Source organism: Pseudophryne corroboree, chromosome 7, assembly GCF_028390025.1.
Source record: "Pseudophryne corroboree isolate aPseCor3 chromosome 7, aPseCor3.hap2, whole genome shotgun sequence".
NCBI lineage: Eukaryota > Metazoa > Chordata > Amphibia > Anura > Myobatrachidae > Pseudophryne > Pseudophryne corroboree.
The window spans coordinates 80,907,563-81,484,278 of NC_086450.1; the positions used below are offsets into that span (position 1 = coordinate 80,907,563).

General features: G+C 43.4%; 3 protein-coding genes and 1 pseudogene across 34 annotated transcripts in view; all 4 read left to right on the forward strand.

The window, feature by feature from the left end:
- The first annotated feature begins 651 nt into the window (after positions 1-651).
- On the forward strand, positions 652-337,799 carry CCDC141 (coiled-coil domain containing 141). 4 transcript variants are annotated; one of them, XM_063933348.1, is made up of 24 exons: positions 652-1,029; positions 22,491-22,613; positions 88,247-88,438; positions 92,961-93,063; positions 96,607-96,860; positions 119,816-119,935; positions 146,888-147,082; positions 156,711-156,880; positions 218,527-218,668; positions 222,468-222,587; positions 225,049-225,240; positions 226,778-226,939; positions 238,021-238,197; positions 238,297-238,425; positions 242,544-242,735; positions 245,542-245,700; positions 252,069-252,215; positions 303,097-303,237; positions 305,226-305,420; positions 308,669-308,852; positions 310,257-310,369; positions 311,635-311,701; positions 312,311-312,506; positions 337,532-337,799. In XM_063933348.1, exons 1-24 carry the CDS (start codon positions 928-930, stop codon positions 337,791-337,793), a joined length of 3,837 nt encoding a protein of 1,278 aa, XP_063789418.1. In that variant the 5' UTR covers positions 652-927; the 3' UTR covers positions 337,794-337,799. The 4 variants fall into 4 exon arrangements, with proteins under 4 accessions (XP_063789418.1, XP_063789415.1, XP_063789416.1 ...); XM_063933345.1 differs by having other exon boundaries at positions 311,635-312,506; XM_063933346.1 differs by lacking the exon at positions 305,226-305,420 and having other exon boundaries at positions 311,635-312,506.
- Positions 252,820-252,939, forward strand: LOC134946988 (5S ribosomal RNA; annotated as a pseudogene).
- A 48,710-nt stretch (positions 337,800-386,509) lies between the features above and the next one.
- The window catches only part of TTN (titin), a 302,099-nt gene continuing 111,892 nt past the window's right edge, over positions 386,510-576,716 (forward strand). The window contains exons 1-186 of one of the 29 annotated variants that reach the window (XM_063933349.1): positions 386,510-386,744; positions 388,973-389,075; positions 406,179-406,382; positions 406,992-407,279; positions 407,684-407,769; positions 408,164-408,408; positions 417,574-417,790; positions 417,964-418,107; positions 418,734-418,868; positions 420,159-420,458; positions 420,547-420,672; positions 423,912-424,178; positions 424,437-424,502; positions 425,337-425,595; positions 433,466-433,523; positions 434,780-434,983; positions 435,579-435,721; positions 435,815-436,002; positions 437,191-437,421; positions 438,159-438,403; positions 438,521-438,741; positions 439,045-439,209; positions 439,303-439,471; positions 439,561-441,251; positions 441,344-441,625; positions 442,134-442,400; positions 442,497-442,769; positions 442,879-443,142; positions 443,976-444,236; positions 444,391-444,651; positions 445,023-445,286; positions 445,527-445,787; positions 446,357-446,617; positions 450,331-450,591; positions 451,459-451,600; positions 451,725-451,890; positions 452,113-452,344; positions 453,629-453,913; positions 454,988-455,113; positions 459,586-459,774; positions 461,640-462,194; positions 464,680-465,201; positions 466,072-466,128; positions 485,572-485,847; positions 486,692-487,255; positions 487,601-487,882; positions 487,983-488,261; positions 490,246-490,524; positions 490,611-490,889; positions 490,993-491,277; positions 491,373-491,651; positions 491,749-492,030; positions 492,141-492,419; positions 492,942-493,220; positions 493,313-493,591; positions 493,717-494,004; positions 494,097-494,375; positions 494,467-494,748; positions 494,846-495,124; positions 495,228-495,506; positions 495,603-495,881; positions 495,971-496,258; positions 496,449-496,727; positions 496,915-497,196; positions 500,796-501,074; positions 501,171-501,452; positions 501,546-501,824; positions 501,922-502,209; positions 502,405-502,683; positions 502,775-503,053; positions 503,150-503,428; positions 503,552-503,839; positions 503,952-504,239; positions 504,619-504,900; positions 507,037-507,315; positions 507,415-507,696; positions 507,881-508,159; positions 508,250-508,537; positions 508,694-508,972; positions 509,070-509,348; positions 509,439-509,717; positions 509,827-510,114; positions 510,230-510,517; positions 511,604-511,885; positions 512,910-513,188; positions 513,297-513,578; positions 513,700-513,978; positions 516,345-516,632; positions 516,729-517,007; positions 517,119-517,397; positions 517,496-517,774; positions 517,979-518,266; positions 518,363-518,650; positions 519,672-519,962; positions 520,060-520,347; positions 520,879-520,974; positions 521,055-521,337; positions 521,763-521,946; positions 524,359-524,448; positions 524,532-524,799; positions 524,893-525,153; positions 525,374-525,583; positions 525,976-526,053; positions 533,564-533,590; positions 533,725-533,787; positions 534,858-534,926; positions 535,584-535,658; positions 536,719-537,003; positions 537,645-537,713; positions 537,906-537,983; positions 539,700-539,753; positions 539,981-540,061; positions 540,434-540,493; positions 540,711-540,788; positions 540,885-540,968; positions 541,156-541,218; positions 541,630-541,710; positions 541,833-541,910; positions 542,170-542,244; positions 542,691-542,762; positions 542,965-543,048; positions 543,699-543,779; positions 543,918-544,001; positions 544,300-544,374; positions 544,605-544,670; positions 545,116-545,214; positions 545,401-545,484; positions 546,415-546,489; positions 546,635-546,718; positions 546,942-547,481; positions 547,760-547,834; positions 548,177-548,260; positions 548,791-548,871; positions 549,140-549,220; positions 552,958-553,041; positions 553,188-553,268; positions 553,357-553,428; positions 553,763-553,840; positions 554,018-554,083; positions 554,430-554,513; positions 554,665-554,742; positions 554,967-555,041; positions 555,495-555,572; positions 556,225-556,299; positions 556,394-556,456; positions 556,562-556,657; positions 557,419-557,502; positions 557,608-557,688; positions 557,870-557,953; positions 558,212-558,277; positions 558,408-558,488; positions 558,588-558,668; positions 558,768-558,839; positions 558,925-559,002; positions 559,093-559,149; positions 559,238-559,342; positions 559,443-559,547; positions 559,636-559,725; positions 559,843-559,914; positions 560,602-560,673; positions 560,765-560,845; positions 560,958-561,038; positions 561,135-561,209; positions 561,300-561,383; positions 567,771-567,848; positions 567,937-568,017; positions 568,117-568,197; positions 568,291-568,377; positions 568,499-568,633; positions 568,727-568,810; positions 569,115-569,198; positions 569,554-569,634; positions 569,895-569,975; positions 570,228-570,305; positions 570,409-570,486; positions 570,566-570,646; positions 570,730-570,795; positions 570,889-570,984; positions 571,477-571,548; positions 571,946-572,026; positions 572,828-572,911; positions 573,429-573,533; positions 573,765-573,848; positions 574,174-574,236; positions 575,604-575,678; positions 576,363-576,716. The exon at positions 576,363-576,716 is cut by the window's right edge and continues 1,641 nt beyond it. In XM_063933349.1, coding sequence (XP_063789419.1) covers positions 388,985-389,075; positions 406,179-406,382; positions 406,992-407,279; positions 407,684-407,769; positions 408,164-408,408; positions 417,574-417,790; positions 417,964-418,107; positions 418,734-418,868; positions 420,159-420,458; positions 420,547-420,672; positions 423,912-424,178; positions 424,437-424,502; positions 425,337-425,595; positions 433,466-433,523; positions 434,780-434,983; positions 435,579-435,721; positions 435,815-436,002; positions 437,191-437,421; positions 438,159-438,403; positions 438,521-438,741; positions 439,045-439,209; positions 439,303-439,471; positions 439,561-441,251; positions 441,344-441,625; positions 442,134-442,400; positions 442,497-442,769; positions 442,879-443,142; positions 443,976-444,236; positions 444,391-444,651; positions 445,023-445,286; positions 445,527-445,787; positions 446,357-446,617; positions 450,331-450,591; positions 451,459-451,600; positions 451,725-451,890; positions 452,113-452,344; positions 453,629-453,913; positions 454,988-455,113; positions 459,586-459,774; positions 461,640-462,194; positions 464,680-465,201; positions 466,072-466,128; positions 485,572-485,847; positions 486,692-487,255; positions 487,601-487,882; positions 487,983-488,261; positions 490,246-490,524; positions 490,611-490,889; positions 490,993-491,277; positions 491,373-491,651; positions 491,749-492,030; positions 492,141-492,419; positions 492,942-493,220; positions 493,313-493,591; positions 493,717-494,004; positions 494,097-494,375; positions 494,467-494,748; positions 494,846-495,124; positions 495,228-495,506; positions 495,603-495,881; positions 495,971-496,258; positions 496,449-496,727; positions 496,915-497,196; positions 500,796-501,074; positions 501,171-501,452; positions 501,546-501,824; positions 501,922-502,209; positions 502,405-502,683; positions 502,775-503,053; positions 503,150-503,428; positions 503,552-503,839; positions 503,952-504,239; positions 504,619-504,900; positions 507,037-507,315; positions 507,415-507,696; positions 507,881-508,159; positions 508,250-508,537; positions 508,694-508,972; positions 509,070-509,348; positions 509,439-509,717; positions 509,827-510,114; positions 510,230-510,517; positions 511,604-511,885; positions 512,910-513,188; positions 513,297-513,578; positions 513,700-513,978; positions 516,345-516,632; positions 516,729-517,007; positions 517,119-517,397; positions 517,496-517,774; positions 517,979-518,266; positions 518,363-518,650; positions 519,672-519,962; positions 520,060-520,347; positions 520,879-520,974; positions 521,055-521,337; positions 521,763-521,946; positions 524,359-524,448; positions 524,532-524,799; positions 524,893-525,153; positions 525,374-525,583; positions 525,976-526,053; positions 533,564-533,590; positions 533,725-533,787; positions 534,858-534,926; positions 535,584-535,658; positions 536,719-537,003; positions 537,645-537,713; positions 537,906-537,983; positions 539,700-539,753; positions 539,981-540,061; positions 540,434-540,493; positions 540,711-540,788; positions 540,885-540,968; positions 541,156-541,218; positions 541,630-541,710; positions 541,833-541,910; positions 542,170-542,244; positions 542,691-542,762; positions 542,965-543,048; positions 543,699-543,779; positions 543,918-544,001; positions 544,300-544,374; positions 544,605-544,670; positions 545,116-545,214; positions 545,401-545,484; positions 546,415-546,489; positions 546,635-546,718; positions 546,942-547,481; positions 547,760-547,834; positions 548,177-548,260; positions 548,791-548,871; positions 549,140-549,220; positions 552,958-553,041; positions 553,188-553,268; positions 553,357-553,428; positions 553,763-553,840; positions 554,018-554,083; positions 554,430-554,513; positions 554,665-554,742; positions 554,967-555,041; positions 555,495-555,572; positions 556,225-556,299; positions 556,394-556,456; positions 556,562-556,657; positions 557,419-557,502; positions 557,608-557,688; positions 557,870-557,953; positions 558,212-558,277; positions 558,408-558,488; positions 558,588-558,668; positions 558,768-558,839; positions 558,925-559,002; positions 559,093-559,149; positions 559,238-559,342; positions 559,443-559,547; positions 559,636-559,725; positions 559,843-559,914; positions 560,602-560,673; positions 560,765-560,845; positions 560,958-561,038; positions 561,135-561,209; positions 561,300-561,383; positions 567,771-567,848; positions 567,937-568,017; positions 568,117-568,197; positions 568,291-568,377; positions 568,499-568,633; positions 568,727-568,810; positions 569,115-569,198; positions 569,554-569,634; positions 569,895-569,975; positions 570,228-570,305; positions 570,409-570,486; positions 570,566-570,646; positions 570,730-570,795; positions 570,889-570,984; positions 571,477-571,548; positions 571,946-572,026; positions 572,828-572,911; positions 573,429-573,533; positions 573,765-573,848; positions 574,174-574,236; positions 575,604-575,678; positions 576,363-576,716 — 34,558 coding nt within the window. In that variant the 5' untranslated portion in view covers positions 386,510-386,744; positions 388,973-388,984. The remainder of the gene's footprint in view (positions 386,745-388,972; positions 389,076-406,178; positions 406,383-406,991; positions 407,280-407,683; positions 407,770-408,163; positions 408,409-417,573; positions 417,791-417,963; positions 418,108-418,733; positions 418,869-420,158; positions 420,459-420,546; positions 420,673-423,911; positions 424,179-424,436; positions 424,503-425,336; positions 425,596-433,465; positions 433,524-434,779; positions 434,984-435,578; positions 435,722-435,814; positions 436,003-437,190; positions 437,422-438,158; positions 438,404-438,520; positions 438,742-439,044; positions 439,210-439,302; positions 439,472-439,560; positions 441,252-441,343; positions 441,626-442,133; positions 442,401-442,496; positions 442,770-442,878; positions 443,143-443,975; positions 444,237-444,390; positions 444,652-445,022; positions 445,287-445,526; positions 445,788-446,356; positions 446,618-450,330; positions 450,592-451,458; positions 451,601-451,724; positions 451,891-452,112; positions 452,345-453,628; positions 453,914-454,987; positions 455,114-459,585; positions 459,775-461,639; positions 462,195-464,679; positions 465,202-466,071; positions 466,129-485,571; positions 485,848-486,691; positions 487,256-487,600; positions 487,883-487,982; positions 488,262-490,245; positions 490,525-490,610; positions 490,890-490,992; positions 491,278-491,372; positions 491,652-491,748; positions 492,031-492,140; positions 492,420-492,941; positions 493,221-493,312; positions 493,592-493,716; positions 494,005-494,096; positions 494,376-494,466; positions 494,749-494,845; positions 495,125-495,227; positions 495,507-495,602; positions 495,882-495,970; positions 496,259-496,448; positions 496,728-496,914; positions 497,197-500,795; positions 501,075-501,170; positions 501,453-501,545; positions 501,825-501,921; positions 502,210-502,404; positions 502,684-502,774; positions 503,054-503,149; positions 503,429-503,551; positions 503,840-503,951; positions 504,240-504,618; positions 504,901-507,036; positions 507,316-507,414; positions 507,697-507,880; positions 508,160-508,249; positions 508,538-508,693; positions 508,973-509,069; positions 509,349-509,438; positions 509,718-509,826; positions 510,115-510,229; positions 510,518-511,603; positions 511,886-512,909; positions 513,189-513,296; positions 513,579-513,699; positions 513,979-516,344; positions 516,633-516,728; positions 517,008-517,118; positions 517,398-517,495; positions 517,775-517,978; positions 518,267-518,362; positions 518,651-519,671; positions 519,963-520,059; positions 520,348-520,878; positions 520,975-521,054; positions 521,338-521,762; positions 521,947-524,358; positions 524,449-524,531; positions 524,800-524,892; positions 525,154-525,373; positions 525,584-525,975; positions 526,054-533,563; positions 533,591-533,724; positions 533,788-534,857; positions 534,927-535,583; positions 535,659-536,718; positions 537,004-537,644; positions 537,714-537,905; positions 537,984-539,699; positions 539,754-539,980; positions 540,062-540,433; positions 540,494-540,710; positions 540,789-540,884; positions 540,969-541,155; positions 541,219-541,629; positions 541,711-541,832; positions 541,911-542,169; positions 542,245-542,690; positions 542,763-542,964; positions 543,049-543,698; positions 543,780-543,917; positions 544,002-544,299; positions 544,375-544,604; positions 544,671-545,115; positions 545,215-545,400; positions 545,485-546,414; positions 546,490-546,634; positions 546,719-546,941; positions 547,482-547,759; positions 547,835-548,176; positions 548,261-548,790; positions 548,872-549,139; positions 549,221-552,957; positions 553,042-553,187; positions 553,269-553,356; positions 553,429-553,762; positions 553,841-554,017; positions 554,084-554,429; positions 554,514-554,664; positions 554,743-554,966; positions 555,042-555,494; positions 555,573-556,224; positions 556,300-556,393; positions 556,457-556,561; positions 556,658-557,418; positions 557,503-557,607; positions 557,689-557,869; positions 557,954-558,211; positions 558,278-558,407; positions 558,489-558,587; positions 558,669-558,767; positions 558,840-558,924; positions 559,003-559,092; positions 559,150-559,237; positions 559,343-559,442; positions 559,548-559,635; positions 559,726-559,842; positions 559,915-560,601; positions 560,674-560,764; positions 560,846-560,957; positions 561,039-561,134; positions 561,210-561,299; positions 561,384-567,770; positions 567,849-567,936; positions 568,018-568,116; positions 568,198-568,290; positions 568,378-568,498; positions 568,634-568,726; positions 568,811-569,114; positions 569,199-569,553; positions 569,635-569,894; positions 569,976-570,227; positions 570,306-570,408; positions 570,487-570,565; positions 570,647-570,729; positions 570,796-570,888; positions 570,985-571,476; positions 571,549-571,945; positions 572,027-572,827; positions 572,912-573,428; positions 573,534-573,764; positions 573,849-574,173; positions 574,237-575,603; positions 575,679-576,362) is intronic. The other 28 variants (XM_063933350.1, XM_063933351.1, XM_063933352.1 and 25 more) reach the window with 28 other exon arrangements.
- Positions 466,864-475,690, forward strand: LOC134944633 (muscle M-line assembly protein unc-89-like). The gene is made up of 2 exons (XM_063933378.1): positions 466,864-466,948; positions 467,099-475,690. Exon 2 carries the CDS (start codon positions 467,119-467,121, stop codon positions 475,522-475,524), a length of 8,406 nt encoding a protein of 2,801 aa, XP_063789448.1. The 5' UTR covers positions 466,864-466,948; positions 467,099-467,118; the 3' UTR covers positions 475,525-475,690.

Sequence of the window (576,716 nt, forward strand, 5' to 3'; positions counted from 1 at the left end):
CAGGGCCCTCCTACCTCTATGACTGTTTGTTTTTACCCAGTTTTGTCTTCTAATTGTGTCTAGTTGTAAAGTGCAACGGAATTTGCTGCGCTATATAAGAAACTGTTAATAAATAAATGTTGTCTGTATTTTGACCGTTGGGATTTTGATTGTAGGTATTTCATACTAAACCCATGCAAAGCTATGATAGCCTATTACATGAAGCACAGCACAAGCAAGATTGTATATTTTATACAGGCAAATGTGACATTTGCTGTTAATAGAACTGCATAGAAATTTTATGCTCACTGTAGTATTTTATTTTTATACTTCTATTTGTTTTTTTTGCTTTTTTGTGTGTGTCTGAGTTTATTTTAAGTTTTGCTTTTTCTGCTAGGTCTTTGGTGGAGATAGGATGAAGGGAGGTGAGCGTATGGGTTGCACAATTATTAACTTGTAGGTTGTACTGTATTTATTTACAATGCCTGATGCAGTGTCAAATCTAAATGCAGCCCTGCACACAGGAGTTAAAACCTCAGTCCTCCAATTACAAGGTTCCCACTGACCGATATGGACAGTGGAAGCAAATTTAGCTCTTGTGCCTAAAGTGCCCTTTTTTTCCATCTGCCCGTCCAGCATCTGAAGCTGAGTACTGCAGGCAGCCTCCACATCTCTGATAATAGTACAAGTGCCCAGGCAGGCCTGTGCTATGAAGTTAGGGGTGTGTCGGCTCCCAAGCTGGAGGATGATAAACTCAATGGGACTATCTATTTTTAACCTCCTGTTCTTTCCTTCTGCTAGTGTAATCAGGGCTGGCTGAGCTGTCTCCTCAATGATTTCAAAAATTCCTGACCAGACTTTTACAGCCGATAAGTGCAGAGGACGACTCTTATAACTTGAAATACATATTCAATACATTGTTTTGTATACTTGATCTGTGGGACAATCATGTCTGATGACAGGACATCTGCTGGACACCAGTCAACGACCACAGTGAGTTCTGTCGCTATCCAAGCTGGAGATTCTAGGATCGTCATTGCTATTCTCAAGGTAAGCCGTGTATAATGATCACTTCCTCACCATAGGAATCAGCTCCGTGGGTGCTCGAGCACCCCCCAATATTGCTGCCTGCAGTCATGTCTATGTATAGTATTTTTGAGTCATATGGTATATGTAATGTGAGCTTCTCCATTCATTTCAGAAAGTCAGCTTCCATGCTTCCGCCTATATGTGTGATAGATATTCTATCTATCTATCTATCTATCTATCTATCTATCTATCTATCTATCTATCTATCTATCTATCTATCTATCTGTGCCTTCATTTCTGAACTGCCACTCAAGACATGTCCTGCCAGCAAGGCAGTGGTTAATGCATAGCGTGGCTTTATGCAGCGCTGGTAACAGTATCGTTCTACACTGGTATTTTTAAAAGCAGTAAGAGGTTAGTTTTTAAAGAGCATTTGTACAGTGTTGTGTGTCATGTGTGGTATTGACCTTTCCCTTCTCGATAGCTCCACAAAAAAGTATAATAGCATGTACATGACAATTTATCACTGTGTGTAACCTTTAACTGCAGTTATCAGGCTGGCTGGTGTTTATCTCAACCAATTAACCAATAACTTTGTAGGTACAGCAAATGTGTTCGTTCACACAGTGTAGCTAGCTTTGTCATTCATCCAATTAAATCGCCATAGAATGGTACAATGCAGGTGGCTTTGTATAAGAAAGCTAATGATTACATTCGCAATTATACAGAGTATGCAAAAGATTGGAAAATGTATCAAATGTAAATATAGTACAGAAACCACTAAAGCCCACAGCTGCAAATATTTAGGACCATAAAGATAAAGGGCGCAGTTCAGGTCCCAACGCTATTCGGGCAGCAGTCGCTAAGTACAGATATTTGGTACTCTACACATGGGGGGTCATTCCGAGTTGTTCGCTCGCTAGCTGCTTTTAGTAGCTTTGCACATGCTAAGCCGCCGCCTACTGTGAGTGAATCTTAGCTTATCAAAATTGCGAACGAAAGATTAGCAGAATTGCGAATAGACACTTCTTAGCAGTTTCTGAGTAGCTCCAGACTTACTCGGCATCTGCGATCAGTTCAGTGCTTGTCGTTCCTGGTTTGACGTCACAAACACACCCAGCGTTCGCCCAGACACTCCTCCGTTTCTCCAGCCACTCCCGCGTTTTTCCCAGAAACGGTAGCGTTTTTTCACACACTCCCATAAAACGGCCAGTTTCCGCTCAGAAACACCCACTTCTTGTCAATCACATTACGATCACCAGAACGAAGAAAAAACCTCGTAATGCCGTGAGTAAAATACCTAACTGCATAGCAAATTTACTTGGCGCAGTCGCACTGCGGACATTGCACATGCTCATTAGCGACAAATCGCTCCATTGCGAGAAAAAAATAACGAGCTAACAACTCGGAATGACCCCCATGGGCTGGACCCATACTGCACATGGGCAGTAGTGTACGGCGCAGTTGAACAAAGAACAGATATAGATGTCAAGAGATTGACAGTCTGCAGTCATTTGAGGGCAGGGAGGAAGCAGCGATGGTCTCCGTTTCCCAAAATGGAGACATGTCATGGCCAATGCCAGGTGTCAAGTGCCAAGGTCAGGATCTTCATCTTCCAATAGAGATTTCCTGGTCTTTTGGTAGGAGCTGCGGTGGCCAGCTTGCACAGCAGTGGATCATGCATGCATGCAGGAGGCGTCCACAGGCACTGAGAGAGGGGGTTAGCACACCACCACCCCCCATACCCCGAGTATACTTACCTTGATTCTGCAAGCAGGTCCCTCCTCCTCCGCAGTGCCATCTTCCCAGTGCCCAGTAAATGGCACCGCAGAGTGAGTAAAAAAAGCAAAAACTCTTTGGTCTCTAGTGCACAAGCGCCATCTTCCCGAATATCACTGGCAAGATGGATGCCGGTCAAGGGGTCAAGCAATATAAGATGCCTTCATTGAAGGAAACATGGGCAGGAACTTTGCAGTCAGTGTTACACTGATTGTGCAATGTGAAACTACACAGCAGGATAAGTAGTTTGCAAACTGCCTCTCCAGCATATACTGTACATTGATAATGACAGCTCTTGGCAATGTATGGAGCAAACACATGTCTCATCCATACTGATGCAATTATGCACCTGCAGGAACCTTTCTGTCTGCATGGGAAGAAGTCTCCAAACGGTCAGAGCAGCGTTACTCCTGTGTCCACCTGATTAAGCTGAGGAATCTGTCTGATTACCTTATTACTGTATTGCAATGCACCCAGGTGTCATTTACTAAAAGTCTCACATGACTGGCTGACTGAGCTCAGTGAATCATGTGATTTACTGATGTCTGTGTAGTCTTGCAACAATTTCTAGAAAAATGACGCAATGCAGGATTTACTGGTTCACGCAGGGAAAGCTTAATTAATTAAAGTTATTTCATATACCAAAAACATTTGTATTTGGTTCAATGAAAGTTGATCTCTCCGTCGCTTATTTAAATTAATGGGGTACATGTGAGAACCTTTAAGAATGGTAGAATAAATAAGAGGTAAAAATAAGTAACATATGTACAAATTTGGCTGCACAAAGTACCCGATTCAGTAAGGATTGCAAATTCTGCTAAGCAGCAGAATTTGCAATCCTTTTGATTGCATGCTGGGGGCCACCCACCGCAGAGCAAGTCCGCCCAGCATGCTATCCGCTGCCCAACCACCCCCTGATCGCTAAAAATAGGGTAGCCTCCTGCCTGCGCAGACAGCAGGAGGCCCCCTGCCATCTTTTTGACAGCAGCGGCTGCGTGTGACGTCACGCAGCCGCCCTGATCATGCCTACGCCACGCCCCCGGTTTACTCTGCCACGCCTCCATTTCCCCATCGCCACCCCCGCAACGCTCCATCACCGCCTTGGAAATGGAGCTTTGCCGCCTCCCTCCCGCCCTGCGAACACCTGATTGACAGGCAGAGGCGTTCACATTAACTACGGGCGCTTGCGCAGGATGACCCTGCACATGCGCCCGCGGGGTGATTGCAATATTTTTGGTTGGATCGCGATTTGCGATCCAACCTGAATTAGCCGCAAAATTTCCACTCTTGAATACAAAAATAAGTGTTCAAAAAAAGGACCTGCAAGACTAGTATACTGCCAGTTATTGAGTGGAAAACACATTTTATGAGTGGCAACTTTAAACAGCAAATAGCTAACATAACATAATGTCAGGAAATGAACTACTGTACCTCCCGAAGGGGGGCGACGTGGAATATACAGCAGGTAGACCGGTGAGGAGTAGAATGCCATAGTGAAGGGGAGAAATGATAATGACATGAATGAGGGTGCTTGTGGCATCAAAGATGAGAAAGGAGTACCGTATGATGGAAATATTGAGAGGATGCAAACAAGGGATTGGGAGAGGCACAAGATGATAGCTAGCCATCAGACTTGAGGAACAGATGAATGGGATGTTACTCTGGCAGGGGGATAATTTCAGCCCTAGAGAGGTTGAGTTTTATGAATCAGTGGGACATTCAAGAGGAGACAGCCGTCAGGCAGCAGGTGGCATGGGAGAGGACAGGAGGGCAGAGGTTAACGTGGGTGTCATCAGTGTACAGAGGATGTAGAAGTCTAATGCAATCAAACCTCAAAAAATTGCTGTTATCAGAGATATTTACTGCATGGCATGTGAATAGGTCCGATTTCTGCTGCGGTCCAGACAGCACTGCAGTCCCCATAGGTTTCTATAAAATGCTACAAATGGACGCATTTTTGCAACATCTGAAATGGAAAGATTGTGCATTGTTAAATAATACACTGGTTTTTCAGTGACAGAAAAGGAAATATGGCAGTGTGTTTGGATAACTCTGGTTTATGGAAAATTAAGATGTAAGAAACACCCAAAATGGTTGAAGCAAACTTGCGTAGTATTCTACTGCTGTAATGTACTGTTAGGACAGCAGGGACAGTGCTTACTGCTCTTTTTTTCACTCTAGTGATAGCCTCAGTCACCTTAGGTCAGTGGTTCTCAAACTGGGTTCACTACGGCTGGCCGGCGGTCGGGCTCCCGGCGACCAGCATCCCGGCGCCGGGAGCCTGACCACCGGCTTACCGACAGCGTGGCGAGCGCAAATGAGCCCCTTGCGGGCTCGCTGCGCTCGCCACGCTACGGGCACGGTGGCGCGCTACGCGCGCCACACTATTTTATTCTCCCTCTATGGGGGTCGTGGACCCCCACGAGGGAAAATAAGTGTCGGTATGCCGGCTGTCGGGCTCCCGGCGCCGGTATACTGAGCGCCGGGAGCCCGACCGCCGGCATACAGAAGACCACCCCTCAAACTCTGTGCTCAGGACCCCACACAGTTCACGTTTTCCAGGTCACCCGGCAGGTGCACTGTGTATCACCAAATGCCACATTTTAAAACTCCACAGGTGACCTGGAAAACATGAACCATGGCCCTCATTCCGAGTTGTTCGCTCGCTAGCTGCTTTTAGCAGCATTGCACACGCTAAGCCGCCGCCTACTGGGAGTGAATCTTAGCTTTGCAGAATTGCGAACGAAAGATTCGCATAATTGCGAATAGAAATTTCTTAGCAGTTTCTGAGTAGCTCGGGACTTACTCTGCCACTGCGATCAGTTCAGTCAGTTTCGTTCCTGGTTTAACGTCACAAACACACCCAGCGTTCGCCCAGACACTCCCCCGTTTCTTCAGACACTCCCGCGTTTTTCCCAGAAACGGCAGCGTTTTTCCGCACACACCCATAAAACGGCCAGTTTCCGCCCAGAAACACCCACTTCCTGTCAATCACACTCCGATCACCAGAACGATGAAAAATCCTCGTTATGCCGTGAGTAAAATACCTAACTTTTGTGTAAAATAACTAAGCGCATGCGCTCTGCGAACCTTGTGCATGCGCAGTAAGCGACTAATCGCAATATAGCGAAACTCGGCAACGAGCGAACAACTCGGAATGAGGGCCCATGTGGGGTCCTGAGGACCGAATTTGAGAACCTGTGCCGTAGGCTGATCACCAGGGGTCAGAGGTGCGATCGCTGAGCTCTGATTGGTGGAACTCAACACATGTTCCTCTGATACATGGAGGACAAGTAAAGAAGTTGCTCACAGAAACCAATCAGCATCTAGCTATCATTCTCAAGTACATTTTTATAAAATGATAGCTATAAACTGATTGGATGTTATGGGCAATTTCTTCACCAGTCATGTCTAGACATTTTGATACATCTCCCCAGTCTTGTAGCATTCCTGCTGTAAGCCTGCTCTTCATTTCATTGATGCCCAGATATACTTTTGTTTAAAAAGCCTAGTGCCTTCATATTTTCTACATTTAGTGATATGAATAGTAGGTAAATATGAGCAGGTAAAAGGCAGAGTTGGAAGGAAATGTTGGGCCTAATTCAGACCTGAATTACAAAAGCAGCCGATCAGGTCTGAACTGCGCGCCTGCGCATGCCAGACAGCCCTGCAATCGCCTCTGTCTCATTGACAAGCAGAGGCGTTCGCTGGGTGGGAGGGGGCGGGCCGGCAGGGTTTGGTTGCTGTTTTGGGATCGTGGTCCGGGCAACGCAGGTGTGCCCGGACCGTGCGGGAGGGCGGGCCGTGGCGGCTATGTGAAGTCACACGTAGCCGCTGCGACCCTCACAGCAACGAGTAGCTCCCTGTCAGCATGCAGGAGCTGCGCTGGTGGGGAGCTTCTCTTCAAGTACAAAAGCATCGCCGCTGTGCGATGCTTTTGTACTTGAGCGATGGGGCGGGGCCTGACATGCGGGGCGGACTAGCCCTGTGCTGGATGTCAGGGAAGCTGATCGTAGATGTGCTAAATATAGCACATCTACGATCAGGTCTGAATTAGGCCCATTGAAGTTTGGAATAAAATGAATAAGATAGAATGTATGATAGAATAAGGTACAGACATAGCAGAGGATTGCTATTAGGTGGTGTAGCTTGTGGATAAGGTGGTGGTGGAGCATAGGATAGGGATGAAATAACTGATGAGTTGGGAGAGCACAAATAAAATAGTATAATTAAGAGATAGCAACATTACCTGCAAAGAAGATATATATTTTTTAAAAACCACTAAGATATAGGGCCGAATGTAATGAAGTCCAAGTTGTCCGGAGCCAATCGCTTTTAAAAAAGTCTGAGTTCGGCCCGGGATCCCGCACCTCCGGCCAACTTGGACTTCATTACATCTGACCCATTGTGTTATTGATACAAATAAGTACAATTGCGTTATATATTATGCTAAGTATTAGAAAATAAGAAAGAGTAAAAAGAAAAAAAGAAAAAATAAAGAAAAAGGCTAAATATACAAAATGAATATACAGATAGGTTGTAGAGGGTAGCAGTTGATTTACCGACAGACACAATATCGATGGTCATAATCCCGACAGCCATTTACAGCCAGTCAAAATACTGAAACAGTCAAAATACAGAAATTCATTATACCGACATGTTCAAAATGCCGATAGTGAAAATAGCGACATTTGAAATGCCGACATGTCAAAATGCCGACAGAACCTGTTGTAGAGATGCATGATAGATATTATTTGGTGAAGAGATTTTGAGGAGTGAGAGAGCGTCACAGGCTCATCCCAAACCATTTTGTACCTAACTCAGCGGGTTCTCATTCAGCTGGTGGCAGCCACATTATTCACCATTAACAGTTGGGCAAAAAAGTATTTGGACAGCCACCGATTGTGCAAGTTGACCCACTTAAAAAGATAAGAGAGGTCTGTAATTTCCATCATAGGTACACTTCAACTGTAAGAGACAGAATCTGAAAAACAAACAAACAAAAAACAGGAAATCACATTGTATGATTTTTAAACAATTTACTTGTATATTCTTGTGGAAAATAAATATTTGGACACCCACCAAGCAGCAAGATTTCTGGATCTCACAGACCTATTACTTCTTCTTTAAGAAGCTCTTCTATCCTCCACTCGTTACCTGTATTAATGGCACCTGTTTGAACTGGTTATCTGTATAAAAGACACCTGTCCACACCCTCAAACAGTCAGACTGCTACCTCTCCACCATGGCCAAGACTAGAGAGCTGTCTAAGGACACCAGGGACAACATTGTAGAGCTGCACAAGGCTGGGATGAGCTACTCGACAATAGGCAAGCAGCTTGGTGAGAAGAGATCAACTGTTGGCGCAATTATAAAAAAATGGAAGAAATACAAGATCACTGACAATCTCCCTCAACCTGGGGCTTCATGCAAGATCTCACCTTGTGATGTATCAATGATCTTGAGAACAGTGAGCAATCAGCCCAGAACTACACAGGGGGACCTGGTAAATGACCTCAAGAGAGCTGGGACCACAATCACAAAGGTTACCATTAGTAACACACTATGTCGTCATGGATTGAAATCCTGCAGCGCCCGAAAGGTCCCCCTGCTTAAGCCAGCACATGTACAGGCCCGTCTAAAGTTTGCCAGTGACCATCTGGATGATCCAGAGGAGGATTGGGAGAATGTAATGTGGTCAGATGAGAGCAAAATCAAACTTTTTGGTATAAACTCTACTCGCCGTGTTTGGAGGGAGAAGAATGATGAATGGCATCCCAAGAATACCATACCAACTGTGAAGCATGGGGGTAGAAACATCATGCTTTGGGGCTGCTTTTCTGCAAAGGGGACAAGGCGACTGATCCGTATTAAAGAGAGGATGAATGGGGCCATGTATCGTGAGATTTTGGGCAAAAACCTCCTTCCCTCAATAAGAGCATTGAAGATGGAACGTGGCTGGGTCTTCCAGCATGACAATAACCCCAAACACACCGCCCGGGCAACTAAAGAGTGGGTCCGTAAGAACTATTTCAAGGTCCTGTAGTGGCCTAGCCAGTCTCCAGATCTCAACCCAATATAAAATCTGTGGAGGGGGTTGAAAGTCCATGTTGGCCGGCGACAGCTCCAAAACATGACAGATCTAGAGAAGATCTGCATGGAAGAGTGGGCCAAAATACCTGCTACAGTGTGTGCAAACCTGGTCAAGAACTGCAGTAAACGTTTGACCTCTGTAATTGCCAACCGAGGTTATATTACAAAGTATTGAGTTAAACTTTTTGATTGTCCAAATATTTATTTTACGCAAGAACATACAAAAAAATTGTTTAAAAATCATACAATGTGATTTCCTAGTTTTTTTTCCAGATTCTGTCTCTCACAGTTGAAGTGTACCTATGATGGAAATTACAGACCTCTCTCATCTTTTTAAGTGGGTCAACTTGCACAATCGGTGACTGTCCAAATACTTTTTTACCCCACTGTATGTATATATTCATTTGCCATATTTATGTATTTACAAAGTCGTCCTGCTCTATTTTTCTTGTTCATTATTTTCACTATTTATTGTTTCTCGTTTTATCTTCCTGCAAAAATGCATCTAATCCATCCAACGCCTCCCTCCAGCTTGTAGAAGATTGTGTACACTTGAATTCACCTCTGTATTGGCCTGCAGCCTGTGTGTATTTGCATTAAACTGGTGCAATTCTGCGAAACTAGGTGCATGACGTGACAAATGAGCTGGTAGCCAGCCTGAAATCCAATCATACACCACTCATTCCAAGGGAGAACGCTCAAACTTAATACACTGTACGTAGTTAGTTAATAAGCTTGTTACAATAAATGACCTAAGGTAAACATAAACACTGGTTACAGCAGCAGATGTACATCTGGGTTTGGTCCTCAGTTAGTGCTGTTACTGCTCAATGTTAATCCTTTCCTGAAAAGATGATTTATTCATATGATTTATTTACACTAGAGATGTGCGGCGGGCACTTTTCGTGTTTTGGTTTTTGGATCTGGATTCTCGATCGTGTTTTGGATCTGGATTGATTTTGCCAAAACCACCCTTTCGGGTTTTGGTTTTGGATCTGGATCTGACAAAAACAGCTAAAATCACAGAATTTGGGAGTAATATTGATCCTACGGTATTATTAACCTCAATAACATTCTTTTCCACTCATTTCCAGTCTATTCTGAACATCTCACAATATTGTTTTTAGGCCAAAAAGTTGCACCGAAGTCGCTGGATGACTAAGCTAAGCAACACAAGTGTGCGGCACAAACACCGGGCCCATCTAGGAGTGGCACTGTTGTGGCAGACAGGATGACAGATTTAAAAAAAATAGGCCCCAAACAGCACATCATGCAAAGAAGTAAAAGAGGTGCAATCAGGTAGCTATATTACTAAGCTAAGCGATATAAGTGTGTGGCACAAACACCTGGCCCATATAGGAATGGCACTGCAGCGTCAGACAGGATGGCAGATTTAAAAAATAGGCCCCAAACAGCACATCATGCAAAGAAGAAAAAGAGGTGCAATGAGGTAGCTGTATGACTAAGCTAAGCGACACAAGTGTGCGGCACAAACACCTGGCCCATCTAGGAGTGGCACTGCAGTGGCAGACAGGATGGCACTTAAAAAAACTAGGCCCCAAACAGCACATCATGCAAAGAAGTAAAAGAGGTGCAATGAGGTAGCTGTATGACTAAGCTAAGCGACACAAGTGTGCGGTACAAACACCTGGCCCATCTTGGAGAAAATAATATTCAGCACAGGACAGCACCACCGAACTTATATGGCAGCACCACTTGACTGGATTTATATAGCAGTGCCACTGGACTGGATTTATACGGCAGTATCACTGGACTTATATGGCAGTACCACTGGACATATACGGCAGTACCACTGGACATATACGGCAGTACCACTGGATTTATACGGCAGTACCACTGGACATATACGGCAGTACCACTGGATTTATACGGCAGTGTCACTGGATTTATAGGGCAGTATCACTGGAATTATATGGCAGTACCACTGGATTTATATGGCAGTACCACTGGATTAATACGGCAGTATCACTGGACTTATACGGCAGTATCACTGGACTGGATTTATACGACAGTACCACTGGACTGGATTTATACTGCGGAACCACTGGACATATACGGCAGTACCACTGGATTTATACGGCAGTACCACTGGACATATACAGCAGTATCACTGTAATTATTTGGCAGTACCACTGGATTTATACGGCAGTACCACTGGACATATACGGCAGTATCACTGGAATTATATGGCAGTACCACTGGATTTATACGGCAGTACCACTGGATTTATACGTCAGTATCACTGGACTTATACGGCAGTATCACTGGACTGGATTTATAAGGCAGTACCACTGGACTGGATTTATGCGGCAGTATCACTGAACTTATGCGGCAGTACCACTGGACATATACGGCAGTACCACTGGATTTATATGGCAGTACCACTGGACATATACAGCAGTATCACTGGAATTATATGGCAGTACCACTGGATTTATACAGCGGTACCACTGGACATATACGGCAGTATCACTGGAATTATATGGCAGTACCACTGGATTTATACAGCAGTACCACTGGACTTATATGGCAGTATCACTGGACTGGATTTATACGTCAGTACCGCTGGATTTATACAGCAGTACCAGTGGACTTATACGGCAGTACCCAAAGACTTATACGGCAGTACCCTTAGACTTATATGGCAGTACCCCTGAACTTATACAGCTGCACCACTGTACTGGACTTTTACGGCAGTACCCCAAATCTTATACGGCAGTACCCATGAACTTATACAGCTGCACCACTGTACTGGACTTATACAGCAGTACCCCAAGACTTATACGGCAATACCCCAAGACTTATACGGCAGTACCCCTAGACTTATACTGCAGTACCCCTGAACTTATACAGCTGCACCACTGTACTGGACTTATACAGCAATACCCCAAGACTTATGCAGCAGTACTCCTAGACCAGTGGCGTGCGGTGAGGTCAGTGGCGGGTGAGGCACTGCAGCCATAATGTTTGCTGAATCCTGACGATGGCCCCTGCCGCCAATGCCCGCTGCCTGCATTCTCATTATACTTGTGATATATTGTACATTTTCATAGAGAAAAAAAAGAGTGTTTGGGACTGGGAAGGAAGTGTGAGGAGGACATGAATGCAATTTTGTTGTCCAGGGCTTCCATTAACTTAACAGCACCGTGGATGTGGCGCTATTAAGTTAATGAAAGTCCTGGACAACAAAATAGCCAGCAGTGGGTAACAGGAAGAGGGTGACGACAGAGAGAGGGTGACAGCAGTGGGTGACAGGGAGTGGGTGACACCAGGGAGAGGATGCCAGGACGAGTGTGACACCAGGAAGAGGGTGACAGCAGTGGGTGATGCCAGGGAGAAGGTGATGGGGAGGGTGATCCCAGGGAGAGGGTGACAGCAGTGGGTGATGCCAGGGAGAAGGTGATGGGGAGGGTGATGCCAGGGAGAGGGTGGCAGCAGTGGGTGATGCCAGGGAGAGGGTGACGGGGAGGATGATGCCAGGGAGAGGGTGACAGCAGGGAGAGGGTGATGGGGAGGGTGACACCAGAGAGAGGGTGACAGCAGTGGGTGATGCCAGGGAGAGGGTGACGACAGGGAGAGGGTGACAGCAGTGGGTGACGCCAGGGAGAGGGTGGCAGCAGTGGGTGATGCCAGGGAGAGGGTGACACCAGGAAGAGGGTGACAGCAGTGGGTGACGCTGGGGGACTAGTGGGTGGGCGGATGGAGGCGGAACACTTTAATCCCTGAGCATGGCTCCCTGCTGGCGGTATATGTACTTTTTAAAAAAGGGTGGGTCCCCGGGAACACTAGGACTGGCTACAGGTTTAAAATGAATAAACCCACCTGATAGAGATAGGGCAATACACAGATCGTAGTGTATGTAGCTAGCTTAGTTGGAGATAATGGGGGGGGGGGGCAGAGGAGTGTTTAATGGAGTGTGGTTACCAGGAGCACTGCGTGTCCACACTATCTGACCCCAGGGACTCACCACCACCTCGGCTGTAGTGTCTGTAGCAGCTCCTAGTAAGCATGAATGCAGCACAGGCAGGGGAGTTACAGCGGGATGCAGCCCACCTCATCACCGGACACCAGCAGGAGCAGTCAGGATGTTTGCACTCCCAGGCATCACAGCAGTACGTCACCCACATGGGAGTCCCGTCGACAGTTCTCCACGCTGGGTGATGATAGCAATGCCAGGTCTCCCAGCTAGCAGATGCATGAGGCAGCGGGCGGCAGATGCAGGAAGTCTCCGGTCCCCAGCTCACGGCAGCGGTATAGATGCCGCCGCGTCCCCTGCAGATTTGAGGTCCCGGCATATTGAAGGGCAGTAGGCCACACCATCCGGCTCCGCAATCTACACTGCCACTAGAGGTAGGGGAGGGAGGGGTCACCACGTCCTTCTCAGCCAGCTGACAGCCACAGGTTTAATGAATGATGTCTCCCTTGCCCGATTGGCTCCTCCTTCACTTTTATAGTCCTCTCTGCAGCGGACAAGGGGGACATCATTCATTAAACTTATAGCCAATCGAAGCAGAGGGCGTCCCCGGGGACACACCCTTTTTTAAAACCGAGTCCCTGCTCCTCAAGATCGAGGTTACCGCGCCGGGGGACAGAGCGACACAGGAGGGGGAGGCGGAAGTCTCCTCACGGCGCACATGCAGGTGGATCCCGCCAGGGTAACGAAGGACGTGGAGGAGAGGGAGGTGAGCACTTATGCCGCATCTTATGGGTGATTGGACCAGCGGATCCAGCCCTGGATCCGCTGTCCAATCACATCTGCCCCTGTCAAAGCGGCACTTATACTAGTGCCGCTTTGACGAGTTTTTTCAATGGGCTTTTACAGCCCAGTGCTTGGCCCCGCCCTCCGCTTTATTCTCATTCCCATTCACAACAGGCGGCACTGTTATCAGTGCCTCATAAGCTCTTTTTAGGTCTTAAAATGAATACAATAATATAACGAAGATACTTATGACACAGAATATGTGTCATAAGTAACTTCCTTGTATTATTTTACTCATTAATGACAGGGGAGGCACTGCCTCCCCTGACTGCACGTCCCTGCCCTAAACCTATATGGCAGTACCCCTGAACTTATACAGCTGCAACACTGTACTGGACTTATACGTCAGTACCCCCAAGACTTATACGGCAGTACCCCAAGACTTATTCGGCATTACCCATGGCTGGATTAAGGGAGGAGTGACAGGGACAGCCAGACAGTCACTAAGCACTAGGACCCAGCAGTTTGCTGGAGCCCTAAAATCAGCATATACACATATGCTGCACTGTCTGCTTTTAACAGCAGGAAATCTAGCCAGCAGCGTACACACAGGAGAGGAACTGCGCAGCCAAGAAAAACAGCAGTGGCGGCCAGCCAGGTGAGCAGCTAATGGGGTGAGGGGAAAGTAATATGACTGCTGGCAAAAGCGGATTGGGAGGGCAGATGTGCATTGTCACCCCACATATTTGAGCCTCTGCTGCCCTATGTATATACCCCTCTGACACCCTGTGTATGTCCCTGTCACACTATATGTGTTACCATGTCACCCATGTATAAGTGCAAATGTCTGTTAGGTTCCTGGTGCTCAGAACAAGGGAGATGTTATAAAGAGAGTCCAGAGCACCAGGACGTAATGCTGGGAAAGGGAAATGGAATGGGAATAGCCCCTGGCACCCTACCTCCGTTGTTTTACCCGTGCTGTCAATTCAGTCTTGCGAGACTATGGTTTCTTGGGCCCATGGCAGCCGTGTTTGAAGGGCGGATTAAGTCTGCCCAATTCCGATGCCCCCTCAGGTCTTAAGGAGAGACAAAGAGTGAACTGAGACAGGGTAATAACAAGGGGCCCTCTAACTGAAACAACCAAAGCCAGGGGCTACTGACTAGCCTAAAACTAAATGTATGTGCGGCTTGCCGCCAAAGGAAAAGAACAACAAAGGAAATGCTGTCCACACGCCGACACAATACTTTTGTGTATCGGCGGTGACAGCATAAGCAGAACCCTCTGCAAAACACCAATGACAGATATAACCAAGGAATACAGCGGCCTAGGCCGACGGACACGGCAGAGCCGCTACTCACGGAACTGGTACAAATACTGGCAAACGGACAGGAACCCCCAATGCTGCCGACACAGACTCTCAGAACTGGAGGACAGGCAGAATCCCAAACGACAGACCGGTGGACACCAAGAAGCCAGAAACTCGACCAGGCATAGGCAAAGCCACAGGACTTCTGGACAGGAACGCTTCACGGCAGGACACGGGATCAGACACAGGAATCGACACAGGGACTGACACAGGAATCGACACAGGAAGCAGCTAGACAGACACTGCTAGACAGGAGCTCAGGAACTGGCAGGAACAAGCTCAGAACTCAAGCACTCTGGAAGACTGGAAACCTAGAAATATCACCAGCGTCTGTGAATTGCACTCAGCCAGCATATAACAGAGAGGCCTAATTAATTATGTCATGCAGCTGCCCTGTTGCATGACTCCAAACTGACAAGATGCAATTAGCAGCCAGGTGAGCCTGAACACATGGGAACAAGCTGCAATTACACAGACTCACCACCGGCAGCAAACAAGAGTATTCTTAAACAGAGCAACGGGAAATCCTGGCCTGCAAGACAACTTATAAACATAAAATAGGAATGAACCACTACCTGTGGTTCATAACAGTATCCTCTCCTTAAGGGTGAGATCCGAGCACCCCATGACACCCACAGGGAACATAAACAGAAGTATAACATAAAATACATAACCAAAATGAAACATAGGAATGAGCCACAGCCGTGGCTCATAACAATGTCACCCCATGTATATGTGCCACTGTCACCCCATGTATATGCCCCTCTGTCACTTCACCCGCTATAGGTTACTGTTCACAGTAGATGATAACGTAGCTCAGCACCTGAGAAGAAAGGTCCTTACGGCAAAGCATCTACCATACCACTAACCTCCCCCTTCCCCTCTCATGGTACCTACCCCCCTCATTTTCTTTTTGAACCGCCTCTGCTGTATGTGGGTGGCATAATGTGTAAGCGGCACTACAGTGGACGTTAATGTGTATAAAACAGCACTACTACTGTGAGCATTATGTATAAGGGGCGCTACTACTGTGGGCATTATGTGTATATGCTGTCCGATGGAAAATCTACCGCCGGGATTGTGACTACATCCCCCATGACATTCAGGTTGGTTGTGTGTATGTTGGGGGCCCCCACACCTTCGTTTCCTTAATCCGGCCCTGGCATTACCCCTGGGCTTATACGGCAGCACAGGGACACCACCACTGGACTGATGCAGGACAGCACAGCACCACTGCAATGGACTGGACTTATACAGCAGCACTGGAGATATGGCAGCAGCGGACACCACCACTGTGACTGGACTGATGCAGCACAAGACAGAAGATAGTACCACTGTACTGATGCAGGACAACACAGCACCACTGCACTGGACTTTTACAGCTACACTGGACATATGGCAGCAGAGGACACCACCACTGTGACTGGACTGATGCAGCATAAGACACTACACTGGACTGAGCAGCACAAGACAGCACTGGAATTGCCACCCCACTTTCCCGCACAGACACGTCCTCTCACTACACTCTCCAATTCCGGAGTGAAAATGGCGGCGACGCGCAGCTCCTTATATGGAATCCAAAACCCGCAAGAATCCAACAGCGGGATGATGACGTTTTGCCTCGTTCTGGTTTCCGAGTCTGACGGGAAAACCCGAGCCGTACTCGAATACGGGCTCAGGACGTGAAGTTCGGTAGGGTTCGATTCTCAGAGAACCGAACCCGTTCATCTCTAATTTACACTTGCCTGTCTCATTTCCTCTAGCAGTTCAGTTTATGTTACAAGTACAGACTGTAGTGTAGTTATGTTTTGGTACATGTGAAGTGATGAACTATTTCTCATTCACACACATAGGGGTAAATTTACTAACATTCGTATTTTCCCGTTTCAGGTCAAAGTTCAATCACGAATGACATCGAAAGTGTAAAACTGCAACTTTTTGAATTTGTTACGACGGATTTACTAAGCTGCCGTATTCGGGTTTTTCTTTTGTTCCGATGTCGATGTCATTCGTGTTTTATTTTTTATTTTTACGGCAGTGATTAGCAAAACACTGCCGACTTTTTTACAATGAATCTCGGCCGGATCTGTGTGATCCGTGCTGGGGTTCATTTTTTTTTTTTTTTTAATTAAACACTGTAAAATCCTTAAAAAAAATTGCGTGGGGTCCCCCCTCCTAAGCATAACCAGCCTCGGGCTCTTTGAGCCGATCCTGGTTGCAGAAATATGGGGAAAAAATTGACAGGGGTTCCCCCATATTTAAGCAACCAGCATCGGGCTCTGCGCCTGGTCCTGGTTCCAAAAATACGGGGGACAAAAAGAGTAGGGGTCCCCCGTATTTTTAAAACCAGCACCGGGCTCCACTAGCTGGACAGATAATGCCACAGCCGGGGGTCACTTTGATATAGTGCCCTGCGGCCGTGGCATCAAAAATCCAACTAGTCACCCCTGGCCGGGGTACCCTGGGGGAGTGGGGACCCCTTCAATCAAGGGGTCCCCCCCCAGCCACCCAAGGGCCAGGGGTGAAGCCCGAGGCTGTCCCCCCCCATCCAATGGGCTGCGGATGGGGAGGTTGATAGCCTTTTGTGATAATGAAAAGATATTGTTTTTAGTAGCAGTACTACAAGGCCCAGCAAGCCTCCCCCGCATGCTGGTACTTGGAGAACCACAAGTACCAGCATGCGACGGAAAAACGGGCCCGCTGGTACCTGTAGTACTACTACTAAAAAAATACCCAAAAAAAGACAAGACACACACACCGTGAAAGTAAAGATTTATTACATACATGCACACAAACATACATACATACTTACCTTATGTTCACACGCAGGTCGGTCCTCTTCTCCAGTAGAATCCAAGGGGTACCTGTTGAATAAATTCTACTCACCAGATCGCGGGTCCCAGGGTCCTCGGGGCATCCATTTGTAATCCACGTACTTGCATAAAATAAGAAAACGGAAAGCCGAGCCACGAACTGAAAGGGGCCCCATGTTTTCACATGGGACTCCTTTCCCCGAATGCCAGAAACCCACTCTGACTGATGTCTAAGTGGGTTTCTTCAGCCAATCAGGGAGTGCCACGTTGTAGCACCCTCCTGATCGGCTGTGTGCTCCTGTACTGTCTGACAGGCGGCACACGGCAGTGTTACAATGTAGCGCCTATGCGCTCCATTGTAACCAATGGTGGGAACTTTCTGCTCAGCGGTGACGTCACTTTAGGTCAACCGCAGGGCAGAAAGTTCCCAGCATTGGTTACAATGGAGCGCATAGGCGCTACATTGTAACACTGCCGTGTGCCGCCTGTCACTCAGTACAGGAGCACACAGCCGATCAGGAGAGTGCTACAACGTAGCACTCCCTGATTGGCTGAAGAAACCCACTTAGACATCAGTCAGAGTGGGTTTCTGGCATTCGGGGAAAGGAGTCCCATGTGAAAACATGAGGCCCCTTTCAGTTCGTGGCTCGGCTTTCCGTTTTCTTATTTTATGCAAGTACGTGGATTACAAATGGATGCCCCGAGGACCCTGGGACCCGCGATCTGGTGAGTAGAATTTATTCAACAGGTACCCCTTGGATTCTACTGGAGAAGAGGACCGACCTGCGTGTGAACATAAGGTAAGTATGTATGTATGTTTGTGTGCATGTATGTAATAAATCTTTACTTTCACGGTGTGTGTGTCTTGTCTTTTTTTGGGTATTTTTTTAGTAGTAGTACTACAGGTACCAGCGGGCCCGTTTTTCCGTCGCATGCTGGTACTTGTGGTTCTCCAAGTACCAGCATGCTGGGGAGGCTTGCTGGGCCTTGTAGTACTGCTACTAAAAACAATATATTTTCATTATCACAAAAGGCTATCAGCCTCCCCATCCGCAGCCCATTGGATGGGGGGGGACAGCCTCGGGTTTCACCCCTGGCCCTTGGGTGGCTGGGGGGGGGGACCCCTTGATTGAAAGGGTCCCCACTCCCCCAGGGTACCCCGGCCAGGGGTGACTAGTTGGATTTTTGATGCCACGGCCGCAGGGCACTATATCAAAGTGACCCCCGGCTGTGGCATTATCTGTCCAGCTAGTGGAGCCCGGTGCTGGTTTTAAAAATACGGGGGACCCCTACTCTTTTTGTCCCCCGTATTTTTGGAACCAGGACCAGGCGCAGAGCCCGATGCTGGTTGCTTAAATATGGGGGAACCCCTGTCAATTTCCCCCCCATATTTCTGCAACCAGGATCGGCTCAAAGAGCCCGAGGCTGGTTATGCTTAGGAGGGGGGACCCCACGCAATTTTTTTTAATAAAATAACAACTTTCCCACCCCTTCCCACTGATATACATGCACGGATCTCATGGATCCCTGCATGCCTATCCAATCACGGAAAAAAAAAGCAGGTCTGTTTTTTTTTAGCACTTTTTTACGAGTTGTAATTTTTCACGGCAGTGTTTGTTTTTTTTTTGCTTTGCACTTCTTAGTAAATTACCGAGATTCATACTTAAACAGCCGCGTTTTGACCGATGGTGTATTCATTCGTAATTTTTTTCTTGGACTTGCAAAAAATTACGAATGCCCTCATCACTGCCGTGATTATTGCTTAGTAAATTACCGAGATGACACTTTGATGAAAAAACGGCATCTCGGTCAAAATCGGGAGCTTAGTAAATTTACCCCATAGAGATTATGGGCCAAATGTAATCGAGTGAGAGTTTCAGAAAGTGAGAGAGTTAGTAAGGTTTTGCAGTTTTTTTAAAAGTGGCAATCATTTACACTGCAAGATCAACCTGGTTTTGCAGTGTAAATGATTGCCACTTTAAAAAACCTGAAAACCTTACCAAATCTCGCACTTTCTGAAACTCTCACTCTATTACATTTGGCCCTATGTGTCTGTAAATAAATATCTTCTGACTTGGATATGCAATAATACATCCTGCATAAACTGTATATCCTGAGGCTGAAACAGGCAGTACTCACTCACAGCCTGTCACTAGAAAAACACCATCACGCCCACAGGCTGATCCGTCGTTTCAGTTTTCAAAACTTTCATCGGGGATACAGTACCATAAAATGAGCTTGAGGACTTGAAGCGGTGACTTCAGAACGTGGAAAGATACTTTTCCTGATTCCTAATTCTTTATTCTATATTAGTAAAAGGACATGGCATATGCCGGGTCACCCACTACTCTGACCAGCTCTCACCCCCACTCTGTCCCTTCACTCCGCTGCTCTGTAATTCCCGCCCACACTCTGCACAATGCACTCCCCTCACACCGTCCTGCCCCCATATTTACAATGTTCCCATGGCACATTCCTCCTCTTCTCCTTGTTCCTGCTCGGCTAAGGTTTACCTAGCAGTTGGAGGGTATCTGGATGATAGTTCGACAGTACTAAGGTCGACAGTCAATAGGTCGACCACTATTGGTCGACATACATTAGGTCGATATAGACAAAAGGTTGACATTGTCAAAAGGTCGAGATGGCAATGGTCGACACTGGAAAATGCAGACATGAGTTTTTTTTAATTAAAGTTCATTTTCAACTTTTTCATCCTTTTACATCCACGTGGACTATGATTGGGAATAGTACCCTGCCCCAACATGTAGTATATGGCTGCAGTATATTGGATGTGTAGCTGCACACTACATAGATCTGCTCAATTGCAATGTTATTACAAAATTCAAGTAGCTTCATATAGTTCTTATTGTTTTATGTAGGTTCTAATAGCTCAATGAGTAGGGTGTTTGAAAGGAATGCAACAGGTTATGGGTTAGAATTCTGGGTATGTCAGTATATTGAAATGTGTTATTTAATAAAGGGTATTATAACTGAATAACAACAAGCTCTCAAGTTAGGTGCTTGAACGTGGTATAAAGAGGATTTCTGACCAAATCCATTTTCTTGCAGTGTTCTATAAATGTGTGTGTATTAGATAGATAGATAGATAGATAGATAGATAGATAAAATGTGGGACGGGGCATCATAGCATTGGCTTTCTCTGGGATTTTATCATGCCCCTTCCTTACGAGACATGCGCCTTATGTCCCTATTGGAAAACTAGGTGCGGGGGGCCAATTCTCTTTGGCACCAAAAGTTACAGCTTTGTTAATACATACACTGTGGCCATAGGCGTTTCTATAATGGGTGCAGTGTGTGCAGGGGCCCACACCGCACCCATATATTATACTTACCACTCTGGAGTCCCGCGGCGGCGGCCCTCCAGTGCGGCCATTTCCGAGCAATTTGCACATGCACACTGGAGATGTTCATGGAAACAAGGCGCGAGCGCCATGTTCCCGGAGACCTGCGCATGCGCAGTAGACTATGGCATTATGCCAGAGTCTATTTGCTGCCGTAGAGGAGGGGGCCTGTGACGGAGGCTGCACGCGGGTTCCCTCCTCTCTTAAAACACCCCTGACTGTGGCAACATACTGTAAGCTTAAATTCTAGCACATCTCAAATACTTGGAAATATCTCCGTGAGATATCCAATTGCATCACAGTGTTTAAAATACATTATTAATAATTAAAAAAGAAATTAAATACTTTGAATAAATATTGACTACGACTATGAACATTAAAATGCTGTGTTAGTCCATGACTGTGTTAGTCATCATCATCAATTTTAATAACTTTGCATTATTTGGTCTTGCCTATCATTACATACTGAAGCATGCCTATAGCAACGGTAAGAAAATACCTGCATCATAATGTTCATCATAAATGTTTAATAAATTGGAAATAAATATTTAATTAGACACTGGCTAACCAAAGATATCATACTGAATTATAAAGAGGGCAGTAGAGAGTGGAACCCGTTTGAGGAAAAATAGTATGTACAGGAGGGGCACCGGCAGCTTACTAAGGTTTGTTCCCCCCAGCAGTTGCTGCACTCGCAGGATGGTGGGGAGGAGGGGACGTGAGGGCAGGGGTGTGCGCATTTAGAAGGAAGTCTCCCCCATAGCTGCCATTTGCTGTGGGCGAGGTTATATGACCTGCAGGGGGTGAGATAGTATATAATATAAGTAGAGCACTATGGGCCAGATGTGTTAAGCCTGGAGAAGTGATAAAGCAGTGATAAGTGCAAGGTGATAATTGATTTTTTTTTTTTTTACTTGTAAAGTTCTATTAGCAGTTTAGAAAACACAGCCAACAAAGGCCAGTAACAATAATAAATGGGTAACAAAAATATCTAGAAAACAATAAAAGAAGAACCTATACAAAAAATATAGTAACATGTCAACAATTGTAGAATAATAGGCCTTTTTAAGTAAGCCCTGTGGTGAGCAAACAGTTAAAGCTCAGTTACACGAGTGTGTTAAACTATGCATTTCACCAGGAATAGACCAACCCTTATATAAAATTGGGCTCTCTTGACCTCTGAGAGAACTGTTATTACTTTAGAACAAAATAAAACCTAAGGGTACAGAATGCTAATTCCTTGCCAAAAGCACCAATGAAATGAACACCTACCTTTTATACCAGCCAATCAGAAGTGTTATATATTTGCCTGTTTATCATGATGTCATCTGCTTGTGTTTGTTTGCAGTGTGGGGAGCTGGTCCAGCTGCAGTTAGCAGAATCCATACCAAATTTAATAGAGGTTCCAAGTTGTCAAGACGAAGCCAAGAAACTGGTCCAGGACCATGATGCCCTTCTCTACAAGCTCAAGGTTAGAGGATAGATTGACTGAGGGTTCATGCTGGCAAACAGATCTGAGATGTGACTCCACATAATAGTGAAATGTGCACTTACACAATACATAATTGCAGGTGTGGGGTCCCAGAGTGACAGCACGAAGCACCTTTAATACCATTCTATGAGTGCTGTATTTTATACAGTTAACTTGCTGCACATTTTGGGCCTGATCAAGAGGTGGATGCTATTGGCGGGTCCCCGTCTGTGCAGTTCTGCAAATGCCGCTACAAAGCTCTTCCAAGGTGTACATCCGTGGTATGAATGTGCAAGGACTATGGTGCTCCCGGGCCTCCCGGAAATGTGGGCAAGTCTCCCGGAGCCATCTGCTGCCGCTAGTTAACCACCCACTTACCAAGTAATGTGGGTGGTTCCAGCATCAGATGATGCGGTTTGTGCTGAATTGCGTCTTCTTAGCAATGCCCCCTGCTGTACAATGCTGGGAAATCTCGGCATTGTATAGCGGGGGCATAGCCATGATGCCTCCTATGCTTTGCCCCACCCCCTATGATGTGTCACACCACCCCACACTGCCCCCCCTTGCTGTGCCAATCTGACTGCACTTCTCCCTGAAGGGGCAGCCAGAAAGTCGGCAACCATAGACCGTATCTACCAAATATCATCCAGTAATTTAATCGGGTTACGGTTGTTAGGTCAACACAACTTAGGCTGACACTTATTAGGTCGACCACTAAAGGTCGACAATGCCATTAGGTCGACATGTACTAAGTCGACAGATCAAAAGGTCGACATGAGGTTTTTTTAAAACAAATCTTAATTTTTTGGATTTTTTCATACTTAACAATCCACGTACAGTGGGGATCAAAAGTTTGGGCACCCCAGGCAAAAATTAATTTTAATGTGCAAAAAGAAGCCAAGGAAAGATGGAAAAATCTCCAAAAGGCATCAAATTACAGATTAGACCTTCTTATAACATGTCAAAAAAAGTTTGATTTTATTTCCATCATTTACACTATCAAAAAAGAACAGAAAACAAAAAATGGCATCTGCAAAAGTTTGGGCACCCTGCAGAGTTAATACCTTGTACTGCCCCCTTTGGACAGCTGAGACCTGGCAGTGTCATGGATTGTTCTCAATCATCGTCTGGAAAGACCAGGTGATATCAATCTCAAAGGTTTTAAAAGCCCAGACTCATCTGACCTTGCTCCAACAATCAGCACCATGGGTTCTTCTAAGCAGTTGTGTAGAACACTGAAACTGAGAATAGTTGACGCTCACAAAGCAGGAGAAGGCTGTAAGGAGATAGCAAAGCGTTATCAGATGCCCATTTCCTCTGTTCGGAATGTAATTAAGAAATGGCAGTCATCAGGTACAGTGGAAGTTAAAGCAAGATCTGGAAGACCAAGAAAAATATCAGACAGAACAGCTTGCAGGATTGTGAGAAAAGCAAGTCAAAAACCACGTTTGACTGCACGATCCTTCCAGGAAGATCTGGCAGACACTGGAGTTGTGGTACCCTATTCCACTATAAAGAGATACTTGTACAAATATGGTCTTCACGAAAGAGTCATCAGAAGAAAACCTCTTCTACGTCCTCACCACAAAAATCAGCGTTTGAAGTTTGCAAATGAACATATAGACAACCGAAAAAAAACAAAGTGGTGGAGACGAATTTCCCCTTAGGCGCTCAACATAACAATACAGAAAATATTAAAAAATAGTGATATAAAAAATGAAGTGATACATTCCTTAATAGATAGAAGAAATCCAGGACATAGTTGCACTCCTCCTCCACTTATCAATACCTCACGAATGCAGGGAAATATGTAAAGAAAAAGATCATAGCATGTGTCGTACAGTCACAATTTGGGTGTGTGTGGGGGGGCTAGGGTTAGGCTGTGTGTGTGTGGGCGCGGCTAGGGTTAGGCTGTGTGTGGGGGGCCAAGTCATAGGCTGCAAGATGGGTGGCTTAGGCTGCGTGAGGGCTAGGGTTAGGCTGTGTGTGGGGGGGCTAGGGTTAGGCTGTGTGTGTGTGGGGGGGGCTAGGGTTAGGCTGTGTGTGTGTGGGTGCGGGGGCTAGGGTTAGGCTGTGTGTGTGTGGGGGGGCTAGGGTTAGGCTGTGTGTGTGTGGGTGCGGGGGCTAAGGTTAGGCTGTGTGTGTGTGGGGGGGGCTAGGGTTAGGCTGTGTGTGTGTGGGGGCGGCTAGGGTTAGGCTGTGTGTGGGGGCCTAGTCATAGGCTGCAAGATGGGTGGCTTAGGCTGCGTGAGGGGTAGGGTTAGGCGTAGAATACTCACCGTTATCTGTCAGGATTCTGACCTTTGCAATTCCATTGTCAGTGTATGTGAGATCTTTGTGCTGCACATCACGCTATAGTCCTAACATCCTGTGTACCAATTCTGGCTTGGTTTGTGATTACCCGCTTCTGCGTTGCTCTTCAAATGCCACTGTCACCCAATGTACCAGTCATGGCTTTGCCCTTGACAGCTCTCTTGCTCATTGCTTACCTGTGCACCAAATTCCAGAAACGTTATTATTGACCTTGGTCGGCGCTGCCTTGTCTGCTATTACGTTGCCCCTGGCATATCATACCCAGAACTGTTCAGGCCAAGCTTAATTTTACAGTAGACATTGACACTCGGGGGGTCATTCCGAGTTGTTCACTCGCAAGCTGCTTTCAGCAGCTTTGCACACGCTAAGCCGCCGCCTACTGGGAGTGAATCTTAGCTTATCAAAATTGCGAACGAAAGATTTGCAATATTGCGAAAAGACTTCTCTGTGCAGTTTCTGAGTAACTCGAGACTTACTCGGCATCTGCGATCAGTTCAGTGCTTGTCGTTCCTGGTTTGACGTCACAAACACACCCAGCGTTCGCCCAGACACTCCTCCGTTTCTCCAGCCACTCCCGCGTTTTTCCCAGAAACGGTAGCGTTTTTTCACACACACCCATAAAACGGCCTGTTTCCGCCCAGAAACACCCACTTCCTGTCAATCACATTACGATCACCAGAACGAAGAAAAAACCTTGTAATGCCGTGAGTAAAATACCTACCTGCATAGCAAATTTACTTGGCGCAGTCGCACTGCGGACATTGCGCATGCGCATTAGCGACTAATCGCTCCGTTGCGAGAAAAAAATAACGAGCGAACAACTCGGAATGACCCCCTCTGTACACCATTTATGTTGCTCACTAACATTTAATATACTCAGCAACTTCTCAGTCGGATATAATGGTTGCTCACTGCCTGCTGCCATATCCTCATTGGCCCCCCTCTGTATAGGTGTTATACTGAGTTCATGTGACACTACACGCATCACCAGACTCAGATATTCTAGTGACAAATCAGGTGAGATTAGTTTGGCATCTAGCTTATTGGCAATCAATCTGTGTGGAGTCTGTGTTTACATGGGTTTCCTATGGGTGCTCCAATTTCCTCTCATACTTCAGAAACCCTGGTAGGTTTATTGGCAGCAGTCTGAAATGGATACTAGTGTGAGTGTTTGTGTGTTCAAGGAATTTATTACTGTGCACTCAATGGGGCAGGGAGTGATGTGAATGACAGATTAGTCTCCGTGCAGCGCTGCGTTCAGCCTTCAGGCCATTCCAGTGGTTTAATGCATTATTATAGCTGAGAGAAAAAGATTATAAGCCTAATCGATGCTACCCTACTCCTATACACGTAGGGAGTACAGGGCATTGTTTATCCCATATACTAGCAGCAGGGCCGGTTCTACACCTTGTGGCACCCAGTGCAAAACTTTCCACTGGCGACCCCCCACCTCCCTCCCCGCGGCAAAACAGTTAGTGCGCGCCGGAGGCACGCACCAAAAAAATAGGGGCGTGGCTTCATAGGGGAAGGGCGTGGCCACAGTTATGCCCCCAGATTTGCCCCAAGTAGTTGTGCCCCCCAGTTGATTTGCCCCCAGTAGATTTGCCCCCTGTAGCTGTGCCCCCAGTAGCTTTGCCCCAGTAGTTGTGCCTCCTGTTGCTTTGCCCCCAGTAGTTGTGCCCTCTGTTGCTGTGCCCCCTGTTGCTTTGCCCCCAGTAGCTTTGCCCCAGTAGTTGTGCCTCCTGTTGCTTTGCCCCCAGTAGTTGTGCCCTCTGTTGCTGTGCCCCCTGTTGCTTTGCCCCCAGTAGCTTTGCCCCAGTAGTTGTGCCTCCTGTTGCTTTGCCCCCAGTAGTTGTGCCCTCTGTTGCTGTGACCCCTGTTGCTTTGCCCCCAGTAGATTTGCCCCAGTAGTTGTGCCCTCTGCTGCTGTGCCCCCTGTCGCTGTCAAACACACACACACACACAAAAAAAAAATACTTACCCCTGCCCTGCTCCTGCTTTCCGACCGCCGCTGCTGCTGCTGCTGCTGACGGAGTGTCTCTGGCCTCCCGCGGCTCCTCTCTATGGGAGAGACGTCGTGAGGTCTCTCCCATAGCAGTGCCGCACAGACTCTAGAGGTCAATAATGACCTCTAGTGTCTGTCCCTGGAGCCGGCTGCAGCGGACACCCACCCAGCCCACGGCGTCCGCTGCAGCCGGGGAGCGGGTAGGCGGCGGTGCCTGCGGCTGCGCCTCCAGGCCGCAGCGCCCCGGGCGCAGGCACTGCTTGCCCGCACCAAGAACCGCTCCTGACTAGCAGGATTTATGGATCTGGAACCAATTTGTGTCACTCGTCATGACAAAGTAATGTCCAATTTTTTTATCTAGTTCCTAGCCTATATAATTGGCAAATTCAGGAGCCTCCTGGTCATTCCAGGATAGGCAAGCATTAGTTCAGCCAACACGGCAAATAGCCAGGCTTGATGGTCTATTGACACGCAGATTACAGGGTGCAGGGAAACAGAGTTAATACAAACATGCATATACAGTAGAAAGATATAGATCCAGTCAGCAGAACACTCCAGTGTATACATAGAGTAGCGGCAGTGGCCCTTAATCAGTAATCCATGGTGAGTCTTAACACAGTGGACTTAGAAGATGCACACAGCACAAGTGCACACAGATCAGACACAGCACACGCGCACACAGATCAGACACAGCACACGCGCACACAGATCAGACACAGCACATGCGCACACAGATCAGACACAGCACAAGTGCACACAGATCAGACACAGCACACGCGCACACAGATCAGACACAGCACAAGTGCACACATATCAGACACAGCACAAGTGCACACAGATCAGACACAGCACACGCGCACACAGATCAGACACAGCACACGCGCACACAGATCAGACACAGCACAAGTGCACACAGATCAGACACAGCACAAGTGCACACAGATCAGACACAGCACACGCGCACACAGATCAGACACAGCACAAGTGCACACATATCAGACACAGCACAAGTGCACACAGATCAGACACAGCACACGCGCACACAGATCAGACACAGCACACGCGCACACAGATCAGACACAGCACAAGTGCACACAGATCAGACACAGCACAAGTGCACACAGATCAGACACAGCACACGCGCACACAGATCAGACACAGCACACGCGCACACAGATCAGACACAGCACACGCGCACACAGATCAGACACAGCACATGCGCACACAGATCAGACACAGCACAAGTGCACACAGATCAGACACAGCACACGCGCACACAGATCAGACACAGCACAAGTGCACACATATCAGACACAGCACAAGTGCACACAGATCAGACACAGCACACGCGCACACAGATCAGACACAGCACACGCGCACACAGATCAGACACAGCACAAGTGCACACAGATCAGACACAGCACAAGTGCACACAGATCAGACACAGCACACGCGCACACAGATCAGACACAGCACAAGTGCACACATATCAGACACAGCACAAGTGCACACAGATCAGACACAGCACACGCGCACACAGATCAGACACAGCACACGCGCACACAGATCAGACACAGCACAAGTGCACACAGATCAGACACAGCACAAGTGCACACAGATCAGACACAGCACACGCGCACACAGATCAGACACAGCACAAGTGCACACATATCAGACACAGCACAAGTGCACACAGATCAGACACAGCACACGCGCACACAGATGAGACACAGCACACGCGCACACAGAACAGACACAGCACACGCGCACACAGATCAGACACAGCACACGCGCACACAGATCAGACACAGCACAAGTGCACACAGATCAGACACAGCACACGCGCACACAAATCAGACACAGCACAAGTGCACACAGATCAGACACAGCACAAGTGCACACAGATCAGACACAGCACACGCGCACACAGATCAGACACAGCACAAGTGCACACAGATCAGACACAGCACAAGTGCACACAGATCAGACACAGCACAAGTGCACACAGATCAGACACAGCACACGCGCACACAGATCAGACACAGCACACGCGCAGTAGTGCACTTGGGATCCAGGTTGGAGGTTGCGCAGTGAAAGGACACTAGCAGTGCCTAGGATGTAAACAGAAGGGAGACAGTGCAGAGTGCTCCCTAGCCTATCCTGTATGGGTCCAACGTATTAAGATACGTGCGACCCATACAGCCGCAGAAACGGAAATGTACAAACGGATTTGTGCGTCCAATTTAAGGGGGTGAATCAGAGCTGATCGTAGATGTGCTAAAATCATACATCTACGATCACAATCTCTGACATGCGGGGGGACGCCCAGCACAGCGCTAGTCTGCCCCGCATGTTAAGCCCAACCAACCCCCCTTCCCCCCAGAGAGGTGTGAAAGCCGCCAACGGTGGCACTGCTTTCGCACCCGGCATGTACCTCCCTGCATATGCAGCTCGGCTGTGGTGGCAGGCGGATACCTGCCATGCTTTGGGCCATAGCGGCTGCGTGTGACATTACGCAGACGCCGTGGTCTGCCCCAGCAACGGTCCGGACACGCCTGCGTTGTCCGGACCACTCCCCTCCAACGGCCTTCAAACGCCGTTGGCACGCTCCCTCCCGTCCCGTGACCGCCTCTGCCTGTCAATCAGGCAGAGGCAATCACACCAGTGAGATGCTTTCACATCTCACTGTGTGCACACGCGCAGTGCGGCCGCTGTGCATGCGCACAACACAATGGGCTTCAGGCTGCGATCGCTGCTGTTGCACCAATCAGGTCTGAATTAGTCCCTATGGGGGACATGTACTAAACAGTGATAAAAGTGGAGAAGTGAGCCAGTGGAGAAGTTGCCCATGGCGACCAATCAGCATTGACGTAACATTTATCATTTGCATACTTTAAAAATATACAGAGCAGCTGATTGGTTGCCATGGGCAACTTTTCCACTGGTTCACTTATCCACTTTTATCACAGCTTAGTACATGTCCCCTTAAGTCCTATAAATCAGGCCGAGTGTGTGAAGCCCCCACAAGGTAGTTGGCCTATTTGGCAGTCAGCTAGAAAGAGACCAGGGATGTCTCCCCAATATTCGGAAGATGGACCTGCAGCAATGGGGTTGCTTGGAATCCATGGGTGAAATTAATTATGGTTAATAAATAAAAAGAGTGAACTTTTTTCCTACATAGAAATCATTTTCATCAATATGTAACACATGCACAAACCAGGATGTCATTCTCAGTGATCACTTCTGAAACTTACCAAGGGTTACTCTTCTCCATGAAGTCCCTTCCACCCATTTATCTCCCAGATAAAGCGTCTCTAAGAGACACCGCTAATATTTCAATCATGTTCTCCATTGATTCAGTTTGTTCCTGCAAGGCTTTGTAACACAGTCTTCAGACATGTCAGTAATTGACTGACAATAGATGCGTCTGAGAACAGAATATAAACACATGCCCCTTCTGTAATGAAGACTGTACCTCTGCATTCTTTTTACAGGCCGTAAGCTCCGTAATGAACTCTGACCCTACAAAATATTTGTTTAAGAATAACCCAGTTATTTTTATCCTGAACTTGGATTCCAAGGGCTCTCTGACATTATCAAGATTCATTACAAGCCCAGCGAGGCCTGAATTGTCAGATCCATGGGGGTAATTCTGAGTTGATCGCAGCAGGATCTATGTTAGCAGTTGGGCAAAACCATGTGCACTGCAGGGGAGGCAGATATAACATGTGCAGAAAGAGTTAGATTTGGGTGGGTTATTTTATTTCTGTGCAAGGTAAATACTGGCTGCTTTATTTTTACACCGCAAATTAGATTGCAGATTGAACACACCACACCCAAATCTAACTCTCTCTGCACATGTTATATCTGCCCCCCCCCCCCCTGCAGTGCACATAGTTTTGCCCAACTGCTAAAAAAATTCCTGCTGCGATCAACTTGGAATTACCCCCCATGCCTTTTCATAAGGTCTCCAAGACATTCTAATAGACAGGGTTGCGAAAGAGATTTACAAACTCTAATATGTAATAATATAGTAACACTTTACAGCGTGTGTGTGTGTGTGTGTGTGTGTGTGTGTGTGTGTGTCTTTAAGTTTTATTTTCTATCATGTTTTGATAGGTCCCAATGTCACTCATCTTTTGCATGAAGTAAATACTTTTATCGATTCATCTTAAAGGTCCGTACAAGATTAGACGATGTCGCTCTATGAGCGACGTCGTCTAATGTTTCCTCTACCGGGCCGGCCGGTCGGCGGCCGACTGTACACACTGAGCGGTATGACCGCTCATATCGCTCAGTGACGTCACGCCTCCGCCAGCCGTGCATGCAGGTCCTGGACGACAGTTATGATCCTGCATGCATGCACTGCCGACAGCGACGATCGTTGCCGACCCGCAGGGTCGCGCATCGGTCGTTGCTGGCAGCATACACACTTGCTGATAAAATGAGTGACGTCGCTCAGGGAGGGGGAAAATGAGCGACGTCGCTCATTTATCGGCAAGTGTGTATGGGCCTTAACAGTCTCAGGTAATAAATATTTACTATTAAATATGAAAGACGGAACATAACTATGTAAACAAAGAACGCCCCATTATACTGTATGCCCTCTCTACCTCTGTAATCTACAGTATGTTCTAACTGCCCAGACGTCTGTCTAGATTTTGGAGGGGATTACATTAAGATTCAGCTATGTATTTGATATAAAATTGGCTATTTCTCTTGCCACAATTCTCTCAATTAGTTGATTCTACCCTGATGATTTTTGTTAGGGTGCATCTTACCAATATAAAATAAAAATAAAAGTGAGACTGCTAGATGTGATCCAAACCAGTGTTGCTGCCTGCTTACTGAATTCTTGGTATTTTCAGCAGGTAATTGACTACAAAGCCACTTCTATAGCTTCAGTCAGAAACAGCTATTCCACGGTACCTATTTGAAAAATAAGGGTTCTGTGTATTAACTGCCGCGATTAGCAATGGTCCATATCACAATGGATATTTTCATCTTTAATGTAAATAATAACCCTGCTATGCAGAGCCGGCCTTAGGCATAGGCAAACTAGGCAAATGCCTAGGGCATTTGGTATGCTTAGGGGCACCAGCAGCTTCTGCTGATTAAAATGATATGCGGCATTCCTATATTCTGTTTGTGACTACGGCTGTATCTGCATACTGAATGCTACGTTGCGTGTATTCCTGGAAATCACTGTAATGTAGCATTTCGTATGCAGATACAGCCGTAGTCGCACACAGAATATAGACATGCTGCATATCATTTTAATCAGCAGAAGCTGCTTGTGCATCCTAGCCACATAGTAATGCAAATAAGATGCATTTTCATAAACAAAAGGCGCCCGACGTTAGCAGAGCCAGGCATTTCCTGCAGAACTAGTGGCAGTGCTAGGGGGCACCAGCCAAAATCTTGCCTAGGGCATCATATTGGTTAGGGCCGGCTCTGCTGCTATGTACTAAGTGAAACTTGCAGGGGCAGCGGTAGTGATCACCACTGTCCCTGTGAGCTACTATACTGGCATATTAGAGTCTTTCCAGGGCTGTAACTAGGGTGGTGCGAAATGTACCTCCGCACAGGGCACTGCAAGGCAGGAGGCGTTTCATCAATCTCACTTGCAACTTCCTCCTCTTTAGTCCCCAGCATCACCTGTACGCCTCCATCTCCCCCTCACGTCCCTAAACATCTTCAGTCACACACTCCTTTATTTAAGGCACACATTTCAATATACTCTCATACTTCCCATACAGGTGCAAATCGTTCCACGAGTAAGGTGCCTGATTGCTGTATGGAAGGAATGACAGTATTTTGAAATGTCTGCTTTAAATAAAGCACAATGGGCTCCTCTCCTCTATGGGGGGAATTCAAGTGCCTATGAGCAGTGTCGGACTGGGGCATGAAGGGCCCAACGGGGAAATGCTTTGGTAGGGACCCATGTTTAGGGGAGTGGCCAGCTGCCACAGAGGCTTGGCTAACCATTAGAGATGCATGGTCTGGGCCCCTTGATAAATATATATACTGTAGTGAATACCACTAGTGCATGCATGATAATTAATAACAGAAATGCTCTGTAGAAAATACACCTCAGTCCTGTGCAGTATAAGGTAACATACATAAAGAGTAATTCAAATGCACAGTCTGCAACCTGATCCCTAGAGAAATAGGTGGGCACCAGGTGGTAGGGCCCACCGGTGGTTTCCACTGTTCCCCTGTGGGCCAGTCCAACCCTGGCTTTGAGTGTCAGCGGCCACTGACTGGCACCTGGCAGAGCAATTCAATTGATGCTCTGTTCAGGAGGGTGGGAGGTTTGGACCAATGCTCTTTCTGCCACATGGCACCAAAATGTCTACTTACAGCTCTGCTGCCATCTGAAGTCACGGGTTTGTGGGCAGTACTGACACAGAACGCCGGAGAGCACTGCTTGGGCACTGGCTGCCACTATTGTTATGAATTTCCTATACTGTAAATGCAATAAAAAGACATGTAATTCTCCTGCCAAGATAAATTTAATGCCCAGAGTGTATTGATTAAAAATAATAGTGTTTGCAGATTGAAGTCTTTTGTGTTAAATGAACACAGTGACAAAGGTATCCGGACTCCAGGTCGACAGCAAAAAGGTCGACACACCTTAGGTCGACGCCAATTGGTCGACACACCTTAGGTCGACATGGACAAAAGGTCGACATGGACAAAAGGTCGCCAGGAACAAGGTCGACATGGAAAAAGGTCGACATGAGTTTTTCACGATTTTTTTCTTTTTTGGAACCTTTTCATACTTAACGATCCATGTGGACTACGATTGGAACGGTAATCTGTGCCGAGCGAAGCGAAGGCACCATGCGAGGGGACGCGGTGCACTAATTGGGGTTCCTGGTCACTCTACGAAGAAAACGACACAAAACCCCCCCATAAAAAACTCATGTCGACCTTTTTCCATGTCGACCTTGTTCCTGTCGACCTTTTGTCCATGTCGACCTTTTGTCCATGTTGACCTAAGGTGTGTCGACCAATTGGCATCGACCTAAGGTGTGTCGACCTTTTTGTTGTCGACCCTGAGTCCCAGACCCGTGACAAACTTGGTGCTCAGCCTGCATGTCTGATATGTAGTGTTCTGACCATTTGTAGTCTGTTCCACTAAAGTAATAAGTTCTTGCAAAGAAAGACTACACAGGGCTGAGCATTCTACCGCTATTAATCAATGACAACACTACAGTATTCCCAAGCTGGAAGCGTCCTCTGCCAAAAAATGAATTTCAGGAAGTGATCTTGGAGTCCATTTACGTTATTACTCAGTGATAGAGTACTTGGATGACACCCTGATTTTTCTTAAAGTTTATATTTTAAAGAAACATGTCCATTTAGAAGAGGTGTCTGGCACAAGATGTCAGTTTTCTTCACATTGATGTCTTCTGTCTGTGCATAACAAGGAATAATGGTGGAAAGTTTCTTTCAGAAAAGCTGCCCAGAGTCAAGTTCTAAAAACACTACATTTTCCTTTGCCATCTTCAGATGGCATTTGTTCCCAGACCCAGGCTTCTTACTTTGAGAAGGCGATCCAGAGTTATGAATAGTGATCCAGCTGAATCCCTCTGCCCCTGTTCAGCTTTTTCTGGTGGATTCTGGGTTCTTTGTGCACTTGCATGGTCCCCAGTTCACTCGTGTGCACTAGCACTGTCGAGTCAGACTTGGCAGCGCAAAGTTTTACTGCTACAAAAGGTGTGATAGGGATTGCGTGGAGAGGTGAACTTTGGATCAGCTATCTCGAGACTGGAGCAACGCCGGCTCAGGGGGGCATCACCGTAGGGGGGCTCCTCCTCTTCGGCAGACAAGATGTTTTATTATTGTACTATTATAGGTGTTTTTATTGTGTTTTCTGTGTACAACCGGTTGTTGTAATAGTCTTTATCAGTGCCATAACTAGGCATTGTAGCGCTGTGTGCAAAAACAGCATCGGCGCCCCCCCCCCCCCCCTCCTTAAATTTAAAACAGAGCCAATGCGTGACTTCATGGGGAAGGGGCATGGCCACAAAATCATACCAATTCATATTAAGCTGTACAGTAGTCTCCATTATTAAAATGACGCTCCCCTTACACACATTATACCAGATACAAACAGAAAGAAGAAGACCACTCTTTATGTTGGGGCACTCATTATGAAGTTAAAACTTAACTTTTATTAACTTCAAAAGACACATAAACATTACAACATATAACAAAAATAATAGGGCACCAAAAGAGGCCTTATACCATATGCTCTCTCCTGTTGGTCAAATTGTATTTTACCTATAAAGGGAAATTAATCTGAACAACAAAATTTCAGGTCATTTATTAGAAGGGTTTAAAGCATAGTAGATATTCTCTATTGGCAGATCTTCCTATGACAAATGATTACTTTGTATCTTATATTGTAGCCACTAATGTCCTGCTGTGACAGGATGTGGCTGTTTTACCAGATTCTAAACATATTCTCTGCAGTATGTTGCTGTTCAATAGTAACTAATATATCGTAACACTGTTACTTGTTCTGCTCTTGCCTGAATGATATCTGGCAAAGATTGTTAATAAATGCCATATTATTTAGAAATAAATTATTGCCACAGATAGGGTCAAGTTCAGAAGGAAGAGGGGTCACAGGTGTACCCAGTTTCTGCTTTTGTAGATCTGCTAAGCATCGAATCCACAATGAGAGAACTGTGATTGGCACATGTGTATTCCCCAAGAGCTATATCTGCTTTCAACCTTCCCTGAGTTCCTGAGTTGGCAATGATTGATGAGCGTACAGGGGACACATTACCCCAGGTAGAGCCCCTGTTACACATTCCGCCAGGTAGAGCCCCTGTCACACATTCCGCCAGGTAGAGCCCCATTTTACACATTACTCCAGGTAGAGCCCCTATCACACATCACGCCAGGTAGAATCCCCTTTTACACATTACGGCAGGTAGAACCCCCATTTACACATTACGGCAGGTAGAGCCCCCATTTACACATTACGGCAGGTAGAGTCCCCTTTTACACATTAAGGCATCAGTGTCCCCCTTTTTATACATTAGGCAGGGTCCCCTTTTTACACATTACGGCAGGCAGAGTCCTCCTTTTACACATTACAGCAGGTAGAGTCCTCTTTTACGCATTATGGCAGGCAGAGTTCCCCTTTTACACATTACAGCAGCAGAGTCCCCTTTTTATCCAGATGCTGAAAGTACTGTACATGTGCTACTTAGGTACTGTAATAGTGGTAGATAACCTTAGTTGGTGCAACACACCTCTGCTCCTCTCTCCCAGCCACTGCCATCCTCACAAAGCAGCAGGACCTGGCCACCACTGCTCTCACACCCGACACTGCAGGACACTCACATCTCCATCTGTGTGCCTCTACCCCGGCCATCCACAAACTCACCCAGCAGCAGGACCTTGGCCACTGCCACTTTCTTAACCGGCACTGCACGGGACACACACACCTCCACCTGTGAGCCTCTTCCCCTGCAGGACGCGCGGATCTCGGCTCACATACAGTACTAGAAGCCAGCGCTGCCTGCTGTCATCCCCAGGGTGGCCAATCGGGGACACGGCGCACTATGCGCTCCAGAGCTGGCCCTAGCCAATTTGATGCCCTAGGCAAAATTGTGGCTGGTGCCCCCTAGTACCGCCACTAATTCTGTATCTGACCCAGTAACACTCAGGCAGGGGGGCCCACTAGGGGGTTACCCTAAGGGCCAGTTCAACCCTGCATAATGCCACACATTAATGCCCATAATACCCATAATTCCACACAGTAATGCACCTTACACATATGCCCCACACTAGTCATGCCCATAATACACCTAATTCCACACAGTAATGCACCTTACACATATGCCCCACATTAGAAAAGCCCATAATACACATAATGCCACACAGTAATGCACCTTACACATATGGCCCACATTAGTAATGCCCATAATACACATAATTCCACACAGTAATGCACCTTACACATATGGCCCACATTAGTAATGCCCATAATACACATAATTCCACACAGTAATGCAAGTTACACATATGCCCCACATTAGAAATGCCTATAATACACATAATTCCACACAGTAATGCACCTGTCACATACTGTATGCTCCACATTAGTAATGCCCATAATACACATAATGCCGCACAGTAATGCACCTGTCACATACTGTATGCCCCACATTAGTAATGCCCATAATACACATAATGCCACACAGTAATGCACCTGGCACATACTATATGTCTCACATTAGTAATGCCCATAATACACATAATGCCACACAGTAATGCACCTGGCACATACTATATGTCTCACATTAGTAATGCCCGTAATACACATAATGCCACACAGTAATGCACCTGGCACATACTATATGTCTCACATTAGTAATGCCCATAATACACATAATGCCACACAGTAATGCACCTGTCACATACTGTATGCCCCACATTAGTAATGCCCATAATACACATAATGCCACACAGTAATGCACCTGGCACATACTATATGTCTCACATTAGTAATGCCCATAATACACATAATGCCACACAGTAATGCACCTGGCACATACTATATGTCTCACATTAGTAATGCCCATAATACACATAATTCCACACAGTAATGCACCTGGCACATACTATATGTCTCACATTAGTAATGCCCATAATACACATAATGCCACACAGTAATGCACCTGTCACATACTGTATGCCCCACATTAGTAATGCCCATAATACACATAATGCCACACAGTAATGCACCTGTCACATACTGTATGCCCCACATTAGTAATGCCCATAATACACATAATGCCACACAGTAATGCACCTGGCACATACTATATGTCTCACATTAGTAATGCTAGTAGCTTTTTTTAGAAAACTTACTTTTGCTTGCTGGGGTGCTAGCAGTCAGTGCGTGCGCCCATGCAGCTCCCTGGATCCGTGACTGAGTTTTGTGAGATGGGGTGACTGGATGAGTGGGTGCATATTTGCGCTCGCACCCATTAAAGGGGCACTCTTACAAGGGATGTGACCTCACAGGGTATGCCGTCCTTTGCAAGCCTCACCCTTTATTTTCGCTTGCTGGTTGGACACAGGTAGCAACAATGTCCAGATACTACCACACTTGCTGGTTATACAAAAAGACCAGTATCAAACATGTAGCAACTGTCCATTCTCTTCATTGTTCAGTGTGTTTGCTGGTGTCTGTTACTCCCGGCAACTGCATGCCCTTTATTTTATACTGCGGGAGCGATATGCTCTGCCCTCCAGTCTGACGTGTCCAAAACAGCAGTGTATACAAGTACTGATTGAATACATTTGGAAAGTAATAGATAGTTTGCAGACTATCCCTCCTAGCATGAGATACTGCAGGAACATATTTGGATGCCCCTAGACATGCTTGGATGCCCTAGGCAACTACTTAGCCTGCCTGTAGCTAAGGCCAGCTCTGATGCGCTCCCAGTTCAAGTGCGCTGTGTGCAAAACACACTTTGCACACATGTAGTTATGGCTCTGATCTTTATGTGTAGTTTTATTGAATAAAAGACATAAAAACATTGTCTGTAAAAAATAAATAAAAAGATCTATCTTTTTTATTATATGATTAGTCCTATGCTGTACTTTCTGCACATGGTGATAAAGATAGTGCATGCTCTCACTAAATTATTGTAACTAAATAACAGTGAGCTATCAAGTTAAGTGCATGAATGTGGTAAAAAGAGTATTTGTGTCTAAATCCATGTTCTTGCAGTTTTCTTTAAATGTGTGTATATAATATATAAGGGTAGATTCAGAGCCGTAACTAGCTATGTGCGCTGTGTGCCTTGCACACAGCGCCGGATGAGCGTTGGCGCAACCTGCAGTTATCTATACTAGATAGCGCTGGTGCCTGAGTGTCAGCTCCGCCTCCCACCAGTGACCGCGTTCCTCCTTACTTCCCCCATCCCTCCCGTCCCGATGACCAACCTCAAACCCGTACAAGGAGGCCACGTAGCTGCTGGAGCAAGTGAAGGGGGTGGGACCTTCACCCGGGGCGGAGATATTTCACCAATCATTGGTGGCCGCGGTAATGCTTGAGCTGCTTCCCGCAACCCCTTCCATGCGTGTCCCCGCCTCGGATCTCAGCGGTGGGTATACACGATGATAGCACCGCAGCATCGCTCCCTGGCAGAGTCCGGCATCTGCTTTCCCTGCCCCTGTGCAGCCAGGAGTTAGCGTATTGACACACGGCTGCTGGGGGCAGGGTGGTGGTGATTGCAGTGGTAGTGACACATGGCTGGTAGGGGTGACTAGTTGTATTAGGGACTGGGTGGTGGTAGTTGTAGGGACATATGGCAGCTTGGGTGGGGTTGATACCATTATTAGTAGTGGCTGGGTGGGGTAGTTATAGGGACACATGGCAGGGGGGGAGGGGTAGTAGTAGGGACATAGAATTGATCTAGATTTAACACTGGCTGAAGGGATACACACACATAGGATGATAAGTGCACCCCCTAAATCCAACTGCCCATTACAATACACCCAATTTTTACTGTGCTGGCTGCTGGGCAGCTCCTCTGCATTCTGCCTGTCTGCAAGATCTCACTCATGCTGTGAGCAAGGGACAGTATGCAAAATACTTGCCACTATTCAAGTGTATTCAACAGTGTTTGAATACACTTGAAAAGTGGCAAGTACTTTGCATACTGTCCCTTGCTACCAAAGTGAGATCTAGCAGACTGAATAACCTGCCATCCTGACTCACTGCAGTGCAGAGAGGAGCCACGTCTATCATCCACCACCCCTGCAGCAGGTCCTTAAGTAGTGCTTATCCCTCTTTATATCTTACTGGCTCTGCATCCTCTCAGCAGGGGGGTCTTCTACATGGTTGGGTTCTGTGTAACACTATATCTAAATGCTATATAGTCTCCATTATGAACAGCGGGGCTTGGGGAACCAGTGTAGCATTACAGGATGGGTCCAAATGACTATTTTGCAGGGAGAGGTTAGGCTGGGGGGGAGGGGGGGGGGAGGGTTAGGATTAGGCTGCGTGGGAGGAAGGGTTAGGCTGCGGGAACGGGGGGGTTAGGGTTAGGCACCACTGGGGAGGGTTTGGATTATGGGAGGGGGGGGGGGGAGGTTAGGGATCAGGGTTATTTTACATAACTAGCAAGTGTTGGGATTTTAATCTCCAGGATGCCGCTGTCAGTATTTTGAAAATCTTGTGGCAGCACTCCCAATATAAACAATAACTGTCCACACTGCCATCCTAGGTACCTCTTACAGAAGGTCCAACATAGCATCCATGGAGGCGGCACTCAGTATGACAAAATCCATAAGGAAGCAGGTATATGCAACGTTTCAAACTATTTTAATTCCCATAATGTGTAAAAAGGGGACTCTGTCTGCCGTGATGTGTAAAAACGGGGGCGCTGTCTGTTGTAATGTGTAAAAAGGGAGACACTGTCTGCCATAATGTGTAAAAAGGGGGACGCTGTCTGCCTCAATGTGTAAAAAGGGGGACTCTGCCATAATGTGTAAAAAGGGGACGCTGTCTGCCGTAATGTGTAAAAAGGGGGACGCTGTTTGCCGTAATGTGTAAAAAGGGGGCTCTGTCTGCCGTAATGTGTAAAAAGGGGGCGCTGTCTGCCGTAATGTGTAAAAAGGGGGACGCTGTCTGTCGTAATGTGTAAAAAGGGGACGCTGTCTGCCGTGATGTGTAAAAAGGGGACGCTGTCTGCCGTGATGTGTAAAAAGGTGCTCTACCTGGTGTAGTGGCGCTACTGTGCGGCGTAATTTGAATAATAGAGACTACTGTGCACCATAATATGAGCTGGTATTATATTGTGGCCACACCCCTTCCCCACAAAGCCACGCCCCTATTTAAAAAAATGCGCGCCGACTGCCCAGTTTAGTTAGGGGTGGGGGGCACCGATGCCGTTTCTTGCACACAGCGCTAAAATCTCTAGTTACGGCACTGGGTAGATTGCACACACAACCCCCTATCCATATATACCACATACTTGCATCCTGCAGGAAGGTCCTGTTGTTTTTACTTTTCTCCTGTTGCCCCGCAAAGCTTATTCATTCCCCCGAATTCCCCTGCTCCATCAGAGATCTGGACTGCGCATGTGCAAGTGCGGATCTGATGGGGGCGGAGCTTAACAACTTTATGTAAAATAGATAGGGTTGTTGTTGTGGGTAGCGTCGGACTCTTCTTCACCCGGCCAGCAGAGCCTGCTGTGAACAGAGGTTACAAGCACAGGGCACTGCTTTCATGCATCAGTGGTGGCAGAAGTCAGCATCTAACAGCGGCTTCGGCTCTTTCTTCCACCTGCCCAAGGCAAAAACAGAAAGTGTCCAGTCTCCAGGTGCAGATCTACGGGGATTATTGCCCTTGGAGGCAGCTATTGGGATTGAATGGCCGTAGTGTATGTGTATAGTGTCTGCTACCCAGACAGTGCCCCAGTGCTGCAACTCTCAGAGCTAGCCTCTGCCAGGAAGCCACCTCAGCACTATCATAAGCAGTCACTTCTTGCATCACCTAATAAAAGACACAATATAAGTGTATTTTGTGTAATAGTTCTACACTATAGCTCAGTCTACATGCCCCTCTAGTGATCATCAGCCAATCACATTTTATATATTGCTTACATCAGAGGTTGCGTGACGTGGCACAACCAATAACAATGCTAGAGTTTCCGACACTGTGCGTCATCTCTTTTTGTATACACATGAGTGCACATAGCTGGTATATACACTGGTATGGAGCTAGACACGCCGATTGGGCAGAACACGGCATGCACCCTCAACAGCGCACCATGCTTTATGCGGTACAATCTACTACCAATCAGATTCTCGCTGAAATTAGTTTTCAAAAGTAGGCAAGTGTGATATACCGTAGTACTCACCATACTGGTGATGCAGCTTTGTCTAGGGGACCCCTATGTGTGGGGACACCTCGGTGACCATTCCGGGTGACCTGTTGTGGCTGAGCCTTTGTTTATTTTAAATGTTTAAAAAGTCATTAGTTATGCAATGTTTGTTGGGGATCAGAATGATATGCCGGCTGTTGGGATCCCGGCGGTCAGCAGAACTACGCCATAATCCAGACAACCAGAATACCGGCGGCGAGCGCAGCGTTTTCCCTCGCGGGCTCGCTATACTTGCCACGATTCGGCCTTTTACTAATCTATTCCCCCTTGGGTGGGGATTCCGGGCAGCAACCATTAGTCTGACCGCCGGCATTTCACCAGGTGTTGGGATTCCGGTGTCAATATCCTGTCCGCCGGGATACCAACAGCCGGCAAATTGGCAGCCTCCCATTTGTTGCCATACGTGTGAGTCTAATAACTAAAAATAAAAACAATATTAGACATATTAGAGACAGGAATGCAATTCATTTTCTATAGTTTGATTTTTAGTACTCAGATCATGGGGGTCATTCTGACCCGTTCGTTCGCTGCGTTTTAACGCAGCAGAGCGAACAGGTCCCTGCTGCGCATGCGCCGTAGTGCGCCGGCGCATGCCAGACAGCCGAAGGCCGTAGCAGGGATGCGATCGCCTCTGCCTGATTGACAGGCAGAGGCGATCGTTGGGCCGGAGGGGGTGGAACAGCGGCGTTTGGCCGCCGTTTCGTGGGTTTGGTCCGGCCAATGCAGGCATGGCTGGACCGAACGGGGGGCGGGCAGCAGCGACTGCGTGGCGTCACACGCAGCCGCTGCGCCTTTGCACTTCTGCGAGGGGGGGCCGGACTGACATGCGGGGTGGGCTAGCCCTGTGCTGGGCGTCCCCCCACATGTCAGTATGAATGATCATAGCTGTGCTAAATTTAGCACAGCTACGATCAACTCGGAATGACCCCCCATATCCTGTATAAGTGAAGTGCAGAAATATATTATATGTAGGCCTTCCAATAAAACGTGAGCTTCTTTGTCTTGATAAAGAAATACAAGAGGCCAGTGTATGCAGACAGGAACGGTGGATGTGACAGAGAGGGCTCAGCAATTATACAGCCAGAGTCTGGTTTACAATATTACTAGCTGAAATATCCGGCATTGCCTGGGTTTACATTTTCAAGTACGTAAGTTATCAATGAGTTTGATGTAACTGTCAACATTTTAAAAAGTAATTAGCAGCTCTTCCAACACACCCATGAGGTGACTGCCTAATGTCGTTTTTTTGGGGGCCGTAATGTGTAAGAAGGGGGACGCCATCTGCCGTAATGTGTAAGAAGGGGGACGCCATCTGCCATAATGTGTAAGAAGGGGGACGCCGTCTGCCGTAATGTGTAAGAAGGGGGACGCCGTCTGCCGTAATGTGTAAGAAGGGGGACGCCGTCTGCCGTAATGTGTAAGAAGGGGGACGCCATCTGCCGTAATGTGTAAGAAGGGGGACTCTGTCTGCCGTAATGTGTAAAAAGGGGGACGCTGTCTGCCGTAATGTGTAAAAAGGGGATGCTGTCTGCCGTAATGTGTAAAAAGGGGACACTGTCTGCCATAATGTGTAAAAAGGGGGACGCTATCTTCCGTAATGTGTAAAAAGGGGACACTGTCTGTCGTAATGTGTAAAAAGGGGGATGCTGTCTGCCATAATGTGTAAAACGGGGACGCTGACTGCCGTAATGTGTAAAAGGGGTTCTACCTGGTGTAGTGGCGCTACTGTGCAGTGTAATTTGAATATTGCAGACTACTGTGCACCGTAGTATGAATTGGTATTATTTTGTGGCCACACCCTTTCCCCATGAAGCCACACCCCTAATTTTTTGTGCGCACTGCCCATATTTTACATAAGGTGGGGGGTCGCCAATGCCGTTTCTTGCACACAGCGCTAAAATGCCTAGTTACGGCACTGTATATATATATATACAGACTGCTTAAAAAAATAAAGGGAACACTTAAACAACACAATGTAACTCCAAGTCAGTCACACTTCTGTGAAATCAAACTGTCCACTTAGGAAGCAACACTGATTGACAATCAATTTCACATGGTGTTGTGCAAATGGAATAGACAACAGGTGGAAATTATAGGCAATTAGCAAGACACCCCCAATAAAGGAGTTGTTCTTCAGGTGGTGACCACAGACCACTTCTCAGCTACTATGCTTTCTGGCTGATGTTTTGGTCACTTATGAAAGCTGGCGGTGCTTTCCCTCTAGTGGTAGCATGAGACGGAGTCTACAACCCACACAAGTGGCTCAGGTAGTGCAGCTCATCCAGGATGGCACATCAATGCGAGCTGTGGCAAGAAGGTTTACTGTGTCTGTCAGCGTAGTGTCCAGAGCATGGAGGCGCTACCAGGAGACAGGCCAGTACATCAGGAGACGTGGAGGAGGCTGTAGGAGGGCATCAACCCAGCAGCAGTACCGCTACCTCCACCTTTGTGCAAGGAGGAACAGGAGGAGCACTGCCAGAGCCCTGCAAAATGACCTCCAGCAAGGCACAAATTAGCATGTGTCTACTCAAACGATCAGAAACAGACTCCATGAGGGTGGTATGAGGGCCCGACGTCCACAGGTGGGGGTTGTGCTTACAGCCCAACACCGGGCAGGACGTTTGGCATTTGCCAGAAAACACCAAGATTGGCAAATTCGCCACTGGCGCCCTGTGCTCCTCACAGATGAAAGCAGGTTCTCACTGAGCACATGTGACAGACGTGACAGAGTCTGGAGACGCCAAGGAGAACGTTCTGCTGCCTGCAACATCCTCCAGCATGACCGGTTTGGCAGTGGGTCAGTAATGGTGTGGGGTGGCATTTATTTGGGGGGGCCGCACAGCCCTCCATGTGCTCGCCAGAGGTAGCCTGACTGCCATTAGGTACCGAGATGAGATCCTCAGACCCCTTGTGAGACCATACGCTGGTGCGGTTGGCCCTGGGTTCCTCCTAATGCAAGACAATGCTAGACCTCATGTGGCTGGAGTGTGTCAGCAGTTCCTGCAAGACGAAGGCATTGATGCTATGGACTGGCCCGCCCGTTTCCCAGACCTGAATTCAATTGAGCACATCTGGGACATCATGTCTCGCTCCATCCACCAACGCCACGTTGCACCACAGACTGACCAGGAGTTGGCGGATGCTTTAGTCCAGGTCTGGGAGGAGATCCCTCGGGAGACCATCCGCCACCTCATCAGGAGCATGCCCAGGCGTTGTAGGGAGGTCATACAGGCACGTGGAGGCCACACACACTACTGAGCCTCATTTTGACTTGTTTTAAGGACATTACATCAAAGTTGGATCAGCCTGTAGTGTGTTTTTCCACTTTAATTTTGAGTGTGACTCCAAATCCAGACCTCCACGGGTTAATAAATTTGATTTCCATTGATAATTTTTGTGTGATTTTGTTGACAGCACATTCAACTATGTAAAGAAAAAAGTATTTAATAAGAATATTTCATTCATTCAGATCTAGGATGTGTTATTTTAGTGTTCCCTTTATTTTTTTGAGCAGTGTATATGTATATATATATATATATATATATATATATATATATATATATATGCCGAATGGATGGACCGGCACTCCACCTTCTCCAACAAGTTTGCTCCGGTGCCGCCTTATGAGAATGTGTACCAAATATAGAAGAAGCGGCACTCAGAGACTGTAAGTGAGCAATAGTTAATTCACAAGGAACTTTCCAACGTTTCGGGGTTCACAGACTCCTTTGTCAAGGTGAATAACAATGTGTATAAAACGACACGTACCTTATAAAATGACACGGCACGGCGGGTTTCTGCAGTTTATAAGGTACGTGTCGTTTTATACACATTGGCCCTCATTCCGAGTTGTTCGCTCTGTAAATTTTTTCGCATCGCAGCGATTTTCCGCTTAGTGCGCATGCGCAATGTCCGCAGTGCGACTGCGCCAAGTAAATTTGCTATGCAGTTAGGAATTTTACTCACGGTTTTTTATTCGTTCGGGTGATCGTAATGTGATTGACAGGAAGTGGGTGTTTCTGGGCGGAAACTGGCCGTTTTATGGGTGTGTGCAAAAAAACGCTACCGTTTCTGGGAAAAACGCGGGAGTGGCTGGAGAAACGGAGGAGTGTCTGGGCGAACGCTGGGTGTGTTTGTGACGTCAAACCAGGAACGACAAGCACTGAACTGATCGCAGATGCCGAGTAAGTTTGAAGCTACTCAGAAACTGCTAAGAGGTGTGTAATCGCAATTTTGAGAATCTTTCGTTCGCAATTTTAAGAAGCTAAGATTCACTCCGAGTAGGCGGCGGCTTAGCGTGTGTAAAGCTGCTAAAAGCAGCTTGCAAGCGAAATACTCGGAATGAGGGCCATTGTTATTCACCTTGACAAAGGGGTCTGTGAACCCCAAAACGTTGGAAAGTTCCTTGTGAATTATATATTGCTCACTTACAGTCTCTGAGTGCCACTTCTTCTATATTTGGTATATATATATATATATATATATATATATATATAATTATGAAAAAAAATGTGATCCTAAAACAAACAAAGAGTAAAGAAAGGAATAAGCTTACCATATATACTTTTAATGTTTAGATTGGGGATTCTGCTTCCGTTTAGTGTCCTTCAGATAAGTCCACGTCCTAGCACCTTGTGCGGCACACAGAACAAACACTGTTCATCTGTAGACATGGAAGGTATGGTGCCAGGATGATAAAACCATTTCCATTCCAACTTCAATGCCAGACATGCAGATGGTACAGTATTCTGCGTCCTCTCCTTCTGCAACGGTGCGTCTACCGTAGGTGGGAATACTGGGCAGAATGGGCCTCAGGATGTTCTCCAGCCTCAGGAGTTCTGCCCTCAGTGCAGCTGCCCAATTTTCACTGGCACTGGGCTCATTTCTTCCTCTTTCTGATGATGGCCCTGCTCTTTCTCTTCCCGATGATGGTCCAGCATTTTCTTTTCCTGATGATGGTGCAGTTCTTCCTGATGATGGGCCAGCTTTTCCTCTTCCAGATGAAAGTCCAGCTGTACCTTTTCCTGATGATGGTCCACCATTGGATGGTCTGCAGCGTCCTGACCTCAGCCATTTTAGCTGGTGACAGTACCTACACAAATTGAAAAAAAAAGGAAAAGAGATAGAAAAAACACAGATGTGATTGTGCGCTGAGATCTGATCACTAGTGAATCGCTGGTAGAAAATACTAGTGAGCAAACGTGATCTCTCTTGGGAGGCTCTTTCTCATGCGTCAGCAGCAGCTTCAACTCAAGAAATGCCAGTGATATTGCTGTGTGCTGGGGATTTATGCCATGGAGAATTCAAATGTGGCATGCAGGCGGCAGTTGGTGATGGCCGTTTTTCACATCAGCAGCATCTTCCCACTGATATAACACACTGATACATGTGGGAATGACATGTTAGTGCTGAGGAGTCATTACACCAAGAACAGGGGGGTTTGGGGAATCTACCGAAATAATTTCATTTCTGATGCTAGACCCAGTGAGTTCAACTGTCATTGCTGCTGCCATCCCTAGTCCTCCATTGGCTATCTCTGTGGCCTATCGTGACAGCTGCCAACATTCTAACATTATATGGGATATATATGTGTGTGTGTATTTTCCCCATATTATATATTAGCACAGAAAAGTTATAATACCATGTGCTGAGTTAATCCATTATTATGCATGTTAGCATGTTAGTATAATAATCTGTCACGCAGAATCCTGTCATTCTCCAGTCCTCAATGTAACAAGAGTATCTGAATATAAAAAAGGGGACACACGGGGGCGTGGCTTGGCTGGAGAAGAGGCCAGACGTGCCTTTGCTGCTCTCCTCTCTCCAGCGTTCTTTATTGGAATAATCCGGGGTGCTCACCCCCTGGATTACCTTTCCAGGGGCTCCCTGTCCCTCCCTGTAGCTCCCCTCGGCCCTGTGGTGTCGGCTGCGGAGCCGGGGAGCGGTTTTAACCGCTCCTGCAGGTTGCGGCCTTCACACGCAGGCGGAAGCCGGGGACTCGCGTACTCCCGGCACCCACGTCTTGAGCTCCACAGCGGGAGCGCGGCGCCGGGGAGCGGCGCGGACCCCGCATACTAACACCGGAGCACTCGGGAGCTCCCCCCGGCCCTCCGGAGCGGACACCCCCAGGGGCAGAGGATCGGAGGGACGCCGGGCAGCGGGGGACGGAGGTGGAACAGACGGCCAGTGAGACGCGGCGGCCATCTTTAATCCATCAGGTAGTGCTGGCACTGAGGTAGCAGGGTGATTTTGCTGCTGTGGGGGTCTCTGGACTGGGGCTTCTTCAGGTTGGTGGCCCTCTGGCATTGTTCCCTCCCTGCTCTTGAACTGGAGCTCCTGTGGCAGGATCTGTGCATTTGTTTTTTTGAGTTGGGAGACGGCCTTACACTTGGCACTATTCTTTTCTACTGCACCTGCCCCATCTAGTGGCCTCTGGATGTAATAGCCCACATTTCTCTCTCAGTGTGCGGGATATATAATACATATTGCTCTGCAGACTTCATCAGACCGCAGATTTCCCGGCTCCCGCCGAGACGATCGGCCGCGATGTCCACATGGATGAATAATATTATGTTCTGATCGCTCTGAGAAGGCTCCGCCTGCGCCCGAATGCTCTTATGACATGATATGACAGCTCGACAATTCTGTGGATCCTTCCGAGATTGACGCTCCAGACGCCTCTTGCCTCCGGTTCCTCTACCTTTGTCACTCAGCGTTGCTATGCCTCCCAAGAAATATAAGGCTGCTAAAACTGTTTCCCAGGTGGCGTTCTTTAAACCTTCTCCCCAGGCCGCTAAAGCAAAGGACACACGGGGTGGCACCTCTAAACCTGCTGCTCTTGTGTCCTCACCGCTTCGAGATGCGCCCGTCCCGGTCACTGCACACACCAGCGTCATTGCCGATAGCGAAGCACTTACGGTGGGAGCTATGAAGCAGTTCTTAACGCAATTTAAGGATGAAGTCGCGGCAGAATTTAGAGCAACTATGAAGGAATGCCAGCGATCAATTGACGAGATCGGAGGCCGCACCGACCACCTCGAAACGAAAATGGGTGAAGTGGTGTCGTCTCACAACGACCTAATCTCCTCACACGAACTGCTCCAAACTGAGGTCTCGGCGCTTAGAGACAAACTCTCGGATATGGAAGACAGATCGAGGCGTAACAACTTAAAGCTACGAGGTGTTCCGGAAAATGTCGCTAATAGCACTTTAAACGATTTTGCAGTTGACCTCTTTAGCAAACTCCTTCCTTCTAACCGGCCCGCGGACTTCTTAATTGATCGCATCCATAGGCTTCCAAAGGCCAGGAATGCCCCAGATGGTGTCCCCCGGGATGTCCTTATGAGGTTACACTATTACCATGTGAAGGAGGCAATCTTGAAAGCTGCCAGACCCTCGGATGCTGCGTCAGAGGCTTTGGGCTCACTTCAAATTTTCGGAGACTTGTCCCCAGCTACTTTGGCGAAACGGCGCTCTCTTTACCCCATCACATCAGTGCTACGGAAAGAGAACATTCTATACAGATGGGGATTTCCTACGAAGTTGCTCATCTCTCGAGAAGGGTCCACAGTTGTTATAACGAATGTTGAGGAGGGTAAAAAGATCCTAGCATCATGGAACACTGCAAGTTCTCCTACACACACCTCTCCCGAACAGGGCCTTCAGCGGGACTGGGCCTCATCGGCTACAGAATTTTGAGTATTGTTTGATATGTTACACTTGCCTTGTTTTCATGTTTCTTAATTAGTTTGTCATGTCGTATATTCCTACGTTGCATCAACTCCTTGGCGTTTATCTGAGGAGGTTGTTTATGTTTCTAGAATGTTTTTCAGTGTGGCCTCCTCACCGGTATTTCATTGGTTACTGTCTGTCTCTGCTGCCCCTACTGCCACCCACAATTCCTTGTTGGCTGGGAATTCTACTCAAGTTTCATTTACCCCCGGTGGCAGTCGGGGGCCCAGAGTTGGGGTGTCGAGAGCCTACATTTAGTTTAACTTAGGTTCGGGTGCGGGCGGCTTGCCACTACCCCCCACTGTTTAACTTGGAGTCGCCATGGTTAGGCGTCCAAATGTACCCTCGAGTGGGGTTAATGTTCTGGGGTTTTTTTCTTTCTGTATTCCTCTTCTCTTTTGCCTTTTCTTTCCTCTTTCCTCTCTTTTTTGTCCGGGTATGTTACACATATTTTTTACTTGCCAGTTGGTTGTGGTTAGAAACGCATACCCCAACAGTTTTACGTTATGGTTAACATTGTCTCTATAACTGCAAAAGGGCTTAATTCCCCACACAAGAGGAGATTAGCGCTAAATTATGTTCATAAACTTAAAGCTCAAATTATAGCAGTCCAAGAGACTCATTTTATTAAATCTGCCCCTCCACGGGTTTACTAATGGGAGATACCCCCATTGCTATTTGGCTAACGGGCCGGCTAAGAAGGCGGGAGTGGCAATCTTGATATCTCAGCACTGCGCGTTCTCCCTCGCTTCGCAATATTGCGACCCTTAAGGGAGAATCCTTATTCTAGTAGGTACTCTTGAAAACAAAGAGGTGACATTAGTTTCCTGCTATGCCCCTAACACCAAGCAACTAGCATTTTGCAGGAAACTCTGCGCTAAGGTGCAACAATTGGCTAAGGGTGCTTTACTTTTAATGGGGGATTTTAATATGACTTTAGACCCTCTTGTCGATAATTCTGGCAAGCAACCCTCACTCTCCAGTCAGCTCCATAGGAATGCAAAGGGCTTTAGCCAGCTACTGGCGGAATATGATCTTTTAGACCTCTGGCGCGTTAAGCATCCAATGGATAGAGATCACACATTTTATTCCTCGGTGCACGCATCCTACTCTAGAATAGATTTAGCATTGGCGGAAAAGTGGACCCTACAGTCTGTCACGATCCGGGTATCTGGACGCCATTACTTACCCTTCAGATGCCTCCTAAGGCGGGCTCAGCGTTCCAGGACCGGATTCCGCTGTTCCTGAGTTTCCACATGCAGAGTGGTCTTTTCATCAGCCGCGGCCTCCGCTGTGCCCGCGTGGTTAAATGTGCATCTATCAGCCTGGCGTCTCCTGTCTCCGGTGGCCGGCGCCGCCATTACTGTTTCCCAGACCACATGGATTACAAACCAAACTTCCCTCCAAGTGTCTGCATGGGCGCAGCCATCTTGGATTCTGTCATCTGATCATTTCCACCAATCTGCTGTCTGTGTTGTTGATTTGCATAATTGCCTAGCCAACCCCTTCCTTGCTGCAGGTATAAGTAAGCTGTACCTGAGCAAGGAAGACGTCAGTGCTTTGGTTGTCAAACCTAGTTCCTGTTTGTCTCTCTTCTATGATTGTCTTCCAGGTTCCAGCTCCTGTCTCAAGACTTCCACCATAGAGACCCGCACCAGCATTCCACCTGCGGTGTAGCCTGACTCTCCAATCCATTGTGGATTCATCTGTTTCCAGCTACAACACTACCTGCTTCCAGCCTCAGCTTCCAGCAGAGTACAGCTTCCCTTAAAGGGCCGGTGTCCTTTCTACACTTTACCACTCTCCACCGGAATTATTATTTCTCCGCTCTCAAGTTCTACATTTCAGTTCACATTTCATCGCTCCCAAAGTTCATTTATTATTTAACTGGTTCCAGCCAGTATCCACTCCGTGCTAACAACAGTCTGGTTCCAGCCAGTATCCACAGCAGCTGTTTTACCTTCAGCAACCCAGCTCTTCCTGGAACACCAGCTGGTACAATCCTGGGTTATCTCCCTTGCTACAGCCGGGCCTGGTAAGGACTTTCCATCTAGAAGATCATAAGAACTATCTCACACTACCAGTGCCCTGTGGCTCCTGCCATGCTGTAGTACTCAGGAACTGTATTTATTCTTTGCTGACTTTTACGTTTTCTTTTATTGCTGCTGTGATGCGGAGTTGTCATAATAAACATCATTGACTTTTATCTAAGTTGTCGTGGTCACGCCTTCGGGCAGTTATTATTCATGTTACTTACATGTCCAGGGGTCTGATACAACCTCCCAGGTTCCGGTACATCTCAGCCCCTACAACTGAGGCTGCCTCCCGTCAGCTCAGGCCCTCAGTTGTGACACAGTCCATCCGTAAAATCACCATCTTTCCCATGTCCTGGTCGGATCACTCCCCACTATTCATCGAATGGGATATAAATAATAGAAAGGTTACCCCGGCCCCCTGGCGTTTGGGTAAACTCAGTCTTCTTCGGCCGGAGACCACGCAGGCGATCCAATCCACCTTAGATTATTATTTTTCTGAGAACTCTCCCCAGGAGACATCTATCTTCACATTCTGGTGCGCCCTCAAAGCAGTGACACGAGGGACGGCGATTCAAACAGCGGCTAAACTTAAACAGGCATATCGTAAAAAATTTGAACAAGCTGAGCTTACAGTCGCCTCCCTGGAGAGTTCTCACAAGGCACATCCGCACGATAAAGCCCTTCTTAAGTCTTTGAAAGAAGCCAGGGAGGCGGTGAATGTCTTCTATCTAGCGGAGGTGCAACGCAACCTACATAGACTGAATCAAAAATTTTATGTTTATGGTAATAGGGCTGGTAGACTGCAGGCGAGGAAGCTGAGGGGTAGGAAGGCTAAAGGAAAAATTCACATTGTCCATTCGGATAGGGGTAACAGAGTCTATGATCTAGACGGAATTGCAGATGTCTTTGCATCCTATTACTCCAAACTATACAACCTGAAGGGGGACTCTTCTACCTTTCAACCTACAGGCGTAGATGTTCAGAATTTCCTGAGCGACTTTCCTCTCCCCTCGCTGTCGCCGGAGTCTTGTAGCTCTCTGAGTGTGCCTTGGACTTTAGCTGAAGTCGAAAAGGCTATTGACTCCCTCCCAGCAGATAAGGCCCCGGGTCCCGACGGTTATCCTGCCGTTTCTATAAATCCTTTAGGGAGAGTTTGGCCTCGGTGCTCTTGTCGGTGTTCAATGAAGCCTCAGAGGCAGGCCACTTCCCTAAAGAGATGCTGGAAGCTCAAATCATTACCATCCCCAAACCGGGGAAAAACCCCACCTCCGTCCAAAATTTTAGACCGATCGCGTTACTAAATACGGATTTAAAAATTTATGCCAAATTAATAGCCAACCGTATCAGCCCTCTGCTCCCCTCTCTTATCAACCCCGATCAAGTGGGTTTCGTACTGAACAGACAGGCCACGGATAATACCCGCAGGGTGATTAATGTGATTGAGCACGCAGCAGGTAGAAGAGAACCCCTCCTAGTCTTGTCTCTCGACGCCGAAAAGGCTTTCGATAGATTGAATTGGGATTTTATGAGATTAACTCTGGGCAAATTTGGCTTCTCTGGAAGGATCTTGGACTCTATCTTGGCTCTTTATTCCTCCCCGAGTGCACGGGTCTTTGTTAACGGATGCCTTTCCTCACCGTTTAATATATCTAATGGCACGCGTCAAGGATGCCCGCTATCCCCTCTTATTTTTGCGCTGGCAAAAGAACCCTTGGCTGCTTGCATTAGATCTTGGGATGCGATTAGTGGTCCTGTTATAGGGGGCATTTCTCACAAAATTAGTTTGTTTGCGGATGATATTCTGCTATGTCTAATTGACCCCGAAGCTTCCTTGCCAATTTTGCACGAGGTCCTTCAAAGCTATTCAGAGGTTTCTTTTTATAAGTTAAACACAAATAAAACTGAAGCCCTCCCACTCCATATACCTCCGACTGTGGTCTCTAGGTTGAAGGATAGGTATAAATATGCCTGGAAGTGCTGCTCCCTGAGATACCTGGGGATAAACTTAACCAGAGAAGACAACTTGATTGAGTGTAACTATGCCCCGTTATTAAAAGCGTTTGTTGAGCTGACTGGGGAGTGGATGCTGCAGGAGGTGTCTTGGTTAGGTAGGATTGCTGCTGCTAAGATGGTTTTATTGCCGAAATTAATGTACCTGTTTCGCGCCATACCAAGGCCCCTTCCCAGACTCCTCTATAATAAATTTAACCAGGTCTTGACCAGATATGTGTGGGGAGGATCTAGACCGAAAATTGCTAAGAAGACTCTTGTACGGCCTAAAGTGTCTGGGGGGGTAGCTTTCCCAGATATAGAAAAGTACCATGCGGCATGTCTGATAAGTCAGTCTAGGGACTGGTTTGACACCACGAGTCTGAAGCCTTGGGTTATTCTGGAAGCCTCATGCTTGGATGCTGTTTCTCTCCCTGATATGTTTTGGTTTCCACCGCCCGCTGCTAGGAGTAGGGCCGAATCCTGCAAGTCTATTAAAATGACCATAGATTCCTGGCATAAATTAGTACTCTCTTCAGAAGAGCTTAATTTACCCGCCCCCTGCCTGTCATTAACTGCTCTTATGTCATTGATACCCAATGTTTCCCTAGTGGAGTGGACTCGGAAGGGGCTCACTACCGTGGGCGATTTATATGAAGGGGACATCTTGATGTCCTTCTCTCAATTACAAGAGAGATTTGGGATTCGGGATTAAGGATTTCTTTAAATACCTGCAGGTGAGAAGTTGGCTGCACTCATGTACTCCCTCACATCTCCACAAACTGTCTCTTCCGACTTACATTGTCAGCCGACTGGAGATACCTCGCATAAATATGGGATTACGTGGTGGTATCAATTTCAACTGACAACCGGCCCCCAGATAAAATTGAAAGCTCAGACTTTATGGGAAAGAGATTTGAATAGGTCCTTTACTGAGGCAGAGTGGGATGGTATATTTGGGTCCTGTTTTAAAGTCTCTAAATGTGTTAACCACTCAGAAATGTTTAACAAGCTTATACAGAGGGCCTACTTCACCCCTGCCAAGCAGCACAGAATCTGGCCTTCCCAATCTAAATTATGTTGGAGGAAATGTGGCTCCACGGGGGATATCTTTCATGTCTTCTGGGCATGTCCTCGTATACAACCACTTTGGAGAGAAGTTTTAAATATGGCCGGCATGGTGTTAGGGCTTAGCATCCCCATGGACCCAGCTCTGGCGCTATTTCACTTATACGTAGATCGCCTCTCCGCAGGTGACCGTTATGTCTTGGGGCATATTCTGATAGCCGCTAAAGCGGCTATAGCACAGTTATGGAAATCTGAGAGTGTTCCCACCTTGGAGCTCATCCAAAATAAGATCCACAAACATTTCATATTTGAAACCGCGGAGGCTAAATACTCCTCTTCGGCTAACTCTATCCACATGAAATGGTTGGGATGGTCTGATTATAGAAGTAGAGAAGGTAGGCTAACAGTGTATAGCTCTCCAATTGGCACGACCGTTCTCGACCTCTCCTAGAATTATCTCTACGTGAATGCCGTGCTACTAGATATGTCCTCTTCATCTCTCCTTTTGGTGCTTTCTCCTTTTCTTGTGTCTGTATGTTCAATGTAACCAATTGTATACCCCTTAGACTGTGCGTTGTTTAAGTTTGCTTATAGTAACCATTCCGGACTTCCCCCGTGTTTTCCTATTTCTTTATCTGTTCCCCATTTTTATGTGTAAACTCTTCAATAAAAAATGTAATGTTTAAAAAAAAAAAAAAAAAGGGGACGCACGATCAGAGGCGTCACCGGGTAGCCCCTGTAGTTACACCATCTTGTAGTTTAGCCCCCAGTAGTAATGCCCCTAGTAGTTTAGCCCCTGTAGTTATGGCCCCAGTAGTTTAGCCCCCCTGTAGTTTGCCCCCAAGCAGTAATGCCCCTGTAGTTATGCCCCCAGTAGTAATGCCCTCCTGTAGTTTGTCCCCAGTAGTTAGCCCCTTTGTAGTTTTCCTCCAGAAGCTTGCCCCCTTGTAGTTTGCCCCCAGTAGCTTGCCCCCTTGTAGCTTGCCACCAGTAGCTTGCCCCCTTGTAGCTTGCTGCCTTGTAGTTTGCCCCCAGTAATTTTGTCCCCCAGTAGTTTGCCCCCAGTATATGCCCCCCAGTAGTAATGCCCCCCAGGACTTTGCCCCCAGTTGATGCCCCTCAGTAGTAATGCAACCTCAGTAGTTTGCCCCCAGTAGATGCCCCCCAGTAAATGCCCCCCCAGTAGATGCCCCCCCAGTAGTAATGCCCCCCCAATAGTTTGCCCCCAGTAGATGCGCCGCTACACTAAGGAAGAAAACAAACAAAAATCACAATACTCACCGAGCCCCACTCCTGCTTCCAGAACGCTGCTGTCCTCTCTTGGTGTTCACTTCTCAGCACTATGAGACAGACGTCATGACGTCTCTCCCATAGCGCACAGTGACAGCGCCGGAAGCCGGAGCTCAGTAGTGAGCTCCTGCCGCCGCTTCCGCTGTAGAGAGGGAGACGGGCGCCCGCTGGTAGCACAATCTCAGCGGGCGCCTATCATCTCTCTGCGGCGCCGGGGACACATCTGGTTAGCTGAGTCAGAGGAGGCGAAACTGCGTTCCGTCTCCAAGTGGAACTGACGGAACGCAGTTCCACCCCGTTCCGGCTCACTTTAACCCCTGCAGGTAATACTGTACTTATGATCTGGAGTGCCGGTCAATTTGGATGCTGTTCCTAGGTCTGGAGGCCCCTGACATTCCAGACCTAGGACCTATACAAACAATACAAACATTAAGGTGGCACCTATAGAGGCCTTTTTATCACCATCCACATCCATGGATGCGGATGGCATGTGATAAAATCAACCTAATCCGCACTGCGATAATTGATTACATCGCACGGATGTATCAATTATCGCATGCAGGGACAGAGCTTACGAGCAAGCTCTGTCCCTGCGATGACAATCCGCAATAGTATTGGGGTATTTTTCTGGAAAAATGCCCCAATGTCCTGCTGCGCATGCGCCGCCGCCACCACCAACATCGCTGCTACCGCTGCCACCGCTGCCACCGGGTCAACCCTTGCGTAATGTGTAAAAGAGGTCTGTGCCTGGAGTAATGTGTAAATGGAGACTCTACCGGGAGTATCGTGTAAAGGGGGGCTCTACCAGGCGTAATGTGTAAAGGGGGATCTACGTGTTGTAATGTGTAAAGGGGGGCTCTACAGGGACTAATGTGTAAAGGGGGGCTCTACCGGGAGTATTGTGTAAAAGGGGCTCTACCTGGCGTAATATATATAAGTGGCACTACTGTGTGGCGTAATCTGAATAATGAATACTACTGTGTGTCGTAATATGAATTGGTATTATTTTGTGACCATAACCCTTCCCCATGAAGCTATATTTTTGATATGTGCCTTAGGCGCACACTGTCCCTATTTTAGTTATGGGGGCACCAATTCTCTTTCTGGCACAGGGCACCAAAATATCTTGTTACGGCTCTATCTCTATAATTTCTACAAACTGGAGAATCAAAAACTGAACACAAAGGGCGGAATTCAAATGATTCCTCCCCTCCCGCCTGCCGGCGACTACTATTAAAATGTTGCTGCAAATGGGTGTAACATCAACATTTCAGCGCGCCACTCTTGGGGTGGTGAGCTGAAATGTGCAAAAAGTGACCCATTTGGGCACCCAAACAGGACATTTAGTAGTGGGGTACATTTGTATATCGCCACCTGCAATCTCTTTAGACAGGAGATCGGGGGACAATGACAATTGAATTCCCCCCAAAGTGTGTATGGCCAGACCTGAGCCTCTGCACAATGGCCCTCATTCCAAGTTGTTCGCTCGCTAGCTGCTTTTATCAGCCGTGCAAACGCTAAGCCGCCGCCCTCTGGGAGTGTATCTTAGCTTAGCAGAAGTGCGAACGAAAGGATTGCAGCGCTGCTACAAAAAAAGATTGTGCAGTTTCTGAGCAGCTCCAGACCTACTACTAGCTAGCGATCACTTCAGACTGTTTAGTTCCTGTTTTGACGTCACGATCACGCCATGCGTTCGGGCAGCCACGCCTGCGTTTCCCCAGGCATGCCTGCGTTTCTATCTGACATGCCTGCATTTTTTCCACACTCTCACCGAAAACGGTCAGTTACCACCCAGAAAGACCCACTTCCTGTCAATCACTCTGCGGCCAGCAGTGCGACTGAAAAGCGTTGCTAGACCTTGTGTGAAACTACTTTGGCTATTGTGAAAGTACGTTGCGCGTACGTATTGCGCCGCATACGCATGCGCAGAAGTGCCACTTTTTTACCTAATCGCTGCGCTGCGAACGAAAACAGCTAGCGATCAACTCGGAATGATCACCTATTTCTTTTGTTATACAGGAAGGCATGTGACTTATTGCAAGGTTTATGCATATTCTGGCATTGTTAAATCCAGATAATATAGTAATACTGTATCTTGCTGAACTCATTTGAAAAGGCTCCGTAAACCTTATATACAGTACAAGCTTGGGGAACAATTCTCTCATTTGGGGAATTTATGCATGCATCTATTTTTGAATAATTGGGAGCAACTGCCCAGGAGCAATATCTTTCTTCTTATGGAAGTATCTGGGAGTAGCAGAAGGTTCCTTATAGAATGTGGGTTAGCTTAGCTCCAGTAATGAATCTCATTCTGTACCTAAATGCCAATATAACACATCAATCCCAATAATATTAGAGTAATCCACTTGAGTTTGAGTCACATTTGCTACTTTTTCTTTCCCTTCTATTCATCGTGCAGATGAAAAACTTCATTTCAAGGTCCTTTTGCTGTCATTATTCTTACGCACTCACTCTGAAGTGTCAGGTGTGATGAGGGAGCTACAAATAATTTCATAATCGCATTATCATTATTCTTTCATCTAGATCTCCAAACATATCAGACTTCTGAACGCTCCTTTCATGTTTAAGGCGCTAAAATACACTTTGAAAATACATTTATCTGCTGTTTTAAAGAAATGTTAAGTGCCTGGCAGACAGGCTAAGAATGATTTGTGATTAGAAACAAGTTACAATGTAATTATGGCAAATAAAGTGTGTCCTCCAGAATATATATATATATATATATATATATATATATATATATATATATAAATAATATGTATACCAGTATTATGGGCTTGTCATTCACTGCAGCATATTTTTTGTTTTTTTCTTCTTTTCTTCCTCTCTCTTCTCGAACCTTCCTATCTCTGTCCCCTTATTCCTTCCATCTATGGATCTCTCTCGCCCGACATCCCTATTCCTCCCATCTCTCCCACCCATATCCCTGTATAGCCCCCATGTCACTCTCCCCCTATTTCTCCCATCTCTCTCACCCATATCCCTGTATACCCCCATCTCTCTCTCCCCCTATTTCTACCATCTCTCTCACCCATATCCCTGTATATCCCCATCTCTCTCTCCCCCTATTCCTCCCATCTCTCTCACCCATATCCCTGTATATCCCTATCTCTCTCACCCATATCCCTGTATAGCCCCATCTCTCTCTCCCCCTATTCCTCCCATCTCTCTCACCCATATCCCTGTATATCCCTATCTCTCTCACCCATATCCCTGTATATCCCCATCTCTCTCTTCCCCTATTCCTCCCATCTCTCTCACCCATATCCCTGTATATCCCCATCTCTCTCTCCCCCTATTTCCCCCATCTCTCTCACCCATATCCCTGTATATCCCCATCTCTCTCTCCCCCTATTCCTCCCATCTCTCTCTCCCCCTATTTCTCCCATCTCTCTCACCCATATCCCTGTATATCCCCATCTCTCTCTTCCCCTATTCCTCCCATCTCTCTCACCCATATCCCTGTATAGCCCCATCTCTCTCTCCCCCTATTTCTCCCATCTCTCTCACCAATATCCCTGTATATCCCCATCTCTCTCTTCCCCTATTCCTCCCATCTCTCTCACCCATATCCCTGTATATCCCCATCTCTCTCTCCCCCTATTCCTCCCATCTCTCTCACCCATATCCCTGTATAGCCCCATCTCTCTCTTCCCCTATTTCTCCCATCTCTCTCACCCATATCCCTGTATACCCCCATCTCTCTCACCCATATCCCTGTATATCCCCATCTCTCTCTCCCCCTATTCCTCCCATCTCTCTCACCCATATCCCTGTATATCCCCATCTCTCTCTCCCCCTATTCCTCCCATCTCTCTCACCCATATCCCTGTATATCCCCATCTCTCTCTCCCCCTATTCCTCCCATCTCTCTCACCCATATCCCTGTATATCCCCATCTCTCTCACCCATATCCCTGTATAGCCCCATCTCTCTTCCCCTATTTCTCCCATCTCTCTCACTCATATCCCTGTATATCCCGATCTCTCTCTCCCCCTATTCCTCCCATCTCTCTCACCCATATCCCTGTATATCCCAATCTCTCTCACCCATATCCCTGTATAGCCCCATCTCTCTCACCCATATCCCTGTATATCCCCATCTCTCTCACCCATATCCCTGTATAGCCCCATCTCTCTCTACCCCTATTTCTCCCATCTCTCTCACCCATATCCCTGTATATCCCCATCTCTCTCTCCCCCTATTCCTCCCATCTCTCTCACCCATATCCCTGTATATCCCCATCTCTCTCTTCCCCTATTCCTCCCATCTCTCTCACCCATATCCCTGTATATCCCCATCTCTCTCTCCCCCTATTCCTCCCATCTCTCTCACCCATATACCTGTATAGCCCCATCTCTCTCTTCCCCTATTTCTCCCATCTCTCTCACCCATATCCCTGTATAGCCCCATCTCTCTCTCACCCATATCCCTGTATAGCCCCATCTCTCTCTCCCCCTATTCCTCCCATCTCTCTCACCCATATCCCTGTATATCCCCATCTCTCTCTCCCCCTATTCCTCCCATCTCTCTCACCCATATCCCTGTATACCCCCATCTCTTTCTCCTCCTATTCCTCCCATCTCTCTCACCCATATCCCTGTATATCCCCATCTCTCTCTCTCCCCCTATTCCTCCCATCTCTCTCACCCATATCCCTGTATAGCCCCATCTCTTCCCCTATTTCCCCCATCTCTCTCACCCATATCCCTGTATATCCCCATCTCTCTCTCCCCCTATTTCTACCATCTCTCTCACCCATATCCCTGTATAGCCCCATCTCTCTCTTCCCCTATTTCTCCCATCTCTCTCACCCATATCCCTGTATAGCCCCATCTCTCTCTCCCCCTATTCCTCCCATCTCTCTCACCCATATCCCTGTATATCCCCATCTCTTCCCCTATTTCTACCATCTCTCTCACCCATATCCCTGTATAGCCCCATCTCTCTCTCCCCCTATTCCTCCCATCTCTCTCACCCATATCCCTGTATATCCCCATCTCTCTCTCCCCCTATTCCTCCCATCTCTCTCACCCATATCCCTGTATACCCCCATCTCTCTCTTCCCCTATTTCCCCCATCTCTCTCACCCATATCCCTGTAAACCCCCTCTCTCTCCCCCTATTCCTCCCATCTCTCTCACCCATATCCCTGTATATCCCCATCTCTCTCTCCCCCTATTCCTCCCATCTCTCTCACCCATATCACTGTATATCCCCATCTCTTCCCCTATTTCCCCCATCTCTCTCACCCATATCCCTGTATACCCCCATCTCTTTCTCCCCCTATTCCTCCCATCTCTCTCACTCATATCCCTGTATATCCCCATCTCTCTCTCCCCCTATTCCTCCCATCTCTCCCCCTATTCCTCCCATCTCTCTCTCCCCTATTCCTCCCATCTCTCTCACCCATATCCCTGTATATCCCCATCTCTCTCTCCCCCTATTCCTCCCATCTCTCTCACCCATATCCCTGTATATCCCCATCTCTTTCTCCCCCTATTCCTCCCATCTCTCTCACCCATATCCCTGTATATACCCCATCTGTCTCTTCCCCTATTCCTCCCATCTCTCTCACCCATATTCCTGTATACCCCCATCTCTCTCTCCCCCTATTCCTCCCATCTCTCTCACCCATATCCCTGTATATCCGCATCTCTCTCTCCCCCTATTCCTCCCATCTCTCTCACCCATATCCCTGTATATCCCCATCTCTCTCTCCCCCTATTCCTCCCATCTCTCTCACCCATATCCCTGTATATCCCCATCTCTTTCTCCCCCTATTCCTCCCATCTCTCTCACCCATATCCCTGTATATACCCCATCTGTCTCTTCCCCTATTCCTCCCATCTCTCTCACCCATATCCCTGTATATCCCCATCTCTCTCTCCCCCTATTTCCCCCATCTCTCTCACCCATATCCCTGTATATATCCATGTCTCTCTCCCCCTATTTCTCCCATCTCTCTCACCCATATCCCTGTATATCCCCATCTCTCTCTCCCCCTATTCCTCCCATCTCTCTCACCCATATCCCTGTATATCCCCATCTCTCTCTCCCCCTATTCCTCCCATCTCTCTCACCCATATCCCTGTATATCCCCATCTCTCTCTCCCCCTATTCCTCCCATCTCTCTCACCCATATCCCTGTATATCCCTATCTCTCTCTCCCCCTATTCCTCCCATCTCTCTCACCCATATCCCTGTATATCCCCATCTCTCTCTCCCCCTGTTCCTCCCATCTCTCTCACCCATATCTCTCTCTCCCCCTATTCCTCCCATCTCTCTCACCCATATCCCTGTATATCCCCATCTCTCTCTCCCCCTATTCCTCCCATCTCTCTCACCCATATCCCTGTATATCCCCATCTCTCTCTCACCCTATTCCTCCCATCTCTCTCACCCATATCCCTGTATATCCCCATCTCTCTCACCCATATCCCTGTATAGCCCCATCTCTCTTCCCCTATTTCTCCCATCTCTCTCACCCATATCCCTGTATATCCCCATCTCTCTCACCCATATCCCTGTATAGCCCCATCTCTCTCTTCCCCTATTTCTCCTATCTCTCTCACCCATATCCCTGTATATCCCCATCTCTCTCTCCCCCTATTCCTCCCATATCTCTCACCCATATCCCTGTATATCCCCATCTCTCTCTTCCCCTATTCCTCCCATCTCTCTCACCCATATCCCTGTATATCCCCATTTCTCTCTCCCTCTATTCCTCCCATCTCTCTCACCCATATCCCTGTATAGCCCCATCTCTCTCTTCCCCTATTTCTCCCATCTCTCTCACCCATATCCCTGTATAGCCCCATCTCTCTCTCACCCATATCCCTGTATAGCCCCATCTCTCTCTCCCCCTATTCCTCCCATCTCTCTCACCCATATCCCTGTATATCCCCATCTCTCTCTCCCCCTATTCCTCCCATCTCTCTCACCCATATCCCTGTATACCCCCATCTCTTTCTCCTCCTATTCCTCCCATCTCTCTCACCCATATCCCTGTATATCCCCATCTCTCTCTCCCCCTATTCCTCCCATCTCTCTCACCCATATCCCTGTATAGCCCCATCTCTTCCCCTATTTCCCCCATCTCTCTCACCCATATCCCTGTATGTCCCCATCTCTCTCTCCCCCTATTTCTACCATCTCTCTCACCCATATCCCTGTATAGCCCCATCTCTCTCTTCCCCTATTTCTCCCATCTCTCACCCATATCCCTGTATAGCCCCATCTCTCTCTCCCCCTATTCCTCCCATCTCTCTCACCCATATCCCTGTATATCCCCATCTCTTCCCCTATTTCTACCATCTCTCTCACCCATATCCCTGTATAGCCCCATCTCTCTCTCCCCCTATTCCTCCCATCTCTCTCACCCATATCCCTGTATATCCCCATCTCTCTCTCCCCCTATTCCTCCCATCTCTCTCACCCATATCCCTGTATACCCCCATCTCTCTCTCCCCTATTTCCCCCATCTCTCTCACCCATATCACTGTATAACCCCATCTCTCTCCCCCTATTCCTCCCATCTCTCTCACCCATATCCCTGTATATCCCCATCTCTCTCTCCCCCTATTCCTCCCATCTCTCTCACCCATATCCCTGTATATCCCCATCTCTTCCCCTATTTCCCCCATCTCTCTCACCCATATCCCTGTATACCCCCATCTCTTTCTCCCCCTATTCCTCCCATCTCTCTCACCCATATCCCTGTATATCCCCATCTCTCTCTCCCCCTATTCCTCCCATCTCTCCCCCTATTCCTCCCATCTCTCTCTCCCCCTATTCCTCCCATCTCTCTCACCCATATCCCTGTATATCCATCTCTCTCTCCCCCTATTCCTCCCATCTCTCTCACCCATATCCCTGTATATCCCCATCTCTCTCTCCCCCTATTCCTCCCATCTCTCTCACCCATATCCCTGTATATCCCCATCTCTTTCTCCCCCTATTCCTCCCATCTCTCTCACCCATATCCCTGTATACCCCCATCTCTTTCTCCTCCCTATTCATCCCATCTCTCTCACCCATATCCCTGTATATCCCCATCTCTCTCTCCCCCTATTCCTCCCATCTCTCTCACCCATATCCCTGTATAGCCCCATCTCTCTCTCCCCCTATTCCTCCATCTCTCTCACCCATATCCCTGTATTTCCCCATCTCTCTCTTCCCCTATTCCTCCCATCTCTCTCACCCATTATCCCTGTATAGCCCCATCTCTCTCTCCCCCTTTTCCTCCCATCTCTCTCACCCATATCCCTGTATATCCCCATCTCTCTCTCCCCCTATTCCTCCCATCTCTCTCACCCATATCCCTGTATACCCCCATCTCTTTCTCCTCCTATTCCTCCCATCTCTCTCACCCATATCCCTGTATATCCCCATCTCTCTCTCCCCCTATTCCTCCCATCTCTCTCACCCATATCCCTGTATAGCCCCATCTCTCTCTCCCCCTATTCCTCCCATCTCTCTCACCCATATCCCTGTATATCCCCATCTCTCTCTTCCCCTATTCCTCCCATCTCTCTCACCCATATCCCTGTATAGCCCCATCTCTCTCTCCCCCTATTCCTCCCATCTCTCTCACCCATATCCCTGTATATCCCCATCTCTCTCTCCCCCTATTCCTCCCATCTCTCACCCATATCCCTGTATATCCCCATCTCTCTCTCCCCCTATTCCTCCCATCTCTCTCCCCCTATTCCTCCCATCTCTCTCACCCATATCCCTGTATATCCCCATCTCTCTCTCCCCCTATTCCTCCCATCTCTTTCCCCCTCTATTCCTCCCATCTCTCTCACCCATATTCCTGTATACCCCCATCTCTTTCTCCCCTATTTCTCCCACCTTTCTGGGGCATATTCATCATGAAAAAAATTGTGAACTGAGAATTTTTAGTTTTCAGTTCTCAGCCTTCTCAATCACAATGTTTTCAATATTTATCATTCCTGCCCAATAAATGTATCACTTCTGAAAAACTGCTACTTTTGCAGAGGCAGTTTTTCGGGAACTGATATTTTTCTCCCCATTGCCGGTCTGTCCGACTGCAGCCATGGCACACTCCCCCTTCCTCCCCACAGCATGTTATTGCCGGCAAGTCTGGCTACAGCCGTGGCCCCCTGCAAACCCCCCTGCAGGCACAAACCCCCTCCTGCGTGTAAACGGTAACTTGTGCAGAGATTCGGGAACTGTTCGCCATCTCAGGATTGCGTTTAGGAGTCTAGAAATTATAACATTTAAAGAAAAATAATATGCCCATCTATCCCCCATTCTTTCCCTCTCTCTCTCTATCTCTCTCTCTCCCCTGTGTTTTCCTCTCACCTTTTTCTCTCTCTATTTCCCACATATCTATCCATCCCTCCCCCATTCCTCCTTGTCTCATCTTTTCCTATTCTTACCATCTCTCTGGGCAGGATGTACTAAAGGGAAAATGCGGAGAAAAATCCAAAAACTATCATAATTTGGCTGTATTTCCTATATGTACCAAGCTCGCTTGCACACAGTGGGTATGCCATCTTTGTGTGGAGTTACCCTATAAAAACCTATGGGCTTTTCTCTGCAATTCCCTCTGAGAGGGATCCAATCAGATACCTTTTGAGCACCCCTGGATGCATGCTCAGAAGTGCTCCTGGGTCCCAAACCCTGAAGTCCTTTTCAGAGGCATAGGGAGGGCTGCTCCAGTGAAGCGCGAGCTGCAGTTGCCGAAAAGTTTAGAAGGCACTCTGCAATCTGAATATGGCATTTGCCGGCTGCCCACCTGCAGACCGCAGCACAAAGCAGACGGTTCTTGGGGTAGGCAAGCAGGACCCACTGTGTGCAGACTCACCAGTCTGCCTACCTTTCCCTCTTTGGCCATGATGAGAAAAAGACCCATCCCCAGCAGCAGCACAGCTCGTAATTTGCCACTGGTGGCCACGCCCCTTCCCATGAAACAACACCCCTATACATTTGATGTGTGCCTTCAGCGCGCACTGTACTTATTTTAGACATGGTTAGCGCCAAAGGATATTTTTGCCCTGAGCTCCACAAGGTCTAGAACTAAGCCTGTCACCAATTTAGGATTTTTTTTTTTTTCGAATGTAACATGCCCCCACATATTGGCCAGGCTACCAAATCAGTAGGGGGGTTCCAAAACATATCCTTTTTCCGGGCACAATGACACCTAGCTACGCCTCTGGGCACTGATTACCAAAGCCTGTTGAAGGGGCCCGGGACAGCTGCTGACTGGCACACATGACATATATTGCGTTTTCAAATGGGGCATGGTCACACCTCCCAGATTTGCCCACACCCCCATCAGGACCCATGGATGTCTGAAGGACTCTTCAGTAGGTTCCGTTGCATTTAGTCTGTTAGAACAGACTTCCTCATGAGATGTGTATAGAGGAAACTATTTATACCCACAAGTAAATGGATAGATTTCCGGTTCTCTAAAAACTGGCAGCGAAGTTATATTCTCACTGCAATTTCAGGTAGTCTTATAGTCCCAGATCTAAATATCATAGTCACCATAGATACAATCATTGTCCAATGGAATTTACAAAAATAGTAAGTGGAGTTTTTCATTCTATTAGTTATACGGAGGTTGTTATTATTATTATTATTATTATTATTATTATAATAAACTTCACCCCTAATGTATATACATCCCTTCAAGTTCTGGAAATCAGGACTAAAGTAGTTCATTTTTAATTAGCGCCATAACACCAAAGTGTACTCAGCCTTCGTCTCCTGCAAACTGCAACTTCCAGAGTTTTGAAGTAGGAGGGGAGAAAATAACCTGTAGCCAATCAGATCATTGCAACCACCATAGGAGGTGATAAGTATGGCTGAACATCGACAACTCTGCCATTGATGGTCAGTAGTTTTTAAACCAACAGTTAGAACTTGTTTGTATCGAAATTTAATTTGAACAACAATCAATAGAGGATTGGAATAATTAAATTATATCAACCTAAATGTAATGGTGGTATCAATCTATATTTTAACATATAATTATGCGCCACTGCTCTGCTATTTGAAAGATTGCTTGAAGGCTCACCAGACTTATGCTAACACTTCACTGGAGCGAAACTTTTTACCTCATGTTTCTTTGGTGGCCTTTTTGCACATAATGGATCGTGAAATACCATCTGAAATACTTGATAATCCCCTCCTCTTCACCACGAGGAAAATTTGGTTGCTAATAAGACATACTGTACATTTAAATTAAACTAGAAATGAGCGGGTTCGGTTTTACTCGGTTCTTTACGCAAGAATTATCGCCATTTCTTATTTTCTGGATTTTTCTTATTGGCTAACCAAAACACGTGACGTTCGATAGCCAATAAGGAGATTCGGGTAAAGCCGAGTAAAACCGAACCCGTTCATCTCTAAATTAAACCCATGCTATTCTGTTTATTTACCTTTTTTACAGAATCCAAACTTTCAGAACAGTGAGGTTTTGCAAATATTTTTACTTGGCATGAAGGGGGCCTTTGCATGGTGGGTCAAATTGTTAATCCCCAATCTCATAAACCGATGTCCCATTCTGAAGCCGTTACTAAATTCCCCGTTTTAGGTGTTTTCATTTTTTCTTTCCTCCAGGCTCAATATTACGCGAGCAACATTTCCAAATTAATCCTAGCAGGAGATTGGGACAACCCTGTGTATAAAGTGCTTCATTATCGATACCCCCCTTATCTAGTCTAGCTATTTCCTCATATTACAGATTCCTTAGAGACTCTGTAGAACACTCCTCTTTACGAACAGGCATGGCCCAATGGCTTCAATATTTTCCCTCTTTATCCACAGATGACCTACTTGGAATGTTGCTGTACTCTATTAATACTTTCCCTGCGGCCAAATTCATGGAAATGCAATTTAATATCTTCCACCGTTTGTATATTTCTCCTTATATGGGATTCCTAATGGGTATATTGGATAGTTCTAATTATGCAGTATACATGCTCCCATTGGGCGAAATAATCAGGCGCCATGGCCTGGTCTACCACTGCTATGCAGATGATACACAACTGTACTTGTCCTTTGCTCCGGGCACTGATAACCCAATAGCAACTCTAAATGGCTGTCTAGCTGAGCTACAGGAGTGGATGAGCGTCAGTTGGCTGCGACTGAACCCGGATAAAACAGAGGTCCTTATGATACGACTGCAACATCAAAGGACAAGACTGCAGCATAGCCAACCAACTGAACTTACACTCGGGGATTCAGAATTACAGACCAGTGATCATGTGCGGAATCTTGGCGTTGTCCTGGATGGTGGCTTGACACTTAAACATCAGATATCAGCCACAATCAGATCCTCATTCTTTCACCTGAGGAACATAGCCAGAATCAAGCACTTAATTCCCTCAGATGATATGCCAAAAGTCATACATGCATTTGTATCATCTCGATTAGACTACTGTAATGCCCTCTACCTTTGTCTTCCAGCAAAAGAATTGCAACGCTTACAGCTGGTGCAAAACACAGCTGCCAGGCTGTTAACCAACCAGCCCCGTTCTAGCCACATAACACCAATCCTCTACTCCCTTCACTGGCTGCCTGTAAAATGGCGAATCATCTTCAAGATTGGCTTACTGAGTTTCAAAGCATTACATGACCAGGGACCAAGGTACCTGAAACAGCTTCTGACCCCATACTGCCCCACTCGATTACTGCGATCTGTAGATGAAGGATTTTTAGCAGTACCTAGAATCTACCGTAATTCATCTGGGGATCGAGCTTTTAGTCATGCGGCTCCGACTCTATGGAACTCACTTCCCCGCACAGTGCGAGGCCCCAACTATAGAATCCTTCAAAAGTAGATTCAAGACGTTCCTGTTTACTCAAGCATTTCCATAGTGTCCCTTTTAGTATCTTCATGCTTCTGTATTTTATGAAAATGTACTTTATTATTTTCTATACTATATTATGCTATGTATCTGTTAAGCGCCTTGAGTCCTATTGGAGAAAGAGCACTATATAAATAAAATTATTATTATTTTTATTATTACTATTAATTGCCCTAAGTGTAGACAACCCTCTGCTGAGATTTATCATTGCCTATGTGCCTGCCCCATGTCAGACGATTTTGGCTAGGGGTTTGGTGTTTTGCCACTGATCATTTAGTTAATTACTTTCTGCTCACCCCATAATGGGCGATCTTTGGTCTCTTACCCCCAGGTATTAGGATTCTTAGAGATGCTGGGAAATTGCTATTAGCAATTTCATCGGCTGGTTGTAAAATTATTCTCCACCTATGGAACCAGAGTTCTCCACCATCCCTTGAAATATGTAAGGGGAAACTCTTTTGTATTTTCTATATGGATTGGTTGGAGGCATCTCTCCAGAAGGCGGTGTGCACCAATAAGTACTTTGCCACTTGGGAGCGTTTCCTAGAGATTCTCCCGATTTCCACTAAAGAGGCTATATTTGCTGTTTTTGTAAACATTTGCGGAATGAGACCATGGCCGGACTGGCCATCTGGCACTTCTGGCACATGCCAGAAGGGCCGATGGGCAGGTGGGCCAAACCGGTCACTCAGAGAGCCGGGAAGGCCACGCGGAGTGCAGCCTCTGGCTCTCTGGTTCCATGGTCTCCATGGAAATAGGGGTGTGCCGTGAGTCCACACCCCCAGACTCGTGGCGCATCCCCGCCCCCCAGAAACCGTCACTATGGTAATGGGGGCGTGCCATGAGTCCACGCCTCCATGATTTGCTGCACGCCTCCATACGTCGTGCAGCGCGCCTCCTGTGATGTGTGCGTGCCCCCCCATGACGGGCATCCGCGCGCGTTCACGAATGCTAGGGCCGAATCAAGGCCCCAGTCCGTCGCTGAATGAGACTTGCACCTTTCTCAGGGATCCCCCAATTTATATATATATATATATATATATAGATTTCCACCCCAGTGGAACAAGGCAGAAGAGGACGCCCACCCGCAGGGGCAAGCAGTGCGCGCGAATTAAAAGGGCGTGCAGCCAAAAAGAATCCCTAATCTTCAACCTGTCCAGCAGATCCTTCTCGGATATAGAACTGAGAGTTCTGGAGAAGGGTCTTTCTTTCGTGCCCACTAATCCATTCAATAAACTCCAGTGGCAAGTTGACCTGCATCGATTCTCGCGCAAGCTGAGACTGCAGGAATTTTTCCAAAACTCCCACAGGATTCAACTAGTGATTCACTCTGTGATAGATTCTATCAGACACGGCACAAATCCACCTTTGATCCCCCGTCAACCAACCCTTCCATACAAGCATTCACCAGACTCTTGGATGACTCGGTTGTCAAATACACAGCAGCGACACCTGTTGTACATCGGAACCTTTCCAAGGCTGAACAAGTAGCCCTCAAACAGTTGGGGGCATACCGAGATGTAATCTTCCGTCCTGCGGATAAGGGAGGGGGATTGGTCATCCTTAACCTCTCCGACTACATTAAAGAAATTGAGGGTCAACTGGCAGAGCCTGGGACATATGAGGAACTGTCTCATGACCCAACTCCTGAGTACCAGCAGGAACTGGAGCATCTTCTCGTTCAGGCCAAGTCCAACGGTCTTCTAACAGGAAGGCTTTGTGAGGCACTCAAGCAAGACCACCCACTTGTACCCTTCTTTTTTGTGGTACCCAAGATCCATAAGAACGCCACGTCCCCGCCTGGCAGACCAATCATTGCTGCAAGGGAGTCTATTTTTCAGCCCATCTCCACATTTTTAGATGGGATCCTGCAACCGCTGATCGTTAAACACCACAATTACATCAAAGACACCACCAGCTTCCTGGAGCGGATCAACAACATCGGGCAGGTTCCTCCAGGGACATTAATGTGTGTGATAGACGTGAAGAGCCTTTACACCAGCATCCCCCACCAGGATGGTCTGCAAGTCATGCATGATTTTCTCACAAAGGAGAAGATGGACACCCTTGACATCGGGCTTTTTATGCAACTTCTCTCGCTGACCTTAAAAAGGAACTTCTTCATGTTCAACGGCAGATTCTTCCGACAGAGAACAGGATGCGCGATGGGGAGCAATGTCTCCCCATCATTTGCCAACGTCTTCATGTTCCAGGAGGAGCAGGCGGTGTTCTTTGACGATCAAGCTGTAGCGCAGCATATCCTGATGTTCGTCAGATATATAGACGACTTGTTCCTGCTCTGGACAGGAGACACGGCACGATTTGAACAACTCATAGAGGAAGCCAATAACAGACCCTCCACAATTAAGTACACCTATACCATCAGCAGCGAGTCCGTGAATTACTTAGACGTCAAGATAACTGTCAAGGACGGCACATTAACCACCAGCCTGTTCTCAAAACCAACGGACAAGAATGTCTTACTGAGGGCCAATAGCCATCATCCGAGACCCCTCAAAGAGGGACTCCCTAGATCACAGATGATCAGGGCATCAAGGATCATCAGTGACCGCTCCTGTCTAGACCGAGAATTAGAAACCATGGTCGACAAGTTCACGCAAAGGGGGTACGACTACCACAAATTACAGGTACAGAAAAAAGAGATCATGGCCATACCGAGGGAAGCCTTACTGACGCCTACAGCTCGCAAGAACAAAGCGGTCATACCATTTGTGAACCAGTTCAACACAGCAAGCCCAGTAATCCAGAGAGCGGCCAGAGCCCTGTGGCCTATAGTGGCCTCAGATACTAAACTTCCAGTGTTCAGAGAAAAGCGCCCCATGTTATGCTTCACCAGAGGCAGAAGCATAAGGGACATCATCGTACACTCGGACATCACGGGGTTCCAAAACGAGGTACAACGATCCTCCACTTTCCTCACTAAGGCTCCTGGCTGCTACAGGTGCCCCAAGTGTACCACATGCAACAACATGACCACTGGGTCACTTTTCAAACACCCCCATAAAGAAAGGACCTATCAGATCAGACATGTGGTGACATGCACAACTACACACATTGTGTATATACTCACCTGCCCGTGCCATCTAGTATATGTGGGCAAGTCTATTAGAACTTTTAGAGAAAGGATGGCTCTTCACAGGTCCGCAATTAAGCAGGCACTTACGGGCAAACCCTCCGAACAACCCGTGGCCAGACACTTTGCGCTGATGGGCCATTCATTGAACGATTTAAAACATCAGATCATCGATCACGTGCCCCGCAGCATTCGAGGGGGAGACAGAGATCGAAGATTACTGCACATCGAATCCAAATGGATCTTTGAACTCGGCACCATCAGCCCAGGGGGTCTGAACGAGAAATTCTCCTGGAATATATTTCTATAACCCAGCGATGAACTGTCCTATATTGTATTGCATGGTTGCCCTGCCACCCACTGCACGACACCATCGGAACATTCATCCATTCTTTGCTTGTCACACAGCACGAGCACAGGCACTCCAGGTGGGGACACCGGTTCGGACGCGGTGGATGCAGGTTCTATTCAATTGGCCGCATGGCCCATACTTATAGTCGTCTCCATGGTGTTGCAACTCTCACATGGAGTCACACCACAGCCCCAGCGGGCATAGCCAGCAGCATTCACCCCCAAGTGAGCACCACCAGCTCCAGTGCCAGTCCGGCACGATCGGCAGCCACCATTCAAACTTACAGTCTGACTTATTTGCAGACATCCCCCTTCAGGCTCTTGGATCTCTCACATCCAACAGGCATGGGGTGTCCAGCATCCACCGGGTTCTACCATATACCATGCATCACTCTGTCCCCCTGCACCCGGGTCACATCGAGCCCCACGGAGGTGTTAGGTTCCCCAGGTGTCATGGTTCTTAATAACTTGCACTTACACTTCATCACATTCTCCTGGCACTGTTGCCAGTTCTGTCACCGCTGCTGTTTACGGCACTTGGCGTCCCAGTTGCCATAGTAACGGGCGCACTCACCATGACGTCACTCAGCCGCGACCGGAAGTACGGCGGCTCCGTCGCGTCTCCGGCCACACACCTGCACACTGACGGACTCCACGGGGATATAAGGTAAGCACGCACACCTAGACACTGTTATACACCTTGACAAAGGGGCATGTGAGCCCCGAAACGTCGGCTTCTTGTAATCTTTTTTGAATACACTTTGTACTTTTCATTAAATCCTCGAGTGCCGCTGTTTCTTTCTGGAAATCTGCATCTTCACCACAGAAGGCACCGGGGTCCCTGACGCCTGATAGGAGAGTGCCAGTCCCATTTGGGATATCTATATATATATATATATATATATATATATATATATATATTGTTTAGCTTGTTTCCAGGCTTTTTCCAATTTATGTAAATTACAGTACAGTGACTCTGTCATTATTCTTTATCTTAATAATTTGATGTATATGCTTATATACTGTTTTGTCCAAACGTGGATGTTATTATTGTCTAGTTTTAATGCTTCAATTTAAAAAAATATAAAAAAAGAACAACAAAAAAACAAAACGTTAGAAACCATTGATGACTGAGCCATCAATGGTTTAACTTTGCAAAGCATGGGCATCTTTAGTCTTTGGGACTCCTCAACTGTACACTATGGTCTTCCATAGATGGCAAAACTAGATACTATTCAGACAACTGATGGTTGCTAATCGTCGATGAGCGATAACTTTTAGGGGTAGTTTGACTTTCCAGTGGTTTGTCAAAGCCACCACTGATGGTTTTAAAATGGCAATAGGAATCAATGCTAAACAAGTCTGGTCTATTTCTGTTTTAAATCTATTGATCAAAGCCACCGCTCCAAACAACAAAAAGTATTGACGCTAGAAACCGCTGAAACTGATGCTGAAGTGATGTCTCAAATGTTCTCATTCCCTCTTGAAGAAGTTAAAACTTCCAACGTAACTATTGTCAGTCTAAAAGTTTGTGAAAGGTAACTATTTACCGGCCTGATTCACAGATGGATGCAGTAACACAACAGCTGTGTCTTTGTACACAGAAGCTGTACTAAAATATGCATTACGTCGACGGGTACAAAAGGTCAACTGATGAAAGGTCGACAGGTACAAAAGATCGACAGGTTCAACATTTGCTTGATTTACTATCCATGTAGATAACCTGTGGTGAACGAAGTGAGCCCGCGAGGGCATACGTTTTTAGTGATGGTGCTCACATAACATGAAAATATACTAGATTTGGGCCAACTCACCCCCCACGTGTCGACCATTTGTGTGTTGACTATTGTCATGTTGACCTTTTAAACCTGTCGACCTTAAGCACCGTTGATCTTAAGCACCGTCTACCTTTTTGTACCTGTTGACATAATGCATGTTGACGATTTAGTGTCGACTTGTTGACTATCGACCAAAACATTGTCGATTACACCCTATAAATATGCAGCAGCTGATCCATCTGCATGAACATTGGATATCTGAGTAACCCTCAAGTTACTCGGAATGTCTGGTGAAATCATACTGTGGAGGCAGAAGCTGCAACTGAGGATGCAGTCTCTGGCTTCAGCACGCCGAGAAAACATGGCTGACGCACCTCCAGTTTCTGGACCGCTGTCCGTTGCTGCTTCCAAACACTTGTAGCCTGCCAAGCGGGTGGTATTCATGTGACCGCCGGTCAGCTGACCGACAGTCACATGACCTCCTCCACAAGCCCAACGGCTCACTTTCCCGATGGTCGGCATGCCAACCAACAGGGACTATTTCCACTCGTGGGTGTCCACGACACCCATAGAGTGGGAATAGAACCCGTGGCGACCGCAGGTCGCCACCGAGCCCGCAAGGGGCTTGCTGCACTCGCCCCTCCCCGCCGGGATCCCGGCGTCGGTATGCTGCCGGGATCCCGGCGTCGGTAAGCTGACCGGCGGTCAGAAGACCGCCGGTCAGCCATACTACACCCTGCCAAGCATCTGCGATGTTGCTCACAGATCTGGGTTAGACTCAGACCTACACATGCTTAGTGCGGCTTCTCTATATGCACAGATCTAAAAATATCAGAGATGCGAGTAAATATATGAATGAGGTCTAACGTACAGGAAGGCCAGGATCATGTGGAAAAGTCTATCGAGGAGCGCTTATGTGACTTACATGCTTACTGTAGTCAATGTAATTTATACTGTAGGGGACTGTGTGTATGTACCTTTAAAACACTAATCAGTAATAATCCTGTAGACACTCTTCATAAAAACAACATCACATTTTTTATAATAAAAATAATTTGTTTACACATTGTTAATGTCAATCTTCATGATAGAAATTAGTGCATATAAATTCCACCCTTAGGTGTTAACACTTTTGATCATCATTGAAGTGCAGAAGTAATCAGTGATATTCTCACACAGATTTAAAAACAGTTACCCAACGTGTTTCGTCTCTTAGAAGACTTCCTCAGGGGTATATTCCTAGAATTTTTCAGAATGAGGTTCCAGTAGGTCCCACCATTAATCACTATTCTTTGGATGCCCTTCTGTTAGAATAACAGGCTGTGTGCCTTCAAATCTTGTTGGACAACAAGAAAACAAATTATTGGTGTATGATAGGACTGCAGGATTAGGATTAGATTCCTTCCATCTTAATACAGCAATGCATTCAGTTGCAGTACAGCAAATGATCCGAGAGGGAGTGGACACCATATTATGCCCCCACAGTAATGCCCCTGTCACCATATTGTGTCCCCACAGTTATGTCCCTGTCACCATATTATTCCCGCACAGTAATAATGCCCTACGCCACAGTACCTGGCTAATTATATTACATTAATGTTATGACATCACACTGCACTGTACAATAAACTTTATTATACAGCAGGGGCCCTCTCATTAGTAGATTTCTCTTAATGATGCAGCGCTCAGCGGCAATAGCGGCAGCCAGTACGAGCGGCCTTGGCCCTCCCCTCTCTGTCAGAGTGGCCAGGCCCGATACAGCTGTCCCCACAGTACCCCCTTGATGGCGGCCCTGACTATAGACAACAGCATAAGCTTTTAGTGGGTTTTCTTACATTTGTAGGTTTATTTTTCCCCTTGATCTTTGTTTAGAAACAAAGGGCCTAAGTACAGCGGCGATGCTTTTGTACTGGAAGAGTAGCTCCCTACCAGTGCAGCTCCTGCGCGCTGTCAGGGAGCTACTCATCGCTGCCCGGGTTACATCATCTGCGTGTGATGTCACGCAGCCGCCTTGGCCCACTCCCCCAACGGTCCGGACATGCCCCCTAAACGGTGACCAAACACTACTGCTCCGCCCCCTCCCTCCCGGCGACCGCCTCTGCCTGTCAATCAGGCAGAGGCGATCGCAGGGCTATGACAGCCGTCGGCGCCGACGCATGCACAATTCAGTCCTGATCGCTGCTGTGTGAAAACGCACAGCGGTGATCAGATCTGAATTAGCCCCAAAGAACCAAACTACTGTAACAAAGTAGGTGCTGTATACTAATGTAATAAAGCACCTGATTTCCGTGTCACATATTAGATGCCTCTTTTTCTTCCCCTGCCATCCATTCAGAGTACAAATGGAAACTTTAATTTCAAGGTTCTGCTGTCATTTCTCCCGCACGCTCATTCTGAAGTGTCAGGTGTTATGAAGGAGCTACAAATAATTCTGTAATCACATTATCATTATTCTCTCATGTAGATCTCCAAACCCATCAGACTCCCAGACATTTCTTTCATGTTTTATGGAGCCAAAATGTACTTTAAAAATAGTTATCTGCTGTTTTAAAGAGATGTTAAGCACCTTGGAGACGGGCTCAGGATGATCTGTGATTAAAATTAAATTGTAATATAATTATGTCAAATGAAAAAATCCAGCACTGTGTTCCTTCGTTTAATAAGAGAAATAGAAGACAGGAGCATGTATTCCAGATTGTGAAGAAATGGGAGAGTTAAAGGGCCAGTGACAAGCTCAACACAATGAGCTATGGTATATTTTCTTAACTTCAAATTTCTAATGAGCATTTGACTATGGTACGGCCACTTTATGGTATTCAGTCATCATCTCCAGCTCATCTGTGTGCATTCTGTTTATTGGGGGTCATTCCGAGTTGATCATAGCTGTGCTAAATTTAGCACAGCTACGATCATGTTCCCTGACATGCGAGGGAACGCCCAGCACAGGGCCAGTCCGCCCCGCATGTTAGTCCGACCCCCCCTGCACAAATACAAAGGCATCGCACAACGGTGATGCCTTTGTATTTGAGGAGTAACTCCCGGCCAGTGCAGCTCCTGTGGATGTCCGGGAGTTAATTGTCGCTCCCGCTGGCTGCAGCAGCTGTGTGAGACGTCACGCAGCAGCCGCCACGCCCCCCCCCCCCCCCAATGGTCTGGCCATGCCTGCGTTGGCCGGACCACTCCCCCTAAACGGCGGCTTAACACTGCCGTTCAGCCCCCTCCCGCCCATCGACCGCCTCTGTCTCAGAGGCGATTACTAGGCAACGAAAGCTGCCATGCGCCGGCGCATGCGCAGTTCCGACCCGATTGCTGCGCTGCGATCGGGTCAGAATGACTCCCATTATCCAGTCAGATGATCTGAATATTCACAGCATGGTCCATGAGTGTGATTATCCATTGACCATCGATGATTAGCAACCATCAATAATCTAAAGTTGCGGTTTAATGATTATTTCTCTGACGTCCTAGTGGATGCTGGGAACTCCGTAAGGACCATGGGGAATAGCGGGCTCCGAAGGAGACTGGGCACTCTAAGAAAGAATTAGGACTACCTGGTGTGCACTGGCTCCTCCCTCTATGCCCCTCCTCCAGACCTCAGTTAGAATCTGTGCCCGGCTCGAGCTGGATGCACACTAGGGGCTCTCCTGAGCTTCTAGAAAAGAAAGTATATTTAGGTTTTTTATTTTCAGTGAGATCTGCTGGCAACAGACTCACTGCTACGAGGGACTTAGGGGAGAGAAGCGAACCTACCTGCTTGCAGCTAGCTTGGGCTTCTAGGATACTGGACACCATTAGCTCCAGAGGGATCGAACACAGGCCCAGCCTCGGTCGTCCGGTCCCGGAGCCGCGCCGCCGTCCCCCTTGCAGAGCCAGAAGCAAGAAGAACGTCCAGGAAATCGGCGGCTGAAGACTCCGGTCTTCATTAAGGTAGCGCACAGCACTGCAGCTGTGCGCCATTGCTCCCCATGCACACCTCACACTCCGGTCACTGATGGGTGCAGGGCGCTGGGGGGGGGGGGAGGCGCCCTGGGCTGCAATAAGATTACCTTACATTGGCAAAAATACACATAATATAGTCATTAAGACTATATATGTGTAAAATCCCCTGCCATATATCCAGGAAAAAAGCGGGAGAAGTCCGCCGTGAAGGGGGTGGGGCTATCTCCCTCAGCACACTGGCGCCATTTCCTCTCACAGCTCCGCTGGAAGGACGCTCCCCAGGCTCTCCCCTGCAGTTTCCAGGCTCAATAGGGTAAAAAAGAGAGGGGGGGCACTAAATTTAGGCCCAAATACATATATATATAGTTGCTATAGGGTAAAATCACTCATTATAGTGTACATCCCTGTGATTTATAGCGCTGTGGTGTGTGCTGGCATACTCTCTCTCTGTCTCCCCAAAGGACTTTGTGGGGTCCTGTCCTCAGTCAGAGCATTCCCTGTGTGTGTGCGGAGTGTCGGTACGGCTGTGTCGACATGTTTGATGAGGAGGCTTATGTGGAGGCGGAGCAGGTGCCGATAAATGTGATGTCACCCCCTGCGGGGTCGACACCTGAGTGGATGGTTATGTGGAAGGAATTACGTGACAGTGTCGACTCCTTACATAAGAGGTTTGATGACATAGCAGATGTGGGACAGCCGGCTTCTCAGTCCGTGCCTGCCCAGGCGTCTCAAAAGCCATCAGGGGCTCAAAAACGCCCGCTACCTCAGATGGCAGACACAGATGTCGACACGGATACTGGGGGTCATTCCGAGTTGTTCGCTCGCAAGCTGCTTTTAGCAGCTTTGCACACGCTAAGCCGCCGCCTACTGGGAGTGAATCTTAGCTTATCAAAATTGCGAACGAAAGATTAGCAATATTGCGAAAATACTTCTCTGTGCAGTTTCTGAGTAGCTCGAGACTTACTCTGCCAGTGCGATCAGTTCAGTGCTTGTCGTTCCTGGTTTGACGTCACAAACACACCCAGCGTTCGCCCAGACACTCCTCCGTTTCTCCAGCCACTCCCGCGTTTTCCCCAGAAACGGTAGCGTTTTTTCGCACACACCCATAAAACGGCCTGTTTCCGCCCAGAAACACCCACTTCCTGTCAATCACATTACGATCCCCAGAACGAAGAAAAAACCTCGTAATGCCGTGAGTAAAATTCCTAACTGCATAGCAAATTTACTTGGCGCAGTCGCACTGCGGACATTGCGCATGCTCATTAGCGACTATTCGCTCCGTTGCGACAAAAAAATAACGAGCGAACAACTCGGAATGACCCCCACTGACTCCAGTGTCGACGACGATGAGACTAGTGTACATTCCAATAGGGCCATCCGTTACATGATTACGGCAATGAAAAATGTGTTGCACATTTCTGACATTAACCCTGGTACCACAAAAAAGGGTATTATGTTTGGGGAGAAAAAGCAACCTGTGGTTTTTCCCCCTTCTGAAGAGTTAAATGAAGTGTGTGATGAAGCGTGGGTTTCCCCCGATAAGAAACTGGTAATTTCCAAAAAGTTACTAAGGGCGTACCCTTTCCCGCCAGAGGATAGGATACGTTGGGAGACATCCCCTAGGGTGGATAAAGCGCTCACACGCTTGTCAAAGAAGGTGGCACTACCGTCTCCGGATACGGCCGCTCTTAAGGAGCCTGCGGATAGAAAGCAGGAGGCTATCCTGAAGTCTGTATATACACACACAGGTATTATACTGAGACCGGCTATTGCTTCAGCATGGATGTGCAGTGCTGCAGCTGCGTGGTCAGATTCCCTATCTGATAACATTGATACTCTTGACAGGGACACTATATTGCTAACAGTAGAGCATATTAAAGACGTAGTCTTATACATGAGAGATGCACAGAGGGATATTTGCCAACTGGCATCTAGAATAAATGCAATGTCCATTTCTGCCAGGAGAGTATTATGGACTCGGCAGTGGACAGGTGATGCGGATTCTAAAAGGCACATGGAGGTTTTGCCTTACAAGGGTGAGGAATTGTTTGGGGATGGTCTCTCGGACCTCGTTTCCACAGCGACGGCTGGGAAGTCGACATTTTTACCCCATGTTCCCTCACAGCCAAAGAAAGCACCGTATTATCAGGTACAGTCCTTTCGGCCCCAGAAAGGCAAGCGGGTTAGAGGCGCGTCCTTTCTGCCCAGAGGCAGAGGTAGGGGGAAAAAGCTGCACCAAACAGCAAGTTCCCAGGAACAAAAGTCCTCTCCCGCTTCCTCTAAGTCCACCGCATGATGCTGGGGCTCCACAGGTGGAGCCAGGTGCGGTGGGGGCCCATCTCCGGAACTTCAGCGACCAGTGGGTTCGCTCACGGGTGGATCCCTGGATTCTACAAGTGGTATCTCAGGGGTACAAGCTGGAATTCGAGACGTCTCCCCCTCGCCGTTTCCTCAAATCAGCCTTGCCAACTACTCCCCCAGACAGGGATGCGGTGCTGGAGGCGATTCACAAGCTGTACTCCCAGCAGGTGATAACCAAAGTACCCCTCCTTCAACAGGGACGGGGTTACTATTCCACAATGTTTGTGGTACCGAAACCGGACGGTTCTGTGAGACCCATTTTAAATTTGAAATCCTTGAACACTTATATAAGAAGGTTCAAGTTCAAAATGGAATCGCTCAGGGCGGTTATTGCAAGCCTGGACGAAGGGGATTACATGGTATCACTGGACATCAAGGATGCTTACCTGCATGTCCCCATTTACCCTCCTCACCAGGAGTACCTCAGATTTGTGGTACAGGACTGTCATTACCAATTCCAGACGTTGCCGTTTGGTCTGTCCACGGCACCGAGGGTATTTACCAAGGTAATGGCTGAAATGATGATACTCCTTCGAAAAAAGGGAGTTATAATTATCCCGTACTTGGACGATCTCCTTATAAAGGCGAGGTCCAGGGAACAGTTGTTGATCGGAGTAGCACTAGCTCGGGAAGTGCTACAACAGCACGGCTGGATCCTGAATATTCCAAAGTCGCAGCTGGTTCCTACAACGCGTCTACTGTTCCTGGGGATGGTTCTGGACACAGAACAGAAAAAGGTGTTTCTCCCGGAGGAGAAGGCCAAGGAGTTGTCATCTCTAGTCAGAGACCTCCTAAAACCAAAACAGGTGTCGGTGCACCACTGCATGCGAGTCCTGGGAAAGATGGTAGCTTCTTACGAAGCAATTCCATTCGGAAGGTTCCATGCAAGGATCTTTCAGTGGGATCTGTTGGACAAGTGGTCCGGATCGCATCTTCAGATGCATCGGCTGATAACTCTGTCTCCAAGGACCAGGGTGTCGCTGTTGTGGTGGCTGCAGAGTGCTCATCTTCTAGAGGGCCGCAGATTCGGCATACAGGACTGGGTCCTGGTGACCACGGATGCCAGCCTTCGAGGTTGGGGGGCAGTCACACAGGGAAGAAACTTCCAAGGACTATGGACGAGTCAGGAGACTTCCCTACACATAAATATTCTGGAACTAAGGGCCATTTACAATGCCCTAAGTCAGGCAAGACCCCTGCTTCTACACCAGCCGGTGCTGATCCAGTCAGACAACATCACGGCGGTCGCCCATGTAAATCGTCAGGGCGGCACAAGAAACAGGATGGCGATGGCAGAAGCCACAAGGATTCTCCGATGGGCGGAAAATCATGTGTTAGCACTGTCAGCAGTGTTCATTCCGGGAGTGGACAACTGGGAAGCAGACTTCCTCAGCAGGCACGACCTCCACCCGGGAGAGTGGGGACTTCATCCAGAAGTCTTCCAAATGATTGTACACCGTTGGGAAAGGCCACAGGTGGACATGATGGCGTCCCGCCTCAACAAAAAGCTAAAAAGATATTGCGCCAGGTCAAGGGACCCTCAGGCGGTAGCTGTGGACGCTCTGGTGACACCGTGGGTGTACCAGTCGGTTTATGTGTTCCCTTCTCTGCCTCTCGTACCCAAGGTACTGAGAATAATAAGAAGGAGAGGAGTAAGAACTATATATTTGTGGTTCCGGTTTGGCCAAGAAGAGCTTGGTACCCAGAACTTCAAGAAATGATCTCAGAGGACCCATGGCCTCTGCCGCTCAGACAGGACCTGCTGCAGCAGGGGCCCTGTCTGTTCCAAGACTTACCGCGGCTGCGTTTGACGGCATGGCGGTTGAACACCGGATCCTAAAAGAAAAGGGCATTCCGGAGGAAGTCATTCCTACGCTGATTAAAGCTAGGAAAGATGTGACCGTAAGACATTATCACCGCATATGGCAAAAATATGTTGCTTGGTGTGAGGCCAGAAAGGCCCCAACGGAGGAATTTCAGCTCGGTCGATTTCTGCACTTCCTACAGTCAGGAGTGACTATGGGCCTAAAATTGGGTTCCATTAAGGTCCAGATCTCGGCTCTGTCGATTTTCTTCCAAAAAGAACTGGCTTCACTGCCTGAAGTTCAGACTTTTGTTAAAGGAGTGCTGCATATTCAGCCCCCTTTTGTGCCTCCAGTGACACCGTGGGATCTCAACGTGGTGTTGGATTTCCTAAAGTCACATTGGTTTGAGCCACTTAAAACCGTGGAGCTAAAATACCTCACGTGGAAAGTGGTCATGCTGTTGGCTTTGGCGTCGGCCAGACGTGTATCAGAATTGGCGGCTTTGTCTTGTAAAAGCCCTTATCTGATTTTTCATATGGATAGGGCGGAATTAAGGACTCGTTCCCAATTCCTTCCTAAGGTGGTTTCAGCTTTTCATGTGAACCAACCTATTGTGGTGCCTGCGGCTACTCGGGACTTGGAGGATTCCAAGTTACTGGACGTAGTCAGGGCCCTGAAAACATATGTTTCCAGGATGGCTGGAGTCAGGAAAACTGACTCGCTATTTATCCTGTATGCACCCAACAAGCTGGGTGCTCCTGCTTCTAAGCAGACTATTGCTCGCTGGATCTGTAGCACGATTCAACTTGCACATTCTGCGGCTGGACTGCCGCATCCTAAATCTATAAAAGCCCATTCCACGAGGAAAGTGGGCTCTTCTTGGGCGGCTGCCCGAGGGGTCTCGGCTTTACAACTTTGCCGAGCTGCTATTTGGTCGGGTTCAAACACATTTGCAAAATTCTACAAGTTTGATACCCTGGCTGAGGAGGACCTTGAGTTTGCTCATTCGGTGCTGCAGAGTCATCCGCACTCTCCCGCCCGTTTGGGAGCTTTGGTATAATCCCCATGGTCCTTACGGAGTTCCCAGCATCCACTAGGACATCAGAGAAAATAAGAATTTACTCACCGGTAATTCTATTTCTCGTAGTCCGTAGTGGATGCTGGGCGCCCATCCCAAGTGCGGATTGTCTGCAATACTTGTATATAGTTATTGCCTAACTAATGGGTTATTGTTATGAGCCATCTGTTCGTGAGGCTCAGTTGTTGTTCATACTGTTAACTGGATATAGTATCACGAGTTGTACGGTGTGATTGGTGTGGCTGGTATGAGTCTTACCCGGGATTCCAAATCCCTTCCTTATTGTGTCAGCTCTTCCGGGCACAGTTTCCCTAACTGAGGTCTGGAGGAGGGGCATAGAGGGAGGAGCCAGTGCACACCATGTAGTCCTAATTCTTTCTTAGAGTGCCCAGTCTCCTTTGGAGCCCGCTATTCCTCATGGTCCTTACGGAGTTCCCAGCATCCACTACGGACTACGAGAAATAGAATTACCGGTGAGTAAATTCTTATTTTAATCATCATTGGTTTCTAACTGCTGGTTTTAAACCATCGAGCTGTCAATGGTGAACCCTACAGTATGTATCAAATCTTTGGAATTAGTTGCAGTAGCCAGAGGTGTGGGCTGATACTGGGAGAGGTAGTGACTTGCACATGTGCTGCAATGGTCCTTCAATGGCGGTCACAGTGAGGATTTATTCGCGTGTTGTGTGTAAGAAAATCAGGAGACTACTTTTCAAAAGGTCAACAGGATCAAAAGGTCAACATGACAATAGTTGACACACATATGGTTTTAATTTTTTTCTATTTTTTTGGAAACCATGATAAGCGAAGCGAGGGGACACGGTACACTAATGGGGCATTTTGTGGCAGAAAAGTGACAAAGCACTAAAAATAAAAAAAATGGGGTTGTCCATTTCCATGTTGACCTTTTGACCCTGTCGACCATTTCTACCATCTACCTATTCCATGTCGATCTTTTGACCATGTCGACCTTTTGACCCTGTTGACCTAATCCATGTCGACCATTAGTGGTCAACCTATTGACTGTAGACCTTTTTAGTGTAGATCTAATGACCCACACCCGATAATCAGGCACGGCGGTAGCCGCTCTGCAAAGGGATGCAGTGCAGGTAGGCGCCAGGTGGGATAGGTGCTCTTCCTGCTCTACATCCCTGTGCTGAGCTGCTGCTGCTGTACCTGCTACAGCTGCCGGCTGCTGCTGTCACACTCTATGACATGCAGCGACACCAGCAGCACAAAGCCCCCTCCTCTCCCCCTCCCCTACCCTGTGTGACAATGCAGTGGCCGTAAGGGGTCGAAAGGGGGCGGAGCTAGATGGGACTAAGGGGTGAAGCTAGTCGGGAACAGGCTCCAGCAGGAGGATGAGCTGCTACAGCTCCGGCCAGCCAGCTGCCAGACTTCCTTAGGTAAGTGTCTGGAAAGAGAGTGAGTGTGTGTGTGTGTGTGTGTGTGTGTGTGTGTGTGTGTGTGTGTGTGTATGATTGTATGTGTATACTGTATATATGTGTGACTGTGTATGTGTGTAATGTATGTACAGTATGTATGTGTGTATGTATGTATATATATATATATGTATATGTGGTGTGTGTATCTGTGAGTATGTGTGACTGCGGCATAATGGGGGTCATTCCGAGTTGATCGCAGCCAGCAACTTTTTGCTGCTGCTGCGATCAACTAGCCACACTTATGGGGGAGTGTATTTTAGCTTAGCAGGGCTGCGAACGCTTGTTCAGTCCTGCTAAGCTAAAAACAAATCACATAAAACAAGACCAGCCCTATACCTACTTACCCAGTGCGATGGATCCAGCGATGATGGGCTCGGCTTTGATGTCACTCCTCCACCCTCCGTTCTGCTGGACACGCCTGCGTTATACTCACCACTCCCCAAAAACGGCTCCAGACGCTCCGTCCCCGCCCAGCCACGCCTCCTTTCTGTCAATCTTCTTAGCGGTCGGCTCTGCGACTGCTTGCTTTGTAAGTCGAGACGTAACCCGGCGACCCCTGTCGCCGGGCAACGTCGTGCACGCGCACTGCGCCGCCGCGCATACGCATTCCGCACCCGTTCGCACTGCAGTGAGAAACAGCTGCGTGCGCATGGGTCGGAATGACCCCCAATGTGTGAAAGCGGTACTGGTACAGGGGACGTTACGTGTGTAAGCGGCACTGGTACAGGGGACGTTACGTGTCTAGGTGGCACTGGTACAGGGGGCGTTACATGTGTAAGCGGCACTAGTACAGGGGACGTTACGTGTCTAGGCGGCACTGGTACAGCGGGCGTTACGCGTGTAAGCGCCACTGGTACAGGGGACGTTACGTGTGTAAGCAGCACTGGTACAGGGGACGTTACGTGTGTAAGTGGCACTGGTACAGGGGACGTTACGTGTGTAAGTGGCACTGGTACAGGGGGCGTTACGCGTGTAAGCGGCACTGGTACAGGGTACGTTATGTGTGTAGGCGGCACTGGTACAGGGGACGTTACGTGTCTAGGCACTGGTACAGGGGACGTTACGCGTGTAAGCGACACTGGTACAGGGGGCGTTACGCGTGTAAGTGGCACTGGTACAGGGGACGTTACGTGCGTAAGCGGCACTGGTACAGGGGACGTTACATGTCTAGGCGGCACTGGTACAGGGGGCGTTATGTGGCTAAGTGGCACTGGTACAGGGGGCGTTACGTATATAAGCGGCACTGGGACAGGGGGCATTACGTGTGTAGGCGGCACTGGTACAGGGGCGTTACGTGGCTAAGTGGCACTGGTACAGGGGGTGTTACGTATCTAAGCGGCACTGGTACAGGGGGCATTATGTGTGTAAGCGGCACTGGTACAGGGGGCGTTACTTATCTAAATGGCATTGGTACAGGGGGCGTTATGTGTCTAAGCAGCACTGGTACAGGGGGCGTTACCTGTCTAAGCGGCACTGCTACAGGCGGTGTTACGTGTGTAAGCGTCCCTACTACAGGGGGGATACGGTCATTAGGTCGACAGTCATTAGGTCGACCACTATTGGTCGACATGCATTAGGCCGGCAGGGTCACTAGGTTGACACTGTTATTAGGTCAACATGGACTAGGTCGACCTAATGACTGTTGACCTAAGTTGTGTAGACCCAACGACTCATAACCGTTACGTGTGTAAGCGTCACTACTACAGGGAGTATTATATGCGCTGTCCCTTTGTAAAGTATGGGAGGGCGCAAATTTATAGTTTGCAGGGGGGCGCCGAACACCCTAGCATCTGCGCTGCCGATAATAGTACATACCTGTACAAAAATATATCTTAATTGAGAGCCAGCTTACCAGGAGTCACCCCTAGGTCCTCCAGGTGGCACTACAGTAACCAGCATACTCTTCAAATGTAGGTCCCATCTATGCCTCTCTAAACTGAAGTATAAACTTAAAGTTGCTCAATCAAATTAGTAGATGCTGTTAGGGAATACATATGATATCCTGAACGCCGGGATCCCGACAGGCAGTATATTAACCACATCCTGCTGAGAGGGAGGGGTTGTTCTAATCCAGAAATATACAAAAATTTAGATTTTCCCAGCCTAATAAAGAAGTAAGCAGGAATTCCCGAAAAGTGGAAATTAAGCACAGTAAACAGTTTATTTTAGATGGTTTTGAAAGATACGTTAAAATTCAATTTATTCATACATGATACTAGCAAATGTTTTTGTACTTACAATAATATCCCTTTACTGTAACGTACCACTCCTATTTTAAAAATTCATATTTCAAAAACTCTCCAGTGACACAGTTGCTGAGCTGCAGAGGGTTAACTATATGTTTTTTTTAACTGTTATTGCAGTGATTCTGTTATCTGTATGACAACCACATTCTTAATATATCTCCAACAAGCCCTGTTACTTGTCACGGTAAAGGCCACAATGATTACATTGGTGCGATGTAGTGTCTGAAATGTAGCTATGTGTGATATTGATGGGCTGGCATAGCACTGTATTGCTGGCTGGCTGTGTATAACAAAATATTTCAAGCAATGAACTTTATTCTTCCATAGAGTTGCCAACTTTTATCATAAGGGTGACTCCTGTTCGTTTTTTAACTTCATTTAATTAATCATGCTTGGATGAGATATTAATGTGTAACAGCTGTAATACAGCCTACTGTGAGTCACAAGCACTATATTACACCATTCCCACCCCATTGAGCAGGAGAATTAACCATGTGAGTGGGGGATAGGTGGATTATCTCCCAAGTAACAGAGGTCCTAAGCAGTCATACGTGAGAACGTTTGAATAAACACAAAAACAAAGGCAGCAAACTCAAATCTGTTTCACTGTTCCAGAACACAACATAAGATGTTGACCATTTTACCTTTGTACAGTTACCATGAAACCAAGGGATTGATATACTGTATCAAGCAGTGAAGTGGACGAGTACAGAAGTTTTCCATAGCCAGAGGTGTAGAGAGCCAGCTGGGCCCTCGTAATGAACGGGGCATGAGCAAAATAAGGGAGTATGTCTACACCTCCCCAAAAAATTGCACCCCCGCACTTCACAGGGGGCACCATTCTAATGCAGGGGGCAGAAGGGGGCTTGAGGGAAAGCATTCGCTTTCTACCTTGCTTGTTGGAAGTGGGTCCCTCCTCCTCAGCAGGAGCTATCTTCCCAGAGAGATTTGGGAAGATGACGCATGTGTACTAGAGAGCAAAGACTCTGGCACTGTCTTTGCTTTCAATGTGCGGGCGCCATCTTCCCAAAGATATCTCTGCAAAGATGGCACCGGTATACTATAGGGAAAGGGGGTGTTGGCAGTGGCCCCGGGCCCCTCCAGCAGCCTGGGCCCAGGTAATTTGTAATCCTCCCCCTCTTGGTGCCCCTATTTGAATTTTGGACTGTTCTGCACCCACATCTGTGCAGGAAGTCCAGGAGCGGAGCATTTTGTTCCTAAGGGAATGGGACATATTGGAGGGAATGAAATTCTGTTTATTATTGGACTGATTTTAAAATCCTTAAGAAATGTCTTTCTGTCTTTGTAGTCTTTGGAAGATCATGTATGGGATTTGCTATGCCAAGCAGACGAGACAGCAGAGCAAAACAAAGATCAAAGCCAGTTGTATGATGCCATGGCATTGAGCCTAAAGGAAGCATGGAGCGCCCTGATTATAGTGCTGGAAAGGAGGAGAGACCTATTGCACATGGCCGCTGCTTTCTTTGATAATGCAATACAGGTTTGTGCCGGACTAAAATGACTATTATAGGGTCTGTGGCTTGCAGTGTGCGACTAGCTCGCTGTAGGAGACTTAGCAAATCTTCCAAAGAGCACAAGTAGAGAGGCTACCCATAACAACCAATCAGATTCTAGCTAACATTTATCTAGTGCATTCTTCAAAATTACTAGAATCTGATTGGTTGCTATGGGAAATATCTGCACTTGCCCTCTTTAGGAGGCTACGGGCTATATTTAACCTTAAGGGCAAAGCACGCCATGCTTTATGTTAGTGTCACTTTAAATTTTTATCTCAAACCCACTGAGAGCTTCTTAGATATAGTCCTACGTCTCATTTTCCCAATTAGTGAGCCACAGAGCATGTGTAAATCATGTGCGTCATGGTTTTGCCTTGTAGGTGCCCGGGGTGCAGAACCCCACTAATTGACAAAGGCCAGATACTCCAGGGCAGCACAATGCGAGAAGGTAAAGTGTTAGTATGTGCTAATAAAAGGAAAACTGGGGTAGCTGGTCTTTGCCGGTTAATGGGGCTCTGCACCCCGGGCCCAGACATAAAGTTAGGGACCACCAGCATTAGAGGAGCCTTGTCGGGGCCTGGTGGCTTATCATACGCTTGCAAACTGTATGTACTAAGGTGGTCATTCCGAGTTGATCGCTAGCTGAATTCATTCGCTGTGCAGCGATGAGGCAAAAAAATGGCACTTCTGCGCATGCATATGCGGCGCAATGCGCACGCGCGATGTACTATTACAACGCTATAGTTTCAAGCAAGGTCTAGCGAAGCTTTTCAGTCGCACTGCTGGCCGCAGAGTGATTGACAGGAAGAGGGCGTTTCTGGGTGTCAACTGACCGTTTTCAGGGAGTGTTCGGAAAAAAGCAGGCGTGGCAGGATAAACGCAGGCGTGGCTGGGCGAATGAAGGGCGTGTTTGTGACGTCAAAACAGGAACTGAATGGTCTGAAGTGATCGCAAGCGCTGAGTAGGTCTGAAGCTACTCTGAAACTGCACAAAATTATTTTGTAGCCGTTCTGCGATCCTTTCGTTTGCACTTCTGCTAAGCTAAAATACACTCCCAGTGGGAGGCGGCATAGCGTTTGCACGGCTGCTAAAAACTGCTAGCGAGCGAACAACTCGGAATGACCCCCTAAGACCTCTGGATTTCTATTGTACGTATATATATATATATATATATATATATATATAGGTAGTGAAGAAAATAAGCGCTGTTGAGTGTAGTGACAAATATAACATAAAAACTCGGGTGGATTAAGAAAATAATATGGCCTTGGACACTTATCTGGTAAGTAACAACTTCCAGCCGAGATTCATCATTTTAGGATTAGCATGTAAAAAGAAGAAACAGCAAAACATAGTGTGTATCGTTCATAAATTAAAATGATGCTATTCACAATATAAGGCACGAGTTTAGGGAACTAGCTTATTCCCAATAAATTGTAATCTGTAACTTCACAACATAAAATACAGATTTAATGAACAATCACATAAAAACGGCTAGACAACACACGTACAAGATTTAAAATCATAAAAGCTTATCTGTCCATTAAGGGAATAGGGAGGTCAGCAACAAACTATCCCAGCGGCACAAGATAGCCAAAGGTTATGCGTACAGGATAAAAAAGTACAAACGCTTATCTGTCCATCAAGGGGAGTTTCAGCAGCAAACAGTTCCAACGCGTTTCGTCCTTCAAGGTGTGGACTTCTTCAAGGGGAAGCTTTTCAGTCGCACTGCTGGCCGCAGAGTGATTGACAGGAAGAAAGCGTTTCTGGGTGTCAACTGACCGTTTTCAGGGAGTGTTCGGAAAAAAGCAGGCGTGGCAGGATAAACGCAGGCGTGGGTGGGCGAATGAAGGGCGTGTTTGTGACGTCAAAACAGGAACTGAATGGTCTGAAGTGATCGCAAGCGCTGAGTAGGTCTGAAGCTACTCTGAAACTGCACAAAATTATTTTGTAGCCGTTCTGCGATCCTTTCGTTTGCACTTCTGCTAAGCTAAAATACACTCCCAGTGGGAGGCGGCATAGCGTTTGCACGGCTGCTAAAAACTGCTAGCGAGCGAACAACTCGGAATGACCCCCTAAGACCTCTGGATTTCTATTGTACGTATATATATATATATATATATATATATATACTGTATATATAGTCTTTCATGGGTGGTCTTCAGTATGCCGAAAGTCGGGATCCCGGCGCATAGTATACCGGCGCCGGAATCCCGACACCTGGCATACCGACAGATATTCTCCCTCGTGGGGGTCCATGACCCCCCTGGAGGGAGAATAAATAGCGTGCCGCGCGTAGCGCACCACCGTGCCCGCAGCGTGGCGAGCGCAGCGATCCCGCAAGGGGCTCCTTTGCGCTTGCCATGCTGTTGGTATGCCGGCGGTTGGGCTCCTGGCGCCGGTATGCTGGTCGCCGGGAGCCCGGACGCCGGCATACCATACTACACCCGTCTTTCATGTCTTGGTACAGGTACAGCTCGGTGCGCCTGGGGACACCAGGGGTTAATCCCCAATGTATTTCTAACTATTGCATTCTTGTAAGATAAATTATAGATTTTATTTTTCTATGTGTATTTTAAGGTTGTTTAAGTGGCCTTTGCTCCACTACAGGAAAACTTCATAAAATAGTTGTCTCTCAATTAACTATAGCGATAAACAATACCCAAGCATTAGTAAACTATTTAAATGTAATATACATCATTGTTTTAAATTTAATATACACAATCCATACCTCTTAACAAGACCCATTCCGGGAGGGACAAAATGCTCTCTACCTGGGCTTTCCTCTTAATTTATGATTGCAATCACCTCTGTTGAAATACCTTTCTTATTAATTAAATAGTTCCACACAGGTGATGCCAATCATATATTAAGAGGGAAATCCGGTTAGAGAGCATTTTGTCCCTCCTGGAATGGGTCACATTGGGAGGTATGCACATTGCACAATATAATATACACCCCCATTACCCCGGGCCCCCTGTCTTAAGTGCCCAGGGACCCCCCCAAGGCTTAATCCGGCCCTGCACAGGACATTTTCATTAATGTAAAATTACTGTATTTATTTGTTTGGAAGCCTGCAGTGCTACACCAGGAAGTTGCAAAGTGTACCCCATTATACGTTTAGTGATATGACCTCTAAAATGTCAAAGAATTGAAAAATATTTTGCAGTTGGATGTGCCTTTGCACCAGGGATGTGCGGTGAGCTAAATGGCTCAGGTGGCACTGGCTAGCATCAGAGCCAGATCGCACAAAACAAAGATTATCCCCGTTAATAGGGGGTATTTTGCCAACTTAAAAAAAAAAAAATTGAGTTATTCCACCTCATAATAAAATTTTTGCACATTTTACAAAAATAGACACATTTGTGCACTTAAGAAATGTCACCTTGGACAGTTAAAATGTATGTGCCCCTATAAGCACCATCATCATGTATCATGGATGTATACGCTTACTGGCAAAACCAGTCACACTTCCACTAAATTAGGAGTGTGAGGTCATAAAAGATTATCTGCAATGCTGTTTTCTGGCAGGGCATTGCCTACAGGGGTTATTTTAAGTTGTTAGCAAACCAAAAAGTTAGCATTTGGGCAAAACCAAGTTACACTGCAGGTGGGGAAGATGTAACATGTGCAGACAGAGTTAGATTTGGGTGGGTTATATTGTTTCTGTACATGGTAAATACTGGCTGCTTTATTTTTACACTGCAATTTAGATTTCAGTTTGAACTACCCAAATCTAACTCCCTCTGCACATGTTACATCTGAACCACCTGCAGTGCAACATGGTTTTGTTCATTAGTGTGCCTTTTTGGTTTGCTAACAACTCTGAATAACCCCTATAGTGTGTTATCTACAAATATCAAATGGTAGATACAACATCATAGTAAATGACATGTGCAATGATTTGCATGCTTTTTAAGATTTATTAAATGCTAGATTGCTGTATGTAATAATTGCATTATTGAAATGTCTTAAGATGAATAATACATGTAATTTATTCTTGCTGTGAAGCAGTAGTAGTGCCATTTTCAGTAGGCATAAAAAAACATTGGGCCTAATTCAAATCTGTTCGCAGCAGCAAATTTGTTAGCTAATGGGCACTGCAGGAGGGGCAGATATAACGTGCAGAGTGAGTTAGATTTGGGTGTGGGTGTGTTCAAACTGAAATCTAAATTGCAGTGTAAAAATAAAGCAGCCAATATTTACCCTGCACAGAAACAACATAACCCAACCAAATATAACTCTCTCTGCACATGTTATATCTGCCTCCCCTGCAGTGCACGTGGTTTTGCCCATTAGCTAACAAATTTGCTGCTGCGATCAGATCTGAATTAGGCCCACTACTGCTTTCTGCAAGCATTATTTTCCCTAATAATGTGTCCACCAGGGGGTGCTGTTGACTGGTCAGAATCAACTGTGCGAATATAGAGAGTGTTGTGGCTTTTTGTGCAGAGTATGTTTCTTAGACATTATCATGGTAATGAGTTTCTTTCTTCTGCCCTTTAGTTTGCTGATGCAATTGATAATGCAGAGTCCTTTCTTCAAAACACACCAGACACTGCGGAGTCTATTACAGAATGTCTTCAACAGCTCCAAGAACATACAAAGGGTAAAGTTTGTTTTTCATGTAAATGTGCTTCCAGACTTATAATTGCTATAAAGTGTTCTGACAGCACAGCAGGGATTAAGCTGACCTGTTCAGAGAGGAATATAAGGTCTATCCTGATCAGAACTAGTGAACTGAATAGAATGGAAAAGCATATCTTGCACCTCCCTACTGCCCTGCTTCAAGCATTCTGTTCTGTCCCAGCTGCTGGGACGTTGGGAGGTTTTTTACACGGTCACTGTGGTCTGTGAGCACCTGTCTCCTCTGGTGCATACAATAATTTATGTGTTTTAGGGGAAGGTAAGGCGGTCTATATTAAAAAGAAAAGGGTGACAACTTGTGCAATAATTGCATTCAAACATAGTGAAAATTAAAAGTAAAAGTACATTTTCTCTGCGTACCAATAATGGTTGGAAATTGGGCTTATCTGGTTGGTCAGGTGGGCCTTTTGCTCTCTGACCCTGAAATGGATTCCTTGCTTATACCAGGATATATTATTTACCAAGCAAATAATCCATTGTCCAATATGTTTATAATCATATTTACATACCCTCCAACATTTTACACATGAAAACCGGTACAAATTAACAAAAAGGGGCGTGACCATGGGTAAAAGGGGTGTGGCCACACCCACTTTCCTATACTTTCAATGTTAATTTGGAGAGTCAAAAATCATTGAAAAGCCTTTTTTTTGGCAGGTACAGATAATAAAAAAAAAGGGACTGTAACTGGCAAAAAGGTACAGTTGGAGGGTATGTATTTATAACAGTAAAACATATCGCCTGTACATTAGAAATATTCAATTATCTCACCACATATGGGGCAGATGTACAAAACCTCGGAGAGAGATAAAATGGATAGAGATAAAGTATAAGCAAACTAGCTCCTAACTGTAATTTGACATTATTTCTCTCCACTTTATCACTCTCCAAGGTTTAGTACATCTGCCCCTAAATGAGAATTTTATGACTGAAATGAAGACATTGGGATTGGCCTATTACAGAACCAAGCAGTTCACTAGCAGTGCGCAGAAACGCCCTGTTTGATATAGCTGTAATATATTTCTTCTTAAAAAAAACTTTTTGCAGCTATTTTTATATTTTTAACAATTTATTTTATTATTAGGCTTTCAGTTACACTGTGCATGTGTGAACCGGGTCGCCGGGTGATACATGAATGTACGCCGTGAGGTCTGGCAAAAGATGAATTAACATTAGCGCTCCTATCCAGTATTACCCTTCAGCATTGCAGTGTTAATGTCCTATTTCAGGGCAATATATAGCTGCAGTGTAAAGACGGAAGCTGAGCACACTGTATATGTTTTAATAAGATGGACAGTTTTTATTTTTATTTTTTATTTTATTTCTTCCGAAACTGGCAAGTCTTTGCACTATGGGGGAGGATGTAATGAAGTCCAAGTTTGGTGGCCGCGCGGGATGCCGGCCAAACTCTGACATTTTTTTTTTAAAGGGGCAATCATGTTTAAGGCATGGTTTAACCTTGTACATGATTGCCCCTTTAAAAAAAAGTGCCAGTTCGGCTGGCATCCCTCAAGGCCACCGAACTCGGACTTCGTTACATCCAGCAGCATCGGACTGGGGCATGTAGGGGCCACCGGGAGAATGCAGTGGTAGGGGCCCATGTTTAGGGGTGTGTCCAGTCTGCTGAGGGGGAGTTGCCTGCCACCTCATTGGTTTGACTATTAGAGAGTGCAACGTCTGGGCCCCTTCATAAATATATACAGTAAATTCAGCTGCTGCATGCATGATAACGTACCAGATTAATAATACATTAATAACAGCAATGCACTGTAGAAAATACACCATAGTCCAGTATAAGGTAACATATGTATAATGTATAATTCACAGTCTAGAACCTGATCCTTAGAGCAGGAGGTGGGCCCCCAGGCAGTGGGGCCCACTGGTGGTTTCCCCTGTACCTCTGTGGGCCAGTCCAAGCCTGCATCCCGGCCTGTGTCTTCTCCATTCCTGACAGATCATAATCTGAAATAAGATGGATATACACTAGGTCGATACCATGTCGAATACATGATATTGACGCGTCATTCGACCCATTGCATGCACATCATGCATGTTTTGGTAGCGATTACGATGCGATGATCATCCCCACGGGTCGAACATCGCATCAACTGATCATATGTGCTGCACAAATGATCAGTCGATCTGCGTAGGAGACAATTGCGGATCGTATGATAGATCGTAAGGTGCAATAGCACCTTACGATCTATCGTACGCCATAGAGCTGTCGGGGGAGTCTCCCCTGTGATCCTGTGCCACTTGATCAGCACCTTCCTGGCCAGTTCAGCAGAACCTGTCAACCATTGTTTAAGAACAAATTGGTTATCCAACCGGATCCCTCCCAGCACCCACCGCGGCACGCATGCACTCAACGCATGCGCAGGTAGGACTCTGGGTTCTAAGCCCAGAAGTCCTATCATCACAAAGGACAGCTCTTATTGCAAGAGCTATCCTTTACGATTTTCTTCATGTATATGGCATTAGTAAACGTTACTATGCATGCAGAGAGTGGGGGGATGCGTGATGTTTGCTGCATCCCGCTAAGCCTTGAAAAGTGATAAAGTGGAGAGTGATAAACTACCAACCAAAAAGCTCCTATCATTTTTCAAACACAGCATTTAACATGGCCGTTAGGAGCACTTAGATAGAGAGTGATAAAGTGGAGAATGATATAGTATCAGCCAATCAGCTCCTAACTGCCATGTTACAGGCTGTGTATAAAAAATGACTGTTAGGAGCTGGGTGGTTGGTAATTTATCACTCACCACTTTATCACTTTTCAAGGCTTAGGACATCTAGCCCTGTACAGCCTCTAACATGGAAGTTAGGATCTGATTGGCTGGTACTGTATCTCTCCAAGGCTTCATACATCTCCCCCTAAGCCTTTTATTAACATTTAAAGTACATTTCCTTTTTCCTACTATTTGAAATTACTACAATTCACAATAGATATAGGGGTATATTCAATTGAAGTCGGAAACTGCCGTCTTGTCGGAAAGACTGCAGTTTCCGATTATTTTAGGTCGGCTGGGGTTCCGACCTATTCAATAGGTCCCTAATATTTCTGACAAGATGGGAATTCCGACTTGTGGGAAAGCATGTGGATAGCCGCCGATCCGCATGCTTTTGTCGGAAACGCGGCAAAATTCAACAGGTTTTGGCCCTGTTTCCGACAATGTCAATCCAACTTTTAAAAAAGTTGGATTGGCATTGTCGTGAATGGCCAAATCCTATCGGATTTGGGCATTCGTTGAATAGTGCTTTGTCAGATCCTTTCCAAGGATGCTTGTCGGAAAGGATCCACCTTCAACTGAATATACCCGATAGCATCTGTCAAAGTAAAACATGATAAACAGTATATGTGAATATTTCACTTGTTTTGCTGAAATGTCTTAATTATTATTATTTCACTATATGTACAGTATTATAAGTATTATAAGTATTATAATATATTAAATTCACACAAAAAATTACAAGATCTTTGTTACTGTTCTCTTGTGTATTTTAGCTCTCCTAGAGCGATCGCTGTCCTTGCTTTATAAAAGCCAGGAACTGACTGAATTCATACAACAATTCAAGTCTCTCCAGCCAGTTGCAAGCTCTGAAATGATGAGGGGAGCTCACAGCAGCTGCTCCCAAATTGAGGACCTTCTGGAATTGCTGCAAGACAAGAGGCGGCAGCTGGACAAGCAGATGAGGCAACACCGCCAAAGGTTGGAGCAGGTCTTACAAGTCAGTCAGTGGCTCCAGCAGGAAGACAAGGTAACACGGAGCTAAAATAAACACAGCACCTGTTTCCCCAGGTCACAGCTGTATGGCTGGTGCCAGAGCACAACATTGTTATTTTGTGTGGGAACTGTTTAGTGTTTTCGCATCTGTGGCTCTGTTCACAGTGGCACATAAATGGCATTTAAATGGCTGCCATCTGGTGTCAGTGTGTGATTGGCCCTCGACTGTTGGTAATGCATAAAACAAGAGAACAGGGGAAAGAGAAGAAAGACTCTTTGTTGGGGCAGACTTGGACAAATGAAAAGGTATTAAAATGTAACTTTGATTGATAATTCACATAAAAATAATTAAAACACACAGACAAATATATCTTCGCTTCTCTCCCAAAGGGGGAATGAAGTTTCATTAGTGTCAATCTACATTCTAATATTCTAATATTAGACACTAAATGTCGCCTTTTCTTAAGTCACGTATCTTTGGGTACACCTTTGGTGAAAATATTAAAAACAAAGAATAACAATTGAAATCATTTCAAATGGAGAGCACACTTCTTAGGAAATACGGATACAAATTCAGTCAATGATAGTGTGCTCTTTGATAATTTCTCTCTTGGTAAGTAAGACTGCTTGTAATCCTACCTCTGGGTACTGCTTTAATGGTTAGTAGAGGATAACTATCCTGCTTCTCCAAGGAAGAAGAAAGGGTAAGCAGAGCTAGGACAAAGTAGTTACGATGAGAACTGGTTAATTTGTAATTGCTAGGCCCCTGCGCCCAATTCTTTGGAGAAGGAAAATTAGGTTTGACAGGATAGAGGTATTAAGGGGACATGTACTAAGCAGTGATAAAAGTGGAGAAATGAGCCAGTGGAGAAGTTGCCCATGGCAACCAATCAGTATTGACGTAACATTTATAATTTGCATACTATAAAAGTATACAGAGCAGCTGATTGGTTGCCATGGGCAACTTCTCTACTGGCTCACTTCTTCACTTTTATCACTGCTTAGTACATGTCTCCCTCAGTCATAGGTTTCTCCATCACTTCTGCTTTTTGTTTCTATCTAGGATTTATCTACTGCACCTGATATTCCCAGGCAGTGTCAGATTAAGGTCCACATGGGTCTGGAGCTGAGATTTATGATGGGCCTATTGTGTGCCTCGGCAGGAGGTGTGACAATTGCTGCAAGGGAGGGGGGGTCTAAATAGGGGACACAGACACAACTTACTGAAACAAACACATTTACTGATGGATACCAATTACTGACAGATAGCACTTAATAACACAGACACCTCTTACTGACATAGCTTACAGTTACTGACACACACAATTTACTGACAGACATGCCTTACTGACACACATACAACTTACTGACACTCACAAGAGAGATAACCTTACTGACAGACACATCTTACTAACCAACACTACTTACTGACGCACAGAACACCATTTACTGACAGACACCACTTACTGACACACACACACACACACACACACACACACACACACACACACACACACACACACACACACACGTATACAACACATATAAACTTACTGACATAGAAACCACTTAAATGGGATGAGAGGAGACCCTATACCTTACACTACATCACAGACCGTCTATACACCATGCTACATCACTGACCCCTCTATACCCCATGTAACATCACTGACCCCTCTATACCCCACACTACATCATGGATCCCTCTATACATTCCATTACATCACTAACCCCACTATACCCCACGTTACATCACTGACCCCTTCTACACCCTATGCTACATCACTGACCCCTCTGTACCCCGCGTTATATCGCTGACCCCTCTATACCCTACGCTACATCACTGACCCCTCTATACCCCACGCTACATCACGGACCCCTCTATACCCCACGCTACATCACGGACCCCTCTATACCCCACGCTACATCACTGACCCCTCTATACCCTACGCTACATCACTGACCACTCTATACCCCACACTACATCACGGACCCCTCTATACCCCACGCTACATCAGGGACCCCTCTATCCTCTACGCTACATTACAGACCCCTCTATATCCTACGCTACATCACGGACCCCTATACACTCTAAGCTACATCAGTGACCCCTATAAACTCTATTCAATATCACGGTCCCCTCTATACCCTACGCTACATCACGGACCCCTCTATACCGTACGCTACATCACGGCCCTCTCTATACCCCACACTACATCACTAACCCTTCTATACCCTATGCTACATCACTGACCCCTCTATACCCCACGCTACATCACGGACCCCTATATACTCTATTCAATATCACGGTCCCCTCTATCCCCTACGCTACATCACGGACCCCTCTTTACCGTACGCTACATCACGGACCCCTCTATACCGTACGCTACATCACGGACCCCTCTATGCCGTACGCTACATCACGGCCCTCTCTATACCCCACACTACATCACTAACCCTCTATACCCCACGCTACATCACGGACCCCTCTATCCTCTACGCTACATTACAGACCCCTCTATACCCTACGCTACATCACGGACCCCTATATACTCTATGCTACATCACGGACCCCTATATACTCTATTCAATATCACAGACCCCTCTATCCCTTACGCTACATCACGGACCCCTCTTTACCGTACGCTACATCACGGACCCCTCTATGCCGTACGATACATCACGGACCCCTCTATGCCGTACGCTACATCACGGACCTCTCTATACCCCACACTACATCACTGACCCCTCTATACCCTACGCTACATCACTGACCCCTTTATACCCTATGCTACATCACGGGCCCCTCTATACCCCACACTACATCACTAACCCCTCTATACCCTACGCTACATCACTGACCCCATTATACCCTATGCTACATCACGGGCCCCGCTATACCCCACACTACATCACTAACCTCTCTATACCCCACACTACATCACGGACCCCTCTATCCCCTACACTACATCACTGACCCCTCTATACCCTACGTTACATCATGGACTCCTCTATACCCTACACTACATCACTGACCTCTCTATCCCCTACACTACATCACTGACCTCTCTATCCCCTACGCTAAATCACAGACTCCTCTATCTCCTACGCTGCACCACAGACTCCTCTATCCCCTCTGCTACACCACGGACTCCTCTATCCCCTACACTACATTACTGACCCTTCTATACCCTACTCTACATCACGGACTCCTCTACACCTTATACTACATCACTGACCCCTCTATACATTACACTACACCACTGACCTCTCTATACCATACACCAGAGGTTCCCAAACTGTGTGCAGTGGCTCCCTGGGGTGCCTCGGGACACTTGCAGGGGTGCCCTGGGTTGGTGGTCCAGGACCAATTAAAATTATTCATGGTCAATATAATAGGCAAAACCAGTGCTTGTGGCTGCCAGTCATAAAATATGTGGCCAAACAGAAGCAAATCTTGTCCCTCACCACACAACTGACCCTAAAGATGACATATAAAGTAAACGCGATCTACTTAATGTAATATAATTTTTTAAATTTCTCAATAAGACATTTTTGGCCTAGGGGTGCCATGAAAAAAATTCTGATATTCTAGGGTGCCGTGATTCAAAAAACTTTGGAAACCACTGCACACTACTCTGTAAAACAGCAGTACATTAGAGAGAGGGGAAAAAAAAACCAACTCAACCACATTCAAAGTGAAGAAATACATGGCACTTTCTCATTTTCGGGTTATATATCATAGAGAGAAGAGCATCTAAGATCTATTATTTGTAATAATGTATCACTGACCCCTCTATACCCCACGTTACATCACTGACCCTCTCTACACCCCACGCTACAACACTGACCCCTCTATACCACACACTACAATATGGACTCTTCTATACCCTACGCTACATCACTGACCCCTCTATATCCCACACTACATCACGGACCCCTCGATCCCCTACGCAACATCACAGTCCCCTCTATACCCTACGCTACATCTCTAACCCTTCTATACCCTACGCTACATCACTGACCCCTCTATACCCTACGCTACATCACTGACCCCTCTATACCCTACTCTATATCACTGACCGCTCTATACCCTATGCTACATCACTAACCCCTCTATACCGTACGCTACATCACGGACCTCTCTATACCCCACACTATATTACTAACCCCTCTATACCGTACGCTACATCACGGACCCCTCTATACCGTACGCTACATCACGGACTCCTCTATACCCTACACTACATCACTGACCCCTCTATACCCTACTCTACATCACAGACTCCTCTATACCTTACACTACATCACTGACCCCTCTATACCCTACACTACATCACTGACCTCTCTATACCAAACACTACACTGTAAAATAGCAGTACATTAGAGAGAGGGGGGGGGGGGGGGGACCCATCTCAACCACATTCAAAGTGAAGAAATACATGGCACTTTCTCATTTAAGGGTTATATATCATAGAGAGAAGAGCATCTAAGATCTATTATTTGTAATAATGTATCACTGACCCCTCTATACCCCACTCTACATCACTGACCCCTCTATACATTCTATTACATCACTGATCCCTCTATACCCCACATTACATCACTGACCCCTCTACACCCCACGCTACATCACTGACCCCTCTATACCCCACACTAAAATATGGACTCTTCTATACTCTATGCTACATCACTGACCCCTCTATACCCCACACTACATCACGGACCCCTCGATCCCCTACGCTACATCACAGTCCCCTCTATACCCTACGCTACATCATGGACCCCTCTTTACCCTACTCTGCATCACAGACCCCTCTATACCCTACACTACATCACGGACCCCTCTATACTCTACGCTACATCATGGACCCCTCTATACTCTACGCTACATCACGGACCCCTATATACTCTACGCTACATCACGGACCCCTATATACTTTACGCTACATCACGGACCCCTCTATCCCCTATGCTACGTCACGGACCTGTCTATACTGTACACTACATCACGGACCCCTCTATACCGTACGCTACATCACAGACCTGTCTATACTGTACACTACTTCACGGACCCCTCTATACCGTACGCTACATCACAGACCTGTCTATACTGTACACTACATCACGGACCCCTCTATACCGTATGCTACATCACGGACCCCTCTATACCCCACACTGCTTCACTAACCCTTCTATACCCTACACTACATCACTGACCCCTCTATACCCTACGCTATATCAATGACCGCTCTATACCCTATGCTACATCACGGGCTCCTCTATACCTCACACTACATCACTAACCCCTCTATACCCCACACTACATCACGGACTCCTCTATCCCCTACGCTACATAATGGACCCCTCTATACCGTACCATACATCACGGACCTCTCTATACCGTACGCTACATCACGGACCCCTCTATACCGTACGCTACGTCACGGACCTCTCTATACCCCACACTACATCACTAACCCCTCTATACCCTACGGTACATCACTGACCCCTCTATACCTTATGCTACATCACGGACCCCTCTATCCCCTATGCTACGTCACGGACCTGTCTATACTGTACACTACATCACGGACCCCTCTATACCGTACGCTACATCACAGACCTGTCTATACTGTACACTACTTCACGGACCCCTCTATACCGTACGCTACATCACAGACCTGTCTATACTGTACACTACATCACGGACCCCTCTATACCGTATGCTACATCACGGACCCCTCTATACCCCACACTGCTTCACTAACCCTTCTATACCCTACACTACATCACTGACCCCTCTATACCCTACGCTATATCAATGACCGCTCTATACCCTATGCTACATCACGGGCCCCTCTATACCTCACACTACATCACTAACCCCTCTATACCCCACACTACATCACGGACTCCTCTATCCCCTACGCTACATAATGGACCCCTCTATACCGTACCATACATCACGGACCTCTCTATACCGTACGCTACATCACGGACCCCTCTATACCGTACGCTACATCACGGACCTCTCTATACCCCACACTACATCACTAACCCCTCTATACCCTACGGTACATCACTGACCCCTCTATACCTTATGCTACATCACGGGCCCCTCTATACCCCACAGTACATCACTAACCTCTCTATACCCTACACTACATCACGGACCCCTCTATCCCCTATGTTACATCATGGACTCCACTATCCCCTACACTACATCACTGACCCCTCTATATCCTACGCTACATCACGGACCCCTCTATACCCTACGCTACATCACTGACCTCTCTATCCCCTACACTACATCACTGACCTCTCTATCCCCTACACTACATCACTGACCGCTCTATATCCTACGCTAAATCACGGACTCTTCTATACCCTACGCTACATCACTGACCTCTCTATCCCCTACACTACATCACTGACCCCTCTATATCCTACGCTAAATCACGGACTCCTCTATACCCTACGCTACATCACTGACCTCTCTATCCCCTACACTACATCACTGACCGCTCTATATCCTACGCTAAATCACGGACTCTTCTATACCCTACGCTACATCACTGACCTCTCTATCCCCTACACTACATCACTGACCTCTCTATCCCCTACACTACATCACTGACCGCTCTATATCCTACGCTAAATCACGGACTCTTCTATACCCTACGCTACATCACTGACCTCTCTATCCCCTACACTACATCACTGACCCCTCTATATCCTACGCTAAATCACGGACTCCTCTATACCCTACGCTACATCACTGACCTCTCTATCCCCTACACTACATCACTGACCCCTCTATATCCTACGCTAAATCACGGACTCCTCTATCTCCTACGCTGCACCACGGACTCCTCTATCCCCTAAACTACATCACTGACCCCTCTATACCCTACTCTACATCATGGAATCCTCTATACCTTACACTACATCACTGACCCCTCTATACACTACACTACACCACTGACCTCTCTATACCATACACTACACTGTAAAATAGCAGTACATTAGAGAGAGGGGGGGGGACCAACTCAACCACATTCAAAGTGAAGAAATACATGGCACTTTCTCATTTAAGGGTTATATATCATAGAGAGAAGAGCATCTAAGATCTGTTATTTGTAATAATGTATAAGAAATTTCAGAAGTGTGAAAAATGAAATCCAAAATTTAACTGAATGAAAATACAAATAAGGTGTGTGTGTGTGTGTGTGTGTGTGTGTGTGTTATAAAGAGAGAGTGTGTGAGAGAGAGATGGGAGAGAATAATGTACATATCTCTGAGTGCAGTCCACTGTCCTCCTTCTATAGCTGCTTCTACACTTGCCAGAAGCCGGCTGCTGGAGCTCCGCCCACATTTAGTAGCACTGTGGAGCTGCGGAGGCTGCCTGGGCTGGAAACAACAAAGACCTTGGTAGGGACTGGGCTGGATATACATCTGGCTGGATGTTACTGTGTGTGCAATACCTCACAGTCTGACTACACTAGCCAGCCTTAGGCCACACATTATTGACTGGCCAGGGGGCATATGCACGTTTGCTACTCATCTCACCTTCGCTACCCCACTGAAAGGAGGGGTGGCGGGGCAGATTAGGGGTGGGATAAAGTCAGTGGCGGAACTAGCGAGCGGTGGGCCCAGGTGCGACAAAATGCTTTGCCCCCCCCCCCCCCCATCCCATCCAAGTCCACCCCCTCACCCCTGGAGAGGATCTGGTGAGGGGGACCTGCTCAGGGCCAGAGAAATGGATACCTAGCAACAGTGCCGTAACTAGACATTTTAGCACTGTGTGCAAGAAACGGCATTGGAGCCCCACCCCTGCATGTAAAACAGTGGCAGTGCGCGCCGTAGGCGTGCGCAAAAATACATAGTGGCGTGGCTTCGTGGGGAAGGGGTGTGGCCACAAAATAATACCAATTCATAAAACAGTGCGCAGTAGTCTCCATTATTCAAATTACGCCGCACAGTAGCACCACTACACCAGGTAGAGACCCTTTTACACCTTACGGCGGACAGATTCCTCTTTTTACACATTACGGCAGACAGTGTCCCCTTTTTACACATTACGGTAGACAGCGTGCACTTTTTACACATAATGGCAGACAGCGTCCCCTTTTTACACATAACGGCAGACAGCGAGCCCTTGTTACACATAGCGGCAGACAGCGTACACTTTTTACACATAACGGCAGATAGCGTGCTCTTGTTAAACATAGCGGCAGACAGCGTACACTTTTTACACATAACGGCAGACAGCGTCCCCTTTTTACACATAACGGCAGACAGCGTCCCCTTTTTACACATTACGGCAGACAGCGTGCCCTTTTTACACATTACGGCAGACAGCGTCCCCCTTTTTACACATTACGGCAGGCAGATTCCCCCTTTTTACACATCACGTCAGGCAGATTCCCCCTTTTTACACATTGCGGCAAAGATTCCCCCTTTTTACACATTACGGCAAAGATTCCCCCTTTTTACACATTACATCAGGCAGATTTCCCCTTTTTACACATTACGGCAGGCAGATTCCCCCTTTCTACACATTGTGGCAAGCAGATTCCCCATTTTTACACATTGCGGCAGGCAGATTCCCCATTTTTACACATTGCGGCAGGCAGATTCCCCATTTTTACACATTGCGGCAGGCAGATTCCCCCTTTTTACACATTGCGGCAGACAGTCCCAAGAAAGAAAGAAAGAAAGAAAGACAGAAAGAAGAATTATACTTACCCTCTCCGCTGGCTCAGGTTCCTGGGTGCAGCTTCTGGTCACGATTCCCAGGCAGGAGAGAAGGAGGAGGAGGGAGGTGGAGGAGGGAGCCGCAGCAGCGCTGTGTTATTGGTGGAGGTGCTGCTGCTGCTGCCCCTCTGCTTCACTATAGGCTGTTCTCGGAAGACAGCCTATAGTGAAGCAGAGGGACAGCAGCAGCAGCGCCTCCACCGGTAACAAAGCGCTGCTGCGGCTCCCTCCTCCACCTCCCTCCTCCTCCTTCTCCCCCGTGCCGCTGCAGTGCGCTCCTCTCCTCTCTGGGCGGCGGGCATGCTTTGGGCCCCTGGACAGAGGCGGTCCCCAGTGCAACGCACTAGTTGCACTGGCGGTAGTTCCGCCTCTGGATGAAGTAGAGAGGCTGCAAACGCTGAGTGGAGGCAGAACGCTGCAGACACTGAGATGCCCCTATTTTTGCATATTGGACGTGAAGCTCCGCCCCCACCTTTTCCGGACACCCACATGCGAAGTCTGGATTACAGACAGCGCTGGTAGAATCCGGGAGTTTTAATAAACTTAAATAGACAACCGAAGAGTGGTACAGAAAACGGTTAGCAAGTATGCTATGGGCCCCTTCACTGCAGCGGGCTGTGGGCCTATTTTCAATGGGGGGGCCTGGAGCTGCAGCTCCATCTGCCCCATTGTTAATCCGGCCCTGTTCCCAGGCAGTCTCCCATCCAAGTACTGATCAGGCCTACAGTATCACTGCTTTGCTTCCAAGATCGGACGAGATTGGGTGGGCGTAGCTAGTAAAGTGTGGCAGTATTTATCCAATTAGACAAATGAGAGAGTAGGGTTTGTGACATGAATACCAAAAGAAGTACTTCTGCTGTCCAATTGGAGCTGCACAGGGCCTCTGTTACAATTGCATTGCAGACTGATGGATGGATGAGAGGGTACTTTGAGGTAGTTAGATAATAGATAGAATAGGGTAAAGCCCCCACACTTCTGCTGTCTACTGTTATATAGTATTATAGCGGAGAGTGGATGAGAGAGAGTGGATGCTGTTGCCTATTGAGCAGTCAGAAAATTGAAGAACTTTGGGGGTCATTCCGAGTTGATCGCTCGCTAGCTACTTTTAGCAGCCGTGCAAATCATAGTCGCTGCCCACGGGGGAGTGTGTTTTCGCTTTGCAAGTGTGAAAATGCGTGTGCAGCCGAGTGGGACGAAAATGTTTTTTGCAGTTTCTGAGTAGCTCTGGACTTACTCAGCCCTTGAGAACACTTCAGTCTTTTTGGTGCCGGAATTGACTTCAGACACCCACCCTGCAAACGTCTGGACATGCCTGCGTTTTTCCAAACACTCCCTGAAAATGGTCAGTTGACACCCATAAACGCCCTCTTCCTGTCAATCTCCTTGCGATCGGCTGTCCAAATGGATTCTTCGTTAAATCCATCGCTCCAGCAATGATCCCCTTTGTACCCGTACGACGCGCGTGTGCAATGCGGTGCATGCGCAGTAGTAACCTGTTCGCTGCGAAAAATGGCAGCAAACGATCAACTCGAAATGACCCCCATAGAGTAGTAATAGCGCAGGGTAGATCAAAACTTGTCAGTACATAAATAAAGGTTTTGTGTATGTGCCTGTATCTAAACAAGATTCTAGTACTGTCCAAGAGGTCTGAGTAATACTTAATAATAATTCTGTCTGATTCTCAGACTGCATAAAAAGGCTGGCTGGATATCAGAAACAATATGCATTTGTAGATGGTACTTATTGCATGTTATACATAGAAACAAATATGAAACTAAATACTTTTGAATGTTCTTAAAAATGGAGATTTGAGCAGTTGTATAGGTAACTCCAATAGGCAACATAAGTATTAGTAACAGTAGGTAGGTAGCAGTAAATAGTACTGATGCAAATAAGGCCCAAAATGGGCAAACACTGTATAATACCAAGAGAGGTGTAGGTGTGGGCCAGACCGTGCACAGTCTGGCACCACTGTACCTACTAACCACCGTTTCACCAGTGGGTGGCTTGTTCACTAAGTGAATTTGTATCCGTATTTCCTAAGAAGTGTGCTCTCAATTTGAAATGATTTCAATTGTTGTTCTTTGTTTTTAATATTTTCACCAAAGGTGTACCCAAAGATACGTGACTTAAGAAAAGGCGAAGTTTAGTGTCTAATATTAGAATACAGGTTGAGTATCCCTTATCCAAAATACCTCTGGTCCCAAGCATTTTGGATATCAGATTTTTCCGTATTTTGGAATAATTCCATACCATAATGAGATATCATGGCGATGGGACCTAAATCTAAGCACAGAATGCATTTATGTTTCATATACACCTTATACACACAGCCTGAAGGTCATTTTAGCCAATATTTTTTATAACTTTGTGCATTAACAAAGTGTGTGTACATTCACACAATTCATTTATGTTTCATATACACCTTATACACACAGCCTGAAGGTCATTTAATACAATATTTTTAATAACTTTGTGTATTAGACAAAGTTTGTGTACATTGAGCCATCAAAAAACAAAGGTTTCACTATCTCACTCTCACTCAAAAAAGTCTGTATTTCGGAATATTCCATATTTCGGAATATTTGGATATGGGATACTCAACCTGTATTAGAATCTAGATTGACGCTAATAAAACTTCATTCCCCTTTGAGTGAAAAGCCAAGATATATTTGTCTGTGTGTGTTAATCATTTTATGTGAATTATCAGTAAAAGTTAAATTTTAATACCTTTTCATTTGTCCAAGTCTGCCCCAACAGAGTCTTTCTTCTCTTTCCCCTGTTCTCATATATATTACTGACTCTGGGAGCACCACCAACACAATATATCCTAGATACCCCTTCTAGGGATCATCCACGTAGTATTGTTGGTTTCTTTCAGAGGGACCTTATAAGTGTAATCTGTGAATCCTTAGTCCTGTGCGTAGCCACACCCCCTTTAGTTTTGACTAAATGCATAAAACAATACATGGAGTTTGAAACCAAGCTATTAAGGGTGTACTGTATATTGTTGTTTTTTTCTTAAATGAGAACAATAAATAAAATGTCAGAATTTTTTTATTTAAAGAAAAAAAAAGTGAGTGTAATTAGTGAAAGGTTACATTATTTTAGTAATAGTTACTGTTTTGCTGTGATATCCCTCATGTTTACTCATTGAGTGTTTGTATATATGCAGTCCCTACGCTAAATTATATACTGTAGTTGCTAGAAGTTACAGCTTTGTACTTTTAGATAGGTCAGACATTCACTGTCGCTTCTAATATACATTACACTGTGTCAAGGGCGATGGACTTTCACTGCAACACGAGTTGCACTCATCTACACAAATATGTAATGTAAAAATGGGGGAGGGGGTCTGTAGATGCTGCTGGTGGGGGAGAGCGGGTGCTGGGGGTCTGGAGGTGCTGTGCGCCAGGGAGGGGCGGGTGCAAGGGTGGTGCATTGGTGGGAGGGGTGGGTGCAGGAAGTGGGGTTTGGTTGGGGGAGGGATTCCAGAGATGCTGCAGGTTAGGGGAGGGGTGGGTGCGGGGTGCCGCGGATGGGGTCTGTAGATGCTGCGGATGGGGGAGGGGTGGTTGCGGGCGGGCCGCGGATTGGGGAGGGAGTGAATAATAGTGATATATAGAGGCCATATTTGCTCTCACGGAAGTTGATAGACTCCGGTGGCCTCGCTGGGTAGGCGTGGCATTGCATCACTCTGGGGGCATACCCAGCTGTCCCAGCGATGGGCACTGCCAGCTCTTCCTCTGTGACAGGAGCCGGGCACTGGAGCAGAATGTCACACTGCTGCACATAGGTCCCTGTTACTGTGGAAGAGCCAGTATTTTGGTGCTACCTCCTCCGAGGGTGACAGCCAGGTGCGGTTGGCACACCATTAGTGACACCACTAATAGCTACTGATAGTGTTTGGTAGGGGGTGATAATGAATAACTTTGGGTGATAGTGATAGATGGTGGGTGATAGTCATAGATTATTGATTAGAAAAAGGCAGAAGAGAGCCAGTGTGATATTGAACCCAGTATGCCGACATGTTACCAATATGATCTGCTGCATTGTAACCGTGTTGACTTTACAACTTTATCTTTGCTATGATGTTAAAGATGGATAGCCGACACAGTTACAGGGCTGCCGTTACAGGTGTCTTGCATGACACCAACAGGAATAGGGATGAATGGAGAGGTAGAGTTGGAAGTAGAGACAGAGAAAGAACGGTATGAGGGCAGCTTTTAGATCGCAGTGACATGGATCCCAGGAGAGTGGAGGGTTTTAAGAAGAGAGGGTGGACAACTGTGCCAGAGGCAGCTGGAAGATTAAGGAGGATAAAGATTGAAAGTTGGAGATAGTTATGGAGAGTGATAGAGGGTGATAGTGTCAGGTCCGGGTGTTTTTGTGAATCCGTTAACCCGGGACCAACCACAGGTGTAGGTGCTGGGCTATGAAGAAAGCAGGGAGGACGAAGAAAGTTCCGATTCATATATTTATTAAAAATAACAATTCAGTAAAGAGTTAACTGACAAGTTGTTAATCATCATATTATACTGAAGTATTGCAGGAATAATATGCAAGAGAAAACTCAAAAATACATAAAAGAAATGTTCATGGAAACATATGCAAAACAAGCTGATGAATAAATGTTGGATTGTCCAAATATAAACGAGCTTTGATGCTGAACTGCAGAATATGATTAACTGGATAATGCAGACATGAAGAGATAACTGTAAGGATTTGCAATGGAGTTTTGAGAGTTAACTGAGAGACTGTGAAGAATTATCCTTGTTATGACAACATAGCAAATATAAACAAGCTTTGATGCTGAACTGCAGATTGTGTTTAACTGGTTAATGCAGACATGGAGAATTAACTGTAAGAATTGGCAATGGAGCTTTGAGAGTTAACTGAGAGACTGTGATGAATTATCCTTGTAATGACAACATAGCAAATAAAAGTACTGAATTGGGTTACTTGCGGGTTCCGGAGATCACTGTGAAACTGTAGTAGAAGACAAGGTGATGAATGGGTTAAATGCAGAGTTGAACAAACGAACAGCTGAGAGAAACAGAATCCTCCAGACTTTGAATGATAGGCAGACTGACAAGGTAACCTCATGCAGGACACTGGGAATCCAACTATTTCCAATAGGAGTGCAATTAACTGACAGCACAGCAGAGAGCCGGTGGATCTTTCAGCAGTGAAGGCTGCAGACGGACCTCTGGGAACGGAGGCGATATCTGGACCACGGGAATCACACAGGAATGCACGGAGAGAGCTCAGAGCTAGAGCACAGCTTTGATGCAACAAAGCACTGGCCCAGAGTAACATAATCCCAGCCTACTTAAAGGCAGCACAAGCACGGGATTGGCTTACACCTGCCCACAGGTGTTTTCACAAGTGCTCTGTATTAGCTATTTGGTCTCCAACATGGCCACCTCCTATACAGCAGACACACCGCAGTGCCTTAGGCCATTTGGTCCCCGCACTCACAGTTCCCAGACTCTGCATTACCTGTGCCATTGATCACGCCGTGTCCCCACACGGGCGCACAGCACCGCGAGCAACCGCACTGGCAACGGATAAACCCCAGAACCCGCAGAGGTAAGAGACCGGTTCGTGACAGTACCCCCTCCTCTAAGGGTGGTCTCCGAACACCTTTGAACCTTATCAGGATTTTTGGAGAAGTATTTCTGTACCAGTCTTGGAGCATGAACATCTTCAGAGAAAACCCAGGACCTTTCCTCTGGACCGTAACCCTTCCAGTCGACCAGAAACTGTAAACGTCCATATCGGGAACGTGAGTCCACAATCTCTTTAACTTCAAATTCCTCATTCTGCAAAGAGTGAACTTTAGGAGATTTGGACTGGGTAGTACGGAACTTATTGAGAATCAAAGGCTTCAGTAAAGATGTATGAAAGGCGTTAGGAATTCTCAAAGACGGTGGCAACTTGACTTTGTATGACACAGGGTTGAGTACCTTAACAATGGGAAATGGACCAATAAACTTGGGAACAAATTTCTTAGAAGGAACTTTGAACTTGAGATTGCGCGTAGAAATCCAAACTTGGTCTCCCACTTTGTAACTCGGTACAGCTTTACGTTTTCTATCTGCAAAAGATTTATAACGAGCGGAAGTTTTGACCACGGACTTACGTACACAACTCCAGATGCTAGATAGACGCTGAAGCTCTTGATCTGCTGCTGGAACCTCTAGGGCTGGCAATGGATGAAACTCTGGTGGAGAACTTCTTGGACTCTTATGTTGGGCACATTTAGGACATGCTGCTATAAACTCTTGGACATCGGCTTTGAGACGTGGCCACCAATAAGACTGTTGAATAAATTTGAGAGTCTTTAGAACCCCAGGATGACCCATGAAGGAAGAGGAGTGAGCCCAGGTAAGCAGCCGTTTTCGAAGACTTGTGGCGACAAAGGTCTTGCCAGGCGGAGGAACTGGAGAGGTTCGAGTCATTAAAAAGGACGTAGGATTCACAATGGCTTGATTCGTGGTAGCATCATTTAATTCAGAAGAAGCAAAGGACCGGGAAAGGGCATCTGCCTTTTTGTTCTGAGACCCTGGACGATAGGTGAATTTGAAATCAAATCGTGAGAAGAAAAGCGCCCATCGAGCTTGTCGTGGATTCAAACACTGAGCTGACTGCAGATACAGAAGATTCTTATGATCAGTATAAACTGTAATGCGATGTTGAGCTCCTTCTAGAAGATATCTCCACTCCTCAAATGCCAACTTGATGGCAAGTAACCCTTGCTCACCGATTGCATAATTACGTGCTGCCGGGAGGAACTTACGGGAGAAATATCTGCAGGGATGGACCTTTTTATCTTCAAAGACTTGTGACAACACAGCTCCTACTGCTTCTGTAGATGCATGCACCTCTAGTAGAAAGGGACGATTCAAATCAGGCTGTCGAAGAATGGGGGCTGACACAAAGGCTTGCTTTAAATCAGAGAAGGCTTTGATTGCTTCAGAAGACCAGTTCGTAGGATTTGCTCCCTTATGAGTTAGGGCTGTGATAGGAGCAGCTAACGTAGAATAATTCTTAATGAATCTCCTATAGAAATTAGCAAAGCCAAGAAATCGCTGAATCCCCTTGAGAGTTGTAGGAGTGGACCAATCCCGGATAGCTCGCGTCTCTGGGATGGATAGCGGATGAATTTGTCCCCTAGGAGGGGTCTTGCCCGGAACCAGGACGACTGGGCAGTCCCATTCACGATGAGGAGGTAGAGAGTCTGCTGCTTGCTTACTGGAAACATCCGCAAGGGATTGATACACCGGAGGTAGATCGGAAAGGCTAATTGACCGAAGAGGTACAATTGTAGCTACACAGTACTTGGTACAAGATTTACCCCATGAAAGGACTTCCATGGTTTGCCAATTAAGTTGAGGATTATGTTTCTGCAGCCAAGGTAAACCAAATATCACATCTTGAGAGGCTTTGGGAATCACGTAGAAGGAGAGGTATTCGGAATGGAGCTCACCAACTTTTATCTTGAGACATACGGTTCGATGAGTAATTATACCATCTGGAATTCGACTTCCATCCACTGCTGTAACAGCAACTGCTGCTTCCAGGGGCATGGTTTGAACTTTAGACCGTATGACAAAGGCTGAGGAGATGAAGTTCTTGGCTGCCCCGGAATCTAGGAGGGCTGAAACTTTCACTGTAGAACTTGGAACTTCTAATTGAATAGACAAGGTTGGCTCTTTCCCAGAACGTGATTCTAAAGTAACTCCTAGCTTAACCTCTCTTGAATAAGCTAGGAGGCGAGAGTTTCCCAGTCGGAGTTTGCAGAATTTAACTAAATGTTCGGAGGACCCACAGTACATGCAGAGGTTACCCTGTCGACGACGAAGTCGTTCCTCCTCTGTGAGGCGAGAGTGCCCAATCTGCATAGGTTCTTCAGTCATTACTGGAGACTGTGATGAAGAATCTTGTCGAGGTCTAGGATGATCACGTGGACTGGATCGCTCTGCCCTGGATTTCTCTAAACATCGCTCCCTGTAACGTAGATCAAGTTTGTTACAGAGAGAAATCAATTCATCCAGTTTAATTGGCACATCCCGGATAGTTAAATCATCCTTGATTCTTTCTGAAAGTCCATTCCAAAACGCGGCGATCAGGGCCTCCTCATTCCAGTTTAACTCTGAAGACAACGTGCGAAACTGAATAATATATTGACTGACAGGACGTAAACCTTGACGTAGACGGAGAATCTCCAAGGATGCTGAGGTGGTCCTGCCTGGTTCGTCAAAGATTCTCCGGAAGGAAAATACGAACTCTTTGTAATTAGAGAGGATAGGATCACCTCTCTCCCATAATGGTGATGCCCACTCCAGAGCCTGACCGGAGAGGAGGGCAATAATATATGCAACCTTAGAACGAGCTGATGGGAAACTGGCAGACATCAGTTCAAACTGGATCTCGCATTGATTCAGGAATCCTCTGCAAAGTTTTGGAGTTCCGTCAAACTTACTCGGAGAGGGTAACTGCAAGCGGGACGTAGGCAGCGTCACAGGAGAAGCTGTAGTGGTAACTGGGACATCCGGGGTTAGAATCTGGACTTGGGACGTTTTAATAGCCGTATGAAGAGTCTCTAAACGGTCTGCCATAGTTTGCATAAACTGCACTATTTGTGTCTGTATAGACTCCTGGTTTTCCAGACGGGAAAGGATATCTGACGTAGCACCGCCTCCTGCGAATTGGTCACTTGACGGATCCATGTGGCCAGTGCTTACTGTCAGGTCCGGGTGTTTTTGTGAATCCATTAACCCGGGACCAACCACAGGTGTAGGTGCTGGGCTATGAAGAAAGCAGGGAGGACGAAGAAAGTTCCGATTCATATATTTATTCAAAATAACAATTCAGTAAAGAGTTAACTGACAAGTTGTTAATCATCATATTATACTGAAGTATTGCAGGAATAATATGCAAGAGAAAACTCAAAAATACATAAAAGAAATGTTCATGGAAACATATGCAAAACAAGCTGATGAATAAATGTTGGATTGTCCAAATATAAACGAGCTTTGATGCTGAACTGCAGAATATGATTAACTGGATAATGCAGACATGAAGAGATAACTGTAAGGATTTGCAATGGAGTTTTGAGAGTTAACTGAGAGACTGTGAAGAATTATCCTTGTTATGACAACATAGCAAATATAAACAAGCTTTGATGCTGAACTGCAGATTGTGTTTAACTGGTTAATGCAGACATGGAGAATTAACTGTAAGAATTGGCAATGGAGCTTTGAGAGTTAACTGAGAGACTGTGATGAATTATCCTTGTAATGACAACATAGCAAATAAAAGTACTGAATTGGGTTACTTGCGGGTTCCGGAGATCACTGTGAAACTGTAGTAGAAGACAAGGTGATGAATGGGTTAAATGCAGAGTTGAACAAACGAACAGCTGAGAGAAACAGAATCCTCCAGACTTTGAATGATAGGCAGACTGACAAGGTAACCTCATGCAGGACACTGGGAATCCAACTATTTCCAATAGGAGTGCAATTAACTGACAGCACAGCAGAGAGCCGGTGGATCTTTCAGCAGTGAAGGCTGCAGACGGACCTCTGGGAACGGAGGCGATATCTGGACCACGGGAATCACACAGGAATGCACGGAGAGAGCTCAGAGCTAGAGCACAGCTTTGATGCAACAAAGCACTGGCCCAGAGTAACATAATCCCAGCCTACTTAAAGGCAGCACAAGCACGGGATTGGCTTACACCTGCCCACAGGTGTTTTCACAAGTGCTCTGTATTAGCTATTTGGTCTCCAACATGGCCACCTCCTATACAGCAGACACACCGCAGTGCCTTAGGCCATTTGGTCCCCGCACTCACAGTTCCCAGACTCTGCATTACCTGTGCCATTGATCACGCCGTGTCCCCACACGGGCGCACAGCACCGCGAGCAACCGCACTGGCAACGGATGAACCCCAGAACCCGCAGAGGTAAGAGACCGGTTCGTGACAGATAGTTATAGATAGAGGGTCATAGTGGGTGAGATTAGGCCACAACTGGTGATAGTGATAGATAGTGGGTAATAGTTATATATAACACGTGATAGTTGGTGATAGTAATAGATGGTGTTAGTGGGTGTCAATGATAATTGTGCTTTATTGTGGGTTTTAGTGATACATAAAGCGCTATAGTGGGTGACAGTGATAGATAGTTGGAGGGTGTAATTGCGATAGACAGTGGGCAGTATTGATAGAGGGTGAGAGTGGGTGATAGTGATAGGTTGTGGAAGGTAAGCCTGGATAGTCCTGAGACCACTCTTCTCATTTCAGTCTCCCATTCACCACCAGTTACTTTACACTCAGCACCTTGGACCCACATGAGGCTTGCCGGTCATTCTACTTCATCTGTTCCATTAAGTCTCTGACTCAGACAATGGTAGCACTGGGATACTGCTACATGCTGCCAGATCATTACAATTGGAGACCAAGGGGCACATTCCGGTTTGTTAGCAAACCAAAAAAGCAAACTAATGGGCAAAACCACGTTGCACTGCAGGTGGGGCAAATGTAATATGTGCAGAGAGAGTTAGATTTTGGTGGTTTATATGGTTTCTGTGCAGGATAAATACTGACTGCTTTATTTTTACACTGCAACTTAGATTTCAGTTTGAACACACCACACCCAAATCTAACTCTCTCTGCACATGTTACATCTGTCCCACCTGCTGCTAATGAACCTCACTTCACTTCACTTCAATGTTGCTCGTGAACAAGAAGCCAGTTCACTGCGGTTATCAACCTATGACCTGTACTGCAGACTGCACCAGGCCTCATTCACTGCTTTAAACACTCTTTGCACTGGCAGACCCTTAAGCCCACCAAAGCCTCCTGTACAGTGTGGCTGCATACTGCTCTGCAGTCCTGAGCACTTCCACTGGTCTGGATGCTACCTCCAAGATCTCCTCCACCTAACTAGGCTCCAGCCAAGCTCTAGCCGAGCCACTGATACGGAATCGCAGTCGCATCTCAAACAGGCCCCCAAAATGGTTGCAACACGTCTGCGTTTTTTCCACCATTCCCCGTAACCTCCCCCACAAACACTTTGACTGTCAATCACTTTGCGAATAAATCTTTCTTGGTGACCGCGGCACATGTACAATATGTCATAGATGCATAGGTATACCGCTAATATATACTTAACTGTGAAATTGGGTTTGTGTACATCTCTGAATCAGGGTCTATATTTATGTTTATTTATGTTTAGTATGTCATTCTGAGTACTTATTCCTTACTGTCCTGTTGGATCTCCCCTGTAGCATGTTATTAACTGTATGTTCCATCCTATGTACCGAATTGTGGAATCTTTGTGGCACCATATAATAGAATAATGCCATGTTTAATATGCTAGAGAGCTAGCAGCTATATCTAGTGCCAAATGCAACATGGAGAGATACATATCTAGTGCCAAGCCTAATATGAAGAGCTATATTTTGTGCATAGTCTGATATAGAGATAAAATAATATCTTGCACCATTGATGTCTTGCTCTGAATTCCTATGAAAATGTATTCTGACTGCAAAAGGGCCGCTCTGCCCTCACTCTGCATGTAACAGGCACGTCAGTGTCACATAACTGCATCAGGTAGCACAGGATCAAACACTGTTTCAGAGATTCTATAAATGCCATGATGCTAAAGAACAGCTGTTACTCAGTACAACAGCTTGGAATAAGTGCTCGCAGAGCATGCTGTGTACGGTTTTAGCTGCCAAAATGGAGACTTGATAGACTTCTTTGTTACTGAGTCAGAATTTATCCTCAGTCGGAAAACCAGTTTGGTTGTAAAAAAGATACAATCATACAGTATTATAACGTACTGTCACATGTCAGACTTATTATGTTTCTATTTACAAGCACACCAGTTTTATTTTGAATTCTAATATTTTAGCCTCTTAACAACTTTCTGTGAGAACCTGGTGCAATGGGAACACCTTCTCTTGCATCTTCTCCTGCACCTTCTCCTGCACCTACACTTGCACCTCCTCCTGCACCTCCCCTTGTATCTACTGTCTCTTGCACCTTCTCCTGCATCTCCGCCATCTCCTCCTGCACTTTCTCCCGCATCTCCTCCTGCACCTTCTTTCAGATCTCCTCCTGCACCTTTTCCCGGATCTCCTCCTGCACCTTTTCCCGCATCTCATCCCGCACCTCCTCCTGCACCTTCTCCCGGATCTCCTCCTGCACCTTCTCCCGGATCTCCTCCTGCACCTTTTCCCGCATCTCATCCCGCACCTCCTCCTGCACCTTCTCCCGGATCTCCTCCTGCACCTTCTCCCGCATCTCATCCTGCATCTTCTACCGCACCTCCTCCTGCACCTTCTCCCCCATCTCATCCTGCACCTTCTACCGCACCTCCGTCTGCACCTTCTCTTGGATCTCCTCCTGCACCTTCTCCCACACCTTCTCCTGCACCTCCTCTTGCACCTTCTGTTCTATCGCACTTCCTCCTGCACCTTTTACCGAACCTCCACCTGCACCTTCTCCCAGATCTCCTCCTGCACCTTCTCCTGCACATACAGTACTGTACTAATTCCTGGTCAAACAGTTATGTCCTAATTGTTTATATTTTAAAATAGTTTGCCGGGATCCCTTGCAGACGGTTCATCTAGGTTCAGTATACTGACAGCGGGATCCCAGCCACCAGTATGCCGGCAGTGGGGCGATTGCTATGAAGCGATTCTCTGCACATTTACGCATGCCGGTACGTGCATGTGCAAGGACCTAAACTGCGTTCTGAAGACCTAGAGGGGGACGGGAATGGAGACGTGTCCAGACCGTTGGCGGGGCAGGCCGCCGTGGCTGCATGACGTCACATGCAGCCGCTGCGACCCTTAACATGGCGGGTAGCCATCTGCCTTTGCAGCTCCGGCATGCGGGGCGGTCTTGGCCCTGCGCTGGGTATCCCCCCACATGTCAAAGAAATTGATCGTAAATGTGCATTTTCTCGCACATCAATGTTCAAGTCTGAATTAGGCCCATAGGGACATAGTTATATTGGGGGAAATCCACCAAGAGTAGTCGGTTGAACTGGCACACACAGGGCGGGGTTTATTTGTACCTAGAAACTACCCTGATGAGCTGATCCACCCCAGGGGCAAAGAGGGTAGCAGGGCAGAGGCAGGGTCAATGTGACTAGCCCCTCCTCATATCCATGTGACTCATGACATTCTACCATGGATGTGGAGCATACTTACGTAAAGTGCCTGGCCCCACCCCATCCGCAACCTCCGGCAGCAGCTGTATGAACAGTGTGTGTGTATGGATGGGGTCTATTATCACTTCATTTATACAAAAGCAGCGAAAACACAAATTAAATGTCAGGGCTGTCCATGATAAAGGTAACGCTCCTTTCCATCCAGTCCCTGATAATTAAGATAATGTATAGCCCCTATATGTGTTAGTGTGTATCTATGTACAGTATGTGTTACAGTGTATTTATTATATGTACGTTGGCAGCATATATGCACAAGGTCCAAACCTGGAAGCAAAATGATAGTGGTAGCTAACACTTTGCTCCTAGGCATTCGTCAGGAGGACGGGGCTTTTTCATAATGTCTGTCCCGGTTCATCAGCTTTAGTAAATACATGCAGTAATTTTCAGTACCACATAATTATCGCATGCCAACCACATTAAAAATGCAGTTTGTGATAAAAATTAAACTTGAGCAAGGAGTCTATTAATTTTTTTGTGGGGGAAGGAGCGAATATAAGGACTATCCATAAAAGAGGTGAGAAGTGAGCCAGTGGAGAAGTTACCCATGGCAACCAATCAGCATTGACGTAACATTTATTAAATGCATTCTACAAAATTATACGTAGCAGCTGATTGGTTGCCATGGGCAACTTCTCCAATGGGTTATTTTTCCACTTTTTTTCACTGCTTCATGAATAGACGATAGACCCCTTAATATTTAACATAAATTATACAGTACACTGTGGCTCTTTCATTAGTAACTTGACGCTTTCTTATTTCACAAATGACATCATGGATATTTTGGACTAGAATTTTCCAAGATTTTGGTACAGGAGTGTAGAGATGTTTACTCATGCCCACGCCACTCCGTTCCAGAGCAGCTAGTGGCAAATGTCTACCTTACTTCATTACATATACAGTATACAGTATGCTGTTGCCTACAGTGTGCTCACTAGAGACAAATGCTGGATAATAATGATGTATATTTTTGCCATAGGTTACATGTTGGCTGAGAGAACATATAGATTTATATTTGACCGATGTCCAGCTAGGTGCATCACTCACAGAAAACGAGGAGCTACTTCACAAACACAAACAACTGATACTTAATGCTAAGGTAAGGTCACATTGTTATTTATAAATGCCAATATTTACATACTGTGAATGCCTTACACAGTCATGGTGGACATGTTTGCATGTTATTAAAATATATGATGCTGCTATTAATTAGATACATATAATAATACTTTGAGAAAGATTTACTGAGTGCTGGGTTTATAAAGTGATGGAATCCACCACGAGTTGATGCTGAGCTCATGGTCAAAACCACTGTATTTCCTGCTGAACCCACTGCTGATCCCCCAACGTTTCTAAACTCCAATTCTGTTGTAATCTCGCTGCAAAAATGCTGCAGTTTATTCTGGTAGCAGAAAAATGAGTTCCCCGTAATTTTCCACTAACCAGCACTAAGGTTTACCAGCCACGGTTGGGGCCCCTATAGTAGGGGCACAATGTGTGGTATCCCCCAGGACGGTCAGCAACCAGATTCCCTGGGGTTGTGTTTCTCAACCCCGGTCCTCAGGACCTCTAACAGATCACATTTTCCTGACCTCCCGGAAGGTGCACAGGTGTATGACCAACTGTCATATTATAAATCCACAGGTAACTTGGAAACCGTGAACTATTTGAGGTCCTGATGAAAGTGTTTGAGAATCACTGGGGAGATTGCATCCACACAAAAAAAAAGGCCCCATGCTAATAGCACTCAGGCTATTCCAAGCACCACTGGACTTTTCTTTATATACTGTTGTAGTACTGGAATCCAGGGCCTGCTTGCACAATCCAAATTAAAACTGCAGATTGTGATAAATATACCTCAAAGATTGTGACTTGTAGACAGGCGTTCGCTTGTGAGGCACACCCACATTACCCTTATATAGCCTTGATTGACAGCAGCCATGACAACTGTACTGTAGGCAAAAATATTTTTTTTTTTAAAAACCAAGAAATTGGCTTTTGCCATATTGTATATGGTGCCAGCTGCAATTCTGTGTTTATCTAGCAAATAAAAGTATGAGGATTTTGCGCATATTTTGATCAAAACACTTAAGCCTGCAGTCCTGTTAAGGGATCCCCAGTCTCTGAAAGTCCCTACACCAGCATAATAACCATCTTAGAGGATAATTAACATAAAAAATTGAGTAGTACAGATTTCTCAATTAGAGAACACTCATCAATTTATTAGTTAACACAATGGTTTAAAATAAAAACATAATAAAATCAATGGTATTCTTTAGGCATACTCTCACCATCCACATTTGTGTTTAATATGCTTCCACCTCATATAATTTGTTTAGTTTCATAGGTATAATTGGTGTAGATATCCTTAGTGCACCAGAGAGTTCTGTTGCCAGCGGTATGCTACCACCTCCCACTTATAATACTTTGGCTCTTAGCGTCTGGCAGCCACATCAGCTGGAATGATTGCTTTCTTGACTCCAAATGGCTAGTTGGCTGAAGGTCTAGATCACAGCATTTTTACTTCAGGCTCCAGAGGAGAGATTGTAACAGCTCACCGTACCTGTCTTGTGCATTGACGGCGGAGCCAAAACTTGGAAGCATGTAGGGCTGTCAGACGTCCTTAATGTTGTCAAAGTCCTGAAAGTGGGAGGGGGGCCGCGGCTAGTACTCGTCTCCGTCCTGTGTATAGATGGATGGCAGGAAGCAATTAGCGGTGGTTGAATTGCCGTATATCCTTGACGCATTTCTCCAACGTCAAACTGTGGCGGTTTCTTCAGAAGGAAAGAAGCTGCCATATCATCTAATGTGTATGCACAATTGCGCATTCACGTGTGTGCTGCACGACAGATGGGAAGATTTCATGAAAGATTTGGTGTACATCGTTCAGTGTGTACGGCCAACCGATATATCATTCATACAGCCACTGTACAGCCCATTCTTTAATCTCCCAGGGACCTTAGCGATGGTTGCACAATGTGTACAGGAGCAATGATAAATCGTATGCAATAAATGATACTATACAGTATATAATGCCGTGGCTTGAAGGCTTGCACAGTGTGTATGCTCGATCTGGGATGATGGGAAATGGGAGCGACCATCGCGCCATTTGCTCATCGTTCTGATGTGTACCCAGCCTTAGATACCCCCAAAACGGTTGCGACACACCTGAGTATTTGCCTCCACTCCATTGCCCACAAACTGTCCCTGACTGTAATAATACCCCTTTCAGACCGCCAGCTATGAACAGTGAACACGGGTTATTGGCACATGAGCGAGCATAACCCGTGTTCATGTGCAGTCTGAAAGGTGCCAGGGTTGAAATACAGGGTCGAGCGACCCGGTATTCAAACTCGGGTAGCGAGCAGGGTTGAACATGTGTTCAACCCAGCTCGCTGTGCAGTGTGAACTGGAGCCAGGTCGATGCGACCTGTTTCCCGTTCACTGTGTGTGTACAGGCGGTGCTTGGAGGTCACGTGTCGCACACTGGGAGCTCCCGTGTCAAGCTCCTGGGTGCGACCCGCCTCAGACGGTCTGAAAGGTGTATCACTGTGCAGATAAATCCTCTCTATAACCATTATCGCAATACCAATGTGACACACGCGCATTATGACTAATACGTATTCACAGTGGCTAAAAATTACAACGCTGCATAAAACATCAAAATTGTGTACATCACTGAACCAGACCCCTGTGGTACTTTACTGTAAATGGCGCCCTCCTCTATTGAGCGCGTCACCCCCAAAAAATGCAGAAAGAACGGAACATGCAACACAAAATAAGGAATACAGTTATTATTGAAAACCGCCAAATTAGTGGAACACCAGTACGCATGGCCGCACTGTATAAAGGGGTCATTCAGATCTGATGGCTGCTGTGCATTTTTGCACAGCGGGCGATCAGGTCATAACAGTGCATGCGTATGCGCCGCAATGCACACACGCGTCGGCCAACAACAACGGGGATCGCCGGTTAGCGGCGTGATGGTGCAAAAATCCGATCGCACTGGTGTTCGCAAGGTGATTGACAGGAAGAGGCCGTTCGTGGGTGGTAACTGACCGTTTACTGGGAGTGTTCGGGAAAATGCAGGCGAGCCCAAGCGTTTTCAGGGAGGGTGTGACGTCAGCTCCGGCCCAATCAGCCTGCATCTATCGCACTGGAAGAGTAAGTCCTGGGCTGCGCATACACTGCACAAAAAGAATTTTAGCAGCTCGGCATACGCATAGGATCCCACCCTTGCACAGCGAAAATACACTCGCAATGTAGGTGGTGACTATCTAAACGCAGGACAGCAAAAAATGCAGCCCAACAATCAGATCTGAATGACCTCTAAAGAGTCTTAAACCTTATCTTAAGCCCATGATCTCTTTTCCTGTAGGCAGGGCCGTTTCTTGGGGCAGGCGAGCAGTGCAACCGCACTGGGCGCTCGCCGCGGCACTAACTGTGGCTCCCTGCTTCCCCCTCCTATTTCACCCCGAGTAACCCGCTCGGGGGGGCGGAGTTTCACGGAATGACGCGGTTGCGTCGTTACATCACGACGCAACCCCGTCACTCCGCGAAACTCCCCCCCCCCCCCCCCCGAGCGGAGTACAGAGGGGGATCCAAGTTAAGAAGAGGGAAATGCCGGCGCGAGGAGCGACTGGTGAGGCGGGCCGAAGAGTAATCGCCTCTGTAAGTATTCTCTCTCTCTCTCAATGTGTAAAATGGGGACACCTGCCGTAATGTGTGAAATGGGGACTCTTGCCTGCCGTAGTGTGGGGATTTAATGTATCAAGGGCATTGCGGTGTGTGGCATAATATGGTGCAGGGGGCATTACTGTGTGGGGCTTACTATGCTAGAATTTTTTTTCCTGTGGTGGTCGTGATCTGTTGGAGCAGGGTCAAAAACTGGATTGTGAGGTAGTCTTTTCAGACGAGGCCATGCCCATTTAAATGAGGCCACACCCATTTAGATGAGGCCACTCCCCTTGCCGGGTGAGCGCGCACTTTTTTTTTTATTCATCTAGGTGTGTGGAGGAAGGGGGGCACATTTTTTTATGTCATGGGGGGGGGGGCGCATTTTTAAATCTCACACTGGGAGCCAAATTGGCTAGAAACAGCCCTGCCTGTAGGTACATTTATGACTTAATATCATACTGTAGCTTCAGTATCCTCACATGACATTTTTAAACACAAAGAATATCTAAGAATCACATCAATAACACTAGATAAATGTAATAGAAGTACAATTGCTGATTGCAAGATTGGTGCCTGTCTGTTATTTGTGTGTTATTTAATTCTAGACTGTGTCAGTAATGCCATCTAGTGGCTTTATTATACTGTACATTTTGTTTTAGTCTGTGGTCTTGCTCCTTATTATGGTAGGCATGTATTGTGATTTTATGAACCTTTTTTTATTAACAGTTATTTATATGCACTTTACAATTGGGATTATAATATATACTAAAAAATATTTATAATGCAGATACAATTTCCTCTACCAATCAGCCTAGTAATATAAGGAATGTTTTGCCTTCCTTTTTCCTGATAGATGTTTTTTGGAATATCGAATTTAAAAAAAAAATGTTTTAGGGTTTTTTCTGTTTAAGTATAAATAAATAAAAAATGAAAAATGAAAAAAAAAAAAAGTAGAAACAAAAGTGATTTGGGGATAATTTAAGGCCATTTAAAATGTAAAAAAAAATGAAAAAAGTAATTATGTTTCATTGAAATAAGCACTGTAATTAATTTTGGGAGTGCATAAAGTAATGAAAATATTTATTTTGGAGTAATTTGAACTACACTAACTGACATGTAATTTTGGGACTAAATTTTTGACTAATTAGAAACTGACAATTCAACAATTAGTCATTAGAGGTGTGTCCCCACGGTTTTGAACTTTTACCTTAAAATGAGGCTTTTCCCTGACTTTATACCTGCTCTAGGGCAGCGAGAAAAAAGGTACCCTACAGAAATTACTGCAGTTTAATTTCTACCCAGCAATTGAATAGGAAACACCTTGTAGCTACTGCAGAAACTCAGCACCGTTGCGTTTTTATAAATTCTGGGTGATAGAATAGGACTTGCAGAAAAATGGGGTCACTTGACGTGGGCTGGAAGCTGAAATGTATTGATCAATATATGAACTAAACCCCATTATTTATTATGGTGAGTTATTATGGTGAGTGCAGAGCCTCTTTGATTTATGTTTTTGGTTTACAAAGGGGTTTGAAGGTGATTTTTAGGTATAAAATGTTTTTTTCATTTATCGATGGATTTGCAATGATGTAGTTGTTTCGATTGCCATCAAAGATAGCCACATACCGCCCAACATCGTTAAAGCCAGAGTTGGGGCTTCTAACAGGTGCTCCCGAAAATGGGCATAGTCTCTGCAACGCTATGATCATGAGCCACGCCTCTGTTTTCCATCACTGTGGGGGCATGCTCAGTGCTCTATGAGGTTTTAAAAAAATCCAAGATGGTATCTATAAGATCTTATTTTTGGGGAGTGTTCTCTTCCCAAAAAAGTTCTTTGCCCAAGAATATCCTTATCCTTATGGCGTGTGTCTTATTTATGCTCTATGGTCCACACTTATCCAGACATAAAGGAAAAAAGGATATATATATAGTGAAGTACATTTTAATTCATAAATGGCAATAAAATTCTACAACATGTAGACAAAGTAACAAATACACCAATAATAATAACACAGCATACGTACCAAATTTTGTTGGGTGTCAAGCGTGCCCACCCACAAACAGCATATAAGATGGTTTTAGGTACCCTCCCGGGTTCAAGGTACCTGATCACTGCTGGGATTGGCACCTCCTGATTCTCCCCACAAAAGAGCTGGTAGGTCTGGTCACCAACGCGTTTCTGCTCTCTTGGAGCCTTTCTCAAGGTGTATCACCTACATGTTGTAGAATTTTATTGCCATTTATGAATTAAAATGTAACTCACTATATATATCCTTTTTTTTCTTTATGTCTGGATGAGTGTGGACCATAGAGCATAAATAAGGTCACATCGCCATAAGGATATTCGTGGGCCAAGAACCTTTTTGGGGAGAGAACACTGACTATAAGATCTTCTACATACCATCTTGGATTATTTTTTAAACCTACCGAGACTGACACTGAATATTATCCACTAAGGTTTACTATCCCAGGGTTGCAAACAACTTCAAGTATTTGACTTGTTTTGTAATTCATTGGGGTTTTGGTGACCACATCAGCTTTTGTCTTCGCACTATTTTTCATTCTCTACATTGTGTGAACTGTCCAAGGTACTTGTGACATACGGCCGCCTTTCCAACCTTATTTTTCTCTGGGAAGTGGGTCCTCCTTCCTCAGCCCGTGCCATCTTACCAGTGATATTTGGGAAGATAGCGCATGTGAACTAGAGAGCAAAGACTCTCCAGAGTCTTTGCTCTCAATGTGCATTGCCATCTTTCCAAAGATGCTACTGGGAAGATGGCGCCGTCTATGGTTGAGGGACCTACACTGCACTTCCCGGATGAGCGGATCTGGTCCTCTCCAGCAAGCCCAGCCCTGAGCAATTAGTACCCCTCCCCCCCCCCAGACTGTCTGCACCAAAGCCCATAGACCATTCAATCTTCTACCTAGAATTTATCAAGTATTTCCTACAAAATGAGTGCTGGAAGCTGGTTGGGTGATACGGTGACTCCTCCACTTTTAATGCTCTCTTTGGAAGGTTTAATACATCTCCCCCCATAAGAGGATAAACAGAGCAGCAATTAAGGAGAAAACGGGAACCTTTTTATTTTAGAGATAGGTAGTCTGCAGTCCCACTAAAGGGGATATCCAATTATCCCTGGTAAAACATCAGGTCCGAAAATCTGCAGTTTTTTGGACTTTTTTCCGATGTTTCACCGATTTTATTTATTTATTTATTTTTTACAGGCTATCCAGATGGATCGCCTGTAAAAAAAAAAAAAAAACCCTTCTCCCGAAAACACACAGGCTGTTTCCGGGGATTCTACTTCGCTTGCCGGAGGCAGGTGAAACAAAATCCCAGATAAGCCGGCGCGGCCGCGGCTTATCGGGGCTAATTAGCTAGCCCCCGGCGTGACAATTAGCCCCAGTAATATACCGAGGCTAATTGGATAGCCCCCTAAAACTATGAACAGGCTGATTTTCGGTGCCGTTACAGCCAGAATGGAGGTTTGCACTTAGTAATGTATGCGATGGATAAAGGCTTAAATATCTGCAGAAGACCAGACAGGCAGCTAATAACCTGTAATGTAGAAGGAAATGTAGCTTTTGTTGAACAGGTCCTACAGTGCAGCTAGTTATAATTTAGGAGCACATACTTAATTTTCATGAAAAAGCTTTGAGCCAGCATATTGTGTAGGGCTGCAGACTTGCAGAGAGAAGTATTACAGTCTCCGCCACAGCAATCAGCAAGAAATAATAGTATGTGTGAGTATGACTGCAGCTATTATCACAGTCACTGTACAGATTAGACATTGCTAAATACCTTATCAGACAAATTAGCTCATTTTCAGTGGTAACCTCACATCATAGAGCTCCAATCTGACAGAACACTGCTGAGATAAGGAGAGATAATGGTGTAACCTGAGGAAAGAACAGGTATTTGTACACTGTCTATTATAAGTCCTCATTCGCAGAAAAGGCCACGCTGTAAAGTGTAAAGGGAGGTACACACACAGAGATCCGTATTTAAAATCTAAGCAATCTGACTAGATTGCTTAGATTTTAAGCACGGATCTGCCGTGTATGTATGCCCCCCAGCAATAGCAATGCGCGGCCCCGTGCATCGCTATTGCAGGTGCTAGATTGAGCCTGCATGCAGGCTCAATCTAGCGGGTCGCTCACTTCAGCACTGTGAAGTGAGCGGCCCCCCGTTGTCGTCCCCCCTCGCTCAGCACACATCGCGCTGTGCTGTGCGGGGGGAGAGATGTGTGCTGAGCGGTCTGTGATAGATCGCTCAGCACACATCTCTCCCGTCAGTACTGGCCTCGGCACACATCTCTCCCGTCAGTACTGGCCTCAGCACACATCTCTCCCGTCAGTACTGGCCTCAGCACACATCTCTCCCGTCAGTACTGGCCTCAGCACACATCTCTCCCGTCAGTACTGGCCTTAACAGTCAAGGCAGACTGTGGCTGTGTGATCAGCATTAGAAGCATTCTGTACTCTTTATCAACATTAACAAAGAGTCATTCCTCTTTTATATGTTGTAATAAATATATGTAACTAGGTGATTCATCACGCCCTACGGGCGCTCTTCTCACCGTCGTAAGAGGCTATGCCCCCTTAACCTCTGCACGCCCTTGTGGCGTGCAATATTTTTATTATATGGAGTATTACCTCCAATCATAATTGTGTGAATGGTTAAATATGGCACGGAAAAGGGCGTACGATGGTTAAGGGGTCGTAGCCCCTTGCAACGGCGTGAACAGCGCACGCAGGGCCTGATGAATCACCTAGTAGGTGCTGTGGTTGGGGGAGTGGCGGGTGCGGCGGAGACGCGGAGGGGGCCCGGGGGTGCCGCGGGTGGGGAGGGCGTTTGCGGGGTGCCGTGGGGGAGGGAGGGGCGGGTGCGGTGGTGCCGCGGGTGGGGGATGGCAGGTGTGGGGGATGGCAGATGGGGTCCGGAGGTACTACGAGTGGGGGAGGGGCTGGTGCAGTGGTGCCGTGGGTGGGGGAGGGGCGGGTGCGTGGGTGCCGCGGATGGAGGAGGGGGTCCGGAACCACCGCGGGTGGAGGAGGAACAGTTGTGGGGGTTCCCACGGGTGGGAGAGGGACGGGTGCGGGGGTGTCGCAGGTGGGGGTGGTGCCGGGGTGCTGCGGGTGGGGGTCCAGAGCCACCGCCGGTGGTGGAGAGGGGTGTGGGAGTGCCGTGGATGGGGGCTGGAGGTACTGTGAGTGGGAGAGGGGCGGGTAATGCTTCTCCTGCCTCTCCTGGAAGCAGCTAAGCTGCTGTCCTGCCTTTGTCAGTGGCTCTCCCGGAGACTCGCACAGCAGCCAAGCAGCCAGTCACTATTGTTAGAGCCGGTGTCCCAACGTGCCGCATTACAGGGAAGAAGATGCACTCAATAAAGTATAGCTCTGCTGGGAGCTGTAGTGTATTTAGTGCGTCTACTTCCCTGTAATGCGGCGTGTTGGGACACCGGCGCTAACAATAGTGACTGGCTGGCAGAACTGACTGACTCGCTGAATCAATGTAAAAGGTGAGAGTGCTGTGCAGTGTCAGTGACACTGCACACCCACTGCACTGCACAGCATTGTGACTCACCCACAGCAGTGTCACCCACGGCTCCTCTCAAGCACTAGCAGGGTACATTTCGAGTCCTCAGTATAGAGCTCTCCCAGCAGGGTCCTCACTGGGGGAGGTCCTTCCACGAGGCTCCTTCCTCACTTCATGCGCTGCTCCCAGCCACTATGCTTTCAGCTCTTGGCAAATCTACAATGTGTGAGGGCTCATGGGATGACCACCCCTGTCACCCCTTCCTTAATCCGGCCATCGGTTTAGGTGAGGGGCTGGAGTTTAGAATTAGTTATAACTTACCGCCGGCAGCCATGCAGGTTCCGCAGCAAGTCATACTGACATCACTGACGGAGCTGGAAGACCTACAGATGCAGCCAAGCTCATCCATGCTGCAATGTGTATGCATCGTGGCATGGATGGGGCGGCTGATGTGCCCGAGAATGAGTCACATGCATGCGCACCCAGTCATTCCTATAAGGGCCAATGCTAGCTGCGACTAGTCGCAACACGGCATATAATTCAGCTTGCCGTCAAGCCTATGCCCATGCATACGCATCATGGCAAAGATGAGCCCGGCTACATCTGTAGCTGGAGCAGTCAGTACCCACCATTAGATTACCAGGGGCGTTCGTCGACATTCTAGTAATGTCAACATTTCATTGGTATGATCGTGATGAATATTGAATATTGACACGATCAATGTCGACATGCTAAGCACGTTTACTTTACAAGCATGTCAACATTCTCACGTTGACAGTAGAGATGAGCGGGTTCGGTTCCTTGAGATTCGAACCCCCCCCGAACTTCACCCATTTTACACAGTTCCGATGCAGCCTCGGATCTTCCCGCCTTGCTCGGTTAACCAGAACGCGCCCGAACGTCATCATCCTGCTGTCGGATTCTCGCGAGATTCGTATTCTATATAAGGAGACGCGCATCGCCGCCATTTTCACTCGTGCATTGGAGATTGAACGGAGAGGATGTGGCAGCGTTCTCTCCCTGAAAAGCTCCGTAATCTGTGCTCAGTGTGCTGAAAATATCTGTGCTCAGTGTGCTGAAAATATCTACGTTCTCTGCCTGAAAACTCTCCATATCTGTGCTCAGTGTGCTGCAAATAATCTGTGCTCAGTGTGCTGCAAATATCTGATCAGTGTGCTGCATTGTGGGGACTTGGGACCACCAGTATATAATAATTATAGTAGTACAGTACAGTAGGCCATTGCTGTATCTTGCAGCTCTGTGTCACTGCAAGTATCCATTCCATATCTGTGCGGCATTTTTGTGAGCAGTATATATAGTATTACAGTGCAGCATTTTGGTGACCAGCAGTATACATATATAGTACAGTACAGTAGGCCATTGCTGTATCTTGCCGCTCTGTGTCAAGTATACTATCTCTATCTGTGCTGCATTATTGTGAGCAGTATATAGTAGGACAATGCAGCATTTTGGTGACCAGCAGTATACATATATAGTACAGTACAGTAGGCCATTGCTATTGATATATTACTGGCATATAATTCCACACATTAAAAAATGGAGAACAAAAATGTCAAGGGTAAAATAGGGAAAGATCCAGATCCACTTCCACCTCGTGCTGAAGCTGCTGCCATTAGTCATGGCCGAGACGATGAAATGCCATCAACGTCGTCTGCCAAGGCCGATGCCCAATGTCAATAGTAGAGAGCATGTAAAATCCAAAAAACAAAAGTTCAGTAAAATGACCCAAAAATCTAAATTAAAAGCGTCTGATGAGAAGCGTAAACTTGCCAATATGTCATTTACGACACGGAGTGGCAAGGAACGGCTGAGGCCCTCTCCTATGTTCCTCATGACTAGTGGGTCAGCTTCACATGAGGATGGAAGCACTCATCCTCCCGCTAGAAAAATGAAAAGACTTAAGCTGGCAAAAGCACAGCAAAGAACTGTGCGTTCTTCTAAATCACAAATCCCCAAGGAGAGTCCAATTGTGTCGGTTGCGATGCCTGATCTTCCCAACACTGGACGGGAAGAGGTGGCGCCTTCCACCATTTGCACGCCCCCTGCAAGTGCTGGAAGGAGCACCCGCAGTCCAGTTCCTGATAGTCAGATTGAAGATGTCACTGTTGAAGTACACCAGGATGAGGATATGGGTGTTGCTGGCGCTGAGGAGGAAATTGACAAGGAGGATTCTGATGGTGAGGGGGTTTGTTTAAGTCAGGCACCCGGAGAGACACCTGTTGTCCGTGGGACGAATATGGCCATTGACGTGCCTGGTCAAATTACAAAAAAAAATCACCTCTTCGGTGTGGAATTATTTTAACAGAAATGCGGACAACAGATGTCAAGCCGTGTGTTGCCTTTGTCAAGCTGTAATAAGTAGGGGTAAGGATGTTAACCACCTAGGAACATCCTCCCTTATACGTCACCTGGAGCGCATTCATCAGAAGTCATTGACAAGTTCAAAAACTTTGGGTGACAGTGGAAGCAGTCCACTGACAACTAAATCCCTTCCACTTGTAACCAAGCTCCTGCAAACCACACCACCAACTCTCCTCCTTAGACAGGAAAACCAATAGTCCTGCAGGCCATGTTACTGGCAAGTCTGACGAGTCCTCTCCTGCCTGGGATCCACCAATTCATCCTTGAGTGTAACGCCTACTGCTGCTGGTAGTCGATTGTCATCCCAGAGGGGAAGTCGGAAGACCACTTGTACTACTTCCGGTAAGCAACTGACTGTCCAACAGTCCTTTGCGAGGAAGATGAAATATCACAGCAGTCATCCTGCTGCAAAGCGGATAACTCAGGTCTTGGCAGCTGCGTTGGTGTTAAACGTGTGTCCGGTATCCACGTTAATTCATAGGGAATTAGAGAATTGTTTGAGGTACTGTGTCCCCGGTACCAAATACTATCTAGGTTCCATTTCTCTAGGCAGGCGATACTGAGAATGTACACAGACGTCAGAAAAAGAGTCACCAGTGTCCTAAAAAATGCAGTTGTACCCAATGTCCACTTAACCACGGACATGTAGACAAGTGGAGCAGGGCAGACTCAGGACTATATGACTGTGACAGCCCACTAGGTAGATGTATTGCCTCTCGCAGCAAGAACAGCAGCGGCGGCACCAATAGCAGCATCGCGCAAACGCCAAATCGTTCCTAGGCAGGCTACGCTTTGTATCACCGCTTTTCATAAGAGGCACACAGCTGACAACCTCTTACGGAAACTGAAAAACATCATCGCAGAATGGCTTACCCCAATTGGACTCTTTTGGGATTTGTGACATCGGACAACGCCAGCAATATTATGCGTGCATTACATGTGGGCAAATTCCAGCTTGTCCCATGTTTTGCACATACATTGAATTTGGTTGTACAGAATTTTTTAAAAAACGACAGGGGCATGCAAGAGATGCTGTCGGTGGCCCGAAGAATTGCGGGCCACTTTCGGCATTCAGTTACCGCGTGCCGAAGACTGGAGCACCAGCAAACACTCTTGAACCTGCCCCACCGTCAGCTGAAGCAAGAGGTGGTAACGAGGTGGAATTCAACCCTCTCTATGCTTCAGAGGATGGAGGAGTAGCAAAAGGCCATTCAAGCCTATACATCTACCTACGATATAGGCAAAGGAGGGGGAATGCACCTGACTCAAGCGCAGTGGAGAATGATTTCAACGTTGTGCAAGGTTCTGCAACCCTTTGAACTTGCCACACGTGAAGTCCGTTTAAACACTGCCAGCCTGAGTCAGGTCATTCCCCTCATCAGGCTTTTGTAGAAGAAGCTGGAGAGATTGAAGGAGGAGCTAAAACGGAGCGATTCCGCTAGGCATGTGGGACTTGTGGATGGAGCCCTTAATTCGCTTAACCAGGATTCACGGGTGGTCAATCTGTTGAAATCAGAGCACTACATTTTGGCCACCGTGCTCGATCCTAGGTTTAAAGCCTACGTTGTATCTCTCTTTCCGGCAGACACAAGTCTGCAGATGTTCAAAGACCTGCTGGTGAGACACTTGTCAACTCAAGCGGAACGTGACCCGTCAACAGCTCCTCCTTCACATTCTCCTGCAACTGGGGCTGCGAGGAAAAGGCTAAGAATTCCGAGCCCACCCACTGGCGGTGATGCAGTGCAGTCTGGAGCGAGTGCTGACATCTGGTCCAGACTGAAGGACCTGCCAACGATTACTGATATGTCGTCTACTGTCACTGTATATGATTCTGTCACCATTGAAAGAATGGTGGAGGATTATATGAGTGACCGCATCCAAGTAGGCACGTCAGACAGTCCGTACGTATACTGGCAGGAAAAAGAGGCAATTTGGAGGCCCTTGCACAAACTGGCTTTATTTTACCTAAGTTGCCCCCCCTCCAGTGTGTACTCCGAAAGAGTGTTTAGTGCAGCCGGTCACCTTGTCAGCCATCGGCGTACGAGGTTACTTTCAGAAAATGTGGAGAAGATGATGTTCATCAAAATGAATTATAATCAATTCCTCCGTGGAGACATTCACCATCAATTGCCTCCAGAAAGTACACAGGGACCTGAGATGGTGGATTCCAGTGGGGACGAATTAATAATCTGTGAGGAGGGGGATGTACACAGTGAAAGGGGTGAGGAATCGGAAGATGAGGAGGAGGTGGACGGACATTTTTGCTTCTTTTTTGGTGGGGGCCCAAACCAACCAGTCATTTCAGCCACAGTCGTGTGGCAGACCCTGTCACTGAAATGATGGGTTTGTTAAAGTGTGCATGTCCTGTTTATACAACATACGGGTGGGTGGGAGGGCCCAAGGACAATTCCATCTTGCACCTCTTTTTTCTTTAATTTATCTTTGCATCATGTGATGTTTGGGGCCAATTTTTTTTAAGTGCCATCCTGTCTGACACTGCAGTGCCACTCCTAGATTGGCCAGGTGTTTGTGTCGGCCACTTGGGTCGCTTAGCTTGGTCATCCAGCGACCTCGGTGCAAATTTTAGGACTAAAAATAATATTGTGAGGTGTTCAGAATAGACTGGAAATGAGTGGAAATTATGGTTATTGAGGTTAATAATACTATGGGATCAAAATTACCCCCAAATTCTATGATTTAAGCTGTTTTTGAGGGGTTTTTGAAAAAAAACACCCGAATCCAAAACACACCCGAATCCGACAAAAAATTTTCAGGGAGGTTTTGCCAAAACGCGTCCGAATCCAAAACACGGCCGCGGACCCGAATCCAAAACCAAAACACAAAACCCGAAAAAAGTCTGGTGCACATCTCTAGTTGACACTATGAATGTCAAAATGTCAACAAAATACACCACAGCTGTAGGAAGGTGGTTACTAAGCTGCTCTACGGAGGATCACTCTTACGCTAAATCTATTTGTCCAACATATTAAAAAGTGACGTTCGTAAAATTATTATTTTTGCACCTACAAACAAATACGAGATTTCATTTAGTGGGATAAGCTATTTAAATGAGTTCAAGTCGTGGCGATAGCAAATGCATACCAACAAAGTACAGGGCAACTTTACAGAGTGCATTCGTAGCAGGGGGACTTAGCATGTGCTGCAATCACATAATGAAATGTATTGCAGGGATATATTTCTCCCGGGTTCATACATTATGGGGAATATTCATTTGGTGTCGAAAACTGCCGTCTGTCGAAAAGACGGCAGTTTTCGACTTTTTAAGGTCGAAACGTGATTCGACCTATTCAGTGCTTTTCGACAAGTCAAGGAATTCGACTTATCGAAAAGCACGTGGATCGGCGGAATAGCTGCCGATCCACATGCTTCTGTCGAAAACGGGGCCAAACCGACAGGTTTTGTCCCCCTTTTCGACCATCTCAGTCTGACATAAAAAAATATCGGACTGAGATGTGGGACCCAGAGGAGGAGAGGGGGAGGAGCCGCAGGGAGATGGGGGGACAGCCGCGGGCATACAGGGGACAGCAGCGCTACAGCACAGCGCTACAGCAGGATGTCACACAACCGCGCCGCTCACAGCAGCTTCCACCCGGCTTCAGCAAGTGAGGTCACGCTTGCTGGAGCTGGGTGGACACTGCCGTGAGGTCGGGCGGCTATGTGACATCCTCCTGCAGCGCTACTGTAGCGCTGATCTCCGGCGGCTGTCCCCGCTGGTCTCCCTGCGGCTCCCCCCCCTTCTCCCCCTCTCCCCCTCTGGGTCCCTCATCTCAATTCGAATTGAGATGAGATTTGAATAGGGGTTGTCGGATCCATTCCGACAAATGCATGTCGGAATGGATCCGACTTTAATTGAATATACCCCTAAACCTGTGTCAGAAAAACTTGTAAAATAAATATAAATCTTTTCATTGTTATAGATTTTCATGTTGCTCGCAGTCTATATTGTCATGCATGTTGTTGACATTTTCTGTCCATGTGATTTTTATTTTGTTCACATGTAAGCGATCACGGGTCAAAATCGCCCACGATGGTGCCATCTTTATGCAATAAATGTAGCGGCGATGGGGGGGTCTTTCAGATCTGATCGCTGAGCAGCGATTTTTGCTGCCCTGCGATCAGATCGTCACCGCCTACAGGGGGAGTGTATTTTCGGTGTGCAAGTGTGCAATCGCATGTGAAGTGGAGCTGCACAAACTGATTTTGTGCAGTCTCTGCGCAGCCCAGGACTTACTCAGCCGCCTGCGATCACATCAGCCTGTCCGGGACATGATTTGACGTCAGACACCCTCCCTTCAAACCAGAGCCGGTGCTAGGCTGTCCGACGCCCCCTTGCAAACAATACATTTGCGCCCTCCCTCCCATATATAATAAAGGGACAGTGCTCGCTAAAGGGGCGTGGTCTTACATGGAAGGGGCATGTCCCCAATTCAAATTACGCCACACAGTATCACAATCGTATTCACATTATACCACACGTAGTGCCCCTGATTCATATTGCACCAAATAGTTGTGTACCTAATTCACATTACGACACACAGTAGTGCTCCTTATATACAATACCCACAGTAGTGTCCCTTATACAAATAACACCCGCTGTAGTAGTGCCACACAAAATGCCCACAATGATAGTGTGCCTAATACATAATGCCCACAGTAGTCGTGCCACACATAATGCCCACAGTAGTCGTGCCACACATAATGCCCACAGTAGTCGTGCCACACATAATGCCCACAGTAGTCGTGCCACACAGAACGCCCACAGTAGTCGTGCCACACAGAACGCCCACAGTAGTCATGCAACACCGAGCGCCCACAGTAGTCATGCCACACAGAGCGCCCACAGCAGTAGTGCCCTACAGAGCACCCACAGTAGACATGCCACACATAATGCCCACAGCAGTAGTGATCCACAGAGCACCCACAGTAGTCGTGCCACACAGAACGTCCACAGTAGTCGTGCCAAACATAATGTCCACAGTATTAGTGCCACACAGAATGCCCACAGAAGTAGTGCAACAATTAATGCCCCTTACACTTAAGTGAACCGGAGGGGAGGAGATAGAGGTGGTGTGTGGTACTTACCGCACACAGATCCGTAGAGAGTGCTGCCGGCGCCACTGCCTAAAGTGCAGTGTGGAGGACTGAGGGAGCTGGAGGGACCAAGCTGGAGACGCGCTTTATGCTGCTGAGCGGGAGAGCACCGGTTCTGTGTGGGAGAGTGCTGCCGGCACCGCTGCCTAAAGTGCAGTGGGGAGGAGGGGGTGGAAACAGAAGGAAGGGAGCCGGAGGGACTGAGCTGGAGCCGCGCTTCACGGACCTGCGTCTGTCATACAGTGTGACAGATGCAGCGGCAGCCGGGAGCCAGCAGCAACAGCAGAGCGGGGAGAGCGCCTCTTCTGACCAGCGCCTCCTTGCTGCGCAGGAGCTGCTGAGCGGGTAGCGCCGGCTCTGCATCAAACGCATGGACACGTCTGCATTTTTCCAAACACTCCCTGAAATTGGGCAGTTGCCACCCACAAATGCCCTCTTCCTGTCAATCTCCTTGCGATCCCCCGTGCGAATGAATCCTTCGCACAAACCCGTCGCTGACCGGCGATCCCCTCTGCAGCCATCCATCGTTCCTGCGCATTGCGGTGCATACGTATGCGCAGTTCAGATCTGATCGCTCACTGCGCGAGAACACACAGCAGCGATCAGATCTGAATTACTCTATGGGCCGAATTCAGATCTGATTATAGATGTGCTAAATTTAGCACATCTACGATCAGTATCAGTTTCACAGACATGCGGGGGGATGCCCAGCACAGGGCTAGTCAGCCCCGCATGCGTTGGCACGCCGCTACTCGCTATTGCAGTCTGAACTACTTTGTGGAGTGCGCACGTGCAGTGGCCACACTGCGCGTGCGCACTCCACAAAGTAATTCAGACTGCAATCGCTGCCGCTGCAGCGATGCAGTCTAAATTATCCCCATAGCTAGCTATCTGATACCACCCCTTCTTGTTGTTGCCAGTCATGGTGTTGAGTTGATCTGCTGTACAGGCGGAGCTTCCGTTATCTTTGCTGGCTGAGGCGTTAGTTGCGGTCGGGCATACGCAGTGTGCCTGAGCGCAAGGAGGCTTGCCTAGTCGTAGGGAGGCACACAGCGCGTTTGGCGTTACCTTTAAGTGTAATACCTGCGATCATCCACCAAATCACCATTGTACATACGTGTGGTCTCCATTAAAATACAATACCAAACTACAGGATAAGAACTACTTTACTGGTGCGTCTCATTACACTACAATATGCTACAGTATGTCATACAGTATATTACAGTGTACAGACGCAAATACAGTAGTACAGTATATACAGACGCAAACGAATGTGATAAAGCCACAGTATAGTCCAGTGGTTCCCAAACTTTTTTAGTCCAAGGCACCCTTTGTGTCTCCCCGACTTTTTCATGGCACCCTTACGCCAAAATATTTACGATGTATAGTGATAAGTATCAATTTATTTTCCGTAGTGTACATGAATACTCCCCTATGGGGGTCATTCCGAGTTGGTCGCTCGCTAGCAGTTTTTTGCTGCCGTGCAAACGCTAAGCCACCGCCCTATGGGAGTGTATATTAGCTTTGCAGAAGTGCGAATGCTTTCATCTCAGAACGGCTACAAAAATAATTTGTGCAGTTTTATAGCAGCTGAAAACCTACTCAGCGTTTGCGATCACTTCAGACCATTCAGTTTCCGGATTTGACGTCACAAACATGCCCTGCGTTCACCCAGCCACGCCTGCGTGTTCCCTGGCACGCCTGCGTTTTTCCGAACACTCCCTGAAAACGGTCAGTTGTCACCCAGAAACGCCCACTTCATGTCAATCACTCTGCGGCGGCCATTGCGACTGAAATGCATCGCTAGAACCTGTGTGAAACTACATCGGTCATTGTACTAGTACGTCGCACGTGCGCATTGCGATGCATACGCAGAAGTGCCGTTTTTTTAGCCTCATCGCCGCGCAGCGAACACCTGCATCCATTAAAAAAATAAAACCCAGGCTTTGTATAAAATAACAGGTTTTTTTGCAGTCAAATAAATCAATCTAAAAAGGCTCCTGTGCATCCATGCACCAAGACCAGCCCCCCAGCGTCATGTAAGGGGGCCCTACATTCACACTTAAAGATTTTACTGAACGATATGAACGTTCTCGTTCATTAATGAGAACTCGTTCATATCTTTCAGTGTGTAGGCACCACCGATGAACGTTGTGCGGCCCGGCGCTCGTCCATCGTTGGTGCCGGCTCGTTCATACCTGCAGGCCAATATGGACAATCTTGTCCACATTAGCATGCAGGGCTATGGAGCCGGGTCACGGGGAGAGTGAAGAAACTTCACTCCCCCAATCACCTCCCCCTCCACCGCCGGGTCGTTTGACGGCCATATCGGCCGTCAGGCAGCTCGGCGGCGGGTCGCCGAGTGTGTAGGGCCCTTAAGTCACTTACAGCAGGCACCCCCTCCTATAGATTTCCCAATGCAGCATTACTCACTTTTTCAGCCAGCTCCTTCGCCACTCCAGCCTGCTTGCAGCCGCACTCTCCACTGATTATTACACTCACAGGTTCCCCCTGCACACAAGCACATCCCGCATAACACCACCCCTTACCTGCCAGGTGACTCCAGTCACCGGTTACCCCCCCCTGTACCTGAGAGCACAACATCCCCCCCCTGCACCTGAGAGCACAACATCCTCCCCCCTTCCCCTGCACCTGAGAGCACAACATCCCCCCCTGTACCTGAGAGCACATCATCCCCCCCCCCCCTGCTCCTGAGAGCACAACATCCTCCCCCCTTCCCCTGCACCTGAGAGCACAACATCCCCCCCCTGCAGCCGATCAACTGGCTGACTTCGGCTGTACCTAGCCGCAGACATCCCGCACTCTCCGTCCCTCACCCCCCCCTCACGGCGCCAGTTGATTACACATTGCTTACTAGACGGCCCCTCCAGCCGGCCGTGCTCCGCCCCCACGCTGATTGCTTACTTGTTGCTGCACTCCCCCCCCCCCCGCCCCCCGGCTAACTACATACTGGACAGCCGCCCGCACTCCCCCCCCATCGGACTACTCACTGCCCGCGCGCCGCTCCTGCAGCACACAGTCTCCCCTTCCATCCTCCGTCAACGGCTAACTTCAGGCTGCGGCGGCGGCACCCCTGTGACAGCGCTGCGGCACCCCAGGGACCCGCGGCGCACAGTTTGGGAAACCATGGTATAGTCCATTGATGGTAGGAATATGTGAGCGTAAAAGTCCCGCAGACAAATCAACAAATAAAAATAGTAATGTATACAGATGCAAATTAACATGTTACAGGTACACTTGGCCTATTGATGTTAGAGATATGTGAGCGTCCAAATCCCGTAGCCATTACGGCATAATCAAAACCAATGGGCTTATGCATCTGTCATGGGGTGACATGTCCGAGTGGTGAAGTGTACCACTTCCTATGCTTAGAGTCCCGGGATCGATTCCCAAAGTGCGAATGCATGTTAATTTTTTCGTGACACTGTATTAATTATTATTTTTTGTATCTATTGTACTATACTTTTACATTCAATAGACGTGTGCACACAAGTTTTACATAAAGCAGGGCAAAGCTGCAGGATCATATCTGCTGTAAAATACACAGCGGCTACGAGGATAAGGTTCTATGCACCATACGGTACATATACAATACTGTAGCAGGCCAGACTCGATTGAAATGGCTAGCACCCGTAACCCCTTGCCTCATGGCAGCCCTCAGCTATGGAGCAAGCGACAGCATAGGTTTTGCAAGTTACAGGGCAATGCTGAAGGTGCGTCACAATACCCTAGCTAAACTACACAGGGTTGATAGGGATAGGCGAGCTCCATGCACATTACGATACACCGGACTCGATCGCATAGCAAGTTGACAAAATGGTTGCTGCCTGTGACCCGTTGCCCTGTGGAAGCCGTCAGCTATGGAGCCAGCAATGGCATAGGTTGTGCAGGCTACAGGGCAATGCTGAAGGAGCGTCTGAATCCCCTACCTAAAATACACTTGGGTGATAGGGATAAGCGAGGTGATAGGGACAAGCAAGCGAGCTCTGTGCACATTACGATACACCGGACTCGATCGCATAGCAAGTTGACAAAATGGCTGCTGCCCGTGATCCCTTGCCCCGTGGAATCCGTCAGCTATGGAGCCAGCAACGGCATAGGTTTTGCAAGTTCCAGGGCAATGCTGAAGGAGCCTTTCAATACCCTAGCTAAAATGCACAAGAGCAATGAGGTCACGTAGAATGATCAATTAATAAATATAGTGTATACAGGCACAAAACAAGGAGCTTAAGCTACAGTACAGTATGATACATTCAAGTCAGTGATACAGTACAGTACAGTATGTGAGCAGCCAAGTCCAGTAGCCATTAGTGCATAATCTAAAACCAATGGTAAGGGATCACTGCTTACTGTACATTTAGACATGAGCTTGTGTATCTGTCAGGAGGAGTGCGCATGCCTTTTTTCCCCCTAACGCTATATTTTTTTTCTATTGTAATATACTGTACTGTAACTTTACATGCAATAGAAATACTGTATGCACAAAGGTTTTACATAAATCAGGGTAATGCTGCAGGAGCGTCTCATTACGCTATCTAAAATACACCGCGACTGTGGCTGGGGATACAGTAAGTGAGTCCTGTCACCATAAGCTTCTGCTGTACTGTACAGTACAGCAGATTTGTGTCTGGGATGCATTTGTGTGTTTGTAATAAAAAAAAATGACTGTACATTTAGTGTATACAGTATACAGTACCTATAAGACACATTTCCTGTGGAAAAGACTGTACAGTCTTGTACAGCACTGTACATGGAGCATTTTCTTTACTGATCCATTTATTTATTTCTTTTTACTTCACACTATACACTGAACCTTCTGTCCTCTAGCTGTTGTTGAACGAACTACACATACCAGCATGCCTTGCTAGTTTTGCTGTTTGGCCATGCTAAAACTGTTGCAGGGCATGCTGGGATGTTTAGTTCAACAACAGCTGGAGGACTGAGGGTTTCCCATCCCTGATGTACAGTATTGAACAGTGTTTCTCTGGAAACTGACTTACTGTACAGTATATTTATAGACCAGCCTACTGTACACCCAACAATTTTATTTGCCATAATACAGTAGAATATGTATAAAGTACCATATTAAAGAAGCAACTTAATAAAAATCACAAAGCATGGCTACTGTACTGTAAATCTTAGTCTGAGATTTCAAGCCGTGCCATACTGTATATGGCAGGATAAAGTAAATACTGTACAGTATGTACAGTACAGTGTGGACAGAGCTCTACTGTATGCATTCAATTCCAAATGCAATAACCTTGTCCAAAGTCTTTTGTCTGTTTAACTGAAGACTAGATGGTCTAAGTGGTTCTTACAGTATCTTCTGTCAAAATCTATGTTTCTTTGTACAGTACCTACTGTATTACTAATACAACATTTGCACCTCACACTTCAGAGTATTAGCAGATATTGAGATACTGTACAGAACAGTAAGAAGCTTGCTGGTACACAGGATATGTTCTCTACCGTAGGGGGGGCAAAGAGGGGGTTGCTTAGAGTCAGGACTGCTTTGCACAAATACTGTACAGTAGCAGTCACACTGTACATGTATTGACTGGCGCAAATCACTGTCCTTACAAATTCCTTGCTGTAACCCAGGCTGCGGTTAACATTTTGGGACATTTGAAATACTGTACTGTATGATGCAGGCGATTAGGAGATAAGAATTGCAATTTGGAGACTCCTGCAATATCCATGAGGGTAGGCAAACTCCGTATGCACCAGTGTTCCAAATTCAAAAAACTAAAATAAAAAATAATACCAAAAAATATGCATTACCCCCCCAAAAAAAAATATTTTAAAACTTTTAAAGTTGATATTATTTGTGATGTTATCTTTTTATTACCATATAGTATGTGTGATTTTGTCCCACGTCCTCTGCTGTAAATAAAAAGTGTTTCTTAAAATAAACCTGATGTGGTGTCCAATTTTTGTATTCCCAATTGCCTCATATACTGTACTCTATAAATTAGTACTACTGTATAGGGAAAATTCAAATAAGAGTGGTTGGGAGATTGTATTGCTACAATGTACAGTACAGTGTGTTCAATCTATGATAGTGTCCTAGTCCCTTGCATTGTACTGCTGCCATGTCCCTTGATGCACCTTTCTGCACTCTGTGTAAAGCAAACTTTGGGGTAGATGTACTGTACAGTACAGTCTGAAACAATGATAAAATGGAGAATTCTGCCTATCAGCTGCCTCTGTACATTGATTGATTGGCTGGTTGGTAAAATTCTGGTAATCTCATCCATTACCAGAATTTAATTCCCAACTGTAAGATAATTGTATGGTGTACAGTATGCCTACTGTACAGGAGCTTCTAAATGACCTGAGATTTGTCATATACAGTAGTACTGTAAGTTAGGTAAGGTACAGTACTGTCCCATGCAGTAAAAACTAAAAAGATACAACAGAGTTCAACCAAGAATTTTTTGGGAAAAATGTAACAAAAAAACTAAAATTTAAACAGATCTTAATAATACATTTTTAAAATTGGTCCACAATCATGTGGACCATCAAACGGAGGGCCTGGAGGACCAGCTGCAGCTGTTCTGTGGGGGGTGGGGGGGTGGGGGGGTGGTATGGACAATATTACAACACAAATATACTGTACAGTGTAGAAGTGGTAATACAGTACTGTATATTCACGATGTACTGTACTGTATTGTCACTACAGTAAATAGAACACTCCTGTATGCTGTAGAGGTACTGTACTGTAAGCATTAATATAGTTTACCTCGAGTGTAGTACCGGGTTCCTAGGCCAGGGTGCTGGTTTCCTTGGCCAGGGTGCTGGGTGCCTGGGCCAGCCCATCTTTCTGTGATTGAGTCTGACCTGCTACTGTACTGTATGTGTACCATATGGCTCATGGAGCTCGCTTATCCCCATAGCCACTGTGTATTTTAAATAGCGGAATGTGACACTCCTGCAGCTTTGTCTTGATTTATGTAAAATCTGTGTGCACACTTCTATTGAATGTGAAGGTATATTACTATAGATTACAAAAATAAAATAAAGTGTAAGAAAAAAATAAACGATTCACACGGGACTCTTAGCATTGGAAGCAGCACACCTCACCCCTCGGATACAACAGCTCATGATAGCTCATGTGTAAATGTACTGTAAGCAGTGATCCCTTCGCATTGGTTTTTGTGTAGGGGACTTGGACGCTCATATTAGATGCTTCAGCAGATGAGAGAATGAATACTTTCTGCATAACATGGTATTTAGCCAACACCTCCTCCCACCCCCATCCCACTTCCCCCTGCTCATTTCACAGACAGACAGGGAGGTCAGGTTACAATAAATTGACCACACAGTACTAATATATACAGTATGTAAATGAAGAGCTGATAAGAATTGCAGACACGAGCTCTTGTGACCCTTCTCATACAGTACAGCACAGATTCTCTAATCTCAAAGAATTACAGTACAGTATTGCTCGAACACTTACTGTAGTTGCGTTTGCATACACTACTGTAGTTTTATATTTATTGATATGTCTACGGGTGTATGTTAGATAGCGGAATTAGACACTCCTGTAGCTTTGCCCTGATTTATGTAAATTCCGTGTGCATGTTTCTATTGAATGTGAAGGCACTATTACAATAGATGACCCCCCCAAAAAATGTAATAAAGTGTCAGAAAAAATATTATTTTTATTAATTGCTCATTCTGCGGGACTTCATTGCCGCTGTGTATACAGTATATTTTAACTAGTGTATAGAGACGCTCCTTCGGCATTGTCCTGATTCTTGCAATATCGATACCATTGCTCGCTCCATGCAGTTACTGTGGGCTTCCGTGAGGCGCTGGGTCACAAATGGCATCCATTTTGTAAACCCGCTCTGTGATTGAGTCTGGCCTGCTACTGTACTGTATGTGTACCGTACGGCGCATGGAGCTCACTTATCCCCATAGCCGCTGTGTATTTTAAATAGTGGAATGTCATGCTCCTGCAGCTTTGTCTTGATTTATGTAAAATCTGTGTGCACACTTCTATTGAATGTGAAGGTATATTACTATAGATTACAAAAAAAAAAAATAAAGTGTCAGAAAAAAATAAACATGTATGCGCATTTTGGGGATCGAACCCGGGACTCTTGTCATGGTAAGCGGCACACCTCACCCCTCGGACACGACGGCTTATGATAGATGCACAAGCTCATGTGTAAATGTACTGTAAGCAGTGATTCCATTGCATTAGTTTTTGTGTATGGGACTTGGACGCTCATATTGGATGCTTCAGCATACTGTATCCCTATCGTTAATGGACCATAGTTTGTAACACGTTCTACAGTACTGTATATCATGATTTGCATCTGTATAAACTACAGTATTGCTTTATTAACACATTTGTTGTATCTGAGTCCACACTCCACGGCAAAGGACAAGTGTTTTAACACGTTCGTTTGCGTCTCTGTAAACTTTTTTTTCATTACTCTCTCCGTCTGACCATTGGGCTGTGTGTACAGTATGCAGTACGTACATTCGTCACTGATCATTTGCCAGAGCTTGTAGATCAGTCCACCGCTATTCGCTCTAAAGTACTGGATTACTGGAGCATTAGCCACCCAGTGGTGGAGATGTACAGTGGGGATCGAAAGTTTGGGCACCCCAGGCAAAAATTAATTTTAATGTGCAAAAAGAAGCCAAGGAAAGATGGAAAAATCTCCAAAAGGCATCAAATTACAGATTAGACATTCTTATAACATGTCAAAAAAAGTTTGATTTTATTTCCATCATTTGCACTTTCAAAAGAGCAGAAAACAAAAAATGGCATCTGCAAAAGTTTGGGCACCCTGCAGAGTTAATACCTTGTACTGCCTCTTTTGGCAAGTATCACAGCTTGTAAACGCTATTTGTAGCCAGCCAAGAGTCTTTCAATTCTTGTTTGAGGTATCTTCGCCCATTCTTCCTTACAAAAGTCTTCCAGTTCTTTGAGATTCCTGGGCTGTCTGTGACGCACTGCTCTTTTAAGGTCTATCCATAGATTTTCAATTATATTGAGGTCAGGAGATTGTGAAGGCCATGGCAAAACCTTCAGTTTACGCCTCTTGATGTAATCCACCGTGATTTTGAGGTGTGTTTAGGATCATTATCCATTTGTAGAAGCCAGCCTCTCTTTAACTTCAGCTTTTTCACAGATGGCATCAAGTTAGTGTCCAAAATTTGCTGGAATCTTATTGAATCCATTTTTCCTTCTACTCGTGAAATGTTCCCTGTGCCACTGGCTGCAATACAACCCCAAAGCATGATTGATCCACCCCCATGCTTAACAGTTGGTCAGAGGTTCTTTTCATTAAATTCTGTGCCCTTCCTTCTCCAAATGTACCTTTGCTCATTCCGGCCAAAAAGTTCTATTTTAACCTCATCGGTCCACAGAACTTTATTCCAAAATGCATCAGGCTTTTCTATATGTTCATTTGCAAACTTCAAACGCTGATTTTTGTGGTGAGGACGTAGAAGAGGTTTTCTTCTGATGACTCTTCCATGAAGACCATATTTGTACAAGTATCTCTTTATAGTGGAATAGTGTACCACAACTCCAGTGTCTGCCAGATCTTCCTGGAGAGATCGTGCAGTCAAACGTGGATTTTGATTTGCTTTTCTCACAATCCTGCGAGCTGTTCTGTCTGATATTTTTCTTGGTCTTCAAGATCTTGCTTTAACTTCCACTGTTCCTGATGACTGCCATTTCTTAATTACATTCCGAACAGAGGATATGGGCATCTGATAACGCTTTGCTATCTTCTTATAGCCTTCTCCTGCTTTGTGAGCATCAACTATTCTCAGTTTCAGTGTTCTACACAACTGCTTAGTGGAACCCATGGTGCTGATTGTTGGAGCAAGGTCAGATGAGTCTGGGCTTTTAAAACCTTTGAGATTGACATCACCTGGTCTTTCCAGACGATGATTGAGAACAATCCATGACACTGCCAGGTCTCAGCTGTCCAAAGGGGGCAGTACAAGGTATTAACTCTGCAGGGTGCCCAAACTTTTGCAGATGCCATTTTTTGTTTTCTGTTCTTTTGATAGTGTAAATGATGGAAATAAAATCAAACTTTTTTTGACATGTTATAAGAATGTCTAATCTGTAATTTTATGCCTTTTGGAGATTTTTCCATCTTTCCTTGGCTTCTTTTTGCACATTAAAATGAATTTTTGCCTGGGGTGCCCAAACTTTCGATCCCCACTGTATATTGTATGCTGAGTATGTAGTCGTGCCTAGGTGCGACTAAACCTCAGTTTAGGAAGAGAAACAGCAAAGATAATGGAGGCTCCATCTGTATATTATTGTGATTTTTTATTTTTTAGGATTGGAATTTAGCCATTGCAAAGCTGAAAACAGAAGCTCAACAATTAGCTGCAGTGAGGGACTGTGCACATAGAGAGGAGCTAAACCACTCCAATCAAACCTTGAACTCTCTCCATGCTGAGTTCTGGCAACTGATGGACCGGAGACAAGTGATTTTACAGGAGGCCAATGATTTTTTCAAATGTGTAAACAAGGTACAGTATGTAGACAGAGACTGATGAGCACCACACTATAGTCATAAAAATAGACAGAACCAATTAAATCATATACAGCAAAAAGAATATTGTTTCATTAATTTAATGATCACAATGGTCCAACTTTAAATTCTTTTTTTTTTTCATTAATCATTTTTATTGAAAATTAAGGATGACAAGCATAATGTAAAATATACCAACACTTTAGGCAGATATACATAAGAAAATAAAATAGGAAAAAGGGAAGAAAGAGAGGAAAAAAAAGGGGGAGAGCCTTACATAATATCACATATAACAAATACAGTTATAGACAGCGTATAATGAATCGAATATATTGTGGACTTGAGACATATAAGCGGTAGTGAAAGAAGAGTGAGCCCCTTATAGGTGATCAGGAAATAATCCAAATATTCATACAGGTGGAGGAGGAGAGTCTAAACTCCCAAGCACAAATCCCTGTGATCTGAGGCCCAACACACCCCCTCCATTGACAAATGATGTCCACTTAGCCCATTTATAAGGAGTAGGGGATATAGAGATAGTGTATACACTGGGGGCTGTTTCAAATATGTAATGTTTATGGATTTTGGCTGTAGTACTCTGAAGAACAGGAATCGTTGCTGATTTGCATTGCTGAGCTATAGTCGCCTTGGAAGCAATAAGTACATGTCCCAGTAGATAAACATCAGATTCAACAATATGTGGATAAGCATAATGAAATAATGCAATCAGGGGTTCAAATGGGACACTATAACCCAATATGGTTGATAGTAAATCAAAAATTTCCCGCCATAGTGGTTGAAGAAGGGGGCAGGACCAAAAGGTGTGGAGAATGCTCCCAATTTAAAATTCTTTAAAAAAATGTTTTGCAGAAGTATGTAAGTCTCTAGGATTTATTAGCTGTTTATAGTTTTTGGTGGTCAGTCCTGCACATTAGTTTTGGAGGAATTTTGTCCCATTCCTTCTTGAAGAACTGCTTCAACTCATGGATGTTGGTGGACTTTCTTGCATGAAGAACTTCCTTCAGGTCCTGCAACTACAATTCTGTTTGATTAAACTCTGGACATGGGCACTGCCAAAATGCTAAATCTCTTTTGCTGAAAAAATCTTTTTGAAGACTGACGTGTGTTTAGGGTCAGTGTCTTAATACACCTTCTGTTGAGCTTCAGTCTATGGACAGATTCCCATGAAATTATCTTGTAGAATTTACCTTTACAATTCAGAATTCATAGTGCCATTGCTGTTCTGTGGCAGCAGAATTGCCACCGCCACTGTATTTCATTGATGGCATGAGGCACTTATGTTGGCATGCAGTGTTTGATTTCTTCCAATCATAATGTTTCTAATCATAGGCAAATGCTGGGGGGGAGGGGAGAGAGGTTCTGGTTGCCTGGAAACCCCCCTCCACTTGGCAAATGGCTCAAATTATGGCAACAATAGTATTGGTATATAATATGATTAGATTACTAGTGCTGCAGAAACATCATGCAGTTTAAGGGACAGAGCAGAGTTGCTGCACAAGCCCAGTGGTAGCAGCTTCTTCTACTGAGTTTGCTGTGTGTGTAAATCTGACTCCTCAGTCAGTGCACTGGACCAGAGAGTAGCTACCAGGAAGAAGAGACAGGCGCCTTACCATGAGGTGGGAGAATGTGATCTTAGAAAGTGCTGCACTGGTTCGATTATGTTTGTGTAATTACAGGTTGAGTATCCCTTATCCAAAATGCTTGGGACCGGAGGTATTTTGGATATCGGATTTTTCCGTATTTTGGAATAATTGCATACCATAATGAGATATCATGTTAATGGAACCCAAGTCTAAGCACAGAATGCATTTATGTTTCATATACACCTTATACACACAGCCTGAAGGTCATTTTAGCCAATATTTTTTATAACTTTGTGCATTAAACAAAGTGTGTGTACATTCACACAATTCATTTATGTTTCATATACACCTTATATACACAGCCTGAAGGTCATTTAATACAATATTTTTAATAACTTGTGATTTAAACAAAGTTTGTGTACATTGAGCCAACAGAAAACAAAGGTTTTACTATCTCACTCTCGCTCAAAAAATTCCGTATTTTGGAATATTTGTATATGGGATACTCAACCTGTACTTATTATAGGATGTTTAATAATTTCCTGATCACTTATTTTATATTATTTAAATGTTTGATACATCCTATACTATAAACCATCTACAGTATTAAATGTTTATACTGTATTCCATACAATGGCCCTCATTCCGAGTTGTTCGCTCGTTAATGGTTTTCGCAATGGAGCGATTTGTCGCAAACTGCGCATGCGCAATGTTTGCAGTGCGTCTGCGCCAAGTAAATTTGCCAAAAAGTTAGGTATTTTACTCACGGCTTAACAAAGAAATTTCTTCGTTCTGGTGATCGGAGTGCGATTGACAGGAAGTGGGTGTTTCTGGGCGGAAACTGGCCGTTTTATGGGTGTGTGCGGAAAAACGCTGCCGTTTCTGGGAAAAACGCGGGAGTGGCTGTAGAAAAATGGGGGAGTGTCTGGGCGAACGCTGGGTGTGTTTGTGACGTCAAACCAGGAACGAAACTGACTGAACTGATCGCAGTGGCAGAGTAAGTCCCGAGCTACTCAGAAACTGCAAAGAAATTTCTATGCGCAATTATGCAAATCTTTTGTTCGCAATTCTGCAAAGCTAAGATTCACTCCCAGTAGGCGGCGGCTTAACGTGTGCAAAGCTGCTAAAAGCAGCTAGCAAGCGAACAACTCGGAATGAGGGCCAATATCCAGTGTATAAAAAGACCATTAATGTCCAGGGTTATTATTACTAGGTTCTTCTACCGCTCCCCCAGACTACCACACTTGCTCTAATGTTCCACAAAGTGGGAGCTTGTGGACTGCATTTGGAAACACCCCTTGAGAAATCTTGCAATTGCCACTTAAGCCAAAAAGTTCTATTTGAGATTTATCCATCCACAAAACATTCTTCTAGTAGCCTTCTACAAGTGGCCAGCAATGTTCTTTTGTAAGATAGTGGCTTTCTCCTTACTATACCTCCATTTACACTATGTTTGTTCAGTGTTTGTATGAGGGTAGACTGATGAACACTGACATTAGTCATTGCAAGAGAGACCTAGAAATCCTTTGGTCTTGGAGTTACTTTTGTTGGAAGAGTAATGATGGTGTTGAATTTTCTCCATCTGTCTGGCAGTGGAACGGTAAAAGCCAAAATCTTTAGATACCATATTAGAATTTTTTCCAGCCTGATGATCATTTGCATTTTCGTTTTTCTGAGGTCTCCTTTGATTGAGGAATGCGTTCACAATTTAGAGATGTGCGGCGGGCACTTTTCATGTTTTGTGTTTTGGTTCTAATTCCATTTTCGTGTTTTGGCTTGGTTTTGCCAAAACGATCCTTTCGTGTTTTGGTTTTGGATCTAGATGATCCAAACAGCTAAAATCACAGTATTTGGGGGTAATTTTGCTCCTACGGTATTATTAACCTCAATAACAATCATTTCCACTCATTTCCAGTCTATTCTGAACACCTCACAACTCACAATATTGTTTTTAGGCCTAAAAGTTGCACCGAGGTGGCTGTATGACTAAGCTAAGTGACACAAGTGTGCGGCACAAACACCGGGCCCATCTAGGAGTGGCACTGCAGTTGCAGACAAGATGGCACTATTCAAAAACTAGTCCCCAAACAGCACATTATGCAAAGAAGAAAAAGAGGTGCAGTTAGGTAGCTGGATGGCCAAGCTAAGCGACACAAGTGTGCGGCACAAAACCTGGCCCATCTAGGAGTGGAACTGCAGTTACAGACAGGATGGCAGATTTACAAAATAGGCCCCAAATAGCACATGATGCAAAGAAGAAAAAGAGGTGCAATGAGGTATCTGTATGACTAAGCTAAGCGACACAAGTCTGCGGCACAAACACCCGGCCCATCTAAGAGTGGCACTGCAGTGGCAGACAGGATCGCAGATTTAAAAAATAGGCCCCAAACAGCACATGATGCAAAGAAGAAAAAGAGGTGCAAGATGGAATTGTCCTTGGACCCTCCCACTTACCCTTATGTTGTATAAACAGGACATGCACACTTTAACAAACAGGGTCTGCCACACGACTGTGGCTGAAATGACTGGTTGTTTGGGCCCCCACCAAAAAAAGAATCAATCAATCAATCAATCAATCTCTCCTTGCACAAACTGGCTCTACAGAGGCAAGATGTCGACCTCATCATCATCCTCTGATTCATCACTCCTTTCACCGTGTATATCCTCCTCACTGAGTATTAATTCGTCCCCACTGGAATCCACCATCACAGGTCCCTGTGTACTCTCTGGAGGCAATTGCTGGTAAAGGTCTTCCCGGAGGAATTTATAATTAATTTTGATGAACATCATCTTCTCCACATTTAGTGGAAGTAACCTCCTACGCCGATCGCTGACAAGATTACCGGCTGCACTAAACACTCTCCAAGGGGGGGGGGGGGGGGGGGGGAGGCAACTTAGGTCAAATAAAGCCAGTTTGTGCAAGGGCCTCCAAATTGCCTCTTTTTCCTGCCAGTATACGTATAAACTGTCTGACATGCCTACTTGGATGCTGTCACTCATATACTCCTCCACCATTCTTTCAATGGTGACAGAATCATATGCAGTGACAGTAGACATGTCCGTAATCATTGGCAGGTACTCCAGTCCGGACCAGATGTCAGCTATCACTCCTGACTTCCCTGCATCACCGCCAGCGGGTGGGCTAGGAAATGTTATCCTTTTCCTTGCAGCCCCAGTGGCGGGAGAAATTGAAGGAGGAGCCGCTGACTGGTCACGTTCCGCTTGAGATGACAATTTACTAACCAGCAGGTCTTTGCACCTCTGCACACTTGTGTCTGCTGGAAAGAGAGATACAACGTAGGCTTTAAACCTAAGATCGACCACGGTGGCCAAAATGTAGTGCTCTGATTTCAACAGATTGACCACCCTTGAATCCTGGCAAAGCGAATGAAGGGCTCCATCCACAAGTCCCACATACTTTGCGGAATCGCTCTTCCTTATATTTATCCAGCTGCTTCTGCAAACGCCTGATGAGGGGAATGACCTGTCTCAAGCTGGCAGTGTCTGAACTGACTTCACGTGTGGCAAGTTCGAAGGGTTGTAGAACCTTGCACAAGACGGAAATCATTCTCCACTGCGCTTGAGTCATGTGCATTACCCCTCCTTTGCCTATATCGTAGGTGGATGTATAGGCTTGAATGGCCTTTTGCTGCTCCTCCATCCTCTGAAGCATATAGAGTGTTGAATTCCACCTCGTTACCACCTCTTGCTTCAGTTGATGGCGGAGCAGGTTCAGGAGTGTTTGCTGGTGCTGCAGTCTTCGGCACGCAGTGGCAGAATGCCGAAAGTGGCCTGCAATTTTTCGGGCCACCGACAGCATCTCCTGCACACCCCTGTCATTTTTAAAAAAAATCTGCACCACCAAATTAATTGTATGTGCAAAACATGGGACATGCTGGAATTTGTCCACATGTAATGCACGCACAATATTGGTGGTGTTGTCCGATATCACAAATCCCCAGGAGAGTCCAATTGGGGTAAACCATTCTACGATGATGTTTCTCAGTTTCCGTAAAAGGTTGTCCGCTGTGTGCCTCTTATGGAAAGCGGTGATACATAGCGTAGCCTGCCTAGGAACGAGTTGGCGTTTGCAAGATGCTACTACTGGTGCCGCTGCTGTTCTTGCTGCGGGAGGCCATACATCTACCCAGTGGACTGTTAGTCATATAGTCATTAGTCTGCCCTGTTCCACTTGTCCACATGTCCGTGGTTAAGTGGACACTGGAAACAACCGCAATTTGTAAGACACTGGTGACTCTTTTTCTGACGTCTGTGTACATTCTCAGTATCGCCTGCCTAGAAAAGTGGAACCTAGATGGGATTTGATACCGGGGACACATTATCTCCATCAAATCTCTAAGTGCCACTGAACTAATGGTGGATACCGGATGCACCTCTAACACCAACATAGCTGTCAAGGCCTCAGTTATCCGCTTTGCAAAAGGATGACTGCTGTCATATTTCATTTTCCTCACAAAGGACTGTTACACAGTCAATTGCTTACTGGAAGTAGTACAAGTGGCCTTCCGACTTCCCCTCTGGAATGACGATCGACTCCGAGCAGCAACAACAGCAGCGGCGGCAGCAACAGCAGGTGGGCCACTCAAGGATCCTATGGAGGAATCCTGGTTAGGAGAGGACTCCTCAGTCTTGACAGTGACATGGCCTGTAGGACTACGGATGTTCCTGACTGAGGAAGTTGACGTTGAGGGAGTTGTTGGTGTGGCTTGTAGGAGCTTGTGTACAGTAGGAAGAAAGGATTTAGGTGTCAGTGGACTGCTTACGCTCTTACCCAAAGTTTCACATCTTGACACTGACTTCTGATGAATGCGCAGCAGGTGACGTATAATGGAGGATGTTCCTAGGTGGTTAACATCCTTACCCCTACTTATTACAGATTGACAGAGGCAACAGATGGCTTGACACCTGTTATCCGGATTTGTGGAGAAATAATTCCACACCGAAGAGGTGGCTTTTTTGGTAGTTTACTCAGGCATCACAATGGGCTTCTTCGTCCCAAGGACAACAGGTGTCTCCCCGGGTGCCTGACTTAAACAAACCACATCACCATCAGAATCCTTATCGTCAACTTCCTCCTCAGCGCCAGCAACACCCATATCCTCATCCTGGTGTACTTCAACAGTGACATCTTCAATTTGAATATCAGAGACTGGACTCTGTGTGCTCCTTCCAGCATTTAGAAGGAGCCACCTCTTCCCGTCCAGTGTTGGGAAGGTCAGGCATCGCAACCACTGACACACTTGGACTCTCCTTGGGGATTTGTGATACCATCTCAGAGCGCACAGTTCTTTTCTGTGCTCTTTCCAGCTTAACTCTTTTAATTTTTCTAGCGGGAGGATGAGGGCTTCCATCGTCATGTGAAGCTGAACCACTAGCCATGAAGATAGGCCAGGGCCTCAGCCGTTCCTTGCCACTCCGTGTCGTAAATGGCATATTGGCAAGTTTACGTTTCTCCTCAGATGATTTACATTTATTTTTTTGGTTCTTTTTACTGAACTTTGGCTTTTTGGATTTTACACGCCCTCTACTATCACATTTGGCATCGGCCTTAACAGACGATGTTGATGGCATTTCATCGTCTATGTCATGGCTAGTGGCAGCAGCTTCAGCACTAGGAAGAAGTGGTTCTTCGTGATCTTTCCCTATTTTCTTCTTAAAATTTTTGTTCTCCATTATATTTTGGGAGTTATATGAGACAATGGACCTCATTCTGATTTGTTCGCTTGCTAGCTGCTTTTAGCAGCCATGCAAACAGTAAGCCGTCGCCCTCTGGGAGTGTATCTTAGCTTAGCAGAAGTGCGAATGAAAGGATCGCAGCGCGGCTACAAAAAAAGATTGTGCAGTTTCTGAGCAGCTCCAGACCTACTCCTACCTAGCGATCACTTCAGACTATTTAGTTCCTGTTTTTGACGTCATGAACACGCCCTGCGTTTGGCCAGCCACGCCTGCGTTTTCCCCGGCACGCCTGCGTTTGTATCTGACACACCTGCGTTTTTCCACACACTCCCCGAAAACGGTCAGTTACCTCCCAGAAGCGCCTACTTCATGTCAATCACTATGCGGCGAGCAGTGCGACTGAAAAGCGTCGCTAGACCTTGTGTGAAACTACTTTGGCTTTTGTGAAAGTACGTCGCACGTGCGCATTGCGCCCCATACGCATGCGCTGAAGTGCCTTTTTTTGCCTGATCGCTGTGCAGCGACCGAAAACAGCTAGCGAACAACTCGGAATGACCACCAATATGCGGTACAGGAATGACTGGAATGACTGATGAGACAGGACACTACCACTGGCCCTAGGGGCATATGCATCAATACTTGGAAAGAGATAAAGTGGAGAGAGATAAAGTACCAACCAATCAACTCCTAGCTGCCATGTTACTGTGTTTTAAAATGAGAGGAGCTGATTGGTTGGTACTTTCGCTCCACTTTATCACTCTCCGAACATTGATGCATATGCCCCTATATTTGTTTATATACTACTTAGATAAAGATTTGAACACATTTAAGATAATTTTCATGCAAAAGTTCTGAAAATTGGAAAGGACCCACAATCATTGTAGAGTATAACATGTGACCTGCCATGTAGATATAACTAAGGGCCGAATCAGACCTGATCGCAGCAGCAAATGTGTTCTCTAATGGGCAAAACCATGTGCACTGCAGGGGAGGGGAGGGGCAGATATAACATGTGCAGAGAGAGTTAGATTTGTTCCTGTGCAGGGTAAATACTGGCTGCTTTATTTTTACACTGCAGTTTAGATTTGAACATACTCCACCCAAATCTAACTCTCTCTGCACATATTTTATCTGCCCCACCCCCCCTGCAGTGCACATGGGGGGTCATTCAAAGTTTGTGCAGCTTCTGCACAGCCCAGGACTTACTCAGCCGCTGCAACGATCTGGGCCGATGCTGACGTCAGAAATCCTGCTCCCGAACGGCTGGTCACGCCTGCGTTTTTCCGAACACTCCCTGTAAATGGTGAGTTGCTGCCCACGAATGCCGACTTCTTCTTATCAATCTTCTTGCGATTGCCGGTGCGAACGCTTTCTTCGTTAGTTCTGTCGCTGTCCGGCGATCCCTGTAGTTGGCGACTGACGCGACTGCGCATTGCCGTGCATACGCATGCGCTGTTCAGACCCGATCGCACAGCTGCGAAAAAAGGCAGCGTGCGATTGGGTCTGAATGACCCCCTTGGTTTTGCCCATTAGAGAACAAATTTGCTGCTGCGACCTGGTCTGAATTAGGCCCTATATCCAGAGTACACACCTGAGCTTATCTGTTGTTGTTGTTATACTAAAATAGCTAAAAAAAAAAAAAAAAAGCACCCATCTAGACAATATCTGGACAATAGAATTCTCTAAATGTGGAACTCCCCTTCAGTTTAAATTTAGGGTTCAGTTTTGATTCCATAAACTATACCGTATATTAAATTCCACCCTATTTACAACACAGCCATTACAAAAAGTAAGGAAAATGCAAACTACAGTGGACACTTTGTAATGTGTAATTTTGACAGCTGCTACCCTGTTTAAGTAGCCCTACCTTAATAGTGCTTACATACAGTATATAGTAAGTGTACACTCACAACAAGTACCGTATGTACCTGTAGTATCCTGAAATGGACAGAAGATGGGGCACTAATCTGTCTTCTCTTGAAACAAGAATGTCTTCTACTGCAGTGGTTCGTAATATAGTGATATGAACTACAGTATAACACATGTCTGTTTGGAAGGTTTGGAAAGTCAGTTTGAATCCAGCAAAACAAAATGCCCTTGTATTTTACCATTGAAACAAACACACAAACTGGAGTTATCTTAAAGAATAGAACAGCAATCTACTAACTGTGACAGTAATGCAGTATGGAAAGAAGGTGGGATGAAGAAGGATGGACAAAGAGGATCTCTCCAATAACATTATAGTTAACTACAGTATGTTATGGTATTGTGGAAGGTATGAACATTACGTTTCAAATGGTTGTTCATGTATAATACTTTTCACAGGCTTTTGACAAGCTGGGAGGCATCGAGACTTACCTGAGACACCTTAAGATGCACAATCTAAGTTTGCCTGAATTGTCAGCCAAGCAAAAGGAAGTGGAAGCAGAGATTGGAAAGTGTACTTCTGATGCCTTCCACAAGGGGCAGACTCTCGTCAAGAAATCTCCTTTCAGGTGAGCCTCTTTCATATCCCATTAAATTAGCCACACATGTTCAGATCCTGCTGTTGGCCTGATGACAGAATCTGTTTCCAGTATGGCCAAACACATTAGGGCTGATTCTGAGTTGGATGCAAGGTGATTGCACTTGCGTAATGCCACGGCAGCCAGATTTACTCCCTGATGCTAATTTATGTAGGACCAATGCGAGGATCCGTACTGCTTCAAGCAGGAAGCCGGTCCGCCCACTTTTATTCCATCCGTAGCCACAATCGCCATCATTAGTATTGGCAGCCCATGCTGGGACCCCTCTGTAAAAGGCTTCCCAAGTGCATAAATCAGAACAGCGCAGAGCTCAAGCGACACGTCCACGACAATCCCAAGGCACTCTCACAAGACAAGACAGTTCAGTGCAATAGCCTTGAACAGTTCCGTGCAATAGCCTTGTCATCGCTCTGTTCCTGCCCTGAAATGCCCATCTCACATGAACACAGTAACGGGCAAGATCCGTCCGACTCTGAATCAGGCCCATAATCGGCAAACAGATTCAGTTATTAGGATATTAGAAAGAGAAAGTGCTGGTATTTACCATTTATTCATATTAAAACGTTACCTTCTTTAAAATAAACATATATAATATATATAAAAGAACATATAATATAAACAGGAAACTAGACTTGGCCGGCACAAGTAGTAATAAAACAATTAGTATGATTCTATATGTGTAAGAGGATTATCCTCATTGCGTGTAAACATATATCTAACTCTGGAATGAATTCCTTTTGTAATTGCTCTCCACAGAATGAGCTGCTGCTGGTACACTCTTGTCTTCACCGAATCATTATTCTTAATATCGGTATTAGACTTTTAAGAGATATAACCAGAACCCCTGTGGGGCTGAAGTTCTTGTATATATTTAAAAAGCCTTTGTATAGCCTTAAAATTGGTTTGGCACAGTCATATGCCTCCCAACTTTTTGGAGGTAGCAAGCGGGACTCCGGCCCGGCGTAGCCGCGGGCGCCCGGAAAAAAGGGACGTGGCCTCAGTTGTGATGAAAAATGGGGGCGTGGCTTTGCAGTAATGCAGAGATCGCAACCCATGCCTCCATTTTTCGTTACTATGAGGACATGGCTAGTGCTGTGTGAGCTGCTGGCCATGCCGCCAATCCCTCTTGTCTTCGTCAATAGACGTCTATTCACCGATGCTCTGCTAAGCAGAGCAGCGAGTGATAGGAGCCTCCCAACTGCCCCACCCCCCACCGGGCGGGACAGCCCAAAAAAAAGGGGACTGTCCCCCGTAGGGAGTCTGTGGTCCGGTCCAATTGCCTCCTGGCTGCTGATGCCTCCTACAGTATGTGCTGTCCTTATCTGGAAGATAGATGTTATTTGTGTCCGCCAACGGATATTCTACTTAGCAACTGTGCATTATTCCAAAAAAGGAAAATAACAATGTGTCCGGATAAAGACTCCACTCAGCAGTGTGTCTGTGCAACTTTAGAGATAGATCTTTAGATGAATGCGCTGCAGGCCATATAAACAGTGTGTTCGCCCAGCAATGAACTTTTCTGTGCAGCTTAGTGATGAATTAGCTGCTTCATCTCACACCCGGCTGTCGGAATCCCGGCATTCAGGAGACCGAAACCGGAATACCGACATCCGCCGATAAACCAGCAGCCGGCATCCTGACACCCACCCATACTTCCCACTCAGTTGGTGGTTCCATGCCACCAAACGAGTGGGAATAGGGAGGAGAAGCTGGGATCCCTGGGTCACTTGCAGCTCTCTCCCCTCTGCTATCTCTCCTCTGGTCAAGAAGCTCCGTTGGTATCTCTGGTATCTAACCTGATACTCCTGTGTCTATGCCTGCAATGCATACTGTCCTGCTCACATTCTTGCAGCCTGGTTCTGCTGCTGCACAAGAGGGAGAGCTAGTGATGTCAGTGTGCTCTGGCTGGGAGGGTGCCTTGACAGAGGGCTGCCCGGGGTACAGTATGCCCTGCATTCCCCCTTAATCTGGCTATGCATCCAGACCATCTTCACATGCTGGGCAGCAGAGCATAGGAAGGCAGCACTGCTCAGCCAACCCGTCTCACTGTGTGGCCAGAACGGCCCAGCAGGCCATCGGCGCTTCTGGCATTGCAGGAAATGCCAGATGGCCAGTCCGGCCGTGTATATTTGTGCTTTTGTTAGTTTAAAGGCCTGTGGGAGGTCAGTGGTTTGGTCCAGGTTCTATATAAGGTGGTCAGGAGCATTTACATGATGCTGGTTATCTTATGCTGTCAGCTCTTTTTACAGTAACCCTGATCTATGAAAAAGGCTGGTTTACAATTTATTTCTGTTGCCGCTTTAAATACAACTATGAAAGCCCTCGGTCTTACTGGACTATAGCAGCAGTCCCTTGACAGATTTCACCACATGATTAAAGTTTACAGCATAGGAGACGTAAATGCTGGCTCATTATGGATTGCTATCTATCAAATTTTCATATCCTCGCATTTTATGGTTGCCATGGCTTGCTGCTCGGCTCTCCCCCAGACAGCCTTGCCTTCAATTGAAGCATCTATATTTTACCCTTGACCTCCAAAGTATACTTGCCTACTCTCCTGGAATGGCCGGGAGGTTCTGAAAATCGGAAGAGTGGGTAAGTTTCCTGGCAGATCACCAGCCGCCTGCAACCCCCTGCATCCCTTGGCAATCCCCCGACGCCGCTGTCCAAAGTGGGCGGCCTAGGGGGTCAGATGATGCGATTCACGCCATCGCAGCTCTGCCCCCTGCCTAGCAATGCAGATAATCTCTGCATTTCATAGCAGGGGCCACGATGACTCAATTGTACCACCACGCCCCTAATCACGCCCTCTATGCATCATCCGCCATCCTTGCCATGCCCCTGTTGCATCACGCCCCACCGCTGCACCTCCCGGAGGGGGCAGCCAGATTGTCGGTAAGTATGCTCCAAAGAACTGATTGATTTATTAATGCAACGTCCCAAATTTGAATCAGAATTGACATTATGCTTTCTGACTTTATGTTGTTCCTCTCCGGTAGAAGTTGGAGAGGGAAATGCAGCTGACCATATTGGGGATGGAGCCAGGCTCTTTTCATATTTAGGGCGGGATGTACTAAAGGAAAAATGCGGTAAAACCCCCGAAAACGGGTGTTTTACCGCATTTTCATATGTACTAAGACCCCACCGCCGGTTTTTCGCCGTCCAGGGTATCAGGCTTCTTATCGCCGACCGCCGCAACACGCCGTAGACGCCTCCCCCCAACATACCTTCCTCCAGGCAGCACTGGTACTGGAAGGTAATCTCCTCCTCCCCCTAGCAACGCAGCCGGAGGTCCTTCCGGCTGCAGGAGGGAGGTGGAGGCGCCGGGGACAGCCTGCTGCTGCTTCCCGGTGTGCGGGCAGTGTGGAGACCCCTGGGAGGTGACAGAGACCCCACGCAGACAACCTCACAGGTATCGCGGGGGGCCTCTGTCACCGCATTGCGATATTGATCGCATATGTTAGTACATATGCGATCAACATCGCTGCGATAAGCGGCGAGAGGCGGCGATGTATCTTAATACGTCCCGCCCTTAGCCTCTGCCGCCTTGTGATAAAATGCAGTGAATTGCAAGTTTGTGGGGAAGAGGTGGATCTAAATGGTGTGAATCAACGATTTTTAGCCCTGTCCCCCGGTGTGAGATAATACTGTAATTCCTTATCTCTAACCTCTTATCACCTATAAAAGTATACCAAGGAACTTTTAAAGTGTGTAAATGTTTACCAAATAACTGCTTGTAAAGCTGTAATAAATACTCTCTTTTTTCTAATTTCATTACAAAAATATCTGAAAACATATCTGCAGCTTATTACAGATACAGATATTTCAGGTAAAGCTGTGACTGCGGGGGGGCTGGGGGGGGGGGATTTTTGTTTGTGCGCCCAGCCGGCTTCCCGCTGTCTGAAAGGGATAATTGAGCGTAATAACTCGCACACAGCAGCCTCTGCAGGAAATGGAAAGTGGTGTTAAATATATCAAGAGCTGTGAAAGTCTGAGAGTGCTTGGAGTTTAGGTTTTATGCCCCTTTTAGTGTCTCTCCGAATAGGTTGAATAGATTCTGAAACATATCTGCAATACATGCAATCGATATCCCTTTGCAACAACTGTAAACAAACACATGAAACGTAGATGCCTGTGACAGGCATAAAGTATCTTCGTCATTTCTGAAAACATTTGAAAGTGCTGCATTAGGTGGTGACTCACCCAAAAACTCGAGAAATACATGTTTACGCATATTGTTTTCTACTGTACAGTATTAAATATGCAAGTTCATTTTTTCTCTTTAAATGCAGTATAACATACACACATATATATATATATATATATATATATAATATCTTACCAGTCTTTGCTTGTTTAACATTCGACTTTCCAAAGAAGTTATATGACAATGGTTCTGTTATACAACTGATGCAGAAATAAACATTGTTTCCCCTTAGTGGAGAGGAAATAAAAAGTCCTCTTTACTAGTGATGAGCGCCTGAAATTTTTCGGGTTTTGTGTTTTGGTTTTGGGTTCGGTTCCGCGGCCGTGTTTTGGGTTCGACCGCGTTTTGGCAAAACCTCACCGAATTTTTTTTGTCGGATTCGGGTGTGTTTTGGATTCGGGTGTTTTTTTCAAAAAACCCTAAAAAACAGCTTAAATCATAGAATTTGGGGGTCATTTTGATCCCATATTATTATTAACCTCAAAAAACATAATTTCCACTCATTTTCAGTCTATTCTGAATACCTCACACCTCACAATATTATTTTTAGTCCTAAAATTTGCACCGAGGTCGCTGGATGACTAAGCTAAGCGACCCTAGTGGCCGACACAAACACCTGGCCCATCTAGGAGTGGCACTGCAGTGTCACGCAGGATGTCCCTTCCAAAAAACCCTCCCCAAACAGCACATGACGCAAAGAAAAAAAGAGGCGCAATGAGGTAGCTGTGTGAGTAAGATTAGCGACCCTAGTGGCCGACACAAACACCGGGCCCATTTAGGAGTGGCACTGCAGTGTCACGCAGGATGTCCCTTCCAAAAAACCCTCCCCAAACAGCACATGACGCAAAGAAAAAAAGAGGCGCAATGAGGTAGCTGTGTGAGTAAGATTAGCGACCCTAGTGGCCGACACAAACACCGGGCCCATCTAGGAGTGGCACTGCAGTGTCACGTAGGATGTCCCTTCCAAAAAACCCTCCCCAAACAGCACATGACGCAAAGAAAAAAAGAGGCGCAATGAGGTAGCTGTGTGAGTAAGATTAGCGACCGTAGTGGCCGACACAAACACCGGGCCCATTTAGGAGTGGCACTGCAGTGTCACGCAGGATGTCCCTTCCAAAAAACCCTCCCCAAACAGCACATGACGCAAAGAAAAAAAGAGGCGCAATGAGGTAGCTGTGTGAGTAAGATTAGCGACCCTAGTGGCCGACACAAACACCGGGCCCATCTAGGAGTGGCACTGCAGTGTCACGTAGGATGTCCCTTCCAAAAAACCCTCCCCAAACAGCACATGACGCAAAGAAAAAAAGAGGCGCAATGAGGTAGCTGTGTGAGTAAGATTAGCGACCGTAGTGGCCGACACAAACACCGGGCCCATTTAGGAGTGGCACTGCAGTGTCACGCAGGATGTCCCTTCCAAAAAACCCTCCCCAAACAGCACATGACGCAAAGAAAAAAAGAGGCGCAATGAGGTAGCTGTGTGAGTAAGATTAGCGACCCTAGTGGCCGACACAAACACCGGGCCCATCTAGGAGTGGCACTGCAGTGTCACGCAGGATGTCCCTTCCAAAAAACCCTCCCCAAACAGCACATGACGCAAAGAAAAAAAGAGGCGCAATGAGGTAGCTGTGTGAGTAAGATTAGCGACCGTAGTGGCCGACACAAACACCGGGCCCATTTAGGAGTGGCACTGCAGTGTCACGCAGGATGTCCCTTCCAAAAAACCCTCCCCAAACAGCACATGACGCAAAGAAAAAAAGAGGCGCAATGAGGTAGCTGTGTGAGTAAGATTAGCGACCCTAGTGGCCGACACAAACACCGGGCCCATCTAGGAGTGGCACTGCAGTGTCACGCAGGATGGCCCTTCCAAAAAACCCTCCCCAAACAGCACATGACGCAAAGAAAAAAAGAGGCGCAATGAGGTAGCTGACTGTGTGAGTAAGATAAGCGACCCTAGTGGCCGACACAAACACCGGGCCCATTTAGGAGTGGCACTGCAGTGTCACGCAGGATGTCCCTTCCAAAAAACCCTCCCCAAACAGCACATGACGCAAAGAAAAATAAAAGAAAAAAGAGGTGCAAGATGGAATTGTCCTTGGGCCCTCCCACCCACCCTTATGTTGTATAAACAAAACAGGACATGCACACTTTAAGCAACCCATCATTTCAGTGACAGGGTCTGCCACACGACTGTGACTGATATGACGGGTTGGTTTGGACCCCCCCCAAAAAAGAAGCAATTAATCTCTCCTTGCACAAACTGGCTCTACAGAGGCAAGATGTCCACCTCATCATCATCCTCCGATATATCACCGTGTACATCCCCCTCCTCACAGATTATCAATTCGTCCCCACTGGAATCCACCATCTCAGCTCCCTGTGTACTTTGTGGAGGCAATTGCTGCTGGTCAATGTCTCCGCGGAGGAATTGATTATAATTCATTTTCTCTAACGTCCTAGTGGATGCTGGGACTCCGTCAGGACCATGGGGAATAGCGGGCTCCGCAGGAGACAGGGCACATCTAAAAAAGCTTTTAGGTCACATGGTGCGTACTGGCTCCTCCCCCTATGACCCTCCTCCAAGCCTCAGTTAGGTTTTTGTGCCCGTCCGAGAGGGTGCAATCTAGGTGGCTCTCCTAAAGAGCTGTTTAGAAAAGTTTTTTTTTAGGTTTCAATCTCAGTGATTCCTGCTGGCAACAGGATCACTGCATCGAGGGACTTAGGGGAGAGATTTCCAACTCACCTGCGTGCAGGATGGATTGGAGTCTTAGGCTACTGGACACTTAGCTCCAGAGGGAGTCGGAACACAGGTCAGCCTGGGGTTCGTCCCGGAGCCGCGCCGCCGATCCCCCTTACAGACGCTGAAGAGACGGCAGAACGGAGGTCCGGAAAGCAGGCGGCAGAAGACTCCTCAGTCTTCTTGAAGGTAGCGCACAGCACGGCAGCTGTGCGCCATTGTTGTCACACGGCTCACTGACTCAGTCACGGAGGGTGCAGGGCGCTGCTGGGGGCGCCCTGGGCAGCAATATAATTACCTTTAGTGGCAAAATAAATACATCACATATAGCCATTAAGGCTATATGTATGTATTTTAACCCAGGCCAGTTTCTTAAAAACCGGGGAAAAGCCCGCCGAAAAAGGGGCGGAGCTTATTCTCCTCAGCACTCAGCGCCATTTTCCTGCTCAGCTCCGCTGGTGAGGAAGGCTCCCAGGTCTCTCCCCTGCACTGCACTACAGAAACAGGGTAACAAAGAGAAGGGGGGCATAAATTGGCGATATTTATATATTAAGAGCGCATATATAGTAAACAACACCTTCTAGGGTTGTTTATATACATTTATAGCGCTTTTGGTGTGTGCTGGCAAACTCTCCCTCTGTCTCCCCAAAGGGCTAGGGGGTCCTGTCTTCGATTAGAGCATTCCCTGTGTGGCTGCTGTGTGTCGGTACGTGTGTGTCGACATGTATGAGGACGATGTTGGTGTGGAGGCAGAGCAATTGCCGATGATGGTAATGTCACCCCCTAGGGAGTCGACACCGGAATGGATGGCTTTAGTTATGGAATTACGTGATAATGTCAGCACATTACAAAAGTCAGTTGACGAAATAAGACGCCCGGCAAACCAGTTAGTACCGGTTCAGGCGTCTCAGACACCGTCAGGGGCTGTAAAACGTCCTTTACCTCAGTCAGTCGACACGGGTACCGACACAGATGAATCTAGTGTCGACGGTGAAGAAACAAACGTATTTTCCAATAGGGCCACACGTTATATGATCACGGCAATGAAGGAGGCTTTGCAGATCTCTGATACTGCTGGTACCTCAAAAAGGGGTATTATGTGGGGGGTGAAAAAACTACCTGTATTTTTTCCAGAATCAGAGGAATTGAATGACGTGTGTGATGAAGCGTGGGTTAACCCCGATAGAAAACTGCTAATTTCCAAGAAGTTATTGGCATTATACCCTTTCCCACCAGAGGTTAGGGCGCGCTGGGAAACACCCCCTAGGGTGGATAAGGCGCTCACACGTTTATCAAAGCAAGTGGCGTTGCCGTCTCCTGATACGGCCGCCCTCAAGGATCCAGCAGATAGGAGGCTGGAAACTACACTGAAGAGTATATACACACATACTGGTGTTATACTGCGACCGGCAATAGCCTCAGCCTGGATGTGCAGTGCTGGGGTAGTGTGGTTGGATTCTCTGACTGAAAATATTGATACCCTGGATAGGGACAGTATTTTATTGACTCTAGAGCAATTAAAGGATGCTTTCCTTTATATGCGAGATGCTCAGAGGGATGTTTGTACTCTAGCATCAAGAGTAAGCGCGATGTCCATATCTGCCAGAAGAAGTTTATGGACGCGACAGTGGTCAGGTGATGCGGATTCCAAGAGGCATATGGAAGTATTGCCATATAAAGGAGAGGAATTGTTTGGGGTCGGTCTTTCGGACCTGGTGGCCACGGCAACTGCCGGCAAATCCACTTTTTTACCTCAGACCCCCTCCCAACAGAAAAAGACACCGTCTTTTCAGCCGCAGTCCTTTCGCTCCTATAAAAAGCGACCAAAAGGACAGTCTTATCTGCCGCGAGGCAGAGGAAAGGGTAAGAAAGGGCAGCAAGCAGCCCCTGCCCAGGAACAGAAGCCCGCCCCGGCTTCTACAAAGCCATCAGCATGACGCTGGGGCTTTACAAGCGGACTCAGGAACGGTGGGGGGTCGACTCAAGATTTTCAGCAATCAATGGGTTCACTCACAAGTGGACCCGTGGGTCCTGCAGATAGTATCTCAGGGTTACATGCTGGAGTTCGAAAGGTCTCCCCCTCGCCGGTTCCTAAAGTCTGCTTTACCAACGTCTCCCTCAGAAAGGACGTCGGTTTTGGAAGCCATTCACAAGCTGTATTCTCAGCAGGTGATAGTCAAGGTACCCCTCCTACAACAGGGAAAGGGGTATTATTCCACACTATTTGTGGTACCGAAACCGGACGGTTCGGTAAGGCCTATTCTAAATCTGAAATCCTTGAACCTGTACATAAAGAAATTCAAGTTCAAGATGGAGTCACTCAGAGCAGTGATAGCGAATCTGGAAGAAGGAGACTTCATGGTGTCCTTGGACATAATAGATGCTTATCTACATGTCCCGATTTACCCCTCACACCAAGGGTATCTCAGGTTCGTGATACAAGACTGTCATTATCAGTTTCAAACGCTGCCGTTTGGGTTGTCCACGGCCCCTCGGGTCTTTACCAAGGTAATGACCGAAATGATGGTTCTTCTACGAAGAAAAGGCGTATTAATTATCCCTTACTTGGACGATCTCCTGATAAGGGCAAAGTCCAGAGAACAGCTGGAAGTCGGTGTAGCGCTAACACAAGTAGTGCTTCAGCAACACGGGTGGATTCTAAATCTTCCAAAATCTCAATTGACCCCGACAACACATCTGCTGTTCCTGGGCATGATTCTGGACACGGTTCAGAAAAAGGTATTTCTCCCGGAAGAGAAAGCAAGGGAGTTATCCGAACTTGTCAAGAACCTCCTAAAACCAGGAACTGTGTCAGTACATCAATGCACAAGAGTCCTGGGAAAGATGGTGGCTTCGTACGAAGCGATTCCATTCGGCAGATTCCATGCACGAACATTTCAGTGGGATCTGCTGGACAAATGGTCCGGATCGCATCTGCACATGCATCAGCGGATAACACTGTCACCGAGAACAAGGTTGTCTCTCCTGTGGTGGTTGCAGACTGCCCATCTGTTAGTGGGCCGCAGATTCGGCATACAGGACTGGGTCCTGGTGACTACGGATGCCAGCCTACGAGGTTGGGGAGCAGTCACAAAGGGAAGAAACTTCCAGGGCGTGTGGTCAAACCTGGAGACGTCTCTTCACATAAATATACTGGAGCTAAGAGCGATCTACAATGCTCTAAGCCTGACAAAATCGCTGCTTCAGGGTCAGCCGGTGTTGATCCAGTCCGACAACATCACGGCAGTCGCCCACGTAAACCGACAAGGCGGCACGAGAAGCAGGAGTGCAATGGCAGAAGCTGCAAGGATTCTGCGCTGGGCGGAGAATCATGTCGTAGCACTGTCAGCAGTGTTCATCCCGGGAGTGGACAACTGGGAAGCAGATTTCCTCAGCAGACACGACCTTCACCCGGGAGAGTGGGGACTTCATCCAGAAGTTTTCCACATGATTGTGAACCGTTGGGAAAAACCAAAGGTGGACATGATGGCGTCTCGCCTCAACAAAAAATTGGACAGGTATTGCGCCAGGTCAAGAGACCCTCAGGCAATAGCTGTGGACGCTCTGGTAACACCGTGGGTGTACCAGTCAGTGTATGTGTTCCCTCCTCTGCCTCTCATACCAAAGGTACTGAGAATTATACGGAAAAGAGGAGTAAGAACAATACTGGTAGCTCCGGACTGGCCAAGAAGAACTTGGTATCCGGAACTTCAAGAGATGCTCACGGAGGATCCGTGGCCTCTACCTCTAAGAAGGGATCTGCTTCAGCAGGGACCTTGTATGTTCCAAGACTTACCGCGGCTGCGTTTGACGGCATGGCGGTTGAACGCCGGATTCTAAAAGAGAAGGGCATTCCTGAGGAAGTTATTCCTACTTTAATTAAAGCCAGGAAAGAAGTGACCGCACAACATTATCACCGCATTTGGAGAAAATATGTTGCGTGGTGTGAGGCCAAGAAGGCTCCAACGGAAGAATTTCAATTGGGTCGATTCTTACATTTCCTGCAAGCAGGATTGTCTATGGGCCTCAAATTGGGGTCCATTAAAGTTCAAATTTCGGCCTTATCAATTTTCTTCCAGAAGGAATTGGCGTCAGTGCCTGAAGTACAAACTTTTGTCAAAGGTGTACTACATATACAACCCCCAATAGTGCCTCCAGTGGCACCGTGGGATTTGAACGTGGTTCTACATTTTCTCAAATCTCATTGGTTTGAGCCTTTAAAATCGGTAGATTTAAAATACCTTACATGGAAGGTAACCATGCTGTTGGCCCTGGCTTCAGCCAGGAGAGTTTCGGAGTTGGCAGCTTTGTCATACAAAAGCCCATATCTGATATTCCATTCGGACAGGGCAGAATTGAGGACACGTCCTCAATTTCTCCCTAAGGTGGTTTCGGCATTTCACTTGAACCAGCCTATTGTGGTGCCTGCGGCTACTAGCGACTTGGAGGACTCCAAGTTACTGGACGTTGTCAGAGCATTCAAAATATATATTTCAAGGACAGCTGGAGTCAGAAAATCTGACTCGTTGTTTACATTGTATGCACCCAACAAGTTGGGTGCTCCTGCGTCTAAACAGACGATTGCACGTTGGATATGTAGTACAATCCAACTTGCACATTCTGTGGCAGGCCTGCCACAGCCTAAATCTGTAAAGGCCCATTCCACAAGGAAAGTGGGCTCATCCTGGGCGGCTGCCCGAGGAGTCTCGGCATTACAACTTTGCCGAGCAGCTACGTGGTCAGGGGAGAACACGTTTGTAAAATTTTACAAATTTGATACTCTGGCTAAAGAGGACCTGGAGTTCTCTCATTCGGTGCTGCAGAGTCATCCGCACTCTCCCGCCCGTTTGGGAGCTTTGGTATAATCCCCATGGTCCTGACGGAGTCCCAGCATCCACTAGGACGTTAGAGAAAATAAGAATTTACTTACCGATAATTCTATTTCTCATAGTCCGTAGTGGTTGCTGGGCGCCCATCCCAAGTGCGGATTGTCTGCAATGCTTGTACATAGTTACTGTTACAAAAATCGGGTTATTACTGTTGTTGTGAGCCATCTGTTCAGAGGCTACTTCGTTTGTGTTATCATACTGTTAACTGGGTTCAGATCACAAGTTGTACGGTGTGATTGGTGTGGCTGGTATGAGTCTTACCCGGGATTCAAGATCCTTCCTTATTGTGTACGCTCGTCCGGGCACAGTACCTAACTGAGGCTTGGAGGAGGGTCATAGGGGGAGGAGCCAGTACGCACCATGTGACCTAAAAGCTTTTTTAGATGTGCCCTGTCTCCTGCGGAGCCCGCTATTCCCCATGGTCCTGACGGAGTCCCAGCATCCACTACGGACTATGAGAAATAGAATTATCGGTAAGTAAATTCTTATTTTAATGAACATCATCTTCTCCACATTTTCTGGATGTAACCTCGTACGCCGATTGCTGACAAGGTGAGCGGCGGCACTAAACACTCTTTCGGAGTACACACTTGTGGGAGGGCAACTTAGGTAGAATAAAGCCAGTTTGTGCAAGGGCCTCCAAATTGCCTCTTTTTCCTGCCAGTATAAGTATGGACTGTGTGACGTGCCTACTTGGATGCGGTCACTCATATAATCCTCCACCATTCTTTCAATGGGGAGAGAATCATATGCAGTGACAGTAGACGACATGTCCGTAATCGTTGTCAGGTCCTTCAGTCCGGACCAGATGTCAGCATCAGCAGTCGCTCCAGACTGCCCTGCATCACCGCCAGCGGGTGGGCTCGGAATTCTGAGCCTTTTCCTCGCACCCCCAGTTGCGGGAGAATGTGAAGGAGGAGATGTTGACAGGTCGCGTTCCGCTTGACTTGACAATTTTCTCACCAGCAGGTCTTTCAACCCCTGCAGACTTGTGTCTGCCGGAAAGAGAGATCCAAGGTAGGCTTTAAATCTAGGATCGAGCATGGTGGCCAAAATGTAGTGCTCTGATTTCAACAGATTGACCACCCGTGAATCCTTGTTAAGCGAATTAAGGGCTCCATCCACAAGTCCCACATGCCTAGCGGAATCGCTCCGTGTTAGCTCCTCCTTCAATGTCTCCAGCTTCTTCTGCAAAAGCCTGATGAGGGGAATGACCTGACTCAGGCTGGCAGTGTCTGAACTGACTTCACGTGTGGCAAGTTCAAAGGGCAGCAGAACCTTGCACAACGTTGAAATCATTCTCCACTGCGCTTGAGACAGGTGCATTCCACCTCCTATATCGTGCTCAATTGTATAGGCTTGAATGGCCTTTTGCTGCTCCTCCAACCTCTGAAGCATATAGAGGGTTGAATTCCACCTCGTTACCACTTCTTGCTTCAGATGATGGCAGGGCAGGTTCAGGCGTTTTTGGTGGTGCTCCAGTCTTCTGTACGTGGTGCCTGTACGCCGAAAGTGTCCCGCAATTCTTCTGGCCACCGACAGCATCTCTTGCACGCCCCTGTCGTTTTTTAAATAATTCTGCACCACCAAATTCAAGGTATGTGCAAAACATGGGACGTGCTGGAATTTGCCCATATTTAATGCACACACAATATTGCTGGCGTTGTCCGATGCCACAAATCCACAGGAGAGTCCAATTGGGGTAAGCCATTCCGCGATGATCTTCCTCAGTTGCCGTAAGAGGTTTTCAGCTGTGTGCGTATTCTGGAAACCGGTGATACAAAGCGTAGCCTGCCTAGGAAAGAGTTGGCGTTTGCGAGATGCTGCTACTGGTGCCGCCGCTGCTGTTCTTGCGGCGGGAGTCCATACATCTACCCAGTGGGCTGTCACAGTCATATAGTCCTGACCCTGCCCTGCTCCACTTGTCCACATGTCCGTGGTTAAGTGGACATTGGGTACAGCTGCATTTTTTAGGACACTGGTGACTCTTTTTCTGAGGTCTGTGTACATTTTCGGTATCGCCTGCCTAGAGAAATGGAACCTAGATGGTATTTGGTACCGGGGACACAGTACCTCCAACAAGTCTCTAGTTGGCTCTGCAGTAATGATGGATACCGGAACCACGTTTCTCACCACCCAGGATGCCAAGGCCTCAGTTATCCGCTTTGCAGTAGGATGACTGCTGTGATATTTCATCTTCCTCGCAAAGGACTGTTGGACAGTCAATTGCTTGGTGGAAGTAGTAAAAGTGGTCTTACGACTTCCCCTCTGGGATGACCATCGACTCCCAGCAGCAACAACAGCAGCGCCAGCAGCAGTAGGCGTTACACGCAAGGATGCATCGGAGGAATCCCAGGCAGGAGAGGAATCATCAGAATTGCCAGTGACATGGCCTGCAGGACTATTGGCATTCCTGGGGAAGGAGGAAATTGACACTGAGGGAGTTGGTGGGGTGGTTTGCGTGAGCTTGGTTACAAGAGGAAGGGATTTACCGGTCAGTGGACTGCTTCCGCTGTCACCCAAAGTTTTTGAACTTGTCACTGACTTATTATGAATGCGCTGCAGGTGACGTATAAGGGAGGATGTTCCGAGGTGGTTAACGTCCTTACCCCTACTTATTACAGCTTGACAAAGGGAACACACGGCTTGACACCTGTTGTCCGCATTTCTGTTGAAATAGTTCCACACCGAAGAGCTGATTTTTTTGGTATTTTCACCAGGCATGTCAACGGCCATATTCCTCCCACGGACAACAGGTGTCTCCCCGGGTGCCTGACTTAAACAAACCACCTCACCATCAGAATCCTCCTGGTCAATTTCCTCCCCAGCGCCAGCAACACCCATATCCTCCTCATCCTGGTGTACTTCAACACTGACATCTTCAATCTGACTATCAGGAACTGGACTGCGGGTGCTCCTTCCAGCACTTGCAGGGGGCGTGCAAATGGTGGAAGGCGCATGCTCTTCACGTCCAGTGTTGGGAAGGTCAGGCATCGCAACCGACACAATTGGACTCTCCTTGTGGATTTGGGATTTCGAAGAACGCACAGTTCTTTGCGGTGCTACTGCTTTTGCCAGCTTGAGTCTTTTCATTTTTCTAGCGAGAGGCTGAGTGCCTCCATCCTCATGTGAAGCTGAACCACTAGCCATGAACATAGGCCAGGGCCTCAGCCGTTCCTTGCCACTCCGTGTGGTAAATGGCATATTGGCAAGTTTACGCTTCTCCTCCGACAATTTTATTTTAGGTTTTGGAGTCCTTTTTTTACTGATATTTGGTGTTTTGGATTTGACATGCTCTGTACTATGACATTGGGCATCGGCCTTGGCAGACGACGTTGCTGGCATTTCATCGTCTCGGCCATGACTAGTGGCAGCAGCTTCAGCACGAGGTGGAAGTGGATCTTGATCTTTCCCTAATTTTGGAACCTCAACATTTTTGTTCTCCATATTTTAATAGGCACAACTAAAAGGCACCTCAGGTAAACAATGGAGATGGATGGATACTAGTATACAATTATGGACGGACTGCCGAGTGCCGACACAGAGGTAGCTACAGCCATGGACTACCGTACTGTACTGTGTCTGCTGCTAATATAGACTGGTTGATAAAGAGATGTAGTAGTATGTATGTATAAAGAAGAAAGAAAAAAAAACCACGGGTAGGTGGTATACAATTATGGACGGACTGCCGAGTGCCGACACAGAGGTAGCTACAGCCGTGAACTACCGTACTGTACTGTGTCTGCTGCTAATATAGACTGGTTGATAAAGAGATGTAGTAGTATGTATGTATAAAGAAGAAAGAAAAAAAAACCACGGGTAGGTGGTATACAATTATGGACGGACTGCCGAGTGCCGACACAGAGGTAGCTACAGCCGTGGACTACCGTACTGTACTGTGTCTGCTGCTAATATAGACTGGTTGATAAAGAGATGTAGTAGTATGTATGTATAAAGAAGAAAGAAAAAAAAACCACGGGTAGGTGGTATACAATTATGGACGGACTGCCGAGTGCCGACACAGAGGTAGCTACAGCCGTGAACTACCGTACTGTACTGTGTCTGCTGCTAATATAGACTGGTTGATAAAGAGATGTAGTAGTATGTATGTATAAAGAAGAAAGAAAAAAAAACCACGGGTAGGTGGTATACAATTATGGACGGACTGCCGAGTGCCGACACAGAGGTAGCTACAGCCGTGGACTACCGTACTGTACTGTGTCTGCTGCTAATATAGACTGGTTGATAAAGAGATGTAGTAGTATGTATGTATAAAGAAGAAAGAAAAAAAAACCACGGGTAGGTGGTATACAATTATGGACGGACTGCCGAGTGCCGACACAGAGGTAGCTACAGCCGTGGACTACCGTACTGTACTGTGTCTGCTGCTAATATAGACTGGTTGATAAAGAGATGTAGTAGTATGTATGTATAAAGAAGAAAGAAAAAAAAACCACGGGTAGGTGGTATACAATTATGGATGGACTGCCGAGTGCCGACACAGAGGTAGCTACAGCCGTGAACTACCGTACTGTGTCTGCTGCGACTGGATGATAAATAATGATATAAAAAATATATATATATCACTACTGCAGCCGGACAGGTATATATTATATAATGACGGACCTGCTGGACACTGTCTGTCAGCAGAATGAGTTTTTTATAGAATAAAAAAAAAACACCACACAAGTGAAGTCACACGACGAGTGTTTAACTTTTTCAGGCAATCACAATATAGTATACTACTAACTATACTGGTGGTCAGTGTGGTCAGGTCACTGGTCAGTCACACTGGCAGTGGCACTCCTGCAGCAAAAGTGTGCACTGTTTAATTTTAATATAATATGTACTCCTGGCTCCTGCTATAACCTATAACTGGCACTGCAGTGCTCCCCAGTCTCCCCCACAATTATAAGCTGTGTGAGCTGAGCACAGTCAGATATATATACATAGATGATGCAGCACACTGGGCTGAGCAGTGCACACAGATATGGTATGTGACTGAGTCACTGTGTGTATCGTTTTTTTCAGGCAGAGAACGGATATATTAAATAAAACAAAACTGCACTGTCTGGTGGTCACTGTGGTCAGTCACTAGTAAACTCTGCACTCTCTACACTTCTACAGTACTCCTAAGCTCCAGTAAATCAGGTCAATCTCTCTCTCTCTCTCTTCTAATCTAAATGGAGAGGACGCCAGCCACGTCCTCTCCCTATCAATCTCAATGCACGTGTGAAAATGGCGGCGACGCGCGGCTCCTTATATAGAATCCGAGTCTCGCGAGAATCCGACAGCGTCATGATGACGTTCGGGCGCGCTCGGGTTAACCGAGCAAGGCGGGAGGATCCGAGTCTGCTCGGACCCGTGAAAAAAACCATGAAGTTCGGGCGGGTTCGGATTCAGAGAAACCGAACCCGCTCATCTCTACTCTTTACATACCTCCCAACATCTATGGAATGAAACTCGGGACAACCGCCCTGCTGATAAGGGGCGTGACTTATGGAAAAGGGGCTCCATGGGTGTGCTGCAATCGTGTTTCGTTACTGTGGATGGCATGCCCAGCGCTCTATGAGCTGTAGTCCCTCTGTCTCTCGTGAATAGACGCTGTGCACGTGCACACAGCCTCTATTCCCCACTGCTCTGCTAAGCAGGGCAACGAGTGACAGGCGCCTCCCAACCGCCCCCCCCCCCCCCCCCCCTCCAACCGCGGGACACTGCAGCCCATGGGGCAGTGGGACAGTCCCAAAAAATCAGGACAGTTGTGAGGTATGTTATTATAGGGGTTTGATTTATTGACTATTATAAAGAGGACAAGAATAGGTTTAGCAATCAATCCGATTATTTTATAGAATATCCTCTGGTTACTCAGGAAACTCCTATAGATTGTAACATACTAGCTTACTTAAAATATCACCTCTCCGGGGCCGGGCTGTGACATCATTAAGCCCCGCCCCCACATCGGGAAAATGCAGCGATTCACGGGTCCGCAGGAAGGGGGCGGAGCTAAAATGACACGATATGTGTCATTTTAACCCCTTCCCCACCACACGGACTCGCGAATATGGGAGTGTATATCTTCATCCTGCCCGCATCACTAGGGTGCGAGCAGGATGCGGGAGACCTGCCTACTCTTCCGGGGGAGCGGGGTGAACTTGCCAACAGGGGAACAGGGGAAACCACTGGTAGGCCCCACTGCCTGTGGGCCCTCCTCCTCCTCTAGGGATCAGGTTCCAGTCTCTATCCTAGTGCACATGAATTACAGTATGCATTATACATATGTTACATTATACTTCACAAGAACATGGTTTATTATATATTTACCAAGGGGCACAGAACATGTACTCTGTAATGGTTAGCCAAACCTCTGTGGTGGCTGGCCACACCATGGGCCCCTAGAACAGCATCCCCTCGATGGGCCCTTCATTCCCCAGTCCGACACTGGGGCTACCCCAAAAAACTGGAGCCTCCCGCAGCTTCCGGGAGAGTAGGCAAGTATGGATTGTAAGCTTGCGAGCAGGGCCTTCTTATCTCCACACTGTGTCTGAAAATGCAGCTATTAGTTTTGAAATGCCCCTAAAATGGAGACTACATTCCTTTGTTTTGAGGAACGCTCTGTCTTCTCCCCCCAAACGTCTGCAACATGTCCATCATGCTGTGGCATACGGTGCACGGCTATCAGGGCTGTAGTAACATCCAGCACATGTTCACTGCGGGCCCATGGCAACCAATCAGCACTGAAGTAACATCTATAATTTGCATACTATAAAATGATACAGAGCTGCTGATTGGTTGCTGGGGCAATTTCTCCACTGGCTCACTTCTCCGCTCTTAGCACTGCTTAGTAAATGTCCCCCTTAGGGAGGTAAGAAGAAATCAAAGAATCATAATATTATAGAATATTAGGTTTGCAATGGATATTTTTATGTAGATGGAGCTACGGTATAAACAGAGCGTCTCTCATGAGAAGTCAGTATCAGTGACTGTTGGGGGGATGAGATGAAGCGTGCAGGCTCACAGTATTCATGTGGTGACAGAGACGTGTGAGGCACCTGTTAGTCACTGTAATGACGTGCGGTGACAAACAATCCTCCTCTGCCTAAAGGACAGTGACAACAGTTGTGTAAACATCATATGCAGAGGACGATACACACCCGCAGGCCTCACAAACCTCTGACATACATTATTTGTACAGCATTGCCAAGCATCTGCCTACTGTCACTGTTCAACCACTCCATAATAAATTACAACTTTTTGATCCCCTAAAATACTCCGCATCAGAGATGTTTCAGCTAAGCCTGAAGAAGTAGGAAACATCAGGAGAGTTTTATATTGTGTCACATTTGTATTTTTATATTAAAATGTGTTTTGTCAAGCAGTTAGGTGCAGTGAGGTCAATGCCTCGGGAGGCACTGGCTAGTATTAGAGCTGCCTCACCTCTCCTTGTGTGTCCAACCGAGCGCTGCAAATTCGGTGAGATTTGACTATACAAATATTTAGAATTATACAAAGATATTTATATCATCTTTGTATTATCCTAATTATTTTTATAGTTAAAACTCTGGAGTGTACTGGGGAATGAAAGGGTGCAAATGTATTCCGTTGTGTTTAAAGTAAACTTATTATCTATAAACAGAGATCTATGACACTCCAGAAATTCTATTGGCCATGCATGTGCTGGAAATTGGATGCATACTTCCAAATAAAAAAGTGCGTAAATCATGTTTTCTATAGGCACACTGGCAAATTTCTCCATTTCACCACTCTGATCTGTATTCTGCTGTTTAGTGCTTCCAGCTTGTGCAAATGATCGCAGCCTTCCACACAGTAAAGGGGGTCTCAAAAACTTCCACTTTCTGCCACTTTATCTTTTTTTTTTTTAATAACCGTGCTCTACAAAGTGAAATTGAGACATACAGTACGGGGAGGGGGTGGGGGCATTCAAATGTTCTGTGCGTACCCTGTTGGGTGTCTAAAGAAATGGGCATCTATAGGACCAATTCAATTATTGCTTCGATCAGACGCACATTAGCCTTGGCAGACACATGTTTCTCGCAGCCTCCGGAGGTGCAATGAAAAAATGTCTAAAAAGTCCGTAGTTTGGGCACTTTGGACTTTAGACGCCCAATCAAGAACTTTAGACAGGTTTAAACCCGGAGCTTTAAAGTGCGTTAACTACCAATGGGCATCTGATCGGAGCAACAACTGGATTGCTGTGATAGACGCACATTCATATAGATGACCAGCAGGCACCCAGAACATTTGAATCGTCCCCATGATGTCAGCCACAAGGGTTTTACATCTAAGCAGCTAGCTCAGCGTTTTATCGCAGGTGTAACTGGTAGGTAAGAGAATATTAGGGGATATTTAGAGGTGGATGCTACTGCAGTAGCGTGTGCGGCTTTTGTCACAGCGGCTGCTGCCTCTTTATGCTAATGCTGCGTCTGATGGGTTTCTTATTGTAGAATAGACGCACTATCGGTACACCATTGGCTGCAGCATCAGACACTGCACTTGAAGCAGAATCTCCGACTTACTATAACTGCCAGTGTCACTGCAAATATGTCTTCAGGCGCAGTCGCTTAAACTGACACATCTGAGACACCTCCGCTTCAGGTTGTCACTTTCTCCCCAGTTTCCAGCCAGATATGCCCAACAAATGCATGGATTTGCATGCAGTTAAGATCTGCGTCTGTGCATTAACCATCGTGGCCTGGATGTATGTGTAAAAGGAAACCAATGGCTTCCCCGTGTTCACCCCCAAATCACCCCCAGTGTGTCCACTGTTTAAGAATGTGGGGTCTATTCATGAAGCAGTGAAAAGTGTTGCGAAGTGGGCCAGTGAAGAAGTTGCCAATGGCAACCAATCAGTTACTACATATAATTTTGTAGAATGCACTTTATAAATGGTACCTTCTGCACTGCTTGGTTGCCGTGGGCAACTTCTCCATTGGCTCACATCTCCACTCTTTTCACTGCTTCATGAATAGACCACTGAGTCCTTTAATCTGTCTCACATGGGCCAGTGGATTGTAGAGAGGATGTAAAAGGTGTAAAGGGAAAAAGGGCAAGCATAAATCAGGTAATACTGAGGTACTGGCATAAACCGGGCAATACTGAAGTACTGGCATAAACGAGGCAGTACTGAAGTACTGGCATAAACGAGGCAGTACTGAAGTACTGGCATAAACCAGGCAATACTGAAGTACTGGCATAAATCAGGCAATACTGAAGTACTGGTATAAACCAGGCAATACTGAAGTACTGCTTATACAGCTATGGTGTTCAGCATATGTAGTGTGCATAATATTGAACAGTGTCCCTGGATACTAACAGTCACCCTCACAAATATCATCCACAATATGAGGCACAGATATATATTCCATAGTACTATTCAGCAAGACTTGGCATAGAGATAGCCTGTGATCATCAACGGTTAGCAACAATTGATGGTTTTCCCCCAATGGTCAGTGGTTTTACCATCGATGGGGGAAGTCCGATGACACAATCTCTTCGCTTTTCTGTGTATGTGCGGCCAGTTCCCATTCAATAGCACAGGTTCAGACCTGAATCATCAATAGTTTAATCATTGATGTGGCCCCCCCCAATGGTTATAAACCATAAACCACCGATGGCCAACCCTACTGTGTCAGTGTGGCTGTGCGCTCCTTTTATAAGGCTATGGTCCTGTGACATTTGGTGGTTGGATATTATTCCACTTGATGCATTGTGATTGGCCTCACTCACAGTCTGAAATTTAGCCAAATGTATTTACCAAACTCTATACAGTCATACACTGTGTATATATGGTTCAAACGATGTTCACCAGACTCTTATTGACCATACACCACAATCTCAGGGAATGGCCTAATGTTAAATAATTTGGTGTACCTGGGACTGACTCCTAAAATACTGTATGCAATCTCCTCCCCTTTTATATGATTTATTTTGACATGTATTGTTACAGTATCTGGCAACTAGCCCACGATCAGGATAGAACAGTCCGATTCACTTGTGTCCAGCCTTCTCCTTTCATCAGAAGGAGCAAATCAATGCTTCCTCTACAGTCACAGTCATCTGGACACGCACATACCCAGAAGAGCAGGTGCAGTCAGAGCCGACCCTAACCAATATGATGCCCTAGGCAAGATTTTGTCTGGTGCCCCCTAGCACCACCACTGGTTCTGCCTCTGACCTTGCACCTCTTTCCCAGCACCATCACCCCTCACCCATAGCAGTCCTTGTACCCCCTATATTTTAAATAGGAACAGTTACCACATTTGATGCACAGCCCAAAAAGGGGCATCTTCTTGCTGGGAAGGGGCATGGCCACACAATAGTAACCCCAATTCCAATTACGCCACACAGTACTGCAACTTTATTCACATTTTATCTTGCGATAGTGTCCATAATTCATATTACATCCCACAGTGGTATCACTTTACCTTATAAACGTTACTCCTCACAGTAAAGCCCCTTATTCACATTACATCACACTGAATTGCTCCTTATTCACATTACACCACACCTTATTGCTCTTTATTCACATTAGACGACACAGTAGTGCCCTTTCTATATGCAATGCCACATAGTAGAGCACCTTATACACATAATCCCACACATTAGTAATGCATTTATACACAATTCCACACAGTAATGCCCCTTACACATATGAGACACATTAATGTCCTTATAAACATAATGCACCTTACACATTATGACAACATTTATTAATGCCCTTTTACACATAATGTCGCTTACACATATGCCGCACATTATTAATGCCCTTATACACATAATGACACACATAGTGCCCCCTACACATTTGCTGCACAATATTAGTGCCCCTATACACATAATGACACACATACAGTAGTACCCTGTTACACATATGCCCCACATTATGTATGCCCTTATACACATAATGACACACATAGTGGCCCTTTACACATATGTTGCACATTATTAATGCATTTTTACATGAAACATAATGCTCCTTACACATATTCCGAACACTACAGCACAACCAACCCACTCACATGCACACAGCACTCACACTTCCACTAACACTATAACCTCTGCCTCTGCTTGGATACAGATGTGTCCTCACAAATCTTGCATCAATACTAACGTCGGGCACCTTTTTTTTAATGAAAATGCATCTTATTTGCATTGCTATGTGGCTAGGATGCACAAGCAGCTTCTGCTGATTAAACTGATATGTAGCATGCCTATATACTGTGTGAGACTGTGGCTGTATCTGAATATGAAATGCTACATACAGAATATAGGCATGCCGCATATCATTTTAATCAGCAGAAGCTGATGATGCCCATAGGCATATCAAATGCCCTAGGCAATTGCCTAGTTTGCCTATGCCTATGGCCGGCTTTGGGTGCAGTACAGCAGAAATAAATGTATAACATGACAAAAAGAGAAGAAACTGTGTTTAGTCTGTGAAATGACCCCAGCGAGTAAAGGAAACAGCTATGTAAAATCAATTTCTTCAATAGTCACACATCCACAAAGACCCGCACAATCAAAGCATAGGCATACAGTGATATACAGAAGAGGAGGTTTGCATTCGCACAATGATACAGAAATAAATGGTGCAGTCCTACAGTCCATTTGAGATGTATAACCTGTCCCTGAATAACCAGTCCTGTTGTTATTATTATTGCACTTCAAGAAGAAATGAGGTGCATCTAGATCAGTGGTTCTCAAACTCGGTCCTCAGGACCCCACACAGTGCATGTTTTGCAGGTAACCCAGCAAGTGCACAGGTGTATTAATTACTCACTGACGCATTTTAAAAGGTCCACAGGTGGAGCTAATTATTTCACTTGCGATTCTGTGAGGAGACCTGCAAAACATGCACTGTGTGGGGTCCTGAGGACCGAGTTTGAGAACCTGTGATCTAGATAAAACCAGTGGAAACAAGATTGTACTTTTTCTCTTGAAAACATATTGCTATTTAAGAAAGAAAATGAAATATTTATTTTAGTTTAGTCTAGGAAAAGTGTTTTTCTGTGTCATATATCACCTTTATATAACATTCTGCCACAGATCTTCCTGTTGACTGTCATGACTATGGGGTAAATATACTAAAGTGGGAGATTTTTTTTAGAACTGTTGATGTTGCTCTTAGCAACCAATCAAATGCTATTATCTTCTAGAAGCAAGAAGCTGCTAGATAAATGTTAAGTAGAATCTATGAGCAAATATCACCAGTTCTAAAAAAAACTCCTACCTTAGTAAATTTACTCCTATATATTTGCAGGGTCATTTTAAGAGTGGAGAAGGGTGGTGCACAGTCTTTTTGCAGAGCCCCCCTCATGCCGGTGCATGTGCCGAGTACACTCTGGGGTTTATTTACTAAGCCTTGCATGGAGATAAAGTGGATGGAGATAAAATACCAGCCAATCAGCTCCATTCATTTAAAAAAAATAAAAAATAGTTTATTGGACATCTGTGTAACATTTACATACATTGTCGCATGGTATATATAAACATGTTAGGACATCGTACAACATATTACATATTTGAAACAATTCAACCGTGACAGGATAAATCAGGCATAACCTTAAGGCATCATGTTAGTGACCGTTTTAAAAGGGTGGGTGTCCCTGTTCTAAAATTTCCAGATTATACCACGTAGTGTGAGATATGGCTTGTCGTAGAGGAGTTTTAACCGGATCATCTAGCTAGCATCTGTATGTAGGGGAGCCATATGCCAAAGAATTTAGCTATTTTATTCTCTTTATCAAGTAGCATTTCTAGCCACTCCATATGGAATAGGTATGACAGTCTTGGTAAAAATAAAGCTATGGATAATGAGTCAGTGGCTATCCATTGCGATAATATGGTTTTCTTGCCTGCTGCTGCTATTTTGGTCAGTAACTGACGCTGTCCTGTCGGCAGCTTGTGGACAGAGTGCGTCGGGTGTATATCCCACATGACCCACTCCGGGGAAATATCCATGGTGAGGTGTAGTCTGTCTTTGATGAAGGTGTGTATTAAGCCCCAGAATTTGCTCACTTCATGGCAACTCCACATGCAATGGTAAATGTCTGCGTCTATCATGCCGCACTTAAAACATTTAGAGTCAGACGCTGTTCCCATTTGAAGCCTTAATTTAGGTGTGATGTAGGATCGATGTAAGATTTGATAATTCATCTCAGCATATGAAGCTGATATAAGAGTCTTATTGATCCTATTAAAAGCCTTGAGCATGGTGGAGGTGTCAAGAGATGGGAAATCTGATAACCATTTTACCAACCCTGTCTGTGTGGACTCCCAGTCAATGGACTTTTTGATATATGTATAGAGCAATGCAGTGGAGGGGTGTATCTTAGGCGTCGACTGCAAAGTAATGTCTAAGGCATTATTCCAATCTTCTGCGGTCATAGTGGCTATAGATTTGTTTGCATAACTACGTATCTGGAAATATATGAATAACGGTATCTTAAATTGTGGGAAACTTTCGCAAAGGTGAGGGTATGTGATAACCTGTCGAGTATCTCTACAAATCATCTGGTATAGCAACCTAATACCACTTCCCGACAGGGCTGTCAATGTTGTGCGTGCCGTAGTCCCCTGAAAGTCTGGGTTATGAGTCAGGGGCAGGAAAGTCGTGTTATAGCTGGAGACACCCATCCTTGAGCGTGTCTGCCTCCAAGCCGCGCAAGTCGACGCCAATAGTATATTTTCTTTAACCTGGGGAGGAAAGGCCGATGGACGCATGTGTAGCAAACTGACAAGAGAGAGCTCAGGGCAGAAAGCCTGCTCCAAGCCGGAGTTAGCAAAGGTCTCCATCTCATGTATCCAGTCGATAGCGTATCGATAGTTCGCGGCTAGCGTGTAACTTCTGATGCAAGGTAGGTTGACACCTCCTAATTTTTGTGATTGACTTAGTTTAAACAGGGAGATCCTAGGCTTTTTGTGTGCCCAGATGAATTCACTACAGGCCTTATTTAAGATCTTTATGTCTGCCTCCGATATTAATAAAGGCAGCATTTGGATGGGATATAGCAGTCTTGGGAAGGAGATCATTTTAATCAGGTGACAACGTCCCAGATAAGACAGGGGCAAGTGTTTCCAAGCTTGAGAATCATTCAACATTCGAGTTATTATTCGTGGGAAATTATATCTATAAAGGTCTGACGGGTGGACAGGGATCTGAAGGCCTAAGTATACAATTGAGTTGCTCGCCCATCGGAAAGGGAACTGTAAGTCCCATCCGTGTGTGGCCTTTGGATGTAACGCCAATGCTTCCGTCTTAGATTTATTAATTTTAAACCCTAAGATCGACTCGAAGGTCGCTAGCAAAGACAATAGACTAGGGAATGCATGTTGAGGGTTTGAAAAACACAATAATAGATCATCTGCGTAAGCCGTGACCTTAAGGCTGTGACTGCCAATTCCAATCCCCTGCCAGTCAGAGTTCAGATAACAATGTCTGATAAGTGGGTCGAATGCCAGGTCGAAGAGGAGTGGTGACAAGGGGCATCCCTGTCTCGTACCTCTATGTAGTGTAAATGTGTCTGTGTTCAATCCATTCACTGTGATGAACGCAGAGGGCGTGTCGTATATAGTACGGAAAAATTTTACAAAATCAGCTCCAAATCTCTGCCAGTGGAGCACCCTCAACAGATGAGACCACGACACGCGATCAAACGCCTTATCTGCGTCGCAGCTCACTATCAAGGAAGTCCCGCCTGGCAGTCTGGCCGATATGGTCAAAGCGACAACCAACTGCCTGATATTATGTACTGACGTCCTCCCTTTCACAAAGCCAGTCTGTGATGGATGTAATAGTATGGGCAGTACCTCTTGTAGCCTGTGTGCTATGAGTGTTGTTAAGATCTTGAAATCTTGGTTTAGTAGTGAGATCGGGCGGTATGAATGAACTAAAGTAGGGTCTTTTCCTGGTTTTGGCAGTACTATCATGCGTGCATGATTAAAGGCGTGCGGGGCAGCTCCGCCGGCCAAAATGGAATTAAATAGGGCTAATAGGTGGGGAGTGATATGGGGCAGCAGCAGTTTGTAATATTCTGCACTCAAACCATCTGGACCTGGGGATTTTCCATTAGCTAACTGTTTAATTACTGTTATCAATTCTAGGTCAGTGATAGGGGACATGTGGGAGTTTCTATCTTCCGCCGTCAGTGTGGGAGCCCCTGCCGATCGTAAGAAGTCCATGCCGCTAATAGGGTCGTCTGGTGGTACCGTATATTGGGGGTCATTCCGAGCTGTTCGCTCGGTAAAAATCTTCGCATCGCAGCGATTTTCCGCTTAATGCGCATGCGCAATGTCCGCGCTGCGACTGCGCCAAGTAAATTTGCTAAGCAGTTAGGTTTTTTACTCACGGCTTTTTCATCGTTCTGGCGATCGTAATGTGATTGACAGGAAATGGGTGTTACTGGGCGGAAACAGGCCGTTTTATGGGCGTGTGGGAAAAAACGCTACCGTTTCCGGAAAAAACGCGGGAGTGGCCGGAGAAACGGAGGAGTGTCTGGGCGAACGCTGGGTGTGTTTGTGACGTCAAACCAGGAACGACAAGCAGTGAAATGATCGCAGATGCCGAGTAAGTCTGGAGCTACTCAGAAACTGCTACGAGGTGTGTAATCGCAATATTGCGAATACATCGTTCGCAATTTTAAGATGCTAAGATTCACTCCCAGTAGGCGGCGGCTTAGCATGAGCAAATCTGCAAAAATACGCTTGCGAGCGAACAACTCGGAATGACCCCCATAGTTCCTTGTAGTAAGATAAAAAGGAGTCAGCGATAACAGTCGGGTCAGAGGATAACTGGGCATTAGACTGAAGGGTGAGAATGCGTGAAGTGGGTCGTTGACTACGAACTACATTTGCCAGGAGTTTGCCGGCTTTGTTTCCCCACTTGAAGTATTTATGTTTTTGGAAATCTAAAGCGTATTGAGCTCTCTCTGTGCATAGAGTATCATAAAGATGTTTAGTCTCTATGTAGATTCTGCGATTATCTTCCGTCGGGGAGGTTAACAGCGTCGCATAGGAATTCGTCAGTGCCAGGCCAAGGTCACGAAACCTTTGATTAAGGCGTTTACGCTTACCCGCAACATACGCAATGATGTAACCCCGCACCACCGGCTTGGAGGCAGACCAGAAAAGACCAATGTCATCCACGTGTTGTGCATTGTCTTTGGCATAATTGAGAAAGTGAGTCTCCAAGTACGACTTGAAATCAGGGGTATTATATAGGTGTGAGGGAAATCTCCAGTTAAAGGAGGTCTGTTTAGGAGATTTTAGGTTTAGTGTGAACCATGTAGGTGCGTGGTCCGATATGGCAATATTTTCTATTTTTGAATCTCGTAACCTAGAGAGCAGTCCCATTGGTAGCAGCCAATAGTCTATTCTAGTAGACGTGGCATGTGGGTGAGAATAAAAGGTGTATTCCCGGTCAACTGGGTGTTGGTGTCGCCATGGATCTATTAAATGGAGTGAGGTCAGCCAGAATTGCAGTGATGCTGGAATGGAATAGTTGCGTCCACCAAGAGCACCTGACCTATCCAGGGCCGGCTGCAGTGTGGAATTAAAGTCACCGCCAATTATCAGATGGCCCTCCGCCCACTCCTGAAGTCGGACATAAACGTCAGTAAAGAAAGCATTGTGATCTGAGTTCGGTGCATATATGGATACTAATGTGTATAGCTCCCCCTCTAATTGTACTTTTAGAAATAGGAACCTACCGCCTACATCTTCTAGGGTATCTAGTATGTTATAACTAAGAGATTTATGGAATATAATCACTACCCCCCGCTTCTTGGAGGTATACGATGCTGAACTAAAACCCTGGATCCAACTGTCTCTAAGCACGTTGGGGTCCCCCGATTTCCAATGAGTTTCCTGCAGCATCGCCACATCCGGCCGCAGGCGTTTGAGGTGCTGCAATATCTTCCTACGTTTAATCGGAGTGTTAAGACCTTCTACATTCCATGTAAGAAATTTTAGACTCGTCTTAAGCTCTAGCGAAGTTGTCATGTTAATTGTATATCTAACCGATACCCGTCCTGACGGACACATAGAGCATTTTTGAAATAAATTGTGGAGTCCCCCATGTCCCAGCGAGCATGGGGACCCGACCTATAACAAAGGCAGCAAATCCTTGTCCTAACATCGACACTAAAAATAATTGCAAACATTGTGTTACAGTATGTCCATTTTCCACATTTTTTTGAACCCATAACAGTGGTCCGGAAGACTCACTATAAACTAGTAGTGTAACTCCGATCAGAATAGGGAGTAGATGGGGAGATAGGGGAAGGGGTGGGAAAAAAAAGGGCAAAGGGAGGAAAAGGGAGGGGGGGAAATGAAAGGACGGGAAGGCCCAGCATTTCACAAATTCAAGGGCAGATAATACTGCAATAAACCAAACATAGAGAACATTAATGATCAGCCATACATTACCAATCACGACCTCCATAAGGGAGACAATACAGATGTTAGTTCCGTGATGAAGTTCGTGATCAGTCTCTATCCTTGGAGGCATGTGAGGAGCGGCTCCGCACAGATTCTGCAAAAGTCTTTGCCTCTGAGGGTGAGTCAAACAGGTACGTCTTGCCGTTGTGTTGAGCTCGGAGCTTCGCCGGATAGAGCAGGGCAAATCTTATGCCCTCATCGAACAAGATCTTGCAGGAAGGGGAAAATTCCCTCCTCTTCATGGCCACACCGTAGGAGAAGTCTTGGAACAGGAGCAGCTTGTCTCCGTGATAGAAAAGTTCCTGAGCTTTGCGGTATGCGTCCATCACCTTGACTTTGTCTGTGTAGTTGAGGAATTTGAATATGACCGGTCTAGGTCTCCGCCGGTCTGTCTGGGGGTCCGGGCCAATACGGTGTGCTCTTTCAATTGCCAAGGATTCCCCATCTGTCAGGCAGCCTAACTCCACCGGCAACCAGGAAGAGATCAGAGCCATCAATTCTTTCGGTCTAACGGATTCTGGTAAGCCGATCATACGAAGATTGTTTCGACGATTGCGATTTTCTAAATCTTCTAGCTTCTCCTGTATTGCGGAGATGGAAGACGCCTGGGAATCAATGTCAGAGCGGGCGGTGGTCAGGTCATCTTCCAAGTTTGAGACCCGTTGTTCAACTTCATCAAGTCGTGTGCTGTGTTCCTTTAACTGCGTCATGGTGGATTCAATGGCGTCCTTCAGCCCCGCAAGTTTCTTGTCTAGCAGTGGCGATAATATGTCTGAGATTTCCTGCGCTCTGGCCACCGCGTCCACGGTGTATCTAGCAGAATCTGGTACGCCATCTAGGACATTAGCCGAAGGCGATGAGGGTGGCGAATTAACGGAAGCTGAGACGGATGCCCTGGTGTCTTTAGTTTTTGCCGGTGCTGAGCCGCGTCCCCCTCTCTGTGTTTTGGCCACGTATTTATCCATAGAAGCGCAGTAGTGGCACTTTTCAATGAGAAAATAAGTATAGTGAGATATCCTGCCCTGCAGGGAGTAATTTTGAGCGTGTACTTGCTGCGCTCAGAGCAGTAGGTCAATACGATCCAGCTTGTAGAGGGTTCTGAACCAAGCAGCCCACGTTCTGGAGGTCGTGTAATATATTGCTAAAATCAAGGTATGCAGGATTAGTTTAGTGGGAATATATTCTGTCTCCCCTGCAGACGATGCTTGTAGGCGTCACGGGCCTCTGGGCCTCACGTTATGTGGGCCTGCGTGTGGTATTTGGAGGCGGCTGATTAAAGTGGCTGCGTCGCTCCTAGGAGGCGCCACTATCCAGGGCCAGAGAGGTGCCTGATTCTCCCCTATGCAGGGTGACCTCCGTTCATGGGGTTCAGTGTGGCGCGCGTGTGTTCAGCGCACTGTCCGTGGAGGTATCGGGCGGAGGGGGGGGGGGGGGAGTCCGGCTCAGCACACTCACCCCACCGCAGGTCGAGTTCTCTCTCCCGGCGGGCACACGCGGATGTCTTCACCGCCAGCGGTAGCGGCACAGGGCTCAGCGGCTTGTGTGCCGAGCAGTGCCTCTCTCTTCGGCCGCCTCAGGCGGGGAGTCGGGACGGGAGCCGTAGGATGCCCGGCCACCTCCAAGGTGGCGGCCGCGGGCAGCATGCACCACAGTTGGAGCTCGGATTCCGGTGAGTCCAGGCGGTGGGGAGCCGGGGGGATGATCACCTCTTGCCCACTGTATCTCCGCTGGCCCTTAATATTAATTTGGGGCACAGGTCCCGGTATGAAGACCCTCAAATCCAGTTCGAGGTGTCCGGGATCGGAGAGCTCCTTTTAAAACGCAGCATGCCGCGGGTCCGCCCACCGGAAGTCCCTCCATTCATTTTTTAAAAACAGCCTATAACATGGAAGTTAGGAGCTGACTGGCTGTTACTTTATCTTCATCTACTTTATCCCTCTCCAAGGCTTAGTAGATAGAACCCTCTATCACTGTAAAAGAAGAAGGTGGAGGATCCCTGCCTCAATGGTGCCTAATATAAGCTGCCCTAGATAGTGTCCCCTCCTGAAATGTCACCACATTCCCAAAACCACAACATACAAAAAAGGTTTGAAGAGACACCCTCCTGGGCAGATACAGAACATAACTTTCATACAATACGTTCCTTTTAGTGAAGTCCATTTTAATTATTTTTTTCGAGTGTCATTCAGTGCTTGGTTTCCAATATTAGTGACGTTTAAAACACGAAAAACATAAAAATAAACATGTGTAGAACAGTCTTAAGACTCCCAATGTAGATATTCATTAGATCCTTCTTATTTTAATATTCTATAGGAGGATTAGTGTAATAAATGTGATGAAAATGTGAGTGAGTGCGTACCCCAACTCACTCTATTATAGGTGATAATGTGCCAAACAAGGTTTCTTTAAATCAGTGACTTCTCATTTATATATTAGTAAATTCCTTAGTGGACCCCAAATTCTGTGAAGTTGAATAGGCGTACCCCACTCACTATAGCTGTAGGGTAAGTGAAGCCTATAAAGGTATCTTTGAACCCTCAAAGTGGAGAAGGAATATGGTTGATACGAAGCTTATAAAGGTATCTTTAATCTGGAACGTCTCCATAGAATATCTGGATGTTTTCACTGTAGCTTCTATTCATGGGATCTCAGATGGTTAACTCCAATATGGGGACGTTGTGACCATGTGAATAAAAGTGAGACACTATGGGGTATATTTACTAAAATTTCGTGTTTGTCCGATTTGGTTTTTTTTTTCTAAGTCCCAACACGGGAATTTACCAAGCACAAATATCGGCAGTGTTGGTGCAATTCTTAATGGTTTTCACGGCTAAGTTCAGAAATACAAATGAATAGACCATCGGTCAAACGCGGCTGTTTGTTCATACAACACGGGAATTTACTATTAATTCATATTTGGGTGTTAGTCTCTGAATGCTCAAGTGCGGGTGTATTTTTTTGCGATTCGTTAAAAAAAGCAGCAAAAAAATAGACCTGCTTTTTCCAGGCGAGTTTGGATAATCATGCACGGTTCAGTGAGATCTGTGCATGGTTATCTATGGGAAAGGGTCTGTAAAAACAGGAAAAAAAATTGCGTGGGGTCCCCCCTCCTAAGCATAACCAGCCCCGGGCTCTTTGAGCCTGTCCTGGTTGTAAAAATTCATGGAAAAAATTGACAGGGGATCCCCCATATTTTAACAACCAGCACCGGGCTCTGCGCCTGGTCCTGGTGTAAAAAATACAGGGGACAAAAGACGTAGGGGACCCGCGTAGTTTTCACACCAGCACCGGACTCCAATAGTCAGAGAGATAATGCCACAGCCGGGGGACACTTTTATATTGGTCCCTGCGGCCCTGGCATTAAATCCCCAACTAGTCACCCCTGGCCAGGGAACCCTGGAGGAGTGGGGACCCCTTAAATCAAGGTGTCCCCCCCTACAGCCACCCAAGGGCCAGGGGTGAAGCCCGAGGCTGTTCCCCCCCATCCAAGGGTGGCGGATGGGGGGCTGATAGCCATAGTGTAAAAAAAAAGAATATTGTTTTTTGTAGCAGTACTACAAGTCCCAGCAAGCCTCCCCCGCAAGCTGGTACTTGGAGAACCACAAGTACCAGCATGCGGGGGGGAAACGGGCCCGCTGGTACCTGTAGTTCTACTACAAAAAAATACCCAAATAAAAACAGAACACACACACCTTGAAAGTACAATTTTATTACATACATGCCCACCTACATTCATACATACTTACCTATGTTGACACGAAGAGTCGGTCCCCTTCTCCATGTAGAATCCACGGGGTACCTGTAAATAAAATTATACTCGCAACAATCCAGTGTAGATCGGTCCTCTTCTGTTTGTAATCCACGTACTTGGCAAAATAAAAAAACGAAAAACACGATCCACGCACTGAAAGGGGTCCCATGTTTACACATGGGACCCCTTTCCCCAACTGGTGGGACCCCTGTGACTCCTGTCAAAGAGGGTCCCTTCAGCCAATCAGGGAGCGCCACATCATGGCACTCTCCTGATTGGCTGTGTGCTCCTGAGCTGTCAGTCCGGCTGCGCACTGAAGATACAATGTAGCGCATAGGCGCTCCATTGTATCCAATGGTGGGAACTTTGCGGCCTGTGGGAGACCGCGAGGTTAAGTGGGGCCAACCACAAGAGTGACCCCACTTAACCTCGTGGTCAGAGTTCTATGTGAGCTGCACACCTGGACCCATTACAGTTACACCCCTGCACAGAGGCGGAACTACCGGCAGGGCAAGCAGTGCGTTGCACTGGGGCCCGTCTCTGTCCAGGGGCCCAAGCATGTAATAAGTCAAACTGACTCATTACATGCCGCTGTGCGCTGCGGGCAACCGCTGCCCGCAGCGCACAGCCGCCCACAGAGGAGAAGAGCAGCGGCACGGATGGGGGAAGGAGGAGGACGGAGGTGAAGGAGGGAGCCGCAGCAGCGCTTTGTTACTGGTGGAGGCGTTGCTGCTGCTGCCCCTCTGCTTCACTATAGGCTGTCTTCCGAGAACAGCCTATAGTGAAGCAGGGGGGCAGCAGCAGCAGCGCCTCCACCAATAACACAGCGCTGCTGCGGCTCCCTCCTCCACCTCGTCTACTGCCCGGGAATCGTCAAGCTGCACGAGGAGCCTGAGCCAGCGGAGAGGGTAAGTATGATTCTACTTTCTTTCTTTCTCTTTCTTTCTTTCTTTCTTTCTTTCTTTCTTTCTTTCTTTCTTTCTTTCTTTCTTTCTTTCTTTCTTTCTGTCTCTTTCTTTCTTTATTTCTTTCTGTCTCTTTCTTTCTTTATTTGTTGGGACTGCCTACCGCAATGTGTAAAAAGGGTGGACTGCCTGCCGCTATGTGTAAAAATGGGGGACTGCCTGCCGCAACGTGTAAAAAGGGGGAATCTGCCTGCCGTAATGTGTAACAAGGGCACGCTGTCTGCCGTAATGTGTAACAAGGGCACGCTGTCTGCCGTAATGTGTAACAAGGGCATGTTGTCTGCCGTAATGTGTAACAAAGGCACGCTGTCTGCCGCTATGTGTAAAAAGAGGAACGTTGTCTGCCGTTATGTGTAAAAAGTGTACACTGTCTGCCGTAATGTGTAAAAAGGGGACGCTGTCTGCCGTAATGTGTAAAAAGGGGGACGCTGTCTGCCGTTATGTGTAAAAAGTGTACGCTGTCTGCCGCTATGTTTAACAAGGGCACGCTGTCTGCCGTTATGTGTAAAAAGTGTACGCTGTCTGCCGTAATGTGTAAAAAGTGCACGCTGTCTGCCGCTATGTGTAACAAGGGCACGCTGTCTGCCGTTATGTGTAAAAAGGGGACGCTGTCTGCCGTAATGTATAAAAAGGGGGACGCTGTCTGCCGTAATGTGTAAAAAGGGGACGCTGTCTGCCGTAATGTGTAAAAAGAGGAATCTGTTCGCTGTAAGGTGTAAAAGGGTCTCTACCTGGTGTAGTGGTGCTACTGTGCGGCGTAATTTGAAGAATGGAGACTACTGTGCACCGTTTTAGGAATTGGTATTATTTTGTGGCCACAACCCTTCCCCGCGAAGCCACGCCACTATGTATTTTTGCGCGCGTCTACGGCGCGCACTGCCCCTGTTTTGCATGCAGGGGTGGGGCTCCGATGCCGTTTCTTGCACACAGTGCTAAAATGTCTAGTTACGGCACTGTTACTAGGTATCCATTTCTCTGGCCCTGAGCAGGTCCCCCTCACCAGATCCTCTCAAGGGGTGAGGGGGTGGACTTGGATGGGATGGGGGGGGGGGCCCCAAAGCATTTTGTCGCACCTGGGCCCACCGCTTGCTAGTTCCGCCACTGCCCCTGCATGTAGCTCACACAGGAGCTACGTTCATCTACTACAACTGTTTACATATAGGAGGCATAAGATTAATCTCCTTGTGGTCCTGATTTCCATAGAACAGTCCTAATTCATGGGTCATTAAAGGGGCAGGATCTCAACAAAAAGGGGCAATTCTGGGTGGATTGGGGCGGGGTTTGCACATGTTTTTGCAGCTTTCATCATATGTTGTTGTGCAACTTCCCATGTTTATAAATGGACATTTATGGCTGATATTTCAGAATATAAGGCTGAGCGGCGACAGGAACTCCCACTCATGTTAATTAATACAAACATTCTGAGAAAAATATATTCAAATCAATGTTTCAGTTATGGGTGAACCCTTTCAAAATGTTGCTGTGTGGCTCACAAATGTCTAGTTATGCCCCTGTATACACTGCTATATTTTTTATACATTTTAATTTAATCTACTTAAAACACATACTTTTTTATCAGTCACTATCAGACTCAGCTGCCCCATTGTATAAATGAGAGCAAGTCTATATTTAGTAATCTAATCTAACATAATAACGAAGCTAGTTTTATGATCATTTTATTTACTTTTTTGTCCTGTATAATCAAAACCATTGCTGTACTTTTCTCCAACTAAAGCAATTGCTGCAGGGCCCTAGTGCAGAATCTGTGCCTGGGACCCTTGGCACCAGTGCAGCCTGTGAAGTATATGCTGGGATTTCTAGTTTTGTAATCTCAATGGACTTCTCTACAGTTACGTCATCACATGAGGCTTCTCATTTACAGAGCCTTCTATAACTGCTGCACAGGCCATCCTGTTGAAAGGTCTGCAGCAGTGAGAAAGGTTACATACCATGGAGACGGATCTGAATTAGCTACAGTATATGACGTTTCCAGGAATGCTTTCTCTTACCTGGTGGCATAATATTAAGTATTTAACACTAAGATTAGCGCTGGACTAAATAAGCAGTATCTGTATCAACTGAAAAAAAAACCTGCCATTACTCTCATCTCTCTAGGGGATTAATTAGGATTTGGGCATTAATTCATGAAAACATTCTTTCTTTGCACAAAAAATATACCTCCCAACTGTCCCGCATTTGAGGGGTGTTCTGCGGGGCTTCGCCCCTTTTCTCGAGGCCCCACCCCTTTTCAGATGCGTGGATACCTGTGGCACCCGAAGTGTCCCTCATCAGTGATCTACAAAGTTGGAAGGTATGCAATATAGACTAAAGTGTATCACGGCTCAGGGTAATGCTCCCAAAGTCCATGTTACCTGGTCGGTCGCTGGTCAGATGCCGGCGCACTGTAACAGCCAGAAGGTGCGGGATTCGTGTGGCGGTGATCGCTCTGCAGCCAGATCCAGAGGTTCCGCACTGGGGTACACAGAGCAGGATTCCAGGATTGCTTCGCTTTGTGCACGTGTACAGTATATGCAAAGTGAGATTTATGGATGTCACCATTTTGTCCTGTATCAGGTGACATGATTCTTACCAATCCTGCCCATTCTAGCGTTCAGCTGACACTTCCAGCCAATCCAGAACAATCCTTGGGTATAAAGTTTCCTGGTTTGCAAGGTCAAGGTTGACCTTGCCATAAGTCACACAGCTCTATGTGTGAGCATTGCATCTTTGTTCTCCATCAATCCTATCTGGTTCCTGGGGAGCCTGATCCCAGTATAGGGGGTCATTCTGAGTTGATCGCACGTAGCAACTTTTTGCTGCTCGTGCGATCAACCTGATGCCACCTATGGGGGAGTGTATTTTAGCATAGCAGGGCTGCGAACGTTTGTGCAGCCCTGCTATGCTAAAAAAGTTTCACGTAAAACAAGACCAGCCCTGCAGTTACTCACACAAAGCGACGGATCAAGCGATGAAGATCCCGGTCCTGACGTCAGACATCCGCCCTCCAAATGCCTCAACACGCCTGCGTTGGACTCACCACACCTGGAAAACGGTGAGTATCCGCCCCGGAACGCCTCCCGCCTGTCCGTCTTCTTGCGATCACCGCTGCGATCACATTTATTGCTGGTGGCAACGTTGCCCGACGACAACGCACGTGTGCAATGCGTTTACCGTGCATGCGCATTTCCGACCTGTTTGCACTGCAGCGAAGAACCGCTGCGTGCAAACGGGTCGGAATGACCCCCATAGATTCTTGCTAAGTGCAGTATTTTCCAGTGTTCATACAGATGTAGCCATTCTCATCATGTCTACATCTCAGCATAGTTGTGCCTTGTGTGCCGTGCCGTGTGTGTGTCTAGGGTGCACTTGTACCTTAGACGCCGTGAATGGGATGGATAAATTTGCAGCTGGTGTAGCTAGGTGTGGGAGCACCTAGCCACGACGAGAGTGCCCATCTGTAGCAGATGTAGCCATGGTGAGCGTGCAAGTCCGACATTCTCTACAATTACTGGAAGTCTGATATCCTATACCATTGGTGCAAGTCCAATATTCTCTACCATAGGTGCAAGTCCAACATCCTCCATCATCGGTGCAAGTCCAATATTCTCTACCATCGGTGCAAGTCCGATATTCTGTACCATTGATACAAGTCCAATATTCGATGACTCCTAAATCATTTCTTTCTAGTGCTAACCCAGGTGAAACAGACAGGGGGTGGCGACCGTTGGGCGCAGCTAAACCCAAATTCACTTGTGGGGATCTCTGGTGAATACCATCGACGGGGTAAGAATTTGTGCCCCTGTTTTGGGTCTTAGTCAACTACCTGGTGTTAGTTTATGTACCCCGTCTACTACTTCACTTCTACATAGTAGCTAGCACTGCTACAAGGAGTGAGATCCATCCACATAAAATCCTGACAAATGGTAGATTTACTAAGGGGGAATTCCATTAGGAACAGGGTTTATCACGCAGCTAATTGAACATGCTGTCCGATTCATTTAGCTGCAGGAACCCCGTCCTGCATTTAACGCATAGGAAAACCCATAGGTTCCAGCACTTTGTGCAGAATATATCAGCTAACGCTTGTTAACCCATGGTTTACTATACTGGGAAAATGGCGAATGTGAGAATAGGTCTAAGCGTGACACCCAGTACTATTTCCTGCACATCAAACCCCGCACCTAACTGAATCTCCCCCTAAGGTGTGGTTTATCAGATTCTCAAATTAAGTTAAAATGTCAATAGGAATATTTGCTAAAAAAAAAAGACTGATTTATGAGGCTTTGACAAAGGTCTCCTTAGTACAGTAAATCTACCTCACCACCTACTTGCCTACCTGACCCTCTTCATGAGGGAGAAAACGCTCTGTTCCTGGACTTTCCTGGTAATGTATGATTGCCATCCCCTGTGGTGAGCTAGTTAATTGATAAGAAAGGTGTTTCACCACAGGTGATGGCAATCATACATTACCAGGAAAGTCCAGGAACAGAGCATTTTCTCCCTCATGGAGAGGGTCAGGTAGGCAAGCATGCCTCACCAACAAACAGGATGCGCAAGTCTCCAGGAACATGGTGCCTGTGCCTTGTTCATGGAGACATATCTACTATGCATGAGCAATTCCCTAGGAAAATGGACGCCACTCCCTTTTTCTGGTGATTAATATCTGCAGCACCAGCTTCTGCAGGACTCTGGAGGGGTAGGTAAGTATAATTATATGGGTGCATGGTGTGCGAGGTGTGCACCCATTATAGGTATGCAAATGCAACTAAACTATTTAAAGATGCACAATACTTGAAGAGACAACAAAACAGTATTACCCACTTCGGAAGCTGTTGTCCAATTATTATTACACTGGTTACCAGCCTGTCAAAATGTCAGGACAACATAATAATGTCAGCGCCTAATGGCTGTGCGCGCCCGAACAGGCCATCGCTTGAATTGCTCCATCAGGTGCCCTCTAGTGGCTGCCGGCACACAAAACACTTGAATCCCCCCATAGAGGTGAGGAGCAGTGTTAGCCTTTTATTACATAGAATACGCTTTTTATTGCACCATGCACAGTTACACTAAGAGACTTATTCTGAGTTGGGAACAAAGCAAATAAGAGCAAGTACAGTAACTTTGCACCTTGGTAAAACCATGCTGCATTGCAAGTGGAGCAGATGTAACATTTGTGAGTTTCTCACCCCGTGATTTATCACGGCAGCAGCTGCACTTTTCAGCAACTTGATCTCACACAAAAGTGCTCGCTGCCCCATAGGGCAGCAAGCAATTTTGAGCAACTTTGGGCAGAAATCGGGCCATGAGGGGTTTGAGTTCAGGTGCCATTGCCGGCGTAGAACCAAAGCAGCAGCAGCAACTCGCCCTTTTGCAAATAATTGGATTGACCCCAATATTCACATGAACACACATACAGTTTTTTGTCAGCAGCCAAATAACATTCAAAATGGTGTTTAACAATAATCCGAGGCGCAAAGCAGTTATGCAGCAGAAAGGAAAAAGTAGGGCCACTAAACCCTTTGGGAAATACAATCGCAAAGAACAATTATCCAATCATCGTGCGCTCACTGTGTTCACCACAAAGTAATATGCTGTATAGACAAAAAAGAAAAAAAAATTATACATATATCATAAACCAATTCAAATGGTAATAATAATACTTAAGTCCAAAAACAGTCTCTGTAAAGATGTCAGATCTCTGTGAAATTGCTCCTAGAAGACGTCACACGTCTCGTCCAGTCCTCCGATTGTTTGAATTATGTAAAAGAACATATAAACAAATCATGGTGTAGTATGTCCAAAAATATGACAAGAATTCAGGGTTCTTCAAATCCCGCTTATAAACAATGCGTACCCAACTTACACATCATACATGTGAATTCCACTCATAAAGATATCTTTAAATCACCATTATGCCGTCTATGTGTGAAACTTCTGTCAAACCACCACCATTCCAAATAGTGCGTACCAGGGGGCAATTCAGTATGAATCGCAAGTAGCGATTCGTATGGGATTTTTGCTGAGGGGCCGCGGGCGCAGGCGCAGCAGGCCCTACTGCGCATGCGTCCACATTTTCTGCAGGGTGGCCACAGAAAATATGATTGCCTCTGCCTGTCAATCAGGCAGAGGCGGTCGCGGGGCAGCAAAGCTCCGTTTTCTGGGTGGAAACGGAGCGTTGCGGGGCGTGCCAGCCCAAACGGTGGGCTGGTACGCACGAACGGGGGGGTTGTTGGGGATGTGGCCGCAGCAGCTGAGTGACATCACACGCAGCCGCTGCGACAGCAAAAATGGTGCTGGGACTCCTGCGGCCGCAGCTAAGCTGCGCCGGCAGGAGTCATCCTTAATTTCTGCTAACAAGTAGAAATTGCGTGCTGTTCGCAATTTCTGCTTGAAGCGGGGGGGAGGCGCCGGTCAGCATGCTGGGCGGCCCCCAGCATGCGTGCTAATGGTTAGCAAATTCTGCTGATTAGCAGAATTTACTAACCTTACTGAATTGGCCCCATACTCACTAATAAACAGGATGGTACACCTCCTATAGCGGTTTCTTTAATAGGCTTCTATGCAAGGCTTAATAAACTTCAGCAGGGTGGATAGACAGACGATATTTATTTAAAAGTTTAAAATGACACTAATGACAGACAGATATTTACAGCAGCGGTAGGAACCAAAGAAATGTGCAGTGTTTACCAAATGGAGGTTGTGCATGTGGGTGCACTGCCCGGCGGCTGAAATCGGGTCTGCCCACAATTGATGGAAACCACAAAACTTACCAAATGGAGACACTGCACGGGCTCGCAACACTGACTTCCGACGCGTTTCAACCTATTATAGGTCTTTATCGAGGAAAAAAAAAACATTTGATGGGGATTCCCTAGGGGAAACCCAGTTAAACACGGGAAGAACATATAAACTCCATACAGATCAGCCATGACTGGGAATTCAAGTCATGATCTCGATGCTGTGAGACACTAATGCTAGCAGTCATGTGCGGTGAGGTAAATGGCTGCTGAGGCACTGGCTGGTACCAGAGTCAGATTTACACACAATATACGAGTCCAAGGGTTCATGTGGGCATTATACACAGGTGCAGCAGTATATACATGTGGGCATTATACACAGGTGCAGCAATATATACTGCAGGAAATTTGGTGAGCTTTGATCAGTGATGTGCGGAAAGGAAAGGCAGGGAAGCCACTGCCTCACCTGTCAGACGTTTTACTCCAGAGTTTTGATTATAAAAATGATTAGAATAAAACAAAGAAGATATTTATAATATACTGAATTGTATTTTTCATATAATGTATATAGGGGGTAATTCCAAGTTGATTGCAGCAGGATTTTTGTTAGCAGTTGGGCAAAACCATGGCCCTCATTCCGAGTTGTTCGCTCGCATGCTGCTTTTAGCAGCTTTGCACACGCTAAGCCGCCGCCTACTGGGAGTGAATCTTAGCTTATCAAAATTGCGAACGAAAGGTTCTCAAAATTGCGAAAAGACTTCTCTGTGCAGTTTCTGAGTAGCTCGAGACTTACTCTGCCAGTGCGATCAGTTCAGTGCTTGTCGTTCCTGGTTTGACGTCACAAACACACCCAGCGTTCGCCCAGACACTCCTCCGTTTCTCCAGCCACTCCCGCGTTTTTCCCAGAAACGGTAGCGCTTTTACACACACTCCCATAAAACGGCCTGTTTCCGCCCAGAAACACCCACTTCCTGTCAATCACATTACGATCACCAGAACGAAGAAAAAACCTTGTAATGCCGTGAGTAAAATACCTAACTGCATAGCAAATTTACTTGGCGAAGTCGCACTGCGGACATTGCGCATGCGCATTAGCGACTAATCGCTCTGTTGCGAGAAAAAAATAACGAGCGAACAACTTGGAATGACCCCCCATGTGCACTGCAGGGGAGGCAGATATAACATGTGCAGAGAGAGATAGATTTGGGTGTGGTGAGTTCAATCTGCAATCTAAATTGCAGTGTAAAAATAAAGCAGTCAGTATTTACCTTACACAGAAACAAAATAACCCACCCAAATCTAACTCTCTCTGCAAATGTTATATCTGCCCCCCCTGCAGTGCACATGGTTTTGCCCAACAGCTAAAAATTTCCTGCTGTAATCAACTCGGAATTACCACCATAGTCTAGCATAGGGGTGGGCAACAAGCGGCCCGCGGGCCGGATGCGGCCCGCGAACCGATCCTGCCTGGCCCCGCTGTCCCACACAGTGTGCAATGACAAGCGGCCCGACAGGCTGAGCCGCTCGTCATTGCGCTACGTACCTCCCAGACGCGGCACCGCAGAGGAAATCCCGGTCACGTCACTGCTGACCGGGATTTCCACTGTGACGTCAGGCGCTGGGCGGCATGGGGGGCGGGGCAGCAGCAGCGACTCTGTGCGGCACCGCGGGCAGCAGGCAGCGGATCAGGCAGCAGGCAGCGGGGATCTGGCATCAGGCAGCGGGGATCTGGCAGCAGGCAGCGGATCTGCCACTGTGAAAAAGGTAAATGGATCTGTGCTTAACTTTAAAAGCTGTCATATAGGTTCAGGGAAGGGGGGTTAGGAGGGGGGGGGGGACTGCTATATGGGTTTAGGGGAGAGGGGGAAGAGGGGTAGGGACTGCTATATGGGTCCAGCAGGGAAGGGGGGTAGAGACTGCTATATGGGTCTAGGGGAGGGGAGGGGGGGGGGGGGGTGTTTTCAGCACTGTTTTAAAAAAAAAAATGTATTATTGGATTACTGTGTTTTTTTAGACATCTTGGATTTTGCCTGTAAAAAAACTATGTGTGTAATGTATGTTGTGGTGTATGTTTGTGTAGTTATATATATACATATACACACACTATGTTTTTATAGTTATATACGTAACTATGGGCCTAATTCAGACCTGATCGCTAGCAGGTGATTTTTGCACTGCTGCGATCAGGTAGTCGCTGTGCAGGGGTGTGATCGCATCTGCAGAGAGCTGTAGAAACAGAAGTTTGTGCAGTCTCTGCGCAGCCCAGGACTTACTCTTCTAGTGCGATGATTGGGGCCAGAGCTGACGTCAGAAACTCTCCCTCCAAACGCCTGGTCCCTCCTGCGTTTTTCCGGTCACTCCTCTAAAACGCTCAATTGCCACTCACAAACGTCCTCTTCCTCTCAATCACCTTGCAATCGCCCGTGCGATCACTTTGTTCGTACCATCCCATCGCTGCCCGACGCTGCTGACCGGCGCACCTACACATTGCGGTGCATGCGCAGTTCAGACCCGATTTACAAGATATTTTGTGTGTGGCCCTCAACTATTCACTGGAAGTGTTAGGCGGCCCCCCAGCTGAAATAATTGCCCACCCCTGGTCTAGCATATACATTAGTATGACAGGAAAGGCTCTGCCTCACCTCACCGCATGTCACTGAATGCTATTCCCTACGTCAACTGTAAAATTATTTAATCTGCCGTTCCTATTGTTAGTGGGTGACCAGGGGGAGATGTATAAAATCTTTCAGAGACATAATGTAGATAGAGAGAGATAAAGGGCCTAATTCAAGGTTGATTGCAAAACAACATTTTCCTCTGATGGGCAAAACCATGTGCACTGCAGGGGGGCAGATATAACATGTGCAGAGAGAGTTAGATTTGGGTGGGGTGTTCAAACTGAAATCTAAATTGCAGTGTAAAAATAAAGCAGCCAGTATTTACCCTGCACAAAAACAATATAACCCACCCAAATCTAACTCTCTCTGCAAATGTTATATCTGCCCCACCTGCAGTGCACATATTTTTTCCCATTAGAGGAAAATGTTGTTTTGCAATTAACCTTGAATTAGGCCCAAAGGCCCTCATTCCGAGTTGATCGCTCGCTAGCTGCTTTTAGCAGCAGTGCAAACGCTAGGCCGCCGCCCTCTGGGAGTGTATGTTAGCTTAGCAGAAGTGTGACCGAAAGGATCGCAGAACGGCGTCTAAATTTTATCAAGCAGTTTCTGAGTAGCTGCAGACCTACTCCTTCCTTGCGATCACTTCAGACTATTTAGTTCCTGTTTTGACGTCACAAGCCCGCCCTGCGTCTGGCCAGCCACTCCCCCGTTTCCCCAGGCACGCCTGCGTTTTTATCCGACACCTGCGTTTTTTCACTCACTCCCCGAAAATGGGCAGTTACCACCCAGAAACACCCACTTCCTGTCAATCACTCAGCGGTCAGCAGTGCGACTGAAATGCGTAGTTAAACCTTGTGTGAAACTGCATAGTCTTGTGTGAAAGTACATCGCGCGTGCGCACTGCGCACCATACGCATGCGCAGAAATGCCGCATTTTTACCTAATCGTCGCGCTGCGACCGAAAGCAGCTAGCGAACAACTCGGAATGACCCCCTCAACTACTAACCAGTCAGCTCCTGTCAGTTTACAGGCTGTGTTTGAAAAATTAGTTACAAGCTGATTGGTTGGTACTTTTTCTCTTTCCACTTTATCTCTCTCCAGGGTTTGATAAATCTCACCCTCAACCATATAAAGATGATTCTATATGCATAGCTTCAGAATTACATGTGCAAAACTATGAAAGTGTTATCTCCAATATTATCTGTAGGACGTATGTCTGACACAACTTGTGCTTACACTGAAAGTCCATTCAGGGGCGGATCCAGAAAAAAATTACAGGGGGGGCACCATTAGGGACGTGGCTTCGTTGGAATGGGCGTGGCTTCGTTGGAATGGGCGTGGTATTGCAGGAAAAGACTACCTTATACCCCAGTTTTGCAACCTGCACGCCCAGACGTTAGCCACCACAGGAAAGAAAAATAATCCTGATTCATGCCCCTTACATTATTTGTCATTTTTCCTCCTTATAGTAATGCCCAGTATACATTATTCCACATACTGCAATGGCCCTTAGACATTATTCCACACACAATAATGCACATGACACAATATGCACACACTGTAATGCCCCAGACACATTATGCCACACACCGTAATGCCTGTGACACATTATGACAGGAATCGCAATGCCCGTTATACATTATGCTACACACTGCACTGCCCCTGATACATTATAGCACATACAATGTCTGTGACACATTATGCCACACACTGCAATGACCTTGAGACATTATACCACAATGCCCGTGATATAGTATACCATACACCGTAATGCCTGTGACACATACCGCAATGCCCGTTATACCCTATGCCACACACCGTAATGCCCGTTATATATTATGCCACACTGCAATGACCCTGAGACATTATACCACATACCACAATGCCCGTGATATAGTATACCACACACCGTAATGCCTGACACATTATGACACACACCGCAATGTCCGTGATACATTATGCCACACACTGCAATGACCCTGAGACATTATACCACATATCACAATGCCAGCGATATAGTATACCATACACCGTAATGCCTGTGACACATTATGACACACACCGCAATGTCCGTGATACATTATGCCACACACCGTAATGCCCATTACACATTAAGTCCTACAGTAAGGCTTCTAATTACTTTTCAAATACCTGCTCGTTGTCAGGGGTTTCATGCACTGGGTGTCATGCTCGTTGCCAGGGGTTTCATGCTCTTGGTTCCATGCACGGTGCCAGGGGTTTTCATGCTCAGGGTGTCATGCTCGTTGCCAGGGGTTTCATGCACTGGGTGTCATGCTCGTTGCCAGGGGTTTCATGCACTGGGTGTCATGCTCGTTGCCAGGGGTTTCATGCACTGGGTGTCATGCTCGTTGCTAGGAGGTAGTCCTTGTTGCTAGGGCTGTGCTCCCAGTGCCACATATGTCCCCAGTGCCAGATATTCCCCCACGGTGCCAGGTACTCACATGCCCCCAGTGCCAAATATAGCCCCCCCCCCATGTGCCAGGTACACATATACCCCCAGTGCCAGATATTCCCAGACAGTGCCACATATGCCCCCAGTGCCAGATATCTCCCCCCCCAGTGCTTTATATGCCCCCAGTGCCACATATGCCCCAGTGCCACATATGCCCCAGTGCCAGATATCCCCCCCCCCCAGTGCCACATATGCCCCCAGTGCCAGATATCCCTCCCCTGCCAGTTATTCCCCCCAGTGCCACATATCCCCCCCCAGTGCCACATATGCCCCCAGTGCCAGATATCCCCCCCCGTGCCAGATATGCCCCCAGTGCCAGATATTCCCCCCAGTGCCATATATGTCCCCAGTGCCAGATATTCTCCCCCCCCCTCCCTGCCAAATATGCCCCCAGTGCCAGATATCCCCCCCCAGTGCCAGATATGCCCCCAGTGCCAGATATTCCCCCCAGTGCCATATATGTCCCCAGTGCCAGATGTTCTCCCCCTCCCCCCTCCCCCCTCCCTGCCAAATATGCCCCCAGTGCCAGATATAACCCCCCAGTGCGTCCCTTCCTCCGCCGCCGCCGCCGCCGATGCTCCCCTGCTGTTAGGAGGGACACGGAGGGCACAGTGCGCGCCTCTCCTGTGTCCCTCCTGTGTCTCCGGCGGCCGCGGGTCACTGTAATAAAGGAAGTGCTCACGAACGGCACTTCCTTTATGAGACCAGCGGCCGCCGGAGACACAGGAGGGACACAGGAGAGGCGCGCACTGTGCCCTCCGTGTCCCTCCTAACAGCAGGGGACGAAACGAGACCGCAGACTGACATGCGGACGCTAGTCCGCATGTCAGTCTGCACTAAAAATGACAGGGGGGGCACGTGCCTTGGTGCCCCCCCCCTAAATCCGCCACTGAGTCCATTGATAGTATCGTTTGAAACCTTTTTATTCAGCTATAATAACGTTACCTATCCAGGGACACTTTGTTCTGGACACTTGAGTACAGATTATTTATTTTTTTCAACATTTCATTTCATTAAATGTTACACTTAGCAAACTTCCATCTTTGAAGTTGTAATTCAGAGTGAGTTGTAATAGTCAGAGTAGATGTAATAGAAAAAGCAAGGCTGTGTTCACATGAACAAGGCTTTCAGCTTTAATCTTCAGCTGTTTCATAAAATCATAAAACATGTAGAAAGTATATTGTGCACTTAGGTATGAGGATGATTCCAGAAATGACACCGGATCCTTTTCCCAAACTATAAGCCTTACTCATCTCTTAAAATAACCTTCATTTGATTTTACGTTTGAAATTATAGGGCCTAATTCTGAGTTGATCATAGCAGCAAATTTGTCAGCAGTTGGGCAAAACCAGGGGGTTCATTCCGAGTTGATCGTAGCTGTGCTAAAATTAGCAGAGCTACGATCTTCTTCCCTGACATGCGGGGGGACGCCCAGCACAGGGCTAGCCCCCCCTCGCAGAAGTGCAAAGGCATCGCACAGCGGAGATGCCTTTGCACTCCAAGAGTAGCTCCCGGCCAGTGCAGCTTTAGCGTGCTGGCTGGGAGCTAGTCATCGCTCCCCGGCCCACAGCGGTTGCGTGTGACGTCACGCAGCCTCTGCGGCACGCCCCCCGTGCGGTCCGGCCACGCCTGCGTTGGCCGGACCAAACCCACGAAACAGCGGCCAAACACCGCCATTCCGCCCACTCCCGCCCAGCGATCGCCTCTGCCTGTCCATCAGGCCAAGGCGATCGTATCCCTGCTACGGCCTTCGCCCATCTGGCATGCACCGGCGCACTACGACGCTGGCGCATGCATAGTAGGGACCCGTTTGCCCTGCTGCGTTAAAACGCAGCGAGCGAACGGGTCAGAATGACTCCCCATGTGCACTGCAGGGAGGGCAGATATAACATGTTCAGAGAGAGTAAAGGCCAGTACTGACAGGAGAGATGTGTGCTGAGCGATTTTAACACAGACCGCTCAGCACACATCTCTCCCCCCGCACAGCACAGCGCGATGTGTGCTGAGTGAGGGGGGGCGCTCACTTCACACAGCGCTGAAGTGAGCGACCCGTTAGATTGAGCCTGCGTGCAGGCCAATCTAGTACCAACGATAGCGCCATACATCGCTATCGCTGGGGGGCATACACACGACAGATCCGTGCTTAAAATCTAAGTAATCTAGTCAGATTGCTTAGATTTTAAACAGGGATTTCTCCATGTGTACCCCCCTTTAGCTTTGGGTGGGGTGTGTTCAAACAAATCTAGATTGCAGTGTAAAAATAAAGCAGACAGTATTTACCCTGCACAGAAACAAAATAACCCACCCAAATCTAACTCTCTCTGCACAGGGTTATATCTGCCCCACCTGCAGTGCACATGGGCCCTCATTCCGCGTTGATTGCTAGCTGGCGTTGTTCGCTGCGTAGCGATCATTTAAAAAAACGGCAAAACTACGCATGCATATGGGCCGCAATGCGCACGCGTGGCGTATGAGTACAAAGAGCATCGTTGTTTTGCACTGCTTCTAGCGACTATGCCATTCGCACAGCTGATCGCAAGGAGATTGACAGGAAGTGGGAGTTTATGGGTGTCAACTGACCGTTTTCTGGGAGTGTTTGGAAAAACGCAGGCGTGGCTGGGTGTTTGCAGGTTGGGTATCTGACGTCAATTTCGGGACCTTTAATCGCAGCAATCATCGCACAGAATAAGTAACTACAGGGCAGGTCTTGTTTTGCACTTAGGCCCTCATTCCGAGTTGTTCGCTCGCTAGCCGCTTTTCGCAGCAGTGCAAACGCTAAGCCGCCGCCCTCTGGGAGTGAATCTTAGCTTAGCAGAATTGCGAACGAAGTATTCGCCATATTGAGAAAAGATTTTTCTTTGCAGTTTCTGAGTAGCTCGAGACTTACTCTTCCAGTGCGATCAGTTCAGTCAGTTTCGTTCCTGGTTTGACGTCACAAACACACCCAGCGTTCGCCCAGACACTCCCCCGTTTCTCCAGCCACTCCCGCGTTTTTCCCAGAAACGCCAGCGTTTTTTCACACACTCCCATAAAACCGCCAGTTTCCGCCCAGAAACACCCACTTCCTGTCAATCACACTACGATCAGCAGAACGAAGGAAAAACCTTGTAATGCCGTGAGTAAAATACCACACTTCTTAGCAAATTTACTTGGCGCAGCCGCAGTGCGAACATTGCGCATGCGCAGTTAGCGGAAAATCGCACCGATGCAAAGGAAAATAAAGAGCGAACAACTCGGAATGAGGGCCTTAATGTTTTTGTACCGCTCGGCTGCACAGGAGTTCGCACTCTTGCAAAGCGAAAATACACTCCTCCGTGGGCGGCGACTATGCGTTTGTACGGCTGCTAAAAGCAGCTAGCGAGCGATCAACTCGGAATGAGGGCCATGGATTTGCCCAACTGCTAACAAATTTGCTGCTGCGATCAACTCTGAATTACCCCCAATGTACGCATACAGTACACAGCAATCTACTGTATTATAGTATTTGCCAGTTCAGGTATTCTCTATTTGAAGTGTGCGTTTTTGCAGTTAGTGCTAAAATACATTAAAAAGTACATATCAACAGGAAGCCCAGCTGGCCATTCGTGGCTGACCCTTTTGGACAATATTAGATACAGTGGCTGGCTGGCAACTTTCAGTCTGGGTAGGGGTGATGAGGGGACAAACAAAAGCATGTGTTCCCAGCAAACTGCAATGGAAAAATCAGCATAATAAAAAGCTCTCAGATCTGATGATTTATCTAATGTGGGAGTGGTTTAAATAGCCATTGTAATATAAAATATAATGTCACAGAGCTGTACAAATATACGGTTGAGTATATTAGCCAGAGTACCCGCCGTGTGCAGCACAGACAGCAGCTAGACGGGCTGAACTGTCATTTGAGAAACACGTCTGGCAGGTTCATTTTCAGGGTGAGCTGCTTCCCTGTAGCGTGTCAGTCGGCCCTCACGCACCTTCGTAGCCGACGTTCACCTCTCACATTAATGGCATGTGGTGCTCCGCAGTTTCCACATTGGTTACTCGCAATGGCATACCTCCCAACATCCATGGCAGGCAAAATGGGACCGCCGCACTCCACCGAAAATGGTGTGTGGCCTGTGGGAAAGGGGGCTTGGCTTTGTGGGGATGCCGCGATCGCAGGCCACACCTCCTATTTTAGTCACAGTGGGTGCAAGGCCAGCACTCTGGGAGCGGCTGGCCATGCCTCCAGTCCCTCTGCTTTCTGGGAATAGACGCTATTCATCATTGCTCTGCTCTCCACTAAGCAGAGCAGCGAGTGACAGGAATCTCCCAACTGCCCCCAACATCGCGGGATACTGCGGCCCGCGGGAGTGACAGCGGAACAGTCCCCAAAAAACGGGACTGTCCCGCAAAAATCGGGACAGTTGGGAGGTATGCAATGGTGCCATTTGTCCAGCCCCGATACACATTCAACACAGCAGCACGCGAACAACTCACAAGCTGCGCTTTGTCAGTAATACTGCCACCCTTTGCCCGAAAGCCGATATTTATCTCTTTTTGCAACTCGGATAAATCGACCCTTTTACCCATGATAGCAAGGAGTGATATGTGTGCAGACGGCCTATCACACACCTTATATACCCACCAAGCCAGCGCACAACACGTGGCATACTTCATGGGCTACGCACTGCCGACGTCAAATATAGGAGGTGGTCATAATAATGTGACTTGACCTTGTATAAAATGCCTTCTGTTCTTCATTTAGTAATACTGTCTGATGCAGTACACTTAAAAACACTTCATAAACCCTTCATTGCCTGGAAATTGTTTTATCTGTTAGTTATATATTACATACAATATAAATGTTCAATTTAATATTATTTAGTTGAAAAAAATAAGAGTACCAAAATAAAGTAATTTTAGATCCACAGTTTCAAGTATGAAAAAAGTAACAACCAGGGTCGGACTGGCCCACAGGGGTACCAGGGAAACCACCGGTAGGCCCCACTGCCTGAGTTCCCACTCCTTCCTCTAGGGATCAGGTTCCAGACTGTGCACTTGTATTATACATGGTAGATATGTTGCATTACACTGCACTAGACTATTGTGTATTTCAAGCCTCTGTGGAGGCTGGCCACACCCCCTTTGTAGGCTGGCCACACCCTTAAGTATGTGCCCCTATCACTGCATTCCCCCGGTGGGCCCTTCATGCCCCAGTCTGACACTGGTAACAACCAAGATTAATTATAGTACATGTTGTTGAATGTTCCAGGACAAAAATAACAATGTGTACAGTACAACGTCTGCGCACATGTAATGCTGAACTAGGCCGGGCTATAACTGGCTGTACATTAATTCCATGCTTCAGGAACTTGGCTGGATTTATAATTAGGAACCTGGATGAGGAACATGTCACCAACATTAGCTTTTGTTTAATATTTGACACCATTGTCTTTATTTATTTGAATTGCATGTATGTATATGTATGTGTGTGTGTACACGCAGGGCCGGATTAAGCCCTCGGGGGGCCCGGGGCACCAAAGACAGCAGGGCCCCCCAGTGGACCACCAGCCCCCACAGTTACCCTCTCCCCCCCGCTGCTCACCTCCCGCGGTCACAGGCAACGGGAGCCGCGCTGCAGCAGGCGGAGAAGAGAAGACACCAGGCTGCTGGGGTATGAGGGATCCACGCTGCCAGGGGAGGAATGCGGCTGTGCATGCAGCTTCCTCCCCCCTCCTCTCGGGCAGCACGGTTGGGGACTGAGTCAAGCAATCTCCAGCCTCTGCCGCCAGCAGCATCTCTCCTGGCAACAGCGAAGGCTGGAGATTGCTTGACTCAGTCCCCGACCGTGCTGCCCGAGAGGAGGGGGGAGGAAGCAGCATGCACAGCGTGGATCCCTCCTGCCCCGGCAACCTGTAGATCGGTGCAGAGCTTCGGCCGGGGGGGCCCTTAAAACAGGGGGGCCTGGGGTACTGACCCCCAGGGCACCCCCCTTAATCCGGCTCTGTGTACACGTGCGTGTGTATTTCAGAATTGGGCTTTTTCTAATTTTGCATATGATACTTTGAATTAAACATTGTTGTCAATTAAAAATCTAATCATATTGACAAATGTGCTATCTTATCTATCTATTTGTTTGTATGATCATCACAGTCACGCATACATTAATTCAAGGTCAGTCAAGAAGATTGGAGAAAATGTACATTTATCTGCAAAAAAAGAAAAAAAAGTTTTACTAATTAAAATACATGATTTGATGTTTGTTAATTATCTGATCTGATATTAATCACTTTTAACTTTCTTAACTTTTTAATCTATCGTGTAAGGTAGACTAACTATAAATGATTTAGGGCTTTATTCAGAGTTTCGAAGCAGCCACTGGGTTCGCACGCAGCGGCCGCATCCATAGCGTCTGTGCACATGCATCGATCATAGGGGGTAATTCATACCTGATCGCTCGCTAGCATTTTTTGCAGCACTGCGATCAGGTTAGAACTGCGCATGCACCACAATGCGCAGGCGCGTCGCACGGGTACAAAGCGGAATGTTGCTCTGCGATGGGTTTTTACGAATAATCCATTCGCACAGCCGATCGCAAGGAGATTGACAGGAAGAAGGCATTTGTGGGTGTCAACTGACCGTTTTGGAAAAACGCAGGCATGTCCAAGTGTTTGCAGGGCGGGTGTCTGGCGTCAATTCCGGGCCCAGACAGGCTGAAGTGATCGCAGCGGCTGAGTAAGTCCTGGGCAACTCAGAAACTGCACAAAGTTTTGTGTACTGCTCGGCTGCACATGTGATCGCACACTTGCACAGCTAAAATACACTCCCCGGTGGGTGGCTACTATGCGAACGCAGGACTGCAAGAAACAGCTAGCGAGCGATCAGGTCTGAATTAACCCCCTAGTGTGCGTGCGCGACCCTTCACCATTCGATCGCATCCCAGAGGGTAATTGACAGGTGATGGGCATATGTGGGTGGCATGGGGGGGGGGGGATTGGGAAACGCAGGCATGTTATGGTGGCGGTGCCCCTGCGTACACAGCCAGGCTAGGTGAGCAGGAGTCGACCTCTAGACGATGCGCGGGTCGCCACCACATATTCTGGGCGGCCCTCAGCATGTGAGTATATAGACGCTATATATATATATATATATATATATATATATATATATAAATAAACCTGAATACTATATTGATAAGTACATGCAATGCTAGCAGATTTTCTTTCTCTCTCATTTGCTGGCCATAGAAATGTTTTATTTTTAGACAAATTAGATATTTCACACCAGTTCTATTACTTTAAATTAGAGATGAGCGGGTTCGGTTTCTTTGAATCCGAACCCGCACGAACTTCACTTTTTTTTTCACGGGTCCGAGCGACTCGGATCTTCCCGCCTTGCTCGGTTAACCCGAGCGCGCCCGAACGTCATCATGACGCTGTCGGATTCTCGCGAGACTCGGATTCTATATAAGGAGCCGCGCGTCGCCGCCATTTTCACACGTGCATTGAGATTGATAGGGAGAGGACGTGGCTGGCGTCCTCTCCATTAGAATAGATTAGAAGAGAGAGAGAGAGAGAGAGAGAGATTGTGCAGACAGAGTTTACCACAGTGACCAGTGCAGTTGTTGTTAAGTTAACTTTTATTTAATATATCCGTTCTCTGCTATATCCGTTCTCTGCCTGAAAAAAACGATACACAGCAGTCACACAGTGTGACTCAGTCTGTGTGCACTCAGCTCAGCCCAGTGTGCTGCACATCAATGTATAAAAGCTTATAATAATTGTGGGGGAGACTGGGGAGCACTGCAGGTTGTTATAGCAGGAGCCAGGAGTACATAATATTATATTAATTTAAAATTAAACAGTGCACACTTTTGCTGCAGGAGTGCCACTGCCAGTGTGACTAGTGGTGACCAGTGCCTGACCACCAGTATAGTAGTATATTGTTGTATACTATCTCTTTATCAACCAGTCTATATTAGCAGCAGACACAGTACAGTGCGGTAGTTCACGGCTGTGGCTACCTCTGTGTCGGCAGTCGGCACTCGGCAGGCAGTCCGTCCATCCATAATTGTATAATTATATACCACCTAACCGTGGTATTTTTTTTTCTTTCTTTATACCGTCGTCATAGTCATACTAGTTGTTACGAGTATACTACTATCTCTTTATCAACCAGTGTACAGTGCGGTAGTTCACGGCTGTGGCTACCTCTGTGTCGGCAGTCGGCAGGCAGTCCGTCCATCCATAATTGTATTATTATAATATATACCACCTAACCGTGGTTTTTTTTTCATTCTTTATACCGTCATAGTGTCATACTAGTTGTTACGAGTATACTACTATCTCTTTATCAACCAGTGTACAGTGCGGTAGTTCACGGCTGTGGCTACCTCTGTGTCGGCAGTCGGCAGGCAGTCCGTCCATCCATAATTGTATTATAATATATACCACCTAACCGTGGTTTTTTTTTCATTCTTTATACCGTCATAGTGTCATACTAGTTGTTACGAGTATACTACTATCTCTTTATCAACCAGTGTACAGTGCGGTAGTTCACGGCTGTGGCTACCTCTGTGTCGGCAGTCGGCAGGCAGTCCGTCCATCCATAATTGTATTATAATATATACCACCTAACCGTGGTTTTTTTTTCATTCTTTATACCGTCATAGTCAGTCATACTAGTTGTTACGAGTATACTACTATCTCTTTATCAACCAGTGTACAGTGCGGTAGTTCACGGCTGTGGCTACCTCTGTGTCGGCACTCGGCAGGCAGTCCGTCCATCCATAATTGTATTATAATATATACCACCTAACCGTGGTTTTTTTTTCATTCTTTATACCGTCATAGTGTCATACTAGTTGTTACGAGTATACTACTATCTCTTTATCAACCAGTGTACAGTGCGGTAGTTCACGGCTGTGGCTACCTCTGTGTCGGCAGTCGGCAGGCAGTCCGTCCATCCATAATTGTATTATAATATATACCACCTAACCGTGGTTTTTTTTTCATTCTTTATACCGTCATAGTGTCATACTAGTTGTTACGAGTATACTACTATCTCTTTATCAACCAGTGTACAGTGCGGTAGTTCACGGCTGTGGCTACCTCTGTGTCGGCAGTCGGCAGGCAGTCCGTCCATCCATAATTGTATTATAATATATACCACCTAACCGTGGTTTTTTTTTCATTCTTTATACCGTCATAGTCAGTCATACTAGTTGTTACGAGTATACTACTATCTCTTTATCAACCAGTGTACAGTGCGGTAGTTCACGGCTGTGGCTACCTCTGTGTCGGCACTCGGCAGGCAGTCCGTCCATCCATAATTGTATTATAATATATACCACCTAACCGTGGTTTTTTTTTCATTCTTTATACCGTCATAGTGTCATACTAGTTGTTACGAGTATACTACTATCTCTTTATCAACCAGTGTACAGTGCGGTAGTTCACGGCTGTGGCTACCTCTGTGTCGGCAGTCGGCAGGCAGTCCGTCCATCCATAATTGTATTATAATATATACCACCTAACCGTGGTTTTTTTTTCATTCTTTATACCGTCATAGTCAGTCATACTAGTTGTTACGAGTATACTACTATCTCTTTATCAACCAGTGTACAGTGCGGTAGTTCACGGCTGTGGCTACCTCTGTGTCGGAACTCGGCAGGCAGTCCGTCCATCCATAATTGTATTACAATATATACCACCTAACCGTGGTTTTTTTTTTCATTCTTTATACCGTCATAGTCAGTCATACTAGTTGTTACGAGTATACTACTATCTCTTTATCAACCAGTGTACAGTGCGGTAGTTCACGGCTGTGGCTACCTCTGTGTCGGCACTCGGCAGGCAGTCCGTCCATCCATAATTGTATTACAATATATACCACCTAACCGTGGTTTTTTTATACCACCTAACCGTGGCAGTCCGTCCATAATTGTATACTAGTATCCAATCCATCCATCTCCATTGTTTACCTGAGGTGCCTTTTAGTTCTGCCTATAAAATATGGAGAACAAAAAAGTTGAGGTTCCAAAATTAGGGAAAGATCAAGATCCACTTCCACCTCGTGCTGAAGCTGCTGCCACTAGTCATGGCCGAGACGATGAAATGCCAGCAACGTCGTCTGCCAAGGCCGATGCCCAATGTCATAGTACAGAGCATGTCAAATCCAAAACACCAAATATCAGAAAAAAAAGGACTCCAAAACCTAAAATAAAATTGTCGGAGGAGAAGCGTAAACTTGCCAATATGCCATTTACCACACGGAGTGGCAAGGAACGGCTGAGGCCCTGGCCTATGTTCATGGCTAGTGGTTCAGCTTCACATGAGGATGGAAGCACTCAGCCTCTCGCTAGAAAACTGAAAAGACTCAAGCTGGCAAAAGCACCGCAAAGAACTGTGCGTTCTTTGAAATCCCAAATCCACAAGGAGAGTCCAATTGTGTCGTTTGCGATGCCTGACCTTCCCAACACTGGACGTGAAGAGCATGCGCCTTCCACTATTTGCATGCCCCCTGCAAGTGCTGGAAGGAGCACCCGCAGTCCAGTTCCTGATAGTCAGATTGAAGATGTCAGTGTTGAAGTACACCAGGATGAGGAGGATATGGGTGTTGCTGGCGCTGGGGAGGAAATTGACCAGAAGGATTCTGATGGTGAGGTGGTTTGTTTAAGTCAGGCACCCGGGGAGACACCTGTTGTCCGTGGGAGGAATATGGCCGTTGACATGCCAGGTGAAAATACCAAAAAAATCAGCTCTTCGGTGTGGAGGTATTTCACCAGAAATGCGGACAACAGGTGTCAAGCCGTGTGTTCCCTTTGTCAAGCTGTAATAAGTAGGGGTAAGGACGTTAACCACCTCGGAACATCCTCCCTTATACGTCACCTGCAGCGCATTCATAATAAGTCAGTGACAAGTTCAAAAACTTTGGGTGACAGCGGAAGCAGTCCACTGACCAGTAAATCCCTTCCTCTTGTAACCAAGCTCACGCAAACCACCCCACCAACTCCCTCAGTGTCAATTTCCTCCTTCCCCAGGAATGCCAATAGTCCTGCAGGCCATGTCACTGGCAAGTCTGACGAGTCCTCTCCTGCCTGGGATTCCTCCGATGCATCCTTGCGTGTAACGCCTACTGCTGCTGGCGCTGCTGTTGTTGCCGCTGGGAGTCGATGGTCATCCCAGAGGGGAAGTCGTAAGCCCACTTGTACTACTTCCAGTAAGCAATTGACTGTTCAACAGTCCTTTGCGAGGAAGATGAAATATCACAGCAGTCATCCTACTGCAAAGCGGATAACTGAGGCCTTGGCATCCTGGGTGGTGAGAAACGTGGTTCCGGTATCCATCATTACTGCAGAGCCAACTAGAGACTTGTTGGAGGTACTGTGTCCCCGGTACCAAATACCATCTAGGTTCCATTTCTCTAGGCAGGCGATACCGAAAATGTACACAGACCTCAGAAAAAGAGTCACCAGTGTCCTAAAAAATGCAGCTGTACCCAATGTCCACTTAACCACGGACATGTGGACAAGTGGAGCAGGGCAGGGTCAGGACTATATGACTGTGACAGCCCACTGGGTAGATGTATGGACTCCCGCCGCAAGAACAGCAGCGGCGGCACCAGTAGCAGCATCTCGCAAACGCCAACTCTTTCCTAGGCAGGCTACGCTTTGTATCACCGCTTTCCAGAATACGCACACAGCTGAAAACCTCTTACGGCAACTGAGGAAGATCATCGCGGAATGGCTTACCCCAATTGGACTCTCCTGTGGATTTGTGGCATCGGACAACGCCAGCAATATTGTGTGTGCATTAAATCTGGGCCAATTCCAGCACGTCCCATGTTTTGCACATACCTTGAATTTGGTGGTGCAGAATTTTTTAAAAAACGACAGGGGCGTGCAAGAGATGCTGTCGGTGGCCAGAAGAATTGCGGGACACTTTCGGCGTACAGGCACCACGTACAGAAAACTGGAGCACCACCAAAAACTACTGAACCTGCCCTGCCATCATCTGAAGCAAGAAGTGGTAACGAGGTGGAATTCAACCCTCTATATGCTTCAGAGGTTGGAGGAGCAGCAAAAGGCCATTCAAGCCTATACAATTGAGCACGATATAGTAGGTGGAATGCACCTGTCTCAAGTGCAGTGGAGAATGATTTCAACGTTGTGCAAGGTTCTGATGCCCTTTGAACTTGCCACACGTGAAGTCAGTTCAGACACTGCCAGCCTGAGTCAGGTCATTCCCCTCATCAGGCTTTTGCAGAAGAAGCTGGAGGCATTGAAGGAGGAGCTAACACGGAGCGATTCCGCTAGGCATGTGGGACTTGTGGATGCAGCCCTTAATTCGCTTAACAAGGATTCACGGGTGGTCAATCTGTTGAAATCAGAGCACTACATTTTGGCCACCGTGCTCGATCCTAGATTTAAAGCCTACCTTGGATCTCTCTTTCCGGCAGACACAGGTCTGCTGGGGTTGAAAGACCTGCTGGTGACAAAATTGTCAAGTCAAGCGGAACGCGACCTGTCAACATCTCCTCCTTCACATTCTCCCGCAACTGGGGGTGCGAGGAAAAGGCTCAGAATTCCGAGCCCACCCGCTGGCGGTGATGCAGGGCAGTCTGGAGCGACTGCTGATGCTGACATCTGGTCCGGACTGAAGGACCTGACAACGATTACGGACATGTCGTCTACTGTCACTGCATATGATTCTCTCAACATTGATAGAATGGTGGAGGATTATATGAGTGACCGCATCCAAGTAGGCACGTCACACAGTCCGTACTTATACTGGCAGGAAAAAGAGGCAATTTGGAGGCCCTTGCACAAACTGGCTTTATTCTACCTAAGTTGCCCTCCCACAAGTGTGTACTCCGAAAGAGTGTTTAGTGCCGCCGCTCACCTTGTCAGCAATCGGCGTACGAGGTTACATCCAGAAAATGTGGAGAAGATGATGTTCATTAAAATGAATTATAATCAATTCCTCCGCGGAGACATTGACCAGCAGCAATTGCCTCCACAAAGTACACAGGGAGCTGAGATGGTGGATTCCAGTGGGGACGAATTGATAATCTGTGAGGAGGGGGATGTACACGGTGATATATCGGAGGGTGAAGATGAGGTGGACATCTTGCCTCTGTAGAGCCAGTTTGTGCAAGGAGAGATTAATTGCTTCTTTTTTGGGGGGGGTCCAAACCAACCCGTCATATCAGTCACAGTCGTGTGGCAGACCCTGTCACTGAAATGATGGGTTGGTTAAAGTGTGCATGTCCTGTTTTGTTTATACAACATAAGGGTGGGTGGGAGGGCCCAAGGATAATTCCATCTTGCACCTCTTTTTTCTTTTCTTTTTCTTTGCATCATGTGCTGATTGGGGAGGGTTTTTTGGAAGGGACATCCTGCGTGACACTGCAGTGCCACTCCTAGATGGGCCCGGTGTTTGTGTCGGCCACTAGGGTCGCTAATCTTACTCACACAGCTACCTCATTGCGCCTCTTTTTTTCTTTGCGTCATGTGCTGTTTGGGGAGGGTTTTTTGGAAGGGACATCCTGCGTGACACTGCAGTGCCACTCCTAGATGTGCCCGGTGTTTGTGTCGGCCACTAGGGTCGCTAATCTTACTCACACAGTCAGCTACCTCATTGCGCCTCTTTTTTTCTTTGCGTCATGTGCTGTTTGGGGAGGGTTTTTTGGAAGGGACATCCTGCGTGACACTGCAGTGCCACTCCTAGATGGGCCCGGTGTTTGTGTCGGCCACTAGGGTCGCTAATCTTACTCACACAGCTACCTCATTGCGCCTCTTTTTTTCTTTGCGTCATGTGCTGTTTGGGGAGGGTTTTTTGGAAGGGACATCCTGCGTGACACTGCAGTGCCACTCCTAGATGGGCCCGGTGTTTGTGTCGGCCACTAGGGTCGCTTATCTTACTCACACAGCGACCTCGGTGCAAATTTTAGGACTAAAAATAATATTGTGAGGTGTGAGGTATTCAGAATAGACTGAAAATGAGTGTAAATTATGGTTTTTGAGGTTAATAATACTTTGGGATCAAAATGACCCCCAAATTCTATGATTTAAGCTGTTTTTTAGTGTTTTTGGAAAAAAACACCCGAATCCAAAACACACCCGAATCCGACAAAAATAATTCGGTGAGGTTTTGCCAAAACGCGTTCAAACCCAAAACACGGCCGCGGAACCGAACCCAAAACCAAAACACAAAACCCGAAAAATTTCAGGCGCTCATCTCTACTTTAAATACAGAAACATGGAGTCTAGAGGAAAATACTGTACAAAATGTACAGTATATAATTATGATTGTTATATTGTTAATAATAGTTTTACTAATATAGCTAAATATTTATTACTTAATATTAATAGGTTGTCATCATTAATACTGTATACGTTTATTTTATAAAATCTATTCTATGCTGTAAATTGATTAGAGGTATACCGTAATAACAAGTAGTGAAATCAGTTCCCGTTTATTGAAGGGAGAATAATTATCACAAAAGGCAACGTTTGCTGGGTTTTCTCCTGGATTCCCGGAGCACACAACATTGTTACAGCCTATCTTAGGCAACAGGGAAGACAAATTAGAATTTCCTGATCAGGGTGTTTTGTCACAAAACAAAAAATAAAATAAAATTGTGTGAAAATGACGTAGTTATTATGGGGCAGATGTATTAAGCCTGGAGAAGTGATAAAGCAATGATCCAGCAGTGCAAGGTGATAACACACCAGCCATTCAGCTCCAATATGTAAATTAACAGTTAGGAGCTGAATGGCTGATGCGTTATCACCTTCCACTTATCACTGCTTTATCACTTCTCCAGGCTTAATACATCTGCCACTATACCCCTTTCAGACCACCAGCAATATAACCCAGGTTGCGGCTCAATCTGAAAAAGGCCAGTTAAAATAACCTGGATCGAGCGGCCCGGTATTTGAACTCGGGTAGCGAGCAGGATTGCACACTTGTTCAACCCAGCTCGCGGTGAGGTGTGAACGGGTAAGCCGGGTTGATGCCACTCAGTACCCATTCACTGAATAGGAAGAGGCAGCACTTGGAAATAATCTCATCTCCAGGCACCAACTCCGCACGCAATGGCGGTGACGTCACCAACCTGGCAATAGGCCAGGGCGGGCCGCCAGTCTGAAAAGGGTCTCAGCCAGGTCACACCCGGGAAGGATCTGTGTACAAATCCCGGGTGCGATCCGCCTAAAGCGGGTCTGAAAGGGGTAGAATTTGGAATTCTATATGGTGGGTTGATCCACAATTAAGCTTTGAAGCTTAACGTCCAATATTAGATAAGTTAATAAAAGTTAATAAAACGGACATAGGCCGAAAAATAATAAAGAATAAACTGCTGTATTATACGTTTCTTTGTTTGAATTGAATATATTTATTTCTGTTGAACATAAACGTTTTTCTCATATATGAACTAAAAGCTCGGCCTCTCTTAAAAGAGAATCAAGTCCGAAATGTACTTATTATAAATAGTTTTTGGGACAAAGCACTAACTCTGCACAGACAAAAAACATTTTAAATACAGTAGATATATAAAACACTGTTACAGATTGGTTAAAAAAGCACAAGTATAATTTAATGATGGAACGACACATGTACAGTACTTGTTCAATAAAAAATGTGATGGATAATGAAAAGGATAATGCTTACATTAGGACTGAGCATGTGCCGGGCATTGGTGTATGCCGTTCTTAGAGTCTTGTCTTCTGGGAAGGGCAGAAACATTATTTCCATGTTCTGTTTATTATCTTGGCTATTACCCAAGTGAATGGAGGTGCTAACAGCTGTATGGTTCATATTTAGCCCTGGGATGACTGGAATTCAGGAAATGATTGGCTACCTTCAGAAAAGAGTAGATCAACTAACCTGCCACAGCCCTGCATCTACGGAAAATTCTCTCAAGCAACAGGAGATAGTGGCGTCACTAGAGGATCGTCTTAAAGAGGTACAGTATATGTGTACACAAAAAGGTACAGTATTTGTTTACACAAAGAGGCACAGTATACACTAACACAAAGAGGTACAGTATACGTTTACACAAAGAGGTACAGTATATGTTTACACAAAATGGTACAGTATACGTTTACATAAAGAGTTGCAGTATACGTTTACACAAAAAGGAACAGTATACGTTTACACAAAGAGGCACAATATATGTTTACACAAAAAGGTACAATATTTGTTTACATAAAAAGGTACAGTATACGTTTACACAGAGGTACAGCATACGTTTACACAAAGAGGCACAATATATGTTTACACAAAAAGGTACAATATTTGTTTACATAAAAAGGTACAGTATACATTTACACAAAGAGGTATAGCACACGTTTACACAGAGGTACAGTATATGTTTACACAAAGAGATACAGTACATGTTTACACAAAGAGGTACAATATGCAAGGTTTACACAAAGAGGTACGATATATGTTTTACACAAAGGTACAGTATACAAAGTTTACACAAAGTGATAAGGGGTACAGAGGCAGAACTCTGGGAGGCAACAGAGTCAGCTGCCGCCGGGCTCCTGCTTTGAAGGGGGGCACCTCCATGTGGTATAGAGAAAGTGGAGAGAACGAATATGGCGCGAATGGCAAAAGCAGCTACCCCTTTGCACCAATGGTATTCCCTTATACCGATGTGTAATGGTGAAAAAGATAGAGTAGGTGCAATAGGGTGCGCTAAATGCGTAAAATACACATAAAGAATAAACTTATATCTTATGTGCTCACATAAAAAGTGATACTTCCCTTAATACTACCTATAAATAAAACATGCAAAACACACATAAAATGCAGATCTGGATTGATAAAAGTATTTTTCTCCCAAATGGAGGGTAATAAAGGTGGAGGATTACCAGATGGGAGTATTAAGTGGGCGTATCAGATGTGACCTTAGGGTAACTGGCTCCGGAACCGGGTTCCCACGTCCACGTTACAATCGTCTGGATTAGCCTTTCACCTGTTGAGGGTTTGGTCAAAAACTTCACTCTCCTGCTGCTACGCGTTTCGGGAATCTCCCTTCATCAGGCAGTGAGGGTGAAGTGAACAGGATATCCTATTTATACTTTTACCATCAGTCCTGTAAAGGTCACATCTGATACGCCCACTTAATACTCCCATCTGGTAATCCTCCACCTTTATTACCCTCCATTTGGGAGAAAAATACTTTTATCAATCCAGATCTGCATTTTATGTGTGTTTTGCATGTTTTATTTTTATGATATTATTCATTGTATTAAATCTTGCCCTATTCAAATATACTACACTATATGCTGTTTATCCCTTCTTTTACATGTGAAACGAATTCAAGAACATATGCATATAGGTAGTATTAAGGGAAGTATCACTTGGGCACCTCCATGTGTTCAGCGACATTAATCAATTAGGTTATTTGACAGCAGCCGGTATCTCTTCCGTAGCCGACTTCCCCACTAGTCACTGCACCTTACAAATCACACCCTCTTTATTATAGATACACTGATAGCAGACAACTTACTGATGAAGCTATTTGCTCCTATAAAGGAAGCATGAGAATTCTAACTATATGAAGTTATTTCTCTGACAATTACAAGTAACTTCATATAGTTAGAATTCTCATACTTCCTATGCGAGAGCAGATATCTCCATCAGTAAGGTGCATGCTTCCAGTGTAATAGGTTGTGGGTTCTAATCCTGGATATGACACTTGCAAATTGTCAGAGAAATAATCAGCATTGTGACTGAGCAGATCTATGTAGTGTGTGGCTGGACCCCTACATAGTTCCGCCTAGTTGCAACGGTTTTGTAGTAGCTTCATATAGTTAGAATCTGCAGGCTTGCTATGCAGGAGCAAATGTGTGTGTGTGTGTGTGTGTGTGTGTGTGTGTGTGTGTGTGTGTGTGTGTGTGTGTGTGTGTGTGTGTATATATATATATATATATATATCAACTGGGACAAACTTACGCCACTGAAGGGGTATATTTACTAAAAGTCGATTTTGGTCGATTTTTGATCGATTTTGTGTTAAAGGGTCTAAATCAAACATTTACTAACAGAAGATTTTTGGACATTGTTTAACAAAAGAAGAAGATCATCTGTGGAATTTAGACTCTGAAATACAAAATCGACCCACATCGATTTTTAGTAAATATACCCCTAAATACCTTTTCTAACATATCATTTTTGTCCTACATAGTTTTTTAAAAGGATTTCAAAGATCATCTGTTAGTAAGTGTGTGATTTAGACCCTGAAACACAAAATCCATTGAATATCGACCCAACATTGAAAATAAAATAAAAATCAACATCGACCAAAATTGACTTTTAGTAAGTGTGCCCCACAGTATCTATACATTTACACAAAGAGGTACAGTACTAACGTTTTTGGTTTGTTAACAACTCTGAATAACCTCGAAGTCTACAAAGAGACACATTATACATTTATACAAAAAGGTACAGTTATAGAAAGTTTACGTAAATAGGTGCAGTATACAACTTGTACACCAAGAGGTACAGAAAGTAACATTTACACATGAGGTACAGTATATACATTTACACATGAGGTACCGTATACATCATTTACATATAAGGTACAGTATACAACATTTACACAAAGATGTACCGTATACAACATTTACATTTAGAGGTACAGCATGCAACATTTACACAAAGAAGTGCAATATACAGGTGTAGTATGGTATACCGGTGCCAGGATCCCGATCGCCGGTATACCGACAGCTGGGCGAGCGCAAATGAGCCCCTTGCGTGCTCGCTGCGTGCACGGTGGGACCCCCAAGAGGGAGAATAGTTGCCGGTATGCCGGGTGTCAGGATTCCTGCGCCGGTATACTGAGCGCCAGGATCACAACAGCCGGCATACTGAATACCACCCCCATTATGCATAATTTCCAGAAGGCATATACGATATACATATACAAAGAGGCACCGTATTGAACATATGCACAGAAGTACGGTAAACAACCTTTACACAAAAAAAAGTACAGTATAAAATGTTTACACAGAGTTACATTATACATTTGCAAAAGAGGTACGGTATACATAATTTACAGAAAGAGGCACATTATATAGCATGGGTCTGGGACTGAGGGTCGACAGCACAAAGGTCGATGCCAATTGGTCGACACACCTTAGGTCGACACGGACGAAAGGTCGACACGGACAAGGGCGACATGGAAAAAGGTCGACATGAGTTTTTTATGTTTTTTTGGGAACCCCAATTAGTGCACCGCGTCGCCTCGCATGGCTCGCTTCGCTCGCCATGCTTCGGGCATGGCGCCTTCGCTTTGCTCGGCACACTTTACCTTTTCCAATCATAGTCCACGTGGATCGTTAAGTATGAAAAGGTTCAAAAAAAGAAAAAAATAGTGAAAAACTCATGTCGACCTTTTCCCATGTCGACCTTGTTCCTGTCGACCTTTTGTCCATGCCGACCTTTTGTCCATGTCGACCTAAGGCGTGTTGACCAATTGGCGTCGACCTAAGGTGTGTCGACCTTTGTGCTGTCGACCTGGAGTCCGGATACCATATAGCATATACACTTTTGTGGATATTATTAGAACTTATTCTATGTAATGCACCTAGTGTTCACTCATCTTTTGTACTTTGGGAAGTTATCGCATATTTGGTTTGTTGTATTTACTTACTGTATATATAGATTTTAAACTTTTCTTGTAACAATAAACATTAAAGATTAAAATAAAATCCAGGAAATTTAAAAAAAAAGTATAAAATTTTATTTTTTAGGTATCAGCATGGATCAACAACATAAACTCAGGTCTTAACTGGTGCAGTGACCCAGGCTTGAGTATCGGTGAATGTGAGGACGTGCTCAATAAACTTGGCGAACTGGCAAAGCAAACAAAGGTGACTCACTTAGTGGAGGCCGTAATGCAAATGTATTCGGTTATGATGGAAAACAGTCAGCAGAATGGATTATAGGTGTAGAAAAATTGTTACCAATTGCAAGGGTCTCTATTGTTCTCGCCTCATCTACTCTCTCTCTCTCTCTCTCTCTCTCTCACTCACACTTCTAAAGTCTTACATAATCTTATTATTTAATCCTATTCTCCGCTATTCCATATGGCCAAAGAAGGTCACAAAATATGAATGCACTCATCAGGCCGGCAACTAGAACATACTGGCACTGTGCTGAGTATCACTGGGCGGCCCAATCTAGGCCCCTCCTGATACCCCTGGCTATCTTGTGCCTGTGAAATAGCGCCCAAATACAGTGAAAGAAGGAGCCAGTTAAGTATTTTTTTTGGGATGCATGTTTTTTTTAAGGTGTCTAACATTTATTATATGTTTTGGGCAAAAGGCAGCCTGGCGAGCCCTTTCCTGCAGACACGAGCTGGTTGCTCCAGATCTGACTTATGATACTAAATGGGGGCATCTTATTTCTGTGTCACATGGCTTCCACAGAACCACAATGGGAGGTCATGGAGAATAACAGAGGAGAGCAGGAGGTGCACTGTGCTATTCTCCCCTCCTCTGTGGTCTCCACTAAAAGTAGCAAAGGTGTGAGAGGTATACAGTATATTGGAAGTTTTATGGGGCTGTATGGAATACCTGATAGACATGCATGGGAGGCCCATTTGATTATGTGGGGAGGTTTGATGGGTATGTAAGGACACTTGGGGAGGTTTGATGGGCATGTGGGGATTTTTAAGAAGAAAAGGTCCTACATAACAATAGGTTTTGTGTGCACTGTGGAGTGTGTAAAGTGTACTACTCTACAAGTAGCTTATGTACTGTGATCTGTGCTATTTATATTTGACTATATCTAAATTGTGTAGAATTTAACTTTTAGGCTTTTTATAAGATAGGAATAATGTAACAAGCAGTTCCCAAATAAAACATTGATATGGCTGTTAATTTTGCACATAACCGTTTTGGGGATTTGTGATGAGCATGTTAAGGGCATGTGGGGAGGTTTGACGGCCATGTAGTTACATGTGAGAAGGCCTGAGTGGCATGTTGAGGGGATGCGGGGAGGTCTGACGGCCATGTAGTTACATGTGAGCAGGTCTGATGGCATGTAGGGAGGTCAGATGGCCATGTAGTTACATGTGAGATGGTCTAAGTGGCATGTTGAGGGCATGCGGGGAGGTCTGATGGCCATGTAGTTACATGTGAGAAGGTCTGAGTGGCATGTTGAGGGCATGCGGGGAGGTCTGACGGCCATGTAGTTACATGTGAGAAGGTCTGAGGGCATGTGGGGAAGTTTGATGGCCATGTAGTTACATGTGAGAAGGTCTGAGGACATGTGGGGAGGTCTGATGGCCATATAGTTACATGTGAGAAGGTCTGAGTGGTATGTTGAGGGCATGCGGGGAGGTCTGACGGCAATGTAGTTACATGTGAGAAGGTCTGAGTGGCATGTTGAGGGCATGTGATGTAGAGAGATCTGAGTGGCAAGTTGAGGGCATGTGGGGAGGTCTGAGTGGCAAGTTGATGGCATGTGGAAAGGTCTGAGTGGCATGTTGAGAAGTCTGAGTGGCAAGTGGAGAGCATGTGGGGAGGTCTGAGTGGCAAGTTGATGGCATGTGGAAAGGTCTGAGTGGCATGTTGAGAAGTCTGAGTGGCAAGTGGAGAGCATGTGGGGAGGTAAGAGTGGCAAGTTGAAGGCATGTGGGAAGGTAAGAGTGGCAAGTTGAGGGCATGTGGGAAGGTCTGAGTAGTAAGTTGAGGGCATATGGAGATGTCTGAGTGGCACGTTCTGGGAAGCTTTGGAGTACATTTGGGATCCCTTAGGGCTTATGGCCATCCAAGTGCATGTCAGACATTTTGTGGCAAGGTCTGAGTGGTATGTGATGTATATTTGGAGCAAGAAAGAGGCATATAAGGGTATTTAAAATCAAATAGTTTGCTTCCAGTTACAAAGCACACATAAAATCAGAAAATCCCCTTAATCTTTTTGAAAACAAAAATTGTGAAGTGCACTTGATGTGCTATTTTCCAGTTGTGTTATGAGAACCCAAATTAATATTTTGAGCTGGGTCGTGCTCCTCAGCTTGGCTATGATAGTTCAGTTTATGAAGCATATTTACTAAACATTGTTTTTTCAAAGTTGCAGATTCTTAAGGGTTTTGAGAATGCCTGCAATAGTAACACACACAAAACAAGTCTAATTTTGCATGTATTACTTTTGTCCTTTCAATAAGAGAATGTCCAAACCCTATTCTTATACAGAACCAGTATCTCTATTTATACAACCCAGTATGCCCTGTTCTTGCTTAGTATCTCTGTGTCAAGATCGCTAGGAGAATGTTGTAGTCAGATAGTTGGAGGCTATACAACTTTCATTGTGTATAATCCTAAACAGGAGGCATCCAAATGTATGGAGTCCGCTGCTCAACTGCTAAGAGAGGTGACGCAGACAGCGCCATTAGGTGACGAAGTATTTACCAGCAACTCACGACTTCTAGATGATAAGCTGAGAGTTCTGGATCAAAGAATCGATGAGAAATTGGAGGTTATAAATGTGTACATTGCATTTCTAAAGTCTTCAAAAGAGGTAAAATCTATAAAGTAAAATGTGGTTTTAATATATAAACAATAAACATATAACTAAAAAGCAATACCTCTAACATGTAACTGTAAGAAATACAGGAGCCGACTTGTTTAGTGTAATGAGGGACCATTGCAGTTTTGCATATGCCAATTTACAGTACTGCTTCAAAAGAGTTATTCACTGGCCAAATTAATTATATTTACTCAGGGATATTTTGAAAATTCCACCATAACAAAATACAGTATCCTAAAAGGGGGAATGTAAGACATAAGGACGTATTCAATTAGCCGCGAAAAGCCAATTTTGCGGTAAAAGCCATGACTCTACCACAAATCTTGCTTATTCAATTGTCAGTTGTCATAGTTAGCAGTAATTTTACCGCTGATTTCAATTCACCACCTCTGAGCAGATGAAAAGTTGGGAACAATCCTTATTTTCAGTTAAAAATGTTGGCATTTGGTTCAGGACCCCTGGGACACTGCCGTGAATGACTAATTAGTTACTTAGACGTTATTAAGAATTTTTTAATTGGTCGATAATGAGTCATGACACGTTATTTTTGGGGTGAGAAAGTGCAAAATAATGGAAATTGGGGTACAAAGCAAGGGACATGTATATTGGGATGCTTTACGAGTTGCGTTTTCAGATTTGCCGATAGGGGCAATCGGTCTGTTTCCACTTTCTTTTTTAAAAGTCTGCTAGAATGACCCAAATATATACTTATACCCATTTTTATGTACCACAAATTTAATTTTAGCACTTATTTTGCTGAAAAAATAGCTTTCTATGGGGGTTGTAGGCTGTTGTAGGACTGTTAACTATACCAGTGGTTACCAAACTGGGTGCTGTGGCACTCAGGGGTGCCTCAGAACACTCGTAGAGGTGCCCTGGGTTGGTGGTCAAGGACAAAATTCAAATAATTGAATGTAACAGACAAAACCAGTGCTTGTAGCTTCCACCTAAATAATATGTGGACAGACGAAAGCTAATCCAGTACTTCACCACATACAGTAACTGAACCGAAGGATGACATATAAACACAATTTACTTAAATATGAATCTAAATTACACAAAAAGAAACTTTTTGCCTAGGGGTGCCGTGAAAAAAAAAATTCTGCTACTCTAGGGCGCAGTGACCCAAAAAGCTTAGGGAACCACTGAACTATACATTGGTTGTTATCATTTTAATTGAGTTATTTAATATATCAATATTTGCCCATTTACATGAGTGGTTTTCTTTATATTCTTGGTAAATAGTACAGTGCCCTAGGGTGGTCAGTGGAGGGCCCCTTTTTGAGTTTGGTCTCAGGTGGTAGTTTGCAACAAAAGCTCAGCAGGTCATTCCACCGAGGACTTGGCAGCATGCAACCGGTACTCTCTCTGCTAGGAGTGCTACAGTTCCAATAGTGTCTTTCAATATCCCAAAACTCAGACAGGACTTAGTACTATTCCTTGCTACTTACAGCCAGGCTAGTTGCATCTGTTTATTTCTGGGTTTATATGCTTTGACTGACACAGTTATTTTTTTGTATTAATCAAGCTGGATTCTCACATCCAAAACCTGAAGGCGGTGTATGCACCTAATCCAGAGGAAGTATCGGTGTCCCAGCTGGAATCGGTAGAAAGCCGGATACAGTCTGTGCTGGATGAGCTTTTCTCAGTCCAAGATATGGGGCAAAATTGTTTGAATATTATAAAAATGGTGAGTGCTTTTGTTGATACTGATATTTTTTATATCATTAAAATAATTATACCGAATAAAAGTAATTTTTATTTGAATACATTAAAGTCATTTACAAGTGGAGAACATGTGAGTGTAACCATGCACTGACCTTCTCATTTATAGCTATTTATATACCCTGCTTACATAAGTGTAGAAATTACTTTTCTGCATTGAAATAAGATTATGGGCAGCAATGCATGCACTCTTCCTGCTTTCTGCAATCCAACACTTCAATAAGGTTAATACTATCAAACATATAAATATATTATTAATAGAGAACACATCTAAAACTACCTTTTTGGGGGGTCTATTCATGAAGCAGTGAAAAGTGTGGAGAAGTGAGCCAGTGGAGAAGTTGCCCATGCCAACCAATCAGCATTGAGTAACATTTATAATTTGCATACTATACAGTTGTACGGAGCAGCTGATTGGTTGCTATGGGCAACTTCTCCAAAAGCTCACTTCTCCACACTTTTCACTGCTTCATGAATAGACTCCTAATTATTAAGCGGTACATCTGTCAACCTTTGTGTTCACATGAAAATGAACTGTCTATATTGCTGCATATCACTGCGATTTGGAATGTATCTTGTCTCAGATTTATCAGTCTCGAACTCTTCTTGAAGGAAATGCAACTTCCTACAGTATGCATATGAGAAGGCTACTGGAGAGGGTTCTTAAAGATTCCTCTCTCAAACAATGATTCTAGAATCTATCCTATCAGCCACACTGGCTAGTGCATCTAAAGACAGTGTTAGCTAACGGGGCCAAGAAGCTCTGAAAGCTTGGTGTCATTAAGAATTATGAGCACTGCAGCTTGCAGCGTTATTTAGTCAGTGTAGAAGATAGCTCTGATATCGTCTGCATTAGGCTGTTGTTAGGCAGGGGTAGTCTAGGGGCAGATTAAGAGAGGAGGGTGCCCTTGTGCATCCTCCATGCTGGTCCCCTCCTCTCTCCACAGCACAGATGCAAGCTGACTCTGGCAGTGTGCCTGATTCTAGTACACATGTGCGGGTCTCCGGGAACATATTACCTGCGCCATGTTCCCAGTGATTTCTGTACTGTGCATGCGCAAATCTCCAGAAAAATGGCGGCTGTACTATTTTCCCCAGTGATTTGCACAGTGCCACCCTGGGACTCCAGAAAGGTAAGTATACTAAATGGGTGCAGGATGTGCGGTCTGGGGGCCCCTTGGACCCCTGGGCCCATGTGAACCACAGATCCTGCACGCATTATGGATGCGCCACTGCCAGATAACTATATCATGTGGCAACTACAATTTCTGCATGATTTAAGGTAAAAGGATCTTGATCAATAGGCCCCCAAAGCATTCAAAGTGTTCATAAGAAACGCTGTGAACCAATAGTGTAATGTGATCTTAGCAGGTTCCAAGAAAGAAAATCCATGTTACTTTTTATAGACTGTCGCACCCATATGACAATACGACATATCCATCCGTTACAGCGTGTTGGCTTGGACATATACCCAGACACATATCCATCCGTTACAGCGTGTTGGCTTGGAGAAGAGAGTTAGGAGGGTGCTCTATATCTAAGGGCTGTATGAGTCAATGCTATCTACAGAGAATGAGACAGTCATCCACCAGTGCCTGGACATCTGTCCTTAGTTACTGACTGCAGCCGGCAGAGGATATTAACTTCATCTGTGCCAAGTCAGACTAGAGCTTGCTCCATGCACACAGTCTGCAGATTTCATCACCATGTCATGGAAATGATCAAGGGGGCTAATTCAGACCTAATCGCTCGCTCGCTGTTTTTTTGCAGTTCTGCGTTCGCATAGTCGCCGCCCACCGGGGAGTGTATTTTAACTGTGCAAGTGTGCAATCGCATGTGCAGCCGAGCGGTACAAAAAAACTTTGTGCAGTTTCTGAGTTGCCCAGGACTTACTCAGTCGCTACAATCACTTCAGCCTGTCCGGGGCCGGAATTGACATCAGACACCCGCCCTGCAAACGCTTGGACACGCCTGCGTTTTTCCAACCACTCCCTGAAAACGGTCAGTTGCCACTAGTGATGAGCGGGTTCGGTTTCTCGGAAACCGAACCCCCCCGAACTTCACCCTTTTTACACGGGTCCGAGCCATACTCGGATTCTCCCGTATGGCTCGGGTAACCCGAGCGCGCCCGAACGTCATCATCCCGCTGTCGGATTCTCGCGAGATTCGGATTCTATATAAGCAGCCGCGCGTCGCCGCCATTTTCACTCGTGCATTGGAAATGTTAGGGAGAGGACGTGGCTGGCGTCCTCTCCGTTATTGTTGAACTTGATTGTGCTGTGCACTATTGCTTAATTGTGGGGAGGGCTGGGGAGCAGCTGTATATAGGAGGAGTACAGTGCAGAGTTTTGCTGATCAGTGACCACCAGTTATCCGTTCTCTGCCTGAAAAAAATGCTCCATATCTGTGCTCACAGTGTGCTGCATATATCTGTGCTTACACTGCTTAATTGTGGGGACTGGGGAGCAGCTGTATTATATAACAGGAGTACAGTGCAGAGTTTTGCTGACAGTGACCACCAGTATACGTTGTCTGCCTGAAAAACACTCCATATCTGTGCTCAGTGTGCTGCTTTATTGTGGGGACTGGGGACCACCAGTATAATATTATATAGGAGGAGTACAGTGCAGAGTTTTGCTGACCAGTGACCACCAGTATATAATATATAGCATTACGGTCAGTAGCGGATCTTGCCACGGGCAAGCAGGACTTTTGCCCGGGGCGCCGCCTTCCGGAGGGCGCTGGCGCCATCCGGAGGGCGCCGCACCGTGGCAAGATCCGCCACTGCTGCCCGCTGTGTCCCCCGTCCGCCCCCGCTGCCGTCCCCGTCCGCCTCCTGTGAAGGGAACTAGACGCTATGCGTCTAGTTTCCCTTCGGCGAGAGTAACTTTGCTGAGCGGTGCGCGATGACGTCATCGCGCACCGCACAGCAAAGGTCCTCTCCACGAAGGGAACTAGACGCATAGCGTCTAGTTTCCCTTCGTGGAGAGGACCTTTTGCTGTGCGGTGCGCGATGACGTCATCGCGCACCGCTCAGCATTCAATCGGCGCTAGCAATGTACAGGGGACGTAACTGACCACGCCCCCTGTATTAGACCACGCCCCTTTTCCTGCCCGGGGCGCAGAGCGCCCTTGAACCGGCCCTGATTACGGTACAGTAGGCCACTGCTGTACCTACCTCTGTGTCGTCATTAAGTATACTATCCATCTACATTCTATACCTGTGGTGCATTTTAGTTTTGCAGTTTGCTGACACAGTGACCACCAGTATACTATATATAGCAGTACGGAAGGCCACTGCTGTACCTACCTCTGTGTCGTCATTCATTAAGAATACTATCCATCTACATTCTATACCTGTGGTGCATTTTAGTTTTGCAGTTTGCTGACACAGTGACCACCAGTATACTATATATAGCAGTACGGAAGGCCACTGCTGTACCTACCTCTGTGTCGTCATTAAGTATACTATCCATCTACATTCTATACCTGTGGTGCATTTTAGTTTTGCAGTTTGCTGACACAGTGACCACCAGTATACTATATATAATAGCAGTACGGTACGGAAGGCCACTGCTGTACCTACATCTGTGTTGTCATTAAGTATACTATCCATCTACATTCTATACCTGTGGTGCATTTTAGTTTTGCAGTTTGCTGACACAGTGACCACCAGTATACTATATATAATAGCAGTACGGTACGGAAGGCCACTGCTGTACCTACCTCTGTGTCGTCATTAAGTATACTATCCATCTACATTATATACCTGTGGTGCATTTTAGTTTTGCAGTTTGCTGACACAGTGACCACCAGTATACTATATATAATAGCAGTACGGTACGGAAGGCCACTGCTGTACCTACCTCTGTGTCGTCATTAAGTATACTATCCATCTACATTCTATACCTGTGGTGCATTTTAGTTTTGCAGTTTGCTGACACAGTGACCACCAGTATACTATATATAATAGCAGTACGGTACGGAAGGCCACTGCTGTACCTACCTCTGTGTCGTCATTAAGTATACTATCCATCTACATTCTATACCTGTGGTGCATTTTAGTTTTGCAGTTTGCTGACACAGTGACCACCAGTATACTATATATAATAGCAGTACGGTACGGAAGGCCACTGCTGTACCTACCTCTGTGTCGTCATTAAGTATACTATCCATCTACATTCTATACCTGTGGTGCATTTTAGTTTTGCAGTTTGCTGACACAGTGACCACCAGTATACTATATATAATAGCAGTACGGTACGGAAGGCCACTGCTGTACCTACCTCTGTGTCGTCATTAAGTATACTATCCATCTACATTCTATACCTGTGGTGCATTTTAGTTTTGCAGTTTGCTGACACAGTGACCACCAGTATACTATATATAGCAGTACGGAAGGCCACTGCTGTACCTACCTCTGTGTCGTCATTCATTAAGAATACTATCCATCTACATTCTATACCTGTGGTGCATTTTAGTTTTGCAGTTTGCTGACACAGTGACCACCAGTATACTATATATAGCAGTACGGAAGGCCACTGCTGTACCTACCTCTGTGTCGTCATTAAGTATACTATCCATCTACATTCTATACCTGTGGTGCATTTTAGTTTTGCAGTTTGCTGACACAGTGACCACCAGTATACTATATATAATAGCAGTACGGTACGGAAGGCCACTGCTGTACCTACATCTGTGTTGTCATTAAGTATACTATCCATCTACATTCTATACCTGTGGTGCATTTTAGTTTTGCAGTTTGCTGACACAGTGACCACCAGTATACTATATATAATAGCAGTACGGTACGGAAGGCCACTGCTGTACCTACCTCTGTGTCGTCATTAAGTATACTATCCATCTACATTCTATGCCTGTGGTGCATTTTAGTTTTGCAGTTTGCTGACACAGTGACCACCAGTATACTATATATAATAGCAGTACGGTACGGAAGGCCACTGCTGTACCTACCTCTGTGTCGTCATTAAGTATACTATCCATCTACATTCTATACCTGTGGTGCATTTTAGTTTTGCAGTTTGCTGACACAGTGACCACCAGTATACTATATATAATAGCAGTACGGTACGGAAGGCCACTGCTGTACCTACCTCTGTGTCGTCATTAAGTATACTATCCATCTACATTCTATACCTGTGGTGCATTTTAGTTTTGCAGTTTGCTGACACAGTGACCACCAGTATACTATATATAATAGCAGTATGGTACGGAAGGCCACTGCTGTACCTACCTCTGTGTCGTCATTAAGTATACTATCCATCTACATTCTATACCTGTGGTGCATTTTAGTTTTGCAGTTTGCTGACACAGTGACCACCAGTATACTATATATAATAGCAGTACGGTACGGAAGGCCACTGCTGTACCTACCTCTGTGTCGTCATTAAGTATACTATCCATCTACATTCTATACCTGTGGTGCATTTTAGTTTTGCAGTTTGCTGACACAGTGACCACCAGTATACTATATATAATAGCAGTACGGTACGGAAGGCCACTGCTGTACCTACCTCTGTGTCGTCATTAAGTATATTATCCATCTACATTCTATACCTGTGGTGCATTTTAGTTTTTCAGTTTGCTGACACAGTGACCACCAGTATACTATATATAATAGCAGTGCGGTACGGAAGGCCACTGCTGTACCTACCTCTGTGTCGTCATTAAGTATACTATCCATCTACATTCTATACCTGTGGTGCATTTTAGTTTTGCAGTTTGCTGACACAGTGACCACCAGTATACTATATATAGCAGTACGGAAGGCCACTGCTGTACCTACCTCTGTGTCGTCATTCATTAAGAATACTATCCATCTACATTCTATACCTGTGGTGCATTTTAGTTTTGCAGTTTGCTGACACAGTGACCACCAGTATACTATATATAGCAGTACGGAAGGCCACTGCTGTACCTACCTCTGTGTCGTCATTAAGTATACTATCCATCTACATTCTATACCTGTGGTGCATTTTAGTTTTGCAGTTTGCTGACACAGTGACCACCAGTATACTATATATAATAGCAGTACGGTACGGAAGGCCACTGCTGTACCTACATCTGTGTTGTCATTAAGTATACTATCCATCTACATTCTATACCTGTGGTGCATTTTAGTTTTGCAGTTTGCTGACACAGTGACCACCAGTATACTATATATAATAGCAGTACGGTACGGAAGGCCACTGCTGTACCTACCTCTGTGTCGTCATTAAGTATACTATCCATCTACATTATATACCTGTGGTGCATTTTAGTTTTGCAGTTTGCTGACACAGTGACCACCAGTATACTATATATAATAGCAGTACGGTACGGAAGGCCACTGCTGTACCTACCTCTGTGTCGTCATTAAGTATACTATCCATCTACATTCTATGCCTGTGGTGCATTTTAGTTTTGCAGTTTGCTGACACAGTGACCACCAGTATACTATATATAATAGCAGTACGGTACGGAAGGCCACTGCTGTACCTACCTCTGTGTCGTCATTAAGTATACTATCCATCTACATTCTATACCTGTGGTGCATTTTAGTTTTGCAGTTTGCTGACACAGTGACCACCAGTATACTATATATAATAGCAGTACGGTACGGAAGGCCACTGCTGTACCTACCTCTGTGTCGTCATTAAGTATACTATCCATCTACATTCTATACCTGTGGTGCATTTTAGTTTTGCAGTTTGCTGACACAGTGACCACCAGTATACTATATATAATAGCAGTATGGTACGGAAGGCCACTGCTGTACCTACCTCTGTGTCGTCATTAAGTATACTATCCATCTACATTCTATACCTGTGGTGCATTTTAGTTTTGCAGTTTGCTGACACAGTGACCACCAGTATACTATATATAATAGCAGTACGGTACGGAAGGCCACTGCTGTACCTACCTCTGTGTCGTCATTAAGTATACTATCCATCTACATTCTATACCTGTGGTGCATTTTAGTTTTGCAGTTTGCTGACACAGTGACCACCAGTATACTATATATAATAGCAGTACGGTACGGAAGGCCACTGCTGTACCTACCTCTGTGTCGTCATTAAGTATATTATCCATCTACATTCTATACCTGTGGTGCATTTTAGTTTTTCAGTTTGCTGACACAGTGACCACCAGTATACTATATATAATAGCAGTGCGGTACGGAAGGCCACTGCTGTACCTACCTCTGTGTCGTCATTAAGTATACTATCCATCTACATTCTATACCTGTGGTGCATTTTAGTTTTGCAGTTTGCTGACACAGTGACCACCAGTATACTATATATAATAGCAGTACGGTACGGAAGGCCACTGCTGTACCTACCTCTGTGTCGTCATTAAGTATACTATCCATCTACATTCTATACCTGTGGTGCATTTTAGTTTTGCAGTTTGCTGACACAGTGACCACCAGTATACTATATATAATAGCAGTACGGTACGGAAGGCCACTGCTGTACCTACCTCTGTGTCGTCATTAAGTATACTATCCATCTACATTCTATACCTGTGGTGCATTTTAGTTTTGCAGTTTGCTGACACAGTGACCACCAGTATACTATATATAATAGCAGTACGGTACGGAAGGCCACTGCTGTACCTACCTCTGTGTCGTCATTAAGTATACTATCCATCTACATTCTATACCTGTGGTGCATTTTAGTTTTGCAGTTTGCTGACACAGTGACCACCAGTATACTATATATAATAGCAGTACGGTACGGAAGGCCACTGCTGTACCTACCTCTGTGTCGTCATTAAGTATACTATCCATCTACATTCTATACCTGTGGTGCATTTTAGTTTTGCAGTTTGCTGACACAGTGACCACCAGTATACTATATATAGCAGTACAGAAGGCCACTCCTGTACTTACCTCTGTGTCGTCATTAAGTATACTATCCATCTACATTCTATACCTGTGGTGCGCCTCTTTTTTTCTTTGCATCATGTGCTGTTTGGGGACAATTTTTTTGAAGTGCCATCCGGCCTGACACTGCAGTTCCACTCCTAGATGGGCCAGGTGTTTGTGTCGGCCACTTGTGTCGCTTAGCTTAGTCACACAGCTACCTTGGTGCGCCTCTTTTTTTCTTTGCATCATGTGCTGTTTGGGGACAATTTTTTTGAAGTGCCATCCTGCCTGACACTGCAGTGCCACTCCTAGATGGGCCAGGTGTTTGTGTCGGCCACTTGTGTCGCTTAGCTTAGTCACACAGCGACCTTGGTGCGCCTCTTTTTTTCTTTGCATCATGTGCTGTTTAGGGACAATTTTTTTGAAGTGCCATCCTGCCTGACACTGCAGTGCCACTCCTAGATGGGCCAGGTGTTTGTGTCGGCCACTTGTGTCGCTTAGCTTAGTCACACAGCGACCTTGGTGCGTCTCTTTTTTTCTTTGCATCATGTGCTGTTTGGGGACAATTTTTTTGAAGTGCCATCCTGCCTGACACTGCAGTGCCACTCCTAGATGGGCCAGGTGTTTGTGTCGGCCACTTGTGTTGCTTAGCTTAGTCACACAGCGACCTTGGTGCGCCTCTTTTTTTCTTTGCATCATGTGCTGTTTGGGGACTATTTTTTTGAAGTGCCATCCTGCCTGACACTGCAGTGCCACTCCTAGATGGGCCAGGTGTTTGTGTCGGACACTTGTGTCGCTTAGCTTAGTCACACAGCGACCTTGGTGCGTCTCTTTTTTTCTTTGCATCATGTGCTGTTTGGGGACAATTTTTTTGAAGTGCCATCCTGCCTGACACTGCAGTGCCACTCCTAGATGGGCCAGGTGTTTGTGTCGGCCACTTGTGTCGCTTAGCTTAGTCACACAGCGACCTTGGTGCACGTCTTTTTTTCTTTGCATCATGTGCTGTTTGGGGACTATTTTTTTGAAGTGCCATCCTGCCTGACACTGCAGTGCCACTCCTAGATGGGCCAGGTGTTTGTGTCGGCCACTTGTGTCGCTTAGCTTAGCCATCCAGCGACCTCGGTGCAAATTTTAGGACTAAAAATAATATTGTGAGGTGTGAGGTGTTCAGAATAGTCTGGAAATGAGTGGAAATTATGGTTATTGAGGTTAATAAAACTATGGGATCAAAATGACCCCCAAATTCTATGATTTAAGCTGTTTTTTTAGGGATTTTTGTAAAAAAACTGACACTGCAGTGCCACTCCTAGATGGGCCAGGTGTTTGTGTCGGCCACTTGTGTCGCTTAGCTTAGCCATCAGCGACCTCGGTGCAAATTGTAGGACTAAAAATAATATTGTGAGGTGTGAGGTGTTCAGAATAGACTGGAAATGAGTGGAAATTATGGTTATTGAGGTTAATAAAACTATGGGATCAAAATGACCCCCAAATTCTATGATTTAAGCTGTTTTTTAGGGTTTTTTGTAAAAAACACCCGAATCCAAAACACACCCGAATCCGACAAAAAAATTTCGGTGAGGTTTTGCCAAAACGCGTCCGAATCCAAAACACGGCCGCGGAACCGAATCCAAAACCAAAACACAAAACCCGAAAAATGTCCGGTGCACATCACTAGTTGCCACCCACAAATGCCTTCTTCCTGTCAATCTCCTTGTGATCGGCTGTGCGAATGGATTCTTCGTAAAACCCATCGCACAGCAACAATACGCTTTGTACCCGTGCAACGCGCCTGCGCATTGCGGTGCATACGCATGCGCAGTTCTGACCTGATTGCAGCGCTGCAAAAAATGCTAGCGAGCGATCAGGTCTGAATTACCCCCAAGGTCACCAACTTTGGACGGACTTGGGACTGCACACCATAATTCTAAACATAATGACAGGTGCTACCTTGCTGAGTCACACACAAAAAAGAAAAAAATGCAGGTGCACACTCTAAGGGCCTAATTCAAACCTGGTCGCTGAAGCCCAATGAGGTGTGCGCACGTGCAGCAGCCGCACATCTCACTGGTGTGATCGCCTCTGCCTTATTGACAGGCAGAGGCGGTCGCGTGGCGTGTCGGCAGCGTTGCTGTGGCATTTTCGGGGCGTGGTCCTGACAACGCAGGTGTGTGTGAACCATTTGCGGAGTGGGCCGCGGCGGTTGTGTGATGTCACACGCAGCCGCTGCAGCCAAAAACATGACGGGTAGCCACCTGCCTTCAATAAGGATTGCAAATTCTGTAAAGTAGCAGAATTTGCAATCCATTTGATTTCATGCTGGGGGCTGCCCATCGCAGGGCAAGGCCACCCAGCATGCTAACCTCCCCCCCCCCCCCCCTTTCACCATGTTGAAATCGTGGTCGCGTCACAATTTCAGAGTGATCACTGAAAAGGTTAGCCTCCTGACGGCGCAGCCTGGCTGCTCCCGCAGGAGGCCCGCCGCCATTTTTGTGATCACAGTGGCTGGGTGTGACATCACGCAGTCGCCCCGATCACGCCCATGCCACTTCCCCCCTGCGGCCACCGTCACCCCATGTTTTTAAGCTGTGCCCCCACATTGCTTTGTCTCCGCCTAGGAAACGAGGCATTGCCACCTGCCCCGCAAACACCTCTGCCTGAATTAGCCCCAAAGTACTAAACACTGCTAATCAGAATAAATAGAATAGATTCTGCTATTTAACAGTAAAATTGAGGTACTCAGCATAATTTAGGCCAAAAACATAGGCCAAATAGCAGGAACAAATGTCATTTGCATCGCGGGAGGTACATTTTTGCAATTCTATAAATGACCTTTGCTGACCTTTAAGTTGATTTATATGTGATTAATAATTCAGCAATGCGCTTGCAGTTGTATTCAATGCTGGATATTTAATTATATGGTGAAGTAGATTACATTTTTTTTTTAATTATATATATTAATCTCAATTTGAAACTGTTGGAGTTGGATGGCAATGGATGTATATTACACCTTTGTAAGATCTTGCTACACTTGAGGCAGTGTTATTAAGATAAATGTTATTTGCATCAGACATCCATTCTCTTAAGGTATTTATATAAAAGCATGATGCGATGAATTTGGGACTATCAATCAGCGTTACAGTAAATCAATGCAGTCTTATGATCTATTGTGCTTACAGATGAAAAAGAACACCATTCTGAAGGACAAACACATGCAGAAAGTGGAGGATACAATGGCTAATCTGAATAAGGAAAAGGCTGAGATCACAAAACTATGGGCGGCCTGGCGACAGCATGTCAATCAAGTACATTCTTCCACACAGCAATGGAGAACAATTAGAGATCAGCTAAGATTGGTATATATTAATTGAGACAACCAATTACAGTTTGTTGTATTAAACATGAATGCCAGAAGAAGCATCCGAACATTTTTTATTACATGATTATTTTATTAGGCTGCTAGCAGATTCCAAGAGCTGGAGAAAGATCTACAACCTCTATCTGCAATGAGCCTTGGAAATGATGACGCCCAGAATATTTCAATTGCACAAGAGAATCTGCATAATATTAAAGCAAAATTTCAGGTAAGCAAACATCAGATTAGTCTGTTCCATATTCCAGCTGGAACTGATCAACCTGCTGCTAATGTGATAGCCGGGCAGCGGCCGGTCCATCAGTCATTTTAAAAAGCATTGCACACCAGGCTGTTTCATCACATAAGCAAGCAGTTTATTCACAGATCAGACAGGGTTATCACGACAGTAACATTTAACTTCTTTTTCTTCTCAACAGCACAATATTCATATGGGTTACATCAGGTTACATCTCCTTTCATTTGCTTCACTGGCAATAACAGCATTAACAATGATGTGACAGCATTACAGTACATACCAGCGCAGTCTCTGGGAATCAGTAGTGCGGCTTCCGCAAACTGAGATTCATTTCAGTGTGCTCTCCCCCATTCGCTAGGGGCTCTATCTAAACGGGATCTCTCATGGACACGTACGTTACTGGGGGCCTTCCGCCAAACGTGGTTCCTACCACTCACCCAGCTCGTCCTCTCCCGCAGACTCACACCTCCCGTCCTGCTTCTTGGGTACACCTGAAGGTCCTTTGTTCCTGGTTCCTTCCACTGTACTCTGCATACTGTGGCTCTCACACTGCACTCTCCATCTCTCACTGAAGCTGCTAGCTCTCCTGTTACACTGCAGATATGGGCTCTCCCTCTCTTCATAGCAATACCCACACGCTGCTCTTCTCTCCATCATGCCAGGGACTGTGGACCATGCTTGTTCCACAGTCCCCGGACTGGGTTTCTCCTAGACACTAGCCTGTGCCCTCCATCTTCAGACCTCAGCTCCCACTGCACTGTCCTGTGCTTTGTTCCTTTTGCTAAAATCCCCCTGCACTTCCTGTTCTAACCCCCTAGATGTGGCAGGGTCTGCCAGAACTGGTTTGGGGCCATAAAACTCCCCCACTCACTGATAAGAATTAAATGGATTTTGGAACTTTCCAATATCTCTTGTCTCCTAACATTCCAGTATGCCACACTAACAGCTTGTGACAGTTATTCCCCCACCACCATTTATACAGCAAAAAGTTCATGTCTTTAGCGCTAGTTACTGTCCATATATAAATTTACTTTTACTCCGCTTGCTTTTTTTATAATGAATTTATAACATAAAGGGCCTGAAGTACGCCCAATTACAAAGCATAAATCTGCAAATTTTGACACTGGGGGTCATTCCGAGTTGTTCGCTCTTGCCGATTTTCGCTATACTGCGATTAGACGCTTACTGCGCATGCGCTTAGTTATTTTACACAAAAGTTAGGTATTTTACTCACGGCATAACAAAGCTTTTTCATCGCTGTGTTGATCGTAGTGTGATTGACAGGAAGTGGGTGTTTCTGGGCGGAAACTGGCCGTTTTATGGGAGTGTGCGGGAAAAACGCAGGCGTTCGAGTTGCAAAACGCAGGAGTGGCTGGAGAAACGGGGGAGTGGTTGGGCAAACGCTGGGTGTGTTTGTGACGTCAAACCAGGAACGAAAAGGACTGAGCTGGTCGCAATGGCTGAGTAAGTCTGGAGCTACTCAGAAACTGCTAAGAAATTTCTATTCGCAATTCTGCTATCTTTCGTTCGCAATTCTGCTAAACTATTAAGATACACTCCCAGAGGGCGGCGGCTTAGCGTGTGCAATGCTGCTAAAAGCAGCTAGCGAGCGAACAACTTGGAATCACCCCCACTGTGCATGTCCACAAAAAAGCCACACGCATGTACACACTGCATCTGCTTATGAGTGTAAAGTCGAAACGGGAGTAGAAGGACTAGGTACAGACAGGGCATGTTCATTAAATTGCAAACAGATGCAGATGTCCACAGTGATGCATTTATAGACAGAGGTGTAGCTAGGCGCCATGGTGCCCGAAGCAAGGGTATGTTTTAGCGCCCCCCTCCCTTGTACTGAATTGGGGGCCTAGGGGCCATTTCAGACCCTGAAGCTGATGTGCAAAATTCTCTATGAAGCGATTTTTGCACATCTGTGCATGCGATACGCCAGTATGTGCATGTTCAAGGTCCTAAACTGCATTCTCTTCAAAACGCCGTTTAAGACATGGAGGGAGGTGGGAATGGGGCATCGACGCCATGTTTTGTGGGTGTGGATACTTCGCTTTAGTGGTGAGGTCTGGATGATGCAGGCACGTCTGGACCATGTAGGTGGCGGGCCACGGCAAGTTGCGTGATGCCTCACGCAGGTGCTATGACACTTAACATGGCGAGTAGCCATCTGCAGAAAGAGTTGCTGCAGCTGGAGCAGAGAGAGAGAGGTGCTGCAGCATTACACCACTATAGAGAGAAGTTCCGCAGCAGTCGGGGCAGAGAGAGGTGCTGCAGCAGCCGGGGCAGAAAGAGGTTCTGCAGAAGCGGGGGCAGAGAGTGATTTAGCAGGACAGAAGTAACCCTGCTGCACAGCTACAAGAAGAAAGTGAGACATATAAAGAGGGTGGGCAGAGCTCCGGCATGTGCCGGCTGTCAGTGTCTCCTGCTGTCGCCTATGGCCTTCCCTGTTTCCTACCTAGTCTCCGATTCCGAGTAAGTGTGCGCCTCACTGATTCTCCTCCTCCTGCTCTGTGGCTACCAGTACAGCTGCCCGCGATGGGGAGGGCAGACGGCAGTGCCCCCCCTAACTTTTCTGGCGCCTGGAGCTCGCGCTTCACCGGAGCCACCCTCGCTACACCCCTGTTTATAGACACTAGTCCGGGTCTGAGAGCGGGGGTTGAGTAGGTACTAATTACCCACACACAGGCTTGTAGAAGGGGCCCTCCTGGGGAGATCCCCTCCAATCCCCCACCACTTCTTATGTTGCTCTCCTCAACCCAGCACACGCTGCTGTCTTCTGGGCTGCATGTGCGTACAGGGAGCAGCAGTCTCATCTGTCTGAATGATGTATGGGGGATTGGGAGGGGGGGAGGAGCAATCACACCGATACTCTACCCTCCTTGCACATATGCTGCTAATGCAGAGCTTGATGGATGTTGAGATTCCTACTCCCCAGCCAATGGTTGCAAGTGTGCAATTGTTGCTTGTGGCTTTGTCTAGCAATATGGGTATCCAATATGTGTACAGTTCAGGATCTAGCACAAAGTGCAGTTTTTTGTAACACTCTCAGGGGTACCAGAAAATGTTTTAGGTTGGGGGGGTTTGGCCAATATATAATTTCATTTTGGCACCTTTAAATTGCTGAATGTCTATCCATCTACTGGGGAGGAGGGGGGGGGGGGGGGGGGCTTTTGCTGTGATGAGGGTAGAGAAAGGAGAAAGGGGGAGCTGAGGGTGACAGGGGGGGAGGAACATATGCAGTGGGGCGTAAGAAGGGTGCAGAGCTGGTTTTGGAGGAGGGGCCAGCCAATAGTAACTAGCCACATACTGTAGGGGCTGGAACTGGATGCAGGGTGGAGGTGGCCCTGGAGGAGGGCGGAGAGGGGGTGTGGTGAGGTAGGAGGTGGATCAGCCAGAAAGGGGATTATCTCCATCTTGACACTTGCAGTACTCAATACATTGACTGGCACATCTCAAATATTTTTTCCTGGGGGGCAGGGGTGATTATCACACTCTTGCCGCCAAACACCCCCCATGTTTTGACACCCATGATCACTATATAAACATAACTTCCGGATAATTCTATCACATTTCACTGCAATAGCTATCAGTTATTATAACACCAAGGGTCTTATTATTACTAAAGTTGTGTTTCTCTGTAATTGCCTCTATTGTACATTTTGGTTCTCTACTCACATTATGGGCCTACAATAGTCCTCCTAGTGGTAGGGAGAAGTATATCAAACCTTCTTTAATGGGCATGCGGAGATGTTGCTCATATCAACCAATCAGATTCAAGCTATCATTTGTCTAGTGCATTCTATAAAATGACTCTGATAGCTTGCTAGGGGCGACATCTCTGCTTGTCTTATATAGATGGTTATGTTATGTTTTCTATTTAATTCAGATGTAAAACCTGTAAGTTGTAGATGGGCACCACAGCAGAACGTGAGGGAGAGCTAGGAGATGATGATCTACCCTTCCCTCAATAGTCTTCCGAGTAAGCCTCAAAATAACAAAACATATGCAATGTGCTGAATTATGGGCCCTTACTGGCTGCACAGATAATGTTATGGTCTTATTCATTTATGGTGTCTCATCAGAAACTAAATGATGAAATGGAACATGCTGTGAAGATTTCTGAACTCATTGCCCGGGAAGGAACACAAGCAAATGAAAAAACAGTAAAAATGAACTATGACCTGGCTGAGAATCGGCAAAGGCTGAAGGACAGTATCACGGAGTATGAAGAAGTTTTATGCAAACTTGTAGAGTTTTATAAGATGAAGACTGAAGTAAGTGATCCTCAGTGTTCCATATATGCATTTTAAATAATTTTAAATACAGACTGTATTAAACAAAACAACTGACTGACAGTGCACACACACTATGGGGTCAAATCAATTACATGTTACATGCCGTACTTACAGTACTGCGGACTTAGGGCTGCATACAAAAATCCATGAGTCCAGGGCGAGATTGGACCACCCTCTTTAACCCGTAACAGACAGTAATGAGAGGTAGAAAGCATAACGTTAAGTATAATTCACTCAATTTAATTACATTTGAATAACTTACACATATTTAACATTGCATAAGTTTAACATACTGTACTCATGGCCAAAATATATCCTCTTTTTCGACTTAATCCCTTTAGTGTTATGATATGGTGCGCTCTGTATCTGTCTCCTTCTGTGTATCAGTCTATGGGAGCATCCCCTAATGTTAGGCCTCCAGTGCTAGGAGTCACTCGGAGGCTCAGTTATATGATGTAAGTTCCTGTGCTTCCATCTCGGAGAGAGTGAGGAGAGTGTGACACACAGAGACTGTGAGACAGAGTCCTGGTGTACAAGTGTGCAGAGCTGAGACTGGGAGCAGATCTCAGCTACAGAGACTCGCAGCGTTTCCAGTGCATGCATCATCTTCTCTACAGTGGCAGTCAGACTGCACAACTGTGCAGTCCCCTATGCTTTACCACCATAGACATCTCCTGATAAGTACCGCTACCTAATGCTGTTACCTTGTGTGATATATGGGCTCCTGATTACCGATATCAGTGTTACATCTGAGTCACATGTGTACACTAAATAAACCTGCATTACTGTTTAAGGGGGACATGTATTAAGCAGTGATAAATGTGGAGAAGTGAGCCAGTGGAGAAGTTGCCCATGGCAACCAATCAGCATCGACGTAACATTTATAATTTGCATACTATAAAAATGTACAGAGCAGCTGATCGGTTGCCATGGGCAACTTCTCCACTGGCTCACTTCTCCACTTTTACCACTGCTTAGTACATGTCCCTCTAAGTCACTATAGTGTGAGGGGTGATAGCTTAGTACACTCTGCCAACATTTACTACCAGAAATATCTCCCAGTACTCAGGTTTCAATTGAATCTGGATTAGTAGAACTGGTGATCTTACATCCCTGTCATGGCTTCACATAATATATGGGTAAATGTGTGAAGCCGCGATAAAAGTGGAGAAGTGAGCCAGTGGAGAAGTTGCCCATGGCAACCAATCAGCATTGAAGTAACATTTCTAATTTGCATACTATAAAATTATACAGAGCAGCTGATTGGTTGCCATGGGCAACTTCTCCACTGGCTCACTTCTCCACTCTTATCACTGCTTCATACATTTGACCTAATAATGTGGGACTCAAAAAGAATCTGAGCATAATAAAAATCACCAGGTTAGCTACAGTATGTACAGCGAGACACGTGACTTACACGCTCTGTGTAGCTGCACATCATATAACACATCTGTGCAACTTTACTTTTACTAAGCAGCCATGTAGCGTGTATGTGAAGACATAGCAGAGAAGCTTCTGCATTTCATTTGCGTTAGGATTTACATGATTGATCTGGTAAGCATAGTTATCAAAGCCTTGATTTGGGATACGTTCAAAATGCCGGTGGTCGGAATGCTGGCATTCAAAATCCCGGCACCGGAATCCCTGCCAAAATATCAACGTCGGAACTCGGGCATGAGTCAATATGCTAACGCCGGAATCCCGATTGCCAGTATCCTGAACATAAGTATGCCGGCGACTCTTAGGTTTAGGCCGCAAGAGTGGGGGATTGGGGGGAAAGAGGGTCTGGGGTTAGGTGTAGGCGCCACCAGGGAGGGTTAGTGTTAAGATGCGTGGGAAGGAGGGTTAGGGTTAGAGTGCGGGAGGGGTGGATTAGGCACCACCTGGGAGGTTTAGGGTTAGGCTGCGGGGAAGGGAGGGTTAGGGTTAGGCTGCGGGGGAGGGTTAGGGTTAGGCTGCGGGGGGAGGGAGGGTTAGGGTTAGGCTGCGGGGGGAGGGAGGGTTAGGGTTAGGCTGCGGGGGAGGGAGGGATAGGGTCAGGCTGCGGGGAAGGGAGTGTTAGGGTCAGGCTGCGGGGAAGGGTGGGGGAGGGTTAGGCTGCGGGGATGGGAGGGTTAGTGTTAGGCTGCGGGGAAGGAGTGTTATACCGCTTTCACATCGCTAAAGCCGGATCCCACCCGGTAAAAGAATCGTGTCCTTACCGGGTGGGATCCGGCATTTGCTCCCTTCTGCTGGCTTTCTGACCCGGCAATATACCGGTTCGGTTGCCATAGCAGCGGGGGAACGCAGCAGCAGCAGGGGCGGGGGTGGAGGCGGCGCTGGGAGATGAGCTCATCTCCTGTGCCGCCTCTCCCTATGCTGTGAATGGGAACCGTGTCGCATCGACACGGCTCCCATTCACACTGCACCTGACCCGGTATTCAACCCGGTAATAACCCTTCTTTTATACCGGGTTGAATTACCCGGTCAGGCGACCCGCTAATTCTCAGAAAGTGCTTTCACATCGCACACTGACCCGTGTCGACACGGCAATATGCCGTGTCGATACCGGGTTATTTGTGCGATGTGAAAGGGGTATTAGGGGATTGGTGGGGAAGGTAAGTATACTTACATCACCCCTGTTGGGATCTCCTCCACTGGGATGCTGCTGTTGGTCATATGACCGCTGGCATCCTGAGCGCCGGTAAGTGGTATCACACCCCTTGATTATATGTTTAATAATGGTAGCGCTATGCAGACACTGCTGTTATAACCATCCAGTTTTGATACAAATCTTTTTGTGCAGCTGAATATTCTTAAAACAGAACTGGACCCTCCGACACCAGCACCTGCTATGAGTGAGGTCCATTCGGTGAGAAGTCTAGAGCAGCAAGCACACATCCAGAGTCTGTATAAAATCATTCTCAACTTGGGAGCACAGATCATATCCACAGCACAGCATTCTGTAAGTAAGATAACGTCTAGTGGAAGTGTCCTAACTTGTGCTCTGATTTATGCTCATTTATCTGGACTAGTACATTCTACATCTCCCCCAGCAAAGCACATACCAGGTATGCCAAGCAGTACGGAGTAAAAAGAAAGTGTACATAACCTGAGTTTGTTGCAGAGTATAGCTTCTTCTCTACGGTATGTTCAGGGGTGATTTCAGTTGTACAGTATGCTGCCTCTGTTTAGGATCATGTTTTTAATATGGAATTCAAATCAAAACAGAAAACAAAAATAAAGTATAGCTCCTGCAGTACCAAATGTGGTCAACGGGTGGCGGGTACAGTGCTGACAGACGATTCTTATTAATGTGCTTATTTATCTTATTTATTATACCAGGCTCCAACAGTTGTGGAGCTGCAGATGTGTCCTCCTACATCGTTGTTGCCGTCACATTAAACAGCCCTCCTAGTCACGCCCAGTTGTGAGCATTTTTGGTAACGCCGGGTGTCTTTTTGTGCATTTAAAAAAAAAAAAAAAAAATCTATGCGAATAAGACGCACAAGCAAACTCTGCTGAGTAAAATGATATGCAGCATGTGTATATTCTGTGGGCGACAGCGGCTGTATCTGCATACGAAATGATATGTTACAGACTGCTTTCCTGTAGCATCAGAGCTTGTGCATCTTATTCGCAGCATTTTTAGGAAAAAAAAGATGCCCAACGTTAGCAGAGGTGCATGAGAACTGCCGACTCACTCATGCGTGCATGACGTATTGAGGCTAGATGTATGAGGACACTTCTGTATTAACCACAGCATGTCTTGTCGGCCTCTAATGTTCTATAAGTAAAGTCACCAGCAAATACAAATCCCTGTTTTCCAAAGGCCTTTCTGGTATATCTGACTTCACAAATGGTACAACCTGAAGCAGTAGGGCAATATGAAAGGCCACAATTAGGTTATATGCAGGTGTAATGTCACTCACCTTTAGATTGTAAGCTCCCACGAGCAAGGCCCTCCACCCTCCTGGTTCTCACCCTGTACTCAGAGGCACAGAGAGGGTGGGTGGAGTGGGTACTAATTACCTGGACCATGTACTGGAAAAGGACTTAGGTGTCCTCATAGATAGCAAGCTAAGCAGTCAGGGCCGGCGCCACCACTAGGCAGCTTTAGGCAGCTGCCTATGGGCGCAGACCACTGGAGGGCGGCAGCTCATGCTGCCGATGAATGCTTGGCTTCTTGTCATGTGGAGCGTTACCGTGGAGAGGAGCAGGAGACTGTTGCTACAACAACTCTGTAACCATAGCCGGCAGCATTCATGATATGCAATCGCGGGGTCAGGGCGGGGGGGAGGTGTAAAGCGCAGGGTGAGATCGCGGACGTCTGTGGAGAAGACAGAACAACTGTAACCTGCTTACTCTAAGTGCATAGAGTATTGAAGCCGCTGCCGTAACAGATAGGCGGCCGCGACATCCCTGCTGCACTGTCAGTGTGAATGTAACCCATTGGCAGCGGCTTCAATACTATATGCACTTAGAGTAAGCAGGTTACAGTTGTTCTAACTGTCTTCTCCACAGACGTCCGCGATCTCACCCTGCGCTTTACACCTCCCCCCCGCCCTGACCCCGCGATTGCATATCATGAATATTACAGCCCAGCCCCCCCCCCCCCCCCTCCTTCCCCCCCCCCCCCCGGCACATGCAGGGACCTCCGCTGATTGGGACAAGTTTGGGGGTTTTTGGTGGACGAAGGCAGCTTTACACAGTCACACTGAGAGTGACTGCCGCTGCCAGGATCAAAGTTGCAGCGTGTGCAATGTATAGAGGGCGGAGGGGAGCTGCAGCAGGAACTCAGCAGAGGCGGGAGCAGCGGGCAGTCGGCAACGGCGGACACTTGGCACCCAGCAATGTTGGTAGCAGCAGGAACTCGGCAGCGACAGGATAGGCAGGTACACGGCTGCACTGAGCTCCAGGAAGAGGCAGCTAGTCTGCCCTGGTATGCAGCATAAGTTTGTCAGAAGGACTCCAAGCTCCTCCAAATGTTTAAGTGTGACCTTACTTTATGTGTATGTATTTATATGCGAGTGTGTGTGTGTATGGTGTGTTTATGTATAGAAATATACAGTAAGTATGTGTGTAATATATATATATATATATATATATATTACACACATACTCTTATAGAAAATGATACAGCCACTGTTTTTCTGTTTTTTTTTTTTTTAACACCCATGGAGTGTCATCTGGTTGCTGAATTGCATTGAATGCGGGAGGGAGGGGGGTGCAGTCTGATGTATATCAGAGCCGTAACTAGGTGTGTGCCAATGGTGCCTTGCCCACAAATGCACTGAGGGCACACCATCGGGCATCACACCTGCTAGCTTCGAGCCCAGACTGCTGAAGGCAACGCCGCCTGTGTCCCGCTGACGGCGGAGCCGCCCATGTCCCTCTGAAGCCGCCGCCCACCGCCTAGACACAACCATGTCCCGCTGAAGCCACCGCCACCCGCCCACCTGTGTTCCACAACTTCCTCTGAACTTGAAGCCGCGGCTTCAAGTTCAGAGGAAGTTTTCAAGCCGCTTCAGCGTCTGTGCGACAGGCAGCTTTCTCAATGGCCCAGCGGCAGCCCGGCCCCCCTCCCCTGCAATTCGGAAGCCGCTGCCGCCCACAAGACTCCTGCTGCTGAAGCCGCCACCCGCCCGCCTGTGTCCCAGTAAAGCCGCCGCCGCCCACCCACAACAGCACGTAAGTGACTACACTACACTACACTATGCTACACTATATTACACTACACTACACTACACCACAGTACACTTCACAACACTACACTACACTAGGACGGGAGGGGGGGTGTAAGGGTGAATCTGCCTGCCATACTGTGTTAAACGGGGACTCTGCCTGCCATAATGTGTAAAAGGGGATGCTGTCTGCCGTAACATGTAAAAGGTGGACGCTGTCTGCCGTAAAGTGTAAAAAAGGTGACGCTCTCTGCCGTAATTTGTAAAACAGGAGGTGCTGTCTGCCGTAACGTGTAAAAGGGGGACTCTGTCTGCCACAATGTGTAAACAGGGGACGCTGTCTGCCGTAATGTGTAAAAAAGGGGACGCTGTCTGCCGTAATGTGTAAACAGAGGACACTGTCCGCCGTAATGTGTAAAAAGGGGACGCTGTCTGCCATAAGGTGTAAAAGGGGCTCTACCTGGTGTAGTGGTGCTACTGTGCGGCGTAATTTGAATAATGGGGACTACTGTGCACCATTATATGAATTGGAATTATTTTGTGACCACACCCCTTTCCCGTAAAGCCACGCCCCTATATTTTTTGCGTGCGCGTACGACGCGCACTGCCACCGGTTTTCGTTAAGGAAGGGGGGCGCTGATGCCGTTTCTTGCACACAGTGCTAAAATGTCTAGTTACGGCACTGATGTGTGTGTGTGTGTATATATATATATTATATATATATATATATATATATATATTCTTTAAATGTATAGCATTTATCTGGAAACCCCCTCCTAGAAATCCTGTGTTTGCCCCTGCGGACCCTCCCACCCTACCCTTCATGATCGCAACACATAGGGCGATCAAGGGGTCGGGTCCCTCCTACTGCATCACCAAATATAGCAGGATTAAGGACCGGGGGCTCATTGGGTAGGTGAGAGCTTCATTTAATATATAAAGGGTGGGGGTGAGAGGGTTGGGAAATACTTAAGGTGTGGGGGGATTATTTAATCTATACAGCAAAGGGCGGGGGTGAGGGTGCATCTTTAAATATATAAGGGATGGAGGTGCTGGAAGGGGGAAAGAGATGACATTATATATATATATATATATATATATATATATATATATATATATATATAAAAAATACACTAGTTACCAGGCCATCAAAATGACAGAACATCATAACAGTAATGTCAGAGCCAGTGGCTGTGCACACCTGGACGGAGCAACACTTGTACTGCTTGGTCGGGCGCCATATAGTGTCTGCCAGCACGAAAAAACACTGAACACCCCCCCCCCCAAACAGGTGAGGAGCAGCGTTAGCCTTTTATTATAATATATATATATATATATATATATATATACATATATACACACACACACACGGGATTAGAGAAACAGCAGGCACGGGATGTAGTTATGTGACCGGTCAAAACAGTTCCCCCTACATCCCGCCCCTTGAGAATCCCAACAGTCGGCATGCCGACTAGCAGGGACTATTCCCACTAGTGTAGATAGAACCTGTGGCGAGCACAACGAGCCCACAAGGGTCTTCTTGCGCTCACCTGCCGACATTTCGCTGCCGGTGTCCCGGCGGAGGTATGCTGACTTAAGTGCCCTGGGCCCCCCAAAGGCTTAATCCAGCCCTTGTCTAGCGGTTCTTGAGCACCCGGGGTAGAGCACCAGCAGCATTACAGCAGCAACCTGTCCTGAAGTTCCCACTAATAAGCCCTACACACTGGACGATTAGTGCGATTTGAACGATGATCGATATCATTCAAATTGGCTTGCATTGAAAAACTATTAAAAACCAACGATGAACGACTGCGGGGAGGCACATCTTTCATCGTCGGTGCCTCCATACTAAACGATATGAATGATATAGTGTTCTTATCTGAACAATATCGTTCCGAGATATCGACCAGTGTGTAGGGCCCATTAGAGTCAGCATGCTTGACGGGATGTACTAAAAGGAAGATGCAGTAAAAACCTGTTTTCTGTGTTCTACCGCATTTTCTGTATGTACAGTACTAAAACTCGGTGTGTGTGTGTGTGTGTGTGGGGGGGGGGGGGGGCGCAGCAGCCCGAAGTTTTGCCTAGGGCGTTGAGAAACCTTGCACCGGCCCTGTAAGCAGTAGTACCCAAAGTAGGACTGCAGCAAAGAAGGCTAATAAGATATTAGCATGCATAAAACGGGGTATTGATGCTAGGGACGAGAGTATTATACTCCCGTTATATAAATCACTAGTGAGGCCACACCTTGAATACTGTGTACAATTCTGGGCACCGTACTACAAAAAGGATATCCTGGAGCTTGAAAAGGTACAGAGGAGGGCGACCAAACTAATTAAGGGCATGGAGACGATGGAATACAAGGAAAGGCTTGAAAGACTAGGCATGTTTACATTGGAAAAGCGGAGACTAAGAGGGGATATGATCAACATCTACAAATATATAAGGGGACAATACACAGAGCTTGCGCGGGACCTGTTTTTGGTTAGATCAACACAGAGGACTCGTGGACACTCGCTCAGGTTAGAGGAGAGGAGATTCCGCACAATACGGCGTAAAGGCTTTTTCACGGTAAGGACAATACATGTTTGGAATTCCCTGCCCGAGGGAGTTGTAATGGCGGAATCTGTCAACACCTTTAAGAATGGGTTAGATAAATTCTTAATGGATAAGGATATCCAGGGGTATGGTGAATAGTCATGCATTACAGTTACTATAAATAGGGATAAAATGTAACGGCTGACAGCAGCATCAGTCAGAAATTTTAGTCAAATCATCATGCATAGGACACCACAAATAGGTTGAACTCGATGGACAATTGTCTTTTTTCAACCTCAGATACTATGTTACTATGTTACTATGTCCTATTGTGGTCCCTGGTATAAGCCTGGGGCAGCTACTGAGAGGGACAAATGACCCTCTTCGCAGCACGCAGTGCATAGTATTCCACAGTGATTTTTCCCAGAGATGACGTGGCCACACATACCAAAATTTGCCTATGCCTCCTCAGTACCCAAGACCCGTGGATGTCTCAGTGGCCCTGTCTCCAGTGTGACCTCACTTACAGAGTTACAAAGTAGGTGATTTTTATCCTTTCTGTGGGATCCAGTTAGCATCCTGGTGCCGGAACACCGACCGCCAACATACTAAAGGTAAGTATCAAGGTGAATGCTAGGGTTAGAGCCCGGATGAGAGGGGTTAGAGATAGGCTCTAGGAGGGAGCTGCAGCCGCCACCCCCCGAATCTTAGCCCTAGTCGCCACCTCAGATGGTTTAGGGTAGGGGATAGGGGGGGGTCAAAATAATTACCCTGTCCTCTGTTGGCATGGTCATTGTTGGGATGCCGGCGTCGGTCATGTAATCTCCGGCATCCTGACAGCCAGGATCACATACCGAACTCCCTTCTGTTTACCTTTCCCAGGCAAAGGGTCACTGGTTGTTCCCGTTAACTATCTCTCATTTTGTTGTATACTTAATGCTCTGTTTGATGTTTGCTCCTGTAATGTCTGTTTGATGCCTCTTTATGTTTGATATTGTATATGTTTATCCTCCACATTCGGATAGAATGTAGAGAGACTTACAGATCAACAGCTGGAACTGCAGCAGCAAATCTTTATGCTTCTGATTTGTAGTGTACTGTACCTTCTTTCTAGAAACACATTACTGTACCCCTGAATGACCTTCAGCTGCAGCTACAGGACCTAGAACATGAGCGTGTTGTCTGGAATTCCAATGTGGAGAAGCGGCAGGAGAACGTATCCAGTAATGTAAACAGTACATCAATAGAGGAAGTCAGCGAGGTGAGTTATATTATTTATTGGGCAAACCAATGAATAAATAGCACTTTCAACTAAATCTCCCATTGGAATTACAACGCTAGGTAACAATCATGTTACAAAGTAGAAAAAGGGGAATATATTTCCATATACTGGATTTATGTATTTATATAAAATAATGAAACATAAGATATAATTTAAAAAGATAATTCCTTGCATTTTATTTATTTTAAATAAACAATGTCAAAAATTCTTTAAAGACCTGTTTAAAGGCATTCCTATAAAGTCAGGTGGGAAGCAGTCAGGATCCCGGCTGTTGGTATCCCGGCAGTCAGAGTACCGGCGCCGGAATACCGACCCTGGAAATAGCAAGTGATTCGTAACAAATGTGTTACAAAAGAAATTGCATCTACTGATTATTCATAATCATATGTATGTACTCTTATGACCGCCGTGTCACGCAGATGCAATTAACCCTTGTGACCACTGTGTCATATGTCGATGATTTAGCTGATTGCATGTAAATTTCTTTTGTAACACATTTGTTACGAATCACTTGCTATTTCCATTCCTAACATACAGCAACCATTTGACATATATTTGGAGTGACCAAGGAGGAAAGTCCAATAATTGCGGTCATACTTCACTGGAGATGCCCAATCTCTTCCGAACTTGGAAGCCAAGCAGTGAAAGGCCGGGTTAGTACAAGGAAGGGAGACCTCCTTTGAACACCCTGGTACTGCAAAAAATCTGACTATTGGACACAGTGGCACTCAACTTTATGTCATACAATATTGGGATTCGCATGACCAATGATTTTACTTTCTGCACCTATATAATCCGTAATGGATATCAGCAGTATAAATGATGGTCATACATTTCAATAAATACGATGCAAAATTCTTTATGGCATAGGCATCACAGAATTCTACTCTCCGGTAATTCATCAATCGTGAATCTGAGATCACGAATAATTAGAATTATTTATATTTTCGCTAAGCTATGTTTTTCACACACATTTACTCCTAGGATTTGATTTATATCAATTAAATTGTTATTTGTGAAAATTTATTAATTATAATATTTTCCTCTGAATCAAGAGTGCTCCCAAAAAAGAGTCTTTTTCTTTGAACCTTCTCTGGTTATTTTTGGTACTTAGGACCTGCGTTAACACAGCAAGAACTCTGGCTTGCAGCTGCTGCAGAGCTTCCTGGCAGTGATCTTTCTAAGGAGAAACCTCAACATCACACTCAGGGCCAGATGTATTAACCTGGAGCAGGCATAAGGAAGTGATAAACCAGTGATATGTGCAAGGTGATAAAGGCACCAGACAATCAGATCCTAACTGTTAATATACATATTGGAGCTGATTGTCTGGTGCCTTTATCACCTTGAACAGATCACTGGTTTATCACTTCCTTATGCCTTCTCCAGGTTAATACATCTGCCCCTCAGAAACCGATCATGGAAAGTCTCCTTTCTTACTCCCATGTAACTACAACAAAAACTTCTTGCTACAGTACAAGTTTTATCTGTATCTGTATCAAAGGGCTGAATTTACTACGAAGGGAGTTCTATTTAAGATGGGATGTTGCCCATAACAGCCAATCAGATTCTACTTCTCATTTATCTAGCATCTTCAAGAAGATAATACCTGGAATCTGATTGGTTGCAATTGGTGACATCCCACCTTAAATAGAATTCCCATTAGAGATGAGCGGGTTCGGTTTCTCTGAATCCGAACCCGCACGAACTTCATGTTTTTTTTCACGGGTCCGAGCGACTCGGATCTTCCCGCCTTGCTCGGTTAACCCGAGCGCGCCCGAACGTCATCATGACGCTGTCGGATTCTCGCGAGACTCGGATTCTATATAAGGAGCCGCGCGTCGCCGCCATTTTCACACGTGCATTGAGATTGATAGGGAGAGGACGTGGCTGGCGTCCTCTCCATTTAGATTAGGAGAGAGAGATTGACCTGAGGCTGATACTGTAGAAGAGAGTGCAGAGTTTAGTGACTGACCACAGTGACCACCAGCAGTGCAGTTGTTTTATTTAATATATCCGTTCTCTGCCTGAAAAAAACGGTACACACAGTGACTCAGTCACATACCATATCTGTGTGCACTGCTCAGCCCAGTGTGCTGCATGCCTGCATCATCTATGTATATATTATATATCTGACTGTGCTCAGCTCACACAGCTTATAATTGTGGGGGAGACTGGGGAGCACTGCAGTGCCAGTTATAGGTTATAGCAGGAGCCAGGAGTACAAGACAGTCACATACCATATCTGTGTGCACTGCTCAGCCCAGTGTGCTGCATCATCTATGTATATATTATATATCTGACTGTGCTCAGCTCACACAGCTTATAATTGTGGGGGAGACTGGGGAGCACTGCAGTGCCAGTTATAGGTTATAGCAGGAGCCAGGAGTACATATTATATTAAAATTAAACAGTGCACACTTTTGCTGCAGGAGTGCCACTGCCAGTGTGACTGACCAGTGACCTGACCACACTGACCACCAGTATAGTTAGTAGTATACTATATTGTGATTGCCTGAAAAAGTTAAACACTCGTCGTGTGACTTCACTTGTGTGGTGTTTTTTTTTTTATTCTATAAAAAACTCATTCTGCTGACAGACAGTGTCCAGCAGGTCCGTCATTATATAATATATATACCTGTCCGGCTGCAGTAGTGATATATATATATTTTTTATATCATTATTTATCATCCAGTCGCAGCAGACACAGTACGGTAGTTCACGGCTGTAGCTACCTCTGTGTCGGCACTCGGCAGTCCATCCATAATTGTATACCACCTACCCGTGGTTTTTTTTTCTTTCTTCTTTATACATACATACTACTACATCTCTTTATCAACCAGTCTATATTAGCAGCAGACACAGTACAGTACGGTAGTTCACGGCTGTGGCTACCTCTGTGTCGGCACTCGGCAGTCCGTCCATAATTGTATACCACCTAACCGTGGTTTTTTTTTCTTTCTTCTTTATACATACATACTACGACATCTCTTTATCAACCAGTCTATATTAGCAGCAGACACAGTACAGTACGGTAGTTCACGGCTGTGGCTACCTCTGTGTCGGCACTCGGCAGTCCGTCCATAATTGTATACCACCTAACCGTGGTTTTTTTTCTTTCTTCTTTATACATACATACTACGACATCTCTTTATCAACCAGTCTATATTAGCAGCAGACACAGTACAGTACGGTAGTTCACGGCTGTGGCTACCTCTGTGTCGGCACTCGGCAGTCCGTCCATAATTGTATACCACCTAACCGTGGTTTTTTTTTTCTTTCTTCTTCATACATACATACATACTACGACATCTCTTTATCAACCAGTCTATATTAGCAGCAGACACAGTACAGTACGGTAGTTCACGGCTGTGGCTACCTCTGTGTCGGCACTCGGCAGTCCGTCCATAATTGTATACCACCTACCCGTGGTTTTTTTTTCTTTCTTCTTCATACATACATACTACTACATCTCTTTATCAACCAGTCTATATTAGCAGCAGACACAGTACAGTACGGTAGTTCACGGCTGTGGCTACCTCTGTGTCGGCACTCGGCAGTCCGTCCATAATTGTATACCACCTACCCGTGGTTTTTTTTTCTTTCTTCTTCATACATACATACTACGACATCTCTTTATCAACCAGTCTATATTAGCAGCAGACACAGTACAGTACGGTAGTTCACGGCTGTGGCTACCTCTGTGTCGGCACTCGGCAGTCCGTCCATAATTGTATACCACCTAACCGTGGTTTTTTTTTCTTTCTTCTTCATACATACATACTACGACATCTCTTTATCAACCAGTCTATATTAGCAGCAGACACAGTACGGTAGTTCACGGCTGTAGCTACCTCTGTGTCGGCACTCGGCAGTCCGTCCATAATTGTATACTAGTATCCATCCATCTCCATTGTTTACCTAAGGGGCCTTTTAGTTGTGCCTATTAAAATATGGAGAACAAAAATGTTGAGGTTCCAAAATTAGGGAAAGATCAAGATCCACTTCCACCTCGTGCTGAAGCTGCTGCCACTAGTCATGGCCGAGACGATGAAATGCCAGCAACGTCGTCTGCCAAGGCCGATGCCCAATGTCATAGTACAGAGCATGTCAAATCCAAAACACCAAATATCAGTAAAAAAAGGACTCCAAAACCTAAAATAAAATTGTCGGAGGAGAAGCGTAAACTTGCCAATATGCCATTTACCACACGGAGTGGCAAGGAACGGCTGAGGCCCTGGCCTATGTTCATGGCTAGTGGTTCAGCTTCACATGAGGATGGAGGCACTCAGCCTCTCGCTAGAAAAATGAAAAGACTCAAGCTGGCAAAAGCAGTAGCACCGCAAAGAACTGTGCGTTCTTCGAAATCCCAAATCCACAAGGAGAGTCCAATTGTGTCGGTTGCGATGCCTGACCTTCCCAACACTGGACGTGAAGAGCATGCGCCTTCCACCATTTGCACGCCCCCTGCAAGTGCTGGAAGGAGCACCCGCAGTCCAGTTCCTGATAGTCAGATTGAAGATGTCAGTGTTGAAGTACACCAGGATGAGGAGGATATGGGTGTTGCTGGCGCTGGGGAGGAAATTGACCAGGAGGATTCTGATGGTGAGGTGGTTTGTTTAAGTCAGGCACCCGGGGAGACACCTGTTGTCCGTGGGAGGAATATGGCCGTTGACATGCCTGGTGAAAATACCAAAAAAATCAGCTCTTCGGTGTGGAACTATTTCAACAGAAATGCGGACAACGGGTGTCAAGCCGTGTGTTCCCTTTGTCAAGCTGTAATAAGTAGGGGTAAGGACGTTAACCACCTCGGAACATCCTCCCTTATACGTCACCTGCAGCGCATTCATAATAAGTCAGTGACAAGTTCAAAAACTTTGGGTGACAGCGGAAGCAGTCCACTGACCAGTAAATCCCTTCCTCTTGTAACCAAGCTCACGCAAACCACCCCACCAACTCCCTCAGTGTCAATTTCCTCCTTCCCCAGGAATGCCAATAGTCCTGCAGGCAATGTCACTGGCAATTCTGACGAGTCCTCTCCTGCCTGGGATTCCTCCGATGCATCCTTGCGTGTAACGCCTACTGCTGCTGGCGCTGCTGTTGTTGCTGCTGGGAGTCGATGGTCATCCCAGAGGGGAAGTCGTAAGCCCACTTGTTCTACTTCCAGTAAGCAATTGACTGTTCAACAGTCCTTTGCGAGGAAGATGAAATATCACAGCAGTCATCCTGCTGCAAAGCGGATAACTGAGGCCTTGACAACTATGTTGGTGTTAGACGTGCGTCCGGTATCCGCCGTTAGTTCACAGGGAACTAGACAATTTATTGAGGCAGTGTGCCCCCGTTACCAAATACCATCTAGGTTCCACTTCTCTAGGCAGGCGATACCGAGAATGTACACGGACCTCAGAAAAAGACTCACCAGTGTCCTAAAAAATGCAGTTGTACCCAATGTCCACTTAACCACGGACATGTGGACAAGTGGAGCAGGGCAGGGTCAGGACTATATGACTGTGACAGCCCACTGGGTAGATGTATGGACTCCCGCCGCAAGAACAGCAGCGGCGGCACCAGTAGCAGCATCTCGCAAACGCCAACTCTTTCCTAGGCAGGCTACGCTTTGTATCACCGGTTTCCAGAATACGCACACAGCTGAAAACCTCTTACGGCAACTGAGGAAGATCATCGCGGAATGGCTTACCCCAATTGGACTCTCCTGTGGATTTGTGGCATCGGACAACGCCAGCAATATTGTGTGTGCATTAAATATGGGCAAATTCCAGCACGTCCCATGTTTTGCACATACCTTGAATTTGGTGGTGCAGAATTATTTAAAAAACGACAGGGGCGTGCAAGAGATGCTGTCGGTGGCCAGAAAAATTGCGGGACACTTTCGGCGTACAGGCACCACGTACAGAAGACTGGAGCACCACCAAAAACTACTGAACCTGCCCTGCCATCATCTGAAGCAAGAAGTGGTAACGAGGTGGAATTCAACCCTCTATATGCTTCAGAGGTTGGAGGAGCAGCAAAAGGCCATTCAAGCCTATACAATTGAGCACGATATAGGAGGTGGAATGCACCTGTCTCAAGCGCAGTGGAGAATGATTTCAACGTTGTGCAAGGTTCTGATGCCCTTTGAACTTGCCACACGTGAAGTCAGTTCAGACACTGCCAGCCTGAGTCAGGTCATTCCCCTCATCAGGCTTTTGCAGAAGAAGCTGGAGACATTGAAGGAGGAGCTAACACGGAGCGATTCCGCTAGGCATGTGGGACTTGTGGATGGAGCCCTTAATTCGCTTAACAAGGATTCACGGGTGGTCAATCTGTTGAAATCAGAGCACTACATTTTGGCCACCGTGCTCGATCCTAGATTTAAAGCCTACCTTGGATCTCTCTTTCCGGCAGACACAAGTCTGCTGGGGTTGAAAGACCTGCTGGTGAGAAAATTGTCAAGTCAAGCGGAACGCGACCTGTCAACATCTCCTCCTTCACATTCTCCCGCAACTGGGGGTGCGAGGAAAAGGCTCAGAATTCCGAGCCCACCCGCTGGCGGTGATGCAGGGCAGTCTGGAGCGACTGCTGATGCTGACATCTGGTCCGGACTGAAGGACCTGACAACGATTACGGACATGTCGTCTACTGTCACTGCATATGATTCTCTCACCATTGAAAGAATGGTGGAGGATTATATGAGTGACCGCATCCAAGTAGGCACGTCACACAGTCCATACTTATACTGGCAGGAAAAAGAGGCAATTTGGAGGCCATTGCACAAACTGGCTTTATTCTACCTAAGTTGCCCTCCCACAAGTGTGTACTCCGAAAGAGTGTTTAGTGCCGCCGCTCACCTTGTCAGCAATCGGCGTACGAGGTTACATCCAGAAAATGTGGAGAAGATGATGTTCATTAAAATGAATTATAATCAATTCCTCCGCGGAGACATTGACCAGCAGCAATTGCCTCCACAAAGTACACAGGGAGCTGAGATGGTGGATTCCAGTGGGGACGAATTGATAATCTGTGAGGAGGGGGATGTACACGGTGATATATCGGAGGGTGATGATGAGGTGGACATCTTGCCTCTGTAGAGCCAGTTTGTGCAAGGAGAGATTAATTGCTTCTTTTTTGGGGGGGGTCCAAACCAACCCGTCATATCAGTCACAGTCGTGTGGCAGACCCTGTCACTGAAATGATGGGTTGGTTAAAGTGTGCATGTCCTGTTTTGTTTATACAACATAAGGGTGGGTGGGAGGGCCCAAGGACAATTCCATCTTGCACCTCTTTTTTCTTTTATTTTTCTTTGCGTCATGTGCTGTTTGGGGAGGGTTTTTTGGAAGGGACATCCTGCGTGACACTGCAGTGCCACTCCTAAATGGGCCCGGTGTTTGTGTCGGCCACTAGGGTCGCTAATCTTACTCACACAGTCAGCTACCTCATTGCGCCTCTTTTTTTCTTTGCGTCATGTGCTGATTGGGGAGGGTTTTTTGGAAGGGACATCCTGCGTGACACTGCAGTGCCACTCCTAAATGGGCCCGGTGTTTGTGTCGGCCACTAGGGTCGCTAATCTTACTCACACAGTCAGCTACCTCATTGCGCCTCTTTTTTTCTTTGCGTCATGTGCTGATTGGGGAGGGTTTTTTGGAAGGGACATCCTGCGTGACACTGCAGTGCCACTCCTAAATGGGCCCGGTGTTTGTGTCGGCCACTAGGGTCGCTAATCTTACTCACACAGTCAGCTACCTCATTGCGCCTCTTTTTTTCTTTGCGTCATGTGCTGATTGGGGAGGGTTTTTTGGAAGGGACATCCTGCGTGACACTGCAGTGCCACTCCTAAATGGGCCCGGTGTTTGTGTCGGCCACTAGGGTCGCTAATCTTACTCACACAGTCAGCTACCTCATTGCGCCTCTTTTTTTCTTTGCGTCATGTGCTGATTGGGGAGGGTTTTTTGGAAGGGACATCCTGCGTGACACTGCAGTGCCACTCCTAAATGGGCCCGGTGTTTGTGACGGCCACTAGGGTCGCTAATCTTACTCACACAGTCAGCTACCTCATTGCGCCTCTTTTTTTCTTTGCGTCATGTGCTGATTGGGGATGGTTTTTTGGAAGGGACATCCTGCGTGACACTGCAGTGCCACTCCTAAATGGGCCCGGTGTTTGTGTCGGCCACTAGGGTCGCTAATCTTACTCACACAGTCAGCTACCTCATTGCGCCTCTTTTTTTCTTTGCGTCATGTGCTGATTGGGGAGGGTTTTTTGGAAGGGACATCCTGCGTGACACTGCAGTGCCACTCCTAAATGGGCCCGGTGTTTGTGTCGGCCACTAGGGTCGCTTATCTTACTCACACAGTCAGCTACCTCATTGCGCCTCTTTTTTTCTTTGCGTCATGTGCTGATTGGGGAGGGTTTTTTGGAAGGGACATCCTGCGTGACACTGCAGTGCCACTCCTAGATGGGCCAGGTGTTTGTGTCGGCCACTAGTGTCGCTTAGCTTAGTCATCCAGCGACCTTGGTGCAAATTTTAGGACTAAAAATAATATTGTGAGGTGTGAGGTATTCAGAATAGACTGAAAATGAGTGGAAATTATGGTTTTTGAGGTTAATAATAATATGGGATCAAAATGACCCCCAAATTCTATGATTTAAGCTGTTTTTTAGTGTTTTTTTAAAAAAAACACCCGAATCCAAAACACACCCGAATCCGACAAAAAAAATTCGGTGAGGTTTTGCCAAAACGCGGTCGAACCCAAAACACGGCCGCGGAACCGAACCCAAAACCAAAACACAAAACCCGAAAAATTTCAGGCGCTCATCTCTAATTCCCATCTTAGTAAATTTACCCCAAAATATCTTTCAGCGAGAAGAAACCATTGCTAAAGGGGTGCAGTTCTTAGGCCCATGACTGAGGATGAACATTAATAAATAATTTTGATCTATGATATTATCTCAGCATATATAGGGTGAGGCAAAAAAAAAACAATCCCAGATTTTACAGGTTAACAAGAAAAAGCATTACAATTGCTATATAAAGTTTAATGCACAATCTAAAAGTGCATGGGATACAGTTATTTTCAATTGGTTCTGAATATGATATCGTCCAGATGATGGCCTTCATTCGTGATACACTTGTAGTCGATTTCTGAAGTTTTGACTCAATCGGGGGGCCATTTTCGCCGTTATCGTTGCAGTTTCCTGACGAAGATTACTTTCATTTGTCTGGCTACTTCAACAAGCAGAATTTTCATTACTGAATGGAAAACAATCCACATCGGCTCCATGAAAACCTCTACACAGCCAACGGGGCCATCTAACAGCTGAGATCTACAAACATGGACCAAGAACCATTAACCCCTTCAGTGGCATGCCCAGAAAATTTCCGGGCCCAGCTGCGCTGCGCAGACTGGCAACCCCGGAAATTTTCCGCCCATACCACTGCTCCCCCTCCCTCCTCCTTGTACTCCGTTCTGCCGGTGGGCGTTTGCAGAATGACACGATTGCGTCATGACGCAATCGCGTTGTGACGTCATGACACGATCGCATCATTCTGCAAACGTCCACAGGCAGAACGGAGTAAAGGGAGGATGGGGGGAAAGGATATCAGTGCTGCCAGGGGGATGGCCATCGGTGGGTTATCCATCGATGGTCACCATTAATGGATAACCTCGATGGTGTAAAACTATCAGGAATGGATCCATTGATGGTTTTCCCCATCGATGGTTTTCCCCTATTTACAGTACACATGCGAGCGAACCAAGGGTGTGTGGCTAAGTTGGTGTCAGGGGGCAGGGCTAAGATCTGTGCCCTGACACTTTTAGAAAAAACAAACGGTAGCACTGAACCATCGATGGTGGGAAACCATCTGGTTCTCCCCCATCAATGGTAAAAGTAATCGACATCGGTCATAGACTATCAATGATTTTGAATCATCGATGGTCATTGGCCATCCCTAGCTACACCTAGGCAATGATCATTCCCTAAGGCAACGAGCATTCCCCATGGCAACGAGCATGTATCCCTGAGTATAAAATCCCTGGCAAAAAGCATGACACAGCCCGTGAAACCCCTGGCAACGCGCATGAAACCCCTGGCAATGCGTCGGTAAAACAAATGAAAAACCTGCCCTGGGAGGTGTGACCAAATTAGAAAAACCTGCCACTGAGGGGGTTAATGAACTGAAGGCTGCTATACGCTAAGAAATGTCAATATAACATTCAAAACCAATTGAAAACAAATTGTATTCCATGCACTTATAGATTAGTTGTTTCTATGTACAGTACTAAGCCGTGGATGGAGATAAAGTGGACAGGGATGATAAAGTAGAGATGAGCGCCTGAAATTTTTCGGGTTTTGTGTTTTGGTTTTGGGTTCGGTTCCGCGGCCGTGTTTTGGGTTCGACCGCGTTTTGGCAAAACCTCACCAAATTTTTTTTGTCGGATTCGGGTGTGTTTTGGATTCGGGTGTTTTTTTCAAAAAACCCTAAAAAACAGCTTAAATCATAGAATTTGGGGGTCATTTTGATCCCAAAGTATTATTAACCTCAAAAAACATAATTTCCACTCATTTTCAGTCTATTCTGAATACCTCACACCTCACAATATTATTTTTAGTCCTAAAATTTGCACCGAGGTCGCTGTGTGAGTAAGATAAGCGACCCTAGTGGCCGACACAAACACCGGGCCCATCTAGGAGTGGCACTGCAGTGTCACGCAGGATGTCCCTTCCAAAAAACCCTCCCCAAACAGCACATGACGCAAAGAAAAAAAGAGGCGCAATGAGGTAGCTGTGTGAGTAAGATTAGCGACCCTAGTGGCCGACACAAACACCGGGCCCATCTAGGAGTGGCACTGCAGTGTCACGCAGGATGTCCCTTCCAAAAAACCCTCCCCAAACAGCACATGACGCAAAGAAAAAAAGAGGCGCAATGAGGTAGCTGACTGTGTGAGTAAGATAAGCGACCCTAGTGGCCGACACAAACACCGGGCCCATCTAGGAGTGGCACTGCAGTGTCACGCAGGATGGCCCTTCCAAAAAACCCTCCCCAAACAGCACATGACGCAAAGAAAAAAAGAGGCGCAATGAGGTAGCTGTGTGAGTAAGATAAGCGACCCTAGTGGCCGACACAAACACCGGGCCCATCTAGGAGTGGCACTGCAGTGTCACGCAGGATGTCCCTTCCAAAAAACCCTCCCCAAACAGCACATGACGCAAAGAAAAAAAGAGGCGCAATGAGGTAGCTGACTGTGTGAGTAAGATAAGCGACCCTAGTGGCCGACACAAACACCGGGCCCATCTAGGAGTGGCACTGCAGTGTCACGCAGGATGGCCCTTCCAAAAATCCCTCCCCAAACAGCACATGACGCAAAGAAAAAAAGAGGCGCAATGAGGTAGCTGACTGTGTAAGATAAGCGACCCTAGTGGCCGACACAAACACCGGGCCCATCTAGGAGTGGCACTGCAGTGTCACGCAGGATGGCCCTTCCAAAAAACCCTCCCCAAACAGCACATGACGCAAAGAAAAAAAGAGGCGCAATGAGGTAGCTGACTGTGTGAGTAAGATAAGCGACCCTAGTGGCCGACACAAACACCGGGCCCATCTAGGAGTGTCACTGCAGTGTCACGCAGGATGGCCCTTCCAAAAAACCCTCCCCAAACAGCACATGACGCAAAGAAAAATAAAAGAAAAAAGAGGTGCAAGATGGAATTGTCCTTGGGCCCTCCCACCCACCCTTATGTTGTATAAACAAAACAGGACATGCACACTTTAACCAACCCATCATTTCAGTGACAGGGTCTGCCACACGACTGTGACTGATATGACGGGTTGGTTTGGACCCCCCCCAAAAAAGAAGCAATTAATCTCTCCTTGCACAAACTGGCTCTACAGAGGCAAGATGTCCACCTCATCATCATCCTCCGATATATCACCGTGTACATCCCCCTCCTCACAGATTATCAATTAGTCCCCACTGGAATCCACCATCTCAGCTCCCTGTGTACTTTGTGGAGGCAATTGCTGCTGGTCAATGTCTCCGCGGAGGAATTGATTATAATTAATTTTAATGAACATCATCTTCTCCACATTTTCTGGATGTAACCTCGTACGCCGATTGCTGACAAGGTGAGCGGCGGCACTAAACACTCTTTCGGAGTACACACTTGTGGGAGGGCAACTTAGGTAGAATAAAGCCAGTTTGTGCAAGGGCCTCCAAATTGCCTCTTTTTCCTGCAAGTATAAGTACGGACTGTGTGACGTGCCTACTTGGATGCGGTCACTCATATAATCCTCCACCATTCTTTCAATGGTGAGAGAATCATATGCAGTGACAGTAGACGACATGTCCGTAATCGTTGTCAGGTCCTTCAGTCCGGACCAGATGTCAGCATCAGCAGTTGCTCCAGACTGCCCTGCATCACCGCCAGCGGGTGGGCTCGGAATTCTGAGCCTTTTCCTCGCACCCCCAGTTGCGGGAGAATGTGAAGGAGGAGATGTTGACAGGTCGCGTTCCGCTTGACTTGACAATTTTCTCACCAGCAGGTCTTTCAACCCCAGCAGACTTGTGTCTGCCGGAAAGAGAGATCCAAGGTAGGCTTTAAATCTAGGATCGAGCACGGTGGCCAAAATGTAGTGCTCTGATTTCAACAGATTGACCACCCGTGAATCCTTGTTAAGCGAATTAAGGGCTCCATCCACAAGTCCCACATGCCTAGCGGAATCGCTCCGTGTTAGCTCCTCCTTCAATGTCTCCAGCTTCTTCTGCAAAAGCCTGATGAGGGGAATGACCTGACTCAGGCTGGCAGTGTCTGAACTGACTTCACGTGTGGCAAGTTCAAAGGGCATCAGAACCTTGCACAACGTTGAAATCATTCTCCACTGCGCTTGAGACAGGTGCATTCCACCTCCTATATCGTGCTCAATTGTATAGGCTTGAATGGCCTTTTGCTGCTCCTCCAACCTCTGAAGCATATAGAGGGTTGAATTCCACCTCGTTACCACTTCTTGCTTCAGATGATGGCAGGGCAGGTTCAGTAGTTTTTGGTGGTGCTCCAGTCTTCTGTACGTGGTGCCTGTACGCCGAAAGTGTCCCGCAATTCTTCTGGCCACCGACAGCATCTCTTGCACGCCCCTGTCGTTTTTTTAAAAATTCTGCACCACCAAATTCAAGGTATGTGCAAAACATGGGACGTGCTGGAATTTGCCCATATTTAATGCACACACAATATTGCTGGCGTTGTCCGATGCCACAAATCCACAGGAGAGTCCAATTGGGGTAAGCCATTCCGCGATGATCTTCCTCAGTTGCCGTAAGAGGTTTTCAGCTGTGTGCGTATTCTGGAAACCGGTGATACAAAGCGTAGCCTGCCTAGGAAAGAGTTGGCGTTTGCGAGATGCTGCTACTGGTGCCGCCGCTGCTGTTCTTGCGGCGGGAGTCCATACATCTACCCAGTGGGCTGTCACAGTCATATAGTCCTGACCCTGCCCTGCTCCACTTGTCCACATGTCCGTGGTTAAGTGGACATTGGGTACAACTGCATTTTTTAGGACACTGGTGAGTCTTTTTCTGACGTCCGTGTACATTCTCGGTATCGCCTGCCTAGAGAAGTGGAACCTAGATGGTATTTGGTAACGGGGGCACACTGCCTCAATAAATTGTCTAGTTCCCTGTGAACTAACGGCGGATACCGGACGCACGTCTAACACCAACATAGTTGTCAAGGCCTCAGTTATCCGCTTTGCAGCAGGATGACTGCTGTGATATTTCATCTTCCTCGCAAAGGACTGTTGAACAGTCAATTGCTTACTGGAAGTAGTACAAGTGGGCTTACGACTTCCCCTCTGGGATGACCATCGACTCCCAGCAGCAACAACAGCAGCGCCAGCGGCAGTAGGCGTTACACGCAAGGATGCATCGGAGGAATCCCAGGCAGGAGAGGAATCATCAGAATTGCCAGTGACATGGCCTACAGGACTATTGGCATTCCTGGGGAAGGAGGAAATTGACACTGAGGGAGTTGGTGGGGTGGTTTGCGTGAGCTTGGTTACAAGAGGAAGGGATTTACTGGTCAGTGGACTGCTTCCGCTGTCGGCCAAAGTTTTTGAACTTGTCACTGACTTATTATGAATGCGCTGCAGGTGACGTATAAGGGAGGATGTTCCGAGGTGGTTAACGTCCTTACCCCTACTTATTACAGCTTGACAAAGGGAACACACGGCTTGACAAATGTTGTCCGCATTTCTGGTGAAATACTTCCACACCGAAGAGCTGATTTTTTTGGTATTTTCACCAGGCATGTCAACGGCCATATTCCTCCCACGGACAACAGGTGTCTCCCCGGGTGCCTGACTTAAACAAACCACCTCACCATCAGAATCCTCCTGGTCAATTTCCTCCCCAGCGCCAGCAACACCCATATCCTCCTCATCCTGGTGTACTTCAACACTGACATCTTCAATCTGACTATCAGGAACTGGACTGCGGGTGCTCCTTCCAGCACTTGCAGGGGGCGTGCAAATGGTGGAAGGCGCATGCTCTTCACGTCCAGTGTTGGGAAGGTCAGGCATCGCAACCGACACAATTGGACTCTCCTTGTGGATTTGGGATTTCGAAGAACGCACAGTTCTTTGCTGTGCTTTTTCCAGCTTGAGTCTTTTCATTTTTCTAGCGAGAGGCTGAGTGCTTCCATCCTCATGTGAAGCTGAACCACTAGCCATGAACATAGGCCAGGGCCTCAGCCGTTCCTTGCCACTCCGTGTGGTAAATGGCATATTGGCAAGTTTACGCTTCTCCTCCGACAATTTTATTTTAGGTTTTGGAGTCCTTTTTTTACTGATATTTGGTGTTTTGGATTTGACATGCTCTGTACTATGACATTGGGCATCGGCCTTGGCAGACGACGTTGCTGGCATTTCATCGTCTCGGCCATGACTAGTGGCAGCAGCTTCAGCACGAGGTGGAAGTGGATCTTGATCTTTCCCTAATTTTGGAACCTCAACATTTTTGTTCTCCATATTTTAATAGGCACAACTAAAAGGCACCTCAGGTAAACAATGGAGATGGATGGATACTAGTATACAATTATGGATGGACTGCCGAGTGCCGACACAGAGGTAGCTACAGCCGTGGACTACCGTACTGTACTGTGTCTGCTGCTAATATAGACTGGATGATAATGAGATGTAGTATGTATAAAGAATAAAGAAAAAAAAACCACGGTTAGGTGGTATACAATTATGGATGGACTGCCGAGTGCCGACACAGAGGTAGCTACAGCCGTGGACTACCGTACTGTACTGTGTCTGCTGCTAATATAGACTGGTTGATAATGAGATGTAGTATGTATAAAGAAGAAAGCAAAAAAAACCACGGGTAGTTGGTATACAATTATGGATGGACTGCCGAGTGCCGACACAGAGGTAGCTACAGCCGTGGACTACCGTACTGTACTGTGTCTGCTGCTAATATAGACTGGATGATAATGAGATGTAGTATGTATAAAGAAGAAAGAAAAAAAAAACCACGGGTAGGTGGTATACAATTATGGATGGACTGCCGAGTGCCGACACAGAGGTAGCTACAGCCGTGGACTACCGTACTGTACTGTGTCTGCTGCTAATATAGACTGGTTGATAATGAGATGTAGTATGTATGTATAAAGAAGAAAGAAAAAAAAACCACGGGTAGGTGGTATACAATTATGGACGGACTGCCGAGTGCCGACACAGAGGTAGCTACAGCCGTGGACTACCGTACTGTACTGTGTCTGCTGCTAATATAGACTCGTTGATAATGAGATGTAGTATGTATGTATAAAGAAGAAAGCAAAAAAAACCACGGGTAGGTGGTATACAATTATGGACGGACTGCCGAGTGCCAACACAGAGGTAGCTACAGCCGTGGACTACCGTACTGTACTGTGTCTGCTGCTAATATAGACTGGATGATAATGAGATGTAGTTTGTATGTATAAAGAAGAAAGAAAAAAAAAACCACGGGTAGGTGGTATACAATTATGGACGGACTGCCGAGTGCCGACACAGAGGTAGCTACAGCCGTGGACTACCGTACTGTACTGTGTCTGCTGCTAATATAGACTGGATGATAATGAGATGTAGTATGTATAAAGAAGAAAGAAAAAAAAACCACGGGTAGGTGGTATACAATTATGGATGGACTGCCGAGTGCCGACACAGAGGTAGCTACAGCCGTGGACTACCGTACTGTACTGTGTCTGCTGCTAATATAGACTGGATGATAATGAGATGTAGTATGTATAAAGAAGAAAGAAAAAAATACCACGGGTAGGTGGTATACAATTATGGATGGACTGCCGAGTGCCGACACAGAGGTAGCTACAGCCGTGGACTACCGTACTGTACTGTGTCTGCTGCTAATATAGACTGGTTGATAATGAGATGTAGTATGTATGTATAAAGAAGAAAGAAAAAAAAACCACGGGTAGGTGGTATACAATTATGGACGGACTGCCGAGTGCCAACACAGAGGTAGCTACAGCCGTGGACTACCGTACTGTACTGTGTCTGCTGCTAATATAGACTGGTTGATAATGAGATGTAGTATGTATGTATAAAGAAGAAAGAAAAAAAAACCACGGGTAGGTGGTATACAATTATGGACGGACTGCCGAGTGCCGACACAGAGGTAGCTACAGCCGTGGACTACCGTACTGTACTGTGTCTGCTGCTAATATAGACTGGATGATAATGAGATGTAGTATGTATAAAGAAGAAAGAAAAAAAAACCACGGGTAGGTGGTATACAATTATGGATGGACTGCCGAGTGCCGACACAGAGGTAGCTACAGCCGTGAACTACCGTACTGTGTCTGCTGCGACTGGATGATAAATAATGATATAAAAAATATATATATATCACTACTGCAGCCGGACAGGTATATATTATATAATGACGGACCTGCTGGACACTGTCTGTCAGCAGAATGAGTTTTTTATAGAATAAAAAAAAAAACACCACACAAGTCACACGACGAGTGTTTAACTTTTTCAGGCAATCACAATATAGTATATTATACTGGTGGTCAGTGTGGTCAGGTCACTGGTCAGTCACACTGGCAGTGGCACTCCTGCAGCAAAAGTGTGCACTGTTTAATTTTAATAATATGTACTCCTGGCTCCTGCTATAACCTATAACTGCTCCCCAGTCTCCCCCACAATTAAGCTGTGTGAGCACAGTCAGATATTATACATAGATGATGCAGCACACTGGGCTGAGCACAGTGAGCACATAGATATGGTATGTGACTGAGTCACTGTGTATCGTTTTTTTCAGGCAGAGAACGGATTATATTAAATAAAACTGCACTGGTGGTCACTGGTCAGTGGTCAGTCACTAGTAAACTCTGCACTCTCTAGTACTCCTAAGCTCCAGTAAATCAAGTGTCTCTGTCTCAATCTCACTCTCTCTCTTCTAATCTAAATGGAGAGGACGCCAGCCACGTCCTCTCCCTATCAATCTCAATGCACGTGTGAAAATGGCGGCGACGCGCGGCTCCTTATATAGAATCCGAGTCTCGTGATAGAATCCGAGCCTCGCGAGAATCCGACAGCGTCATGATGACGTTCGGGCGCGCTCGGGTTAACCGAGCAAGGCGGGAAGATCCGAGTCGCTCGGATCCGTGTAAAAAAAGCTGAAGTTCGGGCGGGTTCGGATTCCGAGGAACCGAACCCGCTCATCTCTAGGATAAAGTCCCAACCAACCAGCTCCTATCTGTCATTTTTCAAAAACAGCCTGTGACATGGCAGTTAGGAGCTGATTGGCTGGCACTTTATCTCAGTCCATTTTATCTCTCTCTAAGGCTTAGTAAATAGACCCCTACTAAAAGTTTGAATAGCATTTACCATTACTTTTTTGCTAACCTTTAAAATCTAGGCTTTTTTTTTTTTTGTCTCACACGCAGAAGCAGATTTATTAAGCTCGGTGAAGTGATAAATTGGAAGGTGATAAAGGACCAGCCAGTCAGCTCCTAACTGTCATTTTTCAATCCCAGCCTGTGACATGATAGCTAGGATCTGATTGACTGGTCCTTTATCACCTTCCACTTTATCACTTCACCGAGCTTAATAAATCTGCCCCTCAATGTATTAATGGTTTGTATGCATTCACGGTCTATAGAGGATTGTCCTGTGATTACTTCCACATACTGTAGTTAGGCTGGGTACACAACATCACAACTTGACAGCGAACGCAATGTTGAGCTGACGGAGCGTCCGATTCAAGTAAGCATATACACTCACCGATCGGCCGCTTCATTTGTCGGTCAAGACACCTAGCTGGGTGTGCATTCAAATTTGCCTACCCAGCTGTGATATCAGCACCTACAGCAAGTGTACCTGTGGCCGGCGGACCGCCCATACACACAGCCAAATGCGCTGATATATATTTACACACATGTATTTAGACAAGAGAGAGGTGTGACTATTCTTTTCCTCTGACTTTCTATGACCCCGATAAGTATGATCACATGATCCCGATAAGTGTGATCACATGATCATTAAAATCTTCCAAGTGGCTTCTTATTTCTGCCAACATTTACAGCACATAAACACACATGTCTCAGTTCACTATTGAAAACCATAGTGTATTGGATATACCTATACATATATGGACAAATCGGTAATACGAGACATAATAACTCAGCCAAAATATAATGAACCAGGAATCATAAATGAAAGGTTTACAAATTTTAGAATTTATGCCCAAAACAATACCCCCCTAACCTCAATGCATTGTAAACATCTGACAGCATAGAATTCATATTAGGAACAGAGAACATTTAATTTATTGGTATAGGCCCTCATTCCGAGTTGTTCGCTCGTTAGTGGTTTTCGCAACGGAGCGATTTGTCGCAAACTGCGCATGCGCAATGTTCGCAATGCGTCTGCGCCAAGTAAATTTGCCAAAAAGTTAGGTATTTTACTCACGGCTTAACGAAGAAATTTCTTCGTTCTGGTGATCGGAGTGTGATTGACAGGAAGTGGGTGTTTCTGGGCGGAAACTGGCCGTTTTATGGGTGTGTGCGGAAAAACGCTGCCGTTTCTGGGAAAAACGCGGGAGTGGCTGGAGAAACGGGGGAGTGGCTGGGCGAACGCTAGGTGTGTTTGTGACGTCAAACCAGGAATGAAACCGACTGAACTGATCGCACTGGCAGAGTAAGTCCCGAGCTACTCAGAAACTGCAAAGAAATTTCTATTCGCAATTATGCGAATCTTTCGTTCGCAATTCTACAAAGCTAAGATTCACTCCCAGTAGGCGGCTGCTTAGCGTGTGCAAAGCTGCTAAAAGCAGCTAGTGAGCGAACAACTCGGAATGAGGGCCATAGTTCACATCAATGCATTGCATGGAAAATGCATGTTTCTTATGATTTACACATTTTTGTGGATAATATATACCATACCTCCCAACTGTCCCGATTTTCGCGGGACAGTCCCGTTTTTTGGGGACTGTCCCGCTGTCCCACCCGCGGGCCGCAGTGTCCCGCGGTGGGGGGGGGGGGGGGCAGTTGGGAGTCTCTGTGTCTCGCTGCCCTGCTTAGCAGGGCAGCTGTGAATAGAAGCTGTGCGCATGCGCACAGCGTCTATTCACTGGATTCAGAGGGAGAGGGGGCATGCCAGCGGCTCACAGAGCGCTGGGCATGCCCCCTCAGTGACGAAAACGGGGTGTGGCTCGCGAGTATCCTCCCACTAAGCCACACCTCCTTTTCTTAGACCACACCCCTTTTCGGGCGTGTGTCCCTCTTTAGGTAACTGTAAAGTAGGGAGGTATGGATATACAGATGCAGCCATGCTCATCTTACTGTGATGCAGCATGCTACAATGCTCCATGGCATGCTAGGCTGCGACTATTAGCAGTCTGCGATTGCTCCATTAATTCCTAAAGGCCACATCACAGTAAGATGAGCATGGCTACCTCTGTAGCTCCGTGATAAAAGAGATATCCATTTTTGATCAAACACCCTTAATATACCCTGCAGTAATGTGTCATAAATGGGAGGCAGTTAATTTACCGCCTGTCGGGATCCCGGCGGTCAGGATACCTACGCCGGAATCCCGACACCAGCTGAAATACTGGCGGTAAGAGTCCAGACCGCCGGCTGGTTACCCCTCTTGGGTGGTGGTCCACGCCACCACTTTGGTTGCCACAGGGCCCAAAGCATGGCGAGCGCAGCAAGCCCGCGAGGGGACACGCTGCGCTAGCTGCCGGGATCCCGGCTGTCGGGGCTCCCGGCGGTCATGATCCCGTCATAAATAGCCATCTGCCACTTGATCAGAAGCCCCACTGCTGAGAATTGTCTCACCCCTGTTCTGAGCCTATTTGGTCACTTCTTGGGCTAGTCACATTCCATCATCAGTCTATGGGCCTAATTCAGACCAGATCGCTGTTGTGCACGAGGCCAAACTGCGAAAAAATCCAGTGACTTTTTTGATCATTAGGCGTATGCAAGTTGATTGACAGAAAGTGGGCATTTGGGGGTGGTAACTGACCGTTTTCTGGGAGTGTCAGGAAAAACGCAGGCGTTCCCAAGTGTTTTCAGGTAGTGTGACGTCAGCTCCGGCCCTGATCAGCCTGGTTCTATCACACTGTAGGAGTAGGTCCTGGGCTACGCACAGACCGCACAGACTGGAAAAATCATTTGATGATGAGTGAGTTGCGAATGGATTTGTAGCTGACCAGTGATCACACAGATTTTCGCAAGGCGTACGCAGACTTGCACGGGGCGGGTAATCACTCTGTCTGGGCGGCGACTATCTGATCGCCAACCTCTGCAAATTCTCAGAGGAGCTATCAGGTCTCAATTAGCCATTAGGCCCTATGTAATATGCTTATTCAGTGATGACACAAATTACACCTTGTTTTTTTGGCTTTTTTCAGAATACTTTGAATGTTCAGAAAAGGCCATTATTTTGCTTCTGGCATGGCAAAGAAAATCTATCAATATTAACAAAAATGTGTTTGGATTTTTTTTTTTTAAATGTAAATTGCAAGAAAGAGCACTAAGGTGGTCATTCCGAGTTGATCGCAGCCAGCAACTTTTTGCTGCTGCTGCGATCAACTAGCCCACGCCTATGGGGGAGTGTATTTTAGATTATCAGGGCTGCGATCGCTTGTGCAGTCCTGCTAAGCTAAAAAAAATTCACACAAAACAAGACCAGCCCTATACCTACTTACCTTGTGCGATGGATCCAGCGATGATGGGCTCAGCTTTGACGTCACTCCTCCGCCCTCCGTTCTCCTGGGCAACCCTGCGTTTTACTCACCACTCCCCGAAAACAGCTCCAAGCGGTCCGGATCCGCCCTGCACCGCCCTCTTCCTGTCAATCTTTTTTGCGGTCCGTCCTGCGACCGCTTTCTTTTCAAGCCGCGATGTAACCCGGCGACCCCTGTCGGCGGGCAACGTCGCGCACGCGCACTGCGGCCGCCGCGCATGCGCATTCTGCACCCGTTCGCACCGCAGCAATAAACCAATGCGTGCGAACGGGTCGGAATGACCCCCTAAAAGCAAGTGTGTGTGTTTTTGTCTAATCACTACCTTTGCACTCTATGGGGGAGATTCAAATGTTTGAAGAGTCAGTTGGGAGTCTGTTTTTTCCTATCTAATAGACAGGAAAAAACAGACACCCAACTGACTTTTCAAACATTTGAATCTCCCCATATCGCTTGTGCAGCCGTACCATCAATACACCTTCCCAAAAGAGCACTTAAGAACAAAAATGCATTTTTTTTTGCTACTTTGCTCTGTTAATAATGAAAATATGTAGGGATAATATGGATCGCACATTAAGACGTACCAGACAACCTACAGCACCACCCAAGACTGAAGACTGGAATGCACAGTAGCAAACCGAGGGTGGTGCAATAGTGGAGATTAACAAATATTTCCTACATTTACCTAATAAATGTGGGTGTCCTTGAGCCTGTAGGTACACGGATGGGGGCACTGGGCATTTTTTCTGCCATCCCCTATCTTCCACCTCTTTTAATATTTCTGTAGTGCAGCGGCTGATTTCCAAATACACTCCATGATGTTTTCTTGCATTGCTTCGATGATGTCATTATGCCCCACTTCTTACTCCGGCCCATACTGATAGAGCCGGGTAAGTATTATTCTGTTTGCAATGGACAAATGGAATGTGTCCTTAGTACATTAGAGATATATGTACATGTTAAGTCCCACTCATCCTTAGCACTGAAAGGGTTAAGCTGTAGAAGTTTAATATCATGCTTATTGCTAAATTTTTACTATATGTTGCCTTTAAAAGCTACATTGATTTTAATAGATGTCTTTAAACATTGAATCTGCACATTAACTGGTAATATTTTAAACTAGGTGCTTCATCGCGCCCTACGGGCGCTCTTCACACCATCGCAAGGGGCTACGCCCCCTTAACCCTTGCATGCCTTTCTGGGGTTCAATATTTGTATTATATGGAGTATTACCTGCATTCCTTTGTTAGTGGTTAAATATTGCACAATGAAAGGGCGTGCGATGGTGAAGGAGGCGCAGCCCCTTATGACGGCATGAACAGCACCTGCAGGGCACGATGTACAGAATGTAGCCGGTGCGGGGGGGACTGCGGATGGGGGAGGGTGTCTGTAGATGCTGCGGGGGGAACCCGGGTGGGGAAGGGTCGGGAGGTGCTGCGGGTGGGGGAGGGGCAGAGGAGTGGGGGCTGCAGATGGGGGAGAGGTCCGGAGGCACTGCAGGTGGGGGAGGGGCAGGGGTGCCACGGGTGGGAGAGGGGCAGGTGTGGGGATGTTGCGGATGGATGAAGGGTTCCGGAGGTGCTGTGGGATGGGAAGGGGCAGGGGTGCCGAGGGTGGGGTAGGGGTCCGGGGGCCCGTGGGTAGGGGAGGGGCAGGTACGGGTGGTGCGGCGGATGGGGAAGGAGGTCCGGAGGTGCTGCAGGTGGTGGAGGGGCAGGTGCGGGGGCGCCATGGGTGGGGGAGGGGTGGGTGAGGGTGGGACCGCAGATGGAGGAGGGTGTCTGCAGATGCTGCGGGTGGAGGGGGGCAGGTGTGGGGGGAGACATATATGGGGGGTGGATGGTGGAGGGGGTCTGGAGGTGCTGTGGGTGGTGAAGGGGCGTAGGAGTGGGAGCCGCGGGTGGTGTAGGAGGTCTGGAGGCACAGCGTGTGGGGGAGAGGTGGAGTGCGCATGTGGTGGAGGGGAAGGTGCGGAGGTGTGGTGCATTGGGGAGGGGTCTGGAGGCACTGCGGGTACTGTACCTGCCAAAAAGGTAGTTGGAGGGTATGCAGTAACAGGGCCAGGACAGGGGTGACAGGGTCAGAACAGGGGTGACGGGGCCAGGACAGGGGTGACAGGGCCAGGACAGGGGTGACAGGGCCAGGACAGGGGTGACGGGGCCAGGACAGGGGTGACGGGGCCTGGACAGGGGTGACGGGGCCAGGACAGGGGCGACGGGGCCAGGACAGAAATGACAGGGACAGGATAGGGGTGACAGGGCCAGGGTAGGGGCGGCAGGACCAGGACAGGGGCGACAGGGCCAGTATAGGGTTGACAGGGCAAGCACAGGGGTGACAGGGCCAGCATAAGGGTGACAGGGCCAGGATAAGGGTGAAAGGGCCAGGATAAGGGTGACAGGGACATGACAGAACACAGGGCACGGGAGAGATTGGTATTAGGGACAAAACAGTGGTGACAGACAGATGTGTCTTACCGGAGTCACTGCTGCTGGCTGCTGCTGTTCCACTCCAACCTGTTGGGATCTGCTGCTGGTGGAGACTTGGCATGGCTGACTCTCTTAGGCTGGAGTCCTGCTTCCTCTGCCCATCCGCATCCCTCCCCCCCTCCTCAGTCACACACCGCAGACCTCGCGCAGCTGCCAGGCACTGTGGTAAGGGGAGACTGGGAGTGACTGGTTAGCCCCAGGAGACGCTGGGGCTGGAGGGAGGAGGGGGTCATAGCATGCACGCGGTGCGGACCTCACGGCTGCTGGGCACTGTGGTAAGGGGAGACTGGGAGTGACTGGTTAGCTCCCAGGAGATGCTGGGGCTGGAGGGAGGAGGGGGTCGGAGCCTGCAAGCAGCTCGGACTTCTGCAGCGCTACCCGCCGGCTAAAGTGTGTGAAGGAGCTGGGCGCACCTCACTGCGGGTGGCAGCGCTGCAGCCAGAGCCGGCCCTAGCCAATATGATGCCCTAGGCAAGATTTTGGCTGGTCCCCCCCTAGCACCACCGCTGGTTCCGCCTCTGACCTTATTTTGGGGTTTATACCCCCTATATTTTAATTAGGAACAGTTCGCACATTTGGCGCACAGCCTAAAAAGGGGGGTGTTTTTGCTGGCAAGGGGCATGGCCACACAATAGTAACCCCAATTCCAATTACGCCACACGGTACTCAAACTTTATTCACATTTGATCATGCGATAGTATCCATAATTCATATTACATCCCACAGTAGTATCACTTTACCTTATAAACGTTACTCCTCACAGTAGAGCCCCTTATTCACATTATATCACACTGAATTGCTCCTTATTCACATTACACCACACCCTATTGCTCTTTATTCACATTAGACGACACAGTAGTGCTCTTTCTATACGCAACAGCACATAGTAGAGCACCTTATACACATAATGCCACACAGTAGTGCCCCTTACACATATGAGACACATTATTAATGTCCTTATAAACATAATGCGCCTTTCACATTATGACAACCTTTATTAATGCCCTTTTACAAGTAATGTCCCTTACACATATGCCGCACATTATTAATGCCCTTATACACATAATGACACACATAGTGCCCCCTACACATTTGCTGCACATTATTAGTGACCATATACACATAATGACACACATACAGTAGTACCCTGTTACACATATGCCGCACATTATTAATGCCCTTATACACATAATGACACGCATAGTGCCCCTTACACATATGTTGCACATTATTAATGCATTTTTACATGACACACATAATGCTCCTTGCACACATTCTGAACACTACTGCACAACCAACCTACTCACATGCACACAACACTAACACTGCCACTAACTCTGTGACCTCTGCCTCTGCTTTAATGAAAATGCATCTTATTTGCATTGCTATGTGGCTAGGATGCACAAGGAGCTTCTTCTGATTAAAATGATATGCAGCATGCCTATATATTGTGTGAGACTGTGGCTGTATCTGCATATGACATGCTACACACAGAATATAGGCATGCCACATATCATTGTAATCAGCAGAAGCTGCTGATGCCCATAGGCATATCAAATGCCCTAGGCAATTGCCTAGTTTGCCTATGCCTATGGCCGGCTCTGGCTGCAGCTAGCGATGGGGTTGCCGGGGCTGGAGATAACAGAGGCAGTACGGAACCTGCACAGCGGCAGGTGCCCCTCAAAACTGCAGCTAAGAAGCGTGGAGTGTGCCAGAAAGTGACGCTCCTCCGCGCCAGAGAGACCCTGCTGAGAATGCTGATGTGGGGGGGTCAAGCACACAGTGAGCCGGTGCCTGTCTGTCTGTACGGCATACCCCCTCACACACCCCCATACCTCCCAACTGTCCCGATTTTCGCGGGACAGTCCCATTTTTTGAGGTCTGTCCCGCTGTCCCACCCGTGGGTCGCAGTGTCCTGCGGTGGGGGGGGGGGGGCAGTTGGAAAGCTCCTGTACTAGCTGTTCTGCTTAGTAGAGCAGCGGTGAATAGTGGAGACAGAGGGAGAGGGGGCATCAGGGGGTACGGATTAAGGGGGAGTTCCAGCAGCAGAGCCGGATTAAAGGGGGGGCAGCGGGTACGTACCGTTGGCCCCACAGTTTTAGGGGCCCCCCCGGCTCCAGTAGCTCTGTCCCAGTTTAGAAGCTCCCCCGTCCTGCCAGCAACAGCGGCAGCATTGTGCTACAGTCAGCACACGCTGCTGCGTATTGGCAGGTCTGTGGCAGGGACGTGCAGTCAGGGGAGGCAGGGGAGGCAGTGCCTCCCCTGTCATTAATGATTTCAATAATATAAAGAAGATACTTATGACACATATTCTGTGTTATAAGTATATGCTTTATATTATTGTAATAATTTTGACACTGTAGAACAGGTTTAAAATTAAATGTGTATTGGAGGCACCAAGAGCGGTGCCTCCTGCAGCTAATGATAAAGTGCAGGAAGCAGGGGGCAGGGCCATTCAGAGGGCTGTAAAAGCCCATTAAAAAAGGCAGCACAAGCGGCACTGGTATAAGTGCCTCAGTGACAGGGGCGTGCTTTCATCCCATATGAAAGCACGCCCCTGTCACTGTGGCAAATATCATTGGGCAGCAGATTCTAATCTCTCCCCGGGGTCCAGCCTACTTACGGTGTCGTGATCACCGGCCTGCAGCAGCTTTACTGATTACATTCGTCCGGGCAGACCCACCGCTGACCCTCAACCCTAACCCTACCCCTAACAAAGGAGGCAGCCTGAATGCGGTCCCCGGCGACAGGAAGAGAGAAGGGTGATGAGATCATTCATCACCCTTCCTTGAGTTGTGCACCGCGTCCGTGCTGCTGCGGGCCGTCACACAGTGAGCACTCCTCTCTGGCCAGCTCTGTGTCTCCCTGCTGGCCTGGCCTACCACTGCAACATGCTGGGAGAGGAGGGAGAGCCTCGATCCTCGGGAGCAGCCGGTCACTGTGGATTGCGGATGGAGCCATCAGCAGCTGCACTGAAGAGCATTGCCAGCCAGGAGGGCCAAGTATGTTGGGGGGTTTGACAAAAAAACTGTAAATACGAGAGATAGAGAATATGTGTGTGTGTGTGTGTGTGTGTGTGTGTGTGTGTGTGTGTGTGTGTGTGTGTGTGTGTGTTTTGCTGTATGTGTGTTTGTTTATTTTGCAGTGTGTGGATTTAGCTGTGTGACAGTGTATACTAAACTGAGCTAATACCCCACAGTGCTCAGGGCCAACTAGAATTCTGTACATTGCCCATACGGTAGATGCTAGAATCAAGTGGGCTAAGGGACCTTTTCCGTCTGGGGGAGGAGTCACAACACAAGGGGGAGGAGCTAGGCAAGCGTGATAGTTCTTCTACTATCCACGCCACCAACTATTACCTTTAGTAATCAGGTGGCGAGGGAAGCGAGCCCGCGAGGGTACTTTTCGGGTACCCTGCTCGCCCGTAGCTCCTCCCCCTGGTGACGTGTCTCCTCCCCTAGATACGTCAGAAGGTCCCTTCTCCCACTCCGAAATAGAATCAACCTTGCCCATACCTTCCAACTTGCCGAAAAAGGGGCGGGACCTTGGGTTAGGGGGCGGGGCATCTCACTACGATCCCCGTGTTTTTTTTTTCTGTTTTGGGGGCGTGCCCAGCGCTCCTTGAGCAGCTGGGCAGCCCCTTTCTCTCCTCCCCGCACTGTCATGCGCACGGCATCTATTCAGTGATCACCAGCTGCATGGCAAAGCAGAGCAGCGGTGATCACTGGTTCCCCAAACAGCCCCCCCCCCCCTACCCGCGGGACATTGCGACCCGCGGGAGGGACATCGGGACAGTGTCCGAATAGTGGGACTGTCCCGCTGAAATCGGGACAGTTAGGAGGTATGCATTGCCTGGGCAGCACACCATCCCCCCTCAGAAGTGGTAATTCTTTTCCTTTGTAGTGCTACCCCCACTTTGAGTACAGGGAGTGTGACACTAGGCTGCTGGGAGACCTGCTGCTGCTGGCGGAGGATGGAGTCGAGCAGAGTCTGTCCCCATGCTGCTTGAGAGGAGGCTCCGGAATTTGCCCCCTACTGCTGTAGGAGACAAGGAGACAAAAGCACAGCAGGCACAGCCAGGGGCGGATGACAGTGTGCTATGGATTCTATGAGGAAGGGGGCCCTAAATTGGTGTCTTGCTTAGGGCCCCATGAGGGCTAAATCCGCTGGCGGCAACCATAGGGGCGGCTTTAGCGGGCATGCCTCACCAGCCACTGACCTCACCGCACGCCACTGGTCTGTGGTGTTGCAGGGAGGCAGCAGTCTCCCAGCTTTCTTCTGCCTGTGCGGGTGTGTTGGGGGGAGCGACCACCTCCTCTGGATTTAGCCCTAGCTGGGGGGGCCAAAATTCCATAAAAAATAAATAATACCGGAATTTGCATAAGGGGGCATGGCCTCACGTCCGCGATTAGGCCACGCCCCAACCCCACAGCAGGCACAGCAATGAGATAGGGCTCCCCTGTCTCAAGTGCCCTGTGCCCCCCGGACTCATAATCAGCCCCTGGGGGCATGCCAGCAGCTCACAGAGCGCTGGGCATGCCCCCTCACTGACGAAAACGGGGGCCCTTCCGTGAAGCCACGCCCCCTTTTTGTTGGTCACACCCCCTTTTCGCCGTGTGTGTGTCCCTCCTTCTGCCTGAAGAAAGCTGGGAGGTATGCACCCCTGCCTGTGCCATGCCCATACTATCTGCTTCTGCTCCTAGTCTCCTATAGATTTGGCCAGATCTGTGACTCATTTGACTAACTCCGCCCAGTGTTGTGACTCAGCGTTAGCAAATGAGTCACAAAGTCACAGATCTGGGCTATTATATAGGAGATAGACCCAAATACCAAAACACAAAATTTTAATTTAAAATGATATTGTTTGTTACGGAAACTGTTTTCAACTGTTTGCCACTGCACCAATCAAGATGTAATTGTAGTCGTGCTTTGAGCCAAAAATCTTTGATATAAGTATTGACAAGTATGTAATAGTTTAATTATCTTTAATTGTTCTCTTGAAAATGTAATGAGCCATGTCTGTTATTCCAACAGAACAAAACAATCATAATTATATACCTTTTATTATTTTATTACTTTGCATGGAACGTTAATTGCATACACAAGTTAAAGTGGCAATGCCACATCGTTTGTTCTTCTTTTAAAATCTGGGGAATGATCAATCATTATTAGCAGTCTATTGTACTGTGGTGTTATATGTATAAGAGGCTCTACTGTGGTGTAACATTTATAAGGGGCTCTGCTGTGTCAGTAATGTGTATAAGGGCCTCTACTGTGGTGTAACATGTGTAAGAGGTTCTACTGTGTGGCACAATGTGTATAAGTGGTTCTGCTGTGTGGCATACCATGTATAAGGAGGTCTAAAATGGCGTACCATGCATGAGGAGCTCTACTATGTGGCGTAATGTGTATTAGGAGCTCTACTGTGTATATGAGGCTCTACTGTGTCATAGTATTTATAAGGGGCTCTACTGTGTCACGTAATGTGTAAAAGGGGCTCTACTGTGGCTGAACATGTATAAGGGTCTCTACTGAGTGGTGTACCATGTATAAGGGGCTCTACTGTGTGTCGTAATGTGTATAAGGGGTACTTCTTTGTCGGACCGTGTATCAGGGGCTCTACTGTGGTGTAATGTGTATTAGGGACCCTACTGTGTTTCATAATGTGTCTTAAGGGGTAGTACTCTATGGCGTAATATAAATTACGGACACTACTGTGTGGTGTAATGTAAATAATGGACACTTGTGTGTGGCATAATGTGTATAAGGGGTAGTACTGTATGGCATAATGTGAATAACGGACACTACTGTGTGGTGTACTGTGTATAAGGGGCACTACTGTGTAGTCTAATGTGAATAACAGACCCTACTGTGCGGTATAATGTGAATAACAGACACTACTGTGCGGTGTAATGTGAATTGGTACAATTCTATGGGCCATCTGCTTTTTATAGCCTACCAGTGATTTATGTTAAGCAGAAACCCCTTTACTCATGGGACTTTCTGATTTAAGAACTAAAGGCAAATCAGTGTTCCGAATTGTAGTTCAGACAATATAGTGGCTTCAAGTACTGTCGTTTTGCTTAGTATTCTGTTCTGCATCCAATTATACAGAGACCATCTGCAGCTTTGAGCTTGGAGGCTGTAGGACAAATGTCAGCCTCTTTCACAGCAATGGGTTCTAATTTCATATATTATTTTTAGGTTTCTAATTCATCCATCAGTTATGTCTAATGGCGCATTTTCTATGTGGCGGTACAGGAGAAGATGATTTATTAGCGAGGCTTTGAATGGACACATATTACAGTGTTTCTCTATTTTAGTTTCAGCAGGGCATATGTAGCTAAGACTTTTCCCAATGTTAAATAATTATAGGTTGTAGAGTCCATTCAAGCATACGTTTATTTTGCCTGAGCTTCCTGTACTTGTTCCCAATATACTGTTAAAAAAAATAAATGTTTTTTAATGAGCCTTTCTTGCAGTTACGTTGTTGTCTGAGCATGGTGCATTTTGTGCTGCATTCACATATTCTTTTGCACCAACTCAGCATATAAGGGCCCATAAACACAGCTAAAAAAAGCAAGAAAAGTGTATAAAAAATTAAAAAGCATTCATGTCTTATGTGGTTGCAATATAAATAGAGATGTGCAGGTTCGCATATACCCAGATCTCAAAACTGCATATTATTGGCTCTCGGATGTCACATGTTTTGGATAGTCAATAAAAGAAATCCGAATAAATCCAAACCTGCGTTAATTTTGGCATTAAGAACCAAATAAAACTGAACCCGCACATCTCTAAATATAAATACTGTCAAATGTTTTTATACTGCAGTACATTAACAAAGAGAGTTTCGCTGAAAGCATTCAGATCATTGGGGCAAATGTATTAACTTAAGCCTGGAGAAGTGATAAAGAAGTGATAAGTGGAAGGTGATAATGCATCAGCCAATCATCTCCTAACTGTCATTTCTCAAACCTGTAATGATTGGCTGGTGCGTTATCACCTTGCACTTATCACTGCTTTATCACTTCTCAAGGCTTAATACATCTGCCCCATTATTCCTATGCTCACACATACTGTACATTTGTGATGTGGTTAACAGCAACCTGTACCAGGTTTTCCCAGCATTATTTGGGCACATTTAACATTCTCCAGTAATCAGTAATACCACCACCTCTCTGTTCTTACATCAATTCCTTGCTTCATTATCTCCACCACTAATTGTCACTAATATGGTACATATATTATTAACGCTGAAACACAGATTTTTGGGAAAGCAGGAGAATCTACCCATGTGTACAGTTATACCACTTTCAGACAGAAAAATCTGAAAGCCCCGGCAATTACCTGGCAGTTCAATGCCGGGTCGTTTTGCCAGGACCTGCCTGACCCCTTCTCCCCCCCCCCCCCCTTTCACAGAGACATGCAAATTACTGGGTTGAGAATTTTGTGGCGGTAATTTGCAGCTCACCGCGGGTATTTGAAGCTACTCAAGATCTGCTATAAGCGCCTAATCAGATAGTTTTTTTAAAACAACATCATGAGCGCTGCCAAAAAAGCATTGTGTATATGCTTTAACAATTACCAAAAACAGAGAAAAAAAGATTGGCTGCGCTTATAATGTAGTAAGAGATAACCTTGTTAATGGAGAGCTGACAAACACAATAATAATGAATGAGAATATTTATTTAAAATATTAGTATACCAATAAAGTTATAAACACAGTATCTTAAAAGATTATATATATAGGTGTGCTCTGAGCTGACCCTAAGTATCATACAACAAGTAACAATATTCACACAATAAGTAGATTGGTAATAGCGTTAAAAAAGAAAATTATTATAACATGCGTGTAACAGTCAGATATATCGTTCACAGGAGTGGTGAGATTACACACTATCTAAAAGTACAGAGGCAGCATGCACTTTCAGATATAGAAAAGTCCCGGCAACAGATGGTTTGATTGAGGAAGATAATTTAATTACCTCTCCTGGGCTATTAATGTCGGGCGTCCCCGGTGTGATCCACTAGAGCCCTTTCTGTGAATGAATCATTTTGGCAAATTGCTCTGATGGGGGCTGTTCCCATATAAATATCTCTGTATAAAACGGCTTTTTTCTAGAATCTCCCGTGGGCTGGTAAAAATCCTTTAATATGCCCACTCACGTGCAGAGAGGAGTAAGCCGTCTGGTGCCGTTAAATGCTGTTAACAGAGTTGCTGTATTTGCCGTGCATCGGCGTTAGCCAGGGTTTCCAGGTGTGATGGAGTAGATTCTCTCACTGAGGCTGAAATGTCCGTAAGCGGCAGCCGCCGCTAGCAGCAGGATGGAGCCACTCGGTGAGAAGCGCTGGCCGGAGCCGTCCGTAGTGGATACGTGCAGTGCCAAAAGTGAATGGGTCAGCAATCAGAGAAGTAATGGGTATTTGTCTGTGTGAAAGGGTCAATCCGTGTCGAAATTCCCGTGTCTCCAACTCTGGTAGATTCCAGGAATTACAACCCGGGTTGACCTTTTCACACAGAAAAAGGATCCGTTTGTGAGCCGTGAAATTACCGGGTGGAACTGCGTCACCCGGTAATTTCTGTTTCTGTCTGAAAGGGGTATAAGTATTTTTAAGGTGGTGCTATATAAATACTTGATAATGCCACTGGACTAATGTGAACATGAAGGTTGTGGGAGATTATTTTTGATCTTGGATGTTTGTTTCTGATTGGACAGTCACTCCATAGGGTAAATTTACTAAAATGGGAGTTATATTTAAGATGGGATGTTGCCCATAGCAAGCAATCAGATTCTACTTCTCATTTATCTAGCACCTTCTAGAAGATAATATCTGGAATCTGATTGGTTGCTATGGGCAACATCCCATCTTAAATAGAACTCCCATGTTAGTAAATTTACCCCCATGTCAGAGAGAACAAACGGAACTGTCTAATCTGGTTTTTAAAGAGAGTTATTTTAATCAGTTGTATAATTTGCTGAGACATAAAAGATTTGTTAAACTTCACTACACCTGTTGAGCATGGAGAGGTGTAAACATACTGTACACAGAGGGGTCATTTGGGAACATGGAGAAAGGTGGAGATTCCATTCAAACCATGTATTCTGCATTGTACTGTTATGTGTGCCACGCCTTCAGCATATCATCCAGTCAAATGGTCAACATTAACCATGTCGACGTTCATACGGTCGACGCCACAATGCTGACATCAGAATATCGACATGGTTCAAACTGTCAGCAGGCAAAAGGACAACATTCTCAAACTGTTGACAGGTTCTCAATGACGACATGAAATGTCGATATATCCAGGATGCTGACGGTTGGGTTAGGATGCGGGCGGGAGGTTTAGGCTGCGGGAGGAGGTTAGTATTAGGCTGTGTTAGGGAGGGATATGAGTAAGGCACCTGGGATTAGGTATAGGGGGTTTAATGCTCAACAGAACACGGAAGCAGCAGAGGTCTGAACCGCACCACATGTGACCGCCGGGACCTGGAAGAAGACTCTGGAACCACTGCTGTTGCTGGGAGAAGATAAGAGACCACTAGACCAGGGACGATGTATCAACAGTTCGTCATGTCATCATCTGGGTAGTCAAGATGAATGTTGACATGGTCACTGTCGATATTCCGAGCATGCCAATGTGCTGCTTTTCAACAGATTGACCCTGCTGATATTCTCATGTCATCCTGATAAATGTTGGCAAGTAATACCACACCCTTCAGCATCATTTTATGCTTGTTGTATGCACTTACTCTGTGTAAGCTCCACCTAATGGTCTGTTTAGTGTGAACCTCATAGGCTTCCACCAAAGCTCCCCAATGCACCTTGGACATATGATAGCACAGCTCCAGCATTTTTTTAGCTTCATGTGCCTATGAAACAGGTGCAGCTACAGTATATTCTCCTATTTGTAACAACAATGTTTTACCAAATCCATTCACTTCATGAATCCTATCACTACAATAATACGTCATTCTTCAGATTTTCACATCCAGATTGGATTTATTGAGAAATAGGAGTGGTTTTGCTGTCTGCCAAGTTATACTCAGGCCATAGGGAAGTTTATAGAGGGGACAGAACAATGGTGGTCATTCCGAGTTGTTAACTAGCAGTTTTTGTTCGCAGCGCAGCGTTTAGGCAAAAAAGCGGCATTTCTGTGCATGCGTATGCGGCGCAATGCTCATGCGCGATGTACTTTCACAAAAGCCGAAGTAGTTTTACACAAGGTCTAGTGACGCTTTTCAGTCGCACTGCTCGCTGCACAGTGATTGACATGAAGTGGGCGTTTCTGGGAGGTAACTGACCGTTTTCGGGGAGTGTTTCAGATACAAACACAGGCGTGCCGGGGGAAATGCAGGCGTGGCTGGCCGAACGCAGGGCGTGTTTGTGACGTCAAAACAGGAACTAAATAGTCTGAAGTGATCGCAAGATAGGAGTAGGTCTGGAGCTGCTCAGAAACGACACAATCTTTTTTTGTAGCTGCGCTGCGATCCTTTCGGTCGCACTTCTGCTAAGCTAAGATACACTCCCAGAGGGCTGCGGCTTAGCGTTTGCACTGCTGCTAAAAGCAGCTAGCGAGCGAACAACTCGGAATGAGGGCCAATGTATGTATGTTTGCACTCTGACAATATGGACGATCGCACAGCTGGCCACACTTGTAGATTTGATGCGTTCCATGAACAATACAAGACAGCCTTAGTAACAAGCCGAATTTTGTGCACAATCACAAACTGTGATTATATTTTTTAGAACTTCCTATATCAGGTGCCACTACGATTTTGTAAGAGTGAGGAGGAGAACCTTTCGGCAACATAGCAGTAAAGTGGTTATGGTAAACAACTACTACCTCCTATAGATAGAGTTAGTTGCATAAAAGCCTAAGCCAGCTTGGCTGTAAAAACCAGCTCCATTGCTCTTCCAGTAATAGCAGAGGCTTAAACACCAGGTGAAAGCCCCCTCCTGGTAGAGATGTACTAAGCTGTTATATCAAAGCCTGACCTGTTAGCAATAATTTTTGCAAACAATTCAATATTAACTTTCAGTGTTCAGTGTTAAGTCTATGGTTTCCACTCCTTGGTGGTCTCATCATATGGAACCCCCGCATAATACAATTAAACAATCTATCATCATTGGATAAAGGGCACCTGCAAATACTTATATGGCTGCAAACCTAGAAAAGCATGAACCACCGTGTTCCCCAGCTCTTTGATGTGTTGAGCAATTTTGTCAGCCATAACTTCTTTATTTAGAAGTATTAGGGGTACATTTACTAAGCAGTGATAAGAGCGGAGAAGTGAGCCAGTGGAGAAGTGCCCATGGCAACCAATCAGCACTGAAGTAACATCTATAATTTGCAAACTATAAAATGATACAGAGCTGCTGATTGGTTGATGGGGAAATATCTCCACTGGCTCACTTCTCCGCTCTTATCACTGCTTAGTAAATGTACCCCTTAGTGAGCATTTGTGCATTGATGCAGGTGACAGTAGCACATATAGTTATTTATCTTATATTTAAGCGCAGAAAGGTTGGTCATTTGCTGGATTTAAGTTATACAGAGAAAAGTCTTGAAATCCATTTGCAATGTTTTTGCTGGGTCTTTTATTCATTTAATCTTGATACATGTGCAGCTCTTGGCCAAAGAGTGTCCGCTCTGTCCCATTCTCATAGTACCCATGTTGAAGTGTTGTAATTGCTTTATTGGGCAGTACTTGGTTTACCTGTCTACTGAGAGAAAGTAGTGCGAGATAGATGGCCCACTTGGGGTATTAATGATGTTTAGAAGCTAGAGCGGCAAATTGTGACTTTTGTTTCAGTACACAAGCCTAATCAGTTACTTTTTGTGCTATTGCTGCGACATTCTTTTGTTTCATAAGTAGATGTTCAAACAAAGGGCTGCAATCTGCTTATATTTTGCGGTGCCCTGGATGAAAAAAAGGGAGCCTTTTAGTCATGCAAAATAGATTAATTTGTTACACCTTTTCAACAGTGGCGGCACATGGACCTCAGCCACTACCTGCTATGGGATGCCTGTTACTCCACCTAGATTCATTTCGTATCAGAGGTGCATTAATGTGCTTAGCTACTTTTGGACAAAGCCCCGTTTATCAAACCTACCCCCTTGTAGCAAATAGTTGTTTATGATCAGCTCATCATGCTGTAATTCTCTTGGTTCAGTGTAATCCAGCCATTCTACTTCACTAGGGATGCTGCAGAGAACTTGCAGTGAGAGACTGGTTGTATGATTCCGCCTTCAGGGAGGGGAGGTTCTGGTGCAGGGGGAGGAGTGGGGTCCATAGTTACTACAAGTAACAAGGGTTATACTGATGTGAGTTACAGTATCCTAGACCTAGGCAATCCCTTTGATATATGTTTGCTGGATGAAACCACATGTGAGGACTTGAGAGTCAATGGTGGAAGGGAAACCCAGTAGTACAGATCATGGTGGTTCTGGGAACCCCTGTTCTCTACTGATTTCTCGGGTGCCTCTGCTTGTTACTTATAAGGGGCTACCGCCTGGAACTGTCAGTAACAGCTAGATTACAACTCCCAGTACTCTGAATGCGGTGCATTCGCAATTCACATACGTTTGCCTTGGGCATGCAGACCAGAGCCGGCCCTAGCCAAATTGATGCCCTAGGCAAAATTTTGTCTGGTGCCCCCTAGCTCCGCCGCTAGTTCTGCATCTGTACCTGCAACGCTCAGGTAGTCGGGCCCACCGGGGGGTTACCCTGTGGGCCAGTTCAACTCTGCACAATGCCACACAGTAATGACCATAATACATATAATTCCACACAGTAAAGGAACCTTACACATATGCCCCACATTAGTAATGCCCATAATACACATAATGCCACACAGTAATGCACCTTACACATATGCCCCACATTAGTAATGCCCATAATACACATATACTGCCACAGATACTGCCACACTTGCTGGTTATACAAAAAGATCAGTATCAAACATGTAGAAACTGTCCATTCTCTTCACTATTCAGTGTGTTTGCTGGTGTCTGTTACTCCCGTTAACTGCATGCACTTTACTTTATACTGTGGGAGCTAAATGCTCTGCCCTCCAGTCTGATGTGTCCAAAAGTCACGCTGCACTGATGTTTCATATAGAAATAGCACAACGCAACTTACTGACCACGTTACAGTGCTAGATGGCAGGGGAATTTTACGGTATAGACTGACTAGGAAATAAAGTGTGGGGAGAACACTGCCCATGTTATGTCCCTGCAGACACCTGGGGTTTGCACAGGGATAAGGGACACACACAGGATGGCAGGGTCCCCCTCCCCCATGTGCACAAGCAGTATAGGTGATGTCAGGTTTCTGTGAAGCAGTCTTCCAAAATACACATGTGTTATCATAAGAAGCCATCCAGTAATAACCTTATATAGTCAGTAAAAATGTCACAGGTCCAGGAATTGCATTTACTGGGCTTCTGCTGTCTGTCTGAGGTCTCACAAGTCAGGGGCATTCAAGCATGTCAGAGGAAGTTTAAGGCACAGTGTGCATTTTTTTTGACAAATGTAAACAGCAGTGTATACAAGTACTGATTGAATACTAGAGATGAGCGCCGGAAATTTTTCGGGTTTTGTGTTTTGGTTTTGGGTTCGGTTCCGCGGCCGTGTTTTGGGTTCGACCGCGTTTTGGCAAAACCTCACCGAATTTTTTTTGTCGGATTCGGGTGTGTTTTGGATTCGGGTGTTTTTTTCAAAAAACCCTAAAAAACAGCTTAAATCATAGAATTTGGGGGTCATTTTGATCCCAAAGTATTATTAACCTCAAAAACCATAATTTACACTCATTTTCAGTCTATTCTGAATACCTCACACCTCACAATATTATTTTTAGTCCTAAAATTTGCACCGAGGTCGCTGTGTGAGTAAGATAAGCGACCCTAGTGGCCGACACAAACACCGGGCCCATCTAGGAGTGGCACTGCAGTGTCACGCAGGATGTCCCTTCCAAAAAACCCTCCCCAAACAGCACATGACGCAAAGAAAAAAAGAGGCGCAATGAGGTAGCTGTGTGAGTAAGATAAGCGACCCTAGTGGCCGACACAAACACCGGGCCCATCTAGGAGTGGCACTGCAGTGTCACGCAGGATGTCCCTTCCAAAAAACCCTCCCCAAACAGCACATGACGCAAAGAAAAAAAGAGGCGCAATGAGGTAGCTGACTGTGTGAGTAAGATAAGCGACCCTAGTGGCCGACACAAACACCGGGCCCATCTAGGAGTGGCACTGCAGTGTCACGCAGGATGGCCCTTCCAAAAAACCCTCCCCAAACAGCACATGACGCAAAGAAAAAAAGAGGCGCAATGAGGTAGCTGACTGTGTGAGTAAGATAAGCGACCCTAGTGGCCGACACAAACACCGGGCCCATCTAGGAGTGGCACTGCAGTGTCACGCAGGATGGCCCTTCCAAAAAACCCTCCCCAAACAGCACATGACGCAAAGAAAAAAAGAGGCGCAATGAGGTAGCTGACTGTGTGAGTAAGATAAGCGACCCTAGTGGCCGACACAAACACCGGGCCCATCTAGGAGTGGCACTGCAGTGTCACGCAGGATGGCCCTTCCAAAAAACCCTCCCCAAACAGCACATGACGCAAAGAAAAAGAAAAGAAAAAAGAGGTGCAAGATGGAATTGTCCTTGGGCCCTCCCACCCACCCTTATGTTGTATAAACAGGACATGCACACTTTAACCAACCCATCATTTCAGTGACAGGGTCTGCCACACGACTGTGACTGATATGACGGGTTGGTTTGGACCCCCCCCAAAAAAGAAGCAATTAATCTCTCCTTGCACAAACTGGCTCTACAGAGGAAAGATGTCCACCTCATCATCATCCTCCGATATATCACCGTGTACATCCCCCTCCTCACAGATTATCAATTCGTCCCCACTGGAATCCACCATCTCAGCTCCCTGTGTACTTTGTGGAGGCAATTGCTGCTGGTCAATGTCTCCGCGGAGGAATTGATTATAATTCATTTTAATGAACATCATCTTCTCCACATTTTCTGGATGTAACCTCGTACGCCGATTGCTGACAAGGTGAGCGGCGGCACTAAACACTCTTTCGGAGTACACACTTGTGGGAGGGCAACTTAGGTAGAATAAAGCCAGTTTGTGCAAGGGCCTCCAAATTGCCTCTTTTTCCTGCCAGTATAAGTACGGACTGTGTGACGTGCCTACTTGGATGCGGTCACTCATATAATCCTCCACCATTCTTTCAATGTTGAGAGAATCATATGCAGTGACAGTAGACGACATGTCCGTAATCGTTGTCAGGTCCTTCAGTCCGGACCAGATGTCAGCATCAGCAGTCGCTCCAGACTGCCCTGCATCACCGCCAGCGGGTGGGCTCGGAATTCTGAGCCTTTTCCTCGCACCCCCAGTTGCGGGAGAATGTGAAGGAGGAGATGTTGACAGGTCGCGTTCCGCTTGACTTGACAATATTCTCACCAGCAGGTCTTTCAACCCCAGCAGACTTGTGTCTGCCGGAAAGAGAGATCCAAGGTAGGTTTTAAATCTAGGATCGAGCACGGTGGCCAAAATGTAGTGCTCTGATTTCAACAGATTGACCACCCGTGAATCCTTGTTAAGCGAATTAAGGGCTCCATCCACAAGTCCCACATGCCTAGCGGAATCGCTCCGTGTTAGCTCCTCCTTCAATGTCTCCAGCTTCTTCTGCAAAAGCCTGATGAGGGGAATGACCTGACTCAGGCTGGCAGTGTCTGAACTGACTTCACGTGTGGCAAGTTCAAAGGGCATCAGAACCTTGCACAACGTTGAAATCATTCTCCACTGCACTTGAGACAGGTGCATTCCACCTCCTATATCGTGCTCAATTGTATAGGCTTGAATGGCCTTTTGCTGCTCCTCCAACCTCTGAAGCATATAGAGGGTTGAATTCCACCTCGTTACCACTTCTTGCTTCAGATGATGGCAGGGCAGGTTCAGTAGTTTTTGGTGGTGCTCCAGTCTTCTGTACGTGGTGCCTGTACGCCGAAAGTGTCCCGCAATTCTTCTGGCCACCGACAGCATCTCTTGCACGCCCCTGTCGTTTTTTAAAAAATTCTGCACCACCAAATTCAAGGTATGTGCAAAACATGGGACGTGCTGGAATTTGCCCATATTTAATGCACACACAATATTGCTGGCGTTGTCCGATGCCACAAATCCACAGGAGAGTCCAATTGGGGTAAGCCATTCTGCGATGATCTTCCTCAGTTGCCGTAAGAGGTTTTTAGCTGTGTGCGTATTCTGGAAAGCGTTGATACAAAGCGTAGCCTGCCTAGGAAAGAGTTGGCGTTTGCGAGATGCTGCTACTGGTGCCGCCGCTGCTGTTCTTGCGGCGGGAGTCCATACATCTACCCAGTGGGCTGTCACAGTCATATAGTCCTGACCCTGCCCTGCTCCACTTGTCCACATGTCCGTGGTTAAGTGGACATTGGGTACAACTGCATTTTTTAGGACACTGGTGAGTCTTTTTCTGACGTCCGTGTACATTCTCGGTATCGCCTGCCTACAGAAGTGGAACCTAGATGGTATTTGGTAACGGGGGCACACTGCCTCAATAAATTGTCTAGTTCCCTGTGAACTAACGGCGGATACCGGACGCACGTCTAACACCAACATAGTTGTCAAGGCCTCAGTTATCCGCTTTGCAGCAGGATGACTGCTGTGATATTTCATCTTCCTCGCAAAGGACTGTTGGACAGTCAATTGCTTACTGGAAGTAGTACAAGTGGGCTTACGACTTCCCCTCTGGGATGACCATCGACTCCCAGCAGCAACAACAGCAGCGCCAGCAGCAGTAGGCGTTACACGCAAGGATGCATCGGAGGAATCCCAGGCAGGAGAGGACTCGTCAGAATTGCCAGTGACATGGCCTGCAGGACTATTGGCATTCCTGGGGAAGGAGGAAATTGACACTGAGGGAGTTGGTGGGGTGGTTTGCGTGAGCTTGGTTACAAGAGGAAGGGATTTACTGGTCAGTGGACTGCTTCCGCTGTCGCCCAAAGTTTTTGAACTTGTCACTGACTTATTATGAATGCGCTGCAGGTGACGTATAAGGGAGGATGTTCCGAGGTGGTTAACGTCCTTACCCCTACTTATTACAGCTTGACAAAGGGAACACACGGCTTGACAAATGTTGTCCGCATTTCTGGTGAAATACTTCCACACCGAAGAGCTGATTTTTTTGGTATTTTCACCAGGCATGTCAACGGCCATATTCCTCCCACGGACAACAGGTGTCTCCCCGGGTGCCTGACTTAAACAAACCACCTCACCATCAGAATCCTCCTGGTCAATTTCCTCCCCAGCGCCAGCAACACCCATATCCTCCTCATCCTGGTGTACTTCAACACTGACATCTTCAATCTGACTATCAGGAACTGGACTGCGGGTGCTCCTTCCAGCACTTGCAGGGGGCGTGCAAATGGTGGAAGGCGCATGCTCTTCATGTCCAGTGTTGGGAAGGTCAGGCATCGCAACCGACACAATTGGACTCTCCTTGTGGATTTGGGATTTCGAAGAACGCACAGTTCTTTGCGGTGCTTTTGCCAGCTTGAGTCTTTTCAGTTTTCTAGCGAGAGGCTGAGTGCTTCCATCCTCATGTGAAGCTGAACCACTAGCCATGAACATAGGCCAGGGCCTCAGCCGTTCCTTGCCACTCCGTGTGGTAAATGGCATATTGGCAAGTTTACGCTTCTCCTCCGACAATTTTATTTTAGGTTTTGGAGTCCTTTTTTTACTGATATTTGGTGTTTTGGATTTGACATGCTCTGTACTATGACATTGGGCATCGGCCTTGGCAGACGACGTTGCTGGCATTTCATCGTCTCGGCCATGACTAGTGGCAGCAGCTTCAGCACGAGGTGGAAGTGGATCTTGATCTTTCCCTAATTTTGGAACCTCAACATTTTTGTTCTCCATATTTTAATAGGCACAACTAAAAGGCACCTCAGGTAAACAATGGAGATGGATGGATACTAGTATACAATTATGGATGGACTGCCGAGTGCCGACACAGAGGTAGCTACAGCCGTGGACTATTGTACTGTACTGTGTCTGCTGCTAATATAGACTGGATGATAATGAGATGTAGTATGTATGTATAAAGAAGAAAGAAAAAAAAACCACGGGTAGGTGGTATACAATTATGGATGGACTGCCGAGTGCCGACACAGAGGTAGCTACAGCCGTGGACTACCGTACTGTGTCTGCTGCTAATATAGACTGGTTGATAATGAGATGTAGTATGTATAAAGAAGAAAGAAAAAAAAACCACGGGTAGGTGGTATACAATTATGGACGGACTGCCGAGTGCCGACACAGAGGTAGCTACAGCCGTGGACTACCGTACTGTGTCTGCTGCTAATATAGACTGGTTGATAATGAGATGTAGTATGTATGAAGAAGAAAGAAAAAAAAAACCACGGGTAGGTGGTATACAATTATGGACGGACTGCCGAGTGCCGACACAGAGGTAGCTACAGCCGTGGACTACCGTACTGTACTGTGTCTGCTGCTCTTATAGACTGGATGATAATGAGATGTAGTATGTATAAAGAAGAAAGAAAAAAAAACCACGGGTAGGTGGTATACAATTATGGACGGACTGCCGAGTGCCGACACAGAGGTAGCTACAGCCGTGGACTACCGTACTGTACTGTGTCTGCTGCTAATATAGACTGGATGATAATGAGATGTAGTATGTATAAAGAAGAAAGAAAAAAAAACCACGGGTAGGTGGTATACAATTATGGACGGACTGCCGAGTGCCGACACAGAGGTAGCTACAGCCGTGGACTACCGTACTGTACTGTGTCTGCTGCTAATATAGACTGGTTGATAAAGAGATGTAGTATGTATGTATAAAGAAGAAAGAAAAAAAAACCACGGGTAGGTGGTATACAATTATGGATGGACTGCCGAGTGCCGACACAGAGGTAGCTACAGCCGTGGACTACTGTACTGTGTCTGCTGCTAATATAGACTGGTTGATAAAGAGATGTAGTATGTATGTATAAAGAAGAAAGAAAAAAAACCACGGGTAGGTGGTATACAATTATGGACGGACTGCCGAGTGCCGACACAGAGGTAGCTACAGCCGTGGACTACCGTACTGTACTGTGTCTGCTGCTAATATAGACTGGTTGATAAAGAGATGTAGTATGTATGTATAAAGAAGAAAGAAAAAAAAACCACGGGTAGGTGGTATACAATTATGGATGGACTGCCGAGTGCCGACACAGAGGTAGCTACAGCCGTGGACTACTGTACCGTGTCTGCTGCTAATATAGACTGGTTGATAAAGAGATGTAGTATGTATGTATAAAGAAGAAAGAAAAAAAAACCACGGGTAGGTGGTATACAATTATGGATGGACTGCCGAGTGCCGACACAGAGGTAGCTACAGCCGTGAACTACCGTACTGTGTCTGCTGCGACTGGATGATAAATAATGATATAAAAAATATATATATATCACTACTGCAGCCGGACAGGTATATATTATATAATGACGGACCTGCTGGACACTGTCTGTCAGCAGAATGAGTTTTTTTATAGAATAAAAAAAAAAAACACCACACAAGTCACACGACGAGTGTTTAGCTTTTTCAGGCAATCACAATATAGTATACTACTAACTATACTGGTGGTCAGTGTGGTCAGGTCACTGGTCAGTCACACTGGCAGTGGCACTCCTGCAGCAAAAGTGTGCACTGTTTAATTTTAATAATATGTACTCCTGGCTCCTGCTATAACCTATAACTGGCACTGCTCCCCAGTCTCCCCCACAATTATAAGCTGTGTGAGCACAGTCAGATATATACATAGATGATGCAGCACACTGGGCTGAGCAGTGCACACAGATATGGTATGTGACTGAGTCACTGTGTATCGTTTTTTTCAGGCAGAGAACGGATTATATTAAATAAAACTGCACTGTCTGGTGGTCACTGTGGTCAGTCACTACTAAACTCTGCACTCTCTACAGTACTCCTAAGCTCCAGTAAATCAAGTGTCTCTGTCTCAAATCAATCTCACTCTCTCTCTTCTAATCTAAATGGAGAGGACGCCAGCCACGTCCTCTCCCTATCAATCTCAATGCACGTGTGAAAATGGCGGCGACGCGCGGCTCCTTATATAGAATCCGAGTCTCGCGAGAATCCGACAGCGTCATGATGACGTTCGGGCGCGCTCGGGTTAACCGAGCATGGCGGGAAGATCCGAGTCGCTCGGACCCGTGAAAAAAAACATGAAGTTCGGGCGGGTTCGGATTCCGAGGAACCGAACCCGCTCATCTCTATTGAATACATTTGGAAAGTAACAGTTAGTTTGCGGACTGTCCCTCTCAGCATGAGATGCTGCAGGGACATGCTTGGATGCCCCTAGACATGCTTGAATGCCCTAGGCAAATGCCTAGCCTGCCTATAGCTAAGGCCGGCTCTGATGCAGACATAATACTGGTAGAAGCCTATGGCTATCTTCAAGCATGCAATGTGTCTGCAGAGAAGGCCACTTTGTATCTGGCTCTGAATCAGGTGCTTAATGTTTAGCAGAGCTCAGATGCTTCAATGTATTTGGATGCATGCAGCTCTTTGCACTTGCAATGGAACCTAATGCAACCCTGGAAGCTGGCATAATTACCAGAGGAGAGCACCAATTACACCAGTTGCCACTTGCCAGAAAAGCACTAGAATGAATGAGTCCCCAGTTTTCAATACAGGGGGGAGTGGAGGGGAGGGGGAGGAAAGGGGGGGGGGGGGGGGTGTAATTCAGATCTGATCGCTGGGCAGCGATTTTCGCAACCCTGTGATCAGATAGTCGCCGCCTACAGTGGGAGTGTATTTTCGCTGTGCAGGTGTGCGTTCGCATGTGTAGCAGAGCTGCACAAACTAATTTTGTGCAGTTTCTGCACAGCCCAGAACTTACTCATCCACTGCGATCACATCATCCTGATCGGGACCGGATTTAACATCAGACACCCTCCCTGAAAACGCTTGATCCCGCCTGCGTTTTCCCTGACACTCCCAGAAAAAGGTAATTTACCACCCACAAACGGCCTCTTCCTGTCAATCTCCTTGCGATCGCCCGTGCAAATTAATTTTTTGCGCCATCCCGTCACAGGTGATGCCCGTTGCAGCTGTGCGATGTGCCGGGGCAGTGCGGTGCATGCGCAGCCCAGATCTGATCGCCTGCTATGTGATAACGCACAGCAGTGATAAGATCTGAATTACCCCCACACACTTATAACACAGGGGACCCTGCCAAGAGTACAGTGTGTGTCTCTGCCAGTATTCAGCATTCTTTCTGTTCAGCACTGCAGCTTTCATAACAAGAGATGGTTTCAGGGTAAAATTCATTTTTGTACATTAGCACAAGGAACTGCAAATCAATTTAAATAGATTTTATTCTGGATTCTGCATTTATGCCAGCTGTAATTAGTTACTGTTTTCTTCAAGTTGCATCGCCAGACTTTATTTTCCCAAAATTGCTTTTTACTGTTCTATAAATAGAAGTGTTTTACATTGATTAAGTTCATAGTTGCCAAAGTTTTAAAATAAATTCTAGAGACATTTGGTGGTGAACAGATGCATCTGTGCACATGACATGCGGACCTGCCTCTGTGCACAGAATATAAAGAATCAGGGAAATTGTGCTTTGCCTTGGTCAGAAATGACATAATTGGGATGTTTCCAGACACAATCGTTTCTAGGGACAAATCATAAAATAACCTCAATTAATTTCCTGAAAAACATAAACAGGCTTATTTGGTAAGTAGTTCAAAAAATGTAATAATAAGCTGGCCTGGCTCTATACAGTATAAGTAGATGTTAATAAATGCATTAATTCATTAATAAATACTATTTAGTTCTTTTCACAGTTCCATCAACATGATTTCATTTTAATTTTGCGTTAGAATTGTTTTAAATACTTTTTGCTATATTTATTATATTTTATGACTTATTCTTAAATTACGGGTAACATGTGCCATATTTTTGCTATTGTGTGTGCGTGAAAAACCCTGCGTATGTACAGTACAGAGCTGAAGTTGCAATTGAGAAGCATGCAGTCAGAAATAGATTGGAAATGTGCTGGGCATTCCTGAGACTGGGAGGTGGCTATTCAGACACACTGAGATGGTCCGTCTTACTTATTACCAGTTATTTATATAGCTTTACAGAGAAGGGGGCAGATATATTAAGCCTGGAGACAGCATAAGGAAGTGATAAAGCAGTGATATGTGCAAGGTGATAAACGCACCAGCCAATCAGCTCCTAACTGTTAATTTACATATTGGAACTGATTTGCTGGTGCGTTTATCACCTTGCACATATCACTGGTTTATCACTTCCTTATACCTTCTCCAGGTTAATACATCTGCCCCAATATTTGGCCATTCACATCAGTCCCTGCCCCAGTTGAGCTTACAATCTATGGGGCAGGATGTATTAAGCCTGGAGAAGTGATAAAGCAGTGATAAGTGCAAGGTGATAATGCACCAGCCAATCAGCTCCAATATGTAAATTGACAGTTAGGAGCTGATTGGCTGGTGCATTATCACCTTGCACTTATCACTTCTCCAGGCTTAATACATTTGCCCCTATATTCCCTACCACATGTAAACACACACACATTTATACTTTTTTTGTTGGGAGCCCATTAACCTTCCAGTATATTTTTGGATTGTGGGAGGAAACCGGAGTACCCGGAGGAAATGCAAGTACAGGGAGAATATACAAACTCCACACAATTAGGACCGTGGTGTTAATTGAACCCATGACCTCAGTGCTGTGAGGCAGTAATGCTAACCATTACACCATCTTTGCTGCTCGGTCGTGTTATGAGAGTTGTGCGGGCATGTCACTGAAGTGTTTGTGTACGCTTCATTGTTTACATTGGGGGCCATAATCAGATGGAAAAACTGCAACTACCATAGGACTGGTGAAAGTTTCAATGGTGTGATCGATAGCGGCACCTAAAAACGCACCAAGTCATAGATGTGAAACAGCCAATAGAGACAGACACAGACGCAGCTGAGTCTGACACAGATTCAGGGGGGTTATTCAGGATTGTTAGCAAACCAAAAAACAATAATTGTCAAAACCATGTGCACTGCAGGTGGGGCAGATGTAACATGTGCAGAGAGAGTTAGATTTGGGTGGGGTGTGTTCAAACTGAAATCTAAATTGCAGTGTAAAAATAATGCAGCCAGTATATATATATACCATGCCCAGAAACAAGTATAATAACCCACACAAATCTAACTCTCTCTGCACGTTACATCTGCCCCACCTGCAATGCATTATGGTTTTGCCCAATTGCTAACTTTTTTGGTTTGCTAACAACTCTGAAAAACTCCCTAAGTCCCAAAATGTTTAATGTTATATTTTATATATGGAACAATGCAGCCCCTACTGTACATTATATGGAATTTATAAGTCATGAAGCGTGACAATGTAATAAACTTAAGGCTGTAGGCCAAGCGCTTTTATACAGGCAAAATAAATCAGAGTGATGTTTAAAATACGTAATAATTTACAGTAGGGACTGCATCATCCCTTTTACTATAAGTAATATACTGTATTCTGTGGTGCAGACAATGCTTCTAATAACTACCGAAGCAATGATCTCAGAACTATTTGTTTATACTGATTTAATTTACTGGGATTTATACTGTATGTACTATACCGTTCCGATGGAACCTCGTGGCTAAATTGCTCTGCCCCATTAACTCCTATTTATAAAGATGTAAAACTTTCACCTTGGGGAAAAAACACCAAAGAATTATGCAGCTCGAGCTAACAAAAAAAAAACCCTCCTATTACTTTTAATGGACTTTTTGTCAACATTCTGTTACATTTTGATGACATGCCAAGATAAGTACTATCCCTGGAGAGTTTAAACTAGAACGTCACCGTATATTTACTGAGCTGTCTAAATCTGCTTCTTAGTCAGCGACTGAAGTTCCTCAGGGCCTATAATAACAGAATAAGCTGCTAACTGTAATACGCTTCATTGTTTATTTATTTAGTTTAGTGTTCATGGTGATTGGTGAACTAGCATCGCATTTAGATCATTTTTGCTGGAAGATTCAAAAAATAAGGTTTATCCTCTGTAAACATTGCACCATTACTTCTTATTGTGCAAACACATTACTGTAAGTACATCCGAGAGGTGATCCATAGGAGCAGCTATGCTGTGGGTCATGAGGAGAATGTGAAAGCAGATATGCGGGTCTCAGAAAAGCGGTCTCGTGTGTCAGTACTCGCTTGCAGCTGCTGTTCCCAATCTGACATCGTACTGAAAGGCTGTAAAACTCGGCTGTAAAGCCCATTTCCTCTGCCTTCTCTCCTTTCTGCTCGGTAGCATGTAGCATGTGTGAAGACAGAAAAAACCTTTACATTGATATATCATGTTAAATAAATCTCCATTAACCTTTTTACCTTTATGTCATGTCTGGGTATTCCAGAGTCAGGTTAGTACAGTATGTACTTCTACTGCAGGCCTCACTTTAGGGGGCCTGGTCTGTAACATGCTAGGGATGACATTTCTCTGAACCACTCTGTCTGTGTACAGAAACTTCTTTAGTTTCGTGTACACAGTTAGGGGCCGATTCAGTGCCAAACACAGCTCTGAAGCCGAGTGAACGCAACTGATTTAAAGTTGTATATATCTACATCGCAACTTCTCTTGTGGATGAATGGGTATTGCTGGGGACAGAGCCGTAACTAGAACTCTTTTCCGTCCAGGCAGGTGAAGAGCTATGCCACCCCCCGACAGTGACAGTGCCAACATTTGTACTAGCTGTTCTTGTCAAACAGTTGGGAAAGTTTTTTGCCAAAGAGAAACATTTAAAGCTATCACCCATGGGCTTTGATAGGGAGAAGCCCAATCTCTGGTGGAATCTTCCATTTTCACCAGAGTAAAGGGTTTTTGTGAGGATCCTGGCAAACTGTAGTCACCTCTTTATGTTACATACTAACTCCTGGGAAGGATCACAATTTTTTTCAAAATTGGTATTGGTGATAACCATTTAGAGAACTCATGGCGGTCCTTTATCCTCATAAATATTTGAGGTTGTATGTTTGAAATCCATTAAAATTGATCCACCCCTGATGAAGTCTGTATAAGACAAAATGCGTCGGGTAAAGGGACAGATTGTCCTCGACACTGGGGGACAGTAGCCACTGTCAGGAGCTGACACATTCTATCACCAGCGAGGATTAAACCACATCTTTATAAGTAATTTGTGTAAACAAAATAATAATCATTTGTAACAAAAGTTTTTATTAAATGTGATTTTTTTTTATATACTTAACAGTTGCCCTTTTTGGGTGGCTCTTTGGTATGAGGGTCTATTTACAGGATCCCTTCACAAGTCATTAATCTACAAAGAATTTATAAGCTTGTAAAAATTGGTCCTTTCGTAATTGATCTTCAGTGGAAGATTCTTACACCATATGAGGATTTTGGTCATCTTCACATTCCATTGAATTGACTGATAATATCTCTTAAAGATACTCTGACGTTTAGTACTTTTTTGAGACCACTTGAAGTAAGATGGGTTTACATAGAAATTGCCGGCAGATAGGAACCCGTCTAGTCTGCTATTAAACACACGTTCACACTAGGGTTCATTGTTTGTTGGGAGCCAATTAACCTATCAGTTTATTTCCGGAATGTGAGAGTAAACCAGAGTACCCAGTGGAAAACCACACAAGCATGGAGAGAATATACATACTCCACACAGATATAGCCATCATGGGACCCGAACCCATGACCTCAGGTTTGTGAGGCAGTAATGCTATCCATTACACCATACATACTGCCCCTTTCTAATATGTGAGGTTTAGTGCTAAATATTGCATACAGATCCAGCCAAATAGCAAGGGTAGGAAGTGAATATATGATTCAGCCATATAGCAATGATGGCAGAAATTTGGGCCTTGGATTGTTTTAGTATGGAAAGAACACATGTAGATTTTGTTTGAACTTTTGTAGAAGGGAGCTAATTAGCAGGAACAGCTTAGGACTTGTGCACGTGTGCACTGATAATAGTCATGACGGCTCTGTGTATGGATAGCGGTGGTGCAGTTGTATAGATGGATATCAGCATATAGGGAAAAGTATGCATATTGTTTGAGGGGAATTGTGTCCTCCTTTCATGCAAATTTGAATCTGCCCTATTTTGTGCAAAACCGAGACAATCAAAAGTCCTTTTATGGGATATTAAAAAGAAGCTGCACATATACAGTCTTATATAGCAGTAGGGCCAGCTGCATTTCTAGAGAGGAGAAGGCCCATGGGCAGGCTCTGTCTGGGCCCCCTCCTCTCTAGCTGGCGGCAGCACTTAGCTCTGGGCACTAGGGTCCCTAGAGGATCCTAGCGCTGTCCCAGAGTCTACAGCGCATGTGCAGAGCTCCAGTAAAATGGCACGGCAGCCATCTTCCCAGTGATTATTCTACTGCGCATGTGCGAAACACTGGGAAAATGGTGCCGCACCATTTTCACAGCCATTTCAGCAATGCTGCTGCAGCACCGCAGGACTCTGGAGGGTAAGTATAAAAAATAATGGGTTCAGGGTGTGCAGTGTGGGGACCTCCGGGGACCCGTGTGCATCGCACACAATGCACCCATTATAAATATGACAGTGAGTAGGGCTCTACAGAGTGTGTAAACTATCCAATGGTTACATGATCTTGGAAAAGACAGTAACTGATATGAGTACATCATTTTAAGTGGAATATATTTTCATTTGTGTCTAATTAAACACTGATAAGGATATACGCTCACATATTCAATAAAACCAAGGGATTTGGCATCTGTCATAGCCGTCCCCAATGCCCCCTTACTTTCATGAGTTTTAAAATAAATATTGGGGTGAGGGCGGGGGGGGTGAACAGCGCACAGCCTGGAATATCTTACATTTAATGAAGGTTACCGCTGGTACGCCATTGAGCTGATTTTGTATTGACTTTTGCTAAATGTACACATCAGACCTTATCGAATGGGATGAAGATGAAGATGAAACCAATAAGATGCAGTGTGTGGGTGGGACATGTTGTCTTCATGTAACAGAATTGTCTCTCTATCATTTCAGCTAAAAGAGTCATTTAAGGATCTGAAGAAAAAATTTAACAACTTGAAATTCAACTACACAAAGAAGGCTGACAAAGGGCGGAATCTGAAAGTAATTAAGAACCAGATACAGCAAGTTGAAATGTATTTAGAAAAGATTCAGGTACATGCAATAAAACAACTGTCATACTCATGTAAACTCTTTTTCAGTTTGATTAAACAATTTGTAATTTTAATGCTAAATGTTCAATCAACTCAGGAGAGATAAGTGATTATTATTCTGCTATGGATTGTCAATGCAGATGAGGCATTCTGTACATTGTATATTAAAAAGGATTACAGTGGATATACAATAGCATGACAAGTAATTTGCCCATACATTTATAAGAATGGAGTCTTTGAGCTTCACTGGTCTCATTCCCAGGGGTGGTGCGAGGTGGCGGGTACTGACTGATGAGCTTGGCCTGGGCTTGATGGAGGGGCCTGGCAGGGGCCAGGGTCAGCTGCTGGGGGGGGGGGTCAAATGACTTTCTTTATACAAGCGGTATTGTGCATCGTATTTTTTTTCCCCTGGTGGGGGTCTGGTCATGCACCCCAAATTTGGCCACATCCCCTTTCCCAGTTCCTTGGGCCCCATTCAGATCTCGGCGGCCCTATTCATTCCCAACTGCACTTCAGGAAGATTTCAATAAAGTGGAGGAGACGTCCTGACAATATAAGCACATAATGAGTGTTCAACATTAACCAAGAAACCAGGGCCATCTTAGTCTGCTTATGCATAAAACAGTGACACTGAGGGGTACATTTACAAAGATTGGAGATCTATTTAAGATGGGATGTTGCCCATAGCAACCAATCAGAATCTACTTCTCATTTATCTAGCACCTTCTAGAAGATAATTCCTGGAATCTGATTGGTTGCTATTTGCCAACATCCCATCTGAAATAGAACTCTTAATAAATTTACCCCTGGGCATTTGTGTATCCCCATTAGGGGCAAAGATCACAAGAACACAATGGAAGAGATTTTCCCAAGGCAACAATAGTTTCCAGGCTTCTTGTTCGCATAGAGAACATAGGGGGAGATTTATCAAACCTTACGCAGAGGACAAGTGGAGGTGTTGCACACAGCAACCAATCATATTCTAGTTATCATGTATATAGTACATGCTATAAAATTCTAGCTTTAGTCTGGTTGCTAATATAGACAATAACTCCACTTGTCCTCTTTAGAACCTTTGTTAAATCTCCCTCACTGTGTCTTACACAAAGAAACAGCAAATAGGAGAAAAGAGACAAATATTTCTACAATAATATATACAAATTAATGTCTGTCATTAACTATAACTAGAGTATATTGGACCCTAAGGGGGACATGTACTAAGCAGTGATAAAAAAAAAAGGAAAAGTGAGCCAGTGGAGAAGTTGCCCATGGCAACCAGTCAGCTGCTCTGTATACTTTTATAGTATGCAAATTATAAATGTTACGTCAATGCTGATTGGTTGCCATGGGCAACTTCTCCACTGGCTCACTTCTCCACTTTTATCACTGCTTAGTACATCTCCCCCTAAGTTAGCAAAACTGCAACTGCTTGCGACCGCATGCTGGGGGCTGCCCAGCACAGGGCAAGGTTACCCAGCATGTTAATGGCCACCAGTGATGTGATCGCAAATGAACTGCGATTACATAGCTGACTCCCACAATACAAGGATAGCCCCCTGTCTGCGCAGCCTAGCTGCGAGGGCAGGTGCACCATGGCCATTTTTACGTGGCAACGGCAATTTGCACCCTTCCTCTGGAATTGAATCCCCAACCAAAGAGGGAGACGTATCAAACCTTGGAGAGAGATAAAGTATCAACCAATCAGCTCCTGACGTTTTTTTAAACACAGCCTGTAGCGCGGCAGTTAGGAGCTGATTGGCTGGTACTTTATCTCTGTCCACTTTATCTATCACCAAGGTATGATATATCTCCCCCTCAGTGGAAGATTTACTAAAGCTTTTAAAAATGAAATGTGGTGATGTTGCTCATAGCAACCAATTAGATCCTAGCTATCATTTTTTATTGCATCCTAGAAAATGATAGAATCTGATTATTTGCTGTTACAGTAATGACGCATAAGTATCAAGTTTTCTTTAAATTTTTTTTCAGGCTTTGAAGAAGAAAATTGATAATTTAGAAAAAAAATCATTAGGACGCGCTCTTTCTCAGCACATGCACAAAGCAGATATTATTCAGGAGGCGCTCGGCGAGCTGCAGAAATCTGTTAATGAGTTTAATGGTGTTGTGAACGATTATAAAGTGTACCTTGAAATGGCTGAAGACCTACATCATATAATGGAGGAGGTAATTGGTACTGTAATTAATCATTATAGGATAAATGATTAATACTGTATCTGCATTTGCTCCATTTGTTGTGTTTTATTTGAATAAATGTGGGTTTCACAGAGATGAATATCTGTTTATACTAATATGTTGTGTGTGTGTTTGTGTGTATATATATATATATATATATATATATATATATATATATATGTGTGAGATGAGCGGGTTCGGATTTACCCGCATCTCAAAATGGCATCTTATTGGCTCTCTGATGTCACGTGTTTTGGTTAGCCAATAAGAAAGATCTGGATTAATTCAACCCCACATTAATTCTGGCGTTAAGAACCGAGTAAATCCGACGCTACACATCTCTAAAATATCTATCTATCTATCTATCTATCTATCTATCTATCTATCTATCTATCTATCTATCTATCTATCTATCTATCTATCTCTAGATATATATTAGCTATCTATCTATCTCTATGTATATACAGTATAGCAGCATGACGTGCGGCACTCCGTAGTTTAAAAAGAAATACACTGCACAGGATTGCATCAATATTTAAATTTTATTGATTTTCAATAAGATTGAAATGTTGATGCAATCGTGTGCAGTGTATTTCCTTATAAACTCCGGAATGCTGCACTTCATGCTGCTATATACCTTCACATGCAAGGTCACCAAGGAAAGTGTTGAAATGAATTGGGAGTGCCGGACCACACAGCTCTGTATGTGTGTGTATATATATATATACATATATATATATATATATATATATATATACTGCTCAAAAAAATAAAGGGAACACTTAAACAACACAAAAATTGTAACTCCAAGTCAGTCAAAATTGTAACTCCAAGTCAGTCAAATCAAACTGTCTACTTATTAAGCAACACTGATTGACAATCAATTTCACATGCTGTTGTGCAAATGGAATAGACAACAGGTGGAAATTATAGGCAATTAGCAAGACACCCCCAATAAAGGAGTTGTTCTGCAGGTGGTGACCACAGACCACTTCTCAGCTCCTATGCTTTCTGGCTGATGTTTTGGTCACTTTTGAAAGCTGGCGGTGCTTTCACTCTAGTGGTAGCATGAGACGGAGTCTACAACCCACACAAGTGGCTCAGGTAGTGCAGCTCATCCAGGATGGCACATCAATGCGAGCTGTGGCAAGAAGGTTTGCTGTGTATGTCAGCGTAGTATCCAGAGCATGGAGGCGTTACCAGGAGACAGGCCAGTACATCAGAAGATGTGGAGGAGGCCGTAGGAGGGCAACAACCCAGCAGCAGGACCGCTACCTCCACCTTTGTGCAAGGAGGAACAGGAGGAGCACTGCCAGAGCCCTGCATAATGACCTCCAGCAAGCCACAAATTTGCATGTGTCTACTCAAACGATCAGAAACAGACTCCATGAGGTTGGTATGAGGGCCCGACGTCCACAGGTGGGGGTTGTGCTTACAGCCCAACACCGTGCAGGACGTTTGGCATTTGCCAGAGAACACCAAGATTGGCAAATTCGCCACTGGCGCCCTGTGCTTTTCACAGATGAAAGCAGGTTCTCACTGAGCACATGTGACAGACGTGACAGAGTCTGGAGACGCCAAGGAGAACGTTCTGCTGCCTGCAACATCCTCCAGCATGACCGGTTTGGCAGTGGGTCAGTAATGGTGTGGGGTGACATTTCTTTGGGGGGCCGCACAGCCCTCCATGTGCTCGCCAGAGGTAGCCTGACTGCCATTAGGTACCGAGATGAGATCCTCAGACCCCTTGTGAGACCATATGCTGGTGCGGTTGGCCCTGGGTCCTCCTAATGCAAGACAATGCTAGACCTCATGTGGCTGGAGTGGGTCAGCAGTTCCTTCAAGATGAAGGCATTGATGCTATGGACTGGCCCGCCCGTTCCCCAGACCTGAATCCAATTGAGCACATCTGGGACATCATGTCTCGCTCCATCCACCAACGCCACGTTGCACCACAGACTGTCCAGGAGTTGGCGGATGCTTTAGCCAAGGTCTGGGAGGAGATCCCTCAGGAGGCCATCCGCCACCTCATCAGGAGCATGCCCAGGCGTTGTAGGGAGGTCATACAGGCACGAGGAGGCCACACACTCTACTGAGCCTCATTTTGACTTGTTTTAAGGACATTACATCAAAGTTGGATCAGCCTGTAGTGTGTTTTTCCACTTTAATTTTGAGTGTGACTCCAAATCCAGACCTCCATGGGTTAATAAATTTGATTTCCATTGATCATTTTTGTGTGATTTTGTTGTCAGCACATTCAACTATGTAAAGAACAAAGTATTTAATAAGAATATTTCATTCATTCAGATCTAGGATGTGTTATTTTAGTGTTCCCTTTATTTTTTTTGAGCAGTGTATATTGTGGCATTGTCTAAAAGCTCTAAAAAAAAAAGAAGAAATATGCAGGTATAGAAAACTGGAACAATTGGGGCCCAATCATTTTAGCTAGTGTCAAATGTCAGTCTGGTACATCTGCACAGCACGGGAATAAGACACTTGTCAAGTATCAGGGATTTGGGACAAAGGGCGGTATGCATCAGTCATTGCATTCACATCCCACGCCTCATCGCAGGCATTATGGTGTCTAGTAACGCTTTATGCATGAACATTTTACTAAAGGACAGTTCTCCCAAGTAAAGATGTTCTTTGCAGTGTGGGGGCTTCCGGGTTTATGACGTCTGTGCATGTGCCAACGACGCATGCGCCGCAGGGGGTGCTGGGAGGGATCCATTTGGATCCCACTCAGAGGGCAATTCGAATAGAAGCCCATAGGCTTTTATTGGGTAACTGAATCTGAATATAATGTTACCCATCAGGTCCAAACTTCAGAATGTATCGCATTCAGGAACTTGGTGCATATGCGAAAAAGCGTCCAAACCTCCGAAAAAGACATTTTCAGAGGTGTAACCACAAATTATCATTTGATGCATCCCGCCAATCATTTAAAAGCGATACTAATACTAAATGAATGAAAATGTGATTAATGCAAATCATTATCTATCAAAATTAGTTGATGATTACCTAACAGTAAAGGAGCTTCAGTGGGAACTTGTCAAAGGTGGGGGGATACTTGGCTGAGAACATGAGCTATTTACATGATGTCCTGTACCTCCAGGAGCTGCAGAGGTCGCCGCCACCAGCAAACCTTTTCCGATATTTACGATGAGGCCAAAGCTCCCTTCCCCTTTTAAATAGAGAGTTTACCATAAATTAACACTTTCTTTTTTCTCTAACAATGAAAGAGCCAGTTTTGGTGTGAAGAAGCCTGTGCGACGGTCGTCAGAGTGGGGCGTTATTCTGCAGACTGTAAAACTAGGGAGGCCGTAGAGGTTCTTGTGAAGCAATTCAACAAGTTTGTTCAACCAGCTCTTCCGCAACAGGAAGAAAGAATCCAGCAGATGATCAATATTGCAAAACATATATATGGTAAGTTTATGCTGATCTTATACTGTTCCTGATTACTCTAAGCTTCTCTAACATTAGTGCTTACTCTTAACTGGGACCCAAATGATGTCAGTGAACAAGCAGATCACACGTGTACTGTCTGCTTTGCATGAATAAAAACAAGATTGGGAGAATGCTCTGTACGCTAGCCATCAGTTTGGATACTATTCATCAAACTAGGCCCTGTTTTGTATACTAGGCACCAGATTTGGTTCATGATTGTGCAATAAGCACCAGATTTGGTAAATCATTTTACACTAGTCACCAGATTTGGTTCATGATTGTGCAATAAGCACTATATTTGGTTCATCATTGTACACTTGTCACCAGTTTTGGTTCATCAATGTACCCTAGTCACCAGATTTGGTACATCAATGTACACTAGTCACCAGATTTGGTTCATCATTGTACACTAGTCACCAGATATGATACATCATTGTATACTAGTCACCAGATTTGGTTCATTAACATACAGCGGTCACCAGATTTGGCTCATCAATGTACACTAGTCACCAGATTTAGTTCATAATTGTACACTAGTCACCAGATTTATTTCATCATTGTACACTAGTCACCAGATTTGGTTCATCAATGTACCCTAGTCACCAGATTTGGTTCATAATCGTACACTAGTCACCAGAGTTGGTTCATCAGTGTACTCCAGTCACCAGATTTGGTTCATCTTTGTACACTAGTCGCCAGATTTGGTTCATCATTGTATACTAGTCACCAGATTTATTTCATCATTGTACACTAGTGACCAGATTTGGCTCATCAATGTACACTAGTCACCAGATTTGGTTCATAATGTAATTAGAATGTAAGCTCTCACGAGTAGGGCCCTCTTCCCTCATGTGCTTATACTTTTCTTACTTTAATAATCCTCAACTTCCCAGATCCCGCATTTTTGTGGCCACCTGGAACTTATCTCTATGTTGTTTACTGGTGTAGATATGTTTAGTTACCCTGTACTTGTCCTATATTGTCTTCAACTGTAAGTCACTGTTTTCCTGTTTTGATTATGTGCATATGTACTCTGTAATTGGCCACTGCGGAACCCTTGTGGCGCCATATAAATAAAGGATAATAATAATAATAATAATAATAATAATAATAATAATTGTACACAAGTCACCAGATTTGGTTCATCATTATACACTAGGTGCAAGATCTGGGTCAGCTTTGGACAGTGCTGGCAAGAGAGGTAGAGGGCCAAAGTTCTCAGTTCTTCATTTACATTCAGGTCAGAGTTTAGGTGTATATTTTAATTACTGGATATATTTCCCAACACCAAGCTAGAGTTGTACAGTATCTGTGTATTTTACAGTGCATGTGTTAGCCACTCTCTGTATTATGTATCTCATGCCTATACCTGTGTGTTTGTAGGAACAGAGGATGGCATAAAGTATGTTGAGAAAACATTAATAAAACACAAGGAGGCTCTCAACTCTGTGAATGAATTATGTATCTACCTGAAGGAGCTAGAAGAGAAATTGGAGGTAAAGTAGTATACACCTCACCATCATTGCTACCTACAGAATCATTGCTACCTACAGAATCTTAAAAGAATGACCCAGGCATTGAATAATTCTATAACACTGTAAATTGTCTATATCAGTGGTTCCCAAACTTTGTCGAATCACAACGCCCTAGAATCTCTGCATTTTATTCAAGGCACCCCTAGGCTGAAAGTTTCCTATTGAGATCATCAGCAAAAATTCTTAGATTAAGAAAATTGTGCTTAGCTGCCATCTGTAGGTTCTGGTATGAGGCACTGGACATGGTCACACTTCTGTTTGAGGATGTAGTTCAGATTGGCAGTCACCAACACTGTTCTTACCAACTGAGCAGACAAAAAACTGTGAAGAGAGGAGAAGTGGAAGACGAGGGAGGATAACTTGTGGTACAAGTGGACAGTGGGCTGTGGGAGCAAATAGGAAAAAAGGGAAGGGAACATATAGATTGGGGGAGGGGTCAGTGGGTGACAAATACACAAAGGGAGGGACAGAGAGGCACATCTGAGGAGACAGCAAGACAGATAATATACAGGTTGGAGACAGAATAAGACAAAGGTGGTGACAGACACACAAAGGGAGAGAAGAAACACAGAGGATGGAACAAATATGGGGAGGTGGGGGATGAATGAGGAATAGTGTCAGGGGTGAGCGGGGGAGGTGTGGTCTGCTACCATAGTGCGCTGTGTGTAGGGAGCTACAGGGAGTAAGAGGAGGAGTAGAGTGGATGGAGCGTGCAGGAGGGGAAGGCATTCCAGATACAGTATATGTTAAGGGGATGTAGTTCATATACCGGTGCTCGAGATCCCCACGGTCAGCATGCCGATGCCAGAATCCTGAACGCTCAAAATGCCACCAGTTGGAATACCGACCCACAGGATCTATTCCCATTCTGCTGCCGGGATCCCAGTGTCGGTATACTGACCTCCGAGATCCAAGGTAGCCGGCATACCATACCCAACCCAATGTTAAGCAGTGCAGCCAGTGCTGATGGGCGCATGCTGCCTCTCTAATCCAACAGGCAGAACAAGACCCACCCTACAAAGATGATAACCCAAATAATTTATTTTGGGACATGGCACTCCGGCATGTGCCCTACAGCACCCTAGGGTATCACAGCACCCAACTTGGGAACCACTGGTCATTTCCATGGAATAGCTCAATTTATTATTCTAAATTGTAAAGTTATATAAAGACTATCAATTCTGAACATATATTTGGATAAACTGTAATACTTTCTTTCCTCCAAGGAGCCACAGAAAGCACCAGAAATCTCACTCAGTGACGAGAGAGAGCTCCCATTGTCTGCTAAAGACGGTAATATACTGGCAGATGCGGACTTGCAGCCTGAATTGCTAGCAGAAGAAGCTGCATCTGGTGATGAATATGAGTGCATATCACCGGATGACATCTCCTTGCCTCCGCTTGCTGAGACTCCCGAATCCAATCACCCTCAATCTGAAACAGAGCAGGATGAGCCGAACTGTTACAGCTCCCATAGTATGCATGTCAGCTCCTACAGCTTGCAAATGCACATAAATGCCAGCGGCAAGAGGGTGATGGATGGTTCTGATTTCCTAACACCTGTTTCTGCTTACACTGACACATCAAGTCACAAAAGGGAAAATACTTCTAGTTATATTGACAGATTCTGTTCTCCCCCTGTTGGATACAAAACAGAATCTCCCTTTTCACACCAGTCGACAGTAGTCAATGAAACCCGCTATGCCTTGAGTACTTCTCCTGCCAAAGCAAAACCCAACTACCGTATGGTGAACGAGGTGCATGAGTCTCGTTTGCAGAGCAGTTCTGTTTATGAGAGCACGGAAAAAACAGAACAATTGCATGCCTCTGATAACACCGCTAGAACTAAAGATAGGCTGCATGCTGTCTCAGATGAATTCTCTGGTCTCGTGTTTCAATCAGACCCTGCCAAAAGCTGCCAGAGGCATATGGTTACCCAAGAAGCAATTAGAAGTGTTTCAGAAAAACACAACAGTGTTAGCCTGGCAGGACAGAGTCCTGCCTTCTCCAAGCTCCCACCTAACGTCACTGTTAAGGAAGGTTCTCCAGTGACTCTGGAAGTAGAAGTAACCGGATACCCAGAGCCAACTCTAACATGGTGGGTAGCTTATAATGAAGATAAAATATAGTTACTTATTCTTATTTTTTTCTATTCTTATTTTGTGTGCACTAATATGATTATAGAATGGAGGTGTTGTGTGCGTAACCGGAAGTTCATCATCAGTGGTTCTGAATCCAGTCCTCAGGGAACTTCTAATCAACATTTGAGCCCTGATATTATGGTGGTTGAACAAAAATAATACAAGCGATAACATTTTATGGAAAAATATAAGTTGTGTACCTATATTATAACTCGTATTCATCATGCACCGGGTCGCTAGCAACTGTGCTTGGTGCTGTAGGTTTTTTTTCTCTCTTTTCCCCCCACCTCCCCCTGTTCCTCCTGTCCCTCTCCTCCATCTCCCCCTAATACTCCTGTCCCTCATCTCTCCCTATTACTCCTGTCCTCTCCCCCATCTCCCCCTATTACTACTGTCCCTCCCCCTATTAATCCTGTCATTCTCCCACTATTACTCCAGTCCCTCTGTCTCATCTCCACCTATTCCTCCCATCACTCTCCCCATCTCCACCTATTCCTCCCATCCCTCTTCCCATCTCCACCTATTCCCCCCATCTCTCTCCCCATCTCCACCTATTCCTCCCATCGCTCTCCCCATCTCCACCTATTCCTCCCATCCCTCTCCCCATCTCCACCTATTCCCCCCATCTCTCTCCCCATCTCCACCTATTCCTCCCATCCCTCTCCCCATCTCCACCTATTCCTCCCATCCCTCTCCCAATCTCCACCTATTCCTCCCATCCCTCTCCCCATCTCCACCTATTCCTCCCATCCCTCTCCCCATCTCCACCTATTCCTCCCATCCCTCTCCCCATCTCCACCTATTCCTCCCATCCCTCTCTTCATCTCCACCTATTCCTCCCATCCCTCTCCCCATCTCCACCTATTCCTCCCATCCCTCTCCCCATCTCCACCTATTCCTCCCATCCCTCTCCCCATCTCCACCTATTCCTCCCATCCCTCTCCCCATCTCCACCTATTCCTCCCATCCCTCTCCCCATCTCCACCTATTCCTCCCATCCCTCTCCCCATCTCCACCTATTCCTCCCATCCCTCTCCCCTTCTCCACCTATTCCTCCCATCCCTCTCCCCATCTCCACCTATTCCTCCCATCCCTCTCCCCATCTCCACCTATTCCTCCCATCCCTCTCCCCATCTCCACCTATTCCTCCCATCCCTCTCCCCATCTCCACCTATTCCTCCCATCCCTCTCCCCATCTCCACCTATTCCTCCCATCCCTCTCCCCATCTCCACCTATTCCTCCCATCCCTCTCCCCATCTCCACCTATTCCTCCCATCCCTCTCCCCATCTCCACCTATTCCTCCCATCCCTCTCCCCATCTCCACCTATTCCCCCCATCTCTCTTCACCATTTCCCCTTCACATAACTGGAAATATTTGAAGTATAAACAGCAATATTATATCCTTCAATCTCTCTAACCAGTCTCCCCTTCTTCCTCCCATATCTCTTCCGCATGTCCCCATATTTCTACCATCCCTTTTTCACCTTCTCCTTCTGTCCTTCTCTCCCATCTCCACCTGTTCCTCCCATCCTTCTTTCCTATCTGCCCTTGTTCATTCAGTCCCTCTCCTCCATCCCCCTATTCCTCCCATCCCTCTCTCCCATCTCCCTATTCCACCCATTCCTCTCCCCCGTCTCCACTATTCCTCTTGTACCTCTACCACCCATTCCTTCCAGCCCTCTCTCCGATCTCCCACTATTCCTCCCATCACTGTGTCCCTATTCCTTCCATTCCTCTCCCCCATTTTCCCCTTTTCTTTCTGTCCTTCTCCCCTGTCTCAACCTTTTTTCTTCATCCCTCTCCCTTGTCTCTCCCTATTTCTCTCATTCCTCTCCCCATCTCTCCTTATACCTTCTGTCCCCCTCCTCCATTTCTCGCTATTCCTCCCATACATCTCTCCCATCTCCTCCTGTTTCTCTCATCCCTCTCCCCCATCTCCACCTCTGCCTCCCATCCCTCTTCCCCGTCTTCTCCTATTCCTCACATCCCTCTTCCTTGTCTCTCCCTATTCCTCCTTATTCTCTCTCTCCCCCATCTCATCTTATATTCTTTCTCTCTCTCCTCTGTCTGACCCTACATTCCCCTAACTTCTAGTACACATTACTAGAGGTCTAGTACATAGACCTTTAGTACACAGACCTTAGACTGACATTAGGCTGCTTAGTACTGTATAACAACTAAATAAACTAAAAGGTTTGAAATATATCCCATTTGATACATCTCAACATGAGATATTATCATTAACATGGTGTGCATACTTATCTACCTCACTACAAGTTATTGGCCTCTGTTACAAGCCATTATAGGCTCAGAAGATGCCATGTGCATACTGTAAAGTAAAGGTCATGCACCCAAACCACATCCAGCAACAGGATGACTGGATTGCTGTCCTCCCAGCTATTCTGCAAAATGTCATTTCCACAATGTACAAATGTAAAATGCAAAAAGTGATCCCAATGTGGTGTGGTTCAATAGATCTACATTACAAAGATAGTCAATAGGTCTACATGTAAAAGGTTAAGAGGGTCATAAGGTCGACATGGGAAAGGTAGACAGTAGAAAAGGTCGTCAGGGTCAGATTGACATGAAAATCGTTTACACTTTTTTGTGAGTCATATTGTATGTTTCACCATCTCTGAGCCAAATTAGTGGAAACTTGTACCCTCATGGGCTCGCTTTGCTCGCCATGCTTCGGCCAGGGTGCCTCGCTCCGCTTCCATAACACTTGGCACAGGTTACTATTCCCAGTCGTAGTCATTGTGGATGGTAAATGATGAAAAAGTTATTTTAAAAAAACAATATTGTTGACCATTGCCATGTTGACCTTTTGAACCTGTCGACCTTATGGGGTCGATCTATTGACTGTCTTTTTACTGTAGATCTATCAACCGGATACCTCCCAAGGAATGGGCGAATAAAAGTGGAACTAAAAAATTCTATGTTCAGATCTTAGCACCTATGCAAAATGACTTGTCCCCACCATGGAACTCAGGGTCGGGATGTAATCAGGATGCCGGCGGGCGGAGATCCTGGCGGTCAGAATACCGATGCTGGGATCCCGACCACCAGAATGCCGGCAGTGCTGCCCCACCACGGAACTCAGGGTCGGGATGTAGTCAGGATGCCAGCGGGCGGGGATCCTGGCGGTCAGAATACCGATGCTGGGATACCGACCGCCAGAATGCCGGCAGTGCTGCCACAGCTATTCCCACTCCTGGGTGTCCATGACACCCATGGAGTGGGAATAGAACCTGTGGCGAGCGTAGTGAGCCACTGAGGCCGCAGCGTGGCAATCACACGCTGCGCTCGCCCCCTGCCAGCATTTTTGCAGTCAGGATCGTGGCTCAGGGAGTTATTCAGGATTGTTAGCAAAGCAAAAAAGCACACAACTGAGCAAAACCATGTTGCACTGCAGGTGGGGCAGATGTAACATATGCAGAGAGAATTAGAGTTGGGTGGGGTGTGTTCAAACTGAAATCTAAATTGCAGTGTAAAAATAATGCAGCCAGTATTTATCCTGCACAGAAACAATATAACCCACCCAAATCTAACTCTTTCTGCACATGTTACATCTGCCTCACCTGCAGTGCACATGGTTTTGCTCAGTTGTGTGCTTTTTTGCTTTCCTAACAAACCTGAATCAGGTCTTCAATTCAAGTAAAATTGTGCAGTATTGCAGCAATGACATTCATTACCAGTGGCGGCTGCAGTGCAGTCCAAAAACCAAATAGGGGAGCCATACCAAGTTACCAACTGCCAGTGAGTCCTGGCTGGCGATGTTTGCCAGTGTCTGGGATGGCAGTTGGTGTGGCTCCCCTATTTGGATTTTGGACTGTGCTGCAGCCCCACCTCTGGAGCCCCCACTGCTCGTTAAGGATGACAAACTTCATAAACGCAGAATCCTGTTTCTTCGTTTTCATCTTACACAGTACTATCTACTTAATATCTACTCATTCACAAACTTTGGAGTTACTGTAACTTTGGAGTTACTGGAGTTGGTGTTAAACTTATCTACTCCCAGTTTTAAAATAAGTTATTCATTTATTTCTAGTCCTCTTACAAATGACTTTGCATGTTCACGAATATGTAATTCAAGTGTCTTTATTGCAATAATGCAGGTTTAACAGCATGTTTACAGTATTTTGAAATTCTGCTATTTACTGCAGAAGAAACCTCAGCCCAAATGTAATAGCTTTTTTGGCTAGATAGCTGCTAGATTTAAAGAAGCAATTAGTTTTAACACAAAAGCAACTTGGTTTTGCTTTAGAACAAATTGCCACTTTAAGGGGGCAGTTTATCAAATAATGGGAGTCATTCCGTGTTGATCGTAGCTGTGCTAAATTTAGCACAGCTACGATCAGGCACTCAGACATGCCGTGGGACGCCCAGCACAGGACTAGTCCGCCCCGCATGTCAGTGCCGCGCTCCCTCCCTCCCTCCCCCGTAGAAATGCAAAAGCATCGCACAGCGGCGATGCTTTTGCATCTCAGGAGTTACTCCCAGCCAGCGCAGCTCCTGCGACTGGCTGGGAGAACCTCTTCGCTGCCCCGGGTCGCAGCGGCTGCATGTGACGTCACGCAGCCGCCACGGCCCGCCCCCCCAACGGTCCGGCCACGCCTGCATTGGCCGGACCGCACCCCCTAAACGGCAGCTTCACGCCGCCGTTCATCCCCCTCCCGCCCAGCGACCGCCTCTGCCTCAGAGGCGATCGCTAGGCAACGACGGCTGGCATGCGTCGGTGCACTGCGGCGCCGGTGCATGCGCAGTTCCGACCCGATCGCTACGCTGCGATTAACTGCAGTGAGCAATCGGGTCGGAATGGCCCCAAATATTTGTTGGTATTCCCAGAAAACAATAAGGATCCCCCATATGGACTCTGCAGGGATCACAGCAGATATCTCTGATAACTGCCGCAGTCCCTTCATTTCTCATTGCAGCCGCAACCCTCATAGGTTTCTATGGGGGCTGCGAATCTGTCAAATTCACCAAGCTCCGCAATCTGAAACATTATGGAGCTTGACCCCAATAGGATTAACGCAAATTCCATATGGCAGTTTCCTAAAGTAGCCGATGGGCTACTGTATCACAAATTCTCCCAAAGAGGGAGCCTCTGGCTTCATCTCTGCCGGCCCCAGGTGATGCATGCGCTGGCCAATGGCCGCACGTGTGCGATGGCTGCCGGGGACCGAAACCAAGAAGCAGTGCGATAGTGTTACGCTGTCACACTGCTCTCAGCTCTTCACCAGGACGGGCTCATATCGGAGCTTGTTTCCCGGCAAAAGCTTTTTAGTAAATTTGTGTGAAAATATTAATTTTCACTGCAATTATACGCAAAAACTATCACAATGGAATAAAAAAAAGTGGCTTATGATAAATATGTCCCTAAATCTAGCGTTATCTTGCCGAAATTGCACCAGTGCCCACAAAGGGCAAGATGTTAGATTTGGGCCCACATGTTTATTTTCACAGGTATAATTCCATCTTCATTCTTGGTCCACGCGAGGTTCCCTGAGGGTCAGTGTGAAGCCCACCGTATCCCTAATGCAGCATGGTTCTCCTTTAGTTTTAGTTTACATTTAACTTCAATTCCAGCAGCGCAAACCCCACAGTATTTTTCTTGCTTTAACACTACATTCCACAATGTCATTTAACACAGAGATTCATACTTAAAAATGATCAGCCCATTCTACGTGTTTGTGGCAGGATAGAGAACCTGGTTTCAACTGAACCATTAAATGAACTGTTCTTTCTCTGCATGATTTGATTATTTACAGTGTATGAGGTCTTTTATTTTCCCTTTGCATGAAATCGTTCTGTGATTCACCATCATTTGATCAATTTTTTTTTAGAAGGCCATTTTCAGAACCAGGATATGTAGTTGTGAGGCAGGTTACTAGCATAGTACCTGTAGTAATAATAATTATCATTTACAAAGTTTTGACTCAACCGAGACTAGAACAGACTTTGGTACAGAATGTCATCCACATATTTTTAATAAAAATCTGTTATTGAATCAGTTGTGTGTAATAATTTTGTTTGCTGCAAACATAAGCAATACTCCATCCCGCCCATGTTGCTGTTACTGCTAAATTTTGGGCTGACAGTAATAAAATAAGTACCCAAGTGCCGCCCCCAGAAAATAGTGCCCCTAGGCAAGTGTCTAATGTGACAGCTGTGTAGACAGTTCACTGGCACTGGGGTTGTACATAGGCATTCTGCTGCCTGAAATGGTGAGTGAAATAGCAAGCTTCAGCCCTATTTCACAAATCAACCTTACTACTGTACAGAACATGTACAGTTTACTTACATCATTACTCCATGGGGTAAATTTACTAAGATGGGAGTTCTATTTAAGATGGGAAGTTGCTCATAGCAACCAATCAGATTCCACTTCTCATTTATCTAGCACCTTCTAGAATATAATACCTGGAATCTGATTGGTTGCTATGGGCAACATCCCATCTTAAATAGAACTCCCATCTTAGTAAATTTACCCCCATGAATCCAAACGTGGGATCCGGTCTCTAGGTCGACAAAACTTAGGTCAACAATGTCTAGGTCGACAGTAAGTAGGTCGACATGGCTTTAGGTCGACAGGGACTCTAGGTCGACATGTACTAGGTCGACATGACAAAAGGTCGACATGAGTTTTTAAAATGTTTTTATTTTTTTCACTTTTTCATACTTCACGATCCACGTGGACTACAATTGGGAACGGTAACCTGTGCCGAGTGCAGCGAGGCACCTTGCCTGAAGCATGGCGAACGAAGCGAGCCATGCGAATTTGGGTTCCTGGTGACTCTACGAAGAAAACGACACCAAGACCCCCCAAAAAAACTCATGTCGACCTTTTGTCATGTCGACTTAGTACATGTCAACCTAGAGTCCCTGTCGACATAGAAACCATGTCGACCTACTTACTGTCGACCAATAGTGGTCGATCTAGACACTGTCGACCTAAGTCTAGTCTATCTAACATACCACACCCCCCAAACGTATAACCTTTGCATTATGAAAATTGGATTTTTAAAGTAGTTCTCTAAAATATGCAATATGCAAATTTGATAATCTTTAGTTTGAGACAGCTGCCTCAGTTTGTTGCATGAAAAACACACCCCTAAATGCCACCCACATTCTACTGAAATACTTGGTGCTGCTGTGAAATACTTGGTGCTGCTTGGGGTTATCTTATCGGTTATAAATTGTTTGGTCACTGACCACTTCAGAAGTGGGGACGCAAAGACTAAGAAGATGAAGATTAGTAACTGGTTAAATTTGACACTTAAGGGATTTGTTTATAAGTGGGTTATGTAGTGCATCTGAAATGATGGAGTGCGGAGGCACTCTGTGTTCAGTATCTTTTTCTCGCACACCGTAGAGGTGCGCAGGACGATGAGTATAGATAACTTACTGCAAAAGTGGTGGAACCAAAAATCTTCTTAAAGATGTCTTTGACTCAACAACAATACAATTTAAAAAAAATTGTATTTTAAAAAAGTAATATTTTAGTTCTGTTAACAAAATTTCTTTTTAGTCCTTTAAAATGTTTTTTTTTTTTCTATTGTTTTGCTTTCCTGAGCAAATACAGTACATTTTTTATGGTCTTTCTCTCCACTGGAGATGGAATAAATTTCTACTTTTTTATTGTGGCAAATAAGACTACAGAGTGTATAGAATAAATGAAACGAGTATAAACTACTAATTTACTGGGGGGAGAGATCATGCTAAACAAATCTTATTGACTTTTATGACTCCGTGACTGAAATATTACATCAAGGGGGTGTCTATTAGAATAGATCTAAAAAGATCTATTCTTTTTCTAATAACTATCCCTGTAAGCATTGCTCCATTCAGCGCTTTATTAATTTTTTTCCACTTGAATTTTAACCATTATAGAGCTGCTTTATATTCAGAGATGCAGTAAACGTTTTTCCTTTTATCAAATTCCATCCCTGGAAGAGATGACACCAAATGGGGTGATTTCAGTGTCCAAACGCTCAGACTAGGGTCCCAACTAAACTGTCAGGTCCATGTATTTTTCATCCTATCTACAAGCGTACCAGATGAGGCAGCCATGTTGGGCACACTAGGAAGAGTACATATTGGGAGGTGAGCCATACAAGGGCCCAATGCATACATGCAGCCATACTTACAGTATCTTATTGTGATGCGACATGCTGCATAGCGTGCAAGGCTGTGACTATTTGCAGCCAGCAAATGCTTAATTAATTCCATTAGGAAATAATGGAGCGATCGCCAGCTGTGAATAGCCGACAAACTGGCATGTCATGCAGCAAGACGTGTTGCAGCATGGTGCATCGCAGCATAGATGAGCATGCATTCATCTCTATATGAGAAAATGGACACTTGTGTGTAGTATGATATACCCTGTATGGAAAGATACACATGAAGTATACCCTGCCCACGGAGGAACCATCCATTGCAACCATCTGAGGTACACTGTGTAGCTTGCTGATGGCAGGGTGTGCAATCAGTGGAAGTACCCATTACAGGAATAGCACATATTAGGACGGAAGTACGCTTGAGGGGTAGACCAGGGGGGAAGTCCTGATGTTCTCAGCCGGAGGGATGGTAGGCTTCGTCCTGGTGATCTCATGGCAGAGGTGAGGAGAGGCCACATAATGATCCTGAGCTGCAGTGCTTGTTAAAAATTTCATTTTAGATTCTAGAGTAGTCCAAAATCCAAATCCATTTCAACTCCGGTCCTAACTGCATCCGTGAAATGACATCCTTCAAATGCATTCTTAACGAATGCAGGCCAAGGCCCTGACTCAACTTACTCCTTTTCCACTCCAAGGTCACTGCACAGTATTTTTTCCAAAAAAGAGAAAAAAGTACTGTATGGTGCATCAATTTCAAGATAATGTGTATTTATATAAAAAAAGTGTCATAAATTGGATACATACACATACTTAAACCACATATATACTATCAAGCAAAAGCATCCAAAAACAGGTATTCTGTGTTAGGAACCATACCATGATAGCTGTAAATGCCAAATTGCTTTCTCACAAATATTTAAAATGCCCACTCTAATATATATTGTAAACGCCTGCACATCTTATTACCATGTGCCATGAATGTGCACTATACATAGCAAAACACTGCATCCCATAAGAGAAAACAATACACCCACACATTATCTGAGTTCCAAAGCTCATTGATGTACAGGTATATATTTGTTATTAAATGATTATGGATTCAATATATTACAAAGTACAGTATACCTATAGTTACAACTCATACAGTAAGCAGTTAATACATACAGTTACATGCAGTTACATTTACAGGTACAGTTACATACAGTTACAGTTACATGCCAGCATACAATACCATTCCCTCAATGTATCTTATATCTCTATCTCTATGTAAAGTAATGTTGGGACTCCATCTTCCTCTGAGACCAAAACAGGAACTGCCTTCCTGTGTGGTCAGCAATGTGTTATCTAGTTTTGGGGGAGGGAACTCTCTCTCATTCCTGATGAGTCACTAGTCTCTTTGCATATGCTAATCAGGTTCAGCCTTGAAGACATCCAAAGGGGCTGGCCTGAGCTTCCCGTCCACTGTCCTAATAAGAGTGATTTTTAGCTTTCATACATGTAATCATAACTATTTGTTGCAATGTCCTATAACTTAATAACAAGTATCAAATTAATCTACACATTAATCTGGTTGCTTTAATAGTAAATATGACAGGTCTATCTTGTTTCGTTCAAATAATACACATACATGACATTACTTCATTATATATAATTTTAAATCATCATGATGTCTGGCGCTTGATATTATTATAATTATGTACTGTATGAAATAAGTGTCGAATCCATCTCTGTGGCATGTCCGTGTAAATGCGTGTGTTACCATATATTGCTGTGCTCGCTGCGCGTATTTGCAAGTATAGCGACTCATAATGTGTGTAGTTTGTATGTTCTCTTTATGTAATATTTTTTACTTTGACAGTCCACTCTTTGGCAGTAAACAATAACTGCCATCAATTATTAACATAAGAAAAAATATTTCATACCATAATCGGTGACCTAGACACAAGTATGTATGCATTTCGCAAATCAGACACTTGACTATATTTGGGGAAGACGGGGAGGAGGACGAGGCATCCTCTATATGCACTCGGCGGTCACGAGACCACTGGTTGAGTGTGGGACAACATTCAACCTATAGAGTATGCTGGGACAGTGCTTTGGCCTATAATGTCTGATTTGTGACAAACATTTCACACATACATGTACCTACGTCTTTGTACACTGATATTTGGATTCGATTGAGGTTCTGCTGGGTAGATGAAGAAGACACAAACAAATCGTGACAGTGACATATAAAATTTTCATAATCTACATATTCCTATCATTTTCTGAACATTGTTTCCATTTCTGGAACGTATGCTAGGTCTGTTTAATCACTGAACAAGGGTTATAAGTAGTGTCCTTCCTAAATAACATAAACCTTCGGAGTTCGGGGAGAGCCACTCATAAACCTTTCTTCCACATATATTAATGAGCTCTTTATCTGCAATGTGTGAATAGCCATTGTCTGATTGTTCCTGATTACCTCTGAACTCCATAACTACTAGAACTTTTTCTCTGACTTTAACAACCTGATCGGCTAATCCTGGGATCCTATAAGGAAATCACTCCTTCCTCCAGAACCAGTTCCAGTCCCACACTCGACTCCTCATAAAAAAAACCTCGCAAAAATAGAATATCCTGAAAAAAAATGTTTGTCAACGGGAAAGAGAGAAAAGAGAAATAGAACAAAACAACTCTTGTTCATAACAAATCAATTACAATGACTGGTCTTTCTGCAATCCATTAGTACGCTCAGGTAGTGTTCAACAGTGCCGCCTCTCAGTCTTCATGGAACAGAGTCTCTGGTGATACTTTTCCGATCTCACTCCATTTACGAGTTCCTTCCGGACTACCGACTTTCCTGCAATGGGAATCGTGGACCCAAGTCTCTCTCTCGGTTACTTTCACTGGGATAGTGCTGTCAACAAAACTTGGTATGGTCCTTCCCACCTGTCTATTAGGCAACCTGAGCGTAAGAACAATCACACAGTCTCTTGGTTCACAATCAAGACAGTTAGTATTTGGCATACCAGCAATCAACAGTTTCAAGTTCTTTTGTCAAGTTCTCAAATGCTAGCTCATCTCAATAAGGTACTGTACTGTCACCTCATTGGTGTATTTCTGATCATTGTGCGGATCAATTATGACATGAGGTTGTCTTCCAAAAACAACCCAAAAAAACACAAATACCAAAACACAAACAAATTTCGAAGAGGGTTATTCGTTGAGTGAAGATCTGGGAGTGGTTCCGAAGCTACATAATACTAGTGGCAGTATCTATGATCACAATTTCAAGCTTTGCTCCTACTTCTAGGGGTACCATTATCTACACACAAATTTCTGCACAATTTTTCTTTGCGGTAACCACAGCAGCATCCGTGGCGGCAGGAAATGCCTCAACCCAGTTTGAGAAAACATCAGTGCACACCAATACATAACAATAATTCCTGAAGGGTGTTAACTGTATGAAGTCGATTTGTATTTCCTGAAAAGATCCGTCTGCAGGAGGGATATGGGATTGCTCTGTTGTTATTGCTTTACCAATATTCTTCCTCAAGCAAGCAAGACAGGTCATTGCTCTCTTACCTGCATGAGAATAGAATCCTGGCGCACACCAGTAGGCTCTCATCAGCCTACACCTACCCTCTTTGCCTAGATGAGTCAGACCATGTGCCAACTCAGCTAGACTTGGAAGGTATGCTCTGGGGGCTACTGGCTTACCGTGTCCACCTGCCCACAGTCCTGAGGACTCCTGGCCATACCCCTTTGTCCTCCAGACTGCCTTTTCCTGTAGGGAACACATTTTTTTGTATCTTAATTTAACTATCGTGTGTTTGCAATGTAGAGTACCATGAGCATAACTCAAAAAAAGAAAAAAGAAACATCTCTAGAGGAGAGAAAGAAGAAGAAAATGAAAAAGAAAATGTCAGGTTTGCCATTCACCAACAGGCATATCAGTGTCTATACAAAATTTCCCTTCACCAGTATTCCCATTCTCCACCCTTTGTGCATGACAAGGCACACTGCAGTAATACTGGTGTCATTGTGCTGTTGAGATATACTGGGTTTGGGCAGAACTCTGAAGGACCTAGGCATGTGGAGTTGAACTGTACTTGGGTCCATGTATTGTACTACCCTGTGTGAACGCAAAAGATGAAGAGGAAACTGTAGAGAAACAGAATAGAGGTTGGTGACAGATGAGTTTGTAGAGGTGAAGGAAGATTTTATAAAAATTTGACAACTGGATTGGGCACTACGGGGAAGTGATTCTCTACGTGGTCTATACCCCTATAAAAAAATTCTGTGTGTCTTATCTCTACTGGGACTATCCCAGCCATCAATCCAGTGTCCTGTCCATCCTAAAGTCATAGGGAACCCGGTATCTGTGAGATAATTTCCTCTACCTGTGATGGACATGCATCTAGAACAGCAGAATGCGACATTAGTCTTCAAGTTTTGTCAAAGGGTAATGTTGCATTTATTTTGTTCTTCCCATTAGCCGAATCTGTGTTTTCTATATGGCTTATGATTCCTTACTATATGTCCCTTGGTCCCGTCGATGTGTTTAATAATGTGGCTTGTGTTTTCTGTCTAGGGGATCTATATAGACTATGTGTCCTACTACTCCTACAATCTCTGGCAAAATGCCCTTCCTTCCTACAAGTGTAACATATTATTGACCATTAGGGATCTGGGGTTTGGACTGATGGGTCTTTCCTGGATGTTCCAGTATACTTACCGTCCTCAACCTCTCCACCTGTTGTTCTCTGCACTTAGCACTATTCTTGTGATGTTCAATAGCACACTTATCTAAGATTAGCTACTGTGACCCCTTTCCAATTTTACAAAGAAGTCTGCACCCTGACACTCAATGCCTTACGGAGCCCGTCCATTTGCACAGAGACAGCCACCTCCCATTTGCCGAATTAGTGTTTACCAGTGGTCTTATCAAGATGGAGAGTATTCTATTACTGCAAGAGACAAAAAATAAATAAATAAATAAAATTTAACAAGCTTCTAGGTCATGCGAATTATTCATTCAATCCTTCTCATCCCGTATTAAGGGTCTGTACATGGTCCAACAAACATTTCCGAGCTCATCTTTACTAGGGGCATTACTAGTAGTGATGAGCGGGTTCGGTTCCTCGGAAACCGAACCCCACCGAACTTCACCCATTTTACACGGGTCCGAGGCATACTCGGATTCTCCCGTATGGCTCGGTTAACCCGAGTGCGCCCGAACGTCATCCTCCCGCTGTCGGATTCTCGCGAGATTCGGAATCTATACAAGCAGCCGCGCGTCGCCGCCATTTTCACTCGTACATTGGAAATGTTAGGGAGAGGACGTGGCTGGCGTCCTCTCCATTTATTAATAATATTTGTGCTTATTGCTTAATTGTGGGGACTGGAGAGCAGCTGTATTATATAGGAGGAGTACAGTGCAGAGTTTTGCTGACAGTGACCACCAGTATACGTTGTCTGCCTGAAAAACACTCCATATCTGTGCTCAGTGTGCTGCATATATCTGTGCTCACACTGCTTAATTGTGGGGACTGTGGAGCAGCTGTATTATATAGGAGGAGTACAGTGCAGAGTTTTGCTGACAGTGACCACCAGTATACGTTGTCTGCCTGAAAAACACTCCATATCTGTGCTCAATGTGCTGCATATATCTGTGCTCACACTGCTTAATTGTGGGGACTGGGGAGCAGCTGTATTATATAGGAGGAGTACAGTGCAGAGTTTTGCTGACAGTGACCACCAGTATACGTTGTCTGCCTGAAAAACACTCCATATCTGTGTTCAGTGTGCTGCATATATATGTGCTCACACTGCTTAATTGTGGGGACTGGGGAGCAGCTGTATTATATAGGCGGAGTACAGTGCAGAGTTTTGCTGACAGTGACCATCAGTATACGTTGTCTGCCTGAAAAACACTCCATATCTGTGCTCAGTGTGCTGCATATATCTGTGCTCACACTGCTTTATTGTGGGCACTGGGGACCACCAGTATATTATATAGGAGGAGTACAATGCAGAGTTTTGCTGACCAGTGACCACCAGTATACGTTGTCTGCCTGAAAAACACTCCATATCTGTGCTCAGTGTGCTGCATATATCTGTGCTCACACTGCTTTATTGTGGGCACTGGGGACCACCAGTATATTATATAGGAGGAGTACAGAGCAGAGTTTTGCTGACAGTGACCACCAGTATATATAGCAGTACGGTACGGAAGGCCACTGCTCTACCTACCTCTGTGTCGTCAAGTATACTATCCATCCATACCTGTGGTGCATTTCAGTTGTGCGCAGTATATATAGTAGTAGGCCATTGCTATTGATACTGGCATATAATTCCACACATTAAAAAATGGAGAACAAAAATGTGGAGGTTAAAATAGGGAAAGATCAAGATCCACTTCCACCTCGTGCTGAAGCTGCTGCCACTAGTCATGGCCGAGACGATGAAATGCCATCAACGTCGTCTGCCAAGGCCGATGCCCAATGTCATAGTAGAGAGCATGTAAAATCCAAAAAACAAAAGTTCAGTAAAATGAACCAAAAATCAAAATTGAAAGCGTCTGATGAGAAGCGTAAACTTGCCAATATGCCATTTACGACACGGAGTGGCAAGGAACGGCTGAGGCCCTGGCCTATGTTCATGGCTAGTGGTTCAGATTCACATGAGGATGGAAGCACTCATCCTCTCGCTAGAAAACTGCAGTGCCACTCCTAGATGGGCCAGGTGTTTGTGTCGGCCACGTGTGTCGCTTAGCTTAGTCACACAGCGACCTTGGTGCGCCTCTTTTTTTCTTTGCATCATGTGCTGTTTGGGGACAATTTTTTTGGAAGTGCCATCCTGCCTGACACTGCAGTGCCACTCCTAGATGGGCCAGGTGTTTGTGTCGGCCACTTGTGTCGCTTAGCTTAGTCACACAGCGACCTTGGTGTGCCTCTTTATTTCTTTGCATCATGTGCTGTTTGGGGACTATTTTTTTGAAGTGCCATCCTGCCTGACACTGCAGTGCCACTCCTAGATGGGCCAGGTGTTTTTGTCGGCCACTTGTGTCGCTTAGCTTAGCCATCCAGCGACCTCGGTGCAAATTTTAGGACTAAAAATAATATTGTGAGGTGTGAGGTGTTCAGAATAGACTGAAAATGAGTGGAAATTATGGTTATTGAGGTTAATAATACTATGGGATAAAAATGACCCCCAAACTCATGATTTAAGCTGTTTTTGAGGGTTTTTTGTAAAAAAAAAAAACCCGAATCCAAAACACACCCGAATCCGACAAAAAATTTTCAGGGAGGTTTTGCCAAAATGCATCCGAATCCAAAACACGGGCGCTGAACCGAATCCAAAACCAAAACACAAAACCCGAAAAATTTCCAGTGCACATCACTAATTACTAGGAATGAATACTTCTTATATGGTAACTGAAAGAAATACCCTGGGGTTACCTTGTCTCTGTCCGCTTTCCTACTGGCAAATACTAATGTGCGGACAGGTTTTTCTCCATTTCTGACGTTACTTTCTTGATTTTTTTTTTTTTTTTTTTGGGGGGGGGGGGGGGGGGGGGGTTTACTATATATGTACATGAATGATACCATACTTACCTGTTCCACTGGTCTCAGCCACTTCCCCCACAGGCTACTGCTCTTCTTTTACCGGTTGGATACTCCTCTGGGTACATGAGAATTGGCTGAAAACAATCAGGTCACCTTCTCCTCCTAAATAAAACGTCAACATTCATTAGTACATATATAGGTTACAGTCATATTTTTCATATTTTTATTATTTTCTATAGTTTGTATGCTGGCCGTAACTGCTTCCACATCTACATATGGCGGTGTACTTGCATTCTCTTTTTTTCTTCCTACTTGTTTATTGTTGCTACAAGTACAAACAGTTCTTATATTTTCATTCTTGTCTTATATGACTTTTGTTAGACATACCACCTGCAATACCTTAGGATCAAACTCACCAACCCCTCTTGCTGCCACAGGTTTAAACAATTTGTATGTCTGACCCTTTGTTTTTTGGATTTTATCAGACATATCCTTATCCTTAAGTTCTGCAATACCTCTGGTTCAAAGCTGCTCACCTTAGGGAATGGTACCCTATCTTTGTCAGTCATACACAACCATTCATTGCAAAAAGCCTCCGTGTGTGATCCATACTTTTCACACACAAATAATCAACCTTGCTGACTCTTTTGGTCGCAATTCTTCAGCCTGAACCCTAGCTACCAAACGCCCACTGCTTGTGCAATTGGATCCCATCGCTGACTTTTTGCCAATAAACGCAATCCCCAATGCACACCGCAGATAGACGGTGAAAGACACCTAGCGCTTTCACTCGCTCCTTCTCCGCTGAGTACCACGACTCACTCCAATAGTGACAACCGCGTACCCAGTGAGGCCTATCTAGTTTCTATTTACTGGAAGTGTTAGGAGTGACTTACCTTTTCCAGTAAATATCCGCCGCTGGAGATTTTCCTGAGAGAGACCAGCGAAAACTCCCTATACACTTATACACAAATCACGCTTGCGTATGCTCTATACAGCGCTAATGATACCGCGATTCTACGCAAAAGCTTGTAAAAGGGGTATCAAGTTGAGCTATATATTGCACCCACAAACGCGCCGTCCATTCGCACAGCGTATAGGTACTTGTTTCCTATCTGCCGTACGACCACGGGTCGATGTACAAACTGCGACCCTCAGCTCGGAGCGTAACAAAAAAACCTTTTTACTTTAATCACAATTCCCTATTATGCTCCTCTGCAAATCTCCTCACAATTTGCGTATTTCAAGCTATATTAACGTGAGTCAGCCGCCGCACGCCACCAAGCCTCCTCTTACTTGGTGTACCACGGGACCCGATTTCCAGAGTTCAAATCCACTCACTCCTATGTTCGCTCACTCAAATACACTTTGGTTTTTTCTGTACAGAAAATTTCAATTCATTCAGATAGGCAGCTTTACCCCAGAGGCAATACAGTTTAAAAAAACGTTTTATACTAATCTGCTTTAGAAACTGGGTAGTTTTGTGCTATTGTATTAAATGTCTACTATCCCACCTTTGAACTAAACGACACTGGGGGTAATTCCAAGTTGATCGCAGCATGACATTTTTTAGCAGTTGGGCAAAACCATGTGCACTGCAGGGGGGACAGATATAACATGTGCAGAGAGAGTTAGATTTGGGTGTGGTGTGTTCAATCTGCAATCTAAATTGCAGTGTAAAAATAAAGCAGCCAGTATTTACCCTGCACAGAAACAAAATAACCCACCCAAATCTAACTCTGCAAATGTTATATCTGCCTCCTCTGCAGTGCACATGGTTTTGCCCAATTGCTAAAAAATTTCCTGCTGTGATCAACTTGGAATTACCCGCACTATTGTATAATTTGTACTTAGCATACCGTGCGTGTCTCTTATGCTGCATGCGCAGTCCTTTACTTAGTCCGAGACACGTGTACAAAACCGTACGTCCGCAATAAACCAATTTCCACAACTCTATACTATACTATAAATGTGAACAATAGTAATTACTACTGCCCACTAGACACAACTTGTTCTGTATAAACTTTTATGCAGACCTGCGTTTGTGTCTTTACACTTACTTCCTTAAAATACTGTTATTTCAAATGTACCTATATAGCAACAAATGTATCCTATTTCACACAGATCTATAATGACTCTAGCAATAATCAATAATTTAAATATGATTCAGATTGGATAGCTATCTTGCAGAACATACACTGATATAAATATACACATAATTATAATAATATTATATATATGTACCATTCACTGGTCTCCTAAGAGACACCTTACCTCTTATTTGCATATCAAAGCTATTTGCTTTTCCACTGCTAAGAAAAAGCAGTTACACAGGTTAATTTGCATTTCAATGGCTATCTTATAGCAAACAGAGAGTTAACTAAATCCTGGGAAAGAAGAAGAAAAAAAAAGTTTTTGTTTTATTCCCTTCAATTTCTTACAGCAAGCCAAGCATTTATCTTACCATTTACTCTCACTAGGCCCAATTGAAACTATTTGTAATTGACTATGGCATGGGTTAAATAAATGCATTGGTAACTCATAAATGGTGTTTGATGTGACCAAGGAAAGCTGATTGTTCTGAGCAGAGTGAAAATCAGCTATTTAGAAAATGACCTTCCTAAAATGGCCACTGCTCCTCCCCCTTCCACATCCATGAGGTTTACACAAAATGGTGGACAGGCCATGTGGTTAGTCCAAAATGGAGGACAGACCATGCGGCTTCCTTTGTCACAAAGAAATCACACATTGGCCCTCATTCCGAGTTGTTCGCTCGTTCTTTTTCATCGCATCGCAGTGAAAATCCGCTTAGTACGCATGCGCAAAGTTCGCACTGCGACTGCGCCAAGTAACTTTACTATGAAGAAAGTATTTTTACTCACGGCTTTTTCTTCGCTCCGGCGATCGTAATGTGATTGACAGGAAATGGGTGTTACTGGGCGGAAACACGGCGTTTCAGGGGCGTGTGGCTGAAAACGCTACCGTTTCCGGAAAAAACGCAGGAGTGGCCGGGGAAACGGTGGGAGTGCCTGGGCGAACGCTGGGTGTGTTTGTGACGTCAACCAGGAACGACAAGCACTGAAATGATCGCACAGGCAGAGTAAGTCTGGAGCTACTCAGAAACTGCTAAGTAGTTAGTAATCGCAATATTGCGAATACATCGGTCGCAATTTTAAGAAGCTAAGATTCACTCCCAGTAGGCGGCGGCTTAGCGTGTGTAACTCTGCAAAATTCGCCTTGCGACCGATCAACTCGGAATGAGGGCCATTATACAAGCACCAGAAGTTATTAAAAAAAAACTATATCAAGGCTATGCAGCAACTTTTAAATGTACTTTTTAAACCTAATTAACAGATAAACAATCCAATCTGAATCAAACACAATATGACTTATTTGAACTTTGTTTTGCAACAATAAAAATACATTTTAGCATCTTAAATTATTATGAGAAACGCATTGTCCCTTGAAATTTCATATAATTGGCTTACTGATAACACAACAATACACGTGGATGTTATTTTCATCAGCTTCGCGATGCGTCCATCGGAGCCGGTCGATTACAGCCGCGTTTGTAATGTACAGTGCATCATTAAGACCCTGATATCGCGGACCAGCCCCCATCTGTAAATGCCAAATTGCTTTCTCACAAATATTTAAAATGCCCGCTCTAATATATATTGTAAATGCCTGCACATCTTATTACCATGTGCCATGAATTTATTTATTTATTTATTACCAGTTATTTATATAGCGCATACATATTCCGCAGCGCTTTCCAGAGAATATTTGGCCATTCACATCAGTCCCTGCCCCAGTGGAGCTTACAATCTATATTCCCTACCACATGTACACGCACACACATTCATGCTACGGTTAATTTTGTTGGGATCCAATTAACCTACCAGTATATTTTTGGATTGTGGGAGGAAACCGGAGTACCCGGAGGAAACCCACGCAAGTACGGGGAGAATATACAAACTCCACACAGTTGGGCCATGGTGGGAATCAAACCCATGACCTCAGTGCTGTGAGGCAGTAATGCTAACCATTACACCATCCGTACTGCACTATACATAGCAAAACACTGCATCCCATAAGAGAAAACAATACACCCACACATTATCTGAGTTCCAAAGCTCATTGATGTATATATTTGTTAAAAGTTTTAAAAGGATATGGATTCAATATATTACAAAGTACAGTATACCTATAGTTACAACTCATACAGTAAGCAGTTAATACATACAGTTACATGAAGTTACATTTATAGTTACAGGTACAGTTACATACAGTTACAGTTACATGCCAGCATACAATACCATTCCCTCAATGTATCTTATATCTCTCTCTCTCTGTTAAAGTAATGCTGGGACTCCATCTTCCTCTGAGACCAAAACAGGAACTGCCTTCCTGTGTGGTCAGCAATGTGTTATCTAGTTTTGGGGGAGGGAACTCTCTCTCTCTCATTCATGATGAGTCACTAGTCTCTTTGTATATGCTAATCAGGTTCAGCCTTGAAGACATCCAAAGGGGCTGGCCTGAGCTTCCTGTCCACTGTCCTAATAAGAGTGATTTTTAGCTTTCATACATGTAATCATAACTATTTGTTGCAATGTCCTATAACTTAATAACAAGTATCAAATTAATCTACACATTAATCTGGTTGCTTTAATAGTAAATATGACAGGTCTATCTTGTTTCGTTCAAATAATACACATACATGACTTTACTTCACTATATAAAATTTTAAATCATCATGATGTCTGGCGCTTGATATTATTATAATTATGTACTGTATGAAATAAGTGTTGAATCCATCTCTGTGGCATGTCCGTGTAAATGCGTGTGTTACCATATATTGCTGTGCTCGCTGCGCGTATTTGCAAGAATAGAGACTCATAATGTGTGTAGTTTGTATGTTCTCTTTATGTAATATTTTTTACTTTGACATAGCTCCCAGATATGGAGCAAAGAAGTGAGCTCCAATTTGGGGAGTTCTAGAACATTCCCTTCCAGGCTAATATTAGGAGCACTCACATCCAGATCCTTCCCGGAGTACTGGCAGGATACCAGGATAAATACAGGATGATAGTGGCTACAGATGAATAATATATACTGCCAACAGAATCAGTATGATTTACCGGCGGGTGCTTTGTCATGCTGCGGGCTAGGTGGCTTGCTGTGCTTGCCACAGGGTCTATTCCCACTCTATGGGTGTGGTGGACACCCACGAGTGGGAATAGTTCTGTTGCGCCATGATTCCAGCTGATGGCATTGCCGGCTGGCGGGATTCTGGCGTCTATATTCTGATTACTGGGATTCCGACAGCCATTAAATTAAACACATCCCATTTCGAGCTTCATGCTTAATGCACGTAAGCCAGCTCTTCATACAACCCTGAGGAAGAGCTTGGGTATGTCTATGGAATATACCTCAAACTTTCTGTACGATGTATTTCTTTTTTCTCTGTTTTGGAAAAAAATATTGTGGAGTTTGGCATTAGCATGGAGTTTTGTGTATTACTACAAGAAAATAGATATTATTAAAACTTTGGAGAAAGAAATAGGAGTGGACGGTTTCTTGTATTGGACTATTTAATACTATTTAATAGTGTACGTGCATTTTTCAGGGCCCCATACACTAGAACGATCTCTTGTCGGAGGTGATCGCAGGCGTTCACCCCGGCAGCCTCCCTGGGGGCAAGATCGGCCAAGATACATTGGATGCTGCCCATTTGCATGCAATATATCTCTGGCGATCCTGGGCGATCCCAAGCCATGCCCCCAGGTCGGACCAGATTGAATGTGCAGCACATTCAATCTGGAGGATCTGATCCGATGCTCACGGGAACGCGCATTGGATTGGCTCGATTTGGGAACACCTCTAAAATGCCCGATTTCAGCCGATATATCGTGCCGAATGCCCGAATTGGGCTGAAATCGGGCATTATCGTTCTAGTGTATGGGGCCCTTTAAGGGAAGTGATTTTTACTGTATGTGCATTTTTAAAGGGATGACCAGGAGCACACTTTATTGTTTGTCACTTGTTTATGCCTGGAGTCATAATAAGCGAAAGTGATGGATAAAACTGGATTTACAGACTTGAGAAATTAGTTTCCCTGGATTAGTGATGCCAAGATTAGAGAAGGTATTTTTGTAGGCCCTCAAATTAGGAAATTGAAGGATAGTTGAATGAAGTTGAAGAAGGTTCTTATGGGGAGTCACAAGGCCAAAACCTATTCTGCCATAGTGGGTGACCTGTTTACATCTTACAAAGCAGTGTGGGGCAATATGTCATTTCCTCGACTCGCACATGGGTGCGCTCAGTGGCGGATCTTGCCACGGGCAAGCAGTACTTTTGCCCGGGGCGCTGCACTATGGCAAGATCCGCCACTGTGCCCCCCGCTGGTCCCCCACTTTGAAGGGAACCAGACGCATAGCGTCTAGTTTCCCTTCATGGAGAGGACCTGTGCTGTGCGGTGCGCGATGACGTCATCGTGCACCGCACAGCAAAGGTCCTCTCCATGAATAGAAACTAGACGCTATGACGTCCTCGCGCACCGACCGCACAGCAAAGGTCCTCTCCATGAAGGGAAACTAGACGCTATGCGTCTAGTTTCTCTTCATGGAGAGGACCTTTGCTGTGCGGTGCGCGAAGACGTCATCGCGCACTGCACAATATAGTGGCACAGACACTAGGGGTCATAATTGACCTCTAGTGTCTATGCTGTGCTATGGGAGAGACATAATGACGTCTCTCCCATAGATCCGAGGACTGGAGAAGAGCGGCGCCGGCGGAGGAGGAGGTCTGGAATCAGGAGCGGGGATTGTAAGTATACTTTTATTTTATTTTTATTTTTCTTCCAGCTGCGCTACAGGGGCACAAATGGGGGCGTAACTGACCATGCCCCCATATGAAGCCACGCCCCTATTTTTGCCCGGGGCGCCACAAGGGCAAGAACCAGCCCTGGGTGCGCTGAGCGGTGATGACTGTGAGCATTTTCATATGGACACAGAGAAGCATTACGAAGGCAAGTGGAGCTCCAATTTGGTGGTTGATGACCAGGGACGTGCAGCCAGGAGAGGCAGCGGAGGCAGTGCCTTCCCTGTGATTAATTATTAAAATAATACAAATAAGATACTTGTGTTACATATTCTGTGTTATAAGTATCGTCTTTATTTTATTCTAATAATTTTAACTCCTTAAATTAGTTTGTGGGGCACTGATAGTAGTACCTCTCGTAGACAATGGGTACAGGAAAGAGCGGGGGGGGGGGGGGGGAGCACTGGACCCATTAAAAAAATTCTAAAAGCAGCACTTATACAAGTGCTTCGCTGACAGGGACACCACCCCCATGTCAGCAAAGCAGCTGTGCTTGGACAGCGGATCCAGTGCTAGATTCGCTGTCCAATTACCCATATGCAGCGCGATGGGTGGAAGTGGCGGCGGGACCCGGCAGTGACTGGTGTTGGAGCTGTCCCGGGCTCCTGGCTACAGCAGCGGTGGAATGAGGAGCGGTGGCCCTGAAGGCGGTAGCGGTGGGAGGCAGCGGAGGCCAGCGCTCTTCCCTCTCCTTCCTCCGCCCTCTTAGCCAACAGCAGCGCCTACACTGTCCGCCTACTATATATATATATATATCTCAATCAGTGCCTCCCCAGCCTCGGGTTAGATTTTGAATAAGTATATATGGATTTAAAAAAAATTGTAGGTCTCTCAGAAACTTACATAATAAAAAAAATTCACAAACATATTTAAATTCAGCACAAAAAAATTGCTTAAAGGATCCGATATTTTCATCTTTGGCACATCTGTCACTGACCTCAATAATCCTACTGTGGCATTGGTCACGTTCTAACTAAGGAGATGTTGCCCACAGTAACGAATCAGATCCCAGCAATTATTTATCTAGTTACAGTGATGGCTAACCTTGACAGTCCAGCTGTTGTTGATCTACACATCCCAGCTGTCACCTACCTGGCAGTGGTGTATCCAGCAGCATTTTCGATGGAGGCATCCGATGAGCAGTGTTCTAGTGAGTACTACTCTCCCCCTAACCCTAATTTCTATCCTATCCGTCCCCCTAGTGTCTAACCCGTGACCTCTCCCCCTCCCCCCACAGCCTAACACTGACCTCTGTGCAGTGCCTAACCCTAACACTCCCAGCGGCGCCCAAACCTAAGTTTTGGCATTCTAAGCATGTCAACATTTCACATGTTGACATTCTGGTGCCTATCGACATGTTGAACTCTGTTGATATTCTAGTGTTGACACTGTGGTGTCGACATTATGAGTGTACCGTATTCTTAACTGTCTCACAACAAAATACAGGAAATGTATGACAGGCTAGAGCATGGGTCTGCAACCTGTGGCCTTCCAGCTGCTATGGAACTACACATCCCAGCATGCCCTGCCACAGTTTTGCTATTAAGGTATGCTGACACTGAGGCAGGGCATGCTGGCATGTGTAGTTCCACAGCAGCTGGAGGGCCACAGGTTGAAGACCCCTGGGCTAGAGGCTCTGTATCTTTCATGCAATGTAACATCAGGTAGAAATAACAGTGGACCCCTCCTGCTGCATTCTGAGCAAATCACTTCTACATTTAGCCATGGGGTAATCCTGGCGATGTCGTGGTGCACCAGCGTGACTTCCCTATATGGTGGGCAGCCAAATAGGGGTATAGAGGAGGTCTTGCTTAGTTCTTCCCTGCCAGGAATACTATTAAATGCAGAGTTACCAGACTCTAATAGCAGCTTGCATATAGACTGTACAAGGTCACCCTCAAATTAAATATATTTGTAAATAAATAAAAAGTTTTTTGTTAATAAAGTTTTTTAAAAATATATATTAAAAAAATGTCTTACATCCCACCTACTGTATACCTAGACTACAATTTATGCATTACATTTTACACATCCATTTTGCATGATTGTCATACGCTCCTCAGAATATGGGGTTTGATGGCCAGGGGGTCTATTTATTAAGCCTTGGAGAGAGATAAAGTGGATGGAGATAAAGTACCAACCAGCTACTAACTGTCATTTTTCAAACACAGCCTGCTGTAACATGGCAGTTAGGAGCTGATTGGCTGTTACTTTATCTCCATCCACTTTACCTCTCTCCAAGGCTTAGTACATAGACTCCTATAGCTTGTAAAATTAATTTCAAATTTGCATCTGTAAATTAATTTGTCTGAAAATCATGAATGTATGAAAAAAAATATATATATTTTTCCCCCTAATTAAAGCACGACCTGTGGTATTTTTTCAGTAAGAGCCTCATACAAATACTAACTCTCTTGTTTAGGTACAGGAAGGACACGAAACACTCTACGGATGATCACCTACTGAGCCGCGAGAGAGACACCAGTCATACCCTGATTATACGAGAAGTCTGTAAGAAAGATCTTGGTCAATACATAGGCCACACCTCAATCTATAAAGCCACCATCACCAAGGATGGGGATGGCAAGTTGGCAAGAAGCAGGCCACCCATTTCAGAAGTCGACTGGATAACGTTGCTTGCCATCTATGTCTGTGTGTCAGTAATATATTGGCTACTTTCATAGAAATGACTTACATGAGTTGGGTGTTATTCATTAAATTGATTTTCAGATGTGCACTACCTACTAAGAGGTTGGCACATTTTTGGGCATAAGCATATTTTTGGGGGATCAAATTGTACTTTTTTGTACTGTTCACGCACACAGAAGTTCTTATGCATCGATCTGTACGTTCTTTTATATTTGCTTTTATGTTTCCTTACACTTACGGAGGCGGTGTCCAAGCAATGACCAAGTAGGTAGTAGTAGTGGGTGTTCATGCAAATGCGGACCACAACAAAGATGCATGTGATACCTGTCTGGAAGGGTAACTCTTAAGGCCCATAAACAATTGCCGATAAAATGAGCGCCGTCGCTCATTTTCCCCCTCCCTGAGCGACGTCACTCATTTTATCAACAAGTGTGTATGCCGCCAGCAACGACCGATGCGCGGCCCCGCGGGTCGGCAACAATCGTCGCTGTCGCCAGTGCATGCATGCAGGATCTGGACTGTCGTCCACGACCTGCATGTAGGGCTGGCGGAGGTGTGACGTCACTGAGCGATATGAGCGGTCATATCCCTCAGTGGTTACAGTCAGCCACCGACCAGCCAGCCGGGGAGGGGAAGCATTAGACGACGTCGCTCACAGAGTGACGTCGTCTAATGTGTACGGACCTTTACAGGTGCTCATCCACATCAGGGCAACATCTGTAATGATGAGAGTTACGATGAGCTGCAGTCGCTTCTGATTGACGCTGCAACCTATTCACAGTATTAGTTCATTTTATTAACAGTTTTTTATATAGCGCACACATATTCATCAGCGGTGTACAGAAAATATTTGGCCATTTGCTCCCTGCCCTAGTGTAGCGTACAATCTATATTCCCTACTACATGTAAAACACACATACACATTGGGGTTCTTTTTTTTTTTCTGGAGCTATTTATCCCACCAGTACATGTTTGGAGTGTGGAACCGGAGCACTCGGAGGAAATCCACTCAAGCACGGAGAGAATATACAAACTCCACACAGTTAGAACTGTAAAGGGAATGGAGCCCATGGCCTCAGTGCTGTGAGGCAGTAATGCTAACCATTACATCACTTGGTAGTAGATCCCCACTAGGTTTTTTTTAAAGGGGAAAACAACAGATATTTGTATTTAATTTGACTAGTATTTTATTTTGAATTGAGTCTTTATTTGTATTTGACAAATTAGTATTTATTACTAACACTTATGTATAAGATAATTCATTACTTTATTGTATACTAATCGGTTACTTAAATGTTAGCATCTACAAACACTGTGTGAAGCCCAGGGCCGGATTAAGGGCCATGTGGGCCTGGAGCTGAAAATGTGAAAGGGCCTATTGTGAAAAGTGAAGGAGCTGTGTGAGTGTGATCAGTGCTGTGTGGGTGTGATCAGTGATGTGTGAGTGTGATCAGTGCTGTCTGGGTGTGATCAGTGCTGTCTGGGTGTGATCAGTGCTGTGAGTGTGATCAGTGCAGTGTGGGTGATCAGTGCAGTGTGGGTGTGATCAGTGCTGTGTGGGTGTGATCAGTGATGTGTGAGTGTGATCAGTGCTGTGTGTGTGTGATCAGTGCTGTGTGAGTGTGCTCAGTGCTGTCTGGGTGTGATCAGTGATGTGTGAGTGTGATCAGTGCTGTGTGAGTGTGATCAGTGCTGTGTGGGTGTGATCAGTGCTGTGTGGGTGTGATCAGTGCTGTGTGGGTGCGCTCAGTGCTGTGTGAGTGTGATCAGTGCTGTGTGGGTGTGATCAGTGCTGTGTGGGTGCGATCAGTGCTGTGTGAGTGTGATCAGTGCTGTGTGGGTGTGATCAGTGCTGTCTGGGTGTGATCAGTGATGTGTGAGTGTGATCAGTGCTGTGAGTGTGATCAGTGCTGTGTGGGTGTGATCGGTGCTACGTAGGTGCGATCAGTGCTGTGTGGGTGCGATCAGTGCTGTGTGAGTGCGATCAGTGCTGTGTGAGTGCGATCAGTGCTGTGTGAGTGCGATCAGTGCTGTGTGTGAGTGCGATCAGTGCTGTGTGAGTGTGATCAGTGCTGTGTGTGTGTGTGTGTGTGTGTGTGTGTGTGTGTGTGTGTGTGTGTGTGTGTGTGTGTGTGTGTGTGATCAGTGCTGTGTGAGTGTGATCAGTGCTGTGTGGGTGTGATCAGTGCTGTGATGGTGTGTACACATAATTTATTATGAGCAACAATGTAAAAAAATATGTAAAAGTATAAAAATTGCATCATTTTGTGAGGGAAACAAAAATACACTCATGATTTATGACCAGTTGGTAGCTGGTCACTATCATGTAGTCATGATGATGGGCCTATTTTGATGTGGAGGCCTGGAGCGGTAGCTCCATCCACTCCATTGTTAATATGGCCATGGTCAAGCCACATCTCTGGACCTAAATCAGGCACTGGCGGAGAGAGGGGGTGGGTGCAGGTACTAATTACCCGGTCCTGAGCTTATAGGAGAGACCCAGCAGGGGCCCGGTACCACCTCCTTGCCTCCTTTTCCCTGATGTGGGTCCTTCCTCCTCCTTTCTAGTGGAAAATGCTCCATCTTCCCGAATATCACTGGGAACAAGAATAAGGCACTGATATATATTTTTGTAGGTTACTTGACCACGTCCCCGATCAGGCCATGCCTCCTTCATCAGTACCTGGGCCTGGAGCCGCTCTCTAAAAAAAACAGGCACATGTACTACTGTTTTTTCATGGTGTCAACCTGCTGCATACCAGGCCTAATACAAACCTGATCGCAGCAGCAAGTTTTTCGCTAATGGGCAAAACCATGTGCCCTGCATGGAAGAGGGGGGGGGGGGGGGGGGGGGGGGGGCAGATATAACATGTGCGGAGAGGGTTAGATTTGGATGGGGTCTGTTCAAACTGAAATCTAAATTGCAGTATAAAAATAAAGCAGGCAGTACTATTTACCCTGCACAGAAACAAAATGACCCACCCAAATCTAACTCTCCCTGCACTGTTATATCTGCCCCCCCCGCCCCCCCCCCCCCCCCCCCCCCGCAGTGCACATGGTTTTGCCCATTAGAGGTCAAATTTGCTGCTGTGAGCAGGTCTGAATTAGGCTCACTGTATACTGTCAGTGGTGGATTTCATGCCTAGGGGTGCCACTTTCTGGATGGCGGCACAGCACACTCCCCTGCATGACAGCCCTGATGTGCCGCTGGCCAGATGAGACCAGGTGATATCCTTTTTTTGTACTTACAACTTCTTCTTTTTTTTGGGGGGGGGGGGAGAAGAGGGAGCAATGGGTAGTAAATTGTGGTGCAGGAGATGGTGGGGATGAGTATGGGGCTAATTTGGCGGTCTGGAGGTATTGCGTCTGGCCCCGGCATGATGGGGGCGGGGTAGGAGGGAAGGGGGGGCTATATAGGGGGCCACCAACACTGTTGTGTCTAGGGACAATTAACAGGAAAAAACTAAAACCAATAGTGAACAATATACAATTATTCTCTAGCTCAATGCACGAAGAAACTGTTGTCCATAGGAAACAAGCATGCTGTTAGTATACTTTTAATAAAGCAAAATATTTCCTAGCTACGCTGACTTGCGGCATGCATATATTTCCAACCTAATTATATCCAATCCTTTAATGTAGATAGTCTGTACTTGGAAGGTCTTCTGCTAAAGATCCTTTCTCACCAAGTTAATACTTAGTCTGCTGGTTTATTTTGTAGTCTGCCACGCAGAAAGAAAGTTAGTGGTTAATTTGCCAAACATAAAATTTTAGTATGCAGATTAATTTAAGACAGTTCCTATGTCAGCTTCTACCATAGGCGGATGTAATTTGTGCATGCAGATAGAGATAGTTCTTATGCAAACTTTAAAATGTGCAATTGCAATAAAGAATGGCCATGCTGATTTAAAACAGCTGATTTAAAACATCCTCACTGTGGGTATTGGATTTCCATTCTCTCCCGGCTCTGGTGCTGTAAACCTGTATTGTGAGCCTTGTCCGGAGGTATGTCCCGTCCGAAGCGTGCGAGGTAATGCAGCAGATCTTGCCAATGTGGTCCCACCGAGTGGTCAGAGTGAGACGTATTTCCTCGCCTTACAGCAGCTCTGTAATTCAGCGGCTTCTAGCAGTGGTGCATACAGGTGACTGCGAAAGGCAGGAGAGGGCAAAGGAATGCACCCAGAAGCATAGCCACACCCCCTCAGTGATGCATACATGCCCCTTAATGCCATGCACAGTACCCCATATCCCGACAATACTTTGGGAGTTATTAATACCAGCCAAATATTGTGCATACATAGACACTGCTGTTTATCAGCTATTCAGTACAGGAAGTGTTTTAGGCGGGAGGCAGTCAATTGACCACCTGTCGGGATCCCGGTGGTTAGGATACCGACACCGGAATCCCGACACCAGCTGAAATACCGGCAGTCGGGGTCCTGACCGCCGGCTGGTTACCCCTCTTGGCTGGTTGTCCACGCCACCACCCGGAGGGGAATAGATACCCGGGCCCAAAGAGTGGCGAGCGCAACTGCTGCACTCACCACTGGGATCCCGACTGTTGGGCTCCCGGCGTCGGTCTCCTGACCGCCGGGAACCCAACCCCCAGGATCTTGTACTGATCCCTTTAAGGCTGATCTTCAGCTCCACAAGGGAGACCAAAAGTTGTAAAAAAACTCAATATTAACCTGTGTATCATCAACAGGCATTACTCTTATTAAATTGTGTGTGGTATGTTAGGTCGACAGTTCTCATGTTGACATGCATCAGGTCGTCACGACTAACTCTCCCTCTAGTTCCTAAATCTAATTTAACACCCGCAGCTTAACCCTAGTGGTCGGCATTCTGAGGCATTTTACATGGTGACATTCCAAATGTCAACAGAGTGCAAGTTGACATGGAGACCCATGCCGACATTCCTGTGTTGATATTGTGGTTTCGACATAATTAATGTCGACATGATTATTTTTGACTATGTGACCTCATCCCTGTTAACACAAAATTGACTACACAAAAATGGAGTAAAACTGGTTATTAGCCTGACAGAGAACTGATGCAGTGGCCATAGAGAGGAGGGTAGCAGGGATAGATAGGAACATAGGGAGGAACTGAGCAGAGAGAGTGTATGCATGGGGGCCCATTGGAAGACTAGGCTTGAGGATGCATGCTTGCCTATCTTTTACTATTGCCCTATGGGAGAAGCCAGAGGGTAGGTCTATGGGGCCGGTGAGGGGAGGTACAAATACACAATTTGCATACGCATTGCCCCGTCCTTGCTGCAAATCATGTAATCACACTGGCGATCTATAGGATTTTGGGCTATTTTCCTGGAGTGTGGTCAGGTGAATGAGAAAAGTGTAGGCCTAAAAAGCAACTGAAACTAGCTTATTGTGCTCCTCACTTAGTAAAGCAGTCCCTAACTGGATAAAGCATTAAAGATGCCATGGATTATGCTGTGAAGGCACATTTGCAGGCCGAGCTCATATGACTGAAGGGTCATTTATAGTTGGATGCAAATGCAGGCATAAAAAACAAATATGGGGCAATTACAGGTTTACTTAAGGGGCCTTTGATAAAGCTGCAGGACCTGCAGCGAAACGCGTCAGTAAGGAGGCTCTTGGGGTCACTATTCTTCTGAATTACTACTGCCCGAGTGTGCTCCGAACCAGGACCGGATCTGGCTGTCAGCAAAAACCACTGTGGTGATTATTAAGAACTGAGCTACCACTGATCCCCTTTATCTGCAGAGGATACCGCGATTCAGTGAGGACCCACAATTACGGACTTTTGCAAAGAGTCAACTTCAAGGGACTTTTACCTCCATTGGCTTAAAGTGGTAAATAACTCTGTAGGACTGTGCTGTCGGTCCATGACAAATTTTACATCTGCTGATCACCCGGTCTATACTAAACAGGAACGGATCACACAGAGAAGGCACACACATTGTGACCCCCTCCTCTTTTAGTACTATTTGATTTTATGTGTATATATGCTTATGTTAGAGGAGCGTGTTTTATGGTTTATTAAATTATACCAATTGGTACTCAATCCTTCTATTTTTTAATTCTTACATTAGCGCTGCTATATTGTTTTGTTTTGGTTACTTAGAGTTATAAATAAGAATTGGTGCCCACATACCCCTCTCACATCAAAGTGATCCAAGCACCAACAGCATTGGGCACCCCAACAACAGGCTATGACAGGCCGTACTGGTTACATTATAACAGGAAAATCCGAAGCGTGGGTCACCTATAACAGTGTGACACAGCCCCAGTCTTTTAAGCACTGGACTGAATTTTCTAGAGGAATCGGGTTTGCAAAACCCCCATACAAGTTCCTAGAAATAGAGGGAAATAATACAGCAGGGTGAAAATAAAAGTCCTAGAGCAGAATTCAGAAAGGGTGCAGGCTTTTGGATATACTGTAGGGCATAGGTTCTCAAACTCGGTCCTCAGGACCCCACAGGGTTTATGTTTTGCAGATCACCTGTAGATTTTTAAAATGTGACAGTTGGTGATACACAGTGCACCTGCCGGGTGATATGGAAAACGTGAACCGTGTGGGGTCCTGAGGACCGAGTTTGAGAACCACTGCTGTAGAGCCATGGCCAATTCAGATGGGTAGTGATGATCAGATTTGACCTTGCAGATTCAAAAGTTTTTGTAACCACAGATCATATATGTGCATGTGTGGGGTCATCAGGCTGCCAGTCATGTGCTTGCTCAGCCCAACTACCAAACAACCTAACTGTCCAGTGCTCACTATCTCTGTGTGTCGCCAAATGGACCAAACATCTACTCTTTAGGATTTTATTGTGCAGAACAAAGGCATCATCTAAGGTGGGTTCCAACTTCAGTCCTTAGTTTATAGAAAGTGATATATTTATTTATAGGTTTAAAAGGCAAAACCACTTTAAATCTAGAGGGTAAATCATCAAACCACATGGCTGCCTGCAACTCACAGGCTATTATATTTATCCCTTAGGGGTAAATTCAATTAGGAGAGATGCATGGGTGATGATGGCACTGTGCCGCATGGATCGCTACTGAGACTGAAATTGCGATTGTCTCAAAACTGCTACTGCTAAAAATCGCATGTGAAGAGCCGCACTGAAATGGTAAAAGACGCTCACCAGTGCGATCACTCCCCACAAATGCTGTGTTGCATCCCACAGTCACTTCTTGTCAATCAATTTGCGATCTCACCAAAACAAATGATTTTGCATCACTCATAGCTGAATTGACCTCTTATAATTTAATAAAAAGCATTATTTAAAAAAACATATTTATTAAAATATTGAACGTTACATATTTTATTTGGTGGAAGTTCTCCCTGTACATATGTGCAGTAAGCATCATGTGATACTGGGGGTCATTCCGAGTTGATCGCTCGCTGGCTGTTTTTAGCAGCCATGCAAACGCTATGCCGCCTCCCACTGGGAGTGTATTTTAGCTTAGCAGAAGTGCGAACGAAAGCGGCTACAAAATAATTTTGAGCAGTTTCAGAGTAGCTCCAGACCTACTCAGCGCTTGCGATCACTTCAGACTGTTCAGTTCCTGTTTTGACATCACGAACACGCCCTGCGTTTGTCCTGGCACATCTGCGTTTTTCCGAACACTCCCTGAAAACGGTCAGTTGACACCCAGAAACGCCCCCTTCCTGTCAATCACTCTGCGGCCAGCAGTGCGACTGAAAAGCTTCGCTAGACCTTGTGTGAACTACATCAGCCGTTGTAAAAGTACGTCGCGAGTGCGCATTGCGCCGCATATGCATGCGCAGAAGTGCCTTTTTTTGCATCATCGTTGCACAGCGAACATTTTCAGCTAGCTATCAACTCGGAATGACCACCACTGTACTGTAGGTCTCTCTCTGTAAAGCACAGAAACGAGCCTTCATAAACGTAGACCAGAGGTTCTCAAATGCGGTCCTAAAGGCACCCCAGCAGCAGGTTTTAAGTTTATCCATACTTGGCCACAGGTGACTTAGGGGTCTATTTGCTAAGCCTTGAACGGAGATAAAGTACCAGCCAATCAGCTTCTAAATACCATGTCAGAGACTGGGTTTGAAAAATGACAGTTAGGAGCTGGTTGGCTGGTACTTTATCCCCATCCACTTTATCTCCATCAAAGGCTTAGTAAATAGACCCCTTAATTAGCCCCACAGTCAACTTGATTCAACCATCTGTGCTGAGCCATGGATATACCTAAAACCTGGACCGTTGGGGTGCCTTGAGGACAGCGTTTGAGAACCTCTGATGATGTAGACACTAATTAGGCTATTGTTAAACATTTCCTAAACATTGCCGGGCAGAACAAAATGTTTAATTGGCAATGAACAGTTGAAACAACCTATAATAGCGGTTACAGATGCATGGGCGTAGTTAATGTGTGTTGCAAACACAAGTATATATTTTATCGCAGGTTACCGGAGAGAACGAAAATCTTGTTTTGCTGTAATTTTGTAAGGGAAGTCTTAGCAAACAAAAAAACAACAACATGATAATCATCATCATCATCATCATCATCATCATCATCTTCATTGAAAACCAAAACAGAAATATAAGTAAAAGAGAAAAAAAATGTTTAATATATTTCTCTTAATTATAAAAAATGTTTTTTTTTATTAAAATTTCTGTCTCCAGCTACCACCAACCTGAGCTGTCCTTGCTGAATATTCTTCTCCATGCTTTCCGTGACGGAGTCCTTGACAGTGTCACTCGGAGACAGCTATAGCTGGCGGGCTTGAATAGATAGCAAGAAGCCCTGTCTCTAGCTAAGACACCTGTTTTTCCCGGAAAAATTAGGATTCTCTTAATAATAGAGCATTTAAAGTGCTCCTTCCATGTGAAACATTTTGAACTTCAAACTCAACTCAAGTCAAAATGTACAGTATTCTGTGAAATTGAAGGCAATCTGTGTAAATTGAGTAAATCTTCAGTGCAGTAAAATCTTGAAAGCGCAAAACATAGGGAGAATCCACAAGAAACTACTGCTACCTGGCATGATTAGGAATCACCTTACACAGCGAGCTTCAGCAATGCAGAGGGGGGACCGGGGGATGGGGGGTGGGCTTGGGGGGGGGGGGGGACGGGACGGATCTACCCAGTAGCTTGGCCCAGCAATATCAGCTGATCAAAAAGCAATCTGCTCTTGTATTGGACCCCGCAGTGGACCTACACTTCATATAGTGCAAAGTAGGTTCAACACTAGCAATATTGCAAACACTTTTAAAATAGCAACTGAAAACTTCAAATTCATTGGAGGGAATTCAATTGTTTGAAAAGTCGGTTGGGTCTGTTTTTTCCTGTCTATTAAATAGAAAAAACAGACACCCAACGGAGTTTTCAAACAATTGAATACCCCCCCATTGAGTCCATAAGACAACATTCAGTGACAAATGCATACATCCCAACATTCAACTGAGGCAAGGAGGGACATTCTGTGCGGCAAAGCCAGAAAGGGGCGTGGTCTATTTAAAAGGGGGCATGGCCTCACGGGGATGACGCTCCCGCGAGCCACGCACCCAATTTTCGTCACAGTGGAGTTATGGCCAGCGCTCTGCCTCCCAGAAATAGATGCTGTGCGCAAGCGCACAGCGTCTATTCACCGCTGCTCTGCCCTGAACTGAGCAGAACAGCAAGTGCAGGAGCCTCCCAACTGCCCCCCCCCCCCCCACCACCACCACCACTGCGGGACACTGCAGCCCGCGGAAGGGACAGCCCATAAAAACGGGACTGTCCCGCAAAATCAGGACAGTTGGGAGGTATCAAATGCAGGATTTCTACAGGGGAGTTTCCAAATGTAACTCACAATCTCCCACTCTGCAGAACATGGAATACAGTATTATTATTTAACAGTATAGTAATTGACTGTATCAAACATATTTAAATAATATAAATAAGATAAGTGGTCAGGAAAAGGTTAAGGTGTGTATGCATAGTGAGATACTGTAAGATTTTGACTATAGTCAAAATCTTAGGAAAGTTAGTGCAAATCTCAAGGTGTTAGGCTGCTTGTGATACCGATTCGATCCCGATGCGCACTCCCGTGGGGTCAGTATCACAAGGCTAGGTAAACTGTCAATCTTGACTATCTAGTGTACTAGTATCTAGTACAAAATATAGTAAAAATTGGCACCTAGTCAAAATCGTACATAGACAAAATCGAAAATACGTCAAAATCGTACATAGACAAAATCGAAAATACAGATCAAAATATGTACTATCTGTGCTATCTGGGCGCTGGGGGAGTTCAAGGGAAATTGCATAGTCATAGGCCCTCATTCCGAGTTGATCGGTCGCAAGGCGAATTTAGCAGAGTTGCACACGCTAAGCCGCCGCCTACTGGGAGTGTATCTTAGCATCTTAAAATTGCGAACGATGTATTCGCAATATTGCAATTACAAACTACTTAGCAGTTTCAGAGTAGCTTCAGACTTACTCGGCATCTGCGATCAGTTCAGGGCTTGTCGTTCCTGGTTTGACGTCACAAACACACCCAGCGTTCGCCCAGACACTCCCCTGTTTCTCCAGCCACTCCTGCGTTTTTTCCAGAAACGGTAGCGTTTTCATCCACACGCCCATAAAACGCCGTGTTTCCGCCCAGTAACACCCATTTCCTGTCAATCACACTACGATCACCGGAGCGAAGAAAAAGCCGTGAGTAAAAATACTATCTTCATAGCAAAGTTACTTGGCGCAGTCGCAGTGCGAATATTGCGCATGCGCACTAAGCGAAATTTCACTGCGATGCGATGAAAAATAACGAGCGAACGACTCGGAATGAGGGCCATAATCGGGCATTATAGCAAGGATCTCACTGTGTGTACACAACTTTAAACATACTATAATAAATACATACATACATACATACATACATACATACATAAACATAATAGAACCAGTACTGCACTTTCTAAGCACACATTCTCCCAACACATGGTAAGGCTCTTGTCTTTTCTTCGTAGTAGCTATTCTCTGGTCCAGTGCACTGAATGAGGACTCAGTACCACACACACAGCAAACTTGGTAGAAGAAGCTGCTACTACTAGGCGTGTGCAGCAGCTCTGCTCTGTCTCTTAACCTGCATGATGTGACAGCAGCTCTAGTAATTGTATTACGGAGGTCATTCCGAACCGCTCGCACGCAGTGGTTCTTCACTGCGGTGTGAATGGGTCGGAACTGGGGCTGCGCGGCGCCCGCATTGCGTACGCACGTCGTTGCCCAGCGACGGCAGTTGCCAGGCAACGACGCCAGGACAGAAGGAAGCAATCGCATGCCCGATCGCAAGAAGATTGACAGCAGGAAGGAGGATCAGGGCGTCTACTGACCGTTTCCCGGGCGTGGTAAGGCGAATGCAGGCATGTCCAGGCATTTGGAGGGCGGATGTCTGACGTCACAGCCGGGACCTTCATCGCTGGATCCGTCCCACAGGGTAAGTAGGTGCAAGGCTGGTCTTGTTCTGCACAAAACTTTTTTAGTATAGCAGAGCTGCACAAGCGATCGTAGCCCTGCTATGCTAAAATACGCTCCCCCATAGGCGGCATCTAGTTGATCGCATGGGCTGCAAAAGGTTGCTACGTACAATCAACTCGGAATGATCCCCTATATACTATTGCTGTTGTTGTCATCATTTGAGCCACTTGCAGAGAGGGGGGGTTTCCAGGCAACCAGAACACCCCCACCCCCTCCCCACTTTTGCCTATAGTATTTGATAGCTGATGTGGTTAGCAATGCAAGCACTCTAGAGTAGCAGTAAGCAAGTACACCTCAATACATAGAGGAAACAGCAAGTCAAAGAAGTGGTACTGTAGCTTCCACACAAAATAGAATCTCTAATCTACTGACTGCTATTGAGCAATGATATCTAATTCCTAGGGCTAAAGAATGTCAGGCTCTATATCTCACTGAAACATGTCAGGCATTTGGCATTAAACAGTTGCTCATTGCTCTAAGTAATCCACATACAAGAGACCAAAAACAGACATGGAACTAAAAGGAAGCAAGCAGTGCAAGTATATACTATGAAAGTGAAATGGGAAACATTGTACAAATATATCACTTTATAGTTTTCAATCACATCACATACAGGTACCTGTCAAAATAATTTTCTAATATTAGAGAAAGTACTGGACTGATTCCTCAAAGTCACTTTTGCTTGAAGTTTAATCAGTGATGTGTGGTGCACCTGTGCATAATGCCCAGATGTACCCTTTGGCTCATACATTGCATGTAAATCTAGCTCTGGGGTTAGCCAGTGCCTCCTGAGCTATTTAGCTCACCGCACGTCCCTGAGTTTAATGCTATACAGGCTTCCCCATTTCAGGTGTATGTACTTATTTTTGCAGTTATTGGTACAGTGACAACTTCCTAACAATACTTATAAAAGGTATAACTCTATACATTTGAAGGATAGATTACTTATGTATTTGATCATCGGAAATTAGAGATGAGCGGGTTCGGTTCCTCTGAATCCGAACCCGCCCGAACTTCATGTTTTTTCTCACGGGTCCGAGCGACTCGGATCTTCCCGCCTTGCTCGGTTAACCCGAGCGCGCCCGAACGTCATCATGACGCTGTCGGATTCTCGCGAGGCTCAGATTCTATCGCGAGACTCGGATTCTATATAAGGAGCCGCGCGTCGCCGCCATTTTCACACGTGCATTGAGATTGATAGGGAGAGGACGTGGCTGGCGTCCTCTCCATTTAGATTAGAAGAGAGAGAGTGAGATTGATTTGAGACAGAGACACTTGATTTACTGGAGCTTAGGAGTACTGTAGAGAGTGCAGAGTTTACTAGTGACTGACCACAGTGACCACCAGACAGTGCAGTTTTATTTAATATAATCCGTTCTCTGCCTGAAAAAAACGATACACAGTGACTCAGTCACATACCAATATCTGTGTGCTCAGCCCAGTGTGCTGCATCATCTATGTATATATCTGACTGTGCTCACACAGCTTATATTTATAATTGTGGGGGAGACTGGGGAGCAGTGCCAGTTATAGGTTATAGCAGGAGCCAGGAGTACATATTATTAAAATTAAACAGTGCACACTTTTGCTGCAGGAGTGCCACTGCCAGTGCGACTGACCAGTGACCTGACCACACTGACCACCAGTATAGTTAGTAGTATACTATATTGTGATTGCCTGAAAAAGTTAAACAACACTCGTCGTGTGACTTGTGTGGTGTTTTTTTTTTTATTCTATAAAAAACTCATTCTGCTGACAGACAGTGTCCAGCAGGTCCGTCATTATATAATATATACCTGTCCGGCTGCAGTAGTGATATATATATTTTTTTTATATAATTATTTATCATCCAGTCGCAGCAGACACAGTACGGTAGTTCACGGCTGTAGCTACCTCTGTGTCGGCACTCGGCAGTCCATCCATAATTGTATACCACCTACCCGTGGTTTTTTTTTCCTGCTTCTTTATACATACTACATCTCATTATCATCCAGTCTATATTAGCAGCAGACACAGTACAGTACGGTAGTCCACGGCTGTAGCTACCTCTGTGTCGGCACTCGGCAGTCCGTCCATAATTGTATACCACCTACCCGTGGTTTTTTTTTTCTTTCTTCTTTATACATACATACTACATCTCATTATCAACCAGTCTATATTAGCAGCAGACACAGTACAGTACGGTAGTCCACGGCTGTAGCTACCTCTGTGTCGGCACTCGGCAGTCCGTCCATAATTGTATACCACCTACCCGTGGTTTTTTTTTCTTTCTTCTTTATACATACATACTACATCTCATTATCAACCAGTCTATATTAGCAGCAGACACAGTACAGTACGGTAGTCCACGGCTGTAGCTACCTCTGTGTCGGCACTCGGCAGTCCATCCATAATTGTATACCACCTACCCGTGGTTTTTTTTTCTTTCTTCTTTATACATACATACTACATCTCTTTATCATCCAGTCTATATTAGCAGCAGACACAGTACGGTAGTCCACGGCTGTAGCTACCTCTGTGTCGGCACTCGGCAGTCCGTCCATAATTGTATACCACCTATCCGTGGTTTTTTTTTCTTTCTTCTTTATACATACATACTACATCTCTTTATCAACCAGTCTATATTAGCAGCAGACACAGTACGGTAGTCCACGGCTGTAGCTACCTCTGTGTCGGCACTCGGCAGTCCATCCATAATTGTATACCACCTACCCGTGGTTTTTTTTTCTTTCTTCTTTATACATACTACATCTCATTATCATCCAGTCTATATTAGCAGCAGACACAGTACAGTACGGTAGTCCACAGCTGTAGCTACCTCTGTGTCGGCACTCGGCAGTCCGTCCATAATTGTATACCACCTACCCGTGGTTTTTTTTTCTTTCTTCTTTATACATACATACTACATCACTTTATCATCCAGTCTATATTAGCAGCAGACACAGTACGGTAGTCCACGGCTGTAGCTACCTCTGTGTCGGCACTCGGCAGTCCGTCCATAATTGTATACCACCTACCCGTGGTTTTTTTTTCTTTCTTCTTTATACATACATACTACATCTCTTTATCAACCAGTCTATATTAGCAGCAGACTCAGTACGGTAGTCCACGGCTGTAGCTACCTCTGTGTCGGCACTCGGCAGTCCATCCATAATTGTATACCACCTATCCGTGTTTTTTTTTTCTTTCTTCTTTATACATACATACTACATCTCTTTACCAACCAGTCTATATTAGCAGCAGACACAGTACGGTAGTCCACGGCTGTAGCTACCTCTGTGTCGGCACTCGGCAGTCCATCCATAATTGTATACCACCTATCCGTGGTTTTTTTTTCTTTCTTCTTTATACATACATACTACATCTCTTTATCAACCAGTCTATATTAGCAGCAGACACAGTATGGTAGTCCACGGCTGTAGCTACCTCTGTGTTGGCACTCGGCAGTCCATCCATAATTGTATACCACCTACCCGTGTTTTTTTTTTTTCTTCCTTCTTTATACATACTACATCTCATTATCATCCAGTCTATATTAGCAGCAGACACAGTACAGTACGGTAGTCCACAGCTGTAGCTACCTCTGTGTCGGCACTCGGCAGTCCGTCCATAATTGTATACCACCTACCCGTGGTTTTTTTTTCTTTCTTCTTTATACATACATACTACATCTCTTTATCATCCAGTCTATATTAGCAGCAGACACAGTACGGTAGTCCACGGCTGTAGCTACCTCTGTGTCGGCACTCGGCAGTCCGTCCATAATTGTATACCACCTACCCGTGGTTTTTTTTTCTTTCTTCTTTATACATACATACTACATCTCTTTATCATCCAGTCTATATTAGCAGCAGACACAGTACGGTAGTCCACGGCTGTAGCTACCTCTGTGTCGGCACTCGGCAGTCCGTCCATAATTGTATACCACCTACCCGTGGTTTTTTTTTCTTTCTTCTTTATACATACATACTACATCTCTTTATCAACCAGTCTATATTAGCAGCAGACTCAGTACGGTAGTCCACGGCTGTAGCTACCTCTGTGTCGGCACTCGGCAGTCCATCCATAATTGTATACCACCTATCCGTGTTTTTTTTTCTTTCTTCTTTATACATACATACTACATCTCTTTACCAACCAGTCTATATTAGCAGCAGACACAGTACAGTAGTCCACGGCTGTAGCTACCTCTGTGTCGGCACTCGGCAGTCCATCCATAATTGTATACCACCTATCCGTGGGTTTTTTTTCTTTCTTCTTTATACATACATACTACATCTCTTTATCAACCAGTCTATATTAGCAGCAGACACAGTATGGTAGTCCACGGCTGTAGCTACCTCTGTGTTGGCACTCGGCAGTCCATCCATAATTGTATACCACCTACCCGTGTTTTTTTTTTTCTTCCTTCTTTATACATACTACATCTCATTATCATCCAGTCTATATTAGCAGCAGACACAGTACAGTACGGTAGTCCACAGCTGTAGCTACCTCTGTGTCGGCACTCGGCAGTCCGTCCATAATTGTATACCACCTACCCGTGGTTTTTTTTTCTTTCTTCTTTATACATACATACTACATCTCTTTATCATCCAGTCTATATTAGCAGCAGACACAGTACGGTAGTCCACGGCTGTAGCTACCTCTGTGTCGGCACTCGGCAGTCCGTCCATAATTGTATACCACCTACCCGTGGTTTTTTTTTCTTTCTTCTTTATACATACATACTACATCTCTTTATCAACCAGTCTATATTAGCAGCAGACACAGTACGGTAGTCCACGGCTGTAGCTACCTCTGTGTCGGCACTCGGCAGTCCATCCATAATTGTATACCACCTATCCGTGGTTTTTTTTTCTTTCTTCTTTATACATACATACTACATCTCTTTATCAACCAGTCTATATTAGCAGCAGACACAGTATGGTAGTCCACGGCTGTAGCTACCTCTGTGTCGGCACTCGGCAGTCCATCCATAATTGTATACCACCTACCCGTGGTTTTTTTTTCTTTCTTCTTTATACATACTACATCTCATTATCATCCAGTCTATATTAGCAGCAGACACAGTACAGTACGGTAGTCCACGGTTGTAGCTACCTCTGTGTCGGCACTCGGCAGTCCGTCCATAATTGTATACCACCTACCCGTGTTTTTTTTTTCTTTCTTCTTTATACATACATACTACATCTCTTTATCAACCAGTCTATATTAGCAGCAGACACAGTACGGTAGTCCACGGCTGTAGCTACCTCTGTGTCGGCACTCGGCAGTCCGTCCATAATTGTATACCACCTACCCGTGGGTTTTTTTTCTTTCTTCTTTATACATACATACTACATCTCTTTATCAACCAGTCTATATTAGCAGCAGACACAGTACGGTAGTCCACGGCTGTAGCTACCTCTGTGTCGGCACTCGGCAGTCCATCCATAATTGTATACCACCTATCCGTGGTTTTTTTTTTCTTTCTTCTTTATACATACATACTACATCTCTTTATCAACCAGTCTATATTAGCAGCAGACACAGTACGGTAGTCCACGGCTGTAGCTACCTCTGTGTCGGCACTCGGCAGTCCATCCATAATTGTATACCACCTACCCGTGTTTTTTTTTTCTTTCTTCTTTATACATACTACATCTCATTATCATCCAGTCTATATTAGCAGCAGACACAGTACAGTACGGTAGTCCACGGCTGTAGCTACCTCTGTGTCGGCACTCGGCAGTCCGTCCATAATTGTATACCTCCTACCCGTGGTTTTTTTTTCTTTCTTCTTTATACATACATACTACATCTCTTTATCATCCAGTCTATATTAGCAGCAGACACATTACGGTAGTCCACGGCTGTAGCTACCTCTGTGTCGGCACTCGGCAGTCCGTCCATAATTGTATACCACCTACCCGTGGTTTTTTTTTCTTTCTTCTTTATACATACATACTACATCTCATTATCAACCAGTCTATATTAGCAGCAGACACAGTACGGTAGTCCACGGCTGTAGCTACCTCTGTGTCGGCACTCGGCAGTCCATCCATAATTGTATACTAGTATCCATCCATCTCCATTGTTTACCTGAGGTGCCTTTTAGTTGTGCCTATTAAAATATGGAGAACAAAAATGTTGAGCTTCCAAAATTAGGGAAAGATCAAGATCCACTTCCACCTCGTGCTGAAGCTGCTGCCACTAGTCATGGCCGAGACGATGAAATGCCAGCAACGTCGTCTGCCAAGGCCGATGCCCAATGTCATAGTACAGAGCATGTAAAATCCAAAACACCAAATATCAGTAAAAAAAGGACTCCAAAACCTAAAATAAAATTGTCGGAGGAGAAGCGTAAACTTGCCAATATGCCATTTACCACACGGAGTGGCAAGGAATGGCTGAGGCCCTGGCCTATGTTCATGGCTAGTGGTTCAGCTTCACATGAGGATGGAGGCACTCAGCCTCTCGCTAGAAAAATGAAAAGACTCAAGCTGGCAAAAGCAGTAGCACCGCAAAGAACTGTGCGTTCTTCGAAATCCCAAATCCACAAGGAGAGTCCAATTGTGTCGGTTGCGATGCCTGACCTTCCCAACACTGGACGTGAAGAGCATGCGCCTTCCACCATTTGCACGCCCCCTGCAAGTGCTGGAAGGAGCACCCGCAGTCCAGTTCCTGATAGTCAGATTGAAGATGTCAGCGTTGAAGTACACCAGGATGAGGAGGATATGGGTGTTGCTGGCGCTGGGGAGGAAATTGACCAGGAGGATTCTGATGGTGAGGTGGTTTGTTTAAGTCAGGCACCCTGGGAGACACCTGTTGTCCGTGGGAGGAATATGGCCGTTGACATGCCTGGTGAAAATACCAAAAAAATCAGCTCTTCGGTGTGGAACTATTTCAACAGAAATGCGGACAACAGGTGTCAAGCCGTGTGTTCCCTTTGTCAAGCTGTAATAAGTAGGGGTAAGGACGTTAACCACCTCGGAACATCCTCCCTTATACGTCACCTGCAGCGCATTCATAATAAGTCAGTGACAAGTTCAAAAACTTTGGGCGACAGCGGAAGCAGTCCACTGACCAGTAAATCCCTTCCTCTTGTAACCAAGCTCACGCAAACCACCCCACCAACTCCCTCAGTGTCAATTTCCTCCTTCCCCAGGAATGCCAATAGTCCTGCAGGCCATGTCACTGGCAATTCTGATGATTCCTCTCCTGCCTGGGATTCCTCCGATGCATCCTTGCGTGTAACGCCTACTGCTGCTGGCGCTGCTGTTGTTGCTGCTGGGAGTCGATGGTCATCCCAGAGGGGAAGTCGTAAGACCACTTTTACTACTTCCACCAAGCAATTGACTGTCCAACAGTCCTTTGCGAGGAAGATGAAATATCACAGCAGTCATCCTACTGCAAAGCGGATAACTGAGGCTTTGGCATCCTGGGTGGTGAGAAACGTGGTTCCGGTATCCATCATTACTGCAGAGCCAACTAGAGACTTGTTGGAGGTACTGTGTCCCCGGTACCAAATACCATCTAGGTTCCATTTCTCTAGGCAGGCGATACCGAAAATGTACACAGACCTCAGAAAAAGAGTCACCAGTGTCCTAAAAAATGCAGCTGTACCCAATGTCCACTTAACCACGGACATGTGGACAAGTGGATCAGGGCAGGGTCAGGACTATATGACTGTGACAGCCCACTGGGTAGATGTATGGACTCCCGCCGCAAGAACAGCAGCGGTGGCACCAGTAGCAGCATCTCGCAAACGCCAACTCTTTCCTAGGCAGGCTACGCTTTGTATCACCGGTTTCCAGAATACGCACACAGCTGAAAATCTCTTACGGCAACTGAGGAAGATCATCGCGGAATGGCTTACCCCAATTGGACTCTCCTGTGGATTTGTGGCATCGGACAACGCCAGCAATTTTGTGTGTGCATTAAATCTGGGCAAATTCCAGCACGTCCCATGTTTTGCACATACCTTGAATTTGGTGGTGCAGAATTATTTAAAAAACTACAGGGGCGTGCAAGAGATGCTGTCGGTGGCCAGAAGAATTGCGGGACACTTTCGGCGTACAGGCACCACGTACAGAAGACTGGAGCACCACCAAAAACTACTGAACCTGCCCTGCCATCATCTGAAGCAAGAAGTGGTAACGAGGTGGAATTCAACCCTCTATATGCTTCAGAGGTTGGAGGAGCAGCAAAAGGCCATTCAAGCCTATACAATTGAGCACGATATAGGAGGTGGAATGCACCTGTCTCAAGCGCAGTGGAGAATGATTTCAACGTTGTGCAAGGTTCTGATGCCCTTTGAACTTGCCACACGTGAAGTCAGTTCAGACACTGCCAGCCTGAGTCAGGTCATCCCCCTCATCAGGCTTTTGCAGAAGAAGCTGGAGACATTGAAGGAGGAGCTAACACGGAGCGATTCCGCTAGGCATGTGGGACTTGTGGATGGAGCCCTTAATTCGCTTAACAAGGATTCACGGGTGGTCAATCTGTTGAAATCAGAGCACTACATTTTGGCCACCATGCTCGATCCTAGATTTAAAGCCTACCTTGGATCTCTCTTTCCAGCAGACACAAGTCTGCTGGGGTTGAAAGACCTGCTGGTGAGAAAATTGTCAAGTCAAGCGGAACGCGACCTGTCAACATCTCCTCCTTCACATTCTCCCGCAACTGGGGGTGCGAGGAAAAGGCTCAGAATTCCGAGCCCACCCGCTGGCGGTGATGCAGGGCAGTCTGGAGCGACTGCTGATGCTGACATCTGGTCCGGACTGAAGGACCTAACAACGATTACGGACATGTCGTCTACTGTCACTGCATATGATTCTCTCACCATTGAAAGAATGGTGGAGGATTATATGAGTGACCGCATCCAAGTAGGCACGTCACACAGTCCATACTTATACTGGCAGGAAAAAGAGGCAATTTGGAGGCCCTTGCACAAACTGGCTTTATTCTACCTAAGTTGCCCTCCCACAAGTGTGTACTCCGAAAGAGTGTTTAGTGCCGCCGCTCACCTTGTCAGCAATCGGCGTACGAGGTTACATCCAGAAAATGTGGAGAAGATGATGTTCATTAAAATGAATTATAATCAATTCCTCCGCGGAGACATTGACCAGCAGCAATTGCCTCCACAAAGTACACAGGGAGCTGAGATGGTGGATTCCAGTGGGGACGAATTGATAATCTGTGAGGAGGGGGATGTACACGGTGATATATCGGAGGATGATGATGAGGTGGACATCTTGCCTCTGTAGAGCCAGTTTGTGCAAGGAGAGATTAATTGCTTCTTTTTTGGGGGGGGTCCAAACCAACCCGTCATATCAGTCACAGTCGTGTGGCAGACCCTGTCACTGAAATGATGGGTTGGTTAAAGTGTGCATGTCCTGTTTTGTTTATACAACATAAGGGTGGGTGGGAGGGCCCAAGGACAATTCCATCTTGCACCTCTTTTTTCTTTTATTTTTCTTTGCGTCATGTGCTGTTTGGGGAGGGTTTTTTGGAAGGGACATCCTGCGTGACACTGCAGTGCCACTCCTAGATGGGCCCGGTGTTTGTGTCGGCCACTAGGGTCGCTAATCTTACTCACACAGCTACCTCATTGCGCCTCTTTTTTTCTTTGCGTCATGTGCTGTTTGGGGAGGGTTTTTTGGAAGGGCCATCCTGCGTGACACTGCAGTGCCACTCCTAGATGGGCCCGGTGTTTGTGACGGCCACTAGGGTCGCTAATCTTACTCACACAGTCAGCTACCTCATTGCGCCTCTTTTTTTCTTTGCGTCATGTGCTGTTTGGGGAGGGTTTTTTGGAAGGGACATCATGCGTGACACTGCAGTGCCACTCCTAGATGGGCCCGGTGTTTGTGACGGCCACTAGGGTCGCTAATCTTACTCACACAGTCAGCTACCTCATTGCGCCTCTTTTTTTCTTTGCGTCATGTGCTGTTTGGGGAGGGTTTTTTGGAAGGGCCATCCTGCGTGACACTGCAGTGCCACTCCTAGATGGGCCCGGTGTTTGTGACGGCCACTAGGGTCGCTAATCTTACTCACACAGTCAGCTACCTCATTGCGCCTCTTTTTTTCTTTGCGTCATGTGCTGTTTGGGGAGGGTTTTTTGGAAGGGACATCCTGCGTGACACTGCAGTGCCACTCCTAGATGGGCCCGGTGTTTGTGACGGCCACTAGGGTCGCTAATCTTACTCACACAGTCAGCTACCTCATTGCGCCTCTTTTTTTCTTTGCGTCATGTGCTGTTTGGGGAGGGTTTTTTGGAAGGGCCATCCTGCGTGACACTGCAGTGCCACTCCTAGATGAGCCCGGTGTTTGTGTCGGCCACTAGGGTCGCTTATCTTACTCACACAGTCAGCTACCTCATTGCGCCTCTTTTTTTCTTTGCGTCATGTGCTGTTTGGGGAGGGTTTTTTGGAAGGGCCATCCTGCGTGACACTGCAGTGCCACTCCTAGATGGGCCCGGTGTTTGTGTCGGCCACTAGGGTCGCTTATCTTACTCACACAGTCAGCTACCTCATTGCGCCTCTTTTTTTCTTTGCGTCATGTGCTGTTTGGGGAGGGTTTTTTGGAAGGGCCATCCTGCGTGACACTGCAGTGCCACTCCTAGATGGGCCCGGTGTTTGTGTCGGCCACTAGGGTCGCTTATCTTACTCACACAGTCAGCTACCTCATTGCGCCTCTTTTTTTCTTTGCGTCATGTGCTGTTTGGGGAGGGTTTTTTGGAAGGGCCATCCTGCGTGACACTGCAGTGCCACTCCTAGATGGGCCCGGTGTTTGTGTCGGCCACTAGGGTCGCTTATCTTACTCACACAGTCAGCTACCTCATTGCGCCTCTTTTTTTCTTTGCGTCATGTGCTGTTTGGGGAGGGTTTTTTGGAAGGGCCATCCTGCGTGACACTGCAGTGCCACTCCTAGATGGGCCCGGTGTTTGTGTCGGCCACTAGGGTCGCTTATCTTACTCACACAGTCAGCTACCTCATTGCGCCTCTTTTTTTCTTTGCGTCATGCGCTGTTTGGGGGGGGGGGTTTGGAAGGGCCATCCTGCGTGACACTGCAGTGCCACTCCTAGATGGGCCCGGTGTTTGTGACGGCCACTAGGGTCGCTAATCTTACTCACACAGTCAGCTACCTCATTGCGCCTCTTTTTTTCTTTGCGTCATGTGCTGTTTGGGGAGGGTTTTTTGGAAGGGCCATCCTGCGTGACACTGCAGTGCCACTCCTAGATGGGCCCGGTGTTTGTGTCGGCCACTAGGGTCGCTTATCTTACTCACACAGTCAGCTACCTCATTGCGCCTCTTTTTTTCTTTGCGTCATGTGCTGTTTGGGGAGGGTTTTTTGGAAGGGCCATCCTGCGTGACACTGCAGTGCCACTCCTAGATGGGCCCGGTGTTTGTGTCGGCCACTAGGGTCGCTAATCTTACTCACACAGCTACCTCATTGCGCCTCTTTTTTTCTTTGCGTCATGTGCGGTTTGGGGAGGGTTTTTTGGAAGGGCCATCCTGCGTGACACTGCAGTGCCACTCCTAGATGGGCCCGGTGTTTGTGTCGGCCACTAGGGTCGCTAATCTTACTCACACAGCTACCTCATTGCGCCTCTTTTTTTCTTTGCGTCATGTGCTGTTTGGGGAGGGTTTTTTGGAAGGGACATCCTGCGTGACACTGCAGTGCCACTCCTAGATGGGCCCGGTGTTTGTGTCGGCCACTAGGGTCGCTTATCTTACTCACACAGCGACCTCGGTGCAAATTTTAGGACTAAAAATAATATTGTGAGGTGTGAGATATTCAGAATAGACTGAAAATGAGTGGAAATTATGGTTTTTGAGGTTAATAATACTTTGGGATCAAAATGACCCCCAAATTCTATGATTTAAGCTGTTTTTTAGGGTTTTTTGAAAAAAAACACCCGAATCCAAAACACACCCGAATCAGACAAAAAAAATTCGGTGAGGTTTTGCCAAAACGCGGTCGAACCCAAAACACGGCCGCGGAACCGAACCCAAAACCAAAACACAAAACCCGAAAAATTTCAGGCGCTCATCACTATCGGAAATAACTTCTAAGTTAAAAAATAGTGCACTTTTATCATTTTTAACTCCTATGGGAGAGACTTACTGTGATATATAGCAATAGGAGGTGAGCAACCGCAATAATAAACAATAAAAGTATGTTGCTCACTTGTCTAGGCAAGTAGTAGTCAGACAGTCCAGGATCAGTACACAGCTTAGAAGATAGTGGCAGGCAAAGGTTAGGCAAATTATAGGTGGTCATTGAGATTTGATCGCTAGGCAGGGATTTTTGCTGTCCTATGTTCAGATTTTCGCTGTGCAAGTGTGCGATCGAATGTGTAGCAGAGCTGTAAAAAATTATTTTGTGCAGTCTCTGCGCAGCCCAGGACTTACTCAGCCGCTGCGATCACATCAGGCTGTTCGGGACTGGATTTGACGTCAGACACCCTCCCTGAAAACACTTGATCCTGCTTGTGTTTTTTCGGACACTGCCTGAAAACGGTCAGTTGCCACCCACATACTGCCACTTCCTGTCAATCTCCCTGCGAATGTCCGTGCGAATGGATCCTTTGCACAATCCTGATGCTGACCGGCGATCCCCGTTGCAGCCGTCCATCGCACCTGCGCATTGCGGTGACTACGCATGCAGAATTTGGACCTGATCGCCAGCTGTGCAAAAACACACAGCAGCAATCAGATCTGAATGACCCCCATAGTCCAGTAGAAAGCTACTAGCTCCTGTCCAGAACAGAGGAAGGCAAATAATGCCAGACAAAGGATGAGGTAGAGTGTAGTCTATAGGTTCCCAAATGCGGTCCTCAAGGCACCCCAACGGTCCTGGTTTTAAATGTATCCATGCTTGGCCACAAGTGACTTAATTAGCACTTTAGTCAATTTGATTTAACCATCTGTGCTGAACCTTGGAAATACCTAAAACCTGGACTGTTGGGGTGCCTTGAGGACCGTGTTTGGGAACTTCTGGTGTAGTCCATAAACAGGCAGAGGTTTGGTATACAGCATGGTAAGTTTTGTTAGACAGTGGATCACTCTGTGGTCTATCTCCGTTCCCAGCACTAGAAGCAGCTTCCCTGCTCTAGTGTTTTCCCTCCTAGTGTCAGATCAGTGCAGGAGGAGGTGCTTAGTGCACAGTCTCAGAGAGTTCTTCCTGGGAGAGTCAACTGCACTGATGTGCAGCTTCTGCTCTCCTGAGGTTGTGATCCCGCAGCTGCATCCTGTGTGTACTAACTTGTTGTGTTACCACTGTACTGCTTCACATATATACTGTGAGTTCCTGCTGCTGCAGAACATCTTCTATATACTACAAGCTGTTATCCCTGTTATCTGAATAAACCAATCATCCTGGTTAAGTGCCGTTGTGTGGACTAACATCCCTATCCAAAACCGCAACACTCTGCCATCAGTTTATGGGCTGCTATGCACACCAGTGCCTGCAGGAAAGTACTGGTGTTAGAACTGTTATGCACTCCAGTGCCTGCAGGAATGTACTGGTGTTTGAACTGTTATGCACACCAGTGCCTGCAGGAATGTACTGGTGTCTGAACGGATAGGTATGCAAAACAAATGGACTCACAGACAGACTGGGGAATATGACATAACGTACACAGAAGGTGATAGGGTAACAAAATACACACAAAGTGAACAGAGAAGCCCAGAGGCTAAGGAACTGGGTATCTCTCTTGTATTAGAAATGCCCAGATGGGAAAAGCAAGATGTTGTGTTTTAATACATAGAGAACCCGAAATGCTGTTGCTAAGGGCAACAGCAAAACCCTAAAGGGTTACCAACGGGTGTGGCAGTAAACTCCTTGGTCAGAGATGGAATGATAGACACAAGGAGAGTCTCCACAATCCTAATTCTCCCTTGCAGTGCACAGGTTCAGCTTACTGCCACTAAACTGACCCCTGACACCTAGCACAGTGAGACAGGATTAGACAGGCAAGTCTTAGAATACAGCCGCAAACTTGCTAAGTTCACAGAGTAGTAACAGAACCCCAGCAAGCTAAACGACTGACTCCAGTCTTACTGCTAGGTCTGGATTGGCAGAGTGTAATACCAAATCCCCAGGCCTATTTGCAGTAAGCAACAAACAAATACAAAGCTACACAGTACTGGCTAACTTTCAGGAACTGACTAACCAACAAAGATTCAGCAGCATCTGCTTAACCTGGAAAGAGGGCTTATAAAGCAGGTGCTGTCCACGCCCCACTCAGACCTCACAGACTGTGAGCACAAAAACCAGCACCGGATCCCCTGCCGTGCACAGAGCCTGTAACCACTGCACAGCACAAGACCCGAACCGGAGTATCAGCTGCGCTCAGGTTACTCCGCTAGCACTTGTCTCCCGGTTGCCATGACGACGTGGAAGCACAGGGCAGGAGACCCTAACATGGGCCCAGTACCCCAAGTCGGAAATGCATTCTAAAACAGAGGTACAGTACATAAGAAATAAAAGTGTCGCTGATTAAAGAAGGAGTACTTTGATTAAATATAGAGAGAATGTACAGTATAGGGAACAGAATGAACTTTACAAAGATAAAAGGCTCAGAGAATTACATAATGTGGAAATTCGCCATGGAGATGCAGCTTAAACGAGAAAAGTTGTGGAAAGTCACAATTGAGCCAGGAGCAGATCCAAACCCAGCTGAGGTGGATAGAGGCATCGGAGATATAGGCTTGGCAGAGGAACAACACATCTACTCCATTATCAGTGGGAAATTGTCAGCCAGAGACATGTGGGCAGCTCTGCAAATGGCGTATGAGGACAAAGGTCTCATGAGAAGAATAAACTTGAGGCTTATGCTGAACGGGACAAAGTTAAGTGCCTGTAAAGACATGAATGAATATATTGATAAAATACTGTCAGTAGATCAGCAGTTGGCATCTGTGGGGGCACAGGTGCACGATGAGGAAGTGGCGGTGATGATGTTACAAAATCTGATGCCAGAATTCAATTTCCTGGTAGTAGCTTTGGAGTCTAACAATACCAAGCTGACAACAGAAATTGTAAGAGCCAAGCTGCTGAAGTTCCAAGAAGGTATTCCTGTTGAGACACATGCTGAGGGTTCTGCCTCATTCACAAAAGGTACTAAGTTCAGAAAGCTCAAGTTCAAGTGCTTTATATGTCACAAGGTGGGGCACAAGGCCTCAGATTGCAGACTATGAAATTGCAGTGGTACGCAGAAGAAGCTTGACAAACCCAATGACTCAGCATTGAATGTAGCAGATAGTCACAAGAAGGGTTGCTGGTACATGGACTCGGGGGCCACAAGCAATTTCAGTTGTAATCAGGAATAGTTCAATTCACTGACAGCATGTGAACACAGTAAAAGGAATTGGAGACAAGGGGCCAAATTTACTAAGATGGGAGTTCTATTTAAGATGGGATGTTGCCCATAGCAACCAATTAGGTTCTACTTCTCATTTATCTAGCACCTTCTAGAAGATAATATCTGGAATCTGATTGGTTGCTATGGGCAACATCCCATCTTAAATAGAACTCCCATCTTAGTAAATTTACCCCAAGGTCCTTACTGCTTCAAAATTTGGGATAATCACAGTATGTCTAAAAATTAAAGGTGAAACCGTTATTACGGAAATCCAAGACGTCTTGTTCATGCCAGATTTAGGAAGCAATCTCATTGCTATAAGCATCCTGGAGAAAAAGGGTTACAGAGTGCAGTTTGCAAAGGGCAAATGTATGGTGCAAAATGAGAAAGGGACTGTAATTGCTTCAGCAATCCAGTGCAAATTTACTATATGCCCTAGACACCAAGCAGTGTTCTGCAATGGCAGCCTCTGATTCAAACCAGTCAATGGAGCTGTGGCAAAGGGGCTAGGTCATCTTGGATATAACAACGTCCAGTAACTACTCGATGGAATGGCAACTGGAATCACTGTGAGTAATACTGAGAGACCTGTGTGTGAGAGTTGTATAAAAGGAAAGCAGACTCGCACACCATTTTCTAAGTCTACTAGTAGTGGAAATACAGTACCACTAGCCCTAGTGCATACTGACGTATGTGGTCCAGTGGAGATGGAATCAGCCAGTGACTATAAGTATTTTATAACATTTATTGATGATGCCACAAGGATGACACATGTATTTCATTACAGCTAAAGTGAAGTTGTCAATAAAATTGTGGAATATAGGCCAGAGCTCCTGCTAATATCCTGATCTATCTCCTGTTTCCTTGATGTTCTGTGGCTGAAAATTTCTGCAAGAGTGCAGTACCCCCCTCTGCTCCTGCAGTGTGAATTTGGGGATCCTCTGTGCCAAGAGTCCTAACTTACTTGCTGGTGAAGTCTGTGACCATACCTCCCAACATTGAAGCAGTGGAAGGAGGGACATCTTGGCACGTGCAGCGCGCCCGCGGCCTAAAAGGGGTGTGGCCTGCATGGAAGGGGGCGTGGCTTCGTGGAGGCCCGCGTTCGCGAGCCACGCCCCCGTTTTCGTCACTGAGGGGGCATGGCCAGCGCTCTGTGAGCTGCTGGCATGCCCCCTCTCCCTCTAACTCACTGGAATAGACGCTTTGCGCATGCGCACAGCGTCTATTCACCGCTGCTCTGCTCTCAACTGAGCAGAGCAGTGAGTGATCAGGAGCCTCCCAACTGTTCCCTCCCCACCGTGGGACACTGCGGCCCGCGGGAGGGACAGCGGGACAGACCCAAAAAAACGGGACTGTCCCGCGAAATCGGGACAGTTGGGAGGTATGCTGTGACTGTATCCTGAGGCAGACTCTGCTCTCAGTGTGGCTGGTGCTCCTGCTGCAGCTCTGCCCTCACTCAGCTGCTGGGGCCAGTGTGCTCAGGGCTGGTGAGCTTGTATTATACACTGCACACATTCCACTGCCTGTCCCCTTCTCCCCTGGTGCGGATATTACTGAGCACATAGTATTACAGAGACAACACTCCCTGTGAATTTGGGACAGAGCTTTAACTAGAACCGTAGTGCAGGGAAGAGCACTGTATGCCTGGCTCCCTCTCACCTCTAGAACACATGTGCTGTACTCACACCCCTGCGTTCTTTGGATGAGCCAAGCTCCTGTGTGTATAACTCTGCTCCCTTTCTACCAGTGGATCTTCCTCTTGCTCCTACAGTATATTGCTTCTTCCCCCTGCAGCCATGTTTAATCCTGTTCATATTTCTGGACATTCGGTCTCAATCATCCTGAAGGCTATCGCGGAATCCGAGCAAAGGGTTCTTAATATGTTTGGAGTAGAGACTGTTGCAGTAACTGGTTCCCCTGTGGGGTCCACCTGCCCGCCGGTGCTGCTACCCTCGGAACCTTTGGGGGAGCTTGTATCTGCGGGGCCTGCCGCTCCGCTATAGTCGATGCTTAATGCTGGAGGTTCCTCCGACGAACACATTGTGAACAAAATGGGGGATTTGCGGATTCTTCCTGCGCATATTCACCGTTATTTGCAGTGGGTGATGGCGTGTGGGATGTCGGTGACTGCCTCCGTCTCATCGTTGGTGACTGTATGGACCTCCATTGCAATTTTCTTTGAGGGTCCACAGTGTGACCTCCTTGATAATGGGGGAGAACGGTATTGTATCATTTCGCAGTTAATTGTGATGTTTGGGAGAGGGCTGGTTCTCCAGTCTACATTTACTGTGGAACTGTGGCCTATCCTCTTATCTATCTGGCTAATGCTGTGCGGGATGGTTGCTGGCTCCACTACCTTCCTGACTACTGTTCGTGTACCGCTAAATGACTTGATTCCAGAGTGGGCTTATTCTCCGGACTGATTTTCTTTCTTTCCAAGTCTGTATAATACCTCACTGGTTACCGGGTCCTTGGCTGTGTTCTATTTTATTGTTGATACTTTCTTAAATACTATGTTCTATTCTGTTTTTTTGTATGTCTTACCATTGATATAATTTCGTTATTTGATGGTTCTAAGATATGTTTTATTTGACCATCGCTTATTTAAGGGTTACATATCCCTATATACTGTTGTATCTGTAGGGTGCTACCAGCACTGTTCCTTATATTTCCGGGTCGCTTATCATATCTCCATATTTGCATATTAATTTTTTATTTTTATTTTTTATTCTCATATGAGGGAGATCTACTCTATTTACTGTTTGGCTATATTTCTTCTTTTTTTTGTTTATTTGCCCCAGTCACTTATTTTTTTCATTTATCCTCATATTAGGGAAGGGAGGGAGGGGGGTGTTAGACAGTTAGGTCACGTAGTTTAATGGGGGGTGGGGAGGGTTTGGGGATCCAGGTATACCTAGGTTGGGGATAGGCTATACAGGGTGGGGGTTTTTGAGGTGGTTTGTTTTGGGGGGTTTTGAGGTGGTTTGTTTTGGGGGGTTTTGTTTTCTGTTCTGTATTGTAGAGATTTTTGTTTTATCTCTATAAGCAGCAGGGGTCTTAGGATTTTAATTATTTCTTATTTTTTTTTTCTTTCTGTATACTCAGGCAGGTGTTTTATCTATAGTTTGCAGTGCCAATACTTTTGTATTTTTCTACGCCTCATGGGTCAGTCTTTTTTTATTTTAATTTTATCATTTTATCCTCAATGTGTGAGCTCACATGGCGCCTGTGGGCTCTTACTCTTACTGCTTATTGCTATAATGTGGGGCGTATTGTATATCCTGTACTATTAGAGGTGTACTGCATTTGTATTCTGTGTCTCCTGTCTGACCGTACTTCTGATTGCATCCTGCATACTTTACTATACCTGCCGGTATTGTTTGTTTTATATGTATACGTTTTATTATTTTATTTTTTTTATTTCATATTATTCTTTTTGGGATGTTCATTTAAAACTTTCAATAAAAAATACGCAATTTAAAAAAAAAATTGTGGAATATAAGAAAATCTTCAGATCCGACTATGGCGGAGAGTATGACAACAGAGTTTTAGCACAGTTCCTGAAAAGATATGGCATGCAGCATCAACTAACAAGTGCTTACACGCCAGAGCAACAGTGCGATTGAGCGTGCAAATTGTACAATTGTTGAGAGAGCACGTACTATGTTAAGTGACACAGGCCTGGAGAAAAGCTTTTGGGCCAAGGCAGTGTGTACTGCAGTATATCTTAAAACTGTGCACCCACAGTAGCCGTAAAAGGTAAAACGCCACTGGAGGTGTATTCCATGAAAAAGCCAGCTGTCAATCATTTCTGTGTCTTTGGCTGTAAAGATTATGCACATATATCTAAGGAGAAAAGCTGGAAATTAGATCCAAAGTCAATGGAATGTATTATGCTAGGATAATGTGAAGAAAGCAAAGGATACAGCTTTGGGACATTACAAACAAACGTCTTCTAAAGTCTAGAGATGTAGTGTTCCATGAGACAGCACCACTCACTGTAACAGTGGAACAAGAATCACAGCAACAATATGTATTGCTGGATGTACAGGCACCAGAAAGCATGTCTGAACCTGAAACAGTTAATGTGGATACCCAATCAGGAAACAGAAGTTCCATGAGGAGCAATAAAGATGTTCCATCTAAAAGATACAGTGAGAAATATGCAAATATAGCTTACTGTGAGCCCCAAAATATACAGAAAGCAAAATCAAGTAGCGACTGGACAGAATGGAAGTCAGCAATAGATACAGAGCTGTCAACTCTGGATGATAACAGTACATGGACTGTAGTTCACAGGCTGAATAACCGTAAGACAATCAAGAACAAGTGGGTCTTTGCAGAAAGCTGAATGCGGATGGGACTATTGATCATTAAAAAGCCCATCTTGTTGCCAAAGGCTAAACACAAAAATCTGGTATCGACTACAGAGATATCTTTTCACCTGTCGCAAGGTACAGCACCTTGAGGTTAGTCATTGCCATTGCTACACTTCATGATTTATTGTTATACCAGTTAGACTTTGATTCTGCATTCCTCAATGGAGAGTTAATTGAGGAGATTTATATGGAACCACCTGAACATTATGACGAGAGTATGTTCCAACAGGGAAAAGTTTGCCTCTTAAAGAAATCTTTGTACGTCCTAAAGCAAATTGGTCGTTGTTGGTATGTAAAGCTGGATGCTGTGCTGCTAGAGATGAACTTTGTTAGGTCAGAGACTGATCACTGCTTATATCACAAAACTATAGAAGAAAAGCAGTTCATCATACTGTAGTTGTGTATGTGGATGATCTATTGCTAGCAGGTCAGGAAGAGCACATTACTGATGTAAAACAGCAGCTGAAGCAAGATTCAAGCTAAAGGATTTAGGCCCTGCAAATCATTTTTTAGGCATGAGGATTGTACAAAACCTGAAAGATGTGACTGTTACAATTGATCAACAAACATATATTGAAGCAATACTTAGCAAGTATGGAATGTCTGATGCAAAACCAGTGAGCACTCCTATTGAGAAAAGCATGAATATGGTAAAGGTCATGACACCAACCAGCCAAGAGGAGATAGAGGAAATAAGAGAGGTTCCTTATCAAAATGCTGTTGGTAGCTTTATGTATGCAGGTATTGGGACTCGCCCCGACATCACACATGCAGTGAGCCAGGCAAGATAGTTTGAAATTAACCCTGGGAGGCAACACTGAATTGCAGTCAAAAGAATCTTAAAGTACTTAAAAGGTACAAGTTCATTAAAGTTGATGTTTACAAAGTCAAAATGTACGACTTTGGAAGTTTTCTGTGATGAGGATCAGATGAGGATGACCATTGTTCCTACACAGGATATTTGTTCATTTTGACAGGCACAACCATCAACTGGGCGAGCAGAAAGCAACCCGCTGTTGCCCTATCCACCACTGAGGTGGAGTACATGGCACTTACAGAAACTGCAATAAAAGCTTTATGGATAAAGGAGTCTTTATGTGAGTTTAGCCCTCTTTACCACAGTTAGACTATCAACATTACATGTGATAACAAGGGAGCAATTGATTGGTCTTCCAGCACAAAGCATTATGGACGGTCCAAACACATTGCCATTAGACATGACTTTATCCGTGAGTTAGTGGAGAACAAGTCTGCCAATGTGGGTTGCATAGCAAGCGAGAGCAATGCTGCTGAAATGTTGACAAAGGGACTGTAATCACTTGCTGAATATGTTCATGACAAAATGTGGACTGAAATACTTTTGAGAAATGTTGATTTGTTTTACTGTTTGCTTACCTTGCTTTATTAATGTATTTTTTGTTACAGGAAAACAGGATTCCGACCGCCGGAAACACATACTACACCCCCTCCAAATGTCTGTGTCTCCTAACCCTACCCTCAACTCATAATTCTAATGTCTCCTGCTTTCAATACTCCATTTCCACAAATAAAAATAATGAGGCAGGTGCAGAGTTGGATGTACACATGCTTACAGAGAACATATTGTGTGGTTTCACACTGCACATGGGCACACACAATTACAGACTATGCATAGCGATAAGCATTTTGCATTGCACACTTGTGACTGAAAAGGTGCAACTGGGGTGGCGGGGGGGGGGGGGGAGGGGGTGATCAGGGTGATCAGTTAAATGTGTACTTTGTAGACCTGGACATAAGTGTATGTAGGGCAGGTGCAAGTCACACCAATGAGAATTTAGGCTTACTACTGTATATAGATTTACTTCCATCTCTGCATCTCTCACAACATCTATGAATTACAGTCCATTATTCCTTACTGTACGGTGAGTGGATGGTACCTGCTCAATCACAGGCACTGTGTGCTGCCTCTGATCTTGTTCTAGAATATTCTAGGCTTTAGGACCCAGAGTCTGCAGGGAGGTGCAGCCTCCAACCTGATGCAACCAAGATGCAGCAGTAGGGGCCCAAGATTGCTCCTAACATCCATGACTACAGTCCCCATTATGTTACTGTGTGTGATAAGTGTCATTTGTTGCCATTTGATTATTGTAAAGCCTAGAGAATTACACTAGTTGTTAATTGCTAGTTGTTAATTATGGCATCTAACATGTAGAAAATGGGAACTGTACTGTGCACCTTGTTAGTACAAAAAATAGGGACATTCCAATGGGGCATGCAGGGTATTATTTCTGGTTCTCAAGACTCCTCCATGATGGACCAAAACCCCCCATACTGTCCAAAGTAAGGGGGCAGGGCAATATGACTAAGTCCGCCCCTTCCCCTTTTCCCCACAAATTGTGGCATTACAATGCAACAGGGTGGGGTCTAATGATGCAAGGTGCCTGCTCTCATCAGAACCCCCAGAAAATCCTGCGTATGCCCCAGCATTCCCAATGACTAATCATTAAAATATGGGATTGTTCCTGGACATTAGGGACTTTTTAATGCAGAATTGCCAACTTTACTAAACATGAATAAAGGTTATTTACACAGCACAAAAAAATTATGACATACAGAATGCTATAGTAAATATATTGCTAATGCAGGGTCGGATTAAGAACTGAAAGTGGCCCTGGAAAATCTGTAGAAGTGGCCTCACATGGACAGCACCAGAGGTATACCATGTAACCATGGCGACAGCACCATCCCTCACATGTCAACAAACAAAACAGGCCCACATGTACTTCGACCCACCAGGGATCTTCCCACTGGGGCCTATGACCAATCCGCCCTGCGCTATGTAAATAACAATGCCAAAACAGATAGTTTTCGGAATAAAAAGATAATTTATCTGAAACAGTTTATTCACTATTGATTTACTTATTCATTATATGTATTGGCAATTATGACTACAGGCCGATAGCACTGACGTCTGTGGTCATGAAAACATTCAAGAGTCTGGTTTTGAATCACCTGAAAACTGTGACTGGACCCCCTACAGTTCACCTATCAATCGAATCGGTGTATCGAGGATGCAGTCAACCAGGGTCTGCACTACATTCTACAGCACCCAGACATTCCCGGTACCTACTTGAGGGTCCTGCTTGTCGACTTCAGCTTGGCCTTCAATACCATCGTCCCCAGCATCCTCCACCCTAAATTACTTTGCCTAGGGGTCCCAGAAACTGCCTGTTCCTGGATAGTAGACTTCCTGACAGATGGTACACAGGTGGTGAAAGCGAGGAAATTCACCTCTCAAGCGCGGTCCACTAGTACAGGGGCCCCTCAGGGCTGTGTCCTCTCACCCCTGCTCTTCTCCCTGTACACAAATAACTGCAACTCAGAGGCGCAATCAGTAAATATCAAATTTGCCAATGACACCACCCTCATCGGCCTCATCAAGGGCGGGGACAAATCGGCCTATAGACGGGAAGTAGACCGGTTGGCCCAGGGGTGCAGCCAAAACAACCTTGAGCTCAACCCCTTCAAAACTGTCAAGATGATAGTGGACTTCAGGAAGAAGTTAGCTAGTGCACCTCCGCTAACGATTGCTGACAGTGTGGTATCGCTAGTGGACTCCTTCAAGTTTCTAGGGTCTACAATCTCCCGGGATCTTAAATGGTGGTCCAACGCTAATGCCACTTTTGGGAAAGCGCAGCAGAGGTTGTTCTTCCTCAGGCAACTAAGGAAGTTCAACATCCCACTGAAGCTTCTGCTCCTCTTCTACTCCGCGATTGTGGAGTTGGTACTGTGCTCCTCCATACTGGTATGGTACAGCTCTGCCAGCGCGAGGGCCAGATGTAGGCTCCAAAAGGTGATCAGAACCGCAGAGAAAATCATCGTGGCTGAGCTTCCCTCAGTCCAGGACCTGTACCTGTCCAGAGCTAAAAAGCAAGCAACGAAGATAGTAAAAGACCAGCTACACCCCGGCCACAGCATGTTTAACTTGCTTCCTTCAGGCAGGCGTTACAGGGCCGTCCCCGCCAGGTCCACCAGATGCCTCAAAAGTTTCTCTCTCCAAGTGGTCCACCTGTTGAACTCCTGAACATTGACTGACTAGACGTACATGTAACTCACTTGTGTCCCACGGTATTCCTATCTGTATGACTTTACCTTCCCCCCCACCCCCCCACCTTCCCCCACCTGCTTATCTGTTACCTACTTGGTTGTTGTATAGCAAACTTAAGATAAATTCGTAGTATACCTGGCCAATAAAGCTGATTCTGATTCTGAAAACAAATAGTAATAAAGATTATTAATATTTTGTTTAATTAAATCTATATCAGGGGTCTGATTGTATGTCTCATGTGACCTTGTCATGGTTGGCTATACTGTAAGTAAAGTTGGGATCTGGGTTAAGGTTTCACAGATGACAGTTCCGTTTACAGTTTGTTCGACCATCTCTCCTATCTTGTCTGTACTGTCCATTTGTTATCACTTTGTTGTCACTGTGATAGCAGGTGTTGACCTCTTCTGAGAAGTTACCGTAAGAGAACCTGGGATTTAAATAAGTACAGTAAATGTCACTCTAGTATGTTTGCGGCTGGCTGTGTTGTGATCATTCTGTTTATGATTATGCTGTTTATATAGTTGTTGTCTATTTGTATTGTATCAATAAAGGAATACTAGTTTTATCCTTACCCAGTCATCACTGGCTGTATCTTGTCATCTTTGTATTGTGCACATTTGTCTTATACATTTACAAATGTGTTGGGGGTTTATCCACTGAAGTAGTAGTAATTTATTTTTATTGAAATACAGATTTCAATACAAGTGATCCTGTCAGTAGATCATTCCAACTATTGAAATTATTTATTGGCTGCTTTTAATGTTTTACTGAAACATTCTTATATTATTACACTTTGGCCCTCCTTCCGAGTTGTTCGCTCGCAGGCCGCTTTTAGCAGCTTGGCACACGCTAAGCCGCCTCCTACTGGGAGTGAATCTAAGCTTATCAAAATTGCGAACGAAAGATTAGCAGAATTGCGAATAGACACTTCTTAGCAGTTTCTGAGTAGCTCCACGCTTGCTCGGCATCTGCGATCAGTTCAGTGCTTGTTGTTCCTGGTTTGATGTCACAAACACACCCAGCGTTCGCCCAGACACTCCCCCGTTTCTCCGGCCACTCCCATGTTTTTCCCAGAAACGGTAGCGTTTTTTCACACACACCCATAAAACGGCCAGTTTCCGCACAGAAACACCCACTTCCTGTCAATCACATTACGATCACCAGAACGAAGAAAAAACCTTGTAATGCCGTGAGTAAAATACCTAACTGCATAGCAAATTTACTTGGCGCAGTCACACTGCGGACATTGCGCATGCGCATTAGCGACTAATCACTCCGTTGCGAAAAAAAATTAACGAGCGAACAACTCGGAATGACCACCTTTGTCCATACCAGAAAGTACACAAGAAGAGGTGCACAGGGGTTAGAGAGGTACAGATCTTTACACAGTGTTACATATTGTGGGATATGTGTGTGTGTGTGTGTGTGTGTGTGTGTGTGTGTGTGTGTGTGTGTGTGTGTGTTACTATAGTGACTTGAATGTGTCTTGTTTTTACTCTCTTCAAAATAATTATGATAAACTCTACAATTAACATGGAGTTAAACAGCTATTTGTAGAGCGTACAGACTGTGGTATATTGTTTTATTTCATTACAAACCTTGTTTACCTACTCTCCTTGTATGTCCTGGAAACTCCCAACTGGGCGATCCAGGGTCTTGATGACGTAATTCGTATTGAATCTTGCTGTTGTGGTCCCAGTTAGGTGCATCAGGGGTGTACAATTGACCTGGCCCCTATAGAGAACCAGTAATCAGTGGCGTATTTATAATGGGTGGAATATGGGCAGTGCACACAGACCCTCAGGTCCAGGAGGGTCTACACTACACACACAGCACCCATTTCAGCAGTACTCACTTATCCGGAGAACCACATCTGCTTCAGCAGCGCTGTAAAATTGCCAGGAAAATGGAGTGGCAGACATTTTACCAGTGCTTTACGCATGCACAGTAGGAAGATCACTGGGAAAATGGCCACTGCTCCATTTTCCCAGAGACCTGCACATGAGCAGAAGACTGTAGCACGGCGCTAGAGTCTTCTAGTGCTCACACAGACTATGCTGCCAGTTAGAGAATAGAGGGCCCGGATGGAGACTACATACAGCCTAACCAATGTTCAGATCAGAGGGGAAGAAAACAGTTTCTTTCCTGCCCATTTATGCTGCTAGATTATTATTCTTATTATAAGGAAGTTCAACATCCCACTGAAGCTTCTGCTCCTCTTCTACTCCGCGATTGTGGAGTTGGTACTGTGCTCACCATACTGGTATGGTACAGCTCTGCCAGCGCGAGGGACAGATGCAGGCTTCAAAAGGTGGTCAGAACCACAGAGAAGATCATCGGGGCTGAGCTTCCCTCAGTCCAGGACCTGTACCTGAGCTAAAAAGCGGGCAACGAAGATAGTAAAGGACCAGCTACACCCCGGCCACAGCATGTTTAACTTGCTTCCTTCAGGCAGGCGTTACAGGGCCGTCCCCGCCAGGTCCACCAGATGCCTCAAAAGTTTCTTTCTCCAAGCGGTCCACCTGCTGAACTCCTGAACATTGACTGACTAGACGTACATGTAACTCACTTGTGTCCCTACGGTATTCCTATCTGTATGACTTTACCTGCCCCCCCCCACCTGCTTATCTGTTACCTACTTGGTTGTTGTATAGCAAACTGAAGACAAATTCGTAGTATACCTGGCCAATAAAGCTGATTCTGATTCTGAAAACAAATAGGAATAAAGATTATTAATATTTTGTTTAATTAAATCTATATCAGGGGTCTGATTGTATGTCTCATGTGACCTTGTCTTGGTGGGCTATACTGTAAGTAAAGTTGGGATCTGGGTTAAGGTTTCACAGATGACAGTTCCGTTTACAGTTTGTTCGACCATCTCTCCTATCTTGCCTGTACTGTCCATTTGTTATCACTTTGTTGTCACTGTGATAGCAGGTGTTGACCTCTTCTGAGAAGTTACCGTAAGAGAACCTGGGATTTAAATAAGTACAGTAAATGTCACTCTAGAATGTTTGCGGCTGGCTGTGTTGTGATCATTCTGTTTATGATTATGCTGTTTATATAGTTGTTGTCTGTTTGTATTGTATCAATAAAGGAATACTTTTATCCTTACCCAGTCATCACTGGCTGTATCTTGTCATCTTTGTATTGTGCACATTTGTCTTATACATTTACAAATGTGTTGGGGGTTTATCCACTGAAGTAGTACAGATGTCAATACAAGTCATCCTGTCAGTAGATCTTTCTAACTATTGAAATTATTTTTTGACTGCTTTTAATGTTTTACTGAAACACTAGGTGGTTCATCGCGCCCTACGGGCGCTCTTCACACCATCGCAAGGGGCTACGCCCCCTTAACCCCTGCACACCTTCCTGGGGTTTAATATTTGTATTATGTGGAGTATTACCTGAGAGCTGTTTGTAGCCATTTTGGACCCCAGTGGGAGTCTTAAAAATGTTTCCCCCCATTGACATAAAAAAAAACCCCCACCCCAAATATAAAAAATGTTTTTGTGTGCATGCATGACAAGGGGGAGTGGCCTTGTTAAAATGTGCGTGATTTCTGTAAAATGGGAGTGGGCTTGTGTGAAAAGATGACCTCACACCCCAATTGTTGCCCCTGGACCAACAGATCACCGGCACCACAGGAAAAAAATAATAAATCCACCATAATAAGCCCCACACAGTAATGCCCCCTGCACCATATTATGCCACACACTGCAATGGCCTTGATACACTAAATCACCATTTTACACATTACGGCAGGCAAGAGTCCCCATTTTACACATTACGGCAGGCAAGAGTCCCCATTTTACACATTACGGCAGGCAAGAGTCCCCATTTTACACATTACGGCAGGCAAGAGTCCCCATTTTACACATTACGGCAGGCAAGAGTCCCCATTTTACACATTATGGCAGGCAAGAGTGCCCATTTTACACATTATGGCAGGCAAGAGTCCCCATTTTACACATTACGGCAGGCAAGAGTCCCCATTTTACACATTACAGCAGGCAAGAATCTCCATTTTACACATTACGGCAGGCAAGAGTCCCCATTTTACACATTACGGCAGGCAAGAGTCCCCATTTTACACATTACGACAGGCAAGAGTCCCCATTTTACACATTATGGCAGGCAAGAGTCCCCATTTTACACATTAAGGCAGGCAAGAGTCCCCATTTTACACATTACAACAGGCAAGCGGATGAGGAAGGGGGTCAGTGGGCGATGCAGGTGAGGGAGGGGCCAGGGTGTGGGTGCCACGGGTGGGGGATGGGCAGGTGTGTGTGTGTGTGTGTGTGTGTGTGTGTGTGGGAGGGGGGGGAGTAGGGGGTCGGGAGGAGTTGCGGGTGGGAGCAGCGGATGAGGGTGGTGGTGCGGGGGCGCTGTGGGTGCATGGGTGGGGAAGGGGCGGGTGCGTGGGTTGAGGAGAGATGGGTGTGGTGCGGGCAGGGGGAGTAATAAGTTCTGTATGTAAGGACAATTGGTGGGGAGGCTGTAGCTGTATTGTAATCTCTCCTGCCAGGGGTTACACAGGGAGACCCTTTTTTTTAATCTCAGGCAGAGTGGCACAGTGTCGGCATTGTATATCTGGCACAGTGTCGGCATTGTATATCTGGCACTGTGGGGGCAATGTCTAGCTGGCACTGTGGGGGCATTGTATAGCTGGCACTGTGGGGGCAATGTCTATCTGGCACTGTGGGGGCAATGTATAGCTGGCACAGTGAGGCATTGTATAGCTGACACTGTGGGGGTTATGTATAGCTGGCACTGTGGGGGCATTGTATAGCTGGCACTGTGGGGGCAATGTCTATCTGGCACTGTGGGGGCATTGTATAGCTGGCACTGTGGGGGCAATGTCTAGCTGGCACGGTGGGGGCATTGTACAGCTGGCACTGTGGGGGCAATGTCTATGTGGCACTGTGGGGGCATTGTATAGCTGGCACTGTGGGGGCATTGTATAGCTGGAAAGTGGAGGCATTGTATAGCTGGCATTCTGGGGCACTGTATAGCTGGCACTGTGGGGGCAATGTATGGCTGGCAGTGTGGGGGTAATGTATAGCTGTCACTGTGGGGGCAATGTCTATCTGGCACTGTGGGGGCATTGTATAGCTGGAAAGTGGGGGCATTGTATAGCTGGCACTGTGGGGCATTGTATATCTGGCACTGTGGGGGCATGCAGGTAGGAGGGGGGCCTGTGCGGAGGGCGTGTTGGGAGCTGTGGGGTGAGGGTGTGCAGGGTGTGCGTGATTTGGGGTGTAGGTGGCTGTTTTGGGGGGTAATCCTAGGGAGGGGTGCATGGTTACCACTACCAGGCACTGTGGGGCGTCCGTGCACTGGTGGCTTGTGGCTGGGGATGCTGGGGGGATTGTGTGGCTGCTGCTCCCGTTCTGCTAGTGGTGTGCTGGGACAGGGCAGGAGCTGCTAACTCACCCCAGCCCTGTGACTCCACCCAGCGTTAGAACGCCAGGCACAAAGTCACAAGGCAAATATATAGGAGATTCTTATATTATTACACTTTGTCCATACCAGAAAGTACACAAGAAGAGGTGCACAGGGGTTAGAGAGGTACAGATCTTTACACAGTGTTACATATGGTGGTATGTGTGTGTGTGTGTGTGTGTGTGTGTGTGTGTGTGTGTGTGTGTGTGTGTGTGTGTGTGTGTGTGTGTGTGTGTGTGTTACTATAGTGACTTGAATGTGTCTTGTTTTTACTCTCTTCAAAATAATTATGATAAACTCTACAATTAACATGGAGTTAAACAGCTATTTGTAGAGCGTACAGACTGTGGTATATTGTTTTATTTCATTACAAAGCTTGTTTACCTACTCTCCTGGTATGTCCTGGAAACTCCCAACTGGGCGATCCAGGGTCTTGATGACGTGAGTCATATTGAATCTTGCTGTTGTGGTCCCAGTTAGGTGCATCAGGGGTGTACAATTGACCTGGCCCCTATAGAGAACCAGTAATCAGTGGCGTATTTATAATGGGTGCAATATGGGCAGTGCACACAGGCCCTCAGGTCCAGGAGGGTCCACACTACACACACAGCACCTATTTCAGCAGTACTCACTTGTCCGGAGAACCACGTCTGCTTCAGCAGCGCTGTAAAATTGCCAGGAAAATGGAGTGGCAGACATTTTCCTGGTGCTTTACGCATGCACAGTAGGAAGATCACTGGGAAAATGGCCACTGCTCCATTTTCCCGGAGACCTGCCCATGAGCAGAAGACTGTAGCACGGCGCTAGAGTCTTCTATTGCTCACACAGACTATGCTGCCAGCTAGAGAGTAGAGGGCTCGGATGGAGACTATATACAGCCTAACCAATGTTCAGATCAGAGGGGAAGAAAACAGATTCTTTCCTGCCCATTTATGCTGCTAGATTATTATTCTTATTATGTAGAGTTTATGGTGGCGTCAGACTGGTCATGCGGTGACATATCCTCGTGAGACTGTTGGTCGTAAATATTTAAAAAATAAAAAATGAGGCTACAAATAGCTCTTCATTACACCCCTTAGGTAACAGTTCCAGTGAGTAGCGTGTCAACGAGATCCAAAAATGCAGAGCCATGTGTAATATCATCTTCTAGACCAATATGAATTGGATTTTATTTTACAAGGAAAGTTAAGTTTAAAAGGGCAAAGTGCCAAAGCATTACAATGTACTCCTAGTGTTACGTAATATTGTTAGAGCCAGTCACCTCCTGCTAAGTAGATTAAGACGTGCTTAATGAAAGTCATTTAGCTTCCATCTGTGTCAAACTATTAAACACTTTGATGTCTAAACTGTATCTCATGCTGTCGGAATGTAACTGACACATAAACAAACACCCCAGAAACCTCAGATAGAGAGGTAAATATGATTTAATGTCTTGCATCTTTCACCAACTGAAATGTCCTTCCCCTCCTCTCTCTTCTGCAGATCTCATATCCACACCCCCATATATTTCATTCACCCCATCCTTCACTCTTGCAGGTCTCAGATATCCTCTTGCTATTTTATTTAACATTTTGAATGAAATTTTATTGAGATTTTTCAATAAAAATTAAGCAGGGGATACAGAAAGCAAAAGGAGAAAATGAGGAATGGAGTTACAATGAATAGTGGGTAAAGGAGCAACAGTAGTGAAATTATATAACAAATAAGATAAAAGGCAAAATATAAAGCCACATGGTAACATACTGTAAGCCTAATATTAACATGAAGTAATCTAAATTGTTGCCTAATGGAGAAGAGGAAGAAGGAATAAGCAGGAAGAGAGTTGAGTGGGAAAGGCTGGGTTCTAGGGTGAGAGGAAAAGCAAAAAAGGGACTCAGGGTAAAGGTAGCATGGGAAAGAAGGGAGAGGACTAATATAAAGGTGGGTCTGTTGGAGATTAGGTTGGAACATAATCAGTTCTGTGCCAGAGCCTCATAATGTGAGATTCCAGAGGTCTAAACATATGAGAGCATTCATGGTGATTACTAGTGATATGTTGTTCAAGGTGAAATATACTCCGAAAGGGATTTATCATTGCATTGGATAAAGGAAGTTCTTGCTTCAGTTTGCAGCAATTGAGAACTTGGTGACATTAAGTACTGTATGTTGCGGATGAATATCTGGGAGTGGTTAAGTACATTCTGGACAAAAGACAAAAGTGAATATTATAGACAAAAATATAGATGAATTATTGTGATGTTATAGATCAAGTTATGGATGAAATCCCAGAAGAGAGCTAAGTTCCACGCATGACGTGTGCGCAGGTGTACTATCCTGACCAAAGTCCCTCCAGCTGTGGCCAGAGGGTTGATGGTTCAAAATCAGGTGGGAACCAAGTACCACTTGTGTCAGGAGGTGTATCTATAATGGGTGCAAGGTGTGTAGTTCACATGGGGTCCTGTGTCCAGGACGCACACACCACACACCCTGCAACCATTTCTTGAACACTTACTCTTCAGGAGTCCCACTTTAGTGGCAGCAACGCTGTACAAATCACTGGGAAAATTCCATATGGACATTTTCTGGGCGTTTCGCGCTTGCACAGTGGGGAAATTCATTGGGGAAATGGCCAACATGCCCCCTCCTCTCTTAATGCACCCCTATCATGTGCAGCTGTTAAAATGTGTTCCTTGATTTGAATGCAGATTAATCGTTTTGTAGTTCTCTTTAATCTGAGTCCATGTATCCAGGTCCATAGATTTCGCCTCTGTATGTTTCCCAAGACAGCTCTTGTGAGTCTTCCTCAGGTTTATTGTGATTGAAAAATCCAACTTAATACAATATCAACTCATGAAAGCCAAGAAAGGGTCTATAGAACTGCTGATGCCTACTAAGGGGGTATACAAATTTCTAACCTGAAGACATTTGAAAAAGATATTACCATATGGGTTCTGATAAAAGAGTACTTGAGTCTAAAAAGGTATGTATAAAGAGTGGATGCCAAGGAAGGCCACCTCTAGATGTGCCCAAATTCTAAGATAAATGTGGACATATGCAAAGACTTCCTGGGAGATAAGGGAAGCAAAATAATATTTCTTAAAATTAAGTAAACCCTTACTATACTTGTACAAAATTTAAAGCAGTGCAATCTAGTGCATTTACCGGACAAAACATATTTTGAGATGGCTTGTTGGAGCTTTATAAAAAAGGAGGATAGACATGAACTGGGAGGCTTTGGAAGAAGTAAAGAAACCTCATGTTCATTTGAACTGCATTAATGCATCCTATCTAATAGAAAAAAAATGTGGTGCCTATACTGTAGTTCAGGCCAGGCCAACTTGTGGATCATCAGCTGTTGTGAAACTACATGTTCCAGCATGCCCTGTCACAGTTTTGCTGTTAGGGAATGCTACAACTGTGGCAAGGCATGCTGGGATGGTTTGTTCAACAACAGCTGGAGGTAAACACCTAGGTATTTTTAGATTCACCATTATAAATTGTAATTGGTTATTCGGAGGTGAAGTATGGAGGGGTCTACATTTAAGAAAAGTGCTTCTGTTTTATCAGAATTAATTTTGAGTTTGATAGAATACCATAGGTGGTATTCAATTGATTATTGTGCCCGACCTCCCGTCTAAAGTGAAGGGAGATCGCATGGCCGATATTCAATTGTATATAGTTTTCATGCTGATCGTGCCCATAAAGGTCGGGTTTAGCCACGTAATGTAGCTAATCCCGATGAAAGTGCTTGACGCGATCACAAAAAGTACCATTCAGGTGCCCAAATGGGTCACTTTTTGTGCATTTCAGCTTGCCACCCCCAGGGGGTGCCAAGCTGACATGCAGACGCAGGAGCTACAATTGGGTAGCTCAGTTTGGGTGCCATCTAGTGACTGCGGCGGAAAAAACAATTGAATTCCGCCTCATATGTAAGTAGTTCATTAAGCAAGGAGGAAGAGACTGGGGCTGGTAATTGTGAGGAGCACGGCATCTGCATATAAAGCCAACTTGTGGCCACAGTGGGTGTCCTGTGTACCTGAGATGTTTAGATTAAGATGGAGCTTGGTTGCAAGAGGATTTATGATGAGATCAAATAGTAGAGGTGAAAAAGGACACCCCGGTCTCATGTCATCCTTAATAGGGAATTTGCTAAAACCAAAGCAGATTGTTTAAAAATCTTAACAAGTAGGCCACATAAAGGACCAGTCCACCCTATCAAAGGCCTTCTCTGTTTACATTCCCTCAAATCTTCTTTATATCCACAATATAATATATATCCTTTCTCTCTACTCTTAGATCTTGTGGAGAGTGGAATCCCAGAACAGGAGCCAACATGGACCAAAGGATAATAGTATATGCAGAGGGGCTATAGGTAGACTATATAATAACCAATGAAAGGAATTGACAGCTAGAGAACAGTCAGACAAGCCAAGTTCAACAGTTCAGAGTGGGCAGTGATATACAGATGTGTCCACTTACATCTTTGCTATTTTGCTCAATTTGGCACAATATGCAAAACACGGCTAAGCTGTTTTTCACGAGTAGTGAGTGGATGGATTTTAAGATTTTTGTTTGCTATAATAGAATATGTATAAAGTAACATATTAAAGAAGCAAATTAAGAGTATATACAGGACACAGGTAACCAGACTGAATGGAGGCAAGAATAACATAATAATGAGAAGAGAAAGACCTGTCACCTAGACCAATTCCAAGTCAAGGCCGCAACTAGGGGGGGGGGGGGCTAGGGTGGCATGTGACCCGGGCACTGGATCAGAGGGGGCGCCAGGACAGTCACTTTAATGCCTTAACACCGGCCTCCCCCTGCGGCTGCAAGGAGCCGGACGCACTGGACTGAATAAACCGCTGAGACTGGCGCACAGTTTACACGCCGCCACGGCCAGCCAATTACCGGGCACTGACTGTCAGCCGCTACCTGGGAGAGCCGACGCCTCCGCAGTGACGCCCCGGGCCTGGGTGATGACAGCAGCCAATCAGCACTGGCTGCCCCGGGCTCACTCCGGGCTTCGTGTGCAGCAAGCAGGAGTGCAGGAAGAGCCGGGTGCGGTGAACAGCAGTCGGCTGTGGGTGATGACTGCTCCACCTGCCTGTGCAACCAGCATAAGGAGAGACACCCGGGGCCAGAGGTAGGCAGCTGCCGCATTCGTGCATTATATAACACAGGGGAGGGGTACTACAAGTTCCAAGCGGTGGGACAGGCACACCTGCAGTGTAATGAGCAGCATCTCCAGGTCAGTTAATTGCACCGTACACCCATTCCTGGCTGCAGCTGCCTCCATGCACTGTCAGTGTACAGTCCTCATATCATATGCTGCACTAGTGTCTGTGATAGAGGGATGGTAGTGTACTCATTGCTGTATATTATACACCTGCCATACACCCATGCCGTTTTATATTTTTTTCTGTTAATTTGTATTTTTATTACAATCTGTTTTATTTTATTTCTGTATTTTTTCATTTGTGGGGGGTGGTGGTGGTGGTGAGGGGTGCCAAATTACTGCCTTGCCCCGGGCGCTGAAAATCCTAGTTTCGGCCCTGTCCAAGTTCACTGTCATGGCAATCATTTTGGTCAGTAGCAGTTACCTGTCTACTCTGACCGACTCTACAGATACTCACATATTCCAAGGACGAGGAAAAGCAAGAGGAACGGCAGAAATCTATCTATCTATCTATCTATCTATCTATCTATCTATCTATCTATCTATCTATCTATCTATCTATCTATCTAGAGATACTGTGTATTTACTAGCAAACAGCAATGTTTTCAGGTCTGCTTTTCAATTAAATGAAAATTTCCACATTTTTTTCTTTTAATAAATCAAACTGTATTTATCTATAGCACATCCATATATTTCTACAGTGCTAAGGAAATCTAAGTCGAATTTTTTGTTTAATTTTATGTTAAATGTATATAAAATCTAAACTCAGTAATTTGTCTAATTCCAAAAATGAAACTAATAGTAGGGCAGACTGCAGCCTCTAGGGTTTACCCTGGGCGCGACAATCTACTTTTATACAATATTTGCTCCCTATACGACTTAGACTGTAAAATTGTAGTCATAGATTAGAAATTAGCAGTTTTTAATAAAGGAAGTCCATACTTATTTGAATGATTTATACAGTGATACATTTACATTATCTATAGGAGTGATTGTTCTCATGGGTGGTCTTCAGGTTGCCGGCTGTCTGGATCCCGGCGCACAGTATACCAGTGCCGGAATCCCGACAGCTGGCATACCAACACTTTTTCTCCCTCTTGGGGGTCCACAACCCCCCTGGAGGGAGAATAGATAGTGTGGCGTGCATGGGTGTGGTATTGAAAGTCGACAGTAACTAGGTCGACAATGTCTAGGTCGACCACTATTGGTCGACAGTAACTAGGTCGACAGGGTCTTTAGGTCGACATGTTCTAGGTCGACAGGTCAAAAGGTCGACATGAGTTTTTAATGTTATTTTGGTGTCGTTTTCTTCGTAGAGTGACCGGGAACCCCAATTAGTGCACCCCAATTAGTGCACCGCGTCCCCTCGCATGGCTCGCTTTGCTCGCCATGCTTCGGGCATGGTGCCTTCGCTCCGCTACTGCTTCGCTCGGCACAGATTACCGTTCCAATCGTAGTCCACGTGGATCGTTAAGTATGAAAAGGTTCAATAAAAATTGTGAAAAACTCATGTCGACCTTTTGACCTGTTGACCTAGAACATGTCGACCTAAAGACCCTGTCGACCTAGACACCCTGTCGACATAGTTACTGTCGACCAATAGTGGTCGACCTAGACATTGTCAACCAGTTACTGTCGACTTTCAGTCCGGATCCCGCATGTGTATCGCGCCACCGTGCCCGCAAGGGGTTAATTTGCGCTCGCCCAGCTGTCAGTATGCTGGCGGTCGGGCTTCTGGCGCCGGTATGCTGGTCGCCGGGAGCCCGGCCGCCGGCATACCCTACTACACCTGTCCTCATACCTAACTTCATTTCAGTTAATAGATATGTGATAATGTAAATGTACCAGGACAGAATAAAAAATAAAAAATTATATATATATATATATATATATATATATATATACATATATATATATATATATATATATATATACAGGTTGAGTATCCCATATCCAAATATTCCGAAATACGGAATTTTTTGAGTGAGACCGAGAAAGTGAAACCTTTGTTTTCTGATGACTCAATGTACACAAACTTTATGTAATACACAACGTTATTAAAATATTGTATTAAATGACCTTCAGGCTGTTTGTATAAGGTGTATGTGAAACATAAATGAATTGTGTGACTGTACACACACTTTGTTTGATGCACAAAGTTATAAAAAATATTGGCTAAAATGACCTTCAGGCTGTGTGTATAAGGTGTATATGTAACATAAATGTATTCTGTGCTTAAACTTAGGTCCCATCACCATGATATCTCATTATGGTATGCAAAATCCGATATCCAAAATACTTCTGGTCCCAAGCATTTTGGATAAGGGATACTCAACCTGTATATATATATATATATATATATATATCCACGTGTTATAATGGCACTCACTGTCCTGCTTACAGCCACCGCCCAGGTGACATTGAAACGTTGGTGTCCACTATGTCTGTAAATTTTTGAGTTGCATGTAATACACTTTTTATTTAACAAAATCTGTGGAGTGCCGCCTGGTTCTTGATGCATAGAGGAGAGGAGAGGAAATCCATCCCAGAGAGCTGGTATCTGATATATATATATATATATATATATATATATATATAAAGATTTACAGATAGATAGATACATAGCTTGAACTATCCCTACCCAACCCCTGTGCACATGCTGGGATCCCTCAGTAAAGACAAATTTAAGAATGCCAAATTTAGAACTAGCAGTCATGTAGACAGGTGTGACATTACATAAAATAGACCACCCACTCCCAGCATCCCATGCTGTGGCTGAGCAATAGGGACAGCCCATGCAGTGACGATGCTGGGCTGTCAGCAGATCTGGGGTATATAAAGTAAAAGCACCATGTTAGCACTTCTGAGCAGTGCGTGCATCCCCAGCCTTGCCTCGGGTGTAGGGATTGCTTAGAAAAACAAAACTACACACAGCCAAACCCTGTGTAGTTTTGTTTTCTAGGCACAGAGGCCCAACCATTTACACACTGGGATTGTCTAACATTATTCTTTGGGATAAGGACGTCGTTTTCCAACTAAGTCTTGGGCTCAGTCCCAACCATTTTAAGGCACTCTGAAGACATCAGGTCAGTAGTCAGTTTATTTTTCATTGTTGGGATATGTTATCTTTTGGGCCCATATTTAATAAAAAAAAACACTATTTATTTAAATATATTTACACAGTAACAACAACTGTAGCAATATTTATACATTTATCTGTGTTATAAAAAAAATCCTTACATATTATGTTTATAGCTTAATTGGTATGTGTGTATATAATATATATTATATAATAAAATGCAGTACAATGTATTATCTATCACTATGTGCTAAAAATAAAAAAAAGTATACATAGAGTAATTCACAAAAGTTCATATTTAAAAAAAAAAGGAGAACAAAAAGTTTCAAATGTCTTACAGTATGTCCAAATTGTTGTATTATGCCGGTTGAGAAATGTAGTTTTAAAAATGGAAGAAGGTGTTAAAAAAAGTTTACAGAACTTTTTGCTGAAATGAAATAAACTGTCAGGGTTCTATTACTCACAGACAGGGCACTGCCAGGAATAACTCTGATAAGATGCAGAAGGCATTAGCTAAACTCCAATGACTTTTTATGGGAATCATCTGCTCCCGTATCTATAACATCCCTACTGGGACCACTTGTCTCCTGTCAATCACAGCCCTGACTGCTAATTTTAGAACATGCCCTTTTGTGATCTTTCTTGATTAAACAAATACATGATATACCCTTATTATTACTTCCCTCACTGCTTCCCTTTTAATTACATTTGTTTTCATTATTAAATCTTCTTTCCACAAATAGTTTAAACTTTTTTACAAATTTGTTTTACAATTTGATAATTCTTATATCATTTTTTTTTTTTTTTGTGGGGGGGGGGGGGGGGATTTACAGTTTATAGCTTGCCACATACAGTAAAACATTGTTTAATGGAAGCTAAAATTCAGCCAAATACCAGAATAAATGGTTCTTGCCCATGAAATAGCATACAATTAAATGTATGTAATTAATAAAAATTAAATATATATTTTTTTGTATTTATGAGAGTTTCTGCAGTAAAGAGCAACCAGGAAATAAATTATTATAAGACTAATTGGGTTGTAAAATAACTAAAAAGGTTTTATTACTAGAGATAAGCATTTTATGATGCCAATTAAAACTTAAACTGAACTGGTCTTTATGAAGCTGTACAGTATGTGTTGTAATTGTGGATTTAAATAAATATGGCTTGGATTAAGTATTTTAAACAGTATCATAAAATACATTTATGTGCCTTAATGTTCAGTTTATTCAGACATATTCTGAAATACAGTTGACTCTATACTGTTTTATTTACTTTCTTATACATTCTAGTACCGTGAAGGACTAAGGGCGGGATTCAATTCTTTTCACCCCTTTCCACACCCGTTCTGTTTCTGCCCTCAGGGGCGTGGTATCATTATTTCAGCTCACTACCCCCGGAGTAGCGAGGCACCCAACCCTTTACACAGCTAAACCTGATTACTATGGGCGCAATATGCGCAATAACGGAGATCATTTAGAAAGGAAATTGGCCGTGATATATTATTTGAATCCCACCCTAAGTGTTTTTTTTTACTCTAAGGGGGAGACGTACAGGGTATCAAACCTTGGATGGAGATAAAGTGGAGAGTGATAAAGTACCAACCAACCAACCAACCAACCAACCAACCAACCACCTCCTAGCTGTCATTTTTCAAACACAGCTTGTGACATGGAAGTCAGGAGCTGATTCGCTGATACTTTATCTCTCACCACTTTAGCTTTCTCCAAGGCTCAGCAGTGAGGTGATATATTTATAAATTCTTAATATTATCTTTGTATTGTTCTATTCATTTATATAATCAAAACTCTGGAGTATATTGTAGTATGACATGTGAGTCTCTGCACATAGGCTTACTACATAGCCCCATTAATCTATCTTCACTGTACTGTATCTCTCTCCAAGGTTTGATACAGTACATCTCCCCCTATATCCCTCAGCTACTGTCTATAGTCTTCACACTCTTTCTGCTGCCCCCCAAATAAAAATTAAACTTACATTACTTGTGTTCATGATCTGATACCCATACTTAATAAGTCAGAATTAAAATGTGTCCATGCTATGAATGGAACCATGTTTCTAATGTAATATAAAACATACTAAACATTTATTTGATTTTTTTTTTTTAAAAGCAAACTAAAACAAGTGGGATAGTTACATGCATTCAGCAATTGGAAATACAGTAGAAGACCGTGATGAGATTTTATCTTTATATATTATGTTTTTTCTCTTTAGAGTGCCTAAAAGATGGCTACGCAAGCACCGACGTTTATACAGCCGGTACAAAGTGTTGTGGCACTGGAGGGTAGTGCCGCAACCTTTGAGGCTCGGATTAGTGGTAAGGAAATTTTTCTATGTATTTTTTAATTAGAAATCAATAACAGAAATGTATTACTACTGTATATTAATTATTGTGGTGATTATTGTGTAGAATGAAGACATGTTGCAGATACTGCTAAGGGCTAAAATATTTTCATTAAATTGCTTGATCTGATTTGGTTTTTTATCATTATTACATTAACATTAGAGTTTATATAACAACAGGTAATGGAAGTAATTCTATATACAGAGTATTGTGAGCAATATTCTCATAGTGACACATGATAGACTGGAATTCTGGGACATACAGATGTAGCCATGCTCACTCATCCTGCGCCTAGCCGCCTGACGCGACTCATTTGGCGTGATGTGAGCTTTTTATGGAGCTGATCACGTGTGTGAATAGCCAAAGCTTGGCGTACTAAGTCGCACTTTTAGCTTCCAGTCGTACTAAGGCGAGTGTGCACATGTGGCCATATTGCAGTATGGATAAGAGTGGCTACATCTGTAAATAGTTCTCAAGTAAAAGTAATTTAGTACAGAGGTAGGCAACCTGTCGCACTCCAGCTGCTATGGAACTACACATCACAGCATGCCCTGTCACAGGTTTGCTGTTGGGGCATGCTAAAACTGTGGCAGGGGATGCCGGGATGTGTAGTTCCACAGCAGCTGGAGGGTCACAGGTTCCCTACCCCAGAGTTAGTGTTATATCGATGAACACTTTCTGTGAATATTTACATTATTACAGTACCAATTTTCAAAGTGTTGAATAGTGCTGGGACAACAGTTCTTACGGCTGTGTTCATTGCGTAAAACAATAGCAATGATTCATGTACGACCGTGTTTTATAATGATTACGTTGTTATTATTATTCTAATAGCTCCTATTATAATCAGACACGTCATCGCTTGGAGAGAGAGAAAGTGGAGGGTGATAAAGTTCAGTGCCAGCCAATCAGCTCCTAATTGTAATTTTTCAAACACAGCCTGTAACATGGCAGTTAGGAGCTGATTGGCTGATGCTATTTCTCTCTCCATTTTAGCACTCTCCAATGATGCATCTACTGTACCATCTGCCAATCTAGTTTATTTCGGTGTGCTGATATCATCTATTAGAAATGTGAAGCAACTGTCACAGACTCTTTTAGTTTTGGCCACAGACACATATCTGTTCTATTAGGTGTGTATATATATATATATATATATATATATACAGCAGTTGAGTCTCCCATCCCCTGTTTCAAGTTAGTCTGAATGGAATTCTATACAATATTTTGTAGTGATTCTGGGCATGAAACAAAGTTTGTGCACATTATATTTTGGACTATGGTGCTATTCCTTCTATGGCCTTAATGTCTTGTCATAGTACTTCTATACTGAATAGCGGGCTGTTTATTAGCACAAATATTGTGCCTCCATTCAAGCACTTACTTTATAATAAATTAGAAGGAGCCTATATGAGAAAAGTAAGATCATTCAAGCAGGGGTGTATGTAGGGGTTCGAGCGCCCCTGTCAAAGTCAGGGGCAGCCCCCCCCCCCCCCCCCCACACACACACACATATTTGAAATAAGGGAGGTGTGTCAAAAAAGAAATGTGGCCTTGTGGGGAAGGGAAGGGGCATGGCCACACAATTGTACTTCCAGTTCATATAATGCCACACAGTATCACATTACACCGCACAGTAGTGTCCATTACTCACATTACACCACACAGTAGTGTCTCTTATTCACGTTATGCCGCACAGTCATACCCCTATAGAAAACACAGTCTATAAAGGGCATATGGGGAATGCAAATAGAAACTGGAAATGAAAATGGAAGTGCTAATAAATATATTCCTAATTTTATATGGGGAATACGGTCAAACCACATTTGCCATTAGTATATCTGATCCTGCCCATAGGCAGACACATATACACTTACATACATAGCCACACACAAAACACATACATATTATATACAGTACAGTCACACATGCAGTATATACAAATACAGTCACATACATACTGTACATTCCAAGTTGATCGCAGCAGGAATTTTTTTAGCAGTTGTGCAAAACCATGTGCACTGCGGGGTGGGGGTGGGGGGGCAGATATAACATGTGCATGGAGAGTTAGATTTGGGTGGGTTATTTTGTTTCTGTGCAGGGTAAATACTGGCTGCTTTATTTTTACACTGCAATTTAGATTGCAGATTGAACACACCACAACCAAATCTAACTCTCTCTGCACATGTTATATCTGCCTCCTCTGCAGTGCACATGGTTTTGCCCAACTGCTAACAAAGTTCCTGCTGCGATCAACTCAGAATTACCCCCATTGTTACACACTTATTCACATAAATACAGTAGATACTTATACACACACAAACATACATTCATTTCATTCATACATAGTCACACATACATAAATTCAGTCACAGACACACATACAGACAGACAGACTATATAGTGTCCCCCCCACCCCCCACATTACAGACAGGGTACGCTGACTGCATGTACTTTAGTAGCTCATTGTCCTCTCTCCCTCTCCTCCATGCTGCTGGGCTGCCTGGCAGTGAGTGTCGTGTTGTCCCAACCCCGTGCTTCCACTCAGTCCACGACCCTAACCCAATGCAGGGCAGTGTATGTAGTCCTGTGCCTCGACCTGCCCCCCTCACCTCCCCATAATCTGGCTCTGACTGTACCTGGTGACTGTCTGTCACTGCCGATGCCAGTATCCAGCAGCACAGCTCCGCTCTAGTGATCAATCAGACTCAAAGTAAACTACAGCTCCCGGAGCTCCCGGCAACAAGGGCTGCTGGGATCTGTAGTTTATGTTGTGTCTGATTACAAGCGAGCTGCTGTGCGCTGCTGCCGGACACTGGTGCTGGCACTTACATACAGTCACCAAGTCTAACAGTACCACTTGGTTCTACCCCCTGGCCATGGATGGCACAGCCAGACGGCGCCCCCTCCTTGCCTGGCGCCCCTGGCGAGTGCCATCCTGGCCAATAGGTAGATACACCCCTGCATTTAAGTTACGGAAGAATGTAATGTGCCAATATGGATTCTATTCTCTGAACCTCTGTATTTATACATTGGCAAAACATGTAATTTTACATTTATAAAATGGCAAGGCTTTCCTGTCAAGCAGAGAATACACACAGCTTTGTGCAGACTGCCTGATAAATACTGGCAATTAAGTAAAATTTCCCCAAATTGAATTATAAATTCAATATACAGTATGTTTTAATGATATATATGTTATTTAAAACTAAGGGACAAAACCAGTATTTACAAGGTGGTATGGGGGCAGAGCTGGACTGGCCATCTTGTATTTCTATCTATCTATCTATCTATCTATCTATCTATCTATCTATCTATCTATCTATCTATTATTTATTACCAGTTATTTATATAGCGCACACATATTCTGCTGCGCTTTACAGAGAATATTTGCCCATTCACATCAGTCCCTGCCCCAGTGGAGCTTACAATCTATATTCCCTATCACATATACACACAGAAACATTCACGCTAGGGTTAATTTTATTGGGAGCCAATTAACCTACCACGCAAGTACGGGGAGAATATACAAACTCCGCACAGTTAGGGCCATGGTGGGAATCAAACCCATGACCTCAGTGCTGTGAGGCAGTAATGCTAACCACTACGCCATCCGTAGTGCTATCTATCTATCTATCTATCTATCTATCTATCTATCTATCTATCTATCTATCTATCTATCTATCTATCTATCTATCTATCTATCTATCTATCTAATCTATCCTCTTACATTTACCTGCAGCAACTCCTGAGTCATTTAAATTGTGTCATTAGGCCCCCTTGTGGCATAATGGTGCAATTTGTGGGTGTATGGGTGGGGTGGAGATAAAATGACACTCGCAAATAGCAGCATTACACCGCGAAGACATGGGGCTCAGATTGTTGTCATTTGGGGATTCTAGGTACTCACCCCCCCCCCCCCCCCCGCATGCGCCGCTGCAAGACTTATACAGTATACTGTACATTATGGTGAATCGTATACCATTTGGAACACATAACTGTATATATTCATATTTTTACATTTCCAGAATATGTTATGTACATGCACCAAGATGATGTGCAGTCAAACCATTCAAAGTTACAAGGGAGTTTTTAGTTTTAAACACTATTACTGATCAGATTGTTGCTATCCTTAGTATAACCTTTACAATATTTAATTCAAATGTAAAAAAAACATTTCATCTGCAATTGCGTTTTGGCAACCCTAAGTGCTTGAGCCCCTGTTTCTAACCCCTGCCCTAAATGGTATCCGTTCACATGGTCTACCATGTTATGGTCGACAGTCATTAGGTCGACCACTATTTGTCGACATTGACATGGTCGACATGGACACATGGTCGACGCGTGAAAATGGTCTACACATGAAAGGTCGACACATGAAAAGGTCGACATGATTTTTTTAACTTTTTTTCCTTTTGGGGAACTTTTCCATACTTTACGATCCACGTGGACTACGATTGGAACGGTAATCTGTGCCGAGCGAAGCGAAGGCACCATGCCCGAAGCATGGCAAGCGAAGCGAGCCATGCGAGGGGACGCGGTGCACTAATTGGGGTTCCCAGTCACTTTACGAAAAAAACGACACAAAAAAACAACAACCTCATGTCGACCTTTTCATGCGTCGACCTTTCAAGTGTCGACCATTTCATGTGTCGACCATGTGTCCATGTCGACCATGTCAATGTCGACCAATAGTGGTCGACTTAATGACTGTCGACCATAACATGGTCGACCATTCATACCGGAACCGCCCTAAATGTAGTTTTTATAACATATCTACAAGTTACTGTACCTTATGGAGCTCATAGCAGAGCATTTCCAAAATTTGGATACTGAATCTGTTCTATCGAGTGTGGCCGGACCCCAGCAGTGTAAATGATCAGTGATCTGATTTTGGCAGCACACACAATGCAATGATGACAAATTAAAGTTAAGTTCAAAAGATCAGATGGTGTTGGAAGCGGTTGCGCTGGGCTATTTCAGTAAAGCTGATCCTCTATAAAGCTATATGCAGACAGCTGTTGCTCTATAAAAGGTTTGACGTGTTGATCCCCTGCCCACATCTCCCAGATCTGTCATGGCTCCAACAAATTGTTCTGTCAATCACAGCCCCTTGTCTGCAGCTGTCTTTTCCAAAATAGAAACTGACTGAGATTGCACTTTCCACATACTGACAGCGAGATGTGAATGAACAGGAAAAAGACTAGAAATGTGTTAACTACCATGTTTGTTTTTTTCCCGTCTCTCACATATATACATTATAAGGAAACTAGCATTGCTCAATGATGTTATAATGACATAACATTTGTTTGAAATGAGCCATAAGGTGTTATTATATATTATACTGTCTTTGTGTTCTTAAACAATATTTTACTGCTGGATATAAGTAATACTGGTACTTTATTTAAAAAACAAAAAAAAACAAAATATGAATATATACTGGATGTGGTGTTTAAAAAGAGCTATTGGCTCAGAGGTAACCTAAACAAATGAGCAAAATAAGCAAAACTCATATACATTTGATAATATTCCAATAAAATGATCACAACATAAATATAAATACAAGGGACCGGCTTAGAAAGAGTTGTGGTGGTGTGGACTAGATGGCGCTATCGCTCAAGCGGTGATGGTGAATATGAGAGTGCTCAAAAAAATACTTAGCTGTGCCGTCTCCGGACGAAAAGTCAAGGATGTTCTATGTTCAATGCATGATGGAGAGCTCAACCGGTTGGTTGATCACCAATTCTCTGACCATTTACATTGCCTAGTGAAGCCTACTAGCCTATATCGGCAAAAACCATAGACTACGTATTTCTTCATTTTGTTTCACGCGACAATACTACACATTGTATACTTCTGTTTCATTTCCTATTTTTCAAACACGGTTGAGCTCTCCATCACAAATTGAACATAGAACATCCTTGACTTTTCGTCCGGAGACGGCACAGCTAAGTATTTTTTTGAGCACTCTCATATTCACCATCACCGCTTGAGCGATAGCGCCATCTAGTCCACACCACCACAACTCTTTCTGTTCCACTTTTGAACTACCTGGGATAAGTCCAACGTTGGACCAAGAAGGCAGCAATCGGTTTACTAGAAGTGCCATTAAGGATTTCAGCCCTCTTTTTTCAAAGGGACCAGCTTAGTATACAATTAAATAGCGGAATCTCAATATCTGATATAAAAAAAAAAACAGCATTATGGGGGAGATGTATCAAACCTTGGAGAGAGATAAAAGCACCAACCAATCAGTTCCTTGCTATCATTTAACAGGCTGTTGTTGAAAAATGACAGCAGCTGATTGCTTGGTACTGTACTTTATCTCTCTGCTTTATATCTCTCCAAGGTTTGATACATGTCCCCCTATGTGACTAATAGAAAAAATCAGAACAGTTTCTTATTCTGTTGTTAATACAGTATCTTTTTGTTTAAGATATGACAATAGTGCAGGCAAATCATTGCTTATGAGTTAATACATCTGTTTTAGCGTTGATTAGGTGTTTGTGTTTTGCGTGGAATAAGGGGTCTGATTCAGATATGGTTGGAGTTGCGATCACTGCTGCTTCCTTGAAAGCAGCAGTAATAGCGCTGTATGGTGATGCAACAGGAGGCGTCCATTACAAGTAGATGCCTCCTGTTGCATTTGTGACCTGACCTGCATCCTAGGTGCCGTGCAAGCCGCCCTACCTCGGCTGACTGACATTTCCTCTGTTCCTTTTCTCAAACGGAGGACATCGCAACCCTCCCCCCCGTACTGAAATGGTACCAGACTGTCAATTACTGATAGGCTGATGCCGGGTTTCTCGCTACGTTGCAGGACCTGTTCGTGTAAGCACAGAACAGGTTCTGCACATACGCAAAGTACCAATAATCAATACTTTGCAATAGCTCTGAATCACCCCCAAGAATAGTTATAAATTGTATTACCTCTATTATATATTAGGAACTGAACTGCAGTTGGTCAGCTTTAAACATTAGATTGAGGACATTGGCTGAGCATACATTATACAATTAACTGGACGATCCTCCTAATATTGGCGGGTTCACCCAGATAATTGTATAGTGTGGCAAATCTGATGCAACGCGCAGTGTATGCCCTACTTTGGCTGACATGTCCCCTGTTCCTTGACAGCGGAGGAACGGAGTACGGTCTCCTACCCAGGGGAGAAATGCAGGCATCTATTCTTGTGGCCATACATACATGTATGACCATGATATCTGACAGGTGTGAGTCTGTCAGTTTGACAGCCATTTTATCCAACAAGCCAGATGCATCATCGCTTGGAAAGTGATAAAATGGAGAGTGAAAAAGTGCCAGCCAATCAGCTCCTAAGTAACTGCCATTTTTCAAACACATCCTGTGACATGGCAGTCAGGACCTGATTGGCTGACACTTTCTTTCTCCATTTTATCACTCCCCAAACGATAATGCATCTAGCCCAGTGTATGCCCAGTATTAGTGCAAAAGTTTCACACGGACCCCTGGGTCCAGGCAGGACCTACACCGCACAACCTGCACCTATTTCTTCTATACTAACCTTTCCTGAGTCCAGCAATGGCAGCCGCAGAACAGCAAATTCACAGGGAAAATGTTGTGGTGGCCATTTTTCCTGCATTTGTGCATGCGCACTAGGGAAATTACTGGGAAAATGGCCACCACGCCATTTCCCCAGAGACCTGCGTATACGTAGTAGACTCTGCTACAGTGACAGCGTCTTCTAGTGCTGAGAGCACTGAGCAGAGCTGCCGGCTAGAGAGAGGGAGGGGGTCCGGACAGAGACTACACTCAGACCCCCGGCTCTCTTGATTATGCCCCTGTTTGGGACGATTAGGATTAGAATAATTTAGCTGCTAAAATAGCTGCACACGAGTGCACTGTGATACTGATTCTGAGACTGGAGGGGGGGAGGTTCAGGGGAAACTTGAGGAAAAATGCCTTCAGAGTGAGGGTAGTGAATAAGTGGCATAGCCTCCCATCAGAGGTGGTAGAGGCTAAGACAGTAGAGCAATTTAAACATGCTTGGGATAGGCATATGAATATCCTTACAAAGAACTAAGGATCAAAAAGGGTTGAGGTTACCTAAGGATAAAAAAGAGGGGCAGACTAGATGGGCCAAGTGGTTCTTATCTGCCATCAAATTCTATGGTTCTATGGCCCGACTTATCAAGATTTGGAGAGAGATAAAGCGCACGGTGATAAAGTACCAACAAATCAGCTCCTGTCATTTTTCAAACACAGCTTGTGACATGGCAGTTAGGAGCTGGTTGGCATAACCGTGCAATTTATCACTCTCCAAGGCTTGATAAATCTGGGCCTATGTTTCTTTGACAGATCTTGTATCTAATATCAGATTACTGCTGTTAGGCACATGGTGAGGACTGATAGCTAGTGGAAGTATCAGATCACATCCTCAGGAATGGTATCTATCATTTGGCTTGATTATATTGACCAATCATCATGGAGGTGATGCATATTTGGTTGGGGTTTCCATAGCTGCAGATATACGTTTACTTAGGGTATTCATTATTGAATGATGGGTCTGATACAAATGGACTCTATTGCACAGCCGCTGCGACTTTGCACACAGTGGCTACGCAATAATATACTAATGCTGCAGGTGTAGACCGGCACACGCGCAGTACAGATCCTGTGCATGTGCAGTTTGCCTAACATCGGAGATGTATGTAAACCATCGGGTTTGGGTACAGCTCGGAATTATGCCCGATATTCACAGCATATTAGGATGCAAATGCTTGATTTGAACTGTAGCCAGTATATTCCTACATGAAAGGGGTGTAGTATGGCTGACCGGCGGTCTCCTGACCGCCGGTCAGCTTACCGACGCCGGGATCCCGGCAGCATACCGACGCCGGTATCCCGGCAAGGAGGGGCGAGTGCAGCAAGCCCCTTGCGGGCTCGGTGGCGACCTGCGGTCACCACGGGTTCTATTCCCACTCTATGGGTGTCGTGGACACCCACGAGTGGAAATAGTCCCTGTTGGTTGGCATGCCGACCATCGGGATACTGAGCCGGGATGGTGGGGGAGGTCATGTGACTGTCGGTCAGCAGACCGCCGGTCACATGAATACCACCCCATGAAAGTGCATTCTGTGGAGACGGTGCCAGAAAAAATTTAAACGGTTGGATGTAATGTACTCCGAGATTGCCAAAGCAATAGGTGATTGCCCCTTTAAAAAAAACGTCCGAGGGCGGTCGGTATCCCGCACCTCCGGCGATCTTGGACCCCATTTAACCTCGCCGTAAATGTTGAAAAATGTTGAACATACTGATTTATGAGTACTGCACTATGATCTTTTTTTTTAAATTATCATTTAAATATTTTTGCAGTTATTGATAAAAGTGTTTTGTTACTTTGAGTAAATATCACTGTATTTGCTGTCTGGTGATGCCATTTGATGCTAATAGTACAGTTGTCAGGGTAATTATCTACAAAGATATATCATAAAAAATTTTAACACAATAAAATGGAGTATTATTTGACGCCAAATAAAATGCCACCATCATTTCTTTAGGTTATCTTTTCTAACTGATGCAACAATTGTATGGACTGAGCCACACCATGGGGGGTTAAATAAAAAACAATTGTTATGATTTGTTCAACCAAAAGTTGGAGCAGGTCAAAGTTATACCTATAATCTGTGCACACCCTCCACCCAGAACAGACTGCACTGCTGCCAGGCCCCCCATTGTGAAACTGGTTCTAATAATTTGACCATCTTTTATTGATCCTCAAATCTGTTCGATTTTCCCACATCTGGAGCTAGTTGAGACTTGAGAGATGTAAATTCTACATCACTAGTTTTAATTTGCCTTTGCTGCTTGCAGATAGGTAGTCTGTGCATCTACCCGATGGCCAGTGCCAGATTAAGGTCCTTATGGGCCTGAAGCTGAAATTTAGGAAGGGCCTATTGTGTGCCCTGGCAGGAGGTGTGACAAGCGCTGCGGTGGTGTGACTAGTGATGTGGGGGTGTAATCAGTGTGGTGTGGGTGTGGTCTAAATAGGGCGTGTGGCCTATGCCATGTGAGTGACACAGTCACCACTTACTGACAGACACTACTTACTAACACACACGCACAACACAGATAAACACAAAACTTACCGACACAGACACCACTTACTGATAGATATTACTGACTGACACACACGCACAACACAGATAAACTTACTGACACAGACATTACTAATACCGCTTTCACATCGCAAATGCCGGATCCCACCCGGTAAGAGAAACGTGTCCTTACCGGGTGGGATCCAGCATTTGGTCTCCTTTGATGGCTTTCCGACCCGGCAATATACCGGGTCGGTTGCCATTAGCAGCGGAGGAGCGCAGCAGCAGCAGGGGCGGGGGTGGAGGCAGCGCTGGGAGATGAGCTCATCTCCTGCGCCGCCTCTCCCTATGCTGTGAATGGGAACCGTGTCGCATCGACGTGGCTCCCATTCACACTGCGCCTGACCCGGTATTCAACCCGGGTATAATCCTTCTTTTATACCGGGTTGAATTACCAGGTCAGGCGATCCGCTAATTCGGCGAAAGTGCTTTCACATCACACCCTGACCCGTGTCGACACGGCAATATGCTGTGTCGATACCGAGTTATTTGTGCGATGTGAAAGGGGTATTACTGACACACACACACACTACACAATACTTATACCACTCTCACATCACAATGCCGGATCCCACCTGGGAATTGGAAATGGGTCCATTCCTGGGTGGGACCCGGCCTTGGACCCTACACACCGCCAACCCGACCCGTCAATTTAGAGTCTGCATCAGAGGCGGGTGCGGAGGCGGTGCTGGGAGATGAGATCATCTCCGCGCCGCCATTCCCTATGCAGTGAACGGGTCCCGGGTTGCATCAACCTGGGTAACCTGTTCACACTGCACCTGACCCGGTATTTATTGAATTACTGGAGCAGGCGACCCGATATTCGCCCATGACCCCTTTCACAACGCACATCGAAACATGTCGACCCGGCTATACCAGGTTATTTTTGCGGTGTGAAAGGGGTATTACTGACACTGACACCACTTACTGACAGACACTACTTACTGACACACACACGGCAAAACACAAAACTTACTGACACAGACAGCACTTACTGACACACACACACACACACAGACACATACACACACACACACACACACACACACACACACGCACACACACATGCAAAACATACTCACAAAAATACTACTTACTGACTTACTGACACACACAACACAAAACTTACTGACACTGGCACCATGCAAAATGTACTGACACAGACACTACTTACTGACAGACACTTCTTACTGACACAATTTTTTTCTCAGTGGTACTGTACCTGCATGCCGTGGGTGTGGTCATGTCATTAAGGGATGTGACCATGTGACACTAGGTGGAATGGCTATATATTATGTGAATCCATGGCACAGATGCCTCCTGTCCCTGCGGACTACAGAGACAAAGACAGCAGGATGTGACCCTGGTTATAGAATAAAAAATATTATATATAAGCTGTGTACCCAGCACTCATCCTGTTTTGATGTGAATATTTGCTCCAGTGCCCTCCTTTCGGGTTTTCAAGCTGTGGATAGAGTACAATGAGGCTGCACTCCCGAGTCTTGCTGGTGCACTAAGATTTATTAAGTAAGATTTAGGATCAATAAATCTTATTGCACCAACAAAACTCGGGAGTGCCGCCTCATTGTACTTGTGGGGTGGGGTCTCGACCATTAGAGTTACTCACCGGGGTGTAGTATGAGTTGCCAGTGGCTGGGAGCCCGGCGGGCAGAATACCGGCGCTGGGATCCTGAGCGCCGGCTTGCCAACAGCGCGGTGAGCGCAAATGAGCCCCATGCGGGCTCGCTGCGGCGCCACGCTATCTATTCTCCCTCCAGGGGGGTCGTGGACCCCCAAGAGGGAGAAAAGATGTCGGTATGCCGGTTGTCGGGATTCCGGCGCCGGTGTACTGTGTGCCGGGATCCCAACAACTGGTATACTTAATCCCACCCACTCACCACTTGGCCTGCACCCCACCGTCACTTTTTTTCTGCCAGGTGCGGGAGGGTTCTGACATCACCTTCACGCTCCCAGCAGTCCTTTTCCTGACAAAGGAAGAAGGTGCTGGCGGCACCTCCGATCAAGACCTAGGAGCTTGGTGGTGTGTGGCGGGGGTATGGCGTACTGGCGGACACATTTTTAATGGTACGCCGTACCGGAGCGTACCGCCACACTTGCAGGACTGACACACACACAACACAAAACATACTGACACACACTACTTACTGACACACACGGCACAACATAAAACTTACACAAACACCACTTACTGACACATACACACAATGCAAAACTTACTGACACAGACACAATACAAAACTTAAAGGAAAACCAAAGAGAAAAATAGCAGCACTAATTGAAATATTGAATGTAAATTCTGATAAGAAGGATTGAGTGATAAAGAATTTGCAATTTAATAAAACATGAATTTAGGCCTCATTAAAAGTTGGATATAGAATACGAAAACAATTTAAGACAATAAAAACAACAAATATGGGTCAAATAATTGTAACTGCCTATCACATTAGCATCCGTTCCTATTATTAAGCCTGGAACATATAGCAGATGGAGACAGACTGACAGCGCAGTCACACCAATGCCCTTTACCCGAGGACCGCTAGAGGTGTAGTCCCTTAAGAGTGTCTCTGATGTTTTGCTCAAAACCAGCCAGGTTTGGGATCCTCATTTAACACGGTGTCCTCTTTATAGAGATAGGGTTGATGGTGTTTCCAGTTGTGAGGGATTTGTCTCGTTTTTTCTGCAGTGGATCTTAAATATTCAATATTCCGGAAGTTGTGTATGCATCTGCGAATGTATTAGCGATCTGTGATGCAATCGCAAATTTGCATGAGGTGTTTTTTCTTTCTGTCAGTGCAGCTCCTTTCTACTTGCAGACAACTGCAGTTTCTCAGATTAGCTGAATTAGGCCCACAATACCCTTTATTAAAGAACACGTTTCAATATTCTGCCATACCCAGGATTCATACCTATAACCTGTTGTATTCTAGTCAGACATCCTAATCATTGATCTAAAGTATTTGATCCTGAATAAAAAAAACACAAGATTTCTAACAATATGAAGCTACATGTTCTTTGTAAAAAAATAATGAGCATTGCAATTGAGAAGATCTATGTAGTGTGCAGCCACACATCCAATCCCTTGGAGCCACACACTACATAGATCTGCTCAGCTGCAATGCTGATCAAATTTTCACAAAGTGCAAGGTAAGTTTCAAATAGTTAGAATTCTCTAGTTTAGCCCTCTGTAGCTTTTTATGCATGTGCAGATAGCTCAATAAATAGAGTGTCTGACTGCAATGCCATAAGCAGTGGGTTTAAATTCTGAGTATGTCAGCATCTTGAAATGTAATAAAGGACAGTGGGGTCTATTTACTAAGTCTTGGTTGGAGATAAAGTCTGCGGAGATAAAGTACCAGCCAATCCTCTCCTAACTGACATGTTATAGACTGGGTTTAAAAAATGACAGTTAGGGGCTGATTGGCTGGTACTTTATCTCCATCGACTTTATCTCTATCCAAGGCTCAGTAAATAGACCACAGCGTGGCTGAATAACAAAGTTATCTAGTTAAATTTATGAATGTTGTATACTGTAGATATTAGCAAGGAAGGGGATGGAGATAGGAGGCAGGAGTGGTCTGGAATTGCTGTACTTCAAAAATGGGGCAAGCTGCAAGTGAAAGTAATCAAAACAGATAATTCCCAAGTGCTGCCAACAGCGCCCCCTACCCAACAGCGCTATGTGCGGTGGCACACTCCACACACATCTAGTTACAGCCCTGACTATACTCACATTGAAAGGTGCCGTATGTGAAAGCGCTTCTAAAACCAATGAGAGAAATAAATTCATTTATATGCTGTATGAGTTGACCAGAATAGGATTGTAAAATCTGAGATACAGTAAGCACAGTATTTTTATTTGATTGTGGGAGTAATTACTATTTTGTATGAGGTCATCCACCAAGTAACTATCGTAGTATTGTCCAATGTCCAATTACTTGTCAGAATATGAAAACTTCTGTAAATATTTACACAGTCCTTTTTATATTAGCACGGCATCTTGCCAACATTTATAATATGGGGTCTATTCATGAAGCAGTGAAAACAGTGGAGGAGGTTGCCTATGGCAACCAATCAGCTTTGAAGGAAGCCTTTATCAAGTACCGTCTATAAAATGTAAGGGAGATGCTGAATGGTTACCAACTTCTCCACTAGTCTATTTCTCCAGTGTTTTCACTGCTTCATGAATAAACTCCATGTGTGACGGCTGTACTGTATGTAGCATTCACTGATTTTAAACAAGGCAGTGGTAGCATATACTGTTTGCTAAGTATTGGTGTTAGCTCTCAGAACAAGAAACACCTGGGAGCCCAGCAGTCAGGATCTCTACCAATATTACTGCAATTTTGGGAATTAATTATCTCACCATTCTTTTCTGTGCAGGCTGTATTCTAAGTGCTCGTCCTTAGGCATTACATAAATTCCCCGTCATGTGGCAGCTTTCATATGGGTGACATACCCTGATGTGTAGTGACTGAATTAGACTGTAAGGGGAAGATCTACTAAAGCATCTAAAGTTGTAACGTGATGGTGTTGCCTATAGCAACCAGATTTTATTACTTCTCTTTTGCATCCTAGAAAATGATGGACAAAACCTCATTGGTTGCTATGGGTAACACTTTTAATTTGAAAGCGATGACAGAGGCCCCCTGCGATACCTATGAGAAGGCTGGCAGGGGGTCTTTGTGTGGTCCATCACCTGCCAGCCCCGGGAAGTGACATGTGCAGGGAGTCCCTAGGCTCCTCCTCCTCCTGCATTGCAGCCAGAAGGAGAAATGGCTGTGTTGCAGGGAAGGAGGAGATGGGGGATCGTGGAGCCGAACCAGAAGGATTGACAGGACACACATGAGGGGGTTCAGGAGCGGTGCTTGGTGGCGGGTGCGGCACTGGGCTGCGGGTGCGACGGGATGCGGAAAGAAGCCCATAGGCTTCTATAGGGTATTGCCATAAAAAGATGGCGATACCCTCCGCAACGATATGCGGGCGGCCAAGTCTAAGTACATTTGAAATTGCGGTAAAACCAACAAACTTTTTTTTTTTTTACTTTTACTGCATTTTTCATTTAGTACATCCCACCCTAAGAAACTTTACTTAATCTAATTCTAAGTGTGGGCATCAGGCAACAGGAAATATTGTGTCTCTATCATGGTACAATACTTGGACTCCCAGACAAAATCTGGGCGCACGCATCTGTGGCTATATTGGAAGCAAATGTGTGTGAGCGTGCAGGGATCTATAGAATTCTGTAGTCATTTTAATTATAGAGGGAGAAATGTATCAAACATTCTAAAGAGTGGAGAAGTGGACAAGTGGAATAGATGACGATAGGCAATGCTGAATACAGCATTGGCCGACCTGTGTAAAATTTTGGGGGTAGGGCCTAATAGTTGTAGACATGAAGAAAAAAGGTATTTGAAGTGCGGAACTGCTCACCGAGCAAGGGTGCACACTGAGCCCCTCAGTCAGGGACAAATCCGGAGGGGGGAGCGCGATCAATGTGATCACTTTCCCCTACTAACACAGACAGAGACGTATGCTGCTGCTGGCGGCAGCAACCTCTCCAGGCTCACTGCAGCCCAGCACACAGTAGCTGGGCTGGTGTAAGAGGCTGTCCCTGCCTGGCCCCTCCAACAAGCCAGGATTGGGTAATTGGTAACCCGCTCCCCCCCTCTCGGCGGACCTGCCGATAGAAAAAGGACTGCAAGATCATCCCTTTAATAAGGGACACATGAATTACACATGTTCTGTGGCTGATGAAAACCAGGTGAAATGGAGACACAGCCAGCCACAGATTCTGTATAATTCATGAGTCCCTTGTTAAAGAGATGGTCTGGCAACCTCAGACAGGAACCAATTGGCTTATAGCTATCATTTATCAAGTACATTCCTCTATAAAATGATAAGTAGAAGGTTTGTTACATTTTCCCAGGAGCCTGTTAAGGAGATTTGAAGTCTTGCTAAGCATATACTGTATCTCCTAGCTAATAAATTCACTTGGATTATTCGCATACTTGCCTACCTGACCCTCTCCATGAGGGAGAACATCCTCTGTTCCTGGACTTTCCTGGTAATGTATGATTGCCATCACCTGTGGTGAAACACCTTCCTTATCACTTAACTAGCTCACCACAGGTGATGGCAATCATACATTACCAGGAAAGTCCAGGAACAGAGCATTTTCTCCCTCATGGAGAGGGTCAGGTAGGCAAGAGTGATTATTCGTATGAAACATACATTGGTGGTGCTGTCATGAATTCATATGAAACGTCTCTGTCCAAGTAACATCAAGCACCCCCACACAATATTGAGGCTACCAGTGGAGGGTACGGGAAAATACTAGAGATGTGAGCGTCTTTGGTTTTGGTAAAATCACCCTCAAGTGTTTCGGTACAGATTTGGATTTTGGCGCGGTTTTATATCGAATAAAAAATTGAAAATCATTGATAAAAATAGATAAAAACAGCTAAAATCTTGTCATTTTTGCAATCCCAAACTCGGTTTTTGTTCGGATCCACAAAATTCAGGTGGTTGTAAATTTCTGGTGGAGAACTGGACCGCACGTCTCCAGAAAATTGAGCTTTTTCAATGTATGGATTCTGTCTTGGGCTGATGACATTCTAGAATTATACTGTACATGAGACAGTGTCTTTTGTCATATACATTTCATATCTCCCAATATGACCCATTCCAGGAGGGACAAAATTCCCTGCTCCTGGATTTCCCTCTTAATTTATCATTGCAGTCACTTGTGTTTCCAAAGTATTTTCTAAAATGTACTGTGTGTATTATAATCACCTAGGACTATGTGGGACTATACCATTCATTGCGTGTTTGGAGAAATATCTTATATTTTTGTGCAACTTCAGCTTACAGTATGTATGTAAAATGTATAATTGTTCTTTTTTTTCTCTGTTGTTTCCATAGGTTTTCCAGTTCCAGAGGTGAGCTGGTTCAGAGATGGCCAGGTTATTTCTGCTGCAACACTGCCAGGTGTGCAGGTCACGTTTAGCGATGGCCGCGCTAAACTTGTGATCCCTGCCGCCACAGCAGCACACAGTGGAAGATACTCTCTAAGAGCCGCCAATGGAGCCGGACAAGCAACTAGTACCGCTGAGCTACTTGTTACCGGTACGAATGTGTGACTGATATTTTGCAATAATATAATGCTTGCAGTTCACACTTTGCCTAGCTTCTCTGCTGCACCTAGGCACACCATGGTTTATTAGCATAAAGCCTTCATATATTGTTCTCAGCTGCAATACAATACAGAGAACAATACATCAGGGGATTAAGTCATTACAGCAGGGGATTAAGTCCGACTGCCCAATCTCAGTTACTCCCATTAAAGGACAAGATGAAGATGGCTCCATCTGTACAAATAGCTTTTGCATAACATACTGTATGACATGTTTAAAAATTTGTGTAACACATTTTGCCAAAATGCCACAAATGTATTAATATGCTTAGCATTTGAACCTCACATATAACTGACTATAGTTACTTTAACGTGTATTCCAACCTTGGTCCTCAACACAGACAAGAAATACATGTTTTCATGATATCCATGCTTGAGCACAGATGCTTAATTCAAAATAACTGAGAGACTATTTAAGTCACCTGTGCTTAAGTATGGCTACCCTTAAAACCTTGAATGTTAGTGTGCCTTAAGGGCTGTGCTTGGGAAACATTTAACACTTCATTTTTAGTTTGATACATTTTCAAATTTGCCCTCCGCAGCCGAAACAGCACCACCAAATTTCACACAAAGACTACAAACTACGACAGTAAGACAAGGCAGTCAAGTTCGACTTGACGTAAGAGTAACTGGAATCCCTACACCTGTGGTGAAGTTCTACAGGGAGGGAGCTGAAATCCATGGCTCCCAAGATTTTCAGATCCTTCAAGATGGAGACCTCTACAGTTTAATTATTGCAGAAGCTTACCCAGAAGATTCCGGAACCTATTCCGTAAATGCAACTAATAATGTCGGACGTGCTACTTCAACAGCTGAACTCACAGTTCAAGGTACTTCATTCCGTGTTTAGCTCAGAATTATGTATACCAACATTGACACTTGAGTATGAGAATATCTGCCAATCCTTTCATCTGTTAATTAGCCAGATATATCATCAATATACTGTAACCTCAGCATGTGGTAATAAAGACAATTTTTTTATTGATGGGTTATAAGAGCACATGGCTTAAAATTGAATGCTATATATATTAATGCGTATATATAGCAAATAATAATTTATTGCACACAACCTTTCTTAGTGAGTAAAATTAGGTTACTGTCATTTATTAGAATGAAAACATTATTAGAGCACTTTTTGTTTTTGCACTGGCATAAATATTTGTTGTTTATTATGTAAACACATATTTTTAAATCAATTCCGGATATTACATAATCTCTCTAATTTTAAAACTAGCTGAAGAAGAAATACCTGCCAAAAAGACGAAAACAATTGTATCGACTGCTCAGATTTCCCAAACAAGACAAGCACGTTTCGAAAAGGTAATTTTGCGCCATTTTTTTAGATATTGTTTCTGGAAAATATGCAAATTGAAGGTGTGTCAAATTGTCCCTACTCTCCCCACTACCCAGTATGTCCCCATAGAATTTATCTCCACATGGTATTATCATTGGGTGGCTATAAAGCTCTGCACAATATAGATATTACTGTAATTTTTTTAATTTTTTTCATTTTTTTAAAAAATTGGTAGTTTTGTCTGTAGTTCAGCTATCCCATCCACAAGTTTGTTTTTTTAAAGTTTTTAATTAGTAAATCATTTTATTTACTGTATAATGCACACATTTCTTTATTTCTCCTGTTCCATAACTAAAATAATGGCCACATTGAGGCCGTGCACATAATTCACCTGGTACCACGTTTCCTCCCTTTTTGCAGAGAGTAGAGGCTCATTTTGATGCACGATCCAGTACCACAGTTGAAATGACTATCGAAGGTGCTGCAGGACTGCAGCTGCCACATAAAACTCCTCCCAGAATTCCTCCAAAGCCTACATCCAAATCTCCAACGCCGCCAGTGATCTCTGCCAAGATCCAGATGGCAAGACAACAGTCTCCGTCGCCCGTGCGGCAGTCTCCTTCTCCTGTCAGACCGGTGAAAGCGCCCATACCTTCACCTGTCAGGTAACAATAGAGTTGTAACTGGATGTAAACTGTATACATTATGAATTTGATATACTGTACTGTGTAGTACTAAAAAGTTAACTAATAACATTGTGTCTATAAGTTGTCTATGTTCTGTAAACTATGACTTTCCAAAGAATTGTAGCAGTTTGTGACTGTATGTGCAATGTTGGAAAGGTTCGTTAATGAGAAAATAATCCCAATATAATTTATTAAAGGCTATATCAATGCCACATTCCTAACAATGTAAGGTGTAACTGTGGGCAGTTATCTGTAACCTTGTTGCAGAAAACTAGAAGATCTTAGACATCCAATCATCAATAAATGGGAATTGCAAATGTAAAATGCGTGGCTCGCTAATATATTTTGCTGCTAGCCATTGGTGTGTCAAAATTTGAGCACTTGGTAGTGGTGTGACTACAGTTTTCTTTATTAGCATTTGAAGTCTCTTGTAAGAGGGCCAGCACAAACTCTGGGGGAGCTATTTACTGAATTGTAACTTTGCAAACTGCACATTTTCTGACGATCTTATCCACAATTAGGGAACCATTAGATTTACCATAGACCAAACCATAAGAATATGTTTTGAACTGCAGAATTTTTGAATGTGCCAGATAAAAAGGCATTTTTTAGATCTGATTCTAATAGATGAGATTGCTTAAATCGAAAGGAAGAAAGGAAGAAAGAAAGATAGAAAGAAAGAAAGAAAGAAAGAAAGAAGGAAAGAAAGAAAGAAAGAAAGAAAGAAAGAAAGAAAGAAAGAAAGAAAGAAAGAAAGAAAGAAAGAAAGAAAGAAAGAAAGAAAGAGCGTGAGAGCAAGATGTTTCGTTAATGTACTTCACCTATTTACCTGCGGAATGTGCCAGAAAAAAAGGCATTTTTTAGATCTGATTTTAATAGATGAGATTGCTTAAATCACATGGAGAAAGGAAGAAAGAAAGAAAGAAAGAAAGAAAGAAAGAAAGAAAGAAAGAAAGAAAGAAAAAAAGAAAGAAAGAAAGAAAGAAAGAAAGAAAGAAAGAAAGAACATGTATCATTAATGTACTTCACCTATTTAGAGTACTTGCAGGAATGTCCACCAGTATTTTATCTTCTAGGGGGGTCCTAAAAAGTTTGGGGTCTCCACACCTAGAGAGGACAGGCCTAATGACATCTATCCCTAGGTCCCGATAGAGAATGTTGGTATAAAAACTAGAGATGAGCGCCTGAAATTTTTCGGGTTTTGTGTTTTGGTTTTGGGTTCGGTTCCGCGGCCGTGTTTTGGGTTCGAACGCGTTTTGGCAAAACCTCACCGAATTTTTTTTGTCGTATTCGGGTGTGTTTTGGATTCGGGTGTTTTTTTCCAAAAACACTAAAAAACAGCTTAAATCATAGAATTTGGGGGTCATTTTGATCCCAAAGTATTATTAACCTCAAAAACCATAATTTACACTCATTTTCAGTCTATTCTGAATACCTCACACCTCACAATATTATTTTTAGTCCTAAAATTTGCACCGAGGTCGCTGTGTGAGTAAGATAAGCGACCCTAGTGGCCGACACAAACACCGGGCCCATCTAGGAGTGGCACTGCAGTGTCACGCAGGATGTCCCTTCCAAAAAACCCTCCCCAAACAGCACATGACGCAAAGAAAAAAAGAGGCGCAATGAGGTAGCTGTGTGAGTAAGATTAGCGACCCTAGTGGCCGACACAAACACCGGGCCCATCTAGGAGTGGCACTGCAGTGTCACGCAGGATGGCCCTTCCAAAAAACCCTCCCCAAACAGCACATGACGCAAAGAAAAAAAGAGGCGCAATGAGGTAGCTGTGTGAGTAAGATTAGCGACCCTAGTGGCCGACACAAACACCGGGCCCATCTAGGAGTGGCACTGCAGTGTCACGCAGGATGGCCCTTCCAAAAAACCCTCCCCAAACAGCACATGACGCAAAGAAAAAAAGAGGCGCAATGAGGTAGCTGACTGTGTGAGTAAGATTAGCGACCCTAGTGGCCGACACAAACACCGGGCCCATCTAGGAGTGGCACTGCAGTGTCACGCAGGATGTCCCTTCCAAAAAACCCTCCCCAAACAGCACATGACGCAAAGAAAAAAAGAGGCGCAATGAGGTAGCTGTGTGAGTAAGATTAGCGACCCTAGTGGCCGACACAAACACCGGGCACATCTAGGAGTGGCACTGCAGTGTCACGCAGGATGTCCCTTCCAAAAAACCCTCCCCAAACAGCACATGACGCAAAGAAAAAAAGAGGCTTTTTACTGATATTTGGTGTTTTGGATTTGACATGCTCTGTACTATGACATTGGGCATCGGCCTTGGCAGACGACGTTGCTGGCATTTCATCGTCTCGGCCATGACTAGTGGCAGCAGCTTCAGCACGAGGTGGAAGTGGATCTTGATCTTTCCCTAATTTTGGAACCTCAACATTTTTGTTCTCCATATTTTAATAGGCACAACTAAAAGGCACCTCAGGTAAACAATGGAGATGGATGGATTGGATACTAGTATACAATTATGGACGGGCTGCCGAGTGCCGACACAGAGGTAGCCACAGCCGTGAACTACCGCACTGTACTGTGTCTGCTGCTAATATATAGACTGGTTGATAAAGAGATAGTATACTCGTAACTAGTATGTATGTATAAAGAAAGAAAAAAAAACCACGGTTAGGTGGTATATACAATTATGGACGGGCTGCCGAGTGCCGACACAGAGGTAGCCACAGCCGTGAACTACCGCACTGTACTGTGTCTGCTGCTAATATATAGACTGGTTGATAAAGAGATAGTATACTCGTAACTAGTATGTATGTATAAAGAAAGAAAAAAAAACCACGGTTAGGTGGTATATACAATTATGGACGGGCTGACGAGTGCCGACACAGAGGTAGCCACAGCCGTGAACTACCGCACTGTACTGTGTCTGCTGCTAATATATAGACTGGTTGATAAAGAGATAGTATACTCGTAACTAGTATGTATGTATAAAGAAAGAAAAAAAAACCACGGTTAGGTGGTATATACAATTATGGACGGGCTGCCGAGTGCCGACACAGAGGTAGCCACAGCCGTGAACTACCGCACTGTACTGTGTCTGCTGCTAATATATAGACTGGTTGATAAAGAGATAGTATACTCGTAACTAGTATGTATGTATAAAGAAAGAAAAAAAAACCACGGTTAGGTGGTATATACAATTATGGACGGGCTGCCGAGTGCCGACACAGAGGTAGCCACAGCCGTGAACTACCGCACTGTACTGTGTCTGCTGCTAATATATAGACTGGTTGATAAAGAGATAGTATACTCGTAACTAGTATGTATGTATAAAGAAAGAAAAAAAAACCACGGTTAGGTCACTGGTATATACAATTATGGACGGGCTGCCGAGTGCCGACACAGAGGTAGCCACAGCCGTGAACTACCGCACTGTACTGTGTCTGCTGCTAATATAGACTGGTTGATAAAGAGATAGTATACTACTAATATTATATACTGGTGGTCAGGTCACTGGTCACTAGTCACACTGGCAGTGGCACTCCTGCAGGAAAAGTGTGCACTGTTTAATTTTAATATAATATTATGTACTCCTGGCTCCTGCTATAACCTATAACTGGCACTGCAGTAGTGCTCCCCAGTCTCCCCCACAATTATAAGCTGTGTGAGCTGAGCAGTCAGACAGATATATAATATATATAGATGATGCAGCACACTGGCCTGAGCCTGAGCAGTGCACACAGATATGGTATGTGACTGACTGAGTCACTGTGTGTATCGCTTTTTTCAGGCAGAGAACGGATATATTAAATAAACTGCACTGTGTGTCTGGTGGTCACTCACTATATAATATATTATGTACTCCTGGCTCCTGCTATAACCTATAACTGGCACTGCAGTAGTGCTCCCCAGTCTCCCCCACAATTATAAGCTGTGTGAGCTGAGCAGTCAGACAGATATATATAATATTATATATAGATAATAGATGATGCAGCACACTGGCCTGAGCCTGAGCAGTGCACACAGATATGGTATGTGACTGAGTCACTGTGTATCGCTTTTTTCAGGCAGAGAACGGATTATATTATGTACTCCTGGCTCCTGCTATAACCTATAACTGGCACTGCAGTAGTGCTCCCCAGTCTCCCCCACAATTATAAGCTGTGTGAGCTGAGCAGTCAAACAGATATATATAATATTATATATAGATAATAGATGATGCAGCACACTGGCCTGAGCCTGAGCAGTGCACACAGATATGGTATGTGACTGAGTCACTGTGTGCTGTGTATCGCTTTTTTCAGGCAGAGAACGGATTATAAATAAAAGTGGTGGTCACTGGTCACTATCAGCAAAACTCTGCACTGTACACTATACTCCTAATGCTCCCCAAAATTAGTAAATCAAGTGTCTCTCTAATCTATTCTAATTCTAAACGGAGAGGACGCCAGCCACGTCCTCTCCCTATCAATCTCAATGCACGTGTGAAAATGGCGGCGACGCGCGGCTCCTTATATAGAATCCGAGTCTCGCGATAGAATCCGAGCCTCGCGAGAATCCGACAGCGTCATGATGACGTTCGGGCGCGCTCGGGTTAACCGAGCAAGGCGGGAAGATCCGAGTCGCTCGGACCCGTGAAAAAAAACATGAAGTTCTGGCGGGTTCGGATTCAGAGAAACCGAACCCGCTCATCTCTAATAAAAACTGGATATTTTCCATTCAGTATTAGCATGCAGTTAGTCCAATCTGCAAACTATGCACCATTTAGGGGATTTATAACTGCCACATACCCTATTTCTATTTTCATTAACTACCCCGCGGTTTGGGGATAATAATCGCTGGCAATGTGCGGCAGATTATGAAGTGCCAAAAAGGTGCTGTTCCATAAATTTCCCCAATTATTTTTTACCTCCCTTCCTATCATTCCAGCAACTAAATACTGTAACTTATAGCAGGAAACTAAAATGCTTCTCATATAGTGAATTAAAACAACACATACATTTCTCATAATCCTGTCATATGGGTTTATGCAATCTGCACTTTCCAGCTGTTGTGGAACAACAATTCCCAGCAAACCTTGTCAGCCAGCCAGGTGCTTCACACAATACCCATCCTCTACTCCCTTCACTGGCTGCCTGTACGATGGCGAATCATCTTCAAGATTGGCTTACTGAGTTTCAAAGCATTACATGACCAAGGCCCAAGGTACCTCAAACAGCTTCTGACCCCATACTGCCCCACTCGATTACTGCGATCTGTAGATGAAGGACTTTTAGCAGTACCTAGAATCTCCCGTAATTCATCAGGGGGTCGAGCTTTTAGTCATGCGGCTCCGACTCTATGGAACTCACTTCCCCGCACAGTGCGAGAGGCCCCAACTATAGAATCCTTCAAAAGTAGACTCAAGACTTTTCTGTTTACTCAAGCATTCCCATAATTGTCCCTTTTAGTATCTTCATGCTTCTGTATTTTATGAAAATGTACTTCATTATTTCCTGTACTATATTATGCTATGTATCTGTTAAGCGCCTTGAGTCCTATGGGAGAAAGAGCGCTATATAAATAAAATTATTATTATTATTATTATAATACTACTACAGTACTTCTTCTACTATTACTAAATATAATAATAATAATAATAATAACAATAGAGCCACAAATTAGCCGACTAAAGCAACGTGTCAAAGTGATGATGTCATGAATGCAAATCAGAAAATGTAGCTGCTTTGTGTATAAATATATTTGTTGATTAGTTTTATAGTAAATTTATACAGTAAGTGACTAGTTATTTTGCATTCATTTAAGTATTACACTAATGCCATCTCCTGGTTGTTTTCTAGAATGCAGCATTTTCATCAGTGCATGTATAGGTTATTTCAGTAATAAATGTATACTTTTAACTGCTGCCCAACAGGCTATATAATTTAATGTCTATCTCTCAGTGTGAATAGAAATGTCTTTTCATATATGCTTTTATGCAGAGACACTGAAAATAATGTATAGTAGTTTTTTGTAGTATGCTGTATTCCTCTTACTTCACACCACTCACAATATTTGTGCAAGGTCATCTTAACAGCATTGTAGGCCTGTACAAAGCAAAGCACTGGGGCCCCTGCCCACCCATTCACAGGAATATTGTTTATTATAAAATCGTAACTTTCCCCTCTTACCCCTCCTGCTGTCCCCCACTGTTACTCCACATGCTTAGATATAGTGAATGGCTGTTAACACTCTGATTGGTGGATAGCCCCTGCCTTCCACCAATCATCATGCTGACAGCAATTTACTGTATGGCTGTTCCGCCACTCTGATGGATGTAATTCACAATCAGAGCGGCTGGCAAGCATTCTCTACCTGCCTACCATCCATAAAGCTTGAGATTCACCAACCTGGGGTGCCCAGTTTGCCCCTGTTCAAAGGCCTCTAGACTCATGGGGCCTTATGCAGTTAACCTAGTGAGCCCATACAATTAGATGTCCCTGAATGTTCCATTGTTTATATTCATAATACATACACACTCCAATGTGCATTTCAGACATTGTTTGGCTTTGGAATTGGAAACCCCCTTCAATTTGTACGTAAAAAAGGAATAATCATTATTAGTAAGAAAATATTGCTCTGCATTGAAAAAAAATAAAGATAAAAAACACAGCAGACCATTGTTTTCTAGACCAGTGGTTCTCAAACTTGGTCCTCAGAACCCCACACGGTTCATGTTTTCCATGTCACCCAGCAGGTGCACTGTGTAGCAATAACTGTCACATTTGAAAAATCTACAGGTGACCTGCAAAACATGAACCGTGTGGGGTCCTGAGGACCGAGTTTGAGAACCTGTGTTCTAGATAAATACTTTTTGGGCATTTCTAGGCTAATATACTTACTGTCATTGTATAGCTGGGGGCAGGGCCACAATGATGCAATTCAGCGTGGATTGGCGCCTGTAATAGATTCCTGCTAGATGTGCACATGCCAGGGCATGATATAAGAGAAAAGAGAAACTACTAGAATGTGTCTTTCATTAATAAAATAAGTACATGCAGACGTGTTGGTGTCCCCTGTTTTGAAAAGATAACAGTATGTTAATGCAACAGTCTGCTATATGTAATAAAGATAAGGTTCTTTCAGCAGTTATAAACAGTAGTAGTACAAACCAAAGTGAATGTATTGACAGTAACAAGAGAAAACTAAGCACTTGTTACAATGTTACGGTAGCGTCTAGTTTCCCTTAGTTGAGAGGACCTTTCCCATAAGTCACTGGGTCCATGTCACAAAGTATTTGGAATAGTAACCTGTGGCGAGTTAAGTGGAGCGAGACATTGTACCTGAAACGTAGCGAGCCCGCGAGGGTCCAATGCAGCATAGCTACAACAAAATAATGTACAACAAATGGAGACTGGAGAAAACAAATACATGTTGTAAGGGCAGAAGACCATTTCCTCCCTCACTTGATGTCACATCCAGGTCCTTTCCACAAGGAGCAAATGCAAATAGACACATCCACAATGTTACAGCTGCTATCACAAGGTCTGTATGGGTGTGCACTCTGTCCAGGGGAACAGATGGAAACAAGTGCATAGCACAAAGGTTCCAACTTCCTACTAATGCGGAGCTAGGACCTGCAAATGAATCTGCATTTAAAACAAAACAAAACATAGGGCCTACTTCAGCTTCAATTGCAGATTTGCTAAAATAGCAAAACTGCAACTGCTTACGATCGCATGATGGGGGCCACCCAGCACAGGGAAAGGTCACCCAGCATGCTAATTACCGATCGCAAATGTGTGACATCATGCGGCCACTCGTAAAACAGTATGGATACACCTGTGTTTTCCGGACCACTCTCCCCTAACGCTGCTTTGCCGCTTACCCGCTGCTGTCAACCAAATTGCAATTGCATCCTTTTGGGATGCGATCGTAATCCTGAAAGTCCATGCACGCTGCAAATGCACAGGTGGCCAAAAAGTGGACTTTAACAGACATGCATGCTCGCTTCGGACAAGCGCAGGTGTCTGAAAACTGGATTTTAGCAGACTTGCAACTCCTACTGATTCAGGGCCATAATCCTTAATCAGTTGCTAAAGGAGTTAAGGCATCCATTTTGTATTTAGCAAACAGCAGTACATTTTACGCTGTTTGTGACAGTACCGCTTACACCATCTACAGCATAGATGGTGTTAGCAGTGCAGTCCCCATTGGGATCAAGCAAAAGCTTTCCCAGTTTCAATTAAGTCTTCCAGACTATGCTTATTAGCGCCATGTGGAAATGCAATGATGGCCGTCATGCAAGCACATTAACCAGCGACCCGTTGCTTTCAGTTATACCCTTGTCACACTGCTGCAAAAACCTGGGTTATTGCCAGTTTAACTCCGCTTGCAACTTGGATGCAAAAGGGTTGGACTGGGTTCAGTGACCTGGGAATCCAACCCGGGTTGGTCTGGGAAAGACCCGAGTTACAGGGCAGTGTGAGTGTGTAACCCCCAGGTCATCTGACCTGGGTACTGTTTAAACCCTATGGAAGGCTCAGTGACGCTAGGAGACAGTCATCTCCAAGCGTTGACAGAGGTGACGCACCAGCAATATCCCGTGTCCAGCTTATTGTATGAACGTGTTTCAAGCTGTTGTGACACGGCTTGAAACCCATGTTCAGTGACCCGGGCTGTGGTGTTGAAGCGGTATTAGGCTGGAGGACATAGGAGAAGGAGGGAGACCATGGGACCTTACTGGAGTGGTAGATTGTGTTAAATACTGGCAACATTTTTTATAGGATTACTGTGATACTAATCTAATGATGTCTCCAGTATTAAGTAACATTCTTAAATGGGGCCCTGAGTGTGGTGTCTCCATCTGGATCCGTGAGCAGGGCACACACTAACACAGATGATGCATGCTTGCAAAAGTGGTTGTAAAATACAGCAGCACACAGATCCGCAATAGCGAGTAAGATTAGGCAGGACTCCTCTGTATGTATCAAAGGTACTTTAATAGCTGATTGCTTGGCATATTAATACATATGCCCCTAAGATTTTCTTGCGTTGATAAATCGTACCTAAACAAAGTTAGTTGATTATAGCCTTTAGGTAACATGTTCCTATACTGTAAATGTTCTCCTCCATCTATGTATAAACTCATGTCTTTTGGTGAGTTAAACAGCAATACATTCATATAACCATTAGGTCAGTCTCTCCGGCTGGAAGAGGACTGTCTAGCTCTCCGATCAGATCAGTGAAGTCTCCTTCCCCTGCAAGAGGTACCCCGACACTGGCTGGTGCTGAGGTTCCGCCCCCATGGAAGCAGGAGGTATTTGTGTCTTCTACAGCTTCACAGATAAAGACTGAGCAAAGGTGGGAAGAGAAGACGCAGGTGACAACTACCAGAATGGAAGCCAAAGAGGTAATGACATAAGTCTACGTTGCCACTAAAATAATGATTAATGTAGAGAATTTAAGGTAAAACAATAATAAATGATTGCTCAGAAATATACATTCTTATTTGCATCGTTGACTTGAACATAAGTTTTGTTCCATTTTACTTGTGAAACATGTATTTTAATGTGGCTGATACAGGTGCACGGGACAGGGAAAACAGCAGCTGTTGCCACAGTAGTTGCTGCTGTTGACCTGGCCAGAGTGAGAGAACCTACTCCGACTGAAGTGTCTGCTAAAAGGACAACAGTGTCTGCAGTGCAAATACAGCCTGTCCATGAACAGGTAGAAAATGAAGCCAAGCTGTTATAGCATTTAATGCAGAACGCAGCTAAACCAGGGGCAGGCTGGCACCCTTTAGACTGGGAGGTATTTACCACAGGCCCCTACATCAGGCTTTAGTAACCTTTCTACCACCTCGTATATGGAGCTGGACATCTCTGGGTCACATGATGTAGTGAATGATGTCAAGTGACGTGTCATCGCTTGGGAAGATAAGCTGTCAATAGATTTATCTGCTTCCAGATATGGGACCTTTGTTTAGGACCCGGATTGACAGCTCATTTTTCTAATTAAGCTACTTTTTCAACAATTTAGTTCTCCCTTTCCTTTTGTGGAGAAATTTTTCTTGATGTTGCAAATCCCTAAAAATCCCCCTAAAGAACTTAGGTATAGTCACGTCCCAGTCCAGCTTGTCCCTGTTTCACCGGCAAAAACATAACTAGAGCTTGCTACATACGCTTCACTGACTTTCATCATTGCGTCATCATCTTCACCAATTTAACATGCGTATCCATGCTCAGTTCCATCTCACCCATTCATCCATTGATTTATATTTTTCTGCTCGCCATCTTCAGCAGTATTTTTCCTTTTTCTTAATACAAGCCAAACTTTTCTTTTGTAAATATCAGGTAAGGAAAGAAGCTGAGAAAACTTCTATAAGCGCTGTAGTTGTGTCCAGCGAAAAAAGCAGACAAGAGACAGTCACAAGGACGGTAGAAGGTGTTGCAACCAAGCGTGAACAAATACACGCAGTCCAAGAACAGGTGAATTCAACTGCTGGATATGCGCAAGTAACACGTAACCCCTGTCTCCTATTGACAGAACTGCAAAGGATAATACATACGGTTTTATTTTAATGATTTACTTTTTGAAAGATCTAGTCATATTGTAAGGAATGTTTACTAACTAAAATCTTGTGACCAGTGCCACTGGCGTTACCAACGTCCCTGTGGGGTATTTGTTTGTAAAGGAATCTCCAAATTCCGGCACAGAATTAAATCAGGTAAACAGCCTCTGGCATTGGCCACAACTGTATGTATGGATTTAGGTTTTGACCATTTGAAACAATCTGTGATCTTATGCAAGCAACCTTTTATTTTGGAGTATCAAGCGGCTAAATGGGTGTGTTAATGTGTACGTTTGATGGCCGCACAGATGACTTATGATTCAGAGAAAGTATTGGCTGTGGCTACAGTTCTGGCCGCAGTGCAGCAAGCGCGGAGCCGGACTCTTCTCGAAGAAGACATGCTAGCCATATCTGATGGGCCAGCAGAGATGGAGGAGGTAACATCAGTGTGGTCACATCCGGCGCACCGTTATCATCCTCCCCACCGGACACTTCATTCTCTAGTCTCCACTTCTCACTCCACTCTTTATGATTTGCCCTTTGCGATCTTGCACCTGCAAACCACCCGCATGCTATTACTGTTTGGCCATATAACAACAGGGAGCTGGCCTTGTTTTATATGAGCTGTTATCTTTCGTGATGTATTTGTGTATCTGTGTTTTAAATGTATACATGTTTTCAGATTATTATAGAAAAATCCTATTTTAGTTTGAAGAACAAAGTGGAATGTTTAATGAAGTTCCAAGAATACTCAAAAATAAGCCACAAGTGGCGTTGTCATACCACCAATTTAATAAGTGCTTTAAATTACATTTTAGATACTTTCTATACTGTACCTTTTGTTTTGCAGCATATAAAAGAAGCACATTTCCAAAACCTTGTAGGGGAGATCTAGGTGTCAAAAGCAGGGGGCATGGCGACGCAATTTGCCTCATCATGGCCCCGCTTCAGTGGTGTTTTGCCATAAATAATTTCATCACTCTGGTAGGAGTGAGGCCATGATGACTCAGTTGTCGGCAAATTGCATCATCAATGCCCCGTCCCCTCTGCAGTGCAAGTGGACTGAGTCATACCTTCCAGCAATGCGATAGTGAATGTGCTGTATTTATACCGTTGATTGTTTCCATGTTTCTTGCAAGTGTTTTGTACCTTCTCTTCATCTTTTCCCCGTGGAGGTTTGTATGAACTCTGTCAATGTTGTCTTTAGATTGGAGCTGGGAAGAAAGCGGGAGCTGTGGCTACAGTTGTTGCCGCAGTTGATCTTGCCCGTGTTAGACAACCTGAATACACCGAAGAAGGTTATGCAGAAGAAATAGCTCAGCAATATGAATACAGAGAGCATGTTTCTGCTAGAAAAACCATTGATTTCTCACCTGAGCGACAAGTTGTCACTAAACCCATACAAGTTACCGAAGTCCATGTCCCAACAGTACCAAAAATTCTCCCTGTCCAACACGTTCCATCACCTATTGTTCCATCACCGGTTGTTCCATCACCTGTCCCACAGGTTAGGCCCAGACATTTTTATTCTGATAATATTACGTTTTATATTGTATGTGATCCAAACATCAACAAAACTTTATTGATTAATGTAGATTAAAAGAATTCCAGAACCTCCAACCGTACCAGTTGTCCAATTGGAGCCAACTCTCCCCCACACACCAATTCCTCATTTTACTGTTGCTAAGGTTACAGTACCTAAATCTGAGCATGTACATGAGGTAAGACCTGAGTGACGTATATCAGGCAACGTATATTGCCACAACTGACGATACTACATTCCACTACATTATTGGTTTTGTGGCTTCACTAAACCATTGTCATTATGTTGTCACAAATATTGGCACAAATATCCATTTAATATATACGCACAGGAAACCGTTGAATCAAATGCAATGTAAATTGCTTATATTCCAATTAGATTAATTGATACATTTATTAATTTGCTTTGCGCTAACAAATGGATATTTGTAACTTTATGCCTGACATACACAATAAACTGGAACTAAATATAAATTAATTAAAACATCTTCGGGCCAAATGCAAGTGGCAATTTTTGTTTATTTCTTTTATATCTAAACCAACCTGGTTTTGCTTTTTTTAAAAATGCCGTTTTAAACCTTGCGGCTAGAATGCTGAAATCTTGGCACTTGCCGCAACTCGCAGCCTATTACATTTGGCCCTTCGTCTTTTATATTACTATAACAAAATGGAAATATATACTTATCTTCTTTAACGTTGCAGTTGTTTTACTGCATACTAAAAAGTCTGATCATTAACATATTTTGTATTTTAATATATACTTTTATTTCAGCTGCAATATTCCTTTAATATATAAGAAAACAGCCTTTACATTATTATTTTTTCCCTTTTCTGTAAATAACAACTCCCTCGGCTGATTGTCTTTACTTTGTTTTCTGGTGTTTCAACTTGTCCTGTCTGTTCTGTGTGCGGCAAATCTTCAGTGCTTCCCTCCCTGTGCTCAATTTAAAGGTGCTCTTTCATTTTCCTCAGCTGCGTTTAATGGACAATTTAGGTTTATTCAGCCTGGAAAAATAAATACTCTTTGAAGATATTCCTTTCGTGTTTGACAGAAAACTTTACAATGCATATACTGTCTGTTAGGAGAACCCATAATTCTGACAATAATCTTATATTCTGTAGTACTTTTCCATTATATTGTATAATGCTGACTAACTTAGTAGTCATAGGCTCAAGTAGCATTTTTGGCGGGTGAAGTTCCTCTGATGGCCTTTCCATTTGGTGGCAGTGTTGCATACTAATATTATATTACAATATTTATGAAGAGCTTTTGATCTGAAACAAAGAGGGTCATTCCGAGTGGTTCGCTTGTTGCCGATTTTCGCTATAATGCGATTAGTCGCTTACTGCGCATGCGCAAGGTTCGCAGAGCGCATGCGCTTAGTTATTTTACACAAAAGTTAGGTATTTTACTCATGGCATAACAAAGCTTTTTCATCGCTGTGCTGATCGTAGTGTGATTGACAGGAAGTGGGTGTTTCTGGTCGGAAACTGGCCGTTTTATGGGAGTGTGCGGAAAAACGCAGGCTTAGCGTGTGCAATGCTGCTAAAAGCAGCTAGCGAGCGAACAACTCAGAATCACCCCCAAAATCTCTTCATATACAGCAATAGTATATATCACAATATGGGAAGGCAGTGTGAGGCTCTACACACAGAGGATGTGTACACACGGTGAGATCCTTGCTATGTCCGATTTTCACTTGCGATTTCCCTTGAACTCCCCGGAGCCCAGATAGCACAGATTTTGACTAACTTTTCTTGAGATATGGACTATGTGTGCTTATGATTTTGGCTTATGTGAGATTTTGGATTATGTGAGATGTCATTGACATGTGAGATGAACTAGATAGTACACCGATCTAACAAGGATTGACTTGCCTGCACAGTCTGTCTTTTCTTGTGATGCCGACCTGGCAGGGCCGCGCATCGGGCTCGAATCGGGATCGCAAGGTGACTTTTACCTTGCGATCTGCACTAACTTTTCTTGCGATTTTGACTATATAGTCAAAATCGAAAGAAAATATCTCACCATGTGTACACACCCTAACAATGCCATTTGGAGTCTAGGGGCCGGATGTAATGAAGTTACATCCAGCCTCCATTTCATAGCCATCATCAGAAATTGAATTTCCCACCTTATGGCAGGATGTAATGAAGTCCGAGTTGGCTGGAGGTGAGTGTTCCCGGACAAACTCTGATGTTTTTTTAACGCAGCAATCATGTACAAGACAAAGCAATGCCTTGTAAATGATTGGCACTTTAAAAAAAAATTCCAAGTCCGGCCTGGAACACGCACCTTTGGCCAACTCGGACTTCATTACATCCCGCCATAAGGGGGGAAATTCAATTTCTGATGATGGCTATGAAATGGGTGGAGACACATAGGAGCCCATTTATCAACAAACGATAAAACTCATTGTGAATGGTAAAACTCATTGCGTATGATAAATGGTGCTCCATCCAATCAGCTTCCAACTGTCATTTTTCAAACACATGACCGTTAGGAGCTGAACACATGACAGCTAGGAGCTGATTGGCTGGAGCACCATCTATCATACACAACAAGTTTTATCATTCACAGTGAGTTTTATCACTCATTCATAAATGAGCCTCTTAGAGATCAAAATCTTCATAGAGGTGCTCTGGAATATTACCCACATCAATAATAGATGGTATATGTGCAGACAGATATTGAGGTGGTGTCCAGTAACAAGTCACTGGAAATTTAATTGAATTGACGCTGATAACAATGTTATGCTTCGAGGGGACAGCTGCTCATTGAAGCAAATGCCCTGGTGCAATGATAATATATTCCAATATGTTCAGAATAAGGCGGCGAGTTAGATTTTTAAATTGCAATGGGACCATTGGGTTTATTGATATATAGGCAACTTAAAAATAGGTATACCCAGTTGAATAGGAAAAGTACTACAGTAAAGTAAGTCGTTAATTTACTGGGAAAAGTCTCCAGGTACATATGATTATGAGGGGGGTATTGATCAAAGCATGGAGAGCGATAATAAAGAGAGATAAAGTACTAACCAAGCAGCTCCTGTCATTTTTCAAACACAGCCTGTAAAGTGAGAGTTAAATGCTGATTGTTTATTGCTTTCCACTTTATCCCTCTCCAAGCTTTTATAAACACCCCCCTAAATATATTTAGTTGCTTCTTGGCTTACATGCCGTTTTGAAGCCCATCACATATGCATAAGTGTAGCATAATTGTACATATTTGAAAAGAAACCAAAATATAACACTAAACCAAAGTACGAAAGGAATAAACCCATATGAATGATTGACTGACAAGGATTTTTTGTCCAACGTGAAACAAAATGTAGGGGGGGGGAAAGCAGGGCGCATCTTTAAAATGTACCGAAACGTGAACGTATCGTAACAGATTTCCTCTTGGGTGGCTCAGGTGTCCATTGCAGGATCTGCTATAGCGAGCCTGGAAAAAGAGTTAACCACGGCGACTTCGCAGAAGATTACCAAGCCAGTGAGGGCTCCACATTTAAAGCCAGCTGAACCTCAAGCGCCGCCCGAAAAAGTCATCTCCCAACCCTTTCCTTTGGTAGAGACGACTGATGCTTATAAAAGCCGCTTTGATGTTGAAACGAAAAGGGACATAAGTGTGAGCATTTCAGGCGGTTTAGCGCGTGAAGAAAGAGTTCAGTATCGCTATGAGGTTGGTTCTCCAGAAACTCATTGCTCTTCTTTGGTTCTTATCATAGTGAAAAAGCTATAACAAACTAGTCTTTCTCCCTGCTCATCAACAATATCTCCTTACTCTTCACTGCTCCTTACTGACAGGAGTATTAATAGTGCTTTTCTACGCTTCTAACATGACCATAAGCAGAAGAAATTCTTTACCCCAGTTCTCGAATGATGGTTATTTTTAGAAACTGGTCCTATAGAAAAGCTTACACTATTCCATATGTTTCAGGCTGAAGAGGCAGCCCGGGTGCCTGGACCAGCAGAAGCTCCCATGTCTCCACCAACTATAGTTACTGTAAGTACAGCTTCAGAATGATGCCTAGAGCTTCACTTGGATCTCATCCAATATTTATCTTATATCTTAATCCCGAATTGTGGAAATAGTAGAGGTAGTGGCTCCTTAATTATTCCTAGAGGTAGATGACTGACTGTTATACAATAGTGTGTATATATATATATATATATATATAAGAAGGTTTCAGTTTGCAGGAGGCAGTAAAAAAAAAAGTTTCAAAGCAAACCTAACTTATTATATTCAAGCTGGGCAAGTAGTTACAGCAGAATATTAATAGATTTATCAATGTATTATCATGTAGCATAACATTATGCAATTATATGACCCCGAGTGGCTGCTATTATTACTTAGCATCGGGGACAGCCAGAAACAGAGATTCCTTGATGCGGCCTTGCGGCTCAATCATATCTTTACAAATATATGCAAACTGAGATCTCTGTATTTCTGTTGTCATGTACTATTCAAATCTCATTGCTGATCTTTTTCAGTGTGATGGGGAAATACTGTATTTTTCCTTCTTTTCTTGTCTAGAATAAACATATATATTGGTAGAATAACCCTTCCCTTTCATGCACCTGTGAAGGAATATTTAATTGATTAAGCAGCCACCATTTTATACAGTATTACTGTAGCAGAATATTAAACAGAATTTAAATGAAAACTTTAATGCATCGAAACATTTAACATATTGTTTTCTCATAGGCAAAAGTCTGACGCAGGTGGTGATAAATATGGAAATTAATTGGATGTTTTAAATGTCCATGTGCTTAATTATTACTTGCATGATATATGCTATTCTATATTATACTATATATATATATTTTTTGCAAACAGGGCTTGAAAGATGTAACAGTCCTCGAAGGCGAGTCTGTTACCTTGGAGTGTAACATTTCTGGTTACCCTTCACCAACTGTGGTGTGGTACCGTGAGGATTACCGAATTGAAAATTCAATTGATTTCCAAATCACCTTTGAAGAAGAGATTTCCCGACTCGTAATTCGTGAGGCATTTGCTGAAGACAGCGGACGATTTACGTGCACAGCTGCCAACGAGGCTGGCACAATTAGCACATCATGCTATCTCCTTGTACAAGGTAAGGCTACGCTCCCTGTCTAAGTTTATTCTGGATGATGGATCAAAATAGCAAAAGTGCGGAATGTTGAGAAGGGCTGCATTTTACGAGCTGTCTATAAATACAGAAGACAACTGGACAGTGACAGTCATACCATGTGTTTGGAATATATAATTATGCTTAGGCGTCTTTGCTGAAACTATTTTAATACAAAAACTAACAATGAATAGCATGTTGAATCGGGTGTGGTTCATCAGGTCAACATGAGTTAGATTGACAAACATTGGGTCGACCACGTTTGGTTGACATCAATTAGGTCAACATGATTACTAGGTTGACGCAGTTATTAGGTCGACATGTGTTAGGTCGACATGGAAAAAGGCCGACATGAGGTTTTTTAAACTTTTTTTGTGTAATTTTATTCAAAAAGTGACGGGGAACCCCAATTAGTGCACCGTGTCACCTCGCATGGCTCGCTTCACTAGCCATGCTTGGGGCAGGTTACCGTTCCCAATTGTAGTCCACGTGGATCGTTAAGTATGAAAAAGGTCAAAAAAATTTAAAAATTGTGAAAAACTCATGTCGACCCAATGTATGTCGACCTAACTCATTTCGACCTAATGACCGCCATCCGTTGAATCAAGCTAAGAAAAGGCAATTTGTAACATTCAGAATAATAACTGTAAAAGTTTGTGTTAAAGAATGGGATATACCGGTATTTGCTTGTTTTCTATATCTTTTCCAATTACTTCTTGAGCTACATGCACATATATATTTGCAATTGTTAGCATGGTCAGGATTTAATGAAGTCCGAGTTTGCCAGCAGTGCAGGATGCCAGCGAAATTGGACATTTCTTTTAAAGAGGCAAACATTTACTAGGCATGCTATAAATTGGAGGGTTCTGCGCACTGAGTGTCTTTATTCTATAGCTAGCCGGGGTGTGCTGCTCGTTCTGATGGGTGTTCCAACCCACCTATATGTGAATGGAGAAGCTTAGTGGATATACCACAATAGAACTGCACTCAACCCCTAAGGTGTGTGTGTTTAGCTAACGAACGCACATCAGATGTAATAAAGGATAATGTATGAACAGACCCAAATTTGAGTTTGCACTTGGATATACTGTAGAAATCACAAAAATAACAATATGATGCAAATTAATTGTTGTGAGCCACTGTATTTATTGTATACTGGCCAATCTAAAGGTGTGCGGTTAATGCCCAGGGTGGGCGATATTGTCTCTTATAAAGTTCATGCAGGTGGGCGATATTGTCTCTTATAAAGTTCATGCAGGTTATAATACAGACTGCGGCGTCCCACACATCTGCTGTTGAAAAGTCTTTAGGAAAAAATAATAATAATTACAAATGCTGGTGTTGGTAAAAAATCTTTAAAACCTTCACGATGCCCTGAGTTTACGGTGGTGGCATAAGTGGGGTAAAAAAGGGTGTCTCCGGACTGGTTTCCTCTCTCTGCCCCTGCTGCCCGTGGTGCGTCCTTGTTCAGACGCCCCCCGGGTGCAGGTCGGTCAGAGAGGTGGACCTGTCTAGTGGCGGGGAAAGGATTCAGATGCCGCTTTGCAGAGCGGCTAGCTGCACCTCTCCCACCGCTTACAGAGAACTCACCTGTCGCCCGCTCCAGCCGCACGCCGCGCTCCGTCACCGGCTTCCTCCGCTGTCTGGTATCCTAGCAGCGCTGCTGGCTTCCGGGTTGGTCCGGTCACGTGACCGGGTCTTTTCGACGTGGGAAAGAGTCTTCCTGATGAAGTCTTTGAATCTGTAGTGGTTCTTTCTTTGTAGTTCCACCAACGCGTTTCAACCTTTCGGTCTTCCTCTGGGAGTGCTTGAAGTGTCTAGATTGACATGATTTATATGTTTCTGAGGGGGCCATACCAGTTCTGATTGGATGAAGGATTGTATCACTGATTGGGCCTCTGACCTGTCTATCAAACTAGACCTGTTCTGTTTTGTATGTTTCTGAGTGGGCCATACCAGTTCTGATTGGATGAAGGATTGTATCACTGATTGAGCCTCTGACCTGTCTATCAAACCAGACCTGTTCTGATTTGTATGTTTCTGAGTGGTCTGGTTTGATAGACAGGTCAGAGGCTCAATTAGTGATACAATCCTTCATCCAATCAGAACTGGTATGGCCCACTCAGAAACATACAAATCAGAACAGGTCTAGTTTGATAGACAGGTCAGAGGCCCAATCATTGATACAATCCTTCATCCAATCAGAACTGGTATGGCCCCCTCAGAAACATATAAATCATGTGAATCTAGACACTTCAAGCACTCCCAGAGGAAGACCGAAAGGTTGAAACGCGTTGGAGGAACTACAAAGAAAGAACCACTACAGATTCAAAGACTTCATCAGGAAGACTCTTTCCCACATCGAAAAGACCCGGTCACGTGACCGGACCAACCCGGAAGCCAGCAGAGCTGCTAGGATACCAGACAGCGGAGGAAGCCGGTGACGGAGCGCGGCGTGCGGCTGGAGCGGGCGACAGGTGAGTTCTCTGTAAGCGGTGGGAGAGGTGCAGCTAGCTGCTCTGCAGAGCGGCATCTGAATCCTTTCCCCGCCGCTAGACAGGTCCACCTCTCTGACCGACCTGCACCCGGGGGGCGTCTGAACAAGGACGCACCATGGGCAGCAGGGGCAGAGAGAGGAAACCAGTCCGGAGACACCCTTTTTTACCCCACTTATGCCACCACCGTAAGCTCAGCGCATCGTGAAGGTTTTAAAGATTTTTCACCAACACCAGCATTTGTTATTATTATTATTTTTTCCTAAAGACTTTTCAACAGCAGATGTGTGGGACGGCGCAGTCTGTATTATAACCTGCATGAACATTATAAGAGACAATATTGCCCACCTGCATGGACTTTATAAGAGACAATATCGCCCATCCTGGGCATTAACCGCACACCTTTAGATTGGCCAGTATACAATAAATACAGTGGCTCACAACAATTAATTTGCATCATATTGTTATTTTTGTGATTTCTATATCCAAGGGCAAACTCAAATTTGGGTCTGTTCATACATTATCCTTTATTACATCTGATGTGCATTCGTTAGCTAAACACACACACCTTAGGGGTTGAGTGCAGTTCTATTGTGGTATATCCACTAAGCTTCTCCATTTACTAGGCATGGTTTAGCCTTGTAAACGATTGCCCCTTTAAAAAAAAGGAGTTTGACCGGCATCCCGCATGGACGCCAAATTCGGACTTCATTACATCCCTCCCCAGGGCTTTTATAGAAACAGCTTGTTTGTTCGCTATATTCTTTTTTAAACGAGGGACAAGTCACTTGTTTAATTTCATATTTTGGGTTATGTTTAATAAAGAGATATCTATTCTGTTGTATTGAAGATAATGTAACGTGTTTCATTTGGCTATATTTATTTAGTTAATTTTGTATAATCATACTGCAATACTCATAATATTAATACTGTAGCTTGTTTTGTTGCATTCATTCTTATATGATTTGTGTCCAGTAGATGCTAGCAATTGTAACCTGGTCTTTGTGAAATATTGTGTGACATTTTAATCAAAGATGTAGAACTAGGGAGTAGATTTATCAAAGCTTGGAATGAGATATAGTGGAGAGAGATAGTACCAGCCAAACAGCTTATAAAATAACAGAAGCTGATTGGCTAGTACTTTATCTGTTTCCAAGCTATGATAAATCTCCTCCTGTGTCTGGCACTATGTGTTTTTGTCAAGTATGTCTTTACCATTATTTGGCTACAGTATACATATGTACAAGTGTATCATGTTTACGTGGAACTATGAGCCTAATTCAGACCTGATCGCAGCAGCAAAATCTTTCTCTAATTGGCAAAACCATGGGGGTCATTCCGAGTTGATCGCTCGCTAGCTAGTTTTAGCAGCCGTGCAAACGCTATGCCACAGCCCACTGGGGAGTGTATTTTAGCAGTGCTGTAACTAGACATTTTAGCGCTGTGTGCAATAAACAGCATCAGCGCCCCCCCCATATACAAATAAGGGCCAGTGCGCTCTTCAGGTGTGTCAAAAATATAGGGGCGTGGCTTCATGGGGAAGGGGTGTGGCCACAGAGCTCCCTTTTACACATTACTGCAGGCATAGCTCCCTTTTACACAACACGGCAGGCAGAGTCCCCCTTTTTTTTTTACACATTATGGCAGGCAGTCCCCCTTTTTTACACATTATAGCAGGCAGTCCCCCTTTTTTACATATTATGGCTGGCAGTCCCCATTTCTTGCACATCATGGCAGACAGTCCCCATTTTTTACACATTATGGCAGGCAATCCCTATTTTTTACACATTATGGCAGGCAGTCCCCATTTTTTACACATCATGGCAGGCAGTCTCCTTTTTTACACATCATGGCAGACAGTCCCTCTTTTTTAAACATCATGGCAGACAGTCCCCCTTTTTTTGACACATTATGACAGGCAGTCCGCCTTTTTTGACACATTATGGCAGGCAGTCCCCCTTTTTTGACACATTATGGCAGGCAGTCCCCCTTTTTTAGACATGGCAGGCAGCCCCCCTTTTTTACATATCATGGAAGGCAGTCCCCCTTTATTTTTATTTTTTTACACATTGTGGCAGGCAGGTCCCCCCTTTATGGGAGGGAGAGAGAGAGAGAAAGAGAGAGAGTTATACTCACCCTCACCTGCGATCCGGCATCAACGGCAGAGGAGGCAGAGACCCGGTAGCTGGCCGCTGCAGCATGATCCTGAGTCCTCTGCAGAGGCGGCAGCGGGAGGCAGACATCAGTGGGACCCAAAGACCAAAGAGTGTGGCAGTGTGGTGGGGGAATGCGGCTCTCAGAGTTGGCTCCGGCAGCTGGCAGAGGGCAGACGGCAGCACTGAACAAGTGAACAGTGACTGCGGCCCGTGCGGGGTGGGGGTATGTGCTGCCGTTGGGGCGCCTTCAGAGCATGTGCGCTGTGGGCAAGGCACCATCGGCACACACCTAGTTACGGCACTGTATTTTAGCTTAGCAGAAGTGCGAACGCTTGTGCAGCCGAGCTCTGCAAAAACAGTTTGTGCAGTTTCAGAGTAGCTCTGAACCTTGTCAGCACTTGCGATCACTTCAACCTATTCTTGTCCGGATTTGACGTCATACACCCGCCCAGCGAACGCCCAGCCACGCCTGTGTTTTTTCAGACACGCCTGCATTTTTGCAAACACTCTCTGAAAACGGTCAGTTGACACCCAGAAACGCCCCCTTCCTGTCAATCTTCTTGCGGACGTCAGTGCGAAGAAAAACTTCGCTCGAACCTGAGCACAACCACAAAGGGCTTTGTACCCGTACGTCGCGCGTGCGCATTGCGGGGCATATGCATGCGCATAAATCCCATTTTTTCACCTGATCGCTGCACTGCGAAAATCGTCAGTGAGCAATCAACTCGGAATGACCCCCCATGTGCACTGCAGGTGGTGCAGATATAACGTGCAGAGAGAGTGAGATTTGGATGGGTTATATTGTTTCTGTGCAGGGTAAATACTGGCTGCTTTATTTTTACATACCCCACCCATATCTCTGCATGTGTTATATCTGCCCCACCTGCACTGCACATGGTTTTGCCCATTAGAGAAAACTGTTGCTTCTGTGATCAGGTCTAAATTAGGACCTGTGTCTATTTCTATAAGATGGGAAGAGTATTTAATATACTTGGTGTGTGTATTACTGTAAAATCTACTTAGTGTATAATAGTTGTCTTATGTTGTGTAACTGGCACTGTAGAACATGTAATTACTGCATACGTATCTTTTACATTTTTTTCTATGCTGCATTTGTGTGCGTAATAGTGCGTAGAGTAGTAAATACAGAGTAAAATCCAGCGCACTTGCACATGTTTTGCACCTGTGGAAGGCGGTTACTCCGAAACTGTTGTGCATTGTGTTTATCTCAGCTACGCCTCATGTTGCCAAATCTGAATAAATATGGCTAAGTGTGAAAACTGCAAGTACATTGTCTTTGCTACTGTTTGATGGATTCAAAGCATGGGCCTTAGGCAACTTTCTGGGTTCTATTTCCATACCCACTCCATTTGTCTTAAAACCTCAAGACTTAGTAGGTTAGAGTACTCTGGGCCTTTGAATGTCCACTGGGCCCTAGGTGGGAGCCTATGTTATTTAGTTAATAATCTAACTATGCCTGGAGAGTACAGCAGTGAGGCGACTTGGGTATTTGATGTTATCAGTGAGTGCTGAGTGGCATATTGTTGCACAGGCACCAATGTACTATGCCACACAGTAGTTGTGCTGTCTTTGGTAATATTGGATAGCAATACGTTGATGGTGCAATGATCTAAAGTATTACATTTGTTCAAAGGTAGTTTTGTAAAGATAGTGCAATCGGCTTGTACCGTAGATCAGTTTTATACCGTCTACATACTCAGAGCATGCATGGGAGCAAAATCCACCTTTAAGCTACCCACCGAGGGTTGTTGATGTGTCTTACACAGATAACTGCCAATACGTACCACAGTGGCTGTTGCTGGTAATATGTTCTCCTAATTGTACATATAGGCCCAAATGTATTAAGCCTTAAAAAGTAATAGAGTGGAGAGTGATAAAGAGTGATAAAGTACAGTACCAGCCAATCAGCTTCCTAACTGTCATTTTTCAAACACATCCCGTAACTTGGCAGTTAGGAAGCTGATTGGCTGGGGTTTTTTTTTATCACTCTTTGTCACTCTCCCCTTTATCACCTTTTAAGACTTAAGACATTTGGGTCATAATTCTTAATGTGTGTTTCATCACATCATTATATAAGTGCAAACAATATGAAAAGGACAAATCTACTTATGGTATATTTGTGTGAGAATGAAGCCTTTTAGTTCTATTGATCTTCATGACAAACGTGGTGGGTTAGGCTGTAGGTAGGCTAGAGCAGGCCATCAGAGCTGTGAGTAAACCTCAGTGAAGATAGATGGCCTAAAGGTGGTGTTCTTCTGGGAGAGTGAAACTCTTCTCCTGCTATATTAGATGAATGAGGGTTTAATAGGAGGTTACTCTGTGTAAGAGTTTTCCCGCAGTGTGGAGAAATTGAGATACATAGTAGGTATTTATCAAAGTATGGAGAGACATAAAGTGGAGAGAAATAAAGCACTAACCAATCAGCTTCTAACTCTCATGTTACAGGCTGTGCTTGAAAAATGACAGGTAGGAAGTTAGGAACTGATTGGTTAGTGCTTTATTTATCTGCAGATTATTTATCTCCAAGCTTTGATAAATACCCCTCATATTGGGGCAGATGTATTAACCTGGAGAAGGCATAAGGAAGTGATAAACCAGTGATATGAGCAAGGTGATAAAGGCACCAGCCAATCAGATCCTAACTGTTAATTTACATATTGGAGCTGATTGGCTGGTGCCTTTATCACCTTGCACATATCACTGGTTTATCACTTCCTTATGCCTTCTCCAGGTTAATACATCTGCCCCATTGTGTGGAGAGATTGTTACAATCAGCGCATTTCCACGGGCATGTGGTGTTCTTGCTGGAGGAATCCACCTCTCTTTAATCTTTATAAAATCTCTGAAGAGTGAAAGAGAAAATGTTTGGTGATGAGAAGCCAGGAGCTCCTTACAGTGTGTAACTTTGCCTAGAGCTTACAGTATTTTTCCTCTATGGAGAAAGTTGGAGTTGGGTACTGTATGTATTGTATATACAGTATTGTATACATATTAGCACCATGCTGAGCATTATATAGTGGTCCATGCAATATCCTGAGCTGTGTCCAGATAGGCCTCATCCTAATACTCTATGCATGTATATCATAGCATAATAGATTATGAAAATTGTATAAACTATAGACAATAGATGATGAAATATTCTAAGTATAATTACACTTTGATGATTTGTTTCTTTTTTTATAGTTTCTGAAGAATATGAAGCCAGAGAAACGGTTACTGAAAAAATGACAGAAGAGAAACAGTAATAATTTTTTCAGTTTTCTTTAATGAATTTTCTATGAATAGTTGTGAACATGTTTTCATGTAAAAAAGTATGGCCCACCTTTATAAGCCTTTATAAAAAGTATGGCCCACCTTTATTAACTACATTAATGTCATCATCATCATTTATTACCCCATTCATTATGGCCACACAATCAACCATAATACAAAACTATTAAAATAGTTTTTCTAGTTTTCTTACAAAAATATATACTGTATTTAAGGAGACAATGTGCCTGATAGTGTAGGGGGTGTGCATGCCGATGTGGCTCTGGCCACACCCACAAAGCACTGGCCACATCTCCTCCCCATCTCAGTATAGGCCCAAACATATTCTCTGCCGAAGGCCCATGTGGCCCTTAAGTCGGCCCTGATGTTACCTACACAGAGCCGCCAAGAAGACGGGAATGTATACTCTGTACCTGGGCCTGTTGGAAAGGTCCAGTGGGGGCCCATGTCCATAATGGCCCTGTTGCCCCCCCCCCCCCCACACACACACACACACACACACACACACACACACAACCGGCACCAGCACTTCACAATTTAGGCAGGGAGAAAGAGCCTACTGCTGTATTGTGCTGGGCTGGGGAGAGAGGCAGTTACAGCTATAGTCAGTCCTTTCTATCTGGGTTAAAGGTGCGAGGGGGGGGGGGGTGCGACGCCAACCTGGATCTGTCCCTCTTATCAGCCTGCCCTGAGCCACCAGCCCCTCCCCCCCAATACTATATTTTCAATCTGATAGTAAGGAGGTGGCCTGGCCACACCTCCCCAAGTTGGCCACACACCCTCCCAAGTACTGGGGCTTAGCAGAGCTGTCGGTAGCCCTGCACCTACCACAGTGAAGGCAACCATCTTGTGGGGTGAACCAATAATAAGGGGAGCCAGTGTTACTTGCTGAAGCACAAAGTGTGATAAACAGCTGTTCTAGAAAAAGTCCTTCAGCAATGTCACGGTTTTCTAGTTTATTGATAGGTTGCTCACTTATTAATTGTTATTCCACTCCCAAAATGGCAGCCACGTTGATGTCACTGATTCCACTTGAATGCCATGGTTATTGGTTAAACTGAAATTATGTCAGGCGCTTTTGGTAACTGACGGTTACATTTTAATTTAGATTTGAATTGAAAAATAAGATTTTGACATCGATTCTGAAATAAGACTGTACAATACAATGGAAACATGGTGTAAACTGCTAAGTGTTAGTTATATATCACATGGGCAAACTCATTGCAGGTACATTGAGGAGCAAAAGATGGAAGTAGAGGTGACTGCTCCTGAAGAAACTGGAGAAGGAGTAGCCCCTTTCTTCATCAGAAAACCCACCATTCAGAAGTTGGTTGAGGGAGGCAGAATCATATTTGACTGTCAGATTGGAGGAATCCCCAAGCCACACATATATTGGAAAAAGGCTGGCGTTCCTCTAAGTGCTGGATACAGGTAATAATAATATGCTGTTCAAATCATTAATATTATCTTTTTAATCAAATTAAAAATTATTTTAATAACTTTGGGGAGGATTCAGAGGTGGACATTAATGGCACCGCTGTTGCACTATTGTACGCAGCAGCTGTGCAAAATGATGCAAAAAGCCGGAGGAGGCGTCTTAAGTAAAAATACACCAACTGCCAGCTTCTGTAATCCAGTTCTGCACCTGTAGGTGCAGCAACGGATTTACTGTGTGAACATTGGACATCTGAGTAACATTGGACATCTGAGTAACGTTGGACATCATGAGGTTACTCAGGATGTCCGGTGAAATCACACTGCCTAGGCCAGTAACGCTGCATCCAAGGACACAGCCACTGACTTCAGCATGCACAGAAAACAGGGCTGACAAGCTTCCATTTTCTGAAAAGCTTCCTGTTGCCAACCTCAAGTGCCAGCAACATGTAAATAATGCTCCAGTTCTTGGGGCACTATGGTGTATTGACACTAGGTGTATTAGGGAAATCTGTATATACACTAATAATCATGAGACACTATGTAACAACAAAATAATGATACTGTATAACACTGGTCTTTTTATTTACAGATATAAATTATCATATAACAAGGATACTGGAGAATGCAAGCTTGAGATTTCTATGACATTTGCCGATGATGCTGGGGAATATAGCATTGTCGTCCGTAACAAACATGGAGAAGTTACTGAAACCACTCGACTGCTGGAGGAAGGTAAAGAAAACAGCGATGGTGAAATGCAGTCTGATAGTCAAAATGTACATATCTATTAAATTATTTCCCCATATATTTTTAAATCATCAATAGATGAATATGACTCTTACATGAGGATGCACGAAGAACCTACTCCATATGTACCCGAACCACAACTAGCTGAGGTTGCCCCAGCCGCTCCTCGGATTGAATATGATAAAGAATATGAAAGGGAACAAGCCCTTATCAGAAAAAAGATGGCCAAGGATACGACTTTAGTGAAAACCACAATTCATGCTGAGGTAATTTGACTGTTAACTATAAACATCTTCCAAAGTGCACTTAGAAAATCTGTGACTATATGACAAAACAATAACTAGTAGCCTCCTGCCAGAGGTGGTTGAGGCTAAGTCAGTAGAGCAATTTAAACATGTTTGGGATAGGCATATGAATATCCTCACAAAGAACCAAGGATCAAATAGGGTTGAGGTTACCTAAAGGTTAAAAAAGGGGAAGATTAGATGGGCCAAGTGGTTCTTATCTGCCATCAAGTTCTATGATTCTATCACAGGCAAAGTCAGGGGGGTTTCCGGTTGTCCTGAAACTCCCCTCCTCTTGGTCAGGTACTCAAATTATGAGAACAATAGCAGTAGTATATAATATGATTACTAGAGCTGCTGACACAACATGCACTTTAATGGACAGAGCAGAGCTGCTGCACTTGACCAGTGGTAGCAGTTTCTTCTACCAAGTTTGCAGTGTGTGTAGACTGAGCCCTCAATCGGTGCACTGGACCATAGAGTAGCTGCCATAAAGAAGAAACAGGAGCCTTACCATGAGATGGAAGAATGTGATTAGAAAGTGCAGTGAAGTCTCTTCTTTCTTTCTTTCTTTCTTTCTTTCTTTCTTTCTTTCTTTCTTTCTTTCTTTCTTTCTTTCTTTCTTTCTTTCTTTCTTTCTTTTCTTCTCTTTCTTTCTTTCTTTCTTTCTTTCTTTCTTTCTTTCTTTCTTTCTTTCTTTCTTTCTTTCTTTCTTTCTTTCTCTCTTTCTCCCTCCAATGTTCTGCAGAGTGGGAGATTGCAGATTGCATTTGGAAACCCTTCTCTAGAAATCCTGTGTTTACCTCGTCTATGTTTATGTTTCTATGTAGTTACAGATGGAGATATACTTACAGATGCAGCCACAGAAATCCCACGTTTATTACTTTATCTTATCCTTGATTATTATCTAGCTGGTTATCCTAGTAGAAAACTGTACTTTAAAGTAGTTAATTACAATAGATTCCTATTGATCAAGTTACAGTAAGCTAAGCTTAGTAGGATAACAATGGCTATACCAGTACTAAAATGTAAAAAAGAGGAAAGAACATGTTAATTTATGTTTTAAAACTTTGTACAGACTACTGTAGAGCTAACAATGATGTGCTATTTATTACTGAATACATTAGCAATTCATTCACTTTCACCTTTATTCTCATTACTAATTTGCAGGAGTATCGGCTAACTGCATTTGAAGAGAAACTTATCAAAGAAATTGAATACAGAATTATTAAGATCAGCTTGGAGGAATTACTGGAGGAGGATGGAGAGGAGATGATTATCGATGTTCCCGAAACGGAAATAATTGAGTCAGGATTTGACATAAGACTAAAGAGTTACCAGATCCTTGAGGGAATGGGTGTCACTTTCCACTGTAAAATGTCTGGTTACCCAGTACCAAAGGTACGGTACATAAAGTATTCCTGCATACAGTACATAAGCATGGTCTCCTGTGTGCAACCATTTTTCTTGGGGATCCTCTGTTGTTCTTAAAGTCCTGGGCAAAAACTGTGGGAAATGATGGGGTGTGTGTACAAGATGACTAGACCCTCGCTAGCCCTCACCCCTCCTCCACCACAAATTCAAGCCAGTTAATAGCTGCTGCAGTGTTATGAATGCCCCAGTAATACAATTTTTTCGCTTGCTTTAAACTATTTCAGGATACCAGGGAAGGTTGATTTAACACTACTGTTACTTTGAATTTTAAGGGAAAGACCAGTTAGGCCCATCTCCTGTTCTTTCCCAGGGGAATTGTTGGAATTGGATTTAGAGTAAAGATGTCAATGAGAATGGTGGGCTGCTGCTTAGATTGGCCAATTCAGTTTACTGACAGGTTTCTTACTGTACACTTTTTATTTTTTAGCTATCCCGAAGAGTAATGAATAGTGCCAGTCTGCTGATTATCTATCAAACCTTCAGCTAGGGCACTTATAAAAAATATCTGCGGTTTTAGACTAGACTTAACCAAGGGAGACTTAATGGCTTGTTTTATTTTTTGGAAGAGAAAATACAGTATGAGACATAACTATATAAAGATATCTAGACATTAAATTAACTCTTGTGCTTGTCTTGTTAGATTGTCATAGAAAAATGTCTTCACAGACCAACTGAGCAAAGCTGTTGTTGCATTGTTTTTGCAGATTGCATGGTTCAAGGATGGTAAACGTATAAAGCAGGGAGGACGCTACCAGATGGAAACCTTACAAGATGGAAGGGCCAGTCTGCGCATCACTATTTTATCTACTGAAGATGAGGGAATTTATACTGCCTTGGCCAGTAATTTTAAGGGAAATGCCATTTGCTCAGGAAAATTGTATGTGGAGCCTGTTGCACCCACTGGAGGTCCAGCTTACATACCAGCTCCAGATGCTGTTAAAAGAATACGGTAATGTCCACATTTATTTATGCAGTGTTGTTGAGCTTTAAACAAAATATATGAAAGCAGAATTAACTTTCAATACTTAAGCTCATTAAAAGTCAAATCTGCTTTATATTCCAATAGGTCTGTATCTCCAAGGTCACCAAGTCGCTCTCCTGGACGCTCTCCTGCACGTTCTCCTGCTCGCCGATTGGATGAAACTGATGAGTCCCAGTTGGAGAGATTATATAAACCAGTATTTGTCTTAAAACCTGCATCTTTTAAATGCGTTGAAGGTCAAACAGCAAGATTTGACTTGAAAGTTGTTGGAAGACCAATGCCAGAAACGTATTGGTTCCACAATGGTAATTATAATGCATTTTCCTTTATGCATATTTGGCATATATTCTAAAGACTTCTGTAGTCCATACAATGTTATGTCTAAATTCAACTTCAGTGTCTTCTGAATGCTGTTGGGTCATAGCCATTGTATTCATAGCAAGACATATTCAGCATAGCTTATCCTAATCAGGACAGTAGTTAGTGGAAATATTATATATAGATCTGTTGATAGCATTGAACAATTTAAAAAAAAGTCTAGTACAGTAAATTAATTAATCACACTGGCAAGAGTTGAATGTATATTAACAATTTATTATATTTTATAGGTCAGCAAATTGTCAATGACTATACACATAAAATTGTTGTCAAGGAAGATGGAACACAGTCCCTTATCATAGTGCCAGCAATGCCAACTGATTCTGGAGAATGGACCGTCATAGCTCAGAACAGAGCTGGCAAAACCTCAGTCTCAATGACATTGACTGTGGAAGGTAAAGTATACACATTTCTAGCAATAACTGACTTCTGGTGATGTTGCGAGGTAGCATTGAAGCTTAATTTGAACTGTCTTACATTTTCTATAGCAAAGGAACACCTGCAAAGACCACAGTTTGTGGAAAAACTTAAAAACGTTAGTGTCAAAGAAGGCTCTAAACTGGAAATGTCAGTGAAAGCTTTGGGCAACCCCAACCCAGATATTGTATGGCTGAAGAATAGTGACATCATTGCTCCTCACAAATTTCCCAATATAAAGTGAGTACACTGCTTATCATGTTATCCTTTATTGTGCATAAAGAAAATGTGTTTTTTAAATAATTATGCATATTATCTTTAAATTATAGAATTGATGGAACAAAGGGGCAAGCAGCTCTTAAGATTGAATCTACGATAAGCCATGATGCAGCATGGTATACTGCTACTGCCATTAACAAAGCTGGACGTGACACTACAAGATGCAAAGTAAATGTAGAGGTTGAGTTTGCTGAACCTGAACCAGAGCGAAGACTTATAATTCCAAAGGGAACATACAAAGCTAAAGAGATAGCAGCTCCAGAATTAGAGCCCTTACATCTGCGGTATGGTCAGGAGCAATGGGAGGAAGGTGATCTTTATGACAAAGAAAAGCAGCAGAAGCCATTCTTTAAGAAGAAGCTCACTTCAGTGAGGCTTAAGCGCTTTGCGCCATCACACTTTGAGTGTCGTCTTACACCAATTGGAGACCCAACTATGGTTGTTGATTGGCTCCATGATGGGAAGCCATTAGATGCAGCCAACAGACTTCGAATGGTGAATGAGTTTGGATACTGCAGTCTTGATTATGAGATAGCTTACCCCAGAGACAGTGGTGTTATTACTTGTAGAGCAACTAACAAATATGGAACAGACCACACATCAGCTACATTAATTGTAAAAGATGAGAAGAGTCTTGTTGAAGAGTCTCAGTTGCCAGAAGGCAGAAGAGGTATGCAGAGAATTGAAGAGCTGGAAAGGATGGCCCATGAGGGTGCTCTGACAGGAGTATCAGATGATGTCAAAGAAAAACAAAAACCAGAAATTGTTTTGTACCCTGAACCCGCAAGAGTTTATGAAGGGGAAATTGCAAGGTTCCGTTGTCGTGTTACTGGATATCCTCAACCTAAAGTAAATTGGTACCTCAACGGACAGCTTATCCGTAAAAGCAAAAGATTCAGACTCCGCTATGATGGCATATACTACCTTGAAATTGTTGACTGTAAATCCTATGATTCTGGTGAAGTTAAGGTCACTGCTGAAAACCCTGAAGGTGTGTCTGAACATGTAGTAAAGCTAGAGATTCAGCAGAAAGAAGATTTTAGGTCAGTTCTTAGAAGAACTCATGAGCCCAAAATTGTAGCCCCCCCAACTGAGGCAGGAAAACTTCCATTTGAAGTAAAGAAATTAGATAAAGCAGCTGATGCAGGGGCAAAAGAATTTGTAAAACTAAAAAGGGCTGAAAGAATCACTCATGATAAAGTCACTGAAGAATCAGAAGAACTACGGAGCAAATTTAAGCGCAGGACAGAGGAAGGGTATTATGAAGCCATTACTGCTGTTGAGCTGAAATCACGCAGGAAAGATGAAGCATATGAGGATATGCTTAGAAAGACAAAAGATGACCTTCTTCACCATATCAAAGAACTTACTGAGGAGGAAAAGAAAGCATTAGAAGTTGAAGGCAAAATTACTATTCCCACTTTCAAACCAGACAGAATTGAGCTATCACCAAGTATGGAAGCTCCCAAGATTTTGGAAAGAATCCAGAGCCAAACAGTTGCCCAGGGGGCAGAAGCTCACTTCTGTGTCCGTGTAGTGGGAAGACCAGATCCAGAGTGCCAGTGGTTTAAAAATGGTGTCAAGGTTGAAAGGTCAGACCGCATCTACTGGTACTGGCCAGAAGATAATGTGTGTGAACTGGTCATTAGAGATGTTGTTGCAGAAGATTCAGCCAGCATTATGGTGAAAGCCATCAATGTAGCTGGTGAAACTTCAAGCCACGCATTTCTGCTTGTTCAAGGTGAGATATATCTAAATGTTAACTCTCTTACTAACAATACTTTTGACATTGTTGAGCTATGTCCTGATATAATATCCTTTCTTTGTATGCAGGAAAACAGTTGATTACTTTCACAGAAGAATTACAAGACCTGACAGCAAAGGAAAAAGACACCATGGCAACATTTGAGTGTGAAACTTCAGAACCATTTGTGAAAGTCAAATGGTTCAAAAATGGTGTGGAGATTCACTCTGGCGATAAGTACAGAATGCATTCTGAGAGAAAAGCCCATTTCCTTTCTGTGCTTGTAATTGAGATGTCAGATGCTGATGATTACAGCTGCATCTTGAAAGAAGATGAGTCTGTGAAGACAACTGCCAAACTCATAGTTGAAGGTAATAAGAACAATAAATATTTGTAAACTATCAAATTATTCTAAACGATATTTGATCAACAACAGAGAAGACAATATTAAATGATTTTTATTTTAAAAGCTGTAGGACAAAAAGAAACAGTATACTATGGGCGGGATTTAATTCTTTTCACCCCTTTCCACACTCATTCTGTTTCTGCCCTCAGGGATGTTGTATCATTATTTCAGCTCGCTACGTCCGGAGTAGCGAGGCACCTAATCCTTTACACAGCTAAACCTGATTACTATGGGCGCAATATGCGTGATAACGGAGATCATTTTAGAAAGGAAATTGGGCGTGATATATCATTTGAATCTCACCCTAAGTGTGCCAAATCTCTAATGGAATTCAGCAAATTATTATTTTCTGAAGTAATGGTCATTACTAATATAATCATGTAAAAATATAGTAACATCATAGCACTATACCTGTAAGAACAGCCCCATTTTTAAAAGTTCTTTAATCTAGAAAATACTTCTTGCCATGATAGGTACTCCTATTGAGTTTACTAAAGAGCTTGAGGACATCGAAGTTCCAGAAACACAATCCGGAGAACTAGAATGCGCTATTTCTCTTGAAGACGCAGAGGGTAAATGGTATCATGGTGATACTGAGATAAAGCCTAACGGCAAATACTTGGCTACATCCCGCAGAGGGCGTCATGTTCTTACAGTCAAAGATGTTACAAAGGAAGACCAAGGAGAATACAGCTTTGTGGTAGCTGGGAAAAAGACCACTGCTCAGATGAAAGTGAAACGTAAGTTTATTTTCTTGTACTGTATAATCTAAAGCCAATATCATTGGTTTCCTTTCTAGTCACTTAACTTACAATATTATTTTTTTATATACACAGCTCGTCCTATTTCCCTCATACAAGGGCTTTCAGACCAGAAAGTGTGCGAGGGGGACATTGCTCAACTTGAAGTGAAAGTGTCTCTTGAAAATGCAGAAGGGATCTGGCTGAAAGATGGAAAGGAGATCCAGCCAAGTGATCGGATTCATATTGTCATTGACAAGCATTCTCACATGTTACTTATTGAAGACACCACAGCAGAAGATATTGGGAAATATACCTTTACTATACCAGATCTTGATCTTTCCACATCTGGACAGCTTTCAGTTTATAGTGAGTGCTACATTTAATCAGGAATACATACTTTTAAATCACAATTTATACCAAATAGTATATGAAAGGATCAGTCCTAAAGTCAAGTTATTTTCTACTCATTCCACAGGTGTTGAGATTGTCATCCCTCTTAAAGACGTTCATGCCATAGAAGGAACGAAGGCTGTACTTGAATGCAAAGTATCAGTGCCTGATATGGCATCTGCCAAATGGTCCATTAATGATCAGCCAATAAAACTTGATGATCGTGTGCAGGCTATTGCCAAAGGAGCCAAGCAAAGACTGGTATTTTCCAGAACTCATGCTTCTGATGAAGGAAATGTCAAACTATTGATTGGTAAAGTGGAAACCAGCTGCAACCTTACTGTGGAAAGTGAGTAAATGTATAAATAAACTTTTGCCTTAAGGCCATTCACATGCCCCTTTTCCAATCAATACATAGCCACTGGGTATTCAAGACATAATAGCTGTACAGTTTCAGTAGATGTCCAGTTTAAAGAATAAGGGTGAGATCACTGTAGGATCTTCTGCATGTATCTTCAGGATCCACAGCAGATACTGTATCTCTGATACCTGCTGTGGTCCTGTAGCAGATCAGTCCCCATTGTTTTCTGAAGGAATCCTTATCGATAGTACCCACTAGTGTATGCGGAGCCTGATGGCCATGCAGACACATCACATCACCCGGGTTGTTAACAAGGAGTTAAGACTTTGCTGTGACAACTCAATATTTCTGAGTTGTCCAGGCAAGATTTCAATTATGGATTTCGTTGGTAACAAATACTGGTAAGTATTGTACATGATCATAGTTACGATAATCGCGCCATTCATGCAATCATTGCAATATCTCACCCTTATTCATCCTATCATTACTTATCAGTAGGACAGTATAGGGGTTTATACTGAAATGGGGGATACATATCGTAGTGCTATGGAGAAAGTGTTACCTAAATAATAAAAAGAGTAATTGTAGAAGAAGCTTTACTGGTGTTGATACAGTTTATATTGTATTATATTGCTGTGTATGTTTCTATCGTTGTACTACATTAAAAGTGCAATATAAGTTGGACCATTGCAATCATCTTAATTCATGACCATTGCAATTATGTAATATTACTTTTTTTTGTTAAACCCAAGTTGTGTTTTATTATGTTTCTCATTTTGTCTCCTTTACAATTACTGTATAACCTATTTCCTTTCTTACAGAAATCACCATCATAAAAGGACTCACTGACAGAACATGCACCGAGACACAGAATGTCACCTTGGAGGTTGAACTTTCCCATTCTGGAATTGACGCTTTATGGCTTTTCAAAAATGAAGAGCTTAAGCCAAGCCCAAAATACAAGATTGAATCCAAGGGCAAGATATACAGACTCACAATTACAGACATGATGAAGGATGAGGAAGGACAGTACACCTTCTTTGCTGGAGAAAAGCAAACTAGTGGACAAATTACAGTGTCAGGTACTATATATCATCCCTTTTATAGTTTGCATAAAGAAAATAATTCTGGAGAAGCAAAATATGAAGCAAAACTAAATATAGTCTACAGATGCATAATAAAGCATAGGGAACATTGACTTATTTTTTCTAATGTACTTTCCTTTCATTCCCTAAGGGGGTGCTATAAGCAAGCCACTGGTGGATCTCACTGTGGCTGAATCCCAGACAGCTGTTTTCGAGTGTGAAGTGGCTAACCCAGACTCCAAAGGACAATGGCTGAGAGAAGGAAAACCAATAAGCTTCACTGACAGCATCAAAAGCGTATCAGTAGGTGCCAAGAGACAGGTCATAATTCCTATCAGCAAGCTCGAAGATATTGGAGAGTACACTTATCAAGTAGCAACCTCAAAAACTTCCGCAAAGCTGAAAGTTGAAGGTTTGTGGTTTACTATTCCTCTTAAGTTTGAAACAAATGTGTAGTTCTGGCCTATTATTTAGTCTGTGCCAATTCTCACATAATCAAAAGTGTAGTATTGCAGTTATATTTACATATAATGATAATGATAATAATAATAATAGTTTATGTTTCACAAAATGTAAATATTTTTAACAGAAGATCACAAGATCAAATAATTATAGGCCCTAAGAGATGTTAGATTTCCAAAATCCTCTCCTTTATGGTTATAATCTCAAGAAAGACTTCTAGTACGTTAAATTGTAGGCAACTGTAATAAGGCTTTAACATTGTTACGTCATACGATGGTGAGTAGGTGTTTTGTAATGTTACGGATCTACCATTTCTTCTAGCTGTCAAGATAAAGAAGACACTGAAGAACCAGACTGTGACTGAGACACAAGAAGCCATTTTCAGCGTAGAGCTGACTCATCCTGATGTGAAAGGAGCCCAATGGATCAAAAATGGCGTTGAACTTGAATCCAATAACAAGTATGAGATCACAGTGGAGGGGCCAGTGCATACCTTGAGAGTCAAAAACTGTGCCGTGCCTGATGAGTCTGTCTACAGCTTCAAGCTTGGCAAGATTGGTGCTAATGCCAGACTTCATGTAGAGAGTAAGTTACTTACAATTTATATATATATATATATATATATATCTTGAACTGATGTACTTTAGCTAAGCTGACAAGCATTTGGTTATTTTGTGAATGATAAGTTGTATATATATATATGTTCTGTCTGAAAATGTTTTATGTAAATATCAATGAGATGAATGATATACATTATTGTATCTATTATTTTTCAGCATAGATTAAAATTATAATTATTCCACTTATTAAATTTTTTTTTTTCAGCTGTTAAAATCATCAAGAAACCCAAGGATGTCACTGCATTGGAAAATACCCCAGCTACCTTTGAACTTAGTGTGTCTCATGACACTGTACCAGTCAAATGGTTCTTTAAAAACTCAGAACTGAAACAAAGCGATAAGCACAAAATTGTATCAGAACGTAAGGTCCACAAGCTTGTCTTGCAGAATGTGACTCCAGAAGACACTGGAGAATACACAGCTGTGGTTGGACAACTGGAGTGCAAAGCTAAGCTATTTGTAGAGAGTAAGACATTTTCTAATTTTATTATCCTGTTCGCTAATTATAAAATTGAACACTAATTTTGTTTAAATATGTGGTTTAATGGTTTAGAAATATTCTACAGATCAACCTCAGCTTTTTTTTTTTTTAAATTCAATTGGAAAGTATTGATTAAAATAATATTCTAAATGTAAGTTATATAGGGGGGATGTATCAAAGTTTGTAAAGAAATAAAGTGAAGTGAGATAAAACACCATTCATCTAATTCAAAAATAATAGTTAACAGGTGTAATTAAAGTGCAGTGATTACATAGGATGTTGATGTGAAGAGAATGGGATTCTTGTCTGTACATATGCTACAGAAGTTTAATGTCTTAATTCCCAAGGACATTTTCTAATGTCCTTGTAATTAAGTGGGGCAGTTCCGGCTTGCCACTTTGGCCATCTCTTGCTGCTTTCAAAGATAATAAATATATGTGAATAATCCATACAAAATATTTGTTACGTAAATTTAATTTACATTTTTGTTTGTGTTGGGTGTTCTAAGTCTGTGAGTGTGTATTAATTCATATATGTCTCCTATTTCTCTTTAGCTTTACATATTACAAAGACCATGAAGAGCGTTGAAGTTCCTGAAACCAAAACGGCTTCATTTCAGTGTGAAGTCTCTCACTTCAACGTGCCATCCATTTGGCTTAAAAATGGAGTTGAAATTGAAATGAGCGAGAAATTTAAGATTGTGGTTCAGGGTAAACTTCACCAATTGATCATTATGAACACAAGCAGTGAAGATTCTGCTGAATACACATTTGTCTGTGGAAATGATAACGTCAGCGCAACATTAACTGTGAAACGTATGTATTATGAAGATGTATTACTATGCATGGCCTATTGCCCAAACTGTTCACATTCCTACCAACGTTCTAGACTGTTATCCTGAACAGTAACTTTCTCTTCTAGATCACTTCTTTTGGCTGCGTTTTTTTCATGCTTATACCCTTTTCATAATCTATTTCTCAGTATCAATTTTCAATATATGCCACCTGAAGTTTTGCAGAATTTACAACAGTATAAATTCCATATATAATAATTTTTTAAATCAGTAAATAATCCTGATTTTTTGTTTTGTTTCTGAAATGGCATAGTAGCATTGCAATAATATATATATATATATATATATATAGGTAATTCCATGTGACTCATGTTACATTTCATGTTAATTTTTAGAAGTTTAAATGCACCACACAAAAATGAAGCTGAAATATAACATTTTAAAAGAATGACAATAATATATGGGGTAGGTAGTCAATTAATGTTTAGAAACAGAATTGGTAGTTACATTTTATTGTTTATACACTGGATTACAGTACAACAGAATGAACATAAAAACTGAGATTTATATATTTATTTAAACATGCTCTCCTAGATATTTTTACAAATATGATTGTTATACTATACACTTATAAGACCCTAAACCAGTGCTTCTCAAACGTTTTTGAATCACGGCACCCTAGAGTTTCAGAATTATTTTCATGGTGCCCTGTGGCCAAAAGTTTCTTATTGAGACATTTAGAAAGAAATATGAAATTAAATAAATTGTGTTTATATGTTATACTTAGGTTCAATTGTGTGATGCGGGACAAGATTTCATACTGTTTGTCCAAGTATTTTATGATTGGCAGCCACCAGCACTGGTTTTACCTACTACATTGACCATAAATAATTTGAATTGGTCCTGGACCACCAATCCAAGGCACCCCTGCATGTGCCTTGAGGCACCCCAGGATGCCACGGCATACAGTTTGAGCACCACTGCCCTAAACATATGATTGACACACAAACAAAAATCTGAATGTTAACCAAAATACTTAGAAATTAGCTGTTTTTTTGCATCCACTTCAACAACTTCCATATATGCTCAATGTTTACACATGCGGGAAATTGATACGTGATACATATATCAATTTCAATTATCACATAATACACTATGATCTTTTAGCAGCATAAATATACTAAAATGTTACGTGAAATGCAATTTTCATGTATTGGGGAGTATTCAATTGTTTGAAAAGTCAGTTGGGAGTCTGTTTTTTCCTATCTAATAGACAGGAAAGAAAAAGACACCCAACCGACTTTTCAAACAATTGAATTCCCCCCATTGTGTCCTATATTTCATGGAATGACCCATATATATGCAGCGTACTCAGGTTCCCTTCCCAGGTGAAGGTATAATGTAGGAGAATGGACATATATGTCTTGATAAAAGGGCTAGGCCCTGAAACGCTGGCATCAGACCCACAGCAGTGTCCATTTATTTCTGTTTTCAACATCTGTGTGCCGTCCATTCTCCCACATTATCTGTACATACACATAGGTTCAAGCAGAGCAGGCACTCAACCAAGTAAAGTAAACTGGTACAGGGTCCATAAAAGTCTTAACACAGCACACTCACCCCTCTTTAATAGAGATGATCATATATATATATATATATATATATATATATATATACACTGCTCAAAAAAATAAGGGGAACACTAAAATAACACATCCTAGATCTGAATGAATGAAATATTCTTATTAAATACTTTGTTCTTTACATAGTTGAATGTGCTAACAACAAAATCACACAAAAATTATCAATGGAAATCAAATTTATTAACCCATGGAGGTCTGGATTTGGAGTCACCCTCAAAATTAAAGTGGAAAAACACACTACAGGTTGATCCAACTTTGATGTAATGTCCTTAAAACAAGTCAAAATGAGGCTCAGTAGTGTATGTGGACTCCACGTGCCTGTATGGCCTCGCTAAAACCCACACAAGTGGCTCAGGTAGTGCAGCACATCCAGGATGGCACATCAATGCGAGCTGTGGCAAGAAGGTTTGCTGTGTCTGTCAGCGTAGTGTCCAGAGCATGGAGGCGCTACCAGGAGACAGGCCAGTACATCAGGAGACGTGGAGGAGGCCGTAGGAGGGCAACAACCCAGCAGCACGACCGCTACCTCCGCCTTTGTGCAAGGAGGAACAGGAGGAGCACTGCCAGAGCCCTGCAAAATGACCTCCAGCAAGCCACAAATGTGCATGTGTCTACTCAAACGATCAGAAACAGACTCCATGAGGGTGGTATGAGGGCCCGACGCCCACAGGTGGGGGTTGTGCTTACAGCCCAACACCGTGCAGGACGTTTGGCATTTGCCAGAGAACACCAAGATTGGCAAATTTGCCACTGGCGCACTGTGCTCTTCACAGATGATTAGCAGGTTCTCACTGAGCACATGTGACAGACGTGAAAGAGTCTGGAGACGCCAAGGAGAACGTTCTGCTGCCTGCAACATCCTCCAGCATGACCGGTTTGGCAGTGGGTCAGTAATGGTGTGGGGTGGCATTTCTTTGGGGGGGCGCACAGCCCTCCATGCGCTCGCCAGAGGTAGCCTGACTGCCATTAGATACCGAGATGAGATCCTCAGACCCCTTGTGAGACCATATGCTGGTGCGGTTGGCCCTGGGTTCCTCCTAATGCAAGACAATGCTAGACCTCATGTGGCTGGAGTGTGTCAGCAGTTCCTGCAAGACGAAGGCATTGATGCTATGGACTGGCCCGCCCGTTCCCCAGAGCTGAATCCAATTGAGCATATCTGGGACATCATGTCTCGCTCCATCCACCAATGCCACGTTGCACCACAGACTGTCCAGGAGTTGGTGGATGCTTTAGTCCAGGTCTGGGAGGAGATCCCTCAGGAGACCATCCCCCACCTCATCAGGAGCATGCCCAGGCGTTGTAGGGAGGTCATACAGGCACGAGGAGGCCACAGACACTACTGAGCCTCATTTTGACTTGTTTTAAGGACATTACAGCAAAGTTGGATCAGCCTGTAGTGTGTTTTTCCACTTTAATTTTGAGGGTAACTCCAAATCCAGACCTCCATGGGTTAATAAATCTGATTTCCATTGATAGTTTTTGTATGATTTTCATGTCAGTACATTCAACTATGTAAAGAACAAAGTATTTAATAAGAATATTTCATTCATTCAGATCTAGGATGTGTTATTTTAGTGTTCCCTTTATTTTTTTGAGCAGTGTATATATATATATATATATATATATGTATGTACAGTATACTGTGTATATACATATAGATTTTCTAAAAAGCCATTTTTTCAAGTTTGAGAAACTAAATATACTGTATCAGATAAATTGAATGATAACTTTGTGGCTTATCAAGTGATGATTAACAGATTCATAAATTATCGCTTGTATCTAAATTAAAGACATTAGAAATTGTTACAAAAATAAACAATATAACTAAAGTATTGTTTTTTACAACTTTAATATTAAGTAGAGTGAAATGCTTGCTTTAACAATCCATTATGCCTTCCTATTACACATGAGTTTTAGAAAAAGAAAGAGAATTGTCATTAAAGTATGTTTATTCCATGTTGTCATAATAAATTTAAACAACCTTAAAAGGAAAAATGCCCTCTAGTGTACAGTCATTTATTTGCCTCTTTTGTATATGTGTGTATCTACAATCAAACTAAATAGATATGCTTTTGATTTTTTTTTACAGCTATCCTGATTACTTCTATGTTGAAAGACATCAATGCTGAAGAAAAAGACACCATCACTTTCGAAGTGACAGTCAACCATGAGGGCATCACTTATAAGTGGTTGAAGAATGGTGTTGAAATAAAGGCTACAGAGCGTTGCCAGATAAAAGCCAAACAGCAATCCCATTCCCTTACTATTAGAAATGTCCACTTCGGTGATGCTGCAGAATACAGCTTTGTTGCTGGAAAAGCAGTTTCTAAAGCCACCTTGTATGTGGAAGGTAAGGTCACTCCTGTTAAAGAGTCTAAGAGGACAGGGGCGGTGAGGCAGACTGGGGTGGTGAGGCCTTCATCACCTTCCTCTGCCCCTCAACACCATACTCAGCCCTCAGTATCTTCTTCATCCCTCAATACCTTTGTAGAGGATGGGGAGGATTATTGCTACAACATAGTACCGTATAGCCATGGGCTGATGCGCTACGGACCTGTCACACGTTGCTAAGGCTCATGCTCATAGTATTGGTCTTTCCTCAGTTTGGCTGTAAAGATGTAGATAATGCCTGACACCAGGGCTAATGAAGCCATGAAATCTGTGCACTGCACCATTGTACTTTGTACTAGCACCAGTGTGGCTGCATAGCAACACAGTACATCCTCTCTATGCATTGTACACCTAGAGAAGCCCATTGCCCACCCTGACACTCACTTCTTGGCCAGGTCCTTGTGGGAGCCACAGGAGCTCATCAACTGGGTGAGATCTTGTCTTACAGATGCCACCGTCTTGCTCATCTCTCCCGACGCGCCTCCTTTGATTTGCTCTCCTCCCTGGGATGGGGAGGGTGGTGCCACGGGCCACCTGCTATGCAGCTGCCAGGTGGGGAGAGGAGTGCCGTGGACTGCCGGCTCTACAGCCACCAGGTGGGGAGGGGGTTGCTGCGGACTACCTGTTCTGCAGCCACCAGGTGGGGAGGGGAAGCAGCATGCTTCCCGATCACTGCTGGCCACAGTAATTGGAACGTGGCTGCAAACTTCGAGCACTGTATGTATATATATATATATATATATATATATATATATATTGTGTGTGTAAAATAAATTCTTATCAATAAGTATTTTGACTGTAATTTTTCTGTGCTACTTTCCTCTAGCCCGTCACATAGAATTCAGAAAACCAATAAAGGAAATTAAAGTTCTTGAGAAGAAAAGAGCAACATTTGAATGTGAGATCTCTGAACCTGACTTGAATGTTCAATGGATGAAGGATGGACAAGAGCTCCAAGTCACGGACAGGTAACTAAGTTTATTTCTGTTTCAAAACACTACTTTGAAAATAAGAAAACATTTTTACAGGCAAGAAGATCATTGTTATCGGAATATAATATCTGCTGTTTCTATGTTTTTATTTTTAATTCAGAGTAAAAATTCAAAGTGAGAGATATGTTCACCGCCTCGTAATTCCTATTGTGCGCATGTCTGATGCTGGACAATACTCTGCGGTTGCTGGTGGAAACATGTCCACAGCCAGCTTACACGTGGAAGGTCGTGATGTCCGTATCACATGTGTTAGCAAAGCAGTTCAGGTACTTTTTTTATATTTTTCTTTTATAGTGATATATAAAAACATAAAAAATATTTTTTTAAATAGATTATTTTATGGTTATTTTTGTTAAATTGGCACAGCTGCTTTCTAAAATATACATTATCTTGAATTAGTTGATACGTTTATTTCAACTGACATTTTCTTGATTATTTTCTAAAATACTATTTTGTATTACCCTATAAATGTGTTGTTTCATCTCTAGGCTGTTGAGAGACAACGGGCAGTGGTTGAGTTTGAAGTCAATGAGGATGACGTAGATGCCCGCTGGATGAAGGATGGCATTGACATCAATTTCCACGTGGAAGAGAGATACGAGTACATTGTGGAAAGACGCGTACATCGCATGTGCATCACCGAAACTCAGATAAGCGACAGCGGAGAATACACCTTTTTGGCTGGCAAAAACAGGAGTTCTGTTACTCTCTATGTGAATGGTGAGGGAATGAATAGTGAAATCATTTGATACTCACCTTAGATGTTCTCAAGATAAAAATGTATTTCCTGTATTTTGCACTTTCATCTGCTCCTCCTTGTACAAATATTTGGTAGTTAATAGTCAGGTACTTAAATAAATCAATGAAAACCTATCCATAATTTATTTTATAACCGTTACTTATATAACGCTGACCAGTGACGTGCGGTCAGCGTAGGCAGAGCCTCATCTGTCATACTCCACTATACTCCAGAGTCTTGACTACAAAAATGATAAGAATAATACAAAGAAGATTTTTTTATAACTTATAAATATCATCTTTGTATTATTCATGTCATATTTGTGTTATTCTAATCATTTTTATAGTCAAAACTCACCACCAAATCATATACTGTATGTGTGGGTAAATCTGACTCTGATACTAGCCAGTGTCTCCCCAGCCACTGACATCACCGCACCAAAGTGACGTGCAGTGCGGTCGATGGCCATGGAGGCACTGCTGCACTCACACATCATGCAAGCAACACACGTCCAGCCCAGCTGCACACTTTTCTTACCTGGGTCCTGGGCACACGTGTGCAGAGCCCCTCCATCCGAGATAATGCGGGTGCAGGTGCTGCTGCAGCTGCTGCCGGCTGGGAGGACAGAAGAGGATGAAGGAGAAGGAAGATGCCGGCCGCCGCAAGTACTCCCATGTCACATCCTCTGCTGCCTGGTGTGTTACTCTGCAATCCGCCGGGTCCCGCCGCATATGGGTGATTGGACCAGCAGATCTAGCACTGGATCCACTGTCCAATCACATCTGCCTCGTTGTCACGGGCGGGCTTTGATGTGGGCTGAAAGCCCGTCCTTGTCAACGAGGCACTTATATAGGTGCCGCATTCCTCACTTTTGTAAATGGGCTTTTACAGCCCACTGTTTGGCTCCGCCCCCTGCTTTATCCCCAGTTTCCATTGTCAACGGGAGGTACTGCTCTCAGTGCCTCCCAAACTAATTTAAAGTAGGAAAATTATTATATTAATATAAAGAAGGTACTTATGACAAATAATATGTGTCATAAGTATCTTCTTTGTATTATTTTAATCATTAATGACAGAGGAGGCACTGCCTCCCCTGCCTGCACATCCCTGCACCTCACTAGCACTCACATATTCCGCAGAGAATGTTTAATAATTCACATCAGTCCCTTCCCCAATGAGCTTACACTTTGTATTTACTACGGGCAGCTTTTTTTGCTCATGTAGATATATATTGTTATCTAATCTTTTTTTTATATATTTACCAGCTCCAGAGCCTCCTGTGATATTACAAAAACTTGAACCTGTGCACGTGGAATCTGGCAAACCGGCTCGCTTCTGTACCGTAGTGAGCGGCAGGCCACAGCCCACGGTAGCTTGGTTTAAGGATTCAACACAGCTTTCTCCAGGCTTCAAGTCCAAGTTCCTTCACGATGGGCAGGAATACACCCTATTGCTAATAGAGGCATTCCCTGAGGATGCAGCACTGTACACATGTGAAGCCAGCAATGATTCTGGGATGGCCTGTACATCTGCTACACTGACAGTCGAAGGTGGGGATTCTTTCAAAAATTTTAGTTCAAAAAAGATACTACAAGATGGACTATCAGCTTGTGATGTTTTGGATAAGCCTTTTTAAATTCTGGACAGTTAGGAGCATTTACAGTATGGCAACTTTATACTGCATCCAACATATAGGATGTAAGTCCGATATCAGCGGCCGTGAGGGATGCCGGCTGAACTCTGACTCTTTTTTAAAGGGGCAATCACTTACAAGGCATGGTTTAGCCTTATCCAGTGGTTTCCAAATTTTTTTGAATCACGGCGCCCTAGAATATAAGAATTTTTTTCACGGCACCCCAAGGCCAAAAATTTCTTATTGAGAAATTTAGAAAGAAATATTACATTAATTAGATTGCGTTTATTTATATGTCATCCTTATGGTCAGTTGTGTGGTGAGGGACAAGATTTACTTCTGTTTGGCCACATATTTTATGACTGGCAGCCACCAGCACTGGTTTTGCCTATTATATTGACCATGAATAATTTGAATTGGTCCTTGACCACCAACCCAGGGCACCCCTGCAAGTGTCCCAAGGCACCCCAGGGAGCCACGGCACACAGTTTGGGAACCTCTGGCCTAATCTAATCTGTCATTTTATGAGGAATGTAACTATGTGATTGTTTGAAGATATAGGGGTCTACAGTATGTACTAAGCCTTAGAGAGTGATAAAGTGGACAAGGATAAAGTACCAGTTAATCAGCTCCTAACTGCTGTGTTGCAGACTTTGTTTGGAAAATGTTAGGAGCTAGTTGGTTGGTACTTTATCTCTGGACACTTTATTGCTCTCCAAGGCTTAGTAAATAGACCCCATTATTTTTTAATAATATATTAAGTTTAGTTGTCCTTCCATATTTTACAAATATGAATAATATAGATTATTATTATTTTTTTTAAATGTCCATCAGAATAAGCTTTCCTTGTATTTGACCTCTGCGAGTTAGTATACACATTCTAAGTCATATAAAAGACACTTCTGCATAGTTTTATAAAATCTGGAAATGTGGTCGGGGCATTACCGGCTGAGACTGTGGCTAAACTGACTAATCCTGCCTTTTATTTTAGTGCCAGAAGTAGTGTCCCCGGATCTTGAGGCACCATTGTACCCCCCTGAAATTATCATTCCTCTCCGAGAAGCCATTACTGCAGAAGGGCAGTCTGCCGTCTTCCAGTGTCGCGTCTCTGGCACAGGTCAGTTGAACAAATTGAGAAACAGAGCAATATATTAGTATTGTAGTGTCCATTTTCTGTTTATCATCGGTGGCTAATGGGTGATAGAAACTATCATAACATAATGTAGTTCCGGCAGTACATGTGTGGTACCAGGTGAACATCTCCCTGCTCTGTAACAATGACATGCCTTTCACCAATAACCTAATTGCCTAACGGTAAAGCCAAAGTGATAATTAATTTCCTTATTTATATATTGTTCATTTGCTGCTGTTGTTGGTGCATGCACAGACTGATCCAGACGGAGAGAAGGATCCAGAGTCTACAACAGCACTCAACTCTATGTAAAAAGGTCATGCCATCCTGGGATGGGGCAGGTTACGCCATCCTGGGATGGTGCTACTTTTTTGCAGTGAAAAGCTTTGCTTCTCACCACTTGATGATTTAACTACTTTCTACATCCCAATAGGTGTCTATTGGCACCATTGTAAGCGGTGGTAACAGGGGCATAGCCAGAAATTTGTGGTCCCATAGCAACATCTTGAAGGGGCCCCTGTCCTAATGCTTCTAGAGAGACACCTCTCCGCAGCAGTTGCTAATGTTATGCCGTATAGTAGTGCACTAGTTAATTTTCTGAACCATAGTAGTGCCCTAGTTAATGTTATGCACCATAGTAGTGCCCTATTTTATTTTCTGAACCATAGTAGGAACCTAGTTCTCATATCACATTGTAGGGCTGCCAGTACACATTATGCAACACAGTACCCCCAACTCACATTATGACATAGTGTCCCAAATTCATATTACAATGTCACATTATAGTTCCCCAGTTCATATTATGCTACATTACAGTGTCAACAATTCATATTATGTCACATTGCAGGGCCCTCAGTTCATATTATGCTACACTATAGTGCATCAACTTTATACTGTGACCCATTATGATGTCCTCCAGTTCATTTTATACTACATTACAATGAGCAGCTCCTGGGGCATAACTAGATATAGTGCAGGTTCCAAGTCAAAAGTTTGTAAGGGCCCCTATGTACCACCCAATGATGAAAAATGTATATATTACATGTAACTGTGACAGGGAAGGCGGGCCCCTCTCAGCCTTGGGCCCCATAGCAGCTGCACTCCGTGCACCTATGGTAGCTACACCCTTGGGAGGTAACAAAGTTACAATTGTGAAAGTCTCTGATATCTCTGATGCTAACCTTTTGTCTTATAAGAAAGAGCAGTTAGGGTCTTTGGTTGTGGTGACAATTCTCTTATCTCTAGACTTTAGCCACCTTTGTGCATAAGAATATGGACAGAGCAGAAGTAACATTTCTGCAGTATATTGCCATTGGAAGTAGCTGATTTTGAGCATATACTGTTGCAGATTGGGCCTTCAACTGTTATGAGACCATGATAGTGTGCTTGGTGACTGCTATGGCACTGTATTCAATAGAACCAGTAGTATGCAAATAGTATAGATATTACAATGGTCACCCAAATCATCTGTCAATATCTTTATGCAGTATTTGAGTATTTGACACTGGTGATACAATCTCACTGCATGCGGGCAAATTGTTGATGGTAACAATGTCAACATTTATAATGTTGACATTTATTATTTTGACATGGTTAAAATGTTGACATCATAAATGTAGACCCCTTGGAAAATATCAACATGGACAGAATGTTGACAGATAAAGGGCTGGATGTAATGTGGTCCGAGTTGGCCAAAGGTACGGGTTTCCAGCCGAACTCTGACATTTTTTTAAAGGGGCAATTACTTATAAGGCAAGACCATGCATTGTAAGGGAATGCCCCTTTAAAAAAGATCTGCCTGCAACCCACACCTCCGGCGATCTCAGATGCCATTAAATCCAGCCCAAAATCTTGAGATTGTCAAAATGTGATCATTAGGTTTAGAGCTACTTTTAGGGGTTATTCTTCATTTTAGGGGGTTATAATTTATTATTAGGTTTAGGGGTTAGTTTTAGGGATTATACTTAGGTTTAAGGTTAGTGTTAGTGGTTGTTCTTGGGTTTAGGGGTTGGGGTTATTCTTAGGTTTAGGGGTTAATTTTTAGGTTTAGGGGTTATGTTTAGGATTATTTTTAGGTTTAGGGGTTAGGTTTATGGAATATTTTTAGGGGTTAGGTTTAAGGATTATTCTTAGGTTTAGGGGTTAGGCCTAGGGGTTATTACTAGGTTTAGGGTTTAGATTTACAGATTATTCTTAGGTTTAGGGATTAGGTTTAAGGATTATTCTTCGGTTTAGGGGGTAGTTTTAGGGGTTATTCTTAGATTTAGATTAGGTGCAATTCTTAGGTTTAGGGGTTAGGTTTAGGGGTTAGGTTTAGGGGTTATTCTTAGGTTTAGAGGTTGGTTTCATGGATTATTCTTACATGTAGGGGTTATTTTTAGGGATTATTCTTATGTTTGGGGGTTAGGGGTTATTCTTAGGTTTAGGGGTTATGTTTAGGGATTATTCTTAGGTTTCGAGGTTACCTTTAGGGATTATTCATATGTTTAGGGGTTAGGGGTTATTCTTAGGTTTAGAGGTTAGTTTTAGGTGTAATTCTTACATTTAGAGGTTAGGTTAAGGCAGAGGTTCCCAAACGCAGTCCCCAAGGCACCCCAACGGTCCAGGTTTTAAATGTATCCATGCTTGGCCACAGGTGAATTAATTAGCACCTAAATTAATTTGATTTGATTTAACCACCTGTGCTGAGCCATGGATATACATAAATCCTGGACTGTTGGTGGTGCCTTGAGGACCGCGTTGGGAACCTCTGGGTTAAGCGTTATTTCTAGGTTTAGGGGTTAGGGTTAGTGGTTATTCTTAAATTTAGGGGTTAGGTTTAGTGGCTATTTTTAGGTTTAAGGTATAGATTTAGGGATTATTCTTAGGTATAGGGGTTATTTTTAGGTTTAGAGTTTAGGTTTAGGGATTAGGTTCAGGTTTTATTTGTAGGTTTAGGTGTTAGTTTTAGGGATTATATTTAGGTTTAGGGGTTAGGGTTATTCTTAGGTTTAGGGGTTAATTTTTAGGTTTAGGGGTTATGCTTAGGGATTATTCTTAGGTTTAGGGGTTAGGTTTACAGATTATTTTTAGGGGTTAGGTTTAAGGATTATTCTTAGGTTTAGGGGTTAGGCCTAGGGGTTATTACTAGGTTTAGGGGTTAGGTTTATGGATTATTCTTAGGTTTAGGGATTAGGTTTAAAGATTACTCTTCATTATAGGGTTTAGTTTTAGGGGTTATTCTTATATTTATGGGATTGGGTTAGGGGCAGTTCTTGGGTTTAGGGGTTATTTTTAGGGTTAGGGGTTGGTTTTATGGATTATTCTTAAATTTAGGGGTTATTTTTAGGGATTATTGTTAGGTTTGGTGTTTAGGGGTTATTCTTAGGTTTAGAGGTTAGTGTTAGTGGTTATTCTTAGTTTTTGGGGTTAGGTTTAGTGGTTATTTTTAGGTTTAGGGGTTAGGTTTAGTGGCTATTCTTAGATTTACGGTATAGGATTAGGGATTATTCTTAGGTTTAGGGGTTAGGGTTATTGGTTGGGGTTATTCTTAAATTTAGGGGTTAGTTTTAGGGATTATTCTTAGGTTTCGGGGTTAGGTTTAGGAGTTATTCTTAGGTTTAGAGGTTAGTTTTAAGCGTTATTCTGACATTTAGAGGTTAGGTTAAGGGTTATTTCTAGGTTTAGGGTTAGTGGCTATTATTAGGTTTAGGGGTTAGGTTTATTGGCTGTTCATAGGTTTAGGGGTTAGGATTAGGGATTATTTTTAGGATTAGGGGTTAGCTTTATAGGTTTGGTGTTTAGGGGTTATTCTTAGGTTTAGGGTTTAGTGTTAGTGGTTATTCTTAGGTTTTGGGGTTAGGTTTAGTGGTTATTTTTAGGTTTAGGGGTTAGGTTTAGTGGCTATTCTTAGGTTTACGGTATAGGATTAGGGATTATTCTTAGGTTTAGGGGTTAGGGTTATTGGTTGGGGTTATTCTTAAATTTAGGGGTTAGTTTTAGGGATTATTCTTAGGTTTCGGGGTTAGGTTTAGGAGTTATTCTTAGGTTTAGAGGTTAGTTTTAAGCGTTATTCTGACATTTAGAGGTTAGGTTAAGGGTTATTTCTAGGTTTAGGGTTAGTGGCTATTCTTAGGTTTAAGGGTTAGGTTTAGTGGTTGTTCATAGGTTTAGGGGTTAGGATTAGGGATTATTTTTAGGATTAGGGGTTAGCTTTATGGGTTATTCTTAGGTACAAGGTTTAGGGTTAGGGATATACTTACATTAAAACCACGTTGTCAACATTCTGACCATGTTGACATTGCATCCATGCCAGCATGATGCTGATTGTCGACATGGCCAATGTCAACATAATGAATGTGTCACCATGATGAATGTCACACTAATACACTTAACCCAAATCCCACATATTATTACTTTTTTAAAAAAAATAGAAATCACAAACTTGAAGGTATGATATACTATTTTTATTAATACAGATCTTAAGGTTTCCTGGTACAGCAAAGACAAGGAGATCAAACCATCACGCTTCTTTAAAATGACCCAGTATGAAGACACCTATCAACTTGAAATTGCAGAAGCTTACGCTGAAGATGAAGGCATTTACACTTTCGCTGCAAGCAATGCCCTTGGCCAAGTCTCATGCACTGCACATCTCCGGCTTGAAGGTATATAGGCAGAAATCTTCTGTATGTACATACTGTATATGTCAATCATTTTAACAGTGGTCTAAAATAGTCTTTGTCTGCCATTGTTGACTAATTCCACTAAAACAAACATTATCTATGTAATTAAAGCATACATATTCTTCTCCAGAATATGGATTAGCAGTGTTGCCTCCCTTGTTCTTTGGTACGTCATTATCTTTCTTTTTCCTCTGTGATGCATTTCTGTCAGCTCTTCTCCATCCCGTTGATCATATATATTCAAAGGTGCAGTCTTTCTGTGTCACAAGGAAATCAAAAGTTAAGGCGCATAGGTAATAAAACAAAACACATCAAACAGATAACGATGTCACACAAACAAAACATTAATCCAGTTGCACAAATAAAATATCACAAACAATGGACAGTATTTGTTGTAATATAATACATTTTAACTGCTGTATCCTTACTGACCTTAATCTCATATTTTGGTAATTCAAATCTAGTGGTACATCATAGTAAATGTATTTTCACAGTCAGGAATTTGCCAGAAGGGCCATTATGCCTGAGAGTATCAATGGTTTGGTCGAACTCCTCAACATTTTTCTTTCAGGCCTGGTCATTATTTGACACTCACTACTATCCACGGTCAGTAGTTGTCAAAAGATAGTGAAGTGTCTAGTGAATGCGAGGAGCCTTATAGTTAAACTGAGCAAAACTTTTTGGGCTCTAGACCCATAATTTGATAACTTGGCACTCTTTTTTCTTTTATGAAGACCTGAACACACACTCTGTATATTGGTTGGGCAGTGTTAATCTCATTTTACATAACTATAACCATCTGCAAGCCAAGTTTTTAAAATAAAATGGTAATTGCTTCTTTTCAGGGTTTAAAAATGCAACGGAGGTTATAGCAGTTCCCCATTGGCAGATTGCTTCGCCTGGGTCATTTAAGAAGGAGCTGGTTACACAAATTCCCGTCTTCATTCAGCCTATTTCAAGCTGCTCAGTAAAGAGCGGGGAGACTGTGCGCTTCGTTGCAAGAGTTTGCGGCTTGCCGAAGCCAGAAATTCAGTGGTTTCACAACCAAAAAACAGTTTTTCCTTCCAAAAATATAGTTTTTCATTTTGACGAATCTACAAATACCGCTATACTTATTATAGTGGATGCTTTCGTAGAGCATGTTGGAGAGTATATTTGCAATGCAAGGAATATTGCTGGTGAAGTGTCTTGTGTAGCCACTTTAACAGTGACTCCTGAAGGTAAATGCCCCTCACTTCCTGGGGGATAAATATTGACAACTGGCACAACTGCACTCTTACTAATAATATTTTTGTCCTTCTTACAGTATTCACCTTCTGCAGTTAATTTACTCCTATAGAATGAATTTGAACTAATGACACTTTATTTTCTTCTCAAATCTTCATACAACACAAACCCACCTCCTTATACTGACCTTCCCAGTGTCTACAACATTGCCAATACTCTAGAACCTTACTTTTGTTCACATGGAAAACATTTTCACTTTGAGCCTGCAGTGCAGCAAAATTTATCAGTTGAATCAATCTTAGCTAAATTATTTAACGTATCCAAATTTATATTTTAATTCCAGTAGTAAAACAGGTATCACTCTTACTGTGGATCAATAAAGAACATTCTAAATCTGAAATTTGGAAAGCGACAACGAAAGAAGATGCCACCTTCTATGTCAGCATGAATTTCCAGTGCTCCATCCTTTGTCACTTTTTGTAAACGAGCATGCATTTGGCATGCAGTATACTCAAGTGGTCTGTTTAAGTCGTCTTGATCAACGTATTTGTTTTTCTCATAAGGACCAATGGACAATTTAGTTGTTAATTTTCTTTTTTTTTCTTCACATGATTACACAGTGCAATCGGTAGTTAGTCAAAGCTTTACAAGCTCCGCGAAAAGCATTACAGAGTCTGTCAGCACAAAGTCAGTGTCAGAAGCCACAGTGTATTTAAAAGAGTTTAATTCAGTACAAGGCCTTTCCTCTGAAGAAGGTATACAGGTTTTTGAAAGTGTTTCCGAAAGGTCTACAATAAACGCATCATCGATGAAGAAACTGGAAACACACCATAAAGAAATGGTCTGCCAAATCTCAACAGAGGAGCCTAGCAAAGCTGAAGTGCAAGATACCAGTGATCTAAAACCGAAAATCCTGCTCAAACTGCATGACATGACAGTGAAGTGCGGGGAAATAGCCCAGTTTATCTGTGCTGTGCAAGATGGAAACCTACAATTTATTTGGAAGCATGAAGACCAAATCCTACAGGACTCAGCAAGAGTTAAAATGTCGAAAAATGGAAATGTCATGTTGCTTACAATAGAGATTGTTCAGCTGACAGATCAAGGCACATACAGTTGCACTGTACATAATGAATATGGAGAGAAGACAACTACTGCAGTACTAACTGTAGAAGGTGGCTATTAATTTTGCTATTACAGCTTACCTACAGTGTTTCCAAATAAGTAAAATGATGGTTCTTTCTCACCCTAATTAGCTTTATTTGTTAATAGCTAGACTTAAAACCACAAATATGGCATTACAACCTTATACTATAAAGCGGCACTTATAAAGTGATGACTTCTATACTGTAGTTAAAAAGATCTAGCAATTCTAAACAGTATTCAGCTCTTCAGTACTTTTCTATAGCTGCATGGTGATCAATTTTATTTGTTAGGCTGCTAATATTTGTCACTGCTGAGGGCTAAACATGCTAAGGAGAGACGTTTCAATCCTCATTTTCTGAAACTACTAAATTTTAATAATGGGGACTGTTACTTATACACTAAGTAAAAAAATAAAATACAAAATGATTAAAACAATTATATATATGTATATATAATTTATGTATTTACAATGTGCAAGGGAATGTATATAAAAATGTAGTATATATATATATATACACACTGTATATATGTATAGATATATAGATATATAGATATATATATATATAGATAGATATAGATATAACAAAATAATCCTTGTTGCGCTTTAACCAAGGTATTCCTTTTATGATATACCTTTTGAGTGTGATCCAGAATGTCACATTAAACAAAAATAGTTTAGTAGTTATCTTATGCTGCTACCTCAAATAGAAGCCCCTTGCCAATATGGTCCTTAGAGAAATAATATAAAATAGTTTTATTTGAGGAGCGCTATAATTAATTAGAAATGTCTCAATTGGTTATAAACCACTTAGAATAGTAGAGAATATGAACTGAGGAATGACTGTTATTACCTTAATGCACACACCCAATGTATTCATATAAAAAGATTTATTTATTAAAATACAGTAAAAACAATTGTTAAAATATTTGAGATTTCACTTTCACAAAACAGTTTTTCACCAAAAATAGCAATGACAACTTTCAGGCTTTTAATGGCCCATTCACTTTTACAGATATAACATATAGTTTTCACCCAACACATTTTGTCTTAGGCGACTTCTTCAGGGGTGTTAATTTTCTTTATATTTTTATGTTTTTTAATGATATAAATGATTTCCATTCATTGCTGACTGGTGCAGGTTATGCACCTAATGTAGTAGTAAACAATTTTGCTGAGATAATAGCAGTGTTCCTTTTTAAAAATTAAAGATTGTTTTTTATATTTCTATAGTAGTCTTATTTGAATTCCGCCGACAGAATGATTTGTAATCTGAGTTCATACTGAGAATTCTTAAATACTTAAAATCTGGCTTTAATCTTTAGAAAACAGTTTTGAAATTCTCTGTATGAAAAATCTCAATCTCCTCTGAGTACCAGCAATATTGCAGCAGCTCTGTTCAGTCTGGAGTTCAAAAGTAAAATCTCTTTTGAAATCCAGACTGAACAGAGCTGCTGCAATATTGCTTGTTCCCAGAGGAGTTTGAGATTTTTCAACCACAGAGAATTTCAAAACTGTTTTCTAAAGTTAAAAACCACATTTTAAGTCTTTAAGAATCCACAGTACGAACTCAGCTTACAAATCATTCTGTCGGCGGAATTCAAATAAGACTACTATAGAAATATAAAAAACAATCTTTAATTTTTAAAAAGGAACACTGCTATTATCTCAGCAAAATTGTTTACTACTACATTAGGTGCATAACCTGCACCAGTCAGCAATGAATGGAAATCATTTATATCATTAAAAAAACATAAAAATATAAAGAAAATTAACACCCCTGAAGAAGTTGCCTAAGATGAAACGCATTGGGTGAAAACTATATGTTATATCTGTAAAAGTGAATGGGCCATTAAAAGCCTGAAAGTTGTCATTGCTATTTTTGGTGAAAAACTGTTTTGTGAATATGAAATCTCGAATATTTTAACAATTGTTTTTACTGTATTTTAATAAATAAATCTTTATATATGAATACATTGGGTGTGTGCATTAAGGTAATAACAGTCATTCCTCAGTTCATATTCTCTACTATTCTAAGTGGTTTATAACCAATTGAGACATTTCTAATTAATTATAGAGCTCCTCAAATGAAACTATTATATATATATATATATATATTCAGCATTGCGCTTCTAATTTCTGCTTCATTTTGCCTCAGTATGATCAGAAATTAAACGCTCATGAAATATATGTGCTTAGAATTTGAAATGGCCCTTTAGCAGGCCTAGCCCATAGAAATATTTATTGATTGACCAGTATACTGTAGCTTCAGTTGTATTTAATCAAATGTTCCTATGAAACTATGAAAACTAGTAATGTATAGGTTGACTAGAAATGTAACAACCATTGCACTAAACACAGAGAAATTAACAGAAGAACCATTTAGAAATAATTTATAATGCAAACTAATAATACTAACCACCTAATTATCTAATTTGATCTAATTTTATATAGTATTATGCAGTTTATTTCAAAGGCACTTTGACTAACAATTTCCAAAATTTATTCTTGCCTAGCTGAAGAAACCGCCATCAAGGCAGTAGTGCAAATAGTCCCTGAATCAGATAAAAAAAGTTTTAAAACTCACAAAGAAATTCAAATTAAGAGTTCTTACGAAGTTAAACAGGAAACCGTCACAAAAACTTCCAGTATATCTATTACTCCATTGCAAAGACCACAAGATCTAGAAAGACAAAGAAGCAGAGAATACTACCCGGACATCATACCTTACGAAGATCTAATAGAATCTTGTGCCGTAGTGCCAGCGTTTCTTGAAAAACTGCCCCCTGAAACTTTTGTAAAGGAAGGCACCGATGTCTCCCTGTTTTGCATCATAAAGGGCATGCCTGCTCCTTGTGTTATCTGGCTCTTCAACAAACTTCTGGTTGATGAGTCTGCAGCTTGTTTCTTAAGAAATGATGGGTCACTCTGCAGCTTAAAGCTATTGAAAGTTCTTCCAAAGCAGAGTGGCATATACACATGCAAAATAGTTAATGCTGCAGGACAAGCCGAGTGCAACACTCACCTGAAAGTGACAGGTTGGCAACTGCATGTTCCTACAACCTATGAATTCTTGCATATCACTGTATGCAATGGACAACAATTAAAATGTAAAAAAAAATTGGCAATGTATTAAAATGTAAGCATAATTCACGTAAATATGAGGCATGTAAAGGCATGTACAGATATGTCCCTTCACAAGATATTCTTTACAGCATTCAATACAAATCACACTTGATATATAACTACACCTGCTCACATCTTTACATTGTTATTGCATGTGCTTTTTACATGTTAGTGTGGGTGTTAATTGTCTGAGACAGGAATGGGCAAATGTATTGGAAACCATTAGAATTTTTTTTCCTTCTAGCAAACTCATCTATGCTGATCAATTATTGGTGTGGTTTCTGAGGCTGTTGTTGCTAATTAAATGTTTGCTTCTTAAAAATGGGGGTAATTAAAAAAAATTCTAGTTACATAATAGGCTAAATAATATAATATTATATATATATATATATATATATATAGATATATATATTAAGTAGAAATCAGCAGCACTTCATCCAAAAATAATGGATAATGATTAAGCTGGTGTCTTCCAGGTGACAACCACGGAGTGGGTGTCCATAAATATACAAAGCAGTCAGCTGCACTCACGGCTCCCAAATAGGGAAATGATGAGACACCGTCTCATCATTTCCCTATTTGGGAGCCGTGCGTGCCACTTACTGCTTTGTATATATATATATATATATATATATATATATATACTTATATTTGTCAAAAATATTTGCTCATTCCTAGTCTATAATGTCAACTTTGTCAGTGTCTTTAAAAAAATACACACCTTAAGCTCCAGAAAAAATTAAAACAGTTAAAAACTTAAATCACTTATTTTTCTTTTATAGCACTAGAAAAAGTACTACAGGAGAAGATAGAACAACAGATTGAACTTGAAGTGAAAGGTAAGCTGAAATTAAGTTTATTTTCTAATAAGGTTATATATGTAAAGTAGGAATGACATGCTGGCAGCAACGACACCAATGGGAGATGAATCAAGTAAAGGTAATTTTTTTCAACTGGATAAGAATGTTTTATTAATATGTAATGTAAAAGTTACTCCATATTCATAATTATCTTTTGTCAAATGATATTGAACTGTGCATGATATTGCTCTTCAAATCTGTAGTTTTACAGTGATTCTATAGAGTTTCTGGGACATGTACAAGTTGTAAAAATTCATAAAGAATGTGTTACAGCTTCTAATTATTGCATGATAAAAAAATTTTTTAATCTGCTATGATATGTATTGAAATGCAATATTTTGATCAAATTGCTTTGTTTTACATCTGATACTTTGTTAAAACTTGGTGCATTTAAACACTTTACCTGGCTTGCAGATGGCATCTAGTTTGGTATGTAATCAATGTTGCTTGCTGTTTTCCGCATTACATCATAATTTTGTGGCTGTATTAGTTCGAATAAACGCCTTCTCATTCAAATGTAGATATTTTAAGGATAGATACAAGTTACTCCCATCCAAAAGGATCAGAAAGGGCGTTTATTCTGCTGTCTGCAAGTCAGGTAAAATTTTAATCTTAAACTTTAAACCCACTGAAATTTTCAGACAGCTGTACATACACAGAAAACATGCTATTTAAACATTTTTGAGATTTATGCATTCGATGAAGAAGAAATTTCCACAGTTTGAAGAAAGAACACAGAGCGAACGATTTTGGTGTCTTTAAAAAAGAACAAGGCATTGCGTTTATTCGAACAAATATGGTGAGTGAATATTTTTATGGATTTGTAGTCTATCTAGCATGAATTATATATGGTTAAATATAAAAAAAATAGTTGAAAAATAAATGTAATTTAAATTCAAGTTTTTGAGGAAGTGACCTCATTTTAAAATACTTATTTTATTTTTGACAGAGTTGTTTTTTAATGAGGACATGGAAATTGAGAGTGAAAATCGAAGACCTTTACGAGGTGCCTTTTCAGATACAGAAGACTATTTGGATCATGGACTTGTCTCCTCTAAAAGATGCGCAAGTCGGACATCATCAATTGGTTCTTGGTCCGAGTTCATAAAGCCTTCCTTCACACAGAAGTTAAAGTTTCGATCAGTTTTAGAAGGAGAGCCTGCAGTTTTTCGGTGTAAACTGGTTGCCTGTCCATTGCCAAAAGTTTCTTGGTTTCACAACAATAAACATATTGGTAGAGATAAGCGCAGGGTAATTAAGACTGAAAGTGATATGCACATTCATAAATGTAGTCTGTTAATTAAAAGTGTAGAGGATCAAGATTCTGGAAGTTATCGTATATTTGCAGTAAACAGTGAAGGCTCAGCTGAGAGCACAGCTTCAATGCTTGTGGCTCTGAGAGAAGAGCAGAATCCAAAATATTTAGATTTTGTCAGGTATTCTGAGAAAACTCATGAAAGTATTGATTCACTAGTTCAGAAAAAAAGAGAAAGCAAATTAAAAGTTGATCTGAAGTGTGTTGGGTCTCCCTTTGATAAACGGAGGGAAACACAAATATTGCGAAGCCAGTACCCTAGGAAAGGGATTGTAAAAACTATAAGCTTTGAAAAAATATTTTCCGGAGACAAACGTCTTGATACAAAAATTTCTGAAAGCGATAAGTTGTTAGACAAAGAAATTCAGGCCAAGTTGCAAAAGTTGCGTGAAATTAAAAGAGCAAGAGGAAGCAGGAGTTCCATGTGCTCCTCTGATGTGTGTTCTGATATAGACCTGGAGTCTTTTCAAAGTGACACAAGTTCTGTAAGTTTTCACATTGAAAAAGAAAAATACAAATTCAGCTCATTTTTGGATGTACCAGATGACACTAGCTATGGAAGAAAAGTCGCTGACCTAAACACATTTTATGAAACTTTGGAGCAGTTAAAAGAACCTGAAATTAGCAGTGTCATGCAAGAAATGTCTAAACCTGGCATAGACACATTTTGTGAAGCAATGGAGCAAATACAGGAACCTAAAATAAGCAGTATCCTGCAACAAAGGCCTGAACCTGATCTAGACAGGGTTTCTGAAACAATGACGCAAACACAAGAACCTAAAATTAGTTGTGTTCTGCCACAAATACCTAAACCTAGTTTAGACCTGTTTTCTGAAACTGTAGAGCAAATGAAAGAACCTAAAATTATCAGTATCCTGAAAAAAATGCCTAATCCTGGCCTAGACACATTTTCTGACCCAATGGAGGAAATACAGGAACTTAAAATTAGCAGTATCCTGCAACAAAGGCCTGAACCTGACCTAGACAGTGTTTCTGAAACAATGGAGCAATTACAAGAACCTAAAATTACCAATGTTCTGCCACAAATGCCTAAACCTGTCCTAGACATGTTTTCGGTAACAATAGAGCAAGCACAAGACACTAAAATTAGCAGTGCCCTGCAGCAAAGGCCTAAACCTGACTTAGACAGGGTTTCTGAAACAATCGAGCAAGCACGAGAACCTACATTTAGCAGTGTTCTGCTACAAATGTCTAAACCTGTCCTAGACACATTTTCGGAAACAATAGAACAAGTACAAGAACCTAAAATTAGCAGTGTCCTGCAGCAAATGCCCAAAGTTGGCTTAGATAGATTTCCTGAAACTGTAGAACAAATACAAGAATCTAAACTCAGTAGAGTCCTACAGCAAATGCCCAAGCCTGGCTCTCTGGATTCATCTACACAGAGAATAGCGCATAAAAAAGAAACTAAAGTGGATACCTCTGAGAGAGTTAGTGACTTCAGAAAAGGTGCCTTTCACGAAATATTTATTGAGAGGAATGAACAACAGAAGAAGGAACACGAAGAGTTATCAAAATTCTTACAACTGACCACATGCTCTCCAAAATCATTAGTTAACATTAACAATGAGGCAACAGAAAAGAACAGAGATTTAGAATTACCAGAGTCTGTTCAAATTAACAAACCCATTACATCTAAAGTACTTCAAGATCGTTCTGAAATAAGTTATGTGCGTAGAACAGCCCAAAAATTTAGCCAAAATGAAATTAAATTGCGTCATCCACAGAGAGTCATTGAGACCTATTTTAATGAAATACTTATAAATGAAACTGACACTGACAATCAAAAGCTGCCTTTGGACATACAAGAAGAATTAAAATTTCCAGCAAAGACACAAACTTTTTCAAATCAGCTATTTGCTGAATCAGTCCAAAAAGAAGGAAAAAGGCATACCATAGAATTACCAGAAGAACCAATGAAAATTAATAAACCTGTGAAGTCTAGAATACGACAAGGACCACTTGAAGCTAGTACATTATATTCAAGTTATGACAATGTCGTGGAAGAAGAACATATTCTGCAAAAATCTAATAGATTGACTGGATTTGGTAAAAGCTTTTTTAGTGAGCCATTCTCAAGTAATGATGGAGCCAAGGAATGTTCTATAGGATGTGATCAAACACAATCCAGCATTGCAGAATATAGTTCTGTTAAATCATTGTCTAATAGTGCTGAAAAACCAAGTGAAAAAATTCAGTTGGAATTGCAAGAATCAATACATCCCATAACATCGGAAAGAATTCAAGAACATTATCAGCAAAAGTTTGATACATATGAAACAGCACAAAATAAGAAGCAAGAAAGGACTTTTAATGAAGAAGTAAGGAATAAGAAGCAGTCACTATTAGATGATATTGAAGACGAACCAATACTTACATCAAAAACTTTTATAAAACCAGTAGTTAAGACTGATAACCAAAAACAAATTGAAAAGAGTAAATTAGAATCATCAGAATCTATTTTATTGAATAAACCTGTTAAATCTAGATTTTTACAGGGACCTTTTGAAACTAAATCAGTGCCTTCAACCACACAGAAAATTAAACTAGAGTGTATAAAAATGGATGAAGAAAACAGAGAAAGTTTGCCATTGGATATTGAAGGGAATGCATTAATTGCAGAAACGGATGCTACACCACTAGCTAAGAGTGTTCAAAGAGATGAGAAAGATTTAGGTTTCAAAGAACCAGTTCAAATCTATGAACCAATTACAGCTAAAATAATACCAGAGTCAGTTCATATAGACAAGGCTGTTACATCTCAAGTGCTACAAAACCGCTCAGAAGCAAGTTTAGTGCACTTAACTGCACATCAGCAAAAGAAAGAAGAAAAACTAGAATCTAATGATGTTTTTGGATCCCATAGAAAAGATGAAGACCAGAAAGAGTATTTACCTTTGGGTTTTCCCAAGAAACATACATATAAAGAATTTAATACATCTACATCATCAATAAGCAAAGTAGATGGCCAAGAAAGAAAAGTTGATGTGGAATTAGAATCTATTGAGAGTGACATATCTTGTAGAATATTGCAGGAACTGCTACGATCAGATGTAATTCAATCATGCACACGCAAAATGGAACAGGGAGAAAAAGATCAGCAGAAATTTGAAGTCAATATAGACAAACAACCTTCTAATGAAATATTTAGAGACAAAAATGAAGAGGAAGAGGGCAATTTTCTTTCAAACACTAAGAAGGGTTTACAACTTACAGAAGGGGACACTCCTGTTGTTAAACAGTTGATTGATTATTATGAGTCAGAATTGCCAAATTCTAGTAACTTGAATCAACCAGTAACATCGAAAATTCGACAAAAATCTGGTGCATCTCCAATTATGCAGAACCAACAGGAAATAATGAAACTGAATCCATCCGACAAAGTCCGCAAAGAAGAATTTATTCCTCAGATATCCAAGGAGGGGGAAACTAAGAGGGAGCACTATGTTCCTCTGGCCAGTAATGAGAAAATAATATCAGTAGCTTCATCTGATTTCACTGTCAAACCATTAATTACTGATTCTAATCTCTCAGCGGAAAATGAATATAGTGATTTAGAGTTCCCAGAATCAGTTGGAATTATTGATCCAATTATGTCTAAAATTAAACGAGATTCAGTAACTACTGACTTAGAAATTTTGTCTGGCAGTAAAAAGCAAGAAGAGACAATGACAACAGAGAAATATGAAAAAAACAATGAAGTAACCGATGAAGTCAATACATTTATTAAAATATATTCTGGAATGGAAGAAGACAAGACAGATCATGTTACTTATGCCCCCATAGAAAAAGAGGATGTGGAGTTAGAATTGGCAGCTTTGAAAGAAACTGAGATTACAACCCTTCATAAAATGGAACCTGAGATCAGAAAGGAGATCTATAATGGTTCTGAAAAGTCTGTTCCTGTGAAATTATTTCCATGCCCACCTATGTTTACTCATGATATTGAGTATCAAGAAGCCTCTGAAGGTGACTCATGCACATTTACATGTCATTTCCATGGTTATCCTCAGCCAACAGTTTCTTGGTACAATAATGACAAATCAATACCCCGTAATGAAGACTTTGTCATACTCACCACAGAAACCGAATCTACTTTGACTTTCTCTTCTGTTCTTCCTCAACATGATGGTTCCATAACATGTGTAATATTTAACCAGTATGGAACTGACACAACACTTGGAAAACTTAAGATTAAAAGCAGAGAAGATGAAGATAAGGATAAAGCTAAAATGACAATAAAATGTGAGGTGCTCATTTCAAAACATTTTACTGAAGGTGAAGATGAGGAGCTAGTGTCACTTTTTGCTGATGCGGAGGATAAACATGTTCTAGATAGTATTGATAGATTCAGCCTTCAGCCTCCACTGTTTACCCATGATATACCTTGCAAATCAGATGCATCCTTATCACTGCCTGTGGAAATTAAAGTTACTGCTCCTACTCCTGTTCCTGAGATTGACAATGAATTACAAGAATATTTCCAGACAGTTGAAATTCAACAGGAAACACAATCTACTAATAATGGTCAAAAAATTAAGCACAAGTTTACATTTGGCTTTGATGTCTCTAGAAAGGCACATGAAACAGTGCAAGAAAATGAAAAAGAAGTAGATGACAAAGAGGAGGTCTGTCCAGTTTTGGAATGTTTAATATCAGGGGAATCTGAGCCACAGGTTACGTGGTATGGTAGCAGCAAGGAAAAAGAAAAAATCATGGATCAAAAGGCAGATGACAAAGGTGTGTCATATATTAATCATGATGTCTCAGACAGCAGGACACATGATTTTGTTTACAAAGGTAACACTGAAACAGATGAAAGTATATCACAGTTAATAGAATGTGATACACCTGAGAGAAATAAGCTTGCAGAGCAGGAAATTACTGCCAATGAAAACACTAACCAGCAAAGTATAGAATATAAAAGAAAAGAAAAGGATAAACTTCACGCTCAGCAGGAATTTTCTACCTATGACAGTGCAGATATTGCAAATGTTGATGACAGTTGTGTAATTGCTAATATTGATGACCATGCAGAGAAGGACGAGGACATAAATAGTTGTATCCAAGATATTATGAAAAAAGAGCTTAAAGAAGACACAACTGTACTATCAAATAAGGCAATACACTCAAACATGTCAGTTTTTGTGGAAAATGCCAATGAAAAACTGGGTCAGGAACCAGTAAGTGAAGTTTTACAGATTAAAGGCAATGATGCAGTTGAAATTAGGCTTGATGCTGTAAAAGAGAACATCATAGAACAATGCCTCAGTTTCATAACTAAAGATAGTGACATTGCTGGAACGAAAAGAGAATTGCCAGCAGTACCAAAAAGAAGACATTCTTTGGTTAGACGTAAATCTTCTATTAGTTCTGAGAACAATCTAATGGAAAGTAAAACTGTTGAGCAGAGCAGTAATTCATCCATAGAGAGTGGAGAAAAGAAAGATACGAAGAAAGCCTTGCCAGTTGTCCCAAAGAGAAGGCACTCTTTTGTAAAGCACAAACCAGTAACAGACGCTGACAGTAAAACAACGACACAAGCGAATACTTCCATTGAAACCACCACCAGTGACCAGGCAGTAAATGTTGCTGTAAAGAATGATTTACCTATAGCCCCACAAAGACGACGCTCTGTGGTTAAAACTCCAGTTGCTGCAGATACAGGACCACAGTCATTACCGGTAAAAGTCGTTGATCCAATGAAGGCGAATTATGAGATAAAGAAAGAGAATTGTGAAGTGTTTGATAATGTAAAAACACAACCTACAGAAGAAAACAGTTTCAGATTAAATTTGGATGAACTAGTTAAAAAAGACGAAATTCAAAATCTGAATGAAATTGACGATATTTCCTATCTCGGCATTTTTGAAGGTGAAGATTTGTTAGCTAATGATTATCTCATGTCAGTTAGCAATGACGACTCTGATTTGGAATCACATGGGCAAGAAAATAAATTAGAAGCTGCTGAAGAAAACTGGTTCCAAAAGGAAAATGTTAGTATTTCTGGTAATGGCCATTTAGAGCACCCTAGTGATACAAAGCTATCAGATAGAAAATGTGTTTTGCCACAATCCCCTATTCGTGCAGAACATGAATCTCTACAACCAGAGGAAGCAAATAGCAGGAAAGATATTTGGGAGGAACATGTAACATCACTGGAAGTTGAGGATGTAACCTTTGATACGGTTTATGAATTTTATAAGAATCAGTCTGCTCGCCCCTTTTCTCCAGAATCTGAGATGTCAATTGAAGCTGGTAGTGTCTTTAGTGATGAAGCGGTAGAAATTGATCAATTTTTCACTCCACCGTCTTCCACTGAACCATTTCATTCTCCATTAAGTGAATCATTTCTTACTCCAGCAACTTCTCCAGACCACTACTTTACACCAGTTCAACAAATAGTGAACCCTGTTGGAACAGAAAGTCAGATACCTTTGGATTCTGCAGCTCCTGTACATGAACACACTGCTGTTCCAAAAGTTAAAAATGGGCTACAGGATTCAGAAAAATGTGAAGGAGACCAAACCGAAGATGTTGAAATGCCTCCTGCATTCATTAAAGCACTTCTTAAAAAACGTGTTTTTGAAAATAGTACATTAAGCTTTACTGTGGAAGTTGTGGGTATTCCCATCCCAGTAGTGAAGTGGTATAGAAATTCATTACTACTTGAAAAAGAACAGAGAGTTAAAATAGAAGAAGAAGGTAATGTGCATACACTGGAAATTGTTAATATTCAAATAAGCGAGAGTGGGAACTATAGTTGTATTGCTGTGAATGCCTTGGGGGAAGCTAAAATTTTTGCCCAGGTGGATGTTTTACCTCATGATGGTGAGTCTTTTGCTTTACCACCCCCTGTAACCCATCAGCATGTTATGGAGTTTGATATGGAGCAATATACAACATCAAGGTCACCTTCTCCTCAAGAAATACTATTGGAAGTTGAACTGGATGAAAGTGAAGTTAGAGACTTTGAGAAGCAAGTCAAAATACTTACTATTCCAGAATTTTGCCCAGATAGTAAAAGCATGGTCATTTCCCTTGATGTTCTTCCACTAGCTTATGATGGCCAGAATGTAGCCAGTGACACAAGAGAGAGTGACAATGTAAGGATAAACTTTGAAGTAACTGAAAAACCACCACGTTTTATTCAGACGGTCTCAGACCTAAATTTAGAAGAAGGATCAGATGCAGAATTTAAGTGTTCAGTTATTGGCAATCCAACACCAATTGTAAAATGGTTCAAAGAAAATGAGTGTATTGTGCCAGATGACACGAGATATGTTATAAGGGTGGAAGGAGAAAAACAAAGTCTTTTGGTAAATGGAGTCAAAACGTCTGATGCAAGGACTTACATGTGCAAAGCAGAGAATAGTTTTGGTGAGGTGTCATGCAAGGCTATGTTAGGCGTGATTGGGGCAGATGTGGACTTTTTAAAAGAAGAATTGAAGGGCTCAGATATAATTCCCCTTGAAGGTGAAGATGGCATGGCTCAGAAATTTGACCTGGTTATGGATCAGAAAGTTTCAAGTGAAAATCAAGAAGAAATACAAGTTGAATTTGAATTTGAAGGGGATCCTAATGATGTGAATAAAGCCCTTGAGTTGGTAGCTGTTGCTGGAGGTGAATGTGAAGAAGGTGGTGAAAAATGCTTAAATATACATTTTGATGTTTTTGATAATCCTTCTCTAGAGAAAGACATACAATTTAAAGGCCAGGACTCCGAGAGTTGCTGTTTTGAGTTTCAAGTCACTGCATCACCACCCAAATTCCTACAACCAATTTTGGATTCAACAGCTCCAATTGGAACAAACACATGTTTCCAATGCATAGTGCTTGGTTCACCCCAGCCAGATGTGTCTTGGTATAAGGATGATAAATTGGTTCAGGGTGAGAGGTATTTACTTGAAGAAGAACAAAATGGTAATCATAAGCTAATAGTAGAAAATGTTGTTTCAGAGGATGAAGGCCAATATAAATGTGTAGCTACAAATAAGGAAGGATCTGCAGAAACAGTTGCTTCGCTTGTAATAACATAAGAAATAATATCTATATAAAAATGACTGCTACTTTGAAAGCTAATAATTTTGCACTCTATAAAACTTGATGACACACAGTGTCGACAAAGCAATCACTGCCATTTTCTGCCACATCTCTTTACTGTTTGTTTCCAATAAATAAAAAGAGCAAGATTCAATGATGAAACATGTATGGCTTTAATTTCTAGAATTATTGTGTAAATATACTGGGTACTGGTTGTTTTAGTGGTAATATATGTTCAGGATATAGGGGGTAATTCAGACCTGATCGTAGCAGCAAATTTGTTAGCAGTTGGGCAAAATCATGTGCACTGCTTGGTGGGCAGATATAACATGTGCAGAGAGAGTCAGATTTGGGTGAGGTGTGTTCAAACTGAAATCTAAATTGCAGTGTAAAAATAAAGCCGCCAGTATTCACTCTGCACAGAAACAAAATAACCCACCTAAATCTAACTCTCTCTGCAAATGTTATATCTACCACACCTGCAGTGCACATGGTTTTGCCCAACTGCTAACAAATTTGCTGCTACAATCAAGTCTGAATTACCCCCATAGTTGTGTAAGGCTGATAGATTGTTGTGTGCATTTTCTTATATCACATATAATTTCCAATGATAATTCCTTAATCAGAGTGAAAGTTAATCTGTCATCTACACATACACTTGCTAGTTTGTGTGTTGAACTTACTATAACATGGAATTGAATTAATGAGAATGCAGCCTATTCATTTACTAAATAATAGTGTCACACATTGAGTCTCTATTTCTTGGGGACAGCCCCCATTTACAACTATATTGATTGATTGCATTCTCAAAATAGCTGTTGACACTTGTGCAGGTGATGGGTACATTGCGATCAGTAGATCGTTAAAAATAAATTGTTTCCAGAACTCAATGTAGCATTGTATATGTTTTGCTTGAAAACTCTCGTTGCATTGTGTTCATGTATTTACCTAAATTGCATTTAAATGTTTGTTATTGCTTAATTGGTCTATACTTTGTCATAGTTATTAAAATCATATAACAATATACACCTGTGTGATGATATTTTTTTTTTGATCATGTAATTTTTTTATTAAGAAGGAGAAGTATACAATTCAGCATAAAATGGAATAACAGAAATATATTCAATAAACAAGTGGCCGGGGGGGCAATGTAAATACAATGGTATCAAATTTCTCCAAAGAAATAACAGAAGGGGAGAAACATATAGCATGTTAACATTACATCTAGAGATTGAAAATATAAGTAGAAAGATATTTTTAGAGAGAAAAAAAAAGAAAAAAGAGCTATAACATCAGGAAGAGGCGGAAGCTCGTAAGGGTTCGAGCTAAAGTAGAGACAACGAGTATATAGCAAGACAGATAGGTATAGCAAGTAGAAAGGAAGGGACTAGAGAGAGAGATCAAGAGGTGTAGAAGAGAGAAGAAAAAGAAGAAAGGGAGGTCCTTCCGTGGGTCGGAGGTCTGTTAAGTATGAAGGATATAAGGGGAGGAGTGAGAGAAGGGGAGGGAGGAGAAAAAAAAATAGGGGAAGGGGGAGTTTCGGGGGTAGGACACTAGTTATAGATTGGGATCCGTACTTAGTGCTGTGTGATGATAATTTTTATACTGTATGCATTGTCATTTTGTTCTCTAGTATTAGTCAGCTGTTTATAATATAGTCTGTATTTGGTTATAGTGTCAGACTGCATCCTTTTTACTCCCTTGTAATGCAGTTTAAAGTAAACTGTAAGGATTCCACGATAAAATACCAACCAACCAGCTCCTGTCATTTGTCAAACACAACCTGTAACAGAAGCTGGTCTGCTGGTACTTTATCCTTGTCTAACTGTATCTCTCTCCAAGGCTTAGTACATATACCCCTAAGAGCCATATTTCAGTAAAAGGTATTAGTCCGTGAGCTATAAGAGCAAAAGTGGACAGTTAGAAAAAAAATTGAAAGTGAAGTTTTCATTCAAACATTAATAGAGTTAGTAGTAGTATGTAATTAGTTTAAATTTAAGTTGGAGATCTTATGCAAATGCGACCCGACTGCCTTCTTTAAAATATACTTTCATTTTGGATTTACCGACTACCAACAGCATTGTTCAGTTTGTACAGATGGAGCCTCGCTCATCTATGATTCTTTGCTGCCCCTAGGTGCACCAAGGCTTATTAGCATAAGCCTTTCATCTATTGTTCTCAGCTGCAATACAATCAGAGAGAACAATACAGCAGGGGATTAAGTCATTACAGCAGGGGATTAAGTCCGACTGCCCTGGCTCAATTAATCCTGTTAAAGGGATAGAGATAGAGATAGATGAGAAGGGCTCCATCAGTACATCGAAGTCTGTATAGCTTTAATTGCATACCCTGGGACTATAGTAACCAACTACTAAATGCAATTATAAAGCATGAATAAGTTTAGTTTTGTATGCGACCAAGAATAATTCATAATAAATATGCGATCGTCTAGCATATTCATTCTACCCGGTTGCATTAGGTATATTGTAGATTCTTTCAAATTACTTTTGTGCTATAATTTATGGTAAATAGTACAAAAATGTATTATTTAAAAAATAAGTAATATAACTTTTGGTGGAAAACAAAACTATAAAAAACACTTTCATGTTCATGCAAAATGAGACATCATAATGCCACATGGGTAAATACAGTATGTGCCTTTTCAATATTATGCTTCTGTTTGTACTGTATCTTTCATGGTATAATTTTATTCATTCAAGAAAATAGTATGAAACATACATTTGGTGCTTTTTTTCTATTACTATTTTTAACTTCTATTTTGCCTTTCCAATTGCATATACCACTGGGGCTAGCTGACTATCTGCCCACCCCCAGCTAGCCAATGGAAGCTGGTTGACATTGGAGGCTGGGGGGGCGTGCTTATCCACCGCTGCTGTTCTGCACAGACCCTGGTGGGCTTCCTGTTCTTCCTGCTGACTCCTAGCGAGTTATGTTGGGCAGCGTCTGGAGCTGCGGAGAGTGTGGCTCAACTCCTTTAGTTTTGGGCTGCGCTCCAGCCCCAGGTTCACCAACTGCCATTGATATACAGTATTGACAACTGTTGAAAATATCTAAAATACATTTTGTAACTTTTTTTTTTTAAAACAACAGCAACCAATTCATATCCCATCAAATTTTGCTTACCATTTTTTCATTGTTATTAAGGTTTTAGCTTCTTTGCAGTAATATGGGTTACCTTACCTGTTTTTAAAATGTAAAAGTTATCCAAGGGTGAAGAGCTCAATTGATGGCCTTCCATTTTCTATTGTAGTTTATGAATTAAACAAAATCCGAGGAGGGGTTAGAGCAGTGGTTCCCAAACTCAGTTCTCAAGGCACCCTAATGGTACAGGTTTTAAGGCTAAACACAGATGGTTAAATCAAATTGATTGAGGATACTAATTAAGTCACCTGTGACCAAGTTTGGTTACCATTACCTGGACCATTAGGGTACCCTGAGGACCAAGTTTGGGAACCTCTGGGTTAGATGTAGGCCAGTTTTGTATACCTTAAGCTCAACTGATAAACAGCTGGATTCTCCTGAAGACAAGTAGTATGCAGACCTTAAAAATAACTGTAATATGTTTTTTCCACCATGCGGCAACAAAAGAGCAATATCTATGCTTTGCAAATAAATGGGAGGGTATGAGTTACAAAACAAAACCTTATTTACTGTGGGTGGAGTCCTCCTTATAGTTTATTTTTGCTGTATAGGGATTTTATTCATTCTTTGGATAGAAAACTAAGCTGGTCATAACATGAACTTATTGCAAACAAACTTTTATATTGTTTTTCATAAAGCCAAATATATATGCTGTCAATATTCTGGTGTAGGAAATATATTAATATAATGTCATCCACTTTCTTTTTTGTACAGACGTGTCTAATTCTTTTATAATATCTACTGAGGAGGAGACAAGAGAAACCTACAGCAGTGATCTGCAGTTAAAACCTAGAGCTAGAACTGTTGAATCTATGCCTGAATCCTCAATTTACTCAAGCAAACTAAAGCTTAAAACAGAAGCTAACTTTCCAGTTTTCCTTAAGCAACTTGCACCGGTGAATGCTAAAATAGGAGATGTAGCTAAGCTATCAGTTATTATTAGTGAGTTTCCCAAGCCAAAACTCCAGTGGCTGCACAACGGACATAGGCTGAGCACTAGTGAGGCTTATACGTTTGTGTATGATGATAATGAATACAGTTGCATTATTCCTTATGTGAACATACAGCATGAGGGAGAATACACCTGTATTGCCACTAACGCATATGGAGAGACAATGTGTAGCTCATATCTCACTGTAGAGCACAAAGAGAGAATAGAGATTAGCAAACAACTAGAGACAACTTTGGCAGTCGGTATTTCATCACAGGGCACTGATGAGCCATGTGCACCTTCTTTTGTAAATACCCCAGAACCTGTTACTTGTACTCAAAATCTTAATGCTATGATTGAATATAAAATTATTAGCAATCCAAAGGCTAAAGTTCAGTGGTTTAAGAATAACAAAGAGCTATTGCCTGGGAAACATCATACTTTCTGCTATAAGAAAGATGGAAGTGGGTCTATAACAGTGCACAAGTGTCAGCAAGAAGACAGTGGTTCTTATACTTGCAAAGCATTTAATAGTCTTGGGGAGGCATCCTGTACCATAGACCTAATTGTAGTCCAAGATACAAGTGTTCTTACCCAAGAACCTCAAACAAAAAGCATTAAGTCTTATAAAAAAGCTTCTGCGGAAGAGACCACTGAAACACGCTTATATGCTGTTAAATTACCAGGTCTGGCAAGCAGTGAACTACAAGAACATGATAGGATGTTGTATACAATTGGCATTGAAGGTAAATATTCTGCCCAATGTGAGGAAGTTGATATAATACAGGAAGTTTTGACTTCAGAGCATCAAGTCGCCCATTTTGAATCTACACTAAAGGAACACATCCCTAAATCTGCATCAGCAGTTACAGAACATAGAGATGTTGAAGAGCAACATGTCAAAGAAATCATGAGTCCTGTTATTGAAGACTTACCTGGGACCCAAACTCAGCCTCTACAAGTACCAATTACTGAAGAAACCACAACAGCAGATAAGGAAACAGAATTAAAAGATAGCTATCCAAACACAGTACAGTTAGGTCTCACAAGTGAGGAAAGATCAAAGTATATCTCACTTGTAGCAGAAGAGAAACATATAATATCATGTGACATGGCTGCGTCTTTTCCAGCTAAGGAAATAGTGTCCACAATACCCACACATGGAATAAAACAAGTTTTGCATACCCACAATGTAGAGTATGCTGAGGAGCTCACAAAAGAGCAACTGCTTGGGCAGGAATGTCCAGAGCTCATGGCAATAGGTATGCCACATTTGCTTACAACAGCTGAGGCAGTTGTGTCAGACCCGTTGGGTATATCTGTAACAAATTCCCAACAATCCTTTTTGAAGGAGCAAGAACTTGACTTTAAAGAATTTAAAGATGAAGCTATTCTCATAAAAGATAAACTCATTGCAAGGAGTTTAATATCAGAAGAAAGAAAGCTGATCCCATGTGAACATACATCTCCTATCCCAGAGAATGAGGTAGCAGATGTTGCAGAGTTTAATTCAGAACAGAGTTTGGCAATGCATGTGCATGTTGTAGACACTAATGCACAATTACCATGCGAAGAACCATTTTATTTTAATATACCTTCTGATGACCAGGCTGATCTCACCAACAAACCAGTCTTCCTACTTTCTTCATTAACTGAAAAACAACTTGCCATTTTGTCTGAAGATGCTGGTCAAATACAAGGTGTTGGCGAGGAAGTGCAACTGAGTTCAACTAAAGAACAACCAACACTTTTACACCTCCAAACCATACATCCAGACTTATTGTTAGCCAAAGAAGAAGATCTGGTTTTCCGAAAACCTGGGCCACATACTGCAATAGACAAAATGGAGAAAATCTACACTCATAGTTTAGCTTTTGAGGAAAAACAGATGTTTTCAGGAGAAACCCTAGAAGCACTGCAAATATTCCCTGAAGGAATAGATCCTACTTCTGTATTGGAACGTCAACAACACAAATGTGTTAACACTGTGGAAAATGTTTTTTTAATGCCAAAAGAAGACCTCATTGCATCACATAAAGAGCAAACAGCTTCCCTACAGAAAGAAGACTACCAACCTCTTGTAAAGCTGTGTACCACAAATGAAACTAGGGCCATCGATGAGAGTCATGACAAAGTCTTGCCAGACACTCACATGCATGCTTGTGAAGTTACACAGGAATTGACATTCCCCTTACAAACCACTTGCATTAAAAGCCATGGATTTCCCATAGAAAGTGTATGCCTCTTAGACAGAGCCCAACAAGATTTGGCATCAAGAATTCAGGAAGGGCAGTCGATAAGATTACCTTTAGTCCTCGAGGAAAAACATGCCATACAAGAGGAAAACCTGGAAATAGTAAAACAATCAGGAATTGAAACTTTAATTGTGGAAACTCAACTGAATGAACCAACAAGTGCACCAGAAGTATTAGATCTAGAAATCCTTTATAAAGAAGAGCTCCTAGTCTCCGAATATTCAAAAACAGTTAGTCTAGAATTAAAACGTCATATAAAAAATGCTTTGCATTCTGCCTTGTTTACCAAGCCACATATATTTTCTGCAGAAATACTGAATAATGTAGAAAATATAGACGTTAAAAGCATTATAATAACCAAAGAATCAAAACACATCTTATGTACTTGCCTGATCACAATAAGCAATTTTGGCATTGAAGAAATTACTTTGTCACTTCCTTTGGTCTATCCACAAAGTGCTGACCTTAAGTCATACCTGAGAGTGGCATTACAGGCTGTATTTTCTGAAGAAAAGCAGATCTTAGAATCTGAAAGACCAGAAACTGTTTCTGTCTTCAGGCAGGAAAAAGTACTGATTACAAGTACACACCAACAGGATATGTCAGCAGCTACTGTGGTAGATAGACCAACATTCCATGAGGCCATTGGTTCTGTTATTGAAAACCTAGAAACCAGGCAGCTTGATATAGCTATAGAGTCAAGCGAATGTGAACATATGGCTCCAAAGTGGACACCTAGTGATGTCTTGGAGAATATGGATATTAAGGATGTGGGTGCAATGGCTTATACAGATGAAGTTATGTTTTCCACTGCACTGGTTCAGGGACATGTAGAGATGATGAAAAGGAGAGAAACACTGGAAGAAATATATTTGGAAGAGGCTTTAAGAGAATCTGAGCCTCCATTAATAAAAGAAAGATTAATGGACTCTGATGCTAATGATGGAGATTGTGTGACCTTTAAAACAACTATAACCAGTGCTAAGACTGTTAGCTGGTACTTTATGGGTAGACTGTTGTCTTCAGGCATAGACTTCACATGTTCACAACATAATGATATCTATACATTAGTAATCAACAAAGTACAAATGGATTTGCACCAAGGAGAGTACACGTGTGAGGCTTTGAATGCTGCTGGCAAATCAACAACATCAGCGCATCTCACAGTTGTTAAAAGAGGTTGGATTATGGGGATAATAATGCAAATAACACATGTCTACTAACGTTAAAGGCCTAGAGGAAGATGTATCAAACCTTGAAGAGAGAGATAACATGGAGAGAGATAAATTACCAACCAATCAGCACCTACCTGTAATTTGTCAAATATAGCCTGTAATATGGCAGTTAGGAGCTGATTGGCTAGTAGCTTATCTCTTTCAACTTGTCACTCTCCAAGCTTTGCTACATCTCATCTTTAGATTGATGTTATAGTATAGGAAGGCAACACTTGACAATTACAAATTGGTAGAAACCTTTACTATAAGCCATTTTTAATTCATTTATATCAACAAAATGTGCACAGTAAAGGGTTGCCTTTCTCTATGCTATAACATGATTTTACCAAAATAAATTATCAGACTAATATTTTATGTATGTGACTCGTTCTTGTCTTCATTCACTTAGCTCAACGTTAAGTGATCATTCCCTAACAATTAATTAATTCTGTTTCTTCATTTTTAACTATGTAATAATTTATCTAATTTAAGGCTAAACTAGGTACCCATACAAATATATGGCTACTTACATCAGTCTGGGCTGTAGCCTTTAAAATATATTTTTGTATTCAGACTTTAGGTGACATTTATGTAACATTAGACAATAGGTGGTGTAGCCCTTATGATTGTAACTATCATTTTTTTACATTTTGTAAATTAAAGTTGTTTGGTCATTGTGGGTCAGGGTGAAGGGGAACTTGGAGACATGATATTTTATCAATAGGCAAATATTGTCCTTCTACCGAAACATGCCTAGAGGCTATTCTTTCCTATGTAACCTGACATTGCCAGAACCAGTGTGGCTGCTCTTTAGTGGCAGTAGTTGCCACAGAACTGCTGTCTCCCACAATAACAAGGGGATGACTAAGGGTCATGATAGATATGGTTCAGTAATAGTTTCCCATTGCAATGTTTTTGGTTACAATCATGCATTTAACTATCAAGCCCTAAGTCATACTCTATTATAGCATTATTCAGATATCTACATGTAGACCACTCTATTATAGCATTATTCAGATATCTACATGTAGACCACTCTAGTGTAGTGTATTCTAGCTGTATCCTAACCATTCTTCTAATACAACGTCAAATGTTCCATGTCATTTTTTTTATTATTTTTTTTCGAATTTAGCATGACCTGATGTTATCAATGGTTGTTCCAGTTTTTCATCTTTAATAGATAATAATTGGCATCAGCAAAAGGGGGCAGTGTAAATTGGTAGCCTCTGCAAAAGCACACTGTGGCAATGTGGGTTTCAATTTTAATGTAAAAGTGTTTAGTGCATCCCTAATAAAGTACAGAGTAGGTGTATTGATGTCCATAATTTAACGAGCCGTGTAAAATTAAAATGTGGGGTTTTGTTCTTTTAGTGAGATTTTTTAAAGTGGGGAGAGAAGACATTTTAGGTGCATCCTTGCTGTTTCCTCTCTGTAAAGAGCCATTTTACAACCATTAAAAACTTGTGGATGTCATTGCATTCTATAGATTTTTTACTTGTGCACAGAAGTGAAGTTCCAGGGCAAAGTCCAAGGAATGCAGTAACCGATTTAACACACAGAAATTTGACCCATGTTATAAAGGCAAGCCCTACTGTACTACTGTTACAGTGTTGATTAATGTAACTCATAAATAGGGTAAGCCAAGGAATATTTTAGAAGAGGGAGGTGTATTTTATTAGAACATTGACATGTATGCACAGCTTGTCTCTGGAGATCTGCCCTCCTGTCTGTGCTATTTGGATGGCCGGGCGTCTTCTAAGAGTGAGGACATACAAAGCACAGGAGTGAAATCACAGAGGAGCAGTGTTGTGCTGTGCAACATCTGTGCTTCACAAATTATCTCTACTAAATTTTTACACCATTTTTCATTTGGAAAACAAAAACAACCTTTGGTAACTCTGAGTACACCCATTTTATTTTCCAAAACAGCATCTATAGTATCACTAACCCTACTTGTTGTGTCACTACCATCCCCATATCCACAAAACCCACTGAAGTGTTCTGCATAGTTCACATTCGTAGCACTTCTTTTTACCATTGCACTATGACAATTTAATTCTGTACATCTACCCATTTTGATATCATGGTTTTAAAATAGGCAATTGAAAGCATGCTATGTAAAAAGCACTTTTTTTCTCCATTTCCTCCAAGTAATCACTTGCAGATAAAATAATCTAATGACTCTTTCATTTTCAGCTATGAATGTTTTTTTTCTTTCTGTGACATAGTCATAGACACCACATTTCCTGTGCATGTTCACATTGTTTTGCAGTAGGGCTGTGATTCCACTTTTCACATTGGAGCAATCATGTAATACAGTAGACAGTGCTAACCATAACCTTTCATCCCCACAGCCATTCTCCCTTCACTTTTCCTGGATTGATTTCTCACTCCACTTCACTTTCCAAATATTGTTCTATTAACGTCTTCATTGTATTGGAGGAAATCCTAATATTTTGTTTTCTTCTCCATTTTCTAAAGCTCCCGTACTTAAGAAGAGAATTGAGTCAGTGGAAGTAGCTGTTGGACACTCTGCATTTTTCACCTGCGAAATAGAACCCACACCCAATGTCAGGTTCCAATGGTTCAAGTCTGGACGGGAAATCTACGAGAGCGACAAATACTCTCTGAAGACTTCTAACTATCTTTCAACTCTGGAAGTTCTAAGACCTCAAGTAATCGACTGCGGTGAATACAGCTGCAAAGCTTCAAACCAATTTGGTAGTGTAAGCTCAACCGCAACATTGACTGTAACTGGTGAGTAAATATCAACAAAGGCAAGAACACACACACACAAATGACACATTTTTCTTTTAAGCAAATACATATTTTCTATGAAACGCATCTTGATATCGTAAGCGACCTTGGAAAATGATGTTTCAGCAATCTGTTTGCACAAGATCACTAAGTGATAGTGATTTTGTGTGATTTGGCAAATTCGGAAAAATATGTTTGTTCCTTTCAACCTTAAAAGGCATTTAAAGCAAATACCATTCTTCATTAGAATCTTAGTGGCAATTGCCATATTTATATTTATTTAGTTTTAGTATATTCTTCAATGTGTGTTATTTTATTTGAATACATTTATTTTAAGAGTCTTTTTTTAGATTCCATATGGAGAATTTTATACTGGTTAAAAATTAACTATTGAAGATTCAGTTGTAGGCTAAATATGGTTTTGTAAAAGTTGTTACTGTAAATCATCTAAAAGTTTACAATATGCAGCAATTTTAACTTTAAGCAGTGATATATATATATATATATATATATATATATATACCCATGGAGAAAAGCTTTCTTTTTTTAATAACATCTGAAAAATAGGGATTATAATTATAAACAGAAAGTCGCGTGACTACAGCAGAGATATGCCAATTTTTTAGTTAACTTTTATTCATTATCTCTTATCTATATATAAAATTTTACCTGAATCAAATTAAAAAACAGATAAATCAACATCTTCTGATATTTTTATTCTTTTTTAATAAACTAGTCATCGACAAATCAAATATTTCTTTCTTTTCCCTCTTGTTTCATAGTATGCATACATTTTATGGCTTTAAAATACTGATGAGATACTGAATCCTCTGTTTTTTTGCAGAAGCCTTCCCTCCATCTTTTGTAACCAGACCAGAGTCTGTAACCTCTTTTGTCAGCAAGAAAGCTAAATTCCAGGCCACAGTGTCAGGTACTCCCGTCATTGATGCAATATGGCAGAAAGATGGACTGCCCATCTCTTCTTCAGAGAGCTGTCAAATCTCAGCTATAAACAACAAGCACATTCTAGAATTTTTAAGTCTTACCACTGCTAATAAGGGTACATACTCTTGCAAAGCCTCAAACAAATTTGGAACCGATACCTGCCAGGCAGAATTAATAGTCATTGATAAGCCACATTTCATCAAAGAGTTAGAACCTTTACGCTCTGCTGTGAATAAATCTGTTCGCCTTGAAGGCCAAGTAGATGAAGACAGGAAAGTTACCATTGTCTGGACCAAAGATGGTCATAAACTACTTCCCGGGAAGGACTATAAAATCTATTTTGAAGACAAAGTGGCTTCTCTTGAAATACCCGTGGCTAAGATAAAGGACTCTGGAAATTATGTATGCACAGCTACAAATGATGCCGGAAGTAGCTCATCTTCATCAACTGTAACAATAAGAGGTAAGAGAGACACAGCACATTGTACAAAACCAACATGACACATATTTCATACTACAAGCTCAGGATATATTTTTTTCTTTTCTCTATAAGGTTTAGGAACAGGACAGAGCAATAGTGATATTAGTGGATGTTTATGTTTTACTTTTCTGTCTTGTCTGCAACTGAACTTGTGTTTTTTTATTTTGTAATGAGAAAGAATGAGTTTTACCATTGGGACCAGTTGAGTGTGAATGACTAGCGTCTGAGCAAAGATAATGGACAACTGAAGGAACCCTCTATGTTTTTTTCCTGTGACAAAACTCTTATATTATTTTGGTATCTTCTCTTTCTAAAACTCTTCTTTAGAGCCGCCATCTTTTGTGAAAAAGGTGGAACCGACTTATTTGCTAAGGCAGGGTGAGTCTGCACGTCTTCAGTGCAAGGTTAAAGGGTCGCCGGAAATCCACATCACTTGGTACAAGAACAATACAGCAATTAACCCAAATGATATGTTTACAATGTCGTTCGACAACTCAGAGGCTGTGCTAGACATTACCAACATGAAAGTTGAACACAGCGGGAGTTACACCTGCGAAGCACTAAATGATGCCGGCTGTGAAAGCTGCACTTCTGAAATTATTGTGAAAGGTTTGTTTGGTCTTACATTTTAATGATAGGTTCTTATTATATATAAACTGTCTTTTCGGTATGATGGTAATCATTTACTGATAATCTAATGCTCTTCTAGAACCCCCTTCTTTCGTGAAAACTCTTGAACCGGCAGAGATAGTAAAAGGATCAAATACAACTCTTCAGTGTGAAGTGTCTGGTACTGGACCTTTTGAAGTTAGCTGGTACAAAGACAAGAAACAAATACGTAGTAGTAAAAAGTACAGGTTGATATACCAAAAGTCTCTTGCTTGTCTGGAAATCTCCTCATTTAATAGTGCAGATATTGGTGAATATGAGTGCATTGTAGCCAATGAAGTTGGCAAGTGCTTCTGCAGTGCAACATACAAGCTTAAAGGTTAGTATTGCGGATGTAATGGTTTTCTTCTCTCTTCTAACTTTAATAAAACTCTAGTGACAAAGCGAGACATAAATATCTTTAACCACTAATATTTATGATCTTACTGAGCTTATGACTGAAGTTGAACTGCAAAGCTTCCATTTACAGTATAAGAGTTAGGAAACACCATCGTGACATACTGTATGGATTAACTGCAAGTGAAATTTAGGGAAATAGTCCCTTAAAAATGGCATCTACTTTATACTCTAGATGTAGAACAGATAACTGTTGCTTTATTCAAAACACAGTCCAGCCTGATAGATGCTTGCACTTGCATCTGTTTCATAAGTTCCAACAAGAGAAAATTTTTGCAGAAGAACTTCTTATGATTTAGGTGTCTGTGACAATGGCTAGTATAACAAGGCATTAGGGGTGGGTATTCGTCTCCACTAAGCAGGTGCCCTCTTATTATATAACTTAGCAGACCTACGGCTCTGCTAGATCCTTTGCTAGGGTCAGTGAAGAAGAGGACTCACAGTTGAGATTTATTTTGTCAGTAATGGCCAACTCCAGAATATGATGCAAGAAAAAATACTAGGGGGTAGGGGATACATATTTAACAATATATATATATATATATATATATATATATATACACACACACAGACTCCCCTCCTTTATTATAAATTATACTTCAGATGTGCCTCTTCATTCTTAAATACCCCAACTTTTCAACTTACACTTCATCATTGAAAAAAATACCCCAAATCTGCAACACCCCAACTCCCTCATTAAAATAATTGACCTTTTCTCCTCTTCTCCTGTTAAAAATCAGATCTCAGATCAATGTCACCTGGCTGCTTTTAGTCCTACTGTCTCTCAGTCATGTGCTCTAATTGGTGGATAGCTCTAGCCACCCACTAACTAGTGTGTGGATACAATACATTCCACCGCTGTGATTGGTGGATGACTAGAGCCATTCACTAATTAACATCCCATGCGGCACTTACTGACTGCAGCCTAACAGAGCAGCCAGGCACTGTAGTGTAGTGGTGAGTCCATTACTGTGATACACAGAAGATGCTGCCGGAATGTTCTTACTGTAATTATAAGCACAACTGAGGCAGCCATGGAGCATCCTCTGCCTGTTTGTCCCCTGGCCCAACCTGCAACTGGCTGTCTCTGTGGTCTGTTGGGAGGGGGGTACTCCAAAATCTTTAGGTGGCCCTGACACAATGTACATTATATTGAGTAAGGAACATAAAAAATCACAGGTGCGACCATTCTCTTTAAATAAAAAGCTAAAATAATGGATATTGGTGGTCATTCCGAGTTTTTCGCTCTGTAATTTTCTTCGCATCGCAGCGATTTTCCGCTATTTGCACATGCGCAATGTTCGCACTGCGACTGCGCCAAGTAAATTTGCTATGAAGATTGGTATTTTACTCACGGCATTACAAGGTTTTTTCTTCGTTCTGGAGATCGAAGTGTGATTGACAGGAAGTGGGTGTTTCTGGGCGGAAATTGGCCGTTTTATGGGAGTGTTTGAAAAAACGCTACCGTTTCTGGGAAAAACGCGGGAGTGGCTGGAGAAACGGAGGAGTGTCTGGGCGAACGCTGGGTGTGTTTGTGACGTCAAACCAGGAACGACAAGCACTGAACTGATCGCACTGGAAGAGTAAGTCTCGAGCTACTCAGAAACTGCACAGAGAAGTCTTTTCGCAATATTGCGAATCTTTCGTTCGCAATTTTGATAAGCTAAGATTCACTCCCAGTAGGCGGCGGCTTAGCGTGTGCAAAGCTGCTAAAAGCAGCTTGCGAGCGAACAACTCGGAATGAGGGCCATTGATCTAAACAGTGCAATAAAATCTTCATCATCCTTACATGGATCTATTAATAACATGGGAAAACCAACATTTTCAGGCAGTAGCCATATGTCTGTAATGCATATAATATAAATGAAGATTAGGATCTCCAAACTTACTGCTCTTCTTTAAACCAGAACCACCATCCTTTGTTAAGAAGATTGAAAATGTTACTGCTGTTGTTGGTAACAACATTGCCCTGCAAGCTGTCGTGAAAGGCTCTGAGGTCATCACAGTGACCTGGATGAAAGGAAGAGAAGTCGTCCGAGAAGATGACAAAATAAAAATAAAATTTGATAATAATGTTGCAACTCTTCAATTCAACAATGTACACATTAACAATGCTGGGAAATACACCTGTGTTGCTGAAAACGATGCAGGAAGCCAGAATTGTTTTGGCGAGTTGGTGGTAAAAGGTCAGTTAGCCAATCCTTTACTCTAGCTTAACTATTGATCTACCTTTAGGCTCTTCCTTCACTGATTGTATTTAACTTTATTGTAGAGCCTGCCAAAATAATTGAGAAAGCTGAACTGATCCAAGTGACTGCCGGAGATCCAGCCACTCTGGAATGTACTGTATCAGGCACTCCAGAACTTAGAGTGAAATGGCTAAGGCATGGAAAAGAAATGACATCTGGCAAAAAGTTTAGGATCAGCTTTAAAAATAATGTTGCCTCTTTAAAGTTTTACTCTGCCGAAATTCAGGATAGTGGTGAATACTCTTTTGAGGTGGCCAACGATGTGGGTAGTAGTAGCTGCAAGACCACCTTCACAGTATTAGGTTAGTATAATGCATAGTTAATAAAATCCCACTTATGGGTATTACAGTTACACAATGCTACATGTAATATTGTAACAAACATATTTATTTCTGTTTCAAACAGATCGAACCATCCCCCCATCATTTACCAAATCTCTGCGTGATATTGACAGTGTAGTAAATGTGTTCTGCCGATTGGAATGCAAGGTCTCTGGTTCTTTGCCTGTGACAGTTGTATGGTTTAAAAATGATGAAGAACTTACCCCTGACAAATATAAGATATCATTATTGGAAGGTACTGCCTCTTTAGAAATAAGTCGTCTAGAGATGACTGATGCTGGAATTTATACTTGCAGAGCTACAAACTCTGCAGGGAGTAAAGAAACCAAAGGAACGCTCTCTGTGAAAGGTTTGCTTATGTACTTTTTGCATCTTCTTTTAGCTGACATATCATTCTTAATTCTTTATGGGTTTATTAAAAATATATTTTCTTCATGCATTTAGAACCACCATGCTTCATAATAAAACCAGATTCACAAGATGCGCTACCAGGATCTACTGTGTGTCTGAAGGCTACATTTAAGGGAACACCACCATTGTCCATTAAATGGCTCAATGGCGTTGAAGAACTAAAAACTGGAGGATCTTGCTACATTGCCAAAGAAAATACAGGCAGCTCTTTGGAACTCTATGCAATTAAAACTTCTGAGTCTGGAAATTATGTCTGCAAAGTCAGCAATGCGGCTGGCGCAGTGGAATGCAGTGCAAATGTCTTTGTAAAAGGTTTGCATTCTCTTTACATTTACAATGATACTGTACATGTACTCTCTTACTCTTTGCGGCACAGGTTTGTCTTAATAATTATTTTTAACTCTTGCAGAACCGGCAACTTTTATCGAGAAATTAGAGCCATCCCAGCTTTTCAAAAAGGGAGATTCAGTACAGCTGGAATGTAAAGTAGCTGGAACACCTACTATTAAAATTACATGGTTTAAAAATGACAAGGAAATTAGAGAGAGCGATGCTTGCAGTATGACATTCTTGAATTCTGTTGCAGTACTTAAAATTTTCAGTATAAGCCTTGAAGATATCGGCGAATATGTGTGTCAAGCTAAAAATGAGGCTGGTACAGATATATGCAGCTGTGCCGTCATAGTTAAAGGTGTGTTTTATCATTATACCTTCTTTACTCTTTCTCACCAATGTGAAACATTCATATTTGTATCTTTAGGAGCATCTTATTAATTGGAAGGTATTTTTCTTATACCACAGAACCTCCATCTTTTGTAAAAGACTTTCAAAACACAGAAGTTTTGAGAGATTCTGATGTTATCTTGGAAGGTGAAATCGTAGGCTCAGCACCATTTGAAGTTTCATGGTTCAAAGACAACAAACCCATTCGGAGTGGTAGAAAGTACAAAACCTTTTTCCAGGACACATTGCTAAGTCTCAACATTGTAAGATTTGACTCTGCGGATATTGGAGAATATCAGTGTAGGGTATTTAATGATGTTGGAAGCTGCCTGTGTAATTCCCTTGTGGCATTGAAAGGTTAGTAAATCTAAAAATAGACATTAAGGGCCTGATTCATAGTTGTACACTAATGCATTTACAGCTGCGCATTTGTACGCAGCTAATGTGCGAAAATCTTGTAGCCACCAGGTGGGTATTGCAAATCCAAGCAGCTGCAAAAAAAGATGCAGCGCCAGTCACTGTTCCTTGGATAATCAACCATCTGATTAACCTAGTGGATGTGCAGAATGGCCGCAGTCACAGCCTGAGACAGGTCCTGAAAACGGTTGCGACGTGCCTGCGTTTTTTGACGCCACTCTCCGTTACCATCCGCAAACAATACCTGACTGTCATTCAATTTGTGAAAAAATCATTACTGCGAGCGTCATTACTACAGTACCTTGGCATGTGCACAGTGTTAATAAGACTCGTGTGCAGATTACCAATTACCACTCAAAACCATAAATATCGCCATAGCGTACAATTCTGAATCAGGCCCTATATTTCCAATCTGCAATTTAGTTGTAAGTTTTCCTCTTACAAAAATTTGTTTTTCTTCAGAACCACCCACATTTACAAGGAAAATTGAAAATCTTAGCTCCCTAATTGGAGGAATGGTTGCCTTCCAGTGTTCTGTTAAAGGTTCACAACCGATCACTATATCTTGGTGGAAGGACAATGATGAAGTCATGGAAGATGACAACATAAAGGCAATATTTAAAAATAATGTAGCAACTTTACACATAACTTCAATTAAAAGCAATCTTGGTGGCAAGTACACTTGCGAGGCTAAAAATGATGCAGGCGTCCAAAGATGCTCTGCTGTGCTGGCAGTAAAAGGTTGGTCCTTATTGTGCTTTTACAACTTTACATAAAGATTGTATAAGATGAATGATAAAATTCTAAATGGCATTGTCCCCTATTTCTAATAGAACCTGCTACGATCATTGACAAGGCTGTCTCTGTTGATGTCACAGAAGGTGACCCAGCAACCATGCAGTGTAAATTTTCCGGAACAAAAGAAATAACAGCCAAATGGTTCAAAAATGGAAAAGAGTTAAAATTTGGCCCAAAATATAAAATCAGCTTCACTGAGAATGTTTCTGCTTTAAAAATAACTTCAGCAGACAAGAACGATACTGGAGAATATACATTTGAGGTGCAAAATGACGTTGGCAGAAGCACATGCACGGCTTCTGTCAATGTGTTAGGTTGGTATTATATAATAAATTATGATTATTATCATTATTTACAGTAAGACCCCCCCAAACACACATTTTTACAACTTAAATATTGTAGTGGTTAACACAGTGTTTTTGTCTTCTGTGTTAATTAGATCTGATAATACCACCATCATTTACTAAGAAACTGAAGAAAATGGACAGTGTCAAAGGCTCTTTCGTCAATCTTGAATGTATAGTTTCTGGCTCCCATCCTATAGCTGTTAAATGGTTAAAGGAAGACAAGGAGATTGTTCCCAGTGGAAAGCACAAATATTCTTTCCATGACAACATAGCATTTATGGAAATTAATGAATTGGAAGGTCCAGACAGTGGAACCTACACATGTGCTGCCACTAATAAAGCAGGGAAAAGCCAGTGCAGTGGATATTTAACTGTTAAAGGTTTGCATTTTTATTCTTAAATACCAAACAAAGCTTAGTTTTGTAACCTGTTCAGGATTGTTTGGTTAACCTTTTTCATTTGCCTGTTTTAGAACCTCCATACTTTCTTGAAAAGCCTCAAACGCAAGATGCTCTACCAGGCTCTAGAGTTCAGTTTAAAGCTGTTTTGAATGGCACCACGCCCATGACAATAAAATGGTTTAAGGAAAGCAAAGAACTTCTATCAGGAGCGAATCGTTCCATTTGGAAGGATGAGTCCTCAAGTATCCTTGAGCTCCTGTCAGCCAAAGTTGCTGACTCTGGGAGTTACACGATTCAAGTTAGCAATGATGTTGGCGCAGCAACTTGCAAAACAACTCTCTTTGTTAAAGGTTTGCTCTCTTTCAATTTACAGCCTTTATGTTTGAAATTTAAACTTGTTTTCATATTTATTTAAACAAATCTTGATTTTTCTGTGTTTAGAGCCCCCACGGTTTGTTAAAAAGCCAGGCCCATTTTCATTGTTGAGAAAAGGAGAATCAACAACGTTTCAGTGCCAGATAGCAGGCACACCTGAAATCAAGGTCACCTGGTACTTGGATGGAAATGATATCACAACAAGTGACAAATATACAAGTTCATTTGTTGATGGGATAGCAACTCTTGATATTATAAATGCTACTATTGAGGACACTGGAATATATGTTTGTGAGGCTACCAATGAGGCAGGTAGTGAGAGCTGCAGTATTGATGTTAAAGTGAAAGGTTAGTTTTTGGTCCTCTTTCAGTTGCTTTTCTTATTTTGCTAGATTTTTGGAGCACATTTCAATAAGCTTTTTTTGTATGTATTTTCTAATTGTAGAAGCTCCAACTTTTATAACTGTATTCGAGCCAGTTGAAGTAGTGAAAGCTTCTGATGTGAAGCTGTTCTGTGAGGTTTCGGGCACACCACCCTTTGATGTCACTTTTTCGAAGAACAAAAAGGAGATTCGTAGTGGTAAAAAGTACTCCCTTGTTCAAAAAGACTCAGTATTCGAACTCCACATTTTCAACTGTGACTTTTCTGATGCTGGTGAATACCAGTGTTCTATATCAAATGAAGCTGGAGGCTGTTATTGCAGTGCTTCAGTTCACCTAAAAGGTTAGTTAAAGTAAAAAAACTGTTTTCATTGTCATTCCATTGTTCCATAACTAATAGGGCAAAAAAATAGTAATCTTTGCTTTAAAACATTTGTCTTGCGTAGAACCTCCAACTTTTGTCCAGAAGATAGAGAATGCTACTGCAGTCCTTGGAGGGCCTGCTGTATTCCAGTGTGCAATAGCAGGATCTGAACCTATAACAGTGTCTTGGATAAAAGGAGACAAAATTATAGAACAGGATGACAACACCCAGATTACCTACGAGAACAATGTTGCTACACTTTTTATAAGAACTGTTGATTCCAGCCATACCGGTAGATATATATGCCAAGCTTCCAATGAATCAGGGACAGATAAATGCTTTGCTTCCTTAATAGCTCAAGGTTAGTAGCAGACTAGTTTAACAGTTAAATAACTAAATATTTAAAAATATATAATCATTCACATTTCAAATTAATTTGAATTTATTTGTGTCACAGAACCAGCTCAGATAATTGAGAGACCAAAATCAGTCAATGTAACTGAAGGAGACCCCATAACATTGGACTGTACTGTAGCTGGAACACCAGAGCTCCAAGTGAAATGGTATAAAGCTGGTAGACCACTCATGCCAAGCAGATTTTACACTCTAAGTTTTGAGGATAATGTATCAAGTTTGCGGATTCAGTCTGTGAGCAAGGATGATAGCGGAGAATATACATTTAAGGTTGAAAATGATTTTGGGAGCAGTAGCTGCACAGCCTTCGTGACCGTTCTAGGTTTGTATTGTAACTGATTTCTATAGTACTTGTCAAGAGATATCCATGCGTCTCAGGAATAACTAGCTCTAATTTTCTTTATTGGACAGATCAAGCTATTCCTCCATCTTTTACCAAAAAATTAACTAAAATGGACAAAATTCTTGGATCTTCCATTCAAATGGACTGTAAAGTTTCTGGTTCACTGCCCATAAATGCACAATGGTTCAAAGATGGCAGCGAAATCTTGCACAGTGCAAAGCACAGACTTGTCTGCCATGAAAATACAGTATCTTTGACTGTTGCCGATTTAGATGTATCCGATAATGGCAACTACAAGTGTAAAGTAGTGAATGTGGCAGGAAACGCTGAGTGTAGTGCCATCTTAACTGTCAAAGGTTTGAAACTATTATTTTTCATCTTTAACCTTATACTACCTCTTTGCTGTTTGAAATCTTGATAATTATGTTACTAAAAAATTTCTTAATAAATACATAACGTAATTTTAACTCATCTTGGTAACATTAAACAATATGAGAGCTTAATTTAAAAATGATTTATATAAATACTCTTTCTTCAACGTCGCAGAACCTCCAACCTTCATTGTAAAACCTGAGAGCCAGAAGGCAATACCGGATTCTTTGGTGGATTTTAAAGTGGAAGTTAAAGGAACACCGCCATTCTCAATTAAATGGTTCAAAGAAGAGGTGGAACTCTTTTCTGGAGCAAAATGTTTTCTTGGAATGGAGGGATCAATAGGTTTCTTAAATCTGTTCACAGTGGATGGTTCCAGCAGTGGCCGCTATACATGCCAAGTTACCAATGATGTTGGTAGCGATACTTGTAGCACAGTATTACTTGTAACAGGTGCGCGGATTTTCTGTCTTCCTTCTGTTTGTCTTTTTGTGTTAAATGCATTCTTTACTTTCTTAAGCATCTTTATTACTGTAAATTGCAGCACACATATTTAGGAATATCTTCAACAAGGACAGACTGCAATTGTAACAGTAGCATCTGTACTAATTCAATTCATATTTTCCTTTTGGCATTATAGAACCACCAAAGTTTATCAAGAAATTAGAATCAACCAAAGTACTTAAACAGGGTGACTCTGTCCGATGTGAGTGCAAGATCAGTGGATCTCCAGAAATAAAAATAACCTGGTATAAAAATGACAGTGAAATAAAAGCAAATGAGAAGTACAGCATGTCTTTTATTGACTATATACCAGTTCTTGAAATTAACAACCTCAGCATCGAAGACAGTGGCGATTATACCTGTGAAGCAAACAATGATGCTGGCAGCGCCAGCTCCAGTATCAAGATTGTAGTCAAAGGTTAGAAATGTTTTTAATGCATGTTTTCAACAACCTTTATTAACATTGTGCTTTTTTACATCAACTGGGAAATGCTTATTCTATGATTACGGTCATAGTGTGACTACTATTTCTGCCAGTCCTGATCAATGCGTAATGTCGATCGGGAACAGTGGTCAGTTTTTATCCATACAGTGGTGATTACAGTCTAACAAGATTTAAAACAGCATAATTACTGTATCTACAAGAATCTCAGTATATGTAGACTCAAGGGGGTATATTTACTAAGATTCATGTTTCTGCTGAATTGGTGGGAGTTTGAACTTGAATTTTATCGGTCGTATTTTTCTGCAACTTTTTGAAATCATTTTCGGGAATTTACTAAGCTGCCGAGTTTTGCTTTTTCGTATTTTCCGATGTCAATGTTATTCGTATTGTCTTGCAATGTTTTATGGGAGTGATGAGTAAAACACTGCTGGACCGAACACAATGAAGCCCGGCCGGATCAGTGAGATCCGTGCAGGGCTTCATTGTGTACAATATTAAAAGAGTTTAAAGAGTAAAAAGTGTTAAAACAAATTGCGTGGAGTCCCCCCTCCTAAGAATAACCAGCCTCGGGCTCTTTGAGCCGGTCCTGGTTGTTTAAATACCTGGGAAAAATTGACTGGTGTCCCCCCATATTTAGACAATCAGCACCGGGCTCTTGGGCTGGCCCTGGTTTCAAAAATACGGGGACAAAAGATGTAGGGGTCACCCATATTTTTAAAACCAGCACCGGGCTCCACTAGGTGAGAAGATAATGCCACAGCCAGGAGACACTTTTATACTAGTCCATGCGGCCGTGGCATTACCCCCCAACTAGTCACCCCTGGCAGGGTACCCTGGGGAAATGGGGACCCCATAAATCAAGGGGTCCCCACTCCAGGCACCCAAGGGCCAGGGGTGAAGCCTGAGGCTGTCCCCCCATCCCTGGGTGGTGGATGGGGGACTGATAGCATTTTTTATGTGTAAAAAAAGAATATTGTCTTTTGTTTTAGAACTACAAGTCCCAGCAAGCCTCCAACGCTTGCTGGTACTTGGAGAACAACAAGTACCAGCATGTGGGGAAATAACTGGCTCGCTGGTACCTGTAGTTCTACAACAAATGAAATACCCAAACAAAAATAATACACACACTGTGATAGTACAAATTTAATAAAACACACACACTCATACATACTTACCTACATCCCACGCCGGCCAATCACATTCCCTTCTCCATGTAGAATCTAAACATTTACCTGTAAATACAAAATTCCAATATACTCACCTATTATCCAGTATTGATCGTTCCTCTTCTGTCCTGAAGTAATCCACGGCCTTGTAAAAAATAAAAAATAAAAATGAAAGCCTGGTCCATGTCACTAAAGGGGTTCCATGTTTACACATGGAACCCCTTTCCCCGAATGCCAGGACCCCCCATGACTCCTGTCACTTTTCTTTACAAACAAAAAGGCTATCAGCTCCCCATCCACCGCCCAGGGATGGGGGGACAGGCTCGGGCTTCACCCCTGGCCCTTGGGTGCCTGGAGGGGGGACCTTTTGACTTAAGGGGTCCCCACTCCCCCAGGGTACCCCAGCCAGGGGTGACTAGTTGGGGGGGGTAATGCCATGGCCGCAGGGACCAGTATAAAAGTGTCCCTCGGCTGTGGCATTATCTTCTCAGCTAGTGGAGCCCGGTGCTGATTTTAAAAATACAGGGGACCCTACGTCTTTTGTCCTCTGTATTTTTGGAACCAGGGCTGGCCCAACAGCCCAGTGCTGGTTGTCTAAATACGGGGGGACCCCATTAAATTTCCCCCCGGTATTTAAACAACCAGGACTGGAACAAAGAGCCCGAGGCTGGTTATGCTTAGGAGGGGGGACCCCACGCAATTTTTTTGTTATGATTTTTAACTATTTCAGACCCATTTACACAGATAAGCATGCACGGATCTCACTGATCCATACATGACTATCTGAACATGCCAGCAAAAAGCAAGTCTATTTGAAAGCTCCTTTTTTTATGAATTCTATGCTTTCCCGGCAGTGTTTGGCTATTGTCGGCAGTGATTGAGAATACAAATTCTTATGAAATTACCGAGTTGTATCAAATAACAGCCGTGTTTGACCGATGGTCTATTCATTCGTATTTGTGAACTCTGCCGGGAGAAACAATACGAATAGCCCCAACACTGCTGAGATTTGTTTTTCGTAAATTCCCGTGATCACACTTAGAAGAAAAATACAAACTCAAATTAAATTGGGACCTTAGTAAATATACCCCAAGCTGACCACAAATTGCAGTTTTGATTGGTCAATTTGACAAAATTCACTGTATATTGTACTATGTGAGCTAACTCATATATGATTAAAGTTTCATTAAATTTATATTTTATAAACCATCTTTTGAGATCAAAAAGTTCTTTACCCTAAATCTAACACTTTAACTCACATTAAGATATTTTTTGCTTTGTTAAAATGGGTCTTTTTTTATACAGTACACTTTAAATAACTATTAATTGAGCAATAATAGACAGTCTTCACCATTAACTAAAAATTTTGTTTAGACATATATCTTTCTATTTTATATAAGATATAGATAATAGCATTAAAAGCACAAATAATATATTCTAGAAAGGATTGCAAATGTCAAAGCTTTGACTGCTAAGAATATGCAACATTTCATTGATATCTTTGATTAATCACAGTTGTGACAGTTGGTACAATTAAAACATTTCATTGATATCCTTGATTAATCACAGTTGTGACAGTTGGTACAATTAAATAAAAGGATCACACCTGAGATTAATTAAGAATAACCCATAAGCTTATTGTTAGCCTCTTAAAGCTTGAACTTTGTCACCTACATTATAGTAACTTTCCTTAATATTGCTTATTATTAATACTGGTAGGTTACTAATAGCTAGTAAATATATAAAAATGATTGAACAGCTGTAAGAAGTAAAACCTGTCATTATTAAATTTAGAAATATTTTCTATTTTAATTTGTTAAGCATGCGCAAATATAATTACAATTTTATACTGCTAGAAAACTCTTACATATTTTTAAACTACAGTACCTTGATATTTTTGTATTTTTGGGAAGGCCTATTAGAGTACCCTATATACTGTATCAACATATCTCCCAAGACAGAAAAGTAAATATATTAAATTATTAATTAATTGTAGTTATTCACCATTATCTATTTTTAATAATAACTTGACTAAATAGCAATAAACTGACCAGCATTAAATAAAGTTTTTTTCTATTTCTGTAATTAAAGCTGCCCTAAATTACCAATTACTGTATAAATTGTTTACAATATACCACAAATACTTCTTAAAAGCTAATACTACTATTAAAGACCAGTTATATTAATATATAGAACAGTATTAATAAAATTTAATATACAGAACAGTATTAATAAAATTAAATCTTCTGCATGCGCTCTGATTTTTTTTAGAATTTTCTACTTGATATATTTAGGCTATTTCAGAAATGCTTTAAATATATAAATTGGCTGTACCATATGTACTTTATCTTTAATCTCAATGCAATTTCTGCACAATTTAGTAACTTGCGTTAATTATTTTCATAGAGCCCCCTGTCTTTAGCAAGAAGTCCAGTCCAGCAGAAATTCTCAAAGGCGTGGATGTTAGTCTTGAATGTGAGCTCTTGGGAACACCACCGTTCGATGTGACCTGGTTTAAAGATCGCAGACAAATCAGAAGTAGTAAAAAATACAAAGTAACTTCCAAAAACCACCTTGCATCTGTTCATATTCTTAATGTGGAGGCCCCAGACATTGGCGAATACCACTGTAAGGCAGCCAATGATGTTGGGAGTGATACTTGCATTTGTAGTGTAAAACTTAAAGGTAAATGTTTTTCATAAATGTTGAAAACAAAAAAAAAGAAAAGCAGAGAAAAAAATATAATTATTAACAATTCTGTGCATTGCATTTTTTGTCCAGAGCCACCAAGATTTGTGAAGAAAGTTGAAAGTGTTACTATTATTTTGGGTGAACCTCTTGAATTACAAGGATTGATCGAAGGCTCGCAGCCAATCTCAGTTCTTTGGCTGAAGGACAAGGAAGAGGTCATCAGGGAGAGTGAAAACATTAAGATTTCTCACTTTGAGAACCTTGCAACTCTTCAAATAAGGAAGGCTGAGCCAGCTAATGCTGGAAAGTATATATGTCAAATTAAAAATGATGCTGGAATGAGAGAGTGCATAGCCAATATATCTGTTCTAGGTAAAAAAAAAAATGTAAAAAAATTATATTTTATTTGATTTGATTAGATGAATCAATTGTTAAGTCTACATATACGGCTGTGTTTTATTGCAGAACCTGCAACAATAGTAGAAAAGCCAGAACCTGTAAGGGTTACTGCAGGAGATGTGTGCACTATTGAATGCATAGTGGCAGGCACACCAGAACTTTCTGCTAGCTGGTTCAAGGATGGCAAAGAACTGACCAGCAACCAAAAATATAAACTCAGTCTCTCCAATACGATAGCTTCCATTAAAATCCTATCTGCAGATAGCAGTGACAGTGGAGAATACACTTTCGAGGTGAAGAACAATGTTGGCAAAAGTACCTGTACAGCAACAGTTGATGTTCTTGGTTAGTCATTTTATCTTTTGGGGTTTCAAACAAAAATAGTTATGGTTGTTGAATAGGTCTTTTTAAAAACAATATCTTTTTACCTTTCATTGAATAGATCGAGTCATACCTCCTTCTTTTACCAAAAAATTAAAGGACACCACTGGTGCCCTAGGCTCCTCTTCTCTGATGGAATGCAAAATCACTGGATCACCACCCATGTCTATAACTTGGCTTCATAATGGAAGCAAAATCTTCAGTGGAGACAAATATGAACCTGAGTTTTCAGATAGTCTGTGTGTTTTAAAAATTAAAGACTTGGAAACCTATGATGCTGGTAGCTATACCTGTGTAGCAGCTAATGTTGCTGGGACCACTGAATGCAGCGCTACCATGATTGTGCAAGGTAAGTAGTGATAAAAAAAATCTCTTTATAAACAGATTTTCTTCACACCTTTTATAATCTCTGAATATTTTGTGTACTTTAATTTTATTTCTTGAAAAAATAGAAAGTGTTTTGATTGCAGTAAAGGTTTATACTGTAGTACAATAATTTCTTAATGTGCCATTTCATCTTATGATATGTACTATGGTTCTTCAGAGCCCCCCACCATTGTGACAAGACCTGAACCGCTGGAAGCATTACCTGGCATGAATGTCTCTTTTAGAAGTGTCATAAAGGGAACACCCCCTTTTAAAGTGCACTGGTTTAAGGGAAGCAGTGAACTTATTTCTGGAAGTACATGTATTATAAAACTTAAAGATTCAACTGCCATCTTGGAATTGAATGAGGTGGACACCACTCACAGTGGGGACTACACTTGTGTCGTCTCTAATGATGCAGGAAAAGACTCATGCACTACCCATCTCTTTGTAAAAGGTAATTTTTCTTTATCGAAACTCTGCTTCCACTTATTAGTTGTCGCATTTTCAAATGCTTTGCTAACATTTTTTGTATCTTCTCAAACCAGAACCTGCTGCCTTTGTGAAGAAAATAAAAGACTACAGTGTAGAAACTGGAAAACCCTTTATTTTGGAGAGCACATACACTGGTACACCTCCCATTTATGTAACTTGGGAAAGGAATGGAATAGAGATAGTGCAAAGTGAAAAATGCAACTTAACTACAACAGAAAAATCTTGTATCTTGGAAATCTTAAGTAGCTCCATAAATGACGATGGCGATTACACTTGCCGGGTTGAAAATGAGGCTGGGCAGGATGCCTGTCAAGCTGTGGTGACCATTCTAGGTGTGTCTTTATGCTAAACTCCACATACATGTAGTGTTTCTATGCTTTAGGCTTGGTAAAAGAACATGTGAGTTACTCTGTCCATTCTTTTGATAGAACCACCCTACTTTATTACCAACATAGAAGACACAGAAGTAACAGTTGGTGACTCAACATCTTTGCAATGTCAGGTTGGAGGGACACCAGAAATTGTGGTGTCATGGTACAAAGGAGATACAAAACTCCGTTCAACTCCAGGATGTAAAGTATACTTTTCTAACAACATTGCTACTTTAGCATTCAGCAAGGTGGACAAAAATGATAGTGCAGAATATATCTGCAAAGCAGAAAATTCTGTAGGATCTGTTTCTTCGAAAGCAGTGCTTACTATTCAAGGTGATTTTCTTATTTATCAAAAGAACCTTCTCTTCCTTATATTGTTTTGTTCTGGTGTTATTAGTAGAAAAAAACATCCAGAGTAGGAATTTAAATCTTTGCAATACACTTAATCTTTTGCAGACCGTCAACTTCCACCTTCATTTGCCCGGAAAATGAAGGATCTGGAGGCAACAGTTGGACAGCCAGTGAAATTTGATTGTCGTATCAACGGTTCAGAACCCATTGAGGTTTCTTGGTATAAGGATGGCGTAGCTTTAACTGAGGACCATAATGTGCAATTGTCATTTGTGAATAACGTAGCAACTCTTCATATTCTTGAATCTGAGAAGGGTCATGCTGGGCAATATTCTTGCACAGCTACAAATTTGGTCGGTACAGCTTCAACTACTGCTAAACTCACAATCTCAGGTTGGTGTTGGTAATAATTTGAACAGTCAGCTGTAACTTCCATATTGGCTCAAGCATATTCCTCTTAGGCAGAGATATACTAAGCATGTTTGCTATTCATTTTGATTTGTAGAACCCAAGAGACCTCCTTTCTTTGATAAAAAACCAACACCTGTAGGAGCTGTACTCTCGGAGAGTGCAGACTTTGAGTGCCATGTTTCTGGAACACAACCAATAAAGGTGATATGGACCAAAGATAACAAAGAACTCAAAACAGGTGGAAATTATAAGATCTCCTACATTGGTAATACAACCCACCTGAGAATTGTAAAAGTGGGTAAAGGAGATTCGGGTCTGTACTCTTGCCAAGCAGCCAATGATGTTGGGAAAGAATCTTGTTCAGCTGAATTGAGTGTGAAAGGTATTGTTTGTTTACCTGTATATATTATTAAAACAGGCAATAAATATGTTCTTACTTTTCTTTTTGGATGAAATGAAACAATAGCAAACAGGGTGAAATGCAAACTCTTCTTTTCATCTTTGGTTTGTATGTGTTTGTCTCTATGTTTAAGGTATGATTGTTTTACCAAGTCACTTAAGCATAAAGGTATGAGCTTTTCAATAATGAGGTTACATATCAGTTGAGCTACACAGAATTTTAGAAACCATGGCTTTCTATGGAAACACATACATTTTTAAATATTACATGTACACATTTCAACACAAACTAGAACAAGACTACAACTTGCACTATTTTATTTGCTTACACGCATAGTTATTTTTCTCTTCTACTTCCATAGAACCTCCAAAGTTTGTAAAGAAACTAGAGCCTACAAAGATTGTGAAACTTGGTGACTCTGCTCAATTTGATTGCAAAATTAGTGGATCTCCAGAGATTAAAGTTGTATGGTACAAAAATGAAACAGAGCTTCGTCCAAGTGGAAAGCACAGCATATCCCTTGCTGACAATGTGGCAGTACTTGAAATTAATGATTTCAGCAATGAAGACAGTGGTGATTATACCTGTGAAGCACTTAACGACGCTGGCAGTGCAAGCTGCAGTACAGCAATAACAGTAAAAGGTGCAATATTACTTCCCAATGTTGCTCTTCTTCAGTTGTTCCATTTAACCGTATTTTTATAAATCTAACATAATATAACTTTTTTATTTAGAAAGTTTAATATGCTTATGTAATTGTGGTTATAAAGCAACAAAACATAGTAGAATACGTATAATGTAGTCTAGAAAGTGTTGTTATTATTATTATTATTATTATTATTATTATTATTATTACTTTCCTTTATTTATATGGTGCCACAAGGGATTCACAGTGCCCAATTACAGAGTGCATAAACAAATAAGCAAAACAAGAAACAGTGACTTACAATTCAAGACAATATATAGGGTATATAAACATAACTGCATTAGCAGATGACATTGAAGTATGTATCAGGGTAACAGAAAACCAAGAGATTTGATGCTGCCGAAGGGAGTATTGAATAGAAGATAGGTTAAGTACTGTAAGAGATCTTAGTCTTAGGCTGTGAGTGTGGGTGAGGATAGGGTTTGGCTGCAGGGGGGCTGTAGTGGTTAGGGTTAGACTGCAGGAGGGCATGTTAGGGTTAAGCTGCGGGAGTGGGAGGTTAAGTTCAGGTTGTGGGAGGGGTGGTTTAGAGTTAGGGGTAGAATACCACGATCCATCTGGATTCTGACTTTAAGGATTTCGTAACCAACACCAAAATTGCATAGCATTGTCAAATGTGCATTAGATATATAGGGGGAGATGTATGAAGAAGTGAAAAGAGTGGAGAAGTGTGCCAACCACTTAGATGCTACCTATAATTTTATAGAATACACTTGATAAATGTTACTTCAAAGCTGATTGGTTGCATGGGCGACTTCACTCTGTTCACTATTCATACATCTCTACCATAGTAGTGACAATACAGTATGATCCCGTAAGGTGTGAAATTTACAATGCACGTAATAAAAAAAACTCTTGCTATAGTGAAAGGGCTTTCAGTTATTTTGTAAATATTTTTTGCTTAAGACAAACAAAAATAGGCTATTTAATAAACTTGTATAAAAGGTTTTTTTATGGTACTCATCCATTATATTATCCAAAAATTTAGAAATCACTCTAATTTAGTCCCAAGCATTAGGATCTTTGTTTCCCAAATCACAAACCTTGAGAAGTATCTGACTTTTGATGAAAAGTTTGTAAACCATTACCATCAAGCTCAAATTAGCTAGAAATATTTTAATAGATTTAAGAAAATACATTTCAGTAGAAAAGACTAGCACTTCATAGCATTTCAGAATCAATCTACATATTCCTAAATTGGAATTGTGCAATTTTTGTTATATTTATTTATACCATACATGATTTTTTTATTGAACAAAAAAAGTAATTAAAAATTGACATTTGTTGATTCAAAATAAGCAAATTCAAATAAATGATTGTGCCATGTAACAGTAATAAAATAAGAATTCATTCTCAATATATTTATAATATAAAATAATTCTAAGACTATTAAGTATTTAGTAAGTTTATATTCTGATTACCTATGGTATAATGTAAAATATGAGATAACATCCTATATAATAAAGGCTAACACTGCTCTTCCCCTCTTTGGGAGGAATTTAAGTGTTTTGCGCACCGGTAGCCACCAGATGGTGCCCGATGGAGAAACTCAAGTGTTGCTTCATTTGGGGGTGCACAGACACCGGCGAGGACATTACTGTTGTGTTGTTCCATTATTTTGACTGGCTTGTAACTTGTTAATATATAAAGGAATTAACACATTATGTAATAGTTAAAGAAAATTAAAGGAAAGGGAAGGTTCATATTATTTTAATACATTTCACACACATGGAATGGGTAAAGTGAGGTAAGGCCTTTGTTGTTAACTGTAACCAACAATTTTACAAAATACTAACAAATATCTCGTAATATCTTTCTAATAATGTTACATATTTAGTTAATATTAATTATTTCATATTTAATCTTCATACAAACACAGTAATTCCATTGTTACTGTAGGAAAATTCTTAATGTGAATACTCAGTTTTTTTAAATTCAATATATAAGGACCATGTATTAACAAACTCTTGATAGTGATCTTGAGCATTTTTTTATTATTTTATTTCATACAATAGAAAGTAATTTTTTAACCTGTTCTTTAGAAGAAAAAAAATGTTTTGTTTCTTTTTGTAGAACCACCTGTTTTTGTTAAAAAGCCTAGCCCAGTGGAGGTGGTGAAAGGTGTTGATGTCAGTTTTGAATGTGAACTTTTGGGCACTCCACCATTTGAAGTCGCATGGTTCAAAGATAGGCGACAAATTCGAAGCAGTAAAAAATTCAAAGTAACCTCCAAAGATACCCTGGCTAGCGTCCATGTTCTTAATGTGGAGGCAGCTGACATAGGGGAATATCAGTGCAAGGCCATCAATGAAGTTGGAAGTGATAACTGTGTCTGTGCTATCAAGTTCAAAGGTTGGTAGACCCTGTGTATTATCTTTTCTTTATACGTTTGACCTTATTCTTCCGCAAAAGTCAATTCAATGAATCACAAGCAACTGTTTTCTTTAATAGAACCACCGCGCTTTGTGAAAAAACTCAGTGATGTCTCATGCCTTATTGGGGAGATGACAGAGTTGCAGGCAGTCACTGAGGGTTCCCAGCCCATTTCGATAACCTGGTTGAAAGATAAAGGAGATATTGTTAGAGAAAGCGAAAATGTCAGAATATCATACTCGGGCAATATTGCCTCCTTGCAAATTGCCAGCACTGAATCTTCAAGTGCAGGAAAATATACATGCCAGGCCACCAATGAAGTGGGAGCACGAGAATGTGTGGCAGTCCTTTCTTTAATAGGTTGGTAATATTTACAGATACTAGTTTCTTTGGAGGCTTCATTAAATGAAGATTCCTTGCATAGTATATATACTATTTCTACAATTTCTAACGTAAATCTTATGGAGCAGTGATCTAATCTAAAGCTAAATTTTACATTGTGTTCTCTATATTTTTGAAGAGAGTATTTCTAATTTTGTTTCAGAACCTGCAAGAATTGTAGAGAAGCCAGAGCCAATGGGCGTTACGGCAGGTGATACCTTTACTCTTGAATGTACAGTGTCTGGCTCACCTGAGCTAATCACTAAGTGGTATAAAAATGCCAAGGAGATACGCAGTGACCATAAGTACTCAATTAGTTTCTCACACAAGAGATCTACACTTAAGGTTAAATCTGCTGACAAGGGAGACAGCGGAGCATACACATTTGAAGTCATGAACGATGTTGGTGAAAACAGCTGTACTGTCTCGGTTGATGTTCTTGGTTAGTGTCATCATATTTTGCTAATAAAATTTTCAAATATATTATATTCATTCATACTGTTTCCACTCATAACAAACTATCCCCCCACAGATCGTGTTATCCCACCATCTTTCACCAGAAAACTCAAAGATACCAACAGTGTACTGGGATCTTCTACCCGCCTGGAATGCAAAGTGTCTGGTTCTCTCCCTATTTCTGTTTCTTGGTATCAGAATGGGAACCAAGTTGTTAGTAGCAACAAATATGAAATCACCTTTTCAGACAGCATCTGTGCCTTAACAGTGAACTCTTTAGGAGCAGCAGATGTTGGAAACTATACATGTCATGCTTCTAATGTGGCAGGAACTGATGAATGCAGTGCATCCTTGACTGTTCAAGGTCGGTAAAAAAATATTATTCTTCATAGACTGAGACTCTTTGAAACTGTTTTTGGATGTCAGTTTTTGTGCTTCAGCTTAGAACATTCTTTGTCTTGTACTTAAAGTTCTCAGTTTAATACTACTAATCATGATTTCATTATTACTCTATCTCTAGAACCACCTTCTTTTGTGAGAAAACCTGACCCACAGGAAGTGCTACCAGGGTCAAGTGTTACCTTTACCAGTGTTATTAAAGGAACACCACCCTTTAAAGTTAACTGGTTTAGAGGGAGCAGTGAACTGGTGCCAGGTCCGGACTGTAATATCTCTTTGCAAAATTCATTTGCTGCCTTGGAGCTGTACAATTTAGACAGTGCACAGAGTGGAGATTATACTTGCCTAATAAGTAATGATGCTGGCAAAGACTCATGTACAACACACCTCCTTGTCAAAGGTTAGTTGTATTAAGCATTTTGCAAACTGGTAAACGCAGCACCTGTAATACAATATAACACATATTCATTCTTATTTTCTTTGCCACTCTTCGATAGCACCAGCAACATTTGTGAAGAAACTGAACGACTGTAATGTTGAATCAGGGAAACCTATCACTTTGGAATGCACTTATGTAGGTTCTCCCACTATTGTGGTTACATGGAAAAAGAATGGCAGGGAGATACACCAGTCTGAAAGGTGTAGTATAACCACCACAGAAAAGTCTTGCCTATTAGAAATATTCAGCACCACTCAAGAGGACGATGGTGAATACACATGTCATGTGGCAAATGAGGCTGGCCAGGATGCATGCGGCGCCCTGTTATCCATCCTAGGTTTGTACATAATTAGTGAGCATTAGAAATATAAACATCTGTTGCTTACTTCTGCTCTAATGGTTCTTATAACCGTTGTTTGTTCTTTAGAACCACCTTATTTCATTGCCCCATTGGAGCCAGTAGAGGTAACCATTGGAGAGTCTACATCTTTACAATGCCAAGTGGGAGGAACACCGGAAATAAAAGTTTCTTGGTATAAGGGAGACACCAAGCTGAGGTCAACTCCTGCTTACAAAATGCAGTTTAAGAACAATGTCGCCACTTTAGTTTTCAGCAAGGTGGAGAAGGCAGATAGTGGTGAATATATCTGCAAAGCAGAAAATGTTGTTGGAGCTGCCTCTTCCAGTGCTCTTATCATTATACAAGGTGAAATAAACTTACATAAAAATTCTTCTCTGTGTTTACAGTCCGATGGAAAAATAAATTGCTTGAGGTTTGTAAAGCTCTTATGATGTTAAAACATATTTTTTTGCAGACCGTAAGGTGGCACCCTCATTTGCAAGGAAAGTTAAAGATGTTCAGGAAACTATTGGCTTACCTGTTACTTTTGATTGCCGAATAAATGGTTCTGAGCCAATTGAGGTCTCTTGGTTTAAAGATGGTACTCTTCTGAGAGATGACAGTAACGTACAAACCTCTTTTATAGACAACGTCGCAACTCTTCATATTTTGAGCACTAGCGTTGACCACCTTGGTCAGTATTCTTGCACAGCTTTAAATCCTATTGGTTCCGCAACTTCCAGTGCAAAACTTATCCTCACAGGTTTGTTGAATCACATGTAGTCTACTTCTACCTTATTCTTTTATAAACACAAATAGTGTTACCAGGCATATTCCAGCAACCTGTAAACATAATCATAATTGTCTTTTACTTCCAGAACCAAAATCACCTCCTGTGTTTGACATAAAACCTGAACCTACTAATGTACCCCTTGGAGAAGCAGCCAACTTTGAGTGTCACATCACTGGGGCACAGCCGATCAAAGTTTCCTGGGCAAAAGACAACCGAGAAATCCGCCCTGGTGGTAACTACAAGATCACTTTTACAGAAAACAGAGCTCATTTAAAGATCCTTAAAGTCAGCAAGGTTGATGCTGGCGTCTACACATGCTATGCCAGCAATGAAGTTGGAAAAGACTCTTGCACCGCTTCCCTTGATGTGCAAGGTACAGTTATAACTTAGCATTGTTTTGCGCCTGCTTTCTAATATCCTGATTATGTTTCATCAATGATATATACATAAGATGTTTTAGTCAGAGGCATAAGTTCATCCCAGTTGCCATGAGTTGGAGTTTGCTGCCCCCACCCTAAAAAAGGGAAAACAAATATGATGTACAGTATGTGTGTTGGTTTACATAATCACACATGACTTACATAATTATATAGATACAGTAGTGCTCTCAGCCCGTCTACAAGGACCAGAGCCTGCAGTGAATTGGCAAGGCTCCAGCTACAGTACTCTGTGATTCAGCCATCTGCAGCATTCCAAATCAGTGTTCATCGACGGGTCACATCTCACAGTCCAGCAGCAGCATTGCTTGCTGCAGTGCAGGCTGAGTGGTACTAGGTGGGAGCCATCCTTTCCCCTATTGCAGGTTTTAGTAGGGCTCCTGGGACACAGCCGATTAACTCTGCAGCAGCAGTGGGTGCGCCGCAGAGCTCTGTTGAAGAATGGAATAGCAGCAGTCACACTTAGATCCCGCTGTGAACCACACAGGTGCTGCTGTACATACAGGTGCCCCATCAGGGCTTGAAGCCCGGGGGCAGACACCTCCATTCCCTCTGGGAGTTATGCCCCGGTCATCAGTATTTTAATTAGATTTTTTTATTTACAGTATCATATTAGAAAATACTTAAAAATAGAGCTTTTTTTGTAAAGATACTGCAGGACTGTTTAAAACATTTGCAGTTAGCACTGAAGTATGTTGAGGATAATCTGTCAGTATAGTTGTTAATTTCCCATCAGTTATTGAAAGTGACTGAAATCCATTAACTGTAGGGGAAAATTTACTAGTATGGAGCAAAAGTGCTTTGTTACCAATCAGACAGAATTATTAATAGGATGCCTCAGTGATGTCACTAGTTAATTAATAGTCTGCATTTTTAGGGATAGTGGTTCAACCAAAAAAATGGCTGCCTCTACTGTGTGTATGTATGAGATGCTTTAACCGATCAACACTTTTGCCTATTTTTTAGAGACATTCATGTGCTTATTGCAAATTTTAACCTGTTAGTATTTTTTTGTCCATAAGAACCTCCACGGTTTGTGAAGAAGTTGGAGCCTTCAAAGGTAATTAAACATGGAGATTCTGACAGGTTTGAATGCAAAATCAGTGGATCACCAGAAATAAGAGTCGTCTGGTTCAAAAATGATGCTGAGATTCAACATGGTGGCAAATATGCAATGTCTTTTGTCGACTCTGTGGCAGTGCTGGAGATAACTAATGCCGCCATCGAACACAGTGGAGACTACACTTGTGAAGCTCACAATGATGCTGGTAGCGCAAGTTGCAGTGCTTCACTAAAAGTGAAAGGTAAAGATAACAGTTTTATTTATTGCATTGTACAAACGAGATTATCTTGAGTTGAGGGTGCAGAACTGAGCAGGTAGTTTTGTGATTGTTTCACTATGAATTGAAACAGCATTTTTCAGTGCATATTATATGTTTTGCATATTCTAATGTGTAGGGCACCAAGATGGGTACATCTTGGGACACAAATATTCCAAGAAGATGTAACCATCCCCCAGTGCTTTTTCTTTTATGAAATAAGGATCCCATACTATGAAAAAAAATTTGGTAAACACCTACACTGTTTAAAGTCCTGTGGCCGGCTTAGTGTCTCCCTTGGCCTATAAAATAGCTGAAATGGACTAGTTTGGTTATACCTGTACAAGTTTTAGGAAGGATAGTTAAAATACACTAGCTATGACACTAGAAGAACTTCCTGTTTCCAGAAAAATAGGTGATGGCACTAAGTAATGGGTAACATTAGAAAAAAAACACTGAATGCCCCCAGGATGCCATAGACCCCTTCAGCAGCTGTGCAGCATACATGGAGAGGCTTAGATATTTACAACAGGGTGTGGTCATACATGGACTCACATAACCATGACCCTTTAAGTACTGTACCAGAACCCAACATTTCTTATTGTGGTCCTGGTAATCTTTGGACCCAATACCTTTTCATCAATGTTCTTCAAAGTTGGCATGGACAAATTGTTCTTAGAACACTCTTATAACTTATTAACACTTATAACAAAAAAAATATTTTTTCAATACCTGATTTAAATTTTTCAAATCTTGCATTACAACTTTTTGCCTGACTAAATAAGTAGAAGACAATTTATGAGATGAAAGTTTTACAAATAATTTTCCAAAACAAAAACATGATTAATTGGCCCTTTGGACAAACTTGGAAACATATTTTAAAGATGTAGATCCCTGCATGACCCCACTGGAAATCTCTGGTTCAGTGAAGGCTGATCACTCATCTTTCTATGCTATAACCTTTTGGTGTTAGGCAAAGAACATGAATATATTATCTCTTATGTTACAGAAGCCCCAGTTTTCATCACAAGACCAGAACCTGTACTGACATTAAAAGGACTTGACGTGACTCTTAAATGTGAGTTGAAAGGCACTCTTCCATTTGAAGTGTCTTGGTTCAAAGACAGAAGAGAGATTAAAAGCAGCAAGAAATTCAAGATCATTACAGATAATTACTTGGCCTCCATTCACATTCTTAAAGTAGATGCTGGTGACATTGGTGAATATCAATGCAAAGCATCCAATGAGGTTGGAAGTGACACGTGCTTATGCTCTATTAAGCTGAAAGGTTTGTAAACTTCTAACATTTTATTCTAGTTATATTTCATGAAAACAAATCATTTGTCATATTGTTAATTATGTATTAGAGTCTTCATTAAAGTGTTTTCTTCTGTAGAACCTCCAAGATTTGTCCAGAAGCTAGAGAACATTACCACTGTGGTTGGAGAGCCAGCTCAGCTTCAAGCTGTCGTTGATGGCACTCAGCCTATTACTGTTGCATGGCTGAAAGACAAAGAAGAAGTTGTGAGAGAAAGTGAAAACATCAGCTTTTCATTTGTAGACAACATTGCAACCCTTCACTTTACGGCCACAGGGGCACAGAATATAGGAAAATACACTTGCCAGATCAAAAACGAGGCTGGGTCACAGGAATGCTTTTCCAGCTTATCAGTTTTAGGTTAGTAGCCCATAGTAAAGGACTACTTTTGTTTAACTCATGCATTCCCATTAAGGAGTCTAACTTCTGATTCTCTATTTTGTTTCCTAATATGTATTATTTGATCCCCTTTCTATTCTAGAACCAGCAATAATTGTTGAAAAACCACAACCAACCAAAGTAACCGCAGGGGATTCTTGCACCCTGGAGTGCACTGTTGGTGGTACACCTGAGTTGATAACCACTTGGTTTAAAGATGGAACAGAGCTGACAAGTGATGAGAAATATAAAATTAGTTTCTTTGGCAAAGTTGCTGTCCTAAAAATATTATCCACTGGAACAGCTGATGGCGGAGAATATGTGTTTGAGGTGAAGAATAATGTTGGCAAGAGCAGCTGTACAGCCATTGTTGACGTCTCAGGTTGGTGTCTTGGTCTGCTTACACAACCACTTCCTTACCATTGTATTTTAGACATATTACAAAGTGCTGTCATTGAGAATGTTGGCCTGCACTTATTTGTTTAGCAATCATGTATTTTCATACATGGTACAGTATGAACTAACCACCACTTGCAGCAAACAATAAATTATCATTAAGATTTCTGTATAGAATGCTGCACATTGAAGAGCAATGAAGAACACAAGAACTAAACTACAGTAGCTACACCAGGAATTGTAAACCTGACTAACAGTAATCCTATTTAAGTAAATGGAGACTGGGCATTTAGCACTGAAGACTCCAATGTAGAATTTCTGTAAAGACATTCTACATTTTATATTTTTAAAGGCAGCATACTGTACCACTGTTGATATTGGGGAAGATGTATCAAACCTTCTAAAGAAGACAACGATAGAGCTGTAGTTATCATTTATCAAGCACATTTTATAAAATGATAGCTAGAAACTGATTGTTTACTATGAGAAACTTCTAAACCTGTCCTCTTTATGTGGTTTGATACCCCAATCTTCCCCCATATACTCTACCCCTTCTTTTCCATGTTTTATTATCTTAGAGCAGCGGTTGCCAACCCATTGCTCGCGAGCGATGGGCAGACATGTCATCGCAATCCGAGTAGCTCACTTTGTGGCAGTAGCTCAGCATATAGCAATAACACCACATGGGGTATCCTGCTGCTGAGCGTGCTCATTCCTGCCCCACTCCTCCCCACTGTGCCCAGTCACAGTGGTCAGGACTGTATATTAGGCCACTGGCCGTCCAGACCCCGGTTTGGGTTAATCATTCTTGGCTGGGTATACTGACTGACATAAACCTCATCCCGGGCCCCAGCTCTGCCTCTAACTGCATGATGTGATGTGATGATGTCACATCATGCAGCACACACTTCCGCCCATGCTCTTTCTCCTCTATCTCCTTGTGTGCCGCACTAATGCCACACGGTATTCCTCTTTGGGAAGGACAAATTCAAGCCATCACCACTTAGTGACTTACTAAGTAAGTAACCTTAATTGCTGCAGAAATTACACCAAAACCCATACTAGACACTGCTGTGGGCATTGTGTAAGGGGTACTACTACTGTGGGCATTGTGTAATCAGCACAACTATGGGCATTGTGTAAGGGGCACTACTGCTATGGGCATTGTGTAATCAGCACAACTATGGGCATTGTGTTATGGGCAAAACCATTGTGTGGGCATTGTATAAGGGGCACAACCACTGTGTGGGCATTGTGAGAGGGGCACAATCACTGTGTGGGCATTGTTAGGGGCACAACTACTGTGTGGGCATTGTGTTTGGGGCACAACTACAGTACTGTGAGCATTGTGTATGGGGCACCACTACTATGGGCATTGCGTAAGGAGCACAACTATAGGCATTGTGCAAGGGGCACAACTGCTATGAGCTTTGTGTAAGGGGCACTACTATTGTGGACATTGTGTAAGGGGCACAGCTGCTTTGGGTATTGTGTAAGGAGCACAACTGCTGTGGGCATTGTGTAAGGGGCACTACTATTGTGGACATTGTGTCAGGGGCACTACTACTATGGACATTGTGTAAGGTGCACAACTATGGGCATTGTGCAAGGGGCACAACTGCTGTGAGCATTGTGTAAGGGACACTACTACTGTGGAGATTGTGTAAGGGGCACAACTGCTGTGGGCATTGTGTAAGGTGCACAACTGTTCTGGGCACTGTGTAAGGGGCACTACTATTGTGTAGATTGTGTAAGGGGCACAACTACTTTCAGCATTGATATCTCAGTGTATTAATAAAAGCATTGTTGTTATTCTATGAAAAAATCAGTTATTAGGCTGATTTAATTTTCCTAAATTTTAGTAGCTCTTTAAGAGGCTTAATTTTTCTCAAGTAGCTCACACCCCAAATAAGGCTGGAGACCAGGGTCTTAGAGAATGCTTTTAAGCAACATGCAAATAACTCAAAAAATACAAAAGAATCATATACAAAAAAAAGCATTTGAACGCTACAAAGCAATTTATGCACTAATATTATAACACCTTAAGTACCAAAATAAAGACTGGTATTTTATACAGGTCCAAAGAAAAATTCCCTGCCCAATTGGGGCTATGTATTGATTTTTGTTGTCTGGAACAAAGGAAGAGAAAGTGAATTGTCCATGGTCATTTGGTACAGACATATAATTGCTTTAAGTATAAACAAATCCTTGTAATTGAATGTGTCACTTTCATAGTGATCAGTGTGTTGCTATTACCAGCATAATTTACTTAGCTTCTTGAGGATATTTCATTCTTTCTTTCCTTTAGTCTTTCATTCTTTTCAATTCACTTATTTTTTCTGTTTTTCTCAGACCGAATCATTCCTCCATCATTTACTAGAAAGCTCAAGGAAACATATGGACTTCTTGGGTCAACAACCTCTATGGAATGTAAAGTATCTGGGTCACCACCCATTGCAGTTTCTTGGTCTTTCAATGGTGAAGAAATAATCAGTGGGGACAAGTACCAAACTGCCCTCACAGATAACACTTGTTTGTTGAAAGTGAGTGATTTGGCACAATCGGATGCTGGGAAATATTCTTGCCATGCTACCAATGTTGCTGGATCTGATGCGTGCAGTGCAGCTTTGTCTGTTAAAGGTCAGTTGTCTAAGCCACATGCAGATTCTTTAATCATAATGTCTGCAATCTGGACACTCTTCTTAATATTGTTTTTATTTTTATTTTGTATTTTAGAGCCACCATCCATCATTGAGAAGCCAGAACCTGTTGAAGTCCTTCCAGGAGCCACAGTTACCTTTGCAAGTGTAATTCGTGGAACTCCACCATTTAAAGTATCTTGGTATAAAGGAAGTGATGAGATTTTGCCAGGAAGCTTTAGCAACATTACATTGACGGACACATTGACAGTTCTAGAGCTTTATAATGTCAGTGGCCTACAAAGTGGTGACTATTCATGTCATGTCAGTAATGACGCTGGAAAGGACTCCTGTTCAACTCAACTTTTTGTTCAAGGTTGGGCCATTAAAAAAATGATATATATATTTTTTTAAAGAAATACATTAATGTCCCGATATATGTTATTAATACACACTCATCATTTTGTATAATTGTTTTTTCCTACAGAACCTGCTGCATTTGTGAAGAAACTGAACAATTATCAGACAGATACTGGCAAACCGATTATTCTTGAGTGTTCATATACTGGAACGCCACCAATTAATGTAACATGGAAGAAGAATGGTGTTGAGGTGTCTCAGTCTGAAAGATGCAGCATAATAACAACTGACACGTCTTGCATACTGGAATATTCCAGCAGCACAAATGATGATGAAGGTGTATATACTTGCCGTGTAGCAAATGCAAGTGGACATGACACCTGTGAAGCAAAGGTGTCAGTATTGGGTAAGTTACACCCATAGTTTAACAATTTACTTATTTACTTAAATGTACTGTCTGTATATTGTATGCACATGCACTAACTGTATTGTCTTATCCCCTAGAACCACCATATTTCATCACACCATTACAATCGGTGGAGGCCACTGCTGGTGATGCTGCATCATTGCAATGTCAAATTCAAGGCACACCAGAAATCAAAGTGGCTTGGTACAAAGGTGACACTAAACTGCGACCAACCGATACCTGCAAAATACACTTTAAGAACAATGTCGCTACACTTGTTTTCACTAAAATGGAACTCCAGGATTCTGGAGAATATATATGTAAAGCCGAAAATCATGTTGGCGAAGCTTCGTCTTCTGCGCTTCTAACTGTGAAAGGTAAAGATGATCTTTTTTAATTAATGCTGACATTTATTTTATCTTTTAATGCCAAGGACACTTGTGTGGTAAGTGGCGGCAGAATATGAAGTGTAATTGCACTGTTGCTTCTGTGTAACTTTGAGAGCTTCCTGCAATTTTATTTGCATCATGAAGTGTCCAGAAACCATTCAACAATCTTTACTGCATCGTGTCTTTCTGCAGAACGCATTCTTCCACCTTCCTTTGCAAGAAAAGTGAAGGACATACAGGAAACTGTTGGCTTACCGGTGTCATTTGAATGTCAAATAGTTGGGTCAGAACCTATTGAGGTTTCTTGGTATAAAGATGGTAAACTATTAAGAGATGACTATAATATTCAAACATCATATATAGATAAAACAGCTACCCTACAAATCTTGCAAACTGACAGACACCATGCTGGGCAGTACACTTGTACGGCTACCAATTTTGTTGGCACTGCCTCTTCTAATGCCAAACTCATTCTTACAGGTTTGTGTGTTGTCTATTTTCATATTTTACCAAACCTACTGGCTACTTTTCAGTATCGTTAATGCTCTACTTTTTCCTAATTTTACCACATTTTAGAGGGCAGAAATCCACCATTTTTTGACATGAAACCTTCACCAGTGGATGTTCCTGTGGGAGACCCTGCAGAGTTTGAGTGTCATGTAACAGGAACACAGCCTATCAAACTGACTTGGACAAAAGAGAACAAAGAAATTAAAACTGGTGGAAACTATAAGGTTACCCAATTGGAGAATACAACAAAACTTACAATTCTAAAAACCGATAAGGGAGATTCTGGCCAGTACATGTGTTCTGCCATCAATGACGTGGGGAAAGATTCTTGCACAGTGAAACTTGGTGTACAAGGTACTCATCTCTTCAAACTGTAAATAAATAATGCATGTATTTTTTCAATGTTTTTACAGCTGCGCTCGTTGTTTTATTTAAATTCTCTCATCATTAATGTTATTAAAATGGTGCTTGTCCATATAGTCATTTATAATGGGGGCTTAATTCCTTTCTGTTTGGCATTAGCACACAAAATAAGCATAGGTTTTGGTTGCAAGGAAGCAGCCAGTAAGTGTTTATAATGATTGGAATTAAAGCAAAATAACATGAAATTGAAAATATTGAGATTTCCATTAGGGTAGACATTGTCTAATCTTCCGTGAGCCCCATCTGATCTGATAGATCCAGTACTCAAGATGCTTTCAGATACAGTTTACACTGAATCTAGTGCTAACACTAAGAGAGACCAGATAGAGACTGCACCAATCATGTATGAGGCCACATCTGTACACTATTGCTCAAGCTTAGGCAAGTGCTGTCAAAAGTCATTGTGGAACTGCAAGTTCCAGCAAAACCTACTAGCCAAAAGCAGGCTAGTAAGCTAGGACTTGTAGAACCACAACTACTGAAGGGTCAGAACTTGATTAGTCATATTGGCATAGGCTTAAATTTCTGGGAAAACCATGTAAGTTCACGCCTATAATGCAAAAATATAGGAATCAAACACATCTCATTTGAGGATAAATGTTTTTAATTTGGTCTGTTGTGTATATTAAGACATTTAAAAACATTGACAGTGGCCTGAGGAAAGGATATTTAAATCTGAGTGTGGATAGTGTTCTTGGACTGTGGCACAAAGGGCCCACTGGGGGATTGCAGTAGTAAAGAATCCTGTCAGTCACCAGTCTGTGGTTCTGCTCCACCAATTGACAATCTAATAGAGTAACAATGTTTTTTTCAAATGACCCATAAGGGATCATTTGATCCTAGTGGGCCCCGCTGCCTGATCCACAGGCAGTAGGGCCCATAAGGATTTCCCCTTGCTGACCAGTCCAAATCCGGTAGAAAGTAATATTATATCATTGTTTGTTCTCAACAGAACGAAAAGTGCCTCCATCTTTCACCAAGAAGCTTTCTGAGACTGTTGAAGAGACGGAAGGCAACACAATTAAACTGGAAGGTCGTGTTGCTGGTTCACAACCACTGATTGTTTCATGGTTCCAGAATAATGTGGAAATCCAACAGTCAGCAAACAATGACATCTCATTCAGGAACAATGTGGTGATCCTTCAGGTTAAAAAATCCAGTCTGACAGATGCCGGCCTATATACCTGTAAGGTGTCAAACGATGCAGGAAGTGCCCTGTGTACTTCATCAGTACTTATCAAAGGTGGGTTTTTGGCATTTGTAACAATTTGTATTCTTGAATAAGAAAACTGTTCAGTGACCTGGGCTAGAAATTGTTTGTTTTATTTTTTTTTATATAGAGCCCAAAAAGCCTCCAGTGTTTGATGAGCCACTGTCATCTGTGACTGTCGCTGAAGGAGAGGGCTTGCAGCTCAATTGTCATGTAGTGGGATCACAACCAATCAGGATTCAATGGCTTAAGGCTGGGCGTGAAATAAAGTCCTCTAACACTTGCAGCCTCACCTTTGTTAGGGGAACTGCTTCTCTAGAACTGAAAGCTGCGGCTAAAACAGATGCAGGAGAATACGTGTGTAAAGCAACCAATGCTGCAGGAAGTGAATCCACTAAATCTAAAGTCACAATCAAAGGTACTTAAACAACAGAATGAAACCACATAATAAAACATAGTACCGACTACTATTTTACAGAGCAAGCTATGTGATTAAAATTTCATTAGTAGTCAATGAACAAAATAATGAGATTTTTTTTTATAAATTGACAGAGCGCAATACACTTATTTTTTATTTTTTAACTCATATTCCCAGTTTGCGTATCATTGATATTAATTTCTCTATGTCATTATGGTGGAAATAATGTATGCACAGCTAAAGCACATTTATTTGAGACATGTGGCATGGTAAGGTCCCTCTGACTTGACAATTATGTATCTGATCTTACCACCACACCACTGGTTTAGAGTATGGCTTTGCATGATTAACATTAAGCCATTTTCTCCTTCAGATGTGCTTTATTTAGAGTACAGCAGTTATTGGCATACCAACTTATCTACATGAGAATCGAAAACATTTTCGACTGTCATTTACAGCCAAATTGAAAGTATAACTCAAACTAACTTTCCTTGTTTTAATTTTGTAATATAATTTTTTTATTTTTTTTAGAAAAAGCTCCAGCAGCAGCAGCGCCAGCAAAGAAAGCGCCAATTGAGGGAAAACTTTTCTTTGTTTCCGAACCCACCAGTGTAAAAGTCATAGAAAGTAAGTGGTAACCCAGTAACAAAATACATCTCATTGGACTCCTCTGTATCAATGTATATAACATTCCTTTAATCTTGCAGAAGGCACAGCAACATTCATTGCCAAAGTCGGCGGTGATCCAATTCCTAATGTGAAGTGGATGAAGGGCAAATGGAGACAGATCAATCATGGTGGCCGCATAAGTGTTCAGCAGAAAGGAGATGAAGCTAAACTGGAAATCAAAGACGTCACCAAAACTGACTCTGGACAATATAGATGTGTGGCTTTTAACAAACATGGCGAGATTGAGAGCAGCGCTGACCTTGGGGTTGAGGAAAGGAAACAAGAGATATTTGAGGGTGACCTCAAAGCGAAACTGAAAAAGTAAGTATATATAATTACCATTTACTTATATAGCACACACATATTGTGCAGCACTTTACAGATGATATTTCAGTCAGTTATATCAGTGACTGCCCTAGTGGAGCTTACAATCTATATTCCCTAGAGCCTTGACACACATACACACCAGAGTTAATTTTGTAGTCAGAAACCAAGTGACTTATAAGTATGTGGAAGGAAACCGGAGCACCCACAGGAAACCATCGAAATTACAGAGACAATATACAAATGTCATATACAGTATATAGGTCCTTGGTCAGGAATTTACTGCAAATCATGTTTATGACAGTAATGCTAACCCCTACACCAACTGTGCTGCCCATTTTATTATATAAATGATGGCTGCATAATTTGATATGTAGGACCAGACATCTTATCATTTCATGTATTAAAATACTTTTTTTTAGGACCCCAACTAAGAAGAAGACGGAAGAAGAAGAGAAAGCTATTGATATCATGGAACTCTTGAAAAATGTTGATCCAAAGGAATATGAGAAATATGCCCGTATGTATGGCATTACAGATTTCCGTGGCCTACTTCAAGCCTTTGAACTGCTGAAAGCTAGTAGAGAAGAGGAAAGCCGCAGAATGGTAAGCCCAGGATTGCGTCCACACTTTGCTGATTACCACTCTATAGTTGCACAAAGTATCTATTAGTGCATAGGTTCTCAAACTCGGTCCTCAGGACCCCACACAGTGCATGTTTTGCAGGTAACCCAGCAGGTGCACAGGTGAATTAATTACTCACTGACACATTTTAAAAAGTCCACAGGTGGAACTAATTATTTCACTTGCGATTCTGTGAGGAGACCTGCAAAACATGCACCGTGTGCGGTCCTGAGGACCAAGTTTGAGAACCCGTGTATTAGTGTTATCTTGTCGTGGTATTCAACATTCCATCTCTTAGTAGATGACATTGATGAAAGTGCAAAAGATGTATATTGCAAAGCATTTACATAATGCATAGTTGCACTGTTCTCCTTCCCTCATGGGGGACACAATAAACCATGGGTATAGTGGAGCTGTGGAGTCCTGGGCACTAAAACAGTTAACTTCTATCTTTGACAACACAGACTGCTCCTCCAAATGAATCTATGTCTACTGTACTTTTGGGGATTGCAGGGCTAACTGATCATGGTGGAAACCATAAAATTTTCACCTGGAAGTTCTACCTACTGACACCGTACAACCATATACAGTATCTAATTTTATTCCATTCTTTATCTATGCTACAGTTTTAATATATGCCTTGAATGAATCACACGATAGAGTTAATTTGTCACTTTAGTGTGTCTAAATGTTTATTTATGACTTAAGTTCAAATGCATCTAGAAACTGACTTTGTCTCTATAAAATAAGGGAGAACATGTTCTACAGCCTCCACACCCTCCCCATTAACTATGGAACACCCTTGAATACTCCATCTCAAACCCTCCCCAAGCACTTACAGTAAATGCCAGTTATACGTATCATCCGTTCCATAAAACAAAATTTTATTTGCAGACATTGGTGCCATATTAGATTGTCACCAAGCACTAGCACTCATAAGGCAACATCCAATCCACTGAGCTCTTCCTACCTAAAAATTCAGAATTTTGTACCATAACACATGCTACAATTTTCACATTTATAATCTAACCATATTGTAAATTATTGGACACTTTTATCCCAAAACAAGTACTAATGACATTTGTCATGCACACTGGTGGCAATTGTAATAGGATCAGAGTTGGCGGAGGTTCGGGATTTCATCTGAGAATGTCCGTATTTTTAAAGCGGCAATCATTTACAAGGCAAAACCAACCTGGTTTTGCTTTGTAAATGTTTGCCGCTTTAAAAATATGAGCATTCTCGGACAAAAGGGGTTATTCTAGCAAAATCTGCAACCTCTAAATTCACATGCTGGGGGCCCAGGCTGCCCAGGATGTGTGGGGCAGGCCTGCGCCACAAATAGAGGTTGACCCCTACCGCAAGGGTAATGCCGCCATGTTCTTGATTGCAGGAAGCACAGGCTACGTTATCGTCCGGTTCTGAAAAATGACACTTCTGCGTTTCCTGCTCTCCTCCCTCCCAATGCCGCGTCACCGCTCCCGGACGCCCGCTGCCTGCCAATCACAATGTGATCGCATCCTTCCAGGATGCGATCGCATAGTCAAAGTTCTCGCTTGCACATTCCAGCCACAGTGCATGCGCAGTTGAACAAAAATCGACCGATTAAGATGTTTGGTAAAAGTGTGAATAGCCCCCAAAATCCCAGGACATCTGGCAAATCAAACCCAAGTATTGTTACCCATAGAGCTGAATGTACATCTTTTGCCTGCATAGTGCAACTTGCATCTGTTTACACTGTGCCCTGGTAACACAGCAGCTTCCAGGTGCAAGCTTCAATGGTGCAAAGGATGGTCAAATATACTTTAAAAGAAAGGTTTTAAAAAATGTGTAGCATTGAAAACTTCCTTAACAATAACATGATTGAAGCCATAATGTCAACCAAAACATCTCACACGCATATTCAGAGTAACTATCTACCTATCTATCTAGAGCACAGGTTCTCAAACTCTGTCCTCAGGACCCCACAAAGTGCATGCTTTGCAGGTAACCTAACAGGTGCACAGGTGTATTAATTACTCACAGACACATTTTAAAAGATCCACAGGTGGAGTCAATTATTTCACCTGCGATTCTGTGAGGAGGCCTGCAAAACATGCACTGAGTGGGGTCCTGCGGACCGAGTTGTTGTTTTTTAACACCTGTTATTTAAAATGTAATTTGCTAAGAGCAAACAATAATATCCAACAAAGCTCATAAGTGCACTACAATGATAAACAAACTAGGGAAACCGTTTATTTCAGAGGATTAGATTTGCTGAAATAATCAATAACATTATGAATAAAATCATAAAACTTTGGACATGCATCATCATAATATAATTAAAGTGTTACATGTGTTTGGTTATTATTATGTACAGTATATTTGATTTATTCTTTTTTTTCTTTCTAAAAGGAAATTGAACCTGGGGAACAGTTTCGTACTGATGAGCAAGAATTTGATGAGCTTGTCTCTTTTATCCAACAAAGAATGACGCAAGTAGAGGTAAGATTCTGGTAATGATTACTCATGGCTGCAATCTTGTATTAGCTGGAAGAATTTCTTAATATATTGGTATTTCTTTACAGCCTATTAATTTGGTCAAGGACATTCAAGATCAAATCGTACAGACAAAGAAAGAAGCAGTCTTTGAGTGTGAGATCAAAATAAACTACCCTGAAATCAAGCTTTCCTGGTACAAAGGAACCGTAAAATTAGATTCAAATGACAAGTATGACATCAGTATCCAAGAAGATCGTCATTATCTCAGAATTAGGAACTGTCAACTTGAAGATCAGGGAAATTACCGTGTAGTGTGTGGACCACACATTGCTAGCGCCAGACTAACTGTGATCGGTAATTATTTTGCCTATATGAGTTTAATGACAGTTTTAGTTGCGTACTTTTGTTGTCCCATGTATTAAAAGAAAGGCCTATGTTTATTTTTAGAACCTATTGTTGAAAAGCATCTTGATGAACACTCTATCAAAGAGGGACACAGTAGCACTTTGGTTTGTGAGTTCTCTATTCCAAACGTAAAATCCGAGTGGTACAAAAATGGAAAAATAATCGAACCTCGAGGAAGGTATAGAACCGAGGTCAATGAGAAGACACACAAACTAGTCATCCAAGATGTAAGAACAGAGGACCAGGGACAGTATACGTGCAAATATGAAAACCTGGAAACAACTGCAGAGCTTATTATTGAAGGTTTGTATTCAGTTTCCAATGTACTGTATCTGAGGGCGAGCGTTATCAAATCTTGGAGAGAAATAAAATACCAAACAATCAGCTGCTTGGTTAGTACTGTATCTCTATCTACTTTATCTCTCTCCAAGATTTGTTATTTCGCCCCTTAGTTTAGTATCCTACTACAGTGATGTTTTCAACAAACCCATTGTCTTATAAACTTTTCCTTATATGTTCACAGCTGAAGCAATTCAGTTCACAAAAACAATCCACAACATTGTTGTGAGCGAACACGAATCTGCAACCTTTGAGTGCGAGGTGTCTTTCGATGATGCTGTGGTCACATGGTACAAAGGAACAATGGAATTACAAGAGAGTGACAAGTACAGTTTCAGGAGTGAAGGTCGCTGGCATTACATGACTATCCATAATGTCACAGCAGAAGATGAAGGTAGACATACCATTATTACTGAGCAAAGCAGCAGGAGACACCACTAATAAAAGTGGATAATATTGTTTATTATATTTATAATATAATTATAATCAGCTCCTAACTGTCATTTTTCAAACACAGCCTGTGACGTGGCAGTTAGGAGCTGATTGGCTGGTCAGTTATCACTCTTTATCCATTTTACCTTTATCTTTTGTAAAGGCTTAATACATTTGGGCCTATGTCCTGGTTAGAAGACGTCATTTATTTCTCTTAATTGTCTAATGTGCCAGTAGCTGTTCATACATTCACATTGTTTTGTCCAAAATATCTGTATTATACTGTAGATCAGAAATGCTGCTTAGAAATTGCACTAAAACGAGATGATAAGTGTTTATATTTCAATTTGGCAGGAGTTTATTCAGTAATTGCCAGTCTGGAACCAAGAGGTGAAGCTACAAGCACAGCTGAACTGTATCTGACAACCAAAGGTTTGTATATAAAACCCTACAAGAAATGGTCCGTTTTCTTTTCATAAGACTGACATGTCTGCTATGACACAAGATTATATGGGAATAATTGTGCCTGCATCCCATAGACATTCCAATAATGGGTGTAGTGTGTGTGGTGTACACAGGCCCCTGGGTCCAGCGGGGCCCACACTGCACACCCTGCACCCCTGTTTAATCACGTACCTCTCCAGAGTCCCACAACGGTGGTGGTGCTGCTGCTGCCGGAGAAATCACTTGGAAGATGGCGCGGTGGACATTTTCCTGGTGATTTGCCCATTAGCAGTACAGATTTGTCTCCAGGAACAATTCGGATGCCATGTTTTCAGAGACTTATGCATGCAAATTAGAGATTAGTCTACAGCACCACAGAGAGAAAGGGGCACCCACAGAGTCAGCATATGGTCACCCTCCTCTCTTAAAATGCCTCTGCTTCAGTCTTTACTTTAGACATAAAGCCTGAAATTTACTAAGCTGCTGTTTTGTTGACCCCCCATTTGTCATGTGGTTTCATATGCCATTTACAAATCTTGCAAGCAGTGCCGGTGCTAGGGTGTTCGGCTCCTTCCTGCAAACAATAAATTTGCACCCTCCCATACTATACAAAGGGATAGCACGTGCCTAAGATGCGTGTCAGAAAAAGGGGTGAGAGAAAGACAGAGAGGAGTGAGAGAGAGGGTGTCAGGGAGAAAGAGAAAGGGAAAGAAAGAGAAGGCATCAGGGGCAGAGAGGGTGCCAGATAGAGAAGGGGTGGAGCAAAAGAGAGAGGGAGGGGAGTGAGAGAGAGAATGTCAGGGAGAAAGGGAAGAGAGAGAGTAAGAGAATGTCAGGGAGAGAAAGAGGGAGAGACAGGAGAGACAGAACAAGAGAGAGAGGGTGTCATGGAGAGAGAAATTGAGACAGTGTCAGGACAGTGACAGTGTCAGGAGAGAGAGACAATGAAAGGGAGAGATACAGTGTCATGGAGAGAGGGAGAGACAAGTTCAGAGAGAGCAAGAGGGAGGCAGAGTCAGGGAGAGAGATATGCAGTGTCAAGGAGAGAAGGAGAGAAAGACAGTGTCTAGGAGAGAGAAAAAGCCAGGGAGGGGGAGATAGGGAGACTGTGTCAGTGAGAGAGAGAGACAGTATCAGGGAGAGAGAGGGAGTGGGAAGGAAGAGTGAGGGAGAGAGACAGCACTGTCAGGGAGCGAGAAAGAGAGAGTAGCAAGAGAGTGTCAGGGAGAGAGAGAGGAAGGGGGAGCAAGCACTACCTGACTCCAGCAGAGGTCTCTAATGGGGGCAGGCAGTTTCTGGCATTTGGCCCAGGTTTATACTATCAGCAGCGGTCGTTCTTAGCTGGGGTGAAGGGGAGATACGGTCATTGGAGGAAGCCCATGACTGAGTGCAGGGGGAGCAGCGGTTCCTCAAATCAGCCCATAGCAGCTTGCACCCCTGCACCCACAGTAGTTATGCCACTGATGGAGAGGGAGACAGATGGAAATGGAGAGGTAAAGATGGGATGGAGAGAGAGGAAAGGAGATAAAGAGAGAGAGAGAGGGAAAGGAAGAGGGGAGAGAGAGGGAGACAGATGGAAAGGGAGAGGAAAGATGAGAGAGATTAAGGGAGATGCAGAAGGAGAGAGAGAGACACAGAGGGGGAGGAGGAGAGATAGGGAATGGAAGAGCGGGGAGAGAAACAGGGGGATGGAGACAGAAGGAAAGGGAGTGAAAGATGGAGAAGCTAGGGAAAGACTGAATGAATGTGCCCAGGAGTCACATTTTTTTCATTTTCAGAACAGAAACATACTTTAAGATTCACAGCTGGCCTGGCTTTTGGCTTGCTCTCCGCAGTAGCTGAGGCTCCGAGCTGGGCTGGTGCAAGATTTCTCAGCACCCTAGGCAAATCGACAGCAAAATACAGAGCCCCTCAGGTGAACTAACTATATAAAACTTTGTCCCCATCCACCACATTATTGGTTCCCCAAATGAAATAGGGAGAAGTCAGGGGTGTATCAGAGACATAGGGAGCAGTCAAGGGAGTAGGGAGCAGTCAAGGGCATAGGGAGCAGTCAGGGGTGTAGCAGGGACATTGGGAGAGGTCAGGGGCATATCAGGGATATACAATGCAGTCAAGGGCATATGGAGCAGTCAGGGGTGTTTCTGGGACATAGGGAGCAGTCAGGGGCATAGGGAGCAGTCAAGGGCATATTAGGGACATAGGGAGCAGTCAGAGGTGTATCAGGGACATAGGGAGCAGTCAGGGGCATAGGGAGCAGTCAGGGGTGTATCAGGGGCATAGGGAGCAGTCAAGGGCATAGGGAGCAGTCAGGGGTGTATCAGGGACATAGGGAGCAGTCAAGGGCATAGGGAGCAGTCAGGGGTGTTTCATGGACATAGGGTGCAGTCAGGGGTGTATCATGGACATAGGGAGCAGTCAGGGGTGTACCAGGGACATAAGAGCAGTCAGGGGTGTATTAGGAACATTGGGAGAGGCCAGGGGCATATCAGGGATATATAAAGCAGTCAGGGGCATATGCAGCAGTCAGGGGTGTTTCTGAGACATAGGGAGCAGTCAGGGGCATAAGGAGCAGTCAAGGGCATATCAGGGACATAGGGATCAGTCAGGGGCATATCGGGCATAGGAGCAGTCAGGGGTGTATCATGGACATAGGGAGCAGACAGGGGTGTACCAAGGACATAAGAGTAGTCAGGAGTGTATCAGAGGCATAGGGTGCAGTCAGGAGAATATGGAGCAGTCAGAGGTGTATCAGGGACATAGGAAGCAGTTAGGGGCATAGGGAGCAGTCACAGGTGTATCAGGGACATAAGGAGCAGTCAGGAGCATATCAGGGACATACAGATGGGTCCACAGTTAACTTGGCTAGTTTTCTGCGCCTAGGCACAACATGGTTTATTAACATAAACCCTTCAGCTATTGTTCTCAGCTGCAATACAATACAGAAAACAATACAGCAGGGGATAAAGTCATTACAGCAGGGGATTAAGTCCGACTGCCCAGTCTCATTTAATCCTATTAAAGGTCAAGATAAACATGGACCCATCTGTAGGAGCAGTCAGGGGTGTATCAGGGGCTTAGGGTGCAGTCAGAGTGTATCAGGGACAAAGGGAGCAGTCAGGGGTGTATCAGGGACATAGAAAGCAGTCAGGGGCATAGGGAGCAGTCAGAGGTGTATCATGGACATAGGGAGCAGTCAGGGGCATATGGAACAGTCAGGGGTATAGGGAGCAGTCAGGGGTGTATCAGGGACATAGGAAGCAGTCAGAGCAGCAGTCAGGGGTATAGGGAGCAGTCAGGGGTGTATCAGGGACAAAGGGAGCAGTCAGGGCAGCAGTCAGGTGCATAGGGAGCAGTCAAGGGTTTATCAGGGACATAGGGAGCACTAAAGGGCATAGGGAGCAGTCAGGGGTGTGTTAGGAGAATAGGGAGCAGTCAGGAGCATAGGGAGCAGTCCGAGGTGCAGCATACTGTAGGGCATGGGTCTGTACTAGTGTACATCAGGCAAGTAGTCAGTGACAGTCACTGACTGACCTGAAGCAGCAGCAGCTCCATTCCCAGTGCCCCCAGCCTCCTGTGTCCAATGCTGAGGCTCCTGTAATGTCCACTCCCCGTGGAAGGTCCTGACTTCCGCTCCAACCTCGGATGATCAGGGTCAGGAGAGCTTTTTCAGAGAGGCGGCTGCTGGTCCTTGGGGAGGGGTCAGCCAGCAACCCAGAAGTGCATTGTAAGTTTAGCCGACCGCAGTGATGTGCTCTGGAGCTGGCTCAGAGTCAGTAGCACCCTACGCATCAGCCTCTAAGGAAAGTTCCACTTGCGGCTGCTGGGGGTTCCTAGTGGCAGGTGCTGGGCTGCAAATAAATAACTTCTTAAATACCACTGGAACCCGGCTTCCGGCAGCTATGTGGCCGGTTAGTGGTTCCGCCAGAGGGAGCAAATCTATAAAGCTACATGGTCATTGGGTAGGCATCCCTCGTGGCGAGCACAGTCACTTCCTTAATTTTTTGTTGTTGTTGTTGTTGCATCAGCGCCGCTCTTCAAGTGTTGGCATCCATAGGCAGCTGTCTAATGGTAGCGCTGACCCTGGTTCCGAGCCCTCCCTGCAGCTATTCACACCTTCACTGTGTTTTTCCTCCAAGCATGCAGTGTGTGCGAGCAGCCAGCGGAGAGAGGTGAAGTGGCACTGACTTGTCTTGAAGGGTGATAAGGGATGTGATCATCCTTTCATTCCCCTTCATGTGAAGTAATGACAGTGCTGCGGCTCACATTCCCCCCGCAACTCCTCTCCTTTGGCATACTCTTTTTTTGCGGGCAGTTGCACAGCGACGGGCGGCATGTAATGTGTCAATCTGACTCATTGTAATGCCGCTGGTAATGGGCCCCTTTATGGGGTTGCGCCCCGATGCATTGCACTGGCGCTAGTTCCACCACTGACCCACACATGCACATACGTACACATACACACACAGAAGCACATACACACAGACACTTTCTTTCACTCACATTTCATCCACTTACTAAGCTGTCTGGCAGGCAGGATCTGAAGCAGCCTGGTGCCTTGTAGCTCCGCCCCCTTAGGTCCCATGTAGCCCCTCCACTCAGTTCCATGTAGCCCCACCTCCTTTTCAGGTGAACGTTTCTGCTGTAACGGGAGGGAGAGGAGGATACAAGCTGCCGGCGCTGCTGCCTGTCAGTGTGACTTTGACAGGCTCAGCAGCCGGCAGCAACAGCAGGGGAGACAATTTCAGCAATAAGGATGCAGAGCAGGGAAAGTGCCTCTCCAGCCTGGCACCTACCTTATCTGCATCCCTTTGGTGAGCAGGTAGCGCCAGGCCTGCTTGCAAGTTATCAAAGGCAAAATCGCATGTCAAGCCATCTGATAACAGCTGCCAAATGCAGTGTTAGTTTTAAAGTCTGAGTCATAGGCGTTTCTATAATAGGTGCAAGGTGTGTGGTACACGTGGGCCCCTGGGTCCAGAGGGGCTTGCACCAAAGACCCTGCACCCATATACTATATTATATATTAATTATATTATATATTATATGGGTCCTGTGGTGGCCCTGCTCTGCAGCCACAAATCACGTGGAAAATTGCCGCCGTGGCCATTTGCGAGTGATTTGCACGTGTGCACTAGAGATGTTCCTGGGAACAAGGCATTATCGTCATGTTTTCTGGGACCTGCACATGCGCAGTAGACTCTGGCATTATACTCACTGCCAGATAGGAAGGGGCCCACAGCAGAGGCTGCACGAGGGCCCTCTGTTCTCTGAAAACGCCCCTGGCCTGGTTGCAGTATATCAGGCAAACTGCAAGGGAAAAATACAAATATTTTAAACACGGTTCTGATTGATGGAATTGCTAACGTTGACTGCGCCTAGAAAATGATGCTTATGAAAAGGGACAAACATAATTGATTTGCGATCATGGGGGGTCATTCCGAGTTGTTCGCTCGCAAGCTGCTTTTAGCAGCTTTGCACACGCTAAGCCGCCGCCTACTGGGAGTGAATCTTAGCTTATCAAAATTGCGAACGAAAGATTAGCAAAATTGTGAATAGACACTTCTTAGCAGTTTCTGAGTAGCTCCACACTTACTCGGCATCTGCGATCAGTTCAGTGCTTGTCGTTCCTGGTTTGACGTCAAAAACACACCCAGCGTTCGCCCAGACACTCCTCCGTTTCTCCAGCCACTCCCGCGTTTTTCCCTGAAACTGTAGCGTTTTTTCACACACACCCATAAAACGGCCTGTTTCCGCCCAGAAACACCCACTTCCTGTCAATCACATTACGATCACCAGAACGAAGAAAAAACCTCGTAATACCGTGAGTAAAATACCTAACTGCATAACTTGGCGCAGTCGCACTGCGGACATTGCGCATGCGCATTAGCGACTAATCGCTCCGTTGTGAGAAAAAAATAACGAGCGAACAACTCGGAATGACCCCCATGGATGTGATTGGTGACATTGCTGGCATTTCTGGCATGTTTACGTGTGTTAGGAGAACGAGGGAGAAACAGCAGCAGAATGTGTTCCAGATATTCCACAGGGATAGATTAGCTTGTCCATGGAATACTTGGTTTAATAGTTCTAGAACAAGTCTCAGAAATTAGTGTTTTGTTATCTATCTCTATCTCTGCTCCTAATATTCCTATCTACACCATCCTCAGGTTCATATCATCAGTAATGATTTAGACAAGGTCTTGCATATTGAGGTCACTACCTTGCATCCTTTGTATCCAATTGAAAATCACACAGTAAAGCCAAATGGTTGCTTCACACAAGATTTTACATTGCAATTAAATTGCAATCATGCAGTTTGCTCCATTGGATTTTTGCATCACACATCACATTTGATGTGGTTCACCCTGCAGTTCATGCTAACATTTGTGCTTTCAAAACACATACAGTAAAACCTCTGACAACTTGAAAACCGCACAGTGAACTACAGCTTTGTAAATCCTGGAATCTCAGTTCTAGCCTAGGTAGCCTCGCGATATGTAACCTTTTTATGGGACCACTAAAATGTCCTTCCTACTGATGCAATTGCATAGTGGAAGACTCACCTCTCCTCATGCGCACAGTCCGAACCAGTGGTGGCACCAGGCGTGGGACTGCAGAACAATTCACAATTCAAGTAGGGGAGCCACATGAACTGCTGGTGAGTCCTGGTAGGAAATGTTTGTCAGCGTTTGAGATAGCAGCTGGTGTGGCTCCCCTATTTGAATTTTTGGACTGCTCTGCAGCCCCACCTTTAGAGCTGCCACTGGTTTGAACACTTCTACACTAGAAGCGCTCAAGTCACCCGTACTACAGTAAGTGGAACAAACTCACCATATAATAGACAGTAAGTGCCCCACCATGCCTTCTTGCACCACAGAAGGCCACTGACATGCATCACTCTTGCCTTCCCCTATAAACCTCACAAAAAGACACACACATCCCCCCTCCGGGCCTAAAGCCTCCTATTGGCTCAAACAATGAACTAAAACCTAAGCTGCCTAGTAACACAAAATCAGGATTCTATTATATAACCTCAAGCCTAGCCAGCTTTAGTCTACTCTAATCATAATGTTGAAATGAATTAGCCCCTGGAAAGCTGTACAAGCAAAATGAGGACTGTATCACACCCCTAACGACTGACATCAGCATAATTCGTCATTGTCTATTTTGTTGTTATTTGGGGCAAATAATATAAAATAATGTTCTGTTTAAGGTTATTTATTCTGTTTTTGTTAATAATCTCATTATTTATGCCCTTATTTATCAATGAGTGATAAATTTCATGGTGAGTGATAAATTACACCAGCCAATCCACTCCTAACAGTCTGTAACATGGCAGCTAGGAGCTGATTGGCTGGTGTAATTTATCACTCACAGTGAAATTTATCACTCATTGACAAATAAGGGCATTAGTATATTATATAAAATTATTATATTTATATATTTAACAACAGACTTGTTAAAAGTAATTATTTACATTGGGGTTTTTTTCTTCTAGAAATGAAGCTGGAACTAAGACCACCAGGTAAGACAAATATATATTTAGCTTTTTTTTCAGCCCAGACAAAATGACCTAAAGCCATTTTATACAGTATATGAGTTGCAAAAGATAGTAGATTATTGAATTACTAAAGTATTGCGGATTTTCATCATTTACAGATGTTCCTGATACCAGACTACCATATATAACTGCACCTCTCGAAGAAGAGTCCATACTTGAAGGTATGACAGATCGCAGTCTACTGTACATCACGTATGAATAGGATGCAGACAGCAGCAATTATTTGGATGATTTCCTCTGGAATTATTAGAACAGTTTGCAAACATTTACCAAAAGTGTAACCGCAACAGCTCTTCCTGTTCCCTTTATTTCTATCTATGGAAAGGGCAATGGGGGTGGGTACTAATTACCAAGGGCAGGGTTTGTTGGAGTGACCCAGGTCTGCCGTTCCCCCCTTCTTACTGTACCTGTCAGCGGCAGCAGCCTCTCTACCCACCCTAGCTGGGGTCAGTCCAGTGATGCTGCTGGGTGATGTGCGGGAGGAGAGATTGCACTGATTGCCCCACCTCCCGGTCTTGCTGACTGAGGGGCACACACATCCCCCATAATTATTCTGTATGGAGGCTTGATTAGGGCACATCCCCTAAAGTACGTGGACTCGGCCCTGCGCTCTTTGGCTCTGCTTATGAAATATGAGTTCACATTTTTCAAGTATATATAATTAACTCCAACTATCTGAGGTTTCTCAGTGGCCACATATCATTATTATTTATATTATCTTTTATTTAAATTTAGCTGTAACAAATCCACAGCACTTTACATATTATGTAATAAACAAATAAAGTAGATTCCTAAATATCTAACAAACATTTGTTGACTACGTAAGAGCACAGCGTTGCAGGGTATTCATTATAAATTATACCACTTTGACAACAATGCTATTTAAAACACGAAGAGTGGGAAAGCTGACCCTCAAGCTCAAGCAGCACCCATTTCCTCCATCTTGACCACTAGTGACACAGTGACGCTGATAAAAATGGGGTGAACCATCCACCATGCTTAGAAACTTCTAAAATTGCGCTGATGAAAATAAACGAACAGGCAAGCTGCAATAGCAAGCAGCATTCGGATGGGCCTATTTCTATTTCCAGGCCTGGGGCCACAGTCCCATAAGCACCATTATTAATCAGGCTCCGCGTGGCAGCTCTGTTCCGTTTCTGAGCTGCTATATACTGTATGTCATTGTGTGAGATAAAAATGACCCATAACTACTTGTAACCAATCTTTACAGTGCCCAAACCTGGAGTGAAAGTACACAGAGATGTCACAGACTTCAGAGAGGAAATTCCAGCAGCTAAAAGTGAGTGACTGTGAGCCCATATTAAGCGCAAACAGTAGATCAAGTGTTTCTTTATTATTCCTCTTAATAAACCACAGTTGGATTGGTATTGTACGGTATGTTCTAAAATGAATAGTATGCGTTTGTAATTTTTTTTTATTGCCTGTTAATATTATAGCCATCATGGGATAGTTATTAATGTTGCTTCATTAGACGCAGTTCCTTGATACAAGAGTTAATGATTTTAGCACAAAGAATCTGCAGAGACTTCATGTAACTGGATATATTTCCACCAAGACATTTATATCACACTGCAGCTATAACAGTCAGCAGATATTTGCTGGACTGGTTTCTTTTATTGCATATCAACTTGTCTTCCTGTGTGGATGTTATATGTAATGTGTTTTAGTGTTACTATTACTGTTTACTTTTTCATTCTTCTTTGTTCTTTCTAAAATGTCATTGCTGTAGGCGTTACGTACATATCTCTTTGTGTTATCTGTCTTTTATATTAATAGTATGTCTTTATTTTTGTGTTATACGCTGTAGTTCACTGCTATAGTAATCACATATAGTAATCACAGTAATCCAGTAGGAACATGCATTAGGAAATGGCTCATCAAAATACTTTATATTTTAAATATATCCATCTCTTGTCTTACTTGTGTTATATTAAAGTTTCTGTTGCTGGCAAGAGACAAAAAGTCCCAGCACCACCACCTGCTCCTCCTGCACCTCCTCCTCCTCCTAAAGGTAACTGGAAATGCCCAGTATAAGTGAAAAGTTATTAGCAATAATTATTGGTAGTACATTTGATACTTACTGAACACATTATTATTGCCAACAGACAAAGCTTTGCTTGAGTTCCCTTCATACTAAGAAGAAGGCCGTTCACAGCTATAACATTGTACATTTTGCTTTATAGCACTAAACATATCTACATATACTCTGCATGCAAAACTATGATACTGTGCCCCTAAACATTTTGTTTTTTTACTATTTTTCACTTTGCGCTCTTTGTTTGTGTACCTGTCCTAATTTGCTATTCATTGTATGTATTTATTTATTTGTTTGTTTTTGTCAATGAAATCTCTTACTCTTACTGTGCATCATCTCTTATATTTGCTACATTTTCTGCCATATCACCTACACTAAATGGCAGTAAAAAAAAACTCCAGAAAAAAAAACAATAGTCATGCATGTGCTGTGTTGAATGAAATAATACAGTGTATTCTTGCATTGAATTATGTTATGTTATTGGTGTTTTTAATACAAAGATTATTGTCATAAGTCTTTAGATTTTAATGTTGAACAGTTTTAGTTATATATGTTTCTGTTCTATGTAAATAATTTATCTGTATGTTAGTGTGTCTGTCTACCTATCTGTCATCTATCTATCTATCTATATATATTTGTATTATCTATCTATCTATCTATCTATCTATCTATCTATCATATCTACCTCTTTATCTATCTATCTATCTATCTATCTATCTGTCATATATACTCTTATCTATCATCTATCTATCTGTCATATCTACTCTTATCTATACATTTATAATCCATCTGGTTACCCATATTTTTCTGTCTATTTTTTTTTAGTGTGTGTTTCTTTCTTACATACTTTGGCTTCATGGCTTCACCAATCTACTTGTGGCTTCTTAGGCTCTTTTAAAAACACAATGGCTTTTGAAATCTATGAGTACATTCTTACAACACAAGGATCTTACTTTGATTTATGACTCTTACGATCTACATCTTAAAAGCTGTCCTGAAATGCATTTCTTTTAATATAAATAAATGTTTTTTAAAGTTCCTGCAAAACCCAGAAAACCAGAAGAAGTTAAAGTAGTTGCCGTCTCCAAAAAGAAAGAAGAAATGTATGAGTATTATGAGGAACCTGAACCAGCTTATGAAACTGAAGAGGTTTATGGTGAAAGGGTGGAAGCGTATGAAGAGTATGGAGAGAAGGAAGAGGTATACGAGAGACATGTTTATGAAGAAGAGAAAGAGTATTATGAAGAACAAGTCTATGATAAAAAACAACAGTATTATCAGGAACAGGTTTATGGTGGAAAAGAACAATATTATGAAGAAGGTATAAATTACTTTATGTTCCTCTTTTTACCTGAATTTGCCAGAGTTGCTATGTTTCAGTTTTGGCTTATATAGTTTTTGCTTCACTGTCTACCTATCTTGCTGTTGCCTTGGTTGTTCATTCATTTGACTTTGTTTAAGTTCTTGTGATACATGTAGCTTCATTGTAGCTAAACATGACGCTTTTATACTCCAACATGGACCATGTTTTACAAACATTTGGTACTGTTGTGTTGTCTGTTAGCATTGTATACTGTAAAGGTGATCTTGCTCTACTTGAAGACATCACCAATTCAAAAGTGGAACTTTGTCACAAAGTTGTATTGTGGAATACTGTACTACTTCGCACTGAATACAGTAACACAAACATATGTATATTGAGTTGATCTTTATGTTCAGGCACTTTCCTTCCATTTAATGGTCTATGTTCCATCATGGAAGATTTTCATAAAGTGCATCATAAGTGGACAAGATCCGTTCAATCAGTATGTGAAAAAAATGGAGTTGGCAAGTACAAAATGGTGGCAAACAAGTCTAAAAATTGAGGATTATCAAAACCACTTATTTTACTTGAGTTGGCACATTTTAGCCAGTAATATTGCTTAATAAATCTAATTAATGTTTGCCTTGTCCCCCCTTAAGTTATTGAAGAGGAAATCCCTTACAGAAAGATCCCAGAAATTGAACCTAAACAGCCAGGAGTTTCTGCAGGTATATTATATTATATTTAACAGTACATACAGTATATTGTTGTTACTGTAGATAGAAATAGCATGACTAACACAGAACAAAATGCATTTCTCTGGCCAGAAATATTGGCATTGACCCTATTACAGAGTACTGTCCTACAAGGAAACCAATGCATTAGGAAACAAAAAACATTTATTTTTAATGATTTCACAGTGCAAAGACAGCTTGTCGATGAGCAATTTGATAAAAGATTTATGTCAAGAGAAGAGGAGGCCGGACGCCGGAGACAAGGTTTGTCCAATACTATTTTGTGCTTCAAATATGTGTAAATATTGTCATCTGTGATATCATTACAGTTTTGACAATAGGGAGTTCTTCAAGATATCCGGTCCATACTGTGCCATGCTGAAGATTTTTCTTTCTTTATCTATGTGTATATATATATATATATATATATATATATATATTGTATATATATATAGATATATATGTATACACAGAGAGAAGATAGAGGTGAGCAGCACTCCATGGATTTCAATAAGTCACAGCATACATTGCTTGATTATCAGTGTTTCAGATGCCTTTATTAAGCACTTATTCATCAATGAAAAGTGCTTATAAAAGGCTTCTGAAACTGTATTATTCAAGCAATGTATGCTGTCACTTATTGAAATCCGTGGAGTGCTGCTCACCTCTATCTTCTTGCTGTATTACTGGGATTTCTACAGTATGTCCAAGGGAAGGCACCCAGGTACCCTGCTTGCTTTACTTGGAGTGCTGGTTATTTGTGGAACTATATATATATATATATATATATATATAGGCAAGGTACTAACAGGAAGAAATCCAGCAGCACTCAGAGGCTTTCAATATCAAAAATGTGAAATTAAAAAAATCACTACATGATAATCCAACGTTTTGGGGCTAGCAAGCCCCTTTGTCAAGGTGAGTCACTCACCTTGACAAAGGGGCTTGCTAGCCCTGAAACGTTGCATTATCATGTGATTTTTTTCAATTACACATTTTTTATATTGAAAGCCTTCATGTGCCGCTGGATTTCTTCTTGTTAGTACCTTGCCTATTTTTTGTCAGAGGGCACCTGAGCACATCGCTTTATGAGTGGGAGTGCCGGTCCACGAGACTTCTGTTTTATATATATATATATATATATATATATATGTATATGCACATATATTTATATATATATATATATATATATATATATAATAAGCAATAACTTACACTGTGAAAGAGTGACACATAAGATCAAAAGAAGTTCCTGCTGCCTTCTTTATCATAAACTGTACATTGTATGTAATAAACCAGTTCAGAAAACATACTTTACCGACAAAACATCTTAGAAGTTAAGTTAATTTTTTAAAGAACCAAGTAAGGAGAAAATTCTTAAATATGTATTTGAAAAACACAAAGAAGGGACAGATTGTGAAAAAAGAGGGTCATTTGACTTTCTATAAAAAACCAGTAAAAGTCTAGCAGTATGGTGATCAGTGGTGAATTTCCCATTTAAGCAGACGAGGCACGCGCTTAGGGGCAGCACTTCTTGGGGAGCAGCACTTGGTCTCCTGTTTCCTTATTGTCAGTCCAAAATCATCAGTAATTACAAAATATTTCCACTCTTATGTACTGTACACCATCTTGAGTTGAGTCTGAATGGGTAGGATATGGGGCAGACTACCCTGTAAGCTGTCCTACTTAGTAAATATGTATACATACTGTAATTAAAAAAATAAATGCAATGTCATAGCTCATGGCCTCTTTTATTAGTATTAGTATTATACAAAACTACCGATAGCCAAAATAAGAGTTTAGAGTCAAACAATGAATTAATTAAATTGGATGGCATTGGTAGTCAATAATTTTGTGCCTAGGGGAACACTAACCTCTAAATCTGCCCCTGATGGTGCTATCTATTGCAATTAACCGCAGTACAATTCTTGACCTACATAGATTTCATAGTATTTATTATGAATTATATTATCTTTAAAGTGCAAGAGAAAGCTGTACCTGTGCCAGTTCATGAAGAAATTGAAGAAAGAAGAGGTAAGTTCATTGAATAATCATCTTAAATTAAATTTCTTATAATAAATTATATATATATGCTATTACAGTGCAGCAAATTTTTCCTAAGGATGACTCTTTTTTTTACTTAGTTTGAAAACCTACAGTATGTGCTGTCTACGTTAATTAATACTTTTATTTAGTGCAGTATTGCACATAGATAACAGTACACATAATTCCTAAACATACTGTACACATTATTTTTAAAGTACAAGCTCGCCAATGGGCAGTTTCAGAAGAAGAGGTTTCTCTATCCATGCATAGAAAACAACAAATAACAACTGTCAAAGGTATGACCTTAAGAATGGGTATTGCAAGTGCCAACATTAAACTAATAATAATAATAATAATAACAACAATAATATTGACATGGCAATACCCACAAATCTAACTTTTGTAAAAACAAAAAAAACAAAAAAATTCTAACCAACAGCAGAAGTATAATAAATGTGATTACTTTTATTTATTTTTTTAATAATCTTGCTAAAGCCTCTAGATCATTGACCAACTTCTCAAAAGTAACATACAGTCCTCAACGTTGTAACTCTGTACAGACAGTGTGCTTTCTTATAATCCTAATACTGTATATGTACAGTATAATAAAATCGAATTTGGTAATAATTTGAAATGTAGATTGACATTTTGCATATGGTTATGTTCAGTGCCCGAGAAAAGGACGACTGAAGAGTTCTTCTATGCCCAACAAGTAGAAGAGGCTACAGGTGTGTCCAATACTGTTGTTCGTCATGTTTGTGACCACATGTGTACTTTGTAAATTGTTTTTGTGTCTATTTATATGATGTAAAACATGCTAGAAAATATTGGTAACTTAGTTTAAAACTAGATTTACCAGACACTGTTATTTCATTTACAGTATTTAGGCTCTTACTCTCTGTCACTAGACCTTGTGTAATATACATCTTTATATGGATTTCTTAGTTCCCACTATCCATGAAAAGATGGTTGTAGAAGAGAAAAGGGCTGTGTCTGTCTCTCGCAGAGAAGAGATTTCTGAAGGTATAAATAAATATGTTCAACATGACTTCAGAATATTCTTAATATATAACTAAGATTCTAAAGAACCATGTGTTAAGTGTGTCAATATCTTTAAAGTATCAAAGGTTCCAAAAAGAGCCATTCCTGAGGCGAAAATACCAATCGGTGCTCCTAAAGCGGAAGCTGTTCCATTACCTAAAGGTATATAGACACGCTTAACGTCTATATACATTAAGGCTTTTTTTATAATATTGCCAACAGCTTTGCTATAGTTTGTCTTTGGCTCACTCACTCTTTTGTCTGTGCTGTCATGTTGTAAGGCTTCTTGATGGTTTTTTATAGAGGTATAATGTGTCCATACTGAATGTTCAAAATGTTGTTTTTAAAGCTGCACCTGGTGAAAAAGTGCCTGTAGCTGTTCTTAAAAAGGAAGAAGTGCCACCAGCTAGAGGTATAATCATTTTCTATATGATGCTTATAAGCTTCACTGCATAACACATAAGCACTGCTGCCCGTCAACCTACCTGTATGTAACTATGTAACATACCTATGTATGTTGACTCTGAGTTACTGACTCTTATGATATGTCTTTGTCTTACACCCTCTTTGGATAACCCAAAACTCAAGGCTCTAATCTTTTTTTTGTTTAATGTACATTCGTATTGTTACCCTTAAACTTCCTGCCCAACACCTTCTCTAGTGTTTGTACTGTTTCTTTATATGTTATTTTGTATAACAAATTCACAGTCTACCAGCATAGTCATCGTTGTCTGCTTTTTAACCCATGTGGCTGCTTCTAACTACTCAACTGTACTTAAAAAGTCCTAAGCTAGGAAAACTTACACAAATAATATGTTTATAGTTCCTGAAGTACCCAAGAGAGTGGTTCCAGAAGACAAAGTACCTGTAACTGCTCTCAAAAAAGAAGTTCCACCTGCCAAAGGTATTGATTTAAGTTGTTGTCATGCTCTTTTTGTTCGGTTTAAAAAAAAAATATTTGTATCTTAAAATAGTGAAAGATTAGTGATATTCAGAACAGAGTATAATTTAAATAAATGTCTTTAGTTCCTGAGGCTCCAAAGAAACCATTAGAACAGGAAATTCCATTTGCTCCTAAAAAGAAGGAGGTGCTACCAGAAGCAGGTACAATTGTAGTTCTAAGTTTCAAAGCATGTGACTGTTGTTTTAATCTTTTATGTTGTTATTGACTGTGACCTGTCCTATCACATTTAGGCTTACCTTTAAAGTACGTTTAAAGTGCTCCTATTCTTATTATGCTCCTCTTCTAGTTGTGTCGTGTTGTATCTGTATTATGTGCGTCTTAAACAGTTTAATGTATCTGTAATAATGTACTGGACACTATGCATAGTCAATGTTCTGAAAACATACATTTATGCATTAGAATTACCAAAGAGAAAGGTTTTAGAAGAAAAAGTACCTGAGGCTGTCCCGAAAAGGGTGGTGCCACCAGGCCGAGGTACACCATAGCATGATAGTGCTTTTAGTTCTAGGCTTATTTTGTTGACTTTACTTTTTATGTTGTTTTGGTTTTGTGAGATTGTTTAGTATTTATTTTGTTTTGTTGTTGTCTTTATATTTGTGTAAGATTTGGCTTATACATTTTTTTAAAATTAATCATATGTAAGAATATTTGAGATAATTATACAAAATAATAATGTGTAATGCTAGTATTCAATTCTTAAACTCTGGCAGAAAAATATAACCTTTTAGAAACTGCTTTTAATAAGGCCCTGTTTGTTTGTGTCTTGTTGCTTGTCTATTTATCTACTTTCTTAACTCTTGTTAAGCTTTTGGATTTAACAATGCATTTACCTGAATTGGATGGCAATGTGCCTATTCATACACTCTTAGTAATAGAGCATTTATAGAGAAACAAAAACAATACATGCCTATTTTTTAAAGTGCCTGAGGCCCCCAGGAAACCAGGTGAACCAGCTGCCATTCCCAAAGTCGCGGAACCTGAGATTCCTAAAGGTATGTTCTAATTAGCACAAATAGCTATTTTTTTAACTTTTCAAAGCAATATGAGTTTAAATGACTAGAGAGAGAAGCTACAAAAAACAAGCCCTCACTCCCGGCTATGCAGTAATTTAGTGAAGAAAGTTATACATTTCTACCATACTGTATGACTACTAGCTAAAATACATACATATTTTATTTTAAATCTATTTTAAAGTGCCAGAAGCACCAAGGAAACCAGTCCCAGAGCAAAAAGTACCAGTTGGTGTTCCCAAAAAGCCAGAAATCGCTGCTGTCAAAGGTATTTTAGGCATAACATACAGTATGTTAGTTTCTTATTTTGTTATTTTATATCTTTTATATGCCTCTTGGCTTATATTGTGCAACGTTTTAATGGCTGAAGTGAACAATCTTCTTCATTTACATAAAATATGCCATCTTTCTTTTTGTTTAAATATTTGTTGTCTATCTCTTGAACTATATTGAGACATTCTTCATTTGTAGTGTATATACTTCTGTGTCAATAAGTAATATGTTTTGGCATGTTTATGATTTTCTTCTTTATGTTCTGGGTATGTGTTTTGTTCTGTACTAAATGTCAAACAGCTGGCCCTCTTCATAATTATTGGGGCTTTCTAGAAATACTAATAAAGCACTTTTAATTAGCAGCTTAATCAGGTTGACTTGTGAAAACACTTACTACACTTGTGAAAATGTCTAACTATCGTATGTCTAATCTTATAAACAAAAACTTTGCATTACTGTGTATAAATACGTATTGTCACTAGTGTCCGCTTACGGTGCCTCACTTTGGTGTATTCTCACACTGCCTAAACACTTTAGTGTCTGCAATAAATATTCAAGTGGTGCAGAATCTCCTAACTCTGTGTTTGTGTGATCCACCGTCAAATCATGTTATATCATTTAAATATAATTTAAATGTATTTAAAGTTCCCGAAGCTGCCAAGAAACCTGTTCCAGAAGAGAAAAGACCTGTCGCTATACCTAAACGAGAGGAACCTCCTGCTGCAGGTAACTCTTCCTATAGAAATGTATACCTTGCTGTGCTGTCATGGATAGACTGATCACAGTTACTCTCTACCAGTTACTCTCTACTAAACATGTTATACAATAAAGAAAAACAAACTGAGATGTATAATATCTTTAAAGTGGCTGGTGTGCCAAGAAGGGCAGTTCCGGGAGAAGAAGTTCCTGTGGTTGTACCCACAATAGAGGAAGTCCGACCAGCTAAAGGTACAAGCTGTGCATAAAAGTGGTTCTTTATCTCTTTTGCTAAGGTGGCTGCAAGTGTGCATGTTTGATGCCCTCTTTAACTCTTTACACCAACGCTTTCCAGAGTAGTCACATGATGATCTCTTGTCCCTCTCATCAACACTAACAAATACATACCTGGGTATAAGATCCACTGTAGTCAATGTGTGTATTTTATTCTTTGTGTCAGTTTTTTTATGTGTACTTATGGCTGAACAATGCAACTTTTTGTCCTTGCTCCTGCATTTCACATCTCTAAAATAAAACAATATTCTTTAAGTGCCTGCAAAACCTGCACCAGAAGAGAGGGTTCCCAGTTTCTTGCCTAAAAAAGAAGAGGCTGTACCCACTAAAGGTATATAGCTTTCTTTGGACTTCTGCATATACTGTAGTACACAGCAGGACCATATCTTTGCAGTCTTTTATCATATAACTTTTGACTAAGTACTGTGTGTTCTTTATTTGTCTTGTTGACAATCTTCATTATGTTCATGTATTACTACCTTCCCTTCAAATAAATAAACTTGAAATTAAAATAATTGATAGTAGCCAAATGGTATCTGACACAAAATAATATTCTTAAAGTGCCCGAAACACCAAGGAAAATGCCTACACCTGTTTCTAAAAAGGAAGAGGCCGTACCACAAAAAGGTAGTTTGTCTGAGCACTAATTTGCCAATGTGTACCAAATGCTAAGACTGTGTAACAATTTATTTGATAGAATTAGAATTTGCTTCTGTGTTTGCACTCTACTGTATTTTGGATACAGAAATAACAGCATAATTACAGTGGTGGTATTAACATGCATTGAGTACTGTTTCTGCTTCTAAATAGAACCATTATTTAAACTAAATATAAAATGTGCATAAACATAGCAAAATAATACTTTCAAATATAGTAACTTAAGGGCTATTAGAACCAACAATTCTTACATCCTGTTGATTTCCCTTGTGTGTATATATCTTTTGTGTTGTACTTTATGTTGTACGTCCCTGCTTTGACTTTGTGATCATTTGTTACTGTAATTGCTGCGTACTTTATACGCTGCAACAAAGGATACACAGATCACTCACAGAATTCTATTGCTATTTCAAAGTTCCTGAAATGCCAAAGAGGGTTATTGCTGAGAAAGTACCCTCTCCTGAAAGAGTACCCATTCCGGTCGCTACAACAGAGGAAGTTGCCCTGCTCAAAGGTATATTTCTCATTCAACTGACAAACAATCATCTATTCCACTTTTCAAGTTTAGGATTAGGAACTTGTTGTCTCTCTTTAATGGTGTCTCAGTTTAAATGTTACTGTATGTTTTCTTGGTGTCATGGTGTTGTGTAATAGTGTGTCTTTGTCTACTTCTTAAATGTAATAAGTTACTATGTCTTAGTTCCCGAAGCTGTTAAGAAACCTAAAATTGCTGGAAAGGTGCCAATAGCAACTTATGAGACACCCGAGGTTCCTCCAGCGAGAGGTATAATACTTTAGTTTCTTTTCATGTTAAACTTTTATTTGTTAAAGCTTCAGCATTATCAATGTCTGTTGCCTTAGTTACTTAAAAGAACCAAATGAAATCCAATATAATTCCCCTGCTTCAATGTGCATTGAATATGACAAACACTTTAATGACAACCCTATATACTGTATTTGTTAATTCAAGATGGCAGCAGCTATAATGGCAGTGTTTTAAGCATGTTTTGTATTTTTTTCTCAAAAACATTCTTATATAAAACTAATATCTTGAAACTTGCGGAAGCCCAAAAGAAACAAACTTATTAGGAAAACATTCCATTAACCAAAATAATAATCCTTATTCTTTTGTCTTTTACACTATAGTATAGGAACCATTTACAATATATGTCATACCAAAGTATTATATAGATTGTCTTATGTACTATACTGTACAAACAAGCTACAGTTTCTGTCATAACAAAGATTCCTAGAGAATATTAACTACACTTAACTGTAGGGGCGTTTAGCAGTAATATTTCCTAGTGTGATATATGAAATTTGCCTTTTTAATGCAGCATTAATTGGCTATACTATTAACATCAATAGCTTTTTGCCAAAATTGCAAGCACAGTTTGATAATCCAGCAGCAATTTAACCTCAGTTCAAGTGTTTTTTATTTTATTCTTGGTCAAGCTTCAGCAACACTAACAGAAAGCTTCACTAAATCATAATATTATATTCCATCTTTGAAAACATCTATTTAATATTAATTGTATATTGGGACTAGTATAAAGCTGCAGTTGAGCAGGGCCCTGTCACTGAAACAATTTGTTCATTATCATCCTCTTTATCTCAATTACTGTGAAAAAAAATTACTAAACTCTTGAATTCTTTGATTCAATTGTTACCTATGGAAAGAAGTCATGAATCTTCTTATTAATGTATCTTTAAGTGCCTGAAATTGAAAAGAAACAAGAAGAAAAGATACGTATTATTTCCAAAAAAGTTGAAGCTCCAGCACCTGCAGGTACATAAAAGTTTTGAAGAAAATAACATTTGTCTTACTAGGAAATTTCTTGTGTATTCTTTAGTGTTTCAACATTTTTTGTGTACTTTGTGTGTCTTTGTTCTGTAAAGCCTGTGATTTTTATATGTCACATTGCTCTTTAAAGTACCAGGAGTTCCAAAGAAAGTTAGAGAAGAGGAAAAACGAACTATAACTGTCACCAAAAAAGAAGTGACAACACCAGTTTCAGGTACATGAGAGTTATGCGTTTAAGGAGTCACACACTGAATATGTCTTCTCGTCTCAGTTGTGTCAGCTGATGATAATTAGGTCTTAGAAAAATGGAACATTTAAAATTATTTTAAAATTCTTAGTTTACAGTTTAAAATACTTAGCTGCAACATTTTTGTACAAAACACTGATACAAAGTGTTGTAGTGGTACTAACATCAATGTGTATTTTTAAAATGCCAGTTGTGTCCAGGAAAGTAAAAGAAGCTCAGGTAGTTGCAGTAAAAAGTGTGGAGGAGCCTGAATTAATTGAACACCCAGCTTACAAAGAAAAAGAAGTGTACGAAAAAGTATACAGAACAAAAGAGGCCATCTTCAAGGAGCACGTTTACCAAGAAAGAGAAGAAGTCTTTGAGGAGGAAGAAGTTGTAGCTGCTGAAGAAGAATATTATGAGGAGGAACCAGAGGAAGAGGTAGAGGAAATCTATAAAACTGAAGAATATATTTCTGATAAGCAATATGAGGAAGAGCCCCCTGAAGAGGAATACGAACAGGCAGCTGAAGAGTACTATGTTGAGGAAGCCTCTGAAGAAGTTTACAGGCAAGAAGTTACTCATGAAGAAGAAAGATACAAAGAACAAATCTATGAAACGAGGAGAGCAGCCTACCAGGAAGAGGAGTACATGTATGAATCAGAAGAAGTTTTAGAGGAACCTGATGCATCAATCACAGCAGAAAGAGAAAGCTTCTACCAAGCAGTAGATGTTGTTTATGAAGAGAAAGGTACAATCTTTACCTTACTCTCTTTCATCTTACCCTTCTTTGTTTAGTTATTTAACAACACAGAGTTTCTTATACATGTACTGTAGCAGTATAGAGTACTGTAGATAGTGTTCTAGCTTTGAGTATATATTTACATGCATAGATGCATCATGGCTAACACTCCTTTATCACGTCAGAATAAAAATTAAAATAAAACGTGCTACATATTTCTGTTAATACAAGATTGACACATTATTATTATTATAATAGTATTATAATTACTTATTACTGTTTTAAAGCGCCAGGAAAACCTGTTGCTGCTGTCGTAGAAAGGAAAGTTACTATTGCTAAAAAAGAAGTTCCTCCAATAAAAGGTATATTAGTTAGCTCTACAATCTTTGTTTGTTCTCAAAATTGTGTCCATAGTGTTTTGTGTCTGTTAGTCTTTCCTTCTTTTGAAATTTGCTTCATATCTTTAAAGAAGTGGAAAAGCCTAAAAAGGAATTGCTGTAGCACGCAGATGGACAAAAATTGTCTCTAAACAAATCAAAGAACAGTTTCTGCAGGAAAATGTATTTAATAACATGCAAAGTCGTATATGTCTTATGCAGTACTGTATCTGTTGGGCGTGTTTTGCGGTTTCCTGTATATAGTATGTGTATCCATATTTGGAAGCTGCAAAATATTTCTTACACTATATTCTTTTTAATAATCAGAACCAGAAATAGTACCAGTTGAAAAAGTGTCCATCACCATTCCTAAAAAAGTAGAAGTTCCCAAAAAAGTACCAACTGCTAAAGGTATATAAGCTTAGCATTGTCTATAATTATGTTACAACATTTTTAAATCACCATTAACATTCCATAATCAGTTTTCAGACTTAAATCATAATTAAAAAAAAAGTCAAATTAAAAAAAAAATCCACACAAATAGATCTATAGGATAAAGACAACATTTCTGAATGATTTCATTTATAATATTATAGTTATTGTGTGTAGATTTCTTTTAACACATACAGTATGTTATTCACATGTAAAACTCCCATTTACATCCTCATTACAATTAAGTAGTAGTAAGACACACAGACATATAAATATAAAAAAATTGTGTATATATATATATATATATATATATACTGTATACACACAAACACACATTCTATGAAATGTTACACTGTGTGTCATTAAAGCCTAAGCAAGCTGTTTATAAATAAATAGACTGATCACATGACACTTTTAGAGGAATCTTCATCGTCAGTTTGTGCTGTATATGTTCTGTGTTTTCTTTATATACATCTTGAAACATCTTAAGCAAACTAATCTCTTTAAAGTGCCTGAGGAGCTCAAGAAACTTGTTCCAAAAAGAGGGGAAGCTATTACTGTAACTAAGAAAGAAGAGGTTCATATTGAAGGTATCTTAGCTCTTGATTTCATCTCAACATTATGCCTAGCCAAATTTGCCTCAAGTTCTTTACTTCAACCATCTTCATCCATGTCATGTTTGGTGTTGTTTGTTGTCATCTTAAAACTCTTAACATGTCCAAACACTTCCATTGCCTTAACTTATAAATCTTTCTTTAAATACAGGGAATACAGTTTTATGTTCTATGTGTGTTAGTATTTTACCTCCCTGTAACTTCTTAAGTGTCTATATATCTAAAAATGTAAATATTTTTAAAGTTTCTAAGGATCTTAGAAAAGCTGCTCCTGAAAAGAGAGTAGAAGAGGAAGCTCCAAAAGTGAGAGTACCAGCAGCAAAAGGTATATAAACTAACATGATGATTTATCCTATTCCAAATCTGTATCTGTTATACAAATAAAGGCAAGATAAAAGGTTACAATATAAACATGGTGGGCTTTTATTGGTGCCTTTCGGCATCCATGTGTCAGATATCCCCATTTAAAAGGGTAAAATTAATATAAATGATATGTATCAGGATTTAATAAATAAAATTGAGAATAAAAGTGAGAATAAATGTGCCTTAATATGGAAAAAATAAGTGAGAGGTAAATCTGGAAAATCTTGTATAATTTGTAATACTATGGAAGTATTATATCCTTTGTCTTCATTTTTGTTTTGTTTGATTTTGCTGTTTTTGTGAAAGCATTTATAGCTTTCAAATATATATAAAACATGTCATCTGTAAAGAGAAATGTAACAGCTGTTTAGGGCATACAAAATTCATAGCTTTGGATATTTGTTGTTTAGTTATGATATTTCTCTGTTTTGCTATTTGAAGACTGCAGGTGTCCCAAGTGCTTTTGCTATTTACTGATTCTAGACTTTGGAGATTATTTACTTAAAAAGTGTAAACATGCAATAGATGTTGATTATTATTATTATTATTATTATTATTATTATTAAACTACTGCAGGTTAGACAATGAATCCAAATGTCTGATTGGCTGGTATATGTAATGCTCATTGTCACTTTATAACTTTGTTTGTAAGTAACCCCCATGGCTAACTTGTCCTGTAAATAGAAACAGCTGCTTAAGGAGAATGGCAAATGGTACTCAGCTGAATCAAATTAACTCACCCTCCCCCCCCCCACCACAACAGCACCAGAAACTCTACTTCACCCGTCCCATGGCCCTGTCTCAACCCAGACTCATGCATTTTTGTATGTAGCCTATGGGGTTGCAAATCTAACAGTACTGTAAGTGCGGCATATAACTACACTTACATGAGTTAACCAAAAAATGAGACAGCGCTGACTGAAATGAATTGTAAGAATAATTTGCAATGTTATTTAATAATAATTATACAATAAAATACATTAAAAAACACATAAAATAAATGGATATCTCACTGCACTAATGAGCTCATAGTCACCATATATGGGATATTATTTGTTTGCTGCTTGATGAAATGTCCCTGTGGGATCCGCACATTCAAAAGTCCCTTATCCTGGGGTTGTAGCACAGTCCCCGGGCCGAAGAATTTATTGAAGACAACGCTGGAGGAATAGCTGTCCCAGTGGTTTGGCAATACAACGGGGGGTCCTCACCAGTAATGCGTGGTAGTCTTGATATTCGGTCCTTGTTAGTGGATATGGGTGTAAATGCGCTATTTTGCGGAATCCTTAGGGGTCCAAGTGATAGTAGATATCCAATGGAGGTGACACAGGCTCACACCTGACGCGTTTCACAGCTACCTGCTGTTTTTTCAAAGGACCTTTGAAAAAATAGCGCATTTACACCCATATCCACTAACAAGGACCGAATATCAAGACTACCATGCATTACTGGTGAGGACCCCCCGTTGTATTGCCAAACCACTGGGACAGCTATTCCTCCAGCGTTGTCTTCAATAAATTCTTCGGCCCGGGGACTGTGCTACAACCCCAGGATAAGGGACTTTTGAATGTGCGGATCCCACAGGGACATTTCATCAAGCAGCAAACGAATAATATCCCATATATGGTGACTATGAGCTCATTAGTGCAGTGAGATATCCATTTATTTTATGTGTTTTTTATGTATATTATTGTATAATTATTATTAAATAACATTGCAAATTATTCTTACAATTCATCTCAGTCAGCGCTGTCTCATTTTTTGGTTAATTCTGGTTGTATTATGTTATAGGCGTGACTAGCCTATACAGACAGCTGCTAATCACTTATTAAATTGGAGCCACAGCTTGAGCGCCCCTTCCAAGTAATTGGTTACCTCTTTTTTGCACTTACATGAGTTAGCATAGCTAATTGGATTGACCCCTTTGATTGGAAAGATCAAATAGTATAATCAAATTGTGCACATTTTCCCATGGATGAAATGCTTATGATTATATTTACGTTAATGCAAAGTATCAGTTTCCAATTACATTACAGATCCATTTTAAACCATATTTAGACATGATGTGCTAATTATAAAAAGCTGTTTTGTATGGCTACCTTCTCATACTATACTTATAGTTGTTAGGTGCTATGGATAATTTAAAACATCTCTAAAATGACATTGGGAATTCTATTGTGGCCCAAAAATTTGTGGGTGATTAAAAAAAACAGCCATTACCGTAATTTTTTTGCCCTTTGGTTTTCTCAGGCAATTTAATTCAAACAATTTTTTTTATCCCCCCCCCCAAAAAAAAATCCTGTTTTCTGATGAAAACACATAGGATCCGGGATAAGTTCTCAGACCTACAGTATGTGCTTGTGATTATGGCCATGAAAAAATGGCACTTATCAGGGATTTTATTTCAGGACCTCAGCAGGGCTAATTGCATAACCCCCAGGGAATCAATTAGCCTATAGGTTAGAATAGGCTGTTTTTCACTTCCCAGCTACAATGTAAATACTGGGGCTAATTCAGGTTGGATTGCAGTGTGCGACCCAACCAGAATTTTTTCTGAAAAGATGTGGGCACATGTGCAGCGCCCATCCTGTGCATGCGCCCACATTTTCTGCGGAGGGTCCACAGAAAATGCGATCACCTCTGCCTGTCAATCAGGCAGAGATGGTCATGGGGCAGGGGGGTGGGCAACACTCCATTTCCAGGGAGGAGATAGAGTGTTGCGGGGGCTGGACAACCAGAATGGTGGGTGGTGAGGCAAGAATGGGGCATATCAGGGGCGTAGTCACGGCGGCTGCGTGACATCACATGCAGCCACCACGACAGGTAAAATGGCACCGGGACTCCTGCAGGCGCAGCTAAGCTGCGCCAGCAGGAGTCATCTTTAGTTTCTGCTGACAAGTTTCTGCTTGTTGGAGGGGGGAGGCGCTGGTCAGTATGCTGGGCGGCTTTGCCCAGCAATGGGCAGCCCCCCGCATGCAACAAAAGGATAGCAAATTCTGCTAATTAGCAGAATTTGCTATCCTTACTGAATTAGCCCCACTGTCCCCAGTCTCTTGCTAACAAACCATGCTGTGAGTAGCAGTTAAGCACTGGCTGTGCTTATTTAGGTTTGTAGGTAAGTCATAGTATTATTTGATACGGATCAGATTCTTCATTAGGTATAAGAACAAAGCCATATTGCAGTAACATGTTAAACATTGTAGTTGCAATGTATTTATCTTTGATTGGGCATGCAGAGTACATTATATAATAACATTAATGAGTGCAGAATATATTTTTTTTCTAGGTTTTTAGCTCAACCAATGTGTCTTGGGAAACGGTGGTGGTGTTTCCTTGCATATTGCATAAAATACACATGGCACATTGCTAATGTTTACTGATCCATTGCCGTTGAAAATGTGTTTAGTATTTGTGGCAGTATAGATTGTTATAGAATAATGATTACATGGAAAGTCTAGCTTGATACATTTTATGTTGGCAATCATGTTGTATATCAGAAATAATTTATCCCAGGTACTATAACCTAAGTGGATAGTGTACCTATTATGTGTTTGGCTTGGTAGTGGTTGCATAATCCAATCAACACTACGTTGGCTACTGACAGGCTACTGTTTAATGTCACTGTTTCCTAGATATATGTATCCTTTCTTCACAAAACTTAATTTTGCAAAAACCAACAAGCATACTATATCTTTTAAGTGCCTGAAAAACCAAAGCCACGTGTACCTGAAGACAAAGTGCCAACTCCTGTCACCAAGAAGGAAGAGGTTCCTCCAGCCAAAGGTACATAAATCAAACATTGGACATTTGTACTGGGAGTTAAAAGCTGTATTTTGTAGTATGTCTACCCACTATAAGTATGATGTAAGTAGCCATCTCTTTGGAGCTAACCTGAAAAACAAGTAAACATCGTACTGTATTTTTTAAAGTACCAGAAGAGCATAAGCGGGTCCCTGAAGAAAAGGTTCCAGCTATGGTGCCTAAGAAAGAGGAAGTTGCAGTTCCTAAAGGTACAATTCACACTTATCTCATCTGGTACCTTTTTAAAAAATCTTCTGTTTTCTTGCATACCACTAAAATTCAAACATATTCTTAAAGCACCAGAAATACCCAAGAAAGTTCCTCCAGTGGACCAAATTGTTCCTAAAAAAGAAGTGCCAGCTCCTAAAGGTAGAACATCTTTCATGATGGATTGATAGACATTTTCCATTCACAAGCCTTAACTTTTATTTTTAGCATCATGTATGTTTATGTATTAGCATTTACTTAATAATTTATGTAATAACATAAATACCTGAAAAGATTTGCTAAGGGTTGTGCTTTACCCTCTCACTATGAATTAAATGTTGTTTTCCAGTTAATGTTAAGTCAACTGACCCTTGATGTTTTGTCAGTGTTCTTCTGTGTCTTACAGTGTTGTATTTCTTGGGGTGTCTCATGTTATACATGTCTAGCTGTCTTTAGACTTGTAAAGCCAATCTTATGAGTAAATATATTTTTAAAGTTCTTGAAGTGGCCAAAAAAGTAGAGGAGAAAGTGTCAGTTCCGGTGGCAAAGAAAGAAGAAGCACCTCTGGCCAAAGGTACTTTCACTCTTTTCTTCTCACTTGATGAAACTACGTTATTGTTTAATGTACTGTTTGTTTTGTCTAGTTCTCTCTTATTGTACAGTGTGTGTCATGGTACATTTGTCCTTCTTACATACTTGTAAAGTAAACCTTACATAAACAAATATATGAACCAAACTTATATCTTTAAAGTGATAGATAGACGTAGAAAAGAGGTTCCAGAGCATAAGCCCCCTGAGGAAGCTCCACTTTTTAAAGGTATATGAACTGTGTAATACAAAAGCTAATTCTGTAATAATAACAGCTCATTATAGTTGTCATGCACACATGTTCCATCTTCTTGTGCTGCTTAGTAACAAACAAAAATACTCCATGACTGCCATAACTGGTTGGCTTTTTAGAAACAGTCCCATTTTCCTGCTACTATTGATATAACATGCTAATTTTATTCAAATCATTCATACTTTCACAGTAGTCCATGTCTTCAGCTATCTTTTAATCTTACTTATCATAATAATTAGTTATTTAGTGGTCTTTGTGGGGTTTTTATGTAGAGGAAGTGAACAGAGTACTTCCAAAAATTTAGAATATTTTTTTTTAAAAGTTCCTGAATTGAGGAAGAAGCCGGTTCCTGAAATGAAAGAACCAGTTCCCACTCCTAAAAAGGAAGAGGTTGCCCCTACCAAAGGTAAACCTCCACATCTAAATGATTTTCATAAATGATGCTACTGCATGTAGCAGTCAGATATATATTGTGTGTTTGTTTAATGTTTTCTTTATTAATGTGGTTTACAAACATGAACTCCAAAAATCTTAAAATATCTAAAATATTTTTTAAGTGCCTGAGCCACCTAAGAGGTTTGTCCCAGAAGAGAAGGTACCTATACCTAAAAAAGAGGAGGCACCTCCAGTTAAAGGTATATATTTGTGAAATTAACATTATATTATCTCTTATGGTCTTTGTGTCATGTCTTAGTTTTGTGTTTGTACATGGTGATGCTTCTTTCTTCTTGAGAAATCTTGCTATTAATTGTTTTTGTACCTGTTGGTTTCATTGTCAGTTTGTTTTGGTCATCATTACTTACTGTGTTATCTCTGAGTGGTTTCCATGTTCTTAACAAGAGTTTGGTGTTCTTTAAAGTGCCTGAAGCACCTAGGAAGATTGTTCCTGAAGAAAAAGTGGCAAAGGTTATTCCTGAAGCTCCACCTATTAAAGGTACATAAGAGATGTCAACTCCTACAATAGTTATTCAAAATCTGCATTATATAAATATCATTCTATATGTCCTTGTAGTGTTTACTATAGACAAAAATACTCAAAAATTATATTACTAATTGGGCATATGTAAGTTATGCATATTTTACATTTTGGTCATAGAGGAATCGAAGAAATGGTGTAGTCTTCTCTGATCTTCATCGTAACAAATTCAACTCTTCAAAGGGAAGAAGTATTGTTAGAACAAATCACAGATTGAATATTTCCTTTATTTTTATATATTTTGCATTGTTTTAGAATGAATGTTAAAAAAAGTATTTAAACAGCCACATGTTGAATGCTGCAAATCAAAGCTTTCAAACATCAAAAGTCTACAAAAACCTCTTTAAAATCTTCTTGCTGTCATCATAAGAAATATATAAAAGTTACTAAAGGCGTACAATATTTTTAAAGTGTCTGAAGTTTGGAAGGCCGTGTCACCAGAGCCAGAAGAGTTCATTGAATTGCCTAAAAAGACTCCTGTAGTCAAAGGTATTAATTGAAATACATCTTGGAATCCAGTTTTATTAACATCTTCAAGCATTGTATTTGCTTCTTTATGTGTTTATATGTTGTCATTTATTTCGACAAATTACACTAACATTTACACCTACTTACTGTATGTGCATACAACATCCCCCAGCAAAATATATAAGGCTTTGTCTAAAGAGATAAGACAATGAACCAGCTAATGAGCTACAGTGGCTAGCATAATCTTGATGTTTAGAGAATAGAAACATTACCATCAGAACTGAGTTACTGTATGTACAGAAATACATTTATATGGTGGTGGTGGTGGTAATACTACTAGTTGTATTTTCAATAGACACAATTTTACTTAAAAGTTTCCATTTTTACTATTTTGACCTTTTTAGACCAAATCTTTATGAAGTTGACAAACGTACTTGTGACTCATCAATTTGGCTGTAGCATTGATCATAAGAGATGTAATCTTTGGATGCGATTGATGGAACTCATCTTACAAAGTTATACAATTGCCTTATATACCCAGAACCTGGCCAAATGTTCCATCTTTAGAGATCACAATATTTGTCTCTTCTTAGTCTCTTTATTGTTGTACTCTAAAATTACAATTATAAAATATATAATTTGACAGTTAGTAAATTAGATACAATATTTTTAGTACCAGAACCACCAGTGATACCTGTACCTGAAGAAAAGTCTACAATTATACATAAGAGACCAAGACCAGCTGAAGGTATACAGATTATTTCAAATGTTTACTTGTTTTGTTTCATTGTGTGTTGTTTTTTTGTCCTCGGAAAACTGAACTATTACTAATATCTTTAAAGTGCCTGTTCCAGAAGAAAAAGTGCAACTTAAACCCTTTAAAAAAGAAGTACCTCGAGCCAAAGGTACATTATAGTATGTGTGTGTTATATACAAGTAGTGTACTGTGAGTTTTATTATAGTCTTCTATCAAAGAAGAGGTTACTAAAACCTGTATATTATCTTTAAAGTGCCAGAAGCTCCCCCTAAAGTAACACCTGAGCAGAAAATAACTACTCCTATTTCTAAGAGGGAGGTTCCTCCGGTTCCTACGCCTCCACCCAAAGGTATTGGCACTATCCATATTAATACTGCTAACATGTTAGTTAGTAAGGTAGATGCAGTGAGGCAGGTATGAACTACATAGACATATCAATCAATTTTCCCTCAACTGCTTCCTAAAACTGTTACAATTGAATAATCTTTATAATTCAATTGCCATTAAAACAAGATGACTAATACAATAATGCTTCACATTTTTCCCAAACTAAGAACTTTGGGTCCTAAAAATGTGTATTTGACCTTGCAATAAGTGCACATCTTTCACAGTACTATACTTGAGAGAACTACTTGATTACATTTTGGAATAAATATCTTTGATTATTGATTATGTGAAACAAAAAATGGGAAGAATCATGTAAAAATGTATTGTTTCCTATGTAAACTATTTTTTTCCTATTAATGCCCATAACATTATTATTTTACTATTAGTATACTTTTTCTAATGTGCTACCAAATAATAATAATAATAATAACAAAATAGATATCATGTGGGTGGACAAAAGAAAACATATTTGAGGCATTGCAAAATGTAAAATATGTTCTAACTGTGAAGGGTGGGTGGGGGCAGAGATAAAGCCTGCCAGCTTTTAGAGGTTCGTGTAATGAAAGGTTTTCTGTTTAAATAATAATAATAATAATAATAATAATAATACTCAGCAATAGAATGCATTACTCACTGCCCACTAAATGTCTAGAGGAGTCTAAGTTATAGAATTTTGACTGCGCAAGGCTAGCAACTAAATCATAGTCTACTTCCTTCTTAAAGTACCAGAATTGCCTAAGAAAATTACCCCAAAAGAGCAAGAAGCTATGCCTTCTCACAGGAAAGAAATCACACTCCCAGTAAAAGGTACAACACCTAAACTTGAATATTTTATTTGTATTTCTTAGTAATTATTTTATTATAACAAATCCACATCTAAATTACTTCAACAAAATACACATTCTTTTAAAGTGGCTGAGATTCCAGAAGAAGCAGTGGAAGAAAAAATGGCAGTATTTGTTCATACAAAAGAAGTAACTACTAGTGTTAAAGGTAGATATCAGTTACAAGCCATAGTAATCCCTACTTTAACTGTAGTTTAGAAATTTTTTGTGAAAGAGTTTGCTACTTACCTAACTTTTCTTTATCGTACTCATGCTGTCTTGTTTTCACTGTATGTTTGTTCTGTTGTGTGATGTTACAAATATCTTAAGGAAAACTAATATCTTTTAAGTGACTGAAGAGGTGACACAAGCTATCCAAGATATAGAGATCACTCCTCCTGTTGTGGATAAGAAACGTGTTCCACCAAAGAAAGGTACACCACCTCCCACGTTCCATAATGTTAAGCAAATGTTTTTCTTTTGATTGCTCTATGTTTTGTGCTGTGTTTGTAAAGTCATACTAATATCTTGAAAGGACCCATAATCCCCCCAGAGTTACCTCAAGTAAAACATTTTTAAATTGAACCATACTTATGGTCAACCATTAATGTTCCACATTTATTTTTATATGTGAACTCTTATGTGAGCCTCTTGGTGCTTCCAAACACTTACTAATATCTTTATCCCTCAAGAACCTGTTCAAGGGGAGAAAGTGCTTCATACTCTTCCCAAAAAAGAAGTTCCCCCCCATACACAAGGTACAATAAGTGTGATCAATCACTAATTTATATGTCACATTCCCCATGATATGTGTAGTTTCATGTTGTGAAAGTATTGATCTTTGGTGCTAACTGTTCTATTTCTAAAGTCTTACTAATATCTTTAAAGTACATGAGATCTTCCAAGAACATGTTCAAGAACAAAAAGTTCCTCCTGCAGTTCCCAAAAAGTTTGCTCCTCCTGAAAAAGGTATATTATTTATCTGGTATTTATTTTTTAGCCATTTATATGCATTTTATGTTTATCATGTATTTGGCTAGATATTAATTTCTACTAATATCTTCCAAGTTGAGATACCTGGAATGATTACTTCAGAAGAAAAAATTGAGGTTTTAGGCTTCAGAAGAAAACTAGTTCCACCTGTTGAAGGTATTATATACAGTATGTTTGGTGAAACATTATTCTAGATAATACTATTTGGCAGTATCATGAATACTAAATTAGAACAAACTTTCTTTCACATGCCAGAAAGGTCAAAGAGAGCAGAAGACAAAATACCCATTGTTATTCCCCAAAAACAAGTGCCATCTCCCCTTGAAGGTATATAGACTTAAGTAATGAACTAGTTTTATGGTGTAAACAAATTGATCAATTGAATACTGAAAACATTTCATCTGTTTCAAAGCACTGGAAATACCTCCTAGTACTACACTAGAAGATATACATATTACAATCCCAGTAAAAGCAGTTTCTTCCCCACAAGGTATTCTGCATACTATGTTTTAGCATTTGATTGATGAATCATTATTATTTTTTTAGATCTTAAACAATACTAATATCTTTTAATTGACAGAAGTCTCCAAGATAGGAGAGAAAGTTGGCAAAAAAGAAGTAGCCGATCTTGTGGAAGGTAGATTATTTTTTCCACATTGATGTGCCTGTGTCTATATGGTTGAGAGAACACACTAACTCTTAAATTATAACTAATATCTTTAAAGTTCCTGAGGCTCCTAAAATATTAACCCCCAAGAAATTGTCTGGGGAAGAAAAAACTCTGAAGCCTAAAGAAGTTGTCAAAAAAGAAGTAGCCGGTCTTGTGGAAGGTAGATTATTTTCTCTACATTGATGTGCCTGTGTCTATATTTATAGACATGTGCCTGTGTATATACACTAACTCTTAAATTATTACTAATATCTTTAAAGTTCCTGAGGCTCCTAAGAAATTAGCCCCCAAGAAATTGTCTGGGGAAGAAAAAATTCTGAAGCCTAAAGAAGTTGCCAAAAAAGAAGTAGCCGGTCTTGTGGAAGGTAGATTTCTTTCTCTACATTGATGTGCCTGTGTCTATATGGTTGAGAGAACACACTAACTCTTAAATTATTACTAATATCTTTAAAGTTCCTGAGGCTCCTAAAATATTAGCCCCCAAGAAATTGTCTGGGGAAGAAAAAATTCTGAAGCCTAAAGAAACAAAGCCAGCTATTGAAGGTATATTTACAATGAATATAACATTGTGAAATACACATTCATTCTTGAGTACTACCATTTAGAGAATCATCACAATGGAATTATATTTTTTCAATGCTAATATCTTTTCAATGACAGAGATCTCCAAAAGGGAAGAAGAGAGATTTACAAGGGTTACTTCCCAAAAAGAAATTGTGCATCATATTGAAGGTAGATTATGTTTTACGCATTTATCTGACAATGTGGGCAAGAATACATAGAAACTCTTAGACTTATACTAATATCTTTAAAGTTTCTGAAGTGTCCAAGAAGTTGGCCCCAGAAGAAAACATTATTAGAAGGACAAGGAAAGAAGGAAAACTAAGCCTTGAAAGTGCATTGACAATTACAATGAGAAATTAAACAAAAAATGCTGAGAGAATACTAATATCTTTTCATTTTCTGTTAAAACGCCCAATGAGCATGTACTGGAAAAAAACAAGTACAATTAGATTAGTAATCTTACCTGAGAAAAATATATCAACTACTAAATATGAAGAGTTCTTTTTTGATATATGTACATGTTATATCAGAGAGCAGAGGTAGGACATCCATGACTAGCTGGCTGTTGTGGATGTACATATCCCAGTATTGCCTTGTCAGATTTTGGCCCAAAAGAGAAAATATCAGAATTCTATAATATAATGAATGCAGCTCTTTTTTAATATATGTACAACTTATGTCAGAGAGCAGAGGTAGGACATCCATGACTAGCTGTCTGTTGTGGATGTACATGTCCCAGTATTGCCTTGTCAGATTCTGGCCCACAAGATGAAAATATCAGTATTCTATAATATAAAAAATGCATCAAATTCTGTAGTTTGACATTAATTTGAATAAAATAAATGTTTTTCCAAGCACCTGAGATGCCAGAGGATGAAGATGAAATTCACGTTCTTGCCCACAAAAAGGAATATATACATATGGCAGGTATGTCCTTTGTTAGGCACACGTGTACATTTAATTTCCTATACATAGTTTTTTCAAAATAATCTAATTGAAAACACATATATTTTTTAAGAACCAGGAGAAGCCAAAGAGCATCTGCTAGAAGAGGAACATGTAACAATAATTAAAAAGAAAATAGCCCCCCATGTAAAAGGTAAATAGCATTATATTTAGTAATATTTAGTACTTTAACACAGACATTTTACGTGTGCTCTAGTTCAAGCCTCTGGAAAATTTTAGTAATTCAGATACTAATATCTTTAAAGAACCTGAAGTGCCAATAAGGAAAGCTCATGAAGAACAAGTTCACAAAGTTGACAAGAGTGAAGCAGCAGTCTCTGCAGAAGGTACATCAGCAGTCTTCTCTTTATGTAAATGGTTTTATCATTAGAACTCAACTATTTTGTCAAATACTAATGTTAAACTAATATCTTCATAATCAGAAGTGTTCCAAAAGAAATCAACAGCTAAAGGAACAACACAATTTTCTAGAAGAGAAATTACCACTCGCGGGGAAGGTACAGCATCTTATCTACCTCTTACACTAATCACAATTAAATCATATTTATATGTTAATCAAATATTAACATAAAACTATATTTTTAAAGTAGTTAAGGTCTTGGAAAGACTGGGCCCTGAAGACAAGCCTCAAAGTGCTGTTTTTGACATAGAATCTGCCTCTTATGAAGAAGGTATATACTCTTTAACTCTTCATCTCATCACCACCACGTCGACACTATTTATTATAGAATGTTATACCAGTAAAATAAAAACAGAATACTTTATTATTTTCAGCCTAAATATAACCAAAAGCATTTCCCACATAGAAGGTATAAGTACATTATTAATTTGCTGGTCAGTTACTAACAGTGAATGAACATCCTCTTTGCCATGTATATATAATAGACATATGACAACAAACCATAAATAGTTATGTCTAAAAAAGCAGTTGCCTCAAACCTGTAAATTATGTCATGATTTCTTACATCATCATTCCAGTCAGTCATTAAAGCACATTAATAATCTGCAAGTCAAATACTAATCCAAAAAAACTATATTTTTCAATTATTAGATTTGCCAAAAGAAATATCTGAAGGGAAACCCACTGCATCTAGGGGAGTTTCCCCCATAAAAGGTATAACATAATCTATCTGCTCATTGCCTCTATTTAGTTACTAAGGCAATCTGCTCTTTTTCCAGTCAATTAAGTGAAGTAATATTATGCATAAAAAGAATCCACGAGAAGTTACTGCTCAACTGGCAGTTATATGATGATCTTATAAGTTTTAATTCAAGTCTTCCAGACATTAAAACACATTACTAATCCTCCACTCAATAATTAATACAAAAACTGTATTGTTTTAATTATTAGATGCCCCAGTAAGAATATCTGAAGGGAAGGCCAATATGTCTAAAAAAGGAATTGCTTCCCACATGGAAGGTATATAATCATTATCTTTTCCTTTTCATTAGAAATCATCCAGTCATTAAAATGTACAGTATCATTCATTCATTGGTCAAATAATTATTATTTTTTTAGCATTAAAGTATTACATTTAAATTCTTAAGCATGAGGGGAAACCAATAATGGGTGTCTCTGAAAAAGAAATAGCTTCCTATATAGAATGTATACCATTAAGTTGTGTCTCCAGCTATCTAGTCTTCCAGATATTAAATTACAGTATCCATTTCCATTTTTTTTTATTATAATAGAAGACCATTCTATTTAATTTAATTTAATAGATATCTCAAAAGGACTGAAGTCTAAAGAGAAGCCCAAAGTTTCTCTAGCCAAAAGAGAAACTATTTCCCACTTGGAAGGTACTTCATCACCATTTCAGTCTTCTCATTACAACCACTGACTCATTAAAACACATTATACCATAAATAATGTTTTTCAGTTATGCCTAAGGTGACATCCAAAATACACCATCTCCTCATCATCTCTTACTTTTTATTCCAACCATCCAGTCATTAAATTGTTTTTAATATTCCTATTTTAAATAATTACATTTTAGTAGTAAACTAATACATGTAAATTCCTAGATGTCACAAAAAGACCACAGTCTGAAGTGATACCACTAATCAAGGTTTCTGAAAAAGAAAATGCTCCCTATGATGAAGGTATATAATCATCTATTAAGTTATCATTTCAGCCATCCAGACATTAAATAACATTATTCATTTAATTGTTGAAATAATATGCAAAAGTCCATTATATTTAATGTGACAGATATCTCAAAAGGATTGAGGCCTAAAAACAAGCCCAACATTTCTTTAGCTAAAAGATAAGCTGTTTCCCACGTGGAAGGTAGTTCATCGCCATTCCTGTTTTCTCATTACAACCACCAAGTTATTAAAACACATTTTACATTCCTACTATAAATAATGTTATTCAATTATGCCTAATGTGACATTCCAAAAACACTATTTCCTCCTCATATTTACCTTTACATTCCAATCATCCAGTCACTAAAATGTATCCTTCATTGCTATTTTAAATAATTTCATTTTAGTAGTAAACTAATACATCTAAATTCCTAGATGTCACAAAAAGACTACAGCCTAAAGTAAAACCACTAATTGAGACTTCTGAAAAAGAAATAGCTTCCTATGATGAAGGTATATCATTGTCTATTAAGTTATCATTCCAGCCATCCAGACATTAAATAACATTATTCATTTAATTGTTGATATAATAATAAGAGCATTATATTTAATTTGACAGATATCGCAAAAGGATTGAGGTCTAAAGAGAAGCCCAACATTTCTTTAGCTAAAAGAGAAGCTGTTTCCCACATGGAAGGTAGTTCATCACCATTTCTGTCTTCTCATTACAACCACCCAATCATTAAAACAGATTATACAGTACATTCATACCATAAATAATGTAATTCAATTATGCCTAATGTGACATTCCAAAAACACCATTTCCTCCTCATATTTACCTTTACATTCCAATCATCCAATCATTAACATGTATCTTTCAATGCTGGTTTAAATAATTCCATTTCAGTAGTAAACTAATACATCTAAATTCCTAGATGTCACAAAAAGACTACAGCCTGAAGTAAAACCACTAATTGAGACTTCTGAAAAAGAAATTGCTTCCTATGATGAAGGTATATCATCATCCATTAAGTTATCATTCCAGCCATCCAGACATTAAATAACATTATTCATTTAATTGTTGACATAATAATAAGAGCATTATATTTTATTTGACAGATATCTCAAAAGGATTGAGGTCTAAAGAGAAGCCCAAAGTTTCTTTAGCTAAAAGAGAATCTGTTTTTTACATGGAAGGTAGTTTACCATTACTATCTTATCACTACAACCACCCAGTCATTAAAATCAAATATACATTCATACCATAAATAATAATGTTATTAAATTATGCCTAAATTAGGTGATATTCCCAAGTCACTGTCTCCTGAAGAGAAGGCTCAAATATCCATATGCAAGGGAGACATTGCTTCCTATATAAAAGGTACAGTATAACACAGTCTGTGTTTTCTCAGTGCAATCATTCAGCCATTAAACTACATTACGCATGACCTATCAAGTATTTATTCAGAAACCATATATTTAAAATGTTAGATGTCACAAAGAAACCAGAGGCTGGAGACAAATCCACAAAATATGAAAGAGATGTAGTTTCTCATGTGAAAGGCATATTATCATCTCTATGTTTTCATTTAAACCTTCAAATCGTTAGAAAATACATTTTACATCTTTATAATTCAACTACTAATACTTTAAATATGTCTAAATTAGTTGATGTTTTAAAAAAACTGACTCCAGAAGGGAACCCCCAAACCATTGCATCCAAAGTCATTTCCCACATAGGATGTATAACATAATCTGTCTTCTTACACTTATTTCATTACAAAAGCACATTATTTTTCAGTCAATTAATAATAGTGAATTACCATGTCCTGATTGCTAGATATACATAATAGACATATTAAAACAAACAAAAAATAGTTTTATTTACAGTTAAAAAGAAATTGCATAACATCAGGAATTTATGTTATAATCTTTTATGTTCTCATTCTAGTCATTAAATTACATTAATAATCTTCCAAATATAAATGCAAAAACTATATTTTTCAAGGCCAGACGTGAAACCACTAATTGATGTCTCTAAAAAAGAAAATGCTTCCTATGTATAAGGTATATCATTATCAATTAAGTATAATTCCTATCATACAGGCAATAATATCAATAATCATTTACTTTTTAAAATGAAAATGTAAAAACATGATATTTAATTTGATATCTCAAAAACATTGAGGTCTAAAGAGAGGCCCAACGTTTCTTTAGCTAAAATAGAAGTTTTTTCCAAAATAGAGGGCTGTTCATCACCATTTCTATCTTCTCATTACAACCATACAGTCATAAAACCACAGTCATACCATAAATAGTAATGTTTACGCAATTATTGCTTAATTAGGTGACATCCCAAAAACACCATCTCCTGAAGAGAAGCTTCAAATCTCTGTACCCAAAAGGGACATTGCCTCCAACAGAAAAGGTATATCACAGTCTGTATAGTCTCAATTCAATCATTCAGCCATTAAAGCACATTATTCATGACAATGTCAAATATTCAGAAACAATGGCTTTACAATGTTAGATGCCTCACAGAAACCGGTGTCTGAAGATAAATCCACAATAGGTATAAGAGAAGATTCTTCTCATATTGAAGCTATTTAGTCATCTGAATGCATTTTATTTCAGCTACCAAACCATTACAACATATACATACTGTATTATATTTTCATAATTCATATACTAATGATATTTAAATATACTGTAACTATATTAGTTGATGTTCCAAAAAATTGCCTTCTGAATAGAAACCCCAAACCACAGCATCCAAAAAAGTTGCCTACACAATAGGTATAATAATGTATATAAAAGTAATAAACAATTGTTGTATTTAAGCAATATGTTGCCTCCCATCTGGAAGTTATATCATGATCTCCTAAGCTCTCATTTCAGTCATCCAGTCAATAAAGCACATTACTAATCTTCCAAACAAATGCTAATGCAAAAACTGTATTTTTAATTATTGCATTTCCCAAAAGAAATATCTGAAGGGAAACCCACACCTCATTTATCTAAAAGAGGAACCCCTTCTGACATTTCTGTCTTTCCATTTCAACCATCCAGTCAATAAAATTAATATTTCATTCATAAATCACAAAACTATCCTCTCGAAGTAGTAACCTAATACATCTAAATTCCTAGGTGCCACAAAACGACAAACGCCTGAAGTGAAACCACTAATTGATGTCTCTGAAAAAGAAATTGCTACCTATGTAGAAGGTATATCATAATCACTTAAGTTATCGTTTCCGCCATCAATCCATTAAACACCATTATTAATTAGCATTATTGAAATATTTATACAAGATCATTATTTTTAATTTGATAGATATCTCAAAAGGACTGAACTCTAAAGAGAAGCCCAAAGTTTCTCTAACTAAAAGAGATGCTGTTTCCCACATGGCAGGTAGTTCTTTGCCATTTCTGTCCTCTCATGACAATCAGTCATTAAAATACATTATATATTCATAACTTGAAAAATAACTTTAACTATTCCTAAATTAGGTGATATCCCAAAAACATTGTCTTCTGAAGAAAAGTGTAAAATCTCTGAACCTAAAGCAGACATTACTTCATACATAAAAGGTATAACACAGTTTGTATCTTCTAATTGCAATCATTCCGCCATTAAAGCAACCTACCCATGATCATGTCACATATTTATTCAGAAACAATATTTTTTATATGTTTGATGCCCCAAAGAAACTGATATTTAAAGACAAACCCACAGTATGTGAAAGAGAAGTTTCTTATGTGGAAGCTCTATCATTATATGTATATTTTCATTTCAATGAACAAATCATTACACCATACATATTATATCTTCCTAACTCATATGCTAATAATATTTAAATGTCTAAAGTAGTTGATGCTCCAAAATCACTGATTTGAGGAGAGAAACCCCAAATCTATGCATCCAAAAGAAGCTAGTCTCATAGAAGTAGAAGGTATAACTAAAGCTGTCTTCTCATTATATATCTTAAATTACTGAGTACATTGCTAATTTCCTAGCCAGTTTCTTAACAAATACTGTATATTTTCAAAGACTCATGCACACTGCACCCAAATATTTACAAATGATTGTCCACACTCTAAATAGTTAAGAAATAAATGTCATTCACCCAACCACTTTAAAAAACACCAGAGTCCATTCCGTGCACAGGACCTATTTGGACCATGTCCTCTCCTCTATCGCTTCCTGTAGTCCACCAAGCCAAACAAATCTGTCAAGAATACAAATAGTGTAGGCGCTCCACATTAAAAAATTTATTAAATTCAAACACGGTGATAGGCAAAACACTATGAATAGGATACAGCCCCTTGTACCAATAAAATCTACTGTCCAGGTGTGAGTAGCGTAAAGCCACAGTCATACTGCATGGCACTGTAGCATATATAACAATAAGTTCATTTATTCCTTCAGGAAGGAATAAATTGACTTTTCATATATACTGCAGTGCTGTGCTGTGTAAATGTGGCTTTAACACTACTCACAGCTGGACATGTCTAAAATTGAAGTCACTTCCCACATGGAAGGGACATAGTCTTCAACTCTAGTTTTTCATTCCAACCATCCAGTCATTGAAACATGTCAATCATTCAAAATTCAAAGAATAATGATATTTTAATGTGTCTAATTTAGGTGGTACTCCCCATTTTTCTGAAGAGAAATTACAACTATCTATACCCGAAGGAAATGTTTCTTTCTCTAAAGAAGGTATAACATAGTCCTCAATCATGAAGCCATTAAACTCTTTACTCATCACCCTATCCAAGTACTAATAGTGAACAATTATGTATAATTTACTGGATATCCCAAGTAGCAAAAACCACTACCTTTTTGTCTAAAATAGAACTTGAGGTTGCATAATAATATTTGTTTTCTCATTTGGGTCCATCACTCACTAAAGGGTATAGCCCAATACCAGTAATATTCTAATAGCAAAACATATCTCATTTAATAGATATGACAAAAAAACATATCCCTGAAGAGAAACCAACAACTGTTGTACCTAAGAGAGAAGATACTGACCATGTGGAAGGTAAAACATCAGCTATTTTACTGCAATCCTGCATAAAACATATAGTAAAGCACTAAATAATGATTTTCTTTCAATATATTTTAATTAGTTGGAGTCTCAGAAAAAATGGCCCCTAAAAAGAAACCACAAATGACTGCACCTACAAAAAAAATCACCACTCATGTGGAAGGTACAATATATCATATTCTCCACTTAATATTGCAATCATTAAAAATAGAATACAATATTTACTTAAATTATGAATACTAATCTCAACTAATATCTTTAGCAATGACTAGGCATAAGAAAGACATCAGTGAAGAAAGATTACTCATTGCAAGTTCAAGAAATGTGGATACAGATGTAGAAGGTATTACAGTTAACTAACAACAACTACTTACCCATTCAGTTTAAAAGCGTATTGCTAAAATGTTTTCTCATGCAAAACTAATATCTTTAAAAGTAGAGGTCCTGAAAGGACTGATCCCTGAAGACAAGCCACAGATAGCTGTACAAGCATCTAGAAGGGACATTGAATCTCATGTTGAAGGTAGTGTATCAGCTATGACTTCTAGTGCTTCTTTAACACAAGCTACTATACTCATTATTACCAATATTATGTATAAAGTATTATGTATATAATATTAATACAAAACTAATATCTTCTAAAGTAGAGGTCATGAAAGGACTGACCCCTGAAGACAAGCCACAGATTACTGGACAAACAATGACTAGGCATAAGAAAAAGATGCATGAAGAAAAATTACTCATTGCAAGTCCAAAAAATGTGGATATCAATGAAGAAGGTATTTCAGTTAACTAAGAGCAACCGCTTACCCATTTAGTTCAAAAGATTATTGAGTACCTGTTTTCTAATGCAAAACTAATATCTTTAAAAGTAGAGGTCCTGAACAGACTCCCTGAAGGCAAGCCACAGATTCCTATGCAAGAATCTATAAGGGACATTGAATCTCACTTTGAAGGTAGTGTATCAGCTATTACTTGTAACGCCAGCTATCAATCATTAACACAAGCTACTCATTATTACCAATACTATGTATAAAGTACTAATAGCAAACTAATATCTTTAAAAAATGACTGCCAGTACCAAAAATAGGCTTCTGAAGAAAAGCCATAGAAGGCTGAATACTTATCTAAATAAGGGCCTGACTCCAGCACAAAAGGTATATCCTCTTCTGGGTCATCTAAGTGCTGTGGTTAATTTATTAGCATACAGTACATTTCTAATTTATTTTAAATACTAATATCAAACTAATATCTTTAAAGCAATGGAGATCACCAAGACAGCAACATCTGAAGACCAACCAAGCATTACAGCTTCTAAGAAACAAGTTATTTCCAGTGAAGAAGGTATATAAGATCATCCATGCCATCTGTTTTCAACCATTTACAACTGGACAATAAATCAGATTGTTAAAATCTAATATCAAGCTAATAGTTTTAAAGAAGACCATATAAAACTTTCCAGGGTCCAAAACGAAAGAGTTAGTAGAGAAAGGTATTGTAGATTAATGTATCATTTCACCACTATAAAGACAATTAAACTTGTAATAGATGAACTACCCATTCACCCATGCCCACTGAGCAAAGAATATTAACCCTATTCAGTCGAGTTGTCTTATTGTCTGTTATGTCTATCATAATAATGATTTATTGGAATCAGAAATAGCTATACTCTCACACAAAGTTAATGTCTTTGAAACAGCGGAAGTGCCAAAACCAGCAGCTCCTAAAGAAAAAACAAACATTGCTGTTCCCAAAAAGGAAGTAAAACCTCCTACAGAAGGTATACATCTTCTCATTTGCAGTTATTTATGACAGAGTAATGCACATTATGTCAGTTGTTACAAAGGAATAACTCAAAACTAATATCTTCTAGCTGCACCTCCTAAAAAAAATAATAAGGAAGCACTGGTTGTCTTCCTAAAGAGGAAGTGCTAATTACTAAAGATATGTCTTTTTAGTGTCATACATGTTCAGTTGTCTTACTATGTGTGTGATCATATACTGTCAAGTGTACTAAAGCAAGACTAATATCTTTGCAAGTAGTGGAGGCGGCCAAGAAGCCTGTTTCAGAAGATAAACCATTTCCCATTGCTAAAAAACAGATTGTTTCACCTGTGGAAGGTACATATACTGCAATTATTTAGGTTCTTGTCTAGTGTACTGTGTTTGTGAATGTCTTGTCTGATTGCATAAGTTAAACTAAACTCTTCTTACAAACAATCCACAAAAGAAGTGTTACTTATCTGTGTCACAAAACAATTTCAGCTTTTCAAATTAGTATTATCCATCATTGCTTGTTTTGTACAGAGTTGGATATAAATTATTGACTAAATACTCTTCTCAATTTAATATATCTTTAAAAAAAACCTGCAGTGTTGCCAACAAAACCAACCATAGAAGAGAAAAAACCTGTCACAGTACCTAAAAAAGATTTAGCACCCCCTTTGAAAGGTATACTTTTTTGTGCTTTGCTCTTTGAGTTTACCTTTTTGACAAAAAAAGTCATAAATATCCAGTATTAGCAAGCATTCTGAGACAAAAATTAATATTTTAGATATGCGAAGGAAAGTAGTTGATGATGAAAAGAAAGCCATTTCTCATCCAGCTGAGAAATTAGCACCTCCTCTTACAGGTATAACATTAAATATCAAATGCATTAAAATGCGAGGAGTCAAAAACATAATAGTAACCAAATATTTTACATTTTTAAGTGCCAGAAGCAAAAAAGAAAAAAGTTGTTGAAGAGAAAACATCTATCTGTATCTCTAAAAAAGAAGTTGCCCCTGTTTCAGGTATATTAATTATGAGTACATTAGATAATGTTCACAATTAATGATTATATGGCATGTGTGATAAACACAAATCTCTTTTAAAGTGCCTGATGAGCCTAAGAAGCTTGTCCCAGAGGAGATAAAGTACACTAAAGTTCCTCCTTTGAAAGGTATCTCATATAATCTCTATCAGCTCTTTGCAATCAATTTTCAGCTATAATAAAAAAAATCCCTAAATATGATCTACTGTAATATTTTCAAAGTGACCGAAGTTTTAAAACCAGTCACCGCACCAGAGGAAGTACCTGTATATCTATCTGAAGAAGAAGAGGAAGAGGAATATGAACTAGAGATGGAAGGTATAGCTTAGAATATCCATTGTCATCATTCACCATTCCTTTATCAGATCATCCCATCATATCTGCCTGTTCTGCATTAGTGTACATAATTAAAATAATCTTGCACCAAGGATTAAAATCAATGTTATATATCAAACTTCTTAATTACAAACTGTTCCGCATACCTTATAAGTGAGTTGTAGGAGAGAATAGTGGTCTCTTATATCAGTTAAAAACAAAAAATCTCATGTACATCACTATGCTTTAGAATATCCGTCTCGTCCTTAGAGACAATTTTAATTTATTTAGAATTTCAGCTTTGTCTTTCATCTTTTCATTCCTCATCATCTTTCAAAATACCTTGTTTGTCTTATGTCTGTTAATGTGTCATTTGTCCTGTCCATAATCATTCATGGATTCTTCAAAAATATCTTTATGTGGCAATAAACAGTGGATGTTTTTCTTGTGTGTGGATTTCCATAGCACTAAATATTCCAATCCTGTTCTTTAAAGAGTATGAAACTGAGGAGATAACCTCTGTGACACCTTCTCCCCTGACAAAAGAGGAGGCTGTCCAAATTAAAGGTATTGAAGATGTTTAAAATGATAACATCATGTGTATTATTATTCATCTTCATATGAATGCAGATAAATCATGATTTTTCCATTTGTAAAAAAATAGTTAATTTCATCCAGGTGTTATAATCCTAATTGCTAATCTTTGAAACTCATCATCAGATTTACTGGCATACTCATTATAACTTCTTATTTCATTTCATTTAATTAAACAGCCATTGCCATGTCATAGAACTAATTGCCATGTCTCATTATCTTGTATGTTTAGGCCTTTTTTCTTTTATGAAATACTGTGAACAAAACTAATGCTCTTAAATTGCCTTCAAACAGGTTAATCTTATGCTTTTCTCTACAAAACCTAACTGTCCAAATTAGCAGGATAAACATTCCATTATTTTCTTCAAAGCTCCAGAGCCCAAAACGAAGATTGTGCCTGAAAAGCCAGCCCCAGCAGTACCTGAAAAAGTGGAACTTAAACCAGCTAAAGGTATAAAGTAGCAACTCTTCACTCTACTGTATATGGAGAAGAATTCATTAAATACACAGTGATAATAAATATATAGTGACTGGTACTGTAGTAGTACTGTACTCTTCCTCATCATTCATGAGCATTTGAACCTTATTGTATTTGTCAGTTTATCTGTTATATTTGTGTCCTAGTAAACGTTTTGGTAGTCTGCTGTTTTATTTTTCTATGTTTAAAAAACCCCAACTCTATTATCTGAAAAAAAGACCCAGAAAATATTTATACAGTATGATTGATATTTTAATGTCCCAGAATGACTTGGATAGTTTTAACTTTACCAGAGCTGATAAGTCAGTATATGCCTGGAATATATTGCTTTTTATTGTGACATCTTGAAAATGAATTTAAAAAATATAGTTGTAAAAGTGTAAATCTAAACAGATACTTTATAATATTTCAAAGAGTCTGAGTATAAAAGAGAAACCCCAGTTGTATAAAGTAAAATATTCCATTTGATACATTCACAGTCATGTTGTGATATTTAATCTGATCTCCAATTATCTCTATGCAAGTCCTTCTGATGTATTGTCTGTCAAATTAAGCATTTCCTTTATAGCCTGTGGCAGTAATATTACACTTTAACAGATTACACTCGATTAATAGTATATTAAAATGTTTTGGATTTAGATGCAGCAAATGTTTATGGAAGACACTGGTATATGGTCAGGTTGTGTGTAAATATACTTGAATGTGATAGATGTGCAATTTATAAGTTAATTTGAGTCTTACGGAAAATTAAATTACAGTATTTTTTTTTTAAAGTACCTGAACCTGAAAAGAAATTTATCCGTAAACCTAAACCAGAGATTACTCCTCCAAAAAAAGAAGAAGTTAGTTTAAAAAAAGGTATATTTATATATCTATTAGAACATTCAGCAATTTACATATATGACATTTTTTACTAAAATAATTAAATATTTGAAACAATGTTCTAGTTAACTCCTGCATTTTGCAATTATAATATCGCTAACAAGATGCCATAATTAAATAGGCTTGCTTTATGTGAAACCAATTAATTATTAATGATGCTCTAACAGCAAATATTTATAACATTGCGGACCTACTAATAGTCAAACAAATCTAACTGAAATACAAATTTAAGTGATTGGTCATCGTCTACCTTTTTATATGTGGATGTTGGATAACAATTTTGATATGAAAGTCCCCCCCAAAAAAACCATAACTAGTGATAATCCACTTCTGTCTCTATGTAGAATTGTTTGTCTGTTTGTTTTCTTTAATTGTACTAAGATATATGCTTTACATGCATCAGCTTGCTTAATGTTAAACTCTGGATGGTAATATTCTAAATATATAGTATCATAAACATACCAGAGTAAAAGAGAAATTATCTGTCTTAAAGTTTTAAAACCAGTCAAGTCAGAAGTCGAAGAGCCTCCTGTGAAAAAGGAATTAGAGAAGATTAAAAAACCTGAACCTCCTGTAGAGAAGATTAAAAAGCCTGAAGGTAACTAATATTATACCTTAGTAAAAAGAAGCATATCTCTTTAGTGTGTCAGCTTTTACAACATTGTGTTTTGTTTGTACTGTACACGGTTTTTTATGTATCTCTTATGACTGAATCCATGCAATGGTAGTTAGTGATGGTTTCTCTTCAATATTCATGTGAATCTTCCAACCAATTTAAATAACATAAACCATCAGCCTTGCTTCTAAAAACAACTATACTATTTTAAAGTGCCAGAAATCCGGAAAAAAGAATTACCAGAGGCAAGACGACCTGTGAAGAAAGAAGTTGAACCAGAAGCCATACCAGATAAAGGTATTGCATTGTGGGATTTTCTGCTAATTGGAGAACTGGCTTTTCTATAGGCACTTGCGTCAACTAATAACCTTCCAATGGAAAAAATCAGCACCAGCATCTTCTTTTCCTGAAGCATTATAAATTTCGTCACTAAAAAAAGTTTTTAAATCCTCTCTTTTTATCTTCCGAGTAAATGTATTTTTGTTCCTCTAACTTTAAACTTCTTGTACTAATTACAGTACCTATATAGTCTGAATTTTATTTCCCCCTTAACAATGATAGAATGTGTTACAATCGAAGCCTGACATTTAATTAAACTTAACCAATCATATTATATTTAAAGTTCCAGAGGAAGCTAAGCGTTCACCTGTGGCTACACCCCCGAAAGAGCCTTCACCCATAGAAGGTAGGACACAATCATAAGAAAGGGTCAGCTGCATGGCCAATTGTTGGAAATGTATGTTATTGTTTTAGAATTTATCAAATCAAATTGGTGTAGAATCCAGTAACATTTGTGTAAATACCAGATTGCTATTGTTTTTGGTGCTTTTTGATGTGGTTGTTAATCACCTACACACATACAGTAGTTAAAATTATGCTGGAGTCTCAAAAATGTTTGCACATCTCACAAAATTAGTACCATCACTTTTAGTATCAATGATACCCTGAATTTCTAGTAAACTGATACCTTGAATGCTTTTAAATAGTATGTCAATCTTCAAAATTACTTAAGTATGTGTAGGTAATAATTTTCATTACTTGTGTATTTTAAGAAATAACAGTCCCTATTGACATTATATGCACTCCACATTCACAGAAATCTGAGATGTATTTAACCACTTGAAATAACAGCTGACAGATTAGAAGTGATTACATCAGAAATGTTTATACAGATATGATATAAAGGAGTTTATTTATATTTTAAATATTATTAGGATATAAAAATAACCCTTGCATTCCATGACCTTTATAATCACTATAGTAGTGACTAGTCTATGATAACTTCTATATCCAAATAGAAAAAATATATTTATGCAAGTGGATTGGTGTAGAAGTTGGCACTGGGGTTTAAAGTGATGAAGGAATAAATGACACTCTTTGCTGATTAATCAGCATTTGATGACCAAGTGAGAGTAGACGGAGAGAGTGCATACAAAAAAACATAAACGGATTATACTTTTCCCACAGTTGGTCAATGTATTCTTGTTCTTATCAGTGATGGTGGTGGTGTTCCCTCCAAGTTTCATCAGTTCATAAAACGGGATTGCAAAAAAAGAACAACAGTGGTTTAGCGTGGATTCCTTAGGTACCTCAATGTGACACTATTCACTTCTTACAATTTAGTAATATTGGGGGTATATATGGAAAAAACTTATTCCCGACTAGGGATCGTACCTCACTTACATATAGTGAGTTAAGGTTGGGTGTAGCAAGGTTTCTTAGTGTCAGAATCCACGCTAAACCACTGTTATTCTTTTTTTGCAATCCTGTTCTATGAACTGACAAAATTTGGAGGGGACACCACCACCATCACAGATACAACAGAGAAAAATCGTTTATAAGAAAAAATATAGTTCTACTGTATATAGTCTATACATATTAACTACTGTCTATAATACCAGTATTTGTATTATTCTAATATCATGTATTTGTAACATATTTCTGCGTCATTAAAGAACTAGATACATTTATTAGTATGTTGTAGGACATAACTCTGCCCACTACTACTACAGCATAAATAAAAATCAATATACTGTATATTTTTCTCTGCAGCTGTACCTTCACCTAAGGGGGATGAAGCTGCAGTTACCGCACCTGTCACAACTCCTGTAATTGGAAAGAAAACAGGTACAGTGAACATGTTTTATGGCATTTGTTATTAGAAAAAAACATGACAGCTTCAAATACATTGCATTTATATTTAAAACTGATACTTTTTTTAACTATTATATAGAAACATTTACCAGACACACATTATAATTCAATTACATTTATTTTTCACATGTATATATTCATGTTATTTTACTCATGGGGAAATTAAATTATTGAAAGGAAAAAATGATAAACAATGTTATTTAATTCTGATGTAAGGGCAGACAAATGTCAATTATTAAAATTCTTCATAATGATTTTCTTATAAGAAAATGCTAATGAGAGATTTATTATAAATTAGCATTTTTAGAAGGTTTTTTTGAGGTGTATTTGTATCTGTGTTGTATTTGCTTTACTGAATATTATTTCCTATTATCTGTTTTGTATTCTGTCTGCGTTCAACATTTTTGTCAGTTTTATTTTACTATAATGTACTTATTGTTTTGTTTTTGTATTTTTGTTGTACATAATCTCTGCGTCATATTTTCTGTGATCTGTTTTTGTGTCTGTGTTCACTTCTTTATTAGTAGTAAATAACAAAAGTGTATGTTTGTGTCCTTTATTTGTGATATGTATTTTGTACAATGTATTTCTTTAGGATCTTATTAAAGTTTCTTTTCATATGAGTCCTCATGTATTTTAAATGTAAAACCTTTGTAGTCACAGAGAAAGCTGGTCCCCATATAACGATAAAGCAGAAAGGTAAAATACTGATTGAAGAAAGCAAGGTAGAAGGATTTCGGAGAGTTCCTTTCCTAACTGGTGAAAATCTTATTCCAATTGAAGAGGATGAAACTTTTCAAGCCGAAAGACTATTTACAGATGTACTCAGAGGACAAAAAATTATTTCTCGAAGAGCAGGTGATTTTGAAGAATGGGAATTAGAAGAAATTGTAGAGGAGGAAAGCACTGAACAAAAAACAAACCTTCAAGAACAATACAAAGCAGAAGTTAAGGACAGATTTAAGTATCAAGTTGAAATATCAGTAAAAGAGTCTAAGCAAGAAAGTCCAG

Excerpts from the sequence above, each read along its gene's own strand:
- CCDC141 (XM_063933345.1), top strand. The coding sequence starts at position 928 with ATGTCTGATGACAGGACATCTGCTGGACACCAGTCAACGACCACAGTG. Across the intron at positions 96,861-119,815 it reads GGCTCCAGCAGGAAGACAAG|GTTACATGTTGGCTGAGAGA; the intron begins GTAACACGGAGC and ends TTTTTGCCATAG. Across the intron at positions 238,198-238,296 it reads TTAGAGATCAGCTAAGATTG|GCTGCTAGCAGATTCCAAGA; the intron begins GTATATATTAAT and ends TTATTTTATTAG.
- LOC134944633 (XM_063933378.1), top strand. The coding sequence starts at position 467,119 with ATGGAAATTGAGAGTGAAAATCGAAGACCTTTACGAGGTGCCTTTTCA.